Source organism: Mesoplodon densirostris, chromosome 6 (genome assembly GCF_025265405.1).
Source record: "Mesoplodon densirostris isolate mMesDen1 chromosome 6, mMesDen1 primary haplotype, whole genome shotgun sequence".
Taxonomy (NCBI): Eukaryota; Metazoa; Chordata; class Mammalia; order Artiodactyla; family Ziphiidae; genus Mesoplodon; species Mesoplodon densirostris.
Window position 1 is genome coordinate 125,938,587 of NC_082666.1, and position 560,461 is coordinate 126,499,047.

The 560,461-nt window shown below is 45.5% G+C and overlaps 4 protein-coding genes across 7 annotated transcripts; 3 read left to right on the top strand and 1 right to left on the bottom strand.

Moving 5' to 3' along the window:
• Positions 1-12,425: 12,425 nt before the first annotated feature.
• MSRA (methionine sulfoxide reductase A) lies at positions 12,426-405,421 on the top strand. Of its 4 annotated transcripts, none has more exons than XM_060102637.1 (6): positions 12,426-12,858; positions 168,516-168,584; positions 206,869-206,988; positions 272,689-272,793; positions 303,073-303,179; positions 404,673-405,421. In XM_060102637.1, exons 1-6 carry the CDS (start codon positions 12,723-12,725, stop codon positions 404,835-404,837), a joined length of 702 nt encoding a protein of 233 aa, XP_059958620.1. In that variant the 5' UTR covers positions 12,426-12,722; the 3' UTR covers positions 404,838-405,421. The 4 variants fall into 4 exon arrangements, with proteins under 4 accessions (XP_059958620.1, XP_059958621.1, XP_059958619.1 ...); XM_060102638.1 differs by lacking the exon at positions 404,673-405,421 and adding an exon at positions 395,587-395,794; XM_060102636.1 differs by lacking the exon at positions 404,673-405,421 and adding an exon at positions 304,177-304,365.
• On the top strand, positions 304,415-307,012 carry LOC132492780 (WW domain-binding protein 11-like). The gene has a single exon (XM_060102635.1). It carries the CDS (start codon positions 304,606-304,608, stop codon positions 306,526-306,528), a length of 1,923 nt encoding a protein of 640 aa, XP_059958618.1. The 5' UTR covers positions 304,415-304,605; the 3' UTR covers positions 306,529-307,012.
• Positions 405,422-430,780: 25,359 nt separating the features above from the next.
• On the top strand, positions 430,781-451,096 carry PRSS55 (serine protease 55). The gene is given in 8 exon segments (XM_060100539.1): positions 430,781-430,809; positions 432,381-432,457; positions 435,060-435,249; positions 436,947-437,197; positions 438,821-438,963; positions 445,111-445,260; positions 450,844-451,053; positions 451,055-451,096. Coding segments are annotated over 8 exon segments (1,092 nt in total).
• A 53,428-nt stretch (positions 451,097-504,524) lies between these two features.
• On the bottom strand, positions 504,525-513,967 carry RP1L1 (RP1 like 1). The gene is made up of 3 exons (XM_060100542.1): positions 513,362-513,967; positions 511,148-511,289; positions 504,525-509,587 (listed from the first exon to the last, which is right to left on the bottom strand). Exons 1-3 carry the CDS (start codon positions 513,965-513,967, stop codon positions 504,525-504,527), a joined length of 5,811 nt encoding a protein of 1,936 aa, XP_059956525.1.
• Positions 513,968-560,461: the final 46,494 nt, after the last annotated feature.

Consider the following 560,461-nt stretch of genomic DNA (forward strand, 5'->3'; position numbering starts at 1 on the left):
CAACCTCAGCATACGAGTTTTTTCCTTTTTTTGTTAAGTCGAGAACGTTCACCTTTTCACTTAAAGGAATTATTTTATGGCTTCTCTTTGGCATATGTGAATTGCCAACATCACTAGTCTTGCCCTTTGGGGCCATTATTAAGTAAAATAAGGGTTACTTGAACTCAAGCACTGAGATACCTTGATCGTTGATCTAATAACGGAGTTGGCTACTAAGTAACTAACGGATGGGATATGCCGGACAAAGTGATGATACACGTCCCTGGGGGATGGAGAGGGATGGCGAGAGTTCATCCTGCTACTCAGTACAGCACACAATTTAAAATCTATGAATTGTTTATTTCTGGAATTTTCCGTTTAACATTTTCAGAGCGCGATTGACTTCAGGAAATCGAAACCTTGGAAAGTGAAACTGTGAATAAGGGGGGGACAACCGTATTGTTATTGTTATTTCTATTTTTCCTCTTAAAACTCAGTAAAATAATCTCTGCAGTAAATTAGCATACTTAAGACAGCTCTAAATCTTCTATAGATAGACCATAAATAAGGCCATGTGGTTTTAACTCTGCCAGTGTAAAGTGGCGTATTAAGCTTTCTGTTATTCATTTATAAGGGTGTCTCTGCCTACTTAAGTGGATTTTTATAAAAAGACCAAAAAAGCCTTATCTCAGTTTGAATCCACCAGGGCGTCCCTGCAGTTATTCATGGTTTGATAAAGAATGGATACAGAGCTGATATGCCTCTTGGAGGGGACAAATCCTCACCCTCTGCATCATTTGTCCTTGAGTTCATTTTCCACACCTGTGACAGCTCTTTTTTCAGCCCTGGAGCATGGCCCCCCATATCCACGACCTGCAACCCTAGAGGTTGAGGATCTGTTGTCCTTCTTGAAAAGCCCCGCAGCCCTTTGTGTCCAGGGCTCTGCTGTGGAGTGGAGTGAGCACCCCTGGTTTGCCGTTTGGTGCCAGGGCTGGGATGTCTCCTTACTGCACTGAGGCCCTTGGAGTCCCGGGAAGGCTGGGCTCTTCCGTATGCACCACCCGGTTGGTGTCTTGCATATGGGGTGAGTTCAATGGTATTTACTAAACAAGGGAGGGTTTCAGCAGAATCTGCATGTAGGGGCATTGCAAAAAGCACATTTAAAGCAATACATCAAAAAAAATCATTTAACATATGTAACTGAGAAGCAGGTATGTTCTCAATAACTTAGTTAAATGTCCTACCCCTACCTTATATAACAAGTCATTTCCCAATTCCTACTAACTGAAAATGTCTTCATATATTATCTGAATTTTCAGAGAGTATGTTTTTCTTCCTTAGAAGAAAGATGAGATCAGTTATAGAAAACAGGGCAGTTAACATTTTCTGTACATCTGAGTCATTGTTTAAATTTTGGCCTCATTACATGGGGTTTATCAAAGCATGCAGAGCGGTAGCTGCCCTGCCTAGGAGTAGGAAGGAGTTACATAATTGGGGGAATTTTTTATTTCTCTTACATACATGTATGCATCCTACTTGTGGATGCACTCTGATATTCCTAATCTAGTCTAAGTCATTAAAAAACACATTGTCCCAATCTACTACAGTGATATCTTTTTTTTTTTTTTTTTTTTTTTTTGCAGTACGCGGGCCTCTCACTGTTGTGGCCTCTCCCATTGTGGAGCACAGGCTCCGGATGCACAGGCTCAGCGGCCATGGCTCACGGGCCCAGCCGCTCCATGGCATGTGGGATCCTCCTGGACTGGGGCACAAACCTGTGTCCCCTGCATCGGCAGGAGGACTCTCAAACACTGCAACACCAGGGAAGCCCCCCCCCTTTTTTAATGTTTGTTTATTTATTTGTTTGGCTGCACCAGGTCTTAATTGGGCACGTGGGGTCTTTAGTTGTGGCATGTGGGATATAGTTCCCCGACCAGGGATCAAACCTGGGCCCCCTGCATTGGGAGCGTGTAGTCCCAGCCACTGGACCACCAAGGAAGTCCCAAGACTGTTTTCTTCATGCCCTGATGGCTCACTGTCCTAGGATATGCCCCAGGAAGTGAAGCACTGGCTCCCAAATCTTCAGAGTCTTCCCCAGTCCATTTGGAGGTTTCTAAGAGTCCATCCCCAAATTCATCCCAGGGTGGGAGAATAAGATAAAGATGTTTGATCTTCTTTCTCATCTCTTAAGTCATGGCCTTTACACTTTCTAGTCTAGGTTTTATTTTAAGGCCAGTCCTCTAGCTTTGGTTCTTATTATGTAAAATCAGTTGTGGGAGTTCCAAGAAAATCCTTTCAATTCTGGTAAGCCCTGTTTTCAAGAATATTGTCTCCTTATCTCACCATGAATTTTAAAAACACTTTAGGGCCTCCCTGGTGGCGCAGTGGTTGAGAGTCCGCCTGCCGATGCAGAGGATACGGGTTCGTGCCCTGGTCTGGGAGGATCCCATATGCCGCGGAGCGGCTGGGCCCGTGAGCCATGGCCGCTAGGCCTGCGCATCCGGAGCCTGTGCTCCGCAACGGGGGAGGCCACAACAGTGAGAGGCCCGCATACCGCAAAAAGAAAAAAAAAAAAAAAACACTTTAAAAGAAACAAGTATTTTTTTGTCTAGTGGTTTCTGTGGGTCAGGAATTTGGAGGCAGATTAGCTGGGTGGCTCTGGCTCAGAGCCTCTTATAAGGTTGCAGACAAGATAACACCTGAAAGCTTTATTGGGTCTGGAGAATCTGCTTCTAAGATTGCTTACTCACCTGGCCATTGGCAGGAAGCCTCCATTCCTCACCATGTGGGCTTCTCCATTGGGCTGATTGAGAATCTCCATGATGTGATAGCTTGCTTCCCCCAGAGGGAGTGATCCAAAAGTGAGCAAAAAGGAAGCTGCCTTGTCTTCTATGACTTAGTCTCAGAGGTCACACACCATCACTTCTGTCTTATTCAACAGAAACAAACACTAAGTCCAATGAAAATGTCAGGGGAGGGAAACTGGACCTTTAAAAGAATTTGTGGGAGGGCGGAGTCAAGATGGCGGTGTGGGAAGACACCAGGTTAGCGTCTCCTGGCAACTAGGGCGGCTGCCAGCTGCTGATGGGGGACCCTGACGCCCAAGGAGATGAGAGGAACCCCCAAGTGAACTGGTAGGATATGGGGGGGCAGAGGGGAGAGGAGAAGTGGAGGCCAGACAGGATCAGCGCCCCTGAGGCTGGGGAGATCTGGAGAGGCAGGCGGGAGGGGCCCTCTGGGAGGAGCAGGAGAGGAGCGGAGGGCGAGTGCCCCGCTCACTGGAGCCTAGGAAGCCTGCTGGGCTCCCAGGTGAGGTCCCCTGCCCTCTGAGACCAGGAGTGGGGGGCACGCCTGCCTCTTCTGTCCCTTGAGCCTAAGCCCCACACCCCCACAGCCCCCAGGGCCTTTTCCAGCCCTGTGGGTCCTGAGCATTGGCCCTGCCCACTGCCCAAACCTCGGCCCGTGCTTAGGCTCCGCCCTCCAGCCGAGGCTTTTTCCCCATTTTTTTTTTTCTTATTTTTTCTCTTTCCCCTCCTCCTCTTTTTTTACTGTGGTGGTACTCTTGTACCTTCCGGTTGTTGATTCATCTCTATTTTAATTTTTATGTTCTTTCTAACATATCTGTTAGTTTCCTACTCTAATTTTATTTTTTATTTTGTTATTGTTCTCTCTTTTTTTTTCTGCAACCCCATGCAGCTTGTAGCACCTTGGTTCACAAACCAGGGGTTGGGCTGAAGCTCCCACGGTGGGAGCTCCGTGTTGGAACCACTGGACTAACAGAGAACCTCAGACCCCAGGGAATATTCATCAGAGTGAGGTCTCATGGAGATTCTTATCTCAGCACCAAGACCCAGATCTAGCCAACAGCCTACAAACTCCAGTGTTGGAAGCTTCAGGCCAAACAACCAGTAAGACAGGAACACAATCCCACTCATAAAAAAAAAAAAAAAAAAAAAGAGATGGCAAAAAAATATGTCACAGACAAAGGAGAAAGGTAAAAAGCTACAAGACCAAATAAATGAAGAGGAAATAGGCAATCTACATGAAAAAGAATTCAGAGTAATGATAGTAAAGATGATCTGGAATCTTGGAAACAGAATGGAGGCACTGATTGAGAAAATACAAGAAATGTTTAACAAAGATTTAGAACTAAAGAACAAACAAACAGAGATGAACAACACAATAACTGAAATGAAAAATACACTAGAAGGAATCAGTAACAGAATATCGGAGGCAGAAGAATAAATAAATGAGCTGGAAGACAAAATGGTGGAAATAACTGCCAACAAGCGGAATAAAGGAAAAAGAATGAAAAGAACTGAGGACAGTCTCAGAGACCTCTGGGACAACACTAAACGCACCAAACATTCAAATTATAGGGTTTCCAGAAGAAGAAGAGAAAAAGAAAGGGTCTGAGAAAATATTTGAAGAGATTACAGTTGAAAACTTCCCTAACATGGGAAAGGAAATAGTCACCCAAGTCCAGGAAGCACAGAGAGTCCCATACAGGATACACCCTAGGGAAAACCACACCAAGACACATATTAATCAAACTAACAAAAATTAAATTCAAAGAAAAAATATTAAAAGCAGCAAGGGAAAAACAAAAAATAACATATAAAGGAATCCCCATAAGGTTTTCAGCTGATTTTTCAGCAGAAACTCTGCAGGCCAGAAGGGAGTGGCAGGATATACTTAAAGTGATGAAAGAAAAAAACCTACAACCAAGATTACTCTACCCAGCAAGGATCTCATTCAGATTTGACAAAGAAATCAAAAGCTTTTCAGACAAGCAAAAGCTAAGAGAATTCAGCACCACCAAACCAGCTTTACAACAAATGCTAAAGAAACTTCTCTAGGCGGGAAACACAAGGGAAGAAGACCCACAAAAACAAACCCAAAACAATTAAGAAAATGGTAGTAGGAACATACTTATTGATAATAACCTTGAATGTAAATGGATTAAATGCCCCAACCAAAAGACACAGAATGGCTGAATGGATACAAAAACAAGACCCATATATATCTTGTCTACAACAGACCCACTTCAGACCTAGGGACACATACAGACTGAAGGGGAAGGGATGGAAAAAGATGTTCCGTCAAATGGTAATCAAAAGAAAGCTGGAGTAGCAATACTCCTATCTGATAAAAGAGACTTTAAAATAAAGGCTATTATAAGAGACAAAAAAGGACACTACATAATGATCAAAGGATCAATCCAAGAAGAAGATATAACAATTATAAATGTTTATGCACCCAATACATAAGGCAAATGCTAACAACCATGAAAGGAGAAATCAACAATAACACGATAATAGTAGGGGACTTTAACACGCCACTTACACCAATGGACAGATCATACAAACAGAAAATAAATAAGGAAACACAAGCTTTAAATGACACAATAGACCAGATAGATTTAATTGATATTTACAGAACATTCCACCCAAAAGTGGCAGAATACACTTTCTTCTCAAGTGCACAGGGAACATTCTCCAGGATAGATCACATCTTGGGTCCCATCTTGGATCACATCTTCAATACCCACTTATGATCAACCTTGGAAAATTTAAGAAAATTGAAATTGTATCAAGCATCTTTTCTGACCACAATGCTATGAGATTGGAAATCAATTACAAGAAAAAAACTGTAAAAAACACAAATACATGGAGGCTAAACAGTGCACTACTAAATAACCAAGAGATCACTGAAGAAATCAAAGAAGAAGTTAAAAAATACATAGAAACAAATGACAATGAAAACAGGACGACCCAAAACCTATGGGATGCAGCAAAAGCAGTTCTGAGAGGGAAGTTTATAGCAATTCAATCTCACCTCAAGAAACAAGAAAAGTCTAAAATAAGCAATCTAACCCTACACTTAAAAAAACTAGAGAAAGAAGAACAAAGAAAACCCAAAGTCAGTAGAAGGAAAGAAATCATAAAAATCAGAGCAGAAATAAATGAAATAGAAACAAAGAAAACAATAGCAAGGCACAATAAAGCTAAAAGCTGGTTCTTTGAGAAGATAAACAAAATTGATAAACCCTTAGCCAGACTCATGAAGAAAAAAAGGGACAGGATGCAAATCAATAAAATTAGAAATGAAAAATGAGAAATCACAACTGACACTGCAGAAATACAAAGGATTATAAGAGACTACTACAAACAACTATATGCCAATAAAATGGACAACCATGAAGACATGGACAAATTCTTGGAAAGGTATAATTTTCCAAGACTGAACCAGGAAGAATTAGAAAATATAAACAGACCTACTATCACAAGTAATGAAATTGAAACCATAATTAAAAATCTTCCAACAAACAAAAGTCCAGGATCAGATGGCTTCACAGGTGAATTCTATCAAATATTTAAAGAATAGCTAACACCGATCCTTCTCAAACTCTTCCAAAAAATTGCAGAGGGAGAAACACTCCCAAATTCATTCTACAAAGCCACAATCACTCAAATACCAAAACCAGAAAAAGATATCACAAAAAAATTATAGACCAATATCACTGATGAACATAGATGCAAAAATCCTGAACAAAATACTAGCAAACAGAATCCAACAACACATTAAAGGGATCATACACAATGATCAAGTGGGATTTATCCCAGGTACACAAGGATTCTTCAATATACGCAAATCAATCAATGTGATACACCATATTAACAAATTAAGGAATAAAAACCATATGATCATCTCAATAGATGCAGAAAAAGCTTTTAACAAAATTCCACACCCACTTATGATAAAAAATCTCCAGAAAATGGGCAGAGAGGGAAACTACCTCAACATAATAAAGGCCATATGTGACAAACCCACAGCAAGCATCATACTCAATGGTGAAAAACTGAAAGCATTTCCACTAAGATCAGGAACAAGACAAGGATGTCCACTCTCACCACTATTATTCAACATAGTTTTGGAAGTCCTAGCCATGGTAATCAGAGAAGAAAAAGAAATAAAAGGAATACAAATTGGAAAAGAAGAAGTAAAACTGTCACTGTCTGCAGATGACATGATACTATACATAGAAAATCCTAAATATGCCACCAGAAAACTACTAGAACTAATCAATGAATTTGGTAAGGTTGCAGGATACAAAATTAATGTACAGAAATCTCTGGCATTCCTATACACCAACAACAAAAAATCAGAAAGAGAAATTAAGAAAACAATCCCATTTACCATTGCAACAGAAAGAATAAAATACCTAGGAATAAACCTGCCTAAGGAGGCAAAAGACTTGTACTCAGAAAACTATAAAACACTGATGAAAGAAATCAAAGATGACATAAACAGATGGAGAAATATACCATGTTCTTGGATTGGAAGAATCAATATTGTGAAAGTGACTATAGTACCCAAAGCAATCTACAGATTCAATGCAATCCCTATCAAATTACCAATGGCATTTTTTACAGAACTAGAACAAAAAATCTTAAAATTTGTATGGAGACACAAAAGACCCTGAATAGCCAAAGCAGTCTTGAGGGAAAAAAGCAGAACTGGAGGAATCAGACTCCCTGACTTCAGACTATACTACAAAGCTACAGTCATCAAGACAATAAGGTAATTGCACAAAAACAGAAATATATATCAATGGTACAGGACAGAATGCCCAGAGATAAACCCACGCACATATGGTCACCTAATTTACGGCAAGGGAGGCAAGAACATACAATGGAGAAAGGACAGGCTCTTCAATAAGTGGTGCTAGGAAAACTGGACAGCTAGCTACATGTACAAGAATGAAATCAGAACACCACTTAACACCATACACAAAAATAAACTCCAAATGGATTAAAGAGCTAAATGTAAGACCAGACAGTATAAAACTCCTAGAGGAAAACATAGGAAAAACATTCTTTGACATAAACTACAGCAAGATCTTTTTTGACCCACCTCCTAGAGTAAGGGAAATAAAAACAAAAATAAACAAATGGGACTTAATTAAACTTAAAACCTTTTGCACAGCAAAGGAAACCATAAACAAGACAAAAAGACAACCCTCAGAATGTGAGAAAATATTTGCAAATGAAACAATAGACAAAGGATTAATCTCCAAAATATACAAACAGCTCATGGAGCTCAATATCAAAAAAACAAACAATCCAATTAAAAAATGGGTGGAAGACCTAAATAGACATTTGACCAAGGAAAACATACAGATGGCCAAGAGGCACATGAAAAGATGCTCAACATCACTAATTATTAGAGAAATGCAAATCAAAATTACAATGAGGTATCACCTCACGCTGGTCAGAATGGCCATCATCAAAAAATCTTGAAACAATAAATGCTGGAGAGGGTGTGGTGAAAAGGGAACCCTCCTGCACTGTTGGTGTGAATGTAAATTGATACAGTCACTATGGAAAACAGTATGGAGGTTCCTTAAAAAACTAAAAATAGAACTATCATATGACTCAGCAATCCTACTATTGGGCATATACCCTGAGAAAACCATAATTCAAAAAGACACATATACCACAATGTTCATTGCAGCACTATTTACAATAGCTAGGACAGGGAAGCAACCTAAGTGTCCATCGACAGATGAATGGATAAAGAAGATGTGGCACAGATATACAATGGAATATTACTCAGCCATAAAAAGAAACAAAATTGAACTATTTGTAGTGAGGTGGATGGATCTAGAGTCTGTCATACAGAGTGAAGTAAGTCAGAAAGTGAAAAACAAATACCGTATGCTAACACATATATATGGAATCTAAAAAAAAAAAGGTTATGATGAACCTAGTGGCTGGAATAAAGATGCAGATGTAGAGAATGGACTTGAAGACACGGGGAGGGGGAAGGGTAAGCTGGGACGACATGAGAGAGTGGCATGGACATATATACACTACCAAATGTAAAATAGATAGCTAGTGGGAAGCAGCTGCATAGCACAGGGAGATCAGCTCGGTGCTTTGCGACCACCTAGAGGGGTGGGATAGGGAGGGTGGGAGGGAGGCTCAAGAGGGACGGGATATGGGGACATATGTATGCATAGGGCTGATTCACTTTGGGGTATAGCAGAAACTAACACAGTATTGTGAAGCAATTATACTCCAATAAAGATCTATAAAAGAAAAAACAAATCTGTGGACGTATTTTAAACCTCCATAATAATTAGTATATCTTTTCAGATAACTAACAACACAAGGTAGTACAGGCTATGTGCTACCCGAGTGATGCAAGTGGTGAGTGCTATGGGGCAGCCTAGGCTCAATGAATAATCCTGTTTCCTTGTGCAATCAGGGAAGGTTGCACAGACAAGATGAGTCTTGAATTGAATGAAGAATAAGGTCAGAAAGCCAGAGAGAGTCAGGCAGGCATTCCAGTTGGTATAGACAGAGTGAATCAAGTGGGAGGGAGGTTCCCACCTTAGATGTCAAAGTCCTCAGACTATTTACTCCATGTTACCTCCTCTAGTTTCCCATCCACCACCACCCACACTCCCGACCTCCACCATCTAGGCAGTCTTGGAAGCTTCCCTTTTGCAACATTTGATTAGACTGTGCACCAGTGACTACTCTTCTCGCCCCCCCCATTCTTTTTCCAAATAGATTTTAGTATCCTGCTTCATCATTGTACACCAGGTGTGTGGGGGAGAGAGTGGGAGGAGGGAAGAGACACCTCATTTTTTTAGTTTATTGGTCACTGGATCATGAGGAGTTACCTGTAGACCTGTAAAGGATTGCACATCATCTGCAGACTATGGACTTTGAAAGGGATGCAGTACCTGCTTGGAACTTTAAAATAGGGTGTGTCCTGTATGTCAGACGAAGGGGATATATTCATATATATATATATATATATATATATATATATATATATATGCACACACATATATACACATATACATATACATATATACACACTTATCTCGATGGCCAGAGGAATGGACTGTAACAGAGTTGTCCACCAAAGTACATCCTTACCTTCTTCCTTTGTTACTAGAACTGCCAAGTGTTAGCTGGATCTGTGGTTGCCCAGCTACAGAACTTTACCTCCTACCTTCCCAACAGTTAGATGTGGCTGTGTGTCTAACCAGGAATGAGGAGAAACGACATGTGCCACATCTGGGACACACTCCTAGGAGTACTGAGATGTGCACCCCTTTCCTTTCTGCCTTTTTGCTGGGCTAAGATACAGATGCGCTGCCAGGTTCTGGGATGGTGGTTACGTATGTGGATAGCAGTGCTGCCCTCCTAGTTCTGGACCAGTACATGAGAGAAGAAACCAAAACAAAAACTATCTTGTTTCAAATATAATACCTTTGGGTTACAGCAACCTAATCTGTATTCCAACGAAAAGCTAGGCCTAGTTTTGGAAAAGAGTATTAAATATTTCTTTCTCCAAGGGGCAAACCAGAGCCATTCCTGAACACATGGAAAAGAAACTTTTGCTATTCTAAGTCAACGTTTTAACCCAACTTAACCAAATACGTAATCACTGTACACTTAATTTGAGCCAATACAGTGTGAGATATTACGGAAGAAAAGACATGGTCCTGCTCAGTGCTCTATTTCTGGATCGTTACATAATAGAAGAAATAAACTTCTATTTTGTTTAAACTGATGTATTTTGGGTCTTTGTTATACCAAAGAGGATGCTTAGACTGCATCCTAAAGAACATACATTGTTAGAATTTGTTGGAAAACCAGAGCATAATCACAAAAATAACACTTCAAAGCAGTGCGTGCCCAATGGGGAATATGGACAAAAAAAGACTCTCTCACTGTGGAGAAGCTCAGAAGGGTTTAGGAGATTCTGAAGAAAACGAAACCTTAGTGATGAAAATGGCATCATTGAAGGCAGGAATATTAATTCTCTCCTAAACCAACCAACCAACCAACCAACCAACCAGCCAACCAGCCAACCAGCCAACCAAGCAACCAACCTCAATGTAACTTTTCTCTCAACTATTCTGGTAAAAGAGATAAGAAACCCCTGTTTTATGAAAAAAGGTATTTTTTTCTTTTAAAAATTAAAAAAAAATTATAATAATAAAAGTAACACGGCCATGGGAATACTTGAGAACATTGTAACAATATGTACCATTTCAAACCAGAAGTTTAAAGAAAGTGAAAACCAGTCAACCATTACCATGAACAACAACAAAACTGCAAACATTTTTTCAATTTTTTTCTAGTCTTTCTTCAGTGGGTGTGCAAGGGGAGGTGTATGCATTATTATACGTGTACTACATACTACACATATACATACTGTAGCATTGTTGTGGTTTCTTAACATTATGTACTTCTTGACATGAAAAATTCTTCCGTTTTGTGTGTGTGTGTGTGTGTGTGTGTGTGTGTGTGTGTGTGTGTCACGTGGGACCTTAGTTCCTGGACCAGGGATGGAACCGGCGCCTACTGCAGTGGAAGCGTGGGATCTTAACCACTGGACTGCTGGGGAAGTCCCCAAATTCTTCAGTTCTTAATTTCATACAATCAACCACAAAACATAGAAAAAGAAAACACAGACTATTTCCTTTGACAGAAGAACGATCTTACGACCTAGAAGGGACACTTTGTAAAGCTTTCAGGAAAGGCCTGTAGAACCTACTTCGTATAATCTCCTGGCAAAACCAAATAAATCGGAAGTAAAAACCGAGGCACACTACACAGACAGAGCCCGTATTACAAAATAGGTTTTAATGTTATCTGTCTGGCCATATTCTACAATACAGTAGGTCTAATCCTCCTGTCCTCAGGTTACAGTCCAGACCACATGAACACAAAGAGGTAACTAAACAAGATAGAGAGGTAACTAAATCCACTGGGGAGGTTGGCTCAAAGCCTTCTCGTTTCTCTGGGTGCTAATCTGAAGTTCCTTCCTTCATGAGACTATCCGCCCACTTTGGCAGAACATTCGTGTAAAACCAAAATTTCACATATGCAACTCCCAAGTCACCCATCTGCCTCCACCCACCTTATTTTTGGGGTTGAAAATCTGTCACAGGAGCAAATGTTACGTCCCATGATTTGAGAGCCAAGAATGATCCAATAGAACCCTTAAGTTCACCTGCACTGCGTTAATGGGGTATCAGTGCCTTGCTCCTATTTTTCCCCCTTGTGTTTATCAGTATATTATTTCTATGTGTGTGTGCATATAAATATGTGTATATAAGACATTATATTGAATTATCTTTCCTATTCTTAACTGTTTGAAAATTGTGCTTAGTTTTCACTTTGGATAATCATCTTTTTGATAATTTATCATCATAATGGCTACAGTGGTAACAGACATAGTTACTAGTTTGTAAGGTAGGTAGTCGTACAGCTTACTGGGCACACCGAGCAATTGTTAAGGAGGTTGTGAAATGCGAACGAACTTCAAAGTCAAAAGCCGGGCATTGTTTTTTTGGCCCCTGCCGCTTCACGTACTTTGTACCGCCATTAGTACACTAGTCTTCCGCCCGGGAACTTTGCACCGAAGGGGAGCAAGGAAAACTCGCAGGTGCCTCCCCAGACCCGGCCCCACGCCAGGGCCAGAACACGCCCTCCGTCCCGGCCCGCCCGGCACAAGGCTGAGGTAATCACTCGATTCCAGGGCGGGGGCAGCACAGCCCGCCGCGTACGTGCCCCCGCTGACCCGCCCGACCGCCGGCCGGCCAGTGCACCCCGCTCCCGTCGCCCCGCGCCGGCCGCCCACTCCGCAGCGGCGCCTCGGCTCCCGACCCCGCCGGTCCGCCCGGCGGCCCCTACGCCAGCTACCCGCCCATGCTCGCCGCCACCAGGACGGCCCGCCAGCTCTTCCAGAGCCTCTTCTCCGCCCGGAGAATGGGTAACCCCGCCTCCAACATCGTCAGCCCGCAGGCGGCCCTCCCGGGCCGGAAGGAAGCGATCGCCGTAGCGGGTAAGGACGCGGGCACACACCGAGGGCGCGGTCGTCGCCGCTACGCACGCGCATCCTCTGGCCGCCGGAAGGGAGCCGGGGGCCAGCCTCGGGAGGGTCGGCAGCCGGGGTTCTGCGCAGGCGCGGAGGGCGCTGGCAGGGGAGGGGGCCGGGGTTAGCTACTCCTTCTTTGTTTGGGTTCTCACCAGCTAAAACAACGCGAAACGCGTTGACTGGACCTACTTCGGTGGTATAATTCACCTACAGTGCAAATACCCCGGCGCCTTCAAACTTCGGGCGGGAAAAGCAATGACCCAATTTTCGCCCTTTCCCACGGTGTGCATCCCCTTTCTTTTTGGCACCGGCCGCTGGGATGCAGGCCACTTGCAGCGGTGCTGCAGCGTTGTGTTGTCACTGGAAGCAATGGAATGGTACAGAACGATGAATACTGCAGTTTTGAAGTTGTTTCTCACTTCACTGTTCTGGTTGTAGGAATTATCCTCAGGATACCATTATCCTCCAGGCCTGCCCGGTTTCCCCCAGTTGGCAGGAGCTGCCCCTTGGCCCTGTGCTCCCGGGTTTGCCTGTGTGTGTCAGCCATGCAGAAGAGCTGTGCTTCCCAAACTTAAAAATAATTTTCCAATCTCATACCAATACTTCTGGATAATATAATATAATATATATAAAATATAATAAAAGTGAAATGCTAGAAAAATGAAATAAAATGAATAAAAATGAAAGAAAATATAATAAAAATGAAATGCTAGAAACTGCTCTAAAAGTTTCAAAAGCTTAACTCTAATTTCGGTCTCAGCCCCTTAGAAGGTTGCAGATAACACGTGTCCACCAACCTGAGGACCATACTTTTTGAGAAGTATTACCTTGGTGCATTGCTTCTCAGAGTGTAGTCCCAATGATATCTTTTAAATACTCCCTTCCGGTGATACTAATGCACTCGGTAGTTTGTAAACGGCTGCCTTAGAGGTGTTGGAGGATTAAGCAGTGATTAATCTTTTACATATGGCTCGATGCCAAGATAAATCCTGCATTTACAGTTTTCTAGGGATTCTTCCATCTTTCTTTTCCTTAAAGAATTGTTGAGTATATATAGGAGGAGGTCGTTCTGAGGGTCTGTGTATCGTACACAATATTCAGTATGAGAATGGAGAAGGTAGAGGTCTTTGGATTTGAGGCAGTTTGGGAACTGATGCTGTGTGACCTGTTTCTCATTCACCTACATTAGCAGTTCTATTTCCTATGTCCCACATCACTTCACTCCCAACTCATTGATAGCCTTAAAAAGCTTATTTTATTTTTGACTCAAATTCAGAGAATGAGTTTTGAAAAAAAAATCCAGATTATCTTTAACTCTGTCTCTAAATTACATAACCCCATTATCTAAACTTTATTTATCTTGAAAGAGAATTCTCTTTTAACAAACTAGGATTCATAAATGGATATTTAAAGGCAATACTTCTCAATGCTGAACTTTCCCAGCTTGTATGAAACTTCCTCTTGACACACTCCAGTGTCTGTGGTATGTCCTCCTAGACATCTAAAAACAAACAAACCAAAAACTCCTGATCAGTTTCCAAACTGGTTCAAGGTTAAAACTGACCACAGTTTAGTTCTCCTTTATCTTAACCAAAGTCTTCCCACTCAATTCTTTAGTATATAAATGACACTTTTGGTAAAAGATTAACATGACAGAAACAAGCCAACGATTTCTTTTTCTATCCATCTAATAACTCTGACTGCAAAACCTCAGGACTTGGTTCTTGTCCAGGCTCTTCTGCCTTTTTATATAGCCATGCATACATTGCTATATCTGGACCAGTGAACTGTGTTTTTTTTTGGTGTAGGGCCAAGCCTATAAGGCACATGTCCTTTTTGTTCAGCTATTGTAACTTCCACCCCCACAAATACTTAAATTTTAGATTGTGGCCTTTCCTATCTCTACCCCTGGTACTGCTGCCTTGACAGATTGCCGAAGGTTCTGATTGGCCCAAGAAATGGGCAGTGTTACCTCTTTGGTGGGTTTTCAGTGGCTGTAAGATAGAAGCTTAGGGACTTAATATTATTGTTTTGAAAGTTAAATTCATCTCTACTCCAACCTCCAATCTGTTTAACAGCTTTTCACCTTTCTATATTACCTCTGTCTATGTCTGTTGTTATTTGCACCCTACCCTTAGTTAATTTATAAAGGTACCATGGTGTCAAGAAAAATACTAATGATATTTTTATTTTGTTCTAGAACAGGATGCACTAATTTAAAAAATTCATATGGGAAAATAAGCGGGAATAGTTAATGTTAACTGTAAAAGAAGAACAAAGAGGGGCAACTAGCCCTCGCACATAGTAAAAGTGAAGCTTAATAATTTAAACAGTGTGGGACTGGTCCATGAATAGAGAGGTCGATAGGAAGATCAGAATTCTTAAATACGTATGAGAATGTAGCATATGATACAGGTGACATCTCAAATCAGTGGGGAAAAGATGGAATATTCAATAAATGGTTATGGGACAACTGAGTAGCCATATGTAAAACAAACAAACAAACAAAAAACCAAAAAAAATAAAACCCCACTGAAGTTGGATCTGTACTTCACATCTTAAAGCAGGATAAGTTCCAAAAGATATATGTTGATGATAGCTCATTCTTATTGAGTGTTTACTATATGCTGGGCACTGTAGTAATTGATTTACATTTACTAATACGTTTAATCTTCACAACAACCTGAGGAGGTGGTAACTGTTATTATCCCCACTTGTAGGTGTGGAGACTGAGGCCTATAGAGTTTAGGTGACTTATACAAGGTCATATAGCTAGTAAGTAGTGGATCTGGGATATGAATATAGGCAGTTTGCCTGTAGGGTTTGTGATCTTAACTACTATATGTACTGTTTTTTCATTTAGTTAAATGTAAAAAATGAAATAATTTAAGGATGAGCAAGGGAGAATTCCTTTAGAAAGGAAAGCCTTTCTAACCATGACTTGAAAATCAGAAGACTTAAAAAACTGATAAATTAGATCACAACAAAATAAAAATCTTCTTCAGGCAAAAATTACCGCAGGCAAATTCAAAAGACAAACTGGGGTAAATATTTGCAACTCATATCGTAGGTGAAGGACTAATCTCCCTAATATATAAGAAGCTTCTAGAAGATAATAAGAAAACACCAACATCCATTAGAAAAATAGACAAAGGTTATGAGCAGTTTACAGAAAAGGAAGTATAATTGGCTCTTAAACATATACAAAGATGCTCAGCTTCATTCATAATGAGGAGAATGCAAGTACCATTTTTCATTCTTCAGACTGGCAAAAATCCAGAAATTTGATGATACACTTGGTTGGTAAATCCTTAAGGAAGAAGACACTCTTGTACATAGCTGGCAAGAATGTAAATTGGCTCAACTCTTATGGAAGGCAGTTTGGCCATATCTGTCAAAAATTTAAATGTGTATACCTTTTGACCCAGGAATTCAATTTCTGGGAATTTATCCTACAGATATACTTGCATTTGTGCCAAATGATGACTGTACCAGGTTATTCACTGCAGCTTTTCTTGCAGTAGTCAAAGATTGGAAACAACCCAAACTCCCATCAATAGGGGCTAGTTAAATTAATTATGGTTCATCCTCACAATGAAATATGCAGCTGTAAAAAAGAACATGGAATATCTATATGAATGGGTATGGAGAGATTGCCAAGATATAGTGTTAGGTGAAAACTGCAAGGTCAGAACAGTGTTATTTGTTAAGTTTTGTGTGAACAGGGAGGAAAATAATAATATTTATGCACAAAGAAACTTTGGAAGGATAGATAAAGTAATGGCCACGGAGAGGGCGATGCAGTGAGCTGATGGTGGAGGGGAGACACAGCTGGGAGACTTGGCTCCGTGCTTTTTTTAAACTTTTGGTTCTTATAATGTGACTGCATTATTGAATTAAGTAACTCCACTTTGAAGATGATCTCTTTCAGCTGTTTTTAGTCTAATTGACCACCTTTCTATCATCTTTTTTTCATCCCTATTTCAAGTTCTTTTTTTTCCTTTTTAAATTTTGCTCTCTTTTTCATGTCAAGTTCTGTTTTTCTTCCCCAACTTGCTTTTGTAATCAAAATCCACATTTTGGCGTGATTTAAAAATCTAAATTTAGAGGGTGAAATTGGAATAAGTTAATCCAAATCATTTTACATTTCATAAATATTCATTTTTATTGAAGTGTCAATTGTGGTGGCATCATTTATACAAAGAAAGATCCTTGGGGACAAATTCCTTCCACTATTATGTAGAAGGCATTATGTGTATTTCTTTTATTTTGAGTGATGTACATAGACTTTTAAAAGAAAATCATGGAAAACAAATTTCCTTTTAGAAAAATTTTCACCAGTGTGTGATTAACTTCTAAATTGTAGGACACAGAGCTATTATCTCTCCTCTGCATCCTGTCTAAAGCTCTTTATTTTACCCTCTGTTTCAGAATCCTCAGTACTTCCCTGAAGTCCCTGGGGTAAGGGTATTCCATATCTCCCACCATCTGACCCTTACCTTCCCAGCCTTTTTTCCTACTGTGCCCCTATAGAACCCCATCTTCTGGCTAGCATGTGTTTCAGTGTTTTGCCTCTGGAAACGTTCATGTGATTTTACCCAAGTGGGTTCCACACTCTAATCTTTTCATTTAGTCATTCATTAAATGTTTATTAAATGCCTGCTTGGGTAAAATATTGTGTTTTCCATATATCCTTACCCTGCTCTTCCTCAAAACTTGCCCTGCTTGAATTCCATTTCTCCTATAAACCCATCCCTTTCCTCTCCAACCTAAGCAATCCCTTTCTTCTCTACTAGACAAATAGTTTTGAACTATTTTATGAATCCTTCTATCAGATCTTGCAGTGCTACTGAGGTGCTTTTCTGCTACTCAAGTTATTAAATCTCTGTCTTATTGTAGTAGGGGCGGGGTGGGTGTGCAGCCGTTATCACGAGACCTTTAGCGCATCAGTTAGAGGTCCCACTCTGCCAACAGTCAGCCTGACCGTGGTCCTCAAGGTGGACAGTGCAGTGAGAGGCCGATCGTGGCCATTTCCCCGGAGCCCTCCAGGCCCTCCGGCCTTGGGGCTGGCGGGTGAGCTGGGGGCTCGGGGACCGGCTGAGCGCTATGTCCCGCAGAGCCCCAGAGCCCAGGCCAGGGCTGCCTGCTGGCCGGGCCCAGGCCTTGAGGCCGCAGTGAGCCTCTCCCCCGTCCCCACCTCTGCCACCTAACGGGGGTGGCCGTCTGCATGGTTGGCAGTCCACGGAGGCCTCAGCAGCTGGAGTATATGGACACTGCTGTCAAGGTAACAGCTTCAGCCAGCTTCAGCCTCTCTGTGCAAGTTTCAAACATTGGTCCAGCTGAGATCAGTTGTCTACGCCTAGGAGGTGGCCAGAGGTCAGGGTTAAGTGGCAAGGGCATTGCACGGCATTACTTCAGGTCCACCTCTGTGCTTGGGCTGTTCTCAAAGAAGGGCCGTTGTCGTGAGCTGGGAATTCACCTGATGGGTATTTGCTGCAAGAGGTATTACACTGATCCTACACAAATGATTCTCTCCAGTTTAAATGCAAAGCCTGAGGGCCAGCTGGATCCTGGGCGCCTTGCCCCCTCAGTGATGACGGCTGGGCAGGGTCTGGGGACCTGGCCCTGAGGACGACGCCAGCTGAGATCTGCCTCTTTAGCCCAGCCTGGGCACTGGTGGGAGGACCCAGACTGGGTGCTGGACAGACATTCCCGGGCAGGGTAACCGGCCGGCGCAGGGACCCTCCTCCTCTCAGCCCTCAGGGCCTGGACCTCGGAGGGCGAAAGTTGAGCCTTGGGACCTTGCCCTCTCTTGTCAGGACAGAGAATAACATTTGTTTTGGTGAAGGTTTATAGGAACGTCGTGACCTGACGTGACCCAACCTCAGGAACAAAGGATCTGACACCAAGAAGTTTGCGACAGCTAACCACGCGCCTCCCTCACCGTTCCTATAAAAGGGCTTTGCTGAAAACGGTCCGGGAGTTCGGGGTTTCTAAAGCATGGGCCACCTGTCTCTTTGCTGGGCCCTGCAGTAAACCTTTCTCTGCTTCAAACTCTGACGTTTTGGTATTGTTTGGCCTCCCTGTGCGTCGGGCACACAGACTTGTGTTTGATAACATTATCTCCCCATATGAGTGTGAGCTCCCCAGAAGGATGTCTGTCCAGAGTGGGGAGCCATGTTTCACTCCTTAAAGGGAAGGGCTGGACCATATTTGATACTTATTTTATCCTGTAGTCTGTAGCACTTCACAAAGGGTGCTGCCTGCCTGCATCAGACACTCAGTAATGTTTTGTGGATATTGGGGGAGAATGTGGTTAATGCCTGAAAACAAAGACCAAAAAGGTGGTTTTTTTATGTGACCATCGTGTGACCAATGGTGACACAGAGAAGCTAGCAAAAACATAATATGTTTTATCCATGGGGTACATATTCTGAATTTTTTTCCCACTAGTGGTGGTGGATTTGTGCTGATTTCAGAATTCCCTCTCAAATCACTCTTGTGACCAGTGGTAAACTTTTCGACTGGCCAGGATGAATGATGGGAAGCCCCTTGTCTTCAAGTCTCTGAGCAGGGACGTGCTAGGGACCTGCAGCAGCGGTGGGGAAAAGGGTGTCATGCTCAGCACAGCCCTTGGTGGGGGCCTGTCCTGCTCCCCTCTGGTTCAGGGGACACAGGGAGCCCCTGTATCGGCTGGGGAGGGAGGAGAGTGACGACAGCTGGGTGAGGAGACTCAGCCTGTGACATGGGTCCCAAGAGAGCCAGCAGGCCTCCAGGCCCTCAGCAAGGACCAGAGTGAAGGCCTCTTTGCCGAGCTTGGTCCGGCCCCTTCACAGACCCCAGTGGCCTGGGAGCTATCACCCCTGCTGCCTTGGCATATGACCAGGCCCCTTCTCATACTACAGCAGCTGGTTCTAGCCCCTGCCATCCTGTGCCAGCCCAGATCTCGAACTCTGGCGCTGTACGAAAGACTGAATTCTGCAGAAGATGGTTTCAGGGTGTCAATGTGAGGAAGAAAAGTTGTGGATCTTCTACATCCTATTCTTTCATCTTTCTTCCCTCATAAATCTGTGGTTGGTCTGAGAGCATCGGAACATCTAATGTTTTATGAAATAGTAGCATTAGAGTACAAACTACTTCAGGGCAGGATTTTGTCTTATTCTTTGTGTCTGGAACACAGTAGGTTGACCATAAATATTTGCTGAATGACTGTAGCATGTTGTGATCTCTGATGGGCAAGCCCCTCAAAGACATACCTGTGTTATGATACAGAATAGATAGTCAATAGCTGTTTGAGTGGGTTCTAGGTACTTTCTCCATAAGCATCTTAGCTGTAGACATCTTTGCTGCAGAACTAACTGGCAGTTTTGCTGTGAAAGATTAAATAACTGGTTGACAATTTTTGGTTTGACAGTTTGGTTTTAACTGGTTGAAATGCGTTAGCATTTCTTCCACTCAGTGACATTATTGATGGCGTTACTGAGCTGACAGATGACAGTGATTTGCCCCAAGAGTAGGTTTTTTAGTTTGAAACACACTGCATTGGAGGAGGAAGAGGCTGAGGACCTCAAAGGTGCAGAGTTGAACCCACGTTTCCCATAGAACTTTGGAACGTCTATCAACAGACATGTGCCAACATGCTAAGAACACACAACAGAGTAGAGGCTTTCACAAGGCAACACAGCTCAGTTACAAATATGCATGCTAGTGTTTGGAAACTGATACCTCTCTTAATGAAGGAAGAAATTTTAGTGAAAATTTGTCTGATGCTGAACAAGGAAATGAATCAACAAGCAAGAATAAAGTATAGAACGCAATGAATGAAAGACTTGGAAGACGAGTTTTCGGGTACAACCCACAAAGTGAAATCAGTTATTTGGGCAGTATCGCCATGAATCTACCTACACTTCTCATGTTTTATTACGTCCTTTTTAATGTCCCTCTTTTAGTTTTCATTATTTTATCTTTCAGGGCAAAATTGCCTTATGTCCAATTAGTTAACCCAGTGGAAATGTTTGTGGCAAAAATGCATCAGGGGGCTTCCCTGGTGGCGCAGTGGTTGAGAGTCCACCTGCCAACGCAGGGGACATGGGTTCGTGCCCCGGTCCGGGAAGATCCCACATGCCGCGGAGCGGCTGGGCCCATGAGCCATGGCTGCTGAGCCTGCGCGTCCGGAGCCTGTGCTCTGCAATGGGAGAGGCCACAACAGTGAGAGGCCCGCGTACCGCAAAAAAAAAAAAAAAAAAAAAAAATTGCATCAGGCAACGTTGTCTCTGGCAAGAATGCTTATGATGAAAGCACTGGACATGGGTTGAGTAATGGAGAGGAGAATAGCACATTGAAGAAGACAGGAAGGGTGGGAGCCTGAGGACTTGGGATTGCCACTGTTTGCTGGTTTCCGTGTTAATAGTTTTTCCTGTTATACCAGAAAACTGTATTACCTAGATAGCATTTCGACAGCCAAATGGAAATGTATGTGATAAGGAGTGGGCCATATTTGAATAATGGAGCATCAGTCCACCCTTGGTACGTGATGGCAGCCTCCTTAGCTGTCACTTCTTCCTTCCTGCAGCTCAGAGCATCAGGCCAGGCTCGACTGTGCAGAGCTGAGTTTTCTCCATGGTGCCCAGACCTTTGGTTACGTCAGATTTCTAGTAGGCCGTGGGTTTGTCATCTTGGGGTAGTTCAGTCATTTTAACTTGTGTCTATCTCCTCACCAACTTTTAAGCTAAGAGATGGTGAGAGGTTGGGAGAGTCTGACATCTGCCTTGTCTTTGAATAAGTGGAATTGGCATTTGCTGGCATCACCCCTGTCGTTGCCTGCATTTTACTGCTTTACTCTTTGTACCGTCTTCTCCGGGCTGGCTGGCTAGCTTCTTCCCAACCACTCTCATCTGTGCATGGCTCCTGAAAGTTAGATCTCATCTTGCAAAAGTTCCGCTTCCCATTTCCAAATTCTTAGAGGATATGTATGTCCTGCCATAACCCCAAACTCAGTTCTAAGACCAAACTTACCATTTTCCCTTCAAAACACTGGATACGTATTTTAATTTCCCCATTTCTGTCATGGCACTACTCTCCCCCAAACCTTAGCCACATTCATCTTCGATCCTTGCCTCTGTATTTAAACTGGTCCTCTTCCAGTAAGTCTTGATTGTTCCTTGCCTTCTGTATTAGTCAGGGTTTTCCAGAGAAACAGAACAATATATATATAGCACGAGGGACTGGAGCACATGATCACGGAGGCTGAAAAGTCCAAGATCTGCTGTCTGCAAGCTGGAGGCCCAGGAGAGCTGGTGATGTGATTCAGTCCAACCCTGAAAGCTGAGAACCAGGGGAGCCAATGGTGTAAGTTCCAGTCTGAGTCCTAAAGCCTGAGAACAAGGAACATCTGATGGCAGGAGAAGATGGATATTCCAGCTCAGACAGAGAGAGTGAATTCCCCCTTCTTCCACCTTTTAGTTCTAATCTGATTGGATTGAATGAGCACCCACCCCCATATTGGTGGGATCATCTTCTTTACTCAGTGTACCAACTCAAATGCTAATCTCTTCTGGAAGCACCTTCACAATACACACAGAAATAATGTTTTACCAGCTATCTGGGCATCCTTTAGCCCAGTCAGCTTGGCACAGAAAACTAACCATCACGCTTTCCTTGTTCACTGCTTTTCCCAGTCTGTTATGAGCACCACTACCAGGCATCTGTTTAAACCTCAGATTTCTATCACTGCTAAGAAAACAGCGGTAACTGTGTGATCTGGGTGATGACTTTCTTCCTCCTGGGGTTAGAAACGTTCTTTTGACTTGCTGCTCATCTCAGCGTTCCTGATCTCTGCTTCCACCGCTGAGGCTGACTTCTACTCTCAGTACCTTCCTCTGGGAAGTTTGCTTTTTTCCTCACAGCCCATCTCAATCTTCCTGGGCCTTTCAAGGCTAATCTCAGTTCTCCCCCTTCCATGCTGCCTTTTTGGGGACTGTTTCAGCATAGATTGCTCTTAGAACTGGAGGTGGAGCTCAGGCTTTGAGGCCCTGTTTTACACTTTCATTCCAGTGTGTCTTCTTAGGGACATAAAGGTTGAGTTCCTTTAATGCATTTGGAGCTCAGAGATGGCCATTGTTCTCCCTTGCGTTTCCTGAACTTCTGACCTGGTTACGGTGCCCTGTGGGCACGGCCAGAGCTCTTGGATTACAGTGGTCAGGCTGCTTGGTCTTCTGGTAACTTCCTCTCTGGATGTCCTATCAAAACGTTCTTCCCATTTGGTGAGGTACTTGACTACTTTGATCATGATGCTGTTAAAATAAGCTGAGGCATATTAAAACTTTTAAGAGTCTATTTGAGCAAAAACTGATTGGAATTGGGCAGCATCCCATCCAGCTGATAGAAAGGGGCTCTGAAGAGCTGTACAAAATGAAAGATGTTTATAGCCAGAAGGAAGCGGGAACAAGGAAGTTGTACTAGGCAGGGTGGTCATGGCAAGGTTACTTTCCTCTAGGGATGGCAGGATGTCTGTCAGGCAGATTACCCAACTAGTGCTCATCAGGAGATTCCTGATTGGTCCTTAAACCATTTCTCTCTCATTTCTGGGAGACCCAAAACTGTAGCCAAGGTAAATCTTGGTTTGGTGCCGTGGGGCTTAGCATAAGTGACTTTATTTGGGACCTATTTTTTGTTTGTTTTTCTGTTTTTAGACAATGCCAAATGCTTGATTTTACCTTGACCAGAGACTGCCGTAGCCTCTGAACCAGCTGGGACCTCTTCCGTAAGCTGGATCGCTTCTAAAATGTTGAATAAGGTTATTACCCTTCACAGAGAAAGACATGGTTCCTTACTTTCTGTAGGACTTCTGTACCATTTCATGTGAGCATACCTACAGAGTTTCTCAGCAGGGTATATTTCTGATCCACTAGCTTGTTGAATAAGTGTGTTAAATTTGCATTATAATACAGCAAAGACTGGTAGTAGTGAAACTGGAAGAAATGTAGAGTTACAATATGTTTTGATGACTATATTATCATTACATTTTTTAAAAATGAGGAATAAAATTCAGAAACATTGACTGTCTTCCCAGAGCATGTATATAGAATGAATTCTTTTGAAAATATTACCATGGTAAGGTAATAACATTAGTGTTGAATTTTCCTCTGAAACTTTTTCATATTTTAGCTTTAATATTTTTTTTTAAATTTGTAGTTTACTCTTAGGTGATTTATAGTTTGCTTAGGTTAAACACAATGTGAAAAATTGAAAAGCCTTGTTCACACGAGGCCAAAAATTATTCTTTGGCCAACTGAAGAAAATTTGATATTTTAACAGACGTACTGTAGTTAGCAGATGAAAAGAAAACCACATTAAGGTTTGCCGAATGAATCAGCCAGCTTTCAAACAGAGTCCCGGAGAAAACACTGCATGGCTGCAAACCTCCATTTCCTCATCTCTTCTTAAGAACCAATTCATGGAGAGCTACGTCATCTAGCAGGAAGCCCAGTGTAACAACTCCTGCTTGGTCCCTGGGGTTCCTGGCCCACCACTTAGCATTCCTCGCACACCGAGCTGTGTGCACTGGCACGAAGCAGCCACACGGAGCTGCCCGCTCCCCCCACCAAGGCTGCAGCCGGCCTGATAACAGCCCTGCTCACCAGCTCACCAGGGTCTCTCCCTGACAACCGGAGGCATGTTGCCGGGAAACCACATCCCTCCAAGAGGAGACCCTGCACCCAACTGCCTCTGCGTGTAAAAGAGGTTGGAGGAGCCCCTTGCAGATAACTTTATTTTCAGAAATTAAAAAAAAATTTTTTTTTCTTTTTCAGGATTATGTTCATCCTAAGAAGTGCTGTGGATTTATTTTGATAAATGGAATAAAAGGGAATAATTATTTTCTCGTGAAAATTAGGTATTGGATGAGTAAGATTATATAGCTGTTTGCTGCAGTAGTTTGGGGGAAACATATAGGAATGAGCTATATAAATTTAAATATGAATTTCCAGGGGCAAGATATGAACCAGGGGATTTATACGAATATGATGGAACTTAAGCTTTAACTATTTTGGTTCATTGAAAGCCCGATGATTATTTTTTTCGGAATAAGGAGATTGATTAAAGAGCTGAAACCTAGGTTTCTTTTTCTATGTACGTTTGCTTTGGAACTTGTAGGATGGTTGATAAACTAAATTGATATAATTAATAAAATGAAGATTCTCTACTGTTTACTCTCTTAGAAAGGAATCAAGGGGTCTTTGCTCTCAGCCTCTGGTTTCTCTTCCCAGGAAGTCTGGTAATAGGCTATTCTCGCTGGTCCTACCCCCAGTCTTGAGATGGCTTCCCTTTGCTTCAGGGCCTTTATTACTTAAACCTTAAATTTTTATTCATATTTTTGCTCAAAGTTTGATCTGTAAGTTTTTAATCATTTTTATCCTCTTCTCCCAACTTCCCAAGTAACCACTGTCCAAAACCAAGAGAGCATTCTTCAGTGCCTTTCTCCATGTCCATAAAATGATATGTAAACACTCACATTATTTATTGTTGGTATTTTATAAAAATGAATCAACTTATATTCTCTGTATCTCACTTTTCTCACTGAATAGTACATTATGGAAATATCTACAGGTCAGCTGGTATATCTTAACATATTCTTTTTAACAATATTAATAGGCTTAATTCTTTGGAGCAGTTTAAGGTTTACAGAGAAATTGAGTGAAAAGTACAGAGTTCCCATATACACATGCCCCTCCTCCCCAAGTTTCCCCTGTTGCTAACATTTTGCTTTAGGTGGTACATGTTACAATTGATGAGCCAATATCAATACATAATTATTAACTAGTCCATATTTTACATTAGGGTTCATTCTATGTGTTTTGACAAAATGACAGGTATCATACAGAGTAGTTTCACTGACCTAAAAATCCACGTGTTCCACCTAGTCTTGCCTCCTTCCTGATGAACCCCTGGCAACCACTGATCTTTTTACTGTTTCCATAATTTTGCCTTTTCAAAAATATCATATAGTTGGAATCATATAGTATGCAGTCTTTTCAGGTTGGCTTCTTTCACTTAGCAGTCAGCATTTAGGGTTCCTCCATATCTTGATAGCTCATTTCTTTTTAGTGCTGAATAATACTCCATTGTGTGGATTTATCCCATTTTGTTTATCCATTCACCAGTTGAAGAGCATCTTGGTTGCTTCCAAGTTTTGGCAGTTATGAATAAAGTTACTGTAAACATTCTTATATAGGTTTTCGTGTGAACATAAGTTTTTAACTCCTTTGGGTGAATACCACGGAGCACAATTGCTGGATCATATGGTAAGAGTATGTTTAGTTTTGTAAGAAACTGCCAAACTGTGTTCCAAAGTGGACCATTTCACATTCTCATCAGCAGTGAATAAGATTCCTGTTGATTCACATCCTTGTCAGTATTTGGTTTAGTCAGTGTTTTAAATTTTAGCCATTCTAAAGGTATGAAGTGGTATTTCATTGTTGTTTTAATTTGTAATTCCTTAATGACATATGATGGACATCTTTGCACATGCTTATTTATCATCTGTATATCTTCTTTGGTGAAGTATCTGTTTATGTCTTTTGCCTACTTTTTAATTGGATTTTTAATTTTCTTATTGTTGAGTTTTAAGAGTTCTTTTTATATTTTGGATAGCAGTCCTTTATCAGATATGTATTTTGCAAATATTTTCTTCCAGACTGTGGCCTGTCTTCTTATACTCTTGACAGTGTCTTTTGCAGAACAGACATTTTAAATTTTAATGAAGCCCAGCTTACCCATTTTTTCTTTCATGGATCACATTTTTGGTGTAGTATCTAAAAATTCATTTCCAAATCTAAGGTCACTGGTATTTTCTCATGTTACTTTCTAGAAGCTTTATAGATTTGCATTTTAAATTTTGAGTGAATTTTTTGTGAAAGATGTAAGGTCTGGGTCTAGATTATTATTATTTTTTTGCATGTGAACGTCCAGTTGTTCAAGCACCATTTTCAAAAGACTATCTTTGTTCCACTGCATTGGCTTTCCTCCCTTGTCAAAGGTCAGTTGACTACATTTGTGATTGTTTCTGGGCTCTTTATTCTGTTCTGTTGATCCATTTGTCTGTTCTTCCACCATTACCACACTGTCTTGATTAGGGTAGTTTTATGGTAAGTCTTGAAGCTGGGTAGGATCAGTCCTCTGTCATTGTTCTTCTTCAATACTGTGTTGGCAGCTCTAGCTCTTTTGCCTCCATATGAACTTTAGAATCATTTTGTCCATATCCACGAAATAACGTGCTGGGATTTTGATCGGGATAGTGTTGAATCTATAGATCCAGTTGGGAAGACCTGACAGCTTGGCAATATTGAGTCTTCCTATCCAGGTGCATGGAATATCTCTACATTTATTCAGATATTCTTTGATTTCTTTCACCAGAATTTTGTGGTTTTCCCCATATAGATCTTATACATATTTTGTTAGATTTAAACCTCAGTATTTAATTTCCTTTAGTGCTAATGTAAATGGTGTTATGTTTTTAAATGTCAAATTCCAGTTGTTCACTGTTGGCCTATAAGACAACATTTAACTTTAGTATATTAACCTTATATCCTGTAACCTTACTGTAATTGCTTATTAATTCTAGGAGTTTTGTTTTTTTTCAGTTCATTGAGATTTTCTACATAGACAATCATGTCATCTGCAAACAAAGACACCTTTATTTCTTTTTTCCCAATCTGTATACCTTTTATTTCCTTTTCTTATTGGCATTTGCTAGTACTTCCAGTATGATGTTGAATAGGAGTGGTGAGAGGGGACATCCTTGCCTTATTCCTGATCTTAGTGGTAAAGCATCTAGTTTCTCACCATTAATTATCATGTTAATGTAGGGTTTTTGTACATGTTCTTTATCAGGTTGGGGAAGTTCCCCACTATGCTTAGTTTACTGAAATTTAATATGTTGTTTTTAATGGTTGCATAATAGCTCATGGTATGTATGTACCACAGCTTATTAAAATAAGCAAAGCTAATCTTTTTATCAGTTATTAAGGGTTTGGCTCCAGTAGCACCGTAGATATGTTTGTTAATCATGGTATGTGATATATGTACTGTAAGCACTTATGAATACCTTCCCTGTAAATCTAGCCAAAGGAGATAAAGTTGGTGCCAGGTTATGCAGAGCCTCAAAGCCAACATAAGTAAGGAGTTTGGATCAGAATGGAAAATGGGAAAAATGTCGGTTCTGTGGTGATGCATACTCTGGGGGGACATCAGAGGTTCAGACACACAGATGCTGACTGTCTGTTTATGAAGTATAAGCATCCTATGGATCTTGGATGCTTGCTAGTACAATTTGGATTGGTTTCTAGATACAGCTGGGCAGCCAGGTTGTGGAATTGTTTATTCTGAGAACTTAAAGGTCAGTTTGCTTCTAGAGTTATGAACTGGTTACATTTAATGAACTGGACTACAAAGTTTCATACCTTTACTATAAACCAGGGGTTGGCAGAATATGGTCTGTGGGTCAAATTTGGCCTATAGTCTGTTTTTTTAAAAATTAAATTTTTTATTTTGAGATAATTATAGATTCACGTACAGTTGTAAAAAATAATACAGAGGGATTCTGTGTACCTTTTACCCAGTTTCCCCAATGGTAACATCTTGGAAATCTGTTGTGCACAATTAAGATATTGACAGTGATAGAGTCAATATACAGAACAGTTTTGTCACCACAAGGATCCCCTGTGTTGCCCCTTTATAGCCACTCCTACGTCCTTCCTTCCCTCCCCACCCCCCCATCCCTATTACCCAGCAACCACTCATCTATTCTCCATGTCTATAATTTTATCATATCAAGAATGTTATATAAATGGAATCATACAGCATGTAACTTTTCGGGGTGGCTTTTTTCAGTCAACATAATTCCCTGGAGATTTGTTGAAGTTGTTGCATGTGTCAGTGTCAATGCTTTGTTCCCTTTTATTGCAGAGTAGTATCCCAGGGTATGAATGTACCACAGTTTGTGTAATGATTCACCCACTGCAAGACATCTGGATTGTTTCCAACTTTTGGCTATTATGAATAAATCTGTTATGAACATTTGTGTACAGTTTTTTTAGGAGAACATAGTTTCCACTTCTCTGAGATCAAGGCCCAAGAATGCAGTTGCTGGATCATACGGTAGTCACATGTTTAGTTTTATAAGGAAACGCCAGAATATTTTCCAGAGTGGTTGTACCATTTTACATTCCCATCAACAGTGTCTGAGTGATTCAGTCTCTTCATCCTTGCCAGCATTTGATGTTGTCACCAGTTTTTATTTTAGCCATTCTGATAGGTGTGTAGTGATATCTCATCATGGTTAAAATTTTTATTTCCCTCAAGGCTAATGATGTTGAACACCTTTTCATGTGCTTTCATGTCATTTGTGTATCCTCTTCAACGAAATGTCTTTGGTAAAATGTTAGACATTTCTATTCGGATTATTTGCCCTTTTACTCCTCATTTTTTAAAGTTCTTTATATATTCTAAGTATTAGTTCTCTGTCAGATACATGGCTTGCAAATATTTTCTCCTAGCCTGAACTTATTTTTTAATCTTCTTAGTAGAGCCTTTGCAGAGTAAAAGTTTTCAATTTTGATGAGTTCTAATTTATCCGTTCTTCCTTTTATGGATTGTGCTTTTGGTTTTAAGCCTAAGAACTCTTTGCCTACCCTGATCCCAAAGATTTTCTCCTATTTTTTTCTGAAAGTTTTATGGTTTTACATTTTACATGTGAGTCTGTGATCCATTTTGAGTTAATTTTTGTTCAAAGTTTGAGATTTAGTTCGAGGTTCCTTTTTGTTCTTTTGGCCTATGGATATCTAATTGCTGAAGCACCATTTGTTGAAATCCTGTGTTCCAAACCTTAGGGGAAAAGCCCTCAGTCCTTCCTTGTTAAGTGTGATGTTAGCTGTAGATTTTTTGCAGATGCTCACTATTGTAATTCCCCTCTATTCCTAACTTGCTGAGAGTTTTATTATAAATGAGTCTTCCACCACCGTTTTTGTAAATAAATTTTTATTGGGACACAGGCATGCTTATTGGTTCGTCTGCTGTCTACGTCTGCTTTCACAGTACAATACTGGAACTGAGTATTTGTGACAGGGATCATGTGACCCTCAAAGCCTAAAATATCTATTATCTGGCCTTTTATAGAAAAGGTTTTCTGACTGCTGCTATAGTTTCACGACATCTTTCTTTTGGTGCCTCCTACCTCTTGACATTGTAAGATGGTTACAAACTCTTAATTACTCTACACATGCATCGTCAATTGCCCAAAACTTAGACCCTGAGTTGTTGGCAGTGCCCACCTCAAAAGAAAGCAGAGTATGGACGTGTGTAGATCTGGCTGACTTCCAAAGGGCTTCCCTACTGTGACATGTCTGTATTTCGATCAGCAGTAGTATTTTGGGTAGTTCTTACCTGGTCACTCCTGTGAACTCCTCACCTTGACCATCCACCTGAACAAATAATGTGCGTCGCACTGACCCTTCTTTCCTGCCCACATTCCCTGACTCTTACTGTATGTTGTCTGCATTGCTGTGTTTGAGAATGTTGACACGATGGGATGATCCATGACTTTAGTGATCTCTAAAGGGTCCAGTGGAGTGTGGCATTCTAAACTCAGTAACTCTTTACATTGTAGATACATATTTATTATGTTTCCTTTTTCTAAGGGAGTTTTAAAGTTTTGACAAGTTATTGCTTTGGTTGAAAATGAGGACCTGGATAAACGATGACCTGAGTCCTTAAGTTAGGAAACAAGCGAATATGTTCCTTTGATCACTGAAAGGTAAACCACTGTGGTTTTGCACTTATTGATTATTAATCCTGCATCTCTGCATACATGTTTTGGTCTAGCTTCCTTCATCTACTCTCTCTAGAACATGCCTTGACCAATAATATCAATACCTCTGTTTTTTCTCTTCACCAAGCTTCCTCTTACCTATTACCACCTCTGCCCTCAGCAGTGTCTTCTCTTACGCCCCAACACATTTGACCCTCATCTCGTAGAACCGTGAGCATTTTTTTCTTTACTATTCATTGGGTTTGCAGTCTTATTCTTTGAAGACATCTTATATTGTTGTCTTATCGTTTAACTTTATAATACTGATTTAACTTTATATACTTCTCTATAATGGCATTTTAAGTTTAGTGAGGGCTTATTTACTTATTCATATAAGTAGTATACAAATTTGTGTAAGTAGTTTATTTGTAAAGCTCTATGCCTGTGCATGTTTATGTTACACATTAATTATTAGTTAAATGAATGAAAGAATGATTGAGCTAATATTCTGTGTAGTATTAAGTTTGGAAGTTGTCTGTTCAATAAAATCCTTTTAGTATGGTACAGGTCAATAGATAGTAATATTACTGAATCTCAATAAATGGATGTTCTGTTTTTAACTTACCTTCCAGCACAAACTATCCATCTTTAGAAATTTGATTATGACCACTTGTGAGAACCCAGTGGCTGACTTTCATTATAGTTGTTGGAGGAGATCCGAGCTCTTAGCTGCTACACTGTGATTTGTGTTTAGTGTTGATGGCAGAGAAGTCTCTCTGCAAATATGTAAAAATATTGGTGGGTGAAGGAAATGGTTCCCAGTGTGACAGAGGAAGTATCTTAAAAAGACCTGAAGTCGGGCTTCCCTGGTGGTGCAGTGGTTGAGAGTCCGCCTGCCGATGCAGGGGACACGGGTTTGTGCCCCGGTCCGGGAGGATCCCACATGCCGCGGAGCGGCTGGACCCGTGAGCCATGGCCACTGAGCCTGCGCGTCCGGAGCCTGTGCTCCGCAATGGGAGAGGCCACAGCAGTGAGAGGCCCGCGTACCGCAAAAAAAAAAAAAAAAAGACCTGAAGTCATCTGCACTTTTCTCAAGGTTGTGTTTACATAAAAAAGGCATTGTTTTATGTCCTAGAATCAAGAGGTGATTTTATGATTTAACAGGTTCCACTAAGAGCTTTTGTACGGTTATCAGTACCAGCATAACTACTACAGAGTTCACATAGCAATATTAGTCTCTGGATTTATTGAGTTTGCAGCATTCCTTTAGTATCATTCATATTTTTCTGCCAAGGGTACCACTTTCCTCTCTTGACTTAATACCAAAATATGGAAACTCATTTACGCTGCAGCGTGTGGTGCTGGGAAATGAACACCTGTTTACTATCTCTCTCTACAGGACCGTTCATGACCACAGGTAGATGTTTGCCACCTCACTATCAATAGGCCGTATTCAGAAATGTGTTCGTTAGTGAGGGGCGAGTTGGTTGGGTGGAAAGCACAGGCATTTAACTTTTGGACAGTGACTCTGAGCTTCACTTCATGTGCTCACCAGCTGTGTGACCTTGAACACATTTGCCTCAGTTTTCTCATTTGTAAAACGGAAACAGCGGCACCTGCCTCAAGTGGATGTTTCTGGGAAGAGATGAAATCATGGGGAAAGAGCCCGTGTGGTGTCCGGCTCTCGACAGATGCACAGAATGCTTTGTTCGCAGTATGATGTTCCAGTGGGGATGTTTAGGGAGCAGCTTCCTGCTGCGTCGTTGCCTCTGTTCTGTAACAGTGGCTGGTGGCTGTGTCTTATCAGCATGCTCGCCAAAAGAGCTGCGGTGTGGGTCAGGGAGGCTACCCGGCCACAGGCTCATCGTGACCCCAAACTCAACTTCACTTCCTTTCCTGGGCCAGCCTCCCTTTCAGAAGGATTGGCCCTGGATGCACCTGTGAGGCAGGGAGGTTGATCATTACTTAAGGCCGTACACCTCTCAGAGGACTTTGGGTGGCCAGCACGGGTGTGCGTGTACTCAGCCTCCACCCTCCACTCCCTGGAGATGCCTCCTTCCTGACTGCCTGCTCCAGTCTCTCACAGGTGAACTGCTTTCTGGTTGATGAGCTCCCTGTCAGTAGAAGAGTTTGAGCAGAGCCTGGGTGATCCATTTATTTATTTGGCTGCGCCGCACAACATGTGGGATCTTAATTCCCCGACCAGGGGTCAAACCCAGGCCCCCTGCCTTGGAAGTGCAGAGTCTTAACCACTGGACTGCCAGGGAAGTTGTTTTTTTTTTTTTTTTTTTGAAGTATAGTTGATTTACAATGTTGTATTAGTTTCTGGTGTACGGCACAGGTGATTCTTTATTGGGGTGTTTGTGGAACCCTTGGCAACAGTGGTGGCTGCAGCTGTTGCTGTTAGAGTGCTTCCCAGCTCTGTGTTCCCTTTTCCAGAGTCCAACGCCTTTCCCCAGGGTGTCTCCACACAGCTGCCACGAAGTATGCAGCATCAGCAGGAGAGACAAGAGGCTCTTGGGGTGGAGTGTGGTGGAATCCCAACACTTAAGAGCCGAGGAAGAAGAACCACTGAGGATTCATTGAAAAGGTTGTTAGAAAAGAGAAAGGAGTACTCAAGAAACCAAGAGGGCAGAGACTACGGAGAAGACAGGGATAGTCAGCCGTAACCACTGGCTTTGCTGAGAGTGGGGACAGGAGGACAGAAGCTGGGGACTGGGGTTCGCTGGTTAGGAAGTGGAGACCAGAACGGATTCCATCTTCTCCTTCAACAAGGTTGGCTGGAGTGGAAAGGAAATAGGGCAACAGTTACGTTCAAAAGGGAGGTAGTTTTAAAAGATAGGAGTGACTCAAGAATGCATATATTCTTAAGGGGGAAGATATGGGAGGATGTTAGAGAAACGGTGTCCACTTAAATTTGTGCTGCTTTTTGTCATTTACATGTGGCTTCTTCTTGACTACCAGTCCTCTTTTGTTTTCTTATTTCATGGTTATTTTCCTGCTTCCTCTTCCGTCCTTACTCCCTCCATCCCTCCCTCTTTCCCCCTTTTTTCCTCTCCTCCTCTCTCCCCTTTTGAGATTTGTCTATGAATGGATTTCTTACAATCCTGTCCTTTTAGATGTCATGAGTACCACAAGGGGTCTGGGTATGGTGCCTTCTTATTGTCCATTTAGGAAGAAACTCGTGTTGTCCATCGGGCCCAATCATCCCTCTTCAGCTTTGTGTTAATCCATCCTAATGCCGTTTACATTGTTACTGCATGATTTGCATGTATCAAGCCACATCTCAGGGCATTGTAGTCGCCCTGTGTTGTTACTAAGTTTTTCACTTTCATGCTTCGTTCTTTGACGGTTTGGGGATGCAAGCCCAACCAGTTTTTATCAAGAACAGTGGCACAGGAAATGAAACACACAGAATAGTTTTTTGATTTAGAACTGATACAAGGGCAATGTGGGAAAAGTTAGTTAACTGCTTTCCAGTAAGTATTTTGTAACTGTCCTCTTTGGACGGGGAGAGGTGAGCGCAATGAAGATGTCTCTGCAGTTTTGATACTTCCCTTCTGTGCCTCTCCTCCCCCTCATCCCTTTCCTCCTTCTCCCCTCCCTCCCTCCTCCTTCCTTCTCCTCCTCTTGTCAGCCAGCATGATAGTGAGTGTAATCAGCCATGTTGGGGACAGCAGTGGAAGCCGTAACATGAGAGATGCTGTGTATGGGCAGTCTTTGTAGGCATATGCTACGTACACCTGGTGCCCTGGCTCACCAGGGGTCATCTCCCCCACACCCTTGTCGAGGAGCTGCTTCAGCCCCCTTCACAGGGCCCCTGCCGGACCTAGACTGTCTACTGTGACTGCCCTGTCACCGCTGGCTCCCTGGGGTACGATCTGACCTTCCCAGGGCTTGGGTGCCTCTCCTCTAGGGACAGGAGCTGGAAACTGCACTTATGGAGCGGACTGGGAAGCCCACCCTGCCACAGGGCCCTGGGAGGCTGTAGATTTGCTTCTCCACGGCCTCACCCACAGACTTTGAGCATTTCCCTCCAGGCATGTGGCATGTATACATTTAGGTTTTGAGAACCAGATGAGTGGTAGGACCTGATTCAGCAATCTGGTCTGGTTCTTCTTCTTCTTTTTTTTTCTAGAAAAATAAAGCTCTCTATTAAAGTAGCATCACCAGTTAGAGCATTCCTGACTAGAAGAGATGATATTTGTAGAGATCCAAGCTCCTGGTATACACTGACAGCTTTGTTGTTAAGCCCAGCTATTATCGAGTATTGCATCATAAAAGCTTGACCCTTTCTTTTTTCCTACTTCAAGGAAAACTTTTACTAGTCTTCTATATTTTGCATTTCTGCAGTTAATAATCACAGGGTTTACGGCTTATACAGCGACTCCCACGAGCCAGTTAAAACGTTTCTTGTATGGCCACTTTCGTTCTGCTCACCAAATCCAAGGGGAGAAGCCACTGCAGCCCCTCGGAGTGACCACTGAAGGTAGGCTCATGCTTTTGGGGTTTTGGCTATGCCACTAATTCGCTGTGTAACTTTGGGCAATTTACTTACCTTCTCTGGCCGCACATTGGCTTATCTATAAAAAGGGCTTGGAAGCAAAGTACCTGGAGGTTCTTTTCCATTCATGCAAAGACTTAAAGTGCTTTCTTTGCATTATGCTTACGATTTCCTGTCTTACCTTCGGAATTAATCTCCTTCCTCAGAAGCTTATTAACTCCAGCTCTGGGCCCTGCATCTTTCTTGCATAGTTGTACTTGCGTTTTGCCCCTCTTCTCTTCTGTTCTTTTTTCCCCTTGAGGAAAAGGCAGAGAAAGGGAGAGAAAATGGAGGCATGCAACGTGGTTGAAAATACAGTTACAGGGCTTCCCTGGTGGCGCAGTGGTTGAGAGAATGCCTACCGATGCAGGGGACACTGGTTCGTGCCCCGGTCCGGGAGGATCCCGCATGCCGCGGAGGGGCTGGGCCTGTGAGCCATGGCCGCTGAGCCTGCGTGTCCAGAGCCTGTGCTCTGCAACGGGAGAGGCCACAACAGTGAGAGGCCCGCGTACCGCAAAAAAAAAAAAAAAAAAAAAAAAAATACAGTTACAATGTTTCCTGATAGCCTCATTCTCAATCTAGAGGAAGTTACTTTGGCAACTGTGAATCCAACTCTCTGCCTCCAAACTAACTTTACCCTTCCTTATTTTATTTTGGTGGGACAGCTTCTTACAGAGTAAACAAATCTATATATCTGGTTTTATTCTTAAAAATTCTTAGAGACCCACCTTTTTCCCTATATCTGAATATTTGAAAGTATAGTTGAAGCAAACCCGCAGGAGTTTAGAAGTGGAAGTACACCGTGGTTTTCTTAATGAGCAGAGTTCTTCCCACACAGACTACACGTGGACCTTGTTCTTTGCAGACTGTTGGTCCTGTAGTCGCCTGTAACCCTGTCTCCTAAATGTGAAATTTGTCTACAGTTTTTCTTTCCAAAGTCTAGTCTCCTCCTAATTACTGTGGCCAGGTCTTTTGCAGTGCCCATGTGGCCAGCCCTTGTCCTATGAACTGTCATTCTGGAAAGAGAAGTAGTTAATGGGCTGCAGGGGCAGGTTGAGGTTGGGTGCTGGGGAAATGCTTGGGCAAGATGTCACAACACAGATCGAAGCAGGAGTAGCGCTGGGGCAGGATAGGGCCAGGTCAGCAACGCAGGAGGTGGCAGACCTAGTTAGGGCTGTGCACAGATCCAGTCTGAGGGCAGTCCCAGATCACCATCAGGAAGGGGTTGATCAGGAGGCATCACCGGGGCTAGTGTGAAGGAGACCATGTGTAGGGGTCCTCCTCTGAAGCTGCTGGCCCCCCTTTGGTGGTCTGAACCTCGCCTAGCTGACTGTATAACTACTTGCATTTGGGGGCCTCCTCCTCTTGACTCAAACCCCAGTTCCAAACCACAGAAGTCCAAAGCCATCCTTAAGAGTCCTCTAAATCCTGGAGTGTGTGTGGGATGCTTGCGTTGTCTTGGTTACCTCTGCCTCCTGGTTCCTGCATCTCCAGGTACTCTCTCTTTTTCACACTGAGTTGACCCCTTTAGCATTATACCTACCGAACCCCACACAGCACAGGTGAGGATGTTGCAGACTTTACTGAAGGTTGGGGCAGAAGCGCTGGAGGCGGGGCTGACTGCATAGGTCAGAGCCACGGGGAGAAAACCCTGTGCCCGGTCCAGCTCCCCAGCGCCTTTGGCCAGCCCTCCAGGCTGCTTCCCAACGCAGGGCCGAGCCTACACCTTTCTGGTTCCTCTCGCTTCCCCCACTGTTCCTTCCTCACTTCTTGTTTTCTCTTCTTTTTAAGATTTTTTTTTTTGACGTGGGCCATTTTTGAAGTCTTTATTGAATGTGTTACAATACTGCTTCTGTTTTATGTTTTGGTTTTTTTGCCGCGAGGCATGTGGGATCTTCGCTCTGTGACTAGGGAGCGAACCCGCACCCCCTGCATTGGAAGGCGAAGTCTTAACCACTGGACCGCCAAGGAAGTCCCTCATTCCTCACTTCTTTCAGCCTCTTTCTAAGAAAACGTAAATCTTCTCACGCGGAACAGATCTAGCGCTTCTCTATGGCCTGGGTTCCAGCTAATATCCAGATCTAAGGGTCTCACCTTCTCTTTCAAAAACCATATCACGTTGTTTTCTCAGGGACCAAGGACTTTTCCCATGTTGATCTGGGATTAAATTTTGTAGTATTGGAGCTTCAACTGGATGCCAGATGAAGCAGATATGAGACTGTGGAGAGGGGATGGTAAAGAGTGACTGGGTCTAGAGGGCCCTCCTTCCCACTGAGGGGTATTTGTGAACCTCTTCGTCTCGTGTACATTTTATCAGTCTCCCCACCTCCCTCTGGAGGGTGACACCTTTGAAGGCAAGGACTGTTTCTGCTTCATTACCTTATTGCTGTGTCACCAACAAGGTGCCTTGAACATAGTAGGTATTCAGTAAATACTTACCGAGCAAATAGATGGGTCAGTGTGGTGCTAATGGATGATTTAAAAAGTTAATAATTTCTTCTCTTAAGGAGTTTGTAGTTCAGTCAGGAAGACAAGATAACATAGATGAGAATAGTTAAGGCATGAACCTTGTGGCACTGATGCAAGGGTGAATTTTTTAAGAATTTGGAAGTGCTTACTGTTATTTACATTCTTCGTTGTGTATGTTGTATTTAAATAAAATTCAGACTCCTATCCAACTTATCACTAATTCAGACACATTTTTTTTTCCAGATTAAAAACAGAAATGTAAATGCATATTTCCAGGGACTTTTAAAGTGCACCAAAGATTATGAATTTCATCTTAGCATCAGCAAATGACGATCGAGTTTTAATAAAGTATTTTGAACTTAGTACATCTAAAACTCAGGTTAGTTTTGTTTTCTGGCTAATTATTCTAATGGGGAGATATTTCCATGGAGGTATTCGGATAAAATATTGTTTTGGGGTGTGTGACACGTTTCCTTGTATTTTTAAAATCTCTTGGGTATTTTAAGGGAAATTTAATCCATCTAATTTTGATCTAAAGATAATTTACCCCAATAATGGAGAAATATTTGATATCCAGAGAAAGCTATTGATACTATTAAAGCTTTTCTCCTGGGAAATAAGAAATCATATTTTTTCAAGGGTAAATCACAAACCTACAATGTTGAATTTTTCTACTTTTTAAGTGAAGCCTGAGTTTAGCATCAAATCAGTCAGTACAGATCAGTTATTTTTGTTTTTAATTTTTTTAGTCTTTCTTTTTCCATGCATAGAACATTTTCTTCAAGGAGGTTTTCTTTTTTTTTATTCTGACAATTTTATCTACTACCTTATTTTTTTTTCAAGCAATGCTTTTGGAAGATTTAAGGTAATAAAACAATTTTGATGTCTGTGGATGACTGGTGTCTGTGTTCAGGATATTTCAGACCTGTCAGAAGCTTGGAAATGCCATTTGAATGTGTTTCTTAATTTTAATTTTAAAACACTTTGTCTGAGAACTAGATACCAGTCCTAAATGCATATTTTGAATTTAAAGGAGGAGGTTTAGGGCAAGGTACAGCCAAATTTCCTACTCTTCAAAGACCTGAAATCCACTTACAAATAAAAAAAAGAGGTCATGATGTCACTGTTACGTTTGGAAGTGAAATGTGGAAGAACTTGGACCGTGTCACAGTGTGAGAGGGTCTTCGGTGGCAGCCCAAGAACCTGGGGCAGGGTCTGGCCGCTCAGAGACGCTGCTTCTCCAACACCTCTGCCTTCTCTCTGGGCTTGTCCTCACATCCAGGGGTGACTTCTCCTGGTCCCCTATGGACGGTGGTGTCCCCAGCTCTTCTCTTTCCGGGGGTAGGCTTTGCATCTCTCACTTGGGCCTTAGCTCTGTTTCCCTTCTCCACTGGAAGCCCCTGGCCGGAAGTCTGGGGGTGGGGGGCCCAGCTTTTGCTCTACAGCCCTCTGCTGCCCTCTGCTGCCCACAGCAAATGGCAATTAAGCCCCCAGGCCCAGCTGGCCCATGGGCTCTGATGCCTGGGCCATTGCAGTAGTCTCCTAGCCTCTCTTTTCTTTAGTTCAGCAAACAAATCATAGCCAGATAAGTCTTCCTGAAATACCATTTCACATGAAATCAGCTCAATTGTAGTGGTTAAGTTCATAGACTGGAGACAGAATGCCTGGGTTCAGTTCCAGCTCTGCCCTTTATTTATTTATTTATTTATTAAAATTTTGTTTTATTTATTTATTTTTGGCTGTGTTGGGTCTTCGTTGCTGTGTGTGGGCTTTCTCTAGTTGTGGCAAGCGGGGGCTACTCTTTGTTGTGGTGTGCGGCCTTATTGCGGTGGCTTCTCTTGTTGCAGAGCACAGGCTCTAGGAGCACGGGCTTCAGTAGTTGTGGCACACGGGCTCCGTAGTTGTGGCTCGCAGGCTCTAGAGTGCAGGCGCGGTAGTTGTAGTGCACGGGCTTAGTTCTGCAGCATGTGGGATCTTCCCGGACCAGGGCTCGAACCCATGTCCCCTGCATTGGCAGGCGGATTCTTAGCCACTGCACCACTAAGGAAGTCCCTCTGCCATTTATTAACTGTGTGACTTTGGGCAAGTTGTATGACCTTGGGCAAGTTAGTTAAGCTCTGTATGGCTCAGTTTCTTAGCCTGAAAAATGGGTTGATAATACCCTTATGAGGTAGGATTATTATTATGCGGATTAAATGAAATAAAATGAGAAGTGTTTAGAACAGTGTCTGGCACACAGTAAATGCTAAATAGATATTAATTATTGTTATCATCCCCTCTACCCCCGCTTCTAAGATTTACTGTAGACCAGCATTTTCCACAATGTGGGACTCCTAACACAGGTGATATTAAATGGTTCAAGGGTATGGCAGTAAATGACACTGAACCACGGTGAGAAAACTGTCCCTTTTTTCAACTATCTTTCAGCTGTTCTGATGGTATCAAGGTGAAAGTGTCAGTTTGGTGTTTGAATGTTGACTGTTTCTGACCCTTCTCCAGCACTTGTTAATCTTTCTTCTTAATAGAGATAGGCCTCCAGCTTAGAGACAGCTTCAGGCTTCCGCAATTTAATAACACCCATTTTTACAGTATTTACTGTGTCTGGCAAATAATGCTGGTTTTTATTGTCTAGCTGTATTATAAAGTCTCCTTTAGAAATGAATCTAGGTAAAATAAGCGAGTTTAAAGAATGTTAAGCCAATAATGCACAAGTCATGCTATAATTTGAAATATGGCAGAAGTCATAAACGTGGTGCCCAGATGCCTGAGGTTTGAGGAAACACCATGAGAAGGCACAGGCTTCGGGCTTCATGGTTGTCGGGACCCTTTCTGTCCTCACGGGCCTCTGTTTCAGCCAGACCGCCTCACCGATTGCTGACGCATCTTGCTCATTCCTGCCTTTGGGTTGTTCCTCAACACTGCGCTCCAGGTTCCACTTTTCTGATTATCATTCATCCTTCAAAGGTTAGTTAAAACTCACCTCCTCTGTAAGGCCGCCCCAACACCTCACTCCCTGTCTCTCTCCTTCCTCCAGACTTTATCACATTCATTGCCTGTTCCATGTATTGGGCAGTCATTTTTTGGTGTGTGATATCTGTTATGTCCATGTGCATCTTCTGTTTCTGCAACTGGAAGAAAGGGGCTGGGAGCTCCTTCAGGGTGGGGACAGTGTCTTGGTCAGTCTCCCCTTTGGGGCCTAATACAGTGTCTTGGAGGCAGAAAATGTTGCTAAACATGTGAATTGTTCGGTGTCTGTATTGAGGTATCATTTATATACCATAAAATTCACCTGTGCTGAGTGTACAGTTTGATGATTTTTAATAAATTGATACAGTGGCGAAACAGTCAATGCAGTTCAGGTGGAAACACTTCCGTTAGTCCCCAAAGTTCTCTCCCGTCCGTTTGCCATCAATCCCCTCTCCTACCCCAGACCCACACCACAGACGATCTGCTTTCTGTTTCTATAGTTTGAAAAGTTCTGTCTTTTAAATGTGTTTCATAGATATGGAGTCATGCAATATGTGGTCTTGTCTGGCTTCTTTCCCTTAGTACAATGTTTCTGAGGTTCATCCGTGCTGTTGCGTGTATTAGTGATTTGTGCCTTTTTATTGTGTGGTAGTGAAAGGTAGACCACATTTTGTTTATCCGTTCCCCACATGGTGGACTTTTGGATTGTTTCCAGTTTTTGTTTGTTAAGAATAATTCTGCAGTGAATATTCATGTGCAGGTCTTTGTGTGGACGTTTTCTCACCCATAGACTTAGGGGTGGACATTGCTGTTTCCTGTGGTGAGTATAAGTTGAACTTCTAAAGAAACTGTGAGGCTGTTTACCATTTTACGTTCCCATCACAATGTATGAGGTTCCAGTTTCCAGCATCCTTACCAGCACCAGATGTAATCTTTTCCCCCTTAGCCTTTCTAGTGGGCTAGTGGGGAGGATGAATCAGGGATGACTCTTGGATTTTTAGGTTGAGCAGCTGAGTGTTTGGTGTTGTCATTTATTGGAGGCTGAGAGAGGAATGAACTTTTTTTGCGAAAAATCAAGATTTCTGTTTTGGCCAAGTGGACTTTGAGGTGCCTATTAACCATTCAGAGGGATTGTTAAGTAGGTAGTGGGATGTATGAGGCCACCTGTGTTCATGGGGTCTTCCTGAGTTCCTTAAGTAATGGAACCTGGAATAGTTTGCTTCAGTTTTCTGTACTCTAGTTATGTGTCTGATGGTCTGGACGAGTCACATAACCTCTTTTGATGTCAGTTTCCTCATCTGTAAAGTAAAATAACATCTGTCTTCCTGCAAAGGTTGGATGAGTGAATGAATTAAGGAATGTGAAAGTGCTTATCATCATGATGATTATTATTAATGCATAATTACCCTTTGTTTACTTCATTTTTGTGTTCATTGTGGCTTCTAACCCCATATTTTGTACATAAGCAAGTGCTCAGTAAGTACTGACTTAATTAATCAATGAATGCAGGTAAGAACTAAGTGTGTAATGTTAGAGAAGGGAGAGAGAGGAGAAATAAGAAAGAAGGAGAAAGAGAGAGGGGAGGAGAGAGGAAAGAGAGAGTAGAGTGGTTATAATTTGGATTGGCTTCAGGAAGGATGCCCATCACAATTTCACATTCGAACTTTGTAGAACGGCAGTTTACCTTTTATCTTATGACACCAGGAAGGAACATGGAAGAGTTAGGATCTGGGGAGATGTTTAAATAATACTTATCACGTAAAGTGTAATATTTTGTGAGTGTCTTATCTTCATACTAGACTTGAAGCTTCTTGAGGGCTGGGGTGATTTGTGATGTGCCTCTGGATTCCCCAGAGCATTAGCTTACTTCTTCAAGCATAACGTGAACACAACAAATGTGTATAATATGATTGAGTATACTTTTTAAACTTCTCTCTTCATTCTAACTAGAGTGAAATGTCTTTGACTTTTGGTTGGTGGGTAGGTGACTCTTCAGCATGTTCTTTCTTTCCCATGTCTGTAGGGTGTTGTGGACATGCTTCTCTCCTAGCTGATGGATGACCTGGAATTTTACATACCAGCTGTTTACATACCAGCCCCATGATGGCAGGGGCTCCATGTCCTCAGCACACGCCTGGCACATAGTCATTGTTCAGATAATGCTTGAGTTAGTCCTGAGTGGGTGACTGTATTCAAGACTTAATGAATAACTGGAAAAGAAGACCAGATTCATGCTCTTTGGGGTTTCAGATTATAGATGTAAAGATATAAATCTAGGGAGCAGAGGGAAGTAGGTAAATGGTCCAATAACTCAATTTTCTATCTTGTGGACAAGGTAGATATAATCTCGATATGGTTAGGCAGTAGCTCCCCATGACTGTCTTACATTTCAGATGACAACATTAGCTCATATTGTAAATATTCTGAGAGGGCTACAACCTTAGAAGTTATTGTTAGGTTAGCTCATTAGAGAGTGTTTTCCCAGATTGGCTTAAAGTAAAGGATTTTTAATTTTTTTTAAAGAAAAACTTGTCAAATGAAATCTTGTGTGAACCCCATATACACACATCACAAAAGCAGAAGAACTACTCTGGTCGATGCAGGGGTGATGCCCTGGGACCTTGCCTGTTTATCTTTTCTTTGTCCTCTGTGAAAGCCCTGCAGCATCTCCAAGGATCCCTGCAAGGAAGTTTGAAAAACCACAGGTTTAGAGGAAGTCTGTGCATTTTGGACCCCTGTTTCTTCTGCTACCCTCAGTACACTTCTGCTGAGTCTGTAGAAAGACTTAACCATGCTACTATCTGCAACCACTAACTTATAGGTTAGATAAAACTTCTGAGAATCAGTCCCTTCTGACTGTACATTCTATCTGAGAGCTTGAGTCAGTAGAAGATTTTGAGGCCACGAGTGAATCAGATAAACAGTACACACATGATCAATATTGTGTGTGGGTGCAGAGAGTAGTGTCCTATTTAAGTGGATAGCTGGGAGAGGGAACCGCAGGGAGGTGGAAGAGGGCAGGGATTAAAGTGTTGAGTCAGATCATGGGTTAGTACTGAGAAGACCTTGGTAAGCCCTCTGGGATCAGACCGCATGGGAAGAGCTAATGCATAGTGTTTCCTTTATGTAAGAGGCTGAAAGGGTTTTTGAGGGTTTACCATGGGGTATAATCATTTACAACACTCAGAAATACTGGAAAGATGGACTGCACCTTTTTTGCTTATCAAGATATAATTCACATACCATAAAATTCACCATTCTATAGTATATAATTCAGTGGTTTTTAGTATATTTACTAGGTTGTGCAACCATCACCTGTACTAATTCCACAACATGTTCATCGCTCCAAGAAGAAACCTTGTACCATGAGCAGCCACTCCCTGTTCTTCTCACTGCCCAGCCCCTGGCAACCACTGGTCTTGTGTCTATGGATTTGTCTATTCTGGACCTTTCATATAAATAGAAGCATACAATTGTGGACCTTTGTGTCTGGCTTCTTTCACTTAGCATAAGTTTTTCAAAGATCATCCATGTTATAGCATGTAATAGTGCTTCATCCCTTTTTATTGCTGAATAATATTCCATTGTATGGATAGAACACATTTTGTTTACCTGTTCAACAGTTGATGGACACTTGGATTGTTTTCACTTTTTGGCTGTTATGAATAATGCTGCTGTGAACATTTGTGTACAAGTTTTTGTGTAGAAATATGTTTTGATCCACTGTGACAATCTCTGTCTTTTATTGGTGCATGTAGATTATTGATGTGCAAAGTGATTATTGATATAGTTGGATAAATATCTACCATGTTTGTTGCTATTTTCTATTTGTTGCCTTGTTTTGTGTTCCTGTTTTTGTCTTCTATTTTTTTCCTTCCTTTTGTGGTTTTAATTGAGCATTTTGTATGATTCAGTTTTCTTGCCTTTATCAGTATATCCATTATACAGCTAGTCCAAATCCACTTTCAAATAACATCATACTCCTTCATGGGTAGTGCAAGTACCTATAATAACAAAATAATCCTAAATCCTCCTTCCTGTCTCTTGAATCATTGCTGTCATTCATTTCACTTATATTGTACATTAGCATACATCAGCATATATACATATATGTACATACATAAGCATATATAATTGAGTACATTATTGCTATTATTTTGAACTGTTACCTGTCAGATCAGTTAAAAATAAGAACAATAAAAGTTTTTATTTTACCTTCACTTATTCCTTCTTCAGTGCTCTTCCTTTATAGATCCAAATTTCTAATCATGAAAGGTGTTGGGTTTTGTCAGATGCGATACAAGTGGTTTCTGTCCTTTATTAATATAGTATATTAGCTTGATTGATTTTTCTCTGTTGAACCAACCTTGTATTCCTGGTATAATCCTTTTTTATGTGTTGCTACATTCAGTTTGTTAGTATTTTGTTCAGAATTTTTCATCTGTATTCATAAGGGATATTGGTCTGTAGTTCTCTTGCAGTATCTTTGTCTGATTTTCTGTATTGTTTATCTATTCTCTATTTCATTTATTTCCACTCTAATCTCCATTGTTTCTTCATTGGTTATTTAGGAGCATTATTTAATTTCCGTATATTTGTGATTTTCCTGATCTGTTTTTCCTGTTATTGGTTTCTACTTTTATTCCATTGTGGTTGGAGAATTACTTTGTATGATTTCAGTTACTTTAAATTTATCGAGGCTTGTTTTGTGGCCTAACATATTGTCTGTCCTGAAGAGTGTTCTGTGTGCACTTGAGAAGAATGTACATTCTGTTGCTGTTGAGGACAGTATTGTATAGATGTCTGTTAGTTCTAGTTACTTTACAGTGTTGTTCAAGTCTTTTATTTCCTTGCTGAATATCTATCTAGTTATTTTCTCCATTGTTCAGTTGTGTACTTAAGTCTCTGACTCTTTTTGGAGAATTGTCTATTTGTTGAATTGTCTATTTCTTTAATTATTACATTTTTTGCTTTATGCATTTTGGGGCTCTTATGGGTATATATGTTTATAATGGTTCTACCTTCTTGATTAACTGACCCTTTTTATCATTATAATTGTTCTTATTTTTCTCTAGTAATAATTTTTGTCTTAACATTTATTCTCTCTGATCTTAGTATAACCACTCCAGCTGTCTTTTGGTTGCTGTTTGTTTGGTGTATATTTTTCCATCCTTTTACTTTCAACCTATTTGTTTCTTTAAATCTAAAGTGTGTCTCTTATAGAGAGCATATAGTTGGATCATTTATTTTTATTCATTCTGCCAGTCTCTGTCTTTTAATTGGAGACTTTAGTTTATTTAAATTTAATTAAATACTGATAAGGTTGGGTTTACTTCTGCCATTTTTCAATTTTCTATATGTCTTTGTCTTTTTTGTTTCTTTGTTGTTCCATTACTGCTTTCTTTTGTGTTAAATATTTTTCCACGGTAACAATTTAATTCCCTTGTTGTTTTCTTAGTGATTGCTCTGGGCATTACAGTTATAACAATCTGATTCAGATTAATACCAACTTAATTTCAATAGTATATAAAAACTTTGCTCCTTTGTAGCTCTGTTCCATCCCTTCTTTATTCTGTTGTTACAAATTACATCTTCATACATTATGTGCCCATCAACATAGACTTATAATTATTGCTTTATGCTGTTGTCTTTCAGATCAGATAAAAGAAAAAAAAGTTACAAACAAAAAATATATTTCTACTGTCTTTAACATTTGCTTCTGTGGTTACCTTTACTTGCACTCTTTATTTCTTCATGTGGATTTGAGTTGCTGTCTAATCTCGTTTCTTTGAAGCCTGAAGGAAAAGTTCCTTTAGTATTTCTTGTAGGGCAAATCTGCTGGTGATAAACTCTGTTTTTGTTTACCTGGGAATGTCTTAATGTCTCCTTGATTTTTGAAGGAGAGTTTTGCTGACAGAATTCTTGGTGGATGGTTTTCGCCTTTCAGCACTTTGAATGTGTCATCCCACTGCCTTCTGGCCTCCATGGTTTTCAGTGAGCAGTCAGCTGTTAATCTTATGGAGGCTTCCTTGTACTTGAGGAGTCACTTCTAGCTGCTTTCAAGATTCTCTCTTTGTCTTTAGCTTTCAACAGTTTGATTAGAAATTACAAATCCACTGTTACCGTGCCCATCAGTCCCTATCTGAAAGGATAGTATAGAACACTTTATTGTTAAGTACTTTAATCTGACCCTTATGATATCTCTGTAGCATTTCTCTCATCTATCAACTTTATGATTTAGTCACATGTGGTTTTGTTTTCCATTATTATATTTCATAGTTTTATAGAACTTCAGAGTGATATTTACGTGATTGACCCCCATAATTCATTCACCTAACAGATTTGTTGAGCCTCTGAATATGAAAGGCTCCATGCAAGACTTTCAGTTTTCTTAGGTAAGTGACAAATGGTCCTGCCTGTGAGGGTGACATATTTGGTTGGTAGAGGACACATACTCAACAAATTATTACACAGTTAGCATGAAGGTGTACTGGGTATAAACAGAGTGTTTTGGGAGCGCAGAGGAGGAAATTACTGATTTTTATATTTGATAGAAGAGCAAACTAAGGATTATATAGATCAAGCAATTTAAGACCTTGAGGTAACATAAGTTAGAAGGACTGAGCCAAGGACTAGAACCTACTATTCTGGGTTCTTTCTATGAAGCCATGTATAGAGTTTGGCTATTCTGTATTTTCAAGCATCAGAGGTAAAAATGATTTCTTAAATGAAATATCAGGAAATGATTTGGTAGATGTCAATGCTGTTGGTGCCCAGATTTGGATACCATACCCAAGTTTCCTGTTTTCAAACATATTATTTGATCCACAAAGGACAGGTACATGTGTGAAGCACAGACCGGCTGTTTTGCTTCAAAAGATGTGCACGCTACAAATAAAAATAAACAGTATTTATTTATACTTACTAATTGTACAAGTATGGATTTAGTAAACAAGTGGCTGTGTTGAAACTTGAAGTTCAAAATATGAAAAGATGCTTAATTTTACTCAGTCCACTCTTTTTCCCCTTTTAATTGTGTTTTGAAAAGAATTCTTTCCCCCCTTCATCTCCAGTAAAATTTTGGATAAGTACAGTTTATATTAGAGTTTCCTTGAGCATAGGAATTGCTGATCAGTCAGAACTCTGCTCTTTTCCCTTAGGATAAAGCATGACTTATTTGGGCATACAGTTTTAATTTCAGTCTGCATGCCTCCTTTTCTGTTCTCCCATGATTCTTTGCCGCAGGGCAAGGGAAAGCAAGCCTTATAAAAAGAAATACAGTATGTGGTGCTTATTAAAGTTACATACATCTCTTCTCACAGGAGAATTTTGATTTACTGCAGGTTGTGCATATGTCGCATATGGACATTTCTAGGGAACAGATTCCTTATCGCTGAACAGCGAATGGCTTCTAGTACTCCATTATTGCTCCGGAAACATGTTAGTAATGATGATGAAAGGTAGGCTACCATGAAATCCGTAAGGTGATTTGGCAGAAGTCGATGCTGTTGGTGCCAGGATTTGGGTACCGTACCACAGTTTCCTGTTTTCAGATGTATTAATCGATCCGCAAAGGACATCTTTTGGAGACAAGAATTCCGACAGGCTGGCACAGGCTGGACCTCCGCCAAGACTGCTCGGAAGGTTGCCATACTGGGAGCAAAAGAGTGAGAGGGAGAAAGAGAGAGAGGGAAGGGGGAGAGAGGCAGAGGGAGAGCTGAGGAAAGAAAAAAGGCAAGACTTGGCACAGCACAGTCAAATCAGCTTCTTTTGTCTGCTTTCTCGGCTTGAGCTTCAGGAAAGAAAACCGTCCTGGGGTACAGAAAACTCAGAACTTTTGGGTGTTCAAACTTAGAAGGCTTTTTAAGTCTCTTGGGCTATTTGAAAGTGTTGGCACATACAATGACGTTTAGTCACCAGTATTAAGGGAAATAAAAGCCTTTTTCAAAATGAAGCTTCCACAGTGTCCATGCATTTGGGAAATACTGTATTTGATTTTTTGGCATGTATGATTATACTATGAGAGACAGGATTGACAATATAGAAGATGGCAAAGGCAGATTTCTAATTAGAGAGACTTAATTTTCTACAAAATAAACTTTGTTCATCAGTACAAACCTGCTTTCAAATCAAATCAGACCTCCTTCGGAATGTGTTCAGAACGTAAGTTTTTAGATTTTATTTTATTTCATCTTTTCCCATTTGTAGACATTCACTTTTTAAGGACCCTTTCTAAGATTTTATCAACACAGCCAGGAAGTCAGAGTCAAAGTTGTTTTATCCATGTGTTTAAGAAAACGTTTTCTTAAAGCAACAGCTTTTCTTTCTGCTGCTTCATGCTGTCCTAACTACATCCCCCAGCCATGAGTGACAACACCGAAGACCAGAAAGGCAAGCTGAAGACACCAGACTTCGCTTGAAGGGCAAACAAGAAATGTGAGCTTGGTCATTATTTTTGTGTGTGTCTTTGCTCTGAACCAGTTTCTGGAGGTGGGTGGGGAGGTGTATGTGTCTAAAGGATGTGTGCGATTAGGGAGTTCTCACTGTGAGAAGGAAATGATAAAAGGTAATTTTTAGGATGCTGGCAGAAATGGCTGGGAATGGCAGAGAATAGCAATTTAAATCTTTTGGATAAGAAGTAGTGAGCTGTGTTTGAAATACTTGGAGAAAAATTCTATTGTTTTTAGCCGATTAGATTGTATAATTAAACGATGACTATAGCCTGCCTCTCTCAAAATGTTTTAAGTAGAAGGAAAATCTAGAAAGTTCATCAATTTTCTTTCCAATACTACCTGGTGTTTTACTTAGGTATATGCCTTATGTCTAATTTCTCAACAATAAATACTTCCTATTAGGCCTGGTTATGGTTGGATTGTGATAGTTCTGCTCTTAAAAATCAGCATTATTATAGGAGAGGCTCAGTGTAAGGCACGTATTTTTGTCGACCACCCTCATTGTCAGTGAGCATTCTGTTTCTAAAGAAGAGAGTTCGAGTGGTAGGATGAGGTTCTGACTTCCTGTAATAATATATTTTCTTTTACATTTTATATACTAAAAGAATACAGGAAATTCATATATATTCACATAAGCACTAATCATTTTGGGCAGTATAAAAGACTGCTTCAGGACCCATGCTTTTGTTTTGAGTATGTAATCATGGATCTGTGAATCCTTTGAGAAAAGAATTTATTTTGTTGTTTATAGCTTGATATTACTGTGCGCCTTAGACAACGAATTGTTTTAAATGGTTTTTATGCTGTTTTCATGACAACAGCAGCAGCTCTGAGGATGGCATTTAGTATATAAATATGATTTAAAAATATGTGAGATTCATTACAGGTGTTTGCATAGTCCAGCTTAAGTAGTTCCTTCAACTTTTTTACTAATCAACATTTTGATCTTCATTTTATTGAAATCACTCGATGTTCATGTGGGTTGCCAAAATGACAACCTTTGTTTTCTAAGCTTCTTTATACACCACCTCGCTGATGCTCTAAAATGGACGCCAAGACATAAAAGACATGCTGATAGGCACTGGAAGGGATGTTTGCGTGGCTACGGTCTTCCCTTTTGAACTGATCACAGGATCATTCACGCCTCCACTAAAAACCAACGATATAGGAGACAAAAGGAAAGTTCAGTAAATAAGTTTAAATTAGAGCTACATTTTAATACAGACCGTCTTATTACCGATTTATATTTACTTTCATTTACTTCTTAAACGTTTGACATAACCTCTTGTCATTTAGGTTTGCTAAATGTGTAACTTCTTTTGTTTATTTAAGACTATTTTCCCTTTAAGGTAAAAGAATTATTTGTTAGAAGTTATTTCATAACTTCTTTGCAGCGAACTCAGTAAGAACAAACTTATATCCAGACTATTTTACTTCCAGCTATTTTCTAACAGTATAATTAAAAATTAGTGAATTGAAAAACAAAGATATCAGAATATACTTTTAAAATAATAAAGTTTTCGATACTGGTAAAGTTACATGTTATAGTGTTTATTAGACTTAAGATTTGATAATAAATGTTAGCTGTTATACCCAGTAAAGTTTCTTACTAATCTCTCTGGCCTACTTGTTACATATCTTAAAGTGAAAAAAGTCCTGTATTAAGATGCTCCTTGTTAATTGGATATAATGGAGACTCTTTGTGTAACCTTTTTTCAAAGGTGTGTTTAAGAAGTGGTGTTGATTACATTGTCAACACGTGCATTTAAAGTTTAGTGTAATGTGTTCTTCTTTACTTTTAGACCTTTCATTTTACAAACACGTTGACATTTAGGTTATAAATTATTTCCAGATTAGTATTAATATTTCAAATCTTATTTTAAAGTGCGTAAATACTAGTGATATGATTGTAAACGAACTCTATCTCAGCGTTTATTCGTTGTACTTTGTATTATATCATATTTTGAAGTAGAATTATTAAGACAGAAATAGATTAATATTTAACTGCTTCTTGATGCCTATTATTAAGTCCCATTTAGATATACCTGAACATACAAGTGCGTAATGCTGTAAACTAATGCAAACCTCTCAGGGGGCTTTAGTCCAACATTTTATAATTATTCACTCATTTATTCATTTATTGAACAAATGTTTATTGAGTACCCACTCAAGTATGCTAATATTTTATTGATTTTGGGTAAGGGAAGGAAGCCACATACATGGTTGGAAGAGGGAATAGATTTCAAATAGAACCACAAAAGCCTAGAGAGAAAAGAGCACTACCGTAATGAGATTTATTTCAATAGGTTAAAGTATGTTAACTTTTGTCGTACAATCTACGTATTGTAGTGTTTGTTTTAAAACAATCAGGAGATTAGTGGTAGGTAGTCCGTACAGCTGTGAGAATTTTGTTTTACCATTATTTAGGTTTCTGCACCTTATTGACCAGAAACCTTCAGTTGTTCAAGTCTTTGATGGACATGTAAAATAAGCAATTCAAATGTTGAGAGGAAGAAATTAAATAGGGAAGATTAAACCACCTGTCACATGCTAGAATTTTATATATGTCCAAGCAGGTGTCATTGAACCTTTGAAGATGTAGCTACAACGTAAATAAGTCGCTTCTTTATGAGGGATTTTTTCCCTTTCCTTTGTTTTCTTCTGTGAGAAAGAGATAGAAGAGGAGGCCAACCCCACATCTGTAAGCCAGCATGGTCCTTAGAAAGTAAGTTTGCTAGAGGGTGGTGTACTTTAAAGGGACCAATCAGTTCACGTTCTGTGTTCTCTAGTGTTACGTTTTGTTTCAGTTTTTTCCTAAGCTTTGTTCACTAACATAAAGACTCATAAGCATGAAACATCTCTTGACTCTAGACATAGGGGAATATTTAACTTAGTGGCCTAACTTTATGCCACACAGTTGGTCTCCAGTATAAAGAGAAGGTATAGGTTCATATTCTGAAGAGGAGATAAAAGTCCCACGAGCCAGGGAGCTGAGCTTGGAGGCGTTTGTGGTGGCCACGACCTGTGTCAGGGCTGGTGGCCGATGGAATGGAGATGAGAAATGTTTCAGCTGCAAGTGTGCGCTGCCGAAGTCATTCCGCGAGTGTTCCCAAAGGCGCTCTGAGCCGGGCACCATGTTGGATGTAGGGGATACACAGATAGAATCTCTGCCCGTAAGGGATTCATGGTCTAGTTGTGGGGAAGGGGAAGATCAGAATAACTGACAACTGTATAGCTCTTCATATTTTACCAAAGGCTCTCACCCGTTATCTCGTTTAATCCTGGCAACAATGCCTGGCACAGGAGCTGGTACGTAATGGCCGCCCCAGAAGGATTCATGGAAGGAATAAGCCAGGTTGTGAATCAGTTAATTATCTTCTTGAGTCTTATTTGATTAAGAGGATTTTTCCCCTTCATGCTTTTATCTTGAGTCTGTGTTGCTGGTTACCGGTTTAGGGGGTGTGGAAGTGTAGGACTGCATTCTTTGTGACCAAGTTAGAATCCCTAAGTTTGCCACTGCAGACCATAAAGGACAAGGACTTGACTGGTCACAGTGGCCCTGACCAGCCCTTCCGACCAGTCCTTCCCTGCAGCTGGCCCTTCATCGTCTCTCATTCTCCCGCTCCTAGTTTCCCCGAAGCTCCCAGAACCGTAACTTAGGCCTTGGTGGAGTGGCCTCAGCATGGAACAGACTAATGTGAACGTGGGAAGAAGGCTGAGGGGACTGCTTCGTGGCTGGCTTCAGTCCTGTCACTAACTTTACTAGGCAAGTGAGGGTGGATGTGGGGTCTTGGGGTTAGCCTGGGATATCAGAGACAGCCAGCTTCGAGGGTGTGTGAGACGTGATGAAGGGTTGCTGAGGCCAGCATGTTGAACAACATCTTTCCAGCTCTTTCTCCAGGGGTGTTTTGAAGCCCAGGAGAGGGAGGGGCAGGTCAGGACCATTGTGGACAATTGTGTACTGCAGGGGTGTGCCCTGTGCTTTGGTCGGCTAGAGGAAGGCACTGAGTCACCGCAGGTGTGCGCAGTAGCCCTGGAGAGAATGGGCATGGGTTGAGACCAAGCTTGGAGTTGGAATAGCAGGAATGGTAGAAGGTCTGAGGGTCTGGGGTGGGGAGGGCAGCATTCCAGCATTTGATGTTGGGGTCCAGCTGGGGTGGGAGATGCGACTGGAAGAGCTCCAGAGAACATGGTGAAATAGGGAGAGATGAGTGTATAGAAGTTCTGGTAAAGTGAAAGAAAAGGTTCGGAGAATACTGAAGTTAGTAGTTTATTCTGAAACCCAACAGGTTGTGACTAATAATAGTAATACCAACTGCAGATCCTCTCTTAGTTTGGTCATTGGTTGCGTTAAGGTTATTTTCTTTCTTTGAAAGCAAGGGTAGAAAAGGAAAAAGTTTACCTGTTTGTGTTCTGTATTCCACAATGTTATAAGAATTTAAATTCTCTCTTCTATTTTACAGTTACGAATCTCTTGGTCCTGTAAAATCAGAATACCCCTAATGTATGGATCTTGAGGTTTTATGGAAAATATGTTGGTATTATAGTTTGGGTTTTGAGGAATTAGCCCCTCTGGAGTGATGCCATCCTTTTCATCCCATATGTCAAAACCATTTATATCTCTTTTTTCATTAGACACTGTAAGTGATTTTCCCCGACTTGAGAAGATGACATTGTTCTCAGACTCAGGACTGCTTTATCCTGGTGCCTTTGAAGCAGTCCTTTACCATCATGCGTTAGAGGGAATGGGGTTCAGAGTCTCACCAGCCTCAGGTTGAATTTTGACTCCATTCTATATTTGTTGAACTTTGGTCAAGGTATATAAATTCAGTTTCTTTATGTATAAAATAGGGATCATGCTACCTTCCTCAAAGGTTGTTGGGAGGAGAGATAAGGGAATATATGCAAAGCTCTTAGTGTAATGTCTGGTACATAGTAAGTACTCAATAAATACTAGATATTGTTATTTTTTTAAATTGTAAAAATATGTAACGTAAAATTTACCATCTTAACTATCTTTAAGTGTTCAGTTTGGTGGCATTAAGTATATTCATTTGTGTTTTTTTGTACTGTCACCACCATAATCCATCCACAGAAATATTTTCCTCTTACAAAACTGATACTCTGTACTTGTTAAACAACAACTTCCTGTTCTCCCTCCTCCTAGGTCCCTGGCAACCCCCATTTTACTTTCTGTCTCTATGAATTTGACTTCTTTAGGTACTGCATGTAAGTGGTATCATACTGTATTTGTGACTGGATATTTCAGTTAGCATAATGTCCTCAAGGTTCATTCATGGTGTGGCACGTGTCAGAATGTCATTCCTTTTTAAGGCTGAATAATATTCCATTGTATGTATATACCACATTTTGTTTACCTGTTCATTTGTTGATGGACACTTGGGTTGTTTCCACCTTTGGCTATAATGAATAGTGCTGCTTTGAGTTTGGGTGTACAAATATCTGTATGAGTCTCTGCTTTTAATTCTTTTGGGTATATACCCAGAGTGGAATTGCTGGGTCAATAGGCAGTATTAGTACTCACAGCAGGTTATGCTTTTGAAAAGCTTATTGTAGACTGAAATGCTGTAAGTTGAATTAGACTTTCCAGCATAGATAATGGTAAAATATTAGACTTGACTTAAGAGCTCATGACGTCTAGCTTTTTGTGGAAATAACCCAAACGCCACATTCATCATCTGTAAATTATTTTATAGTATGGAGTTTTGCATGGTGCGTTAATCAGGGCAATACTCTAATCACTCACATAAAATAGTATTTGTACATTATCATGGAATAAAAAGTCATATTTCATTTTTAACACAAAGTATTAACATTACCATTAATACATTCTTACCATTTCTTTTTTTTTTTATCGAAGTGTAGTTGATTTACAATGTTGTGTTAGTTTTTGGTGTACAGCAAAGTGATTCAGTTATACCTATATATGGCTATTCTTTTTCAGGTTATTTTCCATTATAGGTTATTACAAGATATTGAATATCATTCCCTGTGCTATACAGTAGGACCTTGTTGTTGCATTCTTACCATTTCTGTTTAGAGATCTTTCTTTAGCCATTCTTTTAGGGCAGGTCTGCTGGAAACAAGTCTCTTGGTTTCCTTTCATCTGAGAATGTCTTATGTCCATTTTTTCCTGAAGGATATTTTTGCTGGATATAGAATTCTGGGCTAATAGCTTTTTTTTTTTTTTTTTTTTTTTTTCCCCAGCACTTGAAAAATGTTGTGCCACTTCCTTCTGCTTCTGTGGTTTCTGATGAGAAACTGCTATCATTCCAATTGTTTTCCCTTCTAGGTAAAATGTTTCCCTCTCCCTACTTTCACAATCTTTGGCTTTGTCTCTGATTTTCAAAGAGTTTGATTATGATGTGTCTTGGCATGGATTTCTTTGGATTTATCCCACAGTTCACTCAGCTTCTTGAATATGTAGGTTTATGTCTTTTGCCAAATTTTTAAGGTTTTCAGCCATAATTCCTTTGAGTACATTTTTCGGTCTGCCTTCTTTTTCCTTTTCTTCCTGGACTTAGATGATATGAATGATAGATTTTTTTGGTTATGGTCCTACAGGTGCTTGACACTGATCATTTTTTTTTTAAGTCTATTCTTTCTTTATTGTTCATATTGGGTAATTTCTATTGTTCCCATCTTCAGGTTCACTGATTCTTTCCTCTGTCACTCTCATTCTGTGATTGAACCTATCTAGTGAGCTTTAATTTGTAGTTTATCTGCCATTTCTTCGCTGAGACTTTCTATTTTTTCATTTGTTTAATGTGCTTGTTGAAACAGTTTTATGATAGCTGATTTAAAATCCTTGTTGGATAATTCCAGCATCTGTGTCATTTTGGTGCTGGCATCAGTAACTGTCTTTTTCCCATTTGGGTTGAGATTTTCCTTGTTCTTGGTATGACGAGTGATTGTGATTATATCCTGGATGTTTGGGGTGTTACGTTATAAGACTGTGGATCTTACTTAAGTCTTCTGTTTTAATAGAACTCCTCTGACCCTCTGGCAGCAGGGAAGAGGAGGCACTCCCTCATTACTATGAGGTTGGGGTGGAAGTCCAGGTTCCTCATTGACCTTTATTTACAGCCTGGGTGGGAGGGGTGCCTTGTTACTGCTAGTGGGCTTGAAGTTCAGGTTCCCCTAGGTGATACTGTTATTTATATTGTTTTGTACTTGGTAAAATAACCTGAACAGTCCTTGAGCTCTGTATTCCTTAAATTTAGCTTATATTGTTGGTGCTACTTATGTTTGATAATTTATTTAATGATATTTAAATTCTCAAATTAGGGACTAGATCCTCTCTAATCACTAGCTTCCCTAAGATTGGTGTGTGTTTACCATGAGCACACTGAATAAAAGATTTTATGTGAAGAAACAAGATTATAGTTTCCAGTTTATTAAATTTGAAAATTTATCTTTAAAAGGAGAGAAAAGTCTGCCTGTACAAGGTTTCCATTTTTCCTATTAATAACATGCTAGATTTTATCAGACTTTTGTAACTTATTTTTAGAAGAGGTCAGTATATTAGAAATAGAATAAATGGATCTGACTAGTGGCTTTAAAAATTTCAGTGGTAAAGTATTTCATTTCATTTACTAACTTAAAACCTGTGGTTTCGGGTAGATAACGCAGATCTTGAGGATGATGCATATGTTTTTAGAAAAGTAGATTTTCAGGGTTCTTAATAGTCACCTGAGGTAGAGTAATGACAGTACTGAAGCCCAGGACTAGATCACTTACTAAGTAGGTGATCTTGGGAAAATCTCCAGAACTATAAATGTTGACTTTTCTTCTCAGAAAAATGGATGTCATAATACCTAAATCAAAAGGTTGTTAAGAATATTAAATGAGGCAATATGCCTGAAAGCAATTTAACTGATAGATATTACACAAATATGAAAGTTCTCTAGTCAAGCTACTTCAAGCATGTGACTGATGGGTAAAGATAACGTACCTGATTCTGTATGATTTCTAGCTCTGTGTGCCAGTAGACCATGGGTTACACATATATTCTCCTTTTTTTTTTTTTTTTTTTTTGCGGTATGCGGGCCTCTCACTGCTGTGGCCTCTCCCGCTGCGGAGCACAGGCTCCGGACGCGCAGGCCCAGCGGCCATGGCTCACGGGCCCAGCCGCTCCGCGGCATATGGGATCCTCCCAGATCGGGGCACGAACCCGTATCCCCTGCATCGGCAGGCGGACTCTCAACCACTGCGCCACCAGGGAGGCCCCACATATATTCTTAAAATGCTTTAAAAAGTTTTAATTATGAAAACCTTTCAAACACATACTTAAGTATTTAACAAAAAGAATACCCATGCACTCATTATCCAGAACTAGCAAATGCCATATTTATTTGCTTCAGGTTTTTTTTTTTAAAGAGAATGAAACATTAGGGATATGAGTAAAACCTTATTCTCTCATCCCTGAAATGGGTGTAGAACATTTCCATGCACATTTTTGTAGTCTTATTGAATACATGTATACTAAATAATGTACGAGAAATATATTTATATATATATAGCCATAAACAATGTAACTTGTTTTACATAATTTAAAATGTATATAAATGATTTTATACTGTTGCTATCCTTCCGCAAATGAAATTGGATATTTTTGAGATTTATCCATGCTGCTACTGCAGAGTATTTCGTTTTATTTATCCATTCTTCTGTTGATGGACATTTAATTTTTTGCCTTGTGCTGACTGTGCTATAACTGCCAATGGGCCCATGCCTTTTACACATATTTGTGATCTCTAGGGGAATTACCTAGAAATGGTGCTGAGTTGCCAAATATGTCAACTTTACTCAGTATTGCCACGTTACTCTTCAAAGCATTCATACCAGGTAACATCCCTGCACTAGGGCATCAAAGTTCTCACATCTCTATATCTTCGACATCTTCACCAATACTTGGTGGTATCAGACTTTGAAAATTTTATCAGTCTAATGTACAAGAAATATTTTGCCTTTACTTTTGTTTGTGTTGCTCATTGCTTATGAGATCGAGCATCTTTTTATGCTGACAGTCTAGATTTCCTTTTCTGTACATTCTCTCTTCCTACCCTTTGTATATTTTTCTTTTGAGCTGTTTTATTCTTATTAATTTGTAGTCTATTTCATATACCTTTTGGGGGGTACATTTTATATACCAAAGTATATACCAATCCTTTATTATATGGGTTAAAAATATCTTCTCAATGTTTGGCTTGATTTTTAATTTTCCTTATGGTGACTTTAAAAAAATTAATTAATTAATTAATTAATTAACTTTTGGCTGCATTGGGTCTTTGTTGCTGTGTGTGGGCTTTCTCTAGTTGCTGTGAGCAGGGCTACTGTTTTGCGAGCGTCTCATTGTGGTGGCTTCTCTTGTTGTGGAGCACGGGCTGTAGGTGCATGCGCTTCAGTAGTTGTGGCGCACGGGCTTAGTTGCTCCGCAGCACATGGGCTCTTCCCGGACCAGGGCTCGAACCCATGCCCCCTGCATTGGCAGGCAGATTCTTAACCACTGCGCCACCGGGGAAGCCCCTGTGGTGACTTCTGAAGTAAACTATTGGTATATGTTTGAAAAATTGGAATGCTTTCAGTTTTCATTTTCAAAGATGATTTTAATGATAATATTTACACCCCTTGCTTTTGGACGTGGCAGAGAGGGCTAGTGGGACTAATGTCTCTTTGAATGTTCCAGAATTTTATCCCTTTAATTAATATTTAGAGGATAAAGTTTTTATTTGTGGTGTCGATTTTTGGTCAATGGAAATCTTTGGGCAGATTCCCAGTTCCTCAGCTCCAGTTCTTGACTTAGTGACTGTTGGGAAGTTTTATTTTGCTTTGTGCAGAGCCTCCTAAGCCCGCCAATAAGATGGGCACATTCCTGTTGCATCAGCAGCATCACCAAAGAGGAGCTCTCAGACCCTTAGAAAGAATGTTCTGTTGATCTGCTTACACTGATTTCTATACAGTGAATAATCGCGGTGCAATAAGCACTTTCTCCTTTCCCTCACCAGTCCTCTTGATAACAAAATAACTTAATTGAGAAATTCAAACTGTTGGGGCAAGGGGGATTGAGTTGTGGCTGAGGCTCCTTGTGTATCTTTTGTGGTGCAATCAAGTAGCACTTATTCCCCAACTTTCCATAGCCACCCCGCCTAAACAAAACCCACCTAATCTCCCAAATCGCTTTGCAAAACAAAAGAACACACAGAAGGTCCAGAAACCGGGAGGACTGGGGCGGATGGTGAGTGTTGTGTGTGTGACACGCCCTCTCCTTTCCCTGCTCCTTGCGATTTACATGGAGCTGTTTGGAGATTATGTGTCTGTTTTAAAATCTGCGTGTGAAAGTGTGCTCCCAGGGCAAGCTTGGTTGTTCAGGCCATGTGGCACCACTGTCTGTCGGATGGTGGTTCGTCCATAACTGAGGGTAAAGTTCTAGGTAGAAGTTAACAGCAATACTGGACTTGCAAATCCAGACCTTAAGGCAAGCATCCCAGCCTGGACTTTTCAGCCTTGCTTTTTTTTTTTTTTTTCCTTCCAGTTTTATTGAGATATAATTGACTCTGTATCAGTTTAAGGTGTACAGCATAATGATGTGACTTACATACACCATGAGATGATTGCCACAGTAGGTTTAATGAACGTCCGCAATCTCATACAGATACAACATCAAAGAGATAGAAAAAATATTTTTCCTTTGTGATAAGAAATCTTAGGATTTACTCTCTCAACACCTTTAATGTGTGACATACAGTGGTGTTAATTATATTTAGCATGTTGTACATCACATTCCCAGTACTTACTTATAACTGGAAGTTTGTGCCTTTTGACCGCCTTCATCCTGTCTCCCTCTCCCCATCATCCCCCCACACCCACAAATCTGATCTCTTTTTCTATGATTGATTGTTTTTGAAGTATAATTGACCTACAACACTATGTTAGTTTCTGGTGTTCAACCCAGTGATTCAGTATTTCTATACATTTTAAAGTGATCACCACCAGACTCACCTTTCTTAAGGGCAGTGGCCATGTGCTTTGCTCAATTTATGTTTGCCTTATTACACTTGTGGGCTATTTAGTGCAGTGAATGAGCCTCCCAACAGCACAGAGGGAAGCCAGCTATACATGTCCTCTTGTTGGCTAAGCTTTGACATTTCTTCCTTCTCCCACTTACTGAATTCTTCCCTGGAATCAGCATTTGACACCAGTCACCATCTCTGTGTCACTTCTCCACTGTTTAGAAGTTTGGGGAAAACTTTAATAAAGAATATGTGAAAATCATGACTATCTTTTGTTCAGTTAGAAACTTTGTTTTCTCTACGTCTACAGCCTAAGTTACCACAACGGTGTGAGGCGCACACACACACGGTACACACAGCACACCCATTTCAGGCGAGCACATTGAGGCTCAGAGCGGTGAGGTGCAGTGCCTGGCCTACGTAATGGCAACACGAGGGCTCAGTCGGGTCTTCTGCCTCCAAACCCCTTGTTCATTCCATTATTTGGCATTTGTTCGCTCTGTGATGGGGTCACTAGGCAGAGAATAAGCTGCTACTATTGTAATATGTCTTCCATATACCCCTTGGGGCTGTGTACTGAGGTCAGTCCTCTGCCCTTCATTCATTCGTTCATTCATTCATTCAGACACTCAATTCATCGTTCATTTAATATCTGAGTGTCTATGAGAGCTAAGCGATGAGGATACAGTAATGGATAAAATGGAAACACCCTCTGCCCTCATGGAGCCTGTAGTAAAGTGGTGAAGAAAGACCACAGACAAGTCAATTCAGTCAAGTGTAATGATGGGTATGACAGGAGAAGAGGGTCCTGTTTAAAAAGTCTTCTTTCCGGGCTTCCCTGGTGGCGCAGTGCTTGAGAGTCCGCCTGCTGATGCAGGGGACACGGGTTCGTGCCCCGGTCCGGGAAGATCCCACATGCTGCGGAGCGGCTGGGCCCATGAGCCATGGCCGCGGAGGCTGTGCGTCTGGAGCCTGTGCTCCGCAACGGGAGAGGCCACCACAGTGAGAGGCTCTCGTACCACACACACACAAAAAAAGTCTTCTTTCCCTCTTCAAATAAAGGGAGAATAATTAATATCCATGTACTTCAAAGAACATGGACCTCTTCAGATGTGAGACTCTTTTGCCTTTTTAAAATATGACATCGAGTATAGAGCCATAAGATAAACAAAGACGTCAGAATTTTAGAATCCTAGAGGTCATTTAGTTTGCCTCCTTGTAGCCAAACCAATGGGAATCTCCTTTCTTAGCCTCCTGAGAAGCAGACCCTAGACTCTCTAGGCTGTAGTTTCCCATGCTAGACAGCACCGAGCACAGCGGTGAATGATGAATTATTCTGTGTGTCTCTGGCACAGAACCTTCTCCACACTTAATCTCCATCTAGATTCCTTTTAATGCCCTGGAATCACAGGTCAGTGTGGATGAGCTTTGTTTGGCTATTTCTGGGATATGTGTTAGGAAAAGAAAAAAAAAACCCACAAAAACCCAACTTGCAGTTTAAATAAAGAAAAATGAGCTTTACTTCCAAGAGAGCTTTTGCCATTTTCTTAATGCTTATTCTTCTTTGGAGAGCTCATTATTGAACAGAGCATGACAGTACTTTACTGAGGTGGACGCGTCGTGTCCGGGCCAGGGGATGGGTTAGAGCACTGAAAAAGGCCAGAGCAGTGGGCAGAACTGTACCTAAACTACCCCCAGATAGTTGCCAAGCTATTCTGCTTTTTTAAAGGCCTCCAGAGAGCATCCCTAATCGCCTCTAGTTTCCCTTTTCTGTGTTTAATCACCTTCGCTGTCAGGAAATGTCTTCCTCATGTTTAACCCACTTTTCCCTTGCCACAGTTCAGTCCCATTTCTCTTGTCCTTGGTGGCGAAAGAATAGCAGGTCGTTATCTTCTCCATAGTATCCTTTAAGTTCTTGACGGGCCTGGGGAAGTTTTCCCTAAGCCTGCACTTCTCCCAATGAAATCAACCTACTCCTGTTTCCCCTCCCAGACCCCCTTTCTCCGGGGTCCTATTTGGAAGTATAATCTCTGACATGTTGCTGTTAAGTATCTGGTCCAAAGAGTCACATCAGGCCTGTCTTGAGACATCCGTCGATTCCATCTTTACTCAAAGAGCAAGATCCTTGTCACCTCCTGGGCTATCCGTTCATTCGACGTGGCTGCGGTTTGTTGTCCCCCCTCCAGATGTGAGGTGTGAAGGGTGCAGAGGCTGCAGGGGACGTGATGAGGAGTTCCCCTCTCTGACTTACACCTAGAGGGAGGGACCAGAATGCTTCTTGCCCCTCCTGGTCCTTCTGATAGTCTATCAGTTGTGCCTGCTGGTTTCTCTTTTCCACAGAAATGTTTTATTCTGATTTACATTTTGGATTTCCGTTGGCCTCATCCTGAGAACAATATGGCACATCAGTAAAGTTGGCATTATCCTGTTACCCATGCTGTCCTCACTCTTGATTCAGTTTTATAGATGCCGCAAGGGAAGTTGGAACATAAACTTTGCTATGTAAGTGATGAGTGAAGGTGTCATTCCCATCAGATTCTGTACAGTCCTCATGAGGGGGTGAGATTGATTTTGTATCTCCCCAGCACTCAGCAGAAATGCCCGATGTGTTTTAAACAGACTTCGTGACTCTTGGCTGGTTGTCAAATGAGTTATTGGGAAATTGCCTTCATTTTGTGTTTTTAGGTTTCTGTCTCCTCATCCCTTCTACCTAAACATAAAAGCAGCTCCAAGCCTTTGCCCGGCTGCTGGTGCAGGCAGCCTCCCACCTCGGCTGCCAGGCTTTTAGCAGATGAAATAAAAATCTATTTATAGCTGGTCTCTGATGGATTTCCTCCCTACCTGTGTTAGCGCTCCATCAGCAGGTGTACTGAACAGATGGAGAGAGGTTTTAATTTTTTTCAGTTCAATTAGATCAACTCTCTGGGTTCAGACCAGTACCCTCCCTTCCTCACTTAGTTTCTTCCTCTTGGCATTAAAATTGTTGAGCATGGCAAAACACGAATTAAGACCAGGAAGTAAAACGCATATAGCGCCTGCCTTTCAGATAAATACTTCGGCAGGGAGACCACGTTTGACATCAGATGAAAAATCAGTTTTAACCCCTTTCTTCCTAGTGCTCAATTTTATCGTTATTTAAATTAATATTTGGAGTGCTAAAATGCTGGAATATAAAAGCTTTCTTTTTTCTTACGATGTACTTTGAGCATTTGAACTTAACACATTTTGAAATATACTGTTTTTGAGGCAACACTTTGTCTCTGATAGTTCAGTGGCTATTACAGAGAATTTTAATGAGAAGCTGAAGTCGCTGATTTCATGAAGCTCATTTGATATTTTATGTCATTGACAGTTGACTTGTCCAGGATAGTTAGTGATCCCATGGTAACATGCAGTCCCAAACCAGCCTGAATATGACCTTACCTAGCTCTGGGTTTTACCGTCACCAGTCCATGAAAGATAGGTCACCACAGTTTCTGGCTTCAGCATATCCATAAGTCCCTTCTACTTAACCACGCTGGCCCCTGGTACGTTGCATCATCTCTTGTTCCCAGGATCCTAGATTTCAGTTCCTTCCTGGCTCTCAGATGTAAGGCCGGCCTGACAGCCTCGTTCACAGACTTTACTGAGCTCCTGCCCAGGGCTGTGACGTTGCCTGCAATGAGGACCACACGTCTGCCCCGCTTTGCTCCCTCAGCGCCAACAAAATGATGTAGTCCATTGGAAGCTGGGTTTGAGGCAAGCAAAATTTGGCCTATTTCAGTGTATCTTTTGTTCAGATTCTAATAGAAGCAGGTTCTCCCTCTCCCCCTCTCCGCCCCCCCCCGCCATTTTATTTTACTCAATTCTTAATTATTTCTGGATGAGTTTTTCAAGGATATGCATTATCCAGATGTGTGGCTTGTTCTCTAGGCTCTCTCCCATTTTACTGCTCACTGAGATTCATATTGGAGGGTGTCAGGAGCCAAAAAGAAATTCAAATAAGTCATTCTCACTGTTGGCTAGAAGTGAGGTGAGCAGTTTAGATAGAACTGATATGAACAAGGGCCACCACTTCTCACCCGCATCATTGTCTGCTGCGTCCACCTGAAGATTCCCTTTAGCTGTGTTAATATGCGCTCATATTCGGATGATAACTGACATGTTATCTAGCAAAATCACTTCTCTGATCCTTCCACATCCTTTGCAGAATCTGTGTCAAATGACTGTCTTGGTTTTCACAATAAAGATCTCACTTTTTCCCTGGCTGGCTGACCCATGCAATCTTTGGTTATTCTGTTGAGCTGTGCTGCTGTGATCTTTCTTCCTATACTTTCACCTGCTGATACTCCTTTTACCTCTTGGGGTCATACAGAACAGAATCTAATTCCGACACATGGCCTCCTTTCACATCTTTGAAAAATGTCCCTCTGTATGCAACCGTTTATATATGACAGGATTTAGTTACATGGCTTTCCTCTAACCTGCTCCAGCTCAGCTGCCTCTTTATTATGGAGTGTCCTCAGGAGAGCGACATCTTACCCAGGTGCAGTCTGACAAGTGCCGAGAAATCCGGACCATCGCTGTGCTCGTTAGAGGTTAAGCGAGTCTGATGGCTTCCTATTTGCTTGATTTGACTCAGTAGAGCCTCTTATTCCCCCAGCAGGACAACGGGGTTTCTGCCGTACCCAGGGACAGGCGGGATGTTTCTGCTCTGGGATAGATTCACTTTGATCATTTGGGCCTGGCTTCAGGCACTCCTCGGTACCCACTCCGTGGCCGTGTGATTATGGTGCATGAATGTATGGTGAATGGTGTCAGATGGGTGCTGAATGACAAATTTGGGGCCGTCGTGAATGCTGATGTGGCCTGTGAATGTGACTCACCCACCTCCCCGCTGGCTCCTTCCCTCATCGCAGTGCCGCACCACTGCCTGTTTCCTCTCCCACAGGACCTCTAATCTTGTCTCCTTTTAAAGACGTTGCAAAAGCCCAAACATTGGGATGCTAGGCTCTCAAGTATATAACATAGATCCCCAGATTGACTCCATTTATGATTTTTCCATCTTTTCTCCTGTAGCGAGTAGTGTCGTCATAGGGAGGGACCGTCAGACAGGTTTTGGGGGGGATTTGTCTTCAGAGCATTAATGTACCATGGCTTATTTCCAAGGGGAAGGGTATGTGGTTGGACTGGAAGTGTCTGAATGTGGGAATGCTTGGTCTTCCCAGAAGTACCTGGCACGTGGTAGTCACTCAGTATATATTTGTTGAATGAATGAATGCAGGAGCTTTGGTTCCACGCTGTTGCCGCCATTGTTTCAAAAGCTGTTGTGCCACAAGAGTGGCAGAGTTTCCTCATTAGGGGCCTCCTGATGGGTCCCCACCTAATGACCGCACTTGGGTGGCTGTAGCATAAGGGTCTCTCAAATCTCTATTAATATGTCAAACCCCTAAGCTGTCTTAGGTGAAGCCATCTCACTCTTAGACAAATAGTTGCCTCATGTAGATTCAGTCATACTTAATGTACATCAAATAATATTCCTTCAAATGATATTTTTTGAGTATTTACCGTGTGCCAGAGCTGGGGGGTACAGTGGGGAGCAAAACATTCAGATCTCTGTCCTCAATATAGTGGGAAAACAGACCAAATGTATATTATGTATGTGTCTCTGTGTGTGTGTAATGTATCACTACAAACTGTAAAGGCCAAGTGCAGGGTGCTGTGAGGACATTTTATTGATTAAGTTACTACTTTGTGCCAGGCATTTTGCTAAGTACTAAGATTAGATAGAGCAAGGATGTAAAAAAGAAAGAGAAATTTAATTAGATGTAGTTTGTTATCAGGAACTCAAAACCTAGCTGCAGAGAAATATAAACAATTATGATACCATGTGAGATGTCCTATGAGAAGTATTATGAGCAAAGAGTTACCCAAACACAGAGGTAGGAGTGACCACTTCTGTTCCGCAGTCAAATTGACATTTGAATTGGATCTTAGATGATGAGTAGAATTGCATCAAGTGTAGAAACCAGAAGGAAACATTCCAGTCAGGAAGCAGAAGCAAAGACACAGAGACAAAACTACTTGGGGTATCAGGCCTAACACAGTTCTGCGTGGCTAGAGTATACATTGATGGGTGGAGTTCTAGAAAGAGATGGTGTCGTTTGTTGAATGCCTTGCTGTACAAAGTTGGGATCCTTGCCATGGAGGCAACGTCAGATGCAGAGGACGTAAAAGAACCCTATGTGAAATGTTATAATTTGAAAATCCTAGGTTAAATGGATGATTTACTAAGAAAATAGAAATTACCAAAATTGCCTTTAGGATAGGTAGAAGAACGTAAGTAGATCCAGAACAAGGAAAGAAATTGAGAAAGCCATTGAGAAATTAGGATCTAATGTGCCATTGGGATCCCACGTGGTTTTAAAAGCAAAGTGTATGAACAGAGAAGGCCTGGGTTATTTAAAATCTTCGAGAACACAGAGAAAGAAGGGAAATGTCCTTGTTCATATTATTAGACTGGTATAATCTGTTAAGGGCAGTCAAAATAAAAGCCCAGATGAGATCTTAGCAGGTTTTAAAGAGAACTTCTTTTAGTTCCTCTATGGAGCCAGTGCTGTGCTCATGCACTGTGTGTTTCACACACATGATCTCATTTAAGCCTCACATTAGTGAGGTGCATAGTCTGTGATTAAAGAGGGGAGACTGAGATTTAGTGAGCGCTCCCTGCCTCTGAGTGTACAGCTTCTTATACCTAACGTTGTGTTGGTTGTTGTTTTTTTCTTGGTCAGATTTGCCAGAAATTTGTCTGCTTTATTTTTCTTCTTGAAGACTCAGTTCTCAGTTTCATTTATTCACCCTCATAGGTTTTTTCTTTCTCATTTGCATTTTGACTGTTCTAGAGAACAGTCAAAATTCATTAGTCAGTTCTGACACCTAAGTCCCAGCTTGTATCCACAATCCTAGACTGCCCCTTAATTTTTTTTTGTTGTTGTTGGTACGCGGGCCGCTCACTGTTGTGGCCTCTCCCGTTGCAGAGCACAGGCTCCGGACGTGCAGCCTCAGCGGCCGTGGCTCACAGGCCCAGCTGCTCCATGGCATGTGGGATCTTCCCGGACAGGGGCACGAACCCGTGTCTCCTGCATCGGCAGGTGGACTCTCAACCACTGCGCCACCAGGGAAGCCCACTGCCCCGTAATTTAAAACAATAATTCACCACAATTAGGTAAAGTTTACTCCAGAAACACAAAGAGAGTTCCATATTAGGATAGCTAGTATTTTAATGGATCACATTAATTTGATAGAGAAGAAACTCTGTATGATCCTCCTGGTAGTTTCTCAAAGCCACTCGATTTAATTTAGCATCTACTTTTTCCTTAAAAATAAAGAAACAACAGCTCTTTGTAAATGAGATACAGAACGTGACTTCTCTCACATGATAGAGAGTATCTACAAACAGCCATTAGCAGTGGCATTTACTTGTCGGTGAAAAAAAAAGCATTCTTACTAAAGTCACGACAAGATAAAATGCCTGCTATCACCATAGTTATTCAACCATGTTTTAGAAATTGTAGCCAATGCCATTAAACAGTATAAAGAAATAAATACAAATATTGGAAAGGAAACAAAAACATTATTATTAGATATAACCATCTGGAAAGCTCATGCAAAGATATTTATTGAGCATCTATTTTTTTAACTTTTTTATTTTTAAGACTATTTTTGGCCGCACCACACGGCATGTGGGTCCACCATGTGCTAAGCTCCCTGTCTTGCAAAACTTATGATGTATTGGGGAGGATATTTAATTAAACATACAATTCCAATATAGTGATTTAAATTCCACGATGGAGAAGACACAAAGTACTATGGGAACTATCCTGTAGCTGGGGTTATCCATGCCTTGGGGGATTGGGGAAGTTTTTCTGTTCTTCAAACTTGCCAAGTTTATTCCTGCCTTTCACTCCTGCCATTCCCTCTGTCTGAAAGCTCTTTGCCTTGAACTTTTATGGTGGTCCCTTTGAATCACCCAGGTCTCAGCTCAGGTGTCTTCTTCTCAGAGAGGTCACTCCTGACCACCCCATCTGAAAGCAGCCCCTCACCCCCACCAGTCACTCTTTCACATCAGTCTGTTTTATTTTATTTACAACAGGGTCATCCCCTGCAGTGGTCTCACTCTTTGGTACTTGTTTATTTCATTTTCCACTCCTAGCATCTAGGATGTAGGAACATCACAAGAGTGTAGGAACCTTGTTGGTCTTGTTCACTGTTGTATCTTCAGAATGGAGAAGTGTATCTTCAGCTAGTACTTAGCTTACTAAATATTTGCTGAGTGAATGTGCAGGAAGAGAGGAGGTGTAGACAGCAGATGGCAATTGGCCCAGAGGACAGGGCCTGGGCCAAGTGGGGCTCTGGATATGCTATGGACTGAATATTTGTGTCCTTCCAAAATTCATATGTTGAAGCCGAATTCCCAATGTGATGGGATTAGGAGGTGGTGCCTTCGGGAGGTGATTGGGTCGTGAGGTTGAGGCCTCTGCCCGTGCTGTGAGGTCGGGAGGGATGCCACGGGCTGAGTGCCATGGGTGGGTGGCCTGTTGGCTGGCCTTAACAGGGCCCTAGGTGGACTCCCTGACTGGCTGGGGCTGCTGACTGTGTTCTGCCGTCAGGTGGGGTCACTAGTTAGACTCTGTAGTCACCTCTGATTGCATGAGGTCGCGGGCTGTGTATCACAGGGTGGTATCACTGGTTGGGCTTCGTGATTGGGCAGGGCTACGGGTTGAGTTCTGCAGCGGTCCTGTTTGGGTAGGGTGTCGGGTTGTGCTCCTGGCTGGATGGTGCCGCTGGCTGGACTCTGTCTCTAGGTGGGGCTGCAGCAGGGCTCTGCAGTCGGAAGGGGCCTCAGGCTGTACTCTGCAATCAAGTGGGGATGCAGGCTGTGCCCCAGTGTCGGGTGGGTAGCAGGCTGGACTTGGAGATCAGGTAGATTGCTGGCCATGTTCTGCTGTTGGGCAAGGTCACTGGCTGGGCTTTGTGGTGAGGAGGGGCCTTAGCTGTATCCTTCAGCTGGGTGGGTCTTGGGACTGTGCTCCATGGTCCAGTGGGGCCACTGTCCAGACTCCTTAGTCCAGTAGGGCCACAGGCTATGCTTCCCGATGGTGCATTGGTTGGGCTCCCTGCCTGGTAAGGCTGTAAGCTGTGTTAGGCAGTTGAGTAGGTCCATAGGCTGGGTGAGCTCTGCTGCAGGGCGGGGCAGAGTCACTGTTCAGGCTCCCTGGTTATGCGAGGCCAGAGGCTATACTTAACAATTGGGTGGGGCTGCTGGATTCTTTCCCTGCCTCACTGGGTCTGTAGGATGGGCTCTGTGGCTGCCTAGGTTCTCTGCCCAGGCTTCCTGGTTGGGTGAGAATGGAGGCTGTGTCAGCAGTTGGGCAGGGCTGCAAATTGGCTTCCCTGCCTGGGTGGGGCCATAGAACAGGCTCCATAGCCAGTCCAACTTATTGTCTGGTGACCCAAATCAGGTACAACTGCCAAGCAAGCTCCCTGGCCAAATGGGACCATGGCTTGGCCCTGAAGATGGGCAGAGCCACTGGTTGAGATGTCTGGTTGGGTGCCTCTGTGAGTAGGAATGTGGTCTCCCATGATATGAGGGCTGATGGCACCATCTCTCTCTGGTCTCCAGTGGTCAAGCCCTGCAGATTACCCCAATGATCCCCCAAGAGGTGAGACCCAAGTGGGCCTCCCAGGAAGTGTCCTCCAGTGCTGGGGGAGCTGGATGCCCACCTTGGGCTCTCTTTTTACCCCTGGAGAAACTCTAGGCCCAGGGAGCCCTCTGGGTGTGGTGGTGGTGTGCCAGCCTGGGGGAGGGACAATGTGGTTAGAGTGTAGCTGCACCTCCTGCTCTTCTTTTTTTTAAAAAATTAATTAATTAACTTATTTTTGGCTGCATTGGGTCTTTGTTGCTGCACGTGGGCTTTCTCTAGTTGTGGCGAGTGGGGGCTACTCTTCGTTGTGGAGCACGGGCTTCTCATAGCGGTGGCTTCTCTTGTTGCGGAGCACAGGCTCTAGGTGTGTGGGCTTCGGTAGTTGTGGCACATGGGCTCAGTAGTTGTGGCTCGCGAACTCTAGAGCGCAGGCTCAGTAGTTGTGGCGCATGGACTTAGTTGCTCCGCGGCATGTGGGATCTTCCTGGACCAGGGCTCGAACCTGTGTCCCCTGCATTGGCAGGCAGATTCTTAATCACTGCGTCACCAGGGAAGCCCCCTCCTACTCTTCCAATGTAGTCCTTCTTGGACTCTGTGGTCCAGGGGGTGCTTCAGCCTCACCCCTGGGTGCTGGGATTTTCACAATGGTGTCTTGTCTATGGTTAGTTGTTAGCTGGTCTTCTTGTGAGGGACACTGAAGTCAGGAACAACCTATATCTCCTTCTTGATGATGTTACTCTGGTTTTGTTTGTTTATTTGTTTTTTGTGAGATAGACTTGAGCTGGTTTTAGTGCTGAGGGAGAGGTTGAGGTTGAAGATACAAAAGAGGGGATGGAGGGATAGTCTTTGGAGAACTGGGATACAGAGCACAGGGATTAGCCTGAAAGAAATGCAGAAACAGCTCTCCCCTGTAATGGGAGGGTAGGAAGAGGGAATTGGTGCAGAAAGTGAGGTTTACAGGCTTGGTGAAGGGAAGTGGGAAAGTCTTCTTCTTTGTGATGATGTTATCTTCTAAGAGTGAATGGGAGGTGGGAGGGTTGGGTTTGAGTAAAGTAGTGCACAGGCCATTAGAAAGAGAGATCTGACTAGGAAAACATGGAAGTTAGCTGGGTACTCAGTTAAAGGTGGAAGGCCACGAATTTATAGTGACAACAATCTGTGGGTTCAGGTGATTCTCCCTAGAAGTGCTTAGCTGCCCATGTATATGCATGTTTTTTTAAAATTATTTTTTGTTATTTTACTGAGATATAATTCACATATTATAAAGTTCTCCATTTTACAAAATTCTGTGATTTTTTAGTATATTCACAGAGTTGTGCAGCTATCACCAGTATCTAATTACAGAACATTTTTATATCCTGGAAAGCAACTGTGTACCCCTTAGCTGTCATTCCTCATTCTCTGCTCCCCTCAACCCTTGGCAACAACTAGTCTTCCTGTGTCTTTGGATTTGTTTTTTCTCGACTTTTCATTGAAATGGAATCATGAAGTAAGTGGCCTTTGGTATCTGGTTGCTTTTGCTTTGCATAATGTTTTCAAGGGTCATTCACATTGCAGCATTTATCAGTACTTCATTCCTTTTTTATGGCTGGATCATATTCCATTGAATGGAGTTACCACAGTTTATTTATCCATTCATCAACGGATGGACATTTGGATTGTGTCCACTTTTTGACTATCATGAATAGCGCTGCTGCGAAGATCCATGGACAAGTTGTTACGTGGACATATATATTTTCAATTATCTTGGGACTATAACTTGGAGTAGAATTGCTAAGCCACATGGCAACCTGTGTTTAACTTTTTGCACCATTTTACATTCCTGCCAGTAACGTATAAGGGTTCCAATTTCTCTACAGCCTTGCCAACACTTGTTACTGTCTATCTTTTTTATTATAGCCATCCTAGTGGGTGTGAAGTGATATTTCATTTCAAGTGCATGTTGAAGGTGAGCACTTGGATCAACCCGTGGTTGGGAGTTTTCTAGAAGACTCCATGGAACAAGAAAGGCTTCATAGGGCTTCCCTGGTGACATAGTGGTTGAGAATCTGCCTGCTAATGCAGGGGACATGGGTTCGAGCCCTGGTCTGGGAGGATCCCACATGCTGCAGAACAACTAGGCCCGTGAGCCACAACAACTGAGCCTGCGCATCTGGAGCCTGTGCTCTGCAGCAAGAGAGGCCGCGATAGTGAGAGGCCCGTACACCGCGATGAAGAGTGGCCCCCGCTTGCCACAACTAGAGAAAGCCCTCGCACAGAAACGAAGACCCAACACAGCAAAAGTAAATAAATAAATTAATAAACTCCTACCCCCAACATCTTCTTTAAAAAAAAAAGAAAGGCTTCATGCTTGAGAGTGATGGCAAGTGGATGGTTGAAGTGATGGGCCAGGGAGCGAATTATAGAAATGTGCAGGACTTATGGGAAGGAAACTATAAAACTTCACTAAAGAGTGTAAAGGATGCCTTAAATTAATAAAAGGCTCAATATTGTAAAGATGTCAATTCTCTCAAAATGAAATATAATTCCAGCAAAACTGCCAATGAAAATTTTTTGAAGGATTTACCAAAATAGTTATAAAGTTTAACTGGAACAATAAATGCATGAGAATACCCAAGATATATTTGTAGAAAAAATATGTATTTGGAGAAAAAAAAGGAACAATAATTATGACTTATATACCAGGTACTAAAACATATTATAAAGTTAGTGAGCAATGTGGTTTTAGCAATGGAATAAGCCAATGGTTAGATGGAAAAGAAGAGGAGATCCAAGTTCATATGGGGATTTATTATAAGACAAAGATGACATTGCATCATCAGAAGTGAAAGGATGGTTGATTTCATAAATGGTGTTGGGGCACTATATTAAAAAGGTAAAGTTAATGCCCCTATCTCATACATTATAGCCAAATAAATTAGAGATAGATTAAAATTTATGAGGAAAAATGTATCCATTACATAAGAAGATGTATCCAGAACATTAGAAGAGAAACTTCAGCAGTTGTGTGGGGGTTACAGTTTGTGGAATGGTCGGAAGACCAGAGACACAGAGAAGGTCATGTGAAGACACACAGGGAAGATGGACCATGCAGAGACACATTGGAAGGCCATGTGGAGACACACTGGAAGGAGACCATGTGAAGACACATAGGGAAGATGGACCATTCAGAGATGCACAGGAAGGGGCCATGTGAAGACACATAGGGAAGATGAACCATGCAGAGACACACCGGAAGGCCATTCAGGGACACACTGGAAGGAGGCCATGTGAAGACACATAGGGAAGATGGACCATGCAGAGATGCACTGGAAGGCCATGCAGAGACACACTGGAAGGAGGCCATGCAGAGATGTAGGCACAGATTGGCGTGATGCAGCTACAAACTGGGGAGCGCCAAGGATTGCCAGGAGCGACCAGAAGCTAGGAAATAGCAAAGGAAGGATCCTTGCCTACAGCCTTCAGGAGAAGCACGGCCCTGCTGATACCTTGATTGTGAACTTCGGGCCTCCGGAACTGCGAGAGAATAAATGTGTTTGTTTCAGCCACCCAATTTGTGGTAATTTGTTACTGCAGCCCTGGGAAATGAATGCAGTGACTGTCAGATTTGGTTTGATGGAGGGAGTAGTCAGAAACATTACTGAGTTTTCTAAAAGATTAATACCAGAAGCTGTGTTTGATTATTCAGTCCTCCTAAGGAGGCCTCACACATCCACATGATGAATTTGAAGAGTCTGGACTGGTCCCAGAGGGGCAGAAACCTTGTCTTAGTCACCACTGTTTCCTCAGCATTTAGAACAGTTAGAACAGAACATAGCTGACATTCAGTGACTCTTTAATGAATGAATTAATAAATGGAAGAAATGCAGAAATACAGTGTGTCAATTTTTAAAACAATGAAGACACTGATTTAAAGAAAAAAATGAGGGTGTGGTAGGACAGTAGGGCCAGAATAGCTGTAGTTCCCATAGATCCTTCACCTTTCTTTACTCTGTGAGCCACGGTGACAATAGAAGGAGGAGGTGTTAGTTCAGACGTGGAGCCGCTGCTGTGACCCAGTGCAGCTGAAGTAGCAACCTGGAACTCTGCTGCCATGGCACATGGCCTAAAGCCATGTGTCCAAGAAGGAAAGAACCATCCTGGCAACCAAGGACGTTAAAACCCAAGTTAGATTGTAGTATTAATGCACCAAACAATAGTTCATTAATTTCACATATTGAGTAAAAATGTATTCAGTTGACAAGCAGTTACTGAGCACTTACTGTCTGAGTACTGTGCTAGGCTCTAGGGCACAGAGATCAAAGCTATAGTCCCTGCCCTTAGGTATCTACTGTTTGTTGAGGGCTAGAGGCCAGACAACCAAGCACATAATTTTGATAGAGTGTGATAACATGTGATTGTTACAAGCCTGGGATGCCATAGGAGCCTAGAGCGAGGTGTGCCAAGGTGGAACTAGGCATCTTAGACTTCAAAAAAGATTAAGTTCTATTTGGGCTGTATATGAGGGAAAGGCTTGGACATTGGCAAAACAGTTGGTTCATTTGCCTCATGGAATAATACGAGAGGTGCTGAAAACACACACCTGCCCCAAAGAGCTCTGGCTGAATAATGCCTGAAATTGTACTGTGGGCAATTATTTTTTTGTCGTATGCTTTCCAGGACTCCTCTTTCAGAACACGGATTCCTCTGTAGGACTTTGTGAGGTGTTCTAACCAGGCATTCCTGCTTTGTTGGGAACTGATTTCCCAAGTTGGTTTTCAAGGGAAGAGCCAGTGACGAAGGATGGAACACAGTGAGTCTGAGAAAAGGGTGAGTCTAGAAAAAGGATGGAGAGGAGGGCTCCCTGGACCCAGAGAGAGCACCGGGCATTTAAGGATTTAAGAACTTCCAGGGAAGAGAGGAGAGAGCGCCTGGAAGGGGCACCAAAGAGAGTCTGGAAAACCCATAGCCTTCCCTTGGGCTGGGTCTGCCTGGCACTCTTTCTCAGCACTCTGGACAGCTGCAATGTGCATGGAATGGAGAGCGCGGGCTGTTCTGTCCTGTGTGTAAGTGTGAACTCATGGCTCTTCTCTTTGGGAATGGAGAAAGAGACCGGCTTTCTGTAAATGTGAGTTTCTATATTCTGGGTATTAGAATGAATCTTATTGTTATTGGGATCATGTCTTTTATTAATCCAAGAAAGTGTCTTGTATATATGGATTGCCAAGTAATTTGACAGTGCCGATGTGAATAGAATCAATACCTGTAGTCACCCAGTTATCTCTTAAGATCGAGCAAATACATTTCAGGATTTTTGGTGGTAGCTGTGACTGTTACTTGCTAGTATTAAAATATTTTCATTTTTGATACCTTGGACTCTCTTTGCTCTGATGAACCAGCTAGAAATGGTGTCAGAAGAAACCTAAATTTTTTCTCATTTTCAGTTGTGAATGAATCTCTGATTGCTGTGATAAAAGAAAAATCTTGGCTCCCAACTTGCTTGCTTGAATGAGCATGAATGTAACATTCCATCTTGATCAGGAGAACCAAAGGCTGAATGTAAACAAACACATGCGAGCCCTTCACTCAGAGGAGATGTTTAATTTTCAGTAGTCAGGAAAGATGCAGACACCAAATCATAGGTGTTTACAGAATTTTAGTGAAAGTTTTTGGTGATTTTATTTTTACTGGGTTTTAACTGTCCCCCGGGGCTAAGTTGGTTGGCAGATTTGAGCTTTAACTTTAGCTTTTCTTATTCCTCCCTCCTGCGTTGGAGTATTGTTTTTATTTCTTTGCCTAGATAGCCTTGGCAGGTATAGTCTGCCACTGCTGCACATCCTTGATTATAGGAAAGGCTTTAGAAATAGTGACTCTTTTGTTCATTTATTCAGCAAACACAGACTGAGTATAAGTTATGTGTAGTGAACTATGGGAAATGCTAAGGGGAAACAAAAGTATCTAAATCCTGGGTCCAACAATGTATAAAGGACCCTGGATGACATAAATAATCATAGAAGACGTATCTTCACCTCAAGTGATTTATAATCTCATGGAGGAAATACTATAGACTCTTCCACCCAGTACTCAAAGTTCTCTACAACCTCACCCCAAACCGTCTTGATATCCTCACCTCCTACCTCCCATACCCTGTGCTTGATCTTTCTGCCCTTTCCCCAGATTCTATGCTCTTCCCTGCTTTTGTGCCTTTGAACCTTCTATTTTCTTTGCTTAGACTGCCCTTTTTTATTTTCACTAGCTGGTAAACTTCTACACATTCTTTCAAACAAGCTCCTCTTGTGAAACTCGTATCTAATTCCCCTCTCTCCCTCCAATGGCAGGGTTGGTCTCTGGGCTTGTGCTAGGACATCTGGACTGTAGGGTCACTTTGGGTAGAAGTCTTTGGTGCCTAGAATATCAGAAGGCGATGATCCTCGGCTTTCCTGGCTCATCCCAGCCTAATTTGGCCCCTCCAGGAGAATATCAGTCTTTAGGAAGGCAGGTTCTAGAGACCCTTGAGGGGAATCCCCCAATTCCTAAGACCCCCTGAATCCCCTGTGGATGTGGAGGACCCGGAGTGTGCCTTGTAGCTCTTGTACATTTGTGTGGGCCCTCGTTCTGCTTCATTGTAGTTCATGGTTTGTGTCTACACAGGCATTCTATAAGAGCAGATAGTGAATTACAGCTCTTAACTCCATGGAGATCCATTATCCTGGATGTTATTTCAGGTGTGTTTTAGTATCACTGTATAATTTGTCCATAAAATGCATGTTCTCATAATAAAATATGAATGGGTGTCTGTTGAAGGAAAAGGATTTCTGATGAACAAGATGATGACAGGACACTGTTGGAGCCTGTTATTTAAGTCCTTGTTGGTCCCCTTCATTCACATCTAGAGGAGGCAGTGAAGGCCAATTGTGCTTTCTGTTGCAACCTCAGAGAATGGTGATTCATCCTATACTTGGGAGTGGTCTGCAGGGGACTGAATGATTGAAGTGTAGAGTGACTCTAGCATAGAAAAACAGGCATGGCAAGGTATTTTCATATGTGTTTGGTTCTCTGATAAGCACTCAGTTTACTGAGATGATTAATACAAAGCCTTGCCCTTTTGGAGAGAAAAACATTCAAATAAATGTGTGAAAAAGCTGTTGAGTGCTCTCATAGAGGCTTGTGCTCGATTGTTGGAGAGTATGGAGCTGTCAGTGAAGAACAGCCTTAGGGTAGAACAGGAGATGGCGTTGAGGGGAGGACTTCCCAGAATTTGGGCATTGAGTGGAATACCGAGAACAGTAGAGTCTTGCAATAATCTCTCTGCGTAGTGGACGAAGGGACTGTCTCGGTCAGAGTCCTGGTGGAAATACACAAGGTGGATAATTGGAGAAAGCTGAATGAAGGTACTATCTACAGATGTGTGGGCAGGATGATTAAAAGCAATGGTAGAGCCCCCAGGAGCTAGCAAGAAGTTTACTGCTCCTAGACCCAAAGGGGCAAGAGGAGGGAGCAATGAAGAGGATGGAACTGGGGTTGTTGGCGAGAATCACCCTACAGGAATGTGCCCTTCAGTGCCCTTCAGGAGAGGAACATGGCCACTGCCAAATTCTGGCCTGGCAGGGAGAGACAGCCAGGGGAATACACTCCCAGAGAATCTCTATGCTGTCCAATCTCCCAGCAATGTCTCCCATTGGCCAAACTCAACTAGAAGCCACCAATCAAGGGAGCCTATTGATGCATAGTTGGTACAGCACATGAACAAGGTAGAGAGGAGTGGAGAGTGGTTCTAGAAGAGCAAACAATATCCAGCAGAGGAACTTATTTGGCCCAAATGAAAATAACATTCAGCAACATTGACGGCTCTGCTCACAATTGACACCAGGAATTTGTTGTTGTACCAAATAGGAAGGAGATGGACTTTTCAGTGAGCAAGGTGAGTTTTCTCATCAATTGGAAGAGATTTACACTAAGACCTGTAATCTGCCTGTTGGTTTCTGACCCTAGCACTATGGAATGTGTACAGAGGGATAGTGACACAAAGGGTTAAGGACCCACCTCTCTCTTTATAGCTCAGTCACACCCGAAATGCATCTGCAACTTTTTGGATGCTTATATGCTTTAGTCAGTACTCCCTCAGTTCAGTTCAGTTCAGTTCAATTCAATTCAATCCAATTCAATCCAAAACATTTGCTCGACGTCTATAATTTCCTTGAAACCATGCTCGATCTGCTCAGGACACCAAAATGAGAAGGCATAGAACCTTTCTTCAGGGAGTTAAACTACAGTAGGAGAGATGATTATGTAAACAAATTATATAAATAAAGCTTGAGGAATATAACACAGGACAGTAGAACAACTCTCTCAACTGATTTCTACCTAAAAGACTCACTATATTAATTTATAAGACTTATTCTGTCTTAAACTACTGTGGCTGATATATTGCTAGACTGAATGCTTTCAGTTGGGTGTCTATGTCTTCATGTATCTGTACACTTCTGTAATTTGTGTGCTTTACCAAGAGTCTGCTGTGTTTGTTCCCAAACTTTTTTATGTCACTTGTGCTTGTTACTATGTTTATGCAATTTAATTATATATTAGGCAAACCAACAAAATAAAAGTGCCAAAAAAGAAGGTTTAGTTTGCGTTAAAATTAAGTCAAACGTTTGGGGAAACGTTAATAAAAACTAGTTGCTTTAAAAAAATGCCATTGAAATAGGTATGGGTAGGATAGCCCCTCGTCTCCTGAACCTGGCAGCGAGGCTGATCTTGACACAGGTAAGTTTGTTGATGACGAGCATGATTAAGATAGTATCTTCTTGGGTTTCTAGAGTTTGCTGTGAGGTAGGCGTGGGCATGAGGGGGTGGGGGCTTGGGGAGGGTGAAGGAGGTTTGAACTAGATAATGTAGACGGTGGGAGAGGGAGCTCATTGGAGACATATGGAAAGGTGGCACCGATGGTCCTCCTGAGGCTGGAGACCATCGCATTGTCCTGGCACCAACCTAAATGACCATGTGAACTCCTCCAGCAGTGGCCAGGAGCTGGTGTAGAAGTGGACAAATCGATGCTTGTAGCCATCCAGGCGTGGGGTCTTGTGGGGCAGTTGTGGCAGAAGTTTAAAGGGAACAGGTGGTTGGACGTCAGGGCGGAGAGCGATGTAAGCCTTCCGCTGGGAGGCGCCATCTTCTAGTACCTCTCAAAATGACGAACACAAAGGCGGAGAGGAGGGGCACCTGCTCTGTGTTCTCTAGGCTTTTTAGGAGACATGGACGTATCCCCTGGGCAGCACACAGGTGTGTCTACAGGAAAGGGAATGATCCTTGTTCAAAAACAGCTGGCCCACCGCTGTTACCATGGCCAAACCGGGAGCGTCTGCGGTGTACCCAGAACACTGTGGTTGTTGGTGTAAACAAACACGTTAAGGGCAAGGTTATTGCCAAGATGTTTATGTACATGTTGAGCTTATTAATAAGCACCTTCAGAGCCAAGACAGCATCGTGAAATGCTTGAAGGAAAATGACCAGAAAAAGAAGGAAACCCAAGAGAAAGACACCTGGGTTCAACTAAAGCACCAACCTCCTCCATCCAGAGAAGCACAGCTTGTGAGAACCGATGGAGAAGAGCCTGAACTGCTGGAACCTGTTCCTCGTGAATGCCTAGCATGATAGGTGTGCATTAAAAAAGACTTCTGGGTTTCCCTGGTGGTGCAGTACTTGAGAGTCCGCCTGCCGATGCAGGGGACACGGGTTCGTGCCCCGGTCTGGGAGGATCCCACATGCCGCGGAGCGGCTGGGCCCGTGAGCCATGGCCACTGAGCCTGCGCGTCTGGAGCCTGTGCTCCGCAGCGGGAGAGGCCACAGCAGTGAGAGGCCCGTGTACCGCAAAAAAAGAAAAAAAAAGACTTCTGATTGTTTAAAAAAGTGATTTGAAGGATGAATTGTGATGTATATAGTCTTCTTAGGGATGAAGTGGATCCAGAGGACACGGTGAGGCCAAGGGGATGGAAGTCTTGATGAGGTTAGAGAGCACATGTGATGAGAGGGGACGTTCTGTGGGGCCGAGGTCCGAGCATGGTTCACTGGCACTTGGGATTGCAGGGGTGGAGGACTTCCCTGCTTGGGTGTCACTGGGGCGCCACGGGTGATGTAAGTGAAGCAGTGGTGAACGTCAGTGGAACTGAAATCATCTAGGAACGTAGAGGCAAGCGACTTAACAATTTGTTCTTTGGAGACAATTGAGATCACCTCAAGTGATGCCAGGCTTTGGGGGGGAGGGGTGGATGGGGAAACAGTTGGCAAAGCCATTGACAGTAGTGGGAGCAGTTCTAAGGAGGCCAGTAGGGAAGAGGCATGAACCCCAAAGGGTTTTTCACTAAGGAGGGGAATGATGGCTTCACACTTCTGATCTCTACGTGAAAAATCAGGTCTCTTCTTCTATAAGTGAAAAACGTACGCCTGTAACTGGGCAAGGTATCTGCTCCCCTTTGAGCAGGCATCGGCCTGATATATGTGTGCATCTTAACAGAAAACCTGGAAGTGACTTTCGTGCCATATTTGGAACTAAAACTCACTTCTTGCTCCCGTGATTCTACTTTGATATTAAATAAGTTTTCCTTTATAAGACATCAGTCAGTAAATAGAACAGAATGTATGGTTAAATAATTAGAATTACTTTCATCATTACAATTGTAATATGCCTTGCCATTTCAAACCAAATATCCACTTATCACTCCTGAAATTTTTGCAAGAAATCTATTATTCAAGGGTGCAGAGATGGTTTTTTTGGTTGAGTTAAACATTTTTATGGATTAGATATGAATTCAGTAAAAATAATTGAATTAAATTGGATTGCATGAATAATTCATGACGTAATTTCACATCAGTTCTAGCGTAAAAATAAGGCTCTTGGCTTATGTGCCGGGAAAATGTATTTTATTATTTAGAAAGGTAGTGAACATTTATTATTTTGGAAGATAATTCACTTTATGATTAAATAGAGATATTAAATTGTAAGATTGAAAGAAAGCATACAATTCGAACTAAGGCTTTGACGCAAGTCACCACTTCCATCTACGTGACGAACCACTAGTTGCTATGTGTTGGTTGTGAGTGATTTCAGAAGATCTGCCTCCATAGCCTTCTAGATCTTAAGGGTAAGTGCAGTAATCATGGCAGAACATTCTAGGGAGTGTGAAGGCTGTCAGGTGTTTCCTTTGAAGGGCAGAGCACAGCTTTCTGGCCAGGTCTGTCTTCGGGGGCTGGGCCTTCAGACCCTTGACTACATGGGAGGAGTCCCTCTCCTTCGTCCTGCTTCCCCAGGTGCAGGCTGAGCACCTCTCCTTTTCTGGTTACACTTTAAATCCTTGCCAGGGGAGAGCATGCAGTTGGGCCACTGGGCTGGCTCCTGCTGTGGGTAGAGAGCTGGCCTTTTGCGATTTGAATCTGGTACCGCTTGGGGACAGCTTGTTAGAAAACCCGACTGTGGGAACCGTCATTCCCCTTAACGCGCAAAGTCATTAGTTAACTGAATCTCTCATTCATTCAAACACATTTGCTGTGTGTGTACTCTGTGTGCAGCCCAGGATACTGGGATATCTGGGTGAACAAAGCTTGGGGAGTTCCTCACAGGGTCGGACGGGGCCATATTGTGGGGCTGCGGGCCAGGAGTAGGGAGGCACAGATCGAAGTTTCAATAGAAAAGTGAACCTGGATAGTCCAGCACTTGGCCTGAGCCTTGAAGGGGAATAAGGAGTTAGTTAAGAAGAAAGAGAGGGGAGCGAAGTGGGGGCATATCCCAGGAGTGGGAATAACCTGCACAGTGGTACTGGGGAGAGAGGGGATCGGTCTGGACCTGCTGGTGGTTGCTGGAGGGAAGTAGCTGGGGTGTGGTGGGAGACGAGGCTGGAGAACTTCAGGGCGGGGTCCTGAAGGACCTCAGCGACCAGGCTAACGAGCTTGAACTTGGTTCTGAAGTCCAAGGGGGAGCCATTGAGTGACACTGAACGGTAGATATATTCTGTGGGCTTCAAAGTCATCTGAAAGACTCTAATGAAAGTTCTTCCTCCTAAACATTTTTGGCTGTTCAAAATATCAGTTGGTCCACAAGGTATTATATTTTATAGCAGACGATGCAGTATCTGCCATGATTTAATGATGACCAGATGTTCATTCCCAGAAACTGATACCAATAAGTGTCATTATTTATAGCAATGTCCCATCCTCTATTAGGTTACTAGAGCTTTTTGGCCATTTTTATAGTAAGACAGCCATTATCTCCTTCAAAGGGCCTTTGCCACAACTTGTATGATTTGAGATTAATCAAAGGGTCTGGTTTCCTACAGAACTTGGCCAAATTTGGAGGAAGCCTCTGTATTTATATATCTTTCAAAGGAAAAAAAGGAAAATCCTAGAAATCATGCTACTTCCATACTAAGAGGACTATTCCCTATGTAGGAATCCCAGGTTCCTGTAATTAATAAATTAACAAATACTGCCATGAGTGGAGCTGTGTCTTAGGTCGAAGTTGCTGAAGCCAGACAAAACAGAGGAAGATGACAGACAGAATGGGCTCCATTGCCCAGTGTTTTAGTCACTTTTTCTTTTTTAAATAACTGCATTGTCTTTGTTAAATGATGCATGCTTACTCTGAGTGAAGTCAAATAGCACCCCAAAATGCAAAGAAAGTAAAAATCACTGAAAAATCCAGTCCCTAGAGATAACCACAGATGATATGTTGGTGAATGTGACTTCCAGACATTGATCTAGGATTCATAGTGTTGTGTTCTTAGTCACTCACAGTTTGTAAATCCCAGAGTGCTTTGTCCCCTCTGTAGAATATCCATTGTGATTTTCTAGATTTTTTTTTAAACTCCTCAACTTCAAAATGGAAAACTATTTTCCATTTTGTTTCTTCTCTTTACAGTGCTTGGCTTGTTTTATAAACAAAGAAATAATACACACACACACACAGAGTATGATGACAGGGAAGGATAAATGGAATTGTTTGTAATTATCCTTGATTTGGATAACCCACTTTAAAAAATTTATTTATTTATTTAATTTATTTATTTTTGGCTGTGTTGGGTCTTTTTTTTTTTTTTATTTTTTTTTTTTATTTTTTTTTTCTTATCAAATTCTATTTTATTTATTTATTTATTTATTTTCATTTTACAAATTTAATCAGTTATACATATACATATGTTCCCATATCCCCTCCCTTTTGCGTCTCCCTCCCACCCTCCCTATCCCACCCCTCCAGGCGGTCACAAAGAACCGAGCTGATCTCCCTGTGCTATGCGGCTGCTTCCCACTAGCTATCTATTTTACGTTTGGTAGTGTATATATGTCCATGCCGCTCTTTCACTTTGTCACAGCTTACCCTTCCCCCTCCCCATATCCTCAAGTCCATGCTCTAGTAGGTCTGTGTCTTTATTCCTGTCTTACCCCTATGTTCTTGATGACATTTTTTTCTTAAATTCCATATATATGTGTCAGCATACAGTATTTGTCTTTCTCTTTCTGACTTACTTCACTCTGTATGACAGACTCTAGGTCCATCCACCTCATTACAAATAGCTCAATTTCATTTCTTTTTATGGCTGAGTAATATTCCATTGTATATATGTGCCACATCTTCTTTATCCATTCATCCGATGATGGACACTTAGGTTGTTTCCATCTCCGGGCTATTGTAAATAGGGCTGCTATGAACATTTTGGTACATGTCTCTTTTTGAATTATGTTTTTCTCAGGGTATATGCCCAGTAGTGGGATTGCTGGGTCATATGGTAGTTCTATTTGTAGTTTTTTAAGGAACCTCCATACTGTTCTCCATAGTGGCTGTACCAATTCACATTCCCACCAGCAGTGCAAGAGTGTTCCCTTTTTTCCACACCCTCTCCAGCATTTATTGTTTCTAGATTTTTTGATGATGGCCATTCTGACTGGTGTGAGATGATATCTCATTGTAGTTTTGATTTGCATTTCTCTAATGAGTAAAGATGTTGAGCATCCTTTCATGTGTTTGTTGGCTGTCTGTATATCTTCTGTGGAAAAATGTCTATTTAGGTCTTCTGCCCATTTTTGGATTGGGTTGTTTGTTTTTTTGCTATTGAGCTGCATGAGCTGCTTATAAATTTTGGAGATTAATCCTTTGTCAGTTGCTTCATTTGCAAATATTTTCTCCCATTCTGAGGGTTGTCTTTTGGTCTTGTTTATGGTTTCCTTTGCTGTGCAAAAGCTTTTAAGTTTCATTAGGTCCCATGTGTTTATTTTTGTCTTTATTTCCATTTCTCTAGGAGGTGGGTCAAAAAGGATCTTGCTGTGATTTATGTCATAGAGTGTTCTGCCTATGTTTTCCTCTAGGAGTTTGATAGTGTCTGGCCTTACATTTAGGTCTTTAATCCATTTTGAGCTTATTTTTGTGTATGGTGTTAGGGAGTGATCTAATCTCATACTTTTACATGTCCCTGTCCAGTTTTCCCAGCACCACTTATTGAAGAGACTGTCCTTTCTCCACTGTACATTCCTGCCTCCTTTATCAAAGATAAGGTGACCATATGTCCGTGGGTTTATCTCTGGGCTTTCTATCCTGTTCCATTGATCTATCTTTCTGTTTTTGTGCCAGTACCATACTGTCTTGATTACTGTAGCTTTGTAGTATAGTCTGAAGTCAGGGAGCCTGATTCCTCCAGCTCCATTTTTCGTTCTCAAGATTGCTTTGGCTATTCGGGGTCTTTTGTGTTTCCATACAAATTGTGAAATTTTTTGTTCTAGTTCTGTGAAAAATGCCAATGGTAGTTTGATAGGGATTGCATTGAATCTGTAGATTGCTTTGGGTAGTAGAGTCATTTTCACAATGTTGATTCTTCCAATCCAAGAACATGGTACATCTCTCCATCTATTTGTATCATCTTTAATTTCTTTCATCAGTGTCTTATAATTTTCTGCATACAGGTCTTTTGTCTCCTTAGGTAGGTTTATTCCTAGATATTTTATTCTTTTTGTTGCAATGGTAAATGGGAGTGTTTCCTTGATTTCACTTTCAGATTTTTCATCATTAGTATATAGGAATGCCAGGGATTTCTGTGCATTAATTTTGTATCCTGCAACTTTACCAAATTCATTGATTAGCTCTAGTAGTTTTCTGGTAGCATCTTTAGGATTCTCTATGTATAGTATCATGTCATCTGCAAACAGTGACAGCTTTACTTCTTCTTTTCCCATTTGGATTCCTTTTATTTCCTTTTCTTCTCTGATTGCTGTGGCTAAAACTTCCAAAACTATGTTGAATAAGAGTGGTGAGAGTGGGCAACCTTGTCTTGTTCCTGATCTTAGTGGAAATGGTTTCAGTTTTTCACCATTGAGGACGATGCTGGCTGTGGGTTTGTCATATATGGCCTTTATTATGTTGAGGAAAGTTCCCTCTATGCCTACTTTCTGCAGGGTTTTTATCATAAATGGGTGTTGAATTTTGTCAAAAGCTTTCTCTGCATCTATTGAGATGATCATATGGTTTTTCTCCTTCAACTTGTTAATATGGTGTATCACATTGATTGATTTGCGTATATTGAAGAATCCTTGCATTCCTGGAATAAACCCCACTTGATCATGGTGTATGATCCTTTTAATGTGCTGTTGGATTCTGTTTGCTAGTATTTTGTTGAGGATTTTTGCATCTATGTTCATCAGTGATATTGGCCTGTAGTTTTCTTTCTTTGTGACATCCTTGTCTGGTTTTGGTATCAAGGTGATGGTGGCCTCGTAGAATGAGTTTGGGAGTGTTCCTCCCTCTGCTATATTTTGGAAGAGTTTGAGAAGGATAGGTGTTAGCTCTTCTCTAAATGCTTGATAGAATTCGCCTGTGAAGCCATCTGGTCCTGGGCTTTTGTTTGTTGGAAGATTTTTAATCACAGTTTCAATTTCAGTGCTTGTGATTGGTCTGTTCATATTTTCTATTTCTTCCTGATTCAGTCTTGGCAGGTTGTGCATTTCTAAGAATTTGTCCATTTCTTCCAGGTTGTCCATTTTATTGGCATAGAGTTGCTTATAGTAATCTCTCATGATCTTTTGTATTTCTGCAGTGTCAGTTGTTACTTCTCCTTTTTCATTTCTAATTCTATTGATTTGAGTCTTCTCCGTTTTTTTCTTGATGAGTCTGGCTAATGGTTTATCAATTTTGTTTATCTTCTCAAAGAACCAGCTTTTAGTTTTATTGATCTTTGCTATCGTTTCCTTCATTTCTTTTTCGTTTATTTCTGATCTGATTTTTATGATTTCTTTCCTTCTGCTAACTTTGGGATGTTTTTGTTCTTCTTTCTCTAATTGCTTTAGGTGCAGGGTTAGGTTGTTTATTCGAGATATTTCCTGTTTCTTAAGGTGGGATTGTATTGCCATAAACTTCCCTCTTAAAACTGCTTTTGCTGCATCCCATAGGTTTTGGGTCGTCGTGTCTCGATTGTCATTTGTTTCTAGGTATTTTTTAATTTCCTCTTTGATTTCTTCAGTGATCACTTCGTTATTGAGTAGTGTATTGTTTAGCCTCCATGTGTTTGTATGTTTTACAGCTCTTTTCCTGTAATTGATATCTAGTCTCATAGAATTGTGGTCGGAAAAGATACTTGATACAATTTCAATTTTCTTAAATTTACCAAGGCTTGATTTGTGACCCAAGATATGATCTATCCTGGAGAATGTTCCATGAGCACTTGAGAAAAATGTGTATTCTGTTGTTTTTGGATGGAATGTCCTATAAATATCAATTAAGTCCATCTTGTTTAATGTATCATTTAAAGCTTGTGTTTCCTTATTTATTTTCATTTTGGATGATCTGTCCATTGGTGAAAGTGGGGTGTTAAAGTCCCCTACTATGATTGTGTTACTGTCGATTTCTCCTTTTATGGCTGTTAATATTTCCCTTATGTATTGAGGTGCTCCTATGTTTGGTGCATAAATATTTACAATTGTTATATCTTCTTCTTGGATCGATCCCTTGATCATTATGTAGTGTCCTTCTTTGTCTCTTCTAGTAGTCTTTATTTTAAAGTCTATTTTGTCTGATATGAGAATTGCTACTCCAGCTTTCTTTTGGTTTCCATTTGCATGGAATGTCTTTTTCCATCCCCTTACTTTCAGTCTGTATGTATCTCTAGGTCTGAAGTGGGTCTCTTGTAGACAGCATATATATGGGTCTTGTTTTTGTATCCATTCAGCCAGTCTGTGTCTTTTGGTGGGAGCATTTAGTCCATTTACATTTAAGGTAATTATTGATATGTATGTTCCTATTCCCATTTTCTTTTTTTTTTTTTTTTTTTGCGGTATGCGGGCCTCTCACTGTTGTGGCCTCCCCCGTTGCGGAGCACAGGCTCCGGACGCGCAGGCTCAGCGGCCATGACTCACGGGCCCAGCCGCTCCGCGGCATGTGGGATCCTCCCAGACCGGGGCACGAACCCGTATCCCCTGCATCGGCAGGCGGACTCTCAACCACTTGCGCCACCAGGGAGGCCCTCCCATTTTCTTAATTGTTTTGGGTTCGTTATTGTAGTTCTTTTCCTTCTGTTGTGTTTCTTGCCTAGAGAAGTTCCTTTAGCATTTGTTGTAAAGCTGGTTTGGTGGTGCTGAACTCTCTCAGCTTTTGCTTGTCTGTAAACGTTTTAATTTCTCCATCAAATCTGAATGAGATCCTTGCTGGGTAGAGTAATCTTGGTTGCAGGTTTTTCTCCTTCATCACTTTAAGTATGTCCTGCCACTCCCTTCTGGCTTGTAGAGTTTCTGCTGAGAGATCAGCTGTTATCCTGATGGGGATTCCCTTGTGTGTTATTTGTTGTTTTTGCCTTGCTGCTTTTAATATGATTTCTTTGTGTTTAATTTTTGACAGTTTGATTAATATGTGTCTTGGTGTATTTCTCCTTGGATTTATTCTGTATGGGACTCTCTGTGCCTCCTGGACTTGATTAACTATTTCCTTTCCCATATTAGGGAAGTTTTCAACTATAATCTCTTCAAATATTTTCTCAGTCCCTTTCTTTTTCTCTTCTTCTTCTGGAACCCCTATAATTCGAATGTTGGTGCGTTTAATGTTGTCCCAGAGGTCTCTGAGACTGTCCTCTGTTCTTTTCATTCTTTTTTCTTTATTTTGCTGTGCAGCAGTTATTTCCACTATTTTATCTTCCACCTCACTTATCCGTTCTTCTGCCTCAGTTATTCTGCTATTGATCCCATCTAGAGTATTTTTTATTTCATTTATTGTGTTTTTAATCGATGCTTGATTCGTCTTTAGTTCTTCTAGGTCCTTGTTAACTGTTTCTTGCATTTTGTCTATTCTATTTCCAAGATTTTGGATCATCTTTACCATCATTATTCTGAATTCTTTTTCAGATAGACTGCCTATTACCTCTTCATTTGTTAGGTCTGGTGGGTTTTTATCTTGCTCCTTCTCCTGCTGTGTGTTTTTCTGTCTTCTCATTTTGCTTATGTTACTGTGTTTGGGGTCTCCTCTTTGCAGGCTGCAGGTTCGTAGTTCCCGTTGTTTTTGGTGTCTGTCCCCAGTGGCTAAGGTTGGTTTAGTGGGTTGTGTAGGCTTCTTGGTGGAGGGGACTACTGCCTGTGTTCTGGTGGATGAGGCTGGATCTTGTCTTTCTGGTGGGCAGGTCCACGTCTGGTGGTGTGTTTTGGGGTGTTTGCGGACTTTTTATGATTTGAGGCAGCCTCTCTGCTAATGGGTGGTGTTGTGTTCCTGTCTTGCTAGTTGTTTGGCATAGGGTGTCCAGCACTGTAGCTTGCTGGTCGTTGAGTGAAGCTGGGTGCTGGTGTTGAGATGGAGATCTCTGGAAGATTTTCGCCGTTTGATATTATGTGGAGCTGGGAGGTCTCTTGTGGACCAGTGTTCTGAAGTTGGCTCTCCCACCTCAGAGGCACAGCACTGACTCCTGGCTCCTCAATTTGGGATGATTTGTTGTCTATTCATGTATTCCACAGATGCAGGGTACATGAAGTTGATTGTGGAGCTTTAATCCGCTGCTTCTGAGGCTGCTGGGAGAGGTTTCCCTTTCTCTTCTTTGTTCTCACAGCTCCTGGGTCTCAGCTTTGGATTTGGCCCCGCCTCTGCGTGTAGGTCGCCGGAGGGCGTCTGTTCTTCGCTCAGACAGGACAGGGTTAAAGGAGCAGCCTCTTCGGGGACTCTGGCTCACTCAGGCCGGGCGGGAGGGAGGGGCACGGAGTGCGGGGCGAGCCTGCAGCGGCAGAGGTCGGTGTGACGTTGCACCAGCCCGAGGCGCGCCGTGCGTTCTCCCAGGGAAGCCGCCCCTGGATCCCGGGACCCCGGCAGTGGCAGGCTGCACAGGCTCCCGGAAGGGCGGTGTGGACAGTGTCCTGCGCTCGCACACAGGCTTCTCGGCGGCGGCAGCAGCAGCCCCAGCGTCCCACGCCCGTCTCTGGGCTCCGCGCTTTCAGCCGCGACTCGCGCCCGTCTCTGGAGCTCCTTTACGCGGCGCTCTTAATCCCCTCTCCTCGCGCACCAGGAAACCAAGAGGGAAGAAAAAGTCTCCTGCCTCTTCGGCAGCTCCAGAGTTTTCCCGGACTCCCTCCCGGCTAGCTGTGGCACATTAGCCCCCTTCAGGCTGAGTTCTCGCCGCCAGTCCCAGTCCTCTCCCTGCGCTCTGACCGAAGCCCGAGCCTCAGCTCCAGCGCCGCTCGCCCTGGCGGGGGAGCAGACAAGCCTCTCGGGCTGGTGAGTGCCGCTCGGCACCGCTCCTCTGTGCGGGAATCTCTCTGCTTTGCCCTACCCAGGTATGTGGGGAGTTTCTTGCCTTTTGGGAGGTCTGGGGTCTTCTGCCAGCGTTCAGTAGGTGTTCTGTAGGAGTTGTTGCACGTGTAGCTGTATTTCTGGTGTATCTGTGGGGAGGAAGGTGATCTCCGCGTCTTACTCTTCCGCCATCTTACCCGGAAGTCTGTGTTGGGTCTTCATTGCTGTGCACAGGCTTTCTTTAGTTGCAGCAAGCGGGACTACTCTTCGTTGCGGTGCATGGGCTTCTCATTGCGGTGGCATCTCTTGTTGCAGAGCACGGGCTCTAGGCGCGCAGGCTTCAGTAGTTGTGGCTTGTGGGCTCTAGAGCACAGGCTCAGTAGTTGTGGCACACGGGCTTAGTTGCTCGGCGGCACGGGGGATCTTCCCGGACCAGGGCTCGAACCCGTGTCCCCTGAATTGTCAGGCGGATTCTTAACCACTGCTCCACCAGGGAAGCCCCAACCCACTTTTTTTTATTGTGGTTAAATATACATAATATAAAATTTACTGTTTAAAACATTTTAAGTGTACAGTTCAGTGGCACTAAGTATGTTTACAGTGTTGTACAGCCATCACCACTGTCCATTTCTAGAACCTTTTCATCATCCCAAGTAGAAACTATGGCCATTAAACAATAACTCCCCATTTCCCCCTCCCCTGAGCCCCTGGTAACCTCTGTGTTACTTTCTGTCTCTATGAATTTGCCTATTGTAAGTCACATAGGCAAATAAGAATCAGTGTTTGTAAGTGGAATCATGCAGTGTTTGTCCTTTTGTTTTATTTCATTTAGCATAATGTCTTCAAGGTTCATCCATGTTGTAGGATGTAACAGAATTTTATTCTGAGTAATATTCCTTTGTATGTATATACCACATTTCATTGGATAACCAACCCACTTTTTGAATTTGGTTTAGAGTTCATGCTTGTGCTTAGTGGACCTTTACCAGGGTAAATTTGTTTCACAAGAGTAGATGTCACTAGATGTCACCTGGAAGGCATGGCCAGAGGGTGATATATTAAATGCCATTCTTAGGGAGCCTTCCTGAAGCTTACTATTTAGCATTAAAACAATCAATGCAAATTTGATGCTGGGTTTGAGGACACTTGTTATATTTATTGGTAAAAGAGAATTGAGTAAATTAGCAAGTATTTTAGCTAACTTGATTAAAATTCAAAAGGTTGTTGTTAAGTAGAAGAAATACATAATATAAAAATGTCAGAGTTAGAAATTCAGATATGAAAACTGAATGTTATTATCTTTATGGTGTTGTAGAAATTCAAATCTTACTTAATGTCAGATTTCTTTAAATCCATTTAATCCATTCAGAAGGAATGGATTTTTATTGCCCACATGTGGAATGATTTCTCTTTGCATGTGGGCATGCTGCCAGCCTAGTCTTTTCATCGAGGGCAGTGTCCCTCAAACTGGAGTGAGTCATGGACCCTTCCGTGGACCGAGGTGCGGTGGGGAAGAGGAGGAAAGCAGATACATTCTTCCTCTTGATGCATTCTTCAGGAGATCTTTGAGGAATTTCTATTTTAATTCCAATGATAGTAAAACCTTAACATAAACGTCTTCAGGATCATGTGGCATTACTGGATTTGCCATTTCTGATTTTTACTATCTTTTAGTATATCCATCTGTGACTCGTATTAATTTATAATTCTTCTGAGGCATAGCTCTTGAGGCTGGTGTGGTTCCCTTAGCTAGTAGCTGAGCCTTGAAAACTCAGCATTCACCTCTCGGCTTGGCTTTGTTGTCTGTACAAGTACATTTTATGAGGGAAATTCCGCCTCTGGTGATATTCCAAATTTAGGTCAGTCTCCAGAATGGGGAGGGGTTACCGTATCTTATCTTTTTCCTTTAGACAGTGCTAAAGACCCGCTGAAAAGTTCTTTGCTCTGCAACTCTTCCTGTTTATCAGAGATACTGTTCACCACCTCATTTATTCATCCAGCAAATATTTATTAAATGTTTCCTATGCAATGGACATGTTGTAACAAATCAAATCAAAAGCTTGTTATGTTAATTATATTTACATTTATTTTTTTCCAGGACAGGAGTTGAGCAAGACATTCAGGGCTCCTTGGTAAACTTCCATATGCCTTTACTGTCAGCCCTCCTTAGGCAGCAACAATGTTATTACATGTGCTTTTTCTAAGTCTTAATTTTCTCATTAGTTTGCAGGTGCCTTCCACACCCCCAAGGGGAGAAAACTGCATTGTAACATCCCAATTCTATTCTGCGCAACCAGAGGGGCTTTGTGGCTAATTGGCAGGTTCCATCAACCAGAACGTCCTGTGCTTCTAGATTCTGGCTGCCTGAGACTGTACCTGTAAACAGACAGTCAGACACGAATTTGCTGCAGGTTCTTTCCTGCCATAGACATGCCTTGGCATTACCATTACTCTGTCGTTGTTTTAGCGTGATGCTGGCTTGACATGGCATGGTGGAGGCAGAGATGTAGAGGGCACAGCACGGCTTTGGCGTGAACAGGCTGCCTCTCTGGGGAACACTTACTTGGGCTTAAAAGAATTAAAATATACGTCTTTCACGGTTGTTGAGAAAATTAAAGGAAATAATGTATGTGTAAAATGATGAGGTGAAGAAATGGCTGTGGCAATAACTCAGAGCAATCATTTCCTTTTGTTTGCCTGCAAGCCGTTGCCTGTTCCCCCGCCTTGAGCACCAGGGAGCAGGACTTGGAGGAGGAGAGGGAGAAAGACCAGTTGAGATTTTTTTTTTAATTAATTTATTTATTTATGGCTGTGTTGGGTCTTTGTTGCCGTGCACGGCTTCTCATTGCGGTGACTTCTGTTGTTGTGGAGCACGGGCTCTAGGCACGCAGGCTTCAGTAGCTGTGGCTCGTAGGCTCTATAGCACAGGCTCAGTAGTTGTGGCTCACAGGCCTAGTTGCTCCGTGGCATGTGGGATCTTCCCGGACCAGGGATCGAACCCATGTCTCCTGCATTGGCAGGCGGATTCTTAACCACTGCGCCACCAGGGAAGCCCAGTTGAGATTTTTATAACAGAATCAGAACACAGAATTCACTGGGTAGGGCTGTGCACATCAGAAGGGGTAGAAATGCCGTTATTTGGAGATTTTAGTTTTTCTCCCACCGTGCCCCCATTTTTGAGTCCCAGGAAGCTCAAGAAAAACAAAGACACTGGCTATTAGGAAAAAATAAAGACCCTCTGTATTTGTAAATGGCAGAGTTGAATCTGTGTCCATACCTGCCCTTACCTGTGAAGGCAGCACACACCTGGCTAGCTCACAGTCACCGGTGACAAATGTCCATTCCACTCTCCATATCTCCCTTTTCTTTATTTCGTTATCTCGCTAGTGATCCATACATATGTGTGACCCATGACATAGAATATGTAGTTGCAATGTGGATTGTAAAGCATGTGTATCCCCAGTGGTCCATGCCCCAGCAGCACTCACCTCCCTCAGGAGAAGCCGGGTGACGGGAATGTTGGGGGGTGCCTTTCTGGTCATCACAATGCCCGGGGATGGCTACTGACATTATCGGGGATGCAGGACATTCAGCAGAGGGCAGGACAGCCCTCCACACGAGAGGACCATCCTGCCCCAAACGCCACAGCACACCCTCTGAAAAACACTGTGGGTTTACAGTGTGGGAAGACTCCTCAGCCACTCTGTGAACTAGAGACTGTTTATAATTCTCTCACAAAGGGTAACACATTTTCAGGGGAAGTGAGAGAGCCTGTACCTCGACTGATGTATTACTTGGGTGACAATAGTGACTACATGTTAATCTCTGCTGTGAATTTCTAGAGATGTTAATTCTGACCTATATGGTAATATTATTTCAGATTTTAGGGCATTACTCTCACTGTTCTGTTAGTATAGATATGGGTGAAATAAGGGTTGTTGCTGTTTGGATTTTTCCCCCCAGACGTTCTTTCATTGGGAAGCCATTAGATAAAAATTGGGTAGGCTTTGTGGACAAGGCATTTGACCAGAAAAATAATCTTAGCGTCACCGTGAACACATACAGAGATGGCACACACAAAGAAACTTTGGAAGGCTCTTTTGATATGACATAGGGAAACCGACAGTGCCAATCATAGCACAGGGCTATATCTCTCACAGTGCTTTTGAAGGCATAGAAAGCAAATGACAATTCCAGCAGTAGCTAAGATATATTTTGCAGTGGCTGGAAAGAAAGTGGCATTCTTATAGGAGTCCAGGAAATTGTCTTTGAGCTTTCGAAGGCACACAGAAAGCTAATGACACCTCAGAGGAATAGCGTTCTCAGGTTTTAGATGCCACAGATGCCAGCGATGCTAAAGCCAGAATATAAAACCTTTCTTACAGGGCCTTTAAGAATCCTCAGTGTGCTTTTATTAGCAGGCTGAGTGTGTATATAGAAATGTTAATGGTCTGTGGAGCAAACTCAGCTTGTTTTTGCAAACTGCAGAACTATAAGAGTTACCCGAAAGGACACCCATTCTCCTTCCTTCCTTTGTTCCTTATTTGTTTCTTTCTCTATATAGTAATAGAGCACCTATCATGTGCTGGGTGCCGTGGATACAAAGGTGAATCCAACGTGGATTTGTCTCTGCAGAAGCTTGCCGTCTAATATGGGAGAAATATGTGTGTTAATATCTACCACACAAGGTAGAAGGCGATCATGATGCAAATAAAGCACAAATTAAATGGAAGTTTAACCACAGAAGAAATTACTTCTGGCTGATAGGATCAAAGAAAGTGACAGAGAAGAAAGAGTGGAAATGGTATTCAACTGTTTTCAGGCATACATAGGATTTGGGCAGGTAGCAGTTAGCTCGCAGGGAGAAAGAAGAGGGTGTTGTAAGGGAGGGCACCCCAACCGGTGGAAGACCACTGCAGAGGTTTGGGCTGGTGTGGTGTGAAATGGGCGGCAGCTAAGGGTTAGGAGGGTCCTGGCATATACTTCTGACCATTCAGAGAAGGAGCCTGTATTTGCTGTTATTAATGAATGATTTGGAGTTCTGGTTCTCACATTTTGATGTGCCATAGAAATTCCTATGGAACTTGTTAAAAATTCCAGTGCCCGGGGGTCCCTCTGCACCTCGCCGCTTAGAAGAGCTCAGGGATCCTGCCATCCCTCCTGCCGTGGCCAGCGTGGGCCCTGCAGCCAGCCACTGGAGCCTCTTGCTGTGTGTGTCACCGAGCTGGGACACAGTGCTGGGATGCCAGAGCAGGAGGGAAGTGGAAATTACTTTTTTAAGAAGTGTAATCCCCCAATCTCCTCTTAAGCAATTACAATAACGTCTCATATTTTATTTAATTTTCTTTTAATGGAAAAACCAGTTATACTAAATGAAAACAAATGACTGGTGAAGAAGATCTGAATGATGCTTATAAGCCTTTTATATGACTTTTTTTATTGAGGTTTTTGGTCTCCTAATTGATGAATAAAGGGAAGATGGGGAACACTGGCATGTGTTATGTTCTATCAGGGTTCAGAGAGAGTGAAATTATTCCCACCTTGCCAATAAAATTCTCAAGGTTGATTGCTGTTTTTAATTTATCTGAGCAGTGCTTTTCAGTGAAGTGACATTGGTCCTGATCATTCTGTAAGTAGGGAATTTTACCTGAGGAAGTGAAGTCTCCTCTTCACAAATAAATCTGGGCTTTCAGATTGCTTATTTGCTGTCAGTGATGGCAGATCATGCTCCACTGCAGTCCTCCCAGGCCACTGTCTGATGTTTTTGTCAGTGGGTATGTACCCTGTAGCATCTTTGGCCCTAATTGGGCCTCTTGCCCCCGAGCCCAAGGTGTGGCTGTCACGGTGTATGTTGTGTGACCCACCCGAGTATGGAGAGCATTCTGCCAGCCAATGAGCCCTGCACTCATGTCTGAAACACCGAGGGCTGCTGTTCCAATAGCTTGAATTAGAAATTCTCCGCTGCTCAGCCCGTTCCAGCACACCTCGCCCTGCTGACACGTCCAGACAAGGCTGTGCATTTAAAAGCCCAACCACAATCCAGTGAGTATGTAATAGTAATAAGCATACTACTTACTGTTTACCGAGTGCCTACTGTTTGTCACAGACTGTGTTAGGGTCAGAAAGATTAAATGGTTTACCCAGAGTCAGAGAGCAGATAGGTGCCAGAGTCAGTCCACTAGGACATGGCTTTTGACTCTCAGTCTGGATGAATCCCACACTTAGGGGAACGAGGCCTTGGCCATTTACTATCTGCCACGTGGGCTAGGATGCCGGAAGTGTCCACAGCAGGCCTGGCCTCACATAAATTGTACTTTACTCATAACAGGAGAAATGTGGGATCCTGCCTTGGAGCTGAGTCCTACAGGAGTGCTATTTAAAAGTGTAGAACCATCCAGGTCTCAGGGAAGCAAAGCCATACTGGCTGTTTATATTCTGAGAAGATACCCATGATCCCTGGGTCTGTGTCAGCAAGACCTACGTTTTGAATCCTGTTTTTCACGGACTGTGTGGGGAGGGGGCGAGGGTGGTCGGAGGGGAGGGAATTACTGTTGATTGAGCACCAGCTGCCTGGGGCCAAGTGCTATACATTCCGACCCGGCTCAGCGCGGCCTCACGACCACTGTATAAGATTTGTAGTATTCACACGTTTTAGAAATGAGCCCTGGCTTCGGGGCTCCCCACTCAGGGAGGCGCTTCACTTGGTCCACAGCCAGGCCCCGCTTTGCTTGCTCTGGTACTTTAGTGCCAAGGTCCTGGCCATGGGCATGACTGGGTCCTAGGGTTCTCCCCTCTGACCCTCCAGGAAAGATGTGTTAGAGACACACTGTACCAGGGTCAGCCAGCCTAGGTTCAGACCTGGGCTTCGCTGTTTACTAACCATTCGGCCCTGAACCTATGCAAACCTTAGTTTTATTATCTCTAAAGGAGGAAAAAATACCTAAGTTATAGGATTATCATTAGACTTCAGTGAGAAAATTGATATGAAGCAGGACGCCCATGGTCTGGCACGTGGTGAGCGCTCAGGAAATGGTGATGGCTGTTATTACTGTGATTTTTTGAGGCTGAGAGTATATATCCTGACCCATAAATCCACCTCTTTGGATCCTGTCTGAAAAGAACGTATGGGATGATAAATTATAAAATGTCTTTTCCACGCCATCTTGTTTCCTGCGTTCACTCTTGTACTCTCTCTACCTTCCCGTTGTTTGGTTACAGGTGAGTTTCACAGACAGCCAGGTGCAAATCTGTAGTTGTTACCATACAAGAAAACTGGCAGAAGAATAGCTTGCCACTTCCTGGTGGTCACCAGTTGGAAGACCCAATGCAACACTTTAAATTTTTCAGTATCTCCTGTATAGTCAGCATTCAAACTGGAGATAAATTCTTTTCATGCCCAGCTAGTTGGTACAGAAAGGGAATTAATAAATTTTTAATATAATTTTGAAAGGTTGCTTTCCATTTACAGTTACTACAAACTATTGGCTGTAGTCCCATGTTGTATAAAACATCCTTGAGCCTGTCTTATACCCAGTGATTTGTACCTCCCACTCCTCCGCCCCTAGATTGCCCTCCCTCCCCACTGGTAACCACTAGTTTGTTCTATCTATTCTCAACAAGGGAATTTTAATCGATACCTGTGCTGGCCTTGCTCTCAAATACCGGTGACATTGTGACATATCCATGACTATGTCACACACTCCAAGTCACTGTCAGGGGTCCTCTGGCTTGAGGACCCTTTTCTAAGAGGCTCATTTTTTTGCACAATCTCTGGTCTAAACTTACACACGGCCCACGGTCATTTCCTGGACGGCGGGTTAGAGCTCTGAAGCTGGTGGTCCAGAAAGGGCCTGCTGCTTCAGAGAGGTCTGAGTGAAGTGCAGAGGAGGGAAGGCTTTTCCTGTGGCAGAACAGAGCAGCAAAACCAAGTGTCTGGTTGAAATATGTCTGTGATGAACCCACTCTAATTTTTGTTTAAGAATGTCATTACATTTTCTGTTCAAATGTTTTACAAGCTGTTTTCTGACTACAATGGAGGCTTTCTAAGAAATCAGTCCCAAAGAACTCTTGCTGGAATATTCTGTATCCAAGGCAGGCTATAAAAGTTAGAGCTGTTGCTAAGGGAACCAACGGAGGAATTTAAATGTGTAAATCTCGCTATTATATTTAAATTTCATGTAACATCTGGCCCGAGCTTTACTTGGAGGTGAAGAGGAAGACGAAGTAGGAATTAAAACAAAGACTAACAAGATGGGCACCATCATTGTTTTAGAACTCTCTACCTTAGTGTTTGTATTTTACTCTTTTAATAAACAATTCTGTTTTTCTTTTTAAAAAGGTCCTAGGGGCTTCCCTGGTGGCGCAGTGGTTGAGAGTCCACCTGCCGATGCAGGGGACACGGGTTTGTGCCCCGGTCTGGGAGGATCCCACATGCCGTGGAGCGGCTGGGCCCGTGAGCCATGGCCGCTGAGCCTGCGCGTCTGGAGCCTGTGCTCCGCTACGGGAGAGGCCACAGCAGTGAGAGGCCCGCATACCGCTAAAAAAAAAAAAAAAAAAAAAGGTCCTAGATATGCTCTACCTGGAGAGGTACCCTGCCTTTCAGGCCAAGCCCTCAACGAAGGCAGTTTCCATTGCTGGGAGTTACTTACCTTCAGAGAGAGGCAAAGTGATGAGGAAGAAATAGTTCTCCTGTGTTTTTACCATTGAAGCTGAAATTTCTAGAGTGACAGAAGAAATTCCCCAGTTTACTTGCTGTGATTTTTTTCTTTTTTTTTCTCCAGTTCCATTCTACCTAAAATGCTTTTTTGGACTCTTAAAATACTAGATAGAAAGAAGTAATTTTCTTGTGCTGAAAAATGGTCAGAGCAATTCCAACAGGTAATATTAATGATTAGTAATATTGAGTTATGACTAATATTCCGGGTATTATCCAGTTGACCCTTGGAAAACGTGGGGCTTAGGGGTGCTGACCCTCCGTATGGTTGAATATCCATGTATGACTTTATAGGCGGCCCTCCGTATCTGCAGTTCCACATCTGTGGATTCAACCAAGCAAACGCGGACCGTGTAGTACTATATTTCTATTTATTTTTTAATTTATTATTTTTAAAAATTTATTAATTTTATTTTTTTATTTATTTTTGGCTTCATTGGTCTTTGTTGCTGTGCGCGGGCTTTCTCTAGTTGCGGGAGCGGGGGCTACTCTTCGTTGCGGTGCGCGGGCTTCTTGTTGCAGTGGCTTCTCTTGTTGCGGAGCACGAGCTCTAGGCGTGTGGGCTCAGTAGTTGTGGCTCACAGGCTCTAGAGCACAGGCTCAGTAGTTGTGGCACGTGGGCTTAGTAGTTGTGGCTCGCAGACTCTAGAGCGCAGGCCCAGTAGTTGTGGCACATGGGCTTAGTTGCTCTGCGGCATGTGGGATCTTCCCGGACCAGGGCTCGAACCCGTGTCCCCTGCATTGGCAGGCAGATTCTTAACCACTGCGCCACTGAGAAGTCCCCTGTAGTTCTGTTTAGTGCAAAAAGTCCATGTATAAGGGGACCAGCACAGTTCAAATCCGTATTAGGAATTTAATATATATTATTGCACTTAAATTTATACTGTGATAAGACAGAGGTATGATTCGTGATCCCAAGCGTATAAAATGCACACCAGCTGAACAGAAGATGACAGCAATGTTCTCCACATCTGTGTGCCCCTATGCTAAAAAATGTTTAGATTGAACCGTATGAAATTGCTGTTTTGTGAGTTGAAAGTGTCAAATATTGGCAATTTCCTGTGGTTCAACACAGCACGAATTTCCTTGGGTTATATCTGACATTTCACAGGCGTAAAAAACGTGGGGTTTTCCACAAATGTATAACTAACCACACAGGAAAGAAAAAACTCTTAAAAGATTCTATCTGATAATCACAGATCTGAAGAGCTAGACAGTTCCCAGGGTTTGTGTGGTGGCCCTGCCTGGTTTTACAGAAGTGGGGTCCCGGGAGGTAAGGAGACGTGCCTGCTGTCAGGGGTGAGTTGGTGCCGAGTGTGAGTGAGGCTGGGCTGCAGGCCCATGCAGAGTCCGTAACACCTGCTCAGCCTTCCCCTATTGATTCTTAATTCCAGGCCATCAAAGCTAACACTGCCAGTCTCTAACTTAGAAGTAAACTCCCTGTGGTTGGTTGTACCAGGCACAGGGTTCTAGGCAGTAGGCTGTCCTGTGGTGCAGAAACGAGTGATGGGGAGGGAGTCCGACATCTCCTGTGGAGGTGACGGAGGATGTCACCTGACGGTCAGGTGAGGAGGAGGCAGCTAGCCCGGAGCAGGGCCTGTGGGTGCCCTTCTGGGAGCGCCAGCAGGACAGACGGCGTGCCACTGAGTGACCTGTGATGTGTGTTAGCCTGAGAGGAAATCCGCTCCCATCTCAGATCCTTGTTGTATACTGAAGAGGGTATACACTGAACAACCAAACACGTCCTCTTCGCTGGGATTCCAGGTATCTCAGTAAATCATCAGTGGTGTCTTCTTCATTTTGACGCCAGCTTTAGGAGATAGCATTTCTGCCTTTATTGCCCATTTTTACTCAAAAGTATATTTTTAAAAAATTTGTTTTCCATACATGTGTATAAAGAAATTGTTTTACGGTTTTGTTTAATTTAGGACATTCGAGGTGCCTGCCATTTTTTATGGCAGTCATCTGAAAGATCCTTTTGACATTCAGAAGTCAAATGCCTTCTCTGAGAGCCAAAAAAATACATACTTGGAATCAGCATTTAAAAAAAAAAATCCGTGCCTGTTTCATCATAAGAGGATGGTGGTATACTGGGAAATGAAAGAATTCAGTGAAAACTCATCTTATCGTAAATGAGTTAAGCCATTAGAAAGAATTGACCATCAGCTTAATAGGAATTAGTCATGTGACATTGGAGCGAACAGTTAATGCAGCGGTTTTCAATCTTTTATAAAGTGGGAAAACTCTTCTCAGTGGAAATCTTGGAACCTTATGCTTAACAGAGACAGAAGCAGAGGTGCGATTGCGGAGGAGGAGGGAGCCCCGAGTCTGGGCAGTGCAGCCCGCCCCTCTCTTCCTTAGGTGATCTCCTCAGAAACCTGCACACCATTGTGCTAATGCATTCATTACCTAGATACAGTAATCCCTTAAGTAAGCATAAGTGTTGTAATTTTCCAGGCATGTTTTTATACATCATTTTATTTGACTCTGGAGAACAGACAGCGAAGACCGTCTTATCCCCATTGTCCCCATTTTTCATAAAAGGAAATCGATGATCAGAGAGGTTAGTAACAGGTCCAGGGCCAGACAGCTAATATGTAAGGCAGCAGCGTTTGGAATGTAGTTCTTCTGACTCTTAGTTTAGGGCTCATTTCACTGAACCATATAGGGCTGTCCATGGGCAAAATAAAAATGCAGGCTTTTTTGAATTAGTTAAACTCTTTCTAGAATGTTTGGATGTGGTGGATGGTAAACTGAGGATGTTCAGACTGGGGCGACTGGGCTATAACCCTTCTCCTCGTAGATAGAAGGTAAAGATTTAAAAAACGGACTTCTCTTTGAGAGTTCATACATTGGTGTGAACTGGTTTCAGTAAATGCACAAGATGCTCAGTAAGGAGGGGTTTGAGGCCTGAAGGCTTGGGAGCCGTCAGACAGGGTATGAGAGTCACAGTGAAGGGAGAGAGAGAAGACAGCCGGGCTTACACTTCCCGTAGCTCCAGAGATGAGCATTCCTGGCTGAGGGAACACATGCAGCCCACCAATTTTCAAAATACAGCGTTTGTTCCTTTTTCAGAATAAAAATTAAAGGCTGCTTCAATGTTTCTACTTCTCAAATATGTCAGTTTTTTCAATGACAGTCTTTCATTCAATATAGTAGGTAATCTGAATTATAAGAATATTGTATATTTCCCCATGGGACCAAATTAAGCTATTTGCATTTTGAATGGAATAAAAGGCGCTAAAAACATTTTTTTCCCCCTCCTGAATCATTTTTGGAAAAAGAAGTTGCTCGCCACTGATCTATTTCATAATATTATCTGGGTAAAAGCCACTTTGCCGAAAATACACCTACCTGAATGGAATGGTACTAGCATAGAATTCAGCCCAAAGGGTGGAAAATTTAGTGAGAGAGATTTGGGTTCAACCTGAGAGCAGCAGCAGCAGCAAAGTCCCCACAACAACAGAGCTAGTCACCAGGAGCAGGTGGCCTCGTGGTCCCAAGCTTCCCATCCCCGGAAACGTGCAGAGGATGCACGCTGCCAGTCCTGGATCAGTGGCGCGTTAGACCGCTCCGTTCTGTTGCGATCCGAGGTTCTATTATTTTAAAGGTTTCCATTTTGCTATCACTTCAGAATGAGTGCTTTGACTTTCTTGCATTTGAGTAGATGAGGCCCAAGGTTACTTAGGTTTGAGTTTCTTATGTTTCATGAATTTCTCACTTCTGGAATTTTCTCAGAAAGAATCTGAGAACATTATGATGTTAATTGGACCAGGTTTGCTAATATATTTTAAGAGCGTGTAATCTGCTCATTAAAGAAAAAATTGATCTGAATATTGGATCATAAAACAATAGTCTATATACTTTTTATTTTAAAAATATCATTTTTAAGTCTTGGAATGACACTGGTGTTGATAAATTTGTCCTCCTTGTAAAAAGTAGAGAGGGGCTGCTGAAAGTTGTGTAAAGTGCCCGTATTTTCTACTTATTTCCATAGATTTTCAAAGACTTTCTATTTTTATTTTCAATTCATTTTCAGATTTCAAGTAGTTTTCCTAAATGTTTAGTTTTGCCTTTATCAGCTTTAGTCCTTAATGGTCTGTAATAAATTCACGTTTCAACGTACTAAGGGCACAGTATTACAAACAACAACAAAAGAACAAACAAAAAACCCCTAAGTGAACTCTTTTGTAATATATGTAATTTTTCAATTTATCTATTTTTTAGTTTGGATTTTCTTGCAGCAGAGGTAGAGAGCACTTTTTCTGCCATAAGTCACTGATCCACAGGAAGAATGAATCAAGGTCTACTAAGTAAAGAGCAATTTAATTTCTTTAAGAGAGAAAAGCATTCTACTTCTCTGCCTTAAAAGATAAGAACAGGGAACATAAAACTCTATTTAATAAATGCTAGAGATAAAAATTAAGAGAGATTGAGGATGAAAATAAAGAGGAAAGAGATCACAGAGAGAAACACGTACACACACACACACACACACACACACACAGAGAGAAACAAAGGTAAAATTGAAGACCTAGAGTGAGAGAGACAAAATGGAACAGACACTGAAAGATGAAGCAATGGTGTAACATAACGAGAGGTGTGGCAAATGCGGGGAATTGTGGAGAGCCTGTCCTGCCTAAAGACACTCAAATCCAACAAAACAAAACAATAGGAAATCCTTCTGTCCCCTGCTGGCCACCAGGTTAGACCCCTGGGTTATGAACATCCACAGAAATGAGAGCTAACATTTACTGAGGGCCTACTCTGTGCCAGGCCTTATTTCATGTGCCTTACTTTTAATGACTATCATCCTCCTAACATCCTTTGGAGGCACATGCTACTGCCGTTATTCCCATTTCAAAGGTGAGGAAAGTGAGGCATAAAGAGGTTGGGGACCTACACAGCTGGTACGCGGAGGAGCTAAAGTTTGAACTCAAGGAGTCGGGCTACAGAAAGGGTTGTGTACACAAAGGAAAATCCACACAGACAGAAACGTGCAGTGACACTCATATAGGCCCAGCCATCAGCCCTGTGCCTTCCTTCACCCAGCCTCATAGAAGTGCAGACTTGGAAATGGCAGAGACAAAGAAAGCATCTCGGAGAACACGAATAACATCCCAACATTCTGACTTTTGCCGTGCAAGTAATTTGTATCATGATTTTAAAGTGGTAGGCACTGCTGTATACCTCTTAAAGGTATACAGATAAGTGGGGCCAGGGTAAAGGAGTCACCCCCAGCAAATGCCTGCTTTTTAAACAATTTTTTAAAATTTAATTTTATTTTTTATCTGCGCAATGCGGCATGTGGAATCGTAGTTCCCCGGCCAGGGATCGAACCTGTGCCCCCTGTGGTGGAAGCGTGGCCTCTTAACCACTGGACCATCAGGAAAGTCACCCTGCTTTTTAAATTTAAAAAAAATATTTTTTTGATTTGTTTGCCTGTTTTGGCTGAATTTTTTAGAGACGATAAAAACTAGGCAGCGTGGTTTTTTTTGCCAGATGAAAATGACATTCTAGAGGATCATCATGGTTGTGTTGTACCCAGCGTGTGGTACACACTCAATAAGTGTTGAATAATCAAATCACAACGTTCAGCAGTTCTTTGACCACAGATGCCCTCACAATTTTCAGGATGTATTTGCATGCGGTATTTACTAATTATTGCAGAAATTTCTTGAGGTAAGCAAGGTAGATGTTGTTATTCCCATTTTACAGATGAGGAAACCAAGACCCTAAGGGCCAAGGGACTTGACCAAGGCTCACAGTTGGGGAGTGATGGAGCTGGTACCCAAGGTCTCTGTCTCTAAATCCAGGTTCTTTCCACGAGGCTGCACTGCTCTTCAATGATTTAAACTGAAAGCCATGGATAAATCTCGAGGAAAAAGTGTTTTCTTCTAGAGTTGTAGCATTTCTGAAAAACATGAAGCTCTGATTTTTTCCCCCTATCTTGGAAGGCAGAATAATAAATATCTGAAGTGTTTAAATTTCCTTAACCCCCTTCAGCCTTTAACTCCCTTTTATTTATTTTTATTTTTTTAAACAATCTGATTTTATTTTTACTATTTTTTATTTTATTTATTTATTTATTTATTTTTGGTTGTGGTGGGTCTTCATTGCTGCGCGCCAGCAGTGAGCGGGGGCTACACTTCATCGCGGTGCGCGGGCTGCTCATTGCGGTGGCTTCTCTTGTTGCAGAGCACGGGCTCTAGGCATGCGGGGTTCAGTAGTTGTGGCACGCAGGCTCAGTAGTTGTGGTTTGTGGGCTCTAGAGCGCAGGCTCAGTAGTTGTGGTTCACAAGCGTAGTTGCTCCACGGCGTGTGGGATCTTCCCGGAGCAGGGCTCGAACCCGTGTCCTCTGCATTGGCAGGCAGATTCTTAACCACTGCGCCACCAGGGAAGTCCCCTTTAACCCCTTTTAAGAGGATGTTTAGGATGATGATTTCTCTGTTTATTTTTAATGTCTCACTTTTTATTCCTCTGCAATTGAAAGAGAACATTGAATATGATGTTTTCATGCTGTAGATTTTTCCTAGGCTGTTTGTTCACCATCAAAGTCAATTGTAGTAATAGCCACAAGAGTTTTAAAGTGATATGGACCAATGCAAATTTTTCTATTGCACAGTTTTGAAATTATTTTGAGTAGGTGTTGGAAAGCAGCATTATTTTAAAACTATGTTCTTATTTTTCAAAATCTTAATTGAAAATTAAACGTTATTGGGAACAAAGGCGATATTTACCTTCTTTTTCCTGACCCCCACTCTGCTCTTTTATTTGTTCATCTCTCCTGCAAATTCAGAGGATATTGTTATTTGGAGAGGTGAATATGGTACTGGGACATGCTTCAACGCCCCCCCATCAACTCCCTAAATCACGGAATTAAGCATTATTTTATCAAAAGAATGATATGAAAGGAAGATTCCCTTTGCCGTAATTTTATTTTGTCCTCTCCTTTCAGGGGAGAGAGGGGCTGCAGCGTGCTTACTTTTTTTTGCTACGTCTCCTGTGCGTACATATTTATCCCCATATTATCTGAGACCAACTGAAGAAGGAACGTTTAGAAAAAAGAGAGGAAAGCTAATACAAGTTGAAAGTAAGGTGCTTGCATCTTAATTTTAAGAGAACACAGAAAGCCAAATGCTTTCAGAAAAGGGCCCCTTCATGGAGTAATTTGCCTGGTATGGCATCAGTTTGTTGTATAATTTCAGCCCCGTTACTATGGAAACCTGCTTTAGTGTAGCAGTGATTGTTAATCAGGATTTGTCGTTATTCCCCTTTCATCAAGAGGCTCTATATCCTTATGGATTAAATCACAGTTCTCATTGACAATGGCATAGATCAAACATTATTGCCACACATAAAACCCTGGGCCGCTCCCTGTCATTTCCCCCCATTACCGGGAGCCTGCGTGCCAGCTGAAGTCTAACTTTTGCAAGGGAATCAAGGCTCCTCTTGGCTCCTGTGCTATCTGCCCTCATGACAGAATGCCAAGTAGCTGAGGAAGAGGGCTACTTTCATTTAAACTCACGCTGTGTCGACGGGAAAGGCAAGCACCACGTCATGTCTTTGCAAACCCGAGCCTGCAGATAGGCAGACCCAGGCAGGAAGTTGTTTCAGGGTGACCGCCGACTTCTTCAGTCCTTTTCCTGTGTTTGCCCGTCGTCAGGCGCTTAACTGAACTCTTCTTGGAGCAGCCCACTTTCCTTTTCGTTGCCATTGATTTTCTGCCGTCCTAGCTGCGGCCTTGCTCTCGGAAGACTGTGTCAGGATGGGGAGGCCAAGCTGCTACCCCAGTTACTATGGCTGTTCGGTGGTAAACACCGGAGGACCCCGTGAGGCTGTGGAGTGACCTCTGCCCCTCCCACTGTGGAGAGTTGGGCGATGACATTATCTGGATGGGGAAGTTCACAGCCCTAAGGTAGAGTGCCCGACTTAGGAGTGCCAGGTGGCTGCCATCCCTGGGCAAGTCAGCTTGCAGGAATGTGGGTATGACAGAGCTCTAGCTACCCGTTGTTCTGGTTTCAGAGCCCTCACCAGCCACTGTGTGCCTTCTGATTGCCAATTGGTTTGTTTGGGAGCAAGAACCTTTCAACTGTGCTGGTTCACACGTAGCCCCCGGAGCCAGTCTGCCTGGGTTCCATTTCTGGCCCTCCCATTTACCAGCTGTGTGGCCTCTGTAAGCTTTTTAACCTCTCTGAGCTTCCGTGTGTAAAATGAGGATAATAACAGCACCTCCCCCATGATCATGAGGATTAAATAAGCTAATGTTTGCAAGGCGCTCAGACTAGCAACTGGCACGTCATGAGTGCTGAATAGATGTTTGTACATAAATGGAAAAGAAACAACATTGTGCTTATGTGTATTCAAAATATATTCCAGATCAGATTATCCAAATATTAGTAAGGTGTTGAAAACAGGGCTCCCCTCCCCCTCTCCACTCATCCCCCACTTCCCGCGCCCTGCTTTCTCTCTTTCATCTCTGCAATGTGCCCAACCCCCAAGTATAATTCTGATTGGCTAAATTAATTCTGCAGCATCCTGCTGTGAATAATTATGTTGATCCAGTATGTATTCTGATGCCTTTTTTTTCCCCTTAGCCTAAATTATAATGTGACAATTGCAGCTCACAGCTGGCTCATCAGAGGTGGGCAGTTTGGGAATTGGCGCATCTGAATATGCTTCTCTGTTAACCCTCTGCCTTGATTGCTTAAGACAAGACATATGTAAACCCCATGATTATTGCCATTTGTTTGGACTTTGCAAAGGCTCTGCCTTCAAACATAAAGCTGCTAGGTTTGTTTTGGGGGAGGGGGGCATATAGACGTCCCCTCCCTCTTTCCCCTCCCCCCCCTTTCCCTTTCAGACAATAAATAGCTGTCAGGCTTATGTCAAGGATGAAATTATAGGTGCACATGAGGCCTTGATTACATTGTTTTGGAGAGATTGCCATTAGCATACTGAAATGAAGTCTAATTTTTCACTGACGGAGCTGAGTCAAAACTCAAGAGACAGGCAGGGCAGACAGTGTGAGAGAAGAAAGATCCAGTCTGAGCTCCTGTTCCACATGGCGGGGGTGGGGGGGCTTCTCCTTATGGGACCAAACAATAAACACAAACTAGTTAATACGAAACACATCTCGTTGGAAAAGTAAGGCTGACTGATCAAGGACGAAATCAGACATTGGGTTAGATAAGGTTCTCTGTGAAATCACCGTGTGTGATTTTCAAGTGTGTTTAATCCATTTTAGGGCAGCGTTGAGATTCTCCAGTCAGCCTGTGTGTTAGCTGAAGAACGTACCGTCTTGATTTTTTATTTTGCTTGCTGCCCGCGTAATTCATTTCATCCCGCTACGGTCCCCATGCACGCATCCTCTGAACACGAACGCTTATGAGCACCCGATCTGCAGGGTGAGTGGCCTTGCTGTCCTTTTGCCGTTTTTATCCATTCTGATGATGTGAACACGAGGCTTGTTCGCTTTCAAAATCCTTTATTTAAAGAAAAGTTCTTTGCGTGTGGTTTCCCTGAGATGTTTGAGGGACTGGTGCCTCCTCTGAGGGTAGATTAATAATTATATGTGTTTTATTCTCAGTGTCCCTGCTCACTGTGGTGCAAATTTTTTTTCTGTTTTATTTATTTATTTTTGAATTTTATTTATTTAATTTTATACAGCAGGTTCTTATTAGTTATCTGTTTTATACACATCAGTGTATACCTGTCAATCCCAATCTCCCAATTCATCCCACCACGACCACCCCGCTCCACCACTTTCCCCCCTTGGTGTCCATACGTTTGTTCTCTACGTCTGTGTCTCTATTTCTGCCCTGCAAACCGGTTCCTCTGTACCATTTTTCTGAGTTCCCACTGTGGTGCAAATTTAAAAATCATACACACACATATAAACCATGTGCATGTATGTGTGTGCGTATAAAGATTGTGGCATTGTAACTGGAAAGGTTATTCCATACCATTGTTTCATTATGACTGTAACTAAAGGAAAAGAAATGGAGATTTAGTGTGGATGGGAGAAAGAAGAGGGTGTTCTTCAATTTGAAATCCTGTGTAACAGTGGAGAAAATGTGTAGACAGACCGTATTTTTATTTATTTGGAATATGTATTTTAAGTGCCCATCAACTGCAAGACACTGCACTGTAATTCTTACTGTGGGGTTCAGAGGTGGATCAGAAATGGTTCCTGCGGTTCCGGAACATGTGGTCTAGACGGGAGGAGAATGCTTTTGCCCACATAGCTCTAGTGGAGCCAGGAATAGTGGGGCTGGAGAGGAAGAACTGAGGTTTGCTTTGCGACCTGCTGTTCAGGCGATGCCAAAGTAAATTGAAGAAGAGGAGGAACCAATGAAGGTTTAATGGAGGAGATGGAATTAGAAGTACGGGGGGAATTTTAAATAGAGAAACGGAAGAAAAAACCCCCAAGCAGAGTGAAACATGTAAACTGGTGAGAGGTCTGGTTTGGCTGGAGGTTCCCACCCTGGCTATGCTTTTGCATCACTCGAGAACTAGTAATACTGCCAGAACATGGATGGACCTAGAGATGATCATACTAAGTGAAGTAAGTCAGACAGAGAAAGGCAAATATCATATGATATTGCTTATATGTGGAACCTGAAATATGACACAAATGAACTTATTTACAAAACAGAAATAGACTCACAGACGTAGAAAACAAACTTACGGTTACCAAAGGGGAAAGGGAGGGCAGGGATAAATTGGGAATTTTGGATTAACAGATATACGCTATTATATATAAAATAGATAGACAAGGGGACTTCCCTGGTGGTCCAGTGGTTAAGACTTCGCCTTCCAACACTGTGGGTGAGGGTTCCATCCCTGGTTGGGGAGCTAAGATCCTACGTGCCTCGCGGCCAAAAAACCCAAAACATGAAACAGAAGCAGTATTGTAACAAATTTAATAAAGGCTTTAAAAATGGTCCATACCAAAAAAAAAAATAGACAACTAGAACCTACTGTATAGCACAGGGAACTATATTCAATATCTTGTAATAACCTATAATGGAAAAGAATCTTAAAACGAATATATGTATGTAAAAAGAAAAGACTGCTGCCTGAAATCTGTAGAGACAGAGGTCTAGAAAGTAGATTAGAGGCTGCCTAGGGCAGGGGGAGCTGGGGAAAAGGGGGAGTGATTACTAATGGGTATGGGGGTTCTTTTAGGGGTGATGGAAATGTCCAAAAATGGTTGGATGGTTGCACAAATCACTAACAAAAATCGAATCGTGTACTTTAAATGGATCAATTGCATAGTATGTGAATTATAGCTCACTAAAGTTGTTATAAAAAATAACTGCAGCCTGGTTCCCATGTTGGACCAATGAGCTCAGAAACTCGGGCGTGGCAGGCCCTCAGATGACTGTGTCAGGTCCCCCTGGGTAGGGTAGACAGAGGAGCTAGCCACTGGGGGTGCAGGCTGGAAGACTGGGTGGGCTTATCTTAGAGAGCCTTGCAGGTCCTACTGAAAGCTTTGTGTTTCTACCAGCCAAAAGGAACCATTGACAGTTTTGAAGTAGGGCCTTGGTGCCTTTAGACTGTTCTTTCAAAAGCTGCTCACAGATGTGTGGAGGATGGTTTCTGGAAGTTGGGAAGCCAGCTGAGGCTATTTTAGCTTCCCAGCAGAGAAGCTCAGCAGCCCTCACCTGAGCGAGGTGGGAGAGAGGCTCTGAGGGATGCGCAGTTTTCCAGGCTGTGTTTCTGGAGGGACGGGGGAACCAGGCCAGACAAGGAGGTGGAGGTACAGGGAGGGGCAGGTTTGCAAGAGAGGACACGCAGAGTTTTGCATATGCTGGACTCGAGGGAACAGCAGTCCATCCACAGCAAATGCTCTGCGAAGAGTTGGAAATATGGCTGTGACCCCAGAGAAGAGGCTGGTCACAGAGAGTTGGGAGTCTGCAGACAGGGTCCTTGGACCATCTGCTTCCACGGTGAATCACTCAGCTGGCTGTGGGCAGGAGGACCTAGCCCCTCACCACGGAGGCCTCGCCCTTGGCTGCCTGCGTGTCCTCACAGCGTGGCACCTGGCTCCCCCCAGAGCGAGCGACCCACGATCCAACAAGCAACCGAGCGAGGTAGAAGTAAGTCACCATGTCTTTAGTGACCTGGTCTTGGACGTGACGCTCCAGCGTTTCTGCAGGATGCTGTTGTTCACACAGACCAACTGTGATGTGGGGTCGGAGGGGACAGCAGGGGCCGCTGGGGGCCCCCCTAGTCTGGCTACCGCACCCCGATTCCCTGACAGTTGTAAAAGGAACAGCGTGGTCACCGACACTGAAAGCTGTGTGACGAGAAGGTCCCTCACGTGTCAGGCAGGTACCAGCTCAGTGCAAGGAAGCCTGTGCTTCCAGGGGGCACCTCTATGTGCAGAGGCGGGAAAATAAAATGAACAGGGCCCCGTCTCTCTGGACTGTCGCTCTTGGGAGTTTATTATCCCCCAACTCTGAAGGGCCAGCCGGGCAGAGCAGAGATTCCGGACCCCAACAGTTGTCCCCAGTGACCGGCCACAATGCACAGCTCCAAACGGAAGAAAAATAACTTTGGAGAGACTGGAAAAGGAAGTAAGTTCTTCCATTGTCTGAAGTATTGCCACCAGTACCTGTCCGTTTCGCCACATTGCAAAGTGACTGCCACTAAAAACGCTGCCATAGCGGCTGCCAGGAAAGGCTGCGTGAGTGATCCCAGGCGGACATCAGATCTAAGCCTGGTGAACTAGGGTGGGAGTGGATAGAATGAATCTTCTCAGCTCTGTGGCATGTTCAGTTTTATCCCAAAAAGCTGGAAAGGAGAAGTCTTTTTAGAATAAGGGTTACCGATTTATTTACGGGGACATAGGGATGAGGTGAGCCTTCTTAAGTGGTGTGGCCTCTGATCCTTTAAAACATATGTGAACACTTACCCCTAGTGAAATTCACCCTATTTTTTTTTTTTTTTTACTTTCTATAGATGTTTATTCTACTTCAAGTAACAAAACTATGAAGTTCCATGTTGAAATTCACCCTCTTTTAATTTTGGGGTTAGGGCCAAAGAGTTTGTTTTTATTCAGAAATGAAAAATGTTGCTTTTAAAATTGACAATAGGAATTTATTTGTATTTAAAAAGTAGTGGGGACTTCCCTGGTGACGCAGTGGTTAAGAATCCGCCTGCCAATGCAGGGGACATGGGTTCGAGCCCTGGTCCGGGAAGATCCCACATGCTATGGAGCAACTAAGCCCGTGCGCCACAACTACTGAGCCCACGTGCCGCAACTACTGAAGCCCACACACCTAGAGCCCGTGCTCCGCAACAAGAGAAGCCACTACGATGAGAAGCCCGCGCACCGCAACGAAGAGCAGCCCCCACTTGCCGCAACTAGAGAAAGCCCGCGCGCAGCAACGAAGACACAACACAGCAATAAATTAAAAAAAAAAAAGTTGTAGATGGAAAAGGGAGAAAGATAAGAGTGGGTCTCAGAGAGAGGGGACTCGGCTCAGTGAGGAGCTGGGGGCAGGGGCGTCCAGGAGTGCATCCATCTTCGGTAAATTGTTTACACCACCTCTGTCCTGTCTGCCCTACTAGACCCCCAGGTCCCTTTTGGTCCCTGTCCTCACCGAAAGGGGGTCTTACCTTCACTGCCACATGAACACCTCTCTAGTACTCTCTAGCTCTCTAACTAATTTCCATTTTTTATAAAGAGAGAGGAAGGCTCAGAAACTATGAGTAGGCTAACATTTTAATACCATTGTTTGGTTTTCATTGTGATGTAGCTACGTTCTATTGTGGTCAGTGAGACCCGCTTTCTGTTTCTGGTCATGGCGAGGAATTCTCTTTGGAAGATAAATGTGTATACATCTCAAAAGTGGTTTACGTGATAGGTATCACATAAATAATATTACAGCTGGCAGAAATCATGAAGGTGGCAGTGAAATGACTGAAATTTAGGAAGCACCACCTTAGAGCCTGTTAGTTTGGCTTCATTCGTTGAGTCACAAACGGGTTGTCCCAGGTGGCTCCAGCTGCCACAACAAAATATCACAGAATGGGAGGCTTAAACACCAAACATTGATTCCTCACAGCTCTGGAGGCTGGGAATTCCAAGGTCAGGGTGCTGGCATGGTCTCGTCCTTGGTGATGGCCCTCTTCTGGTTTGCAGACGGCTGCCTTCTCACTGTGTCCTCACATGGTGCAGAGTGAGCGCTGGTCTCCTCCTCTTTAAAGGACACTCATCCCATCCTGGGGGGCCCCACCCTCAGGGCCTCATCTAAACCACATCACCTTCCAAAGGCCGTACCAACTAATACCATCACACTGGGGGCCGGGGCTTCAACATATGAATTTGGGGGGAACACAAACATTCAGTTTATAGGACGGGGGTTGTGGTGTCTTTATGTCATGGGAAATGGCACTCTGTAAGGAGCACTGGGGTTGGTGTCATCACATCTTAAGTGTGTGGCTACTGAGAGATCATTCAGCCTCACTTTCCATGTCTCTAAAATGGTATCACAACACCTGTTCAGGACCGTTTTGAGGCACAAATGAAATAACACTTGTGCAGCTTGCATCACTTAAGGCTGGTAAAATGCCCCTCTATTAAACTTGGTTTTTTTCATATATGCAAGATGACTGTTAGAATAAGCTATTTTATATTTTTAGAGAAGTTTGGAAAATACTTAAAAATACATTTTAGACCTAAAATCTAAATCTAAGATACATTATGTAGGGATATCAAATTGCCATATTATAGTTTCGTCTTCTTGATTTTCACAGGATACTACTGATACCCAGATCTAACTCCTTTTTATGTAACTTGAGTTATGGACTCCCTTCCTCCCCCTCCCCCTGGCTTTTTCTATGGTTCGCTTTTCATTCTGGCCAATCATGTTCCCTTCCCCCCCCAGTCTTTAACTTTATTAAACTAGGAATTTACTCACACTTGCTCACTTGTTTTATTTTTATGTTGGAGAAGCAGTGAGTCCGGGATTGGGGAGTTCCTAAAATGTGTTTGTGTGCAACCTGGGCTGCTGTGGCCCGGGAACGGGCAGGCCACCCTTCCTCTGCTCTGCGGAGGGTGACGGTTGGGCACTGGTCTGCACCAGTAAATGGTGTCACTCCTTTCTTCCAGCTCGGCTGCCTTTGAGTTCCCACCCTGTGCTGAGAGAGGGGAGGAATGAAGGCAGAGAGACGGCCCCGGGCGCAAGCTCAGGACAGTTTCTCTGCTAGTATCTGGCTGCCCCTCGGGAGATGCAGCAGCCACCTCTTCAGTGCTCACGAGTTGGGGGAGCCCCAGACCACCACGTACCTGGGACTACCAGGTATTTCTGGAACCCAGTGGGCGAAGGTGACAGGGCAGTGTCTCCCGGGGGACCTCAGTCTGTAACAGCAATTTTGTTGATGGACAGACAGGCAGGATGTTAAAACTGAGCCCATAGTATTCATGATTGTTTCTCATGAGTTGGGGATTTTTTTTTTTTTTGGGGGGTAAGGAGAGCAGTTTAAAAGAAAACACTGAGGTTTTTGCCACCTTCCTCTGTTATTTTACTCAGCCCACTGGCGAGTGCTGTGTTTTTCTACTGAATGTAGTTAAACCACCATGGGACGCTTTCCCGCTCTTGGATTATGGTTACTCTGCTGGGCTGGGGAAAGAGCACCCTAACGATAGAGGAATGCTTTAATACAGACGTTCAGTTTGATACTATGGGAATGTCGAGAGCCATCTGAAATGCAGAAAAGCTCTCCGAGTGAGTAATCGGCAAAGAGGGAAAAATGGAGCTCGATGTGGCTTTGAGGATGTCCGCGGCTTCTCAAAGCTCTATTCAAATCCAAGCGAGTGGATGACGCAGAGATGTTGTTAATTACATCTGTGAAGGCAGTGAACCAGTGCGACCAGCTCAGAGCAAGGACCAAAGCAACTTTAGAGAGAAAATCCGTCTTTCATATTTGTACAAATATGTGTACTTCAATGATAATTACCATAGTCATGGTTTACTATTGCTACACTATATTAATTATCTATTCAATGATAATTCAATACAGAATTCTAAACATCATCCCCAAACAAATTACCTTTTATCAATTGAAACAAACCAATTAAAAATTTCAAAATGCAACCATGTAATCAACAGCTTAATACATGTTAATTATGACCAAAATTTCAATTAATGTGTTACTATATGACCTCAAATCTCCGGAAACAAACAACAAAAAAAAAAGCAGCCTCACATAGCAATTATGGCCCAGTTTGACTGACAGATATCTGTGAGTTTGTTTTTGTGTCTGGCCTGGTAATTTGACTTATATCAAAAAAACCCGCCTGTTCTCTGCTCTATTCTGAAGCCACTGCATAAAAAGCTCGCAGGGTTGGAAAACACAGCTCTCTTCTCTTCAGCCCCTGCATCCTGTCTTCCCGGCACTTGCACTGTCTGTTGTGTCTTTAGAGCATAGTTTCAGCTGCCCCAGGAACCCACGTAGTGGGTAGCACAGGCTGTGATCTCTTCATTTTGCAGATGAGTAAGGTGTGGAATGCACAGGTTCATGGCACTACCTGAACACGCTGGTGTAGGTGATGTCAGCGAGCCCTTGCTAGTGTGTTCACGTGTGAGATTGCAGGGCAGAGGGGGGACAAGACATGGTTGGGAATGCATCGCATGCTGTTTGTTCCTGTTGGGAGCCGCCATGAGGAAGGTTAGAAGAGGTAGGAGTCACACATGGCAGCTTGTGAGGGTGTCAGGAAGGGCCTCGTGGAAGAGGCTGGTGGATGGAAAGGGTTTGGACAGGAACAGATGGGGAGTGGAGAACATCCTAGCAGAAGGAAGGATTGGGTCAGGATACAAGTTTGACTGGAACTTACAATTGTGGGAAGAAAAGCAGTGATGAGATAAGTTTGCCTGGGAAGATGAACATATCAATCTTATTTCTTTTTCTGCATGTGCCACTTGATGAGAAAGCCTACAGTCAAGGATGAGGTCACTTAAAAGTTCCCCTGGCCTTGGGACTTCCCTGGTGGCGCAGTGGTTGAGAATCCGCCTGCCAATGCAGGGCACATGGGTTCGAGCCCTGGTCCAGGAAGATCCCACATGCCGTGGAGCAGCTAAGCCCATGTGCCACAACTACTGAGCCTGCGCTCTAGGTCCCGCGAGCCACAGCTACTGAGCCCGCGTGCCACAACTACTGAAGCCCACGTGCCTAGAGCCCGTGCTCCGCAACAAGAGAAGCCACTGCAATGAGAAGCCCGCGCACCGCAACAAAGAGTAAGCCCTGCTCGCCGCAACTAGAGAAAGCTTGTGCGCAGCCATGAAGACCCAACATTGAAGACCCAATGCAGCCAAAAATAAATAAATTTATTAAAAAAAATTTTTTTACCTGGCCTTTTTATCTGACTTAAAATGTGTTAACACAACTACACAACATCAGTGTCCCATCATTTGCTCCCTATTTCCTTGGTTTCTTATGACCAATTTATTGTGAGACTATGTTTTATTCAAAAGAAATCTGGGGGTGCTTCTAAAATAGTTCTTTTAGTATGTACATACTTCCACTCTGAAACATGGCTCACTTAAGCGCACTGGCAATCTTATTATGTGAAGTTAAATTGTGAGCATATTTTTTTGTGTATTGAAGTGGAAAATCCCCCTGGAAATTCAGCAAATTGGACTTTAGCTTGAATAGGATAGATGAAGAATAGAACTCACTATGTGTAAATAAATGTATATATGTGTGTGTATAAAATGTTATATACATACACACACAAACACATATGCATACATATGTGTATGTAAATAAAAGAAATAAAATTGGATTGAGTCATAAAAGTATAAATATGTCAAATATAAAATCTATTAGAGAAGGAGTTTGTTTTTATGACTCAGAAGGGAGGTGTAATAAAGAAGTATTTTTAAGACCAAGAACTAGTGTGTGTCAATTTCTTTTTGCTCAGTTCCTCGTCTTCTTGACAGGAAGATGAGTCACTGGATTTGAATCACAAGGCTGTAAAGAATGCTGGGGCGAGCTTATTTCAGGCTGGATATTTGAGTGGATTGGGGAATCAACAAAACAAATATTTCTCTTCAGTTTTTCAGATTCTGTGCATCTCCTGCTGAGTACAGAAGTATCTTTAAAAACATTAATAAAGAGATCGTGCCATCTGTACATTCTAAAGGAGGCTGTTAACGATGAGTGGAGGAGCATGAACACCCACTTTCGTAGCAGCATATTATCCACTGTGGCCAAAAGGTGGCAGTGCCCAGGTGTCCACTGAACAGATCTGCACATACGATGGTGTATTATTCAGTCTGAAAAAGGAGGGTCATATTGATGTAGGCTACAACATGGATGAACCGTGAGGGCATTATGCTCAGTGAAATAAGCCAGTCACAAAAGGATAGATATTAGATTATTCTACTTTTTTTTTTTTTTTTTTTTTTTTTTTTTTTGCGGTACGCAGACCTCTCACTGCTGTGGCCTCTCCCGTTGTGGAGCACAGGCTCCAGACGTGCAGGCTCAGCGGCCATGGCTCACAGGCCCAGCCGCTCCATAGCATGTGGGATCTTCCCGGACCGGGGTACGAACCCGTGTCTCCTGCATCGGCAGGCGGGCTCTCAACCACTGCACCACCAGGGAAGCCCCAAAGATGATTCTACTTTTATATGAGGTCCCCAGAGGAGTCAAATCCATAGAGACAGAAAGTAGAATGAGGGTTGCCAGGGGCTGGGAGGAGGGAGGAATGGGGTGTTACTGTTTATTGGGTACAGAGTTTCAGTTGTAAAGATGAGAAAGTTCTGGTGATGGTTGCACAATAGTGTGAAAGTACTGAATGTCACTGCACTGCACACTTAAAAATGGTTAAGATGGTACATTTTATGTTATGTATAATTTACCACCATTGAAACATTGAGTGGAACATTTTATTCAGGACCAGAGAAAGTGGAAGCCTGAGAAGGTGGCGTGGCTAGATGGTTGTCTGGGATGGAAACACCCATGAGCCATGAGGTGAGGGAAGAAGACCCTGGGTCTTTCTTCCAGTGAAATCATTCTTTTCACCATGTCTTCCACTTTCATTTCCCTCCTAATAACTCATCCTAGCTTTCACCTCTTCATTTACCCAAACGATCTTACTCCCTCCCGTTTAGTCTTCTTCACCCTCAGGGAACACTCACACCAGTATCTTTCTTCTGTTCAGTCTCCTAGTCTCTTTTTCCCTTTAAAAAAAATTAATTAATTAATTAATTAATTAATTAATTAATTTATGGCTGTGTTGGGTCTTCATTTCTGTGCAAGGGCTTTCTCTAGTTTTGGCAAGCGGGGGCCACTCTTCATTGCTGTGCGCGGGCCTCTCACTATTGCGGCTTCTCTTGTTGCGGAGCACAGGCTCCAGACACGCAGGCTCAGTAGTTGTGGCTCACGGGCCCAGTTGCTCCGCGGCATTTGGGATCTTCCTGGACCAGGGCGTGAACCCGTGTTGCCTGCATTGGCAGGCAGATTCTCAACCACTGCACCACCAGGGAAGCCCTCTTTTTCCCTTTTTAAGGCATAAGACCAACAGTTGGGTAGACATCTAGTAATGATTTTTTTGGCTGAAAGTTATGGTTTTGATGTTGGTCACTTCCCAAAGCAACAGCAGCTGGTAGAACCAGTGAGGATATTGACCACGGTCAGAGAAGCACACGAGATGCATTGGCTGCTTTTCCATACTGAAGAGTGTGCTATTGTGGCGAAACATCCTTCTGGAGGAAGCAAGTGAAACAGACTTAGAAAAAATTCGAGAAAGGGCATGAAATTGGTTTTTGAATCTTGTATTCTCAACTGCAATCTAAAATTCATTTTTTTTAGGATCAAGGTTTGAGGATGTTTCTTGTTGATGTCACTAATTAAAAATTAGGTTTAACACCATACAGAAGGAACACAGCAGTAGTGTTTTGACCATTTTCATGTGGGTAGTCAATGCCTTTTAGTCAAAGTTTAAATCAAAATTACTGTGGTTTTGGCCTAAGAAATCTGTACTTTCAGAGATAGTCGTGGAGGAGACGAAATAATAGTCTGGGATCCTCAACGCATATTATAGGTTTTATTTGTTGAAAGTAGAATGCAAGGAAGGATAAGACCTGATCTTGAGGAAGGAGAAATGGTCAGAGCCCACTCATTAATTAAATCTGCATGGGTGGGGACACATGCTTTCCCACCTTGCAGAGGAGTAGTTGTGTTACCAAGGTCACAGTAGATGTGACCACCCAATTAAAAGCGCTAGTTACCAAGTTGCTACCAAAATGTGCTTCAGTAAGGTGTCAACCTCAAGGCTATGTTTGTGTTTTATAGGAACAATAAGTTCCCATTTTAAGTAGAACAGTTTCACTTATTTCTTGTGAAAGAATGTTAAGCATGGGTCAGACTTATTAACTGTTTGAAGGTCATCTTACGAAAATTACTTGTGTATTGAAAAGGGTTTTAGTTTTTTTCTTGGAAATAGTGATCTATTGTTTCGATGGAAATTGGAACCATGGTCTTTAAAAGCTCTGTAATGTTGACTCACAAAAGCTTAACATTACCTATTCAAATATCGCAGGTACTGTAAAACAATGTGAAAGCTAATTTTCATAGAGTTTGATTCTTTTTTTTTTTTTTTTTTTTTTTGCAGTAGACGGGCCTCTCACTGCTGTGGCCTCTCCTGTTGCGGAGCACAGGCTCCAGATGCACAGGTTCAGCGGCCATGGCTCACGGGCCCAGCCACTCTGCGGCATGTGGGATCCTCCCAGACCGGGGCATGAACCCGTGTCCCCTGCATCGGCAGGCGGACTCTCAACCACTGTGCCACTAGGGAAGCCCTGAGTTTGATTCTTATATGTATATATCTATTGGTACTATCTTAAATTCATATTTTGAGAGAACAAGTTAATTTTATGATCAATAGAATCATTGAAAAGATCCTTTTATCCCAAGCTTGCCAAAGAGCCCTATATTTAAAGAATTGTACCCACACTGGATGCAGTTTAATGACAAAAGGACTTCTGTTGGTAGGGATATTGGTGATGAAATTCTGAAACTATCATGTGTTTGTTTAGGAGAAAGCAAATGAGTAAATGTACTGATGTGCTGGAAACCAGAATTTCTGCTTCAGATGAGGGAGGGACACAAATATGGAGAAGGGGGAATGTAAGGAAGGGTCTCATGGTATTGGATTTGAGTTGAAAGTATCAGTATGAACTCATGTTAGACAGACAGGCAGACAGACAGACAGACACACACACACACACACACACACACACACAGCTGTAGCTACTGAAAGAGCCTAGAAACCATGTCATGCCAGTAGTAATGAGCATCTCTAATGCCTGGATCTTGGTTTCTAAATCCATATTCCACTGAAAGAAACCACGGGGGAGAATGCAAGCCTGAGACATTTGGTTGTTCCAGAAGCAAGAAAGTGCTGAAAGACTAGTGAGGTCATGTCAAGGGACCAGCTGAAAGGGACCCTCAGGACCCAAACTTGGGACCATTTCGGTATCCAAAAATGTTTTGATGGTCCTGGATTCTAACACATTACATTTGTAAAAAACAAACCCATGAGTTAGCAGTGATGAGAGTGGAGCAGGAAGGTGGGAGTAGGGAGAAGCTCTACTTAGGGAGGAAGGTTAGCTAACAAATACAGAAGGGATTATAGAATTGAAAAAATCATCATTTTGTAACACCAGTGTCATCACTGACGCAGGATGGATGCTAACACTGCTGGAAGGAAGGTCGTTGATGTTGAAGAACAGCGTGTTCTCGTGTCCTCCACGGAGTACTTAAGAGAACAATGTGCCTCTGAAGTGGAGAGGCTGGCTGTCAGCACCTTAACCAGCCGGTCAGGCTTGATATCACGCATAGCGAGAGCCCTGATGTGACGGAGTGGGGGGTACACGACTGCCGCAGGACTGGCCTGGACCCCTTTGATGATTTAATGTCCTGAAGGACAGAGGGAAGTGCGGGAGCTGTTTTAGATCAGGGAGACTGAAGAGAGAGAACAGCCAACAGCAGTGAATGAAACTTGGTTGGATTCTGGATCAAACAAACTAAATAGCTATAAAGGACATCTTTGAGACAATTGGGGAAATTTGAGTATGAACTTTATATTGGATGATGATAGTGAGTGAATGTTCACTCTTTAAAAGTTGTGGTTGGATGGGAGAAGGTCCTCGTTCTTGAATGATGACTGTTGAAGTCAATAGGGTGAAATTTCATAACGTCTTAAGCCCAGTTTTGGATAGTTTAGCAAAAGGAAAACGTGTATATATTCATATGAGAGAGAGAGAGACAGAGACAGAGACAGAGACAGAGAGAGACAGAGGGGGGCAGGGGGAGAGAGGAGATTTGCCAGGATGTGAATAGCTGATGAATCTGGGTGAGGAGTATGTGCTTAATGTACTATTGTTTCAGCATTTCTAGTTCCGAGACCCGGGGGCCTTAGTCTTCTTGAATATAATCATTGGTTGGCCTAGTTGATATCTCAGTTGGTTCAAGGACTTAAGATAGCATCCTGACACTTTCAAAGAAGTTTTACAAAGATCACTGTGGCAGAAATAAGGATTGGGGGCAGGGATGATAAGGAGAGCTTGGGAGGAGAGTCATGGGAGATGCCTGCAGAGAGAGGCGGGGCTAGGTTATTAGGGGGTCTGTGAGCCATCTCAGAAGTTCCAACTTAATTATAAGGGCAAGTAAAAGTTCTTGTAGGGTGTGGTTTTTTTTCACTTCAAAAATTTGAGAGCAATTCTCTAATATCACGAAATATTAAAGTCAGTGTCCAATTTCCCTCACACTTTCTTCAAATCAGGATCTAAAGAAGGTTCAGACATTACAACTGGTGAGCAAGTCTCTCTCTCTCCTGTTCCCTCCCTCCCTCCCTCCTTTTTAGTAACAGCTTTATTGAGATATAATTCATATACCATACAGTTCACCTATTTAAAGTGTACAATAGTGGTCTTTAGTGTAGTCACACAGTTGTGCAGCCATCACCATGGTCAGTTTTAGAACGTTTTCATCACCCCCAAAAGAAACCCTGTACCTGTCAACAGTCATTCCTATTCCCGCTCAGATCTCCCCCAGCCCTAGGCAAACGCCCGTCTACTTTCTGTCACTACGGATTTGTTTTCTGTGGACATTTCATATAAATGAAATCATATAATACGTGGTCTTTCGGCTTCTCTCACTTAGCATAAATTTTCACAGCTCGTCCACGCAGTAGCGTATATCAGTGCTTCACTCCTTATTGCTGAGTGACATTCCTCTGTACGGATATACTGCATTTTATTTATCCGCTCATCAGTTGATAGACATTTGGGTTGTTTCTACTTTTTGTGTATTATGAATAATACTGCTGCAATCATTCATGTACAGGTTTTTGTGTCTTAAAGTTGTTTTAATTTCTCTTGGGTAAATATCTCAGAATGGAATTGCTGGGTTATGTGGTAACTATGTTTATTACACTTTTTGAGGCATTGCCGGACTTTTTTTTTTTTTTTAAGTCTGCTTACCCCTGCACCATTTTACAGTCCCACCAGCAGTGTGTTGCATCAGCAGAGGGGTCCAATTTCTCCACACCCTCCCCCAACATTTATTATTATCTGTCTTTTTTTTTAAAGCCATCTGGTGGGTGTGAAGTGGTACCTCTCTGCAGTTTTGATTTGCATTTCCCCAATGGTCCCTCGGAGGGTTTTAAGTGGTGGAGTGGCATTATCTGATATGGAAATGAGAATGTTCACTCTCACTGCGTTGTAGAAGATGGGTTAGACGGGTAGAGGAGATAAGCAGGTGAAGCAAGCCAGGAGACAGACCAAGCTAGTGAAAGTGAGGACGGTGGGAAGTGCATGGATTACAGGGCTAAGAAGTACAGCAGTTTGGGATTGGTTGGATGTGGGGCTGGGGACTGCTTGCAACTGGATTCTCCTGCCTGGGCAATCGGGTGGAGTGTGATGGCGTCCGTTGATGGCAGGGACAGAGCACGGTGGAGAGGGAAAGCGGTGGATGGCTTGAGTTTGAGGGACAGCGGTTACTGCTGGGAGAGCAGACCAGGAGCGCTCTCTGGGCTGGACCTAGGCACTTGGGAATTGTTGTTTATCAGAAGTAACTCAAGACTTGGGAGTGGATGAGATTGTGAGAATGAGAAGAGGCCAGGGTTTGGACCGAGTGTGTTGTTCTAGAAACACAGAAGGGGAGGGAAGGAACATTTCAAGATGGAGTGAGTGGTCAGTACCCTTCAATGGTCGAATATAAGAAATGACGATTAGGGCCTTCCCCGGTGGTCCAGTGGTTAAGGCTCGCCTTCCAATGCACGGGGCGTGGGTTCTATCCCTGGTCGGGGAACTAAGGTCCCACAAGCTACAGTTAAGAATTCACTGGATTTAGCACCAAGAAAGTTGGTGGGTGTTATCTGAGTGATTAAGGAGAGGGAAGGTGAGGAGTGGCCTGGGCTGTTAGTGTCAGCACAGCAGGGAGTGTGGTGAGACAAGCCCTTTGGAGAACTTGGCTTTGAACGAAGGAAAAACAGAAGCTGCAGCTGGAAAGATGTGGGTTGGCTTCTTTTTTTTTTTTTTGGCGGTACGCGGGCCCCTCATTGTTGTGGCCTCTCCCGTTGCGGAGCACAGGCTCCGGACGCGCAGGCTCAGCGGCCATGGCTCACGGGCCCAGCCGCTCCGCGGCCTGTGGGATCTTCCTGGACCGGGGCACGAACCCGCGTCCCCTGCATCGGCAGGCGGACTCCCAACCACTGCACCACCAGGGAAGCCCTAGCTTCTTTTTAAGTTGGGGTTCGTTGGAGAATCAGTTGATAAGCTGATGGGAAGAATCTAGCAATGAGGGAGCCGCTGAAGATACAGGAGCGAGAAGGCACCATCCACGGAGACAGGCCCAAGGGAAGGGAGGGGGTGGGTGGCCTCCAGCACCCAGGTGTTCTGAGGCAGCGGGAAGGTGCCTTTCATTGTCACAGTTTAACCAGCAACCACGCATGTTTTGCTTTGGCACACGTGTAGGCTCTACTGAGTGTTTCAAATGGTGGGCTTCCGAGTCTGCTGGAAGCTACTGTCTTGACAGCTCAGATTAGCTGATTTCCTGTGGTGAAGCAGGTGACGCTCCTATACAAACCAGCTCCATAATCTCAGTGCAACACGATTTAACTAAATCCTTTTTATAAAAATGGAAGCTGGGGCCTCCCTGGTGGCGCAAGTGGTTAAGAGTCCGCCTGCCGATGCAGGGGATACGGGTTCGTGCCCCGGTCTGGGAGGATCCCATATGCCGCGGAGCGGCTGGGCCCGTGAGCCATGGCCGCTGGGCCTGCGCATCCGGAGCCTGTGCTCCGCAACGGGAGAGGCCACAACAATGAGAGGCCCACATACCGCAAAAAGAAAAAAAAAAAAAAAAAAATGGAAGCTGAAGAGATGCTCGTCATTAGAAATTGAAATCTAAAGTATGCACTCAAATAGGAGTCTTTCTTTTTTCTACTCCAAAATCTTTGTTCTGCCTGGAGCATTTCAAATGAATTTGACAACATTTGTGATGTACCTACGATGTGGTTAAGGAAGTGCAAGGGACACTGGAGGTGTGGGACCCTTTCCTTACCCTCAAGGAGGGGAGATGTGGACAGGAGAGCAAGGCGTTGTCCGTGCCAGGCCCCAGTCCTTGATGCTGGAGCACAGCAGTGACAAGGACAGGATGCCTACCCTTCAGAGGTCCACAGCGTTCTAATGGGAGGGAGGGAGGGGAAAGAGAGAAGGGGGGGGAGGGAGAGATACAATTATGGCTTGGCAACACAGCATCTATCAAAATTTATTATTCATTTAATTAATATTAATTGAGTGTCCACTCTGTTCCAGGTGCTGTTATATAAGTACTGGGAATCCAGCAGGGAATAAAAGATAAAAACTTCTGCCACCATGGATTTTATATTCATCTGGGATGGGGGCACCAGACTACAAACATTAGGCAAATTACCTATTATGTTAGAAGGTTATAAAACAAGGAAAACCTAAAATCATAAGAGTGGGATCGTGCTGCGGTATAGTTGGGGGGTGGTACAGTTTTAAATAGGATGGCCAGATGAGAAGACGAGGCATTTGAGCAAAGACTTGAAGGTAGTAGGAGAGAGTGTCATGCGGGTATGTAGGGGAAGGGCATTCTAGTCATAGAGAATGTCAGTGCAAAGGTCCTGAGGCAGGATTATGCCCAGTATGTTCAGGGAACAGTCAGAAGGCCAGTGTGGCTGGAGAGAGTGAGGGAAAGGTAGAGTAGTGGGAGATGAGTTCAAAGAGGAGATGCAAGGAGTTGGGTGGGGGAGGGATGGGGCCTGGTTATGTTGGCTACTGAAGGCCATTGTAAGGATTTTGGTGTCTACTCCGAGATAGGAACTTACTGGAGGGTTTGATCCACGGAGTGACAGGATATGACTCAATGGCTTAAAAGTATCCCCCTGGCTATTGTATTGAGAATTTACTGAACTAGAGATGGCAGAGGTGGTATCAGGGTGACCAGCTGGGAGACTAGAGCAGTCATCCTGGTGAGAGGTGATGGTGGCTTGGGCTGCTGTGGTGAGTACTGGTTGGATTCTGGATTTATTGTGAAGGTACAGCCAATGGGATTTTTTTTTTTTTTTTTTTTTTTTTTTTGTGGTAGGCGGGCTTCTCACTGCTGTGGCCTCTCCCGTTGCGGAGCACAGACTCCGGATGCGCAGGCTCAGCGGCCATGGCGCACGGACCCAGCCGCTCCGCGGCATGTGGGATCTTCCCAAACCGGGGCACGAACCCGTGTCCCCTGCATCGGCAGGCGGACTCTCAACCACTGCGCCACCAGGGAAGCCCCAATGGGATTTTTTGACAGATTGGTTGTGGGGTTGAGACCCAAGAGAGGAGTCAAGAATGATCCTCAGTTGGTCGCCTGATCCAGGGGAAGGAGAGTGGTGGTATTAATAAGTGAGGTTGGCTACCGACCTGGAGGCTTGGGTGGAGGGTCGGGCCTGTAAGTTTCCGATGACTGTTAGAGACCTAAGTGAGGATGCCGAGCCAGGGATGTGGACTGAGTAGTCAGCCCATGGGGACGAGGAGTTCAAGGCAAGGTGTGAGCCATAGATACAGACGTGGGGCACACTCCCACCCCTGCAGGCAGGGGGATGTGCCAGTCGCACATGGAACACACTCCCTACAGGAAAGGAGTATTAGAAGGATGACAGAGTCGGCTCTTCAGTCCTTTGCCTCCTACTACGTCACCAGGTCAGAGACAGTTACGGGCCGGCACAGGGTCGGATGACCTCTCCATCCTTTCAGGTCTCAGATGGAAGAATCAGGGAAGGGGCGCCAGACCTTCTGTCCTGGGCTATGTGTGTAGGGACCTTAACTCATTTCTAGAGCCTAGTGATGCTTTTCCCCTTCTAAAAACTGCATAGAAGTGCTATTCTCACTCAGTACAGAATACAGTGACAGAACTGCCTTTCCTTCCATTTGTTGAAATTTGTTCCAGGATAACATCTCTGTCAAAGCCTTCTAGTAAGTAGATTTGTGTGTGTGTATGCTGGTGGGGAGACGGGAGAGAGGTTGCCTCGTGTAAGGCAGAGTTTAATTGGCATTATCTCTTAACATCTTATTTCCAGAAAAAATCTTGTAAACATGCTGTTTGGATTTAAATGACGGGTGGACCATATTTCAAGAAGAGGTACACTGAGAGAAAACTGCCTCCAAATACTTAACCTTTTTTTTTTTTTTTTAAGGAGATACAGTCCTCATTTGGAGGATATTCTTAATGGACATTTCGTTGTTAAATTTGGTAGAAAATGCATATAAAGTTTCCCTTGATTTTCTCCGGGAAGACACCTTTATGACTTGAAATCTATTAAAACCCTTCGAAACACTAGTCACTGTAATGCTGAGCAGGGTGTTGAAATCAACCGCTTTTCTTTTCATTCTTTGCACTTTGTCAGTTGAAAATGTGCGAAGAAGTCCATCTGAAATTCTCTTTGGGCCACTTAATTCAGCTTCATTACAGTGGAAGTGGGATAAAAATAATATCAAACAAACCCAATAGGTGACTAGAAATACAGCTGGAGTGAATCAATGGCTTTATTTTTCCGTGTCATGAATTCTGCCAGAGAAAGTCCTTTTTAGCTAAAACTCTAGACCATCTTTTACCTGTGCAGGGTTAGTTAGAGGGGAGGAGCAAATAGATTTTAGTCGTTAAAAGTGTGAATCCAAGAAGTCACTTGAATTCCAAATAAATAAATTTATAAATTCACTTACGTTCTAGAATAAATGGAAGTAATTATGACTGCATTAGTGCAGCATTAATTAACATTGCTAATTCTTTGTATGCAATTATGTCAAATAATAACACTCATAAAATGTAAATATCAAATGAATAAGAGAGGCGCCTCCCTTCTCTTTTTAACGCCACCATATTACAGCGTCAGATTATGAACGCGAAATATCATCAAGCTTCCAGACACCTACTTTCTAAACACAGGCTGTGTGAATTCTAATGAAAACATGAATTCTGTGGTATAAATTTTCTCTGCTGCCTGGTTCAATGAGGGGCTGCCCAGCAAGCCAATAATTCCATTCCTCAGAGCATTGCTGAGAATATTTATATAATTAAATATCATCTGTTTCCCCATTTAATTCCTGGTGGCTTTCCCCCCCCCCGGCTGTTTTTTCGCTGTTTCCTTGGGCAGGAATGGCCACAGCTCTGATGGATTATCTTCATTAGCTACTTGGGGTGATGAGTCCCCGAGTAATGCTGAACTCGATTTACCATGTGCGAAAGCCGAACCTCTTGTGGAAGCTCTAAGTAGGGCAGGTTTTATGCAGCCTTAAACTGGTGTATTTGAAGAAGAGAAAAAAAAATAAAGTTCTTTTAGGAAACAATTTTGGGATGTACTTTGGTCTCCTGGGAGAGCCTCCTTTTACATGATATCAATAGACTGCTGATGTTGAAAATGCTTTTTGATAAAGAAAAGGTGAGGGGCTCCCCTGGTGGCGCAGTGGTTGAGAGTCCGCCTGGCGATGCAGGGGACGTGGGTTCGTGCCCCGGCCTGGGAAGATCCCACATGCCGTGGAGTGGCTGGGCCCGTGAGCCATGGCCGCTGAGCCTGCGCATCCGGAGCCTGTGCTCCGCAATGGGAGAGGCCACAGCAGTGAGAGGCCCGCATACCGCCAAAAAAAAAAAAAAGGCTAATGAAGAGCATGATGTTCTACCGAGAAGAACACACGGGGCCTGGGCTCTGAATCTGGGGGCGCTGTGGACACCAGACACAGATTCTTGGGTCTTGGGAAGCAGGGGAACTGGACTGGTGGCTCTCTAAGGCCCCTTCCAGTAAGAACCTGGCTCCTGGGCAGGTCACCCAATCTCTCTAAGCCTCAGGCTCTGCATCTTGAAAATGGGGACACACCACTCGTTACAAGTTACTTGTTAGAGGACTGTCGTGAGGATTAAATAGGAGAACGTGCTGAGAGCAACTGCACAGCGCCCGGCCTCCAGACAGAGGAGTGGTCTGCTGTGGAACAGGGCCCCAGTTACTCCTGTAGCTCCGAGCCAAAGCTCTCATTCATTTTACATTTTTGGAAAGGGTGCTGGCAGAATCAGGCTTTGGGGGTGTGGTGTGTGATCTTGAGTGCGTCCTGCTCTCATTATGGGTATTTAAACACCCATGGGTGCCAACATTGCTTCTCCTTTAATCCATAGGTATTTGCTTTCTGTGAGGGCCCGGGTTCTGCTGGGAGGCCCCTGCTGCTGGGCTGGGCATGTGCTGGGTGGAGGGACGGGCAGCTGCCAGCGGCCAGCTCCCTGGAAGGGGACGGAGGGGCTTCTGCTGTGGGCCTTGTCCACCTGTGGTGAAGGGGCATCTGGAAGGGAAGTCTGTAGTGAGGATGGTTGGCCTAAAGTACCAAGTACAGGGTAAGACAGACCAAGAGAACAAGTTCGTTTTATACCCCCAGGCCTGGACCCAGCAGCCTTAATCTCCCCTGTGGGTTGAGAATACAAGGTATATTCTAGCAGGTGAATAATCTGTCCCTAAGCCTGAGGCTTCCGCTGCTCTAGGAGGAGTTGCTCTCTTGGCACTGCTGCCTTCTCAGTGGCTGCAGGATGTTCCCGTTATTTCTGTGGTTGTGCCCTGCACTTCTTTCCCCAGAGACCTTGGAGAAGGGGAGGGAGACGGAAGGCGATGGCCTGGAGGTGGGATTTTGGGTGGGGGGGCGGGGGGGCGGGCACAGGGGCTTCTGAAGAACAGAAGAGACAGAATGCAGGATTCAGTAGCCTCCTTGGTCAAGGCCACTTGTAAATGGCAGTCGGGCAAGTAGCAAGAAAGGTCTCCAGAGAGCCTGGCTGGAACCTGTGTGCGAGCACATGTATACACAGAGGCACCCATAAAGTGAAGGTAACAACAGCAGCAAGGGTGGCTTATATTTATCGACCGAGTTCTATGTTTCAGACATTGTTCTAAGTACTTTATATACACCATCTCATTTACTTCCCTCAACTCTCTGTGGGTACGTACTAACATCATTCCCATTTGTAGATGGGGAAAGTGAGGCTCAGAGAGGTGTAGTGACTTGCCCAAGGTCACACAGGTTGGGAACCAGCATTCAAAGGCAGGCACTCTGACTGGAGCTCTCACTCTCTTAACCACGTCTGAGGTGTGAGTCATGAGAGTTCACAGTGTCACGGTGCCTTAGAACCAGGAGACTGGTGTGCTAAGAACCTAGGGTGAATCTTTAGGTGTTACTTAACTTCTCCAATGTAATCTCAGTTTTTTCTTGGATACGATAGTACCCACTTTACAGAGCTGCTGGGAGAAAGAAGCAAGGTCAGGTGTAGGAAACTGCTTAGTGTCCTTTTCAGCAACTGCAAATGCTTGTGCCATTTAAATTGTCATGAGGCTGATGATCCTTGAACCACACACAGCTGGTTATCCTGCCCTTTACCTTCGGGGGTGGGGCGTTAATGCCTTACGTAGCTGGCGAGACAAATCAAATAAAGCCAGTACGTACCTGGAAGTTGGAAGAAGTGTGAAATCAGTATGGCATTGGGTAGAAACAAAATTCTGTCACATCCTAGTGTACTCTGAGATCAAAGGACCATCTATTTATTGATAGGAGTGAGACACAGGATGCATAATGTGGGAGCCAGAGGTGTCCTCAAGGGGGAAGGTGGGCCGGGGCAAGAACCTTCAGCACATTTCCTGGGGTCTGTGTGCAGCCCTCCCGCCTGCTGTGTGGCCTGCCTGGATCTTGGACGTCTGCAGAGCCCCGAGACTTACTTCCAAGTGGAACCCTGGATGCATGTTAAGGTCACCTGGGGCTGGTATTCGTGTTGCTCCCAGTCTCCTTGCCCCCTAATTGAATCAGGCCCTCTGCCGGAGACACTGGGTCAACCTCGTGTGCTCCTAGGGTCGAGAAGCCCTGGCTGTACGCACCTAACCTATGTGAAGGGGACAGGCTTACGCAGAGAAGTCAGTCTCATAATAGCTGCAGAGTGAAATTCCTTAACTCCTGGGTATCAAACCTTTTCCATTCTCCCCTTTCTCCTCCTCTCCTCTCCATCCGCTTCCAGCATCGCCCTTGCCCCTAAGCCCCGCCTCTCCCACGCTAGGAATTAAAATGTTTTGTCTGGAAATAAGCAGACTTAACAAACACGGCCGGGGCTCCTGCTGCAGCTGCGTTCAGCGTGTTTGGATGCCAGCAATGCCAGCTTTCACATGGAGATTGGTGTCCAAAGGCACCTGATATCTCTGTGTCCGTTTCCATTGTCCTGAACATCATGTGGAAACCAATCAAATAAAGATCTTGGGAATGAAATATTCAACATACGATGTTATTAACATATAAAAGACTTATGGGCAAATCACTTTTAAGTATGACAAGGCTTCAAAATGTGTTTCATTTGAGTACAGGGAGAAAGATTTGGGGGGGGGTTGTTTATCAGCAGTGCCATGAGGAAGGCTTATTTCTTCCCTTTAAATCTGGGTGAATATGCATGTGTGCGCTGCATGATAATAACAATCACACAGCCAGGAGATTAGCTGAGCTTGTGCTCTAGTGATTCTCGCATGCAAATGCGGAGTACGAAGAGCGGGCAGGGGAGGTGCGTGTAGCACCCTCTGCTTGTCTACTCCCAACCTTCGTGTTGTGCCCTAGGTGTGTGTCAGCGACATCTGAACGTGGAGCCTTGACAAAGTTAAAAGCCTACATAGTTAGGACCTTGCATGAATGCTGATCCACTTTCTTTTATTGTGAGACGTACAAACAGAGTACATGAAATTTAATGAATAATTATGGATTCCCATGGAACTACCCCATCCCCCAAGGAAGAGAATATTGCCAGTGCCCTAGAAGAGCCCCCTATGTCCCTTGGTGTTGTTTAAGAAACTGGGCATGTAGAACAGGCACATACGTGGCCAAGAATGGAAAAACTCTGTTAGGACTTGGCAATGCCACTTCTTGACCAAAAGATAGTTCCTTTCTTTTCTTTAGAGGATCTTTAGGAGGCAGGAGGAAGTCTGGAACCCAACTGTGAGTTTGACTCTCATCTTTGTGACCTTGGGCAAGACACTTATCCTCCATGTGCCTTAGTTCTCCTGTCTGTAAAATGGGGATAATAAAAGTGCCTATTTCATAGAATTGATGTGAGGATCAAGTGTGTTAATACATGTAAAATTCTCAAAACAGTGTCAGGTACATATGTATTTATAGCTACTGCTATTACTCTTTTGTTAATAGTCTTGGTTCTGTATATTTGGGTAATTTTGTGGGAATTCTCAGTCTGGCAAATAATATCAGCATATGTACTTTGTTGTGTTATTCTGGTCTATCCACATCACTGGGGTGATATCATCCCAAGCCAGCTCAGATGTCACTGGGTCGGTCTCAGGCATGTGCATTGTTTCTCCCTCCACTCCCATGCAGAACATTGCAGCTTGGCACAAGAGAATTTTAGAGCATGAATGTGATCGTTGGGAAATAGGGAGGAAAAAACTAGGTATTGATTGAATAGCTAAACAGTGCCATTTAACCCTAGAGGAAAAAGTCCCTGTAAGATAAGGTACTTTTAATTCATTTTACAATTAGGAAAATGAAATTCAGAGAAGTGAAGCAACTTGCTGAACCACGTAGCTAGGAAGTGGTTCAGCTGGGATTCAGACACACGTCTATTTTCAAAGACTTAGGGGGCCTCAGGCTCACTCAGTCCAACCTCCCACCCATGCAGGAATACTTTCTTCCACATACCTGCAAAGTGATAACCCAGGCTTTACTTGAACAAATCATAAATTTAGAAGAGCATGACATCTTGACGATGCTAAGTATGTATCAGTACACCTGATTTATTGTTTCCAGTCACAGGAAAGGCTAATTGACTTCAAGGCATGTATATATATTCATGACCAAAAGATGTACAAATTATTTGCTATTAATTACTATGTGGTATGGGCAGGATGTGAGGTGGAACTGAATAAAGGGAATATTATAAGTATACTTTTGCATTTGTATGATTTTTCTCATAACCTTCTCTCATGGTGGCAGGAGATAGCTCTCTTATCCGGGTGCTCAAATTGAGACATCAGCCGTAACAACCTACTAGGGCTTCAAAGTGCTGTAGAGAAGACAGTGGTGGAATCCTGAGTCTTTGTGGCTATCACTGGGGACTGATGTATTCCCTCACTTCTTTATTAGTCTAACTGTCCAACGGAAGAATTTATACAATAGGAAAACTGGCAAGAACCTTATCATATTCATCAACTTGCATTACTATGTAAATCACAGCTCTTTGCCTCAACCATGGGATGTTAGCAGAAAGATTGATTTAGCTGTGTGTGTACCCTCTGATTTTCATTCATTTCTCAGTTTCCTGTGTTGGTGCCACTTTAGTTTATGAGAGTTTGCTTAATTCAGAAATACCCTATATGAAAGTAACTCAAAATGGATCATGAGCCTCAATGTAAAACATAAAACCATCAAATTTCTTGAAGGAAACATTGGAGAAGATCTGTGTGACCTTGAGTTAAGCAAATATTGGTAATTCTTAGGTAGGACACAAAAATCACAAACTATAAAAAAAAAACCCAAATGCTAAATTGGACTTCATAAAAAGAAATGTGTTCTTCAAAAGAAATTAAGAAAATGAAAAGATAAATCTTGCACATATTTATTCTTAATCACTTCATTTTGTTTGAGGCTGTTATAAGCGATACCTTAAAATTTTTTCACTTTCTAACTTCTCATTGTTAGTACATAAAAATTAACTTGATTTTTATGTATTGATCTTCTATCCTGAAGCCTGTTAAACTCACTTACTAACTCTAGTAACTTTTTTGCCTATTCCTTGGTATTTTCTATGTAGTCCATCCAGTCTTCTGTGAATAATGATTTCTTCCTTTCCAATCTAAATGCATTTTATTTCCTTTTCTTACCTTATTGCACTGTCTAGGACCTCCAGCAGATGTTGAATAGGAATGGTAAAGTGGATAGCCTCACCTGGTTCTAGATCTTAGGGGAAAATTATTCACCATTAAGAATGATGCTGGCTGTTTGCTTGCTAGCATCTAGCTAGGTTTTCTGCCATATACTTTTACTTTAGGCATCTCAATGGCGACATTGTAGCCTCCTAACTGACTTTTCCCTGATATCTTTAACATTCTGCTGAAGGGTAGTGAAAAGGAAAGGCTGGATCACAGGTAGTCAAGTTAGAAAAAGCTGCTACTTGGGAGTCAGTTTTAACTTGTTTTAGAAATATTTGATCTTTCTTTCCTGTGGACCAGTGCAGGCATGCTCCCCTCAGTGTGTCCTTGTTCTTTTCTCCTTCTTCTCCCTAGCCCTGAAAAAGCCTCGAGAGCTAACATTTTATGAGCGTTATTCCAATTTAAACCTTAGTTTTTGAAAATAGAACTTTAAGAAAATGAACAGTTGTCTACATTTTCTTATATTTGTAATAAGAATTCCTATCAACTTTTAACCCTCTAGTTTCTGTGAGAGAAAACAAGGGCCTTATATATCTTTGTTGATAATACCATCGAGTAACTGGTATTAATGAGCAAAACTGTAAGAAGAAATATACTTTTAAAAAAAATTAATTCATTCATTTTTGGCTGTGCTGGGCCCTCATTGCCGCACAGCGGCTTTCTCTAGTTGCGGCGAGCGGGGGCTACTCTTCGTTGCGGTGCATGGGCTTCTCATTACAGTGGCTTCTCTTGTTGTGGAGCACGGGCTGTAGGCGCACAGGCTCAGTCGTTGTGGCACATGGGCTTAGTTGCTCCGTGGCATGTGGGATCTTCCCAGACCAGGGCTCAAACCCGTGTCCCCTGCGTTGGCAGCTGGATTCTTAACCATTGCGCCACCAGGGAAGCCCCAAGAAATATACTTTTTAATTTGTCAGCCTTGTTCTTCCCCCAGTGACTAGATTGCGACCCATTTGAGAGCACTGGCAGCAATAGAAAACTACTGATAAGGAATCACCCAGTTAATTAAATAAAGGTTATATTACTGGAAGAAGCTAAATCATCAGCTCAACCACATGAAAACACTTTTAAAATAATCTTAAAAATGTCTTTGCAATTTGTTTAGCTTGTAGTAGAATGTGTGCAAAGTATCAATCATTCGAATAGCATTATAGTTCTGTTAGCAACTACTTGAAATCAGAAAGTATTTTATCTGTTGTTTAGATTTTGCCAAAGCCTTTCTTTTATAATGTTATTAGGTGTTGATGTGATTCTTATTGGAAGAGACAACACAGTATCTGACGTCTGAAGTAGGCAATGGAATCAGAGGAATTTAGGTTATAGGACTAGGGGTGTATAGGCAACGTCCCAAATATAATGATAGTAGTAGTAGTAGTGGTGGTGGTGGTGGTGCCGTAGTAGTAATAATAACAACAATAATAAAGTTGAGAAACTCCCTCCCAGATTTCCACCTGGACTAGGGAGTACCCTCCAAGGTGGGTGGGGTCAGAGGGATGGAAGTACAGCAGAGCTAGGGACATACATTCTTCCCATGCTAGTGTCTGAGAAGGTGGCAGGGACAAAGGCAGTGGGACCTGGGAGGAGGGGTGGCTGGAGTGATAGTCACCCTGCATGGGAGATGATGCTGGGCTACTGAAGGAGCTCATGGGTTTCAGAATAGCCAAGGAATGACGTTTTAGGAGCACTCAGAAGGTGTTGGTTGAGGTTGGAGGGACAGAATAGGCAAGAAGTGGGGCTAGTTGGAAGGCCACAGCTGCTGGACTCATTTCTGGGGTGGACTTTGAAGCTCGAGCAAAAGAGTTCGATTTTGGTCATTTGGTGGGGGTCGGGGGGATGAGGAAAGAGGCAAGAGACAAGGATAACACGAAGCGTGTAGCTTGGACCACTGGTTGGATGGCAAAGTATTAACTGAGAGGCAGGGGCTAGGGAATGTGCCAATTAAAGAACCACCTGATGGAGGGACTAGAGGATGGGCTAAAACTCGGGCTAAGGAGGCAAAAGAAATAGGCCAATTTGGTACTGGGAATGGACGTTAGAATGAACTTCTAGAAGAGAAGCTAGGGCCATGGTGTTACTTGACAGGAAGAACTGGTTCACCAGAGAGGGGAAACCAAGGAGCCTTGGAGGAATAGAGTTGTATTCTACTCAGAGGCAGAGGCATCAAGCAGCAAGAGACTCTGGATGTCTGCACTCACCTTCTCCTTAAGTGGAATCTTTTGCTCGTTAATCGGGCCATACACATCAAGCACCTATTTCCTGTGCCAGGCATAGTTGCTTTGTTACGAAGATGAATAAAAGAGTCTCCATGTTATGTGTGAGAAGGGGACAGACTGAACAGCTAATTACAAATAGAATATACCAAGTGGAAGTTACCCCAACAAAGGTAGGAGTAAAGGGAGCTGACATTTGAGTTGGGTCTCTAAAGAGCTTGGAAAGTGAAGGGGAGAGAGGAGGGGGAAAGAAGAACATTCTAGGCAGAAATGAAGAGTATAGAAAGGCCTTTTAAAAGAGCATACTACTTATGCAAATAGATGAGCGTGGAGGGAGAGTTACTTTTTTCTCTCAGCAAACTGTCCCTCATGAGCCCTATTTCTATGCACAGTCTTCCTTGATACAAACTGTTTTATTTAAAATATTAGTACCTTTGGTTTATGCATATGGTTTTCAGCTTTTCAGAGAGAAGGCAGTAAAATGCCAGGGCACCTCTTGAGCTGAAGGGTCTCTGTGCTTGACTCTATGTAGTCTTTGTTCTCTGCCCTGTGAGAGATTAAACATGGTACCAGCAACGTCACGTGTGGTACTTTGATCAAGAAGTCACTCTGGGGCTTCCCTGGTGGTGCAGTGGTTGAGAGTCCGCCTGCCGATGCAGGGGACACGGGTTCGTGCCCCGGTCCGGGAAGATCCCACTTGCCGCGGAGCGGCTGGGCCTGTGAGCCATGGCCGCTGAGCCTGCGCGTCCAGAGCCTGTGCTATGCAGCGGGAGAGGCCACAACAGTGAGAGGCCCGCGTACCGGAAAAAAAAAAAAAAAAAAAAGAAGTCACTCTGGTTAAGAATCTGAGGGTATAGTTTAGACAAGTTGAAATGGCCACTGTCATAGCTTAACTTGGTCCAGCAAAGAGAGGGGTCATTGTCAGTAGTTGGTGTCGCCTTGTTTCTACACTGGGCCAAGTAGTCTCTCTCTGTCCCTGAACTTGAAAGAGTCAACCTTCGGCTGGTTCCAGGCATTGCCCACAAATGGAGGCTACAACTGCTCTCCAGCATCTCCCTGACACCTCAAACTGAGCCCTCCTTGGGCCCCATGCCCAGGAATCTTTCCGCTTGTCTCTTTTCTGGGCTTGCAGCCAGGCTCAACTTTTCAAGATGCTGTCTTCCAAATCCTGCCTTGATTAACTCAGTCTGCAGCCCCTTCTTTGTCACTGTTTTCTTGTCACTCTTTTAGTTTTTCCTGCAGTCATCTGTGTTCATAGTCTGTCCCATTTTAGGCATTTGCATTTGCAAATGACTACATTTCCATCTAACTCACAGGAGGCAGCTTCTGTCTACTGTAGAAAGAGGCACACCTGGACCGCATAGAAAACTGAGGAACTGGGCTCACCGTCCCAGGTGCTGTGGGTTTGATTGCCTGGGCTCAACATCCGAACCGAAGAGGATTAGTCTGGGCAGATTTCCAAGACAGGCGCTGAGATGGAGGACTCCCAGCCCCATGGTCGTCGACAAAAGGTTTTGGGGAAAGTAGTTAGGAGCAGCTGGAGCCCTCTGCACGTTACTAAAAGGGATTTGGGTACTTGTTAACGGACATATTGGTGAGGGTGTGGAGAGGTGGAAGTAGAGAGCTTGTGCCCAGCCCTGTAAGAGGGGAGAGGGTGTGAGCGAATGCAGATGGCGGAGCTTATGGTGGCAGCTAGAAAAGGGAAAGCAGGCCAAGTAGTCCCAAGTAGTGCATGGGGGGTATGCGTGAGAAAAGAGATGACTAGGAGTGGACTCAGGACGGAGGAAACCCCGATTGACCAGTAGCAACCGATGTGTTTGGCGTTCGTGCAGCCTTTCTTTCCCATAGCTCTTCCTTCTTGGATCTTACGACCTTGTCCTGGTTCTCCTCTTGCCCCCCGCTGATTGCTTCTTCTCGGGTCACCTTACCAGCTCACCTCCCCCTCTTGCTCCCTTTCTTAAACTCAGACCCCAGCCCGAAGTCCTGCGTTCTTCTCTGTCTTTCAGGCCCCCCCATCACCTATGCTCCTATCTTCAGTTATTACCTTTGTGGCCACAGACGCCCAAATCTCTGTCTGCACTCTTGACCTCTCGTTTAATGCTGCCCCCAATCTGCATTGCTTATTGGACATTTCCACTGGCTGCCCCAGTGTCACCTCCGACTCAGTGTGCTGTAGTCAGACATCTAACGGGAGGAGTCCAATTCAGTGACCTCTCAGATCTCTTCCAGTTCTCCATTTCTGTGGCTTATGTCAAAACACAAATTCCTCACCTTCACCTCTTTAAATAGCACTTGCTGCTGTTTTCTGGTTTCTGTCAGTAGACTTGGCATCCCCGGACTGGTAGACTCCAGCTGTTTCTGATCTTTTCTCTCTCTTCACTGCCTTGTTGATCGTGCATCTAGCTCTTCTCCTTGGGTCCACGTGGTCGCCACCAATTCCGAGCTTCTTCCTAAACAGCTGATCTCTGACTTGCCTGGTCTTCTGTGATCCACCCTGTTAGCCCCAGCGCCTGTCAACGCTGCTTCCACCATCCCTGTGACTGGGTCTTGTCTCCTCTTTAGCCCTTGGTCCTGCAGCTTTTCCGTACTTATCTGGCTATACCCCAGCCACGCCAGAGCGCCTTCCACACTGCAGAGACGGGCCCTTCTCCTCCGTACGCATGAGGGGATGCCACGATGATCACACCTCACTTCCTCCTGGAGAGCTTCCCAGCCTGTACTGATCATCCCATTTGTTCCTTTGTTCTTCTAAAACTGCTGATTTCTGCTACACAATTTAACATGAACAATATATGTTCATTGTTTTCTATTTCAAGTATATTGGTCCTGTTTCTCTAACGTGAACATACACTGTTATCAAATCACAGTGATCATTTTTCTTGTCGTCGCCCAAATGCCAAGAATGGGAAATAGGCTCAACAAATGTTGGTTAGTTGACAAGCGATCACTGAGATTCTGGGTTGAAGAAAAATTTGAGTCTAATGAGCTTAAAAGTCTGGGTGGGAAGTCTGGTGGAATATACCCACCATTTGGGGATGGTTAAAATGACTGTCTTGAATCTCTCTTCCCCTTTCTCTCCTACATCTCTCCCATATTCCTGCCAATGGCGGTCGATCTGTTTGTCATCCATCTCATGTTCTTCCCGCTCAGATTAGTAGACATAATTAGTAGATACTAATTAGTAGATTAGTATCCTGTAAACCAAATGTTTATAGGATACAGTCTAACTCTTTGTTACGGTATTTAAAACCTTCCACAATCTGGCTTCTGCCTTCCCACTTTCTCCAGCCCAACCTCATCCTTCTTGCCCAGCCGCACTTAACGGTGACCCAGCTTCCAAGTGGTCTCATTGCTGTGCACACGTGGCCTCCTCTGCCTGGAACGTTTGTAGCCCCTTTCTTCACCTGGCTTAATGCCTCTCCCTTTCAGGACTCATCTCTGGCAGGCATTCCTTCCAGAATTTTTCCATGACTCCATCTCCTCTGGGTTAGGTGCTACAGTAGTACCCAGATGTGGTCCAATTTCACTCTGCATATATTTCTATCAAAAGTGTACCACATTGGGTTATACTAGTTGGTATACTGACTTATCTCCCTAATAGTCCTAAAGCTTCTGGCTGGTAGGGATAGTGTCTCATTAATATTTGTATCCCCAGCACCTAGCACGGAACCTGATTTCTTGAAAAAAACTGTTGAATGAATATCTATTTTACTTTTTTATGTTGAAGATGTTTGGTACCGTTTAGATCCAGTCCTTGTACTTAGATAAACATCGTAACTGACGATTGAAGGTCCTTCAAACCGGTGATGTATTCAGGGAGGCATTTTGCTTTCCCCTTTAATCTAGGTAGACACAACTCTGTTTTGTATTTTTAATATTTACTTCTGGACTTATCACTCTATCAAGCTTATTTATCTTTGATTCATTCCTTACAATTGATGTAGCAGAATGGGATAAGGCAGCAGCATTTCTTCCATTCCATTTTATCTCTTATCAGCATTTTGTTCTTCACGTATAGCTTTGCCTGAGTCATCAGTATTGGGCTAATGGACAGGAACGGCACAAGTTGAATGGTAATTACTTACTCTGTTGCTGATAGCCCAGATGAGAATAGGACTTATTAGATCTGTAATAATGGAAATCTGTGTTTAATGCAGATCTTTTAAGCAGTTTGAAACGATCTCAAATCCATCTCTCTTTGCCATATGTTAAAATGTCACATTATGGTTTTAAAATTCAGGAAGAGAACTGAAGTTTCAGAAGAAGCCTGCCTGTGGAAAAGTTCTCAAATCTGTCCTTTCTAAAATCAGAAGGATTTGTTCATCTCAGAGCAAGCCTCCACAGAGAAGTGGCCCTGTCTGAGCAGTCCCCCAGGGCAGGGTGGTTTCAGGAAGCAGAAGGCCTCAGTTCCCGAGGACCCAGGAACAGACAGGGTGGAGGGGAAGCAGATTTAGAGGCCCCTGGGTGGTGCCTGGGGGCCTTCCTAGAGGCATAAGGCTTGACTTCAGAGAATGTACCCAAGTCAAGAGTTCCTTGGCCTCAGTGCTCAAGGTGGGCCCCAGATCTGAATGCTCATACTTGTGTCCTTAGCCCCATCTCTTGTTTCAGCTGTGGAAAATTTTAGCATTTCTACCAGTACTGATTGCTTCTTTCTCGCTGTTATGTAAAGAATAAAGACAAGAAAACATCTGACTCAAGAAACTGCTGTGACAGGTGCTTAGTAATCATAGTCCATCCTCTTCATTTTGCAGACCTGAAGACCAGATCAGTGAAGGTAAATGGCTCACCTGCGGTCCTGGGCCATTAACGCTGCAACAGGGGTGGAGGCAGAGTCTAGCCCCTGCCCAGAGGTCCTGCCATCATTTTCATTTTATTGTTTTTTATACATTTATTTATTTTATTTATTATTTTTGGCTGCGTTGGGTCTTTGTTGCTGCATGCAGTCTTTCTCTAGTTGCAGCGAGCGGGGGCTACTCTTCGTTGCGGTGTGCAGGCTTCTCATTGCGGTGGCTTCTCTTGTTGCAGACCACAGCCTCTAGGCACGTGGGCTTGAGTAGTTGTGGCGTGTGGGCTCAGTAGTTGTGGCTCACGGGCTCTAGAGTGCAGGCTCAGTAGTTGTGGTGCATGGGCTTAGTTGCTCTGTAGCACGTGGGATCTTCCTGGACCAGGGCTCGATCCTGTGTCCCCTGCATTGGCAGGTGGATTCTTAACCCCTGCGCCACCAGGGAAGCCACTGCCATCACTTTTAGAAATATGTTCCAACAGGGCCTTTGGACCAGCCCAGCAGCTGTATTTTCAAGTTATTTCCACTAAACTGTATCCTTCTTCTCGACTGGGAAATGGCCCTGAGTAATTTAGCTTCCTCTCTTGGAACAGAGTCTTGTCTGGAGACTTATGAATGGGGGCTGTAACCTCACCGTATTTCATAAATGAAGCAGGGTCTCAAAGGCGCTCTTGTTTCTCAGCAGAGACCTTAGGAGTGAGAAATGGTTCTGCAGACCGGTCTGGTTTATCATGTGCTGCTTTTCTCTTTGGTTCAGTGAGTCTCATGCCTCTTTGCAAATGGTAGATGTCCTGAGTGGTATCATTAAGCTGTTGGAGAACTTGGTGCTGGTAAATTGCGACAAGCATCTATCTCTTCTGATTTTGAAAACTTCACAGCATTCCCAGACAAAGACAGGTTGATGCTGATTCGTTGCTGAGGGATTGCTTTGGATCCTGTGACTCTAAATTACTATATACTTCAACAGCTTGACAGACCTGATATAACTGGCAAGATACTCTGATGGATATAGATGGATATAGGGGATAAAAAATAGGATTTTCTGAACTGAAGGTGCTCGTACATACTATATTTACTTGTGTACTTTTCTTTTTATTCTTGAATTTTGATACTTTTTGTTGAAAAGTTTTTTTTTGTTGTTTGTTTGTTTGTTTGTTTGTTTTGGCTGTGTTGGGTCTTCGTTTCTGTGTGAGGGTTTTCTCTAGTTGCGTCAAGTGGGGGCCACTCTTCATCGCGGTGCACGGGCCTCTCACTATCGCGGCCTCTCTTGGTGCGGAGCACAGGCTCCAGATGCGCAGGCTCAGTAGTTGTGGCTCACGGGCCTAGTTGCTCTGCGGCCTGTGGGAACTTCCCAGACCAGGGCTTGAACCCGTGTGCCCTGCATTAGCAGGCAGATTCTCAACCACTGTGCCACCAGGGAAGTCCCCGAAAAGTTTTTTTGAGTTCAGTGAGCTTGCTAGGTGCACATTGCTTTACAATTTTTAGCAACTCCTGCTTTGGGAGAAAATGGTCACATTTTAGTACTTACTCTAATGGCTGTAGAAATAACGGTATGATGTGATATATCAGCACTGACTTAAAAGTTGCTCGAGTGTATTTGCCCCGTGTTTTGGTGACACGTGCACAGTTAGGAAAATTTGAGCTCTTTTTTGGTAAAAAATTTCTCAGTTTATATCTGGTATGTGTTGATGAACTTTTTCCAGCAGTAATCTATAAACAGCCCTGACATTTCCTAAAACCAGTCTTGGAAAGAAGAAAAGCTATGGATACCTTGGATGCATAGTTGAAAGTTCATGTTACCTACATAGTATCTTCCTCATTTGAAGATGTCTGTCTATGGCTGAGGTCGATGAGGGTTTTTAAGAACTAGAGGGAGTCTTCTGGGTCCCCAGCTGAGAAAACAGAAATAAAGAGGCAAAGAGACTCCTCCAGAATCACTTAGAACCAGGTCCAGAACCTGGGTCTCCTCACCTCTGGGCCTGTGTCCTTTCCACAACTTCACCCACTTCTTTTATTCCAGAAACATAAACAAATATTTTACATCTGATCACCTCCTAATGAGTACATCTATTCCCGAGGCTGGCAAACTTTGTGATTCTATCAGAGCAAGCAATCTTATTTGTAAAGAGGCTGGCTAATTATCCATGACATTTTAACTGTCTGCATTGTCCTTGAGCTAAGAGTGTGAAAATCATAAGACTCAGGGGTGTATATACGTCCTGATAGGTTTCACTTAGTTTAACACCCTCTGACACTAAGAAGGAAATGAATCTTAGCTGTTCAACAACAATAACATTCCAAGCAGGCAAGTAATTTACAAAACCTGTTAACTGCATTATTGCTAATTTGGTATCACAGGAACTACCAGAGTTGTAAATATAGCAATGAAGATATGATAGACATATTTCGTCTAAGAAAAATGAAAAAAAAACATATATTCACTTTGCATAGACATCGATGACAATAACAGTCATTTTAGTAACTCAGGTTTTGTTTCTTCAGTTGAAATTCAAAGTAACCCAGGTGGATAAGAGGCTATTATGTTGAAGGATTGGGAGCTCTTGATTTTATCAAGGATTGGAACTAGGTTGAGATACTGTGGGACGTTTGACTAGGTAAAGAGGTAGGGGAGATGGCTGCTGTCTGTGATTTGAGGAGAACAGGATGGCACCAGGATCTGTACCCAGTGCTCAGACGTGCTGCCCAGTGAAAAGATTCCTCCATGTCGGCTTCTGTTTCCTGGTAATTCTGCTTTCTGTTTTTAGTAGAAGGACATATCTCTTAGTACTCACCCCTGGTTGCAGGTTTCTGGATGTCCTGTTGATTCAGGGGCATTAGAAAGCATTAAAATCCCTTCTCCATTCCAAGCTCTGCCTTGGCCATATCCAGTTCACTTTTATGTCTGTGGTGAGTCTGTGCCCCACCCTTTGTCCATTTCTCATGGCTGCCTCCCAGGTCAGCGGTATCTTTGGTTAATTGAAAAAAATATATATTATTTTTAACTCTATAGTATTTTTATTTTATAAAATGATTATTATTTTTTGCCTGTATAGTAATGTGATGATAAGACAGGATCACCATTTATTTTATTATTATTAGTTTTTTTACAACTTTATTGGAGTATAATTGCTTCACAATGGTGTGTTAGTTTCTGCTTTATAACAAAGTGAATCAGCTATACATATACATATATCCCCATATCTCTTTCCTCTTGCGTCTCCCTCCCTCCCACCCTCCCTATCCCACCCCTCTAGGTGGTCACAAAGCACCTAGCAGATCTCCCTGTGCTATGCGGCTGCTTCCCACTAGCTATCTACCTTACGTTTGGTAGTGTATATATGTCCATGCCACTCTCTCACTTTGTCCCAGCTTACCCTTCCCCCTCCCCATATCCTCAAGTCCATTCTCTAGTAGGTCTGTATCTTTATTCCTGTTTTACCCCTAGGTTCTTCATGACATTTTTTTCCTTAAATTCCATATATATGTGTTAGCATATGGTATTTGTCTTTCTCTTTCTGACTTACTTCACTCTGTATGACAGACTCTAGGTCCATCCACCTCATTACAAATAGCTCAACCATTTATTTTTAAAAATATAGCAACATTTTCAAGTTTGAATCAGTCAAATGTTGTAGGAGCTGCAAATATTTAGATCTGCACGCTGAATAGACAGCAAGGACAGAAGCCCAGGTGTTCCACTTCTCTAACTGGGGGCCTCCTGGCTCTGGGAGATGGCCTCTTCACCCTTCTGGTAAAGGGATAGGACTGAGTGGTGTCTGTGGTTACCTTCAGCTCACACAGTCCCTCATGTATAATCATAACGCTCGCTGCATCTGTGCGCTTCAGTCCTTCTGAAAAGAAAGAAGTTTCTGTCTTGTAGTGGCATATCTGTTTTTGTTATGGCTGCTTTCTGCCTGGTTCTGGTGTGTTCTTGTCTTGCTTTCTTCTGTGTGGACATTCCTGGTTTCTAGTCCAGGCCCGAATATGCCACCCAGCTGATGGGACACATGAGTTAGTAACATGGCCTTGTTCAATCCTGGTTCTAAATCCCAGCTGGGCTAGTTTTCTCATACATGAAATGGAGCTGATGCCGGCTTTGTGGGTGGACGTGAAATATTGGCGGTAAAGCCCTGGGCACAAGGCCTGGTTCCTAGCCAATGCCTGCCTTGTTCCCTGTCCCCTCCCCCAAGGAGAGGTTTCTCTATGCAGAAATATGAACCCCTAAGTTGTGTACATTTAATATGATTGTGTGTTTAGTATCAGATACTGTTTGAAATTATTCTGTAGCTTTCTTCCCTTGAATGCATTGAACAAATGGACAGGAAACCAGATGTTTCCAGAAAACATGGGATCAAGAGTTGTGCTAACTTGATCTGCATGCTTCTTTAACACTTCCAAAAATTGCTGGGGTTTTGAGCCTGTCATCCCTTCTCTTTAGCTGACTTCCTGAACTCGGTCTCTTGTCTGTGACCTGTACCTTTCCATGCTAGTCTTCCTCTGTGGGCTTTGCTATCAAACTCACAGTTAATCCAGTAAATATTTATTGAACAGTAGGTGCTGTCCTAGGTACTGGGGATAAGTGAGAATAAGATGGGTAATATCTACACCCCCAATAAAATCCATGCAGATGGGAGGAAGGCAGAACATAAACAGTAAGCAAATATACAATTTCCTACAGCGCTAGTTGTTACAAAGTAAAATAATGCAGGAGCAGGTGTGAGCAGAGAGCAGAGGGGATGCTCTTGTAGGAAGGCTGGTCAGGGAAGGCCTCTCTGTAGAGGTTGGATTTGAGTAGAAACCTGAGTGAAATGAGTGAATCAAGCAAATATCTGCAGGAAGAATGTTCCTGGAAAGACCTTGTGAGGGTAACAATCTTGACATGTTCAAAAGACAGCCTGCAGTGTGGCTGGGTAGGAGTGAACCCTGGGGAGAGGAAATGATGCTGGAAACCAGTCCCGGACAGATTCCAGCGGGGTGCTTCAGGCCCAGGTAAAGACTGAAATGTATCCGAGACATGATGACTAGCCTCCAGAGACTTTGAAGCTGGGGATGATATGACTGTATTTACATTTTTTAAGCTGAGATATAACATTGTGTGAGTTTAAAGTGTACAGTGTGTTGATTTGATATTAAAGTGTGCAGTGTGTTGATTTGATATATTATTGTAATTAGCTAACAACTCTATCATGTCACATAATTATTATTTTGTGGTGAGAACAATTAAAATCTACTCTCTTGGCAACTCTGAAGTTTATAGCACAGTATTGTTGACTATAATCTCTATACTGAGCGTTAGATCTCCAGGACTTATTTATCTCCTAGTTGCAAGTCTGTACCCTTAAACAACATTTCTCCAATTCCTCCACCCCGAGCCCCTGATAACCACCAGTTCTACTCTCTGGTTTTTTTTTTTTATTAGTTTCTGCTTTATAACAAAGTGAATCAGTCATACATATACATCTGTTCCCACATACTCTCTGTTTTTATGGCTCAGCTGTTTTAGATTCCACTTATAAATGATATCAAACTTGTATTTACATTTAAGACAATTACTGCCTTAGTCAGTTTGGGCTGCTGTAATAAACTACCATAGACTGGGTGGCTTAAATAACAGACATTTATTCTCATAGTTCTGGAGGCTGGGAAGTCCAGGATCAGGTGCTGGCAGATTCAGTTCCTGGTGAAGATCTCTTCTTGGCTTACAGATAGCCACCTTCTCATTGTGTCCTCACATGGAAAAGAGAGAGTAAGCTCTGGACTCTTTTCCTCTTCTTATAAGGACACTAATCCCATCACAGGGCCCCCACCCTCATGATCTCATCTAAACCTACTTACCTCCCAAAGGGCCCACCTCCAAGTGCCATGTACTGGGGATTAAGGCTTCAATATATGAATTTGGCGGGGGTGGGGAACAAGCATTCAGTCTATAACAACTACAGAGTTTGCTCAGTAGAGTATAGACCGGGTGGGAGAGCCCACAGAGAGGGCAAGAGTGGAACTGGCAGGCGTTTTTCTAGCAGAGGAAATTAGATGAACTAGTTGGGTAGTGACGGAGCTGATGAGATGTGGTCATTAAGCCAGTGGGACTTCCTGATGTCAGATAGAGATGGTCTTTCTAGAGCATCAGTGCTCTGGAGGCCTTGCTTCTCTCCTGTGCATCATGCTTCTGCATGGGAATGGCCTTTTTTCCGTGCCCATCTGTCTTGGCCTGACAATGTGATTGGTGTGCATTTTGTGTGGGTGTGGGTAGGGGAGATTAACGTAAGAAAATACTTTCTCTGCTCCTCAAAATATGGATACGTAGGTGAAATGCAGTGTTGCGGTGGGGAGAGGAGATACAGTTCTCTTGGCCCATGATCCCATCTACAACTTCACAGCTCTTTTCTCAGCCCCTACTCCAATTCCAGGTGATCCTTCATATGATATAGAGAATTCCATAAGAACATCCAAAGTGAGAGGCAGAGATGCAGTCTGTCAAGGCCACGGATACAAACAAAGCTATGTGGATTAGTTACCTGGTGTTGTATAATCAATTATCCCCGAACTTAGTAGCTTAGAACAACACCCATCTATTATCACACCGTTTCTGTGGGTCGGGAATGTAGATGCAGCTTTGCTGCATCTTCTGCTTCAGGGTCTCTCACAAGGCTGCACTCAAGATATTGGCCAAGATTGAGATCTTGTCTGAAGGCTCAACCAGGGTTGGATCTGCCTTCAAGCTCACTTATGTGACGTCTGGCAGGATCCGATTCCTCAAGGGTTGTTGGGCTGAGGGCCTCAGTCCCTTGCTGGATGGAGGCTGCCCTCAGCACTTTGCTGGGTTGGTCTCTCCAGCCTGGCAGCTTGCTTCAACAAAGCATGCAATAGAGACAGAGTTTTCTAGCAAGATGGGAATCACAGTCTTTTGTAACTTAATCACAGAAATGATATCTCCTCAGTGTTGCCATATTCTATTACTTAGAAGCAAGTTACTCAGGGAGAAGGGATTACATAAAACCATGAAGACCAAGAGGTGAGGATATTTGGGGGCCATCCTAGAGGCTGCCTGCAACAGCTGTATATTGTGGCTTCACTCAGTATATTAGGGCAGAAAGGACCTTAGAGATCATCCTGGACCCTCCTCATTTTTTATAGGTGAGGAACCTGAAACTCAAAGAGGTGAAGTGACTTAGCCAAGGCCACAGTGACTCCAAGGTAGAGCTCGGACTTCTGACTTTCAACCCAATGAACTGTAAGTGGGCTGTATTTAACCTGCCATAAGCTGGCAGATTGTGGCCTTTAAGTTTGCAGTTTCATCCTCAAGAAGTTTTATTCTTCTGTGCATTTTAAATGCACTGCCACTACATGGTGACCCCAGGCCTGGATCTGAATGGGATGTAAATGGCCTACCTTGGGCTTTGTTTGAAACTCAAGGCATAGAGGCTCTGCCTAAGCTTATCCAGCCTAATTCCTGTGTTTTCTATGCTTTTTCTCCCCTTTACATCAACATGTCTAAACTATATAACATAGTTTAGAGGGAGTCTTTAAAACAACATGCTCCATGATCCAATTAGCCATCTCACCTGTTTTTAACATTTCTCTTATAGTCTCATTTAATGCTGTAGACCATCATGTTAAGAACCCTCAATTCTGTAGTTTATCTTGAATCTTAACTCTGTGTTTGCACTTAGCTCTTGAGGCTGCTTGGCTCTCTAAACTTGGCACTGTGTTGGCACCTTGAGTCTTGGCTGTGAGTGTGTCATTTTAGGCTGTTGTCACACTAGGATGTAGGAGGCGATGGAGACAGGTTAGTTATGCTCAGGACTAGGATTGCACGAGAACCAGCAGAAGACACCTGAGGCGTGTCACCTGGAATTTACAGGGTGAAATGTGAGTGATTGGTCAGGAAGTGGCAGGTTCAGAAAATGGCTGTGGTGCTCCCTGGGATCTGCTGTTGAGAGCCAGGATCCTACAATGAAGAAGTCAGAGCAGTGCTTGGGAGTCTACTGAAGCATTAGTCACAGCAGACCAAAAGCCTGGGAGCTCGACACGGCAGCAGTCAAGGCAGAAATGGTTTAAAGTACAGAAGTTCAGATTGAGTAAAATAACCATGCTGATGAGCAGAGAGCAAGAGCCAGGCCCGTTCATAGCAGGAGTGTTTGTCCCTAGGCTATTTTTCCTTTTCTTTACTTTTTTATTCTTCAGTGGAAGCTCAGACATAGATGTAGAGGCCTTGTGTCTTTTCTGCTAAGTGGAGAGGAGGAAGGTGGGGCATCAGAGGAGGCAAAACTGAGCCTGGTGCTGGTGGTGTTGGTGGTGGTGCTGGTGGTGTTGGTGATGGTGGTGGAGGTGGTGTTGGTGATGGTGCTGGTGGAGTTTCAGTTTCCTCATTACTCTCTGAAATGATTCCCAACCTCTGGGTCCCACCACTCCCTCCTTAGAGATTTATAGACTCCAAACCTCTTTCCATGAAGTAGAAGGAATCAGTTTCCTGTCCCTGGGAACAGTACACCTTGGTAACTACGTTCTCTCTAGATGTGGAAGGTTTGCTTGCTATGTTATATTTAGTGAAAATAGCAGAAAAGCCCTCATCTCTTGCCAGGCTGGGATTAAATGGCTTGGTTTACATTGGATTCTAGGGTTTTTTTTTTTTTTAATATTTCCCTCCCCTTGCCAGTTCTTTTAGAAACTGGCGAGAAAATCTTTAAAGATGAAGACATATTTAAAGAAGCATTGGGATCCTTAGATATGTCTGCTGCTTTAAGCTTACCATGTCCATCTTCCCATATGTTTTCACCTGACCCACTTAACAACCTTGGCCGGCAGGTAGAGCAGGCATGACCCAAATTTGATGGATGAAGAGATCTAGATTCAGATTCAGAAAAGTTCGGTGAGATGTCAAAGGACATACACAGGTGTAGGCCATACAACTCATAATTGTATGCAGCCAAGATTCCTGCCTAGGTCTTCCCACTCCAAATCCCATGCTCAAATCACACAGAAAATAGCCAGAGTTTATCACCCAGCCTATCAACAAAGAGAAAGCAAGGATGAACCAAGGGAAAGACAGTAAATGATGTTGAATAAAACATGAGAATAATAGTTTGCACACATAGCCTTATGATTTTTATTGCAGGGCTAAGACCTGATTTTTAACTGTTCTTTCCTTGTGCCTTCTGCTTTTTGTAAATATTCTCAACATTTACCGTGAAATCCTCTACCTGAAGGCTGCTGTTCTCTTCTGCATGGCCCCTGTTCCCCTCTCATCTCTGGAGATTGGCTGTGCCCTTAGTGAACGGGAATCCCCCTGTGGACAGTTGGTGATTGAGGGGGTACAGCTGGCTGCAAGGGCCGGTTCATCAGAATGCATCATGACCAGGGCCTGCCAGTTATTAGAATTCATTATAAACTATTCAGAGTCCCAGGAATCTCATTTAGTTCTCACTCAGCAGCTGGAACATGCTACCAGCTATGGATCTAGGGTATCCCCCAAGGACTTTACCTAAGCGTTGCGGGGCAAGTAGGTCAAATGATCTGACGATGACTGGGTGAGGGTAAAGCAGGAAAGCCTGTTTCTACCTCAGAGTAGAGGTTTTGCAGATGCCATTGAAGGAATTAATTAGAGCTGTGAGCACAGTTTAGCCCTTGGCCTCTGATGGACCAAGGAACACTCCAGAGTGTCCTTGGAGGTTATTGGAGAGAGAGGGAACAGAGAAACGGAGAGAAGCAAAGGGAGAGTGAAGAGTTGTACATGCTGCCTTTCCCATCAAGATCTGGCCCCTGATTGCCTTTTCTGTTTCAGCTGCTGTGACACTTGTCACTGAATCCTAGATGATGGCCTGAACTGACCATTCACGTACTCCTCTGGACCTTTGAGCCCTGTGTTCTCTCCATTTCAGACATTTCCTTTCTTCCCCCGTCTTGCACTTGTGGAAACCTACTCTTTCAAGGCTCAACCCCAGCAGGCCAGGTACTTTCATGTGGATTATCCCCTCACCATTCCAGACATGATTCCCACTGATTTTTTTCAGATAAGGAAATTGAAGCTCAGAGGGGTCATGTGACTTGCTCAAAGGCACGGTTCCGGTGGGGAGTGGGGTCCTCCGGCCGTGGCTTTGCCGCATCATACTGCACTTCTGTCTTCCTGGTGCCCCCCTTCCTCTGGATATAATCCTGTTGTGGCCCTGACTCAGTGGCGAGGTTAGCCACTTGTGACTTGTGTGCTCCTGGCCCTTCATTATGTAGCCCTTTTCCTGTATATGTGTCTCTTCACTAAAGAAGGGTAAGAACCACGACCTCACATCTGGTCCTCGGGTGCCCTACCTCTTAGAGCTTTGCTGTAGGGCAGGGGTTGGAAACCTTTCCTATGAAGGTGCGAATGGCAACTATTATAGGGTTTGCAGGCCTTACAGTCTGTCACAACTACTCCTCTCTGCTATTGCAGAGTGCAGGCAGCCATAGACAATAAAGAGATGAAAGAGTGTGGTTGTGTGCCAATAAAACTTTAATGACACTCAGTTTTGAATTTCATATAATTTGCATGTGTCACAAACATTGTTTCTTCTTGATTGTTTTTCCGTCATTAAAAAAGTATAAAAACTACTCTTGGTTCATGGGTCACCCCAAAACACGTGGCAGGCTTTGGCTGGCGGGCCTTAGTTTGCCACTTCTTGTTCTAGAACTAATTGGGTAGCAGTCGTTTACATTTTGGTAAAATTGTCACTGTGTTGGTTCTCCCGGAAGCACTGACAGTGTAAGCCTTTAACTTCAGGTGAAAGGTTTTGTCACCCCCTAAAGGGATTTTGGGCAGCTGTAGCTATGATGGTGGTGGGGTGGGAGAGGTGATGCCAGGGGGATACCTGCCTCCACATAAAAGAAGGTCAGTCCTGCTGTGCTCCTGTGTCTCCTCAGTGAAATTGGTAGATTTAAATCCTACATGTCGTTTATCTTTGAGCTCGGTATAGAGAAAAAGGTCTTGCTTTGGTTTTTGTGAAAATACCAGGCTTAGATCTTTTTGTGTGAGCTGTCATCGGTCACTGTGATTGTTGATCTTGTAAATTCATGCTTTTTCGTGCTGGCAGAAGGATTGCTTTTGTTTCTGAACAATTTCATGCAGTGTTTCTTTCAATAGGGACTTGCCCTGAATTTCAACTTCAGCTCTAGTTTTCATCTCAACTGGATTTTCAAGACATGGGCAACTGCCGTTATGCTACAGAGGAGTGCTTTGGAATCCTTTTGGTGTCAAAGTAAAAAAAAATCATCACCAAGACCAGTGTCAAGTGGCGTCCTCTAGGAGTTCTATGGTTTCAGGTCTTACATTCAAATCTTTAATGCATTTTGAGTTGATTTTTGTGTATAGTGTAAACTAAGGGTCCTGTATCATTCTTTTGCATGTGGCTGTCCAGTTTTTCCCATACCATTTACTGAAGATGCTATCCTTTACCTAGTTTATATGCTTGACTCCTTTGTTATAAATTATTTGACCACATATGTGTGGGTTTATTTCTGGGTTCTTTATTCTGTTTCATTGACCTATGTGTCTGTTTTTATGCCAATATCATACTGTGTTGATTATTAGAGCTTTTTAATGTAGTTCAAAATCAGGACATGTGATGCCTCCAGCTTTGTTCTTCTTATTCAAGATTGCTTTGGTTGTTTAGGGTCTTTTATGGTTTCCATACAAATTTTAGGATTGTTTATTCTATTTCTGTGAAAAATGCCTTTAGAATTTTGAGAGAATTGCATTGAATCTGTAGATTGCTTTGGGTAGTATGGACATTTTAGCAATATTAATTCTTCAATTTCATGATCATGAAATATCTTTCCATTGACTTGTGTCTTCTTCAGTTTCTTTCATCAGTATCTTAAAGTTTTCAGTGTATGGATTTTGTTTTGGCTATTTTAAGTCTTTTGATTTTCCATATCAGTTTTAGAATTAACTTGTCAATTTCTACAGAAGCTTCCTGAGGTTTTCATCAGCATCATGTTGAACTATAGATTAATTTTGGGAGAATCGACATCTTAAGGATACCAAGTCTTTCAATCCACAACCATGGTCTAGTTCTCCATTTATTTAGATATTATTTAATTCTCTCACTGTTTCATGGTACAGGTGTTATACATATTTTGTTAAAAATCTACCTAAGTATTTCATGTTATTAGATGCTATTGTAAATAATATTACTTTTTTCATTCTATTTATTTGTTGCAACTATATAGAAATAGTTTATTTTTGATGTTGTCCTAGTATTCTATGATCTTGATAAACTTAATTATTAATACAAAGAAGTTTCTTGATAGATACCTTGGGATTTTTTATTTACACAATCACGTTGGCATATACAGATAGTTTTTTCTCTTTTTTTCCTTTTGGTATGCTAGGTGTAGGTTGCTTGTAGATATTCTTTATCAAATTCTCTTCCTAGTTTACTGAGAATTAAAAAAAATCATGAATAGGTGCTGAATTGTGTCAAGTGCTTTTTTAGCTTCTGTTGAGATGATCTTTTTTTGGTGTGTTTGTTAATATGATAAATTACATTGATTGCATTTTTTTAATGTTAAAACAACTTTCAATTCCTTGGGTGAACCCCATTTGCCATGATTATTATACTTTTAAAATATAGTCCTGAACTAAATGTTTATTAAAAATATTTATTGGGCTTCCTTGGTGGTGCAGTGGTTGAGAGTCTGCCTGCCGATGCAGGGGACATGGGTTCGTGCCCCAGTCTGGGAAGATCCCACATGCCGCGGAGCGACTGGGCCCGTGAGCCATGGCCGCTGAGCCTGCGTGTCCGGAGCCCGTGCTCCGCAATGGGAGAGACCACAACAGTGAGAGGCCCGCATACTGGGAAAAAAAAAAAATATATATATATATATATATATATAAATATATATATAAATATTTATTTATTTATTATTTTTGAGCCTATGTTCATAAAGGGAAATTTGTCCATAGTTTTCTTTTTTTATTAAGTATTTTCATTAATCTATTTATTTATTTATTTCTGCGCCAGGTCTGCCTTGTGGCACGCGGGCTTCTCTAGTTTTGGTGTGCAGGCTCTAGAGCGCGTGGGCTCAGTGGTTGTGGCGTGTGGGCTTAGTTGCTGTACGTGGGATCTTAGTTCCCTGACCAGGGATCGAACATGGGCCCCCTGCATTGGGAGCACAGAGTCTTAACCACTGGACCACCTGGGACGTCCCTGTCTATAGTTTTCTGTGTCTTTTTCTGGTTTTGTTATCAGGATAATGCTGGACTCATAAAATCAGCTGTGAAAGTTCCCTTCTCCTCTATTTCTTTTTAAATTCTTTAACCATTAAAAAAAATTGAAGTATAGTTAATTTACAATGTTCTGTTAGTTTCAGGTGTACCTTCTCCTCTATTTTTAAAGGAATTTACATAGGATTGGTATTGTCTCTTCCTTAAATGTATCTAGAATTTCCCAGTGAAACTAGATGAGCCTGGAGTTTTCTATTTCAGATTTTTCCATTTCTTTTGTCAGTTTTGATAATTTGTAGCTTTTGAGGTATGTTACTAATCTATTGCCTCTCAGCTCTGAATACATCATTCTGAATATGCTCTGTGATAAACAAAGGAATTTCTGTAGTATTTTTCCTTTACTGTGAGCATGGTGTTACGCTGTTTCAGTAGAGGGCGCTGGGGAGACTTTGTGAAAGGAGGAGCCTCTCCTGCTGTTTCTGGTGTGGCCTGGGTTGGCGGTGTGTGTGTGTGTGGGCCTCTAGTGGAGCCTGCCTCAGCCACTGGCACAGGACTCAGTCCCTCTGTGACTTTATAGTCTTGGCCTGGTGATAACTTTTCTGCAGCCCTCTTGACAAGGAAACCAGAGCCTCTGGGCTGTCCACGTACTCTCAGAGTCCCTGCAGTTGCTCTCAGGCTCCTGGGTGCCTGGATCCCATTATACACTCCTGCCACTGGGTTCTGATCGCCTACATTCTGAAAGGTAGCCTGTTGTTTGCCCTGCATCTCCAGATAAGCTCTGGCCTACAAACCAGTGAACTTCTCTGCTATCCAGTGGCTTAACTGCACCTTCTCCAAGGAAGTTTGTATCCTTCCAAGTCTGTCCTTCCTTAGGTATGTTCAGTCCTCAGGTGGCATAGAGTTTCCTTAGATTATATAGTTACTTTTTAATTATGGTTAATATTCTCTATGTTAGACTTCAACTGTTTGACCTACCATGTGGTTTCCATCTCCTGATTGGACCCAGACCACTACACAGGAATTTCTTGTAAGCACTACTTGGGTTGAGACTTTCTGTGATCTGTGGATTTTGTCCTCATTTCAAGAAGGGTAGGAGATATTGCTATGTATTCAACTGGTATTTTTCCTCCTCCCCTCACTCACCCCACCCCTCATGTGCTTTAATCTGAGATTTAACTAAAATGACGGGGTGGGAGAGACCAAGAGCGTGGTGAGTAATATTTCTGTAAGAACTGAAATTCAACAATGAGCCAGGAACATGGTTTCCTATGTCACTGAAATGACTAGCTCAAGCTTGACCCTTCCCGTGTCTCATGGTGGTTAGCAGAGCTGTTTGGAATTTCTTTTTTTTTTTTTTAATTAAAAAAATTTTTTTTTTATTTTTTGGCTGCACCACACAGCACATGGGATCCTAGTCCCCAGGGATTGAACCTGCTCCCACTGCATTGGAAGCGTCGAGCCTTAACCACTGGACCGCCAGGGAAGTCCCTGGAATTTCTTAATGCACAGTAAGGATCCTTCTATTTTGCTGCTTGGAATAGAGGTACTATGACCTTAAACTGCTATGGATGAAGAGTCCAAGGCTAATTACAAACCAGGTTTAATATCAGCAACAATTTTCATTTTTAGCTTTTATTTTGATTCCCATAGAAAAGGGGAAAAACCGTGTTTCTTATAGGTACCACTATGGGTAAAAATAATCCAGCTGTCTTCTTACTTCCATCTAGTCAAAGAAAAAAGCCCCCCAACTCAAGCAAACAACCAAGCAAACAACCAAGCAAAACCCCATCAAAATACGGAAGATTTTCTCCATTGCAGTTAAGGCCTTTGGCATGAATTTAAATTTAGCTTCCCTGGGAATTTTGGAAAAACATGTTTCTTCATTGTTTTTTTAAGCACTATGAGGCAAAGGTATAACTTCCCCAAACAAAACAGCAGGAAAAGCAACTAACAATCCTCTGGATAATGCAAATGAATAAAAATTGCCTGAATTATTGCAGAAGTGCTGAAAGCCTTACTCTGGTATTTTAGACACTATTCCTAGACTTTAGTGGTTTAGGAACGCCTGTTTTAGCAACCCCAGCACACTAGAGAACAAGTAGGTAGAATAATAAAATTACATAGAGGTAGTCTCCAAGTTAGAAATGGATCATCTTCCAGGGGTTGATTTGTAAATCAGTTAGACTGGAAATGCCTTTTTCCTTTATAAAGGTGAAAGTTTTATATAGCTTTATAAAAGATGGTTTGAGTTCCTGCCGTACAGTCAGTAGTTGTCCTTTGCTAAAACTTACATTATTTCCCCTTTATTAGAGCATGTTATTAGTTATCTACTGCTATATAATCAATTATCCCCAAAGGTAGCAGCTTAAAAGAACAATCATTTATTATCTCACAGTGTTTTTGGGGGGACTGGTGGGTAGGGAATCTGGGTGTGGCTTAGCTGGGTGGCCCTGAAGCCGGGCCCCATGAAGCTGGAATCGAGATGTCAGCTGTGTTGCGTCTTCTGAAGGCTCGACTTCAGGAGGATCTGTGCTCTAGCTCTCTGAGGCCTGCCAACAAGTGAGCTTGAGAGCAGTCCTTTCCCAGTTGAGCCTTCAGATGAGACTACAGCCCCAGCCAGCACCTTGATTCCAACTTGTAGGAGACCCTGAGCCAGAACTACCCAGCTTTACATCCTCAACTGCAATGAGACCACTGAATTTAAATTGTACTTAGCATTTGAGCAGTGAGATTTCCTCCTCTTTTGGGGGAAAAAAATCTCCTTTCTACAGTGATGAATAAAGTGGAGATTTCTTTCTATGGTCAAGTTAGTAGCTGGACAGGTTGGGGAAGTAGGGAAATGTTTTCTTTTGTCCAGCTGTAGCTGACAGCCAACTTGGCTGGTGTGAAAGCATGTGTTCTTAGTGTTGTAAGGTAGAACTTAGAATATATTTTTGCGCCGAGACAGTATCTCATAAACGGTGGTTAGAATCCTAGAAAGAGTTACATTTGAGGCTCATTATAGGTTGAGTAGGCCCTTGTGGGCTAGCTCGCCACCTTTATAACCGCATGTTCATGAGAAAATGGATTCTATATCCCAGATGTCCATCTCTGAAACATGCTTTTGAAATGTGACTCATTTTAAAGTTGGGGACTTGCCTGTATTTCATTAGCTCCTCTCCAGCTACCTTCCACACAACAGTTTACATTTTGAGCTATCAGCCTTTTGGGAAGATAAAGTGGCAGAAAATAGACAAGACTATAATTTACTCTTAGCACTCAGAGCCTGGCAGGCCTATCAAGGCGTAATTTTACTCAAAATCAGATTTTCTGCAGGGCCTGCACTGAAGTCCCTTTAGAGTTGAGTTATACCAGGTCACAGTCATCTCCTTTTGTAGAATTCTAGGGTCTTAGTCAGGTCCTTCCACAATCACTCGGTAAGATTTAGTACATGAGAATGTACTAAAATGAGAAATATTCTTAGCCTGCTTTATATCCCCCCCACCCCCCACCCATATCTCTACGAAGCTGATGGCCTTCCAGCTGGGAGAGACCATCATCCAGGCCCTGGGTGGGCTCAGTGGAAGGCTGCTTGCCTTGGCCTCCCACGTGCTTGATATTTTCAGACACGACTCTCATTTTATTCAGCAGTGCTCCTGTCTGTCATTAGAGAATTCATCCCGGAATCAGCCCATAACTTGAATATCCAAAGATATGCTTGAGCCCATGTTCAAGGAAGATAACCCAATAGGCTTTGCTCTGCCTGCTCTGGTCCCTATCCCTTCATTAAATCAGGTGACCAAAAGCATGTTTCAAGAGCCACCCTGTCTCCCCTGAGCTTCCCTGAGTTAAGATGTTCAGTTCTATGTCCCTCTTTCATGGTAGACAAGTATAAAAAACATCATAAAATGACCTCCTGTGTCATTTGTAGAACTGTAGTTGAAGAGATTGTCCATGATATTTCCTAATATGAATATGCACTGGGTTGTCCGATGCCCCTTAATCAGCCATGTGACCAAACCTGCTCTCTCAGGACACCAGTCCTTGGGGGACATCTTCAAAGTGGACGAGCTACCTGTGCTGTTGCTCCAGTAAGAGCCGAATTCAAGAAAATTTCACCGGCTTTTTGGAAATCAGTGGAAGGTTTCACGGTAAAAACTTGATTTATCTTTTTTTTTGAGGGCACTATAGAATGTTTCAACTGCTTTTAAAATTATGAATGATGAGCATAATTCCTGTTCAGTAAATCTAAAATAGATTTTCAAATATCCTTTTCTTCTGTTGTGGAGAAAAATGACAAGGGAGAGAGAAACAGAAAGGATGAGAGACAGGAGGGACAGAGAAATAATTAAAATACATACCAAATTCCAGAAGGGCAAAGTACTGCTGATGTACCAGTCTGCTTTCCTCCCTCCCTCCCTCACTTTATCTTTCTCTCTCTGCCTCCTTCCCTCCCTCCTCCCCTCCCTCTCTCTTCTTTCCTGTAAAATAAAGTCAAACCTAGAAATACCTTTTATTTTTAGGTAAATAATATTTTAATACCATCTAAAATTTGTAATGGTTGATCCTCTTAAAATCCTTTTCCTTTTGAAAGGAGGACAATTAACATACTGCTTGTAGAAGGCAGATCAATTTCAGAGTGGAAGTGGAGTGATAACTCTATCTTGAGGCCTTTTAAGATACTATGAACTATCCAGAATTTTAAAGCCTAGTAGCAGTTCTGCTGCTTTGAGATACAAGTGGAATCATCTTGGGTGTTTGTCCTGAGACTGGATAAAATGTAAGCATCAGGCTGATCTGAGCCCAGGGGCTGCTTGCCCGCCACTGGCCACTCCTGCGTCTCAGCAATGCCCTCAGCCCAGGGAAGAGGCTCTCAGGCTGCAGGGGTAATCACGGGATAGCAAAGACTGGGGACATTTAAAATATTTTTTATTTCTATTTTCAAGAAAGTAATGTATCACATGGAACAAAATTCAAAAGGTAAAAAATAGAATATTAAAAAAAGAAATTGTAGCATATTATACATATTATCTTGCCTGTTGATATTTTCCCCCAATTAACAATGCATCTTGTAGATGGTTCCATGTCTTTACCTATAGAGTTACCTCATTGTTTATAATGGTGCATATTGTTCCACATTATAGACTATTTTATGTAAAAGTTTGATGCCAGTCTCTTTACAAACAATCCTGAAATGACTGTCTTTGCACATGAACAAAATGTAGGAGCTAATCGGTGATGAATCATGTTAATGGTCAGTGTTAATGTTCCATCTCCTTATCAATATTTTATTCCCCTCAGACTCTTCTGTCTCTTTCTCCTTACCACCACCAACAGTAATAACTTAATAAATTGAAAATGTATTGATTTAAATGGAAGCCAAATTGACATCCATGTTTATATCCATGACTGTTCCTCTTTCTTTCTAATTAAAGTCCCGTATTTAGCTGTATCTCCTTCATTTCTAATGTCAAAAGATAATTGAGACAAGTTCCTTGTAAGGCTTGTAACAACATATTTCATTTTTGATTAGGAGCTTCCACTTAGAAATAAAATCATAATTTGTTTTCATGAAAAGAACAGTCATGGAAAGCAGATAGGTCTGGCCTTACCCTGGTGCCGGCCTGTGTGGTGTGCTGAGGAGGATCTTGTGGGGGGAAGGACTGGTGTTGGTCTGGGACAGATTGCAAGGGGAGGTCTGGCCCATCAGGCTCAGCTGAGCAGAGGGCCCAGTCACTTATCACTGTCATGGGGGTGGAGACGGGGGTAGGGGAGTCACTGGACCATTCCTGCACATCGGCGGCCTGACAGCAGACGCGCTTCACTCAACCTCCAGGCAGATGCTGTGCCATCAAGGGGCTCCTTCCTGCTGGAGGCCGCTGACCCGGTCACAAAGAATGAGGAAGCAGACCACTGCTTGCTACTGCGCTTTGCTCAAGCCCTGCGCCGCTTCCTCTCAGGGTGTGTATACAGTGTGTGTAGGAACGTAATCAGTGGTCTTAGAGGCATACACGGAGGCTCCAAAGTGTTACTAGACGCTGATGATGGGATGAGAGCATACCTCTGTGGGGCTCATGCTTTAATTACATTTCCAGGACTTGGATGCTCTGCACAGCGCTGATTATTTTCATACAGGCAAACGCTGTAGTAGACGTGGAGGGGACTAAAGCTACGCAAGCCGGGGACACCAAGTCTTTGAAGGGCAACGATTTCTACAACAATACTAAAAAGTATGATCTCTGTGTGATCCTTTATAGATACATTTAACATTCATCTTCAAAATCTAAAATATGTTTTAGGATCAATAGGGAACGTACCTTAGAAATCATTTTGGTGTACAGCCACCTTTATTTACTTATTTATTTATTTTTGGCTGTGCTGGGTCTTCGTTGCTGTGCGTGGGCTTTCTCTAGTTGTGGCGAGCGGGGGCTACTCTTCGTTTGCGGTGTGCGGGCTTCTCATTGCGGTGGCTTCTCTTGTTGGGAGCACGGGCTCTAGGCGCATGGGCTTCAGTAGTTGTGGCGCATGGGCTTCAGTAGTTGTGGCACGTGGGCTCAGTAGTTGGGGCTCGCGGGCTCTAGAGCGCAGGCTTAGTAGTTGTGGCTCACGGGCTTAGCTGCTCCTCAGCATGTGGGATCTTCCTGGACCAGGGCTCGAACCCGTGTCCCCTGCACTGGCAGGCGGATTCTTAACCACTGTGCCACCAGGGAAGTCCCTACAGCCGCAGTTTTTAACACAACTGTTTTCAACACTGTTATTCACGGAGATGTCACATTCATCAAGCTGACGTGTAGATTTTGATCCTTCAAGTAACCTTAGTTTAAATGGAATTTCTCGTCTCAAGATTGTCTAATTTTGGTAGTCATTAGGAATTACATGTATTAAAAGGAGGCAGGGAGATTTCATAAAAGTCAGGTGGAAATTTTTCCATCAATTAATATTACATGCTTATCACAGATGCCCAAATTAGACATGGTTCTTAAATGTGGTCATTAATAACAGTGTTACACGAGTGAACATGGAATTCTCCTAAAAACGAAATGAATGATGACAGAATGCTTTTCTTGGGATAGTGCAGCGTGAATCGGGAACCCATGCTCGTCTGATAATCGTGGGGTAACAGGAGGTGTTAAAAGAGCTGTAGGCAGCGCCGCTAACACAGGAGCCTCCGTAGGCGTACCTGGTCAGTAGCTCTAACACGTGGGGCAGGCGCAGTGCTGGTCAGTGAAGGATGAAGGGAAGGCGGGCATTGTCTTACTGTCTTACTGTATGACCGACAGTGAGCCCAGTGCCTGGCACATAAGTGATGTTCAGTCGTCGTTTCCTGAACTGTGGTGTTATTTGGGTGGAAAATGGATCCCTGTGCCTGGACTTGCTGGAGCAGATACGTCCCCCAAGTCCCTCTGTCAGCTTTCTTTCCTCCTTCCCCCACACGCCTGCTTATGAGTTCATAAGCTCTGGAGCCCTGCGCATCTCGACAACAGTGGCCTCATCAGGGGATTCAATAAGGCAGTCATGCAGCTGGGTCGAGTTGGTCCTGAAGTCCCTGAGCGTCTCCAGAGCTCTTCACCCAGGGGGCCTTGTGTTAAGGAACAAGCGAGAGTTCAAGGTACTTAAAACCCTGGAAAGAAAAGGGTCCTTATGCGATCGAGCAGGAAGTAATCTGCTCATCGGTTTTTCTCACTTAAGAGAGTTTCAGTGGTTTCTCTTGCTCTGTGTCCTTCTCAAAGAAAACAGAGGAATGGGACTCAAGGGAAAACGTTTAGGTCTGTACAACTTGAAAATATACCTCATAGGAGTTAGATTTCCTTTTTTCTTGCTATTCTCCACTTAACTCTCTATTATTACTATGTCCTGACACCGTGGAAGAAACCTTTTTATGATCATACTTTTAAAAATTATGAGGTAATATTGCATCTGAGGACTGTGCCACGATTTACTTCATTATCCCCCTTTTGTTGGGCCATATAGGTTTTTTTGCGGATTTTCACTGTTATAAACAATTCTGCTCTAAACATCTTTGGAAACCTTTGCTTCACTCCTGATTATTTCTTAAGGTAGAAATAATTTAAAAGCTTTTGACATTCTTGATGCATATTGCCAGACTACTTTCCAAATAGATTGTAGCATTCCCACTTCCATGAACAGTATATGAGAAAGCCCGTGTCTCCAGACCCTCATTGGTACTTGGCGTTGGTTTTGTAATTTTGCCATTTTCACGAATTAAAAATAGTATCTCATTGTGTGGTTGAGCACCTACTCATGTATGTGTTTGTTATTGATATATTTAATTTTTTATGTGTAGTCTGTCTTCCTATCATTCTCCACTTGCTCTCTGGCAGTGGAATCACTGTCTTTTACAGAATCATGGAAGCCTGCTTAGGAACGTACAGAAATAATTCTGACACTGTTTTCTAGGGCATCTGGTCCACCTCCTGCCCTCTCACTGTGGGCATCCCTGTTGTCAGTCTCCTTTACTCTCCTGTGTCGTCTTGTGGGGACACAGCAGGATCATTCTGGGCCAGTTTTTCTTAGGAACAGGAAAGGGCTGGTGTCTGAGGCCTTGTGCACTTGGCGTTGCTGTTCTGGGTTTAGAGTCACACTCGTGGTCTTGTGCCCCGAGCAGACCTCAGAAAACACAGCAGGCACATCACGAAGAGTAAAAATGTCCTCTGCTTGCATAATGCTTTATTTTTAAAACACGCTCTCATCCTCAGCTCACTCTTCTGGCCAGAAATCTCCTCTTAGGATTTCTCTCAATAAGTTTGTTGATTAAATGGATCTCCTTGAGTGCAGGGTCTATGAAGTTTACCTTTCTTGCCACGGCAGCTGGTACCTGGCACGTACTAAGCACATAACTGCTGGTGGGTCTGAGCCGTAAGCCCCACCGTTTGGAGCTGATGCCTCACCAGACGTGTCCTCACTGGGGCTGAGCCCAGCCTTGCTCTGCTCTGTCCTGCCCTGTCACTGTGCCGTCCGGGCTCTGCTGCAGGGGGACCCCGGAGGCGCAGGGCCGCCTGAGCCCGAGGAATCACCGCCTTCCCTGGCCAAGAGCTGGTCTTCAGTTTGTTGTCCCTGGAGCAAAGGGAAAGGCATTAACTGGAGGAAGGACAGCGGCCGGGGCATAAGGATAAACTCCTCAGTGACAGGTGAAGTTGTGGTTTAGTGCTACAATCTAAAATGTTCTCATCTGATTTTCCTGCCTTTTCCATCACGTATTTTTTTGCTTTTAGGGCGGCTCCCGCTTAGATACACAGTCACGGGTCACCATGGGAGGAAGGCAGTGCAGGCTGGCCCTCCTCCCCCGCTGGAGCTCTGAGGGGAGAGCTCGCCTCTGGGTGTTCACAGCAGTGGGGGACCTTCGTCTCATTCCCGCCGTCGCCTTTGCCGGGGACTCCTCTCCAGCCTCTCCTAGCCACAGACTCCACCTGCCTCTAGTCTCGTACCTCACCAGTCAGTAGGAAGGACTCCAGCTTCCTTGGACACAGGATGGGTGGAGAGCAGAGGTCGGCCCTCCCCGTAACTTGCCCACCGCCATATAACTCCCCCCCTCCCCCTCCTCACATACAGAGTACACCCTGGATTAACATTCACCTTAAAACACCATAGCCAAAGTAACAGGCTCTGTACGGAACAAAAATATGATAGAAGCACAGTGCCTCTGGGCCAAGCGCGCCAGACGCAGCATCACCTGACCTCTCCCAGTGCACCTGTCCTAGATTTGGGTGACTGGGCTGCAGGTGCATCCTCAGAACTCCTGCTGCCCTTTCTTTACAAATCAACAGTCATCAGTTCATCCTTACAGCGCTGTGAAGGGCACCTTGGCAGGACCAGGGCCCAGGATGCTTAGTCAGTGTGATCAGAGGACCCTCTGCTGGAGACAGAGCCTCATCCAAGGCTCAGGCTTGTGGGCCAGACATGAACCCGCCTTAGTTCCAGTCTGACTTGTCCTTGAGACACCAGGGATTTGGGATCTGGAGAAAGAGCCACAAGGAAACAGACAAGGGGAGGGACTGTGAGACCATGTTGGGTTTTGGGGCCTGACAGATTTGTGGGACCTTATTCGTGAAACAAATGCACTCTTACTCCAGCCCCAAACTGAACCTAATTGCCACCGGTGTGCTTCACAGCGGCGTGAATGACTGATAGATAGTAACACAGGATGGGTAAGCGTTGGGTGTTGTGGGTGAATAACATGACGGGGAGGGGCAGGCACCACTAGATGGTCTGCAGCTCTGAGGCTTCCGTCCAATATACAGCTGTTCCAGTCCTGGGATGATTCTGCGCCCAGCAGTGGACCTGGGCTCCCAGGACAGCAGCAGCAGTTCCTGGGATCTCCAATTAGGTGGTGTTGCCATGGGCACCCAGACTGGAGGGGCTTGGCCCTACAGGAGAATCCTGAGGATCTGGGGGCCCACCCTCCAGTCCCCCACTTCCCTGCCATTTACCTGTAAGTGCCCCTGACAACCTTACCCAGAAGATAGGAATTTTAGCTCTCAGCTTGAGCACAGGACGTGGTGCTAATCACCGGTTGGTTTATGTCTGCATTTGCATTATCGCAGGTGCATTATTGAACTGTTTTATTGTATTTTTCTGAAGGAAGAAAACAGTCATAAAGCCTGAAGTGCATTAGACATTCATAAAACAAAACAAAAGAAGAAACAGCATCGGTATCATCTTCTAAAGCTTTTGAAGTGCCCCCCAAATCCCCTTCAAAATCTCTCGGATAGTTGACTTTGACCCAATCGTGCTCTAATTAACCTCGCTGCTCCTCGAGCACTGGACTTTCAAGATAAATGGAAATCTGTTCCTCGTCCTCACATGCCCTTGACTGAGGACACGTCATGGCCATCAGTAGAGGTTGTCCTCCTGGAGCGTGGGGCTTTAGAACACGCTCCCACGAGCCCAACCAGCCAGATGGGAGGCATCCACCCTGCTGTGGCCAGGCAACAGATGTCCCTGTCACAGACCCCCTCCTGTTTCCCTGTCATGCTCTGCTGGTAATCAATAGTTAGTGCCCAGTCAATGAGTGACTTTTCTGTTTAGTCAGTTTGATTGTTTCTGTGGTGAAATGTGCCACCAATTTGGAAAAAAAAAATTACAAATGCTGATTAGGTTCCCAGGTGAGTCTCCCCAGTCTTATTTGACCTTTAGAATATGTTTAAAGGGTCTCTGGTTCTTTGGCCCCCAAGTCCTGTACTTGCCTCAGCAGAGTTTCAATGGGAAAATGCCCTCGGTTTGCAGGACTAGCACTGCCGTTGCTTGGTTTTTAACAACTCCCCGTTCTCTCCTCATGGAATGGAAGTAGCACTCAGGTTTTCCTCCATTCTTTTATCTGTAAAGCTGTATAGAGTTTTGGAGATTTTCAAAGAGTCTTTTTAAAAATCACAATGTATTATGTAGAAATGAGAAAGAAAATGGCTTTTCTTTGTACCATCTTTCTGTTTTATTCACTTAGACCAGGAATAACAAAGTGATTTCATCACACATGCCCACCCCTCCAAAGGAATAAGAGACTCTGTGGGGTGCTAAGTTGAGAAAAGATTTTGTGGTCATATTTGGGGATCATGAATGTCTGTTGTGATTGATTAATGATGTCTGCCACGGGCATGAAAGTGGAGGAGAAGTAAATATGTGCCATGTATTTGTCATTCCTGACTCAGATCTTGTGAAAAACAAAGTTCACATGTAAATGGTAATACTAGCCTAACAGTTAAGTAATGTGTACTGCATGCCACGCACTGTTCTAAGTGCTTTACATATATTAACTCATTGGATTCTCAAAGCAACCCACAGAGTAGGTACAAATGAGTAAACCCTTACAAATGAGGAAACGGAGGCACAACAAGGCTAAGTCGCTAAGCCAAGGTCATACAGCTAGGAAGAGGAAGAGCTGAGATTCACGGTCAGGCAGTTTTGTTCCTTAGCCCTGGGTACTGTGCCGTCTCTCCTTGGCTAATGCTGTGTCTTTGCTGTCCAGGGACTTATGTAAGGCTCAGCTGAGGTCCAGGAGAAAATGCAAAATCAAGTTAACAGGGCTTGTTATCTTTGGGCCTCAGGCTCTAGAATGAAAGATAAGACAGAGTCCCGGGGAACTTTGGCACTGAGGAGAGGGTTGCATGTGAATCCTCCTTCCTCTCCGGGTAGCATTTCCAGTCTTTCCACATCCATTTCTCAGATGGGAGTAGGTGGATGGGAAGGGAAGAGGAGTGGCGTTTAAGGACTCGAACAGAGGAGTTCCTTGATCTCCAGGCCACCTGGCTGGGGAGACTCTGAGCGGCCATTTTCAATGATCATTTTTGTGGAAGGGACACATGTACATATGAAGAGAGATATATGTTTAGTGTATCAAATAATATATCTTTCATAGTGGCCGAAGAGAGACTTTTTAGTAGTTTGTTTTCCTTCGTTAATTTAGCTACTATTTATTGAACACCTATGCTGGGTCCCACAGTGTGCTGTAATTGTGGAAACAGTGAACCAATATGAGCCCTGCCTTCTCTGAGCTTGTCGTCTACTTGCTGGAATAATGACTAAGTGTAAGGTGCAGCTCTGACTGTAGTAGAGGGAATGAGGGACTGAGGTGGCCAGACCATGTGGGTTTTTGAAGCTGCATTAAAGAGTTCTGACTTTAGCCTAAGAGCAGTGGGAAGCCATGGAAAGTGGGGGAGAGGGTCGGGGACTTTGTGTTATATAATCAGAGTTGAAAGATAATTGTGGCGACACTGGGAAGAATGGATTAGAAAGGGGATGTGGAAGACCTAGAGGTGCTTGTAGGAGTGCAGGCAAGGAGGCCATAGGAGGTGGGACTAGGGTGGCTTGGATGGTGAAGGGAAGAAGGGGGAGGACTCTAAAGATACCTGGAGGCAACATTAGCCAGATTTGGTGATAGATTAGATATGGGTAGCGAGGGGGAGAGAATGGGCAAGGATGCCTAGAAGGTAGGAGGATGGTGGTCCTATTCCCAGAGCTAGGGATGCTGGAAGAGGGTCAGGTTTGGAGTGGAAGGATATCCTGCTGCATTGGAGGTGCTTTTGAGCTGTCCCAGAGGAGATGTCAAATAGGCCACACTCTTTATGGTAAGTGTGTTGTCTTTCGACTGGACTATACATAAGTCCTGATGGACTGTCCTGGGAAACTAAGTCCTGCAGAAAAAATTTTAGTAATCTGTAATTTTGTTGACTTTAAAAATCCAAACAAACTGGGCTTCCCTGGTGGTGCAGTGGTTGGGAGTCCGCCTGCCGATGCAGGTGACACGGGCTTGTGCCCCAGTCCGGGAGGATCCCGCGTACCGCGGAGCAGCTGGGCCCATGAGCCATGGCCGCGAGCCATGGCCACTGAGCCTGCGCGTCTGGAGCCTGTGCTCTGCAACGGGAGAGGCCACAACAGTGAGAGGCCCGCGTACCGCAAAGAAAAAAAAAAAATCCAAACAAACATATTTTCATCTAGGAAATAAGAATCTGACAATGACAAAGACAATTGATAGAGATAAATATCTTACATAATCTTCCTAGTTATTTTTGTTTTTGCATATTTCTCTGCCAGTCTATTCCCATAAGCATTCATAGTTTTGTTAGTTGTTATTATAGTCTACATTCAGCGTGTAAGAGGATTGTTTTCACTTACTGTTATCCCAAATATTTTTTCACATTTCAATATATCTCTCAAATTCTATATTTAAAATGTTGCATGATAGTCCATGCTTATGATAAATCATGAATTATAATTTTCTAAGCTATTTCTCTGTTTCTGGATATTTAGTTGCTTTAAAGATTTCTTTATTACCAGTAATACCTTAATAAATATTTTTATGTCTACCACCTTTTTTTTTTTCTCTCACATTTTTCCTTAGATTAAATTTTTATGAGTGGGATTAGTGGGTTAGAGTTTGAGTGGGTCTACACCTCTTGATATGTGTAAAGGCCAGCGTTTTAAAACCTCTGACAGGGGCTTTGGGGTCCTAACTGTAGAACAGAGCTGTGGCCTCCACGTGGAGCCCCATCACGTTCCTTTGGATTCCGTAACCAATGGTCCGTCCTAACCGTATTTGGGCACTGTCCCAGGTCCCAGGGCCACCTGTGACCTTCCCTCTTGCATCTGCTGATGGTGCCAGTTAGTGCCTCGAGGCTGTGAGGCTTGTTCTCTGGTTCAGCCTGGCTCAGCCTGGCTTCTCACCTTCCGTGGAAGCCACTGAACTGACAGTGTCCTGAAGGGATCGTCTAGCTAGGCTGAGCCCTGTAAGCCTTCAGGTTCTAAAATACTTGCAGTAGTGCTGCGGAGGCTGCCTAGGGTTCCCGTGGATTTGGATGGGGTTCTCAAGACCTTCCGTGACCTGGCGCCTGCCTACCAATCCCTCCTGAAGTGCCATTGCTTCTCGACATGTCTCCTCTGCTGCACCCAGACTAGACTCTAGTCTGGCCCAGGATGATGCCCTGGTTGCATCTACTCCTGGCTCTCACCTGAGTTGCTCCCTCACCCTCTGCCTTTCCAAGCCCTGCTCCTCCCTTTAGACTCGACACTAGTTGCAGTTCCTCCGGGCCCTGTCTCTGCCTTGCAGCTTGCTGTCCCTCTGCTGCAAACTCTTACAGTACCTTTAGTCCCCACTCCAGGACTTCGCACACAATTGTAAGCTTTCTGGTAAAGTTCGCTCTTGACATTTTCAACTCTGGAAGATAATTGTCCACTCCATGAGGGCAAGAGCCAGGTCAGTCTCCCCTTCTAAATGCCTCAGAGCCTCGCTTCGGTGCTGAGCCCTGTGCCAGAGCGCAATAAATCTAATGTGACCCATGAAATCAAAATATAAGTGCACCGTGATGCCGTGTCAAAGTGTCTTAGCCGTTCTTTTCTTATGTATTTTTAACATAAATGCCCATATTCAGACATTCCTGAGGATCTTCTTAGACTACTCGTAGATGGACCATGCTCAGATCTTCTCTATCTGGTTGCAGTTTGGGGGTTATAAAAATAAGTTAATGTTGGAAAACCATAAGCTGGTCACTTTATTTCTAAGTCCTTGATATGCACTCAGGTGGGAAGGGTGATTGGTGGACATGATGACAAGCAGTAAGAAGTACTGGAATGAAAGTCTGTCTGGTCTTTAAAAGGCAAGTGTCTCTGGCCCCTGGAACAGTGCTTGACTTGTGAAATGATGTCTTCTGCTATTCTGGTTCTTGAAAAATTGGTCCCAGGCTTACCCTGCTGTCTTTACAGCTCACTTTGCTTCTGATCATCGGGAGTCCTCAGGGGAAGCCACCTCAATGCACCCTGGAATCCCGAGCTCTCCTTGTTCTCCAGGGCATGGCCTGGCACACAGGGGACCCTCTGGCCGGGAGTCAGGAGCTTCCAGGCTGGGCTGGCTCTGCTGCCCGCCGCTGCACGGCTCTGCCCGTGCTTGGGTCTGGGCGCGCTCACTTGTAAAATGACATGCCTGAATCAGGCCATCTCTAGGCTCTTTTGTAACTGAGATTAAAAACAAAATATTTGAAACTGTCTTAAGAGGGTGAGCTTTGGTACCGTTGCTCGCTAAAAATGAGAACTAGGCTCTCTGACACATTTAATGACATGTGTTAGTATGTGTTAGAACTTTACACTTAACTTGCATTTCTTTCTTTCTTTCTCCTTTTTTTTTTCCTAGCCAAACATCATGTCAATGGCAACAGAACAGTTGAACCTTTCCCAGAGGGAACACAGATGGCTCTATTTGGTAAGATAACAACTCTGAAAGAAAACCCAAATTGTGTGCAAAGACCAGTGCCAAGTTTCTGAGTTTTAGCAAGTGTCCTCAGGGCTTCAAAATCTGGGCTCTTCTAGATATTTACAAGTCGTTGCAGCCAAAAAACTATCAAGTTCTTAGTATATCTGGGATCAGAAAAGCTCATTCTATAGAATTTAGTATGCTTTCCTTTCTCACTTTGCAAATCAAATATCAAACTGTGTATTTACTATTTCTTATGTCCACACTGTGAATTAGCCTGATAATTTAGGAGTTGAGTTTTTCTTTCCCAGGAAGGATTTTTTTCCCATATATATATATATCTTTATTAAAGCTGGGATTCAAGGAGTTTTGAGATGTTATTCCACAAAAAGCAATGATCTAATTGAATGCTCTCTTTCTCTTCCATTATGAATGGAGCATATTCCTTTGTTTGTTTCTTCTGGTTCCTTCCCGTTAGCCTTTAGATAGATTCTATGATCTCTTTCATCCTAAAAACCTGAATTCCCCTTTCTTCATGCCCCCCTCCAGCTTCCGTCTTCCCCTGGTCCTGATGGAAGTCTCCTACAAGGGCTTTTGATGTAAAACTGCTTTAGGCATTGAAGTGTCTTTGAGCCAGAAATTAGCCTCCTGACAACACTGTCTCTAAATTAGCATATTCAGGATAAAATGTTTCCCTAATCCCAGAGTTAGTCATCACTGATGATTAACAGTTGGAGAGTTATGAAACAGGGACCCACTTCTGCCTAGGTGTTTGTAAATCTTGCTCTGTATGGGCTATCACCTTTTAAAATGTACTGGTCAGTGATTAGGAGTTATTATGTTCAGAAATTTAAATGGAGAATTTGGTTTTTGAAGAAAAAAGCATCAATGGTCAGTATAAGATGTCGGCTAACTATTTGATTTGTTAACTTTCCTCTGAGAAATTATGTTCCGATGATGCCATTTTACTTAAGTTGTAGGCCTAGCACAGTATCTGTCACCAGGGGACAACAAATGTCACATCAATGTTCAAAGGGTTCTTTTGATGATTTTTTTTTGTCTTTCAGATTTGTGAACCCCTAGAAACTAGGTTAGAAACTAGGTTCCATGTCATACTGGGAAATGTAAAATGAGACTGACCTGTCATAGATTTCCTCCTGTTGTGGTATTGGAGGAAAGCCTCCTTCCCAAAGGACTGATGACATTGTTTGCCACAGAATTGGAAATATCAGTGAATAAAGCTCCGTGGCGAGGTTATTATTACTATTACTTTGTCAAAGGTTTGGTTTAGAGTGGCTTTCCTAAAAATCCTAACCCAAGGCCTTCATTGTTTGACTCTGGGCAAGCAAATCCCCCCTCCAAGCCTCAGTTTTCTCACCTGTGGAATGGGAAGGCTGACGGGGTGCTCTGAGACCCTTCCCTTGGCTTCTGCATCTTCCATACTTGGGGCTGAAGACTCATCTGGCCTCAGGCAGTCCTGGGAAGCCCACTGTGAATGGCCAAGGGGTGTGGTTTTAAAAGAAATGAATCCTGTGCATAATTTCTACCAGTGCAGAACTATACAGGTGATAAAATAGAATATCTCTTGACATCTAAGGATTTTTGCCTTATTAGCACTGCTGTTTGGCTCTTCCAGATACTTAAATGAAGGCCTCTGTTTTGGTTAAGTGCGTGCAAGCATTTTCTATTTGTGTTTTCAAAACTGTCCTCACTTGATATGGCTTGTCCACCTGGCCTGCAGTGGAGTGAGGGAGTGGATGGGTTTTGGGGTGGGCTTCTGTCATTTGGGTTGTTTATAGCTGTACTGAATAAGTCAAACTAAGTGCACCTCTTTGACATATCTTGGGCATTTAATCCTCTCAGCACCTTGTAAGGCTGGTAGGATTACATAATCCCCTTCTCAGAGCGCTCACATGATTTATCACAGGTCTCTCAGCCAGAGATGGTAGAGCTTGAATTTGAGCCCAGGTCTAACGGGCCGGAAGTCCACGCTCTTTTTACCATGTTCCCTGACTCTTGGCCTGGTTACAGGAGTCCTGGGAGAGTCTGGTAGAGTCAGAAATGCCTTTCAGCTGGATCCATGCACAAAAGCATGATTTCCAGCCAAGCCAATTTAGCAAATTGATTTGTGAATTTCTGTGCATTCCCAGAGTGCTCTGAAGGACTCTCGAGACACAGCTTTTGCCAGGAAATACTGCTTGGAGTGACGTCTCCTACTATTTATCGTTTTCCCCCATTTGATTTTAGTAGCAGGTATTAATGTGCAGGAGAATGTCTTACACTGACTTGACTGTGAGATCACCAAAGCAGCAGTGGCAGTTTCTACTTGTCCAAACCCATTCTTCAGCCTGGGAAGTCAGTGTTTTATGCCAAAAGAGTATCACCAGTTTCAATTTCATTATCTATTGGTTAATCATTTGAATGTACCTTACAGAATGCTGTCTAAATAGAAACTTTTAAATTTAATCCACTCTGAAAGTGGCCACTGAACGAACGGCCATTAGCATTTAGCTTAGGGTAGATGATGTAAGGAAGGGTAGAGTGAGAGTCAAGGGCAGGCTCCGTTCTGAAAAATGTATGAGTGTGTTATTATATCAAGTGACCAGACAATACATAGAGGGCTCCTTACACGCTACTTCTGGCATGTAATCTTCACAGATTATTTTTAAAACAAAAAGATGTTCATTTTTTCAGGTTTTCTTTCATGGCCCAGTCAGTTTTATCCTTGTCTTGTTTTTCTGTGATCACAGTTCTTTAGCCTTTCTGTTGCCCTTTTCTCTCCTCTGCACTTTAGGACAATGATAATGAGGGTAATAGGCCTGCTGTCCCGGTGGGCTTCTACTCGTCTGTGTGTGATGCTCCCTTTCAAGTCAGCAGGAGCCCCTTTTTTACAGGCCGGAGAAGCGGAACTGAACATTTTGCAATTACTGAATGTCTTTGTTCCAGGTGGCTGAGTGCCCTATGTCCGCCATCCCTTTAATCCCACCGCAGCCCTGTGAAGTGGGCATCACTGTGCTCTTTTAGAGACGGAGAAACTGAGGCACCCAAAGATGAAAGAAATATGGTCAAGTAGAGGGAATGCTTTCTCTGGCACGAGGACATCCACGTGACACTTGCCAGCATGCTGTGCCTGACTTAGATAACTGTGCCGGCTTGTGATAACTTCAGGAAAGTGACATCCTGTTGGCGGAGGGTCCCTCCGTCCTGGCAGAGAGCAAGCCTCCGGCCTCTCTGTGGTGGTCGTTCTTAAGCACGGAGCAGCTATTCACTTTATTAAAGGTACTCTAGTCAGGAAGATTTATCATTTCCAAATAAAATAGACATTTATTAATTGAGGAGAGTGCAGAGAAGTCAGGGGTTGGGGGCTCCAGTCTTAATCGGTGAAGAGTTTTAGTACAGTTTGAAAAAATGAAATACAGTTTTTTAAAACTTTCGAGTTCAGCACTTGACCATAACACTTATCGTCCAAACTAGGATACTTTTGAGAGTGAAAAGGGTGCTGGTAAAAATTATGTTAAAATAATGAGGTACGTACTGGAGGACTTCAGGCACATGGGATATAATGTCGCCCTCTAATGAGAGTGTATATTATAAGACATGGTGTCAAGAATCATAAATACACATTGAGTAAAGTTGAAATTGAAAAATAATGAACTTAGAGCTATAAAATGAAATAAACAAATGAAAAAATTCCAATGCAGTAGACTTACATTATGTACCGTATAGCATCAACACCAGTAGTTACACTAACTTCCAGGATTTTACTCAGTAAATATTGTTATATTCTTTCTGAATCACTTGAAATGAACAGTTAATTCATATTTATAAAACCTGGCTGGTAGCATTTCAATAAGAGATGGGGAATTATCTGATTATACCCTTGCAATTCTAATATTGTACTAATACTGTCCAGTGATGTAGGGTAATGAACTCTCCATCAGTAGAGGTATTCAGATGAGAGATCGTTCCTACCCAGTTGGGAAGTGGAAGTAAATAGCCTTTAAGATCCTTTCTTCTCAGTTAATGAGAATTTTCTCTGTTTCAGAGTGTTAAACCTCTTTGGAAAAATTACTCCTAACTCTAAATTCTTTGATCGTATCATTTAGAAACCCATATCCTGGCTGTCTGGTGAGAGGTAAAATTCTGCAGTGAGAAACTGTAGTGGTCAGGAATTGATGGATACCAAGCAACCACAGCAGAAGTACCTCTGCGAATTCTTAGGGTCACTGTAGGGTTTTAGGCTCCTACTAGCCTGATAGCGATGGCTCTGGGAACTCAAACCACTGCAAAACCTGTTCCCTGTATCAGGTTCTCTTGGGCTCTTCAAACAAGAGGGAGCAAGAGACAATCCAAGACATCATGAAAATGTGCTATGATCTTGTTACACTTCTGTTTTTAGCCAGGGGGCCAAGATTTGCTAGACTCTTTCCTGACTAGCTGTGTGGAAGGACTGATCCCAGAGCAGAGGCCAGTGGCTGTCAGAGGCCCATAGGCAGGCCTCACTCTGGGGGACTCACCTTCTGTACCCCAAGGGAGAGGAGATCAGTGTCTGCAAGGTGAACCAATGATAAGATATTTTTCCCCCCAGACTTGAACTAGAGGTGAATTAGAAACAGCCACAGTTACTTTGTCTGCCAGCCAAGAAAACAGCATTGAAAGCAGCAGGTAATACGTCCGACTTCAATGGAAAATATACTGGTGTCTCATTGGCTAGGATCCAACATTATGTTGGTAAATAATCAAATCCCGGTGTGGCATATTTCTCCCTGCACCTTGACTGAAAACTATTGAAGACCATTCTGTGAGCTGTGGAGCTGCAGTCACTCATTCTAGGAAAAAGGCCAGAAAGAATGACTTTGAAATGTGTTTATAATTAACTAAACAGTCTAAATTCACAAGATCATTAGAACAGCAGGTTGCTAACTGGCGCAAAGTTCTTAAGTGAGGAGGCATTTGGGGAAACGAAAATAGGCCTTCCTTCCATGGTGACCTGAAGCACCTTTAAGGGACAGTAACTGGTCATCTGGAGACACGTAGGACACATTGTATTTTATGTACCTTTTTTGCGTGTGTGATGATCACATTTCCTTTTTGATTATGAAAAGCTCTGATGATAATATAGGCAAAGGGGAAGAGACCTTTCAGAGCCTGTGTTGAAAATTCCTTTTGGTTTGTGTGGCACTGCACAGGATGGCCCTGGTCCTGCTCGAGAAGGCACAGGCGTGGTGTTGGAGAGGGTGTCCTGGAGTTGGGAGGGTGACAGCCTGGCAGCAGGAGTGTAGGTGGGGATATCTGTGCCAAGAGAAGGGAACTGCACCCCGAGTAGAAAGGAGTGGGTCAAATAGTGTCTGACAAAGTAAGACTTGTCTGGAGAGCACGTATCCATCAACCTCAACTACTTGGAATGCTTGTAAGAACTAGAAAGTAAGCAGGCCCTGCCCACCAAAAGTTGCAGAGAAGTCCCCAGAGAATTCAGAATTCACTGAGGTCTTTGGAGTCAGATAGATCCTGGTGTGTGACTTAGACAAGTTTCTTGGGCCTTGCTATAAAATGAAATAAGGGAAAATTAAAATATATATAAAAAATGGCAAAATAACATACATTCGAATTAGGTGAATATTAGACCAAAGAAAAATATGAGAAGTAAGCTATGCAAAGAGGACATGCTATAATACTATATAATTTATAAACCTTGGCCACAAATGTGGCTCTGTATTTCCTAGCGGCAACATGAAGATCAATTGGTTGTGTGATTGGTTTCAGTTTTTTAGAATTGTGGTAAAATATACATAACATAAAGTTTACCATTTTAACCATTTTTAAGTGCACAGTTCAGTGCACTTAAAAAGTGCATTCAGGGCCTCCCTGGTGGCGCAAGTGGTTGAGAGTCCGCCTGCCGATGCAGGGGATACGGGTTCGTGTCCTGGTCTGGGAGGATCCCATATGCCGCGGAGCGGCTGGGCCCGTGAGCCATGGCCGCTGGGCCTGCGCATCCGGAGCCTGTGCTCCGCGACGGGAGAGGCCACAACAGTGAGAGGCCCGCATACCGCAAAAAAGAAAAGAAAAAAAAAAAAAAAAAAAAAGTGCATTCACATTGTTATGCCACCATCACTGCCATCCGTCTCCTGAACTTTTTGTCTTTCCAAACTGCAATTCTATACCTATTAAATAATAACATCAATTTCCCCTCCCCACAGACCCTGCAGCCACCGTCTTTCCTTCTCTACGAGTTTGACTACTCTAGGACCTCATATAAGTGAATCCTACACTATTTGTCCTTTTGTGACTGGCTTACTTCACTTAGCATAACGGCCTCAAGGTTCATCCAAGCTGTGGCATGTGTCAGAATTTCCTTCCTTCTTAAGGCTGAGTAATATTCCATTGAGTGCACACACCATATTTAGTTTATCTGTTCGCCTGTCAACAGACACTTGAGTTGCTTCCACATTTTGGCTATTGTGAATAATACCATTATGAACATGAGTGTACAGATATCTCTTTGAGACCCTGCTTTCAGTTCTTTTGGCAAATACATCCCGAAGTGGAATGGCTGGATCATATGATAATTCCCTGTTTCTTTTTTTGAAGAGCCCCTGCATACCATTTTCCACAAAGACTGAACCATTTTACATTCCCATCAGCAAAGCACAGGGTTCCAATTTCTCCACATTCTTGGCAACACTTGTTATTTTTATTTGTTAATAGCCAGCCTCATGGGTGTGAAGTGGTGATTTTCAGTTTTACCTAATGATCCTGAAAATCTACGTGATAGGGGGAACCATAAAATTTCTTGATTCTAGAACCAGAAAGAAATTTCTTTCAAGGTACTTATAAGGAGGACACTGTGATGTAAGACAGTCAGCAGTACTGCTGACAGCGCCCTTGGAGTGAGCATTGAGAGGAGACTCATGAGCCCTTGGTCACACCGCTCTTCTCTTTGGGCTCCTGACATCCACCAGGAACAATTCGGTCCACCTTCCCCCCACGGGTGCCACCGTGTGCTTCCCTGGCTTAACCCAGAAAGAAGTTACTTGTATTGTATCTAAAACAATCGATGGACTAGATAACTTTTAGGGAATTTTCTATCAATATTATTTCTTTCAGTGGAGTTTTAAAAAATATTTATTTTTTCATTCCTTATTGTGAAAAATTTCAACCATACATAAACGTAGACTAATATCGTGAAGCCTCACTAACTCAGCTTCAGCAGTTATCACTCAGGGCTAATGTGTTTCATCTGTAGTCCCATTCACTCTCTCTTCTTCATCCCAGGTTATTTCAAAGTAAATCTCAGATATCAGATCATTTCATCCAGGAATATTTTGGCACATACCTCTTTTTAAGAGCAGTTTTTAAGAAAACATACCACAACACCATTATCACACCTAAAAAAATAGTTCCTTAGTATCATCAAATATCCCATGAGTCCATATTTCCACTATCGTCTCAAATGTTTTTTCAAACCACCTGTTTGAATCAAGGTCCAAATAGAGTCCATACACTGCAATTGGTTGATATAAATAGTCTCTTTTAATCTCTAGGTTCACCTCTCTCTCTCTCTCTCTCTCTTTTTTAAAAATAAATTTATTTATTTATTTATTTTTGTCTGTGTTGGGTCTTCGTTGCTTTCTCTAGTCTTGGCAAGTGGGGGCTACTCTTTGTTGCGGTGTGTGGGTTTCTCATTGTGGTGGCTTCTCTTGTTGAGGAGCACGGGCTCTAGGCGCACGGGCTTCAGTAGTCATGGCATGCAGGCTCAGTAATGGTAGCTTGCGGGCTCTAGAGTGCAGGCTCAGTAGTTGTGGCACACGGGCTTAGTTGCTCTGCAGCGTGTGGGATCTTCCCAGACCAGGACTCAAACCCGTGTCCCCTGCATTGGCAGGCGGATTCTTAACCACTGCGCCACCAGGTCAGTCCCTCTCTCTCTTTATTTTTCCTTATAATTTATTTGTTTAAGAAACTAGATCATTTATTCTCTACTGTCTCCTTCAGTCTGGATTGAATGAACATGCTCATGCTTGAAAAGCCTCTGTATTTTCTGCAAATTGGGAGTTAGAGGCCTGATCAGAATCCATAGGTGGGGTGTGTAAGCCATCCAGGAGGCATTTAATAACTGGTTCTCTTTCTTCTGGTGAAGTTAGAAGCCCCTAATGATCATTGCCTTGACCTATTATTTTATTAGAAGCTGCAAGATGGTGACATTTAAATTCTTGCATTTCCCTTTATTTATGAACTGGAATATTTCTAAAAAGAAAAGCTCTCTTTATCAACTATTGGGTGACCTTGACCTCCAGTTGATTAGGAAGGCAGCTTTGTTTTTTCCTGGGTTTACCGTTTTGCTCCGTGTATCTGAGATGGGTTAAATGTATATTCATGAGTCAGAAGCATATATAAGTATAGTTGCTTAAGTGATGGAAGCCTCTTTAATTTGACTGAATGACCATTTTCACTTGGGCATTTAATCAGATTATTGAAATTTGTAACCATTTGGTCAAACGTTTGAAAATAGAATCACAGTAGACAGATTGCCTCTACAGATTTGGGTGAAACAAAGAAATAGGCACATAGTCAGGTGACAGAAGGTTATGTCTCCAGCAAAGCTGGATCTAAGGGGCAGCCATCTTCTCTCCTGTTCTCGCCCCAGATCCTGTGACCAGGGGACACGCTCCTGTGTGCATCCCGGTCTTGATCCTCAGCAGCCCAGGGTGAAAAAGCAACTCCAGAGAGGGCCTGAGGGCTGGGGGCCGGCTTGCTTCTGGATGTGGCATGCCTTCAGAGTATCAAAATGATGAAAATGGCTAAGCAGCCAAGAAATGACAAAGCCTCAGGAATGCTGCCCACTGCAAAGACTAACAGCTGGGCTCTTTCACCTGGAGCTCTTTCTCATGCTTTTGGCTTAATATTGTGAATGCGTTGGAGGGTAGCAGGAGACATGTTTGTCAGAGTGCATTTTCTCTGCTTTCCAGTTTTCACAGACAGAATAGGTGAAACTATCTGTGGTTCTCACTGCCAAACATTGTGGGATTCAAGAAGGGAAACTATTTACTGGCTCACTTATTTTTTTCTCTCATTTTATTTTCATTATTTATTACTTGATGCATTTTTGTTTGTTTGTTTGTTTTTGGTAAGTTGTCTCAAATTCTTCTTTTGGAATGATGCAGTGTATAAATAAAGTAAATAAAAGTAAAGTAGTTCCTATGAATGAAATTTCTTAGTCCAATACAACGTATAGTTTTTTTTTTTTTTTTTTTTTGCTGTACGCGGGCCTCTCACTGTTGTGGCCTCCCCCATTGCGGAGCACAGGCTCCGGACGCACAGGCCCAGCGGCCATGGCTCACGGGCCCAGCCTCTCCGTGGCATGTGGGATCTTCCCAGACCGGGGCACGAACCCGTATCCCCCGCATCGGCAGGCGGACTCTCAACCACTGCGCCACCAGGGAAGCCCAACGTATAGTTTTTTTTAAGGAAATCACAATCAAGCAGTGCCAGTTCTGTTTTTGCCAGGGATAACTGGAAATGTTAGCACTGAAACCCTAGGAAATGAGATTCAGTTGAAGTGACATGTTTGATCCATGCTGAGAAACGATCGTTTAGCTTGGCATGCCTTTGGCCAAAATAGTGTGCACAATGATGAAAGACCCTGTGAACTTTTTCTAAATTCTTGTGTCTGGAGGGACAGCAAAACCCCCGGTATCCATATTCACCAGGAGCTATTCCACAAAACACCTTCCATTGTCCCCTTGTGTCATCGGTGCTCCAAGACTTAGATAAAGATCGTAGTTGACCAAGACCAAGTTTCCTTGTTGAGCCCAGTGACACTGGGACCTGCAGTGGTGCTTGCCAGATGGATATCCTTCTGGTGTACGTCCCACCATGTATCCTTCCAAGTCTCAGCTGTGATCCCAAGACTCATGATAATATGGAAAGAATTAAATGATAGCTCATGGTAGACCTTACTGTGAACAAATGTGGCTTTCCACAGTCGTGCCTACTCAGGAATCAGTGCTGTTTTGTTTGTGGGAAAAAGACATTTTATTTTTTATTTTATTATTATTATTATTATTATTTGTGGTATATGGGCCTCTCACTGTTGTGGCCTCTCCCATTGCGGAGCACAGGCTCCAGATGCGCAGGCTCAAGCGGCCATGGCTCAGGGGCCCAGCTGCTCCGTGGCATGTGGGATCTTCCCGGACCGGGGCACGAACCCGCACCCCCTGCATTGGCAGGCAGACTCTCAACCACTGCGCCACCAGGGAAGCCCCAGACATTTTATTTTTTTAGCCAAATCTCTGGTCTCCCCTAAAACCCCCTGTGCAGTCCATTGAGTCTCGAATGCCTTTCTATGTGATGACCCTTTTCCATTTTCTTAATTTCCATAAGATGGTCGCTTGTCAGGTCAAGATGAAAATGTCTCCATGTGGAAGGCTGTGTTCATCTTGCTTCTAACCACGCATGTGTCCATTTAGTACTTGGGAGAATTTCTTGTCACCCTCTCTTCCACCAGGCTTCCTTTCGTTGGTGTATGACCTTTGTCTAGGTGGCAGTGACATTTGCATTGGGAAGAGCGGAAGAGTTTGTATTCACCTCATAGGGAACATTCAGGGAGGGTGGATTTGGGGTGGGCCATCTGGGGAAATTTCAGGAATATGATGACACTAGGAGCTTGGAGTGAGAACTACAAGTGGGCTGTCAGGAATGCATGGGAACTGCTTCCTAGCCTTCCTTTCTTTTGGCTGAATAACTCGTGATTGGCAAGCGTGTCCTTTGGCTAGGCCTTACCTTAATAGCTTTGCAGTAGAAATGTGCAGAGGTGACCTCAGGATGGAGAAGGGCCTGTAGGCACAGGATCAACATCCGGCCTTGCTTTCCCACATGGAAAAAATGAGCTGGATTCCCAAGCAAATAGTATGTGCTTTATTCCTGGTGCCAATACAGAGGGCTTCAGTGACCCACACAAACATCTGGAAACAGCTGCACCTGCTGAATGGCAAATAGCTCTCCAATTGCTATTAATGCATTGGTAACTGGACTGAAATTTCATCCCTGTTCTTTTTCTTCCATGTAGGCCTTTTTTTTTTTTTTTTTTTGTGGTACCCGGGCCTCTCACTGCTGTGGCCTCTCCCGTTGCAGAGCATAGGCTCTGGATGCGCAGGCCCAGCGGCCATGGCTCACGGGTCTAGCCGCTCCATGGCATGTGGGATCCTTCCAGACTGGGGCACAAACCCGTGTCCCCTGCATCAGCAGGCGGACTCTCCACCACTGCGCCACCAGGGAAGCCCCATGTAGGACATTTTAAATTTACCTAGTAATGAAGTGGCTGCAAACACAATGCCACCACCAACAACCAACTTTTACATTTGGGTAGTAAATTTCATATTATAAAATGTTTTCATATATATAATCTAATTTTTTTCTTCATATTTAATTCTGAGAAGACTGAGGCTCAGAGAGATTAAGTGCCTGACCCAGGGTCAGGCTACTTAGTTAATGGTAGAACTAGGTCTAGCACTCAACTAGTTTATTCACTTACTCGTCATATTATTTATTGTAGCAGGAGACAAACAGAAAAAATACCTCCCTTCAGGGAACTTACACTCTAGTAGGGTAGGACAGAAAATAAGATAAATAGGTAAAATATTTGTTGTGGGATGTCAGATTGTGATAAGTGCTGTTGATTAAAATAAAGCAGGGGAGGAGAAGAGGAATTGCCTGGTTGGGGTTGGAGTGAGGGTTTGCAATTTAAAATAAGTCAGGGAGGCATCCATGAAATGGTAATCTTTAATCAAAGACCTAAAAGAGGCACGGGAGGTTACTATAGAGAGATCTGTAGGAAAAAACAGAAGGACTACAAGTGCAAAGGCCCTGAGGCAGGGGTGTGCCTGGCATGAGGCCTGTATGTCAGAGTGTAACAAGCAAGGAGGGAGCAGTAGTAGCTGAGGCCAGAGATGAAGAGGGAGTTAAATCATGAAGGGCCTTTGGTAACTGTGGGGACTTTGACTCTGACTTTGCATGCCAAGGGGAGCCTTGACAGGATTTGGGGCAGAGTAACGTTATATGACCTATTTTTGAAAAGAATCACTTTTGCTGCTATGTTGAAGATAGAATGTTTGGGATGGTGAGAAAAAAAGCAGGGACGCCATTTAGGAGCGTATTGCCTCCTAGCCTAGTACTTCTGGCTTGAACACACACCGTCTTTAATTAATAATAATAATAATAATAGTAATAATGATAAAGCTTAACTTACACTTGTGTATCTTTCTTAAATGCTATATCTTTATACTTTTAGAATATTTTCTGTCCCCATATATTAAGCATTTAAATGGTCCTTTAACATGATACATTAGCTAAAAACAGATACAAATCCCTTGTAGAGAGTATTTAGATATTATTATTGCTCTACTTATAGATCAGTATTACTTGCATTTTTAGATGGAATGGATTGAATTAAACCATTCAGAATCATGTTGAATGTGTGCGTTGGATTCCATTCAAAATGGGTTGTTCCACAGTACACTGAACAGTTTAGAAGCACTTCAAATTGTACTTCTGGTATATGCAAAGTGTGCAAGGGAGCACAGGTCAACGGATTGTGGTGATGTGATTTAAAATGTGAAATCAATGCTTAAGATAAGACTGAAAACTTATCAACGAAATAAATCATCATTTACATAGATCTCTTAACTCTTCCAGCTCCCAGAACTCTTGGGATGGAATGTCAGATATTTGTCATCAGCTGAATTTGGCTTTAAATTGTAAGTCAGCAGATTTCTGAAATTGAATAAGTTTCTGAACCTCCAGCTGACGATAATTTTATCTCTAGACAAAACATTTTTAAAAAATTCAGTTGTCTGAAGGGACTGGAGAGCACCCAAATGCTGGGTCTCTGGGCAGCACCTGGAGGGAACACAGTTCTTGCAATAAGGGAAACAAACTTGGTAAGCACCACATTTAACCAGCCTTTTCCCTGAGGGCACTTCCTAGTTCACAGTTGCTTATTTAAAAGAGAGAGAGAGGGCTTCCCTGCTGGCGCAGTGGTTGAGAGTCCACCTGCCGATGCAGGGGACACGGGTTTGTGCCCCGGTCCAGGAGGATCCCACATGCCGCGGAGTGGCTGGGCTCGTGAGCCATGGCCGCTGAGCCTGCACGTCTGGAGCCTGTGCTCTGCAACGGGAGAGGCCACAACAGTGAGAGGCCCGTGTACCGCAACAACAACAACAACAACAACAACAACAACAAAAAGCGCAAATAGAAAGTGGCTAGCTTACTAGGCTGAAGAAGCAGAGGTTGAGTCTAAGGGCTGCTAGAGTAGCTGTAAATCAATGGGAAACATTCTGTAAGGAAGGAGTAATAGAGCAGGGGAGCCCCACACTCTCTGTACCAAGTCCCCTCAAATCTGTGGCTGCCTCTGTGCATGTACAGGGTGAGATTCCAAGGAAACCTTGGAGAAAGCAACTGCTAAAAGGTTGAGATTTCAGCAGTTGCTTGGTTCTATGAGAAAGCTGGTGTTCAGGTCCTACTAAGTTAGAGAGAATTGTAAAAACTTTAGGCTTTTCCTTGGAACTCTAGGAAGGCCATGTCTTAGGAGTAAACCCAGGATAAAGGGTTACATCTTAGGGCTAAGGGGAAAAAGCAAAATAAACCCATTCTTGTAAAATCTAACACTAAGCTTCCACAGGATCAAGATGACCCAGATTTAATTGCTTGCCAGGAAAAAAGTCAACATTTTTTGGAGAAAAGTTACACAATTTAGCACATATCATCCACAGTGTTTAATATGCAATAAAATTATCAGACATGAAGAAACAAACAAAAAAGATTAATAGTTAAAGAAAAAAAGTCAATAGACGCAGGCCCAGAGAAGAGTCAGATGTTGAAATTAGCAGACAAGGACTTAAAACAGATATTATAAATACGTTAAACAATTTACAGGAAAAGATGGACAGAATGGGGTAGTAGAGTAATATCAGCAGAGAAGTGTAAACTATAAAAAAAGAAATAGAATTTCTAGGACTGAAAACTATAGCATCTGAATTTTTTTTTTAAAAAAAAGCTGTTATTGGATGATCTTAACAGAAAGGACCTTACATTAGAAAAGGGATCAGTGAACTTGAAGACAAGTCAATAGAAATTATTCAAACAGAAGGACAGGGAGAAAAAATATTTTTTTAAAAAATGAAGAGAGCCTTGGTGATTATGAGACAATGTCAGTTGGTCTGATATATGTGTAGTTGGAGTATCAGAAGGAGCCCAGAGAGAGATACTGGGGCAGAAATATGTATTTGAGGAAATAATAATTTTAAATTTGATGAAATGTCATTGGGAGGTAATCAAGATGAATACCAAATATGGAGGGTCAAAGGCAGGGCTCAAATCAGGACCAAGGAATAAAGAGTTTTGAGTGGGCATAAAGATTAAATAAACATAGATGACTGTACAACAGGGAAGGTCCATTTTGACCAAAGACCACCCGTTTCCACTTCCCACTCCCAACTCCTTTTAGAAGGCATTGTTCCTTCTCCTCGGGTTCCATGATGACAATGTGTTGAGACGGACTTAGACTTAAGTTCAAACCCTAGTTCTGCGTCTCACTAGCAATTCATTACAATCTGCATCCTGGGATCATCATTTATTAAATGAGAATAGCGATAACTTTCTCACAAGGCAGGTCTCAGTGGGATAGACCATGTACATTTTATGGGGTCATGCTGGCCATATAGTCGGCAGTCAACAGATAGTCATTTCTTTCTTCTGCTAAACCTATTCTCATTGTGGTTAGCTGGCATCACTACCCACCCGGTTAGCCGGGTTGAGGAAATTATAGTTTATCGTAAGAGCAACAAGAACCATAGAGATGACAGGGCCATGGTTGGCTTTTAGAGAGATCACTCAGGCTTCAGTGAGAAGAATGGATTAGAATGATGTGCAATAAGGTTTGAAAAGACCAAATTGGAGGCTATTGCGCACACCCCCTCTTTATATCCTTCCCAAACAGCTGTATTATCTCCTTTTCTGTCACAAGAGACGCTGCTTTGCCCATTAAAACCATAGCCTCAGTCATTACCAGCAAAAATAAAAGCTGGTTCCCCTTTCCTCAAGGGCAGGGATGCTCTTCAAAGGGTGAGGGATGATGGTGGCCTGGACCAGAGTGAAAGCAATGAGCATGAAGCCCAGTGGACAGATCCAAGAGTCCCCCTGCTGACCTGTCGTCGTCTTTCTATCATCTTTCTAGGGGATTGGATTACATCCCTGACAGAGATGCTTCTCAAAGTATAGATATGACCACATCATTCCTTTGCCGGGAAATCTTTGTTGTAGAAGGGTAATCTCCACTCCTTAGTATAGCATTTAAGGCCTTGTAGAACCAATTTCTGATCTATTCAACCAGCCTTTTTTTTTTTTTTTTTTTTTTAAATATAACTTCTCACCCAGCCTGTGGGGGGCCTCATCCTAGTTTTCTTCCCACACTTGCACACCTTCAGCTGAAACCCTGCTCATCTTGGAAGCCTCAGCGACTTTTCCTCAGTCTTTCCCCACAACTCCTCTCTGTCCCTAGGTTCATCAGATAAGATTGTCACCTTGCATTATGAGTAGATATTGAATTGGTTATCTCTCACTGTCTGCCTGCTTTTCGATGATGGGGACTGTGTCTTATTATCTTTGGGTTACCAGGGCCGAGTCTCAAATATAGGCCCTTAGTATAAATATTTGTTAGATGAATCAATGGCTACTACTCTGCACATCTGTAGTGGAAGTGGGAGAAACTTTTTTATATTCTGATACTTAATTTACACAGAGTTGAGTAAGAGATGTAGAGAGAGACTTTCAGAGGAAGTCTCAGGGGACTTGTGGAAGCTTTTGAGGGATTTAGCAGTCAATGGCCCAGTACATTTCATAGAGGGTGGTTTTTCTCCTCAGTGGTGTACATGTGTCACCAGCCCAGTTTTCTGGATACCTGCTGGATGAATGACATTCAGGAGGCTCCGAGAGGAGGTGGACGGGACGGAGGTGCTAGGCAAAAGGAACTAATGTTTATTGACTGTCTGTTGGATGCCAGGAAGTGCTGAAAGGAAGATATTTTCAAGGCAGAAAAAATGGTTGAGACATAGGAAAGTGAAAGAGGAAGCAGTATATCCATGCCAGAAAGAAAAAAATGTAAATGACAGTGGGGTATGCCAGAGGAAAGATGGAAGTTTCCAAATTCCTCAGATTCACTGGACCAGTAGCCTAGGGTATAGTCTATGATGCCATTAGGATTGCCTTGTTGTGTCTGGACCCTGTGGACCTTGCCATGAGATTTGGTGTAAGCTAGTGGCCGAGGTTCACAGCTTCTGCTACAACAAGTCTTCTGGTAACACAAAAGCCTTGTTTTTCACTAACTGCCCTCCCAGCTGTACCATACCATTCCTTCTTGATGAAATGGAATGATCCAGGCTGACCTTAGCTTCCCTGTGTTTTTCTGCTTCTCTGGAAAGGTAAGAAGAAGGTCATATTGTACATTGTGGTTGCAGATTATTTGGGGGACCTTTCAGGAAGACTTCTTCATCTGGGATTTCTTTTCTGCCTCCACATGTCCTACATTTTCTCTTAGGAGTCAGCTGGAACTGAAGGCATTCTGCTGTGTTAATCAACACCCACTGGCAAATGTCATGGTCATTTGTTCACTGAAATTCCATCAACCTCTTACCCAATGTAGAAGGGAAAACAAAATTGCAAGTACCTAGAGAAGGCAGGGCCCATGAACAGATACATGTAGGAGACAGAGAAATACTAAAGGATGCTTCCTAGGAAAACTGAATGCTATTTTTTTTTTCTTAAGGCTTTCTTTTCTTTGCCCCAGGTGAGCTGTTGAACGTATTTGTCAGGCCCTGATAAAATGCACAGCTCACTCTAAGCCGGTTTTGTCTTCAGCCTCATGTTCATGTCCTCAGGAGGAGTTTGCTCCTCCTGCATTGAGGTGCTGCTGTCTATCAGTCATCGATTATCCTCTAGTCCAGCTAGCAACCACTTGCTTTCCAGCAGCTACGAGAACCGTGCTGCTTCCAGTGAGCTGGTTTGGTGAAACCTGGGCTTTCACAGTGCTGGCAGGGCCATGGTCATCCTGTCCAGGGAACCCACAGCTTCATCAGCCCATACTTGGGGAGCGGTGTGGCTCCACTGTCCTTGAAGGGTCCAGACACACTGGAGTCCAGACACACATAGTGAGTGGATTCAGAAATATGTGTAGTGAGCAAATGAAGAGGCTTGTAATCAGCTTACAAGAGCTGTCTTCAGATGATCAAAGGGTTGACAGGTTGTCATGAGGAAGAGGGGCTATGCATGTCCTGTGTGACCTTGAGGGAGAGGATCAGAGCGGAGGAGGGAAAACTCTAGGGTTTTGGCTCAATGTAGGAAAGAGCTTCCCAACCATCACTAGATCTGCAGAGGTGTGGACTGGACCGCTTCAAGGTTGAGGGCAGTTCAGCCATTTGCCATGATGCTTTAATACTAGCAGGGCATTTAAGCTAGATGAGAGGTCAGGTCCCTTACAATCTTGGAATTCTGGTTCTTGAATCCTCTTGGTGAATAAAGACCCACTACTCTTCAGAGGCTATTCCTAGGGTAGAGGGTGAAACACAACAATATGTATAAAGAACTTGGAGCTGCATTAGTCACAGTACAGAGGCCCAGTGGAGCATATGTGTCTCTATGGGCATGTTTTAAATTTGGGAAGAGACTGCGAACAGTACTTAATAAAATTAAGGCAGCATTAGGAATTGATGTGGACTGAAAATATCAATCGGATTCTGATTGCTGTATGGTTTCTTTTCTAGCAGAAGGTATTTAAAAATTTTGTAGTTTTCAAGTAAGTTGTGATAAGGAAAGCATCTTGTTGAATTATTTAATATGATGTAGGTTTGCTAAAAAGCCAAGCTAACATAGGAAGTGTATTGTGACTTCATTTACATTTCTACCTCCTGTATTCATCTTCTTTGGGAGAGTCATGGTGTCTTAGAGCTGAAAATTATCTTCAAATCGCCCTTCTCCTGCCCTCTTCTCTGCTGGACAGCTGACCAGCAGTGATTCACCCCAAGCCACACACAGCCAGCGTCTGTGAATGTGTGTCTGTGACCAGGGACAGGCCGCCTCTTGGCTGTCTCAGGCCTTCTGAGTTGCCTTTCTAGAACTTAGCCGAGCACAGTCCCCATGTCTGCCCAGGTTCCACCTTCTGATAAAGGGCTCACACCTGTCCGATTGTGGCTGGAATTTGCGTTTCAGTTTCTTGCCCTGGTGGGAGCTCTCATCTGGACCAGATGTGACATCATCAGAGTCATAACATCTGGATGTCATCCCTGTGCCTTTAAAGAGGACAAGGAGCCACAGAAAGGAGTGCCTTGGGAATGTGTTGGGAGTCGTGCACTGTGCCTTTGCTGTTGACTCTCTGCATACTTCATTTATATACAGTAAAATCCCATTGCAGAAAAGGTAATTCCAGCAGAGTGCTCCATAAAATCATGCTGTTTTCACGAGATCCACACGAACTGCCTCTTATTTACCAGGTGCCACTGAATTCTCTAGAATGGATAAAGTGATGCAACAGAATCCCCCTTCAATCCTACATCTGTAATCAGGAGGCTCTTAACTCAGGCTGCTCCACAGTGTCCCATGCAGACCAGCTTCTGAAATTGTTGCTAGGGGTGCAGCATGGCACAGTGGAAAGAACATGGGCTTTGAGTCCCAGGCATGCCTGAGTCAGAATCCTAGGTCTGCCTTGGTTCCGTGTCTTTGGGCAAGTGACCTAATCTCTCTGAATCTCCATGTTCTGATCCTTCAAGTGGGGCTAATGCCATCTTCCTGGTAGGGTTATTGAGAGATTCCATGTGCACACAGATACTCGTACAATGTGTGGCTCCCAGCCACACTTGAAAAATGTAAACTCCTTTGTACCTTTCCCTTCCCTTTCTTCCTTTTTCTTCTTATAATGTAAAGGATACCAGGTTATGTACTGTTTGTAGGAAAAATTTTATTTGCTCACCGATGACAGTCACAAAGTCACATTTAAAGTTGAAGAGAAGAAGAAAAGAGGAAAACAGATTTCAATTCTTCTTATTATTCTCTCCAGAGAGTCCTCAGACCATTCAATGACCAAGCTGGATGTTAGAAGTAACTTAGTTCTACTCATTTTTTCAGATGATTAAGACATCCCTCTGAGCGGTCAAGAGGCACATAACTCGCAGTACATTCTTTGTGGGTCTGGAATGACAGACTTGGCTGGTGACATTAGGCAGGAAGGAGGCAGTGAGAAGGCAGGAATGTGAAGGGCCGTTAAGCTCTGAAAAAAGTGATGGGCTGAGAAGTAGCTGTTAGAGAAGGGATGTCTGAGTTGAGTGGTGGTAACCAGAGAGTTATATGCTCAGGAAATGGGGAGACTGGCTCAGAGAGATTCTGAGAGTTCTGGCAGAATCCAGAGAGGCTGTATATGAGACCACGAGGCTCTCTGTTTCATTTGAGGATGGAGGGGAGGGCTCTCGGGTTCTCCCACAGGACAGTGTGACGTCTCAGAGACCAAGGGTGACAGGAGAAGCAGCTCTGACCTTGGGTGGACTGAGAGAGGGAGTGCTGAGTGTGTGCACGTGTATGTTGGGAGGGGGAAGGTGGGGCCAGCAGGGAAAGTGAGAGAAGAGAATGGAAATGAACACTTATTGAGTACCTACTGTATGCTTGACGCTTTTTCTGTGTTATTCATGAAATCCTTTCAGTGACTCTGTGATTAGTAATATTTCTATTCCTAGTTTATAGATGAGGAAACTAAGACTTAAAGAGTATAGGGCTACAGCATGAGAATCTAGCCAATATTTTATAATAACTGTAAATGGATTATAATCTTTAAAAATTATGAATCACTGTATTGTACACCTAGAACCTATATAATATTGTACATCAACTATACGTCAATTAAAAAGAAAAAGAAAAGACAAAAGAGTATCAGGCGCTTCCCTGAGGCTGAATAGGTAGTAAGTGTTTGAGCGTATAGGCCTGGCTCAAACTGATGGCTTTTGGTGCTTCTGAACCCGTGTCTCCAACAGCTCAGGAATTTGGCAGAGCAAAGAGACAAGTGAAATGAGAACTTTTTTTTTTCTTTGCTCAGCACTACATTTTCTCTCCATAGAATCATTGGGTTTCCACTTCCGAAGCCTCAAGGAAGATCTGAACTCTCCATAAACTGGCACTGTGGTTTCTAGGAGTGCCTCCATTATAAAGTCCACCATAATTATAAAAGATGGTCCATTAAATTTTCGAAGAATCCCAGTTCAATTCATTCGACACCAGCCCCGCCCCCTGCCCCATGCCGCCTAATACGGCAAGGTGCCATGATAGGTGATAGAAGGAAAACCGGGTCCAGAGAGGCAGGCCCTGTGTTCTTAGTTCATGGTGCAGGGAGCCAGCAGTCATCCCATCAGGCAGACCATGTAAATGGCTGAGTGCAGAGGCTTGGACACGCCTTGGGGTTCCAAGAAGAGGCACCTTATGTCTGAATGGCATTCTGGAAAGACTTAGGGAGAAGGTGGTATCTGAAGTTACTCAGGGCGGGTCGGCAGGGTTTCCAAGGGTGGAGGTGGGTGGAAGATGCACAGTGTGAGCGGGTAACGTGACGACCAGTGAGGGTAGAATGGCACAGAGTGTTCTGGTTGGGCTGAGGAGAGGGTATAGATGTTAGAACTTTAGTAACCACCTTAATCGTGTTGGTTATAACACACGCGCATTAGAGAAAATTTGGAAAATATATAAGAACACAAAAGGGAGCAACCAGAGGCAACTATTATTCTAATATTTTATTGCATTTCCTTCCAGACCAGGTATCTATCAATCTGTGTAAACATTTTTTAAAAACTTCTTTTTGATTATGACAATTGGAATACATACTTCTTGCAGAAATTTGGAAAATACTGAAGACTATAAAGAAGAAAATAAAAGTCACCTGTAATCTTACTCAGAGTTAATAGCCACTATTAACATTTTGATGTATTCCCCTTGAGTCTGTTTGTCAAAGTGTAAACAGACTAAACAAAACATGAACATATTCTCCGTATAGTCTAATATTTTGCTTTTTCCCCCTTAACGTTATTTTGGATATTTTTACATGTAATCAAATAATCTTAGAAAAGTGGATACATAGCACTCTTCTCCAAATTATGGGTGGACCATCATTTATTAAATACTTTCTCTACTTTTGAATATTTAGGTTGTTTTAAATTTTTTATTATTATAAATAATGCTGTTAAAATATTTCCAGAAAATCAATATTTGCCAATTGAAAAATTTTTCCTACAGCTGCTTCATAGGAGTGGAATCATAGGATTAAAAGGTGTTATTAATGCTTAAGACTCTTGCATGTTACCTACTCACGGTTTTAAAAAAGACAAGGGACACGTTGGAAAGTGTCTGTGACGGAAATTGACCTGAAAGCAATGGGTGTGGGAGTGAGGGAGCAAAGCTGAGGTGGGCGGACAGTTGAAGAGGCAGCAAGTGGCCGGAACTAGGGTCGTGATGGGAAAGGGAGGAGAATATGAGGGACAAATAACAGGACATCAGGAGACTGTTGAGGCTGAGACAAATGAAAGGGAAGAAAAATGGTGATTCTCCCCTTTCCTATTAAGGGTCTGGGAAAATTCCAGTGTAATTAAAACAGAGACATCAGAAGAAGATGCTGGCTTGGTTGGTTAATTAGGTATTAGATGTTTTGAATTCAAGGTGTCAGGGAGCCTTCCAGGTGGAGATACCCAGCAGGGAGTTGGAAATGCGTCTTTCTGAAGCTTTCTTAGGTGGATGGATGGTCAGGGGTTAGACCTATGGGTTAAGAGCCATTTCCAAATAGAGGATATGTGGTTTGAACTATATAGAAAAAGGCTGTTTTAAATGCAGAAAAAGGAAAGTGTGCCTTACAGCAAGTTAAAACGGGCAAAGTGACTTTGTGAGCTTGAGCTGTCAAACTGCAAAGGAGTTGGGGAGGAGGGGGGAGTGGGGAGTATGCGATCTCAGAAGTGGGGTGGCTGTGTCACACTGCTGTCCTGTCTACCTTTCTGGGATCCTAGTCGTGGAGGTAACCCTGGAAATGACTGCGAACGTGGCTGTGTTCTGAGTAAAGTCTAAAAGTAGGGAAAAGAGCTGGAAGAGAGGGAATATTTGGATAAAATGTGAAAGGAACATGGGTGACTGCACATGTACTGTTGAAAGCCCAGCCTCCTTTTCGGTTTGCAGTCTGACAGGATGGAGCACTCTTCCTAATCTACCTGATGTCTGAAGGCTGTTATTCAGTAACACCTGTCCGCAGGCAGAGCAGGAGAAGGGTGCGTGCTAGTGAGCAGAGCATGGAATATACTAGGGAGCAGAACTTGTTCTAGCCAGTTTATGCAGAGTCCTGAGGCAGGTAAGTAAGACTGCCTTCAAATGTGCCAGAGTTGTAGTGGTCAGCTTCTCATTTATTTTTAGAAAAACAGCATTTCAAAAATCACAGATCTTTACTGACAGGTCAAAAATTGCAGTGTGAATGCAAAGGGCTTTCTGAAAATTTGAAGTTTCTTTAAAGTTCTTTCTGAAGATTTCAGCTGAGTATCATAAATGCTAAGGGAAAATAAAGTAATTCCCAAAAGTGTTAAAAAATCCCATAGCCACAGATAATATTCATGAGAAATGACAGGTAAAAAGTTTGAGTATAAATGCAGGAATCTAAAGGTAACTCTAAATTTTAAAAAATCCAGCAGGAGTTTTGGAAAATTTTTATGAAGTAACAAGTTTTAATGATTGTAGTCTACAGACCGTTAGCATCAGTATAACCTTGGGATAAAATATTCTTTAAAGAACCATTTGGTTATATTCTGTAAAAGACACCTCTTATGCTCCAGGACTCCAAGGTTCACCTGTCTCTTGCAGTAGGCCATAAAATAAGTCTCAACAGATTTCAAAAGAACACAATAAAGACCATGTTCTCTAAGTACAATGCATCAAAATGAAAAGCTAGTATAAGAAACAGGCCATATATTTGGAAACTAAATTGTACACCCTTAACTAATCCTTGAGTTAAAAGGAAGTAACTTGGAAATTATAAAATATTTAGAAAAGAATCATGAGGAAAGTACTGCATATTTAAATATGTGGGATATATTTAAAGCAAAACTTAGAGGAAAATATATAGCCTTAAATACATTTATCAAAGAACAAGAACACTTGAAAATTAAATAAGCTTAGTATTCATGTCAAGAAAGTAGGAAAGGAACAGAATAAAAGTAAACTGTACAACAGGATAACCATAAAGAAAAAGCAGACATAGAAAATGAACCAAAAAAAAAAAAGAGGATCAGTGAAAGCCAAGATTTGTTCTGTAATGAAAACGTCTAAAAACAGAAATAGAAATAGGAAAACTTGAATAAACCCATAACAATGAGACAGTTTTTCCTCATCCCTGCCTTCTCCTCTCCAAAGACACGAGGTCTAGGTGGTTCAGAAAGTTTTATTGTAACTCCAAGGAACAAATAAATTTTTCTAATGCAACATTACATAGAAGAAAAAGAAAAAAGAAAAAAAGAGATGTTAACCAGTCCATTTTATGAGGCCAATATAACCTTGATTCTAATTCTGGACAAGATAGTATAAGGAAATAAAATTACGACGTATTTTCCTTATGAACATAAATGAAAAAAATTGAAATAACATATTAGGAAAAGTAATTCTTCAATATTAAAATGCATTATGAGTAGGTAAAGTTTACTGAAGGATGGTTCAGAAAAATTTATAAAAGTAATATATTACTTTAAGAGATTACAGGATTTGGAAACCCTATGATCATCTCAAAAGAATGCAAGCATTGTTAAAACTCAAATCTCATTCATGGCAAAAACTCTTTCTTTACAACTAGGAATGGAAGGAAACTTTCCTAACTTGAATAAGAGTATCTGCTGAAAACTTACAGCAAACCTCATCCTTATTGGAGCATTCTCTCTAACATTAGGAAGAGACAGGGCTTCCCACCATCACCCCTGTTATTCAGCATTGTGTGGAAGGTCCTAGCCAATGCAATAAAGTGAGATAAAAGAAGGAGAATAATAATGGGACAGGGAGATATAAAACTGTTAAAATCAGTTAGAATCATCCTTGTCTCTCTGTTTCTCTCAAACCCTGCTTCCGATCTGTCAGGAAATCCTTTTGGTTCTACAAAAAGTATCCCAAATCTGATCATGACTTGTGACTTCCCCTGCTATTTCCAGGTCTGACCCACCAGCATCTCTCACTTGGGCTATAGCAGTAGTTTCCTAAGCATTCCCTGCTTCTGCGGTTAGTCCACTCCAGTCTGTTCTCAACAGAGAACAGCCAGAGTGAACCTTGTAAAACATGAGTTATGTCATTCCCCTCTCCTGCCCAGAACTCAACCATGGCTATTCATTTCACTCAGAGTAAAATCCAAAGTCCTCACAGTAGCCCCCAAGGCCCTACACGATCCGGCTTACCTGATCTGTGTCCCACTGCTTCCCCCTGCTCACTCCACCCAAGCCATCCTGGCTTCTTTCCTGCCACTTAAACATAGCAGGCATGTTCTTGGTGCCTTTGTAGTGATGCTTTTCTCTGCCTGGAACACTGCGTACCCCAGATAACTGAATGGGCGACCTCCTTACTGCCTTCAAGTCTTTATTGAAGTCACCATCTCTTTGAGGTCCACCCCAAGACCTTATTTAATATTGCACCTTCCCCAGCACTCCTGATCCCTCTGACTCTGTTCCACTTTTCTTTTCTTTTTTTTAATAGCTCTTTACCTCTCTTACTTGCTATATCGTGTGCTTATTTCTTATTTTTAGTGTATATTATTTGTCTTTTGCCACTAGATTGTAAGCTCTGTAAGAGGTTAGGATCTTCGTTTTGTTCACTCGTGTATTCCATGTGCCGAGAGCACTTCTTGGCACGTGGTAGGCAATGAATAAATATTTGTTGAATACATGAATGAAGAGCAGTGTGTTATTAGTGCAGGAACAGACAAATGAATGGAATATAACAGATAGCCCAGAAACAGGATCATTCATAATGATATAGGATAGAGATGACATTAGAGATAAGTAAGGAAGTAATAGATTATTTAATAAATAATAATTTATTTTGGATACTTGGTTATCCATATAGAAAAAAGTAAATTGAATTCCTACTATATACCCTACACAAAAAATTATTTCCAGATGGATTAGCAACCTAAAATGAAGATCAAAACTTTAAAAGTTCTGAAAATATAGGATACTATCTTTATGACTTTAATGTGTAGAAAGAGTTCTTATGCATTATATACAAAAAGCACAAATTATAAAGGAAAATATAGAGAAATTTAGCCACAATTAAAATTTAAAATACTTGCATGACAATAGGCATCATAAATGAAGGTGAAAGGCACATCAGATACAAGATGATATCTGCAAACATAAAATTGACAAAAGAATTAGTGTTCTGAATATATAAAAACTCCAACAAATCAACAAGAAAAATATAAGCTAATAGAAAAATGGACAAAAGCAATTTACAAAAGAGAAAGCATGAATGGCCAGTATACAATATGAAAAGATGCTTAACCTTACTGGTAATTAGCCAAGTATATGTTAAAATCACAATGAGGTAAAATTCTGAAACATCTCATTGGCTAAAATTTATATAACTTGTGACACCAAATGTTTTCAAGGCCCAAGAGAGATCTCCTACACTGCTTGTGGGTCAGTTCCACCTGGCAAGCTCTTTTTGCTTGCTTATCCCTGGACGCAAGGAGCCAGAGTGCCTAGGCAACAGCAGCAGCATATAATTCAGTGGACTCTTGGCCGTGTTCCCTGGTGAACCTGTACCCTTTTGAAGACCAGGACCTCTAACTCTATCTACAGAGCCAAGAGTTCTAGGACAGGAAGTACAAAGTCTCCCAATGGGTCATTAGGAATCATGGTAAGTGGAGCCAATCCTGTTTTCACCCCTTTTTTCTAATACGTGTATTTTTCTTTTTTGGGACACAGTGCCCCAGTATCTTTGGGGTCATTGATTCACTGCATATTTAGTGTTCCAAAAGATAGCACTGTACCCTCACAGAGAATTGTCCCTGAACTGGTGCTGCAACTGTGCCTCGGGGATGTTCCGGTGCTTAATCAGAACGGCAGCTTCTGGATGGTGTGGTATATAATAAGACAGGTGGAAACTGTAGTCATGGGTTCATTGCTGCATCTTTTGTGCTGGAAACCTGGTCTCCTGGTCTGAAACAGTGTTATATGTAACAGTAGTTGGCTGAGATTCTGAAAGCAGGAAAGTGAAACCCACGCTTGGAATATGTCTGTTACTGTGAGAACAAACCACTGGCCCTTTCAGCATGGAAGGAACCCAGCGTTTCCCCTTTGCCATCTAGTGGTTGGTTGTTCCCCTTGAGAAATGGTGCTGTACCAGATGCTTGGAGTTGATATTTGGTGATGGCAACAGTGGATAAAACTTGGTAAGTGGGAGTCCACTGTTGTGCCAATGTTGACTCCATCTCTGCCACCATGGCCACTTTGTTCCTGCGCCCATCATGCCAGTACTGGGGTGGCCAGTGGAACAGGCTGACCAGGCTGACCAACAAACCCAGGTCACTTTGTCAGCTTTGTTGTTTAGTGCCTCTTTCTTGGTGGATGCCCGCCGACTGGCTTTAACAAGTGATGCAGATATCTTCATAGCACATACTCACTCCTATGTCCATCCACATGTTTCTACCTCAGATTTCCTTGTTCCTGCCCTTTCAGTATTTTTGCTTCTGGATTCTCACTAGCCAGCCAAGCCATTTTCTAAAGGCTTGATTTCTAAAGTTGGGCTATTTTCCTTCCACATGAAGTGGGCAACTGGTGCACTGTTTGAAGGTCACCAGTTGGGAGGATTTTCCTTTATCACTATTTATTATGGCCACTCCTGAGTGAGACTACAGTGTGGCTGCTATGAATTTTTGGCTTGCATCTGTACATAGTAAGCCAACCATTTATAAACCAAAATCCAGCCTTTTTCTTGTCCTTCAGCTGGTTGTATAGTATCCCCTTACATCCATAGGTGTGAACTGAGGGAGTGGTTTTGGTGCAACCCTGGTGGACGCTGTGGGAGTCTGGCTACTTATTCCTACAAGACCACCTGGTCCTGCTTCTGTATGATTCCAGATGCACAGCTTCTATCTTGTGATGGATTGCTGTTGCACTCTTTTGACATTATGATTTGGTGGGTCTGACAAGACTTAGATTTTGATGGGCAGTTTTAGCCACATGGTCTCATAGCTGGGCACTCTGCAGTAAGTATCACTAGTACCCAAGTGATGGTCTTGAGGTACCTATTCTCATTTAAAGAAACGAGCCTTCTTGGAGAAATGGCTGATTCCAGACATGGGGTAGGAAATATACAAGCCTGGAATATCCTGTCATACCAGATAGCAAGGAAGCAATAAGACACTATTGAGAGTATTTCAAAAGGGACTCAGGAGACAATTTGAAGAGGCTCTCCCTAGCCAAAGATATGACAGGTAGAGCTTACAAGAGAGGGGTAATTGAAAGGGTGAAACATATCAAATATGTTTAAATAAATGCATTTATAATGATATTTTAAAAACTAATTGGTCAGACTTCGCTGGTGGCACAGTGGTTAAGAATCTGCCTGCCAGTGTAGGGCACACGGGTTCAAGCCCTGGTCTGGGAAGATCCCACATGCCGTGGAGCAACTAAGCCTATGTGCTACAACTACTGAACCTGCACTCTAGAGCCCATGAGCCACAACTACTGAGCCTGCGTGCCACAACTACTGAAGCCTGTGCACCTAGAGCCCTTGCTTCACAACAAGAGAAGCCACGCAATGAGAAGCCTGTGCACTGCAACAAAGAGTAGCTCCTGCTCGCCGCAACTAGAAATAGCCTGTGCACAGCAACAAAGACCCTATACAGTCATAAATTTAAAAAAAATCTTAAAAAAAAAATTGGTCAACCTTGGATTGGGCAAGTTCATCATCTTGAAGACTGCTAAGTCAATGGACATAATCCAACATTTATCTTCCCTTTATTTTATGAACTGTACCACTGAGTAACAAAATAATAGTTGAGGGGAAGCTTTTCATTATAAAGGTATTTCAACTAATGAATGAAAAAGAAGTGAGAGAATTGAAAATCACCATTTTGCAGCTCTCAAGGAATTAACACACCTAAGCATTGAGCATCAGTAGATGCTAACATCACAAAAAGAGAGATGGCCAGACATTATGTGCTTCCTGATCAAAGAACATAGAAACCAGTCTGTAAAGACTGGAAGAAGTGTTTGCTCCTTCAAATGCACAGACCCTAGAATGTATATATATGTATAACTGAATCACTTTGCTGTACAGCAGAAATTAACACATTGTAAATCAACTATACTTCAGTAAAATAAAATTTTGAAAAATGCACAGACACTAATGCAAGGCTACATGGATCATGAAGAATCAGGCAAATATGACACTGCCAAAAGAAACGAATACAGCTCCAAAGGCAAAGAAACGGAGATCTGTGCTTTGCCTGACAAGGAATTCAAAATAATCGTCTTAAAGAAATTGAATGAAATGCAAGAGAACACAAGTAGACAACTAAACAAAATCAAGAAAATGATGCATGAATAAAGTGAAAAGTTTAATAAAGAAATAAAACCATAAAAAGAGCTAAACAGAATTACTGGAGCTGAAGAATACAATGGAATGTTGAAGCTCAGTAGAGAACTTCAACAACAGATTTGTTCATGTAGAAGAATGAATCAGTGAACGTAAAGACAAATCATTTGAAATTAGCTAGTTAGAGGAACAAAAAGGACAAAGAATGAAAAAGAGTGAAGAAAACTTATGCAAATTATGTGATACCCTGAAGTGTTTGAAAATTTCTATCATGGGAGTCCTAGAAGGAGAAGAGAGAGAGAAAGGAGGGAAAAGATTATTTAAAGAAATAATAGCTGAAAACTTTGCAAGTCTTGGGAATGATAATGACACGCAAGTATAGGAAGCTCAAAGGACCCCAAGCAGGATCAACCGAAAGAACATTACTCTGAGATACATTGTAATTAAAATGTTAAAAGCCAAAGACAAGGGTAGAATTTTGAAAGCAGCAAGAGAAAAATGACTTGTCCTTTGCAAGGGGATCTCCATGAGGCTATCAGTGGATTTCTCTGCAGAAACCTTGCAGACCAGTAGGTGGTGGGATGGTATATTCAAAGTGCTGAAAGAAAAAACTGCCAGGTGAGAATACTATACCAAACAAAACTGTCCTTCAGAAATGAAGAAGAGTTAAAGACATTCCCAGATAAACAAAAGCTATGGGAGTTCATCACCACTAGACCCGCCTTAGAAGAAATGTTAAGTGAGTTCTTCAAGTCGAAATGAAAGGATGCTAAGTAAACAATGTGAAAATATATAAAAGTATAAAACTGACTGGTAAAGGTTAAAATGCAATCAAATGCAGAACACCCTAATTCTGTAATGGAGGTGTGTAAATCACTTTAACTCTAGTAGAAAAGTTAAAAACCAATAATATTAAAAATAACTATAGCTGTAGTAACATATTAACAGATGAGCAATATAAAAAATGTAAAGTGTGACATCAATAGCATGAAATGTGAGGGAAAGAGAAGTAAAAGTATAGAGTTTTTGTATGTAATCGAAGCTAAGTTATCAGCTTAAAATAGACTATTATATCTATAAGATGTTTAATATAAGCCTTATGGTAACCACAAAGGAAAAAACCTATAGTAGTTACACAAAAGACAAAGGTATTAAAGAATACCATTACAAAAGACAAATTATAAAGGAAGACAGTAAGAGAGGAAAAAGAAAGAAGGAAGTAAAAAAATAGGCGGTCAGAAAATAATGAGTAAAATGGCAAGAGAAAGTTCTTACCTATGAATAATTACTTTAAACATAAATGAACTAAATTCTTCATTCAAAAGACACATAGTGGCTGAATGGATTTAAAAAAAAACAGTATTCAACAATATGCTGCCTGTAAGAGACTCACAGTAGCTTTAAGTACACATAGGTAGAAAGCAAAGGGATGGAAAAAGATACTCCATGCAAATGGTAACCAACAGATAACAGGAGTGACTATACTTATATCAGATAAAATAAACTTTCGTTCAAAATTGGTCACAAGAGACAAAGAAGGTGAGTACACAGTGACAAAGGGATTAATTCATCAAGAGGATATAACAATTGTAAATATATGTATCCAGCATTGGAACATCTAAATATTTAAGGCAAATATTAACAGAACTGAAGGGAGAAATAGGCAGCAATAAAATAATAGTAGTAGTTGTCAATACCCCTCTTTTAACATCCGGTAGATCACCCAGACAGAAAATCAATAAGGAAACAGTAGGTCTGACTAACACTAGAAACTAAATATACCTGACAGACATATACAGAATATTCCATCCAACAGCACCAGAATACACATTCTTTGCAAGCACACATGGAATATTCTCCAGGATCGATTATATATTAGGCCACAAAGCAAGCCTTAACAAATTTAAGAAAACTGAAATCACATCTAGTATGTTTTCCAAACACAATGGTATGAACGTGGAAATAAATAACAGGAGGAAAACTGAAATATTCAAAAGTAGTGGAAATCAAACTATACACTCCTGAGTTAAAGAAGAAATCAAAAGGGAATTCAAGAAAGTATTTTGAGACAAATGAAAATGAAAACACAAATACCAAAACTTATAGGATGCAGTAAAAACATTCCCAAGAGGGAAGCTTATAGTGATAAATGCGTACATTGAAGAAAAAGAAATATCTCTAATAAACAACCTTACTTTACACCTTAAGGATTTAGAAAAAGAATAATCTAAGCCCAAAGTTACCAGAAGGAAGGAAATAATAAAGATCACAGAAGAAGTAAATGAAATCAAGACTAGAAAGAAAACAGAAAAAAATCATTGAAACTAAGAGTTGGTTTTTTGAAAAAGATAAACAGAATTGATAAACCTTTAGCTAGACTAACCAAGAATAAAGGAGAGAGGACTCAAATAAACAAAACTATAAATGAGACATTACAACTGATACCACAGAAATACAAAGGATCATAAAAGACTGCTGTGAGCCGCAGAGCACAGGGAGATCAGCTCGGTGCTTTGTGACCGCCTGGAGGGGTGGGATGGGGAGGGTGGGAGGGAGGGAGACACAGGAGGGAAGGGATGTGGGAACAGATGTATATGTATGACTGATTCACTTTGTTATAAAGCAGAAACTAATAAAAAAATATTTTTGTTTACAAAAAAAAAGACTGCTGTGAAAAAGTATACACCAACAAATTGGATAACCTAGAAGAAATGGATAAGTGCCTAGAAACATACAACCCACCAAGACTGAATCATGAAGACAGGAAACCTGAGCAAACCAATTAAGGAGACTGAGATAGTAATAAAAAAATCCTACCCCCTCAAAAAGACCCAGGACCAGATATCTTCACTGGCAAATTCTGCCAAACATTTAAAGAAGAATTAACGCTAGTCCTCAGACTCTTCCAAAAAAACTGAAGAGGGGGGGACAGTCTCAAACTAATTTTATGAGGCCAGCATTACCCCGATATAAAAGGCAGATAAAGATGCTACAAGAGAAGAAAACTACAAGCCAGGATCACTGAATAATGTAGATGCAAAAATTCTCAACAAAATATTAGCAAATCAAATTCAACAGCACATTGGAAGGATCACACACCATGATCAAGCAGGATTTATCCCTGGGATGCAAGGATGGGTCAACAGCTGCAGATCAGTAAATGAGATATACCAGATTAATAGAATGAAGGATAAAAATCATGACTCTCAATAGATGCAGAGAAACTGCTTGCCAAAATTCAACACCCTTTCATGACAAAAGCTCTCAAACAAATTTGAGAGGTATAGGAGAAACATACTTCAATGTAATAAAGGCCAAATATGACAGACCCACAGATAACGTCATAATCAGTGGTGAAAAGCTGAAAGCTTTTCTGTTTGGATCAGAAAGAAGATACTCTCTGTACTCCTATTCAACGTAATACTGGAAATCTTATCCAGAGCAATTAGGCAAGAAATGGAAATTAAAGGTACCCTATCAGAAAGGAAGAAGTAAAATTGTCTGTCGATGACATGATCTTATATATAGAATACCCTAAAGACTTCACCAAAAAACTGTTAAAAGTAATCAATGAATCCAGTAAAGTTACAGTAATGCAACATATGAAAATCAATTGCATTTCCATACAGTAAAAATGAAATATCTGAAAGAGAAATAGAGAAAACAATCTCACTCACAATAGCATCAAAAACAATAAAATAATTAGGAATAAATTTACCCAAGGAAGTGACAAATATTTACACTGTAAACTATAAGACATTGATGAAAGAAATTGAAGAAGACACAAATAAGAGGAAAGATATCTCATGTTCATGGATTGGAAAGATTAATATTGTTAAAATGTCCATACTACCCAAGGCCATTCTATAGATTAAATGTAATTCCACATTAAACCCAATATCAAAATTCCAATGGCATTTTTTACAGAAATAGAAAAAATAATCCTAAAATGTGTATGGAACCAAAAAAGATCCCAAAGAGCCAAATCAATTTTGAGAAAGAAGAGCAAAGCTGAAGGCATCACACTTCCTGATTTCAAATTATACTACAAAACTATAGTAATCAAAACAATATGTTACTGCAATAAAAACAGACACATAGACGAATGAAATAGAATAGAATAGAATAGAATAGAATAGAATAGAATAGAATAGAATAGAATAGAGAGCCTGAAAATAAACTCAAGCATATATGGTCAACTAACACTTGACAATGGAGCCAAGAATACTCAGTGGGGAAAAATCTATTAAATAAATGATGTTGAGAGAAATGGATATTCACATACAAAAAAATGGACCCCTATCTCACACCACTCAGAAAAATTAACTTGAAATGAATTGAAGACTTGAATGTAAAGATCTGAAACCATAGAACTCCTAGAAGGAAACAGAGAGAAAAAAAGCTCCTTGACATTGGCCTTGGCAATGATATTTTGGATATGACACCAAGAGCACAAGCAACAAAGCAAAAATAAACAAGTGACATTACATCAAACTAAAAAGCTTATGCACAGCCACAGAAACAGCAGAATGAAGAAGCAATGGAATGGAGAAAATATTTGCAAACCATGTATCAGATAAGGGGTTAATATCCAAAATATATTGGGAACTCATACAATTCAATAACCCTCCCTCGAAAAAAACCCCTCCAAATCATCTGATTGAAAATGGCAGAGGACCTGAATAGACATTTTTCTAAGAAGACTTACAAATGGTCAAGTACATGAAAAGATGCTCAACATCACTGATCATCAGGGAAATGCAAATCAAACCCACAGTGAGATATCACTTCACATCTGTTAGAATGGCTACTGCTGAAAAGGCAAAAGATAACAAGGATGGCAAGGATGTGGAGAAAAGGGAACCCTAGTGCACTGTTGGTGGGAATGTAAGTAGGTAAAGCCATTATGGAAAACAGAATGGAGGTTCCTCAGAAATTAGAAATAGAACTACTGAATAATCAAGCAATCCCACTTCTGGGTATATATCCAAAGGAAATGAAATCAGTATCTCGAAGAAATATCTGCACTCCCATGTTCATTCCAGCATTATCAGCCATAGCCAAGAGATGGAAACAACCTAAATGGCTATTAACAGACTAATGGATAAGGATGGTGTGCTATTGATGTGTATATAAATATGTATATGTATGTGTGTGCGTGTATATATACACAACACATAATGTAATATTAGCCATAAAAAACAAAGGAATTCTGTCATTTGTGACAATGTGGGTAGACCTTTAGGGCATTATCCTAAATGAAATAAGTCATACAGAGAAGACAAATACTGTATAATTTCACTTACATTAGAAGCTAAGAAAACAGACAAATTCGTAGAACAGAGAGTAGAATGGTGGTTTCCAGAGGTTGTTGGGGGAATTGTTTACAAACTTCCAGTTATAAGATGAATAAGTTCTGGGGATCTAATGTTCATCATGGTGACTATAGTTAATGATACTGTACTTTATAGTTGACAGTTGCTAAGAGAGTAGATTTTAAATATTCTCACTACAAAACATTGTAATTGTGTGAGGTGATAAATGTGTTAACTAACCTTATTGTTTTAATTATTTCACAGTATATATGTGTGTCAAATATGTGATGGTGTTATAAATGTCATATGTGAATTATATACCAATAAAGCTGGAAAAAAACTTTTCAAAAGTTTAAAAAATTACACAGTACCACCTATAGTTTTGCCAAAGGATGAAATCTGAGGTTGATCACGCCTCTGGATCCAGCAGCAAATTTGCAGGAAATATTGAGGATAGAGGAATAAGTTGAATTGCACCACAAGAATGCAATTGGCAAAATCCACACTGTGGGAAATTCTGCAGGTCAAGTGGCTCATGTTTTCTTCAATAGATAAATTATAAGGAAAAGAATGAAGAGGAAACCTGTCAATTGAAAGAACTTTAAAGACATAATCAGATTTCTTAAAATGAGCAAGACCAAAGTATAGTATCAGGATGGATAACTTGAATGATAAAAATATAAAGAAACATAAGGAAGTGAATACGATAAAATTCAGACAGTGGTTAGTTTTGGGGGGAGGAAGGGAGTTGTGACTGTGGTGTCATACAAGGAGGGATTTCTGGGGTGGGTGGCAAAGTTCTAAATCTTGACCTGGGTGGTGGTTAGTAGGCCATTTGAGTAATAATAGACATTGAATTTTGCGTCTGTTTTGTGTGGTTTTTCTGTATCTGTTTTACTTTATAATAAAAGGTTAAAATACAAAATATTTTAAATAAAATAGTGCCCACTACATCTTCTTTGATGATATTCATGTTGTTTACTAGACTACGGTAAATTCTGAGAAATTCTGCCATTAATAAACCTTGCTTTGTTTAAACACACACACACTCGAAGCCAAATAAAAGAATGCTTAGGTTATACTGGAAGCCACTAGATAAAACATCTGATTGCTTCAGGGAGGAGTTTTATTCTTAGAGCTACTGCTTATCCTAAGTTAAGTACCTTTCTAAAAATTTTGACATTCGTTGTATAACAGTTCCCTGGAGGATTATTTCAGCCACACATGGCCCCCCTTGAAGACCTTTGTCCAGCTGGAGCTAGTTCATTCTCCCTGCTGTCAGAGGTCTTATCTTGATTCTTATTAAACATAAAAGGGGGTTAAATATCTCTCTACCTGCAATAAATTTTTGTTTGGTCATTTTAAGTTTTATATCACGAGGATGTAGTGAAGACATAAAAGATATGGACTCTGGGGCCGTCTGTGTGGTACTATAGACAATGGTCAGGATAGGCTGGTTGCTAAAATAGCCTATTATATACCGTGTGTGGAGAATACTGAAGGCGTGCAGTTCTCTTCGGTACCATCACTGTTAGTCCCTGTGAGATACAGAAATATTTTATTCGGTGAACTCCTCAGTTTCTGAACTTCAGGGGCTATGGTGCCTCAGCTTGGCACACCGCACAGCTCCTGGATGCCTTTGTGGCCTTTTATGTTCAGTAATGCTGCGCAGCTCCTTTTCTACCTGTCCTTCTCCAGAGATTCCCTGTCATCATTCCTGTGATGGTTAATTTTATGTGTCAACTTGACTTGGCTAAGGGATGCCCAGAAAGCTGGTAAAACATCATTTCTGGGTGTGTCTGTGAGCGTTTCTGGAAGAGATTAGCATTTGAATCAGTACACTGAGTAAATCAACCTCACCAGTGCGGGTGGGCATCATCCAAACCATTGAGGGTCTGCACAGAACCAAATGGCAGAGGGAGGGTGAATTCACTCTCTTTGCTTGAGCTGGGACACCCATCTCCTCCTGTCCTTGAGCGTCAGTGCTCCTGGTTATCAGGCCTTCAGACTTAGACTGGGATTCACATCATTGGTTCTCAGGCTTTCAGGTTTGGACTAGAATTATAGTACCACCTTTCCTGGGCCTCCAGCTTGCAGACTGTAGCTCATGGGACTCCTCAGCCTCCATGACTGTGGGAGCCAATTCATCATAATGAATCTCTCTGTATATATATATTTGTATAAATCCTGTTGGTTCTGTTCCTTTGGAGAACCCTGACTAATATAATTCCCTCATCCCAGGAATGCAGGGAAGTAAAATTAGCAGTGAATCCTTGTTTCAGAGACTTGAGGATAGTCAATTTTAGTAAATACTCAGTAAATATTTAGCTATATTCACTAGCAGCAAACAATTCACTTGTAAACAGGAAAAATGTTATCTAGTGGTGTGTAACTTGAACAACGCATATGCTTATGTTTTTCCTTGAATTTTTTTCTTTCCCTTAAAAATTGTATGTATTTTTTGTTCTTAAAGTAATGTAGGGACTTCCCTGGTGGCGCAGTGGTTAAGAATCCACCTGCCAATGCAGGGGACACGGGTTCGAGCCCTGTTCCAGGAAGATCCCACATGCCGCGGTGCAACTGAGCCCGTGCACCACAACTACAGAGCCTGTGCTCTAGAGCCCGTGAGCCACAACTACTGAGCTCATGTGCCACAACTACTGAAGCCTGTGCGCCTAGAGCCCATGCTCTGCAACAAGAGAAGCCACCGCAATAAGAAGCCTGTGCACCACAATGAAGAGTAGCCCCCGCTCGCCGCAATTAGAGAAAGCCTGCGCGCAGCAATGAAGACCCAACACAGCCAAAAAAAAAAAAAAATCTATTCCTGGCTTCTGAAAAAAATAATAAAATAAAGTAATGTAAATCTATTACATACAAACTTGAAAAATGAAAAAAATATTTGTATATTCTCACCGCTATAATATAATCATGATTATGATTTTATATATTTCTTTCTAGTCTATTTTGGTATGAATTTTTTTCATAGTTTTGTGATAAAAACATGCATATAACTGTGATTTTCCCTTTTAAATTTAGCCTTAGGTAATTATGATATAATTATATACATATTTCCATATTGCATTGTTATCACAATAGTAATTTTTTTACTGCATTAAACTTCATCATTTGGCTCTATCATATTTTTTAACTGTTAACCTACTATAGGTTAGTATGTTTCCTATCACAGTTGAGCAAATATATTTTTTATAATATATAACATCATTCACATTTCTTTTTGGTTGTTGCTCTGAATTCTTAAAGTAGTATATTAACAAGTGTCAAGAATTTCAGTAAATTTCTAATTTTTCTTTTAGCTCTGTCATCAAATCTAGCAAATCTAGTGATTGTTAAAGTAGGAGGAATATATTAATTTGCCAACTGTTCTACCTATGATCTTAATTATATATGACTTAATAAAGCCATGTAAAACTTGAGTGAGGCAGGAATCTTGTTTACATCTAGGAATTGACCACAGAATAGCAGTTGTGGACAGTGTAGAAACTCGGTAGAAAAATGAAGATTCTTTATTTGGAGCCCAGGAAAAGTAATGCAGCATTTTAGATGTGTGTAAGTATGTGCATCCTTGGGAGATGGTTCTTAGTTTTCATCATATGTTCAAAGGAATCCAATAACTAACCAATGGTGTGAGCACAATGTTTGCTAGTTGAATGGAATGCCATTTTTGTGAGTTTCTTTATTTGTTGTTCCCTCTTTCCCTGCCTTCCCCTGTCTCTCTTTCCTTATTCATTATGTTCAGTACTCGAACTCAGAAAACGGTTCTTTTTGGTGAGCAGCGATTTATCACATGAAAGTTTCTAATGACTTTAAACATTTTAAAAAACTGAACACATATGAAATCGTTAATCAAATACTGTGTCAATCTGTTTTGATTTGGGGAAGTTTTCCCATTTAAATCAGTAATTTAGTGTTACCTTCCTTTGGTAGAATTTTTAAAGAAAGCACGACCAGGATGCTGATCATTAAATTAATTTCTACTATTCCTACAACCTACTATGTTTTGACAAGTCCATAATGAACTGAGTGTGGAAATCATTCATCAAATGCAGTTATCCTTTTGCTGTGTTATTTCAAAAGGTATAGCTTTACTAACTCCATTAAAATTTGAGGCTTTCTAAGTTTTTGCACAACTAAAGCAAAGAGACATTCTGTGAAAATAACCTTAAATAAAATTCTTTTTAGGTGTTAAAAACTCTACTTCTTCAAAAGATAAAATCTTAGTCATTTTTGATTACCAGATGACAGGAACAACCTCTCTTTTCTAGTGTAACAGGGCTTCTGATATGCAATGACCACCTTGTTTTTGATAAAGGACTAATCAGTATCATATTTTTTCTTAGGAATGGGCTGTTTCTGGGGAGCTGAAAGGAAATTCTGGACCCTGAAAGGAGTATATTCAACTCAAGTTGGTTATGCAGGAGGCTACACTCCCAATCCTACTTATGAAGAAGTCTGCTCAGGTAGGAAGAATTTGCTCTATCACATAAGGAACAAGGACGGACTCGTCCCTGCTGGCGGATGACGGGATCTTTAAAATGGAAATAATTTTTTTGTGTGTTTTCTCAGTCTTCTCTTGCCTGTTTCTATAAATATACTTGCTGGCCTTTCACTTCATATTTTTAGAAGATAATAGACTTCCTACGGAATGTGTCATTTAGCTTTTGTTGCAGAAAAATCACCCTGAAACTTAATCGCTAAAACAATCATTTGTTACCTTATGATTCTGTGGGTCAGCAATTTAGACTAAGCTCAGCCTGGTGGTTCTTCTGCTGGTTTCATCTGGGTTCATTTATGTGATTTCAGTCAACTGGTGGGTTGCCTGGGGGCTAGTTGGTCTTTGATGGCTTCGCTCATACATCTGGCAGTTGCTGCTGGCTGTCACTTCCTCTTGCCTGGGGTAATGGGGTTGATGGAACGTATGTCTTCACACACTGGCCTGGGTGAATTCACGTGATGGCGGATGCAGAGATACGGAGCAGTAAGAGAGGACAGGCACCATTCTGCTAGTACTTTTCAAATCTCTGAGTCACATTTACTATTGGTCCCATTGACCAAAGCAGGTCACATGGCCTAGCCCAGAATCTGTGTGGGAGGGACTTCCCAAAGGCAGGTGTACAGAGAGATGTGAAGACATTGGGACCATCACCACATCACTCTATCACCTGGGACAAATATGTCATATACCAGACTTGTTTTCTTGAGGGAAAGACACTAAAAATCAGGCTATAATGAAGGGATTGTCAAACTGTGGCTTGCAGGCTAAATCCTGCATGCTGCCTGTTTATATAAAGTTTTTTTTTCTTTAAACACAGACATGACTATTTATTTATGTTATCTGTGAATGTTTTCATGTCACAGTTGCACTTGAGTGGATGCATCTGAGACAGTATGGCCTGTGAAACCTAAAATGTTTATGATCCGGCCCTTTACAGAAAAATATTTGCTGACTGGGATAGGCAGTTGCCTCCGTGGCAAATTCTAGCTCAATGACCAGATAACCTTTCTGGAATTTGTTTTGTTTTGTTATTTCTGGCCTTCAAGGATTTCCTTTTACCTTTCTGCCAGCTCTGGTTGCATTTAAAGCACATTATTTTTCTCTTAAAAATTTTTTTTCATTTTAAATATGAAAATGGTATATATTTAAGGTGTACAGCATGATACTTTGATATACATAGTGAAACAATTACTAATAGTCAAGCTAATTAACATACCCATCTCCTCATGTACTTTTTTTGGGTGGTGAGAGCACCTTTGATCTACTCTCTTAGCAAATTCCAAGTATACAATACAGTATTACTAAGTACAGTCACCATGCTGTACCTTGTATCTCTACAGCTAATTCATCTTACATAAATAAACGTTTGTACCATTTGACCAACATCTCCCCATTTCCCTGGTAACCACCATTCTACTCTCTGCTTCTGTGAGTTCGATTTTTTTAGACTCCACTTGTAAGTGAGACGGTGCAGTATTTTTTTTCTGTGTCTAGCTTATTTCACTTAGCATACTGTCCTACAGGCTCACTCATGTTGTTGCAAATGACAGGATTTCCTTCATTTTTTTAGACTGAATAGTATTCCGTGTGTATGTGCCACATCTTCTTTATCCCTTCATTGATGGACATTTAGGTTGTTTCATACCTTGGCTATTGTGAATAATGCTGCAGTGCACATGGGAGCAGAGATGTCTCTTTAAGATACGGATTTCATTTCCTTTGTGTGTATACCCAGAAGAGAGGTTGCTGGATCGTATGATAGTTCTGTTTTGAATTTCCTGAGGCACATCCATACTGTAAAATACATTTTTTAAAAGAATATTTTATTTACTATCTTAAGAGTTCTTAATAGGGAGAGTTTATCTAGTATACAGCCCACCACATTGACAGAAATGGGATTTTAAAAAATATGTAAATAGTTTTATCATTTAAAAATAAAGGTTGGCATTGGTGTTATCTGTGGGCCCTCTCAGCTCTTTGAGGGTGCTGCGAATGTAGACGGGGGGAATTGGAGTTTGGGAGTTTGTTCGATAATGAGCGGGTCGATTTGTTTGCTGCAATATGAATTCTGATTTTGAAATGAAATTTGAACTGTGCACCAATGAAAATGTCATGAAAATATACATATTCTTCTTTTTCTTGCTTCTGGAGAAGAATTGAAATATTCTGATCGGTGTTGAAAATGTGGAATATCGAACAAATACGTTCATGGTTAATCCATTTTTTTCCTCTGCTTCTGTTTCAAAATTAAACAAATGCTTATGCAGAACTATAAATAGAGAGATTCAGATGAACCCTGGAGATTGCCCAGGTGTATCCTCTTAAAGCTTAGGAATGGAAATGAATAGATTCCTTCCTGTAATTGCAGACCTGACTTAATAGCCTAAGAGGAAAAGTTGCTAAGAAAACCTCCAGATATCTACTGCTTATATTGTTACTGTCTACCAGCAAAATGTTAATCATCAATTAGAATATCATGGTTGCTGGTTTGCTCAGACTCTCTCCAATTCACTTCTTCACCGTAACAAGAACAACATGATAATTGCCCTTTGTTGAACTCCTACTCTGTGCCAGACACTGTAACAAGCACTTTTTGCATCTTTGCTTTTTTCCATCTGATCTTTCAAACAGCCCCATGAAGGGCCTCAGTTTCTGCTTTTTTACAGAGGGAGTGTTGAGGCTCAGAGAGAATAAGTAACTTACCTGAGGTCATATCTCCCGACCTCCTTAGCTCTCAGCTCAAAACTTATGCCATTGACTGTGGTGTAAGTCACCCAGCTGTCATCACAGCCCAGCCATTCTCCATCCACCTATTTATGCTTCCCTCCTCCACACATTCTCTTCCATGTATACTTTTGAATCTATCGGTATGCTTTTTAATGATTACTGTAAGGAAAATACCAAGCAGTTTTTTTGGGGTCTTTCTGATGTTTACAAGGAAAAAGGAAAAAACCCTTTTAAGATACAGTTCATGCAGACATGTGGTGCGTTAGAGGCCTGTAGCAACAGTGAAGTACAGAAACCACGGAGGTCGGTAAAGAACTCTCTATTTGACGTAAACACTACCTGCTAAGTTAGTGGTGGCATCCGGAAGCATGGTTGTCATGGAAACTTGATCCTGATTGGAAAGAGATAGTTATAGGGTCTTATCCAGACTCAGAAGGAGAGATTATTTCTTTCCCCAGGATTTTTTTGTTGTTGTTGTTCTGATCATGAAAGGGAAAAACAAAAAGGCAGAGAGAAGCTGTGATAGAAAGGTCTCTCTAGCACAGAAGTGGTGGAGCCTTCAGATCCCTGGGAATAGCGGGGAAGGAGAACAAACAAGGTCCCCAGCTAATTAAAGATTTTTGACCAAGGAGAGGGATGGGGGAGACAGAAAGCAGGTTATACTGGCTAGACCTCCCTACTGGGGCCTCAGGTGCTCAAAGCCTTGTTGAACAAGTCAGCCCTGGAGGGGTCTGCCTTGCAAGAAAGAAAAACCCAGGCTCTGCTAAGATGTATGATCGTTGCTGAGGTTTCATGTGAGAGAAATACTAGTCTGTGCTCCAGTATTTGCATTACGTTCCAAATTGCTTACTCTTGTGTTTGCAATTAAGCTTGTAAAACTTTGGTCACAACCAGGAGTCTTTTGGAAAGGTATTCCTTTCTTCCTTCCTTCTTGCCTTCCTTCAAGAAAAGAGGCCCAAGGACCTGGATTGTGTGGCAACTGCCTTCTGTCACAGAGCAGGACGCCTGAGCCTGAGGTGCCACTGGGTCTTTGGGGGGCAGGTGCCAGGATTATAGGGCTAGCACTCAGGAAGGGGTTCTCAAAACCCACTGGGCTAGCTTTACCACTCCCTTCTACCCTGACCGATCGTCTGGGAGATGCTTCCAGAGTCAGAGCTTGTGTCAGACCTTCCACAAGTATTGTCTTGGCGAACAGATGGGTGATCACAAGCCACGGAACCAGAACCATTGGCTGAGGTTGGTCATGCCTGCTTGCTTGTGGGTCTGCATGTGAATGTGAAAGCAGGTGTGTGTCCAGACAGGCTGCATATCCATGTCTGAATGGTGTTTCTGTGTGGCTACAGATGGGCCAGTGATTGGCGTTGTGCTTAGGCACGTGGCAAAGACATATGACTTCTAGTAACAGCCAGGAGAGGAGGTGGCCCCCACAGTGACATTCATTAACGGCTCACCAAGGGGTCTGTTACGTGCTGGGTGATGTGTGTGAGTCTACAGCCCAACACATGTAGAAGACCCATGGGGAAAACAGTTCCTCAAGCATTTGCAAAGTTGCCTTTTGGGAATGAAGTATAAAATAAGCCTGTAATGCATCAGAGCCAAGATAGGCAATCACTTAGAAGAGAGCTTGGCTTCTGGGTCTTTGGGACTTCAGAGTAACCTGACGGAATGCCCTGACGTATGTAAAAGGAAAAGAAGAGAACCTTAGCAGGGAGGCTGGTCAGCCAGGTCTGCCAGGCCGGCCTGGGAAAGGGGAGGTCCTGCTGGCCCCCCAACAGGTTGCTCTATAAGGTTTGGCTGCTGGACAGACTCCCAGAGCCTGACACCATGACACTTGTAAGTTCTATCACTAACTCATCTTGTTCTGATACACACTCTGTAGAAACGTCTCATCTTTTGTCCTCCTGTGGAGATTATTTACAGGAAGAGAATGCAAGGAGACCAGGTCAGCCAGACAGTTCTACTTCTCATTTCAAATTCAATGAAATGCTTTTCTGAGAAGTATATCTCAGTCTATTGTGAGTTTAGTCTACACAGGTCATTCTCTCCATATTCAATTAACCTTGGGTTACATTCAGTGTATAAATGGAATTTGGCCTTCAGAGCTGAGAGTCAGAAGCCTGACTGCCATGATTTTCGAAAGGCTGTGATTGCCTCCTTGCGTTTCCCTAGAGATTCCGCGTCCCTCACATGTCCATCATTTCTTTTAAACCTGTTTTAAAAGTGACCACCCTCCTATAATAGGCACTTAAACTTCCTTTCCTCAGATTCATCAATTAGCACTGGAGCTCACAGACTGAGAAACTTGCATCTCTCAGGTATTTTAGGCCTGAATTCTGAGTCCTCTGAGAGCTGCCCACCACCAGCTGCTGCACCAAGAACCCAGTCTCAGCTTGGATGCAGGGTAGCATTGCTCACAGCCACTGTTTGGCTACTGTTTCTTGTTGTGTCTCAGATCTGTCTCTAAGACATGTGCTGAGAAGTAGTTTAAATCTTAGTGGCCATCATTCTGTTCCTGAAATGATTTCCAAGGATTCATTTATTCACAAGGTATTCCTTAACAGCTCAGTGTATGCCTGGCACTGGAGAATCCATAAAAACCTGGAAGGGAACAGCCAGGAAGAGCCTAAATTTCGTGTAGGCTTTCTTGATGAATTAAATTCACCATTGATTGGGAATGTACTGCATGCAAGACATTGTACTAGGTACTTCATATCATTGTATGTGATACCAAGTTGAAAAATGCTAGTACCTGTCTTCCAGAATTCTTTCTCTATTGTTAAATGAAAGCTTGATCTTTCACATTTAAAGAGTTGTGCTGACCCTGGCTTTAGACACACACACACACACACACACTCACACACTCACACAAACCACACATTTGTTATGCAAACCAACTGATTAACTGGCATGCTGTTGCTTTCCTACGTTGATTTTAGAAGTAATTGAGCTATTCAGTTTCTTGAATACCCTGATAGAGAATTATTCTTACATTTTATAATAACGACTACACAGATGAAAGTATGAAAAGACATTCTGCAATGGATAAGCGTTCTGGGTTAATTTCAGTGCATTAGCCTAATACACAAATAACCCCATTTCTGGCAAGAAAACCCAGGATGTTCATTCACTGGGTAATATCTTTTCGTATTTTGCTTACAGATGTTCAGAACAATTCCATGTTTATCAGTCTATTCAAAAGCTTTTAGAAATCTGCACAGCCAAGTGGCACCAAAACCAGAAGCATGAAAGGGACTGTACAACTTTCTCTCATAAGAGAGATTTATACAGTCACCATGGAAAATCTGAGGCCCAGACGCTTTTCTTTATCAACAGAATACTCTGGTGGATTTTCATGCAATGTGTTTGGTAGAAGTCCCGAGCAGGAGCCAGGGCTTGGGAGGAGCAGAGAGTGGGAGGCTCCTGTCACCTTCCTGTGATGTCCATGCCGAGGCTGTACCACTCTTTGGACTCAGCTGCCTCTCTTGTAAAATGGGGGCAGTGCTGCTTTATGAAGCCCATAGGGTTGTGGTGAGGTTCTTATTTGAAAATAAAATTATTTCATATTGGGAGTAGGAAATCCAGGACATAAGCTTTCTATCACTCTAGCTCTTGGGTATATTAAAGATAAAAGTGATGGGTCAGGAAGCATCGCTTGGCAGGGGCCTGGGCTCAGCCCACGGAATGTGCGTGCGGCGCAACAAGCAGAAGCCGTTTTCTCCTTTTTTCTCTTCTGTGTTCTCAATAGGTCATATCCACCCCCCTCTCCAAATGCAAATCCTTATTTCCTCGATGCTTCAGAGCTCTAACAAAGCATTGAATAATTTCCCCACTAATATAAAAAAACTCAATATACTTTTTTAGTTTGACAATTTCTGAAGTGTTTGGGTGGATGTGCATGTCTATGTATCTTGCATGAGATTAATGACCCCATTCTTTTTCAAAGTAGTGATGAGTTCTGTTATTAGCAGATTTTACCAAGCAGTGTAAAACTCTTTCTAAATTCCTTGCAGACTACATTAAATCTCTCTTTAGTGCATAGTAAGCCTTATTGTACTCTTTTCAATGTCAGTCAAGGTAAATTACTAAGTTATTGACATATCCCTGAAAATGCCAGAATTCTGGTGTTCAGTTCTTGCTATAAGCAATTTGATCACTTTTTGCTCCTCTTATATTAGACATAAAATTAACCTTGAACTTGTAGCAAGCAGGGTGAAAATGCTTACCTCTCTCAAACCACCAGGCAGAAAGCAAGCCCCAAGGTCAGGGGTCCTGTGACTCCTAGTTATAACCTGGGTTCTAGAACCAAATACAACCTCTCCACGCATCATGCCCTTTTAAGTAAGGATGGCTATCAAGAATTCAGAGTGGGGCTTCCCTGGTGGTGCAGTGGTTGAGAGTCCGCCTGCCGATGCAGGGGACACGGGTTTGTGCCCCAGTCCGGGAAGATCCCACATGCTGCGGAGCGTCTGGGCCTGTGAGCCATGGCCGCTGAGCCTGCGCTTCTGGAGCCTGTGCTCTGCAACAGGAGAGGCTGCAACAGTGAGAGGCCCGTGTACCACACACACACACACACACAAAAAAAAGAATTCAGAGTGGAGGTGGCTGTTGAGTTTGAATTAAGATTTTGAGAGATCAATTATCATTTCAGTTACGCTATTTTTTTTTAATTGAGTACTGGGTTTTTAAAATTTATTTAATTTATTTACTTATTTTTGCGGTATGCAGGCCTCTCACTGTTGTGGCCTCTCCCGTTGTGGAGCACAGGCTCTGGATGCGCAGGCTCAGCAGCCATGGCTCACGGCCCTAGCCGCTCCACGGCATGTGGAATCCTCCCGGACCAGGACACGAACCTGTGTCCCCTGCATCGGCAGGCGGACTGTCAACCACTGCGCCACCAGGGGAGCCTGGGGTTTTTTAATAGTTCTTATGTCTGCTGGATGCTCAGTGCTGTGTGCTATCGCTGGGAGCCGAGCTGAGGGTGCGACAGCAGAGCGTGCTGGAGCCTCTCATGTTAACCAATGTGCTGGCATCTCTCGTTTCTCCTGACCTCGGAGCCAGAAAGGAAGTCATTCTACCAGCAGGTGTTGTTGCCTTGCCCTCTTTCAGAGCTTCTGCAGGTCTGGTTTCCAGCCTGGGCTGTGGGCCGTGGGGCCTGCAGAGTTGGGAACAGTCTGCAAATCGATTTGTCCACCAGGCAGGTCCTGAAGGTCTGAGTAACCATCTCGCTCACAGCTACTTCGGATTTTCAGTCTTCAAGGGAGATGACATTGTGAAAATGAAAGACGCATTCATGCAACCTTACCGAACTCAGAGCAGCTTTTGGTCTTCCCCAGTATGCCCTTCATCCCTGGATTCTAGAACCCCAGAGCACCTGTACTTGTGCAGAGGCTTGACAAAATCACGTGATCTCTCGTGCTCACACCGCCGTGGAACCACCATGCTAATGGGCTGTCCAAAGTTCCCAAAGCTGAAACAAAATAGACATGCGCGCCCTTTGCTAGAGGTATTTTGAGTGTGCTACAATAAGTCAATACAGCATTAGACATCACAGAGGAGGAAGAAGGTATTTCTGTAGCTTCAAAGGGCTGACAGCTGGCAAACACCAACACATGCGGCAGTACAAGACCTCCCTCCTCACGTGGTGAAGGAAGCATTCATGCGTTTCCTTCCCTGTCGGGTGTAGCGGCCAAAGACTCCAGTATGTCAGTGTCTGGTGTTTGTCATTTAAGAGGAGAGGTGGCAAATGAATTTTGATTCTTTGTGGAGTCTCTGAAGATATTGCATGTTCAGTATATTCTTCATATGTCCTTGATGTTTTCATTTTCTCTGGGCTGTTTAGCTGTTCCGTCACCTCTCTGCTTGAGCAGCTTAATTCACTGCTGGGAACAGGTGTAGTGGTCAAAGATCAACAGACTGACAGACTCTAAGTAGTTAAATGTGTCAATATTTCAGCATATCTGATGGTAAAATTTGAATAGTCCAATTAAATGAAAAGGAACAATAATAAAAACATTCTTTATACTCATCCAGTGCTAGAAATAAGTTGTTCTTTCATTGTTTTGGGATTCTATTCTCAAGGATTTAGGAGGGTTGTGAAGAGGACTTCGCTATAGCAAGCAGTTTCTTAAAACGTAATTGCAAAAGCAACTGATGAATGTGCCTACACTGATATTTTCAAATCACATATAACGGAGCCATAATGTAATATGAGAAAAAAAAATGTATAGGGGGTTGAGCTTCTCTAGGAATTTTATGTGTGACTTTGGGTCTTAATTACTTCATAATGACTAGCAATTTTTAAAGCCTGAGAATTAGTTTTATTTATTTCTTTTTCCTTTCCTTCCTTCCTTCTTTCTTTCTTTCTTTCTTTCTTTCTTTCTTTCTTTCTTTCTTTCTTTCTTTCTTTTTCTTTCTTTCTTGTCTAAGTTACATTAAAAATAAATATCTGGGTCAGTTGCTGTCCCATCTGCCAAGTTGAAACTGCAAGGGACTCGGATGAAAACACAGTCGCCCATCATGTGAGCGAATCACCCAGTAGGAAGGGAGCAGCTTCCGAAGAGGTCACTGCTGTGTGCCAGGCCTGCTTCAGATTTGCTGGGGCCTCATCAGCATGCGAATCAGTCACAGGCCACTGAGTCCTCTCAGCTGTGGGCCAGGCTTTGCTTTAATAAATCCTGGGCTCTGATGCGTGGAATTGCAGGGTCTGTCGGGGGCACCGAGGGACAGAGCCGACCTCAGCCTCTTCAGGCTTGGCACATGGGAGCCAGTGCCCCGTCTCTGGGGCAGAAGCTTCCTGAGGAGGATGCTTACCCACAACAGGGTCGGGCCCTCTGACTTGTAGCTGTCTCCTTCCTCTTCTTAGCATATTCTCTCCCCACTTCTCCTTCCCTTCCCTGTGTTTCTTCTTCTTTCCTGTGGTTAAGGATACATTACTTGTCTACTCCAGTACCATTATAATTACAATAGCCCTAGAAAATCACAAGAACTGGTGACTTACATGTTGCCTATCTTAGGTTTAGAACAGTTTATAACACAAAACTCTCAACAAATATTATTATAATAGTAGCTTATATTAATTTCTGGTTTATAAAATCTACAAAACATTTCCAGAGGCTGAGCTTTGTCACAGGCCTGTAAAATAGGGCAGCGTTATCACCTCCACTTACAAGGGTGCAAAGCCCTCTGGAGCAGAAAGTTACTCGGAGTGTCACCCACTAGTTAGAGGTCCCAGCCGTCTCTTCTGATGGCATTTCTTTTGAAGAAAACAGAGTTTGTATTTCAGACTGTGTCCTTCTAAGCTTTTTCTTTATGCATTTCCAATAAATGCATTTTCACATGCCTTTCTTGAGCATTTTAGGATACTTCAAAAGATATTAAATTAAGCAATGAAGTTCTTATAGGAATAAACTAGATTTTAGAAAATGGTTTATTAAAAAATGTCTAGTGGCCTGAAACTATTTAGATGAACTTGATCTATAGAAACATGGATTTCTTTTTCTTTTCATTGGATGTATCTTAGAGGTCATCTGTTTCAGTCAGTCTTGAAACTTTTGGTAAGCATTAGAATGTCTTCATCAGATAAAGATTTTGCACAGAAGTCTATTATTAAAACACAGTGTCCAAGGTACTCTGATTATTGGAGGAGGCTCCCCCTACACTGTCCTTGTTCTTCGGGCCAAGGAGGTGCTTCCTTGGGGCTAAGTCTAGAAAGCAGTTGAGGACCAGGGATGACTTCACCCTGGGCTGAAACATACATTGAAAAGGAGAAGACCTCCCGACCACACTACACACTAAAGGAGAAGACCTCCCAACCACACTACACACTTAAGGAGAAGACCTCCCGACCACCCTACACACTAAAGGAGAAGACCTCCCGACCACATCACACACTAGGGAGAAGACCTCCCGACCACATCACGCACTAAAGGAGAAGACCTCCCGACCACACCACGCACTAAAGGAGAAGACCTCCCGACCACACCACGCACTAAAGGAGAAGACCTCCCGACCACACCACTCACTAAAGGAGAAGACCTCCCGACCACACCACGCACTAAAGGAGAAGACCTCCCGACCACACCACGCACTAAAGGAGAAGACCTCCCGACCACACCACGCACTAAAGGAGAAGACCTCCCGACCACACCACGCACTAAAGGAGAAGACCTCCCGACCACACCACGCACTAAAGGAGAAGACCTCCCGACCACACCACGCACTAAAGGAGAAGACCTCCCGACCACACCACGCACTAAAGGAGAAGACCTCCCGACCACACCACGCACTAAAGGAGAAGACCTCCCGACCACACCACGCACTAAAGGAGAAGACCTCCCGACCACACCACGCACTAAAGGAGAAGACCTCCCGACCACACCACGCACTAAAGGAGAAGACCTCCCGACCACACCACGCACTAAAGGAGAAGACCTCCCGACCACACCACGCACTAAAGGAGAAGACCTCCCGACCACACCACGCACTAAAGGAGAAGACCTCCCGACCACACCACGCACTAAAGGAGAAGACTCCCGACCACATCACGCACTAAAGGAGAAGACCTCCCGACCACACCACGCACTAAAGGAGAAGACCTCCCGACCACATCACGCACTAAAGGAGAAGACCTCCCGACCACATCACGCACTAAAGGAGGAGACCTCCCCTCTCTGACCACATTCCACACTTGTGCCTGCTTTAAGGCTGCATACTGGAAGTTACAAAGTCCCCAGGATTGTCAGGGAGACCATCCAGAGATAAAGTGCTGGAAGGCATGAGAATGGGGCCTTTTATTCTCTACCTTCTCAGAGATATACCCAGGCGCCAAGATGTACCCAGGAGCCCTAAGCATAAGCATTTTTGTGTGAGTTTTGGGTCTCCCATCAGAGGCCCAGAGCCTCCCGTTTCTCCCAGTCACTTGTCTCTGTCCATTTTGTTTCAGCTCTGGTGCCTTGAGCATATTTATCTTAAAGCCCTCCCTCCCCTCCTCCTTTCTGGAGGTAAGGAACTGTTGGCTACTGTCATACCCCGGCCCTGTCCCTGAAACTGCCTTGCTGCTGAAGGGGGGGTTGACAAAAAGTCATAGGTGCCTGAACTTGCATATCTTTGTGCAGAAGAAAAAAAATCTGTCACCTTGTTTAAGGCTTGTTGAGTTGTGTTTGGTCATTTGAAAATGCTCCAGGGAAAACCATCTGTCCACCTTGGAGAGTCGGGTCATATGATGGCTAAGCCACGTACTGGGGGTGCAGGTGGGGTCGGCATGGGAAGAAGCTCTCTGTTTGGGGCTCTTCAATCACGTTTTTTAATTAATAAACTTTATTTTTTAGAGGAGTTTTAGGTTCGCAGCAAAATTAAGAGGAAGGTACAGAGATTGCCCATATACCCTCTACCCCCGTCCCGTGGTCTCCCCTACTGTTACCACCCCACCAGATGGTACATTTGTTACAGTGGATGACCCTACCTTGACACATCACTATCACCCAGACTCCATAGTTTGCATTACAGTTCACTCTTGGTGTTGTTCATTCTATGAGTTTGGACAAATGTACGGTGACACGTATCACACAGAGTCCATCTTACTTTCCATTCTCTGACTTTGCCCTTGCACATTGTGACTGCTGCTGTCCTGGGCTTTTCTCTTTGGGTTTGCAGCTTTGCTTTGCTCCCTGGTGTCCCTGACACTGGTGCTTTAGGCTCTGCCTGCCTCACTCTTACCTCACGGATGGGCGGCTCTGCTGCTCATGGCTCCACGTTGTTATACTCAGGTAACCTCAACACAGAAATTCCAGAAAGGGGGCCTGGACCTGTTTCCCTGAGATGCTGTAAGATACGGAAGTTCCAGAAAAGAAAACTATAACCTCGTTATTTCGGTTTGTTGCCAAATTTGGATCGGAGACAAACACTGCCCAGACAAAGTGGACACAATAACTGTAAGATCTGTCAGAATAAATAGCAAAGAAATGGGAGAAATCAGCGACTGTGTGTAGGCGAGTCATTGATGAATGAGGCTCACTCTGTAATTTGGACCAGTTGCAGCAGAATAAAAGCTCCGCTTCTAAGTGAAGAATCACACATGACAAACAAGCAAAAACTGCTGAGTGCCACCGTGCCTGGGCCAGTTGTACAGGGCACAGAATTCTGGTTAGTGATGAAAGTGGAGTGGAAAAGCTGCATGTAGCCCAAGATCCATGGAATAGAGAACCAGCAATGTTTCCTTTGCTCCTTAGGGCAGAGGAGGGGAGAGGGAGAACACCTCACAGTGCTAGCTTCACAAGCACGTAAGCGAGACAGCTCCTATGTCGACAGGCGCAGATGTGCTGGTCACGTAGCCTGAATTTAGGGCAACAGATGGACGATTCATTGCATGAATTGGATAACCAGGGATCTCAATGCCTGCTGGGAAATCCAAGGACGCATCAGGTTGACCTAATGACACCACACTTGGGCAGAGGTAGACCCGGGGTGCCCACCATCTAAAAGGGAAGTGAATAGCCATTTGCACTGGTGGGGAGAAAGACAAATGAAATTCAGTAAGAATAAAGGAAATCCCATGCCATCGGTGTGTATGTTTATAAAGCGTTTTTTGTCCGAGGACTTATCGTCTTTCATTTGTCTTTGCAAGACCTGACCTTTTCATGTCACTTCCGAATGTTGTAATCATATGACATTCAGAGCACTGGAAAGGGAAATAATATTTGGGTATTTGATATATATGCAAACTATATTTGAAATAAATTTTCTTAACACTGAATTTTTACTCTAAGCACAAAATGAAAAATAACTTTCTTAAAAAGAACTACAGAATGTGGTTCAGTTTTCAAAATACAGTATAAGATGTAGAAAAGATGAAGCCTTCATTTAAAAACCAAATGGTATTGAACTAAAAGAAAAAATAATTCTGTGTGACTCCTTTTATGTCACTTTAATCGTGTACACAATAGCTATAGTCAGCTCTGATGGTACTAACCTTTTCATTTTATGATGAAATGAATGAATTGGCACATTTTTAAGCTGCTACACACTCAGCACTTTTATATACATTTAGTAGGTGTGCACACTCATGTTAGGGTCTCCACTGAAGGCATTTAAAAACTCATCACCTGCTCTGTGAAAGTCCCTGTGCCAGATACAGTGGGAGGCAGGAGAGATTAGTTGTTGTTTTCATGAAGGTGCACATACATTGTAATAGGGAAGACCCTTTGTATTCTGTTACAAGGTAATCACTAAAGAGATGTTGCCTATACGCTTAAAATTATACACAATGGCCCATCCCTGGGAACCCTGCCTCCCAGGTAATGAGCATTCAGCTAAAATACCTTTGTTTAGCTCACAGGAAACATCCTGACCAGGCCCACCTGTGAATGACTGCAGGGAGGAAGAAATGAACACATCCCCTTTGGGGGCTGATGGGAACCAGGAAATGTTTGACTTTATTCCCTCTGATTTTAGTATAAAAGAAACCTGAATTCAGGCAAGATGTTTCTTTGGGACCTGAGGCCACCATCTTCTTGGTCTGCTGGCTTCCCGAATAAAGCCCTATTCCTCTCTATTGACCTGTCGTTCAGCGAGCGGTATGAGCTTGGACTCGGTCACACCATTACTTTTTTAGAAAATAGACCTCAAACTTAGAGATAACTTCAAAGTTTTGACTCAAGATCTACTCTTCTAGAAGCCAATCCTCTATTAAAATTCACCCTCAAACTATATCTATACCTAGAGTATACTGTTTGCCCTCAGACTATACCTGTGTCATTAAGTCTCTGCTAAACTGGGCTTCCCTCATGTCCAGTAGCTTATGAGAACTCCAGCTGTTAGCCTGTAGCAGTTCACCTTGTGTAATAGTATGCCACTTCCTTAATTGTCCAAAAAAAATCTTATTGTGGAATGAAACTATTATCAATTATATGCACCTAGTTTAAAATAACTGTAAGATATATTTGATTCTAAGGGTTTTTTTTTCCCCCAGAAACTCAGCATTGAATCTTTTTCAGAGTTTTCTATTCTGCAACGTTTCCAGATACATTTTAACTTGTTTGTTGGAACTCTGGCTGTCTGGGCTAAAGCCGGAGTTGCCAGGCAAAGCTGCTAAAGGTTGGGCCCAGGTGGGTGCAGCAGGGAGCTGGCTGTCAGGCGGGGCCTGAGCTGTTTGGACAAGCAGGAGTGAACAGGTGGGTATGGCTGGAGTGCTCAGGGTGAAGAGGGATAAGGGCAGGTGGGGTGAAGGATACCTTCTCGAATACATGGTTACTGAGTTTAGATGACTAATCAGTGAGAAACCTTTAGCCTCAATGGATGGGCCAGGGGTACAGTCTTGTATATCAAGTCCAAGGAAATAAAATAACCTGGAATACAGTGAGAGGCCAAAGGAGAGGGTCCTAGGAAGTCAGTTAAATGGATCGTTAGGCCGGTGTGTTGAAGAGATTGAAGCGAGAGCCAAATGGGGGAAGTAGGGGTCAAGTCGGCCCTCAGAGGGAGAGGAAGCTTTAAACCCATCTCTGAGTGTGTGCTGCCACCAAACTGGTGTGAGGCGGGTGTGGGTGAGTCAGGGCGGCTGCTAGGATTAGGTCATGACAAACTGAGGGTTTTGCCTTTGATTCAGGAAAACAAGAGATGGAGTGCCATGGCTCACTTTTCACCTGTGGCTGATTTGATGCCGAGTCTAAATAGCCTGCTGGTGTTTACCCAGTTCAGTCCTGCACGTAGGAGAGGCCAGTCTATATTCCAGAATCAGACCTGAGCTTGGGTGCCAAGTGGCTGGCTGGCGGAGACTTGGCCAAACACAAGGTGGTGGGGAGAGAAGAGAGAGGCAAAGGGTACAGGCTGGTCTGGAGCAGCCACGTGGAGTCAAGGCCGATTCTTGACTCTGGGAAGATCATGGTGCACACTGGATGGTGATTTGGGCAGGACAGCGACATCACTGGGTTCTTCTAGGCAGGCATCAGCTCAGGGCCCTTCCTCTCAGCCAGGTCTGTAGGCTGAGTGAAAGGTCCCGAGGTCGCCACGAACTGTGATGACCGCTGGAATGAGTGACCCGTGGCTCAACCAAATTGGCAGAGCTGGAAGGGCCTTTGGAATCATCTCTTTTTACACAGTGGGAAGTAGAAACTCCAGAAGGTTAATCACTTACCACTGTCAGACAGCTGGCCTATAGCAGGGACTTGGTCAGGACCCTGGTCGTTTTTTTTTTTTTTTTTTTAATATACTACATTTTTAGAAACAGTTCTATTGTGATATAATCGACATATGGTAGACTATACATATTTAAAGTATACACTTTGATAAGTTTTAACATTTGTAGGCACTGTAAAACCAACTCCACAATCAATATTGAACATATCCATCACCCTCAAAGTTTTCTCATGCACCTTTGTAATTCCTCTTTCCTGCCTTCCTTATCCCCCCTTGCCCCCTGCCACCCTGCCACCAGCACCCTAACCCCCATGCCCAGGCAACCTCTGATCTGCTTCCTCAAATTTCTAGATAAATATGCATTTTGTAGAATTTTATATGGAACCAGACACATACGATTATCATACTTGTCTGGCTTCCTTCATTCAACACAATGGTTTTGAGATTCGGTGGTTTTTGTATTTATCAAGGGTTTGTTCCTTTGCATTGCTGAACAGTATTCCATTGTGTAGATATACCATCCATTCACCTGTTGGTTAATAATTGGATTGTTTTCAGTTTGGCTATTACAGATAACACTGCCATAAACATTCACGTCTAAGTCTTTGTGTGGACATATACCTTTATTTCTTTTGGATAAATACCTAGAAATGGAATAACTCAGTCACATGGTAGGTATACGTTTAACTTTTTAAAACATTGCCAAGCTGTTTTCCAAAGTGGTTGTACCATTTTACATTCCTTCTGGTTATGTGTGAGAGTTCCAGTTCCTCCACATTTTCACCAACACTTCATATGGTCAGTCTTTTCAATTTGAGTCATTCTAATAGAGGTGCATTGATACAGCTTTGTGCTTTTCACGTGCATTTCTCCAATGACTAAATGATATTGAGTATTTTTTAAGGTTCTTACTTGCCATCTGTATATCTTTTATACATTTTTATTGGATTATTTTCTAATTTTAGAGTTTTGAGAGTTCTTTATATATTATGTTTACAGGCCCTTTATCAGATGTATGATTTGCAGACGTTTTCTCTGAGTCTGTGGCTTGTCTTTGCATTCTTTTAACAGTATCCTTTGAAGAGTAGAAGTTTTAAATTTTGATGAGGGCCAATTTATCAATTTATTATTTTGTGGATCGTCCTCTTAGATATGACATCATATCTAAGAAATATTTGCCTAATCCACATTCACAAAGATTTTCCTATATTTTTTTTCTAGAAGTTGTATAGTTTGACATGTACATTTAGGTCTGTTATCCATTTAGAATTAATTTTTGTTTATGGTGCAAGAACCCCAGTCTTTTTTTTTTTTTTTTTTTGCGGTACGCGGGCCTCTCACTGTTGTGGCCTCTCCTGTTGCAGAGCACAGGCTCCAGACACGCAGGCTCAGCGGCCATGGCTCACGGACCCAGCCGCTCCACGGCATGTGGGTTCTTCCCGGACTGGGGCACGAACCTGTGTCCCCTGCCTCGGCAGGCGGACTCTCAACCACTGTGCCACCAGGGAAGCCCCCCCCCACAGTCTTTTGACATATGTGCAATATAGTAAAAGGCATGTGGTCTCTTTATCCACACGTGGTTATAGGAATCTTCTACCAACACCAAAATGTTTAAATGCAAAGGTTAACCATACATTAAACATGTACGACACTCAAAAAACACCCCCCTAAAATACATTGCCCAGTTTTCATAATACATTTAATGAAAGAATAATAAGGTCATTAAGGGCAATCAGTATTTTGTTATATTCTTGATTATATTCTTGATTATATATAGTTCTTGATATGAACATAGTCGGGGTAAGAAGGAAGCTTCTTCCCTTTTAATGGGGACCAACATAGTCCTGGACTCAAGTTTAGAACCTTGACAACAGCAATGATTACCCATTGTTTACCCACCACCCCCTCCTGTTGGGTGATTATGGCACTTTAGAATTCCTGGAGAGGATGCAGTGCTTAATCACGTAATTATGTCCCAAACAACGTGGGCACCCTCTCTGCCATTCATAGGAACAGTGCAAAGAGAAGTTTGTTTGGGTTCTTATTGTGAAGACCCAGCGGGAGGAGAGGCTGCAGTGGCTGAAGAGAGCAGCTCATAGACAGGGAAGGAGTTGATTTGGAGACTAAATAGGGCCGTGTAGGGATATCGGGGGTTTTGTCTGTGCTTGTCAGGTACTTATGAGAGGAGGAGGAGGAGTTTTTAGCACCATTGCATCGACCTTAGTATATAAGTGTATGACTCAGGTTCCACGACACAGGATTGGAGCTGGTCATTTCACCTCTGGGGATTCTTTATGGGCCCTCGTGTTCTGCCTTCCACTGTGCTCCTGACCCCAGGGATGTACTTTCTTTCTGAAAAGCAGTAGAGATATACAGAAAGGGGCATTGGAATAGAAGTCAGCAGATGGAGGCATTTGTGTTCTGACAGTCCCTTACATCTACTGGGGGACCAGGAGTAAGGCGTTTAGCGTCTCCTAACACCGATTTCCTTATCCGCCAAACAAGGAGGAGAGTACCTTTTAGTGGCCTCATGGGCATGCTGGGAGAACGTGCTCTCTACGTGTACAGCATTACTCTTAGTGGGTGGGCCATGCATTCTTTCATCCTTTCATACAGAAAAAAATTACTTGCACATTTTTTTTTTTGGAGGCACCATGAGAACTGGCCTTCCCTCGTCCAGGAACCTTCCCTCACCCCAGGCCCAGGCCCTGAGGCTAGACCAGCTCTCCCTGCATCTCCCCGTCCCCCGTAGCATATTTCCCTCGTTGCACTCACCCTAGCACAAGGACCATTTTTCTCCATGCCTGGAGCAGGAGTTTCTTTAAGGGCCAAGACCTCTAATTTATCTTTATAACCCTAGTGCCATTTAGTAAATGTTTGTTGAATAAGCAACTAAATGGGTAAATCTGAAGATGAGCAGGACATTCCTGTGTTAAAGGAATTCATCTTGGATGAATGGAGGAGATGGACGTGTATATGAGTTGTTGCCTTCCACTGTTCCAACTACAACAAGCAATTCATTTATTCATTTTTAAACCAAATGGGACCACTTCATTCTCATCTAACGAATAGCTTTTATTGGCACTCAGGACATTTGGGGGAAGAGTATGTGACTGACAAATGTTTTCTAGAAAGAGTAGAAGAGACAAGGGGAGACAGTATTCTTTCATTCCAGTCGTCACTCGTCTGTAATATTTCATGTCTGTGGCATCTCCCCCTCCACTCCCTAGATTAGGTTGCCCCACCCCCACCCCCACCACCCCCGCACTGTACATTCTCGCAACACCGTCCTTCTCTTTTCTGACAAATTATTTGTTTACCATGTACCTCGGCAGCTGTCTTATTCACTACCCTAGACTCATCATCTAGAGCAGGGCCTGGCAAACAGTAAGATCTCTGCAAATTGCTATTGCATAATTAAATACATGTGCAAACAAGTTCTGCACCATAAAGAATTTAAAAAAACAACGCTGACTTCAAACATTTTAAGGCCATGAGTTGTTCTTTCACCATCATGAGCTTTCAGTATGGCTCTGTGACCCAGTATTCCTTCTGAGCAAGACTACGGGCTGGTCTTCTCAACAGGTTACACTAAGCCATTCCGTGGATCTCCAGATACCTCGCTGAGCTGACCTATTGCATAGAATTATTTCATGTTGTCCTCCTGGAATCCAGGTACAACTTAGCTTCTTTTCGTTATCACACAACTTTATAGCAGAAACCTTTTCCCACCTCTTGGGACCCTTATCTTTAGCTTTCTGGAAAAGATGCAGCTTGGAATGCAATGGCACAAGCAGAGAAGGCAAACCCCACATGCATTCGCAGGTGCTCTGTGTTTCCTCGCATGGTCATTTGTCTTCAGGTTTGAATGTTTCTCCATCGCCTTTATTGGCAGCTGAAAATAGAGTTCTTGCCAGTGTAGATGCATTGTTACCACAAAATGCAATTTGCTGCCACACGTTGTGTTCAGATAATGGGAAAGAGTAGAATTCATCCAAACAATTGTGCTCAAAGCAGTGATACCACAGAGTGAGCCATGCTTGGTTTTTCTGAATCATTTAAATGGTTTCATTGTAAGATATCCCTTTGTCAACTATTTTTCAGTGGGAAAATAAAGGCTCAAAGGAATTTCTTTTCTTAAAGAAACAGAACTTAGAGCAGAATCAGAAATATGTCATGTTATATAACCATTTATGAAAAAAGAAACATGTTACCAATGATGACAAGATCACTTTTGTCAAGTTGGAACAGCATTGTTAATTCTTTGAGTTTTCTGGATGCATCAGGCATAGACTTGTGTGGACCACGGGGAAGTGTTACCTGTGGGGAAGCAGGGATACAGTGACAGAAGCATGGACTTTGGAGGCAGAAGACTAGGCTATCAGCTTTGTTGCTCCCACTTGCTCTCTATGTGATCTGGAAAAATTATCCTCTCACCTACCTTGTGGGTTTGTTATGAGTGTCAAAGAAGATAATGCAGATGTGTAGAGTATTGTTTGAACAGTGAAGGAGAGGAATTTTTTCATTCCTATAGAAGTAATATATTCTTGTGTGAACTGGAAAACTTGACATTCACATTTCACATTGGAGGTTTGGTCTTTCTTTAATTAGATATTATCAGATGGGAATATATGTATATATGTAGCTGATTCACTTTGTTGTAAAGCAGAAACTAACACACCATTGTAAAGCAATTATACTCCAACAAAGTTGTTAAAAAATTAGATATTATCAGAAAAAATTGTTTTGTTATGTATCTATGTTTGGAAGTTTTACTTGTATAGCAGATTCTAAGTAATAAAACATCTGCCTATCAATAGCTATTTTTGCTTCAAGATAATTCACTGAGCTGCAAAATTCTATATAAAAGGCAACATGATATCCTTTTGTAGAGGGCTATGTTTCTATTTGTTTTCCATAGAAAAGACAGCAAGTATGTCTCTCTTTTTTTTTTTTGAAGAAAACACATAAAAATAATGTATAACTTACCCTTTGCCTTATTCATGTAATGGAAACTTTAACCCAAGTTTAATTATAAAAAAATGGTAAAGCGAATTTTGCTAATTAAAGACTGGCAGTTTGAGTGTATCCTAAGCAGTATCCTCCTATGGATGGCTAGAGTAGGGAGGGAGGGGATGGCCCAGGGGCTAGCATAGGGTCACTCAAACCACGTCAGACCAACTTTACTTCCAAACACTTGTGAGGGATGCTGTACAGGGAATCAAGTGTCATAAGGGTGTGTGTATTGCAAATTCTCTGATTTTATGAGCATTTTTATGGAATATTGACACAATGTATGTCATTAGCTCATTCAGGTGTGACTCCATGAAGAAGTTAGGAAAGGTTGATTCCATGATCTTTGGGTTTTTTCTTTGGAAGGAAGGAACTGTTCAGTTAGGCTGAAGGTATTGCAGTATGAGAATCTGTGCAGCAGGAGATGGGCATCCAAACATCATAGAAAAGCCAGGTGTCTTTCCCCACCCCTTGGCTTCACCATCACTGAAACCTTGAGTTGGCAGAGATCTCATTTCATCTTTGGAAGAGGGCTTTATTTTATTTTGAACCCCCAGCTGCCTGGAGCAGTAAATAGCTTAAAGCTCATTATGAGCTCTCTCTCTCTTTTTCTATTCCATAGAAGAATAAAAGGTTTTATATAAAGAACTCAAAACTCAATAATAAGGAAACAAACAACTTTAAAAAAGGTGGGCAAAAGATTTGAATAGACCTGTCACCAAAGAAGACATACAGGTGGCATATAAAAACATCTAAAGATTCTCAAAATCATTAGTTGTCAGGGAAATGCAAATTGAAACCACACTGAGCTACCATTATAACCTATTAGAATGATTAAGTTAAAATGCTGACAGTACCAAGTACTAGAAAGGATGCAGAGTGACTGGACCTCTCATACATTGCTGGTGGGAATGCAAATGGCACAGCCACTTTGGAAAGCCATTTAGAAGTTTTCTCGTAAATATACTGCTGGTTCATAGTGTAAATGTAAATGTAAGTGTGCATTATGAACCAGCAGTCTCACTCCTGGGTATTCACCCAAAAGAAATGAAAACTTATATTTATACAATAACCTATACAGGAATGTTTATAGCAGCTTTATTCATAATAGTCCCAAATGAGAAACAACTCAAATGCCCATAACAGGTGAATAAATGGTGGTACATCCATTCAATGGAATACTACTCAGCAGTAAAAAGGAACAAATCACTGATACACACAACAACATGATTGCTGAGTGAAAGAAACTCAGTTATGTTCACTCAGTTACGCTGAGTGAAAGAAACCAGACAAAACAGAGTGCACACTGTATGATTTAATTTATATAAAACCCTAGAACATACAAACTAATCTATTGTAACAGAAATGGTTGCATGGGGATGGGGCCAGTGAGGGGTAAGAGGGAAGAATTAGAAAGGTGAATAGGGAAACATCTGGGAGTGATGCTGAACTAAGTTCATTGTCTAGATTGTGGTGATGGTTTTAAGAGTGGATACATATGTTAATACTTCTCATGTACATTTTAAAAATGTGCAATGAATTATATGTCAATTGTTGTGACCTGTTTCATATATTTTAATTCCCCCAAATTAAAATTAGTTTATCACCAAGTCTTCTCTACAGAAGAATTCTAGCTATTAATGCAGAAGTAATTGTAGAATTAGAAAGATCACCATTTTGCAATCTCTAATGAAATACAGGCCTACCTCTTTTATTGCTCTTTACTTTATTGTGTTTTGAAGATACTGCATTTTTTTAAACAATTTGAAGATTTGCAGCAACCCTGCATCGAGCAAGTCTGTGGGTGACATTTTTCCAACAGCATTTACTTACTTCATGTCTCTGTCACATTTTGGTAATTCTCACAATATTTCAAACTTTTTCATTATTATTATATTGTTATGGTGATCTATCTTTGATATTACTATTGCAGAAAGATTACAACTCACTGAAGGCTCAGATTATGATTAGCATTTTTTAGCAATAAAGTGTTTTTAAAATAAGGTGTGTACATTATTTTTTAGACATAATGCTATTGCACACTTTAATAGACTATCGTAAGTGTAAATGTAACTTGCATATGTATTGGGAAACAAAAAAAATGTTTATGACTCACTTTATTGTGATATTCGCTTTATTGCGTTGGTCTGCAACTGAACCCACAGTACCTCAGAGGTATACCTGTAGTTTCTTTTTTTTTTTTTTGCGGTACTTGGGCCTCTCACTGCTGTGGCCTCTCCTGTTGCGGAGCACAGGCTCCGAACGCGCAGGCTCAGCGGCCATGGCTCAGGGGCCCAGCCGCTCCACGGCACATGGGATCTTCCTGGACCAGGGCACGAACCCGTGTCCCCTGCATCGGCAGGCAGACTCTCAACCACTGCACCACCAGGGAAGCCCCCTGTAGTTTCTTTAGGCAGCGCTCGCCCTGCTGAAACCATTAGGATAAATGTTGCTGGGAACAGGTTAGATGGCTGTCGCCACCTGAATCCACTGATCAATCTTAGCATCACTAAAAATAGAACAGCCACACATCATTATACATCTCCTGTAAGATGAAATACATAGCACCATCTGGAAGAATTCTTGCTAAAATAGTTGAATTTAAATAAAGTCAAAACCTTAGATCCAGCATCCAGTTAATGGGAACTAAAGGGGATAGAGAAGCACCTTGCATGACACATACCTTGAGGAAGCAGTAGGGCACATCTGGAATGTAGGATATGCTGAGGACAGCGACCTGGTTTCTTAAATATGCCCATAAGTTACAAAAGCATTGCCGATTACGTAACATTTAAGAGACATATCAAGTAGGATGTGTGGATCATGGGTGGAAATTGCTTTGAAAACAAAACAGCCACTTGAAAAAGACTTTTTTGGGCAGTAGTGAGGGAAATTTGAATATGGACTGGGAATTAGATGATGCTTAGGGGTGACTGTTAATTTTGCTAGATGAGAGTATTGCAGTTTTTGCAGTTATGAATAGAAATATCCTTGTTTTAGCAATTATGTATGAAAGTGTTTAGGTGTAAAATGATGCAGGAAATTTGCTTTAACATACAGAGTAAAGGAAAAAGGAAGGAAGAAAAAAGAAATTAATGAAATAAGTATGTTAAAATGTTGGTAATTTTTTTTTTTTTTTTTTTTTTTTGCCGTACGTGGGCCTCTCACTGCTGTGGCCTCTCCCATTGCGGAGCACAGGCTCCAGACGCTCAGGCTCAGCGGCCATGGCTCACGGGCCCAGCCGCTCCGCGGCATGTGGGATCTTCCCGGACCGGGGAACAAACCCGTGTCCCCTGCATCGGTAGGCGGACTCCCAACCACTGTGCCACCAGGGAAGCCCAAAATGTTGGTAATTTTTGCATCCAGAGGGTAGGTGGGCAGGTGGGGTTTATTTTACTGTCATTTTTCGTTTGTGTATGTTTGAAAACTTTCATAATAAAAATTCTTTATAACTATCTTTCTAGGAATTATGAAGACTATAAAATATAAGTAAATAGACACATAATTTTAGGAATAGATTACTGTGTGTTTTACATGCAAGAAACACCTGCCCATAAATTCAATTAAAAATGGTTTTATCTCCATTAAAAATTTCAGATCTATCAACTGTCTGTTTGCATTACAAAAGGGATTGTTCTTTGATAAAATAGTTTACCTTGGAATTCCATTACATGATTTAATTTCGTGAGTCATCTTTTCTAAATCCTCACAACTTAACTATTCTCTTTCTTCAGTCTCTTCTATTTTCCAGCCAAGCAAGCTGAATCCTTTCATGGCTCCAAAACTTTAGGAAAGCTTGCTTCCCCTATCTGAAATGATCTTCTTCACTTAAAGCTTATTGTATTTATCAGGGTTCCCCAGAGAAACAGAACCAATAGGGTGGTGGTCTGTCTATCTATCTATCTATCTAATCTATCTATCTATCTATCTATCTATCATCGATCTAAGGAATTTGTTATAAGGAATTGGCTCATAGGATTATAATCACTAAGAAGTTCTAAGATTTTCAGTCGGCACACTGGGTACCCAGGAGAGCTAATGGTGTGAGTTCTAGTCCAAGAGCTGGTAGACTTAAGACCCAGGAGGAATGTGTAGACATTCTTTAAGTCCTAGCTTGAAGGCAGTCAGGCAGGAGGAGTTCCCTCTTACTTAATCTTTTTGTTCTACTCAGGTCTTCAATTGATTGGTTGGAGCTGACCCACCTTAGAGAGGGCAATCTACTTTACTCAGTCTACTGATTCACATGTTAACATCATCCCGAAACACCCTTATGGATACACCCATGTTTGAACAAATATCTGGGCACCCTGTGACCCATTCAAGTTGACACAAAATTAACTGTCACACTTATTCATGCTTTAAGACCTAGCTCAAATACAAATTCTGTGGTAAAGCCTCCACATGTCTGTTTTATATAGACTTACAAGCCTGTATTTTACTCTAAGCTGTAAGTTCCTTAATGCAGAGGTTGTCTTATTTGTCTTCCAATCGCTAGAGACTAGTCTAGGACCTGGCATAGAACAGGTATCAAATAAATGTCTGCTGAGTAAATTAATATATGAGTGATTGCATCTGCAGTAGATTTGGGAGAAAATCTACAAGTTAGAAAGTCCCAAATTTTAATGTTCTAAAGTTAAATATGACTCTAGTAAGATTCATATGGGTTTTAGGATTGATATAAGTAACCATGAAGGATGACGGTCTATTCAAAAATAGACTAAATAGAAGCAAAATAATCAGTTCATTCTTAAAAGCAATTCATGTATAGGTTTGAGATTATAGATATGAACACATTATTTATTACTCAACAGAATCTATTTGAATTTTGTTTTAGTCTAAGTTATAGTGAATTATTTTATCAAATTTTATATGAACTCCCAACAAACAAAAGTCCAGGACCTGATGGCTTCACAGGCAAATTCTATCAAACATTTAGAGAAGAGCTAACACCTATCTTTCTGAAACTGTTCTAAAAAATTACAGAGGCAGGAATACTCCCAAACTCATTCTATGAGGCCACGATCACCCTGATACCAAAACCAGACAAAGATACCACAAAAAAAGAAAATTACAGGCCAATATCACTGATGAACAAAATCAGTACAAAAATCCTCAACAAAATACTAGCAATCCGAATCCAACAATACACTAAAAGGATAGTACACCAGGATCAAGTGGGATTTATCCCAGGGATGCAAAGATTTTTCGGTATCCGCAAATCAGTGTGATACACCACATCAACATATTGAAGAAAAAAAAAACATATGATCATCCCAATAGATGCAGAAAAAGCTTTTGACAAAATTCAGCACCGATTTATGACAAAAACTCTCCAGAAGGTGGGCACAGAGGGAACATACCTCAACATAATAAAGGCCATATATGACAAACCTGCAGCTAACATCATACTCAATGGTGAAAAGCTGAAAGCATTTCCCCTAAGATCAGGAACAAGACAAGGATGTCCACTCTTGCCACTTTTATTCAATATAGTTTTGGAAGTCCTAGCTACAGGAATGAGAGAAGAAAAAATAAATAAAAGGAATCCAAATTGGAAAAGAAGAAGCTAAACTGTCACTGTTTGCAGATGACATGATACTATACATAGAAGATCCTAAAGATGCTACCAGAAAACTGCTAGAGCTCATCAATGAATTTGGTAAAGTCTCAGGTTACAAAATTAATACACAGAAATCTGTTGCATCTCTATACACCACCAACAAAAGATCAGAAAGAGAAATTCAAGGAACAGTCCCATTTACCATCACATCAAAAAGAATAAAATACCTAGGAATAAGGAGACAAGAGATCTGTACTCCAAAAACTGTAAGATGCTGATGAAAGAAATTGAAGACAACATTAACAGATGGAAAGATATACCATGTTTGTGGACTGGAAGAATCAATATTGTCAAAATGACTATATTACCCAAGGGAATCTACAGATTCAGTGCAATCCCTATCAAATTACCAATGGCATTTTTCACAGAACTAGAACAAAAAATCTGTGTGGAGACACAAATGACCCCAAATAGCCAAAGCAATCTTGAGAAAGAAAAACGGAGCTGGAGGAATCAGGCTCCCTGACTTCAGACTATACTACAAAGCTGTAGTCATTGGGACTTCCCTGGTGGTGCAGTGGTTAAGAATCTGCCTGCCAATGCAGGGGACATGGGTTCGAGCTCTGGTCTTGGAAGATCCTACATGCCGCGGAGCAACTAAGCCCATGTGCCACAACTACTGAACCTGTGTGCCGCAACTACTGAAGCCCGCGCACCTAGAGCCTGTGTTCTGCAACAAGAGAAGCCACCGCAATAAGAAGCCCTCGCACTGCAACAAAGGGTAGCCCCCGCTCACAGCAACTAGAGACAGCCCACGTGCAGCAATGAAGACCTGACGCAGCCAAAAGTAAATTTTAAAATAAATAAATAATTAATTAATTAAAAAAAACTATAGTTATCAAATCAATATGGTACTGGCCTCAAAAATAGAAATGTAGATCAGTGGAACAGGATACCAAGCCCAGAAATAAACCCACGCACCTATGGCCAATTAATTTACGACAAAGGGGGCAAGACTGTACAATGGTGGAAAGACAGTTTCTTCAACAAGTGGTGCTGGGAAAACTGAGCAGCTACATGTAAAAAAATGAAATTAGATCATTATTTAACACCATACACAATAATAAGCTCAAAATGGATTAAAGACCTAAATGTGAGACTGGATAATATAAAACTCCTAGGGGAAAACATAGGCAGAAGACTCTGACATAAATCGCAGCAATACCTTTTTTGATCCATCTCCCAGAATAATGGAAATAAAAACAAAAATAAACAAATGGGACCTAATTAAACTCAAAAGTTTTTGCACAGCAAAGGAGACCAGAAACAAAACAAAAAGACATCCCACAGATTGGGAGAAAATATTTGCAAATGATGTGACCGATGAGGGATTAGTCTCTAAAATTTACAAACAGCTCATGAGGCTTAATATCATCAAAACAAACAACCCAATCAAAAAATGGGCAGAAGACCTAAATAGACACTTCTCCAAAGAAGACATACAGATGGCCAAGAAGCACATGAAAAGATGTTCAACATCACTAATTATTAGAGAAATGCAAATCAAAACTATAATGAGATATCACCTCACACCAGTCAAAATGGCTATCAAAAAATCCACGAACAGTAAATGCTGGAGAGGGTGTGGAGAAAAGGGAACACTCTTGCACTGTTGGTGGGAATGTAAATTGATACAGCCACTATGGAGAACAGTATGGAGGTTTCTTAAAAAATTAAAAATAGAGCTACCATATGACCCTGCAATCCCACTCCTGGGCCTATATCCAGAGAAAAACATGGCCCCAAAGGATACATGCACCCCAATGTTCATTACAGCATTGTTTACAATAGCCGAGACATGGAAGCAACCTAAATATCCATCAACAGAGGAATGGATAAAGGAGGTGTGGTATATATATATATATATATATATATATATATATATATATATATACATAGGAATACTACCCAGCCATTATAAAGAATGAAAGAATGCTATTTGCAGCAACATGGATGGACCTAGAGTTTGTCATACTGAGTGAAGTAAGTAAGACAGGAGAATGAGAAATACCATGTGATATCCCTTATATGCGGAATCTAAAAAGAAATGATACAAATGAACCTATTTACAAAACAGAAACAGACTCACAGACTTAGAGAATGAACTTGCGGTTACCAGGGGGGAAGGGATAGTCAGAGAGTTTGGGATCGACATGTACACACTGCTATATTTAAAATGGAGAACCAACAAGGACCTACTCTGTAGCACAGGGAACTGTGCTCAATGTTATGTGGCAGCCTGGATGGGAGGGGAGTTTGGGGGAGAACGGATACATGTATATGTGTTGCTGAGTCCCTTTGCTGTGCACCTGAAACTATCGCAACATTGTTGATTGGCTATACTCCAATATAAAATAAAAAGTTAAAAAAATTTTTATATGAACATGGTTAAAAATCAAAATAAAATGAAAATAAAATATAAAATAAATTAAAATAAAAATCAAAGCAATATTCCTTTTCCTTATTCTACTCTACCTTAAATCCTGCTCCCCAGAAGTCTGTACTTTATTTTGGCTGTTTCTTGTATTCCATGGGTTAAAATAGTATATTTATACAGGCACGCCTTGCTTTATTGCACTTTGCTTTATTGTGCTTCATGGATACTGCATTTTTTACAAATAGAATGTTTGTGGCAACCCTGCGTCAAGCAAATCTATTGGTGCCATTTTTCCAACAGCTTTTTTTTGGTTTTGTTTTTGTGGTACACGGGCCTCTCACTGTTGTGGCCTCTCCCGTTGCGGAGCACAGGCTCCGGACGCGCAGGCTCAGCGGCCATGGCTCACGGGCCCAGCCGCCCCGCGGCATGTGGGATCTTCCCAGACCGGGGCACGAACCTGTGTCCCCTGCATCGGCAGGAGGACTCTCAACCACTGCACCACCAGGGAAACCTTTTCCAACAGCTTTTGCTCACATTGTGTCTCTGTGTCACAATTTGGTAATTCTTGCAATATTTCAAACTTTTTCATTATTATTATATTTGCTGTGATTTGTGATCAGTGATCTTTGATGTTACCATTGTAATTGTTCTGGGGCACCATGAACCATGCCCATACAAGATGGCAAACTTGATAAATGTTGTGTGTGTTCTGACTGCTTCACCAACCAAACAATCCCTGTATCTCTCCCTCTCTTCAGGCCTTCCTATTCTCTGATACACAACAATATTGAAGTTAGGCCAATTAATAATGGTACAGTGGCCTCTGAGTGTTCAAGTGAAAGGAAGAGGCAATGGATGAGGCACACTTCACTGTGGTCTTATTTTAAGCAATTGTCATGGCTAGCCCAGCCTTGAGCAGCCTTCACCCTGATCAGTCAGCAGCCTTCAACATCGAGGCGAGACCCTCCACCAGCAAAAAATTAAGATGCACTGAAGGCTCAGATCATGGTTAGTGTTTTTTAGGAACAAAGTATTTTTAAATTAAGGTGTATACATTGTTTCTTCAGACAATGCTATTGCCCACTTAATACTTAATATCTAATTATTGCACACTTAATACTGCTCTTTCTTAATTTACCCATTTTAGATATTAATTCTACCCCCCAGTAGTTGTATAGCATTGGGTAAGTTATCTAACTTTGCAGTGCCTCATTTTCAAGTTTTGTAAAAGGAAGAAAATAATATTATTTCATGTCACGACGTTTCTGTAAGGACTAAATGTTACTAAATGTAAAGTACTTGCTATGTAATAAGAATCATGTAACTTTTAACTGTAATGATAACAATGATAATTAGTATTATAAGCAACAATAATAGATGGAAACAGCCTTCTTATACCACCTTCCCCCTTCCCACCATCTCACCTTCCCTCATTCTTCCTATATAACTATATCATAATTTTTCAGCAAATCAACAGACTCTATTATATTATTATGACTATGTCAGTTTATTCTCAACGGAAGTAGATAATAAAACTGTGTACGTTAGGGTCCGTTTGCAGATAACACAAACTATTGGAATTACTTTAAGCACACCCTGATAAAGAGGACTGGGGGCTGACAGTATGATCCCAGAGCCAACAGCTGGACTTAGCAGCTTCCTGTCTGCGGATGAACCTGCTTGAGCCTTGTTGGAGGAATCTACTGGGCAGGAGGTGAAGGCTGGAGAGGGCAGTGCCCTGCAGGAGCCTGGTGAGGGGGGCTCAGGGGGACCTGGCAGAGGAGGCCGTTCCTCCTCTAGTGTCCCTCCCGCGCTCCCTAGTGACGAGGCTTAACGTCATGGCATCTGGCAAAGGGGGATATTTACAGAGCACGCCTCCTTTATCACAGAGCGGGAAGGAGGGACAGATTGGGAGCTGAGGGGTAATGACTTAATAACTGCTGCATCTATTAAACCCAGAAGCCTTCTAACATACTATTAGGGTTCCATTCCAAATGCTCAGTCAAAGGCTTAGGTGCCTGTGTTGGGAGATGGGGAGCATGTTAGTTGTTTTCAAATAAAGACCTGTCACATGAAGTAGAATGTCATTATTACATGTTGCTTAGAGGGAACAAGACTAGTGAAAGGTACAGGGAGGCATATTTTGGCAGATTCCCTGAGGAACTCAGACACTTATCTCCAAATGTTACAGTTATCCTGACACTAAGATAGAGGAAACACAGGCTACGGTGATTCTCTGTGAAGTTGTGAGGGTTCAACCAGGGTAGGAGGTGGAGCCAGACTATCTCCAAGGTCTGTTCCAATCTGGAGAAGCCATGAACTTTTCAGGAGTACCTCTGTTACTAAAGTGAGGTGTGCCTGTATGTCTATGCATAAATACCCCCACTTATTTATCTGTGCATTATCCATCCATCTGTCCATCCATCCCTCCTCTTTTGCGTTGTTTAAAACTCAATGAAGTGATTTCACTCAGTCAAAACTCATTTGGGCCAACATTTATTGGTTTGCTTCTTAGGGCTATTACATTAATATTGGAATTAATCGACATTACATATAAATGCACTATTTTCTTTTGGTTTAACTAGTAGAATAATTTTTAATTGCTGTCTTTCTATTCCAGGTGTCCTTTTTCTAAAAGTGTCCTGTAATATGCCAAAAAGACAGGAGTAATATCAGCAGAATAGTACTGTTACCAGAATAAAACCACCAACACCCAAAGCACTAAAATGAGAAAACACAACGTATTATACACTAAACCGGGTGACTCCGAGGTAATTCCACACTGAAGTTTCAGAAATGTAGCCTACAGTTGTCTAAGCAGGGGAGCTGCAGCCAAGATCGAGGTCGTTGTTGTCCCCCAGGCCTTATTTCCTTAGTTCAAGCCTGGTCTGAGAGAGATAACAGCATGATTTTACTGTTGGAAATCGGATGTGTTTTCTTTTCTGACATGTGGGGCTTTTGGAGAGCTACGACAGATGAAATCATGAAAAGCTTTACCTTGGTAGGGCCTCTTTGTTGTTGAATGGTGAAATAAGTAGTAATAATGATAATCGTAAGAGCAGTGAGGGACAGAATTAGTGTTCAAACCCCCAGACATTTTGATTCCAGAGTCCCTGCTACTACCGTCCTATGGCGTCTCCTGATACCATGGAAAATGTGTACGCGTGGGTGATGTGGGAAGCTTGGAGTTGGTCAGCTCTGTTGTTTGCAAGCTGTGTAACACCGAGCTGGAATCTTGGTTTGATTCATGAAGAAAGTAGGGCCCAGAGAATAAAGTGAGTTGCCCGGCATCACACAGCCAGAGCTGCACACCTCGGATTAGAAATTAGATCTCTTAATTCACAACCTAGAACTTGGGTGTTGTTTTTGACCTACTTTTTCATTTTGTTGCATAGAAAATCATTCAGATCATTGCCCGGGAAAATCAAATCCCTCTGCTGCAGACCTGTTCTCAGAGTTCAGCCCCTTCTGGCTGTCAGATACCGGCAGTGTTTCTTTGTTGGTGCCTGTCCAGCCTCTCTGTCTGTGTCTTGGTCAGTGCAGCTACCATGTCTGTGGAGGAGATAAGCACATGGGGAGGGTGCCCTCCGCCTTGGTGCTTATGGATGGGCCTTTTTCTACTCGCTCACCCAAAGTAGTGGTTCCTGACTCTGCTTCATGCAGCAGCTGCTGGGGGCTCCATGGCTGGGGGCGGAGTCACAGTGAGTGCATGCCACCCCATCCTGACAGTGAGGGTTGGTTAATCATACACAATCCACCAACAGTGGGCTGCCTTGTAACTGTAACAGGGCCCTTTCACTTTCTTGCAGTTTCCTTTGTCTCAGCAGTTTTGGTTGCATCCTCCAAACTGTCAGGCGTCCTTGTTTCTGTAAGGACCTGACAATTCCGGCCTCACAATGCAGCTTAAATTGGACCAGCTGTTGCCTCAATGGAGCAGTCTGCCCATCTCTAAGGCATTAAGCCCAAAATTATTTCGAAAATTGAAGCCTTTGACTTGCTCTGGATTAATGTGATTAAGCAGGGCTTGCTTTAATTTGTAGCCATCTCTTCCTTTATTAATAACATCTCATCAATTGGAGCAGCACGTATGTATGCGAGACAACAGAAAGTTAGGTTGATTGCAATTTGTAAGAAAAGTCTTTCATGTTTCAGTAGCAACTGATACGAGGCTTCGGTTGTGGGCAGATTTAGATCTGCTTGTTATTCTTAATTTTTTATGGAAACCTAATAAGCAAATGAGCCCTCCCTCCTTCTCTCCCTTTGTCCCGATGCCCCTGAGGTCTACATTTGATTTACAGCTCCCTTTAAGTAATAAAGGAAGGATCTTTTTTTCATCTGAATTGTATCAGCTGGTGAAATCTGGAAGAAATATCCTTCAGGGTTAAGAAAGGTAGAATTAAAAGGGATTTGATTTTTTTCTCTGTGTAATTGAAAATGTATAACCAGTATGATGATTAAAAATAATCTGTTAGCTTTGCTAAATAACAAAGTATATACCTCGTTACTTGAGACCTAGATTTTTATAATAACAGTGGTGGGTGATAGTAGAAGAAATTAAGGGCATTGTTTTAAAAATGTCTTTAATAATTTTTTTAAGCTCAATGAAATTATTCTTGTAAAATGTATCCTGGCCAACTTAAGATGGTCTGAATTCTAGGTCGCATTTCTTGTCCCTATAGTATAATTTAGCTATTCGAAAGTGTAGTTAAAGTAGTTTTCTGAGGTTAAGTTTGATCTTCCTTCTATGTTATCAGAGCCAGGGAACCCAGGTGTCTGGGAGTCAGTAAACCTGGAGTTACTCCATTTTTTTCTTGCCAGAAAGCTGTGTTATGTTGGGAAAGTGACTCAACCTCCCTGTGCCTAAGTTTTCTCATGTATGAAATTAGGAAATTGAGGAGGAGGCTTTCTAAAATCCTGTCTAGTCCTATTACTCTATAGATCCAATTTCTAAGGTTTCTTCCCCTATTTAAAAAATAGAATTTACTGAGTCTGATTCCAGTGTAGTCTTCTTGCTTTTCCTCCTTTAAAAAGTGTAAAGTATAAATGACCAAATTTACTGATATTTGTGTCAACTATGGTAATTTCTGGAAGTCAGAGAGCCTCGGATAACTCAGTATCATTGCATGTACTTTTTTTTAATATAAATTTATTTATTTTATTTTATTTATTTTGGGCTGTGTTGGGCCTTTGTTGCTGTGCACGGGCTTTCTCTAGTTGTGGCGAGGGGGGCCTACTCTTTGTTGCAGTGCATGGGCTTCTCATTGTGGTGGCTTCTCTTGTTGTGGAGCACGGGCTCTAGGCGAGCGGGCTTCAGTAGTTGTGGCTCATGGGCTCTAGAGCGCAGGCTCAGTAGCTGTGGCACACGGGCTTAGTTGCTCCGCAGCATGTGGGATCTTCCTGGACCAGGGCTCGAACCTGTGTCCCCTGCATTGGCAGGTGGATTCTTAACCATTGTGCCACCAGGGAAGCCCCTGAATGTACTTTTAATTGTATCTAACCCCCCAGATGTGTTCCTTCCCTGTGGTTTTCATTTCTTACACACATACGTCCAGGTTCTTGTGCCTTAGTCTGGTTTCATTTGAAGGTATATGTCTAAAACAATCTTTATTTTAAAAACCTTTAAAAATGTAAGAGGATTTAATACCTAGAGTCATCTTTCTTATAAATAAATTGTCATCTTATTTATACGTCTTTGGCTACTTACTGAGATAAATTTTGTTTGCATCAAGAACTCTTTAGATGGGCAATGAAAATGGTATCAAGGAGTAATACATATTGTGCTAGGGCCAAGTTCTAAACCCTTTTGCCATTTTTCCCTCTTATTTTGCCCGGTATTTTGCTATCCCTTGTAGCTCAGATGTTCACTGTCTCCTTTAATACTTAGCTATCAATTGAGTCACTCATTTGCTTATTCTTTAGATCTCACTTCCAGAAATGCTTTGTGGTAGTGCGCTGGACTGAAGGAGGCTGGGCCTGTGAGCCAGGTATAGCAGCGGATAGCCTTGGTCTTAGAAGATGTGCTCAGAGCCCCAAAGGAATTCCACAACACCCCTGCTTTTTGGCCTGGTTATGCTGCTATCTATGGGATTAGTCTACCGGCTATAACAAATAACCCACAAAATATACAGTGGCTCAAACACAGTGCAGATTTACTTCTTGTCCATGTAACAACTGACAGTGGGCCTTCCTGGTCAGTGGGCAGCTTTCCTCATGTGGTGATTCAGGGAGCCAGACAGCTTCCTGTCATTTTGTGGTTCTGTTGTCCCCTCTGACCCTGTTGCCATCCACACCTATCAGATGGGCAGAGAGAGCGTGGAGATGGCACCCCTGCAGCTGAGAGGCCGTGGCTCAGAAATGGCACACATCACTTCTGCTCACGTTCTTCGTGGAACTCGATCACGTGGCCGCACTGACTGCCAGGAAATGCAGTGAAGGTGGTGGGCTTGTGAAGACTAGGAAGTCCGTTTCTGGTGAAGCGCCTGCAGAATCTGCTGCAGTCCTGAGTTACTTTCAGCTCTGCCTTCCTGCAGTTTTAGGGGAACTCCTGGAAGACAGTGCAGAAAGGGTTATCACTTGTGAGTACAGCTCTTTGTGGAGACTTAGACATCTCAGGTGGTCTTTGAAAGCTGATTTCAAAGGACCTAAGCATCTCCAAACCCTCTTCTGACTAGTTTGACTTCTGGCTTGGTCTTTGAACTTTATTTGAGCTCTCAGTCTTACTGGTGCCATTTGGGTAACAAACAGGGTAATTATGGTGGCCTTGTTGAGCATGTTTAGTATCCAGAACAGATTTTTGCCTTAAAGTAGAATTAAACATTTTTTTCCTTTGGTGGTTGAGGTTTTTTGTTTTTTTGTTTTTTAAACATAGGGTATTTAGGCCATTGATTATATGGGGATCCTGCTGTTGTTTTTCTTCTTATTTCCTACCATAATTTTTTCTAGGCTCTGCTACTAAATGGCTACATGATCTTGGGTATCTTTTTGAGCCACTGTGTCTTCATTAGTAAAAGTGGGGATACTAATTCTCACCTTGATGGATGGGGTGATGATTAAAGAGTGCATTACATGTCTTCCACATAAACCACTCAATGTAACCCTGTTAAAAGAATTAATTAATATAAAACAGCTGTCTTTCCAGACGTGTGATGGGTAAAAATAGGAAAGAGTATGAGCATTCATTTAGAAATACACACCTTTAGAGGTTGAAGAAATCAGTCACATCAAAGCTACTTCCCACTGAGAACTCAGTTTAAGCATCTCCTCTTTTGGGCAACCTCCCCTGACTTCACAAGTTTGGGCTCAGTGCCTCCCCCTGTGCTCTTACCCCAGCCTGTACATGCCCTCCTATTGAGCACTTGTCCACTCTGTCATTACTGAGGTTTACCTCTCTGACTCTCCCACTACATCAAATGCTTTCTATTTTCTGCTGTATCTCTGGGTCTAGAAAGGTTGAAACACACAAAGTTGCCACTTTTTTAGTAAAAAAAAAAAAAAAGGTTGGATATTAGCAATTTCATATGGTTGAACCTAATACATAGGAGGCATGAGATACTTTGTTGGCTATTGAGTGATGTGTGACACCGGAATGTGGGATCTGTACTACTTTTGAGTCTCATGCTATATTTAGCATCTATTGTGCTATTGTTGACATATAGGCTAATGTATGATATAGTCCTTACTGTGTTTCTTTAGCTTTTTCAAGTACTGTCTGTGACTTAGCTTCTCAGGTGAACAAGTTCCTTTCTTTAAGGACAAGCTAGCATTTGGTTTATGGTGTATCTCCCAAAATGCCAAATCGTTGTGGACAAATGGTTGGCACTTAATATTTTTGGATTTGTCTTGAAGTTGCTTGATTTAAATTAGAGTTAAAGAATATAAGACTCCTAATTGAGAAATGTTAAGTGGTTTAACCATAATCCCAGAGTCTTTGACAGAACTAGCATTTGCACTCAGTGGCTAGTCTATTTCCATGATGGCACAGTTTGCCTTAGACTTGTTAAGAATGTCAGGATGATTTGACAGTATGTTTTCTTGCTCTAGGCTTTTTGTGTGTGTGTCATCAGGTTTCATGGGAAGAAACACCAAATTTGGAATCAGACCTGGTTTCAGATCCAGTTATGCCATTTATAGATGTGTGACCTTGGCACAGAAGATTAACTTTTTGCTATTTCATTTGCTTCATTTGTAAAATGTCTGTTTCACACCATTGTTGTGAGGATTTAATGAGATCCAATATGTGGATTATTTAGGATACTTTTGGTGGCAAATAACAGAAATCTCAACTAAAATTGGCTTAAAAATAGGAACATGTACTCTTTCTCATAACTAGAAGTCAAGAAGTTCCAGGGTAATTGATTCAGTGGCTCAAAAAAAAATCATCAAGAATTCAGGTTCTTCCTGTCTTTCTACTCTGCCATTCTGAGCTTTGGCAGCATCCTTCATTGGTCCTGGATGGCTGCCACAATTTCATGCATCAAGTCCTCAATTTCAGGATCCACTGTCAAGAAAAGGGGGTTAATGCTCCATTTTTGTGTCCTTTTTGTAAGAAGGAGAAGAGTTTCCTAGGAGTGCTTCAGAAGACATCCCCTTAAATCTCTTTAGCTAGAATTGTTTCACGTGCCTGTGCCTAGACCAGTCATTGAAAAGAGGAATGCAATGGCCATAAGGAGTTAGAACAGTCAAAACTTACACCTGGTAAGTCAGAGGGGCCCAGCCTGCCCACAATTGCCTGACTGCCTGGCTGCTGAACTGACTTGGTATTCGATAAGCAAGATGTAGATAGTTGTTGGATAGACAGCAAACAGTGTGTGCAATACCATGGGCCAGTGCTTGGCTAACCATAAAATATGATGTAAGTTTAGGATTATAATATTTAACTGGGTGGTTACTGGTATGTATTTAAAACCCAGATGTGTTCCTTCCCTGTGGTTTTCATTTCATACACACATAAGTCAAGGTTCTTGTTCCTTAATCCTGTTTCATTTGAAGGTATATGTCTAAAAACAATCTCTATAAAAAAATAGAACTTTAAGAATGTAACAGGATTTTAATACTTAGGGACATCCATTTGGACAAAACGTGTGCTTTCTGGGATTTTGCAATAAGAATAAACAAGCAGCTGTATAGGTGTTTAGACATTCCATTCAATTACATACAAAAGTAAACACAAAATAAAAATAAGATAAAACCTTTGTTATCATAAAGGCTGGGCTCATAAGAGAAGTGTTGCCATAAGATGATCAAATTTCTCTTACTCATTGTTGTAAACTTGATATAAGATATCGTTGGCTAATGGGAGAATGGCAGATTTTTATAACACGTTTCTAAGTATTTCTATGTACATTTTTACTTTCTGAAAAAAGAAAACCGTAAAAAAATCATGACTTTATTTTACTGCAAAACAACTGTAAAACCAAACCTATAAATCAGGCCTATAACTCATGCAAGTTAACCCTCTTTGTCAGTCCTTCCCATCACTGAAGAATAAATTACGTGCATTGTTAAAACACACGCATGTTATACAAAAATTCTTTCAACACTTGTTGAGTGCCATTCCATGGTACTTGTCAGTGTGGGTGCTCTGAGGGGTACAGAGGTCCTTATGACATAACCGTATTGTAATTCAAGAAGCTCATCATCTAGTAGAGCAGAGAAGATAATTCTAATTTAAGGTAGGACGTGCTCAGGGGGCCCCAGAACAGATCCAGGTGGACAGCTCTGAGAGCTTGGAGGAGCAAGAGGTACTTTCTGGCTGGGACTCAGAAAGGTGTCATGCAGGAGCTGACAGTGGGCAGATTAAGGGGCCGGGAAAGAAGGTGAGTCCAGATTGAAGTCCCCGAGTGTGTGTGAGGAAAGTGTTAGGAAAGGGTGGCCCTTGAGTAGAAGTGGAGGGAAAGGCTGGCAGGAAAGGAAGACTGAGGAAAGATCATATGGCTCACATGCAGCATAAACATAATAGTCTGGCATTGACTAATTCCCCACAGATACTAAAATGTGTTTTAAAATCGTCAAAGGACAATAAAACTCCATCAGGTGCCTTCAGTTTTCCCAAGTTTTTCCATGAACCCCAGCATAGTCAGGCTCCCAAAGGCCTGTGTATTTAGAACTCAGTTTAAGGAGCATTCATTGATCATCTGCTGCATAGAAGGCACAGAACTTAGATGCTTGGGGTTCAGAGGCAAAATGTGATTCAGCTCCTGCCCTTATGAATATTGGGTCTCAGGGTTTTCCCATCAGCTAATCCCAGGCTCCACCACCCCTGACCTCTAGGGTTCATCTGAAACTTCTCCCTTCAAGAAACAGGCTAATTCTTCTCCCTTGTTACATGGGGAATAGGAAACAGCTACGCTCTCTGGGGATAAGTCAACCAGCCAAGCAGTTTAGGGGGACTAGAGCTGCAGAGAACAAGAAGATGTGGAAAGCCACCCTGGCGTGTGGCCTTTGTCAGCCTGTAGCTGGCTTCTTCTCAGTCACTTCTACTGATAGAGTCCTCCATATTGTTCCCAAGTCCAGGCTTGTACTGCTTGCTGCACGACAGGCCAGTAAATCAAGAGACGAGGTGTTGGAGCAAGGAATACAACTTTATTTGGAAAGCCAGCAGACCGAGAAGAAGGTGGACTAGTGTCCCAAAGAACCATCTTAGCCAAGTTAGAATTCAGGCTTCTTTTACTAAAAGGAGAGTGGGTGTGGTTGGTTGTTGCAGACGTCTTGGTGTCAGAATCTTTTGTTTTTGCATCTCTCAATGTAGGTCAGGTCACGATGTTCCTGTAAACCTTCAACAAGATAAATATTGTTCTCTGTTTGGCAACTTTTAATCACTATATGAATGGAAAACTGTTATACCTTTAAAGATCAGAGCCTTGAGAATGGGCTATCCTGTATATTTCAGGTTATAGGCAACATTCTTAACTTGTAGCAAAAGCAACAGAATACAAAGGTTAAAGTAAAAGAAACAGTTCCAACATGGAGTCAGATTTGTTCTTCCCTATTACAATGTCTTCTAGGGAAGTAAGCAACAGGAAAGTCAAGTGGAACTGGGTGTTAAATTCTACTCACCAGGGGAGTTCCCTGGTGGCCTAGTGGTTAGGATTTTGGGCTTTCATTGCTGTCGCCTGGGTTCAGTCCCTGGTCAGGGAACTGAGATCCCACAAGCCACACAGCGCAGCCAAAAAAAAAAAAAAAAAAAAAAATTCTACTCACCAATATTAGCAGAGCCCCAGAATCTAGAACAATGCAGGCAGTGCCAAGCCCCGCATTCTGTGGGGAGGTTTTAGACGATCTATATAGGGCATTCTAGGAAATTGTAAAATGCTTTATACCAGCGTTAGACAGAGGGGGTTAGAGTTGAGAGAGAGGATTTCTTGGGAGGAGTTGCTGGAGAATGAGACATCCTCCCCTACCCAATACCTAAGGAAAGCCCATAAAGTGGATACTTTATTGTTACCTCAAGCCAAGTGAAGGAGGCCTCCAGGAGAGTACCTGGAGAATTTCACATCTGCTCCCGGAATCTGGGAAATGTAAGGATTGGTGTGTAATTCCTGCCCGTGGAGGATAAAGGCTAGTAAGACTGTGGCAGGAGCTGCCTGGCCGAAACCCACAAAATTACCAGTGAGGAAAAGAAGCCTTAATTATCCACCTACCACATATAGAGATACCCCAATAGCAGGTGTATTAATTTCCTAGGGCCGCCATAACAAAATGCATCCGCTGGCTGGCTTAAACAGCAAAAGGCAAAAGGGAATCCTGTTTCACTTCCTAGCAGAGACCCTCCAAGAGTCATTGAACAACCTCCAAGCCACCTCTTGGGTTTTATTATTTGCAAGGCTTCTGAAGAGTAGCTTTTAATAGAATAGGGAAAAAGAGGTTTGAATCATGGACTCTGTAATGAAAATGATTACTTTCAGTTCTAGATTGACACAGTATAACTTAAAAAAATTTAGTAGACTAGTAATTAACTTGTGTACTTGTATGCATAATTAAAGTTAAATGCCTAGGAGAGGTGTTTGGAATAACTTGCTCTTAAGTGAAAAATAAAAGTTAATATCCATAGTTTCTTTTAATAAAAACAGATATAAGGCTGATGTTCTAGGGATATTATAGGTGTTCCTTTTTAAATAAAATTAAATATATGACCCCTGAAAGGGATTATATAGTGAATTTAAATTTCAAAGCCTAATAATAAAAGGAACCCCTCACTCAAGTTAAGAACTAGAACTTTACCAATAATGTGGATGACTTTAGCATGCCCCTGCCCTTGCCCCCCAGTGCATCCCCAGGCCCTCTTTTTAGCATTGCCCACTATCTGAACAATGGTGTTTATTGTTCCTTTGCTTTTCTTGGTAGTTTTGCCACAAGCTTGTGTATCCAAAAGCAATATATTATTTAGTTTTGCCTGTTCGGACCATTTTATAAGTGGTATCGTACTGTATGGATTCTTGCATGAATTATTTTTCTCAGTCGACAGTTTGTTCCTGAAATCCATCCATATTGAGCCACACAGCTGTAGTTTTCATCACTGTTTTTCTGCTGATGGTGTGTCATTGTATGGCCATACTGTAACTTATTTTTTAATTTTCCTATAGATTTCCTATAGGGCGTTAGGTTGTTTATATTATTTTCCTATTGTAAACAGTGCTGCTTTGTACATCCTTGCATGTCTCCAGGTACCTGTGTGTAAGAGTATCTCTAGGTTCCTTCTGGAATTTTGAATTGTAGAGAATCATAGTTTTTGATTTCCAAAGTAGGCTGGGCCTATTTCAAGGTATAAAATTTTTGCCGATTCTGTGAGTATGAAATGGCGTCTTGTGATTTTAATTTGCATTTTGATTACTAATGCGATAGAAGTGATTTTCATATGTTTGTTGACTAATTGTATTTCTCTTCTGTGAAATGCCTATTTAGATCTTTAGCTAACTATCCTATTGAGATTTTTGGCTTTTTCCTTCTTGATTTTAAGGAATTCTTTATATATTTTGGATGCTAATCCTTTGACAGTTATATGTATAACAAATGTTTTTCTTGCCTTTGATGGCTTTTCTTTTTAAAATTATTTATTGTGTCTTTTGATGAGAAGTTCTTAATTTTAATGTGGTGAAATTTATTTATCTTTTTCTTCATGGTTTGTGCATTTTGTATCTTGCGTAGATTAACTCACGATTAACCCAGGATCCCCTCTGTTGGCTTCTAAAAGATAATAAAGGAGTTTTGCCTTTTACATTAAAAGTTTTAAAGTAAATAGAATTGTTTTTTGTTTATTTTGCAAGGATCTGAATTTAATTTTGTTTTTATGAATAATCAAGTGTTCGAGGGATCTATAATGTAACCTCTGTCATGTAGTAAGTTTTCATACTTGCATGGGTCTCTTTCTGGGCTCATTGTTTTATTCCTTAACTCTATTTTTCTGTCACTGCACCAATGCACTGTCTTAATTATTAATTACATAATTGGTAAGACAAGTCATTTCAACTAGTTTTTGAGGAGAGTCTTGGCTATCCTTAGCCATTTGTTGAACTTCCATGAGAAATTCCTGGTCATGATTTTGATTACATTTTGAGATAAACCTAAGTTAGCCATGAAGTTTTAGTTTTTTAATATATTGCTGGGTTCACTTTGCTGTTCATTTTGGTTTGGAGTTTGCATCTTGGTTCATGAATGAGCTTGGCCTATAATTTTTAGTTTTTTTTATACTGTCCTTGTCTACTTTTAGTATCAAGTTATACCAACCTCACAGAATGTGTTAGGCAGTGTTCACCCTTTTTCTATTATTTTAAGAGTTTGTATAACGTTTGGATAATCTGTTTCTTGACTATTCTATAGAATTTACCTGTAAAGCCCTCCAGACCTCATGTTTCCCTTTGGGTAGGATTTTTTTTTTTTAAACTAACAATCCAGATTTTTAAATGCTTATTGAAGAGAATTCAGTCTTTTTCTTTGTGGGTCAGTTTTGGAAAGTTATGTTTTCTAAGCAGTTTATTAGTATGGGGTTATTGTAATGTTTTTCTCATCTTTTGAATGTTTGCTACATCAGTAATTAGGGTCCCATTTTATTTATAATAGAATTTATTTGTGCTTTCTCTTTTTTCTTGATCAGTTTTTGGCTTTGTGATCCTTTCTATTAAATGTTTATTTCATGTTTCATTAGTTTATGCTTCCCACTTTTACTTCCTTTCTTCAAATATCTTTGTATTATTCTGTAGTTCTCTTTTTGGCTTGTTACTTTGTTCATTGATATTTTTACTTTTTGCTCCTTCCTTATAATATAATTGAATTAAAATTATAAATATCCATCAAAGAACCACTTTTGCTGCCTCTCAATAGTTTTGATAGTAGTCTTTTCTTTATAATTTTTTTTTTTTTTTTTTTGCGGTACGCGGGCCTCTCACTGCTGTGGCCTCTCCCGTTGTGGAGCACAGGCTCCAGACACACAGGCTCAGTGGCCATGGCTCACGGGCCCAGCCGCTCTGCGGCATGTGGGATCTTCCCGGACCGGGGCACGAACCCATGTCCCCTGCATCGGCAGGCAGACTCTCAACCACTGCGCCACCAGGGAAGCCCTATAATTTGGTTTTAAATGTTTAAAAATTTTTATGGTGATTCTTCTTTTTGAATTATTTATTTTCAAAATTACTTTTTGATACTGATATCTATTAGGTCAAAAAAGTATTTGTAACCCTCATACATTGCTGGAGGGAACGGAAAATGGTGCAGGGAAAATGGTCCCTTTGGAATATAGTCTGGCAGTTCATCAAAAGGTTAAACATAGAGTTACTATATAATCCAGCAGTCCTACTCCTAGATATTATACTCAAGAGAAATGACAATGTATGTCCACACAAAAGCTTATGCATGAATGTTTATAGCAGCAGTATTTGGCTATTTATAATAGCAAAAAGTGGAAGCAACTCAAATGCCCATCAGTTGGTGAATGCATAAAGAAAATGTGGTATATACATATAATGGAATATTAATTGGCAATAAAAAATAATGAAATACTGATACATGCAACAACATGTCTGACCTTGAAAACATTATCCCAAGTGAAAGAAGCTAGTCACAGAAGACTACATAGTATATATATGACTCCATGTATTTGAAATGTCCAGAATATAGGAATCAGAGAGAGAAGAATAAACAGATAAGTGGATTCCTAGGATTGGAGGGGATGGAGGGTTGGGAGGATAAGAGTTAAAGGGTATGGAGTTTCTTTTTAGCATCATGAAAATGCTTTAAAATTGATTGTGGTGATGGGTGCCCAACTCTGTGAATATACTAAAACACATTGAATTGTACACTTTAAATGGTTGAATTGTACATTATGTGGATTTTTATCTCAGTAAAACTGTTACCAAAGAAAGAAGCATTTTCTACTGAAATCACCAATAAATTATAATAGCTCTTAACTAGCGTTTAAATTTGTATGTGCCAATTCTCATTATCTCTGCCCCCTCTCCGTCTCTCCCCTTCCTCCTCCTCCTCCTCTCATTGGAAATGTTAAATAACAAAGTGTAACTTATTTATCAAAAAGGATGAACTTAATGAAACTTAATGAGGAACATTGACATGAACACAGTTTTCCAATTTCCACCCCATGGACGATCGTATACTAAGAGACTGCGATGGTGCAACCTTGAGAATCTGGTGGTGCTGACTGACTAGCACAAAGGCTTAGACTATATGATTTTGAGAAAACAGAATCTTGAAACAATACAATTGCAGAGAACATAGGAGCAAGTAGGCTATATGTAACACACCTTAGAAAATGCTGTAGATGAGAAAGTCTTTAAGAGACGATTTCTGGCATGTGCCACAGGGGAAAATGGTATCAAATCTACACAATGACTGGATTGTATGGAGTGGCTCCTCTGTGGAGGATTTTACTTTATTCTCTGTGCCAGAAACCCTGACCCCCCCCCAGCCCGTCTGTGAAGTAGGAGCCTGCTTTATAAAGGGGCACTGATCAAGAAGATGGCCATTATCGAGCTGGGAGCCAAACATCTGAAGCTTATAACCAAGCACAATGGCCAAGGCTTCTTATCCATGTTTCTAATTATATTTTTTCCTGCTTTTAGATAAAGGGACAAAGAAATCTGGGACTGACTTTCAGGTTTTTCAGGCTGCTCTGAAGCGTTCCTTTTTAAGGTAGAGGGATGTAGTTTTGTTTAATAGCAGTGCTGTGAATGGGGTGTGTTCTCCAAGACTGTCCTCTTGTGTACAATAGCATGTGGATGTCAGAGATGCATTAGGAAATAAAATAATTCATTTGTTCTTTCTAATGAATAGTAATAATTTATAATTTGTACTAATCAAAAACCTTTCATCCACAACAACCAATAGGCTTTACAAACATTATCCTCTCACCAACCTCTGAAGTAAGTGTCTAGCAAGTCCAATTATCCCTAATTTGCAGAAGGGCCAGGGTACAGAACGTAGTGCAGAAATAGGTATTGATGTATCTTCAGCTTGAAATGTATATTTTGAAAGTCACTTTGGATTTATTTTCATTAGTTATTTTGGTGGTCAAGGAATATAATTTATACTAACCTACATAATGGATATCTACCAGGGTGAAAACTATAAAATCCATGTATCCAGATGTTTTTTGATATTAACAAACTTAGAGAAGCTCATACTTTGCAGCCGCTTGGGGGATAGGTGTTCATTCTGTATCCCATTGGTGTCTAGCCCAGTCGTCTCCGCAGCCCAGTTGTGTCTTCGTGATGTGGGGCAGCCATGGGGGCAGCACCTGAGGCAAAGCCTTCAGCTCATTCTAGTGTGTTCTCTGGTCAGTGAGTGATGGGGAAGGTGGGTGAGGGTAAACCCAGAAGAGTCCCCTCAGTCACTACCTCTGCCTCCAGACCATGTCACCACCAAAACAGCCCACACAGGGCTGCTAAGTGAATCTTGAAATAATGCAGCTTCAGCAACTCACTTTGTCTTGTCACAAAATTTGTACTCTTGATCCTGGAATTCAGGGTTCTCCATCAAAAATATAGAAAAGCAGATGGCCACCATATCTCTCATCACCTCCTCTCTGTAGTTTGTTGAGGAAAAGACTTGGATTTAGTTTGACTAACTTCCCACCATCCCCGCCCCCCAACACACACAGACACAAAATTGAGGTCAGAGCTGACACTTAGAAAATGCATAGAACTTGCACACTGCTTTTGTATACAAAATGAGCGAAAATCCTATTCTTAGTTCCAGGAACTTCCTTAAACCTAGCCCAGAAGACTTCCTTGAAAGGCCAGCCAGTTCAAATGATAGATGCAGACACATTGTATGTAATATATTCATATTATATATTGCACAAGTGCTTGTGCTCATGTGTGCGCACACACAAACACCCACATACACACACACACACTCATACACACACTGCTTTCTCTTTGCTTGGTAAAGGTTTTTTACAGGAGTTTCTATTCCAATAAACTATGTGAGATGCATCCAGACATTCTCTTAGGTTCCAGTGACACACAACGAATCTTACATTTTGTCATATAAAGACACACATCAGTATCTGCTGACTTCAGAGCCGTCTCCGTGTTTGTCAGGAGGATATGTGGGCTCCTGTGGCGCTGGGACAGCTGAAGCCGCCCCTTCATGTGGATTACCAGTGTGGGCTGACTGCGGGTGTCCCAGGTTGTAATAGGACCCTAGGCTCCAGTTAGAGTGCATATCGGAGAAATGTCTTATCCACTGCTTTTCTTGGATGATAATTAGTTAATTAGGAAAATTGGTTAAAGGGAGGGTGAATCATTTTTTTAAAAAAGGTTTACAGAAACCTAAAATTCTTTCTTAGCTAAACGTACCTTGTGCCAACCTTTAGATTCAGGGTGTCTGTCTTCCTTTAGTGGTGGGTCCTCTCCCAGGAGAGCCTGCTTGTCTCTTTTCCCTAGTACAGTAGGTGTGGGGAAGAGTTCACACACTAGGGCTAGACTCTTCAGTCTGTATTGCGAGTGTGCCCACTACTGGTGTTGTGATCTTGGTTGTGCCATTTAACCACTGTACCTAATTGTCCTCATCTTTAAAGTGGGTATATTAATAGTACCTCCTTATTGGCTTCTCAGGAGGATTAAATAACTTAATATATGTAAACTGCTTAGAACGATGCCTCATACAGAGCAAGCTATAAGTGTCCGCCGTTGTTATTATTATCAATGATTTCTGATTTTGCCTTCTTTAAAATCAAGTGAGAACTTAAAGACAAGTGTGAAGCTATCTGAGCACAGCATTTATCCGGATTTTAATGCTTTCCTTCCCAATCTTCTTTTTCTTTTTCTCTTTAATTATGGTAAAATAAATATAACGTAAGATTCACCAACTTAATTATTTTTAAGTGCACAGTTCAGCAGTATTCATTCACATTGTTGTGCAGCCATCACCACCATCCATCTTCAGGACTCTTTTCATCTTGCCAACCTGAAACTCTGTACCCATTGAACAACAACTCTCCATTCCTCACTTCCCCCTGCCCCCCAAAACCACCCTTCACAATCTTCTGTAGTAGTTGTGCCCACACCCAATTTGTCGTATTTTTTTTTTTGGCCGTGCCACACAGCTTGTGGGATCTTAGTTCCCCGACCAGGGATTGAACTTGGCCCCTCGTCAGTGAGAGCTCGGAGCCCTAACCACTGGACTGCCAGGGAATTCCCATAATGTGTTGTATTTTTGAACAACTTCCTTTTATTGAGTTTCCTAAAGCATTCAACTTAATTCTTAACAGAAGTGACTCTATTTTCTTCTATATGTGATATTTAATGAAATTTTGTAATTACAGTGTAAGGTACAATTGGTCTAAACAGGGTTGGGAACAAAGGCAACTAACTTGGTAAGTGTATCCCTAAACTGGTGGGAGCAGAAGGGTGCATGTGTGCCAGAGAGAGCGGTGGGTGTTCTGGTGCCCTGGGCATCGGCACCATGTTTGCCAGAAGAAATGGTGTGGATGAGTCAACCTGGGCCATTTGATTGGTTTTCCTTCTCTGCACTGTGGTGCTTGTCCATTTTCATCATCTGAAAACCACTCCTACTCAGCTCTGTATATCGAAATTGCACCCAGTTTCCAATGTTCAGTTCAGCTGCACCTCCTCTGAGACCTCCCCTGTTCTCTTCCCTTCCAGACTCGGGAAGCTTACCTGTACTTCTCCAGTGGCACCTCGTACCTTCTATCTTGTGTTAGCGTTTGCGGGAGTCCCCCAGGAGCCGGCCCTGTATCACATGTCTGTGGATTTCTCACATCATCATCTTGTGCTGTGCATGTAGCCATGACTCAGGCTTATGGTTATTGAGTTACTGCCTTACTGGGATGGGATGCAGAGAATGAGAAGAGGGAACTAAGTCCTGGAGCATTTTATGGTTAACAAAGCCCAAGCACTGTGTGTGTGTGTGTGTGTGTGTAAAACCCTTCCAGTGTGCCTTTTTGGCTTGACTGTAACTACTTTGCAGGCGAGGAAGCTGAGACTCAGAGAAGTTATGTAATTCATTCAATTCAGATAGTCTGACTGCATTGGCGTTGTCGTTGGCACAGTGTCTCGGTGCTTCATTGTTGAAACCATTTGGTTTGTTCCATGAGGCACATTTCTGGGCACCTAAAGTAATTACTGGCTGTTGCCAAAGACCTGCTAATCAAGGCTAAAAGATGTCCAATATCAATCAAGTTCCAGCCAAATTTGGATGTATAGGCAGCCATAGGCAGCCATCATTTAGTTGTTACCCTTAGCCCCGTGTTTATGTGAAAGAACTTGAGGTTATGGAGCCTTGGCTTAAACCTACTGCACTTTGCCACCTCCTGAGTGACCTTAATTCAGCAAATAATTTGACCTCATTGAGTCTCGGTTTTCTCATTTCTAAAATGGACATATGATACATTGGAGTTACTCTGAAGACTTAATAGATACCTAATGCATATGAAAGTGTTTCCTGATCTATAAAAGTATTGCCATCATCATCCACACTTACTGAGTAGCCATTCATCTGAAGGTATAAAAAGCCCAGTGCAGAGTTTGGGTTAATGTGGAATAAGCTCCCTTAAGTCCCAAAATAGGACTCTAGTATTAGTTATTATAGGATCCCCTTTGGGACATATGCCCTTTTAATGTGATGTGCTTGGTATTAGTGTCCTGGACTGATCAATTTTTTTGCTCAAGGCCTTGTTTCCCTTCATAGGTTAAAATAACTACAGACAAAGGCATGTCGTCTAGGTAAATGCTCCCCATTTTTGTTTTGGATTGCCTGGATGTCTGACAAGTGTGAAGTTGCCTCTCAGTGAGAGAGGCCTAGGGGTCAAGGGATGCTATTGTAGAGCTTAGTATTAAGAGAACTGGAGTCACGCTCTCCTCTGAGAAGTCTTCCCTTAATCTTCAAGGCTGGCCTTGGTGCTCCGCCCAGGTGCCCCTGTGTACCTGAGCACACCCCACTCGTAGCAGTGACTGCTTTATCCTGTACCTTCCAGCTTACATGTTCCTCTGTTCTCCTGGCCTACGTGCTCCTCTGGCCAGGAACGGTCTTATGCATTATTGTATTATCTGCACCCAAGAGAGCACCCAGAGCCCATGCTAGCTTCTCCACAAATACTTGTTGAGGGAATCCCATCTCTGGTGGTTCTATTTCAAGCCCCATCCAGAAGTGGAAATGAGGCAGGAGATACGGTAAGGTGTGTTGCCATTTTGGTTATACTGATGTATTAACTGAATTGATTAGACCAGTGTTTCGCAACCTTTCAAAACTTATAGCCACTGTTTACAAAAAAAAGCTAGGGAGGTTTTTTAGCCATTTCTTTCTTTCTTTCTTTCTTTTTTTTTTTTTTGGAACATCTTTATTGGAGTATAATGGCTTTACAATGCTGTGTTAGTTTCAGCTTTATAACAAAGTGAATCAGCTATACATATACATATATCCCCATATCTCCTCCCTCTTGCATCTGCCTCCCACCCTCCCTATCCCACCCCTCTAGGTGGTCACAAAGCACCGAGCTGATCTCCCTGTGCTATGTGGCTGCTTCCCGCTAGCCATCTATTTTACATTTGGTAGTGTATATATGTCCATGCCACTCTCTCACTTCAGCCCAGCTTAACCTTCCCCCTCCCCATGTCCTCAGGTCCATTCTCTACATCTGCGTCTTTATTCCTCTCCTGCCCCTAGGTTCTTCAGAACCATTTTCTTTTTCTATTGAGATTCCATATGTATGTGTTAGCATACGGGATTTGTTTTTCTCTTTCTGACTTACTTCACTCTGTATGACAGACTCTAGGTCCATCCACCTCACTACAAATAGTTCAATTTCATTTCTTCTTATGACTGAATAATATTCCATTGTATATATGTGCCACATCTTCTTTATCCATTCATCTGTCAATGGACACTTAGGTTGCTTCCATGTCCTGGCTGTTGTAAATAGTGCTGCAATGAACATTGCGGTGCATGTGTCTTTTTGAATTATGGTTTTCTCTGGGTGTATGCCCAGTAGTGGGATTGCTGGGTCATATGATACTTCTATTTTTAGTTTTTTAAGGAACCTCCATACTGTTCTCCATAGTGGCTGCATCAATTCACATTCCCACCAACAGTGCAAGAGGGTTTCCTTTCCTCCACTCCCTCTCCAGCATCTACTGTTTGTAGATTTTTTGATGATGGCCATTCTGACTGGTGTGAGGTGACACCTCATTGTAGTTTTGATTTGCATTTCTCTAATGATTAGTGATGTTGAGCATCCTTTCATGTGTTTGTTGGCAACCTATATATCTTCTTTGGAGAAATGTCTATTTAGGTCTTCTGCCCATTTTTGGATTGGGTTGTTTGTTTTTTTAATATTGAGCTGCATGAGCTGCTTGTCTATTTTGGAGATTAATCATTTGTCAGTTGCTTCGTTTGCAAATATTTTCTCCCATTATGAGGGTTGTCTTTTCTTCTTGTTTATGGTTTTCTTTGCTGTGCAAAATCTTTTAAGTTTCATTAGGTCCCATTTGTTTATTTTTGTTTTTATTTCCATTTCTCTAGGAAGTGGGCAGAAAGGATCTTGCTGTGATTTATGTCATAGAATGTTCTGCCTATGTGTTCCTTTAAGAGTTTTATAGTGTGTGGCCTTACATTTAGGTCTTTAATCCATTTTGAGTTTATTTTTGTATATGGTGTTAGGAGGTGTTCTAATTTCATTCTTTTTTTAGGGGGGAGGGGTATGCTGGCCTCTCACCGTTGTGGCCTCTCCCGTTGCGGAGCACAGGCTCTGGACATGCAGGCTCAGCAGCCACGGTCACGGGCCCAGCCGCTCCGTGGCATGTGGGATCTTCCCGGACTGGGGCACAAACCCATGTCCCGTGCATCGGCAGGCGGACCCTCAACCACTGTGCCACCAGGGAAGCCCTAATTTCATTCTTTTGCATGTAGCTGTCCAGTTTTCCCAGCACCACTTATTGAAGAGGCTGCCTTTTCTCCATTGTATAGTCTTGCCTCCTTTATCAAAGATAAAGTGACCATATGTGCATGGGATTATCTCTGGGTTTTCTATCCTGTTACCTTGATCTATATTTCTATTTTTGTGCCAGTAACATACTGTCTTGATTACTGTAGCTTTGTAGTATAGTTTGAAGTTAGGGACCCTGATTTGGGGTCTCTTGTGTTTCCATACAAATTGTGAAATTTTTTGTTCTAGTTCTGTGAAAAATACCATTGGTGCTTTCATAGGGATTGCACTGGATCTGTAGATTGCTTTGGGTAGTATAGTCATTTTCACAATGTTGATTCTTCCAATCCAGGAACATGGTATATCTCTCCATCTGTTTGTATCATCTTTAATTTCTTTCATCAGTGTCTTATAGTTTTCTGCATACAGGTCTTTTGTCTCCTTAGGTAGGTATATTCCTAGGTATTTTATTCTTTTTGTTGAAGTGGTAAATGGGAGTGTTTCCTTAATTTCTCTTTCAGAGTTTTCATCATTAGTGTATAGGAATGCAAGAGATTTCTGTGCATTAATTTTGTATCCTGCTACTTTACCAAATTCATTGTTTAGCTCTAGTAGTTTTCTGGTAGCATCTTTAGGATTCTTTATGTATAGTATCATGTCATCTGCAAACAGTGACAGGTTTACTTCTTCTTTTCTGATTTGGATTCCTTTTATTTCTTTCTCTTCTCTGATTGCTGCAGCTAAAACTTCCAAAACTATGTTGAATAACAGTGGTGAGAGTGGGCAACCTTGTCTTGTTCCTGATCTTGGTGGAAATGGTTTCAGTTTTTCACCATTGAGAACGATGTCGGCTGTGGGTTTGTCATATATGGTCTTTATTATGTTGAGGTAAGTTCCCTCTATAACTACTTTCTGGAGAGTTTTTATCATAAATGGGTGTTGAATTTTGTCGAAAGCTTTTTCTGCATCTATTGAGATTATCATATGGTTTTTCTCCTTCAATTTGCTAATATGCTAATATGCTAATACTGATTGATTTGCATATATTGAAGAATCCTTGCATTCCTGGGATCAACCCCACTTGATCATGGTGTATAATCCTTTTAATGTGCTGTTGGATTATTGTTTGCTAGTATTTTGTTGAGGATTTTTGCATCTATGTTCATCAGTGATATTGGCCTATGTTTTCTTTTTTTGTGACATCTCTGTCTGGTTTTGGTATCAGGGTGATGATGGCCTTGTAGAATGAGTTTGGGAGTGTTCCTCCCTCTGCTATATTTTGGAAGAGTTTGAGAAGGATACGTGTTAGCTCTTCTCTAAATGTTTGATAGAATTCGCCTGTGAAGCCATCTGGTCCTGGGCTTCGGTTTGTTGGAAGATTTTTAATCACAGTTTCAATTTCAGTGCTTGTGATTGGTCTGTTTGTATTTTCTATTTCTTCCTAGTTCAGTCTTGGGAGGTTGTGCTTTTCTAGGAATTTGTCCATTTCTTCCATGTTGTCCATTTTATTGGCATACAGCTGCTTGTAGTAATCTCTCATGATCTTTTGTATTTCTGCAGTGTCAGTTGTTACTTCTCGTTTTTCATTTCTAATTCTATTGATTTGAGTCTTCTCCCTTTTTCTCTTGATGAGTCTGGCTAGTGGTTTATCAATTTTGTTTATCTTCTCAAAGAACCAGCTTTTAGTTTTATTTATCTTAGCTACTGTTTCCTTCATTTCTTTTTCATTTATTTCTGATCTGATTTTTATGCTTTATTTCCTTCTGCTAGCTTTGGGGTTTTTTTGTTCTTCTTTCTCTAATTGCTTTAGGTGTAAGGTTAGGTTCTTTAGTTGAGATTTTCTTGTTTCTTGAGGTAATATTGTATTGCTATAAACTTCCCTCTTAGAACTGCTTTTGCTTCATCCCATCGGTTTTGGGTCATCATGTTTTCATTGTCCTTTGTTTCTGGTATTTTTTGATTTCCTCTTTGATTTCTTCTGTGATCTCTTGGTTATTTAGTAGTGTATTGTTTAGCCTTCATGTGTTTGTATTTTTTACATATTTTTTCCTGTAATTGATATCTAGTCTCATAGCATTGTGGTCAGAAAAGATACTTGATACAATTTCAATTTTCTTAAATTTACTGAGGATGGATTTGTGACCCAAGATATGATCTATCCTGGAGCATGTTCCATGAGCACTTGAAAGGAAAGTGTATTCTGTTGTTTTTGGATGGAATGTCCTATAAATATCAATTAAGTCCATCTTGTTTAATGTATCATTTAAATCTTGTGTTTCTGTATTTATTTTCATTTTGGATGATCTGTCCATTGGTGAAAGTGGAGTGTTAAAGTCTCCTACTATGATTGTGTTACTGTCGATTTCCTCTCTTATGGCTGTCAGCATTTGCCTTATGTATTGATGTGCTCCTATGTTGGGTGCATAAAAATTTACAATTGTTATATCTTCTTCTTTGATTGATCCATTGATCATTATTTAGTGTCATTCTTTATCTCTTGTAATAGTCTTTATTTTAAAGTCTATTTTGTCTGATATGAGAATTGCTACTCCAGCTTTCTTTTGATTTCCATTTTCATAGAGTATCTTTTTCCATCCCCTCACTCTCAGTCTGTATGTGTCCCTAGGTCTGAAGTGGGTGTCTCGTAGACAGCATATATATGGGTCTTGTTTTTGTACCCATTCAGCCAGTCTATATCTTTTGGTTAGAGCATTTAATCCATTTACATTTAAGGTAGTTACTGATATGTGTGTTCCTATTACCATTTTCTTAGTTGTTTTCGGTTTGTTACTGTAGGTCTTTTCCTTCTGTTGTGTTTCTTGCCTAGAGAAGTTCCTTTAGCATTTATTGTAAAGCTGGTTTGGTGGTGCTGAATTCTCTTAGCTTTTGCTTGTCTGTAAAGGTTTTAATTTCTCCATCAAATCTGAATGACATCCTTGCTGGGTAGAGTAATCTTGGTTGTAGGTGTTTTTCTTTCATCACTTTAAGTATGTCCTGCCACTCCCTTCTGACTTGCAGAGTTTCTGCTGAAAGATCAGCTGTTAACCTTATGGGGATTCCCTTGTATGTTATTTGTTGTTTTTCCCTTGTTGCTTTTAATATTTTTTCTGTGTATTTAATTTTTGATAGTTTGATTAATATGTGTCTTGGCATGTTTCTCCTTGGCTTTATCCTGTATGGGATTCTCTGTGCTTCCTGAACTTTGATTCACCATTTCCTTTCCCATATTAGGGAAGTTTTCAACTGTATCTCTTCAAATATTTTCTCAGTCCCTTTCTTTTTCTCTTCTTCTTCTGGGACCCCTGTAATTCGAATTTTGGTGCATTTAATGTTGTTGCAGAGGTCTCTGAGACTGTTCTCAATTCTTTTCATTCTTTTTTCTTTATTCTGCTCTGCAGCAGTTATTTCCTCTATTTTATCTTCCAAGCCACTTATCCGTTTTCTGCCTCAGTTATTCTGCTATTGATTCCTTCTAGAGAATTTTTAATTTCATTTATTATCTTGTCCATCATTGTTTGTTTGCTCTTTAGTTCTTCTAGGTCCTTCTAGGTTTACAAAGTAAAAGAAGCAGTTCTAACATGGAGTCAGATTTGTTCTTCCCTACTACAATAGTATATGGATATGGAAAGACTAGTTGTGATATCATAGGTTTGATTACTACCACTCAGTTCCTTTATGTCTGTTATTTAGGGCTTTCAACCATACTCCAAGATTGATGGGACAGGTGTTAGTTCCCTCATTTTATAGGTGAGGAACTTGTGACTAGGAAAGGTTAACTGTCTGTCTGGCAGATTATGCCCTCAAGTTCAGGTCTTCTGACTTCGGAGTCAGTGCCCAGTTAACTACCCCACAATATCCTACACCTTCAGCCTTCTCAAGAGTCATTGTGGAGAAGTGAGTAGACCCCAAAAGGTACAGCCTGGACCTGTGAGTAGGAAGAGGTAGATTTGACTCAAGAAAGATAGGACATTCCAACAACAGCATGGACTACTTCATGAAATCCTGTACAACCTATCACTTGAAATGGTCATTTGGATGTTGCAATGGGGTAAAAAACAATATAGCATTTGGCTAGGTGACCTTTTGTGTCCCTTAAAATTCTGAGGCTTTGTTAAAACAACATCTACTGTCTGGTTTCCTCTCCCTTGTTATAGCCACATATATCAAATTCCCAATTTCACGATTCCCTTTCCTAGCTTTCCATTAGAAGTACCTGTCAAGCTTTGTGAGGATACATATGCCCAGGCCCAACCCCAGACCTCCTGTATCAGAATTCCAGCATGGGGTGGAGTGGTAGGTGTGAGAGTATTTTTCCAAAAGTTGCACAAGTGATTCTAAGGTGTAGGGTTGTGAACCACTCTTCTTGTGTAGCCCACTAATGACAAGGTACAAGCAGGCCTCATTCTGGATTTTTTGGTCTAATTTGTCAGCATCAAGGAGTCATAGCTTCTCAGTGTGCAATACCGTTTTTAATAGTAATCAGGCCATTTAATAACACTGTGTTTGTTCTCTCGGCTGCAAGGATACCATGATCTCCACTTGGCAGGTTAGTTTTGCTGACATCTCATTATGCCTGCCTATCTCATGGTGGGGTGGGAGTTGGTGCTGGTCTAGGAAATAGACATTGATCAACCCAACCACATAGGTCCTTTCATGTTCTGGAAAAAAGAGTTCAAAGGGTGTGAGGGCCAGCCTCAATGATCAGCAGGTTGGATAGAGAAACTAGTGAGCCACTCTCTCCTAGACTAGTTACCTACTAGTTAGCTTTGTAGCAGTAAGAACCGTCCAGTAGCATGAAGAATTAATGGTTGTAGGATATTGTTTTCCTGAGGAATTTTCTTGAAAAAATACTCCACCGTGTTTATAGCACTCCTCTGAGAGAATAATCACTGAAGGATAAGACACCCCCCACCGTGTCTCCCCATGGTGGACCAGAAAAAAATTACAGTTGCTCTAACAGTATTTTTTTCTACTTTTCAATCAATAGGATGCTTTTTAAAGCTTACGTTTCTCTTTGGACACTTTAAGTGACGATGAGACAAAAGAAAAAAAAAAAGCCAAGATAAAATGACAGTATAGACACTCCTCAAATCCTATAATGAACTCCACAGGGCATCCAATTTTGATGTATTAGGATTTTTTTTATAATGAGTACATTGTTGGAAATCACATTTTCTATCTGCAGGAGCTGGAGATGAAACTGAGCTGACATCTTATCTCTTTGTAGTTAATTAGCAAGAGGAAAGTAGTGGCTTGAATGTTGTATGGGAAAGGGTGGTATTAGTCATCCACCTTTCCCCTTCAAACACCTGGATCTTTTTCTGTGCTGTTTGATTTGGTTTAACGGTTTGGTCTTGTTGGCTGGAAAAGGTGAGGGAAATTGAAGAACAGTTATTATTTAATGAAAAAATAACTACAGCTCACTTCTCCCCTCCATCTTGCCTGTAGGATAAAGAAAATAGAGCAGGTCTTTTTCCTCCAAAGAACAGTTCTTTACCTGGACTCACACTGTAAGCAGTGCTGGTGCTGAAAGAGTCTTTTGTTGTCACTGTATTAACATTTGCCACCTTTGAATCCCTAGCACTTAGCACAAGTACTGGAACTTAGTAAGCATTCAGGAAATATTTATTAATTAATGAGTAAATAAAACATCGTGTTGACCCATATAGTAAGGTGTTCAAGTTGCATTCATTGTGTCTAATCCCTTTCTCCAGGTAGTAGCTACGTCCATTCGAAGATGTATGCTGAGGTTTACATAGAACTCAACGGTTAGGGACAGAGGCCGAGCAGGGCATGGAGGTATGTCTCCATTTAGGGGACTGGTCCTCTGTCGGGTGAGCACATCTGGGGCTGGCACGGATGCTCATCCAGATGAAGGCTAAGTAAGTGGCAGAAACATTTAGCACAAGACTCCTCTGATCTGAATGTGTTTATTAATGTCACCTCATGCGCCTGGTCCTGGGGGATGACAGAGAAGAGCCACTTTCCTGGTTCCTCCTCTCAAGGAGCCCCCTTTGTATGTGGGAAGACTAAGCAAGCACTTGAAAACAGCCAGCACCCAAGTGTTGCACTGTGTGTGACTGATCCCAAGTGCGGTAAGCGTCCAGGGGGGCTGGATCCGTGGTGCCTGGTGGAGAAAGATCAGGTTTTTGAGTCCTCTCTGTGTGCTAATTGCTGGACCCTATCGGCTACATCCATCATCTCTCTTCATCACAAGGACCCGGTGAGGGGACCTCAGGGGACCTGACTCAGTCGAAGAGCCTGAATCTGAGCTCAGTAGACCTGACGGCATCCCGCCTGGGGTGCTTTCTCCCGTGCACCCTGCCTCTTCTCAAGGTCCCATGCTCAGGCAGGGCTTCCTGGAGGAAGCAGCACCTCCAGGGACCTTGAGAGTAGGAGAGGGCTTGGGTTGCAGGTGGCTGGAGCGAGGGCACTGCAGGCTGTGTGTGGGCGGGGCACGAGGAGCTGGGGGTTGATGTGGGGCTGTGGAGTGTCTCGGTCAGGGAGACGGCATGGGGAGACGAGGTTGGCACACCCCAGCTGTGGAGAGAGAGGCCCAGTGGCCAGGAACTCTGGACGGCAGAGGACAGCTGTGAGCAGCAGGGACGGGGGTGCGTTGTGCTCTGGCCAAGCCCGGTGCGGAAGCCCAGGCCCCGAGCACGCAGCCCCGTGCCCCTCAGCCTGGGTGGAGCCCGGCCGTGTGGCTCTCGACGGGCAACCTGTTGACTGTGGGGTGTGGCCCAGGGCTGGGCCTTGACCTAGAGAGGGAGGAGCAGGCCTCGAGGTCTCTCACTGCCCTGCGGAGACAGCAGAAGCCCGGCCCATGGCGGAGGGGCGCCCATTTGGTGCAGCTTCTGCCCGGGGACCAGGCGCTGTCTCCACGGCCTCCCGCCCTCCGCCCCCCCCCCCCCCGCCATTGCAGCAGCAGGGGCCCCGGCCCCGGCAGGTGTGCATGGTCTCCATCTCTCTCTGCTTTTGTCCTCTGCGTCCCCACCAAGCCCCCTCCCAGAAGGCAGGCTTCTGCTGCCCTGGCTTCCGCTCTTCCTCACACGCTGGGACCACGCAGGTCTCGTCTGCTCGGCTGGGTGGCCCTTGGGTCCGCCCCCAAGATGAGCCCACCCCCAGGAGCCCCTCGTGGGCTCAAGCTGCCCTTGGTGCAGGTGGCCCTGCTCCTTCTCCTTCTGGAAGTCTCCTGGCATCGGATCTGCCCGCCCCGTCGGGGAGGAGCCACCACTTCTAGAGGGAGTTTGGAGTGTAGCTGTCACCCCCAGTCTCGCTCTCTCCGCCCAGCGCGCTAGCTGTGGGATGCTGGCCACCCGTCACTGCTGCCCACCAACCTGCAGTCACTTGGCTCTGACCAGAGGGAGGTGGCCTCCCAGGGTCCCAGCCCAGGGGGCAGTGGACGCGTCTGCTCATCTCAGTTTGGCAGCTCTGTGCTGTCTCCTGGCTACACCGACTCTGAGGGACAGAGGCTCTCGTTGGAAGGAAATTGTCGACAGCCACAGCATGGTAGGACACAGCTTCTCCAGGGAGGCAGGATCCCAGCCTCAGCTTCTGCTCCTGGAGCCCTGTTTCTGGAGGTTTCTTTTTACCCAACTTAAGCACCCTCTCATTAAACCCCTGTCCTTTTATTTCTGATTCTAAAGTGGGGACTCACACTTGAAAAACACAGTGTTTCTCCACCACCCTACACTTCATCAAAAGAGTGAGAATCTGGGTCCTTTATGGTGTGGACGAAGGCCAGACCACAGTCCCCGTTGGGGCCAGAAGGCGCCCGCTGGGACTGCACCTCAGCACCCAGGTCAGTGGTTGTAGACACTCGACTGATATTTCTATCAGTCGAATGGATAAATAAAATCAGAATTATCCACTTACAGAGATATGTGTTTTCTCCTGCAGTTTAGTCCTTATGGGGAGGGGTCCATGCTAAGGAAACATAAAAGGGTAACAACAATAGAAGCATCACATTTGTGTATAGAGAGCTGGCATTTTCCCCAGAACTTTCCCACAAATGACCTCATTTAATCTTTATGACTCTTCTGTCACAGAGGTTATTTTTAATTCCTATCTGAAATAGTAGGGGATGCTGGATCACAGTCGAAAAAAGTGTTAAACCACTTGTTAGAACTATGGCTTAAGTTACTTCTAGTGACATTAATTCTCATCTTTTCCCACTCCATCACAGCTGAGTAGAGTATAATTCTAATAATTCAGCTTATAATAAGACATAGAGACTTAGACTCCTGTGTGCCAGGCACGGTTCTGGCTCCCCATTTTGCAGATGAGGAAACCGAGGCATCAAGTGGTAAAGTAGATAAAGGGCCTTTGATAGTGGGTGTGGGCCCCCTAGGTAAGGCATGGCTCATAGCCAAGGAGCTGTGATTTGAACCAGCGTCTTCCTCCCTCCCTGGCCCTGCCCAGGTCACGCAGCTGCCGAGTAGCAGAGCCAGAGCACAGCCCAAGCAGCCTGGCTCGAGTGTGTGCTTCTCACCAGAGCACAGCACTGCCCCCTGCTATCGTCCCCCTGCCTTCCTGTCTCACCAGCTCCTGGCCTCTTTTCCGGTCTCATCTGCTGGGTAGGCCACCTCCCTGGTTTCTCCCCAGCCCACCGGTAGTAAAAACTAATCATGCTGACCTGGAAGAGTTGAAGATCGCATTTTCCGCATGGGATGGAACGCTGTCACACAGGTCTTTAAGAAATGGCTGATTTGTCTTGGGGTTCTCTTTAAAAACACCTGGTTCTGTGGATGACTTGGCTTCCACAGAGCTCTAGCTGACTCTAGATGTGTGATTTTTCTGCCCCCGGAACACTGCCATGTGTGTGTCTTCTGGGATGTTTTGTCTTGTAAGGAATGACTGACCATAGCCTACCCCTCTGTGTTCCTTCACCTCCCTTTGGGGTCATGAGATAAAGTGACACGGGGGAGATGCTCAGAGAAGACATTCATCCTTTGCGTTTTTCCTTTCAAGGTTTTTTTTTTTTGGTTTTTTTTGTTTTTTTTTTTGCGGTACGCGGGCCTCTCACTGTTGTGGCCTCTCCCCGTTGCGGAGCACAGGCTCCGGACGCGCAGGCTCAACAGCCATGGCTCACGGGCCCAGCCGCTCCGCGGCATGTGAGATCTTCCCAGACCGGGGCACGAACCCGTGTCCCCTGCATCGGCAGGCGGACTCTCAACCACTGCGCCACCAGGGAAGCCCTCAAGGTATTTTTGAATGACAGCGTTAAAGCACCTATAACACTGCTGTGAACTGTTAACAAGCACATTTGCACATCACATCTATCATGCTATTTGCACGCTGTTATGTGAAGAAACAGCTCAAAGTATTTTTAAGATATAGCCTTTTATCTTTGGAAGCACCAGAAACTATTTGCAGATTGGTCTTGGGAATCAAATTAGCCTAACACATCGGTGAGCTCCTGGAGGTGTGGGCATTTCTGTAAGTGGTTCCTGGCCCCTTAATCCTTCTGATCATTTGCACTGTGTATTTTTATACAGGCTCTTGTACTTTGGAGAAATAAAATAAAGAAACTTAAAGGTGAGTTTGACAAGGGCTTCTCCGCACTGTTTGTCAATGCAGATGGATCCTGAATTTTAATGGTAGTAGTTTCTTTTAAACAACCAAACCTCTTTAAACCTCTCCACAAATAATGTCAGTGCGCAGATTATGTCTAAAAGTGTTTGCTGGTGAGTGGAAATCTTTCCTGACCCCATATTGCAACCATGAAGGAAGAGCCTAATCCTGGAAAATAGTCTTGACAGCCTGGATGTCAGTTACCTCCGCAGCTGTGATTTCTCATCTGGGCCACTGCCTGTGTGACATTTTGCTGTCACTTGATGACTTCGGGTGTCTACATTCAGGAGCCCGGCTTGGGGTCATAGAATGTGCCAGACCTTGCGCCTCCAGCTGAATCCTGGTCGGCTGCCACTTACTGGCTGTGGGATGTTATGTGAAAAAACGTGCGGAGAGGCCTTGGTTTCCTCACCTGTAAAATGGGGATGGCATCCCTGTTGTAAAATTGTTGTGAGCAGCATCTGCGTGCCCATGTTCATAGCAGGTTTGTTCACCAAAAGGTGGAAGCAGCCCAAGTGTCCATTGACAGATAAATGGATAAACCAAATGGGGTGCATACAAACAATGGAATGTTATTCAGCCTTAAAAAAGAAGGAAATTCTGACACGTGCTTCAACGTGAGTGAATCTTGAGGACATTCTGCTGATGAAATAAGCCAGTCACAACAGGACAAATACAATATGATTCCACTGACATGAGTTACCTAGAGAAGTCAAATTCACAGAGACAGGGGCTTCCCTGGTGGCGCAGTGGTTGAGAGTCCGCCTGCCGATGCAGGGGACATGGGTTCGTGCCCCGGTCCGGGAGGATCCCACATGCCACGGAGCGGCTGGGCCCGTGAGCCATGGCTGCTGAGCCTGCTTGTCCGGAGCCTGTGCTCCTCAATGGGAGAGGCCACAACAGTGAGAGGACCGTGTACTGCAAAAAAAAAAAAATTAAAAAACAAACAAACAAAAACAATTCACAGAGACAGAAGTAGAATGGCAGTCACCTGGGGCTGCGGGAAGGTAAAATTGGGGAGTTAGTGTTTAGCGGATATGAAGTTTCAATTTTGCAAGATTAAAAAAAGTTCTGGAGGTGGATGATGGTGATGGTAGCACAATGATGTGACTGTACGTAATGCCACTGAACTGTACACTTAAAAATAGTTAAGCTGGTAAGTTTTATGTTGTGTGTATTTTACCTCCGTAGAGAAAAATTGGAAAAAAATTATGAGCATTGAAGAACACCCAGTAGGTAAAGTGCCTGCTGTATTATCAGTGTTCAGTAACTAGTAGCAGCTTTTACTAGGGTTTGGGATTATAACTAATGGTTGCGTGATATCTCATCACGCGGCTATACCATAATTTGTTTCTTTTTTGTTTGACTTTTGGATTTCTTATAGTACTCCACCGTTGTAGCAGTGATGGAATGAATTTTCATATTTGTGTATGTCTTTTCTATTATTTGGGATTTATATCTTTGAGGTTGATTTCCTGGGTCACTTAATCAAGGTGAATTAATCTTAGTCTTTGGGGCTCTTGCTTCTTATGCCCATGGGGTTTCAGAAGGGTGCTGTCATTTTCAGTGTCACCACCCAAGTAAGGGCGCCAGCCTCACAGTGTCCTCATCAACACTAGGCACAATTTTAAGCAGTTTTACAAAATGAAATGAGTAAGAGATGGTGTTTTAATATACAGTTGTTTGCTTTTATTTGATCACTGAAAATGTTCAGAACTTTTTTTTTTTTTTTTTTTTTTTTTTTTGCGGTACGCGGGCCTCTCACTACTGTGGCCTCTCCCGTTGCGGAGCACAGGCTCCGGACGCGCAGGCTCAGCGGCCATGGCTCATGGGCCCAGCTGCTCTGCAGCACGTGGGATCCTCCCGGACCGGGGCATGAACCCGCATCCCCTGCATCGGCAGGCGGACTCCCAACCACTGTGCCACCAGGGAAACCCTGTTGAGAACTTTTCATGCCTAGATCTACATTTATTTTTTCCAATGTATATTGCCTGTTTACATCTTTTGCCTATATTTCTAGTGTGGTTTCAATACTTTTCTTATCAAATTTTTTGTCATGTTTGTAACACATTGTTGCCATTTTTAATATTCAGACAGTCTTACTAGTTATGTAGTTAAATCATTCATTTAAACATTTCAAAACACAAAATTATAAGATTTTAAAGTAGATCAAAAATGGTTTTGCAATAACATGGTTATTATACTTAATGAATCTTCTTCCCATAATTCCCTTATCATTCTTTTAATACCTGTTAGCATAAAATCTGTTTAGATGTTAACTTACATGACTATAGTATTTGAATTAAAATTATGTAGGCTGACCAATTAAGAATAAAATATTAATAACCCAATATAAAGAAGATATAACAAAAATTAGAGAAAATAAAAAATTAAAATTATTAATAAGCATGACATTTTTTACCTCACTAATAATTAAATCCATTAAAAATAAAATGATAGGATACTATCTTTCATCTATAAATTTGGTAGGGATTAACAACATTGCAATGGTGACTGAGGCTGACCCTCAGATATGCTGCCAATGGGGAGAGAAAATTGGGTCAACTTTAATGAATAGCAGTTTAGCACAAGGTATCAAGTATCTTTAAAATGTTCATAAACATTGATTTAGAAAACTCCCTTATATAACTAAGGCTAGAGGCAGCCTCAAAAATGTAGAAAAAATATTTACATTCATAGATAAAAATAGGATTCAATACAAATGCCCAATGACAGGGAATGATTGAATAAGTACTAGTACGGCCATCTTTGGAGTGTTATATAGTCATTATAAATGGTATTTCCTAAAAATTTCAGTGATATGGGAAGACACTCACGATATGCTGGTAAGTGGAAAAAGCAGGATGCAGTGATTACAATAAAACAAACTGTGTGTCACAGTGCGAGTTTGTGTGTGTTTTGTGTATGTATGTGTCTCGTACATATCTAGAAAGAAGTGCATAAAAAGTATTGATAGTACTTATGTGGTAAGAGTATGGATGATTTTTATTTTCTTTTCTATATTTCTGCACACTTTTTAAGCTTCATATTGTTTGCAAATCATTGTTTCTACAATCAGAAATTTTAACTGCTAAGGAAGACTTAAAGATAATAAGTAGATCTCTCTCCTTTTCTGGATTCATGTTCCCTCTGCTCTCTTCACTTTGATATATTGGACAGAACCCTGGACAAGAATTCAGAAGGTGTTTTTTCAGGTTATGGTCCAGAAATTTGCTAGCTATATGACCTTGGGAAAATCTAACTCATATGTACCTGTTTGCCAGTTTGTAAAATGGGGATTTCTACCTTCCCTGCGTGTACAATTGGAGGGTTGTAAGAATTAAGGTGAGATTACCAACATAGGGGAAAACACTTCTGCAAACTAAGATGCAAGTTCAAAGGATTCCCTAAACCACTGGGAGGTTTGATAATTTGTTAGAAGGACTCACACAAGTCCAGAGCTGTTATCCTCACAGTTATAGCTGATTACAGGAAAAGGATACAGATCAAAATCAGCTAAAGGAAGAGTCACATAGGCGGAGTCTGGAAGGGTTCCAGTGCAAAGCCTCTGTGTCATCTCCCATGCAGTCAGGATATGTTACCCTCCTGGCCTCCATGTGTGACAATATGCAGAGTATTGCCAACCAGGAAGCTCTCCCAAGCTTTGGTGTCCAGAATTTTTAATTGGGGCTTCATTACATAGGTATGACTGATTGATTGCCCACATGGTTGAACTCAGGCTCTCGGTCAACCGATACTCTGTTACCCAAAGCCGCCACCCTCAGTCACATGGTTGGTCTTTCCGACATGGCAACCTCTACCCTAGGACTGTTGGCAGCTCTACCCTGTGATTCAGTGTGGCTAGCCCCACCCTAAGAGTATAGGTGTGGCCTCTCTAAATGAGGACACTCCTATCAGGTATGACCTAGATTACCTACCAGAGCCAAGGCAGAGGCCAGCTACCTGTTTGGGCAAGGCTAAATTCTTTACTACACACAAGGTGACTGAAAGAGATGGGAAACAAATTTAAACATAGAGATGATGTTAATATGGAGGGGTCCATTATTTACCATGTTCTAACACTGTAAAATAAGAGAGGGCATGAATTCCACAGGTACAAGTGGTACTGCAAGTACCCGCTTCCCTGATCCTTAGAACCTTGGGGACCACCTTTGAGAAGGGAGTGTGCTAACAGCGGGGGCTGCAGAGAGGCTTTTGCTACAGTAGTTGTTTACCACAGAGACGAATTAGGCTGAGAAAACACTTACCGTCCTGCTGGGTATGTGAACCTGACCCTCGCGTCTGTTAACAGCACAGCAAATATGTCTCTCTGTTAAAGAATATATCTAATGTGAATGAGTTATAAGCCTGTTTTTTTCTTGGGTTTCTCTACCTGGCACCATCTCCCTCTGTAGTGCAGCTGAGCTTACTATGTACAGAGAAGCGGGGGGTGATAAAAATAAATTGGCTTGTTCCCCTTGCAGAGTTTCAAATCTCTAGCACCGTGTCAGGTTGGATCCATAAGGTTTCATAAGAGTGAGATTAGAAAAATGAAAACCCGAGTTTATTTTCTCATGGAATTAGAACAAAATTAGAACACAATGAAGAGAAATCATCATCCTCAGGAAACTTGCTCGAGGACAACCGTGTGCTTTTATGGAAAAAGAACCAGCGACAGAGACTTAGGATGAAAGCATTAAAGTATGATTGTGCTCCCACCCTGCCTTCAGAGGGAAGAATTTCAGCCTTTGTCTAGTGGTTTTTTGGAAACAAATAACTTGTCATAAGTTGATGTTGTCAGTAAATTTGGGTTGTACGTTCTGTTTCTTTCAAGGAAGAACTGGCCACGCAGAAGTAGTCCGAGTGGTATACCAGCCAGAACGCATCAGCTTTGAGGAGCTGCTCAAGGTCTTCTGGGAGAATCACGACCCGACCCAAGGTAGATGAGTGAGCCAGTATTTAATTATCTTACTAATTACAGCTGGGATAATTAGTGTTTGAACTGCATGGAAGAGATGAACCTTGAAATCACACAGGAGCTCAAGAATATGATTGCAGACATTTATTGACGGAGACGGGGAGGGGCTGGGGAGAAAGAGGGCGAGAGAATAAAGGCACAGCCACCGTCTGCGCCCCTCCCCCCTTTACAGCTGTCAGGGGTGGGAAAATTCCCACAGAGAAAGACACCAGACAATAGAGATTCGTTCACCTTTGATTATTGCATTATTCCTCCTTAATGCGGTCTTTTGTCTACAAAATTAAAGTGTCTTTCTAGCAGCTCCAAAGTTTTCCTGATTTATGGTTCCTTTATTTCCCTGAATTTATTTAGCCTTTCTCATCTTTTGACATTATCAGCCTTTTTTTTTTTCTTTTAAATGTCTGTGGGTGATTTTTTAAAAAAAGAACATAAAGGTAAAATGCAGTATTCAGTGGTTCTACAATGCTTGGGTTATTTAAATATTTCATTTGTCTTCTTTGGAATTTATTATATGGAGATATTAATATATTTGGGCTGTAAACAATGGTGGTCAGGAATTTTATTTGAATGCACACACAAGCAAAAATCTCATGTTGGCAAATATCATTGTAATATTCAATAATGGAGTAATTTCCAGATTTCATCTTAACAGCCTTACAAGCACTGCTTTGCCAGTGTGATGATCTGATATCATGAGGCTTATGAACTGAAAAGTCCTGTATATCCGATGTGATTTTCATTTAGCAATCGGTCTATTTAACGGAAATACTTTCCCTTTGGTGTCAGATTTTGGGAGCGTGGGTACGCCATGTTGGCTATTTCCTGATGAATGGATGTGGTTTTCCAAATGTGCATTGTGCTTTGGGGTGGGACCTTACCAAGACCCCAGCAGCATAGGTTGGTGAGTCCTGAGTTCTGGTTCCACTTAATGCCAGGGTGGTTTGCCAGAGGGCAAAGGTCAGAGCTAAGGCAAGAACAGCAAAATGATCAACGAGCCAGGATCAGGCAGGTCCAGGGTCCACGTACATCCAGCAGGGTGGGTAAAGGCCGGGAAGGAGGCCAGGAGCAGGCTCTCCATGACAGTGAAGTCTGATTGACATGGGGGGATGAGTCCCTGGTGGGAGAGCAGTGAGGTGTGGGGCAGGGGAGGTACAGGACTGGTAGGGCAAGAGTACTATCATCGGAAGGTTCTGATGCCACCCCCGTTGGGGCTACTGGACTGTCACATCATATGAGAATGGCAAGCCTAATGGCTTAGACATGCATGGCTCAAAGGGAAACTGACTGGTGAGCATCATAAAGAAGTGACAGCCAGGAACGCATGCTGGGAAGCCTTTGGTCCAGATGGAGCAGCCATTCAGCCTCTTGGCTCTCAAAGCTGAGGGTCAGGCAGGATGCTGAGGGCTCCAAAGTTCTAAGTGGAGACACCTATCAGGAGCTCAGGCAAGCCTGAAGTCATGGAGGAGACAGGCTCCCTGCAGGCCCACAAGACTGGGTATGTGGCCTTGGCCTGGCCACCCGTAATGCCATGTCCCGATACAACCACCTTATGCTTGGCCCCCTCAAAATTTCAAAGAGGGTGAAGTCTGTCATCCACTTCTCTCTCCTTACTTCTCTAATGTCTTACCCATTTTATCACATCTTTACTAGCACACCTCAGTTATTAGGTCACTAGTTCTGGCCCCTGAATCTCAGGGGAATTCCACCTTCAAAAGAACTTTAGGAGAACCTCTTGTTCTCCCCATCCCATGGATCAGATTTGTCTCAACTTTGCCTCAGTCCTCTTTGAAATTCTTGGTTTACTATCTGTATTAATTTGCTAAGGCTGCCATCATAAAGTATCACAGACTGGGTGGCTTAAACAACAGAAATTAATTTTCTCACTGTCCTGGAGGCTAGGAGTCTGAGTTGAAGGCATTGGCTGGGTTGGTTTCATCTTGGCTTGTCGATGGCTGTCTTTTCCTCATACAGTCTTCCCTCTGTGTGTGTCTGTGTCCTGATTTCCTCTTTGTATAAAAACACCAGTCAAATTGGATTAGGGCCCACCCAAATTACTTCATTTAATCTTTTTTTTTTTTTTTTTTTTTTTTTGCGGTACGCGGGCCTCTCACTACTGTGGCCTCTCCCGTTGCGGAGCACAGGCTCCGGACGCGCAGGCTCAGCAGCCATGGCTCACAGGCCTAGCCGCTCTGCGGCATGTGGGATCTTCCCAGACCGGGTCACGAACCCGTGTCCCCTGCATCGGCAGGCGGACTCTCAACCACTGCGCCACCAGGGAAGCCCACTTCATTTCATCTTAATCTTTAAAGTCTCTATCTCCAAATGAAGTTATACTGTGAAGTATTGGAGGTTAGGGCTTCAACATGTGAAGTGTGGGGAGAGGTGGGACACACTTTAGCCCATAACACTGTCCAAGAATGTAACCGGTTGATGTACTGTTCTTCCAGAGGTATTTTTTTTTCCTAAGAAGGTGTTCATAGGCTCATAGACTGGAAGAGACTTTAGAGGTCATCTGGTTCAATTCTGTGAGCCAGAAGATGAAGTTGGTAATGATGGGATGATGGGGGTCACAGACAATGGGACTGGAATGTCGAGTGACCTATTCTTTACACTGATATTTTGGACAAATTATACACGTAGGAGGAGAGGTTTTCTACCCTTGTGTATATTTGTTTCTGCTTAGAGTAGTGCTTCATGTAATATATACAATCACACATATTAAATCACAAGATATCTGATCTTCCCGCATTATTATTAGAATTACTTTTTTAGATAGTTCAGTGTAATGGGCCATGGAAACAATCTTTTTCTGCCTTGTAGGGTTTCCTAGGACCCTTCTGGAAATAGGGCCAATGGAGTGATCATATGATCCAGTCCTGATCGATCAGTATCTTTTCCTGTTGTCAACAATGTTTGATCCAAAGAACAGGCATGTGACCCAAGCAGAACCAGCTAGAGTCCTTCCCTGGGACTGTCGTATGTTCTCAGTTTGTTGCAGCTGCCGGGGTGGGTGCTCTGTATGGGGAACGACGTGCCCACCAGAGAAGCGAGGGAGGAAGATGAGCAGAGACGCTGAGAGATGAGAGATGGGAGGAGAAAACTCTCAGGAGGCTCTGAGGCCCTGAGACTCCTCATTCCTGCAGCTCTTCCTTCAATTCTGAGAGCTCTCTTGTGAGCTCTTCAAGCTAGGAGAGCTACTAGGTATTCCCTTCCTTTTTTTAACTTGAGCTAGTTTGTTGGCTTTCTATTACTTCCAACAACAACAAAAACCCTAACTAATCCGCTTAACTCAATTTAAGCAATGAGCATTATGCTCGATCATTATATTCAGTAACTGTTAGTTAACCGTGTTCATCTGGCTCCATAAATCAGAAGTCTAAAGCCATTTGAATGGTTTTATCATTGACTCAGACACCGAGGGGCGGACACTAGAAATTGTTTCTTCAAGACCTGTTGGTGGTTTGATTGGAGGTTCCTTGGTAATTCAGAATTAGGATTTAGGATTTGGGACATGTGGCCTGAGAACATATCAGATGCCTTTTCAATATTTCGGAAGTATTGTGAAAGACAAGCATTCATTAGTGACATTTGTCTTCTGTCTGCTCTTTTTGCCAGGTATTCTGCTAAGCGGTGCTAGGTCACTAAGTGGTCTGCAATAAGCAGCAGTATCCAACATTTTGGTTAACACACAGGGAAGATACATTTCTATAGGAAGAAAATAGTTAAATCCCAATAAACTGAGATCAAATGAGCATTCACATGAATGTGTATAAGATCACAGACCAAAATGTTAACCTGAAATAATTAAAACAAGTATGGGTTAACCCTGGGAGATTAAAAGCAAAAATATAAGTTCAGAAGAAGTCTGATATCAATGGATTTAATATTTCCAGGGAACTCTGAAGGTCTACAACGTGTAATCATGTAATTTTTCTGAGGTAAGAATTTGAAGTCCACTTGCTAAAGGATGGGCATGCGGCAGGAGATAGCTGAGCTGCAGGTGAACTTAGCCATCTGAACACAACTTCTTAATTCTCCACCTGAAGTCACACGGTGACTCTTATCACATTTCACAGTGAAAAGTGGCCCAGAAAAGAAAAGCACCCAGTAGGGCAGGTGGGGGAAGTAGAGGCGTGTACGACTGATTACTCTTACTCAGAAAATGGACGTTTGTAAGGACAGAAGCATGTTGGCTTTGGAGGAGACTCGGGTCTGTGAAGCAATAGTCCGTTGTAGGTTCTTTTCAGAAACAAGAGTGAGTGATTCCTCCACTTGCTTGAAGAATGCTCTTACCTGTACCAGAATTACTTATCAACAAAAAGACGAAACTTAAGTAAAAGTTGAGATGACATTGATCTTTGATGTGATGATAGGCCCGCCCCGGACACACACGATTCTCAACAGCAATAGGCCTCAAGGGAAATGTATTTTAATTAGCATGTTGAAAGGCTTTACTGCCTTGTTTATAAAGTTACGAAGGATTTGCAGGGGCCACTAAACATCTTTAGTTATAATTTACTTCACTTTGTGGGAGAAGCAACATCCTTGAGTGGTATTAGCAAATGCGGGGTTCTTGCTAATGACAAGGGTCTACTATAGTAGAAAGAGCAAGAATTTAAGCTTAAGTTCTCTTTCAGTTAAATCAGATCTTCACGGTATAGACCAGACAGAGAACATCCTGCACGTGCTTCCCTGCTTCAGGGTACTAAAGCAGCTCCCACAGTATCTGTCCCAGTGGAAAGGAGGAGATCCCCGTGGTCCCCCATTTTGAAGGGAGCAGATCTGGTAAGAGCTATCGGAAGTGTGGGCGTTTAAAGATACAGGGAGCCCAAGACCCGTTATTCCACAGCCAACAGGCAGTGAGTCCTGAGAGTGCTGCTCAGTGGATTAGCTTCAGGTGAAGTTTACAGATGACTGGCCAGTCAATGGAATAGTCTTCTCTCTGAATGTACCACGAAACCTCTGCTTTTGCCGAAGCATTCAGATACCACTGTTTAAGCGAATGCATCCTGTTCTGGCTTTGTCTTACTCATGGGATGAATACAGGTCCTCCAGCCTCCTAAGGAAAGTGTGCACCCCTTCCTGACCGGGTGGTCCCCAAACTCCCCCGGTCTCCAGACAGCATGGCAGAGCCCCACATTTAGATTTGGGTTCTGGCACCAGAAGGACCTCTTCCCAAACTCAGAAGCTTGACCAAGATACTTACTCAGTCTGAAACTCTGTTTTCTCATCTACAAAAAAGGGATAGTAATATCTATCCTGCGCACTTCTTGGGCTCTCATAAGAATGAAATGAAATGATGTGAAAATCACTTGAAAATGTCAAGAACCATGCAAGTGGCCGCTTTGTCGTTGTGTTCTTCTCAACACAACAATACAGCTTCACCAGTCTTATTTAGTTATTTTTATATCCTTGACTTCTGTGGGAAAATATTTACCCTCTGCTTACTAAAGGGTGGGTTTTCTACCCACAAAGTTTCTTTTGTACTTCCTGCTAGTTGGAAAGATTTCAACACTGTTCATGTTCTCGTTCTATGATGAAACTGCTGGCGGTGATGGTGATGAGGTTGATGGGCAGAAACCTCCTCGCGTTTGCTGCTGACACAGTGCTCAGAAGAACCAGATAAGATCCCAGCGTCTCATGCTTGCTCTGTAGCCCTGTACCTAGCATGCTCTGTGCATGCATTCCATCGTTTCGGTCCTCCTGTTCCTGCCGGAGGAGGCAGGGCCCAGACCCTGTACCTTGAGCCAAGCCACAAGCGCACAAGTGCACAACGTGGAGACTCAGCTTTGCCTGACTGATCCCATAAACCTGACTCCTCGATTCCAACCTGTTTCACTCTCCTCGGTCCTGGGGAAAGGACAGCAGCACCGTTTATGAAGCACCCCTTACGGGCGAGTCTTAGTGGTAGATGCTCTATACCTATCATTTCATTTAACCCTTACCATAATCTTATGAATTGGGGTTCACTGTCTTCTGTCACTGTCACTTCTCTTCTATCTTAACAGAAGAGAAGCAATGAGCTCCAGAAGACTGACAGTCTTGCTTGATGTAGTTCACAATATTTGGACACAGCTCTGACTAAAGCCCAAATCTATTTTCTTTCCCCTACACCAGAGGGGTCCATGCTTCTTGACTAGGAGGACCTCTTCTAAAGATAAACATTTTTCAGGATGGCCCATGTGATATAGTTGTGCCCTTAGTAACCTTTTTAAAGCAAATATATGAAAATGCTACTGCAAATTTAATCACTTTAAACTGAATGCCTGTTTTATTAACTAGCACAATGTCACGTACCTCTGGAAAATGGAAATGCCCACATGCATAATGCATTCCACAGCCTCTAGGCCATGCCTGCTGCACAGTTGGAGTTGTGGACCTCTGGTAGTAACTCCCGCCTTCCCGGGGGCTGGGGCCACAGGTGGGGAACTGCTCCGGTTAGTGGTGGCCTTTCTGCGGAGGCCTTCTGGCTGAGACTGCAAGCTGACCCCAATATCAGTTTCCCTACTTCTGAAGGATTGGAATTTTAGCTGGATGTGCAACCACCAATAAAGACTAAATTTCCCAGACTCCTTATGACTAAGTATAGCCCCATGTCTGAATTCTGACTACCAGAGCATGAGTACCAGCGATGGTGTCAAATTCTGGGTTCGGCACACTTAGAGGAAAGGCCATTCTCCTCTTCTTTCTTCCTTCCCGCAAGTTACTTGTGGATGCAGTGATGAACCGTCTTAGACCACAGGGGTGGAGGCCTCACCCTTGTAACAGAGGAGCTACAAGATCGAAGGCTCCAGAGTCAGTATCCCAGGCTGGACTCTTTATGCAAGAACTTCTTTAAGTTATTGTTATTTTGGTTCATTTTAGGCCTTCTTTTCTTTTTCTTTCTTTTTTTTTCTTACAACAGCTGAACTAATCCTTACTAAAATTGCCTTCAACTGGAAGCTGGTGATGAACTCCCAGTCACTCCTCTGAAGATCTTAATTAAAATGCTTCCTTAATTAAAACAGCTTTAATCAAATCTGTTAAGAGTATGGACTCTGGGGTTAGAGGATATGGCTTTAACCAGGCCTGCCACGTACTAGCCATGTGGCCTGGGGAGGTTACGTCACTCACCGCCTCCTTTCTGTCTGTCTCTGCCTGACCGCTGGGTCGTGGCTCTCATTACTTTCATCTGGCTGCCACAATCGCCTCCTAACTGGCCTTGCCCCTTTCCCAATCCAGTACCCATAATGATCTGTCAAAAACACGAAACAAAAGTATGTCCCTCTGCTGCCTTTTCTTTGGGCTGATACACACTCAGCTTTGCCATGGCAGCCCGGCCTGGGATCAGCTGACTGGCGCCTCCTGTTCCGGCCTCAGGTCCTGCCCTCAGGCACTGCATGTCTGCGTCGTGGCCTGCATTCACCCCATTTCTGGAAGACACAGGCACTCCCTTGCTGGGCCCATACCTACGGCTCCATCTGCCCACAGCTGTTGGCGTGATCAGCTCCTTCCTTTCCTTCAGCTGAAAGAGTCACGTCCTCGGAGAGGTCTTTGCCGACCCGCCCCAACTAAAGGGGGCTCTCCAGCCCTCCTCCCGGCTTTTGCCATCACTGCTCTCTCTTTTCTTCCTAACGCTTATCACAGGGTGGACTGATTTGTCTGTTTATTGTTTATTAACTGTCTCCTCTTCTAGAAAGTAAACTTCATATGAAATATTTTTTCATTGAACAAATGAATGAATGAACCTCGGTTTTCCCATCTGTAAAACGGTTCCTCTCCCATCAGTGTCCGTCAAGATGTATGAAGGAATGTAGTCTGTTGTGCAGAGCCCAGTGCCGGGCACAGAATAAGCATGTCATCTGTAATAGCCACCATCCTCATCCTGCCCGTGTAAGAGCCATTTCACCAGCTCCCATTTGTTGGCCTTGCTCTCTCTTGAACCCCAGTATTTCTCCATTTCTTTCCCTCTCATTTTCCCCATCTTATGTTTTGAACACGCTTGATCATTTCCTATGCTTGGTTCATACCCTTCATCCTCAGTCAAGAGCTCAGCATCCCTTTCCCTCCCACATCCCCCCTCCCCCCTCCCACAGGGAGCTCCCGGTTGTCCTCAGAAGCTTCATCTGGCTGTCCCCATGGGCCACACTGTCTCTGGTGTTGGTTTCGTGGAGCCCTAGGACCACACACCCTGGCTTGCTGCCTCACCCTCAGAGCCAAAAGTAGGGGATTAATGTGGTTCCTCAGCCCGTGGTTGAGACTAGAGACCCCAAGGACTCTTCTCCATTCAGTGTCCGTGGACCGCACATCCCCCTCCCAGCACAGCCCCACACGCACTGTGCAGCATCGCTCGAGGTGCGTGGTTCCCCGAGAATCTGCGGTGGGGCTGGTCTGCTCCAACTTTAGCAGGTTTGCTTCATAGCTTCTTTCCAGGTGCACCATGGAGAAGCCAGTGCCTGGTGCTGTCTATCGGGGAGTATTAATTGAAGAGAGAAAAATCCTCTTTTCCTTCTGTTTCTCATCAAGTTGGCAATTAAGTGCTGGTGTTCGTATATTTGAACTGCCAAATTAATATCTGAACTTCGTTGTGCTGACCCTTTTAAGTTGGTCTTTTAAAATAAGTCACCAGTTTTGAAGGACTATCCTTTTTTTAGCCCACGTACAAGGAATCTATCATCTGCAAATAATTAGACAGTGGGAATTATATTGTATTGCTAATGAGCAGATGTGCATACTTATAGTGGAGGAACAGCTGCACACATACAAAATGCAAAAAAGACCCAAACCCAGCATTATGAATTCTGAAAGAGATTTCATTCTTTTAAGAATTTCAGAAACAGGAAAAAAAGAAACAAAGAATTTAACTGATATTTTTCTTTATTAATTGTTCTTTCAGTCATACTTTTCCTTGCGTAACATTATCATATATGTACACAGTATCTTTGCTATTTGCAAATGTGCTATTTGCACTTTCAAATCCCTCTCTCATATAATACTATAGAGCTTATATTTAACATTTTTCCTCTGCCTTTCTAGTGCTTTAAGGGCTTGGTGCCTCCAGACTCAATGACAGACTCCTACTGGGTATTTACTCTGGGCTGGGCATGATGCTAGGTTCTTCTGTGCATGTGATCCCATTTGATCCTTAAAGTAACCTGTGAGTAGGTGGTCTTAAACCCATTTTACAGATGAACAGACAGGCCCAGAGAGGTGAAGTGATTTTCCATGAGCCAGTTAGTACTTTATTGTCAGAGCTGGGATTTGGACCTAAAAGTTCAATTTCAAACCTTGTGTTATTTCCATTGTACGGTACATGGTCCTACACTGTTACAAGATGCTATCAGCCAACAGAAAACACAACCACACCGTAACTGGAAACAGCAGCACATTATCCAATGAAGAGTATCTGTCCTAACAAGCTCCTTGTAATACATATTACAATTTTATAAACTGCTAAGGATTTTCAAGATTAAGAAGTTCAAATAGGCTTTTTTTAGGCTATAAATCAAAATTTATTTGTAATGGATAGTGTGGTAGCAGAGGTTAGGAATGCTAATATCTTTTGGCATCCTAAACCAAGGGCAGGTATCCAAGAATTTCTTTTGAAAGATGTGATTAGGGCCAGTAAGTTCAAACAGGCTTTTGAAAACTTTCAGCCAGGAAGAATTCCACATATTTGAGATAGGAGAGTTTAGGTCATTTAAACTTTGCTGATCAATTCCTGAAATAATATAAAATCAATAAGAAGAAATGAAGTCAGAAGAATTACATTACTTCACATAAAAGAGTATTAAATTAGATAAGAGAAAAAAAATCAGAGCTGATAACATTGGCAGGAACTAGAATTTCCAGGTTCTTAAATGGCAGGCTAGGCTATTCAGATCAACTTCTCATCAAAAGCAACTCAAAATGTTGGATAAGACATAAAAACATATTAAAAGCATCACATCAAAATGCCAACAAAATGATTAGGAATTACCATGTAAAATTGAAGGGAACACAGGAATCCAGACTGGTAAGCAGGGGACTAAAACACCTTTGCTCTAGGGAATTTGCCAATTCCAGAAGAGTTTAGTCTTAAGGACCTTATTAAGGATATAGAGACTGTGACCAATGCAATTAAAGCACTCAATCTAATGAACATATATAAAACACTGTACCCTACACCTTCTTAATCACACATGGAAATGTACTAAGCCATAGAGTCTCAATATGTTGTAGAGGGACTAAAATCATAGAGATTATGTTTCTCTTATCATAATGTGATTATGCTGGAAATCAATAGCAAAAAGATATGTAGAAAATCCTTTTATGTTAGAATAGAAGAAATTTTCTGATTATCTTATGGATCAAAGATAAGCCATAATGGAAATCAGAAAATATTATGAACTGACTGGTAATTAAAATACTACACTTCAAAACTTATAGGGCATGGCTAAAGCCGTTCTTAGAAGGAAATACAGAGCCTTAAATTCTTACATTAGAGGTGGTGAAAGACATAGTTCAGCATTCATCTCAAGAACTTAGAAAGTCAACAACAACATAAACCAAACAATGAAGAAGAAAGAAATAATGAAGAACAGAAGTAAATGGAATAGGAAATAAAAAAGTAGTAGAGAGGATTAAGGAAGCCAGAAATTGATATTTCAAAATGGCTAATAAAATTGATAAAACATTGGTTAGTTGATCAAGGCAAAAATGAGGTCACAATACCCATTATTGGGAAGAAAAAATGGGATATCACTGCAGATAGGCAACTTTATGTCAATACATTTGAAAAGTTAGATAATTAGTCAAGACAGAGTCCTTTAAAATATAACGAAACTGGGAATTCCCTGGCAGTCCAAAGCACCGGGTGGGACTCAGTGCTTTCACTGCCGTGGCCTGTGTTCAATTCCTGGTTGGGGAACTAAGATCCTGCAAGCTGTGTGGCATGGCCAAAAACAAAACAAAACTGAATAGACCTATAATCATTAAGAAATTGAATCAGTATTTTAAAAGCTTCTCATAAAAATAACTCAGCTGCAGTTTTTTTGTTGTGTTATTTTTGTGGATCTTTAAAGCTGATTCTGATGTTTTTTTGGAAAGGCAAAAGTTTAAGAAAAGCAGAGACACTCTTGCATAAGAACAAGAGGATGGGAGGACTTGTTCTTCCAGATATCAAGATTTATTATAAAGCACAGGGCCTCCCTGGTGGCGCAAGTGGTTGAGAGTCCGCCTGCCGATGCAGGGGATACGGGTTCATGCCCCGGTCTGGGAGGATCCCATATGCCGCGGAGCGGCTGGGCCCGTGAGCCATGGCCGCTGAGCCTGCGCGTCCGGAGCCTGTGCTCTGCAACGGGGGAGGCCACAACAGTAAGAGGCCCGCATACCGCAAAAAAAAAAAATAATAAAAAAAAAATAAAGCACATACTACCCAAAGCAATCTACAGATTAAATGCAATCCCTATCAAAATACCTATGATATTTTTCACAGATCTAGAACAAATAATCTTAAAATTTATATGGAAGCACAAAAGACCCCAAATTGCCAGAGCAAGCAATCTGGAGAAAAAAGAACAAACCTGGAGGTATTGTGGTCCCTGACTTCAGACTATAATACAAAACTACAGGAATCAAAGCAGCATGGTGCTGGCACAAAAATAGACACATGGATAAATGGAACAGGATAGAGAGCCCAGAATAAACCCACGCACCTATGGTCAATTAAGCTGTGACAAAGGAGGCAAGAATGTAGAATGGAGAAAAGACAGTCTTCAGTAAGTGATGCTGGGAACACTGGACAGCTACATGTGGAACAATGAGATTAGAACACTCCCTAACACCACATACAAAAAAAAAAAACTCAAAATGGATTAAAGACCTAAATGTAAGACCTGAAACCATATAATTCCTAGAAGAGAGCATAGGCAGAACACTCTTTGACATAAATTGTAGCAATTTTTTTGATCTGTCTCCTAAGGCAAAAGAAATAAAAGCAAAAATAAACAAATGGAACCTAATTAAACTTAAAAGCTTTTACACAGTAGAAGAAACCATTGACAGAATGAAAAGACAACCTACTGAATGGGAGAAAATATTTGCAAATGATGTGACTGATAAGGGCTTAATATCTAAAATATATAAACAGCTCATACAACTCAATATTGATAAACAAACAATCCAATTAAAAAATAAGCAGAAGACCTGAATAGACATTTTTCGAAAGAAGGTATACAGGTAGCTAACAGGCACATGAAAGATACACAACATTGCTAATTGTTAGAGAAATGCAAATCAAAACTGCCGTGAGGTGCCACCTCACACCTGTCAGAATGACTAACATCAAAAAGTCTACACATAAATGTTGGCTAGGATGTGGAGAAAAGGGAACCCTTGTACACTGTTGGTGGGAATGTAAATTGGTGCAGCCACTATGGAAAACAGTATGGAAGTTCCTCAAAAAACTAAAAATAGAACTACCATATGATCCAGCAATTCCACTCTTGTATGTATATCTGACAAAAATGAAAACACTAACTCAAAAATACATGCACCCCAGTGTTCATAGCAGCATTATTTACAATAGCTAAGATACAGAAGCAACCCATGTCCATCAACAGATGAATGGATAGAGAAGTTGTGGTATATATATATGTATATATATATATACAATGGAATATTACTCAGCCATAAAAATGATATTCTTCCATTTGCAACAATATGGATGGACCTAGAGGACAAATACTCCATGTTTTCACCTGTGTGTGGAACCTAAAAAATAACACAAACAAATGTATATAACAAAACAAAAACAGACTCACAGATACAGAGAACAAACTAGTGCTTACCAGTGGGGAGAGGGGAGGAGGGGAGCAAGATAGGGATATGGGATTGAGAGTATAAACTATTATGTATAAAATTAATAAGCAACAAGGATATATTGTACAGCACAGGGCAATATAGTAATTATTTGGTAATTTTATTTTTTTTAACTTTGGAAAGTTGATATTTAATTTTAAAAAATTTTTTATTAAAGTATAGTTGATTTACAAAGTTGTGTTAGTTTCAGGTGTACAGCAAAGTGATTCAGTTATACATATACATATATCCACTCTTTTAAAGATTCTTTTCCCTATAGGTCACTACAGAGAATTGAGTAGAGTTCCCTGAGCTATACAATAGGTCTTTATTAGTTATATATTTTATATATAGTAGTTTAAGTGAAGTATAGTCTATAAAAATATTGAATCACTATGCTGTACACCTGAAATTAATATAATATTATAAATCAACTGTTATTCAATAAAAATAAGTTTAAAAAGAGAATCTAAAATATTGTAAGAAGAGTGAAAAAAAAAAGTAAATTCCAAGTAGATTACAGACCTAAATGTGAAAACAAATCTACAAGACTTCAAGTAGATAATATCATTATGATCTTGGGTTTGAGAAGCATTTCTTAATCAAGATACATAAAACACTAACCATAAGGGAAACTATTTGATAAATTTAATGATATTAAAATCACAACTTTGGTTCATCAAAAAAATCATAAAGAAAATGTAAGGATAGGAAGATTATATTTGCCAAAGTATTAATATCCAAGATATATAAAAAGTAGATTTTAAAATTATCTCCAGTAGATTTTAAAAAATGCAGACCACTGAATAGAAAAATGGACAAAGGACTTATAATGGTGAGGAAACATGAAATGATAATCTATGCCATTATTAATCAAGGAAATGCAAATTAAGATCAAGTGAGATTTCATTACACACCAAGCATACCGACAAAAAGTGAAAAGTCTGACATTAACAGACTTTAATGAATTGGCAAACATTTAGAGCTCTGACAACTCTCATGAATTGATATGGGTTTATAAATTAATACACCTACTCTGGGAAATGGTTCAACATCTAGTTAAGTTGAGGACATGCAAAGCCAACAAGCCAACAATTTTATTTCTAGGTATGTACTCAAGAGAAATTTATACATTTCTCTTGAATGTACTTAGCAGTCCCAAGCTGGTAATGTTCATCAGCAGTAGAGTGGATAAATCAGTTATGATCTATTCATAGAAAGGGATATTACAAAGCAATGGAAAGGAAGAAAATAGAAGAATCTCATGAACATAACAGTAAGTGAAAGATTAAAACCACAGAATAACTTCATTGATGTAAATTTCAAAAATAGGTGATTACTGTTACAAAAATCAGGTGTGGGTACTCCTGGAGAGAGGGAAGGTATTGTCGTCATTAGGGACACATGGAGGGCCTCCAAGGGGACTGACAGTTGTCTGTTTCTTGACGTGAGTGGTGGTTATATGAGCATTCACTTTATAATAAGTATAATAATATTACATATTGCAACATATTATATATAGTATGATAGCATTAATGTAAATACTTTAATAAACTGCATTTATGTTTTATGGACTTTTGTACATTTATGTATCTTTCTGTAATCAGATCTAGAACTTACAAGGGTTAATATATTGATTGCTGTTCCTATATGAACAATGCCCATGATGAAAGAATAACTTTTGTGAATGTGTGTGCATATGCATGCTTGGTACTGATTCAAATGTAAACATCTTATAAATCTCATTTACATGCCTAATGTTCTGTAGGGGAGTACTTTGGCTGACTCATTGCTACAAAACTTTAAGATTTGGACAGGAAATAGTGACATAGAAATTTTAATATTTTGTAAGTTTTCATACATTTTGATGATAATTTGAACATTTCAAGACTCATTATTTGGTCAAACTTGGGAGTCTGTAGCATAAGTGGATATGGAGTCCCAGACATTCTAAGAAAGATATAATAATTTAAAATATTTCCTTTGGCTGGCCAGAAATAGAATTTCTCTTTCTTAAAAGCAAAAACTATACTAAGATAAATTTTTTTTTGCCTTTTAGGAAGATATCACCACATCTTTTCAAAATAATTTATCTATGATTATAGAAGTAATGTTTTTTCATTACTGAAGCTCAAACCCTTCCTTTTAGGTACAGCGTGAATATTTGACACCTCTGTTATATAACAATTTTCTTTTATCTCTTTTGAGATGCATTGCATTAAAAAATAGAAACAATATTGTGGAAATGATAGGGAACACAGAATACTTTCTTTCAGAAGAGAGCCATGTAATATCTTTCATAGTTCACTATTTTCTACTTCAGTTTTTTTGTTTAAGTGATATATAATTTACAAATTGAGATAGTGGTGGATAAGAGCACGGCTTTGCAGTTAGCACTGCAGTTAGCACTTTGCAGATCCAGCACTGGCCCTTGGCAGGTGCTCAACCTTTCTCTGAGTGTTATTCAGTGTTTTAACTTTAAAATGAGATGTCATTTAACATGGACAGAATTAATTTTCAGTCAGGTAATGTGAGATTATTCCATATTAATAAGACTTGTCTCAAACACCTGAGCTAAAGTCCGGGTGTGCCAGGAGGAAGGGTCACATGGGTGATAATAAGAGGTGCCAAGTGTTGCTGTGAGGGATGCAGGTTCATCTACCTGTTGGAGGACTTCAGAACCCTGTGATGTTTTGCCCCCATGGAGGCCCTGTTCTCCAGCAGGAGGCAGGAGGTCATCCTTGAACCAACACTCCACCAGTGCCACTCCTCTGTGGTGGTTTTCCTGTGCCACCTCTGGGGAGGTGGGGTCAGTTTAAGAAGCAAGGAGTAGAGGTGGTGACTCTGTTCATGTATTTGGAATGTTGGAAGTTCTTTTTTTTTCTTGCTTTAAAAAAATTTTTACTTTATTGATGTATAGTTGATTTACAATGCTAAGTTCATTCCTGGTGTACAGCAAAGTGATTGTTATACATATATATAATTGTTTGCATCTGCTAATCCCAAACTCCCAATCCATCCCTCCCCCACTCCCTCTTGGCAACCACCCGTCTGTTCTCTACGTCTGTGAGTCTGTTTCTGTTTCGTAAATAAGTTCAATTGTGTCATATTTTAGATGCCACATATAAGTGATATCATATGGTATTTGTCTTTCTCTTTCTGACTTACTTCACTTAGTATGATCATCTCTAGGTGCATCCGTGTTGCTGCAAATGGCATTATTTCATTCTTTCTCTATGGCTGAGTAGTATTTTGTTGTACATAGGTACTATATCTTCTTTATCCATGGAGTGTTTGAAGTTCTGAGTCATTCATTGGTTGTTTCATTATTCATTGAGAGAAATTTTGAAGAAGCAATTAGGAGTGTTCAAAATCTAGTAAACAGAGTTATAGCAGCTAAGCCTCTGCTTATGCTAATCTCACAAAGTGAATTAAATACAGTGGAGACGTACCATCCTGAGTGCGGCATTTTAGCATGTAGGCCAGTGGTCTTTCTCTGAGAATGGTGGCCCTTGGGCACATGTAAGCCAGCTGCTGACCACAAGAACTTTGATCTCATTGAGATCATTATAGCAATTTAATAAACTCATCTAATAATACTTTAATAAACATATCTAATAAGAGTTCATCTAGAAACCTAAACAACTAAAGTGATGGAATGTAAGAAACAACATAGCCCTGGAGGTGGGCAGTAAGGTGGCTTGAATGAGAGCAAAACTAGATGAATAGCTTGAAGTCTTAGGTTAGTTTCCCTGGACGCAGAGCCTGAGACAGGGATTTAGTACATGTGATTTATTGAGGAAAAAGAAAAGAACCTGTAAGGGAGTGAGGAAAGTAGCGTAGGGAAGGGGAAGAAGCTGAGTAGGGGTGTGGCCTCAGGAAGCCTGACCTTGGCCTGCTCCACAGAGGAGCTGGGAGAGGGGAATTATGGAGGTGTGGTCATATGACTTGTTTCACTCAATGAGATATGAGTGAAAGTATGGCTTGGAACTTCTGGGAAGCCTCTTTAAAGATAGAAGAAGTGGGAAGAAGTGTCCTTCTAGTTTTCCTTTTTCTCATCTACAGCTTGGACGCGACAGTTGTAGCACCAGAAGGCATCTTATGTCCTTGAGAACGAGAGCCACCTGCTAAGGATAGGTGTGTAGAAAGAAGAAATCTGAGTCCCTGGTGACCATGTGCCACCCGACCACCACTAGATCGCCTAACTCAGTACCTTTCACTTGAAGTGAAAAAGAAATATAATTCTGTCTTGTTTAAGCCACTGTTACCTTTGTTCTCTGTTAAACTAATTGCAGTGCCTAAGTGGTATGGTGAGATGGGGCTGTACCAAATTTTGAGAGACACGAGACTTTCTGAGAGATACGGTAAGATAATCTAGTCACCAGGAAACATGTTGTGATAACAACTTTAATGCTTCTTTTTTTTCCTGCCCAAGCTATTAAATAAGAAGGAAAAAATGTGCTTTTCTTGCCTTCTCCATAAAATTGAGAACTTTCTCTCTTGCAAACAATATGCATGTTGATTTTAATTTGTGCTTATGTTCTTCTCTTCTTTGTGGACTTGCAATGTGTAGCTTAAAATGCTATTTTACCAAAAAAGGGAAAAAAAGGTATTGTGTTCTCTAATGCAAATCTCTTAAATTTGGGAGTAAAAAGTGAAACCAAACTGGTAACCACTGAAATAAGCAGATGCAAATGAAAATATGAATACCAAAGACCTCTGATACTCTTTTATGACTGTTGGTTTCCACATATCCTAGAGCTTTCACTTTCACATGTTGCTTCATTTGGCTGCTTTGAATATGTAGGCTTTTATAAGCAATGATATCAAAAGATGTAGTTCATTAATATATAGCAGTGGGTCTCAATTTTGCCCCCTAGGGGACATTGGGCAGTGTATGGAGATATTTTTGGTTGTCACAACAGGGTGGACTCTGCTGGCATCAGTGGATAAAGTCAAGGGATACTGCTACACATCCAACAATGCGTAGGGCTGCCCCTCACAACAAAGAATTACCCAGGGGCTTCCCTGGTGGCACAGCGATCGAGAGTCCACCTGCTGATGCAGGGGACACGGGTTCGTGCCCTGGTCCGGGAGGATCCCACATGCCGCGGAGCAGCTGGGCCCATGAGCCATGGCCGCTGAGCCTGCGCGTCCAGAGCCTGTGCTCTGCAACGGGAGAAGCCACAGCAGTGAGAGGCCCACGTACCGCAAAAAAAAAAAAAAAAAAAAAAAAAAAAAGTATTACCCAGGCCAAAATGTCAATAGTGCCAAAGTTAAGAAACCCTGATAGGGAATCCTTGGTAGTCATCCTTTTATTTTAACAGTTCAGATGCCCAACGATGTCTTTAAAATCACTTAAATTTCATTTCTAGTATATTAATTTCTTAGCTTCTTCTTTGCCCTTTAAAATAGCCCAAGTACTCTTGCCTCCCTCAGATGACCTAGTTAACACTTTCCCTTGCTGATGCTTTATCACCTCCTGGTATGCAAAAGAGTGACTGAGGCTTATGCTTAACCAAAATCACATGGAAGCCCAAATTTCAGTGTAATTTCCTGGGGTGCTGGAGCTCATGTCCTTCTACTCCACCATCTTGTCTCCATCCTCTTCCTGGGGTGCCTGGATTAAAAAATCAGGAATTGAACATATTTTTATTCTAAATCCAATGGATACTTTGAAGGAAATTTTACTTTACTTGCCTTCACTTTACTTTTCAAAGGCACCTTACTTTAGTGAATATTAATATGCAGAATAACTGATTAATGTTCTGGCTTTTATAACATTTCAAGGAATAATAAACAAGTCAAAACTCTAAATCTAGTGTGAAAAATATGAAAATGAGTATGTTTCATAGCAGGGAGTTGCAGCATTATGTCACCTTTCTGCATCTGTCACCTTTCTGCATGATGTTCACTCTGGTCTGAGAATGGAAAATCTGAACAATGATGTCCTTAGGCTTTGTTCACGGGACGAAGGGTGAAATATTAGGCTTGCAGTTCTGGGAACAATGATAGGATCATGTAGTGAAATGACCCACTATTGCAAGGAACTACCAGTTCATTTATTCAACCTACACAACCAGAGACAGCCAGGAAACATTTGTTAAGCATCCCTGAATTAGGGCTCTGCAGAAGATCCAGGTGTTCATACTAGCTTTATCATCACACACCATGGAGTATCAACTGCAGATCAGGGAGGAGGCTGTGGAAAGGGAAAGAAAAACGTTACTGAAGGATTTTACCGAAAACAAAGGTAAAGCTAGGTGACTGCCTGGCTTAAGGCATAAAGGAGACTCAAATGAAACATGGATTACTACAAAATTGAAAGCTTGGGTTGCTAGAAGAATGGTCCAGTCAATGGATAGAGATGAGAATGGTGGGGGACAATGAAAGATAATGAGGTCAAGTTGAGAATCCAGGGATGATGGAGCCTAGATATGTAAACGTCTAGCGGGAATGTGGCTCTACATGGCTGATGCCTGGAAGAGAACTTGAATCACAAATTCAGACTTGTAAGTTCACAGCATAGAAAAGGAAGTTTCCGTTGGAGGACACATGGAAGGGAGGGTGACGGACAAAGACCGAGCCCAGGAACATCTGTAGTAAGGAGGATGGTGGGGGGAAAATGGAAAAGCAAACAGACATAAAGTGGTCAAGAAATAGTGAAATCCTGAGGTGAGTACAGTGTTACAAGGCCAAGGGGAAAAGCATTTAAGGAAGGAAGGCGCTGTGAACACTGTTGGATCAGAATGATCGAGAAGAATGAAGATAAAAGGGTAAAAAAATAGATAAAATTATTTTGTTTTGATTAATCATGGTGATTTAAAAATTTTTGTCACCATCCAGATGCTGTTCATATAAATTTTTAATCTGAATTATTTTACGGAAATAAATTTACAGAGTCCATTTGTTAACAGAATAGAAAAAACAAAAAATACACCCAAAACCTCCACAAAAACCTTAAGGGAATTTTTTCAGTCTGCCTTTCTGTGTCCCCATACCCATTATTTTAACTATAAATGGTTTTTTTAAATTAGGGTGAGAAGATATTTGGAAAATATTTAGCTCAAAGACTTCTATTTATGATCAAGAAGGAGTAATAGGAACTGGATTCACTCTCCCACTTGAAATAACTAAAAAAATCAGACAAAACAATGAAACAATGGTTCTCACACATTAGACATAAGAAAAACAAATAAACAAGTCCTACAAATGCCCTACCTTATTTCCTGGAGAAAGTTTCTAGGCTGCAAAGCAAGGAGGAGGAACCCAGGCCAAGTCTCACAGTCTCCATGGGTTCAGAAGATGGCACTGGGAGTCCAGGGATGCTGAGGAAGGTGGAATTCACAGAACAGAAGAAGGGAGGAGAGAGACACTCAGAGAGTGGACTCTCCGGGGATCTGCAAAGGGCCCTCTTAAGTAATTGTCTGAGTACTGACCAGCATATGTGTGATTAAACAACCTGAGGCCAGAAAAAGAATCACCTTGAAGAATTAGAGGGAACAATTCCCAGAGCTCACACAGGGTTGGGAATACTGCCCATTCTCATTACCTAGAATGGAAAATATGAAAACTCATTGAACATCAGGTAGAGTACTTCTGAAGGCTTTACCTCATTAGTGGGGCAGTTAATGTAGATTAAAAGTTTTTCTGGTCCAAAGTAACAATGCTTGAAAGCAAGAATCAAAAGGATATGTTATTTTTGCAAAGTAGCTTAATCTCTCAGAACAAAGTATATGAATACATATGGAGGAATAACAAAATATCCAGCACCCAACAAGATAAAATTCACCATTTCTGGCATCCAACAACATGCAAATAAGCAAGAAAATGCTATCTTTAATGAGAAAAATCAATTCATTGAAAATGATATAAACTTGATGCAGATAATGACACTAGCACAGGTTTTAAAGCCATTAAAACTGTATTCAGTATGTTTAAGAAGCGAGAGGGAAGGTTGAACATGTGAAGTAGAAAGACGAAAAATATAAAAAAGACCCAATCCATCTTCAAGAGATGAATACTACAATGCCTGAGATTAAAAAATTGAATAATGTCAGAAAAAATCCAAATTTGATAAAGACTATAAAACCACCGATCCACGAAGCTAAATGAACACCAAACACAAGAAACATGAAGAAAAACATCACAACACATCATAATCAAATCAGTAAGATAAGTGATAAACAGAAAATTTTAAAAGCAGCCACAGGAAAAAAAAGATAATTTCATACAGAAGAACAAAGATACAAAGATGGCAGATTTCTCATCAGCAGCGATGCCAGATAGGAGACAGTGGAGCAATATCTTTAAGTACTGAGAGAAAAAGAATTGTCATACTAGAATTCTTTGCTGGTGAATACATCTTTCAAAAACAAAGCAAAAATATTTTTTCAGATGTACAAAAGCTGGATGAATTCATCACCAGCAGACCCAAGCTAGAAGGAAATGTTAAAGTAAGTCCTTCAAACAGAAAGAAAGAAAATGATGCCATCAGGAAATCTGGACCTCCACAAGGAATAAAGAGTACTAGAAATGTTAACTATATGTTAACTAAATATAAAGATTTTTAAAGATTTAATTATCTTTAAAAGATAAACCACTGCTTAAAGCAAAAATAATAAGTGTATTTTGAGGGTTATAAGATATGTAGAAGTAAAATGTTAGGCAAAAATAGCACAAAGTCAAAATACAGATCAATGGAACAGGATAGAAAGCCCAGAGATAAACCCATGCAGCTATGGTCACCTAATCTATGACAAAGGAGGCCAGAATATACCTGGCCAGAATGGAGCAGAGACAGCCTCTTCAATAAGTGGTGCTGGGAAAACTGGACAGCTACATGTAAAAGAAGGAAATTAGAACACTCCCTAACACCATATACAAAAATAAACTCAAAATGGATTAAAGACCTAAATGTAAGGCCAAACACTATCAAACTCTTAGAGGAAAACATAGGCAGAACACTCTACGACATAAATCACAGCAAGATCCTTTCTGACCCACCTCCTAGAGTAATGAGAATAAAAACAAAAGTAAACATATGGGACCTAATTAAACTTAAAAGCTTTTGCACAGCAAAGGAAACCATAAACAAGATGAAAAGACGACCCTCAGAATGGGAGAAAATATTTGCAAATGAAGCAACTGACAAAGGATTAATCTCCAAAATATACAAACAGCTCGTGCAGCTCAATATCAAAAAAACAGACAACCCAATCCAAAAATGGGCGGAAGACCTAAATAGACATTTCTCCAAAGAAAACATACATGATGATGGCCAACAAACACATGAAAAGATGCTCAACATCACTAATTATTAGAGAAATGCCAATCAAAACTACACTGAGATATCACCTCACACCAGTCAGAATGGCCATCATCACAAAATCTACAAAAAATAAATGCTGGAGAGGGAGTGGAGGAAAGGGAACCCTCTCGCACTGTTGGTGGGAATGTAAATTGATACAGCCACTATGGAGAACAGTATGGAGGTTCCTTAAAAAACTAAAAATAGAACTACCGTGTGACCTAGCAATCCCACTACTGGGCATACACCCAGAGAAAACCATAATTCAAAAAGACACATGCACCCCAGTGTTCACTGCAGCACTATTTACCATAGCCAGGACATGGAAACAACCTAAATGTCCATCAGCATGGGAATGGATGAAGAAGATGTAGTACATAATATACAATGGAATATTACTCAGCCATAAAAAGGAACGAAATTGGGTCATTTGTAGAGATGTGGATGAACCTAGAGACTGTCATACAGAGTGAAGTAAGTCAGAAAGAGAAAAACAAATATCATATATTAATGCATATATGTGGAATCTGAAAAAACTGGTATAGACAATTTCTTGTTTACAAAGCAGAAATAGAGACACTGAGGTAGAGAACTAATGTATGGATACCGAGGGGGAAGGGATGGGATGAATTGGGAGATTGGGATTTACATATATACACTATTGATACTATGTGTAAAATAGATAACTAATGAGAACCTACTATATAGCACAGGGAACTCTACTCAGTGCTCTGTGGTGACCTAAATGGGAAGGAAATCCAAAACAGAGGGGATCTATGTATACGTATAGCTGATTCAATTTGCTGTACAGTAGAAACTAACACAACATTGTAAAGCAACTATACTCCAAAAAAAAATGTAAAAAAAAAAAAAGAAAGTAACAGAGGCAGTACAACGATGTGGTTAAGAGCAGAGTCCTGGAACCAGACTATGGAGAAATAAAAACTAAAAGCACACAATATATACTGTTAAAAAAAATAGCACAGAGTCTGGGAGGAGAGACTACAAAGTGGAAGAAGGATAGTGTTTTCCAAACATGGCGCTGGAACAGTTGTATTTGCAGCAAACAACTACAAACTACCACCACCACAACAAAACCAAAACAACTTTGATCCATATCTCACACCATATACAAGACATAAGATGAATCATAACCCTAAATTTAAAACCTAAAACTATAAAACATCTAGAGGGAAATATAGGAGAAAATCTTTGTGACTTGGGTTAGGTAAAGTTTTTTTTGATACAACACCAAAAACATGATCCATAAAAGAAAACACTGATGATTTGGACTTCATCAAAATTAATTTGTGCTCTTTGAAAGTCATTGTTAAGAGAATGAAAGACAAGCCACAGATTGGGAGAAAATATTTTCAAGTATATATCTGATAAGATATTTGTATCCAGAATATATAAAGATCTCAAAATTCAATAATAAGAGACAATACAATTTTAAAATGGGAAAAAATTGAACACTTTACCAGAGAAGGTGTACAAATGGCAAATTATCACATGAAAAGATGCTCAACATTTTTAGACATTAAGAAATTCAAATTAAAACCACGGTAAGATACTATTACACATATTTTGACAATGGCTAAAATTAAAAGTACTGACCATGACAAGTGTTTGTGTAGATATGACAACTGAGCTTTCATACATTGCTGGTAGGTAATGTAAAATGTTACAACCACTTTGGAAAAAGTTTGACAGTTTTTTAAAAAGGTAAGCATAAATGTATCAGCCATTCCACTCCCAGGTATTTATCCAGGAGAAATGAAAGCATATGTACATACAAAGACCTGTACATGAATAATCACAGTAGCTTTATTTTAATAGCAAGAGGCTGCAAGGAACCCAAATATCCATCAACAGGTCAGTGAATAAACAAATTTGGCATATCCAATCAGTGGAACACTGCTCAGCAATAAAAGGAAGCAACTGTGATACATACAACAACATGGTTGAGTTACCAAAAAAGAGTACACACGACATGATTCCAATTGTATAAAATTCTAGAAACATACAGATGACAGAATGTAGATCAGTGTTTGCCTGGGGCTTTAGGATGGGGGCTGGGAGTGGTGAGAAGGGGAGATTTAAAAGGCGTATGAGGAAACTTTTGTAAGTGTTCATTATCTTGATTGTGGTGATGATTTCATGGCACATACACGTGTCAAAACTGATCAAATTGTACAGTTTAAATATATACCATTTATGGTATGTCAATTATACCTTAATAAAACTGGTTTTAAAAGGATCTAACCCAAATCCTTACTGATGCTGAATTGAGGTCAGAGAGGTTAAGAGGCATGGATTCTAGATGGATCCATGTTCATCCTAGTGATCACAGCTTGCTTCTCTGCATTCATATGTTTGTTGATACATTCTAGACATTTCCTGAGACTGAGATCAGGCTCAGTGGTCTGTGTTTTAGCTGAATCTCTAGCAAGTTTCCTGAACTCAGCTAGATGCTTAGTAGCTCATTTCTTGACAGGAATTTTTAAATTCTTAAGTAGTATGTTGAAAACTTCTCCTCCTTGAATTTCTGCATTAGAAGTCACAAGGGGATGGGGGAGATATGTTTATTGAGCTCCTATGTAAGATACCTAGCAAACCTGTGAGGTATGTATCACCATCCCCACTTTTCCAAATGAGGACACTGAAGCTTAGATGGGTCTAGTACCTCGGCTGAGGTTACACAGTAAACACAGAGATGGAATTAGAATCCAGAACCATCTCGTGGCAAAACTCATGCCAGTTTCTCTGCTTCATGCAGCAGACCATAGTCAGGATCCATTTTTTTCCTAGCAACTGGCTGTAAAAGAAAGGAATATAGATTCATCCTGGTGGGAGTCACCCGGTCTCTGTAGCCAACATGGATAGTCCTCTAATGAGATTGCTCCTTTGAAGTTCCCTAACACAGAGTCAGTAATTTCAGACCATTAGGAATATGTCCTTCCTTGCCCTGATGTTTATTATCAGCTGGTGACTCCTGAAATTTCTTAATTACCTCACAACAGCTCACAGTGTGAACTTCCCTTTAAAATTTCCATGTTCAGGCATATTTCTCATCTCTCTAGTCTGAATGTATAAAACAGGGCTAGTACCCAAAGATGAGCCAAAGTTTAGAGGGCCACTGAGCAGATGAGAACTCATGCATCTTTTTGCTTCATTATAGGTTAAGCATTTCTCTGTTTTCCAGCATTTTCTCTGGCTCCACTGAGAGAGAGGGAAGTCTTAGAGCAGTCTCATGATGGTTTGTCCCTTTCAAATCTTATTTGGAGAAGGTGGATGGAGAAATCTCAAACAGTTGATGGATGCCAAGAGGGCAGTTCTTTGCAAGAATGCCCCAAAGCCCAGTCCTCATTAATCAGTTTAGAGAGTGTTATGGAAGAATTTTAAGCACAAGATGTTGCTTCTGAGCCGGTTATTCTCTTTTCACCCCCTACAGCAAGTCTATTGCTTACTTTCCTGGGATGTGAAGACAGCCAAATAATGTCAATAATTTATCCTCCTAGTTTTTCCAAAGCCAAGTGGAAGGCACAGTGAACTTTGCAACACATATTGAATCAATGTGAAAGAGAGCTCTGGATTTTTGATGATTATGCTCACCCAGGGTTCCACGGAATTCTGTGGCTCCCTTGAAACTGATCGTTCCATACGTCTCTGGTCCCCTGTGTGTCCTGTCAAGACACCCATGTGGCCTCGTGCTCAACCGACCGGCTTCATTTCCTTCCAGGACAATTGGCAGGACCCAGGCTCATCTCCTCACAGCCCTCAGCATAGACCAAGCTTCTTCTTATTTCTGGGTCTTGGGCTGGGATGCTCCACTCCCCACCAGATGCACCACACACACACACACACTTTGTTCCATAGTCTTTGATTGTTTTGCTGTAACTTCTTGTGCATCAATCTTGAAAAGAGAAAGAGCTTCTGTGTCAGGTAGATCTAGGTTTAACTCATAAGATGGCATTCACTGTACTAGGATGGGGACCTAGTTGAAAAATGAGCCCGTCTTATTTCTGGATACCAGTATCTAGTACCTTGCCTGATTCAGGGAAAGACAGATGAATGAGTGGAAGGAAGAAAAGGCAGGAAGTCAGAAAGAAGGGCTTTAAAAACTTCGTTTTTCAATAATTTTTAATTGTTTTTGTTTCTTTCTACCACCCGCTCTGCACATCTTTCCTTCCCCCTTTTTAGTAACCCAGTGGGTGTGAGCTTGAGAGATACAAGATAATGTTAACAGGCTTGATTTTTCTCAAACTTCAGATCAGAGACCAAGCATGAAGACATTGCATTTGAAAGCACTTCATGGGTAGGAGCAGGGGAAGGAGAATTCACTCAAAGAATTCTTCCCCTTTCTTGGGTTTGTTTTCCATTGAAATGAAGAACTGGGATGGACATGAGCAGAGTTAAAATTTAACTAGGAAGGTAATTCTGTTAAAACAATGTAATAAACTGTTTAGTTAAAAACTGAATAGTACATTTCTACACCCGTAAAATGAATCTGACCCTCTCTTTGGATTATTTATCTGTGAGAGCCCTGCTGTGTGAGTATCTGAGATATTAATATAAACAATGCTTTTCTGGGGGAAAAGGGTCACTCCTAAAGTATCTTGTGTGATGTCATTCGTTATTTTTATTTCAAACTAGTTGTTCTTGACTATTCTAAGATTATGAAAAGTTGTAAAAATAAAAGTATTTAACCCCTACATAATTTTTTATAGTCAACAAAGCACTTTACAGGTTCCATCTCATTTGCTCCTCAAACAAACCTATCGGTTAGGCCCTTATAATCCTTGTTCTACAGAAGAGGTTTGAAGCTCAGAAAGATTAGAAAATTTGCATAAGACATGTCAGTGGCAGAGTCAGACTTAAAAACAAGCTCTTGCGGCTCTGAGTCCTAGGCTTCTGACAAGAGATTTAGTAAACAGGTTTTCCTCACATGTGAATTACTGTTTTGTGTTCATTATATAAACCAATAGAGGTTGAAAGAAATGGTGAAAAGTTTATTGAGGCTAAACATCTATAAATGCAATGTATTAAAAATAATGAGAACAGAAAAGCCCTAGTTCTATAGGTTTCTCAATCTGTTGAGCATCAAATCGTATTTCCCAGTGAACCATCTGCTTTCAAACTTGAAGCTTCTGTCCACTTCATAAGCCCCTTCGTTAGTGAACCGAAGGTACATGCATTGGAATTAACCAGATACACACACGTGTATGTGGATATAGATGTATGGTTTTGGTTTAAGGTATTATACCTTCTCCTCAGGATGAACTGTGATGGAAAAATGCAATCAAAATAACGTTATCCTTGAGTAGACCGGAGAGTTAATGCCTAGTCCAGTATCACTCAAGATTCAAAGAAATCCGAACACAGGCTTTCATGTTTTCTCTCCATCCCCTAGTGTATCTCTTTAACACTTTGTCTTCCTTCCTGGCCAGTCAGGAGTTTAGCCAGAGTGACCAGGAAGAGAGGGTATTGTTTCTGACATGAAGAACTTTTAGTTTTATTAGAACATCCAAGAAGGGATGTGATTAGAAGGTTGAAGCTGTAAATTCAAAATTGAGAGGCTTCTGCCCACAGACGTGACTATAACTGTGTGAAAAGCTCCCATCTTTCCAATGGACAGTTAGTTTGGGTTTGTACAATGGGAGAGGTGCAGTGCGTCTGGGGTAGGGCTGTGGGTAATGCCCACGAAGTTACTCCTCTTTAAAGCTGTCCACAGTGTGTTGGCGACAGCCCAGACCTGCACAGGAAGACAGGGACAACAGTGGGAGGAGCCATGTCAGTATTACAGTGTTGCAGTGAACAGGCGATCAAGTGAGAATGTAGAATCGAGGGATCATGGCTTCAGGGAAGGGCCCATAAATCCCCATCCCCAATTACAGTAGTAGTATGAACTCTAATTGTATAAATAATGCATGGATTATTTTTTATAGAAATTCATTGCCTTAGATACTTGCCCAGAATGACAGCCATGTGCATCTTTTCTGCCCAACCACACAATTTTGTGAAGTCTTCCAGATGTTTCTACCCCTTAGGTTGTCATGTCACTACAAGAGCAGCTCTAAAAAATCGATGTAAACTTAAGGGTTTCATTGTATAATCCTTATACCAGATTATTTGTGAAAATATGATCCGTGAAAGAGCCCACTGTTAAACCATATCCTTGGAGTGATTCTTAATTATTCCCACTCTGTTTTCTAAAAAGCCAATTTTTATCTGTAAGCAACAATTTTCCATGATCCTATGATAATTCAGAGACCTCCAAGTAAACACACAGATATTATTGTCTTCAGTGTACAAGGCGTATGTAATCTTAGTAAAACTTATTGAAAAATATAAATAAATCATAGCTGCACCTGCAGGTTCTCTTTTACTCACATACTAATTTCTCTTTAAAAAAAAAAGAAAACTTAAATAGATTTAAACAACTACACATGGAGACAGTGTTTTTCGGCATCTTGTTCTGAATGGAGAGGTGTCTGACTTTACCGAAAATCAGCCATCCTGCAATATTTTTTCTTCGTGGAGAATGTTTCAGAAGGAACAATGATGCAACCATCTTGCCATTATACAAATGGATGTTAGGACAAAAGGATGGGAAGTAGTCACACGGGAAAAGCCTACTTGTAAGGGAAGGAGGGAAAATTGAAAACAAAGAACATTCTGGAATGTATATTTATCCAGTCTCTTACCCTCCACTAGAATGTGAACTCTGTGAAGGCAGGGTTTTCTTTCATTCATTGCTATATCCTCAGCATCTGAAAAAGTACTCAGCATGTATTAGGTGCTTAATAAATAATATTTATAATACATACTATGTACTGTAAATAATACTTATATATTGTACACCATAAGACTACTACTATAATACTTAAATGAATATATAACTTAGAGAGAAATGAAATAGATATACTAATTTGGTATTAATCAATGCTTATTGGAGGCATGGGCTGGTTTACTTTTATTATATAATATTAAATTAATATTTTGATGTCATTATTGGTATTGGCTCTTTAAGCCACTTAGTTCCTGGTCCCCATGTGACCTTTGTGCATTGAGGAGAGGAGGGAACTCTGAAGGTGGGAGAATGGCGTTTCTAGGAAGTCATCTACACCGGGGGCTCGAAAATATGGAACTGTTTGTTTTGGAAAGTTGCATCTTTTACTGGAGGAGTTTGGGGGCACTTGTTAAAACTGAAACTGATGCTTGAATGATGCAGTAAACGTGTGAAGTTCATTTTATGACAACATGGGGATCTATAGGGGATCTATGGCAGGCCTGTGGCTGTTTAACTTGGGGACTCTATCATTCAGTTAGAAATTGACCAGCATCTACACTTTAGCTGCTGTGACAGGGTGGAAAGTACGCTGGGCTGATTTTTTTTTTTTTTTTGCGGTACGCGGGCCTCTCACTGTTGTGGCCTCTCCCATTGCAGAGCACAGGCTCCGGACGCGCAGGCTCAGCGGCCATGGCTCACGGGCCCAGCCGCTCCGCCTGGACCGGGGCATGAACCCGTGTCCCCTGCATCAGCAGGCGGACTCTCAACCACTGTGCCACCAGGGAAGCCCCTGGGCTGATTTTAAGTGCTAGATTTTTCTTTGATTAGGTGCGTGACCTTAGGCAAACTCTTTAAACTTGCTGAGCATCAGTCACTTTGTCATTTATTAGGCATCTCCTGTGTGCAAAGCACTAGGCCAGGCACTTCCACGTATATTATTCCATTTCCTTATCTGCCAGTGGAGGGACGGTAACACCTGCCACACAGAATGTCTCATTAGGATCCAAGGAAACAGCGTGTATCACAGTGCTTTGCAAGCAATACACGGTTATGACTTAAATATCTGCATAGAAAAATGCATATTTGTAGAGCATCTACTGTGATGCAAGGCCTGTGATAAATTTACCTTAAGTTCAAAGATACTTGTTACGATTAAAATAGGCACAGCAAAACAGGTACGTTGCATGCTTGTCTAAGGAGAGTGGTGTCAGGATGCAGTTAAAACAAGTACTTAGCAGGACACGAGTCATGGAGCCTGTGTGGCACTGGCCTTGTTGCCCAGGCCACCCCGGTAATCCTCTGCTTTCTGCTTTCCCAGGCTTGCGCCAAGGCAACGACCACGGCTCTCAGTACCGCTCTGCCATCTACCCGACCTCTGCTGAGCACATGGAGGCATCCCTGAGGTCCAAAGACGACTACCAGAAGGTAGGGTCCCCTCTCCCTCCCGGACCCCACCTGTGGAGGCAGAGTCTGGTTCTTGGCCCCTGGCACTGTGTTCTGTTTTCACATGTTCTGGAAATTTCTGTCAGCCTGTTGGAACTGAGCCTTTCTGCTCCATAGAAGAATAGGCCCTTACGCCGTTTCTCTTTAAAGTCAACTCCTCCAGGTGAATTTACAGCTTAGCATATAATCTGTCTCTCTCTCTGAGTCTCCCTCTTTTTTTTTCTCTGCCTGTCTTAATCCGCTCCGGCTGCCATAACAAAGTACTACAGACGGAGCGGCGGGGCAGGGAGGCTTAAACAACAGAAATCTATTGTCTCACAGTTCAGGAGGGAGTCTAAAATCACGGTGTTGGCAGGGCTGGATCCTTTGGAGGCTGGGAGGGCGGGATCTGCTCCAGGCCTCTCTCCTGGGCTTGTAGACGGCCGTCTTCTCCCTGTGCCTTCATGTCATCTCCCCTCTATGTGTGCATGTTTCTGTGTCCAGATGAACACCTTTATGACAACTCCGGTCATATTAGATTAGAGCCTTACCTAATGACCATGTTTAACTTGATTATCTCTGTTAAAGACCCTATCTCTGGGAGGGAGGGAGACGCAAGAGGGAGGAGACGTGGGGATATATGTATATGTATAGCTGATTCACTTTGTTATACAGCGGAAACTAACACACCATTGTAAAGCAATTATACTCCAATAAAGATGTTAAAAAAAAAAAAAAAGACCCTATCTCCAGATAAGTTCACATTCTGAGTTCCTGGTAGTTGGAATTCCAGCATCTTCTTGGGGACACAGAATTCAACCCATAGTGCTCTCTCTCTCTTGCTTGTAACAGTAGATTGAATTATAATAAAAATACTTCTCAGAAATATAGACATTACCTCATGAAATAATTATTTTTCACCATTAACTTGTATTATATTTTAAAAATCTCCTCTGATAGAGATTTAGTTCTTTTTTTTTTTTTTTTTTGTGGTACGCAGGCCTCTCACTGTGTGGCCTCTTCCGTTGCGGAGCACAGGCTCTGGACGCGCAGGCTCAGCGGCCATGGCTCACGGGCCCAGCCACTCTGCGGCATGTGGGATCCTCCCAGACCGTGGCACGAACCCGCGTCCCCTGCATCGGCAGGCGGACTCCCAACCACTGCACCATCAGGGAAGCCCGAGATTTAGTTCTTTTAAAAATAACTTGAGAGGAAGTGACGTAAGGATGGCGGAGGGGCGCGAGGTTTCAAGATGGCGGCTGGTGGGGGGCTGACTGAGAGGCAGAGGTGAAGGGCCCTACGAAGTCAAAGAGGCCGAAAATCGTCCCCTCCCCGCTTCTCACAGCCCCAGGAGCCCAGCAGAAGTGTTTTTAGGTTTAGTTTTTGTTTTGTTTTTTAAACAAGCAAGTAAACCACACAAATTGTCAACATGGGACGGAGATCTACATCATCCACCAAGAGTGGAAAATTTATGAACCCCACAGACCAAGCCAGAAAAGAAGCTCGGAAGAGAGAATTAAAGAAGAACAAAAAACAGCGCATGATGGTACGAGCTGCAGTTTTAAAGATGAAGGATCCCAAACAAATTATCCGGGACATGGAAAAATTGGATGAAATGGAGTTTAACCCAGTGCAACAGCCACAGTTAAATGAGAAAGTGCTGAAAGACAAGCGTAAAAAGCTACGTGAAACCTTTGAACGTATTTTACGACTCTATGAGAAAGAGAATCCAGATATTTACAAAGAATTGAGAAAGCTAGAAGTAGAATATGAACAGAAGAGGGCTCAACTTAGCCAATATTTTGATGCTGTCAAGAATGCACAGCATGTGGAGGTGGAGAGCATTCCTTTGCCAGATATGCCGCACGCTCCTTCCAACATCCTGATCCAGGACATTCCACTTCCTGGCGCCCAGCCGCCCTCCATCCTTAAGAAGACCTCAGCCTATGGACCTCCAACTCGGGCAGTTTCTATACTTCCTCTTCTTGGACATGGCGTTCCACGTTTGCCCCCTGGCAGGAAACCTCCTGGTCCTCCCCCTGGTCCACCTCCTCCTCAAGTCTTGCAAATATATGGCCGTAAAGTGGGATTTGCCCTAGATCTTCCGCCTCGTAGGCGAGATGAAGACATGCTGTATAGTCCCGAACTTGCTCAACGGGGTCATGATGATGATGTTTCCAGCACCAGTGAAGATGACGGCTATCCTGAAGACATGGATCAAGATAAGCATGACGACAGTACTGATGACAGCGACACTGACAGATCAGATGGAGAAAGTGAAGGGGATGAATTTTTGCACCGTGATGATAATGAGAGAGAAAACAATGAAGAAAAGAAGTCAGGTCTGAGTGTGCGATTTGCAGATATGCCTGGGAAATCAAGGAAGAAGAAGAAGAAGAGCATGAAGGAGCTGACTCCTCTTCAAGCCATGATGCTTCGAATGGCAGGTCAGGAAATCCCTGAGGAGGGACGAGAAGTAGAGGAATTTTCAGAAGATGATGATGAAGATTCTGATGATTCTGAAGCAGAAAAGCAGTCACAAAAACAGCATAAGGAGGAATCTCTTTCTGATGGCACATCTGCTTCTTCACAGCAGCAGGCTCCTCCACAGTCTGTTCCTCCTTCTCAGATACAAGCACCTCCCATGCCAGGACCACCTCCTCTTGGACCACCACCTGCTCCACCTTTACGGCCACCTGGACCACCTACAGGCCTTCCTCCTGGACCACCTCCAGGAGCTCCTCCATTCCTGAGACCACCCGGAATGCCAGGGCTCCGAGGGCCTTTACCCCGACTTTTACCTCCAGGACCACCACCAGGTCGACCCCCTGGCCCTCCGCCCGGTCCACCTCCAGGTCTGCCTCCTGGCCCTCCTCCTCGGGGACCCCCACCCAGGCTACCTCCCCCTGCACCTCCAGGTATCCCTCCACCTCGTCCTGGCATGATGCGCCCACCTTTGGTGCCTCCACTTGGACCTGCCCCACCTGGGCTTTTCCCACCAGCTCCTTTGCTGAACCCGGGGGTTTTAAGTGCTCCACCCAACTTGATTCAGCGACCCAAGGCAGATGATACAAGCGCAGCCACCATTGAGAAGAAAGCCACAGCAACCATCAGTGCCAAGCCACAGATCACTAATCCCAAGGCAGAGATTACTCGATTTGTGCCCACCGCACTGAGGGTACGTCGGGAGAATAAAGGGGCTACTGCCACTCCCCAGAGAAAGTCAGAGGATGATTCTGCTGTGCCTCTTGCCAAAGCAGCCCCCAAATCCGGTCCATCTGTTCCCGTCTCAGTACAAACTAAGGATGATGTTTATGAAGCGTTCATGAAAGAGATGGAAGGGCTGCTGTGACAGCTTTTGATGCTAGAACAGGCTTCTTTTCACATCAGTGGTTCATGGAGAGAGAGGCCCTTATTCAGCTTAGGTGAAAGAGCCACTTTCACTGTCAGGGTATTTTTAATTTCAGTTCAAGGAATATCCTAAAGTTTAGCTTTGTTCAGAATTTACTGCATATAAAAGAGGGTATTTCATTCAAAATAGATTGGTTATTGAAGCAGTGCTGCTAACATCCATCCCCTTTCATACCACCATTTTCATCCCACTTCTTGCCCTACTCCAGTTCCTTGGAAACTTGTCATCAAGGGGATCTTTGTTACTTATTTGTTTTGATTCTCTTCTTGTGTGCTCTGGGCACTGGAGCAGAGATTTCTAAAAAACCAGTTTCACCCCATCTTGCCTTTCATGTTTGAGTTATTTTAAATATTTTCTTGTAAATATTTTGTAATATTGTAGTGAAATGGATCACAATGTCATTTCCTAATACAAACCAAGATATGTGGGAAGAAAATGTACAATTCTTTGATTAAAATTATTTCCCACTGACCTAAACTTTAAGTGTTTCATGGAATAAATAAATAAATGTCCTACACCAAAAAAAAAAAATAATAACTTGAGTTGCTTTAAATTTTAGAACTTTGTGATAATGTTTAAGTTTTAATTATCTTTATATTATATAGAATTGGATCCACATTTAACAGTAGAGCCAGGAACTATGGTAATGCTGATCTATTTTAGCATTATGTAAAAAGTCTGCTACACAGCCATTCTCAGGAATGTGTGGGTTCTCCACCTATCCCTGTGGTGGCAGAGGTGGCAGTGAGGAGGGGGCAGGAACAAGAGTACATCTATTGAGAAAAAGGAGCAGGACATGCAACTCACAGTCAGTTCCACTCCGAAAAGCAGACAGGGCTAACGGAGATGCTGATAGGACCCCATTTATTCCTTAGCACGTCCCCTCCCTCCCTCCAAGACTGTGAAGGCTGCTTGGATGATAATAGTAGGCAGCCTCGAGGATGGCCCTCAGTGGTTGTTGCCCACATGGAATCCCCTATCCCTGAGTGTGGGCTGGATTCAGTGACTCCCTCCGAATGAATGACAGAAGCAATGGGATGTTACCTTTGAGATGAGTTCATTACGAGATTGTGGCTTCCATCCTGGGGGCCCTTTCTGTCTCACTGCCTCTTGGATCACTTGCCCTGGGGGAAGCCAGCTGCCGTGTTGTGGGGCATCCCTGTATAAAGGCACACGTGGCAAAGGGACCAAGGCCTCCAAGAGCCACATGCCTGAGCTTGGAAGCCCCTCAACCCCAGTCCAGCCTTCAGTTGAGACTGCAGCCCCAGTTTGATAATTTGGCTGCAGCCTTACATTGGACCTCAAGCCAGAGGCACCCAGCTGCACCGTGCTGCAGAAGCTGCAAGAAAATAAACGTTTTGAACTCATTTGAGCCTGTTTACATTTCCATTCTAAAAAGCTTTGAAGTATAAATTATCCTTTCTCAGATCTCTTTTTATGATGACTTTTCTTTAATTTAAGTTTTTTTAATCAAAAAAATGTTTCCATTATAGTTTATCACAAGATATTGAATACAGTTCCCTGTGCTGTATAATAGGACCTTGTTGTTTATCCATCCTATATATAATAGTTTGCATCTGCTAGTCCCCAACTCCCAATCCATCCTTCCCCCACCCCCCATCTCCCTTGGCAACCACAAGCCTGTTCTCTATGTCTGTGAGTCTGTATCTATTTCATAGGTAAATTCATTTGTGTTATATTTGAGATTCCACATATAACTGATATCATAAGGTATTTGTCTTTCTCTTTCTGCCTTACTTTGCTTAGTATGATAATCTCTAGGTCCATCCATGTAGCTGCAAATGACATTATTTCATTCTTTTCTTATGGCTGAGGAGTATTCCATTGTATATGTGTACCACATCTTCTTTATCCATTCCTCTGTCAATGGACGTTTAGGTTGTTTCCAGGTCTTGGCTATTGTAAATAGTGCTGCTGTGAACATGGGGGTGCATCTATGTGATGACTTTTCTTCCTCTTTTTCTTTTAATTTTATTTATTTTTCTTATGCAGCAGGATATTAGTTATCACTTTTATACATATTAGTGTATATATGTCAATCCCAATCTCCCAATTCATCCCACCACCACCCCTCCCCCATGATGACTTTTCTGATAATGGTAGGCTTACCTGGGCATGGCACTTCAGCTTGTGACCTCCAGCCTTGAATTGCCTCCACTGGTATGTCAGCTGCATACGTTTTTATCAGATGCCTGACACTTAGAAAGCCACGTATCATATTTACCTCAGGCAGACACATAAGGATGAGAGACCTCTGTCCCAGGACTCTAGTCCAGAAGTGATGGGAGCTTTGTCTAGGATGGTGGAAGTATGAATGGAATGAAGGGATGTTTAGGAAGGGGAACTAATAGAACTTGGGCCTGGATTGGAAGTGGAGACTAGATGAGGGGGAGGAGTCCAGGGTGACTTAGGTTTCTGGCTAGTGACGTTTTGCATGAAGGTCTGGCGGAGCAGAGGCAGATTTGTGGGGAGGGTGAGTTCAGTGTGGAAGGGTGGCGTTTAAGGTACCCCTGATACATGTATCCGCGTGGCTATTAGGAGGAGACGTGGGCTGTTCCCACCTGGCAGCGAGGGTTGTTGTGACTATTAACTGGGTTAATGCTTGTAAAGCACAGGGCGTAGCACGTAGTAAGTGCTCAACAAACGGTAGCCCTTCTTACTGTTGGGATTATCAACTTATATTTGGTAAATGAAGCCTTAGTTGCTGATACGATCACTTAGAAAAGTGATAAGTGATGAGAAGAGGAAGCTTAGGACCTGAGGAACACCAGCATTGGAGAGATGGGTAGGGAAGTGCCGTCACCAGACAAGATGCTGTGGCAGGCAGGCTCCATAGAGAATTGGCCCCATGCAAAACCTGAAAAGTTAGTTCTATTTGATTTGATCTCTTGATATTTCATTATAAAGGCTGTGTTAGTAAGTAATACTAAAAGTTCCATATGATTAATGCTATATATTGATTTCCTAATGTAATGATTTATAATCTCTTAAGGTACAAACAGTAATACTTAGAGACTCTGGAAGGATATTAATCTCCCTGCAGAATATCTCAAAATGAGTTGATATTCTGGTGTTCACAATGAAAATTTTAAGTTCACAAGGTCAGTGCCTTCCACGCGATGATGAAGAGGCTAACTTACACCTAATTTTCTGGTTTCTACCCCAATATAGTTTCTTATCCTGAGCTTTGAGTGGAACCCACATTGGTCTTAGATAACAGATACAGATATGAAGTAAAATTTAGATATTAAATATTATTTGTTTTAATAATTTCTCCATTATTTTTGTAGATTTGGGGAATGTTAATCTTATATTCTAGACAGTTGTTCTAACCTAGTGCTTTTGGGGTGTTCTGTACTTAAGCATATGGGAATTAAATACATTCCTACGTGTACATAGTTTTTGCTTGACTTTTAAAAGTAGGGTCTATTTTTAAAATAAAGATTGGGGCCTTCTTGTGCCCCCAGCATCCAGATATCCATTGCTGTTAACATAATCACATAGAACTGCTTTATCACCAACTCAGAACAAATACTGTCACGACTCTTTTATACATAAATAAAAACTGGCCCTGGATTCCACTGATAGGTGAGTAGAAAGTCCAGTATTTCCCTCCTGGCAAATTGACTAAAACCCATAGTCTTGACTCTAGACCAGAGCCTCCGTACAGCTCTCTACCCAATGGCGGTGGTCTCTCCTGCAGCGTCGGCAGGAGCCACTAGCCACATAGGGGTCTTGAGCACTTGAAATGTGGCTCATGCAACTGAAGAACTGAACGTTTTATTTTCTTTTAACTAATTTAATTGTGTATTTACATAGCCACATGAGGCCAGCGGCAGCCTGATTCGACAGCACCGCAGTATAAGGGGTGGGGCGGTGTGTGTGTTGCAGGGGGCGGGGCGTCAGTCTGGCTCCCGGGCTGGCAGACCCAGGGTTACAAGCCCTCTGCTCCTGCGCTGGCGCATCGTGAGACCTCGGGAACTGCTCTCCTCTCCTCTCCTCTCGCGAGAGCTCAGGAACTGCTCTCCTCTCCTCTCCTCTTGCGAGAGCTCAGGAACTGCTCTCTCCTCTCTTCTCCTCTCTGGAGAGGCACAGCATGAGGGTCAAGTGCTCTTCCTCCAGCCACCGCTGGACAGAGCTGAGGACTGAGAGCCATGGCCCTGGGGACCCGTGGCTGAGCTCTGTCTAGTGCAGAGATCTCTTCCTTTCCTGACGCAGCCAGTGCCCAGGGGCCCCACCCGGAAGCTCTGGGTCAGGATTTATCCTTCTGTCCCACGTTGAGCAGTGAGAACTACTGTCCTTTTCCCCCTTTTCCTATTTGTGCCATGAGGGGTCAAGCCATTTTCCTTCTCAGGAACCAAAGAACAAGGTGTCTCATGGTGTCACCTACCTTGTTGAGCACTGGCACACAGGTGGCCACTGTGATTTTTGTCTTAGTCTGGGTCCTGTAGAAAGGAGAGCCCGTGAAAAAGGTTTATATGTGAGGACTTTACTGGGTGTCACGGAGCAGGACTGAGGGGCAGGGGAGTGGAAGAGAAGCGGAAGGAGAACCAATGTAAGTTGGCCCCTGCTGTCGGTGATGGGGTGTCTGGTCCTTATGAAATGACGGGTCCTTCCGGGGGAAGAAGGGAAGGATCTGTCTGCTGGATGCCACCCGCCATGGGTTCACTCCGCACTTCTGGGCTGCACACCTGTGGGCTCAGGATACTGTGTCCCCGGGGCAGGAGGCAAGAGGCACATGGCATGGGTGTGAGGTGAGACACTGCATGAGGCTACGCAGAGTCCATGCAGAGCTGGCCACTGCAGCAGGGACTGCAGGAGAGAAAGGTGAGGCTGAGGGGATCTGAGCTGATGCACGAGAGGTGGCTGATGCAACGATGTACAAAGGGTCCTTCACCCACCCCTGCCCGGTCCACGCCAGCCAAGTGACTACATTGTCTCAAGGATAATTTACTATGATTTAGTGACTTTCCGGCTCCTCTGTTAGAGCAGAGAATGAAAAACACGAGTCTAATTTTAGCAGGCAGGCATCCTGCTACAATCGTAGAATTACATAATATGCAGTTACATATGTATATAGTTGATATATCTATATGTACATATAATAATGACATTGATGATAATAGAACAGCAATAGTACTGAGTACTTGCTACATGCTAATTACTGTTTTAAGTACTTTATACAAATGGAGCCATTTCTATATCTCTGACTATATGTATCAGTATACATACATAGATATAATGGATATGTTTAGATATAGGTATGAATATATCTCTCTGTAGCTTTATGTAAAATTATATGCATTCATGTATATCTTGTTTCTAGTTTTGAAGCTTGTATCAGTTTCTAATTGTCCATGCAATTGGTATAATTGATAAATACACACCAAAAGAAGAAAAATAAATCAGCAATTCTCAGTGCTGGTGAGAGGCAGTGTGATTAGCTTTTACACCATAAAGAAGTTGATCTGTGTTTTTACATTTGCCTTAAAGCGTAACGTGGTTTTTACTAGGTCGCTCACTAAGTAGGGAAAGAGTCTCAGATATCACAAGTTGCCTTCACAGGTGAGTGAAGGAGAGGAAGAGGTTGGGAGGTGACACCTGGAATTGGCTTCCTGGGTTTTCTCTCCAGGATAACCTTGAACAGATTCCTGAAGCAACAGGGGTCTTTAATCTGGGAGAGTCATTCTTAACAGTACTGGATGAGGGTCTAGGACTCCGTAATCCACCTCATTACAAACATTCGGGTTAAACCTCGGGGAGGTTCTGCAGATGGCTTTCCATCATTTTATATGTACTGTTTTCTCTGGTAAGAGTTGGCATTTCCGGCCCTGTCACCCCATCCTGGGGATTCATCTTATTTGAGCCCTGGCGGGACCCCTCTGTACTAACTATAACAATGACTGAAGTTACTGATTTAATAGTCTTCACTGGTTTGCCCCCAGTGACCCCCTAGTAACCAGCTTCTTCAGCAACTTCTTTATGCCACGTGAAGTTGAGAGTGACAGTGTTACTTACCACAGAACAGCCATTTGAACATAAAATTAGCTGATTTTATCACAGGGACCAATTGTTGAGCTAATTAGATGTGCAGTACTGCTGATGAGCCAGAAACCCAAAGTGATTTTCCATCTAAGCTGTGGTTTTCTGCAGAGTTGGCTGGGCTGTAGATACCAGGCTCACCAACAACCCTAGGAAAGGAAGAAAGGCTGAAGAAATATGCTAATTTCCATTCAGATTAGAGGAGGCTAGAGAATCTTACAGAGGAGGATCAGAGTGAAACTTCAACTTCACGCTGGGTTCCTTGACCTTGAAAGGGTGGGATTCTGTTCACAGAATCTGACCGCTGCTTCACATCTTTGGTGAGCTGCAGCCTTTGCACAAAATGTGCAAAGTCTTCTTGCCTTTGGACAGAGACTTCGTAATCTTTTGTTAACAGCATTTTCATATTTTTTCCTCAGAGTTTCACGGTGGAATTCTTTGCTTATGGTATTAATTGGAGGAGACAATTGGATGTATTATTAATTGTTTTTGGATCATGAGATGTAGACAGTTTACCTCTCAAGTGAACCTATGATGACATTTTCTAATATTCTAAATTGAATAGTGGCCTGTGGCAGGGAGGGGGGTTGTTCACTTGTGATCTTTATGTCCTGAAAATTTGACTCTTCCTCATTTAGGAATTAAATCTTTTGATCACCAATAGATTATGTTACCTGAAATTTGATAGAGAATTAATAAATCTAAAGGTTGTTCTGGCCACATGGCCTACTTCCTTCCCAACTCCTCAAAGCTTCATGAACAGTAAGCACAAGCTTTCCTCTGGATAACCTCTTTGGGTGAATGTTAAATTACCCACCATGTGTCAAATATAAAACAGTGCCCTAACATCTGTCTCTGTCTCTCAGCATCCCACCTATCCATCCATCCATCCATCCATCCATCCATCCATCCATCCATCCATATCTTCAGCATAGCTGTAGTCTCCATTTGCCATATTTTATCTTAAATTTCAATTATCTTGCAATCTGTCACTGTACTCTATACAGTGTCATTTAAAAAAAAAAAAGTACCCATGGGCTTCCCTGGTGACGCAGTGGTTGAGAGTCCGCCTGCCGATTCAGGGGACACGGGTTCATGCCCCGGTCCAGGAAGATCCCACATGCCACGGAGCGGCTGGGCCCATGAGCCATGGCCGCTGAGCCTGTGCATCCGGAGCCTGTGCTCCGCAACGGGAGAGGCCACAACAGTGAGAGGCCTGCATACTGCAAAAAAAAAAAAAAAAGCACCCAAGTGCAAGATAAAAGACAATATGCAATGATTGGATTACAGCAAGTATTTTTTAGAATTGCTTCAGCTTTGATTATTTACTTTGATTAGTGGCTGCCGACATTCCATGGCATTCGCCATATCCTTTCAGTCTCTGTCTAGGTGGCCACGTTGCCTCCTTCCCTTCTATGTGTCTAATCTCCCTCTGCCTCTCTCTTACAAGGACCCATGTGATTACATTTAGGGCCCACTGGATAATCCAAGATAATCTCCCCATCTCAAGACCCTTAATTTAATCACAGCCACATAAAGTAACGTTCACATGTTCCAGGGATTAGGGCACCAGGGGGCACCATTATTCAGCCTACTACAGTCTGCGGATCTGGTTTCCATCCTACCACTCTCACATGTCCAGCCTCAAATGGGGGCTGAAATGGGGAGCTCGTCTTTGGCTGCTCACCCAGTGGGTGCCCATCTGGCTTCCTCTGGACTCCAGGGACATCCACAGAACACGCTCAGTATCCCAGAGAGGACAGGGCTTGCTCTCCTCTCTCTTGGGGTCTGTATCTAGTTTTGAAGGGAGGTACAAATTTTCATAAGCTTATCCCCCTTTCGAACATCTCTACCTTCAAAAAAGGTCCACCTTCATCCCCATCCTGCTTACCAAAATAAAGTAGCATACTAAAAATAACAATAGGAAAAAACCCCTAAGAGCTAGATTTGGGGGAGAAAAGTATGCATGTGAGTGAGTAATCAAAATAATGTTTGAATGGCTGGGGAGGGTGTTCTGGTACTCTCCTAGTGACTTACTACCGGTGGATCCCTGACTTCCACTTCCGGTCTTCATTTTTAAATTACCTGAGTGTGGATAGCAAAATTTCCTCATAGGCTTGTTATAAGAATTAAATAATATTTTCTATATGTAAAATACCTCTTGTTATGGACTGAAAATATATATATATACACCTACTATAGCTAGCCTGTAGTAGCCACCCAATCAATATGCATTCATCGAAGCTGAGCCCCTTCAGTCTTCCAATCAAGAAAGTAGTTCTAGGGGGCTTCCCTGGTGGCGCAGTGGTTGAGAGTCTGCCTGCCGATGCAGGGGACACGGGTTCGTGCCCTGGTCCGGGAAGATCCCACATGCCGTGGAGCGGCTGGGCCCGTGAGCCATGGCCGCTGAGCCTGCGCGTCTGGAGCTTGTGATCCGCAACGGGAGAGGCCACAACAGTGAGAGGCCCGCATACCGCAAAAAAAAAAAAAAAAAAAAGAAAGTAGTTCTAATTATGCCAACTCAATTGAGAGGAATTAAATATAATTAATAAATATCCAGTTATGCTATAATCATCATAATATACCTGGACCTGATAATTCCCTGCCAGGAGGTTTGTGTTTCCTTGTAAGCATCTGTAGGCTGAAAATTTGAAAATTGGTCCTTCCTTCCTTACCTTCCCCCCATCTTCCTCAGTAAATTAATACATTAATTACCTTATCAAATATTAATTGTGTACTGATGAGTTGCCAGACTCTCATTATTGTTGTTTCAGACACAGCTATCTGAAGAAGGATCTCATGAAGTTTCTTGCAATACACTGTGCTACACATGGTCACAAAAGCCCATGTGTCACAAATGCTCTTTCCTGTAGACCATTTGCTGGGAACTCTCCTGACATTAAGTGGGCTGTTTGGGGGCTCCTGGTCATCCTTGTTTCCCCCAAGACCTGGTTCTGTGCTTGGCACCTGGCAGATTGTCAGCAAATATTTGTTGACCCGAACGAAAAAGATGTAGCAGAATTAAGAAACCCACTGTTACCCCTTGTTACAGACTGAATATTTGTGTCCTCCCAAAATTCATATGTTGAAGCCCTAACTCTCAGTGTGGTGGCATTAGGAGCTGGGGCCTTTGGGAGGTGTTTAGGGTTAGATGAGGTCATGAGGGTGGAGCCCCCATGGTGGGATTAGTGTCCTTGAAAGAAGAGACACCAGAACCCACTCCCTCCCTCCCTTTGTCTCTCTGTCTCTCTGTCTCTCTATCTCTGTCTCTCTCTCTGACTCTCTCTCCCCCCCACCACGAGCACACAGAGAAGAGATCACGTGAGCACACAGTGAGATGGTGGCCGTCTTTAAGTCATGGAAAGAGTCCTCACAATGAAACCTACCCTGCTGGCACCTCCCTGCCTCCAGAACTGTGAGAAATAATTGTCTTTTGTTTAAAGCCACCCAGCCTGTGGTACTTTGCTATGGCAGCCCGGGCTGACTAAGATACCAGGGAGTGGGGGGGAGAACCATAGCCGTGGGTGAGAGCACCTGGGGCCCTGCTCTGCCCTTACTGACCCTGACCTTGCACAAGTCTTTACAGCTCTACTTTCCTGTGTATAAAGTGGGGAACATAAGAACAACAAACATTTTTATAAATGTTAACAGTTTCCAGTGCTTTGTCCTGTATCATATGAGTGGGAAGCCTCACCCCACACAGGGAAGTAGTTCAGGGTCTGTCCTCCGACCTGCCTTAGGAAGAAACCGGAGCTCAGATGGAATTCATTCATGTTTCCAAGATGACCCAGGTAATACATTTAGACAGAGTTATCTGACTCTGAATTCCATATGCTTTCCTCCCACACTGGCCTGGGTAATCTGTCAAGCATTTTATGAATATCACGGTTTAATGGGGTGACTCCAGAGACAAGGCTGTTGGCAAGGACTTCATCCTGCTTTTCCAGGGGCCCTCAAATCTCAAACCATTGTGGAAATATAGGATCTGAGAACCTTCCTTTCGGTCATGAATAGAGAAAATGGCAGGATTGTTCCCGTTTCTTTGTTTACAGGGAAATGGGTAGGTTGCATTCTAAAAATATCCCTTCGCAATCTATTGTCTTCTCTGTGCTCCGATGTGAAAACCAACGACAGCACTAAAGGACTCTCACCAACACCAGAAATCATTTATTTGCATCAAAGCACCCTGAGTAGACATGGCTAAATGTCAGTTGATATTTTACGGTTTGGGGATTAACCAGCTCTTCTTCTTCTTCTTCTTTTTTTAAAAATTTGTGCTGTTGTTTAAAGCATGGAATTATGATTTTTAAATGTCCGTGGAAAAGCCCTGAATAATTCATTCACCTACTTTAGTCAAAGAGAAAAATCCCCCTTTGTCTGCCCAGCAGTAAGGCTGAAATTCCTCTTACACCCCTCTTGTAGCTTTGTGGTTGTCATTACAGGTATTATTATGAACTCTAAATAAGAACTTGTGAAATAAATGTTTTTATAATGCCCCTTTCTGGGAGGCAGGCATCTATATTTCTATGTATGCAGCCATACAGACAGATAAATCTTTTAGTTGCATCTGGGTGATTATTTTCATTTCCACTTATTACTGTGTGCTAGACTCCCCTTGTATGAGTACAGATTGCCCTTTCTTGCACTGTATTTAGAAATATCTGCATTACCCCTGGGTATTTGTTCATTAATAGGGGGTGGGGAGAGAAAAAGCTTGTAATAATGGGCTTTACATATTATTAAACTGTGTGCATTAACATTTGGGTCCGAATGAAAAAAATCTGGTTTGTGTTACTGCCCTCTGGTGGCTGTAGTGTGTTGCTGCAGTGGCAGGGAAGTGCGTCCCTGGGGTGGAGTTCTGCCTTCGGTGGCAGCGTCTAGGAGCGATGCAGACTAGGGCATTGCTGAGCCATCCGTCTTTGATTCACAGTCACTGCTTTTCATCCAAGTGCACTGCAAGCACGCTAGGATTCCACTTACTGGCCAGAATAATGATACAGGAAGGCATTCTTGTGAGGGCCAAGGAGACATTTTCATTTTAGGGGAGGTATACACACAAAATAACCCTGACCCACGTAGGGTGACATTGGAGTGAGTTCAGATTCTCCATGGGCCGCACTCCTCATCTTTGAAGGCCAGCATGGGAAAATGCAGTGGTTCCCTATGTGTGACATATGTACCACTTGCGGTACCCGAGGTGACTTCAGGGTGTATCCAGATGAGCATTTTCAATGTTAATAGTTATGTGTGAATACCTTAATATGTTTTAGGAACAGTGCAGTGAGTGTTTGAAGCCCACGATTTCCTGGGCGTTTTTGCTTAGGTGATGCCCAGGAGACGGGGCCCACACACAGCTGCTTTCTTTGCAGTGATAACAGCACTGGGTTGATGAGCCGTTGGCTGGTGGGGCAGAACCCCCGTGGAGGTGGGGGGACGACTGGGGGCAGCAGCAGCTCAGCCACCTCTCTAAGCCTGGGGTTCCTGATTTGTTAAATAGGATCATAATGGCTCCTTCTTAGGGTGCTGTAGCATTATAAGGTATGGTGTACGTGTCAGGCATCTGTCACAGAGCAGGCGCCCTCACCTCCTCACACTAGGGACACCTCTCTGAGCCTTCCTCCCTGTTCGCATCCTGCTTTGCTTGCCACATTCATCCCACCCTTCATCGGCCCCTTGTAAGAGATTCCGTGTGCTTCTCCATCTAGATTGTAGGTGGGGCCTGCCCTGTGGAGTGAGCCCATGTGGCTCTGTGCACAAAGCAGGCTCTCTCCACGTGCTTGTGGCAGGAATTAAGTGCAAAATCATTCTAAGCAACGTTTCCCGTCCTCTGATACATTCAGTACATTTCATCTATTGGATGAGGACAGGGCCTATACGTGGTCCCTCCTGTCTCCCTGATTCATGTGGTCTGATAACCGGGACCGGATTAGGTCCCTGCCCATTGGCTGCAAACGGGGAGAAAAGGTCTGCAGTGTCTAGTGCCTGCCAGCGCTAATATCGCTCTTATCTTACCAACTGATATATATAGGTTTATGGTCTGCGCCTGCGTGCACATGCTCTACTTGTTAATTTCAGCGGCAGGTAAACGGAAGGCAGTGGGAACATTTTAAATACAGTATTTCAGCTAGGATAGGATCTATCCTGGGGACAACACAAGAGCCTTTGTTGCTCAAGCAGGTAGACTTATAAGGCTTGCCCTGGTTTAGTCTATATAAAATGGCCTTAGGAGTGGTCCAATCAGAGAAATAACCAGGGCGGGAGGGGCGGGGAAGGGGAGTAGGAGCCCTTACAGTTCAGGGGCAACCGGAGTGAAACAGGGTTTGTTGTCTGCCTGTGAAATTCCCGTGGATTTTGTCTCAGCTCCGTGTGGTTCTAAGTTTCTCCAGTTGCCCTCCACAGAGCTTCCCAGCCTGTTCCTAAATGACTGCAGAACGCCCGCCTGCATGTCTGCAATGGAGGCGATGTTCATTTAAGGCTTCGAGAAATCAGAGCTTTCACGATTGCCGTGAAAGCCAGAGAGCCGCAAGCACCTCAGTAGCGGAGATGAAAGGACATGTGTGTGCATGTGTGTTTGCAACTTAAAGGACAGGGAGAAAAAGAGATGTTACCGCTTTGCACTTCCTTCAAAATATGCCTGACTCCCTCTGGTGGGACCATTTAACTCCAAATGCGTCCCTCCCATCCCCCTCGGCCCCTGCCACACGCTCCCCGCTCCCACGACATTCATCTTGGCTTCTGTGACATCTGTTCTGGGCACTGCGGAGCCGTCTTCTCGTTGCCATGGCAGCCGGTGGAGAGAGCCCGCCCATTGGCTGCTAGCGGAGAGGAGGAAAAAAGGCCCGCAGTGTCAGGGGTCGTGTGCCTAGTGCCAGCCTGCCACTGTTTTCAGTCAGCTGCTGGCTTGGCCACATTAACAGAGCACGGGGCGGCGGGCAGAGGCCCGCAGGGACCGCCCGCCACAGCTGTGGACATTGCCGGGGGAATGGGCCCCCCCCCACCGAGGTCAATGTCATTAGTTTCTCCCTCAAGTGTGAAGTGTGTGCAGGACAAAAGCAGCGCCCGTCAGAAAGAGTGGGCTGCCTTTTCCTTCCCCTTGAACGGCTCTGAGCTCTCTTTTCTTTTGTAGTGTTTGGATTGAAATCCGTAGGATGACCCTTTCTACTCCCAGCCGTCCCCATAGTGAGAGGACCTGGGCCCAAGTTAAGCCGTCAAAATAAAAGCCTCTATCAGATTCCATTTACCTTGACCATTACCCTGTCACTCTAAAACGAAAAGAGGACAGCATTCCATTTCAAAATCGGCACCCGAGCCTGATTGTTTTTAACATCATTTTCCTCTTGGAGCCACCTCTGAATTTCACGATGTGATTGGAATCAGAGCTGCGGGTTATCATAGTTCTGGCCTCAGAGCTGTAGGTCACTCGCCTCCTTACCTCATGGCCGAGTGAATCTATGCCTCCGGTGCCTGATCGCACACCTGGCCAGTCGGACAGGTAGAGAGAGGTACAGCCATGAAAGCCTCGCTGGCGGAACCCCAGCTGCCTATCTTGGGCTCCCTCCTCCGGGTGGGTTTTAGGTCCCCACCGATGAGTGGTGGGGTGTCCTGTGCATCAGCTACACCCGGGGCCTTCAGTGTCCAGGGTCCGGCACCAGTTGGGATTTGGCTGTGGATGGTGACCTTGCCCCCTGGGCCACCACTGACAGCTCCAGTCAGCATAGTTGAGGCTGGAGAAGGAACTTCCACGAATATTCTCTCATCTGCTCTGCCCATGTGTGGTCCCTGCTTCACAGGAGACTGGAGCTGGTGGTTTCCAAGGTCACACCACTTGTGACTGGGTGAGCCCGGAATGCACACTTCAGTTCTTTACTTCCAAGCTCTGTGCTTGCTTTCTGCATCTGTCACACGGCCACAGTGGGTCCCTGGATGTTTAATGCCCCTACAGATTTATATATGGGGAAGGTAGCCTATGATGAAGGCCATTCCTCCCATCTCTACTCATGCTTTGTCATGCCTGTTTTATACTTGATAAGAATGTGTCATTGGTATTTAATTTGTCGAGATCAGGGGCCAATGGCTTGAGGAATTTTTTTTGTTCCTTGTGGCAGCTGCTTGTGGTTATAACCTGACTGAAAGCACTGTATACGTGTACTTTAACTGAGCACAGTGCTCCCGGCTGATGACAAGGAGGGGATTTGTGCCAGAACCAGTGGGACAAAGTTAAAAACTATCGTCCCCTCTGCTTCCCTCTCTCACACTTATTTTGGTCCCTTATTTATTTTGGGATGGTTTGGGCTTTATCAGAATAGGAATTGTAGGGCACTTCCCTGACAGTCCAGTGGTTAGGACTCCAAGCTTCCACTGCAGGGGCCATGGGTTCGATCCCTGGTTGGGGAACTAAGATCCCGCAAGCTGCACAGCATGGCCAAAAAAACCACAGAAATGTACCACAAAATCATGATGGAGAAGGTCTGTGTTATTAACGTCTGCCTCTCTGCCATCTTTGCTCATCCCTTTTGGCCTGAATCTAGAAGTTTGAGGATTTACTCATAAATCTTTGAAAGAACTATGGAACAGAAAAAAAAAAAAAGGCATGTCACTTCCCTTTTTTTAAATATGATTATAAGAGAGCTATTGCTTCTGCAACTTGGTGTAACCGGGACTGACACAGTCGCCAGTGGTTCACATACTAGTCTTTCTATCCATGTGCTGATCAGAGCCAGGAAAGTGAACCAACGCTGGATCAGGTTGGAAATGAGGCTGAGAGTCCCCCCGAGCTTACTCTCAAATCCAGTGTCCTAGGTCACCTAGAGGCTATTAAACCTACCAGCAAACTGAGTTCTTTCCTTTCCTCTCTCTTAGACTGGATACAGCACCCACTTAGGGAAAATTAAGCAAAATTGAGAGCCTTTGCATTTCTAGAAATAGGACCTTAACAAGCATTCAAAAGAATGTGCTTTCGTGGCAAGAATGCTAGAATATTGCACATTGCAACTCAAATGATGCTTTTAGCAAAACTTGAGTGAAGTTACTTTGAGTAATATTTTGCCCCCAAAGATAGGATCAAGTGTATGGAGTAACAATAGAAGGGGGTAGATTTTGACTTACAAAACCTACAAGCAACTGTTCCTCCAATTACACTTTCCACTTACCCCCAGCTTTCACTGCTAATCCTCCAAGGACCATCCTTGATTAGTATTTATGAGGTCATAAGAAAAAATGTAGTGAGAAACAGGTTTAACAGTGAGTTTTCCAGAGAGAAAGTTAAGTAAAAGCCAGAGAGGTTCCTGGTGTCCCATTGAAATACCTGGAAAAGAAATCAGTCTAAACTCCCTGAATTGGGAAGAAATCTCCATGGCCTGTGATCACAATTTACTAGAGACACACAGGAATAAGACCGCTAGACATCATTACCCCTGCTGCCCACTCTACATCAGAAAAATGGCCAGGCTTCCTTTTTTCCCCATTTTCTTTTCTGTAAATTTAGACTCATCTATCTGGAGAAATCTCTCTAAGATATTTAGTTCAACATTATTTAGCCACAGGATGTGGCTTAATGGTTGTATAAAATGATCCTTAATTTGCTCACTGATTCTCAGAATGTATAACATAACGATGGTGAGAAACTATAGACTGGGGTTAGAGCTTGATGTTTTCTCAAGAGATTTATCAGGCATCCACTCTATACCAGGAGACTAAAATGACAGCATTTGTTTTTAATCTAAACACTAAACTCTTGACATCTTACGTTCTTTGCATGTTGTATAGAACGAACATCAGTTTCTTACTGGGCAATAAACTCAATGTACAAAATCCTCCAAATGTGGATCTAATGTTTGTTTTATTTAAGCATTCTCATTTCCTTAAGGAAAGCACCAGACCCCTTGTGCCACAAGGCTTCACTAACAAGTTTAGAAACATATTTACCAATACAAACACTTTATTACGAGTTAGCAAAGATTCAGTAGGAAAGAAAAATAATTGTGGGAGGAAAAAGAACCTGGTTTCAGGGATATCACTGTGCCAAAGACAGTTGAATGAAACTCTAATTTATTATTTTTTGTACATAATTCGCCCAAAGGGTGTTGTTTGATGTCAGGAATCCACAGAGATTAACACTCAAGCACTTGTGATAGGAAAATGGTATTCAGCAAAGTGCCCTTCTTTCTGCTAAATCAGTTTGTAAAGTGGTCCTAAAAAATGCACACATTCTTTGTTATGACAGCATGGCTTTGTGTTTCTTTCGGGTTTTTTTTTCATTTTGGGGGCACTCTTTATATTAACCCATTTATTTAATCTTCTTAATAATTCTATAAGGAGAGAACTGTTAGTATCTCCATTTTGAAGATATGGAAAATGAGGCACAGAGAGGTTAAGCAACCTTCCCAAGGTCAGACAGCTAACAGGTAACAGTGCCACCCAACCTGGCTTAAAAGTCTATATGGCTTTGTGTTTCTGATGCAAGACTAATAGGACGTAAAAGTAGAGGTAAATTAGGAGCCTAGGAAATCAGGGGCTGGGCTCTGATGAAAGGTAAATGAACGGTAGGGATATTCAAAGAGCAGCGGAAGAAAAAGTGTCCTTAGGTAGGAGGTAAAGGCCAGTAGGATGTGTTGAGGGATCAGGTGGGACCAAGAAAGAAAATCCAGGCCATTGTGTGCACACTGTGGAAAAGGAACCTAGGAACATAGACCTGGATAGAGAAATAGAGCAGAAAGTGAAAGGTGGGCCAGAATCAGTGTTTTCCAGTAGAAAGAAAAATGACGTATTTTAGGATTGAGAGAACACTGGAAAGATCACACAGACCAAAAAATGTCTATCTGAGCAGACTCCTCAGTGCCCAGCCCTGTCCGTGTCAGTGCCATGAGGTTGTTGAACTAGATTTTGGTGACTGAAAAGAATTTGTGTCCCAATCCTATTTACTGTGGAAAAACTGTGAGCCATCACATTGGGAATTATTAAACCTACTTTACAGAGTTGTGAGGATTATATACAATCACATTTCAATTCAATTCCCAAGTATTTACCAAGTACCTGCATGTTGCAGGGGAAGGACGTGATGGAAATCCATAAAAATCAAACTCTAAAAGCATGTATGTGAGAAGAATACATGTGTGTGTATAACTGAATCACTTTGCTGTACAGCTGAAACACTGTGAATCAACTGTACTTCAATTAAAAAATAAATAAATAAAATCTAAAAGCACATCTGCCTGACAGCTCAGAGCTTGGAAGAGCATTCTGCATCAGCCTGGCTGCATTTATTGGCTGAGTCTCCAGTTAGCTTCAGGTAGAGAGCAAGGCTCATGATGTAATAAAAATACTAATTTTTCCAGGAAAAAAAAGACAGAGAAGAAAGCCAGCTAGTAGTGCTGGTGTGGAAAAGGCTTTCAAATGTGAAATTACTTATCCAACTAATGATATAGCTGTTTAAAAGCCAAACTAGAAGTTGACTGTTTGTAGAGCTCTATGAATTCTGCAGTCCCACCCAGACCTACTGAATTAGAATCTTCAGGGGTGGAGCCAAGATTTGTGAAGTTTTTAAAACCCCCCAAGTGATTTTGATGTGCAGCTAGGTTTGGGAAGCTCAGTGTAGTGGATGAGTCCTTAGTCTTGGGCGTCCTTAGTCCTTAGTTCTCTGACTTTGGACTTAGTCTTGGGTGTTTGAGCCTGGAGGACTCACTGAACCAGTCAGCTTCAATTTCCTAATCTACAAAATGGATCTAACCATGTGTACCTGGGAAGTTTTATCGTATAGAATAAATGAGCCGTCATGTACCAAGCCCCTGGTCTGCAGGAGGGCTTGATCAGTTGTAATCGTCTTCTCTCCTCTGGGGGCATCCCGGCATCTTGTCCTCAGTGTACACTGAAATCTTGAGTTACGTCAGCAATTGGCATTAGAGGCAAACAATGTGCTCAAGAGATTCGACCCTGAACACTCACGTGTTGATGAGGAAGGGCTGGGCCAAGACAGTCGCTGACTGGGGTATGTTGATAACTCATTTTCCACCATTGCATTTCCCCCCTGATGTAAGCTACTCACTCCCCACCGCCCCGGGTGCCCTCCATCCCACGAGGTGCCCCTCACACAGCTTTCTGTCCCACTCTCCTCCTGTGCCGTGTGAGCTGGCTGGATCTGCTCAGCTCAAGGAATTAAAAATGGCTTGTTAGTAACCAGCTGCACCAGAGCAAACAGCTCTTTTTGTTCTTGAGTTCTGTCCTCTAGTGTTTGAGATTTTAGGCGATTTCGTTTCCACTGTTCTTACAGGCATGACCTTGAGCCGCGATTCTCAGACTTTTTGGCCTCAGGACCTCTTTAAACTCTTAAAAATTATTGAAGGCCCCCACGAACTTCTGTTTTGAGGGTTGTGTCTATTGATATCTACCATATGAGAAATGAACACTAAGGTTTTGAAAACACGAGCATACATTCCATTAGCCATCAGCATAATGATGTCATCACGCTTCATGTAGCTTCTGGAAAATTCCGCCTCCACTTGTGAGAAAATGGGAGTGAAAGAAGGAAATATATCTTAGTGTTATCATGAAATAGTATTTGGCCTTGTGGACCCTGGAAAAAATCTTGGGGTCAGGAGGTGCTCAGGGGTCCCTTGGCCACCCTGAACTGTTGATGGTGAGTCCTCAGGGTACATCGTGTATCAGAGAAGCACAGAAATGAAAGCAGAGGACACTGAACCACTCACCGATACAGCTGGGAAGGTGGCTTCAGGAAGGCCTCAGAGCCCCGTTGCCAAACTGAGCTTATGACGTAGAGCTTCAACCATTGGGCTTGCCCTGTGTCTCAGGTGAGTGGCTTAGGGCACAGGCTCCAGTGAAAGATGGCTGGGTTCCAGTCCCAGCTCTGTTCCTTGTGACCTTGGGCAAATTTCTTAGCTTCTGTGGCCTCAACGTCCTCACGTGTAAAATGTGGATCATAAAAATACTTACCTCATAGGCTTGCTGGGAAAATTAAACAAGATAATGTATGGAAAGGGACAGGCATCTTGTACAAGCATCCAGTGAATATTAGCCATAACTACACTCCCATAGAACCCCCCAACTTGTTATATTACTCTTTTTTTTTTTTTTTTTTTGCAGTACGCGGGCCTCTCGCTGTTGTGGCCTCTCCCGTTGTGGAGCGCAGGCTCAGCGGCCATGGCTCACGGGCCCAGCCGCTCCGCGGCATGTGGGATCCTCCCGGACCGGGGCACGAACCCATGTCCCCTGCATCGGCAGGCGGACTCTCTCAACCACTGCGCCACCAGGGAAGCCCTGTATTGCTCTTTTAGCTTCAAAACAATGACTTCTTGGAGGTGTACGTTTGTAATAGGTAGCGGCCACCACTCCTAGGAATTCCTGCAGCTTTTCCCCAGCTCTTGTCTCAGCTGCTTTTCTTTCTGACAACACCCAGGCTGGCTCAGCAACTGAGCAATGCAAGGGGATTCCAGGCTGCACGGTGAATGCCGTCTCTCTCTGCCTTCCCATCAGGCTGAAGGCAGAGCTAAAATCGGATATGATGAGTTTACATGTCAGACCCAACAATGCATGCTGTACATCATGCTGGCGTGATCAGTGTTTTCAAGGTGGTATGAAACTCGTAATGAGCCAATGAATAGTAGTATTACAGCTGAATAAACTGAAGCATGGGGTTTCCCTGGTGGCGCAGTGGTTGAGAGTCCGTCTGCCGATGCAGGGGACACAGGTTCGTGCCCCGGTCCGGGAGGATCCCACATGCCGCGGAGCGGCTGGGCCCGTGAGCCATGGCCGCTGAGCCTGCGCGTCCGGAGCCTGTGCTCCGCAAGGGGAGGGGCCACGACAGTGAGAGGCCCGTGTACCGCAAAAAAAAAAAAAAAAAAAAACTGAAGCATGATTTATGATGATTAAAATTTGTTTGTAGCATATGTTGTCGTTTCTTTTTTACCCCTAAGTGGAATGTGTGTTTCTGTAGCGCCATGCACATTGCCAATTGCATTCCCAAACCACTTTTTAATTGTCTACTAATCAGTTCATGGGAGAGCTCAGCGATGGTAGGTGACCCAGTTTTCCTTATTTGACAAATGTAAATGTAATGCTTCATTCCTTGTGGGGGGAGGTCCCTGGTGGCCCTCACATACAAGTCAACAGATTTCTGCTGCAAAAAATGTTAATATTGTTTTTAAACACTATAGGTGACTTTGAAGACTTTACTGACAAACAAAAGATTTTAAAGTGATATCTATAAATAACTAGTGTGATGTATCCAACCAAATGAGATAATCTCCAAGCAGCTCAGACCCTGTTCAGCACATATGTGGCTATCAATAATGAATCAAGAAATGAATTGATCCTCAGTCTCTCTGAGTGTCTCTCTGGGAGACACCTCTTATGGCTCTGTTGGTTGGACCCAAAGGTCTTTGAAGATAGAACACTCTGTAGTCCCAAACGGCAGCATCAGGCCTAGAACTGACATGTGATCGTTATCTCTAAGCCGTGGGATTGGAGCTTCTTCTTGCTCTTGCTAGGGAGGTAGCATGTATCACCTAAAATGTATTGGCTTTGGATGGGAAGACCTGGGTTCTCATCCTGTCCCTTGTACCCACAGTGTGATTGAGGCCAGTGCCTTCGTCTCGCTGGTCGTCCTTCTTCCCATGTGTACAAAGATGTTTTAACAGCCGTCCCCTCTCATGCTGGTCTAGAGAGTGGTGGCTGGTTCCCTCTACCCTCAGGCATGCAAAGCCAGCCGTGTCCAATGGGCTTGAGGGGAGGAGAGAGTTGCAAAAAGTGAGAATCAAAAATCATTAAGCAGCTAGATGAGCTGACCACAGTGATTTTGAGTGAATCTGGAACTTGGAATCTCAGGTTTCCAAGACAGGGAAGCTCAGTTCAGCAACATATTCTCCATTCCTGTGTGAAGTGGTGTACTTCAAAGACCTCAGGTCCACCCTTGGGCCTGTGAATGACTGGCATGGACAGGCTTCTTCTTCCTTAGCACATCAGTTATCTATCACGGCGTGACAAACCACCCCAAAGCTTGGTAGTTTAAAGCAAAAATGATTTTCTATTTCTCATGACTCTGTGGTTTGGCTTTTGTTGAGTTTTGGCCTGGGCTCATTCATGTGACTATGTTTGGTTGGCGGCTGGGCTCAGTTGGGGCAACTGGAATGTCTGGACCTCTTTATACTTACAGGGACTTTCCTTCTCCAGGAGGTTAGCCCAGGTTGGGCTGCCTCACAGGGTGATGGCAGCATGCTAAGCCCTGGTGTGCAGGTGCTAACCAAGCCTCTGCTGACTTTGCTGATGTTCCATTGGCTAAAGCACATCATGTGTTCAAGCCCAAAGTTGGTGGAGGGGGGGGACTGCCCAAGAGTGTGAGTATCAGTAGGTGTGAGTCATTGAGGCTATTAGTATACATTCCACCCCCTCCCCCTTAACCTCAGTCTTTTGATCAGTAGGATGGGAATGGGTTACTAAGAATGGGTTGTATAGAGGGCCAGCCTGAGAGTCAAGAGATGTGTTTTTTTATGTCCAGTCTGTTTCTAAGTATGTGTGTGATCATAGGCTCCATTTTCTTCAGGAGTAAAGAGAAAGATTTGGACTAAATGAGCCAAGGGCCCACCTCTTAAAACACACACACACACACACACACACACACTCCCTTTTCCATCTCCCATGCAATGTGGAAATCAAATGTTCTTGGAAGTATCTTGAAAGTGGTACAGAGCTATACAAATGTAATTTATTATTACAAATAATATTTATGGAGAATTCTGGTAAACGTATTTTCAAAAAACTTGTGATGAGATTGTAAGCCTATCTATGCAAGTATAGCAGAATTAACAGAAGCACCTTATTCAGAGTCCCGTTTCTCTTCTGGTGTTTTAAGTTCACTCTATAGAAGTTTGGCAAGTCAAGGTGTGTTTGTATAAAGTTAAACAGAATAGAAGGGGACTAAAAGGTCAAATCCACCACTGGGTTGGAGCCTTTGTTCAGAACGGAGGTGTCTAGCTAATTCAGGTTTTCCTTTGCTCTAACCATTTGCCAGCCTACTCTGACACGGGGTCATAATTCAGCCCTTCTCTCCTGTCTTCCTCGAGTTTTGTTTACTTGCTTGGTTCATTGTGTTGTGTTTGGTTCTACATGTGTGTGCATTAGGGCAGTTCCAGCACACCGCTTACTCAGTGTTCCCAGTTTGCAGAGCCCCCTAAGGGGACCAGGGCATCCGTGGACCCTTTACTTCTCATACGGTGGGCAAAGTCTGAGTGACTCAGTAAATGTAGTCTCTTCCCCACCCATTGCTTTGTTCATTCTCTGAAGACTCGTCCTGACAAGATGGGACTAAAGATTCAGAATCAGTTCTCACCTCTGCATGGATGACTTTACACGCAGCATAAACTTTATATTCCTTCTTGTGGCTTTAAAGGTCTTTCCTCTTATGGCTGCTGATTCTCCACTTTCCTTAGCCCAAACTCCCTCCATCCCAGCAGGCGTCCACTGCATTCCAGCCCTAGGCAACCATGCACTGTTGTGAAAATAAAGGAAGACCACCGACTGTGAACGAGCAACGGATATTCCTTCTGAATTTACTGTAGCGATGGAGGGGGTCGGCCACCATCATTTGTGTTTGGCAGAGACTCGAAGGCAAGCAGGAGTGGGAAGGCTTTAGGTGGAAGAAAGGGAAGGCTTCAGATGTGCCCTGCTTGGAGGCTGTGGGCCTGGGGACGCTGCTGGTGGGCTAACTAGTAGTGGGATATCCTACGTGGTTACCTAGGGGGGCATATTTAGCTTTCTCTGGTTAGTCCTAAGTTGGAAGTGGAGGCAAAAATTCATGAAGCTATCAGTTGTTAACCAAGTCCTGGCTCTTTGGGGCCAATTGCTACAGGGGTTATTGTTTGGCTTCCTGGGCTGGTTGCAGCAGGTTGTGGACCAGAGTTCTCTTTTTATAGATGGTCTGGACACTGTCTAGCTGTATATTCTGTCTCTCAGCATTCCCCCAACTGAAGGTGCTGGGCTGCTGTTCCTTGTTCTCTTTCCTCACAACCTCTTTCCTGACTCTGTATCTCTGGCTTAAGTCCCCCACCTATGTGTTTTCATAGCACTGCATTTTTATCATAACACGTATTCCCTTTTATTATGATCATTACTGGTTTGTTTCCTCTTCCAGTCCAAAAACTCCTTTAGGGCAGGGATTCTGTCTCGTTCACCTTTGTATCTCCAGTCCCTAGCACAGTCAGCTATAGTCGATATAAATGTTCATTAAACAAATGATCGACACATATTGAACACAGCCCAATTTATCTCCCACTTTCCAACTTCTGGTCCACTTTTCCCACTGTTTCATGGATACTTTCAACTGGATCCCCCACTTGCATCTCAAAATTAACATGTCTACAACCACACGTTTGATCTTTCTCCCAAGCCATTTCCTCCTCAGGATACCCCCATTCATTAATTCCTACCATTCTCCTAAACACACTCCCTTGTCCCTTACAGCTATCAGTCACCAGTGGGTCTCCTTCATCTTTATCTTTTCATTTCTGTCCATTCCTTTTCATTCCCATCTCAGCCCTGGTTCTGGCTTGGACTGTTACCTCAGCCTCCTACTGGCCCCTGGGTTCCAGTCTCTGTATTGTTCCAAAGTCCCACTTTGGTTATGCTTCTCTCTTGTGGAAAACCCTTCTGCTGCCTCATACTTCAGAGCCTGGCATTCAGAGCTGCGTACAATATGACCTTAAATGATTCCGTCCACCATAGTGCTCCCTACTCCTGACTTTCTGATCAGCTTGTCCTAATTATCATTTCTAGGACCTCCCTTCCCTTCCCTCCTCTATGCTACCTTTACCATCACAGCCTAAATGAATGGCTAAACATTCCCTGCATCTTTCTGATGGCAGTTCTATGTCCTGCCCTATATCGCAGTTGTCAAAGCAGATGTTTTCTCTCTCTTACTGGGTTAAGCTCATTGAAACACCCACCCTGACCAGTCTTTGCCTTGTATACAGAGTAAGCACAGAATAAATAGTTGTTGAATGAATGAATGATGCAGCTGGTCTGTGCATCTAGAAAAACCCTCACATAAAATTAGTTCATCCATAGATTGATTTGGGATTGATTAATTTAAACCTACAGTTGAGAGTTCCTTGTAAGTCATGGGATCATATAGACAAAGTATCAGAGTAATTGCGTATCTGAACTATCAGCATTTACTCAGTCCTTCCTTTCATAGTGCTTGTAAATTGCTTTGTATCTGTGTAAGTGCTATGGCCCTCTCCCCAGGAGATTTCTCTTTTTGAGGTCTATACCAGCACCATAACCAAATGTCTAACTTCCCAAGTTGTATCCAGAGATCATTGGTTTCTCTTTAGTAGAAGTTCAGTTCATACCACCAAGGCATGTAAAATACTGATTTCCTTACTCATTAACACTTTGCAGTTATATGCTGTCCTGGAAAGAGGGATTGGTTCGCAGAATTTGGGACCAACAGGTAGCTGGGATCTGAGAGATAGTAGGGGAGAGAATGCCTCCTGAAGCAGAGGCATGCATAACTAGAGGGCAGCATGGTGAAAAAGAAGGAGATGGCTGCACCGTGGCTTGCACTATCTGAACAAACCACGTAGAATGCCAGCCTAAGAAAGTGGAATGAAAAGGATGCCTACGGGGCATAGAGGGAACTTTCCTCAACATAATAAAGGCCATATATGACAAACCCACAGCCAACATCATCCTCAATGGTGAAAAACTGAAACCATTTCCACTAAGATCAGGAACAAGACAAAGTTGCCCACTCTCACCACTATTATTCAACATAGTTTTGGAAGTTTTAGCCACAGCAATCAGAGAAGAAAAAGAAATAAAAGGAATCCAAATCAGAAAAGAGAAGTAAAACTGTCACTGTTTGCAGATGACATGATACTATACATAGAGAAACCTAAAGATGCTACCAGAAAACTACTAGAGCTAATCAATGAATTTGGTAAAGTAGCAGGATAAAAAATTAATGCACAGAAATCTCTTACATTCCTATACACTACTGATGAAAAAATCTGAAAGTGAAATTAACAAAAAAACTCCCATTTACCATTGCAACAAAAAGAATATCTAGGAATAAACCTACCTAAGGAGACAAAAAACCTGTATGCAGAAAATTATAAGACACTGATGAAAGAAATTAAAGATGATACAAATAGATGGAGAGATATATCATGTTCCTGGATTAGAAGAATCAACATTGTGAAAAGGACTATACTACCCAAAGCAATCTACGGATTCAATGCAATCCCTATCAAACTACCACTGGCATTTTTCACAGAACTAGAACAAAAAATTTCACAATTTGTATGGAAACACAAAAGACCCTGAATAGCCAAAGCAATCTTGAGAAAGAAAAACGGATCTGGAGGAATCAGGCTCCCTGACATCAGACTATACTACAAAGCTACAGTAATCAAGACAGTATGGTACTAGCACAAAAACAGAAATACAGATCAATGGAACAGGATAGAAGGCCCAGAGATAAACCCACGCACATATGGTCACCTTATTTGATAAAGGAGGCAAGAATATACAGTGGAGGAAAGACAGCCTCTTCAATAAGTGGTGCTGGTAAAACTGGACAGCTACATGTAAAAGAATGAAATTAGAACACTCCCTAACACCATACACAAAAATAAACTCAAAATGGATTAAAGACCTAAATGTAAGGCCAAACACTATCAAACTCTTAGAGGAAAACATAGGCAGAACACTCTATGACATAAATCACAGCAGGATCCTTTTGGACCCACCTCCTAGAGAAATGGAAATAAAAACAAAAATAAACAAATGGGACCTAATGAAACTTAAAAGCTTTTGCACAGCAAAGGAAACCATAAACAAGACGAAAAGACAACCCTCCAAATGGGAGAAAATATTTGCAAATGAAGCAACTGACAAAGGATTAAATCTCCAAAATTTACAAGCAGCTCATGTAGCTCAATATCAAAAAAACAAACAACCCAATCCAAAAATGGGCAGAAGACCTAAATAGACATTTCGCCGAAGAAGATATACAGATTGCCAACAAACACATGAAAGAATGCTCAACATCATTAATCATTAGAGAAATGCCAATCAAAACTACAATGAGGTATCACCTCACACCGGTCAGAATGGCCATCATCACAAAATCTACAAACAATAAATGCTGGAGAAGGTGTGGAGAAAAGGGAACTCTCTTGCACTGTTGGTTGGAATGTAAATTGATGCAGCCACTATGGAGAACAGTATGGAGGTTCCTTAAAAAACTAAAGATAGAACTACCATATGACCCAGCAATCCCACTACTGGGCATATACCATGAGAAAACCATAATTCAAAAAGAGTCATGTACCACAATGTTCATTGCAGCTCTATTTACAATAGCCAGGACATGGAAGCAACCTAATTATCCATTGACAGATGAATGGATAAAGAAGATGTGGCACATATATACAATGGAATATTACTCAGCCATAAAAAGAAACGAAACTGAGTTATTTGTAGTGAGGTGGATGGACCTAGAGTCTGTCAAACAGAGTGAAGTAAGTCAGAAAGAGAAAAACAAATACCATATGCTAACACATATATATGGAATATATATAAAGAAAAAGTTCTGAAGAACCTAGGGGCAAGACGGGAATAAAGACACAGACCTACTAGAGAACGGACTTGTGGATATGGGGAGGGAGAAGGGTAAGCTGGGAAAAAGTGAGAGAGTGGCATGGACATATATACACTACCAAACGTAAAATAGATAGCTAGTAGGAAGCAGCCGCATAGCACAGGGAGATCAGCTAGGTGTTTTGTGACCACCTAGAGGGGTGGGATAGGGAGGGTGGGAGGGAGGGAGATGCGAGAGAGAAGAGATATGGGGATATATGTATATGTATAACTGATTCACTTTGTTATAAAGCAGAAACTAACACACCATTGTAAAGCAATTATACTCCCACAAAGATGTTAAGAAAAAAAAAAGAAAAGAATGCCTATGACATCTGAATAATCATACACAATATGTCTGTTAGTTTTAAAACATGATTAGATAATGAAAATTTTACATGGTAATCATAAATTAAAACAATTACAAATAAAACAATACAGTTACTGCTTAAATTGCTGAAGTTTATATTTAGAAATTGCTTTTGGTGGCATCAATATTTGCACTGCCGGCAGATTCACCTTTGCTGCCACAGGTTGCAAGGCACCATTTCCAATGGTTTTAATAACATGCACAGTTATTGCATCCTCTGGTGCAATGAAATGTTCCTCTGATCCGCTGTGCTCTCCCCCATTCTCCTTGGTTGCATCATCGTATGCTTCTATGCGTACTGTTCCCTCTGCCTAGAATAACTTATCCCTTCTCCATGTTTCTTTTCATTCTTCAAAATTTAATTAAAACCCAACTCTTCAGCGATGCCACCTCTAACTCCCTTTGACGTTGCCTTCTCCTCTGCAACCACATGGCCTCCTGCACATTTGCACCCATGACCATGGTGATGTCCCTTGAGCGTGTGTCTCTCTCTCCCTCTGACTCCTCGACGATAAGGAGGCCTTGCCTTAGTTGCTTTTGTAAACTCCCACCACGCTATGCCTGGCACAGGGCCTGACACTTACTGGAATCAGCAAGTATTTATTGAATGAAATTGGACTAACACAGGATTGGGACTCGTTTAGTGAGAGGACTGCTGTCCTCCATTGCTGCTCACTTGACCCTCTAACCCCACTTCCCTTAATGTCTGTGGCGGCTCACTCCTGAGTTTTCCATATGAGGCCCTTGAACACTAGAATGTTAGAGCCCAGGGGGATCAAGGGGCTCTTCTCATATAGCCCCCTTGTCTTAGTCCGTTCAGGCAGCTTTAACAAAATACCACAGGCTAGGTGGCTCACCAACCACAGACGTTTATTGCTCACAGCTCTGGAAGTCCAAGATCAAGTAGCAACATGGTCAGACTCACCTCGGGTCCCCTTGCAGGTGGCAGACTACGCACTGGGTCCTCACGTGGTGGAAGTGGTGAGGGAGCTGTGTCAGCCCTCTTCTGTACGGGTGCTGCTAGCCACATTCCTCATCACCTCCTGAGGCTCCACCTGCTAGCACCATCACCTTCGGTGTTAGGGTTCCAATATATGAACTTGGGGGTGGAGACAAATATTCAGACCATAGCAGCCCTCATTTTATAGGTACAAACCCCATTAGGTGAAGGGACTAAAGGAAGGTCACAGGTTCCCTTCAAGCTGCCGTTTAAGCTTTTGACTTTGTTAAACAAGCTTCCGTAGGAAAATTGGAGACCTAGCTTTTCATTTTAGACTTTATGTTAACTAGCTGTACGATTGGGGCACTTCCTGTCTTTTCAAAAAAAATCCTTAGTCACAAACCAGTGACTTGTGAGTGGAATTTGGTCTGTGGTTTTCTTTTTTTCTTTTTTTTTTTAATCTTGAATTTTAATACTTTTCAAAAGGCATCTGCTTTGCAGTTGGCTGTAGTCTCCATACTCTCCTGTTGCTCCAGACCAGCACTGTCCCACAGAAGTATAATGTAAATCACAAACTGAGTTACACAAGTAATTTAAAGTTTTCCAGCATCCCCATTAAAAACATTAAGACGAAACCAGAGAAATTAACTTTAGTAGTTTATTTAACCCAATATATCCAAAGTATTTTCATGTCAACGTATAATTAATATAAAGCTTATTAGTGAGCTATTTACATTTTTTTCTTCTTCTATGCCTTTGAAAAACTTTGTATTTTCTACTTTCAGCGCCTCTCTGTTTGAACTAGCGACATGCTGAGTGTTCAGTTGCCGCCTGTGTCCAGTGGTTGCAGAACTGGACAGTCCAGTTCTAGATCCTTCTCACTTTAACTCATTTACTGTCCTTACTGCCTCTGAAGGCATTTGAACCTGAAAGCCCTGGATGAGAGGTTCTTGTAAGGTTCTTTCTGCTCTGACATCCTGTCATTCTCTTGTCAGGGTGAATTTCTCAGTGAAATTAGTCCAGAACCTCCATAGTTGTGTCACCAAGTTAGAACTCAGCAGCAGCTCCATTGTTTGAGCTGGAACCAGAAAGAGCCTGTCGGCTTTGCAGGGTCAGAGTTTTGGCCCCAAGCTGAGTGGGCTTGTAGCTGGTTCCTCCTTTGTTCTGGCCCAAGCACGGCAGCCTGTTGCCATCATGGGCAGCCCTGCTGGGCTGAGCAGCCCCGAGAGCAAGCCCCAGCATCTCACCCCCTGTAGCAGCGCCCACAGAGGCCTCTGCCTCCACCCACAGCAAGAAGCTTCCCTCACATGTGCCTTCTGTGGATCTCTGCTGGCTCCAAAGCTCATGTCAGACCCTCTTAGCCATTTGCTGTAGTCAGCCTGGCAGGGAAGGGCTAAGTGGGAGCTTCTGGAGCCCGCAGAGGCCTTCTCACTGCTCCTCCTGCCGGTGGCTCCAACAAGGTGACAAAGAATGTGTTTTTTAAACCATCGCACAAAACTATTATTTCCCGTGAATTCTGTGAATTTCCAGCTCCCGAATTGGCTAGAAAGAGAACCTCATTTAAGCTGCCCAAGCAGGAGAAGGCTGTGAATGAGAAGACATCTTGCCAAAGGCAACTGGAGATGCTTCACTGGAAGTGTATCTCTTAGTAGTGGCACTGTATTTCCAAGCTCATCCATTCAAGTGAAAAACAGTATGCTTTTCCTCCCTGTGCTAATCTGTACCCAGAACACTTCGTAATGAATGATTTTTTTTCCTTCTAAACAACAGAGAGACTTCTATTTGTAAAGATGATCACTATGAAAAAGTCAAAGGTGTCTGTTCAAACCTGGTACTTATAAAATATCTTCGTAAGGAAGAGTTCTAGATGATTAAACTACTTCCGCATTAAGACAGTACAACCTATAAGAACACTTGTGATATGGATTCAAACATTGTTTGACATGATTAGATGTCGGTAAGGCCGTGCTTCTTAAGCTTGTGTCTATGTAGGAATCACCTGGGGATCTTGTTAAAATGAATGCAGATGTGGATTCAGTAGGTCTGGGATGGGGCCTGAGGTTGGGCATTTTTAACCAGCTCCCAGGTGAGACCCAGGGTTCAAGGCTATAAGGACTTTGTCTGGACCTTGGATGAATGGTCACAGTTCAAGAGAAAAGGATCCGATTATGTGGCTGTTGGTTTTGCTGGGAGAGAGACAAGAACTGAGCTGACTTGGGAAGCTATGACTTGAATGTTTGTGAGCTAAATCGCTAAGATTCAGTAAAATAGCAGGAAATGAGGGAGTTTAGAGAAGGGAGAAAGGGAGCCACACCGAATAGCTTCCTGTTTCCTAATTCATTATTAGGAGTCCACTGTTTTGTTTGCTGGTAGTGATGACCAGGAAAATACTCAGCTGAACCAAGTTCTATCCCAGTTGGACAAGATGGAGATCTTGCAGAGTTAATTTAATGAATTTTTTCTGGATCCTAAAATTGTTGTTATATATAAGAACATGTAGATTAAAAGAACATGTAAAATTGTGTGTGTGTGTTTATATGTACCCCATGACAAATGTTTTTGCTATTATGTAAGTGAGAAAAATCTTGTGTTTGGAATGAGCTCCACGTTGTGCTTTGGGACCACAAGTGCAGCTTGGGGCAGGGCAGGTGGGTTGGAGAAGGGGAAGGGGCGAGAGGACAGGATGGAGCCATCATTCCCAGACAGCTCGTAGCATATTATTTTAATTTTGGTTAAAGCCCCATCTGAGAGCTGGCTTATCAACGTGCAGGAGATTGCAGTTGCAATTTGCTGGTTAGTCTCTGTTCTTTTAATGCTTTCCTGAAGTGCCATTTTGTCTCAGTAAAATGCTCCCTAAAAATACTCAAATATTTTTAGTTGGAGAGTACAAATCAGATTGAGCTGCACATTTCCCTGGTGAGCAAAAGGGATGAGTTTGTGTTCATTAACTCAAGGCCATCTGGTGCAGACACGCAGCAGTCTGTGAATCAAACGTGCATCAAACTCCAGGGATCAGAACCCGCGCCAGACCCAGTGTTTTGGAGAGTCAACAACCAGGGGAAGTAAAAGGGCTCAACTCTTTTTTCCTTATTTTAAAAATCAGCTCTGCCTTACAAAATATCGGAGCCACATCGTCTCCTCTTCATTGCCCATCGAGGGTGCTTCTGCAGTCGAAGTCGTTGCCTTCCCCATCTCCCTTTGGGTGGGGGGAGGAGAACAAGAGCCTTAGCATCCCTCCCTCCACTTTGGGCCAGAACCTCGGCCTGCGCATGCGCTCACACTCACCCTCCTTCTCACTGCGAGACAAAGAATGCGGAAGCACAGCGATGCTCAAGGTAGTTGGGAGAACTCCCCCTTGCCAATAGCCCATTCCTGGAGGAGAGAGCACATGCTTCTTGCAGCTTTACTAATAAAAAGCCACTCAGCAGCAGCCAGCTTTCGGTTTAAGCGTGCTCACCGAAATATCAGTAAAGGAAATAAATTGCCCCACTGATTTGTTACTGATGCCACCAGACCCCTGAATAGAGTGTTTGGAGAACACTTTCCTCCCATCTGTGCTTCCCATATTGGAAACTGGGTCCATGTGTTAAAACGAGTGGTCAGTGTCTCCAGCAGAGCAGCATAGATGACTTTCCTGTGATCAGATGCAATCTTCCGGGTAGGGTCTGTTCTTTAATACTTTCCTAAGTACCATCTTTCCAGCTCTGCAGCCCTTTTTCAGGCACCCGCGTGTGTTTGACTGAAGGAGATTAAGTAGAGGGGCTGCCCATCCGGAAGGTATGACTAGCGACTGTTCCTCTCTCAGCCTCTGCATCCGCCAGTGCCCACCCTTCTACGTTCTCAGATGCCAAGCAGATGACAGAGTTCCATTTGGAAAATTCTTTTGAATCCCACACAGGACAATAATAAAAAGAAATAAGTAAGCAGCTATTTTCCCATGTCTTGTGACATGCCTTAGGAAACTGCATTTCAAAAATCATAAAGAAAAATAATGAGACAGAAGACTTAATTTAATTTTATTTTTTTCATGGGAATGCTTATATCAGCTTTATTAATTTGAACCATATTCCAGTCTCTCAATTTTGCTCCTATGGTGATTGGTTTCTGGAGAATTTCCAAAATAATTAGTGAATATGCATATCTATTGTGTATTTTCAGTTACATAAACCCATTTTCTGAGGCACCTTCAACCTAAACATCTTTGTCACCTCCTCAGCCCCAGCACAGCCAACCTCTTCCTTGGGATTTCTTTTTTTTTTTTTCTTTTTGCGGTATGCGGGCCTCTCACTGCTGTGGCCTCCCCCGTTGCGGAGCACAGGCTCCGGACGCGCAGGCTCCGGACGCACAGGCTCAGCGGCCATGGCTCACGGGCCCAGCCGCTCCGCGGCATATGGGATCCTCCCAGACCGGGGCATGAACCCGTATCCCCTGCATCGGCAGGCGGACTCTCAACCACTTGCGCCACCAGGGAGGCCCTCCTTGGGATTTCTGACATACTCAGGAGGAGGTTTATCACACTGTATGTCTTTTTTTTTTAGGGTTTAAAAATTATTATTTTATTTTATTTTTAACACTTTTATTGGAGTATAATTGCTTTACAATGTTGTGTTAGTTTCCACTGTATAACAAAGTGAATCAGCTATATGTATACATATATCCCCATATCCCCTCCCTCTTGTGTCTCCCTCCCACCCTCCCTATCGCACCCCTCTAGGTGGTCACAAAGCACCGAGCTGATCTTCCTGTGCTATGCGGCTGCTTCTCACTAGCTATCTATTTTACATTTGGTAGTGTATATATGTCCATGCCACTCTCTCACTTTGTCCCAGCTTACCCTTTCCCCCCTCACACCGTGCCCTCAAGTCCATTCTGTATGTCTGCATCTTTATTCCTGTCCTGCTCCTAGGTTCGTGAGAATGATTTTTTTTTAGATTCCATATATATGTGTTAGCATATGGTATTTGTTTTTCTCTTTCTGACTTACTTCATTCTGTATGACAGACTCTAGGTCCATCCACCTCACTACAAATAATTTAATTTTGTTTCCTTTTATGGCTGAGTAATATTCCATTGTATATATGTGCCACATCTTCTTTATCCATTCATCTGTTGATGGACACTTAAGTTGATTCCATGTCCTGGCTATTGTAAATAGTGCTGCAATGCACATTGTGGTACATGTCTCTTTTTGAATTATGGTTTTCTCAGCGTATATGCCCAGCAGTGGGATTGCTGGGTCATATGGTAGTTCTATTTTTAGTTTTTTAAGGAACCTCCATACCGTTCTCCATAGTGGCTGTATCAATTTACATTCCCACCAACAGTGCAAGAGGGTTCCCTTTTATCTCCACACCCTCTCCAGCATTTATTGTTTGTAGATTTTGTGATGATGGCCATTCTGACTGGTGTGAGGTGATACCTCATTGTAGTTTTCATTTGCACTTCTCTAATGATTAGTGATGTTGAGCATCCTTTCATGTGTTTGTTGGCCATCTGTATATCTTCTTTGGAGAAATGTCTATTTAGGTCTTCTGCCCATTTTTGGATTGCATTGTTTGTTTTTTTGATATTGAGCTGCATGAGCTGCTTGTATATTTTGGAGATTAATCCTTTGTCATGGATCCAAACAACTTTATATTAATGGAAAGCAGGAAACCCATGTGTAAGAAAATTTGCCCAAGTTCTGTGAGGAAAGCTAAAGCTAGTTCTTTTTCTCTTTTCAATGGGTTAACTTTTAGAAGTACGTATTGTTCAGTGCGGTGCATTGCAATGCTTCTTATTACAGCCTTACCTGCCCCAGGTGTTGTCATTGTTTTTGATGTTTGCTGATATGATAAGCATAAAACCACCCCTTGTTTTGTTTTGCAAATCTTTGGTTAGCACCAGAGTTTAAATTTATTGTCTTTTTTAAAGCCCCGAATAAAGGTTTTCTTGTACTTAGGAAAGCTCATCTTCTAAAATGCAGAGAAGCTAGCTCAAGGTCCCATTAAGACATTAATTGAATTATAGTGTGTTTCCTTTAGACTTGATGTCTAAGTCGGTGGAATCCACATTGTCTGCAAGATCCAAGTGTAGAGCACATCTTTGAGAACACACAAGTGAGAATGAGTGAGAGAATCAGATGAGTTTTTAAGATTTCCAGAGGAAGAAAATTTAGTTTTAATTGTTTATTGCACAACTAAGGTATGTTTATTTTGGAAAACACAGATAAGCAAAAATAAGAGAATAAAAATTACCTTTAATAATCATATTTTTAAACATTTTGGTATATATGTTCTGTTCCTTTCTCTATGGGAATAAATGCCTTAAATGATAGAATCTTAGTATACGTTCTGTTTTGTTAATACGTGTTTTCACTGATCAGTATTTCATGAATATTTTTATACCATTACATGTTATTTTCCTATATATATTTTTTGGCTACATAGTTTCCACTGAATGGATATACCACAATTTATTTAACCAATCTAGTATTGTTGGACATTTCACAATTGTAAACACTGCTGTGGTGAGCATACTTGTAGTGAAATCTTTTTGTGCATCCATGATTATTTCCCTGGATAAGTACCGGAAGGGGAATCACTGCATATATGAGCATGCAGACTTTTGTAGCTTTTGACACATGTGTGTCAACAGCACCATGTCCTTTCTGTACTATCGCAGTGTTACAGAAAAAAAGTGTTCATGACGTTTGTTGAAGGGGGCCATGGTGGAGGTAGGGACCACTGCAATGAGGTCTTGCAGTGGGGGAGAGATTGGACTCATCTCTGAATACAGCATGAGCAAATGGGAATTTATAGTCAGGGAACAGAGTGGGGGTCAGTGGATGGAAAATTACTAAGAGGAAACATCAGGGGTGAGGGAGGTTCTGGATAAACCAACCTAACAAGATTCTTGCTGAAGGCAAGTCAGGCGATCAGACATCACCTGGGGGATGAGGAACCTGATCAGGTGTCATGGGTGATCACGTATTGAGATTGGGAGGTTCTGTTGAACTGACTTAGCAGGATTTTTGCTAAAGGTGGGTGATGCAGAGATGAACATAGATGTCCGAAAGCCAGGCCTGGTTGGAAGAGTTCAGGGGAGTCTGAGTAGAGTTTGGTCAATGAGAGAGTCTGTGTCAGCATTTAGCATGCTCTCTGGTAACGTCTTGTTTATTGCCCTCCTTGTAAATCTTTATTAGTTTTAGGGCAGGACTGTGGGTACCTTGTTTGTCAAGCTACAGCACTGAGATACCCTCCTGGCCCCCAGCACCACCTCTGCCTACTCAGCATCATTCCTGGCACAGAGCTAATGGCAACTTGCATGGAAGTGCTGAGTGTTAATGCACGTTTGAAAAGAGGCAATGGCCAAGGAAGGATGGAGAGGGAGGGGTGAGAAAGTCATTGTTGGAGACTCCTGGGTTTGGTACAAGCTTTATCAGGTAGATGTGGGATCTGCCAAATCCGCTGTCAGTTCTTTGATGCTCCGTTTCCTAACAAACGTAAATGAGGTAATTTTAAAAAGATGATCTGTCTGAGGGCATTTCCAGATCTGCAAATTTATGACTCTTTGATTGTGAGTCATGTGTTAGGGATAGAAAAAGCTGGCTTGAGTCAGGTGAGAAAGATACTGCATTGAAGCTGGAGAAGTTTACCTGATGGATGAAGTCCTTTAGAGCAAAAGTGACAGCAGAAGGGCCTGGGCTGCAGCAGGACAGTCATACTTTGGGCTATCAGGGTGACTTGGAAAGAGGTAGCATCTGAAAATTGACTGGCTAGAGGCCAGCTTCACGCTCCCGATGGCCTCCTTCAGAAGGTAGATGATTGATGGTCCCAGGTGAGCACTTCCAGAAGCAGGTAACGGTCAGAGGTCTAGCCAGGCAGGTGGCCTACATCAGGGAGACCCAACAGTCACAGAAACCCAATTTCTTAGAGATCTGGAGATGACAAGGCCTGGCCTTTTCCCCTAGGAACTGGGATCTTGGCAACAGGAAAACAGGTAAGCCAGGCTAGAAATGAGTTTTGAAGAAAGGCACGTTCAAAATGGTCAGGGTGGGACCAGCAGCCTAGACTGCTGAGCTGTTGACCTGAAGCTCCTTAACTTATCTGGGCAGCTGAGATTAAGTGGTCCCAACTGTGAGGCTTGAGTGATTAGAGCCAGGAAATCCAGACATTCCCTACTCTTAACACTTTAGTTGGCAACCTGAGCTCTTGGCTTTTTTCTAGATGCTGCAGAGTTTAAAGCATTCTGAACATTCTTTAAAATAGATCACTGTTGGAATTTTTTTTAACTTTTTTTCATCTTTCTATTGTGAAATAAAACAGGTACAGAAAGCAATACTAAACAAATCCATAGCTTAGTGAATTCTTATAAGGCAAACACTCTTGTTCCCATGAAACTCTGCCAGCCACCCTAGAAGCCCCTCCATTGTCCCTCACTATCAGATCCCCTACCCTTCTCAATTTTTATGGTGATCACTCTCTTGCATTTCTCTGTAGATTTGTCACATTAGTGTGCATTCCTCACTATTATTTTTTACTGTATATATATATATAATTGAAGTATAATTGATGTACGATATTATATAAGTTTCAGGTGTTCAGTATTGTGATTCACAATATTTAAAGGTTATACTCCATTTATAGTTATTATAAAATATTGGCTATAATCCCTCTGTGGTACAGTATTTCCTTGTAGCTTATTTTATACATAACGGTTTGTACATTTTAATCCCCTACCCATATATTGCCCCTTCCCTTTTCCCTCTCCCCACTGGTAACCACTAGTTTGTTCTCTATATCTGTGAGTCTCTTTCTTTTTTGTTATATTCACTAGTTTGTTGTACTTTTTAGATTCCACATATAAGTGACATCATACAGTATGTGTCTTCCTCTATCTGACTTACTTCACTCAGTGTAATACCCTCCAGGTTCATCCATGTTGTTGCAAATGGCAAAATTTCATTCTTTTTTATGGCTGCATAGTATTCCATTGTGTGTGTGTGTGCGCGCGCGCACGCGCGTATCTCACATCTTCTTCATCCATTCAAGTGTTGATGGACAGTTAGGTTGCTTCCATATCTTAGCTATTGTAAATAATGCTGCTAACAACATTGGGGTGCATGTATCTTTCTGAATTAGTGTTTTTATTTTTTTCAGATATATACCCTGCAGTGGGATTGCTGGGTCATATGGTAGTTCTATTTTTATTTTTTATGAGAAACCTCCACACTGTTTTCCACATTCAACACTACTATTTTTTAGTCTTGCCCGTTTAAAAAAAAAAAGATATATATTTGAAGTCTCTTTTAAAAGCTGCAGCATCCCCTCCATCCCTTTCTTTTCCTTATACTTTTTCTGTGGAAGGACCCAGGAATTCTTAATCTGCAGAGTCCCACAAGCTTCTATACTTGTGGTGCAGTTCAACATTTCCCTCTGTCTTTTTTATTTCCTGCACCCTGGCAGCTGCTTCCAGAGGCTTGACCAGACTCTGGTTCAGTCTCTTTGGCAGGGTGATGATGATTTTCATCAGGAAGCCCATAACGTGGTTTTCACTTTTTCATGTTAACACTCAGTGATGCTCAATGTCTCAATCCACCTCTTCACCGAGGGCTTCAAAATGGTGTCGTTCTCACTCTATAATTTTGTTTTCATATTAGCTGGGATAATTTTTTAAGGGGAAGCTTCCATTTTTCTACTACTTGGTCACCCAGTGGTACAGTTCTTACAGGAAATGCCGAATAAATATTCAATGCATTTATGTATCCAGTTTTCAAGATAATAAATTGGCTTCCTGTCATCTTTAAAATGTAGCCAATTAGTTCTTTTAAAATAGTATTATGAACTCATGGATTTACACATATTTGATGGGTTTCAATCCACTGCCAGTTGGAGCTTCTTCATTTGGCTCCTGGGTCCCTTTGACATGACCTTAGGAAGTTTCTGATCTTCCTTACTATCTGGTACATGAAGATACTCCAGGCTCATGTTGTGTATTTCCTGCCCCAGACTTGGAATCAGCCATTTCTCCAAGAAGCCTGGTTTCTGTTAATGGGAAAAGGTATTTCAAGACCACGATCTGGATATTTTGGAATCTTATTGCTACTGGGCTGGTCCTTGTTTCTAGGTTTTCCAGCAGACATAGCAAACACATGTGTATGTAATATGTGTGTGATCAAATATTCTGAGTTCAAAGTATTTCAGACTCAGATTCAAAACTATAGAGTTTTTACCTAACGACTTTTATATTGCATTTGTATCTCCTTTATTGCAAACCAAGAATCCTGTTTCTTAAAAACACAGAATTAGAACATCTCATAATTATTACAGAAGTCTCTGAATAACAGTAATAACAGTACTACCACCATCAATTATGATTACTGAAAATAGCTAAATTTTTCAGTCTCCAAATTCTCTTCTCTATCCCCAACTTTTCTGGTCGTATTTGTGTGATCAGATAGCCAATATATACTGTAGTCTATCCCTTTTAACCCTCATTTAGTTTTAGTTCTGTAGGTAAATATATATTTAACACTCACTATCCTTATGTTGATGCCAATTTAGTTATTTTGCTCATCTGAAGCTAATTCTTTAGTAGGTTCCTTAGTAAGTTTTCATTTCATGGAAACAGTATTCTGAATTTGTTTATGTTGTTAACAATTTGTGCTCTTCGTACATGAAGTAAGTTTTGCTGGGTGTAAAATCCTTAACTCACTTTTTTTCTTTAAATATCATAAATATGGGTATCAAAAGTAAAATAGTACAGTTTCTTCTAGCATATAGTATTATTATCACAAAGCATGTGATAATCTAGTTTTCTTTCCCTTATAAGTTATGTATTATAAAGATATTTTTCTTTATCTTTAAAGTCCAGTAATTTTACTAAGTCATGTCTTGATGTTGATAGTTCTGGGTTGAGAGTTTCAAGTATGTGGTGTGATCTTTCAATGTGTAGTTTCAAATCTTTTTAAGAAAATATTTCAGGAAAATTGTCTTGAATCATACATTTTAATATTTTTCTATTCCCATGCCTTGGTTTTCTTTTTTAGAGACTGACTCCTATTCTCCACTGGTTGGATCTTCATTTCCTATCTTCAATATTTGTCCCTTTCTTCAGATCTTTTTTTATCTTTTTCTTCATTTCTTTTTTTTTTTTTTTTTTCTTTTTGCGGTATGTGGGCCTCTCACTGTTGTGGCCTCTCCCGTTGCGGAGCACAGGCTCCGGATGCGCAGGCCCAGCGGCCATGGCTCACGGGCCCAGCCGCTCCGCGGCATATGGGATCCTCCCAGACCGGGGCACGAACCCGTATCCCCTGCATCGGCAGGCGGACTCTTAACCACTTGCGCCACCAGGGAGGCCCCTTCATTTCTTTTTGATTTTGAAAAACTTTTATCCTTTTTACCTCTCTTTTCCCTTATGTATTAGTTGTTTTATGTATTAGTTTTGTGTTCCTTCTAGATTACTTTTCATTTCTAAAATAATCTTTTATTGTTATTGCAGGTCTTACATCATGTTCTGAAGGCCTTTAGATGATTTTGAAATAAGGTGCTACAATTTTGATAGTTTTCTGAGCCTGTCTCTCTGGTATGTCTTCATTATCTGTAGAGATGCTTTTCTGCTCCTAATTCTTTCCTTCTTTCTTTTTTTCTTTTTTTTTTCTTTTTTTTTTTTTTTGGATAATAGCTTTGTATGAAGTTTTACCTGCATACATACCACTACAGAGAGGCTCTTCTCCAAATTCCCCCACCAAACCTCTCTAAGAGGAGGGTAATCTCAGATGGGGGGCTCTTTTGCGAAATGTAAGTTTTTATGTAAATTTGCTTTTCCTGAATTTTTAGGAGGAAGATTGGTTTATTTAGCTTTTCTAACTTAACGCTATTTCCTCTTCTGTTGTTTCACATAGTGTTAAAAAAAATATGGCAGCTTTCTTTCTGAGATTTCCTGTTTACGTTTTGATTTCACTCCCAGTAATGGACTCACTGGAGGAGTTCACTGAGAGTTCGTAGGGACCAGGCAGCTCCAGCCTCTTCACTTCAGACCTTCAAACATTAAGTCCTTCCATGTTCCTACTATTAGAGGGAGCAAAACTGCCCCCAGTTTTAGCTGCTGTTCTCAGTTATGTGTGCTTTCCAGTGGATTCCTGTTGGGTAGTTTAGTGTTTTGTTCTCAAGTCCATCAGATGCCCTGTTGCTTCCCTCTCCTTTCTCTAGCACAGATGCCAATGACACACACGTCTTGTGGCTATTGGTAGTTTTGTCCTTTGGAGGTTCATGGGGATACCTTGTCACTTAGTTTTATTGTAAGCATTGTCTGTGCATTTTTGATTTTGCATTTAGTTTCTCTATGCTTTTTCTGTGAGGCATTGGGAGGACATCACTGCCGCTGCCCTCTTCCTAGAATCCCCCAGCAGGGTTTTAAGCTGATGAAGACAGAGCTCACGGTTGAGTCTCCAGCGGCACTTCACACATTGTCCTGTGTAAAACACGAACCTGATATGTGTTCGTGGAATGAAATGAAACTGTCTACCTCTGGATTAGGATCCCAGCCCACCCACAGTGCTTTTGGTAACGCATCCTATTTCCAAAGAGACTTGCTGTTCACTGGGACGCCAGGGACACAGGGTCCGTGTCTGGTGCTGGGGGAGTTCACCCTCTAGTGGGAGGACAGTGTCTCCCTGCTGCCTGTTACACGGAGATAATGAGCTACAAATGTCAAATTGGCTTTTGGAGTTCACAGCCTGCCACTTTGAACCATGACCAGGGTGGAAAGCAGCTGGGCAAGCCTGTGACTCCCAGTGCCTTTGTCTATTAAAGCACTTTATATAGCAATAACTTATCTGCTTCTTTGCTTGGGTCCCTAATTAAAGCTGTTTTCAACCCAATAAATAGCCAGACCCCGGCTAATAGAGTTGGACAACTCCTCGGTGGCCTCTGCCTGCGTCCTCTTAGGCTCCGCAATCCAGGGTTAAGTTCCTGCACCTTCAGCAGGGCCACCCCCTGAAACATTTAATGAGAAGAGTATTGTCTCTCGGAGACACAATTACGAGAGACGATGCAGCCTTCTCTGAGATAACAGGTCTTTTGCAGTGCACTGTGCTGGGGGACGATTAGTGTCACGTTTCTGTTTGGCCGAAAGGCCCTGGGATCTGCACCGAAGTTCGTCAACCTTTTGTCTGAGAGACTTGTGCTTGGGACTTGTGGCTCTATGTCTTTTTTTTTTTTTACCACTTTTCAGGCTGTAACTACAGTTTGGTGGTTGTGGCTGGGGACACAACTGGGGAATAGGTAGCTTCCCCTTTGAATCTCCCGTTACTGTATGACCCTTATGTTCTAGATGTTGGGGGCACATGAGCCTAGTTTTGCATTCTATTAGGATTCCTGAAGACTGGAAACTCTGGATGCAAATAAAACTACTGCTGGGAGACACATTTGAGGACTCCTATTTTTTTTTTTTCTGTCTTCTCAGGAGCCCACCTGTCTTCCTCAGACGTTACATGCGAAAGATTTTCATTTGGCAATTAGTTTAAATGTACATGGGAAACCATCTACCTAAAGTAACTCTTAAGAGAATCACTTTGTGAAGTAAACATGACTTTGAGAATGTGAAAAATGTCTCCCTAATTTATCTGTCTTAAAATTTCAACTTTTTAATATCATATTGTCATCTATCAAGGCAAAGCTGTGTTTTATTCTTTTTTTTCTTCCCACTGCCTCTCCTTTATTTCCTGGGAAGGGAATTAGTTTTCTTCACATGAGATAGACGACTTCATCTCCTATGTCATTGTTTCACTGTGCTCGAATCTTTTGTTTGTGAGGAAACAGAGGAAAAATCTTGGACTCAGAGTGAGAGAGCCTAGTGTTCCCATCCAGCTTTGTTCTAACTTGCTCTGAGACATCGACAAGCTAGTTAACCTCTCTGAGCCTTAGTTTATTCACCTATAAAATGGGTATAAAAAATCCTCACATGACTTTGTTGCTGCTGGACTAATTGTAATAATATATGTAAAGCACTTGGTACCTGGCACAATGTTGACGCCTCCCAAATAATCGTCCTTATTTGGGAACTCTGCTGCCAATGAAAAGGTGACCTCCTGCCCATGAGAAATAGTTTGTGATAACTTGTTCTCACTCCCATAACTTGTTCTCACTCCCCCTCCCTGCCACGGGTGGAGCTTCATCCCTGTACTGTTGAGGATGTGTTTCTCCATACAAATGGCTACATCTGTAGCCACTAAAACAAATCAGAAATACCCATTCACAGTGATACATAAGCGAAGAAACCCAAGCCAAGCACGTGGGTGTGGATCCTTAGCAATGTGGGAGGTGGCATGGGGGCGGAGTCACGGTGACATCTCTTGTTTCTGCTCCCACTTCTGAGTTTTTCATGCCTCAGCTGTTTTCTCTTCATACACGTGATGGGCTCTTCTTTACAGACACGACTCTTAGCCAAGCAGTGCCCCATAGACTCAGAGAAGCCCCTTCTCTCTCCTCCCGCCACCATTGTGTTCCAAGGGGAGGGTGGTCTCAGATGAGGGCCCTTTTGCAAAATATTGCTTGAGAGACTGGAAAATCACGCTCTTGCATGCTGGTCCCGATTTCTCTCCTGGCCTCCCATCCCTTCGTTTTCCCCTCCTGTTCAGTTTTTAACACAGTTCCCTCCACCAACCTAAGCTGTCCCTGATACACCCCACCCCTCCTGGTCCCCAGCTCTTGTGTTCTTTGGTCCCTGCCGCTGCCCCCTGCCTCCACCCCAGTACACTCAGCTTCATTGCTGCCTAAATGTCATTTTCGAAACAACAGAAGGACATGCTGTTTTTGCAGCATCTCGGGGAAAAAAATTTTTCTTGATCCATTTGGTGTTAAGAGCATTCACAAGAAATGTATTCAGGGACCCTCGCCAGCCTCTCTCACTGGTGTGGTTCACATTTGGTGGTTGGTGATATAACAAGCACAACATTTTTCCTCCAGAAATGTCCATTCTCCTATCATCTGTATCTCTCTTCCTTAGATTTCTTTGTCTTTCAGCTAAATCGGTATTTGAAGCACTACAGTTCCTGATTAATTTTCAAGCTGGGGATCCATCCTGATCCCATCTCAGGGTTTTGAACCAGGTTCTTGGGAAAAGTGGGAACATGGCCAAGTCCGGCTTGCTTCTCTGGGCCGTAACGGAGGGGAAGGCTTGAGACACTTTGCCCCGCCTTGACCCACAGGACCCATGCAGAGCGTAAGAGGAATCTGTCAGGCTCCTGTGTCAGGACCTCTCTTCCAGAAGGAAACAGTGCGTCTCCTCAGAATAGTAGGAACTCGAGTTCCTTTTGTTCTTTATCTGTCCGTCCTCCAGGCCCCATCCGTGATGATGTCGAGTCACACCTTATTATTCCCCTCAGGTGGAAAGTTCTTGAGGGCAGGATCCACGTCTGACTCATCTTCTTGTCCTTCGGTGCCTGGAACTGGGCCTTGTAGGTGGCCCGTGGCTGCTGACAGCAAGAACACACGCCCCCCAGCCACTCAACCTCGTGTGTGACGACGAAGCGGGGAACAGAGCTCACCCTCCCCAGCCTTCTTCCCGGCAACGCTCTGCTGGAGGAAGGGCGCACACGGGCTCGGAGCAGTATTTTGAAACCCCGGGACCCTTTGCTCATTGCTGAAGGTCCAGATGAGCCATTAAGTTATGAACTGGAATTTTAATGAGCTGTTGTTCTGGCCAGAACACCTGATTGCAACACAGTGACCACATTACCCCTACCCGTTTGAGTTATTCACAGTCACTGAGACTGTGGTGCTCTGGATTTAGTGGTTGTCATCCACGGACACCCAGAGTGGGAGGTTTGCTGCCTTTCGGGGTCATGAAGGCTGACTCCTCAAGACTTGAGCACATCAGAGGACGCTTAGTGCAAGAGTGGTTTGAGAGCTATTGTTAAGTCTCCAAGTCTTACCTGGCAGATCTCCAACCCAGCTCCTTTCGCGGGGCTCCTGTCCACTTGGGGCAGCCCAGGGGAGAACTGCAGGGCACCTACCAGGTACTTCCCTACTTGCTTTCTAGTCATCGTACGAATTTGGGGGAAATGAGAAATAGTTCAATTTTCACACACACACACACACACGCACACCCACCCACCAAGAGTTCTTGTCTTAATGACTTGTTTTGACATTCCACTTGATAGGAGTCTGACAGTTTGAGGTTTGCAGCCTGAGTGACCTTCTTTAAAAGGACCCCGTGTCTTCCCTGACTTTGAATAGGCCTTCGTTGATGGGTAAATCTGGGCAGAGTTCAGACCCTCTGCAGATGGGCACACCAGACAGCATCCACGCCGCCTAGGATCTAATCAAAGTGCGTAGTGGACACTGCCTCCCTCCAACTCTGGGGAAGCTCCCTGGATGTAGAAACGCTTGTGTTGTCCATTTCCCATGGGTAGGTCTCTCCTAACTGCGAATACTAGTCCTTCCTTCCCGGAATGTCATTAATTGATCCCATCTTAAAAATCAGCTTGGGGGGCTTCCCTGGTGGCACAGTGGTTGAGAGTCCGCCTGCCGATGCAGGGGACACGGGTTCGTGCCCCGGTCCAGGAAGATCCCACGTGCCGCGGAGCGGCTGGGCCCATGAGCCATGGCCGCTGAGCCTGCGCGTCCGGAGCCTGTGCTCCACGACGGAAGAGGCCGCAACAGCAAGAGGCCCGCGTACTGCCAAAAAAAAAAAAATCAGCTTGGAGGTGGGCTCCTTATGTAACGTTGCTCTTGGCATCTCTCTGTTGAAGAACATGTTTGAGCTTCTCTTCATCCGCCTTTTCCTCACCTTTAAATTCCTCATGGAGGCTGAGCTTTGCCAAACAGACAGATCTGGAGCAAAATTAGAAGCTTTTCCCTGGGCCAGCTTCTAAGGGCCTTCCTGGTTTTCTAAGAAGCAACCAAAAAAAGAAGAAAGAAAGAAAAAAAGAAAAAGTAGAGACTGGAAGAAGCAAACTTTCAGCTAATTATCATCTTTTTTCCCCCTCTGAGCTCAGAGTACGGTTCGTAATTTCCTGACCAGCTTGTGCCCCTCCCCCGCTCCCTCCGAGCATCTGTGTTGGTTTCAAATTGAACTGCATACCTGCTGCTCTGAATTTCCAACATACCATACCAGTTGGTTTGCCAAACAGTGAACTGCCAGCCATCTGCCATCCAAAGTCAGAATTTACATTGTTTCATCTTAAAATAACGCCTCCGGAATAGCAAGCCACTCTGTGCATCAGGTTTTAAAGTTGACAATCAGCCAGAATTAAAAACAAATACCAAATGGGCATAAAAAAAGAACATGGTGGGGAGTTGGGGAGGGGGGGGCTGGCATTTGACAGAGAGTTTATTTTTCAGCATTTTTACCTGACTTTTCACCAAAATAGCCATGCCATTTAATTTTATCTGCAACAGCAGGAGCTACTTATAGACGGAGAGCGTTAACTTTTTACTCGTCTGGCTGTACACGAGCAGGATCAGGACTGCAGGGCTGGGGTTGTCATCCGCATCTCAGGGAGGGTGGATGTCTTCATATCCCCCAGGTGGAGGGGAGGAAGACCTGTCTTAACCTCTTCTCGTGGGGCTTCCCAGTTGCTCAGACGAGAAAGCTAAGATTCATGAAGGAGGACCGCCCGGTCCGGGGCCACACACGCTAGTTAGTGGTGAGCCCAGGACTCCTGGCTCCCAGGCCTGTCCTCCCACCCCTCACCCCCCAACTGCCTTGACCTGTCAGTGCGGATGTGGGGCTCCCTCCACACCCCTTGGTTCCCGCTAGCTGCCTGTAGCAGCCCTTTTGTGCCCTATTCCCCGCCCCTTCAGGACAGACAGGAGAGAACGGGTTTCTGCAGGACTAGGAACCCCTGGCGACCTGTGATGGTGGCCTCGTGGCAGAGCGACCACTGAACCTGGGTAGCTTTCCAGAGCAGATGGGATCGAAGAGATTTTTTATTTTAAAGAGAGAAAGAAAAGAGGTTTCATGTTTCTTTTAGGGAAGCTGTTCCGGGCGAAGGCAGCTTGGGGAAAAGTGTGAAGTTATGAGTGGGCAGGGGAAGCAAAGGGCTCTAAATTTATACCAAAGCCACCTGCCTACAGTTTGGAGCCCTGTGCCACCGGCCTGCCGGCGAGGAGGGCTGGTACCTGAGCCTGGGCTGGGCGGGGCACTGGGCGAGCCCTGCGCCAGCCTCGTGCAGCCCCTGTGGAATTCTCCTGGGGCTGACCTTGGACATTCTGGGGTCCCGGCGAGCCTCCTGCTCAGTCCAGTCTTGTTGTGAGCGTCAGAGGTGGGGACTGTGGTCGTAGCTGTGCGTAGGTTTGCTTTGGGGACAGATGGGGGCATCTCCTCCTGGAAGCCATCTCTCAACCCTGGCCAGACCCTGGGCCCATCTTCCGTGTTCCCGCGGCCCTGCCTGTAGCTCTGACCGACCTGCCCCATGCACCTGTCTCTATTGCTGGGACTGGCTGTCCTTCCCGTTAGGCTCCCTGTGACCCATGCCGTCTCCCCCATCTTTTGGGTCCTGAACACCCCTGGTATGTGCTCCGCTCGCGCTCACTTAGCAAGTGAATCAGTGCTTTGCTGGGATAATGCAGAACTTCACGGGCTGTGCTGACCGCTAGACTCAGCCCCATAGTATTTCTGCTGTGAAAGCTGCTTTTGACTTAACCCGAATTCTTCCAATTTTGTTGTGTGCCAGTTAGCACTGTTGTTACCAGCTACACGTTACTGAGAGTACTCAGGGGCCAGTCACCGCATGAGGTACCCTATATATGTTCTTATCTACTGTGACAATTCAATTTATTAATAACACCCGGATAACTAAGATGAGAGGGGCCTTGTGAGGAAGGTCCGAGAAAGTGGTTCCGTTTAGCCTGGGATGAAAACACTGAAGTGAGAGGTGTGAAGGCTGCATTAAAAAAAAAAAAAAAAAAAAAAAGATTCCGACGACAGGCTGTCCTTGGAGGGGGTATAGGGTGTGCTGTCTTACTCCCGGGCTCAGGAGCAATGAGGCAGATGCTAGGCCATCAGGAAGGATTTCCAAGCGAGTGGAGCCGCCCATCAGCAGAATTTCCTGCCTACAAAGGAGTGAACACCCTGCCCAGGAAGATCAGGCAGCCACAGAATGACCGTTTGCCACGAAGCCGTAGAAAGAATGTCTCACTGATATGGAGCCTGGTACACGTGTGCCCTAAGACATCCATTCCGACTCCCAGATTCCTTAGTTCTGTCTTCTTAGCTTAGTACATAAAACAATGGTGATTATGATGATACATTTTTAAAGCTTAAAATAGTCTTAGCTCCTTTTTACAGAATGAGTCATTTTAAGGCCTCCTCCCTACTCCCTGCCTTGAAAGTCTAATCAGAAGAAACCCAATTTTTAAAAAAAACTTAAAATTTAAAAACAAGATCTAAATGCAGCCCTATCGTTTGATTTCCTAAAAGGTGTTTTCCTTTGCAAAATCAGAAGGTGAGGGAGTGACCCCTCCAGGGACTGGAGACGCTGGTGTGCAGGCGGCGTGGCGGGAAGGTGCAGGTCCCGCTCAGGCCAAAGCCACTGTAACAGGGCCTCCCCTGCGATGGCTTCTGGGGATGGAACCCTCTAGATGCGAGTTTAAAACTAGCTATCTGCACAAATGCTATTTGCCAAATGCACTGTTTCATGATAAAAGATAAAAGCTCTTTTCTAAAGCAGTTGTGAGACAGTTTGTATCTGACCCTGGGTTAGAGTCGTTACTAAGGGAACCACACAGAGAGAGCTGATATTTAAATGAGCTGACATCTCAAGATTCCCTTGGGCAGGAGGCATGTTTCTCCTCTAAGAAAGAACCGAACATGACTTTCTTCCATGTAGTGGAAGGATTCGTGGTGTTTGCTGCCCACAGGTGCTTGTACCTGTCTGTTGATGCTTTTCCCCTCTGCCTGGGAGATGGAACCATCAGGTCTGAAGGGCCTTCCAGCTGATCTGATAGCCAGGAAAGCAAAGCAAGCCTTCCCCTCCAGTTGTCTCTGAGCAGCTTAGTAAGATGGTAGAATTCTTGTGGTTATAGGACACAGCTATGCCAACAAGGGACTGCATCCCACAGGTGTGTGGAAGCAACGGGCATGAAGTTCAAAGCCAAAAGGACAAGTGTCAGAATCCAAGCTCAGGATTCTTAGTGAGTTTGAGATGAACTCTGCATTCAGTTCTGGGGGGAGAAACAGTTACATTAAGTAGTGACTGAGTAATTAAGGATGAATAGTTCAGGTAAATATGATAATAGTTTAATACTACTTTATCTTAAATATTAAAAACTAAAGTGGTGTTTTAAATATTGTTGAAATGTGGGTCTGTAATTTTTTTTTTGAGAAAGAAAATTAGGTTCTTCCCCTCAGCTAAGAAATAGTCTATTGTAGACAGACTCTTACATGGATACAGCACGATTATAACACCCCTGCCACCTAATGATGGAGTGCCTTAATTGCAGACCAAGTACCTAAAGAAATGAGCAAACACTAATTTCAAAACTAAAGTACCAAAAAAAAAAAAACAACCTAAAGTACAGCAAACGCAATGCCACCTATGGAGACCGCTTTTACATGCAGTGTATAATTTATTGTCAGATGCAGTTAAGAGGGGGTCATCTTTTAACATTTGCTTGCCTTTGATTTGTGGTGCTTCATGTTCTCAAAGTCCGTCAGAAACAAAGGCCATGTAAAAGAATTACGGGAATTCACAGTATATCAAAATTTGGTTTTGGAATGAAAGCTGTCATTAAGAATGGGGTCTAGATTAAAATAATTGTTAATATGTGCTAGGTTATGGTCATCAATCGTCATCCTGTTTGTGCATTATTGATAGGTCAATCATTTCTTCAAGTTAATTAAGGCCCATTATAAATAAATAAATGTTTTTAAAAACAGTCATAGGAAGAAAAACACATGCATGAGAATTATTCATCAGGTTTCCAGGTTTAAAATCATCATTATATAACTTGTAGCAGATACAGGAGGAGCTGCCATTCGTACATTCTCCTGTGTGGTTATGAAACCGTGAGTTCATCCTGAAGTATCCACACAGGCAGAGTTTTGTCATCTCATCCTTGATGGATATTTGGCACAGATGTTCTGTTCTTGCTGAAGAAGAAACTTGGTGTTGAGCCCTCAGTAAGTGGTGGACAGGGACACCTTTATAAACTTGTGTTTTGTCATTATTTTTGCTTTCTGGTTTAATAACAAGCAACATTGGTATCATGTTCTGCAGCTTCAGAAGGCTTCCACATGTCATTTTCATTCTCTACCACTAGATAATTAGTGCCTTTCTTTTACAACTGAGGGGACCATTATGTTCATAGAAATCAAATGACTCGCCCAAGATCACATAGCCAGTCAGTGGCCAAGGCAGGATGTAAATCTGGATTTTCTGGCTCTAACTTTCCTGTCCCTTCTACTCTCTGGCACAGCTTCCCAAGAGAAGATAAGAGTTGTTCTCAAGATGGAATTCTTTGGTTCTGTTACATACGGGGGCAGAGTGGCCACGTGGCCAGTCAAGACATAGCAAGTTAGGCAGAGGATCAGCCAATGCCTGAGGCTTCTAAGGAAGGACATTGCACACTGAAACTGTTAGATATCCTCTTCTCTTCATGAAATGTCAGTTCTCATTCATTCATTTATTTACCCAACAGTATTACTGTAAGAGGAGCAACCATAATCCCTGGACTGTCAGCTCAGAGAATGACGGCCTGGCCCCATGGCCTGGAGGGACCCACATTGTGATGACGTGTGAATGCCTCTCCCTTGTCCTGAACCCTTCTTCTCTTCACCTGCCATCTCCAGTCCATGTACCTGGAATACCAGGGGAATGTCCTTGTTTGTCACGGTCAACAGCAAGGAGGGAAACATATTAAAAATGCCTTAAGACTGGGCTTCCCTGGTGGCACAGTGGTTGAGAGCCCGCCTGCCGATGCAGGGGACACGGGTTCGTGCCCCGGTCTGGGAAGATCCCGCATGCCGCGGAGCGGCTGGGCCCGTGAGCCATGGCCGCTGAGCCTGCACGTCCGGAGCCTGTGCTTCGCAACGGGAGGGGCCACAACGGTGAGAGGCCCGCGTACCACACACACACACAAAAAATGCCTTAAGACTTGCAAGGTCTTGTAGGCCAGCCTGTGGATTGGTGCACGGATCTCTTCTCCTGCCAAATGCGCCAGGGTTGCCGTGGAGACAAAAAAGCAGCTGTATTTTGTTCTGAGACGTGCTATCCCATGCTCATGGGCACACACGCCGGCTAGTCATTAGAACATGTGTCTTAAGTATGATCCAAGTCTCCTCTCCATGATTCTACTCCTTTCCTGACTTTGATCCTTCCTACAAATGAAGATTTCTTTTTCACCATCCTGTGTTGTATCAACCTGGGCGTATCATAGTCCCCTGGGGATTCTGCCCAGCCACGCTTACCCACTGTACCCCCTCTGCAACCCTGGTTATGAAACAGAGCTCTCTGTGTCATGAGAGGTGATTGATTAAACTGAATTCATGGGTTATTTTAGGGTGTATTATTTTGGGACAAGATCAGGAAGGAGATAAATACCAGAAGGTACTTGAACGTCAGGAAGGAGGTCATTTGCCATCTCAACCTTTAGAGGTGGTGCAGATTTAAGACTGGGGAAGCCCATCTATTACGGGAGAAGTCCTCTTCTGTGGCTCTTTTTCATGTTGGACATGGAAAGAGTGTCACCAGCTCCCACACTTCATCTGGCCCCACCTTGTTCCCCAATTTCCCTGACCCCTCCCATGATGAATTCGAGATTGACACAGGCCTTCCCCACATGGTCCCTACACTTTGGGAATGGCACAGCTGTTTGTCAGGTTCTCGGCTTTTGCCTGGGTGAAAGTACACAGCAGCAGAGAGCCATATTCTTACCAGCTGGGGAGGGAGAAGAGGCCGGTCCCCCAGCCAACATAGAGCCTGGACTCCTTCGCGTGGCAGGCGAGGCCGTACACAGTTCGCCAGACTCCCTGTCCCCTGCCAGCCCCCTTTCACTGTACCGTGAGCTTCTTTGCTTTGATACCTCTGGCCTCTGCCCACAGGGTCTCCTCTGCTTTGGAGGGCGCTGTGAGCTACTCTCACACAGGCTGTGGACCCCACCACCTCTCACCTCCAGCGCTGCTCCAGGCCTGCTCGCCGGGTGTCTCTGGCCCTGCTAGGCAGTGGCTGCCATCTGAGCCAGAGGGGTCCAATTAAGAATTAAGAAATAGACTATTACAGTCACAGGCCTCATTGAGCCGGAAGTGTTTAGAGTAATTTTCCAAATGAACTCCATGGAGATTATTTTCACCATGCTTGCAAATCAGATAAACAGATTCCTCGTGCATCTGTAGTGCTTTGTAGTTACAAGATGGCTGTACCTGTACCACTTTAGTTTATTTTCCTCCGTACAAGAATGTTATGAGGTAAGTAGGGCAAATGCTCTTTTCCCTATTTCTACATAACTAAACTGAATCTCAGAGAATCTGACTTAAATACAGTGACTCAGTTCCAGGTGACGTGGATCACTCCCACCTGGATCTCTCTCTGAATGGGAACAAAGGGAGGAAGGCTACAGTTAGACAAAGCGAAGATAGGAACAACCATGGTGAATACAACTTGAGTGGTGGGAATCAGACTACAGGCTCTACAGGGATTGGCAGGAAAAGGTTGGTATATTCAGGGAATAATAATTAAAATTTTTGTGGGCTTAGAAGTTGAGGTAGAAATCTAAAACTGGCTTAGAAACTCCAAGAAAGTTAAAAATAGGATTTCCTATAAAGGTTTAACTCTGTTGCAAGCCCTGTGCTGAGTGAGTGTTTACAAATACGATCTTATTTCATCCCCCATCCAGCCCAGTAGACTGTTCCATGGTTGAGGTGCAGGGGCAGGACAGACGCGGTTTATGGAACTCTGGAGACACCAGGAGAACAGGCAGGTGGCGGGGGACTGTGGGGGTCAAGTGGGAAGCGGTGAGGATGGGCCAGATTAAGATGGGACCTCAGAGCCAGCCGAGGCACTTGGACGTGATGGGGTGGGCCGTGCAGCCTCTGGAGGGTTTTGAGCAGGTGCGGGACCTGAGAAGGGGGTGGATGTAAAGACCACTGAAGCGAAGCCTTGGCTGTGGGGTCCGTGTTGTGGCCACTGGCTTCCAGAATCCAAGAGAAGTCCGTGGACCCGGCCTGAAGGCAGGTGCAAGGGTCACCGCCACATTAGCATCCTGAGAGGGGGCGGGGCTTGCCCTCTCCCGGCCACTGCACCGCCCGTTCCTGGCTTATACGCAAACTCAGGGACACCCATGGAGACGTTTCCCCCTGCCATCAGGCTGATTGATGGAGGAATCAAGTTCCTTCTGTTCGGTGCGGTGAGCTGATGGTCTTTTGTTCTCCAGGCCAAATTCCTAGGATCCTTTTGGTCCCAGAATGCTTCGCCTATGGAGTTTATAATAAGAAAGTACAGAAGTGAACTCACAGAATATAATTTGGGGATTATGGATAGAGATAATATCGGGGAAAATGGTGATTTTCCTAAATCCAGGGCCTTGTGGGATCCGTTGGCTGCCTCGATGGGAGCGGGCAGACCCTGCATGGCCCTGTGCTGTGTTAGAGTTGAGGGTAACCATTAATTATGCAAATCCTGCATGCCAGGCCCCAGGCTGGGTGCCTTACAGGTGTGTCTCAGAGAAGTCTGTGAGGAGGGTGTTCTGAGTCCGATTTACAGATCAGTAAATCAAGTCTCAGAAATCTTGTGTAACCTGCCAAGGTCTTACAGCTAGTAAATGACAAGTAAAATTACAGCATAGGTCTCTCTGTGTCCTTCCCACTGTATGCTGGAGGAAAACACTCATGCAGATGCAGCTGGCTGGACCAAGGGTCTTTGCTTTGAAACGTTCTGAGAGCTTAACCATTTAGTTTCCATTTTCCCCTCAATTTTGCCTTTGCAATCTCTTGTACTTTTTTTTTTTTTTTTTTTTTGCGGTACGTGGGCGTCTCACTGCTGTGGCCTCTCCCACTGCGGAGCACAGGCTCTGGACGCGCAGGCTCAGCAGCCATGGCTCACGGGCCCAGCCGCTCCACTGCACGTGGGATCTTCCCGGACCGGGGCACGAACCCGTGTCCCCTGCATCGGCAGGCGGACTCTAAACCACTGCGCCACCAGGGAAGCCCTGTCTTGTACATTTGAAGAGATAAGAGACGTTTGCATGTGGCTTGTATGGACATATATTTGCTCCTCCTCTTCCTGCTTTTTCCTCTCTTTCTGGCATCTTCCCTCCCTCCCCCCTCATCCCCAATACATGTAGAAAAAGTAAGGCTAGCATCAGCTCTGTCGCAACATGACTTATCGTTAGACTTAACCTGACCAGGAGTTATTGGCACCAGGCACCACAGATGGACGCCCAGGGTGGATCTTTAGCCCTTGAGGTAGATGAACGAGTCATAGGCGGAGCACTAGCACAGATGCGTTTGCAGAGCTGAATTCACATGCTTATGTTTCTGTCTTAATGCAGCAGTGGGATGATATTCTGTGGAGCCAGTGGTTCTATGGGTGCGTCAGTCAGGCTGTGCTTGAAGGCGCAGGGACCGAGAGGGCAGGCGCAGGACCTCGACAGCCGAGCACCAGTGGGGAGTCGAGGATTAACGGGAGATGCGTTAAACCCGGGCTTTGGGTTTTCCAGAACGACAACCTAATGGTAAAGAAGGCGCCAAGCCCGCGTCTGTCCCTTTGCCTGCAGAAGGCCACATCACTAATGGGAACGGGGCACCCACACGGGTCTATCCTGTGGGGACCTGCCACCCTGCGGAGACCAATATCGATCTGGGGGGGCGGGGCAAAGCCAAGTTGAAGGACTTGGTACCGACACCGGGTCATAATCCTCCCTGTTCTTGTAACTGTGCTTGGCCAGATTCGGCCGCTCTGCAGGAGGGAATCTCCCCTCCGTTCTTCGCCCTGGAATGGAATTATCAGGTCAGCAGAATCAGCATTATGGTGGAGGTTGCTGTGTGGCTTTTCAGGTGGGGTGGCTTCCCACCCAATAATGGTGCCCCCTCCCCCCACCAGATGAAGGACTTTCTTCTGAAGGGCCCCGGAAAGAGTGTGTCCTCCTGGGACCTGACTTGACTTTGTTCAGCTTTCCACGAATGACTTTTCTTTCTGATGGTCTAAGCAGCTCATTGTTACTCATTGTTACTTTGTGGACAGATCATCTATTCCTTTAACTGACTCATTTAGCAGACATTAGCGCAACTCATACACAGAAGATGATGTATTCCTTAGGACGCTGGTGTTTCCGGCGTGTTTTTTGAGGATCCTCATAGCCTTTGCTTCTACAGTCCAACCAGAAACAGCTAAAACCACTTGGACTGCTGAACTGCAAGGTGCCTTTAGAACTGCCCTCCATTTCCAGTCAAGTGTAGATTAAGAAAGTGCCTACTTAGAGGCAGCATAGCACAAGGTTAATGTGTCATGGGTTCTGCTGGCATATTGTCAGGGCTTGAACCTCTGCTCTTCCACTTACTATGTGCTCTTCAGCACGACATGCGCCCTCTCAGTCTACCAATCTGTAGAATGAGGATAACGAGAGTACCTACCTCCTAGGGTTTGGTAAATAATAAATAAGTTATCCCAGGTAAATCATAGAATAGCACCTGATACATAGTAAGTACTCAGTAAATATTAGCTATTATTAAGCACCTCAAACCCCAAGGAAACCCTATTTTTAAAGAAGCAGAGGGCGTATGGGGCTCAAGAGGACTGAGTCTAAGCCCAGATTCACACATTGTAAGGCCTCAGGTGAGCCACTCATGCTTCCTGGACGTGACTCAGGCTCCTCATCTGTAAAATGGAGCTGCAAAGTTATGTCCTAACCGATCACAGTAGTTCACGTTATGAGGCTGTGTGTGGAAGGACCATGGCGATCCGTTGCACCGAAAGTGATGATCACAAGGGTTTTTTTGGAACTAAGTCACAGGTGGACCCAGCCAGAGGGTAAAAACCAAGCCAGTTTGCCTGTGTGATTTTACATTAATTACATGTGACATTCTTGGCTGGCAAAATCCCAAACCTTAAGGTGGCCTGAATCCCCTTTAAGGAGATTTCTGCCAACATCTCTGTAGGGCCTCTGATTTGAAGCACAGTTTGACCTTTTAGGAGCCAGATCCTTTCATATTGCTAGTAGCCATCTTTTTCCATTAGCAGGTATTGATTCTTTGTTTCTTATGGTAGCAGTAACTGGCTTTGTTAGAAGGATAGCTTCTCTGTAGCCATGTCCTTCGGGTGGGTGAGAACAGCCGTCTGGGTGAATGAGGTAAGCAGTGCGGGTATTTTTACCCAGAAAATGCACTGTGCACTTCCGACCTTCGGATTTGGTATCTGCCCAGCAAGATGTCGCACCAAAAGGTCTCACAGAGACTGCTGGGAGCCTGTGAACTGGAGCTAGGGACAGCAGGCTGCATGTTTCTTTCAGAATTCTGGGCTGACTGATTTTAGGCTCTGAAATCAGATTTGACCCTCTGCTGGGTCTCTCTGGGCAGCTTTAATTATGGCAAGTTCACAGGGCCAACTCCTGCTGGCAAAACACTTTTTCAAAGGAGGGTCCTGAATGTGGAGGTGCTGGGTGTGAGGGGGCCCTGAGTCTCCCAGGGCCAGCCACGTGGGACCTGCTTTGCACAGACCCCCGGCCCATCAGGATGAAGCTTCCTGGCGGTGCTGGTGCTTGTGGTCCAGGAGGGTCTCGGTGTGAACCTGGGCGGTGGCGGCCGGCTGGGAGTGCTGGCCCCGGCGCGAAGCTTTCATCAGCAGCACCTGCTCGGGGTGAAAGGCTCCAGGTGGCCGGGCCAGCAGATGTCTTTATCAGTGACTGAATGTTGGCAGAGGGGCTCTGCTCACTCTTGTGGAGCACAGGGCATCACAGGAGAGGAAGAGCTGGGGCCTGGGAGCCGGGAGCCCTGGGTTCTAGTCTCCGCTCTGCCAGAAGCCGGCTGCGTGGCTTCTTCCCTCCGGCCCTTGGTTTCTTCACATATGGAAGCCGGCAGGGGGTCTCTGTGGTTCTTGCCCTCATGTTCTGGACTCTGGGGGACCATAGGGATGAGCAGGTATGGAAGAGCGACCACCCAGTGAGAGATTCCAGAAACTAGGGGGGCTGGTAGCTAACCCCCCTGTAATAGCCTCTCAGTCTCTGTGAGCCGGGAGGAGCTTTCCAATCAGGACGTACACCCCAGGGGCCTTGCTGAGTCGGTGACCCTGACCTCGAACAGGATGGGGGTGACCGGGCTTATAGCATCTATCAGAACGTAGACCGGCATCACCTCCTGGGCCAGCTGGAGCCTTGGCACACGGGCTCCTGACATCCTCCTCACCGTCTCCAAGTTCATACTTCCATAGAGAACCAGGCAGTAGCTCAGTGGTTCTCAAAGTGTGGGCCCAGAGGCACCCGCGTCATCTGGGAACTTGTTGAAAATGCGAATTCTCGGGCCCCACCCCAGACCTGCTGACTGACTCAGAAACCCTGGGGGGTGGGCCCAGCAACCTGTTTAACAAGCCCTGCTAGTGGTCCGAGGCAGGCTGAGGTCTGAGAACCCCTGCGCCAGCACAACCCTGTAGTTTGAGAACCATAGTCTATCTCTCCCTCTTTTATGTAAAACTATTTTTAATTATTAAGACGAGGCTCCAGCCATACTTGGAAAAATTACTGCACCCCCACTGCCCTGTCATAGTCACTGTTTTCATCTTTCTGGGCTCCCTTCTGGTCTTTGTTCATCTGGACACATAGTTTTTACATAGACCGCATTGGATAGAGACTTCTTTTTGTAGTACTTCTTTCACTTAAACATTATTAGTGCGTTTTTCCCCATCGCTTCATCACCTTCATACTTGTCGTTTCAGTGACTACAGAACACTTCCCTCCCATGACCGGCTTCACACGCTTGACCGCCCTGTCCCCAGACATTTGGCGACTTGCCGCTTTTCACCATTGGAGAAGCCTCCTGCCTGTCCAGGGCGAGGTCAGCTTCTGGGATGTTCCATGTGACCCCCGTCAGCCCAGTGTTGACCTCAGCCTGAGGCTATCTGAAAAAGATTGCTTAGTGGAAAAAATAAACCAAAGAGACCCCCTAAATCTGCAGTGATGCATCATGACTGAAACAGGCCCGTCCGCTGAGTTTTGTTAACTGAGCATCTTCTCATTGCGCTCACAGGTGGTGTCTGCAAAGGGGGGCACGGTGTGGGCATGGGGGCGGGAGCCTCTCCTGCCCCAGTGGGCTGGATGCCCATGGCCTCACCCTGTGCCAGGCCTGCTGGCGGTCATTTCCTGAGCATCCTGGTCCCCAGCAGGAAGGCCCCTCCTTCTTTCTCGTGCTGCCTCCACCTCCCCCCACCCTACACCTGTGTATCTCTCTCTCCTTCCTTCTCCCAGCCTGGCTCAGCCCGGGGAGAGCCTGAGACACACAGCTTGACCAGCATGGCCCCTAGTTTTGACAAGACCACTGACCATTCTTGGGTCCTATACATAACGCTGTATCTTTTGAAATGATTTTGTTGGGGTAAATCCTAGATATGGGCTAAGGGTAATAGAGCATTTTGTGTGTCATTGTCCCTTCCGTTAGTGGCGATATGCACTTATGCCCTGTCCGTGGCTCTACATTGCTCTTCATGACCTGGCAAACTAGGGTCTTCCTTATTTGGCGCTTGGATCACAAACTCAACTCAGGTGGCTCAAAGGGGCACGCTGGTGACATGAATGTTGATTGGGCCAGACCATGGGAGAGAGGGGCTATAATGAATGAAAAGACACCCAACCGAAACGCACTCATGTGCAGTGGGGAGAAAAGGTGGGGAGAAAAAGGGAAAGATATATGACAGAGGATGCACATGGTTCTTCTCTTCAGCATCACTACCTCACGTACTCCACACATTCCAGCCACACCCAAATGGGCCGCGCTCACTCTGCCTGCTTGGGGTTTGGTTTGGCCTTGTGACCTTTTCACAAGCTGTTTCCCTGCCTAGACCGTCTCTTCCCCTTTATTCGTGGATGACTTCTACTCTTGATTTAAGACTCAGCTGGCATGGTCTCCTCCTACAGGAAGCTTTCCCAGGTCAATTGCCACAGGTTAGGAGGAGGCTTGACCTCTGGGTGGGCAGCTGGAGAGGGAGCTCCCTGCACTCTGCATGGGGGGGACTGCTACAGGGTGCTAGGCTTTAATTCCCTTTGGGAGCATTGCTACAATTCAGTTTTGAAATTTCTTTCTTTAATAATATCCCAAGGGAGCTATGAAGGATGTGATGCTGTGGCCGCCTTTCCTGTGCAGTTTTCCTGGTTAGCCCATAACCGGTGAAATGCCCTGGTTTCTTATTCCAGAATAAGAAAATGCACTCGCCATTAGCTTACATTCCTTTCCTTTTCTAGACTAAGGATTTTTTTTTTATCTCTGTGTCTCCAGAAGCCAGTAAGCTGGCACACAATAGGTACTTAGTAATTTTTTTTGGATGGATGAATGGATGGATGGATGGGTAGATGAATGGATGGGTGGATGGATGGATGGATGGATGGATGGATGGATGGATGGATGGATAGATGAATGGATGGATGGGTGGATGGATGGATGGTTGGATGGATGGATGGATGGATGGAAGAATGGATGGGTAGATGGGTGGATGGGTGGATGGATGGATGGACTGATGGATGGGTAGATAGATGAATGGATGGATGAATGGATGGGTGGATGGATGGATGGGTGGATGGAAGGATGGATGGGTAGATGCGTGTATGGATGGATGGATGGATGGGTGGGTGGATGGATGGGTGGATGGATGGATGGATGGATGGATAGATGGATGGGTAGATGTATGTATGTATGGATGGATGGATAGATGGATGGGTGGATGGGTAGATGGATGGGTGGATGGGTAGACGTATGGATGGGTGGATGGGTGAATGTTCTGTATCTGGACGCCCCATGGCCCCTGGAGGCACGCTTGGGCAGTGTCTCCCCAGCGGGTCTCCCCCAAGCCTCTCCCTCACTCATCTTCCCCACCTCTGTCCTCCTTCCCTCCCACCTTGTGCTCGCCTCTGCTCATCATTTTAGCTTTACCTTGATTTCATTGTTTTCTCCCTCCTTCCTTTTCTCTCTTATCCACCCCCTTCCTAACATAAATCAGTCCCTTCCCTACCTTCTCTAGCTGTTTCATCCTGACTAAATAGCCAGGAGGTTTTTTGTTTAGGGCTCATCCCCAGGGCCTCAGGAAGGAAGTGGTCTGAGGATCAGAGTCCCTGGAACATTTCAGAAGAAGAGCTGGGAGGAAGGGGGCAGTGAAGCTTAGATCCTGGAGCTGGGTCTGTCATACCGGCCCCTCCCCACGGAGTTTCCACCACCTTTCACGTTAGCGTCAGGCCTCTCCAGAGGCCTGGCTGGTGGGGTGGCAACACACATGTGCCCAGCCCCTGTGGTGGAGGCTCGGGGTTTCGGCCCTCTCTCTGCAGTTGCTGGATTAAACCACCAAGGGGCGCACTTGCCCCACCCGTCCCGTGATGGTAGGGGTGCTAGATTCTCTCCCATCCACAGTGTCGAAGCAGAGGCAAGGCAGACCCTAAGGGAGCTGATGAGACTCTTGCTTTTCCTTAGAGATCTAGGAACTGTGGCAGGGACCCCTGATGTCAGGGCCATCCCTGGGGGCTGGAAAAATCACCCTGGGTCGGTCTGCTCCCTGCCCCGCCTCAGGGAGGGACCAGATGTACACCAAGGGCCAACTTGCGGGGAACAAATCACGAATGGGCACCTGGAGAGGTCGAATGTGACTGGAGAATGGTAATGTGAAGCCGTTTCGTGCTGTGTGGTGTGGGATCCTCCTGCCCACTCTACAGGTGAGGAAGCTGAGGCCCAGTGGGGTTAGGTGGCCTGTAGTGCCCGCTGGACTGGGGCAAGGACTGTTGTGTGTGACATGGTTGTGGGTCTTTAGTTTTGCCTCAGCAGGTGAGGCCACCTCCTTGCCCTCCTCCAGCTGCTTCTCCAGGTCGTCGAGCACTGATAGCAGCTCAGGAGCCTTTGGCCTTGGAGACAGCCCTGCCCACAGGTATCCCCTCCCCCTCCCACTGTGGTTCTCGCGCTGCAGTCTTTAGGAGGCGAGTCCAGGCCAGAACCTCGTTAATCGTTCTCCCCTGACCCGCACTGGTTTTGAGGAGATGCCTGTCACCAGAGTCTCCCTTGAACTGCTTTTCATGCCGAGACATGGGTAGCAGCTGGCGGACAGGATCAGCTTGCCCCGGGAGGGAGGCGCACCTTGAGTGTCCTATTTGCAAAATGACCAGCGGCTGTCATTCTACACCTGCCTCTCATTTGGAGACCTGATCTAAAGCTATAAAGGTGGTGCCAGGAAAGGGCCTTGCCAAAGCATCTCATGAAACTCCGGCCAACAGGCCTTTGGGGTCCACTAGCTACAGCTTCATGTGGCAGACACCTCAGCTCTGTTTTCAGATTTGGCAAGTGGCAGAGGTCTTGACTAGGCTGAAGGTCATTCAAGGGCCAGAATGGCATTCCTGGACCCTTCCTTTAAGTGGCTGTACCTGCCCAGTCATGGAGGGAGAAGGCCGTGCTTGGAAGAGGCCCAGCTCTGCCTCCAAGTAGCTGGTAGTGGGACTGGAATCACCCCGGCAGCCCCGGCCCGATGCTGGCCCGTCCTGACCCACCGTAGACCCCACTCTCCGCGCTGCCAGCACGCTCCCTTGTGGATATCAGCTTCCCACCAGTGTTTTCCTCCTTAGAGCTTCTGTCTTCTCCTGGGGTGCTGGATGGGAGAAGAGAATTCCCGGACCTTCACTTCTTCTCCCTAGAGCTGGGGCAGCGTCCATGAAAGAAAACTAGTTCAGCCACCTGACCTTCGAGGCGGAATATTCGAGGCCTGGTGATTTGCTCGGGTCTGTGGGGCCGGTTGCTGGGAGTCAGGACTGTCCAGGGAAGGGCGCTGCCATCTGGAAAGCAAGAAGGCTGCAGGGGAAGGGATGGGGGTTCAGGCTTCAGTAGGATTGCTGGTGTGAGCCTTTGGTCACGGGGAGCTCAGAATGAATGGCATGTGGGGTGATGGAGGTCCTGTGGCAGAGAGAGGCCCCAGTTCATCTCCACAGGTTCCACTTAAAAACAAAATTGAGGTATATTGGGCTTCCCTGGTGGCGCAGTGGTTGAGAGTCCGCCTGCTGATGCAGGGGACATGGGTTCGTGCCCCAGTCCGGGAAGATCCCACATGCCGTGGAGCGGCTGGGCCCGTGAGCCATGGCCGCTGAGCCTGCGCATCCGGAGCCTGTGCTCCGCAGCAGGAGAGGCCACAAGAGTGAGAGGCTCGTGTACTGCCCCCCCCAAAAAATTTGAGGTATATTAAGACAATTAAGAATTGTACATGTTTAAGCTGTATAATTTGATGATTTGATATACATATCCACTGTGAAACGATCACCATGTTTAATGTAATTAATCTCTCTCTTCAGATAGTTGCAACTTTTTTTTTAATGGGGACAAACCTTAAGATCTACCCTCTCAGCAACTTGGCTCAATTTTAAAGTGTAGGGGGGTTGGGGAATGTTTTGTGGTCTCTTCTTACTCAGGCAGCTTCTGGGCTCGACTGAAGCAATTTCAGTTTGGTTCTTGTGGCTTAAAAGGTCCCTGAAACACTTCAGTGAAATTATAGCTCCTTAATTTAGCTGCCTGTCAGTTATTTTTTTTCCAGGTGGTTTAGGGTTGACAGTGAGTTTGACATTTGTAAAAATGTTTTGGAAAGCATATCAGAGACCTTGAACTCAAAAAGAATATAAAGTACATTATTTGGAGAAGTGCGATTGGAATTATTCTTCTGGCCACTCCAAGTCCCGTCTCTCTTCTTTCAACAGTCTTTGCAGACAAAGCCCAGTGATGGGTTGTGAAATTGTAGGCTACTTCTGAGCCTGGCTGCCTTTGTGAATTTCCTTCCGGTTCCCTGTCACCCTCATTTTAGTGACTTCTGCTTCATTTGCACACAGCTAAGGAGAAAGGACTTCTTTTTTGTTGGTCAGAGCGCTATAGGATGTTAGAGCTGGAAAGAACTTTAGGGACCTTCGTCACCTGCTCACCCCCACTTTTTTCCCAAGGGCTCGGAGGGCATGGGATGTGACCAAGTTCACGTGACGGATGCCTGCTGAGCTGAGATTCACCCCCAGATCAGTGACTCTGGATCACCCTTGCTCCACGAAGCTACACACATTAAAATGCTAACCGTGACATTTACCTGCCATTTTTAGGACAGTTTATGTGCCCAGAGCTTGTATCTTAAATTAGAAGATGACTGGCATATTGGGCTGTGTCACCCTGGAGAACTGTGTGACTACACCTGCCATGCCCTTACGGGTGGAGAGAAGTAGTAGAGCCTGCCTGGAACTTGGAGACCCTCCCTCTACCCCAACCTGCTTGCTCTGACCCCTTCCAGTCAGTTCAGAAACATTGCCGGGCACCCACCCTGCCAGTGCTTGGAATCCAAAGAATGAAAATTCAGAATTCCTCCCCTCCTGATAATGACAGTATAATGTGGGGATCATCCCAGTGCCGGTCAGTGTGGAGCCTCTCCAGACAGCCCCGGCAGAATCACCTTCTTCGTCTAGGTGGGAAGGCAAAGCGTTTTCAGGCCAGAGGTTCTCAACTCTGGCCACTCGTTGGGGTCACCTGTGGAGTTTAAAAAAGTCCTCCTGCCCACCCCTCAACCCCATTCTGATGATTAACCCCAATCTGAGGTAGAGCCCAGGCATGAGAAGTTTTTTTTTTTTTTTTTTAGAAGCTTCCAGATGTTTCCAGGATGCAGCCAGGATTGAGAACTGCTAGGTAGAGGGACTCACGTTTGAGTCTTATTTGGGAACTGTTAAAAATTCAAGTGAAGAGCTTCCCTGGTGGCTCAGTGGTTAAGAATCTGCCTGCCAATGCAGGGGACACAGGTTCGAGCCCTGGTCTGGGAAGATCCCACATGCCGTGGAGCAGCTAAGCCCGTGCACCACAACTACTGAGCCCGAGCTCTAGAGCCTGCGAGTCACAACTACAGAGCCCACACACCACAACTACTGAAGCCTGCATGCTTAGAGCCCGTGCACCACAACAAAGAGTAGCCCCCGCTCACCACGAGAGAAAGCCCGCGCACAGCAATGAAGACCCAATGCAGCCAAAAATAAATAATGGACTGATCAGACATCACCTGGGAGACTCCATCAGTTAGGGTTATCCGACGTGGAGGGCGAGGGTTCTGGTTAAACTGATGGAGCAGGACTCTTGCTACGACTGGACAATATGGAGACCAACCCAGAGGCCCTGAGGTCAGGCCCTGGTTGAGAGAGTTCAGAGGAGCCTGAATAGAGTTTGGTCAAGGAGAGAACCTGTCGCCATGGTGGGCGGCACGTTGCTGTGGAGGGTGTGCCTGGGGGGTGGCCAGAGCGAGGGGTGGGAGACGTGACAGGACAGGCTGGACCTTTATAAATGGGGGGGGGCGGGGCAGGGGGGTGAGGCGATCAAGTCTGTGATTCTAAAGGATTATTCTCTTGTCAGGAGGTTAAGGGTTGCATTCAGTGTGTGGCGGCTGAGATCCTCACTGGACAATCCAGGAGGGCATCTCCAGGAGGCACTGAAATAAAGGTCTGAAGCGGGGCGTGCTGGCGGAGGAGATACAAAGGTAGGAGTTGTTAGCGTGTCAAGACTGGTTAAATGGTTTCTGCAGCCAAGGGAGCGAATTGTGAATTTTCTCACCCACCCAGGGGGAGGTGTCCTGTAAAATCAGGTCAAGGGCTGAACATCAGCAGTTGTGGAGATAGCAAAAAAAAGAGGCGCTTGCAAAGGTGACTGAGAGTAAATAGTGACAGAGGAGAGCAGTGGAGTGTCTTGGAAGCCAGGAGAGGAGGAGGGGCTTTCTGGAGACGGTGCCCCTCCCTTTGTTGTAACCCATTCCTTAATGGCCCCGTCCGCGGGAATTTCAGGGAGGGTGGGAGGGACACACTGTCACGTGTCAACTCCTCTTAACATTTCAGAGCAAAGGCATCATGCAAGTGTACATGTCTGTATCGTTTCCTACTTATTAAAAGTAATGATAAACTAGTGGATACTGAGTTTCCTTTAATTTTCTTATGTTCCGTGAGATACGGATTATCGTCTCCAGTTTACAAATGGAGAAGTCAGAGCTCAGAGAGATGAAATAACTCCCCAAAGTGGAAGAGACCGTCTCGGTCTGTCTGACTGCAGACTCTCCCGCTGTCTCATGTGATTTTTGCACCAGTTTCTTTTCTCTGATTAGACTTTAGGAAGATGTTGAAGGCAGCTAAGGAACTGGGGCAGGGAGGGTCGTGGTGATGAAACACGTATACCGGAAGCAGGACAGGAAAAGCCTTCTGTAGGCTAATGTTCATTCTGTTTCCCTTGCCCACAGCCAGACACTTTTGCCTTAAGTTCAAGGCCATTGCCTAGTAACCCCCATGCGCACACTAACAGCCTGGGCATCCCACTCTCCCACACCTGCTCCCGTGGCTCCCGTGCTCCGCTCACCTCGTTCCTCCCGCCGCAGGCCCAGCTCACCTGCCACCTCGGCTGCGTCCCCTGCTTAGACACAGTCCCTCTCGCTTCTGTATTCCCAAGATTCCCATCTGGGCCACTTTCAGAATTTCCCAGCGTCTGTGTGACTTGGGGATACTCTATGCCCAGATGTTGGATGTCATGCCCAGTTGGGGTCTTGCTGTGAGGAAACGAAGGGGAGGGGGCGTGTCCAGGTTGAGTGGAGGGGGTCCTTCCGTGGTCTCGTGTTGGCAGCCTGTCGTTTCCTCGTGCAAAAGCGGGGGCCTGGCAGTTATCTGGTTAACGGGTCCATCAAGGATAGATGAGCAGCGGATAGTCCCATGAGCCATCAGCTCTGATCAGGCTCACCTGTTAGGGCTCCTTGCCCTTTGGGTCTCTCAGCCCAGCTCCTCCACTTTGTCCCACCCACCCCCGGAGGCCATCGGCATCCTGGTGGGCACTGGTGACGTGACAAAGGACAAAATGAAAACTTCCAGTTAAACCGCATCCTTATACGTCTGATCCTTGTCACACGATGCTTTGGGAAACTTTTAGATATTTATCAAGGCAAAGTAATAATTACAACAATAAAATGCCACCTTCCATTTGTGTAGAGAATTATGGCTGTCGTATTGTTTTTGTACCTTTTATCTTACATGAGTCTCCCAAGAGGTGTGGACACACATGAACTCCATTTTTAAAGTTGAAAAAATGAAGGATATAAAATCACGTTTTAAAAACAACACGAGATGCTGTTTTTAAAGGTGAATTCTACCCATTCTTAAATGGAGCTCATGTTCTGGGGCTTCAGAAAACAAAAACAGAGGGAAGTAGTTCTGGAACTTACTTATCAATATTCTGACTTCATAGGAGTCAACTTTTATAAAAACATTAACCCAGGGCCTCCCTGGTGGCGCAAGTGGTTGAGAGTCCGCCTGCCGATGCAGGGGATACGGGTTCGTGCCCCGGTCTGGGAGGATCCCATATGCCGCGGAGCGGCTGGGCCCGTGAGCCATGGCCGCTGAGCCTGCGCGTCCGGAGCCTGTGCGTCCGGAGCCTGTGCTCCGCAACGGGGGAGGCCACAACAGTGAGAGGCCCGCATACCGCAAAAAAAAAAAAAAAAAAAAAAAAAAACATTAACCTAATTATGCACTGACTTTTATTTCCCCCTTCAACCTTTAATCAACCCAGCCTGACCCAGTTAGATAAGAACTTTATTCATCATTGTTGTGACGGCAGGAAACCCAGGTTCCAGTCCCGCTCCGACACGGAGGAGGCTTTATGCTTTGAGCAACTTCAGTTCCAATTTCTTCATCTGAAAATGGGCATCATTCTTTAGATTGGCCCTGTCTGGGGCAAGGCACTAGACTGTCTATGAGGTGTCTTGTACACTGCCTGGAACCCCGCAGACAGTTGTAGGTACCTGTGGTATTCTGGGTGATTAAACCAAGATCACATCTTTAACGAAAACTCTATTAAAATATTTTTCATCATTCACTGATAATTCTGTGCACATTTTACTAGTAGCAAATCCAATGAATGTGTCAAAGAGGATTTGCTAGAGATCACGTAAGGCCAGCAGTGACGTGACAGAGATGAGGATGCTGAGGCCAGAAGAGGCAGGTGATTCCCAGAGTCACACCTCCTGCCGTCTGACCCCTGATGAGCCAGGCTCAGAAGCCCGTTCTCCTTCCACCCACCACACCTAACACGTCTGTCACCCACTGTCCCAGCTTGCCCTGCCCTTGAGTCCAAGAAGAGTAATTCGTGGCCTCATTTGTCCGTGGCTTCACGTGTCCCACGTGAAAGGAAGTGATGGAGCAGTGAGTGGGCGGATGGTGACAGCTTTAAAATACTGCGTGCCACTCCCTAGGGACTTGGGTCACTCGCCTGGTTTTGCCACAGGGCTGGTCATGCAGTGAGCATTTCCTGATCTATAGAAACCTCTGAAACATTTCTCTGCACTTCTAAACGTTGGTGTTTTGGACTCAGTTTTCAGACTCTCGTATTTAAAAGAACTCACTGCATGAACGTAGAGTGCTTAGTAAACAAGGTGAATCACAACCTCCCCTCCTGGCTGTGCAGTGGCAGGTTCACATCTGTGAAGGTAAGGAGACCGAGGATGGTCCTTCTGTGTCATGATAACAGTTGCCCGAGGCCGTCACAGTGAGGGAGGGGTCATGAGGCTGGCCAGAGCCGGGTGGAAGGATGTCTGTCTCCTTCCCTTGTAAATTTCATCAGGCTGACGCCAGGGCTTCCTTCCACGATAAATGATGCTTATACCTCCTGAATCTGTCTGAACTGTGAGTGTGAAGGGATCATAGAGGCTGACTCCTTCCGTTTACAGCCCGGGAAGTGGCTGGCCAGAGAGGGAAGGAGGCTGCCCTGAGGCCACATGGCTGGTCAGAGTCAGAGCCGGGCACTGAGTCCAGTGTCCCTCCCTTCTGGACCCTCCCACCTCCAACCTGTTCTCGGTCCTGAGCCCCACATCCCACTCTCATCTCCCGCTTCCTCCCTCTCTCTGGGTCTGGCCATGGTGCTCTTTTTGTTATCAGTAAATGTGCTCAGTAGCCAAGTGTACACTGTAATTAAAAATTAATCTGGTGGCTAAGCGTGTCACTGTGAATACACATCAGCCTTTAATCAGCAGTGTGGCCAGCAGCCATCACTGTACCCCTCGGCCTCAGCTTTTCATCTGTGATGTAAGGAGGGTCAAATCAGCTGACCTCAGGGGAACATTCCCAAGCTGAAGAAATGTTCTGCAGTTTCTGAGCAGAGTTATACAACGAGAACGGAACCGGCCTCAGCTGCCCGTAGCTACTCCTGAGTCCCAGGAAAAGGGATGGGGGGACAATGCAGAGCCCCATCATTGTTTCTGTCCAGGGTATGATGAGGCATCAGAGTCCCTTCTGCTTTTAGAGTGGATGCGACACCAGCTTGATGTGTGTGTCCTTGCCGCTGGGCGCATTTTTACACCATTTTTCCAACTAACTTGCCATGATGGAGTTTTCAGACTTGAATCCAAAGTTATTACAGCAAATCCTGCTCTGTACCTAAGAGATGTTTCTTGGCTTTTGGTGACAATGGGCCTTGTGGTCTAGGCAGAAGGTCTAGGCACAATCATTCCGTGCCTGGCACGCATCACCATGATACATGATGCACTCCTGGGTGCTGTGTGAACAGTGCTATGACAAGACATAGAATCATAGTTATATATGCACAGAGAGTATATGGAAATACTCTGTGCATTTGATTACAGCACGGGAATGATAAAAACTCGGGACCAGCTAGCATGCAGCTGTCCTGTATGGTTGATGACCTGCATCAGGCTGCGTGAATCCCTAGCTGTCTGGTTAGCCCGTGGTTAGCAAGCATGTGCAGCGACACACTGACAGGTGAGCATGCTGGTATGGAATCGAGACAGTTTGGAGACTGGCCCCTGGGCATCACGTGTGCCTTTCTACTTGGCCACTGTGCGGGCTTCAGGCATTTACATGTATCAGGCTGGCACGAAGATGCCCCAGGGGCAGTCATGTGGTCTGCAGGCAGCGTGATGGATGCATAGCCACACAGCTGGCCCCTGGGTCTGGTGTGGCGTAAGCTTTCTGCCATCAGTGGTAAAGTCAACGGCAGATGGGAGAGACCCTAAGACCACATGCCCAGTGTTAGTGGTTGAGTTTCTAGGGAGCTGATATGAGCTATTAGCTAGATGGCATCTGTGTCTTGTGTATTTATAATAACATTTAAATAGTTTACCAGTCTCTTCATCTTCCTTGTTATGATGAGTTTTTCCTCATTGACCTTTCCAAAACCAAAAGAGACCATTCAATGTTTTTATTGTAGAGAAACCAAAGTTAACACCATGTATCTGTATTTTGGGTGCCCAGAACCCTGTGGTCCCCAAAGATAATAGTTTGCATTTTCAGAGAAGCTATCCCAAAGTATCAGACCCATTACCAACACAGGGGTGTTCAGCAGTAAATACAGCTCCCATCCCTTCTTTACCCAGGCCAAAAAGGGGGATTAACTAAAAAACTTTGCTTATCACAGTAGGATTCACAAAATGGTTATGTAAGTTTTCTCATTTGAATAGCACATTTTTAGTTCTTAAATCCCTTTTATAAATATCATCTCCTCTCTTTTCTGAGCAGCCTCGTTAACGGGACAGAACTCTCACATCCGTGTTGTGGATGGGGAAACCAAGGCTCAGAAGGGCTGTGGGACTTCCCCGAGGTCACAGCTCTGGGAGGCTGAGCTGATTCCACGGTCACCTCATCTTCCACCCCTCCCACTGCTCTCTGTAATCAACTAGGGCCTCGTCCTTTCAAACGGCATCAGTTACTTTCTAAATAATGTGGACTGAAGTACAAATGTGAGTTGGCTCATCCAATATCTATCTAATATTGGAGTGGTTATTTGTCAGAATTGGATCCAGGGTCCCTTTCGGTATTGTCCATGCTTATTGACTGTAAATCAATGATCTGCAATTACAGACTCAATTCAATTCATACACGGACTGAGTGGCTACCATGTTTGAGACACTGCCTTTAGGCCTGGGATGGGTGGGAGGGCGGTGGGACTAAGAAAAATGATTTCAGCTCAGTCTCTGCCATCCAGCTGCCTTACATTCAAGTGGCAGAAACTAGCACATACACACAGCCACCTAGAACAGTGTGATCAGTGTGACATCAAGAGTAAGCTCAGGATGCTCTAGGAACACACCTAAGGGAGCATTGAATTCTAACCCAGGGAACTAGGAAGGCCCTCCAGAGGAAGCATGCTCCAGAGGAATGTGCCTGGAAAGATGAGTAGGATTTTAACCAGGTGTGGAAGCGCGCGTGTGTGTGTATGCATGCACGCATGCATGCATGCACCTACACACGTATTTGCAAAGGGCTGATGGGTAAGGGAGGAGGAGTAACCTAAACAGGTGTGATTCTGGGAAATCAGCGTGTCCACGGGGGCAGAACCACAGGATGTAGGTAGAAGGGGGGTGGGGAGTGGACGGGTTGAAATTGTAAAGTCTGGTTGAGGCCGAAAAGCAGAGGAAACATTTAGCCATATTTTTGAGCAGAGGGATGACCTGGCCAAGGATGTGTTTTAGGAAGAGCACCCTGACAGTGGTGCGGTGAAGAGGACAGGGGAGGCAGATGCTGGGGCTGAGGCCAGCGTGAAGGCTCTCGCGGGTCTTGGCACAGCACAGACGAGCATCTCAGCTGGGGGCGAGAGCGGTCATTGCCACCACTCCTCTATTCGTAATGAAATGTTGAGAATGTCTGCATGTCCGCTGACCCTGGGTCCACCCTGCCTACTGAAGTAACCTTTCAGCAGAGGACAATTTGAATCCCTCCCTGATCCAGTGAAAAAGCATTTGCCTACTTTTGAGAGTGTTTCTCAGCCTCTTTTTGCCTTGTATCCCCCAAAATGCCAAAGACTTGAGGTTGTAGATGCCCGATCTTCTGTGGGTCTCAGAGGCATATAATCTGTAGTTAAGCTGTAAAGTGGTGCTCCCAAGCACACTGGCCCCATCCCCACAAAAGCTGGAATCAGAAGTTGCATTTCACTAAGATTCCTGTTTCTGTCCATCTTCACGGGCCCTCCAGGTGGGGTCCAGCTCACGTGGGCCACACCTTGTCCACTATGGATTGTGGGTTCTGTTGGAATAGCCCACTGTACTGCCGCTCACTCCCCACCCCCTTCCCACAGTCCCTTGGCTGCACCTTTCATCTCCCAGGCTGGGTGTCCCCCCTCCGAGGCCAGATCCTCCACCTTCTTTTCCTGCAGGGTGTTGGTTTTTCCGCTCGCTAACTGGGACCTTGGTCCCAACCACGGGTTGAATTACAGGGACAAGCAGGAGATGGTGTTGTTATTGAGGGTCCCGTCCTTGGTACAAGTACTGGGCCTCCCCGGGGAGGTGACGCACGTGCTCAGCCGGGGCCGCTGTCTTTCAGACCCATCTCTCCTTCACCTGGGAAGTCCTCTCCCCACCCCACCACCTTTCTCTCCACACATAGAGTGGCAAGGGCTCTGAAAGAAGATGCAGTGCTTCGGTGGGAGAAGATGCCACTTTTCAATAACTTCTCACGTTCCTTTATTTGGAGCTTCAGTGCGATAAGAGGCTTTATCACTAAGCGTTCTAGCAAAACCGGGATTCGTTTTTGAAGTTTTTGCGTTGAGTACTCACGTTGTGATCCCCTGAAAGAGCAACCTGGCTGTTAAACCTTCGGGTAATGACTGTTGGTCATTTCACATTCCCTAGAGTGAAGGACTTCAGGTGTGGGGTGAAGCTAATTTGGGGATTATAACTTTCTAGATGGTGGTGTGTTTCTGACTGTTGAATGACCTTGTCTCTTTACCAAAGAAACTGCCATCAGAAGGGTTCCATGACCAGTACCCCCAGGTAGAACCTCGAGGTTGTTCAGTGAATGACATTGCCCAAGCCTAGGGAATTGCAGGTCCAGAGTGTGGCCCTGAAACTGAGGTTCCAACCCCTGTGCTGCCAGCACGCCCTGTTTAGTGGGGTTGCCATTGTTTGAGGAGTTGTGTGGTATTTTTCTTCATAGCACCACTTCCATCCTAGCATCATGGCAGCAGTGATGACTGGCTTGGTACCTTTGGGCAGTCTCCCCATCGAAGTAGCCCACCGGAGATGAGACCTCTTGAGCAAAGCCTCCTCTGACCCTCCCAGCCCAAGTTATTCAGCTGGATGTCGTGCTTTGAGGAGTGACCTTGTGTTCTGATGCCCCAGTCGGCATCTAAACGGTGAATGCCTAGAGCGTCCACCGTGTGCCAGCTTCTATGCTTTTATACCAAGAAATCGGTATAAGGGCTGCTGTCCATCCCCAGACGGCTTGGAGACTATGTCCTGTTCATCCATGGAGTCAAATTTGTGGTTTTACTTTACCAGCCATGTAGGACTCTGTGCTGTACGTGTGTGGTGTGTGTGCGTGTTCGTCCTTTGTCTCCTGGCTTGACCTTCCCTTAGAATGTCTATTTTCCCTGGTCCTGTTTTATTTTTGTAAGCCACCTCTAATGCTTGGGGAATAAAGTGGAGGTACAAACAAACAAATGGACACATATTTAGAAGCTACTCACCTTTGAATCCTGCGCCTCCAAGGTGCTAACATTGACCCTGGTACTTTGTGAGAGTCTAACAAATGTTGCTTGGATTGAGCTCGTTTGAAATAAAAGCAACCAGAGGACAAACCTGTTGACCTGCAGAGAGTCCATGGGACTGGGCGGGGGGTGCGAGGAGAGGTGAGAACAGCCCAGGTGGGCAGCGCACTGGGTTGAGTGACGTGGAGCGCGTGCGCCATGTCCCCAGAGGACAGGGTCCCATCTTTGGCGTGTCTTCATCAAGGTGGTAGCTAAGGTAGGGCCTGGCACATAATCGGTAACCTCTGAGTTTGAAATGGAGACTCTCTGCCAGTGAAAATTATTTTTTCTTCTGCCGAATTCAGTTCTCTTGCTTTGGATTTCTGTTATTCCACATTGAATATGAAGATGTTTCTGGAGTACTGGATATCTGGATGGAATATAAATGCAAAAGCTTTCTTTGAAGAACATTAATTCTCATAGTCTTTAGGACTTTTTAATCCTGTTGTCTAAATTATCACAAGTGAAAAAAGCAGAAACAAAGAAGCGAGCCCATTATAACAACTTGGTGAAAAGCAGAAGTGGGCAGAGACCCTCTGTTCTCTCTCATGTTGATGTGGAAAGCCTTGAACTTGGGCTGTAGCATCAACATTACAAAAGATAGCATGGATTCAGCACAAAGTAAAGAAGATTGGCTCTTACTCTGTGGCTTTAATCAGAGAAAATCAACAAATGTGTAATTTTGTGTAAAAATCCACTTTGGAGTCTATTAAAATTTAGGTGTCCCCTGTCCAGTTGCCTGTCCACAGTGATCATGTTCATCAACTCCTAACTGGTCTCCACTGACCTTCCCAGCTTTAAGAAACTAAGTTCCTTTCACTCCATCCAGGGATCCCTCTTATAACATTTCTGGCAGTGGTAAGCCAGTCAGCCTCTATTTACACAGTTCTAGGGCAACTCATTCCACCGTCAGAGACCTCTGGATGAGGGGTGTTTTCTTTGTAACGAAGTGGCTACATTCTGCCTTTATGGGATCCCACCTGCCAGTCCTGGTCTTGGGTTTAGAGCAGGACAGAGCTGGTCTTCTCCCCTTTTCCAAAGGAGAACTTCCTTTGAGGCCAACCATGAAGTTCTCCTGGAGCCTCCTTGTTGGGAGCTGAACACCCTTTTCTCCTTTAAAGGGCCCTCAGGAGGTCCTTGGCCACCAGGGTTGCTTTGGCCCTGAGAAGCTCTGACTTGTCACTGCGAAGCTAAGAGCCAGGTACCCAGGCCCAGACGGGGTGTTCTGCTGGGATGGCGCTGTTGCCTCTGCATCCTTGCAGGGAGACGCTGCCTGCTGCCAGCAAGTCCTCCGCCAGCTGTTTAGCCAAAAATAAGTTCTCAGCTGCTGAGGGCTGATCTTTCCGCTCGCCTTCTTCTCGGAAGCTGAGAGTCCAGCGGTCTGCCAGCTGGAACTGGGAGATTGGGGATTTTTTTTTCAATTCAGCTGAAAGGAAAAGCAGGATGAGGTTTTTCCTTTCTTTTTTAACCTTATTATGTCAAAGGAGTTGTTTTTAAGGGGAAAAAAATACCACCATTGCTTCTGAATTTGCTTTTAAAATAGCGTTCAAAATGGTAGGGCTGCATGGAGCCTCTCCCCGTTCCCTGGGAGAAGCGCCTGTCGAGAGAGTCAGATGTGGCTTCTGCTGGAGTGGAGGGCCGGCTCTGAGAGAAAGCCTGAGGACTGAGTGCAGCTCAGCAGATCTGCTGCCAACCTTGAGAGTGATGAACTGCCTGTTTGCACAGAGGCCGTGAGCAGCTGCCCAAACGGTGGAATTTTCCAAGGGCTGCAAAACTTTAAAGTGGGCACTTGAAGTCATTCCTTTATTTAGCAAATAAGTATTAGCATCTGCTGGGTGCCAGATCCTGTGCTGGGGCTGCAGATGGAAATAGAAGACAGTCCCTGTCCTCACGTCTCTCACTGTCTAGGGAAGAAATCTGCAAGAGAACAACCGAGTGTGGCATTACTGTGACAGGTGGTCTCCAGGTGTCCCCATAGTGTTGCAATGGACTCCACTTTGGAGTCTATTAAAATTTAGGTAAATCTTTGTGGAGGTGGGGCTGGTGGTGTGGAGGTTATGTAGATTATTACCGTCATTGTGGTAGCTAATAAACCACAGAGGGTGTGCAACACGTATGAATGAACAGTGTGAAGTTCTGCTTCCGATGGTCTTGGGGGATGATCCAGAACTTGTCACAAAGGAGGTGATATTTGAGCTGCTTTAGAACAATAAGGTGGACAGTGGGAGCAAAGACTCTCCTGACAGGAGGAGAGTAATGTTCAAAGGCCTGAGGATTAAAACTGGATATTTAGGGACCAAGAGCAATTCCGGTGTATCTGAGGCAGTGCGTGTGTGTGCGTGTGTGTGTGTGTGTGTGTGTGTGTGTGTGTGTGTGTATGGTGGAGGGGTGGTAGACTGCCCTCCTTCCTAGAGGGGGCATCTTTGAGGAACTCTATCTAAGCAACAGAGACCATGTCAGACTGGCACATTCCATGTTCACTCTGGAGGAAGTGTTGGGGGCTGGGCTGGCTGGGTGGGCTTCGGGGCGGAAGATGGGTGATGGGTGAAAACCGACGAGAGAGAGCCTGGATTGAGGCAGTGGTGGAGAGAACGGAAGAGAGGAGATAAATTTAAGAAACAAGGCGGAGATGAGATTAGGCGGACTTCATGACCCATTCAGTCGGTGTGGGGAGTCATGGATATAAACGACACGTGAATGAGGGCTGGAGCGTAAAACAGGAGTGGGAACAGATGTGGGAGAACAGAGAGAATTATGTTATCCATGCTGACTTAGTGCACCTGCTTTTGGGGGCTGTGGCCCGGAGGCAGTAATGAGTAATGACCTGGTTGGAAGATGTAGGGGATGAGCGGTCGTCAGCCTTTCAGGGCAGCCACGATACTGACGTGGCGGCAAAAACGAAAGGGTAAGGGACAGTATTGAAAAGGAAGGCTGGACCCTCTCATATACGGTCAATTGATTTTTGGCAAGAGTGTCAAGACCATTCAATGGGGAAAGAACAGTCTTTTAAACAAACGGTGCTGGGAAAACTGGATATCCAGTTCTGTGACTGAATGTAAGGGTAAAAGAATGAAGTTCCCTTACACTGCATATAAAAATTAACTCCAAGTGAATTAAAGACCTAACATTCAGAGCTAAAACTATAAAACTCTTAGAAGAAAACAGAGAGGAAAGTCTTCATTGGATTTTCAGTGGATTTAGTGCAGATCTACATTGGATTTGGCAATGATTTCTTGGATGTCACAACAAAAGCACAGGCAACAAAAGAAAAATAAATGGGACTTCATCAAGATTTAAAACTTTTGTGCATCAAAAGACACAATCAAGAAAGTGAAAAGACAACCTACAGAATGGGAAAGAATATCTGCAAATTATATACCTGATAAGGGATTAATATCCAGAATATATTTTTAAAAAAACTTCTACAGCTCAACAGCAACAAGACAACTCAATTAAAAATGGGCAAAGGACTTGAATAGACATTTCTCCAGAGAAGATATCCAAATGGCCAATAAGCATATGAAAAGATGCTCAAATCATTAGGGAAATGCACATACCACAATGAGATGCCACTTCACACCCATTAGGATGGCTATTGTCAAAAAATCAGAAAACAGCAGGTATTGGCAGGGATGTGGAGAAACTGGAGCCCTCTCGCATTGCTGGTAGAAATGTAAAATGGTGCAGCCACTGGGGAAGACTGTTTGGTGGTTCCTCAAAAAGTTAAATGTAGAATAACCATGTGATCTAACAATTCCACTCCTAGATATATGCCCAAAAGAATGAAAGTAGGGACTTAAACAGATATTTGTACACACATTTTCATAGCAGCGTCATTCACATAACCAAAAAGTGGAAACAACCCAAGTGTCCATCAACAGATAAATAGATAAACAAAATGTGGTATATACATACAGTGGAATATTATTGAGCCTTAAAAAGTAATGAAATGCTTTTTAAGTAACACATGCTACCACATAGATGAACCTTGAAAATATGCTGAGTGAAATAAGCTAGACATTATGTTAAGTGAAGTAATCCAGTGTGTGATTCCACTTATATGAGCCAGAATAGGCAAATTCATGGGGACAGAAAGTGGGTAGAGGTTACCAGGGGCTGGGAAAGGGGGAAATGGGGAGTTATTGTTTAAAGGGTACAGAGTTCCTCTTTGGGAAGATGGAAAGGTTATGGAAATGGCTAGTGGTGATTGTTATACAATAATGTGAATGTTCTTAATGTATTGAACACTTACAAATGCTTAATACGGTGAATATTATGTATATTTTACCATTTAAAAAAAGAAAGTAAAGCAGGACAGGCCCTGAACTTGGGAAGCTCTTTGCTTCGGTTCCCGGAATCTCCCATCTGAGTGCATCTGGCTGAGGGTTGCTGCACACTCCCTGCACCATTCTCACCTCCCGGCGCTGTGCTGTGGGTTCACGCCCCGCCATGCCTGGGCATTGGGCTGAGAGGGAGCTGCTTCCAAACTGGGGGAAGCTCCAGTGAGGTGACCTCTCCTGGAGGGTCCTGGCTCCCACTGCTGCTCCTGCCTGGTAGGGGAGACAGCCCTGCCAGGCACCTCGCACTGAGCAGTGCCAGCGGGGTTCACTCTCTACAGTTACTGGCTGCTTTCTTCCTCTGCTCACAGCTTCCGAGCACCCCCAGTTTTCCCTGGAGAGGAGAGCCCTGAGTCGGTCATCATTCCAAAGCAGCGAACCCTCAGGGCCCCGCGTGCACTGTCCCACACCCGTGATGCTCCCGGGCGGCAGCTGGAAGCGCAGGCACCCAGATCATCCTTCCCGAAGCTGGCTTCTTGCTCATGGGGAGGGTGGGAGGGGGACAGAGGGGTGGTGAAGCAGACCAGCCGCAGAAACACGGTCCCCACAGAGGCGGGAAGAGCCCCTTTCACAGAGGCTTTAGTTGTGGGTCACCAAGCTCTTTTAAAAAGGATAGCAGAGTGTTACTTTGCGGTGGTATTTGTCGTTACTTTGCTTTGCGACACAGAGTCAGTAGGGAATTTTCCAGACTTGAGGTTTAAACCCAGAGTTGTATTTTCCCTGCACTGCATGGCCCTGACGCTGGGGGAGAGCTTGTGCCCTCCTCCCATTTGGGAGACGTTGTTTCTGGGAATCAGAGACCACCATGCCTACCATGTCCTTGGCCCCTGAACCCATGGCCCAAGCGTGGACCTCCAAGTTACAGAGTAGTTTCAAGTAACGTTTCCAAAAACCACAAGAGAAAACAGCTTCTGAGCGACCCAAAGAAAAGTCACCAAGTCCCTGCAGTCAAGCCAGGGCCCTCTACCCCGCAGGGCTCTGGTGTTAGGCCTCCACACATATAAAGCCAGAGATTCTCGTTTACCAGCCCTTGCAAGTTCGAAGCCACCCATTCAGATGTCTCGGGACTGGTTTGAGGAAGGCCCTCCGAAGGCACCAGTGAAGCTTCTGGAAGTTTGGCAGCCTGAGCAGAAAGAAACAGCAGCCAGCAGACCAGGGGAAGCCAATGTGAAAATTCCAGAAGGAAGGTGCCTCGCTGTGTGACATCCTGGGAAAAAAATGACGTTGACCAGCCAATAAGAAGTCCCCCTGTGCTGTGTGAGGAGGTGGGATGATGCCTTACACGATTCAGCAGGCTAACCGTGCAGCAACTGCCGATAACCAGCATCTAATAAATGACAGACACTTAAAGACACGGTGGGCAGGGGAGTACATAACTCACTTTGGAGCACTTGTTTACGAAAACTGATAATATTAAAGGTTTTAATTTCACCTTACTGAAGTCAACTTTGTTTACCTGGAAGAAGATGCTTCAGAGGACCCAACCCCAGACCACGCCATCCTCTCGTGCTCGTTCCAACCTTCGGCTCACCTCCGACCCCTTGATGCAGAGGGGACATCTCGCTGCCCGCGGGGCCAGGAAAGCGGAGTGTCACTGCTCTTTCTCCACAGACAGCAGGCAGGGACCCTAGCGTGGGAGTCTCGGGCTCACAGCTCCAGGGCAGAACTGCCCTGGAAGTTTTCCTGAATGCCTTTCTCCTGGGCCCCTGTGACCAGCGATGATCACGCCCGGGGCCGGGAGGGAAGGCCACCGCTGTTCCTCCCGCCCTGCCCGCGAGGAAGCCATGAGCAGCGCGGGATCTCATGGTACCCCCTCCTAACTGGCATGGGCTTCAGAGCGAACAGTTGGCATTTCTGCAGGGACAGGCGACGTGCTCCCTGGAACAGGCCATCGGGGTGGGGCCGCCCCTCCCTCACCTACGGGCTGCCCCCAGCAGCTGTCCCCGACAGGTGCTCGGGCTCTCCGCGGCAGATGGTGACCCAAACGGACCTGTTGGCAGGGCTTACTGCACGCCGCCCTCTCGCCACACGCTGATGTGTGTACAAACACACGCCTGAGGGCGCGGCTTTGTTCTCGAGGGCCCAGCTTGGGGTTCGGGTGATGCCAGAGGGCTCATTCCCGAGGACACTCTTGGTCCCCGGGCCCCCCTCAGTCGGAGACCCCTCAGTGTACGGCCAGCACGCGGGTGTGGCCTGTGCCCGCCCCCGGGCTGTGCCTCCTCCCTCCCGCGTGCGGCAGCCGCGTGTCTCCTCACTGGGGTGTTTGCCCAGGCTTCTGCCTGCTTCCCCAGGGCCCCCGGCGAGGCTTTGGGCTCAGCCTGGATGAGGCCCACGAAGGCCAAGCTGCGGTGGCCACGGCCCAGGACTCCAGAGCAGGGGCTGTGCCCCGCTTTTCTCCCGCCATCTGTCTCCCAGAGTGTGGTCCTACGGACATAGGATGGGGATGCCTTTGGGGTCCCAAATGCACCAGGAGCCTCGTCTTCGTAAAATAGCAGGACGCGTCTGTGCCCCAGTGCTGGGGACGGGACCAGGCAGCTCAACCTCGGGAGGGAGCCGGAGGGGTGAGCGGTGGGCGCTTCCAAGGGCCCCTTGGCATCTGAGTGAGAGCCCCCTCTGACAGACCCGCCCCTGGCCCACGCCCCCCGAGGAGCAGGGCCTCACCAGGGCCGTCACCAGCATCGCCGCCCGTGGCCCCCAGGACCTCCCCCCCGCCCCGTGTTTGGGCCACGCTTTCCAAACAGCTAACCAGCCAAGGCAACCAGATGAGAGTGACATCTGGCTTGAGACCGTTGCCAAGTCACTACTGTTCCATCCCTGACAGGAAGGAGGTGAGCTTTTTGTGCCAGATTCTTAAAGACAGGGAGAGAGAGAGAGAATAAAACGTGTGTTCCGTGCCCCGCATTTCTTTCTTCTCTTTACCCTGATACCTCAGCTGCCACTTTTCTTTTGCTGGAACTTGGACGCCAAGGACCCAATATCCATAACTATTTAGAGCAGACTTTTCCCACCTATGGGGATCAGGGCACTGGAGTAAATTATGTGAACGGGGCGGGAGTGGCGCGATGTAAAGGTGAACTCTCAGGGAAACACACACACACACACACACACACACACACACACGCTCATACACGTGTACGTGATGGATCGTGAGGGGCTGAGGGTGACAGAGAAGAGCTTTTCACAGTGTTTTCCATGGTTAAGGCTCTGAGCAGCGAGTGCATTGCTAGTGAACTGAAAAAAATCAAAATAATATAATAGAAATGAAGGCCCATGTTCCCTGTCTTTTCACGGTATGGAGAAGAAACGTTAATGATTTTCACTGTATCCAATTCTTTGTGGAGTGACAGGAACAGCCCGGTGCCTAGGCCAGGCTAGAACTGGAAGCAAGACCCATCCATTTGTGTGGGGCAGGGATAGCACAGAGGGACTGTATGAGCTCAGCCAGGGCAGCTAGAGAAAGTCCAGCTGGCAGGCTGAGTGTGGTACCCGACAGTCATGGCAGCTTGTTAGCTGTGTGACCTTGGGCAAGTTCCTTAACCTCTCTGAGCCTCTGTTATCCATCTGGAAAGTGAGACGTTTTGTGAATTTCCAACAAACACCTCTACAAGGTGATATTGTCATTTTTATTTTAGGGATGCGAAACCTGAAGTACAGACAGGATAGGTGACCTGGCCAGGTCATGCAGGTGAGGGGGGTAGCCTGACAGGACGTGAAAGCACAGAAAGGGGAGAGGCAGCGCAGGGGAGCCCAAGAGCAGGCAGGCTAGGACTCACCTCAGGAACATCGGGCAGCAGGTCTGCGGCAGCACAGCCCGGGGGTGTTGGCTCCGTCCTGTCTGCACTGGCAACTGAGCCTTGCTTACTTACCTTCAAGGCACCCACTTCTCCCTCTTGGCATAAATCAAGCCGATATCTTACTCCCAAACAAACAAAAAAAATGTGTTATTTTTCACATGTGAGCTGTGTCTCCCCTGTTCCGTGCTTGTTCCTTTGATTTCTATGAAGCTAAGGGGGGATTTTCTTTATTCCTCTGAAACATGTTGTTTGGACCCACTTTTATGGCGAAGTGAGAACACCTAGAAATACATCCAGTTCAAGGAACCAAGGTGAGATTTGTGCTGAGGACGGCCTTGAGTCTTGCCTTGTCCGATGTGACATTTTCTTTGTGTCGTTTGTGAATGTGACAGAGTTACGTATTTCACAATGTGGAGGTTGACGAAGCACCCCCAGCCTTTCTTCAGCTCCCCTTGGCTCCTGGTCAGGGTTGGGGATAGATGTGAGGGTCATGACATGGGTCAGCAGGTCCAGATGTGGAACACAGAGCCACGGTCGAGGCAAAGGTTGGGGATGGCCCAGCCTGAGAAGTGTCACTGAGGTTGGGGTGGACTCGTGCACCATGCGGATTGAAGTGTCAAGGTTTGCTTTGTGAATATGATTTGCTGGGCGATATCAGCAAGGAAAGAAGTTGACGACAGCAGTGAGATGTATGGCTTGGGGAATAGGTGGCTGGTTGTGTTGTGTACAAAGAGAGAGAACAGGGAAAGACGAACAGCTCTGGGAGAGGAAGCAGAATGGCTCCAGTTTGGGCTGTGCCGTGTCTGAAGCTCTGTGAGGGTGCGTGGTAGGATTCAGTAAGGAAGTAAAGAGAAGGGTCTGGATCCCAGGAAATATGGAGAGTGAGTCATTCTGGGTCTAAACAGCACAATACCCGGAGTGTAGGATGGTTTGTATTTTTATCAGAATTCTTGCTTGTTCATTGTATTTCTATTTTATGCCTATTCTGCCTCCTATGATGATTGCATTCCTTTATTTGTTTATTTATTTATTTATTTATTTTGAGGTACGCGGGCCTCTCACTGTTGTGGCCTCTCCTGCTGCGGAGCACAGGCTCCGGACGCGCAGGCTCAGCGGCCATGGCTCACGGGCCCAGCCGCTCCGTGGCATGTGGGATCCTCCCGGACCGGGGCACGAACCCGTGTCCCCTGCATCGGCAGGCGGACTCTCAACCACTGCGCCACCAGGGAAGCCCGATGATTGCATTCTGAATCCGGATCAGATATCAATACTGGGAGTTTGGTCACAGATCCCTTAAATCTTTAAGCTGCTCTGGTGATGCAGAGATTCTTTGAGTGGATTAACAGGATTGTAAAGAAGAGCCAGTAGACATAAAATTCTTTCTCAGAAGCAGTGGACACACTGACAAGCTTTGTTTCAGGGGTGATCCTGAGATCAGCAGCACAGCAGAAAATCTGTGTCATCACAAGCAGGGAACTAGTTTAATGACAGGAATCAAAAGCCAGCGATAAATGGCCACAGCTCTGGGAGGAGAAGTATCCAAACGGAGGTTCTCAGGATCATTAACCCGGACCAGTCTTAACTGACATCCTTGTAGTGATATTCAAAGGGGGATATGCGATAAAAAACAGTCAGGTTTCTAGATGAAGTTAATTTCTTCCATCATGTTGAAAACAGATAATATGAATATTCCACTGTGGGCCAGGTATATTGTCAGTGGACCTGAAATACGTTTTAGGTAAAAGGCAGCCACAGTGAGCGGTTAAGAACAGGGGCTCAGGGGTCAGTCTGCCTGGGTTCGAATCCTGGCCCCCCACCTCCCTGTGCTGAGTCCGAGGGGCTGTCATGAGGATGGTCACGTGGTCCACGCAGGGCGGTGCCTGGCGCAGAGTACGGGCTCAAGGGACGTCAGCTCTCAGCTACTCTTCACCTCTGCTACTCTCCCGACACACACATTCTCTTCCTTGCCTGCCAGAAACACGGGATTCTCACTGGGGTCTTAATCGACTTCAGTCAAGGTATTTCTTCACAGAGAACATCAAAGGGAAAGAGATTATTCCCCCGAGGCCTGTGTCCAGGTTCTCCCCCAGGGGCACTGCCAGCGTCCTGCACGGCTGTGCAGCTGCGACGTCCAGTGCTCGTGTGTGGACCAAGCCCCCAGTACCCTGGTGCGGGAAGTCTGGTCCCCAGGCTGCCTCCAAAGTACCGAGAATCTGCATGGCATGTAAAACATGAAGTCACTCGTTGGGTGTGTCTGGGGAAATAGGAAAGGATGAAATGAGGCTTCAGTGAGTAGGCTCTGGTTTTCCGACCTTCTCTGGGCGTAATCCCTGCCACTTCCCGCAGTGGGACATTCCAAGGGCTCAAAAAGATCATAACATCTTAAAAAATAACTAACACCGTATGAGCAGGGCTGCTGGAATGGAATATGTCATCTCATCTCTTCCTCCAAAAAGCACTGGGAGAGAGGTCACTTATCGCCATTTTGCAGAAGAGATGGCCAGGCCTCAAGGTCACGTGGTTTGGTAGAGCCAGGAATAGAATTCAGACCCGTCTTGTCACTGACATCTATACAAACATGATCTACTTGAGAACCCCTGAGATACTGTAAGGAAGTTTTGATGCTTGGGGATGCAAAGTACTGCTTTAACTATAGAGCGCCGTTGTCTTTATTGTCTTTACCTCCAGGGTACATGGGCTCAGATCGCCCTCACCGGAAGACGTGCCGGTTATATGGTGGCGTTACCACATTGGAGTTGTATAATTAGCTTATGTTCCTACCACCTTCTCTTGAGGCAGTTCCAGTTCTCCCACTGGTTCTGAGCCTTGAAGAAAGTGTAAATGATACTTTGGCAAAGAACACCCATAGCCTATTTCAGGTTCCTTCTTTTTTATGTTCCCATTTCTTTTCTCCCTTCTTCTTTCCCTTCCTTTCTTCTTTCAAAAAAATAAAACCCTGACTGTACTTCACTGCTAAGAAGCTTAAACAACCTGAACAGAGAGTCTTCATTAATCCAGACCCCTCCGTCTTATCTCCACTCGGGTGTCATTTGTTCCTTTGTGATTGTATTAGCAATTAGAAGAAATGAAGAGGCAAGAGTCCTCCAGTGATGCCTGCTTAGAAGTTGAGATGCAGTTGACACTAGGAAGCAGCGCAGGCTCATCACCTACAGCTCCTAGACCGCACACTGAGAGTATCACAGGGAACAGCCTTTTGTGGGCCATCCTCCCATTGACTGGCACTGTGTCAGCTTTAAGCCTTAGAGGAAACCAACAAAAGCTTCTTTTCTTTCTTTATTTAGCATCATCATATATTCTCTACCATGTGAGGCTGGAACTGAAAGCATTAAAGCAAAATAGATCTTAAATGCATTTTCTCTTAGAGATTTTATTTTACTTCATAGTCCTATTTTTAGTTTCCTTTGATAATAAAAAAATTCCAATCATTTCATTCTTAGCCCTAGACAATACAGTGCAAGGTTATACATATTGCAGCCCCAGGAAGAATTTCTGCTTGCAAGCTGGCCAGCCTGTTTGCAGTTGACAGATGTAACCTACTCCAGGGCAGAGGAAGTCTCAAGGGAGGTTTTAATTTCTTAATATTGAAATGAACACAACTTTTATTGTCTTAATCAGTGAATAAAAAAACAATAAAGTTGCTAAGTCTCATTTTTTAAACTCAGTGTAAGAGGATTTTAAGAAATCACAATTGCCTTTTAAGTTAGTGTTGAAAGTTAATTTTCTCTGTGTTCGAGAAGATTCTTCCAGTGGTTCTGCAGATAGACAGTTGTACTGCAATTATGTGAAACATTTTTCTGAACTGCTCTGTGGACACCACTCCTCGGCAGGGAAAGGGTGTGTGCTAAGATGTGCAGAGTTGCTGTACTTTTGTCTTTGAAGAGAACATGACTTGGCTTACATCACATCTCGTGAGCTCAGAATACAGAAGTGTTCATTTAAAATTGCAGCAGAGGGCTTCCCTGGTGGCGCAGTGGTTGAGAGTCCGCCTGCCGATGCAGGGGACACGGGTTCATGCCCCAGTCCGGGAAGATCCCACATGCCGTGGAGCGGCTGGGCCCGTGAGCCATGGCCGCTGAGCCTGCGCGTCCAGAGCCTGTGCTCCGCAACGAGAGAGGCCACAACGGTGAGAAGCCCGCGTACCGCAAAAAAATAATAATAAATAATTAAAAAAAAATAAAATTGCAGCAGAGATCTTTTAATGCAAAGTGCATTCTTTCACAATATATGCTACTTTAGGCAAGGGACTATATGAGGAATACTTCTGACTATAAATAAAGAAAGGATTTTCTAATGAGAATTAGTGACCTCTATAACGTCATAATAAATATGTTTCAACTGTTTGTCTGAACAAATAATTTTTTTTTTTTTTTTTGTGGTACGCGGGCCTCTCACTGTTGTGGCCTCTCCCGTAGTGGAGCACAGGCCCCGGACGCGCAGGCTCAGCAGCCATGGCTCACGGGCCTGGCCGCTCCACGGCATGTGGGATCTTACCAGACCGGGGCACGAACCCGTATCCCCTGCATCGGCAGGCGGACTCTCAACCACTGCGCCACCAGGGAAGCCCACAAATAATTAATTTTATACACAAAAAGCTGATATATTACATGCAGTCATTCTTATGTATTTCTCAATTTAATCCAACTTAAAACCACATTTCTTAAAAACTAAAGTTCACCAATTTCTGGGGCCATAGGCTAGTCAATTCTGGTTCCCTGGTACCTTGTATGGTGCCTTCATAGGGACACAATGAATGTTTCTTGAACTAAATTGAAAAAGAAAATTGCTTAAGGTGCTATGTGTGTGTGTGTGTGTGTGTGTGTGTGTGTGGAGAGAGAGAGATACAGACATTATATACAATATAAAATATGAAACAATATGCTACAGATGTGGAGCCAAGGTGCTCATGGGGAATGTAGAGTTTCAGGGTAGGGGTTGTGCATTTGAAATCAAAATGCAACTTTGAATTATATATTCTCAAAACTCAAGAATAACAACAAGTAAATCAATTTAAAAATGGGTAAAGGATCTGAACAGACAGTTCACCACAGAAGATGTACAGAAGGCAAATAAGAACATTAAAAGATGCTTGGCATTATTAGTCATTAGGGAAATGCCAATTACAACCACACTGAAAGACTGCTACACACCAGTTAGAAGGGCTAAATTAAAAAATAATGGCAATACCAGGTGCCGACAAGATGTCAAGCAGTAGGAACTCTCAAACATTGCTGGTAGGAATGCAGAACGCTCCGGAACTTTCTTATCAAGTTCAATGTACATTTGTCACATGCCCCAGCAGTCCCACTCCTAGGATTTTGCCTAAGAGAATTAAGACTTAGTTCAGACAAACCTGATACCTGAATGTTCAGGGCAGCTTTATTCATAACAGCCCCAAACTGGAAACAACCCAGATGTCCTTCAGTTGATGAAAGGTTGGCCAGACCGCAGTATGTATATACCTGAGAAAGCCCTGCTCTCTCACTTCTGGCTGACCTCAAAGCCCTGCACAGGTAGGGGAATTCCCTGGCAGTCCAGTGGTTAGGACTTGGTGCTTTCACTTCCGGGGGCCCGGGTCAGGGTTAGGGTTAGGGTTATGGCTAGGCCCAGGTTCAATCCCTGGTCAGTGAACTAAGATCCCACAAGCCCTGCCATGCAGCCAAAAAAAAAAAAAAAAAAAAAAAAAAAAGCCCCGCACAAGTAAAGAGAGAGAGAAAAGGCGGAGTTAAAAACCACTGTAGCCTTGAAGCTGTGTTTGCTCCAACACACAGAGGGCCAAAGGGTAGAAGTCTCGTTGCTTCCCGACAGGTAAGGAACCCTGTGCCCAATCATTAGCTGACCCAGCAGAGATACCAGTGACACACATGAAAGGGAGCACACACTTTACAGAACTAGTCCAAGACGTCAGTGAACAAATGAACAGCAGCAGCAGCAACCAAGTGAGGGGGAGGGTAGTCTGATTTTCAGTTACCACTATATTATTTAAGATGCCCAGTTTTCAAGAAGAAATTATGGGACAAACAAAGAAACACGGAAGTAAGACTTACTAGACAAAGACTTTAAATCAGCTATTGTAAATACACTCAAAGAACTAAAGGGAGCCATGACTAAAGAATGAAAGGAAAGAAAATATGAGAACACTGCTCACCAAATAAAGAATATCAATAAGGAGATAGAAATTATATTAAAAAGAGAACTAAATAGAAATTGCAGAATTAAATATAACTAAATAGAAATTCAAAGGTACAATAACTTAAGCAGAAACAAAATCACTAGAGGTGCTGAGTTGGTGGAAGAAAGAACAAAGTTAGGTTCACTGGAACCGGAATTGTCCAGCCTGAGCTGTGGAAATGAAAAACCATAGTCACAACTCGGAGACTGTTCTAAAAACCACTGAAGTGTCAACTTCAAAAGGCCGACTTTTATGGTATGTGGACTATATCTCAATAAAATAGTTATCTGAAAAAAAGAAGCACAGTTTAGAAAAGGCTCTGGAACACATGGCTCAGAAAGACAACATGGGTAACAGAAGGGTGACCTCCTAGTTTAATCCTCTCGTTTTACAGTTGGGGAAATGGAGGCCCAGACCCAGACAGCTGAAACAAGGTGCCCAGTGCTTGAGGTGTAATCGACAGGAACTCTTTACCCAGTTGACAGTTATGGTGACCAGCCAGCCCAACCGACCCCAGACTTTCCTAGTTTTAACACTGACAGCCCCGCATCCTGAGAAGCCCCTGGTCCTGAGCAAATCAGCATGGTTGGCTGAACTGTCTGCAGTTCACACTGGGACAAATGTTCTTTCCTGTGGCTCTGAATCCCTGAAACTCATACGTAAATGAGAGATGGTGGTACAAAGTTCCTTTGCCTTGCCGAACTCAATGTTCTAAACTTAAGCAGCTGGCCTTTTGCTTTAAGTTCTTTTCTATTCAACCTTTCAGAATGAAGGATCTTTCCTTTTAAAGAAATCTGCATTTCATCCACAAGGTGAAAGCCAGTGTCCTTGGCTTCCTTGAAAAGTGACAAGTGGATTCTTTTGTATACTAAACGCTAAGGATATAACAGAAACAGAGGTTGCCGTTAATTGATTTCAGATATGAAAAAGCAGATTATAACCCCTTAGAGATATTTTCAGAGGAGAGAGGGAGAGGGAGAGAGATCCATTTCCTGTCAAACTAAAAGCCATGAAAGGAAAACTTGTATAGGAAAAGTCACTTGAATTCCGTTTCAAAACCAGCAGACCTCAAAGGCAAGGCAAACCAGCGGTCCTTGAACATGTGATTGATGTTGGTCACCTCGTGGCTGGAGGAGACGCTGCAGAAGCCAGAGCAAATGGGCAGTGGCACGTTTCAGCCGCACAGCTCTGCACCCCTGCCCCTGGCCTGCAGCTGGGGTGCCCAGCTCAGCCTCCCTGCTTTCCAGGCCAGGGCTGCCGCCCAGCCCAGCCTGGCACGGGGCTCCTCCTTTCAAGGCACTCAGTAGAAAGTGAGGAAGGACCCAGTTCCTCTTGCCCCCAGGAAATGGTGCTTGGCATTTGTAAGGTGTGGGGAGGTGAAGCATGACAACTAAGTCATATCGTCCCCACCTTGGCTCAGTTGGCCTTCAAGCCGTGGCCGTGGCCAAGCAGATGAAACTGAGAGGCATCTGCCAGCTTTGCCTGGGTTCAAGCGCTTCCTCTAATCCTGTAGAGTGTTTCCACGTGTCCCTGTGATCACAGGGCAGTGGATGGACAGAAAGTGTGTAGCTCGGTTCCCTTAAATGGGAGCAAACAGAAAAACAGGCCATAAACTGGATGCCTCCAGAGGCCTCTCCCCGCATCTGCTTTCATCTCTTCCTGCTGTTCAGCTGAGCCCCTTTCAGCTCTCCCCCGCTCCCCATCCAGGCCCTTCAGCGCCCCTCAACTATGCCTCCTGACCCCCTCCCGCCGTGTATTCGGAGCAGACCCATCACTGCCCTCACAACCACCGTCATAAGATTCCCACATCAGCATCCACCTCCTTCAGGACCCCTCTTCCCGGCTGGACTGGTCTTCCGTTCCTCCACAGCCTCAGTGGAGTCTGCACCTCCAGCGTTCCAGCACATTCCCTGTCCTTCACGTGCAGGTGTGACCTGTCTCCTCCAGCAGAATTCCGACCTCCTGACGTTGGACGGTGGTCCTCTGCGCTCCCCAGCCTGTGGGCGTGGCTCCCGTTTTGCTACGTCAGCCACCACTCCGCACCCTCAGGCCACCCCATCCTCATCCTGTGACCCGACTCCCTGCCTAAACCATAAACTCCTTGAACGCAGGGAACTTTTCTTCCTCAGTCTGGCCTCACAAGCACCTGCTACGTACCTAGTAGTCACTTAGGGTGTGATTGCTCGCATGCCCGTCATTATTCCTGCTTTAGAGATTGTCTTATTCACCTCTCTGTCCCTAATGTCTAGCACGGTACATGGCGCCTAGCAAATGCCCTACCATGATTGCTGAAATGAGTTAATTAAGTCAAATTGGAGAGTTAAAAAAAAACTTCTTTGCGGGGAAGTTGCACGACTGGCTCACGTGAGCAGTGCCTGCCTTCCCGGGTCTTTCAGCATCACACCCCGAACCAGGGAAAACCAGGGTCTGTAACAGAGGAAATAAAGGATTCCGTTCGGGGACTCGCTGCAGGTTGTCACCGCCTTGCAGCAGGGCCAGCTGGGAGCGATGCTGCTGCTGTGGCAGGGGGGAAAGTACAAAGCTCATGCTGGCGCCAGACAGTTTCTTCCCAGGAAGGACGTCCGTCCCTTCCTCCCACATCCTGGTGATCAGAGCAAGTCACACGGGCAACCTGACATCAAGAGGGAGGGCAAGGGGTGTTGGTGACCATGAATGCAGTCTGCCATGCTTGTCTGCTAGGGCACAGTTTCTCAAATCCATGCACATGGATCGCCTGGAGACGGTTTTAAAACTCAGATCCTGATTCAGTAGGTCCGGGAAGGGGGCCAGATTTTGCATTTCTAACAAGCTGCTGGCCTGTCGTCCACACGCTGAGGACCAGGGGGAAAGCTTTGAATCCTTCCTGGCCAAACCGAGCTCCTTCCCTGTCCCCTTCTCTGCAGAGACAGAACTCGGCTCGTAGCTCTATCATTTTGTGCTGCAAACCAAGAAAAAAAAAAACTTCTTTGCCAGTCAGCAGACACTTGTGGTTTACCTCACAGGCAAGGGGGCACAGAGGAATAAATAATGAAAGTCATGAACAGCTCAACACGACTGCAGAGTCTGGGGAAGGACAGAGCACGAGGATGCTGCAGCTGTTCTCAGAAGCCAGAATCCAGCCAGCCAGAGGCCACCATTTGCATAAGCAGGTTTGGTAAATGGACCAAATTAGACCTAATTGTGTCACCTCTCTGTCTACTGTGCCTCCCATGGTTTCACGGAGCTGGGAAGGGTCCGTGCAGCTCTGACTGGGCCTCATAAAAGCTTCAGCCCCATCGAGCACCCTCCTTGTCTGTGTCACGTCTCTGTCCCAGGATCTCCTTCTTGCCCTTGCAAGTGCTGACAGCCACTGAGGGGTTGCAGGGGGCGGTGTCCGTGGGTCCAGAGCCTGGAGCTCCTGTTGTCCCAGGACCCTGTCCCAGGGTCCTCCCTGGTACAGGAGGCGGGCAGCCTGTCCACCTCCTCCTTGTGGCTGAAGCTGAATCCCTGTGGGCAGTGGCAAACCTGCTCCCCACGCCACTGCAGTTGCATGGGGCTGAGCTGCCAACACACGTGCCTCTGCTCAGCTCAGAAGAGAGGCTGTTTTTCTTTCGACTGGTTTTATTTAAAAGCCATGCCAGTCACTTTATATCCTTTCTCCGAAGTTTTGATTGATGGCAATCTGGTCAGCCAGAAGCTGCCAATGGAATAAAACTGCTGACTTGGGCATTGGCATTGGCTGAGCTTATTAAACCTGCACGGGTGTGTGTGGGGTGTGTGTATGTGTGTGTGTGTGTGCACGCGCGCACGCGCAGGATGGAAACATAACACGGGATTCGATGGAGTTAGATCTGGAACGAACTGAAGGGCCCTCAGTTCAGAAGGGCAAAGTAGGAGCCAAGGAGGGGCTGTGCCTGTATATGCTCCCTGCTGCCACTAGAGGGCAGAGTGCAGGCCAGCATCAGGGTCTCTTGGGTCCTGCCGGAGCCTTTTCCTCTACAGGAGAGCTGGTGGGCCTGCAGGGCAGCAGTCTCCGGTTGATCTGTTAAAAGCCAAACCAGGGCCTCCCTGGTGGCGCAAATGGTTAAGAGTCCGCCTGCCGATGCAGGGGATACGGGTTCGTGCCCCGGTCTGGGAGGATCCCATATGCCGCGGAGCGGCTGGGCCCGTGAGCCATGGCCGCTGGGCCTGCGCATCCGGAGCCTGTGCTCCGCAACGGGAGAGGCCACAACAGTGAGAGGCCCACATACTGCAAAAAGAAAAAAAAAAAAAAGAAAAAAAAAAAAAAGCCAAACCAAACCCTAATTTCCTGTGGGCTCAGTATCATAAACTGGATTTCAGTTCTAGGACACTAAGTTCTTACCATTAAAATATCTTTAAAAAATGATCATAAAATAAAATGAAACACACTTACGCTTTACAAAGAATTACATAAAAACCGAACACTTAAGGTAAGGCTAATTTCTTTTGGTGGGTGGAGGAGACGGGGTTTGCTTGGAGCAGACTTAATGAGGCTTTAAAAAAGATGCATCTGATGAGGTTTGAACTCATCAGGTACCTTCTCCCTTCCTGGTGACTTTCTCATTGTCAACAGAGCCATTTCTCATTGGGCCTTCAAACTGTCTTGAAAATGCTCATTGCCCATTGGACATGCCGCCGGCATGGTCCAGCGCCCTAAGAACGGGGGGGTGGGCAGTTGCCATGATGACTTTTTGTGTCCAGAGGTTCTGAATACAGGGCCCATGGGTGGACTCCAAAGGGTCATAGGATACTTTGAAATTATAAGCAAATATTTGATCGTGAGTTTATGTGGGAAGAATGTCCACAGTGTTTATCAGATCCTCGAGGGAATCCATGACCCGCCCCCCCAAGATGTTAACATCCGCTATCATAAATTGGGGTTTCTTTTTTATGATGATATATTTTCTAAAAAGAGAAGGTGTCCATAGGTCACTCCATCTAACATAGGGGTTGAATGTATACCACTTGGCATTCTCATGTGCACTTGTATTCACATACGTGTGAGGACACACTCACATGCAAATGTGTACATACATCCTCGCCCACACACGTGTGTACACACACGTGTGCCCGTGTCTCTAGAGCCACCCCCTCACCCATCCCTGTCCTGCTCTGTAGAATTCCAGCTCAAGGTTCCTGGTGGGTTCATACTGACCTTCTGTACCTCAGACACGTGTGCGGCAGGACAGGGCAGACCCAGCTCCCTGGGGTCCCACCCATCCTGTATTTCCAAATTCCAGGGACAGCATGTATGTGGGAAGGAGCATGAAATCCAGAGCCAGACAGATCTGGATTCTTACCCCCGACCCACCACTAACTCTCCAGGCACATGAATTTGAGCGTGATTCTTAACCTCTTTGAGCTTCCTTGTGGGTGGAGTCAGCATAACTATTCCCCCACCCCTACAGGATTCCTAGCGTGATGAAATGAGAAAATGAAAGACAGGGCGTCCTAAGCTTGTGTCTGCCCCTTTGGAGGGCCCTGCAAGCCCCTCCTCTGACATCCATCAGAAAATCGATGTGGAGCCTAGCATTTAACATGCAAACTCTGCTTCTGACGCTTGAAGTAGGTCTTCTGCCATCACTTGGAATCAGATGATACTTGGAAAGTTTGTGGAATTCAGTATTTGGTGGGGGGGGGGGTTGGCATTTATCCCTCTGAGTGGATGGGAGGCAGGCAAGGCCAGCTCTCTATCAAGGGGCCTTAGAGGAGCTCTCTGATTGGCCCTCCATCTTTACAATGCAGTCATTGATAGGTGGCATCAGTTGAGGTGGCACAAGATAAAGAATAACCGAACCACATGTTTACAGCAAGTCTTTTTACTGTTGAACTCCTTTTGCACTTCCTTGGAGGAGATGAACGTCAAAACAGGAGGCAACTGATAAAAACAAGCCAGGAAGGATCTGTGTAACTGTCATGGGTGGGCTTGTCATGCCGCAAGCTGTGTTATTTGACAGCTAAAAAAAAAGCAATGAGAAGCAACCCAGTGTCCATTGATGGACGAAGGGGTAAACAAAATGTGATGCATGCATACAACGGAATGTTATTCAGCCTTGAAAAGGAAGGAAATTCTGACACAGGCTACAACATGGATGAACCTCAAGGACATTATGCTGAGTGAAAGAAGCCAGTCACAAAAGGACAAACACTGGAGGATTCCATTTATGAGTACCTAAAATAGTCAGATTTACAGAGACAGAAAGTAAAACGGTGGGTATGAGGGATGGTGGGGAGGGAGGAATGGGGAGTTGTTATTTGATGGGGACAGGGTTGTAGTTGTGCAAGATAAAAAGTTCTGGAGACTAGTCACGCAGCAACATGACTGTACAAAACACTACTGAACTGTACACCTGAAAATGGTTAAGATGGAGAATTTGAAGTTATGTGTATTTTCCCACATGTTTTGAGTTCCAGGGATGTGAGCAGGGTGGGGAGAGTATGATCCAAATATAAGTGTCTAGGTCTCTTTTGGATATCTTGAAATAGGGACTTGTCCCTCTCTAAGGGGAGGGTAGCTCCTTCATCTGGCCACGGTGGTCTTGTAGCAGTGCTGGAAAGAGTCAGGAGACAGGGTCTCGTCCTATCATTGATGAGTGGCTGTGGACAAGCCTCCTCTCTGCCTGCGCTTTGGTCTCCTCCGCTGAGAAATAAGAGGATAATTCTCCCCTCTTCAGTCAGTGAAAGGCTCGCATGGACTACAGTGCCTGCGGAAGCCCTTTGGAGACACTGTGGTTCAGGACGAACACAAGGACTTGGGATTGAGGATGCTTCTCTGCCTTGATACACTTCTCGCCCTACCTGTTGATGCTCCAGCACGGCCTGCACCGCTGTGGCCTCCAGGCAACATTCAGTGTGGCCTCAGAGTCTGTCGTTTCCACGCCATACGCTGTGTATCCCTGGGCACCTGGAGAATCTCAGCGACGCTAACAGTGAGCTTGTTAGCGGGTTGCAATAAGCGGAAAGGTCACGTGTTCATTAATTTTATTAAAAGAAGGGCTTCCTGCTGGCAGCCCTGGAAGGGTGGGTTGGGCCCAGGACGCTCCAGCTGGCAGAACATCTGTAAGGGAACAGCCTGGTCACCTCCTCCACAGGCTGGGGCTGGAGACACCCCTTGGGAGCTGGGAGCCCTTCCCCAGCTTATTGACCCCCCACCTCTTTTTCCTGTTCCACAGAGATGGGCTGTGCAGCTGTCAAAGCAGGGCGTGCCTGCGGGTGGAGATGGAGGCCTGCCTAAGGAGGGCAGGATGCTGGGCTCCTTTCCCCCAGGGTGGGCACTGGTGGGAAAGTAGGTCAGGACCTCCACGTAGTCAGAATGGGCCAGGATGCTCTGCGCCGTCTTGGACTCTCATCATAGCACACTGAGGGAAGTATTGTGCCCATTTTACAGATAGAAAAGCTGCTTCCGGGAAGAAAATGATAAGAGAATAAAGGCATAGGAGGCTTCCTGGGGCCATCTAAGAAAAGGGTGAGGTAAGAGTCTGTGAGAAAAGCATCTGATCAGTTCCACCAGGTGCCCCGCCCACAAGAGATCCTGAACCAGGTGTCACACTGATGTGCGTTATGTCACGTTAGACCCCACTTACTTCCTTCTTAAAAACCAGCAAAAAAAATAAAAATGCAACAAACAAGGAGCTCTAGATAACTGTTTTGGCGTCAACAAGAGTGGAAGGTAGAAAACTGAGGGCTGGGAGTGGGGGGCAGTTAGGCCCAGCAGCTCTTCCTCGGGCGCTGGTCCTGGTGAGGAACCGAGCAGGGCAAGCGGGTGTGCAGGGCTGCCTTTCTGAGTGGCAGTGGGTGAACAGCCCTGGATCCTGGAGTGACGACGGATGAGCTGGCCCTGGGGTTGGACCAGCGAGAGAGGGTGTTTCCTGGGGGCATCTGACGGGGCTTTGAGCCATCTGGGGGGGGGGTCACTTTGACGTCACGCTCTGCACTCCATTTCAAAGGTGGCTCTGTAGAGTCTGAAGGAAGAGAACAGAGTCTCCTGGGGTGACGTCAGCCCGGTCTGGAGGCAGGGCCCACTAGCCTGGGGTCCCCCAGGGATTCATACTGAGAGGTTGGCTGTGCTTGAGGCCAGAGCATTTGCTGCAGCTGCTTTCAACTCTTTATCTGCCATGATTTTCCTATGGGCAGCCCACTCTCATGGGTACAGCTTCCTTTTTATAAGATACCAGGAACCTCTGTGGGTGATGTGACTCATCATTTCTATAAGCAGGAATAGCCTGTCATTGGTGTGGTCCCTGTTGTGGACGATGGGGGAGGCCACACATGTTCTAGCTCTCCCGACACTCCCTTCCCTCCCACGCGAGTGGGCAGGTGAGCGCAAACGATGCGAGGATGGATCGGAGTAGCCTTCCATCTGCCCTAATTCATGAAGGAAAAGTAAGTTACAAACAACGACATAGCTGCTATCAGTCACAGATTACTTATGACAGCCCCAGTAACTGATTGGGGACCTGGCGTATGGAGATGCTATAGGAGAAGGGTCTGGAGACTGAGGTGCCCCCGTCAGCACCAGCACAGCTTGGGCATGAGGCCAGACTGACCACTGGACTTTGGGGGCCAGGGGGACCATCTATAACCCGGTCTTCATCGCCCACCACCCCCATCACCTCAGTCACCCCCGCCCCCAAAGAGTGAAAGGGCTTTTTCAGGAGCTGCAGGTGGTGCTGAGGCCATCCTTCTGTGGAAGATGATTGGCCCTCTCTCCACGGACACGGCTGCTGCAACGCATGGTCTAAAGAGTAAACCCGCCCTGGGGAACTGGCCGAGAGTCTGTGACAAGGAAAGTGACGGACAGACTCAGCTTCCTGGTCCCCGAGCTCCTCCTCGCTGCTCCTTCCCAGGTCCCCAAGGAGGTGCTTTGGCTTGAGGCACAGCAGGGACCCAGGAGGAAACCCCAAGGTTAAGAGGAGCGCCAAGAGATCCCCAAGACTCGTTCACTCGTTCCTTATATTGATACATTAAGCGCCGAGATGAGGTAGAGAAACAAGACAGTCCACACCGTCAAGGAGCACGCGGTCCAGCACGTGTAATGCCAGAGGGGAGTGGAAGTGGATAATTGCGACGCGATGCCTCAAGCGCCATAAGGGGTGGCAGTGTCGTGGGAGCCTAGAAGATGGAGTAACTTCGGCCCTAATGAATCAGGAAAGGTTTTATACAGGTGGGGACATTGGACCTGGGTCCTGAGAGGGGGGTAGGAGTTCGTGCCATAGAGAAGAGGGAACATTCTAAGGAGGTCGTGTGCAAGGGAAAGGAATGTTCAGGAAATATGTAGGGGTCAACACGACCCAAGAAAATAGTACACAGAGAGGGAAAGGAAAGAGCTAGGGAACAGGGAGGGCGGGAGGCTGAGGTGGGGTGGGACCCAGCAGGAAGAGGGAAGGGCCGGCAGGTTCTGCCAGGGATCGGGGTTTAAGGAGGAGCTATTACCAGCAGCTGTGTGTGTGTGTGTGTGTGTGTGTGTGTGTGTGTCCCTCCGGATACAAGTGAGGAAGCAGAGGGTCGGGGCTCTGGGAAGGAGGGAAATAGAGACAAGTTAGGGTTTTCGTTTTCCCACTTCCTCTGTTTTACATCCAGTTTCTTTGGGGCGCTTTTGTCCCCTTTCCCCAGTTTCAGACCGAGGTTGAGGACAGCCCCGTGCTCAGTGAGGCCTCAGCCTGGAGGCTGCTGGCCCAGTGCACGGGGGCGACGTCCACCGCAGAGCAGACGTGGCCAGAGTATCCCAGCCTAATGGGAGGTGCAAGAGGGCAGCGTGCGGGTCTGTCTCCTGCGGGTTTTCATCGCTTTTTATTCTCGGTTTTTCCTGCCACCTTGTGGTGGAGCCTGGTACTGCAGCCCCCTCCCCACACCTCCCTTCCCGCTGCTCCCGGAAGGATGCTGCCCTGGGGTGGTCGTGGGCAGGGGTCGCTCGGAGCTGGCGTGAGAGGGGAAGGGTAGCCGGGCATAGCGCCCACTGGCACCGGCCTCCCTGCCTCGGGGAAAAGAAGCTTCTGGAGACGGCGGCTGCGGCCTCCAGGGCCTCGGGAAGGCCGTCCTTGTTTGTACCAGGAGGATGACCATTTGTGAGGGAGACAGGTGCGGGCAGGCAGGAGGGCGGCGAGTGGGGAGGACTAGCCGGGCGGAGGTCACTGCCGACTCCAAGTCTGACCAGACAGTTAACCAGTCCCGGGTCCTCGTGCTCACGCAGGTTCTGGCTCCTGAAAACATTCCTGGCACTAAATGCCACGTTCATCGCGGTTCATCACAGAAACAGAAAGTGTTGGAGATATTTTAAGCGGGGCGGGTTTCACAAAGGGAATTTGGTGATTCCAGAATCATTTGAAAGGCTGGTGGAGCCAGCCTCCTGAAGGCTGGTGGACCTCCACCTGAAGGTCAGGGAGCAGCAGCTCTGGGTTTCAGGATGCCGAGAAGTTACAGAAGTGGCTGGAACTCATTGCGGTGGCTTTGATTGCCCGCAGCACAGGGGTCAGAGCCCCAGGTCTGCTCTCTGCCAGTGCTCGTGCCCATCCCCACAGCTGCACCTGGCCGATAACAGCTTCTCCTTCGATGTACCCGCCAGCTGTCACGTGCCCTCCTCCCATCGGTGGGATCTAAACCGGGGCGCGGCTGGCGGTGGGATGTCGGAAATGCGGTTTCCCGGCTTGCAGCCAATGCAATAGCAGGGCGAGCCGAGGATGTCAGGGGCCAAGACGCAGTATCGGACACAGACCTTTAAATATGGACGATAACAATAGCATCAATACTTCCTTGAGACGGCTGCCGTGAGGCTGAAGTTAACCCAGAGCGTGGCATGTGGTAAACCCTCGATAATTGCTCGTTTACACAAAACTGACAAAACTTAAGTCAGAATGGCTCGCCATTCTCCTTTCTAACCCTTGTAAGGAAACTGGCCGCCTCTGAGCTGCGGGGTCCAACCCGCCCGCCTTAAGTCAGGATCCTTCCTTTACCCTTCCTGGGTCGGCCTGGCGTCAGGTCCTCAGTCAGCCTCATTCTGGCTCAGAGGGCTGGGCGGACATTTAGGAAGAAGGTGACAGGGACAATCAGTGACTCGTGCTGAGTGTTAAATTGGATTCCCTGTGCTGTGCCGATTTGAGGACATCATCTTAAATGGGCCAACGACGGTCAGAGCCTGGTCAGTTCCGTCATGAAAACACAAGTTGGGGCTCTGCCGCGCAGCCGTGTCCAAAATGGAATCAGTGAACCTGGGTCGAGTCTCTGCTGCCTTGTGCTCAGATACCCCGAGCAGCCTGTACCAGGAAAGAAATAGGGCACAGCTGAAATCCAAAAGGGAAAGGAAACGGGCTAAGATCCATGGGGAACAATGACTGGTTCTTCATCCGTCTCCTGCCCCAAATAGCTCCGCGCTCCTCCCCCACTGGCGTTTACATGTGTTCCTTGCCTGGCAGCAGATGCCACCAGGCCTTCAACTGGGTCACAGAGGGCGGTGAGGAGCCGACCAGGCCCTCAGGCCACGTCCTCCCCTGCCCTCACTCGCCAGAGGCTCCAGCCTGGAGCGGCAGAGCCCGGACCCCAGGTGGCCCCTGCCCTCCAGGGCATCCTGGCAGGGTCCCTGCTGCCCAGAGCCACAGCCGGCGAGGGGGGTCCTCTGTCCGGCCTGTGAGGGGGCAGAGAGGTCGGCACTGGGTGCTGCTGCACCCTCCCCGCCCCCTCCTGCCCTGCCATCCCCTCTCACCGCAGCCGGGCGCGCATCCCCTCAGGGGCCCCAGCCTCCCCAGGGCAGCCGGGGAGCCACACGTCCCTGCTGCTTCCCCTGGAAACAGGGTGGCTTCACACAGACCCACAGGGCCCAAACCAGGGCCCTCATGGGGGCAGAGGTGGTGTAGAGGGTAGAGCATAACTTACAGTCAGAACCAAACCCAACCCGGATTTCAGACCCCAGCGCCCTGGGGCACACGAAGGGAGATGGTTGCCCAGAATAACCCAGCAGGGAAGTGGCCAAGCCCGGGCCCCAAGGACCACTGCGCAGCCCCAGCCACGTGTCTGCGCCTCCCATCCTGACCTCCTGGCCCTCCTCCTTCCCAGGATCCCTGCGCTTCGGGTCCTGATGGCGCTTTTCCCTCCACAGGTTCTTTCAGAGCACGGCTTTGGCCTGATTACCACCGACATCCGGGAGGGACAGACTTTCTACTACGCAGAGGATTACCACCAGCAGTACCTGAGCAAGATCCCCAACGGGTACTGTGGCCTCGGGGGCACCGGAGTGTCCTGCCCGCTGGGTATTAAAAAGTAATTTCTCCCCACATGTTCAGCCCTTGAGGCCACAGCAAAAATGCTTCCAGCAAATCGGGCAATTCTTTTGTGGTTCATTCACATCAGGTGCTTTTTGAAGTGCACAAAGGCATTCATAAAAGTCTGGTTTATTGAGGTGTAATTTACATGAAGTGCAGTGGCAAGCTGATAACATGTAATTTATCTTCTAATAAGTTATGGTGGGAGGAGAGCTGGGAAATTTTTTGGATCATTTGGTGTCTGAATGAGAATAATGAATAATCCGTGTTCACCCTTCTTGTGCCTGGGTGCCTGCCACGGATGCTAGGGAACCAAGCTGGGAGATGGTCGGAGGGGTAGGGCATCCTTTACCTGTGCCCTGTCCCACCTCACAAGCCCTCCTGCCCTCCACTGCCTTAAAATTTGCAAACATTTATAGCCACAATGAATCGTTCACTGAAATACTTTGCTCAGCTGATCCTATACGTGTGTAAAGGGCTTTCTCTTTTCGGCCCTCCTCGTGGCAGAGAAAAGATGTGAGTTAGCTTGATGAATTTTAACACTTTGCTCACAGCTATGAGAAATGCTTGTTCTAATAAAAGTCTACAGTCTAATAATACAAACTGTCTGATATCTCACCTCTCTTTTACTTGTTTAGGTAGGATATTTCTAAGTATTGTAAGATACATTTTAGAGCTCTCAAAGAACTTGCGAGGGAAAAAGTCTTACGAATCATTTTCCCCCAAACGGGAAATCCGATTGAAATCTTTAGAAAACAGGTACACCTCTAGCTTCTTGCAACTTCAGTAATAATAGCTGTTTTCAACATGCCTATTACAGCCGTCACATCAGGGGCCGTTCTAGACAGCAGACACATGGGATCCCTGTCCTTAAGAGTCTTTATATTCAAGACCAAGGGTGGGGAAAGTACACAGGTATAAACAGGTAAACACATGAATAAACATGTGTTTTTTCATTCATTCAAACACATAAATAAACAGGTAAACACATGAATAAGTAAGATAATTGCTGGTCCTGAGAAATGATAGGAAGATGGTGATTAGGGAAAGATGTTAAGTTGTGTCTGGGTGCTGTGGAGTCGTGCTCAGAGCTGTGTTAGCCACGCTGGTCAGGGGAGGTGGTGAAGCGGTGAGGTCCGTAAGGTGGTGACATGTACGTTGAGAACTGAATGATCTGAATGATGCAAAGGAGAAAGGGACACAGGAGTTGGGAGAGGAGAGCAGAGCTCTGGGGGCAGGAGATGGACTAAGAAGTAAGACATGGTTCCCCCTGGATATAGCCCATTTCTTTCTTTTCCCTCTTGGAATTCTGCTGTGCCCTAAACACCTCAAGAATACTTAAGTGGAGTAGCTATCCCTAATCACTGTCAGCATCCCCACTGTGGTTGCTTGAAGGAAAAGCTTTCCAAATACAAGGACCAGGAAGTATAAATGGCCCAAGATGGGGGGGGAGATTTTGTGGTGTTTGAGAAACAGAAAGGCCAGTGGGGCTGGAATAGTGTGAATGAGGAAGGTATTGGGGAGAAGTACCTCAGAGGGGTAGGAAGAGCCAGACCATGCAGAGTCTTCTGAGGACATGTTAATAGGATTGAACATTTTTATTCTAATTTATCCCTCCCCCACCCCCTTTCCCTTTGGTAACCATTAAGTTTGTTCTCTAGGTCTGTGAGTCTGTTTCTGTTTTGTAAATAAGTTCATTTGTGTCATATTTTAGATTCCACATATAAGTCATATCATATGGTATTTGTCTTTCTCTTTCTGATTTACTTCACTTGGTATGATAATCTCTAGGTCCATCTATGCTGTTGCAAATGGTATTATTTCATTTTTTTATGGCTGAGTAATATTTATACATATATATACATATATATATATATATACACACATACACACACACACACCCCACATCTTCTTTATCCATTCATCAGTTGATGGACATTTAGGTTGCTTCCATGTCTTGGCTATTGTGAATAGTGCTGCTATGAACATAGGGGTGCATGCATCTTTTCGAATTAGAGATTTCTCCAGACATATGCCCAGTAGTGGGATTGCAGGGTCATATGGTAGCTCTATTTTTAGTTTTTTAAGGAACCTCCATACTGTTTTCCATAGTGGCTGTATCAATTTACATTCCCACTAGCAGTGTGGGAGGCTTCGCTTTTCTCCACACCCTCTCCAGCATTTGTTATTTGTAAACTTTTTAATGATGGCCATTCTGACTGGTGTGAGGTCATACCTCATGGTAGTTTTGATTTGCATGTCTCTAAGAATTAGTGATGTTGAGCATCATTTCACGTGCCTGTTGGCCATCTGTATGTCTTCTTTGGAGACACATCTATTGAGGTCTTCTGCCCAATTTGATTGGACCGACAAGGGCGTAATTTCCAAAATATACAAATAGCTCATACAACTCAATAACAACAACAACAACGAAACCAGCAAGCTGTGTGTTTCTCTCCCACCTCATCTCTAGGACATTTCTACATCAGTGATTTCCGATCCTGAATCTCAGCATTGTTACTCATGGTCTCTGAGAGCCCAAAGCAGCATGTACTGGGGCTCTGAACCAGGTAGAAGCAAAGGAAGGTAAAGGACAAGGACCTTTCTAGAGACCAAGTCTGCAGGTCTCAGGGATGAGCTTACAAATGAAGGGGAAGCAAGGAGCCGGAATGTTTCTCATTGCAGGAGCCAAAGAAATGGAGAATGAAAGAAGCTGTGGAAGATGCCTGCTTGTGAGAGAGGGAAAGAATAGGCCTTCTGTTTCAGAGATCCTTGGCATACCCCTCCCTGTGGAAAGATGCTCCATCCAAACCTTTGGAGAGGCCTCAAGCTGAAGTTGGTGAGCTGCCTCTGAGTCCCAGGGGAACCATAGGCCTTCGAGTGGGTCCCAGGTATATATTAAGTGCTCCTATAGGTATATGATTCTTTCAGGCACAGCTATTTGTGTGAGAATCCCTCCTTGCAACCTGCACCCCACCCTTGACCTTACCCCACAGACTGAGAAGGGCACTTGGTTGCGAGGCAATGCAGTGTTTAATCACGGGGATAATAGAAACATCACAAAATACAGTAACAAGATGGCCCAGGGTGATAGAAGCAAACTGTCCCCGGAGTCCGGTTCATGCTTGTAGGGCCTTTTTGACAGCTTGGTCTCCTTCTCAATCCATGACAGATAACTAGACACCTTCGTGTATACTCCAGGCAGTTTCTTCCGGCCACAGCCCACTCCCCAGCTGACAATGCCCAGCTGGTACCATTTGCTTGTGTTGGTTTTTTTCTGGCAAACCAGAGGTCCCCCACTGTCACCCTAGGAGAGAAGAGTTGTTTGGGAGTGGAAGGGAAGGTGGCAAGTTGCTCTTACAGCCCATTGAGGGGTGGGCGGCTGGCACGAGGCACAAAGCACTTATGGTGTCACTGGAGGGTGGGTGGATGTTTCTACTTTTGATTCGGCTCCCCAACAACATGCCTATACTCCCAGCTCTGTGACTGTCAGAAAAGGGAGCAAACAGTTTGGTCAAAAGCAATGGTGATGAATGACAATTTGGTCAAAAAACAAATATCCATCGTCACTATCATCATCATCATCATCCAGTGACATGCATTCATTCTGATATACCAAGGAGTGGTTTTCTAATCCGTTCTGCCTCTAAGCACTTTTTTGTTTTTCAGAATTCTTTCAGTTTCTCCAGAAAGACCTCACTTTGCTCTTTTTGTGCTGTTCACGATAGCAAAAAGTAAAAACTGAAACCCCAAATCCATTATGCTTCATACTAGGTCATTGGTTGAAGACAGCAGACATACAGACTGTATATACAGAACGCAAAAAGTACAAAAATTGTGTCAAAATGTTAGATTGTGGTTCAAAACATCAAATTTTAAACAATTTACAAACTTTAAAGCATCATGGAAGAGATTGCCAAATAAGCACAGGTGGCGCAGATGTCATTGACATGAAAATGAAGGAATACACTACCTTTCATACACCCAAACCTTTTGGACCATTTAAAATTTTCTATTAAAGAATAATGTATCTTCAAAAAAAAAAGAAGAAGAATGTATCTTCATCAAAAAATCAGAAAACTGGGGTATGGGAAAAGAACATGAAGAATACCCATAATTATATAAGTAAATTTATATATAAGCACACAGACACGATTGTGTATAAGAAGAATTTTCAGGTAAGATACAGTTAACATTGTTTCTCTGGGGAGTGAACAGGAGAACAATTATAAGAGGTAAACTTCCTCTTCACTGTACACCCCTCTATACCCCTGGAATTTTCTTTACTGTGTACTGAAATAAAGAAGTGAAATAAACCACATTTCTAATCTCAACCATGCAGAGGCAACTCTTTAGCCAAATGTAACTTTCCACATCCTCATGTATGCAAATACGTACACGTCATTATTATTGTACAGAAATAGGATCAGGCGGTACATAGTGTCTCACAGCTTACAAAGATCTATTTTTGAAAATATTAGGTAACACATAGAAGAGTCAGAAAGAATGATATGATATGATAATGATATGCCACAAATCCAAAGCAAACAACAATGCCCCCCAAATAGGATATGGGTTTATTTGGTTTTTCTAAACCAGATTGTTATCATGAGCAAATTGCTGTGCCCATCAGCTTCCTTTGAACCAAACTGTCCTTCATCCAGTTCTTTGAAGTCATTGGAAATTCCCATGACCTTTCTTTAAAATGAAGAATTACACTCGCTTCTCTAGGGATGAGGGGATCTATGTGAAAGATGTACAGTTAAGAATTTAAATTTCTGGAGCCAAACCGACCTTGGTTCAGATCCCAGGGTGAATACTTAGTTGAGAGAATGTGAAATTTTTCTTCAGCGTTTTGAGGCTCGTTTCTGTGCTGGTGATGATTGTACCTCTCCTGCAGGACCACAGTGTGAAGGTAAGCAAATGACACCTCGAAAGCACTATGCCTGGCCCTAATATATAGCAAGCCTGTACTCACTGTCAGCTCCCCCCATTTTTGAGGTTGATGAGCCAGGCACATCTGGGCGGGGCCGTGCTGGGCTGCTGGATTTGGAGCCTGGTTTCTATTGGAACCCAAAAGATGGCTCTCACCCCTGAAGTCAGCGTGCCTTGGTTGGAACTCGGTGTCTGTATTTACCTTGCTGGTGTGTCTTCTGCAAGGCTGTCGACTTTCCTGGTCCTCCTTTTCCCATCTAAAATAGGCCTACTTCCTAGAGCTAGTTTGATGTATTTGTGGAAGCAGTTTGTATGCTCTTGAGCATGGAACAGATGTAAGAGATGATGATGGAGAAAACAGTATCCGTAGTGTTTACCATGACCCTCCTCTGCACTATGCTCCTCTAAATGCTTTTGTGCATTGACTCATTTTATCTTCACAGCAGTCCTAAGAGGACTCTTAGTAGTCCCATTTTACAGACGGGGAAATCTGAAAAGGCACAGGCACAGAGGGGACTCCAGGCAGTGAGGAGAGGAGCTGGGAGGGAAGCTAAGGGAGACTGCAGCCCTAACCGCTGGCCTGCACAGCCTGCCTTTGGTTACAGAGCATCCCTCCCCAATTCATGTCCACCTGGAACCTCAGAATTTGACCTTACTTGGAAATACGATCTGTGCAGATGTAATTAGTTCCATTAAGATGAAGTCCTACGGGACTAGCATGGGCCCTACTCCAATAACTGGTATTCCTATAAGAAGAGAAAACAGAGGAGACACACACATACAGGGGGAGAGGCCTGTGAAGATGGAGGCACAGATCGGAGGGCTGCACCTACAGGCTCAGGAATGCCCAGGGTTGCCCGCAACCACCAGAAGCCGGAAAAGGCAAGGAAGGATCCTCCCCTAGACCCTCCAGAGGGAGCATAGCCCTGCCGATGCCTTGATTTTGGACTTCTGGCCTCTGGGAAAGAACACGTTTCTGTTGTTTTAATCCACTTCCTATCCAGAGGAGAAAGAGGGCAGCCAGGTAGCCCGGCACTGTTGGCCAGCTTTCTGGGGCAGCCCCTCTCCAGGCCATGGAGAAGCTATGTTACCTGGCAGGTGTCCTTCCCACCTTGAAGATCCCTGGTGCACAGCATGCCCTTGGTGAGCAGAGGCATCGTGTGGAAGCATGTTTCCCACTCGATCAGCTGGATGTTGACTTTCCAGAGCACTGTTTCCGCACTTCGCTTAGGAACTGACCCAGAGAAGAAGCAGATGGGGAGAGGACCCTGAGCTCAGCGTGGTCCCTTTGGAGGACCCACCCACATCATGTCTTTTGACCTCAACAACAAGGGAACTGCTCTGTGGCCCCGGCAATGACCCAGATTTGGACTGGGTGAGGATGGGGTAGGAGGGGTGTCCGGGAGACTCTTGAGCCCACCCTCTCTGCATCACGAGCTCCTAGGACTGGGTCTCTACTGGATTTCAGCCTCAGTGCACCATTTTCTCACCCTGCCGAGGGTGCCAGGTTCCAGCTAGGGTCCTAAAAAGGAGTTTCATTCAAATCCATGAAGATGTAAAGAGAACCCACGGTGACAAGTCCTGTCCTGGGACCCATGGCACAAAAGGATGGGCTTGAAGCTCATATCAGGGTCCTTGAGGAGTTCACTGCCTGTGGGCTCTAGCTGAGCCCAACTCCTAGAATGTCCACTTCCGAAGATGGGGATGTGTTCCTCTTTGTATGTTGCTGAATCCCCGGAGCCTACAACACTGCCTGAATCATAGACGAGTTTCAAAGAAAATGAGGTAGATGAAGCACGAGGAACTCTAAGTTAAGAAGGTGGCCTTGTTTTCGAAGCTATTGAAAAGCTTCTAAGGGCAATTCCCAAGGAGGAATCTAACACAGCTCTGAGTTTTGGGACCACGTGGGAATCCATGTAGAGCCATTTGGGTGCCTCCTTGGAAGAGCAGTACTGAGTGGAATATGATTTTTCCTGCTCTGTTGATTATGGGGAAAGTCACATTCACCAAGAAGGAAGACAGAAGGACCCCATTTTGTGGGTTGGCTGGGCAAACAGGCAGGAGTAGGTTACAAGTTAACTCTAGAAGGACAAATTTACATTCGGTTTATCCCCTTCTCCTTGGCCTGGATCTGGGGTTTTCAGAGGTTTTAGCCACAGAGTCCTTTATCACAGGGGGCAGAACTGGCCCCATCAGTTGGAACGGAGCTGCTCTGGCTGACATTGGCGTGGACTTCCCAGAGCCCAGCCCCTTTCCCCATTGGTATGTCCCTCCACATTCCTCCAAGCCACCCTGAAGACTCTGAACACTTCTGCCTGGGTTTTCCCTGAGGCCCTGTTTAGGGTCCCTGTTTCACAATATGGACCTAAAACTTACTACATGTGCCCAGGGAGGATGGCTCCCATGTGGACTGAGCAGAAGGGTCATCGTGGGACTTTAACGGAGAACCGGAAGTGCCCAGGTCCCCGAGGCAGACCTCCTAAGGCCAGCAGAGCCTCCAGACTTTGCTTCTCATTGCAAACCTCAGCCAAGGTGCCACCCCCTCCCCTTTGGGCTATAGTAACTTACTAGTAGTGCCCCATCCAGTCACCCAGCAGTTTCTCCATCTCTCTATGTCAGTGACCTCTGAAAGGCAGATGGGTACCTTCTTGACACCCAAGTTCAGTGGGGATTTGAGCAACAGCAAAGCGGTGTCATTAATGTAGAACCAGCTGTCAAAATAATAGTGAGTAATTAGCTTGTCCACTTTTATCTTTGTCAGGTTCTCGGTGTCAAGATTTCCTTTACCATGTATGACCTTCAAGGTAGATCTTATTCCAAAACAAAAGAAAGAGAAAATAGGTAAGTGGTGGGAGGGTGAAAGGTGAGCCTTAGGAGAAAATAACTGCACTCGTGTGAGACTGTGATCCTGAGAGCATCTGCGGCTCTGCACTTGACACGGAGCCAGGGAGGAGGAGCCTGACCTGAGTGCCCAGCCTGCCCTCTGGCCAACCAGCTCTTGCCCTGATGGCTCTTTGCTTGGGCAAATTCACTTGTCAATTTCATCAACAAATGTCTGGGAAGCCATACTATGGCATAATAATTGAGGGACTTGATTTGCAAGAAAAGCTGACTGGCTGTATCACAGACACCTTGGAAGTTTAGCAAAAATATTTTGTAGACTGGGACTCAGACAGCACCTTCTGCCATGCAGCCAGGCCTGGCACCCTGCCCTCAGGGCCTAATCCTTCTATGATTTCCCCAACTCCATGATCTCTGTCAGCCCACTTTCTCCCTCAGTGAGAGCAAATGCTTAGGAAAGGACTCTCCAGGAGTTTGGACCCGGACTACCTGCACTTAGCAAAATGCTGAGAAGCCCAAGGAACATTTGCTCTGCAGTGTAGGTCCCACACAGCAAGCTGTGCAACACCCTAGGAGGAGAACGGTTTCTTTCCACCTGCAAAGTGTGATATTTAACACAGGTGTCTTCCTCCTGGTATTTTGTTTTATGTCTGATGAATGTGAATAATAGGCAAGTCGGGGCAAATATTCTACCACACTGGTTTGAAAAAATAAAATTCTATCTGCAACACTTACTTATTTTTGTTTTTGAAGCAATGGGCTGCAGTTAGAATCCACCACTCACTGAGGATCGATCCTCCACAGAGATGATTCCCACTGTCAAGGATACGCATCAGCCATGGGAAATCTACAATGTCTGAAGGTACCCCGCCTATGATATCCAAAGCTTCTGACTTGTCAGAACTGTTTATTCTTTGGCCACATTTCACTAAGAGCAGAAAGAAGGAAGAGGGAGGAGAGACCCAGAGCCCAACAGTCAAGGTTGGTTGGCTTGGAAGACACTTAAGTATGATGCCCCTTTCTCACCCCCCAGCACACAGACAGCAGTGGCTCAGCCCGTTTACTACCAGGTTGGAGATCCATCAAACAAAAACAATACCCTACACACCTACCAAGGGCACCGCAATTATGAGATTGTGCTTTTGGGTGCCTTCACCATAGTTGTGCTTCTTGGAAGGGTCTCCATCTGAGGGCCTGTGAGGAGGGGAACACAGCCACAAGCCCTGGGGCCAGATCTTACTCTTGCACCCTAGCAGGGAAGCCCAAGGGAAATTGACCAGCCCCTCCTTTCCCAACTGTTTCCTTTCCTGCATTTTCTGTTGTGACTTATGGCACCACCGCGTTTCACCCAATTTTAATTCTAAAGATCATCCCAATTGCACCTTGAGAGAAATTAAAATTTTGACATTTCCTATGTGATAGGATTGTTTTGACAGCTTCTGATGGATTTCCAACATCATTTGAGTAACGGGAAACAATAAACATCATAAAATCTAAAATGTTGAATGCTTACTATTTGCCAGGCACCATTCTGTTTTGTCTCAATTAATTGATTTAATTCTCGTACCAACCTCACACGATAGTTGAAATTATCATCATCTCATTTTAAAGGGTAGACAACAAAGGCACGTGTAACGTTAGGACAACTGGCCCAGACCAACTGCTAATAAATGACCAAGCTAAGATTTGAACCTAGGCAGTCTGTCTCTGGAGTCTGTTCTCATAACCACTGGGCAAACTGCCTAAGTGTTAACCCTACTTATACCTGGGAGAAAAGTCAATGGCATTCATACTATTTCACAGAAGAGTCTAATTTGAGAGGTCTGTCTATTCAAACCGTCTCTACGGCACGCATGGTACCATCACCACACACCACATAGCCAACAACCTCATCACCACACAGCCTCGCCACCACGTATGTCCCCACCACACGTCACCATCGAACGCACCACTCATCACTCCACGTTTTACGGCCACCACTGCGCATCGGCACCCCCACCAGTCACCACCACTGCTGCCTCTCGTCTCTGCCCTTGGGTCTCTCTCCTCCGACTTCCCTGGCCCTTCAGCTCCCCGGAAGTACTCTACTATGTCCCATCTCAGGGCTCTTCCCCAGGCTCCCCCCTCATCTGTCTCACTCCTCTTTGCCTGTTTAATTCCTGTGCATCCCTCATACCTTAGCTCCTTCCTTGCCTTTTAAGATTACACCAGCTACCCTCAGTATAACTTTCTGACTCAACACCCCACCTTCCCCTCAGGACACTAACACCGGTGATGAAGCATTTGTGAAGCTGTTAAAGTCTACTTCCCCCATTAAATTGTAATCTCTATGAGGGATTCCCATTGCTCCTGTCAAGGAAGACCACACGTTGTAAGGAACCTGCAGCCCAATCTCAGATGAAAAGGTTGAATTTTCAGAGCCAACAAGGGAATCTTGGACTTAATATACAAGAAAACAATGTTGGATCTCTGGAAAATTTTTTAAATACTTAATTAAAATAATAATTTGTGAAAATTTAAACCGAATTACCAATGATTAGTAGTCAAATTGGATTAATAATTAAAAAGCCCCATATATTAATCTTTTGCTACATAATGATAGCCACTTACTGAGCACCTACCATGAGTCAGCCTCTGTATTGTGTGTGTGAGAGACACTTAATAATGCCAGCAAACCTCTGAGCTATGGTTGGTTATCCCCATTTCTCAGATGAAGAAACCATCTTGGAGAGATCACATGATTGTTCAAGGCCATTCAGCTTACAAGAGACAGATGGGGATTTTTCGGCCAGGTGTGTCTGGTTCTAAAGCCCAGTTGTTTATTCATCTTGCTCGTAGCTTGCATGGTATGTCTATATTTCGGCAAATCATCCACTCAATTCTTTGAGACTCTTATTTGGCTAAAATGATGGTATGCGGTTTGGATGATTTCTCTCTAAGGCGAACATCAAACTGGCTGAGATATTACATCTAAAGCATTGATCATTGACTGTATCCTGGAAGGGAGGCTTTCTGAGTGAGGTGGGAAGAAGGTTTCACCTGGAGAGCTATCTGATTGGTGGGCAGTGGCAGGCTGCCATCCTGTGTGTAGAACAAGATGTTCAACACAAAAGAGAAAGCAAGATCTGTTGGCATTTTCTGCTGATGGTTCGGAGGTGTTGGAGCGGCAGTTAGGTTACCAAACCAAGCTGGTACCAACAGATGCCTTTAAAACTTAAATGGGTAAAAAGTCGTCTTACACTTGGGGAAAAAAGTGCATAATAATACATGACACAAAACTGAGCAAGAACTAATATTTAATAGATTACAGAATAGAGATTGAAAACTATCGGATCACATCTGAATCCTGGGCATGAACCGTCAGTACTGAACTCAACAAGGACTAGAAATAAAGTCTTGCAACTCCAGTCAAAAAAAATAATAGATCCCAAACTCGAGGTTGTGAGAGGAGCTTTGACTTGGAAGGTTTTCATATGAAAATATCAACCACAAGATGCTGATGAGATGACCTGACTGATAAGCACTCCACTTCCTAGACTGTAGCATTTGACAGTCGTTGGTCTGGGGCCTTGAGGTGTAAGAATAGCATTAACAAATGGAGCGTGTTCAGAGGTGAGTGACTAGCATACTGGGAAGCCTTACTATAGGGAACATAAAAGGACGGGCCTTCAGACTTCTGCAGGGTTTTCATAAAGACGTGGTACCAGACCTGCTCAGATCCAATGTCAGTGGGTGAAAACCATATGTTGGCATGAAAAGATCTTACAGTATAAAAATTCTGCCATATTGTTACATTCCACTTTGTTGGACATCACACAGAACTGAGGGTGACCTGGACAATCTGGGGCCTGTGTTTAATTTAGGGGAGTCCCTGGGAGCCCAGGGAATTTGTATATTTTTCAATATAAAAATGCACTTCATAGAATTCGTTATAGTGGAATAGGCTACCTCTAGGTTCTTCAATTTTCTCACCTTAAAACGAGGGGACTCAATAAAATCATCTCTAAGGTTTTTCCCAGTTCTAAAATACTCTACTTTTACAGTTTAAAATGACAAGGGGGAAACATTTTTACTTAAATTACATTAATATAAAACATAACTATTTTTATTAAAATTCTTATATATAAACATTGAAGCAAAACTTTAGCTTCCTTATTCTGAATTTTTCCTTAAGAGGTATGTGATTTTCAGTACAACAGTTTAAATGCTGTATTGATATTGATGCCAGGCTGCCAGTGGTCATGCAGACTGAAACGTGAATGTATTTACATGAAAAGTCTTATACAAGTCCAAAAGTTCTTCTATATTTTTACATGCTCAATGGCTCAACTTTGTTGAAAATTAGAATTGGGGCTGGCCTGGAAAAATAAGAGACCCATGGTTGTGAATCTTAGGAGAGCTCCTGGGAGCCTAAGGGGTTTATATATATAGTCTGTAGATAAAAAACCAAATGAAGTCTTAGGTCCGCCAGCACTACAGAGCAAACTCCTGGTGAGGGAGTTCAGAAATCTTCCCTTGCAAATCCCACTGGAATGAAATCACTGCAGACTGTAGATTTTTGCCAAGTGACTGGTTGATCCAGACCCAGAGATATGACCAAACAAATTAAGATAGGGAGGTCTCATCTCAGCTTTTTACTTGAGTGTTTTCTCTTTGCCTACACCATCAGGGTGTCTCAGAAATTCTTTTTGCCCCGAAAGACCCTTTCAATATATTGGTCACCATGAGAGAAAGAGAAGCATGACTGGAGAAACCACTCAAGTCTGCAGAAGGCACTGCTTTTAGCCTGGAAATTTCCTAGCTGGCAGGGCACCTGGTGAAGAGGGAAGGAGTGAGATTTGGAGTCAGAAGTTCTGAGTTGGCTCCACTGGCTAGCTGTGTGACCTGGAGCCACTGATTTAACCTCTCTGAGCCTCAATATCCTCATCTTTAATACAAAGATAAGTATTAACACAGTCTAATGCCTATTTTTTCATGTCACGTTGATTTAGAGGGATGACATTTGGTTTCATTCTAGTTTGGGCCAAGGAGAAAGAAGTCTGAGTTTTGCCCAAGACTTTTGGTTCAATCTGGGGTCATCTCTGGGCAACATTTCAGTGGGAGGATGTACCTGCTGGTCGTCTTCCTGCATCAGTGGTGGCCATTCTTTCTCATACTTTTCTGCCAAATCCACCTCCTCTTCCAAAACTCACGGCTTAATCCTCAGACCACTTCCTTCTCTATGCACTTTGGCTAGAGTATCTCATCCTAGCCAGACTTCAAATATCGTCTTTATACAGATGCTCTCACATTTACCCTCTCAGGCCTCTCCACTGAGCTCCCAACCCGTTGACCAACGGCCCTCCTCAGTATCTCACAAGAACGTCTAAGAGGTGCCTCAAACCTGACGTGGCCCAAACTGAACTATGGAACCTGACCCCACCCCACATCTTTCTTGTAAGCCTTCCACAGTTCTATGGATGGCACCACACCTGTCTGTTTGCTTAGGCAAGAGCTATCCTTGACATCTCCTCTTTCCCTCACTCCCCACGAGCAGCGCATCGGTCAGTTCCATCAACTTTACCAAACAATGTCCTTCACCAGCCATCCTCTCCATCCCCCCTGCTCTAAACCCATCCAGGCCGTCATCCTGCCCTGCCCACTAACTCGTCCCCCTCCTTCCACTCTTGTATCCCCACTCCTACACAGTCTGTCCTCTGAAGCAGCCAGAATGTTTTCTCAAGCACCTCTCACTTCTCACTCTCTGATGGCCTTCCACTGTAACCAGAATAAAATCCAAAGTCCTCACTGTGCCTTTACAAGCCCGTCTTTCTCCAGTGGCCCCTTCCCATTCACTCTGCCCCAACTTTACTGGCCTCTCTGCCTCTAAAACATACCCCGCTCACTCAGTCTCAGGGCCTTTGCACTTGCTGTCACTTCTGCTTGGAAATACGTCTCCTTCTCATCAGAGGGGTCTCAACCCAAGTCTTGTCATCTCAGGAAGTCTTTCCATGACCACCTCTTAGAATAGTCTCAACTCCCACCTGCAGACCTCCCATCACATTAGCCTGTTTCATCTGCTTCATACCATTTAACAGGAGCTGGAATTAACTTATTTATTTATTCATTTCTATGTTTAATACTTCCCTCCCCTCACTAGATAGCAAAACTGCTTAAGGGTAGGGATTGAATATGTCACTCTCTGACATAAAATATCTCTCTCCTAAAACAGCTTCCAGCACGTGATAGAGGTTTGATATCTGTCAACCAGCAAATTGACAGCATAGCACGAGGCTCCATAAATTCTCCGGACTCAGGGAGATGAATCCATAGTAGGTATTAAGACGCTGCCTTCCTTACAGTTATATTATTTATGTTTTGCTTTAGACCAGTTAGGCTCCACATGATCCTTCAGGATATTTTCAAAGAGAAAGCAGCCGAGAAATTCCTTTTTCTGATCACACAGGGCCTTAAAGCTGCAGGACGTGGCGAGTTAGCATCTCCAGATGGACAGCTAGTTACCCCTCTCAAACGGTTTACTTACAATGGCCCTTCACTCTGGAAAACTCTGGTACCTAACATAGATGTTAACTACACAAACACACACACATACACACGCACACACGGCTTCTCCACATGTAACTTTAAAGTTGGGAGTATGTGGGGAGCAGTGATCTGAAAGTCTGGTGCAGGGGCCCCAGCCTCAGATTCACTGGAGGGGCCTTATTATCCTCACATCCCACCCACTACTGCAGAATCGGCATCCTAGAACTTGACCTTTTGAACAAGTTCCCCAAGTGATTCTCCTGGCCGCCAAGGAGAGAGAGCCCCGGAGAGGCACAGACCCAAGAACACCATGAGAGACCTACGTGCCAGGCCGCCGTGTGACCAGGGCAGCGGCAGGGCGACTGGCAGCAGAAACACCGCTCTTCCGTCCCTCCCCGGCTGCCCTGGGGAGCCTGGGGTCCCTGAGGGGATGCGCGCCCGGCTGCGGTGAGAGGGGATGGCAGGGCAGGAGGGGGCGGGGAGGGTGCAGCAGCACCCAGTGCCGACCTCTCTGCCCCCTCACAGGCCAGACAGAGGACCCCCCTCGCCGGCTGTGGCTCTGGGCAGCAGGGACCCTGCCAGGATGCCCTGGAGGGCAGGGGCCACCTGGGGTCCGGGCTCTGCCGCTCCAGGCTGGAGCCTCTGGCGAGTGAGGGCAGGGGAGGACGTGGCCTGAGGGCCTGGTCGGCTCCTCACCGCCCTCTGTGACCCAGTTGAAGGCCTGGTGGCATCTGCTGCCAGGCAAGGAACACATGTAAACGCCAGTGGGGGAGGAGCGCGGAGCTATTTGGGGCAGGAGACGGATGAAGAACCAGTCATTGTTCCCCATGGATCTTAGCCCGTTTCCTTTCCCTTTTGGATTTCAGCTGTGCCCTATTTCTTTCCTGGTACAGGCTGCTCGGGGTATCTGAGCACAAGGCAGCAGAGACTCGACCCAGGTTCACTGATTCCATTCTGGACAGGGGTGCGCGGTGGGACCTCGGACTCGTGTCCCCAGTAAGGGAACTGCTCTGTCTGCTGACGGCCCTCTGGCTCATGGGGATGGAGTCCTCACATCTGCCAGAAAGGGCGGGTGGGTCTAGTCTTTGAGTCCAGCGTGAATCCGTGGCCTGACCTTGTGCTGAGCCCTGTCATGACTTTCTGAATTTCCATCCAGCCCACTGAGGCGGAAACAAGGAGGCTGATGGCTCCAAACCCTCAGGCCCGGGGTGTTTAGGAAGATGGCCTTGAGCAGAGGGAATCGAGAGGGTCCCAGAAGGAAGTGGAATTCCACTCAGAAAGTTGAAATGAAGCCACTTTCATGAAGGGACGGAGAGCTGTGGGCATCGATCGTAAAGTGTCCCCGTGCAGGAGGGCATTTCAGAGACTGGCCACAGGCTTCAGACACAGGGACAAGGACAGAAAGTCTAGTTGCTGGAATCCAGCGAGAACGGCAGGTACGGAGGCGAGATCCTGGCAGGAACTGGGTCAAGGAGGGACCCTGCCGCTGGCAGCACAGTGGCCCCAACCAGAAGGGACAGGGGAGAAAGACCCCGACCCCTTCCTTTCCTGCCAGTGCCTCCCATGGCCCAGGGCAAGCCACGTGACATTTAGGATCCCCCAGGGGACCAGTCCTTAGGAGCCAGCCTCCGGGGACTCAGGGAAGGACAGGCAGTGCATGTGTAGTGGTAAAATGGGGACAAATGGAAAATTACTGCGCAGCATCATCTAGCGCTCCCTCCCAGAGAATAGAAGTGAAAGCTGTGAGCCATTCTTATTTCAGGATGGGTAAAGATAGCCAGCTGCCCAGTAAGGCTTTTCATGGTGATGTGTTGGTCTCAGCCTATTGATAGCCAGGCTGACAGCTAGGAACGCTGGTGGCACTCGTCCAGACCATATTACTTGCAGCAAGCCCCCGCGGATATCTCCCCCGATGTGTGGCTCGACCAGCCTTTGTGGTTCGTATTAGGAATTGCAGGATGTGCTTCAGCAAAAACCATCAGGGAACTTTGAAGAACAAGATTTATTACTCACAGGTCCTGAAGGGTACACAGCACACCTGAGGGGCCACACAGCCAGGTTGCAGCGAGAGAGAGAAGGAGAGAGATAACAGACCCGGGGATCTGCTTTTATTAGGGTTGAAGGTAGGGTCTCTAGGGTCTCACAAGTGCGTTCTTTATTGACTAATTTAAAGCACGCGACCAGGAATTAGGGTGCAGGAAGGAAGAAAAAGGTCACTCAAGCAGTTACGTAGGTTACCGGGGGCTTTCTGGAAAAGGGACCTTCATGGGTGAGGACCTACACAAACCTGATTCCTTATCTGGCTGTTTTGCTAGTGGCTGTGTCATACAGCTGGCAAGATGTTTATTCAGGCTGGATGTCTTTCAAAATGGATGACTCAGCAACCAAAAACTTAAAATGTCAAGCACTTAAGTTACACATATATAATATACTGGGCTTAGGACTTTGCAGGTGTTAATCTCTCTTAATTCTCCTAGTGACTATTTGAGGTATTGCTCGTCTATTTTCCACGTTTAGTTTATCAGTGTGCCAGATATTGTATCTTGATGTTTAGCCCCATCTCTGCCTTTCTAAACTGTCCTAAGAATTGTAGATGCCAAAAGCTGGTCACGTTTCTCAGAGTCCCAACAGGCTTCAAATTTAGATTCTCAGGCGAGTTTTAGGAGGCAGAAGGCAGAAGCATTGTCTTCCCTTAGCACTGTACACAGGCATGCAGATTCCAGCAGAAGACGGTTGTGAAGTTTTGCCATTAACTTTGGATGTCCTCTGGCAAATTGTTACTCTAATGCTGAAGAGGATAATCAGATCATAAGCAGTGAGTTCCTGTGATTCCTGAGACTTACAGAGCTTCTCGAAGCAAGCAACTGTTTTTCCTGGTCTTTGCACTCAGACCCTTTTCATGGTTCTGTAAGCATCCATCTCTATGTACTATATCCCTTTCAGTTTGAGATACATAGAGTATTTTCTATTTTCCTGATAGAATCCTGACTGATACAGTTATTTGGTATTGAAAGTGGTTTCAGGAAATACACCTGCAAAGATGGGGATCGAAGACGTCTTGTCGGGCTTGATTTGATTTGAAGGCAGTAATGACCTCGTCACTGGTGGAAAATGCGATTCCGGGAGTGCAGGGTATGCAGTGTCAAAACAGTCTCTCAAATTATTACCTGTCATTCTTGGAATCCTAGTCAAGGAGAACAAGTAGTTTTTGCAATAGAAGTTTCTGGTGGAAGAGATAGGTACAAGGGCTACTGTCACCGAATGCAGTGGAAAGTTGACCAGAAAAACAACAACAATAATACTGGAGTTTTACATTTTCAACCCAAAGGCATCGTCTAAGGCCCAGAGAAGTTTCTACAACGGCCCTAAAAGACTCTCTCATCTACTGTATCAAAAATCAGGCCCAGAGTTCTTCCTGCAGGTAGCAGAATGACAACATAACTTGAATTCATGACTTCTTTAGGTGCTTACATGAAAGGTGATTAATTGGAAAAGAAGGTGACCAAGAAAATCGCAATGGAATATTTGGATGGATTAAGATGAATTAGTGTACTTTAAAACCTCAAATCCCAGGACTTCCCTGGCGGTCCAGTGGTTGGGACTTCGCCTTCCAAGGCAGGGGGTGCGGGTTCGATCCCTGGTCGGGGAACTAAGATCCCCACATGCTGCATGGTGTGGCCAAAACTAAATAAAATAAAATAAAACCTCAAATCCCACTGAGCTTCCGTTCCTATCAGAAGCAGCCCTTCTATGCCTTTCTGGGGAGGCTAGTCTTCTTTTCCATGGAGACTTTGTAATGACTTAACTGAAATACAGGGGATGCTGATTCTCCCCATAACCGATCCCTACCACCTCTCAGGGCAGTCAGAACCATAAGTAGAGCCATCACAATAGACTTGATAGGGGATCGGTTCATCTGACCCGGCAGAAGATATTATACACATTAGAAGAACTGCGACATCCTGCTAATGCATGTTTGTAGACACTGGAGGATTATGTGGGAGAAGAGATTCTAAAGGAGTTAAGCAAAGGATAAAGTAAAATGTGATTTGGCCAAATTTATCAATTTGGGTGCACTTAAGAGAAAATCTGTGTTCAAATGAATTATCTGGAGCAGCTAGAAATGGCTCTGTTTGTTTAGTTGACAGACTAAAACCCTGGACAAAAATAAGTGGCCCACATTAAATGGAATTCTTTTGTAGAACATAAAAGAAGGAATATAAAATCTTGGATAGGAATGTCAGAATGGATGTATTAAGGGTGACCTGTTCACCCATCCCCTAACTCCATCCCTTAAATGAGTCCTGAGGACACCATGTTAAATTAGGCATTGAAAAGTACATTTCCATAAGGAGCATCAGCGTCCTTGAAAGACCCTGTTGTGGCCATCGTCTGTAGGCTGAGGATGATGTAACATGTAACCTATCTTGTGGAAGGTTGATTACACTTGACTTCTTCCCTTGTGGAGTAAGCAGTCATTTTTCATCATAGAAATAGGCATTTATTCTGTATATGGATGTGTCTTCCTTGCTCACAAAGCTTCTGCCACCCCACTAAATGCCTAGTTACTCATCATATGGTTTTCCACTGGGCACAACTTCTGATCAACTGGCTATAATGCAACAGAAGCGAGGCAACATGTTTGTGCCCGTGGGATTCACTGCTCTTACCATGTATCCCAGCACCCGGAAGGAGCGCACCTGCCAGAAAAGAGGAATGGCCTACTGAAGTTTCTGTAACTGAGCCTATTGAGATCTAACAACTTCCGAGGTTGAAGTGCTCTTTTACAAAGTATGGTGCATCTCAAGGGCCAGTGTTCAATATATGGTGCTGCTTCTCCCATGACCAGAAAACATGGGTTTGTAAATCAAGGGTTAGAAACGCAACTGGAATACTAATTGGTTCCAATTACTATTCACCTAATGATCCGCCCTAAAAATATTTTGCTTCTTATCACAACTTTGAGCTGTGAAGGTTTACAAGTCTTAGTTCCCAAGGGAGGAATGCATTTATCAAGAAACACAATGGATCTATCGACCTGAGAGTTGAGACTGCATCCTAGCTGCTTGGAGCTCATCAAGCCGTTGAACTAAAAGGCAAAGAAGGAGTTAATGTGTTGACTGAGATGATTGATGCTTTTTTTTTTTTTTAAGACATTATTTATTTAATTTTTGGCTGCATTGGGTCTTAGTTGCGGCATGCAGGATCTTTCGTTGTGGCGCACGGGCTCTTCATTGTGGTGTGAGGGCTTCACTCTAGTTGTGGTGCACAGTCTCCAGGGCACATGGGCTCTGTAGTTTGTGGCACGCGGGCTCTAGTTAAGGCATGTGAGCTCATTAGTTGTGGCGCGCAGGCTTAGTTATCCTGCATCATGTGGGATCTTTAGTTCCCTGACAAGGGATCGAACCCGTGTCCCCTGCGTTGTAAGGCAGATTCTTTACCACTGGAGCACCAGGGAAGTCCCTGATTGACACTTATTATCGAGAGACTACAGCTATGCTGCAAATAGAGTTTGGACAAGGAGGAATATGTCTGGGGGGGTGGTCCATGCAATCCTCTGGGGATGCTGTTAGTATTTCATTGTCCATAGGGAGAAATTAATGGAAAAGTATAATAACCCAATCTAGGCAAACCACCAAGAGCTCAAAACTGAAAGTTTGGGTCACCCCATCAAGTAAAGAACCACGACTAGCTGAGCTTCATTCAAGTTGGAAGAAGGAATGTACAAATACCAACCTCAGAATCAGCTGTAGACTTGAGAATTATAGTAGCTATCCAGATCTTCATGTTTGCTTTGTTGTGTATTTGGTTTAACACTTTTTCATGTGTTGCTGGTGGTTAAATTTATTATTTGGTCTTCAGGATATAAGACTGTGGTTACCATGGAGGTGCACGATTCAGATCTGCTTTAGAGAACCTGTTGCAAGGAGCGTAGCTGACGGCAGCAGTCATGCCAAGACCACCCTTCTCCTGGGCTGCATTCAGCCAATGTCTGAGAGTGGCTGAAGGTACAGGAGTGGGTCCATTACTACCCACTGTGGCAATCTGCCAGGAGATCCCATCGACCTGATGGAGACTTTCTCAGACCTGCACTGGGGTCTGGAGACGCCCTGCCTAATGCCGCTCCCCTGCCCTCTCCGTCCCAGGCATTTCCCTCAGTAAGTTCCTTTCACATATAATTATGCCTTGGCGTCTGCCTCTTGGAGGACCCAAAGTGACACAAAGATATAAAGGTGGAATGTGATAGAACTGAAAGAGAAATGATTATCACCCGGAGATGGGTATTGTCGTTTATGAGACTTTGGTTCCCACTTTGGGGAAGAGAATCAGAGTGTTTTTGTTTGTATGAAGGATATTTGTACTTGTTTGGCAGGAGCATGCTGTTGTTACTATTCTTTCTTTCTAGAATGTTCAATATGATAGAAGTTTGTGTGTGTGCATGCTGAGAAGCCAACATGGTGTGGGTTTGCTAGATAGTGTCTAGTGTCACTCAAAACCCATTTCCCTGAATGCTGAATCCCCATTTTTCTGTGTCATAAGATCTGGAAGTCTCTGAATTGCACTGGCCTTATGCAGGTGACTTTCGGTCCAGTGAGATGCACTTGCTAATATTTGAGATGCAGAAAGGCAGGAAGCAGTAGCAATGGCAGCTGAAGCCAGTCTCCAGTAGAAGTGAGTGTTTACAGTGGCCTCTCAGTTCCCTGCTGGTCACCAGTTTGAGGGCTGCAGGACAGCTGGGCAGGGAGAGAGGGAGCCAGGTTTCCTTCTCCTTCCCAACCACTGGCTGCAGCCCTGGCCTCCTGGCCTTGGGTCAGAGCCGCAGTGATGGGGCCTGAAAACTAGTAGAGGTCCCTGACTTCTGTTTATAAAATCACTGGAAAACTGGAGGAGCAGCCCTTTAACTAAGCCGGCTCTTATGGTAAGAGTTTCTGTCTGCTAACTTTACCCAGAACCTCTTTAACTCTCTTATCTGAACTTTCCCTTCAACCATCTATTGGGCTTGCCAAAATGCTCCTTCGGGTTTTTCTGTAAGATAATCTCACCATTCACTGTGCATTTTGCTTTGCAAGATGAAAAGAGCTCATAAATACTTCAAATGTTCTTCCTCTTTTCTCCTCTTCATTTCTTTCTGTAAGTTATGGTAAGGTATTTAAGATTAAAAATGGTATAAATAGGGGCTTCCCTGGTGGCGCAGTGGTTGAGAGTCTGCCTGCCGATGCAGGGGATGCGGGTTCGTGCCCCGGTCCGGGAGGATCCCACATGCCGCGGAGCGGCTGGGCCCGTGAGCCATGGCCGCTGAGCCTGCACGTCCAGAGCCTGTGCTCCGCAACGGGAGAGGCCACAACAGTGAGAGGCCCGCATACCGCAAAAAATAAAACAACTCTATCAGTTGACTTCCCTGGTGGCACAGTGGTTAAGAATCCGCCTGCCAATGCAGGGGACATGGGTTCGAGCCCTGGTCTGGGAAGATCCCACATGCCTCAGAGCAACTAAGCCCATGTGCCACAACTACTGAGCCTGTGCTCTAGAGCCCGCGAACCACAACTACTGAAGCCCACATGCCTAGACCCTGTGCTCTGCAGCAAGAGAAGCCACTGAAATGAGAAGCCTGTGCACGGCAACGAAGAGTAGACCCTGCTTGCTGCAACTAGAGAAAGCCCGCGCCCAGCAACGAAGATCCAACGCAGCCAAAAATTAAAATTTTTTTTTAATTTAAAAAACCTATCAGTGAGTGGCCAGTGAAAACAAGCTCAGGGCTCCCACTGATTCTGCATTATGGTGAGATGTACAATTATTTCATTATATAGTACAATGTGATAATAGAAATAAAGTGCACAATAAATGTAATGCAGTTGAATGATCCCAAAACCATACCCCCTCCAGTCCGTGGAAAAATTGTCTTCCGCAAAACCGGTCCCTGGTGCCAAAAAGGTTGGGGACCACTGCCCTATATGTCCATTAAAACCCAAGAGTCTGGATTTATACCTCTTGTTGGCTTTTTAGTCTGCATAACAACTCTGGACTCTTACTTCTGTTTTGATTTTGATTCCCTAAACATTTCCTTTCCTGTAGGCTCAGCTATGCATTTTAAAGGATACTTGTTGACTTTTAGCCTTCATAGACGTTTACTAAAAAACAGAAAATAAATTGATCTGAGAGTCAGAAATATGAATTTTAGTCCTGGATCTGTTAATACCTTTAGCAAAACCTTGCCTTCTGTAGAGCTCAGTATCCTTAAAGTAAAGTGAAGGGTAGGATTGATTTCCGTCAGTATTTTTCAAATGACGACTCACATTTCACATCCTATTATTGACTCACAATATCAATTTAGTGGGTTGTAATTAGCACGTAGGAAGGAAGGACATGTATTGTTTCATGAAACTTTAGCTCCGTGTGTATGTGTGTGTGTGTGTGTGTGCACGTGTGTACCAGCCCATGAGGTAGGATCAATGTCTTGCTGTGGCTTACACAGGCCACCATTGTGAGTATTCATCTTCCTCATTGCTTCGAACCTCCCCCGCAGTGAGTGCTTTCTAATGGGCATTGATGCAAAGCACAGAGGTCTCTTCTCAGCTCCATCCACATGCCTCTTCCCTATAGACCTTTTTATTTTCAATCTTCCAGTCTTTCTCCTTCCAAGCCCTTGACCAACCAGCCAACCTATTCATCGCTGCCCAAGAGGCCTTACCTCCCACCACCTATGTCTTCCTAGAAATGAGATGATCAAGTGCACCATTCGAAGCTCTGCCCACAGAGGTATTTCCCTGCACCACATCATGCAGTGCGAACCTTGAGCAGCACCAGGACTGAGGATTTTTCCTCTATCATCAGCTGGCACAGAGCCTCTTCTTAAGTCAAGTTATAAGCTAAGAGAGAAGCTTTGTGGCAACAGATGTAGGTGATGTGGGGGCAATGTGTTCATACAACTCACTTAGACTTGCTTGAGCCCAATCCTAAATTTCCATCAGAAGCTAGAGTGTTGGTGGCCTGTCACACCATGTGACTTGGTGGGTGATGAAGGGTAGCTCCAGGTCACATAGTTACTTGGTGTCCCATGACCAGGTGCTCACTCTTTACTAGGACTCTGTGGCACAGCAGGAATTGTTTTACAAATCGGAATTCTCTGCTGCAGAAGGCAGATTGCTTCAGATTCATAACAGTCTAGAACTCTCCTATTCTGGCTTGCCAGTCACTCCACACAATGTCAATATCTAACATGGGGACATAATCTTTTTTTAAATTAAAGTATAGTTGACTTACAATGGTGTATACATTTCTGCTGTACAGCAAAGTGATTTAGTTATACAGATATATGCATTCTTTTTCATATTCTTTTCCATTATGGTTTATCACAGGATGATGAGGAGAGTTCCCTTGGCTATACATTAGGACCCTGTTGTTTATCCATTCTATATTTAATAGTTGCCTCACAGTTTTCTGGAAACAAATTCATATCCTTTGTATTTCAGTCTGGCCACATAAACTCTTCTGGTTCCTCTCAGTGAAAGGACCTGCTTACTTTCTTGTCCTTGGATTTTTATCCTTTCTTACTTGATGAGTCATGGCTTTGGCCACTCAACAGTGACCCTCATTCAGTTATCCACAGGTACGAAAGGGCAGATGTTGCGGCCAAGCCACCATTTTGCCCTAACTTTGTTTGGATCTATTAAGGGGAGGGAAAGAAAAGGGTGGTCTCTAAGTCCCAAGTCATAATCTCCCTACTTTCAACTCCACACAGGACAAGAAACCCCTGATCCTAAGTCTACCATAGACTTTCTTTCCTGAATAGCCCAGGAGATTAAGGCATTTGTAATGGGAAATGGAGCTCCCTGTGTTTGGGTCCTCGTTAAACACTGAGCTGATGGAATTAAAGCCCATTGTTAGCTAGGTAATATTGTGTACCATGAGAGAAAGTAATAGAAGTTATGCAGAATGTCAGAGTGATGAAGGAGCTTAGGACTCATCTGACCATATCTCCTTCTTCATAGATAGAGAAACCAAGGCCCAGAAACAGGAAGTGATTTCTTGAGGTTGGTTTTCCAACACTGTCCTAAAGCCTTCTTGACCTCCTTGTCAAAGACCATTGTCTCTTTTTAGTTCTCATGGAGAACTGAGTCCATGTCTATCTTCCAAGGTCTAGCATAGGGGCTAACCTATAGTCGATGCTCCATTAAATGCTTGTGTAAGGATGGGCAGGGAGAAGGAGGAGGAGAAGAAAGTGTGGGTCCAAAGCTTAGTGACCTGCTTTATCACCAGTAAACATGGTGGTAAGCAGCATTTGAGACCCCAAGCCTAACCATAAGGGGTACTGCAGAACACGAGGCACGGACCTTCTCTGGGCTCCTGAGATGATGTAGGCTTTCCCCTCCTTTTCTGTCTCTTCCTGGATCCACGGAAGAAATTGAGCCACAGACACAAACATACCAGGCCTCCCCCTGAAGCCAGATCTTATGCCCCAACTGAAGATACCCACTTGGAAGATCCTCTGGTTTCCATATAGATAGTACAGACCATAGGTGCCCCACTATCTCCCTGGAGACAAGAACAGTCTGGAGCCATCAACAGTACTTCTAACAAGAGGGCAGAGTAAGAGGGTCCTGGTGCCATGGGCTAGGGCCTTCCCTCCTCTGGGAACCCAGAACATGGTGGGGCATGTGGAGGATGGGGCTGAAGCAGCGGCTGAGTACCTGGCAACTGCCTTTGGTGCCCAGTACTTTCCAGGCACAAAGCATGTTCCTGGAGAACTGGTTTACCCTCTGGCTGCATTCTCTCCAGTTAATCTGCACCACTCTCAGCTTCTGCAGGTACATGTTTATCTTTTTTTTTTTTTTTTTTTTGCAGTACACGGGCCTCTCACCGCTGCGGCCTCTCCTGTTGCAGAGCACAGGCTCCGGACGCGCAGGCTCAGCGGCCACGTCTCACGGGCCCAGCCGCTCTGCGGCACGTGGGATCTTCCCGGACCGGGGCACGAACCCGTGTCCCCTGCATCGGCAGGCGGACTCTCAACCACTGCGCCACCAGGGAAGCCCTAAGTTATCATTTTGATTGGCAAAGTGAGGAAGCTAGAGTGAGAATGAGCACTGCAGCAACCACTGAGAATGACGGGCCCACAAATGATGATGAGGAGGGCCTGGAAGGATGCAAACGCTCAGCAAGTCACAGACTCACAGAGTAGGAAGGCCTTAGAGGTGATGTAATGCAACACCCACTCAATCTCCTCTCTAGCATCTCCAATAAGTGGTTCCTTCATTTCTGCTTATATTTCTACTTCCTTTTGGGAAGCTCACTCCCTCTGGAAGCACCCTACCAAACCCTCACCCCAGCCCCTGCCAGGTGAACCTGGAATGACCTTTCTCCTTGACTCTACCACCTCTTCATAGCCATGCTTTGCTCCTGTGCAGAGGTTCAGAACAGCCCCACTTCTGAATCAGTCTCTTCCAGGCCAATGGAGAAACCAGGAAGACGGCACACCTATAAGTGCCATCTTGTAGGAAGGAAACAACCTTGACCCTAGAGGAGCTTCTGGCCTTCTCCTCATCCCACTCCCACATCCTTGTCTGGCCAGCCTGGTGCCTTGGGAAAGGATCAGGGTAATTGATGACTATGCTTGGTTGGGGAATCACTGTCTCAGAGTTATCTCAGGATGGTGATCTACATGAGCTTCATCCGATGGTAAACAGTTGGGGAGATGCAATTATAAAACAGCCCAGGGGGGCTTCCATGGTGGTGCAGTGGTTGAGAGTCTGCCTGCCGATGCAGGGGACATGGGTTCATGCCCCGGTCCGGGAAGATCCCACATGCCACGGAGCGGCTGGGCCCGTGAGCCATGGCCGCTGAGCCTGCGCGTCCGGAGCCTGTGCTCCACAATGGGAGAGGCCGCAGCGGTGAGAGGCCCACGTACCGCAAAAAAAAAAGAAAGAAAAAGAAAGCCGCCAGCATTCAGGGTGTGGGTAACATGTCCAAGGGCGGGAGAGCGCTGAGTCCGAAGGAAGAGCAGAGGGAAAACTCAGAGCTTCCCGGGGCAAGACCGGGGCCAGGTGATGTAGCGTGCTCTGGGACATTTCCCTATGCCAGTAACGAAAGGCTTAGCCCTTGATCAAGGCCAAGGCCCACGAGGTATTATTCAGAACAGGTAAGGAAAGCTGCACATCAGGCCTCGGCCTACCACTCAGGGTGAACACCTGGATGTTGCTTTCTCCCGATCTTGGAGAAAAAGTAAGTCACACATCCTGGAATTTCTCCTCCCAGAAGGTAGCTGGAGCCACAGCCTTGGTGTAGTAAAGAGGGCCCACCACCCAAATCATATGATCTTGTCTTGAGCTTCACAACAACTTTACTGTGAGCATTATTTTTCCTTTTCTGCAGAGGAGAAAACCGAGGTCGTGAGGCTGGGCAGAGCAGACAAAGCAAGTCTAGAAAATGCCCAGTGGTCACTTTAGGAGCTGAATTAGCACATGATTCACTTCTAACCATTGGGCCTGGCCAGTGGCCAGGAAGGCATTACTAAGGATGCTTGGGTAGAGTCCACCCAAGTCTGTGCACTAAAAGCATCCAAAAAAAAAAACCCAAATAGTAAGGTCCAGATGCCATGGCTAAGCCGCTGACATAAGGGGAAGACTTGGGCCGGGCACTTCCATCTCTGAGTCTGATCTTTCCATACTTAGAAATGGACAGGGGCCTATCTGGAGATTTGGGGGCCACGTGGAATAAACCCAGAAAGGGGGAGCAGGGATTGTTGCCTGCTGGGCTGAGTATGGAGGGGAGGCCAGGGCCTCTGAACCCAGCCTTTGGGTCCATGCTTGCGGCCCAGATCAGAAGACTGAGCAGAGAACCTGGCACCTGGCCCGATGGCCGTTCAGGCTGCGCAGGCCTCCGGGCCTCCTGGACCACCTCCCTGTTCCCAAGGATCCCAGCCGGTAGCGCCTCGCGCAGGCCTTCTGCGCACATTCACAGGGGACCCCTGACAGAACAGGCCCTGTGGAAGAGGAGGCATCTGAGCCTTAAGGAGCACGGGGTGTGAGGGGGCCACAGCAGGTTGCCCACTGAGGACTCGTGAAGCACAGGCCGTGCCCAGGTCGGGAAGGGAAGCTCAGCCAAGGAGGCGTCAAGGATGAGGCCCATCTCAGGAGCAGAACAGCCAGAAGAGAAGCCTGCATGACTCAGACCCGCAGCCCACTGTGACATCACCGGCAGGGCTGGCTGTAAGGGGGAGGCCCCGTCAGAGTCATTCCCCTCTGCCCCAGGCCAACAGTCATGCCCAGGGCCATGCTCCTGTGGTCCCTTTTGCTGCTCATGCCCCAGGCCAGGGATGCACATCTGGGTAAGTGGACGCCTGCCCGGGCCTGAGCGGCTCCCCAGGCAGGGCTGGGCGCGACCCTGGCCCAGCTCTCTCCCTTCCATCCCACCAGGGCTGAGCCTGAGGGGCCGAGGGACAGAGCCTGGATGATCCCACAAATCAGCTAATGGGCCACTAAGAGTCTGGTTCACGGGAGCAGTGGCTTCCTGTTCCCCCTACACCCCTCCTGGAAACCACTTCCCTTGCCCCTTCTCCGGCCCCAGCTCCAAGTTCAACCTGTCTGACCTTAAGTTTTGGGTTTGAAACCCGAGACTTTATCCTTGAATGAATAGTGGAGCGCTGAGAAGCTCGGGCCCAGAATGAGCTGAGCATCGGTCCCGGGACTCAGATGCTGAGCAGATGCCCAGGACACCCATGTGCATGAGAGGTGGGGTGGAGGTGGGCCGGGGGTGCCTGCTATGCTCCACGGACAGCTCCTCGCAGCTCCTGACAGGTTGTTTCTCTCTCTTGGGTGGGGGGGGGTGGCAGGTGGCTGAAGTGGAAAGGAAGCTGTTATGGGTCAGGTACTTTCCCCCGTTAGATGCCCACATTACCCCAGTGGGCTCTCCACTCTTAGCCCCACACGTGGGTAAGGAACTCCGAGCCTCAGGGAGGTTGAGGATTGGTCCAGAGCCTCGCAGCAGGGAAACGGGAGAGCCGGGAGTGGCCCCAGTGTGACTCCAGGGTCCGCATTTCCCTCCCTGCGCTTGGCCTCACGGAAAGAACACAGCCCATGTCCCCGGCTTCCCTCATTCCGGCCCGGGCTTGGCTGCATGGAGTGAATGGGGGCTGGTGCGTGGTGTGGGCAGAGAATCGGCAAAGCTGGCCTCTCTGCAAGCAGGTCCAAGTGCCCCTGATGGCTCGCATCTCTGCTTACCGTTCTGGCACTGCCTCCGCCACTGCTTAGGGCTTTGTGTTCCAGCGGTAGTCTATATGTCTGCACGGTTCCACGCTGGTGATGTGGGTTGTTCTCAAGACCAAGGAAAGGGGGCCCTTGGTGCAAGGTGACATGAGAAATTCTGACAGCTAACGTGGCTTGAAGGTTTACTCTGTGTTGGGCACTTCAACACCCGTTATCTGTTCTGTACATCTGTGCATCTGTTCTGTAGCCTAAGTATTATCTTCTGCCTATTTGGGGAATAAAGAAAGGGATGATAAACAAGAATAAGTCATTTACCTGAAATCATTCAGCAGATAAGCAACAGAGCCAGAATTCAGACTCAGGCTTTGGGACTCCAGAGCATATAATGGTGTCCAGACACATAGTAAGACTATATGTGTTTGCTAAATAAAGGAGGAAGTGCAGACCCAGAAGTCCTGGAAAGAGCCTCTATATGTTACTGACAGCTGAAGGCTATTGACACATATTGATACATTTTCACTCCATTTTCTTTTTTTTAACTAAAAATAACCACCACTGGGTCCCTCCAACACATACTACAAAGTCGTCAAAACCTCTGTTGAATGGGTATTTGGAAAAGTATCCTCTAGAAAGAGAGAGGAGGGGGTCTTGGGCTCTATAGAATCAAGCTCATTGTTTGTTCCAGAACAAGACCACATTCAAGTCAGAAAATACTAAGAGTGTCTCCTCCTCCTTGGGGTGAGGGGTTGGATCTGGAGGCAGGTTTCTCTTCCAAACAGGCAGCTGCAGTCTTTGTTCTCAGCCTTCCAGGAAACAGAGCTGCTCTGCCTGGAACAGAATGTTCTAACCTAGAATAGCTCAGGGCTTCCTGTAGGTTCAGGCCCTCTCTGGGCCACCCTTCTGGTTTCCTGTGTGTATTAGTTTCCTCTTGCTGCTGTAACAAACTACCACAAACTTAGTGGCTTAAACAGCACAAACTTCTTATCCTACAGTTCTGTAGGACAGAACTCCCACATGGGTCTCCCTGGGCTAAGATCAGGGTGTCAGCAGGACTGCGTTCCTATTGGAAGCTTTAGGGAAGAGTCTGTTAACTTGCCTTTTCCAACTTCTAGAGATCATCCGTATACCTTGGCTTGTGGCCCCTTCCTCCATCTTCAAAGCTAGCAATATTGCATCTCTCAGTGCCTTTCTTCTGCAGTCACACCTCTCTTCTTCTGCTACCCTCTACCACTTTTAAGGATCCATGTGATTACATTGGGTCAACTCAGATTATCCAGGACAATCTCCCCATTTTAAGGTCAGCTGATTAGCAGCCTTACTTCCATCTGCAAAGTCCCCTTTGCCTTGTAAGGTAACATATTCACGAATTCCAGGGCATGGTCCATTAGGACGTGGACATTTTTTGGCAACAGAGGCATTATTCTGCCAGTCACTCCAGGTTGGCCCTGGCCAAGTATTTTCCTCTGATTTCTCTCAGATGAGAGCAGAAAAAGGCTTGGCAAAGTGACTTGCCTGTCTGGAAAGAAGACAGAGCCAACACTTCCAGACATGTTCCAACAGATGTGAAGCATCTGTTGGCTTACTCATGTTTCTAAGGGTGCTTTACTGAGCCAGCCTCAGTTTCCCCATCTCTAGAATGGGTATAATGATAGCTACTTATGGGTCTTCTATGGATATTGACTAAGTGTTGCATCGTTTCCCTTCCTTTCTTTTCCATCCTATCAGAATGCGGTGAAAGACCCGTTTTTGAGAGAGGAGCTCAGTATTCCAGAATCATAGGAGGGACGGAGGCTGAGGTGGGTGAGTTTCCATGGCAGGTGAGTATTCAAGCAAGAAATGAACATCTCTGTGGTGGCGCCATCATCAACGAGTGGTGGATTGTCTCAGCGGCTCACTGCTTCCACTCTGAGATCTCGTAAGTACCGAGTCCATCCCCTTGCTTCTGACAGTGTGCTCACCTCCCTGGGGAAGCCCCACACGCCCTAGGGAGGAGGAGGCTGTGAACCCAAGGCCGGATCCACTGTGCCCTCTTTGTTGTCACCCAGAACCAGTAACTGCGGCTTCCCTGAGATCACAAACTGTCCTCTCCAGGGACATCTGTGGCTTGGTGGAGCCAAAGGGCTTGGTCTGTCTACCTCTCCTAGGACATTCAAGTCCTTCTAGGAGGAAATCCTCCTAATTCTGGAGGTCTGGGTTCCTGGGCGATCCGGCAACCTACCTCCCTCCTCCTTATAGAGTTTTCTCTGTACTCCAGGCGACTGGTGGAAAATAGAGCATTTACTGATTCCTAATCATGTGCCAGCGACCTGCTAAGAAACTACGTGCATTAATTTATTTAATCATACAAACAACCCTGAGGCAGGTAGAATGAATAATCCCCTTTTAACTCATTCCAACTTACAGAAACCCTGAGGCAGGTAAAATGAACATCCTTATTTTATAGAGAAGGAAACTGAGGTCCAATAAGATGAGCTGACTCACCCAAGGTACACACCTAGTAGACAGAAACAGGATTTAAATCCGGTTCCAGCACTTGTGCTTTTCCGCTCCACCACCTCGAGAAAGTTTGAAGATACACAGAAAGATGAACTTTAAAGGGTTAATCAAAAACCTGGGGAAAGTTTCACCCTGGAGTAACCAAGGAAACTTGTTGCATCTGCTCCCATGGGATACTTAAGGACTGGCTGTTGGAAAGCTCCTGACCATTTGGCCTGGAGGGAAATTCCTGAATTATTACTGAAGATTCTTTCCGCTTCATCAACGGCAGGTCTGGATTAAATTCTGTTCCTGACTCTTGCATAGGTCTTCAGGTGCATGTGTGCAAGAGTTTATTCCTAGGAGAGAAGATATAGAATCATAGGTCTTGTGCATCTTCAAGTTTATTAGAAAATCCAAATGATTTTCCAAAGTGGTTGCACCCGTTTAAATTTCCGCCAGCGGTGTATAAGTGTTAAAATCATCACCAATACTTGCTACTTTTCCAGAATTTTTAGTTTTTGCTTTTCTGGTGAAAAGCATGAAATACTATTATAATTGTAGTCTTAATTTGCATTTTTCTTACTACTGCTAAGTTGATATTTGCAAGTTTATTGGTATATTTTCTCTTTTGTAAAGTCTGTTTGAGCTTTGACAATTTTTTTTTTTTAATTTGTAGACTCTTCATACATTCTGAATGTTAAACTTTGGTCAGTTGCGTATGTTGCAAACAAAAAAAATCTGTTCCTGAGTCTCTAAATTGCTGGTAGACAAATTGATGTGATAATCCCTTCCTATCTGAGGGCTAGTTTGATCTGTGCCAAGTGGTCTTTTATGGGCTCTTTGGGGGCCCAAAGCTAAGTCTTGTCTTTGCCCTGTGAGGCGGGAGTATCTCATTCACATATCTGGGATGATTCTGGAGCAGCCATGGTGCTATGGTCGGCCACGGTGGCTGTTTCACCCTCCTTCTCTACCTTTTTCAAATGCTCACATCTTCTGAGCAACAGCCCCAGTAGGACAAATTCAAAAGGCCCTTACAGCTACGTGGGATTTAGGGTTTTCAGGCAGAGCAGATTCTGTACACCTTGTGACTTTCCTTCCCCTCCTATTTCTCTGCCTCTGGTTCTCCGCCACCAGGCCAACAGAACTGAGAGTCGTGCTGGGAACGAATAGCTTAAGCAGCCCATCCCTGGAAATAAAGGGGGTCACAAGCATAATTCTGCACAAGGACTTTCAAAAGCTCAACATGGACAATGATATCTCCTTGCTGCTGTTGGACACGCCCATCACATTCAGCGAACTGAAAGAACCCATCTGCATGCCCACAGAGCCTGGCCTCTCCAGGTGGCACAAATGCTGGGTGGCAGGATGGGGGCAGACCCAAACTGGTAAGTAACGGCTCAGCATCTCTTGGGAGCACCTGGGGGAAGAGCCACATCACGGGCGTCTGAGGATGGGCCCGTAGACCTAAAGGAGAGGGGAGAGGGCTGAGGAAGGAGGGAGGAGAGAGGGGCTCGCATTGGAGCAAATCCCTGCACACCAGGAACGCACAGAGGCCCGAGCTCAGCCTCTTCCAAGTGCGAAGGAAACATCCCCCAAGGCCCCGGGCTGAGATGCCAGGTGTGGGCCGTCCCTGGGTGTGGTCCTATCCGGCCATCACTTGGCAGTCTCGCTTGTTTCATTGAACATAAACCCTCCAGGTGGCCGGGGGCCGCCTCCTCTGTTCTCTCACATCTCCCTGATTCACACATTGATGTTTCCCACCTGGTTCCTACAGGCATTCAAGATGCCTGCCCTGGCCTAGACTTTAGAAGGTCCTGGAGTGTTGCCCAGCCATTCTTAGAAATGAGTCTGTTGTTGTTACTTGTTGTGACATTGTTACTTGGCCAAAATCAGAGGAACCTGACCAGGGTGATAAAGGGATTATGAAAGCCCTGCTGGACTGTTCCCAAAATTGGTAGGGGAGGGGCGGGAAGAGCACAGCGCTAGCTCAGGCCTGAACGAGACTCCAGGTCCTCAGGGATGCTTTGCAACGACCTGGGGTCTAAGAGATGGTAGGTATTTCAGGAGTTTCGTAACTAGAGGGTAACTGGTGTAACACTGATTCAGGGCTCTGGGCACGACTCAAAATTTAGAAGTGAGGAGAGGCAGATGGGTGCCTGCACGATTAAGAACACTCAGGGTGGGGCTTCCCTGGTGGCGCAGTGGTTGAGAGTCCGCCTGCCGATGCAGGGGACGCAGATTCGTGCCCCGGTCCGGGAAGATCCCACATGCTACAGAGCGGCTGGGCTCGTGAGCCATGGCCGCTGAGCCTGCGCGTCCGGAGTCTGTGCTCCGCAACAGGAGAGGCCACAGCAGTGAGAGGCCCGCGTACTGCGAAAAAAAAAAAAAAAAGAACACTCAGTGTGGAGAAGTCTTTTGAAATCTCCATGTGGTAGGAGTTAATGAGATGGAGAGAAGTCCAAACAAATTCCTGGAAGTTGGCAGTCCAGGAAGGGCCTTGGCAAACCCCCTGTAAAGTCTCTCAACCAACCTAGCTTTGTCTGGGGGACCTGAAAGCTTTTTTCACTGGGAGTGCAAACCCAGTTTCAGCGGCCCTGTGTTAAAGGTGTCACACTCACATAACAGAAAGTAGCGAGAGGCAAATATGCTAAAGAGGCAGGCTTATGCTAAGAATCGATCGAAAGCCAGTTCTAAGAAGTCAAGTCTGCAGCGCTGTTGGAGCCAAGATGGAAGTCTTCTTGGAGACAGGAATATGATTTTGAATGGGAGGGATAATTCAAGTAGGTGGGGACTTGTTTGGAAGAGCCTGGGGTGGTGGAGTGATTTGGAGTAAATTGCGTGGGATTACTGGAAGGACATGGAGAGTGAGGGTCTGTGAAAATGTGAAGAAAAGGTGGATGTGTGGCTGGCGGGACACTGGGCTGGCTGGTCTAGGGCACGTCAGCTGCATTATCGGCACTGAGGCTCCTGTCCAGTGACTTTTCTAAAGGGCCTTCTCTATGGGTCAGGTCTCACACAGCCTATGGAGATAGAGCTGATGAAAGTGCCCATGACCATCACGGAGTGGGAGAAGTGTTTAAAGGAATTTCCAAGACTTACCAAAAACATGCTGTGTGCTGGATACGAGAATGAGACCTACGATGCTTGCCAGGTAACTTGGATGTATCCCCTCCATCCCCTCCGGCTGCCAGTGTAAAGGCATCCTCTCTCCATGGGGAAGAGACAATAAGAGTTTGGAAAATGTGTGGGAATCAGGCTTAGATATGGGAATGGAGACATGGATTCAGGAATACTTACTGTCAGGTCCGTGGAGTATCAGTGCTTGCCTGGAAGTCAGTATGCAGCAACCCTGCATAAATATTTCTGGTCTTCTCCAGGTAGGCCCCCAAGACTTTTTCCATTTCTGAGACTTCTTTAGAAAACAAAAAGCCAAGGAAGATTTGAGATCCATACAAGGAATTATTTTACTTTATTAATTTTAGCTACCTTTGTTGAGTGCACTAAACCCTGGGATTCAACATGGTTTCTTGCCTAAAGGAGCACAGTCTCCTGGGCAGGCAGTTGGGTAAACAGTCATAGTGTATTGGATAATGCCTGTGAGTTTCACCGAAGAAAAGTCTGGTAGCTTAGTTTCTCTTTAATAAAATTAACACAAAAATTTAAAAAGAAAAACATTTTTTGATTGATAGTAGAAGAAACAGGGGAAAACCCCGCATAATTTAGCTTCCTCTGGCTCTAAGGATGGGAAGGATACATCTTGGGAAGGATCACGCTGGGGAGCCCACCTAGTCCTACTCATTGGATCTGGTTACTGGTATAAAACTGTAAGTGCAGATGTTAAATGTTCTCCACAGTGATGAAAAGGCTGTCTCACAGAAGGGCTGTGAGGTAAGAAAGAGTGAACACTAACAGCAATGGCACCAGGTTTAGAAGGAGTCCCCCACGAGGTGGTGAATACCATGAGGACCACAGAGAGAGACAGAATCAATGTCACACGAGCCCTGTGTTTTCCCCATATTCTGGATAGTTTAAAGCATTACAAAACAAGACAGACGATTGGGACTTCTGGTTCGGGACAAGATGGAGTAGACACATTTCTCTTGATCCCTTCCACTGAGTACAGCTAAAAGCACTGGACATTATATTGTGAAACAAAAATAAAGGCTCCAAAATGTGCAGAGAAGATGAAATGGGAAACAAATATCCTAATACTTAAGGAATGACACAGCAGTGAATTCCTTGGGTTTTCTTTTTGCCTCTTATATCCCAGCCTGGATGGTAGTACATAACAGCTCAGCATCTCCTGGGAGCAGCTGGGGGAAAAAACGCCATGGACACAGACAAACTAGCAAAACAAAACAAAACAAGATAGCCTTCCTCTCTTTGGACCAGGAAAAGGGCAGCCTAACAAGGTGGAAACTTTTAAACAATAATCATTCTGTTCCAGCAAAACACCAGGAAAAGCCCCACAGTGCTCCTACCCCAGCAACCAAGGTCGAGTGGACAATCTCACCTTCCCCCCCTCCCCCTGCCCACTATGGTGGTGTCAGAGGAGGCTGAGTGGAAAGCCGGGATTTTAAGTACAATCTAGTCATAATGAGCCGTCCCCTGTCCCCCTCAATGTCAGTGGAGGCCACCTGAGGAGATTGAGCTCCCACCCAGGGGTAGCTTCACCCTGCTCCTCCTCTTGGTGTCATAGCTGGCCTGAGTGGTGGGTCAAGACTTCCACCCCAATTCAGTGGAAAGGAGTTGGCATCCCTCTTCCCTGACTCCAGTTTCATAAGAGGCCTGTTAAAACAGAAGATTCATATGAGAACCCAAGTCTCATAACCTATTACTCAAGACAGGATCTGTAATAGGTAGAATAGAGGGTTTCACTAATATACATGGATTCCATTTATTAATACACATAGGATAAGGAAAAATAAAGCTAAAAATCTGAGTAAAGAATTTTTTTTTAAAAATTGAGAACCATTAATTCCTAGAATAAATTCAATTAAAACAAAATGGATCATGCACTTAAATGTAAAACTACAAAAGTTTTTTAGAAAAAAAACCTAGAAAGTCTTTGGGACATAGAGTAACACCAAAACCACAACTCATAAAAGGAAAAATTGATCAAATGGACCTCATCAAAATTAAAAACTTTTCCTTCATGAAAGACCATATTAAGAGGATGAAAAGACAAGCTACTGATTGGGAGATAATATCCAACAAAGAAACTATACCTAGACTATATAAAGAACTCTTGCAGTCAACTGTAGAAAAACGTACTATCCAACTCAAAAATGGGCAAAAGACAAGAACAGACATTTGGCTGAAGAGGATATACAGATGGCAAATAAGAAAATGAAACGATGTTCAACATCATTAGCCGTCAAGCAAATGCAAATTAAAACCACAATCAGGTATCACTACACACCTCAGAATGGCTAAAATTAAAAAATAAAAAATAGTAACAACACCAAATGCTGATAAGAATGTAGAGAAACTGGATCACTCGTATATTGCTTGGGGGAGTTTAAAATAGTCTAATCACTCTGGAAAACAATTTGTAGTTTCTTTAAAAACTGAACATGCTCTTGCCATATAACCCAGCAAATGCCATTCTTGGGCGTTTATTCCAGAGAAATGAAGGCTTGTGTTCACACAAAAACCTGTACAGGAGTGTTTATAGCATATTTACTCATAATAGACCAAAACTGGAAACAAATGTCCTGTAAGACTTGGATAATTAAATACACTGATAATTAAATACACTGCATCTATTCCATGCAATACCACTCAGCTGTTACAAGAAGCAAACTATTGGTACATGCAACCACGTAATGTGTCCAGAGACTCATGCTATGTGCAACAAGCTGACCCCCAAATGTCCCACACTGTGTGATTCCATTTACATAACATTCTTTATTAAAAAAATTTTATTGGAGTATAGTTGATTTATAATGTTGTTAGATTCTGCTGTACAGCAAAGTGAATCAGTTATATACATATATATATATATGTATATATATATATACATATATATATATATACATATATATATATATATCTCCACTCTTTTTTAGATTCTTTTCCCATATAGGTCATTACAGAGTATTGAGTAGAGTTCCCTGTGCTATACAGTAGGTTCTTATTAGTTATCTATTTTATATGCATCAATGTGTATGTGTCAATCCCAATCTCCCAATGTATCCCTCCCTACCGCCCTGCTTCCCCCTGCGTAGCCATAAGTTTGTTTTCTACATCTGTGACTCTACTTCTGTTTTGTACCATTTGTACCATTTTTTTAGGTTCCACATATAATCGATATATGATATTTGTCTTTCTCTGTCTGACTTACTTCACTCAGTATGACAATCTCTAGGTCCATCCATGTTGCTGCAAATGGCATTATTTTGTTATTTTTTATGGCTGAGTAATATTCCACTGTATATATGTACCACATCTTTATCCACTCCTCTGTCAATGGACATTTACATAACACCCTTGAAATGACAAAATTATAGAAAGGGAGAACAGCTTAGTTGTTGCCAGGGCTTAAGGAGGGTTTAGGGGTAGAAGGAAGTGGATAGAGCATTAAAAGGGCAACATGAGGGACCCTCGTGATGATGGACATGTTCTGTGTATTGACTGCATCAATGTTAATACACCAATTGTGCTATTGTACTATATGTAGTTCTACAAGATGGTATCATTGGGGGAAACATGTAAAGGGTACATGGGATCTCTCTGTATTATTTCTTTCAACTGCACATGAATCTACAGTTATATCAAACTTAAAAAACAAAGAGAAGACAAAGCTTCCCAATAGCAATGGTTAAATGAAGAGCTCAGATCCTAGCCATGCCACAGACTTAGGGAGTAGCCAATTCATACTGGAGCAGGAGACACAGGCTCCAATATCGATTGAAAAGGGGAAAACAACATTTAATAGTATGATTGGAAAGAGAGAGCATTCCAGGGAGAATTGGGGGAAAATCACAGAGGCTGGAAAAAGTATCTTGTGTTCAGGGAACTTTCAATATTTCAGAAGCCAGTGATAACAAGGGTTGAGTGTGGAGAGGTAAGCAGAGCAGGTCACTAGGGCAGGGTTGCCCCTCGTGGGAGACTAGAGGTTGTCCCAGGCTGCTCACCCTCATCAGTATTCACACCTATCCTTTCAGTCTTTTTCATTCATCACCATCCCATATTCAAATGGTCAAAACCAACTGCAGCAACACTTGAAACAATCAAGTGTCATCTTTGATGACATTTTCTGTCCCCTTTGCTTCAATGGCTGGATCTACCATCTGGAGTCTAGGATTTTTGCTCCAATCCCTCCCCTATCAAAATGTAGTTTAATGAAAGCTTCTAAAATTAATCATCTATTACTTGAGTGCTATAAATAAATGTGCTGTTATCGTTTTAAGCCTTTTTTAAGAAAAAAATTGTGAAGTGAAAAGCTTTGCTCTCTGTTTAGAAAGCTTTCTATTGCTGAGAATAAGCTGACAGTGATCCAGGCAAGGAAAGTTTTCTGAAATTATATAATATTATCATCACTTAAATCCAGGTAAGCCAGGCAGAAAGTCCCCTAGGGTTTAAAACTCATTGCCTTTAAAAATAAAATCACACTTTTATACTTAGCAAACTTGAATAAAACACATAATCACATAATGAAGGGAAATTATAATTTTATGATGGAAACATTTAAATATGTTCAAAGTAATAGCAATAAGATTATGCTGTACTTAAAATACAAATTCAAATCAATTGAATTTTGTGGTTTACTTTTTCCAGCGCTTTTCCTCTTTGTCATCCTCTAAGGTTACACTATGAAAAAACAAAAATCAGTTCCCCCCACTCACTCTTCCTGTCCAATTCTTATTCATCCTGCAAACAAAACGCTTTGAAGGCTATCCTGGCGGACCTTTCCCTCGACAGAGTCAATTCCTCCCCACCCTGTACTGCTTCCATATCTTCGTCCCACTTCTCCTGTTTCACCAAATGCAGTTGATCCTGTTTGTTTGCATTGTTGCCTCCCTCCCTAGACCATAAGGTCTTGAATCCCAAGTGCCTAACAGTTAGTTTTTCCTCCTTGAAGATGTGTTCAGGGGAAGTGAGCAGATCTCTTCTGACTTTCCATTTTCTAATTATAAAATGAGACTCAAAATACCTACCTCACAGAGATGTGGGACGAAGGCGTGGTTGAGAAAGAAAAGTCAGGGGACCAACGCTGGGCCTCGTACATCATGTCCAGGCAGTGTTGATCCTCCTCCTTCCCCTTAGATCCCATTCCCGGTCCTGTTGATGACCATGGGAAAGGAGGCCATCTCTCCGCTGAGAAAGAAAGGCCGCTTGAACAATTATAGCTCCCCAGAGGGAAAGGACATGTGCTTTGGCATCAGGAAGACCTGGTTCCAGCTTTGGCCCCAAAACACCACGTAACCCTGAGGAAGCCCTTCATCCTCCTTCAGCTTCATCTTCCCTGTATTAAAATGGACAAAAGGAAGCCATATATGTGTGTGGGACACAGTGGGGACTTGGTACATACTTTCTATATAAATAGATAATCATCTGAGTCATAGACCCAAGTGATTCCACCCTGGAGGGGTCACATAGTCAGAAAAGCTTAGCTCACTTGCCCCCTGCAAACACCCACAGCAAAGAATTAAAAAGAGACATCCTTCTCCCACACGCCTCCGGAAGAACATCAAAGGAGACCCAGTTTAGGGCTTCCCTGGTGGCACAGTGGTTGAGAGTCCACCTGCCGATGCAGGGGACATGGGTTCGTGCCCCGGTCCGGGAGGATCCCACATGCTGCGGAGCAGCTGGGCCCATGAGCCATGGCCGCTGAGCCTGTGCGTCCGGAGCCTGCGCTCCGCAACGGGAGAGTCAAAGGAGACCCAGTTCACATGCACAGGCCTAACAGCACCCCTCGCATCCTCTTTTCATTCCTTCCCTTTACAGCTCTGTCCAGAGCTTCTGATTTAAGACCCGCAAATCTGGTCCCCACTCTTCCTCAGCCTGGGCAACAGGTCCTCCATGTTCCGGCTCCCTCTCTGTGTGCCGTGCATGGAGCGTGTGCATGCCCACGCCCTACATACCACGATTCCTGGAGCCAGGCTGAGTGCTGCACATGCCCCGCACACAGCCACGATAGGGTGGGTGTTGATCTGCAATGATGTCATTCCCCTGGGCGGCCTGGAGTTGGGTTGGAAGGTCCGTGAACCCTCTTCCGTGAGTGAGCTGTACTCCGCCTCAGATGGACAGGTTCAGATGGGACTCGCTGCTGATCTGTGTTCTCTGTCCACAGGGTGACAGCGGGGGGCCTCTCGTCTGTACCACAGAAGCTGGCAAGAAGTGGTACCAGGTGGGCATCATCAGCTGGGGAAAGGGTTGTGGACGGAAGAACATTCCAGGAATATACACCTTGTTAGAAAACTACCACTCCTGGATCAAGAAGGTGACTGAGTTAGAGGGAAGGCCCTTTAGTGCTGAGAAAATGACAGCCTCTCCCAGACAAAAATCAAAGAGCTCTCAGGCTTCGGAATTCCCGGAGCCAGGCAGCCCCAGATTCTGGCTGCTGCTCTGCCTTCTGCCCTGCATGGTGTTTTAAGCTAGGTTTCTACAAATAATAAAATAGATGCTATTCTTTTTTTTTTTTTTAATTTATTTATTTTGGCTGTGTTGGGTCTTCGTTTCTGTGCGAGGGCTTTCTCTAGTTGTGGCAAGTGGGGGCCACTCTTCATCACGGTGCGCGGGCCTCTCACTATCGCGGCCTCTCTTGTTGCGGAGCACAGGCTCCAGACGCACAGGCTCAGTCGTTGTGGCTCACGGGCCCAGTTGCTCCGTGGCACGTGGGATCCTCCCAGACCAGGGCTCGAACCCGTGTCCCCTATATTAGCAGGCAGACTCTCAACCACTGCGCCACCAGGGAAGCCCAGATGCTGTTCTTTAACCAAGGAGAGTGTGTGAGAATGAACCACCTGCACAGGGACTGACTACAGATCAGAGGTCAGGGCTAGGAACTGAGGCTGCTAACAGAGAGCAGGATCAGAAGCCAGGCAGGCTGGAGCCATGGTTCGGGGACTGGGCTTTGGGTCCCTGCAATAGTCATGACTCTCTCCATTGCAGGTGAGTTAACAAGCTCAAACCGTCTAAAGCCAAAAAGCATCATTTATAGAGGTACCTAACAGAAAAACAAAGCAAAACAAGAAACAGGAGTGGTGTGTTGATTGCCTTCAGGCATGGCTGAATCCAGGAGCTCAGTAGATGTTAACACGGATCATTTCTCAAAATGAGCTTCCAAGCAGTAGCTATAATGACCACTGGTGCCTTTAGTTTGTATCCCACCAGCTTAGCAGCTCCAACAGAGAGAGCCTTGTTCTTGATAATTCCAGCAAAAGCCTGTGGTCTTGCTCTCTTGACACACAGGCCCGCAGCCCATTGCTGCTCCAGTCACTGTGGCCAACAGTGGCACATTTCTAGGCTAGGCCCGAGTCACATGCCCATGCCAGGAACCAGCAAAGGACCAGCCGTCCAGAACCATGTGCCCTGATTGTGGGTGCAGGTGATGCACCCACACAAAAATCAGGATGCTGGGAACAGATAAAAGGGTCTGGAGATGCCATTTGATGTTGGGCATTCTGATTGACTGACCTCCTGGACAGCCGAATCCCGGGCTCTCAGGAGCTCCCGAAGAAACGAAGAAATGACGTCAGGGACTGTTGCTTTAAGACCATTGGAAGAGCAGGGTTAGAGTGGGAAAAGGGAGAACTAGGAAGTGTTTTCTCTCACAGTCTCTTTCTGAAGAAGGATCATCACTGCTGTAGGTCATGGAAGAGCCCAAGCTTTGCGTTTCCTCAGTTGCCACTGCATCTTGAGTGGGAGCCCAGGGAATCCAATAAGGACCAAAACCAGAGGGATGAGGCACATGGCAGCCCCGAGTCGTTCAGTGCTTGAGTCGTCTTGAGAGCTCACAGTGTTGACTGCCAGGGGGGATGCAGCTCCCCTCCTCAAGGAGCTTCCTGGCAAATGGTGATGCAGCTACACCCAACGCTTCCACTTGAGTGCTAGAGGGTGTGGGGAATCCTGCAGAGTGCAGGGGGCCATCACCAGGAGCTGGCAGGACCCGGAAGCCTCCTCAGACGGGCTGAACCACGGAGGAGGATCGGCTGAAGGGAAAAGCGAGGTCTTTCCAAGCATGGAAAGAGGGCAAATGAAGGGCAAGCGGGAGATGAGCGACGTCAGCTTGGCTCGAGAATAACCTACAGTGAGAACTGGTAACGAGCTGAGGGCAGGGAGAAAAGGGAGCAGACCCTTCTCCAAAGAGGGGGCTCCCAAGACAGAGAATGAAAGTCAGATGATTAGAAAAGGGGGTGGGGGGCTTCCCTGGTGGCGCAGTGGTTGAGAGTCCGCCTGCCGATGCAGGGGACACGGGTTCGTGCCCCGGTCCGGGAAGATCCCACATGCCACGGAGCGGCTGGGCCCGTGAGCCATGGCTGCTGAGCCTGCGCGTCCAGAGCCTGTGCTCCACAATGGGAGAAGCCACAACAGTGAGAGGCCCGCGCGCTGCAAAAAAAAAAGGATGGGGGGTGGGGCTGAGGAAAAATTAAGGTTGCTCAAGAGAGAGGTGAAAATAAGTTGTCTCAGAATAAATGTAAGCCTGGGCACTTTGTTAGTGCTAACGTGGGGGGCTAACATAAAATACCATTTGAAGGATACCTGGGGGAGTGCAATGGTTACTTTTATGTGTTAACTTGGAGGGTGGTTTTGGATGAGATTCACATTTAAATGGGTGAACTTTGAACAAGCAGATTGTCCTCCATAATGTGGGTGGGCCTCATCCAATTAGCTGAAGTCCTGAATAGAACAAAAAGACCAGCCTCCTCAAGCAAGAGGGCGTGTCTCCAGCAGACTGCCTGTGGATTTCGTCCACACTTCTGTCTCTCCTGGCTCTCCACCTGCACCTCAGCTCTCCTGGGTGTGGAGCCTGCCAGCCCACACTGCAGATCTGACCTTGCAGATCTCCCTAATCACATGATCCAATTCCTCATAACAAATACACCCACACAGACACATACCCACACACAGTGCCTTACACCTTTCTCTGGAGAACTCTGACTAATACAGATTTTAGGACCAAAAGTGGTTCTAGAGAAACAAAATCTTAAAGATGGATTTTCTGAATTGGTGCTGTGATTTCTAGAATTAGCTCTCTAGTCAGATTAGATTGAAAGACACTAATGACTCTATTTCCAGTAGTAAAAAGAGCACTGACAGTCCATGAAGTGACGGGGCAAGAGAGATTAGCAAAGTATCACCACTGGAAATTCCTAATCCAACACTCGTAAGAAGCTAGGATCTGGGTGACCATGTGTATGATACTTTCAAACATTTTTTTCAAACTGACGAGTATGATGTAATTGGCCGGTTGTTTCTAATGTTACTGGACAAAGGGGGAAAGAAAAGGATGAGCTCAGGGATTCGAATTCCTAGCTCAAGGGCCCCGTAAATGACCTGGAGGCTTCTATGTCTGCCCTGAAGGAGACCCTTACCCGCTGTAGCCACAGGGCTGGGACTGCAGAAAATCAGACCCGCAATCTCCCCCTGTGACTGGCTGAATTACAATGCGAGTTGAACTCCCAGCCTCCCAGGGTGTCTCCTGCTAAACCCAGGCCACGGACTGGGAAGGAATGGGATCCTGCAAGTTGGAATGGGGGTGTGTGGGAAGACCCTGATGGAGCTGGGGAACTTGAACCCTAAATTCTGATGCATCTCCTCTGCCAGTGGCAGCTGTCTCTCTGTCCCCAGGAGAAGTGGCCTCTCCACCCCGGCCCGTCCCAGGGCATTAACCCTGCGTTGCCTGCGGAAAGGGTAATGACCGCCCCTGAGGCAGCTGACCAGCAAGACACTGCTGGTTCTCCCCAGTGTCGACCCCACCACGGCTCTGGGCTTCCAGACCTCTGAGCGGACTCGAGTCCCAGCAGCCGCTGAAGTGAGGTACAAGGCGTGACCCGTGAGGAGGTGCACTACCCTCTGCGTTTTCTAACTCCTGCAGATAGAAACCCGGCCACACGTGTGGGGATGGGTATTAAGGCTGTGGGATAAATCGTGGAAGGAACGTAAAGTTGGATCAGGCGGCATTTATTGCCACGGGCTCACTAAGCAGGGATTCTGCATCTAACTTTGCATCTTGGGGAGGAAGAAAGGGCTCTAACAGTTTGCTTCGCTGCTTGGCTTAAATATGGCCAAAAGGAGACCCACACTGAGTGAATTAGAATTGCGAGACCTGCTTTGGTTTAATGTAAAAAAAAAGGGATTCCATGACTTAGGGAGACGGGAATGTTCGAGTGAGTTTGTCATATGAAACCTACTCACTTCCCCACCCTGGGAAGGTCCAGAAGACATGCCTTTCACCACGACTGTGAGAGAGAAACTTGAGAGGCAAGCCCTGGCATCCCTGGCTCTTCTCTGTGGGCCAGACTTCACAGAGGGAACTGCAGTCATGGAATTGGGAAACGTAACCACAATGAGAGTGATTGGATCCATGGTGGCAGGGACCAGAGGCGTCACTCAAGCCCCGAAGGAAGGGAGGGAAGGGTCCCTGTGACGGACAGCAGGGTCAATGCCGCAATCAGAAGGGCCTGAGTCCTGCAGACCGATGGCTGGCTAGTTCATCATGGGGTTCCTAGAAGTGAAATAGACAGGAAGCCTACTAATTCTTACTTGTTCTGTGTAAGCAGAAAATAGGTCAAGTGAAAAGAGTCTAACTTGAATGATAAAAACAAGAGTCACGGCTTGTTAATTCTCAGACTTGATCCAATTTATAGACTCAGAACCCCTTGAATGAAGGACCCTGGTACACTATGGAATATTTATACTGTTAATCATTCTCCCAGCCTTCCCCAAAAGGACCCACAGGCTTTTGCCAACTGTGCACTGGGGAAGAGGAAATAATAAGACCTTTTAGGGACTACTGGATGCTGACTCTGAACTCACTGGTTCCCTTCTCTGTGGAGTAAGAGATATTATGAAGGGAAAGACCAAGTGGAAGCAACTAGAACTGCCCCTACCTAGGAAAATAGTCAACCACAGAAGCAGCCCTGCATTCCTGGAGGGATTGCAGAGATTAGTGCAATCATCAAGTACTTAAAAAACCCAAGGGTGGTGATTCCCACCACATCCCCAATTCAGCTCTCCCATCTGGCCTCCGCAGAAGACAGACGGGTCTTTGAGAATGACAGAGGATTACTGTAAGCGTGCCAAGGTGGCGACTCCAATTCCAGCTGCTGTATCAGATGTGATTTCATTGCTTGAGTCAAGTGACACATCTCTTCCAGTATCTGCTATGCAGCTCTTGATCTGAAAGAATGCCTTTTTCTGCATTCCTGTCCGTGAGACCCACCAGAAGCAGTTTGTCCTCTGCTGACCAGGCCAGCATTACACCTTTACTGTCCCACCTCAGGTGGATATCAACTCTCCAGGCCTAGGTCACAGGTTAGCTCACAGGGATCTTGATCACAAGACCCCATTCACTTGCACACGATAGCGCACTGGTGCATGACACTTATGATGTAATACTGACTGGACCTAGTGAGCAAGAAGTAGCCACCTGCTCTAGACTTATTGGTAAGACGTGTACATGCCCGGGGGTGGGAAATAAACCCAACAAATGTCAGGGGTCTTCTACCTCGGTGAAATTTCTAGGGGTCCAGTGGGGTGGGGCATGGGGAGTGTTTCCTTCTAACCCTGGCCGCGAGGGGGGAAAGGGAGAGAGTGACAGCGGATGAGAAGCCAGGGAAGGAGGCGAGGGGAGCGGCAGCCAGGCGGCGGCGGAGATGGAGTCGATGGCGAGGGGTAGGTGGGGACGTGTCCGTGTTTCCTGCCTCTCTGCCATCCGTCATCCTCTCCCGGAGCGGAAATCAATATTCCTCTCTCTTGTTCTCTCCCCAAATGTTCTGAATTTAGAAAAGAAAGAGCAAACCCTGACAAATGCATATTGTTTTCCAAATATAAATGCCGCACCGCTTCCGCCCCCGCGCAGATGTCACCCCCCCCTCTTCCCGGCTGCCCGGGTGCCGGTGTCGCCGGCCTGGGCGCTCTGCCACGACCGCTGTGGGCACAGATGGAGCCCATGAAGTGGACTGCTGACCGCCACTCGAGGTCACCTGGTTTCCTATGAAGCAGATTCTGGGCAATTTCTCCCAGGAGAAGCATTTGCAGCTCAAAGCTCTGCGGGCATCCTTCCCCCATCCGCCGCCCCCTCCCGCAACACAGCTCGCTTGTTTGGAAAGTAACGGTGAAACCGTTTACCCCTCCTGTTGCAAAGCACCTTCTCGCCCATCCCTTTTGCCTGTAAAGGTAGCAGGACAGAGAGGACCACTCCCACTGCTCAGATGAGGAAGCCGAGGCTCGGAGAAGGGAAGGCGTTCACTCCGCCGGAACAGTGCCAAGAACGGGGGTGCGGCAGGGGGTGATGCCGGAAGTTCAGCTTCTCTGTGCGCTGGTGCTGAATCAAGTCTCGGAGACAGAGTTTGGGGTGAAATAGAAAATAGCTTTATTACTTTGCCAGGCAAAAGGGGACACAGTGGGCTCCTGCATCGAAAAACTATGTGTCCCCACCCAGGAGGATGTGATGAGTTTTATAACAGTACTTCAAGGGCGGGGTTGCTGACAAGATGAGGGTGTGTGCAGGGTCTCAGCTGGTCCGGCTCCTAATCTTGATGGGCTTCTCTGGTCCCTTTAATCTCGCCTCAGGTGGTTCCTTGACTGTCCCTCCCTTGATGAGCAACTGTTCGAATCTGCCCTTTGGAACTCAGGGAAGGTCATGGAGGCTGGAGTCTTGCTTACAAGAAACAGGGGACAAAAAGAGGCCTCCGTGCCCAGGCCCCACTCGGTTTCAGGGATAGACATGTTGGAGCCCCCAGGGCACCCCAGGAGCCCAAGTGGCCTGGGTTCTAATTCCACTGCTCCCTTGCTGCTGAAGTCCAGAATGTCTCAGATTCCCTGGCCTCCAGGCTCCCAGAGGAGCAGGCAGAATACACACCATGCAACCCTCCTTGTTAATAAAGGCTGCCATGTGCATAATGCTTCCTAAACGTCAACCGCCCTTGTAAATACTCTTATACATATTAAGATCTTGTTGCTGAAATCTCGGCTTCTGTACACCAATGCCAAATAGAAACATGGAGACAGAATTTAGGAGGAAAGCGGAAGAATAGCTTTATTTCTTTGCCAGGCAAAGAGGGAACACAGCAGGCTAGCACCTCCAAAAACTGTGCCCCCCTTGGAGAGGGTGGTGAGAAGCTTTATAGTAATGGTTCAAAGAAGGTGTGATCAGCTTGTGGATATTTTTCTGATTGGTTGGTGGTGAGATAAGTGGGAGTTGGCATCATCAACCTTCTGCTTCCAACTGGTCTGGGGTCTACATGCTTGTGGGAAGCATACCATCGTTAATTGTTAACTTTTCCTACCTGGAGGGGGTATCTGCAAAACAGCTCAAAGATATTGTTGTGTCCCTTGATGGGGAACCAGGACCCTGCCCCAAGGCGGCACTATTGTTTCTCTTGAGTGTCCCTCCCTCTCTCCCATCCCTTCCCTCCCTAATTAACAACTGCTTGAATCTGCCCATTGGAACTCAGGGAAGGTCATGGAGGCTGAATGAAGCCTATGTCCTGTAATCAAAGAAACGGGGGACACAGAAAGGCTTTGTGCCCAGGAGCCCCACGGGGCCCTGCTCAGTGTCAATCCCCCTCAATCCACAGAGTAACCCTATGAAATAGGTACTACCACTGGGCCTTGTTTACAGACTGAGGAAACCAAGGCCCAAGGTCACAGGGCTCTGAGGAGGTGGGGCTGTATTCACACCCAACCAGTCTGGTCTAGATGGAGGTGGACTGAGCCCTTGGGCCACCCTGCCTCTGGACACTGTCCAAGGCAAGGACACTGACCCGCAGGTCTGATACCTGGGTTCAGGTATCACTCACTCTTTGAGGAATTTGGTCACACTGGTTCAAACTTTGTGTCCTCCTTGGTCAAAGGAATCTCTAGAGAAAGTTACAGAGTAAAACCCCCTGATTTCTCGTGTGTACGCATGTAGCCAGAGCACCTCAGCTCTTTATCCTGGATCCTGGAAGAGCAGTGGAACAGGGGAAGAGGCTTCTCCTTCCCCTCTCGACTGAGGTTCTTCCACGGGGAGCATGGGAGCCATCGGTCAATAAGCCGCTCAGTCAACACACATTTATTAAGCACCTACAGTGCCCCTAGGTCCGGGCCTATCACTATGATCAGGTAGGCATGGTGAATGTCTCTCTGCAGCTTGCATTGTGGTAGGGAAGCCAGCATCGGACGGGAAATGACAGAGTGACAAATCTCACTGAAGGGAAGCCCAGTGTTCGATGTTGCTAACATTCTACAATTCCTGTAGCGCTCCAGAAGTCTCTGTGCTTTAAGCTATTTGCAGTCTGCAGTCATCTCTTAGAGCAAGGTTAACAATGGAAATGGTTAGCTTGGCTTGCTGGGCGGAGCAGGGTAATGGGGACATAGCAAACCTGTGGACAGTGAGAGGACTGAGTAATCTACATAAGAAAGGGCATGTGGTCACGTGGAGAAGAAAAGGTGAAGATGAGGCACAGGTGTCTAAACTGGAGACCAGGGCTTCCTGCCGCCTTTAGAGATACCTGGTCCCCTACACTTATCCCACGGACAATACAGAATGACAGGCTTTCTACAATAACATTCAACCAACATTTGATGAGAACAGAGGAAGTGCCGGCACTTGCTAAACAAGGAACAAGATAGACGAGTTCTCTGAGCTACTCACCATCAAAGCTTTGTGTAACGCCAAAAAAAAAAAAAAAAAAAAAAAAACAGGGCTGCCTTGAGGCCAGCCTCAGCTGCTGTTGCATTCGGAATAAATACAGGTCCCAGTCCAGAAACTCTGAGGTGCATCCGAGGTCTTTACTAGAAGTTTTCTTGAAGAGATAACACTGGATTCACATCAAAACTTGCCACCAGGCGTCTAGTAGCAGCTCTCTTTCCCAGAATGCACATTTCACAGCAGCGGCTCATATTCCTCCCTCCGCCCTTTCGAATTCCCAGCCTGCCTGGTCTCCGTCCCCACTCCTGCCTGTCCCGTGGGCAAAAGACCTTCCCCACCCTCTCCTCCTCCTCCCGCGTATCTCATCCCCTCTCTTACGCATTTCACTGGAGATTCTTTCATTTCCTTCAAGTCCACTTTTGCACACGTGTCCCTGGCCAAGGTCACAAAAGCCAAATACAGCAATCCAGGCTCCCGGTCCGTCTTCCAGGTCTCCTCCTCGTCCTCTCTCTGGTTGGGGTGTTCACTCCCTCGTTCTTCAGTGTCGTCTCTACTTTCTCCATCGTCTCTTGATCCATAGATGGGGGACTCACTCAGTGCCCTGCCTTCAACCAGGAATAGGAGAGAACTGGAAGCACCCTTAAAATGATGAAAAACCTGACACCCAAAGAGGGAAGTGACTTGCCCAAGGTCACCCTACAACTTCGTGGCAAAGTCAGGCTTTGAGCTCAGGCACCCTGATTCAGTCACTGGTCTACAAGCCCTGGGAGGACACCATGGGGCCAGGAGGTCAGCTGTGGTCACCAGCTAAGGGGTCACACAGCCAGAGCCCAGCATGTGACAGGCACAGAGAGCCCCGCAGCGAATGAAACGCCCTGTATGGGTGTGAACTCTGTGCCCTGCAGCCTGGCGGTGGTGAGAAGGAAGGGCTGTGGCCTTGGACCCGAGCATTCAGACCGTCTGTGGGGAAGGACAGAGCTTGTGGGTTCTTGTTTTAAATTTCTAACTTCCTGCAAACCAGTACTTTCATAAAACATAATACAATTAAATTACTAGAAAAATGAACCAAAAAATGAACATATAAAATACAAGCTCAAACTTTTATTATTAGATTCAACCCACATAAAATCACTCATTAAATTGCTCTGAAGGTTTCTAAGCATTTACTCTCCATTTCTGTACTTATCTCTTCATGGACCAGGAACCAGCATTGGTCCGTGTTCCACCCTTCGAGAAGTATTTCCCTAAAAGATCCAAACTTTAATTACCAAGACGTCAGGGGCCCCTGGCTTTCTAAAGCCTAGGAGGATCACATTAAAACACGGGTTAGATTGAGGTGTGACACATGAGTCACCATTTGAATTGAGACTGCACAGACTTATATATTATTCATTGTCTTGAGCAATAAAAACTCACAAAATGCCTAAGTGCCCTCAGGCCCCAGAATAGCTTCACTGGGCAGTATTGCTCTGTGATGTCAAGAACCTGTTTAATTCTGAGTTCTGCAGTTTTACATCAGAACAGGCCCAGGAAGAGGCATTTTCCATCTTCGGTCCCTGGCTCCTGTCTCTACCTGAGTCCGTGAAGGGGCCACCCCTCCCCATGGAGTATCCTTCCAAGGTGCTGAGCCCAGATCACCCAGGGGCTCAGATGCTGTGTGAGTGGCTGCCGGCACAGAGGAGGAGAGGAAAGGAAGCCTCGTCTGGGGCTGGGAGAGCAGAGCCGGATCCCTGTCACCCACACCAAGGGGGCAGGCCAGGCCTGGGCGCCCCTGTCCTGAGTTGGCCTCGACAGCCGTGGAGGGTCAGATCCAGAATCACCCTGGCCGAGGCTCAGGGGTTAGGCCCCAGGAACAGGGGCACCTACGCCCCGGGTTCCTGGCCTGTGAAATGGGGGTTTGTCACATGGACTGCCTAGGCCAACGCCAGGTCATGATGGTGCAGATGAAGTGATGCAAAGCCAGGCGCTGGTAACAGGAGAACCCAATGCCCGTACCGGGTGAAGCTGAGCGACAAGACCTCAGGTTGGGGTGGGCCTTAGTGAGTTCTCACTCCTCTCCCCACCCCTCTGTGGCCTGGACTGGAGTCCCCTTGAAGTTCTCTGTATCAACCCCCAAGCTGTTCAGCTTGAATGCCACAATTGACAGGGAACTCACCACCCAAGGGCAGCCCTTCTCAGCTCCCCACAGCTTTGACCCGGAGAGCACAGTCCCAGGCTGAGCTGCATTGGCCTCCTCGTGGCTCTCACCCCAGCACTGGCTGCAGCTCCGGGGGGCCAGCCTGACTGCCGTGTGCACCCTTGAAGACCAGGCTCCTGGCCTCAGTGAGCCTTGGCTTCTGCAAGCTGCACATCCCAGCTCCCTGTCACACCTCCTGTTTATACTTTTACAATTGGCACCATCCTGTCACTCAGAACACACCCCCAGGTGAGGTACATCCCCAGGTGAGACCCTCCCCCCTGCTGTTACGGGGTCTCTTTGTAGAGCCTAAGGTGAGCCTTACTCCTGACCTTTTAGAACTGCAGAATGTGTACAGCCTATCTCAGTGCCCCCAGCTGCCTTGCTTTTCTCTTCTCGACACCACGAAGACCCCTCCCTGAGTCCCGGGGCCCCTTGGTCCTTCTCTTCCTCCTACGGACCCCCATTCAGCAGGAGCCCTCCTCATGCGGGGGCCACACTCAAGACTAGAGCCTTAAGCTCCCTCCTTCCCAGCTCTTCCCTTTCATCCTGAGCGATTCAGCCCCAAAGCCCTGATGTGACATGGAGTGCTGCTGTGCCCTCAGTTCAGGGACAGGAGGGCCGCAGGGTCTCAGGGCTGCTTGGGGACAGCGGGGAGGGCGTCCATGGGAAAGGCGGCCAGGCGAGGGGCGTGGGAGCCCACACGGGGGGTAAGGAGGGTGGTCAGAGCCTGGGTGGGGCAACAGCGTGTCCGTGTGGCAGGGCGGGCAACTCGGGAAGTCCGGGTCCAAGCCAGCTGGCCCTGGCAAGGGGGCCTGGCATCGAGGAACAGTCTGCAAAATGGCTGGACCAAAATCTTCAAAAGTATCAAGGCCGTCACTTGTCTTTTTCCCTTTTTTCTGGTTAAAATTCTGAATTCTAATGAAACGCACTTGTTATTTTTTAATTATGAGTTTACTTATGAGTTCTCTGTGATCACTATTGCTTTCTGCCATCTTATTCACACCTAATTATAAGTCCAATACCTGGGGGAAAAAAAGTACCAAGGCCGTGATAATCAAAGAGAAACAAAGGAATTGCCCCAGACTGAAGAAGACCAAAGAGAAGTGACAACTCGGGGCAGCGTGTCATTCTGAATGGATCATTTGGTTATGAAAGAAGTCATTGGGCCAACTGGTAAAACCTCAGCGGGGTCTGAGGACTATGATGATGGTGATGTATCAGTGTTAGCCCCCTAGTTACAGAGGAGAGTGTCCTTGTTTGTAGAAACACACACTGATAGAAAATCAGGTCAGCAACTTACTCTCAAATGACCAGGAAGGAAAAGGTTTTATTATATAACTGTAATTCCTAATTTTCTGTAAGCTTATAATTGCTTGAAATTTGTTTTTTTAAGAAAAGAGGATTTCAGAGCTGGCACTGAATTTGAGATTACCTGGTCCTCAGCTCTGTTAATGAGACAAGAACGAAGTTGCAGAAAGGTTAAAGTGACTTGACCAAAGTCACACAGCTAGTAGATATCGGTTCTGGGACCCAAACCCTCCTATCAAGTCTTATGGTTGGATCTAGCCTAAGTCCCTCATTTTACAGGTTAACAAATTGTGGTCCAGGGTCACAAAGAGATTTACCCCAAAATGAGCCGAACAAATTTCAGGTGTCAAGTTAATTGGGACGAATTTGGAGAGTTTGTTAAGTGTCTGACATTGAAGTCTGCGTGCTTTCCTCCTCCATCCACTTGCACAGAAAGTTCTCCTAGGTGTTGGCCTGCAGCCATTCCTCTCAGAAAGGAAGTCCTCTGCCATTTACTCAGGGCTTTAAATTTGTTGCCCAGCAAAGCGGTCCTAGTGTACATGAACAACCTTCCCTGCAGGGGCCTCTATGGTTTCTGGGGTTTTCCTCTTATTCACTGACAGCCTGGGACCTTGCCTTTCCCTGTGCCAGCCATTAGCCAACCAGCTGGCAATTCTAAAGAAGCAGAAAAGCATCCAGAGGCCCTCTAAGAAGGGCACAAGCCCGTGGAGAAAGAAGGTGACATGTGTCTGCTAGGGACAAGGGCAGGAGGCAGAGTGTTATGAGCTGAATTGTGTCGTCTCCCAAAATTCATATGTTGAAGTTCTAACCCCCAGTACATCGGAATGTGACTGTATTTAGAATTAGGGCCTTTAAAGAGGTGATTAAGGTAAAAGGTGGTCACTAGGGTGGGCCCTGATCCAATATAACTGGTGTCCTTATAAGAAGAGGGGATGAGGACACAGACACACAGAGGGGTGACCATGTGAGGACCCAGGGAGAAGACGGCCATCGACAAGTCAGGGAGAGAGGCCTCAGGAGCAACCAACCCTGCTGACACCTTGATCTCAGATGTCCAGCCTCCAGAACTGTGAGAAGATCGATTTCTGTTGCTGAAGCCACGCAGTCTGTGGGACTTTGTTACAGCAGCCTAACAGATTAATACAGCAGGGGTGAGGAACGCCGGAAAATAGACTTTCCTACAGACCACAGGCTCTTTGCACAGATCCCTTCTGCCCACACTGTAATGTCAACTTCCCTCAACAACCCCATCAGGTGACAGTCTCCCCATTTGGACCCTAATTGACAAAAGCAGGGAACAGAATGCTCAGTCTGGAGCCAGAAGTCCCAGCACATCCATTCAAGGGCTGTGTGATCTTGGGCAAGTCATTTAACCCTACTGAGCCCCAGTTTCCTTATATAAAAATAGGATTCAGGGGCTTCCCTGGTGGCGCAGTGGTTGAAAGTCCGCCTGCCGATGCAGGGGACGCGGGTTCGTGCCCTGGTCCGGGAAGATCCCACATGCCGCGGAGCGGCTGGGCCCGTGAGCCATGGCCACTGAGCCTGCACGTCCGGAGCCTGTGCTCCGCAACAGGAGAGGCCACAACAGTGAGAGGCCCCGCGTCCCGCAAAAAAAAAAAAAATAGGATTCATAATTTCTGTTTTTAGTCTTTCATAGAATTGCCAAGATCAAGTGTAGAAACTGATAGAAACTATAAACAGATTATAAATGTGAGGATTGCTATTAATGACAGTAACACTATAGTGCTCATAATTTTAAAAATGTATCTACTGAGCTTCTGTTTCAGTTAGAAAATGCAAACATAATCTCCAGAATTTGCAATCCAGGAGGGAATATGAGAGTTACACACATAAAGCTGTGTAAAAGTTGGCCCAGAATGAAATACAGTCCACAGAACAGAAATCCATGTTCAGAGAAAGGAAATCATCATGGTCTGGTGTGAATCACTGCTGTTTATTCCTTCATCAAACATTTCTTGGGAGCTTTTGTGTGCCAGCCTGTTCTACCAGGGGGTTAGAACTGTGAACAAGACAGCATGCCCTCAGAAAGCGTAGGTTCTAGTGCGGGGACAGACACAATAAACAGATGTTTCTGAGTATGACAGGTGGAGACAGTGCAGTGAAAGGAAGGAGGGACGGGGGTGAGGGTGGAAAGGCTGCGTCGGTAGGACGGCCGCTTTATGGGGGTGTTTGGGAGGACCTTGCTCACAGCTCACACCTGGAGGGACTGAGGGCCAGAACCATGCCGCTACACGGGAAAAGAGCATAGTAGATGCTACCAGGTGCCTTTACAAGTAGAGCTTCAGAGTTTGCAGAATGAATAGGACTCAGGTTTCTGGGGGAAGGCTTTGGAGGTGCAAGAATCCAGCCAACAGGCTTAGTGCGATTGGCCCGGATGGGACTGCGATTCCCAGATACAGCCACCAGGTGGCAGAGTGACTTCAGACAAAACGTCTACCGAAGAGTCTGGGGGAGAAACTTCTTTCTTCCCCCGAATGAGGAGTGCTGGCTTAGGTTCGGGATCCCCGGAAGACCAGGCGAACAGCAGACACAGCTGACAGATATTCTTGAGGGAGCCTGGCCCCATGGGGCTCCGCTCAGGACTGGGGGCTGACGAGTGGCTCCCCTCGCTCTGTGGCTGCTTCACCTTGGGGCCTTCTTTTCCCTCTGCCCTAGCGAGCCGGGGATCTCACCCGACAGCTTACCCAGCGCTAGTCTGCAGAGCCTGGGGCTGCTCCTGAGATGAACGCAGGGTGCTGCGGGAAGCAGAAGCCCTGGTCTGGCGCGGAGCGGAACGCCGCTGCCTGAGGCTGCTCACCGTGCCAGTGTGAGGCTTGGATCCGCAGAAAAAACACGTTTTTCCCCGCCGTGCCCTCCACCCAGCCCTCGTGGTCATACCTCCATTCAAAACTTTTATGAATGATCTACACATGCCAGGCAGGGTGCTGGGGACCCAGGGGTCTGTGAGACAGACCATTTACAGAGCGGGCTGCAAACTATACTGCGAGGGCTGAATCCAGGCTGCTGCCTGCTTTTGTAAAGTTTTACTGGCGCACAGCCTCGCCCATAGTGTACGTAGTGTCCGTGGCTGCTTTGTGCTATAAAGCAGGGTTGAGTGGCTGCTACAGAGACCGTGTGGTCCACGACCCTGAGGCATGTGCTAGCTGGCCCTTTATAGAAAACATGTGCTGACCACCCATCTGGAGGGAGAGACAGGGAAGTGAACAGAGGATCGCATCACTATCAAGGGAGCTGTGATGGAGGCGGGGCCACGATGGAGGCTGGGGCAGGTGAGAGAGGAAGTTGAATGGATGAATGGACTGAGGAATGGATAAAGAAGTTGTGGTACATATATTCAATGGAATATTACTCAGCCATTAAAAAGAATGAAATAATGCCATTTGCAGCAACATGGATGGACCTGGAGATCATCATACTAAGTGAAATAAGTCAGACAAAGAAAGACAGGTATCATGATATCACTTACATGTGGAATCTAAAAAAAAATGATACAAATGAACTTATTTACAAAACATAAACAGACTCACAGACTTAGAGAAAGAACTTATGATTACCAGGGGGAAGTGGGGGGGGAGGGATAGTTTGGGATTGACATGTACACACTGCTATATTTAAAACAGATGAACAACAAGGACCTACTGTATAGCATAGGGAACTCTGCTCAATATTCTGTAATAACCTAAATGGGAAAAGAATTTGAAAAAAATAGATACATGTATATGTATACCTGAATCCCTCTGCTGTCCCACCTGAAGAAACTAATACAACATTGTTAATCAACTATGCTCCAATATAAAGTAAAAATTTTAAAAACATAGGGAAAAAAAAAAAAAAAGAGAGTGTTGTGATGGAGGCGGGGCCGTTATGGAGGTGGGGCAAGTGAGAGATGAATTTGAGTGGGAAGCTGGGTCGGGGAGCGTCCAGGTGGGCCTACCTTTTAGGATAGCAGCCACAGGGAGCCACTGAAGGGTCTTGAGCAGGAGTGACAAGATCCCATCCCAGGAACTACGGTGTGGAAAGTGGAGGAGGGGACAAGAGCAGAGGCAAGGGGCCCAGGAAGAGACTGTGGTGGCTGCTTAGGAGGGAGAAGAGAGAAGAGAGAGGGAGCTGTGGGGCTGGAGAAAGAGTCGATGCTGGCGGGATTTCGAGTGCGAGGGAGGGAGAGGCAGGGCCAGGGCTGAGTCTGTGTCCAGCCTGCATCCCCGAACTCTGGGACTGCACAGAGGTTCACCAAGCCTTGCCCGATGCTGCGGTGGATGAGCCACTTGGATCACCGAGAGAAGCCCCTCCTTCGAAGGTGGGGAAGCGAGGTTGGAGGTTTCGTGGCAACGTTCGGAATGCCGGGCAGGAGCCTACTGATGTTAGTTTCTGCTCTGCGCCCCTTTCTGGTTGAGTGCGTGGTGCGTGGTATCTTCCAGGAGTCTCCTAACGAGTGACATCAGCATGGACCTCTTAGGATGCCCCGTGGGTGGGACCAGGGCTGTGTGAACTCAGGGAGCCTTGAAAACCCAGCACAACCCGTCCCGAGTCCTCTTGCCAAAAAGGAGAGAAAGGCAGAGGCTGAAGCACGTCTCACACTTTCCCCCCAAGGTGCCCAGGGTGGTGCAGGGGAGCTAACAGACCAGCCCTGGGGGCTGGAGACAAAGGCTTCACAAGTATGCGGGGTTGCTGAAGCCTCAGGTTTGGTTTTTTTTTAATTCAGGCGCTTTTTGCATTCTGTTGCATCATATATCTTTTGTGTCTTGAAGCAGAAGAAATTTTTAAATAACTTACTGACAGTGATGCTCTAAGAAGAGGCTTCAGGAGCATGTTCAGGTTTGTTCTGTAGCTGCTGGTATTTCCGTCTCAGCCAGGTGAGGGTCTGGGGCAGGACAATGAGGATGTGACTGCAGCCTGGAGAGAGAGGCAGCTTTTTGTGCTGATGTCACAGCAAAGGTATAAGGAGGGGCAGCAAGGTGACCAGCCCCAAAGCTCCCTGACTGCAGGGACACACTTCTTTATCCCTGAGTCCCTTGAAACCCCTGACACATAGCCTTTACACGTTGTGACTATGCCTCAGATCAATAAACAGGATTAAAATAGAATGCCCTGGGCCATGAAGCAGCTGAAGCACCGCCAGCTGCTCCCTTCTCTCTGTAATTTCTCTAAACCGCAATTTTCCTACCTGCAAGGTGGAAGTAATGACTCCTTCCTGCCTAGCTGTCAGTCCTGCTGCAATGCAGTAATGCAAAGGCAAGCACTTTAAAAAGTATAAGGCATTTTAGATATCCAAAGAGCACCATGATCCCATAGAGAAACACTATAGTAAAACCTGCCATGAGGCCATAAGTGGGGCAAGGAGCGGGGAGCTGAGAAATCCAAGCCCCTAAAATGCAAAGCTGGGGTGTGGCAAAATCGATGAATGGATTGGTGAGCCTTGGGTCTGTGGCAATGTATGGCCTGTCCCAGCACAAGCTCTTGTTTGGCGCCACCTGGTGGCAGCTGTCTGCCCTGCCTTAAATATCAAAGATTCTAGGTCCTGGGACTTTTGCGGGGACTTCCAAGACAGATACAGACTCCAGGACTCCCTTAACTGAAGCCACTTTGTTGGCCTTTATGGAGAAAGTTGGGGTGCAGGGACCTATCCTCTACCTCCCCGCTTCTGAATCAGGATCACCTGCAGCTTCAGCCCTATCCTCCCAGCCTGCCTATCCATGAGGATGTTTGATGACAACTGTGCTATATCTAAATTCCTGTTACCCTGAGCTTTGGCACCTTGGTTTTTTTCTGTATTAACCTCTTCAGAAGAAACGACTTTCCATTTGATACCTGTGTCTTCCACATGATCTATTTCCCAAAGGATGTAATATGTGTGCCTTTGTGTTTGTGTGTGTGCATGCACACATTTGCATGGGGTGGAGGGATGGCTTGGGGGAAGGATGTTTGCTCAGTTATCCTGTCTTCTATCACGTTCAGATGGCTCTCAGTCAATCAGCTACTTCCACTGAGACTCCCCCCCACCAAATCCCACTGCCATCAGCCAAAATGGACCAGCCTCCCTCCAGGACTGCTTTGAAATTCCCCTCCACTGCCACCTTCCCTTACTGTCTTCTTATTTCAGAGCACACGCAGAAGGTCCTGAAACTGGGGGCTTCCCTGGTGGTGCAGTGGTTAAGAATCCGCCTGCCAATGCAGGGGACACGGGCTTGATCCTTGGTCCAGGAAGATCCCACATGCTGCGGAGCAACTAAGCCCACGCACCACAACGACTGAGCCCGCGTGCCACAACTACTGAAGCCCGCGCGCCTACAGCCCGTGCTCTGCAACAAGAGAAGCCACTGCAATGAGAGGCCTGCGCACCACAACGAAGAGTAGCCCCTGCTCACCGCAACTAGAGAAAGCCTGCGTACAGCAGTGAAGACCCAACGCAGCCAAAACTAATTAATTAATTAAAAACTTAAAACAAAAATGAAGGTCCTGAAACTGGTGGGCTTTGAGCACCATCCAATCTCCCCTTCCTTCTGGGAGGGCAGTGGAAGGATATCCTTTAAAAGCAGTCGGTGCTCAACAAGCGGTAAAGGTCACGCTTCATCGCTGAAGGTCAAAAGGCACAGGAAGCAATCCTGCACATGGGGCTCCTTACCGAGCTCCTTCGCGTTTGTCGGCTTTCCTCACGAGACAATGACCTTGTGAGACAGAACCATGCATGGCTTTAAAACGCACGCCTTCACTCACTCGCTCCTCTTGTTATTGAATCAGAGGGAGTGCAAAGTGTCTTGCTCTGTGCTGGCCAACACTACAGACAGTGCCCCGCTACTGTCTTGAGGCAGCTCTGTGTCTGCTGGGGAGTCAGCGTCCTCGGCAGCATCACAGGTCAACGGATGCGGCAGCAGGAGCGCCCGCCACATCAGAGGTGTTACTGGGGCCACGTGTCCCAGAGGACTGAGGACTAGCTTTCCTGTGATGTGTTTGCCTCGGTAAACAAGAGGGGCTGAAGGGGACAGCCGAGATGATGGAACAGTGTCTCCTCATCCTGCAGTGGCCCAGAGGCTCCCACCTCATCCTTTTAGGGGGCAAAGCATTGCAGATTGCTTTGTCCTGGGTCAAGTCCCAAACTGTCCTCGCTCTAAAGCCTTCCCCTTTTCTCTCCTTGTGTTTGATGGGAGCCAACAAACCACTTCCCAAAGCAGAATGTTTGCAAAATCTCCACCTTCCAGTGTTCCTGCCCAAAGGGACAGTTAATGAGCAGAGCCATCACACATTTGGATGACAGCCGTGTGGAGCCACTGGGGGGTGAGACACACTGCAGAAAAAGGCTGGAGATTGCTGGGGAAAGGGGCTTTCTCCTGTCTTGCAGCAGTCAAGCTTAATGTGAATCCTGCAAAGGGAGTTGCTTCACATCTTAGGAGAAAATGTATTGGGAGCTACTGGCCGTGACGAAGCTCATCCTCCTTTTAGTCTAAAGGCTAGGGGCCGTCTGATTTAAACCAGAGATCCCATTTCTAGCTTAGTGATGCCCTAAAGTTGGAACTTTTGAGAAATCCCTTTTTTGGGGAGAGTGAAATCTTGAGAATGTTGATAAGGGCCAAGACCCACAGTGGCTGGAGCGACTCCAGGGAATGTCTTCCTGCTTTTATCCATGGAGCATTGGCTTGCAAAAGCAAAGCTGCCTTGCCACTTTGCAAGAACTGAGCCCAGGAAGCTAGCGACCGAGGCCCACGTGGATCCGTGCCTTCCATCTGCAAAATCTGTGCTTTTCTTTTTCTTCTACATCTGTTATTTTTCAGGCAGAAAACACATTCCTTGGGTGTCGTCTCAAGTTGAAAGTCTTCGAGGGCTTGTTCTGTCTGAATGAATGGAAAAACCAAGTAAAGCCTATCCACTTTGATAATCCTTGCACTCTGTGGCAAAAGTAGCCTCAATTCGTTGTTAAAGGGCTCATTTTTCCTGCCTAATCATGAAATTCAGGCAATTACCAGGACAAGGACCAAGTTACACTACTGAGGAGAATTAGGCGTCTTCTCGATAGTGACACTGTAGGGTAAATTCTGTGAGAAGAGTGGGGCTGAGAGTCTGCCTTGATGAACCCAAGAATTAATCATGCTGCTTATTAGACTTGTAAGATGTGTGCTGTGAAATCTCACTTAAAATTCCATACGACCCAATAAAGTAGGACCTACTATTTATCTCTACTTGACATATGAAGGAAGTGAGACATGCAGGGGTTTGGATAATTTGTCCCAGGGCACACAGGACAAGCAGTGGACTTCCCATCCCATTCACACCACGAGGTTGCTGAGGACCCCCAGGAAAATTCAAGCCCTGTGTAGCCAGCCAGGTTTGTTCTAAACTGCACGTGGCCTCCAACCCTAGGGGCCAAGGCCTCCGGTCCTTGCTTCGTGACCTTGGTCGCATGGCCACCCTCTGGCCTGCATGGGGTCTCCTGAAGGCTTCCTGAGAAAGTGAGATAGGAGGGAGTTCCTTGGTGGTCTAGTAGTTGGGATTCTGAGCTTTCACTGCCGTGGCCCGGGTTCAATCCCCGGTCAGGGAATCCCACTGAGATCCCACAAGCCACGCGTCTTGGCCAAAAGAAAAGAAAATTTTAAAAAAGGTGAGATGGGAGATGGACCTAGAGATTGTCCCCCTGTCTCCCTGGCCTTTCTCTGATCAGCTGGAGCTGCCTAACTCTGTGCCCCTCCCGCTTACCCTCAGGAAGGAGATCTGGGTTCAGGAACCTTCCCAGACTGGCTTGGCCCTTGGCCGTGAACTCCCCTACTTCCCTCACTATGCCAGGGCCAGAGGGTTGGGGCCAGCAGGGAGGCGGGCGTGAAATGAACACTGGGCCTCACAGGGCACCTCTGTGGCACAGAGCAGTCCCAACTGACCCTCCCTCCCAGGGGTCTGGCTCCTGGTCCCGTGGGTGCCGACCCCCAGCCCCTCCAAGGCCTGGGCTCTCTGCTCTCCCAGCTAGGGGAGAGTGAGACCCGCAGCCCCTTGCTCGGAGCGCAATGCGTGTGTGCCGGAGAGACCCTGAGCCTGCAGCCCTGGCCGGTGGTCAGCACCCTGCTCACTACAGAAAGTCTTGGCAAGGGGGTGGGTGTCTGAAACACTGCACAGGAGGCAGGCCCAGTGTGACACCGGCTCCCTGGGCCAGGCCTTCTGCAGCCCTTGGGGAGAGAAAGATTTTCAGAGGGAAGAGCATGTTGATAAGAGGTAGATTCATAATCACGGAAGGTTCCAGGCTGGAGGTACCCTTAAGATTATTTAGTCCAATCTTCCTATTTCATAGATGAGGAAACCAAGACCAACAGAGAGAAAAAAATTCATTGAATCTGGGGGGAGGAAGCTGATGTTGGATGGTCACGTTCTCCAAACCCAATGTTCTGAAGCCACACCTCCGACCCTTGCACGCGTGTGCCTCTGCAGGGACTGTCCAGAAGGCCACGTGTTTGGTCTTTCCATCTAGACTGGACCCGAGAGAAGCCATCAATCCCCACCCTCCCAAACCTCCCATCCATTCAGTCTTTCTGGAGAAGTCCCGAGGGTCCTACCAAGTCCCGTCTTACCCCCAGACCAGAAGATTCTTACGAGATACGCTCAAGTTCAAGACCGTCCTACAGACTTTGGACTATCTGGGTGGGGTCTCCAAACTTCGCTCAGACTAACCTCAACACGTACCTGCAGTTTCACGAAGAACGTAAGGACAGCTGCTCAGGGCCAGCCTCTGGCCCCTCCGACCCCCAGGGTTCAGGTCCCCGGGCGGCCCTGCTCGTTCTCAGCTCTGCAGACCAACCCTGCTGGCTCTGCCTGACTGGCCACTCTCTTCCCTCCTTCCCCAGCTTTTGGCTGCTATTCATTTTTTTTAGTGTCACCTGAGATGTCACTCCCTTCTTCTGGAGTCATCCCCCAGAACTAGTCGGGTGCATGTCCTCCAAGCTGCCATAACTATAGGCACCTCAAAGGTGGCTCCCAGAGCCTCGGTTACTGCCTGTGAACTTGCTTGTGTCGCCCCCAGACCGTCCCCTTCAGAGCCATTTATCCTTTTCCTCCAGCAGCTCCTGGTGGACACCAGCAGACACGCAGGCGAAGGAACGTTCAAGTGAGTGCATGCATGCATGAAGTAGCGTAGGCTAAGGCACAGGGTGGGGGACTTGGAATAAGAGGCGCTTCTCTGGGGTCCAGCCAGGCAGGGGAAGAGGCGGGTCCCCCTCACTGGCTGGAATTTCACGCTGCGGCCTTTCCCTGGTGGCCAAACCAAGGAGAAGAGCCTCGTCCCCTAGTGATTAATCACAAGCAACAGCTCCCCAAACGCTGGCAAAGAACCAAAACTAACACCCGGAGAACTAGAAACCTGCCAAGTCCCCTAGCATACCACAGTGGAAATAGATGTTGATCCTTCCTCTATAGCTGGGCAATTTTCAAGGGGAAAAGAGAGCCCAGACATCGGTCTTAGGAGCATGTATTCAGCCCCAGGAGGGCTTTGGGGGACAACAAAGACACAAGGTCCTCCATGAGTGGACCCCAGAATGGGTGAGAGGGCTCAGGTCTGGGGACTCCTGGCCCTCCTGCCTCCGGAGGGTTTGGGGATTCCTGGGATTCCAACCGTCTGAACACGGATGGTCAGTCCCGGAACGGGGACCGTGGGGCTCTGGGCGTGAGCCTTGCTGCGCCCAAATGTGTTGATGTTATGGGCTGGAATAGATCAGAAACTCACGACTGTGCAGCGGGTGCTGTGCATTAAATAAGGTTCAAGTGAACCGCGTGAAATCTCTGAAGACGCTCACAGCGGGTACACAAACCCATCGCCATGCAGCATTGTCCTCTGCCGCCAGGTGGCAGGTGTCCTCGGTTTGCTGCGACTGCCTGGGAGACTGCCGGTTACCAGGGAGGGAGGATGCTGGTTCAGAGGGTAGCTCGGGCCTCAGGCTGCCTGGGCTATGAGTCTAGAAGCTCCCTCAGCTGGGGAAGCCTCTGTGGCTACCCCTGAGCCGCCCCTGCTGCACCAGAATCTTTGTCTCCAGCAGATGCGATATTTACGGTCCTTTCCTGGTTCTCCTGCCTTGACCTTCACTCGAAGCTGGGCTTTCAGTCTGACACGTGTCCCCAAGTGCCCCAGACCCCAGGGGACAGAAGTAGTCTCTTCCTCTGAAGCAGACAGTGTTCCGTTGTCTCTTTTAGGTCACTTGTCCCAAATCCTACAGAAATCTCCCATCTGACCCTCTTTCCTCCATTCCCTGTCCCTTGCCCCTTACGTGGCTGCCTGACCCTGTCTATTCTTGGCATGAGCTGTCCTCTCCCGGGGTCCAGAGTCAGCCCTTCCTTTCTCAACAGATCCTGTTGTCAGCATCAGACGTTTCCCAGAGGGTCCTGAAGAATGCTCTGTGTTCAGGCGGGTTTGGGAAACTCCCCTGGCTGCATCACCACCTTGGGGATATACAACGCGAGTCAGCACAGGAGAGGTCTGGAGAGTCCTGCAGAAAAGGCTATTGCTGGGCTGGGAGGACTCAGCCTTCCCTAGACTTTTGTGACCCTGGAAGGCCTTTCTCCATGTAACACTCGTGAATATCCCACAGTCGGCGGAGGCCGCCCTCCAACACCCATGCACAGAGATGGTGGCTGGCGGGCACAGGTGCTGCTCTTTCTTTCCAGCTCTCCCGGCCCAGTCCCCAGCTCTCCTTCACAAGCCCCTGGCCTTGATGTTGCCCTTGGTTATTTCTTCATAGTTCTGGCCCTGATAACTAATACCATGTAAGTATCTGGGGCTTTCTGGAGGACACAGGGTTCAAGCCTGAGCGTGCAGTTCCGAATGAGAAGTTGAAAGTTGATTTAAGCAGTGCCCAATAATTATGAGACCCACTTGAAATGTGTGTGGATTGAGTGAATGAATGAATGAATGATGGAAGAACAAATGAATTCCCTGAATGAATGATGAGCTGGAATCTGGGACGTCCTTCTGATTTATTTCTGTGTATAAGTGGAGACCATGATGTTCTTCCTTCAGATCCGTGTGTGTGTGTGTGTGTGTGTGTGTCTGTGTGTGTGCAAAAGTCTCTCCTGGTCCAAGGGAGGAACTGCTCCAGGCATCTCTGTGCTGGATGCGCACACCATGGTGACATATTTTAGCAGGTGCCCTGTTCCCTCCAAAGCCCTTGGTCTCTTTGTGCTTTTTCATTTGCCTGCTCACATCCAGGAGAAGGCCTCCCTGGGGCCCTCAGCCACTGAATGTGCCGTTTGCATGTCCTAAGTCTTCTCCGCAATAGGGAGGCTGTGCTCAGGACAGCAGGTGATGGAGTGTCGTGGACAGCAAGTCTCGTATCCTACACGCAGGACACAGGGCCTCTGAATGGCCTGGGGGTGAGCCGCTGGCGGAATCAGGATGCAAACCTCTGGCTCCTCTATGGTAGAGCTTCATCTGGTTCCAAGACCAGCTTCCTGGCAGAACTACAGGGACGCTGTTAAAACCACGGAGGCCCAGGCCCGGGCGAGAGAGGAGCCGAGAAAGGGGCCCCCAGACACCCTTGCCTGGATCCTCACGGCCCACACGGGCAAAGGCGAGAGGTGAAGTGCATCTCAGTCCTGGCAAGATGGCTCGGGAGCATCCAGAACACAAGGGGTGGAAGCCTGGGAGCAGCTGCTGTCCCCTGTCACAGTCATGCGGCCCTTTTGTCCCCTCTTCGTCCTTTCTGATATGGGGCGTGCAGCTCACAGGGAGCTGGTACCGTGGCTCGCTCTTCTTTTCGCTGTCGCCGTAGGAGATACACCGTCTGACCAGCAGAGGCTCGTCCTATGAGCCAGGTCTTGACCTTGTCTCACGTGTGTGCTGGACGGGAGTCTGACTCTACGGTAGAGGTGAAGCCCAGATGTTTCATTTGCAATTGCAGTTTTTCTTTGTATTATTTTGAAAGTTATGGATTTACAGAAAGTTGCAGAACGGTGTCCTGCACCCAGTCCTGTGTCCCCTGCACCCAGTTTCCCCAGTGAGAAGACCACGTACAACTGCAGGACAACATCAAAGCCAAGACATTGGTACAACCCACCAAACTTCAGGTTTCACCAGTTTGACACGCGCTTGTGTGTGCATGTGTGTAGTTCTGTGCAATTTTATCTCATGTGTAGATTTGCGTGATCACCACCACGATCAAGATACAGAACCATCCCGTGACCACGCAGCCCCTACATGCTGCCCCTTGACAGCCTCACCACCCCCATTCCCACCCCTGGCACCCCCAGCACCCCCAATCTACTCTCCACCTCTACAATTGGGATAGCTCAAGGATGGCGTATAAATGGAATCAGACCGTCGGTAACCCTCGGGGATTGGCTTCTCTATTCAGCATCATTCCTTGGAGATCCTACCAAGTCGTTGCCTGTGTGGATGATAATTCATTGTTTTAGGCACTGACTAGTGTCCCATGGTGTGGACCTGCCATGGTTTGCTTAATCATCCACCCATTAAGGGACATCTAAGTTGTTTCCAGTTTGGGGCTATTATACGTAAAGCTTCTATGAATAGTCACGTACAGGTTTTCATGCGAACGTGTTTTCATTTCTCTGGGATTAATGTCCAAGTGTGCGATTGCTCAGTCGTTGGTAGTTGCGCGTTCAGTTCTATAAGAAACAACTGCCAAGTTCCTTCCCAGAGTGGCTGCCTGACGTCGTGTTTTACCTTCATCTGACTCTGCTGTGTGTCCGGGGCTGAGAATCGCTACTCTGGAAGCCAGACTGAGGCTCCCCGCAAGCGGCAGAAGCGGCAGCCAGTGGCTTGAGGTCTTTCCCTCCATCTCCTCAAGCATAATTCCTGGGGTACCTTCCTGAGTCGTGCCCCAAGGACCAAAGCGAGCTGCTTCCTCCGCCTTCCTAGTGACTTACGTGGGGTCCCCTCAGATGTGAGCTCAAGAAGACGTGTCCACACTGGCATCACAGGGGCTTCAGTTAGTGCTGGGAAACGGGTCTAAGTGCAGCTGGCTGGGGAGTTTGGCTGAGCTGGCGGCCGGGACAGCTGTCTCTTTGAGCCCTGCCACTCCTCTCTTGGGGGTTTGGGGTTTTTCTAGAGAATGGCGCCCTGAGTCCCACCCTGAGCTCCAGCAGAGAACCAAAGTCAAGGCAGTTTCTCCCCCGAGGGGGTGTGACTTCTGTGGGCTCCCTTGCGTGCTCTGGGTACATCCACCACGTCTGTCCCGGCCGGGGTGGGGGGGGCAGACAGGGCAGTGATTGCACCGGGAGGTCGGCAGGGCTTCCTCCGACCCACTTCCGGAAGGCAGGTAAAAAGCATCTGGGTCATGGACTCCAAGGTGCTTCTCAAGCACCCCCCCCCCCAAGATAGAGCTCTTGGCCCTGCTTAGGGCTGGGGTCAGGGTTAGGGCTAGGGTCAGCGTCAGGGTCAGGGTTAGGGTAGGACTGCCCTCCTCCCACCCTCCAAGAGCTGTCGGGCAACAGTTGCGTGCGTGGCCCTTGCCTGGGGCTCAGGTGCACTGCCCAAAGGACAGCACCCACAGCTCAGAGGCTGTGTCTGCCCAAGAAAACCAAGATGGCAGCGTCTCACTCTCCTCTCCTCCCAAAGCCCCCAGACTTCCCCACACAAACCCTCCCCACAAACCCCATGGCCGCCCCGGTCCCACGCTCACTCCCTCTCCTGCAGAGAGCCCCCCAATCCTTCTCGGGGCATCACTGCCCCTCCACGCACACCCCCCCCCCAGCCAGGGGCTATCCAAAGGGCAAACCGAAAAAAAAAAAAAGAAACAAAAGCAAACAAAAGAATTCCCCTGACCCCCCAATACACACACACACAAAAGAGCAGGCTTGTGGGAAGAGGAAGCTGCACCGGCACCTACCCCTGGGGGTGGCGGGGGCCAGGCTCCCCCCATTGTTCTCTCCCCAGGCCTGTGATGACAATCCCAGCCCGGACAGGTTGCAGCCCCCCTGCCGTGCAGCCAGCACGCCCCTCCTTCCCACCTCGGCCCCTGAGAAAGACGCCTCGAAGCAGCTGTCCTAGGCCCAGAAGTGGTTCCCACAGAAGGAGGAAGTTAAGGGCTCACACGGGGCCGGGCTTTCCCCTGAGGAAGCAGCGGTGGCTTTTCAGTGACAGACTCCTGCAAGGATGAGGGACAGGGCAGGCCAGGGCCCCAGGGGACCAGGCCAGGCGAGGAGCCGACACTCTCGGAGGAAAGCAGGGCATTGTGAGCCCTTGTTTACGGGGCGCCGCGGCCCTGACCTTGCCGCTTGTCAACAGGCCCTCGGGCCCCTCCCCTCCCACCAGCCTCAAGCATTTTTGTGGAATCAGCCCATTCATAATTTGATTCGGGGGCGGTTGTTTTTGTGCGGCCTCCAGCCCCTCCCCCAACTGGCTCACTTTCAGCATTGTAACCCGGATAGAAAGGCAAGATATCCTTCCCCTTTCCTGGAGCCAGCTTCCTACCCTGGCCTTGCAGGTTCCCGATTCTGTTAACCCTTAGAACAGCCGGAGAACGAGCCTCTCCAACAATGACCCCCCCACCACCACCAAAACACACACACACACACACACACACACACACACGGGATGGTATTTGCTGGGGACAGAAACCCAGGGTTCCCAGGAAGGGCTTGGGAGAAAAGCAGTTTGGGATCACAGATTTAGCTGCTGGGACGTGGGGTAGGGCTGCAGAGCAAGAGGATGGAGCGATGGGGACTGGGGCTGTCCTGAAAGGGGCTGACATCTCACCAGCCACAGGACACATTTTCAGAGGAACAGTGACAAAGCAGGGGGCGTGCAGGAGGGGCTGCAAGCTGACGAAGGCCAGGACGTAGTGCCTGGAGCGGGGCAATTAAGATCCGGCCTGGAGAGGGCCAGGGAGCCATGCTGCGGGTTCCCTGGCTTATCGGGACATCACGGGGCAGAGGGGGAGGTCTACGCAGAGTAAAACATAAAGGGCGAAACTGGGACCCAGATGGAAGCTACTGGAGGCCTAGTTCATGGCAATCAAGGAGGCTCCCCATGTTGGAGGCGGGGTGTGCAGTCCTGGGAAAGCCACGCACCTCTCTCTAGAAGCAGAGCCTGGGCATGGGGGTGCCAGAAGGTGCCCCGGTACCACGGAGACCAGGTGTCATGGGACCGGAAGCCGAGGCTCAGGGCTGCACAGAGATCCCAGGGCTCTGGACTCCGGGAGTTTGAGCCGAGGCTGGCTGCTTCTGCCGGGGTGAAGCCTTCAGCCGAAAGGTGGTCCCGCGGTAGCTTCAAGCTCCTTCTACACCAAGATCAAACCTTGGAGGACGTTTGGCTTCGCCCTCTCTGCTTGGTCTTCCTTCCTAGCACCCTGCATAGTTAGACCCATTTCTTCCCTGATCTGGTCCCGAGCACCTCACACCATCTCTCCTTGAGCCCCGGCTCCAGCTCAGGAAATCAGGGGCGGCCCAGGCTCCCAGCCAGCTTGTTGCCTGCTCTGGAAACACCTCCCTCCTAATTTGCCACCTCCCACCTGCCGCCCCCATACCCTGTGCCTCCGTGAGGCCCCCATCTAACTTTGTAACAGCTCACTTGCCCCCAGGGAACCTGCCCTGATGGGTCCTAAGGGCTCCGAGGGGCTCCTGCCTCTGCGGCAGTGTATTATTTGCCCCCCACAGAGTTATCATACCCCAGAGCTTCTGACTTTTAGGTCTCTACTCTGTAGTTGAGGATCTCACTTCTACTCATGTGTTTGGGGGCCAGGACAGGTGTATAACTTGTTGACCTCGTGGGGTGGGTGGCCTGAAGCCCACCATGGTTACGCATGGCCTTTTGGTTAGGGTCTCAGTCAGGCCTGCGTGTAAGGGTAATGATATTTGTGACAGTAACAGAAGTGGGCTGAATGGAGGTCAGGTCCGCTCTGGGGAGATGCACAGTGCTTTGAGAGAAGTGGCCTAGCTGGGAGTGGGAGGGCTGTACAGGGTTGGGACATTTAGTGATTACTGATGCCCAGAAAGTCCACTAAGCCTGACCTACCAAAGCCACACAAAGGGTAAGGGAAGCAACAGCCTTCCTAAGAAGGCCAAGATCCCTGACGGGGAACCAGCCTCTACCCCCAAACTCCCTTGTACACGTGATGCATGTTTATGCCTGTGTGTATGTGTAGGCTTGCATGCATGTTTGTCTGTGTGTATGTGTATGAACGCACGTGTGTGCGCTTGCATGCATGCGTGTGTGTGCTTGTACGCGTCCTCATGCACTGCAAGTGGCCGAGTGCCCCGGATGAGGTGAGGAAAGGACTTGGGTCCAGCGGGAGTGTGGAAGCTGCAATTCAGGGCACAAGGTTCTTTGCCACCAAGTGGCCCCAGCACAGCAGGCACCCAGTTTTACCCAGGAGCAGGTGGGGACCCCCACTTCTCCCCACTGCCCACCCCTTCATCAAAGGCTTCCTTTTGGCTACTTGTGGGTCTGTCTGTTTACTCTTCTCCAAGAGGCCCCTGCTTTAGAGTGACAGGGGATTTGAGAGAGGGGGTGTCTTCTGCCCGGGATTGACACAAGGGTTCCTGAGAAGCCCTTATACATGGCACACTGATCTGGAGCCAAAAGACACACTCCCGTGGGTTCCTTTGTGTGTTTCTCACAGTGGCACCAAATGTGAAGTGCAAGCCAGCCCCATCCTGCAGCCTGGTTGCAAGCACTGGCCATGGGCAAGGCAGCCAGAGGGACCAGGGATGGGATCCTGGCTCAGCCAGTTAACAACTTGGAACTTAAGGCAAAGTCTCTGACCCCCAATTTCCTGAGATGTAGCATGGGGCTCTCAGCACCTGCTGGGAAACCTTTGCGGTGATGGAGGAGGTAAAGGACATCAAACATGAAGCATAGTCACAGTCGGTGTGGCAGCCCTTCCCTTCCCTCCCCTACCGCCTGGGGTCACAGAGAGCACAGCTGGGGCTTAGACTAGGGAGCATGTGTCTCCACCCACCCTCTGTCTGTCTCTAGAAATCTCTTTGCTCAGCTGTCCGGCCTCAAGGCTGCCTCTTAGCCAACACTACACAGTCTGGGAATAAGACGAAGTTGAGGAACCAACACCTTGTTCCCACTTTCCACTTCCAGTTGCCCCCAGACTAGCAAAATCCCGGATCAGAACTAAAAAGGCCGAGGCAGGGTCACCTGGACCCTTCTCAGAGCCCTTGGAGGCCAAGGTCCCCCAACCTCACAGAGCTTCACCTCCCCGGGGGCTACAAACAGCAACTCAGAGGCCACGAATGGTCCCCCGACCCTGCTTCTCACCCTCTCTGTCCCCTGACATCTGCCACAGATGCATTCATTCCCGTGACACTTACACGTCCATTCCCTACTTCCTGAGCCCTGGCCCACCGTGGAGAGCAAGCCCCGCACCCACCTGGTCCTCCCAGAGTTGACGGCTCACGCCCACTCCTCTCCCCCAGCTACAAGCATCTGAGAAAAACATGAAGAACAAGAAAGGCCAAGTGGGCTTCCCTGGTGGCACAGTGGTTGGGAGTCCGCCTGCCAATGCAGGGGACGCGGGTTCGTGCCCCGGTCCGGGAAGATCCCACATGCCGCGGAGCGGCTGGGCCCGTGAGTCATGGCCACTGAGCCTGCATGTCCAGAGCCTGTGCTCTGCAACGGGAGAGGACACAACCGTGAGAGGCCTGAGTACCGCAAACAAACAAACAAACAAACAAACTAGGGATGGGCCAAGTGCCCACAATCTGCCCCGTGTCGAGCCCAGAGCCTCCCTGTCATGCCCTAAACACGTCTCCAATCCTGGACTCAGAATCAGAAGGCAGCTGAGTCAGGATCTAAACCCCCTCCCAGCCGAGGCAAGGCCCCCCTTAACAGGAGAAGGGAGAGAACTGGACAGCACGCCGGGAGGCAGGTCACCAAGACCCAGAAAAGAAAGTCGTGATGTCCCTCGGCAGACCTATTTCCCATGCTTGAGGCAGGCGTGTGACACAGACTCTCCTGACCAGACTTTGCACAAGTTCCTCTGAGCCCTCTTTTCGACTTGGCCTCAACCTTGGGCTTCTGTCTGTTCTTTCAGAGTCTAGTTTTAGCAAGAGCCCGGCTAAGTCAGTTTAGAGGGAATCCTCCACCCTAGGCGCCCAATCACCCTCAACATCCTATCCAATTCCTCAGCCCCCATGACCCCCCAGGTGATATGCCAGCACCCAGGCCTGCCTTCAGGGAGAATCACCCTCTGAGATCATTTTAGCAAGAACCCTGCTGCCCTTGATGTCTCCTCTTCGTAATTTCCATCCACTGACCCAACCCTCCTAACTGCTCCTCGGCTAGAAATCCCCACTTGTCCTTGTCTTCGGGGTTAAGCCCCATCTCTCTCCCCTATTGCAACAGCCTTGACGCCTATGACGATAGTCCTGAAGTCTTAATATTCTTTCCTTTAACAGATAATATTAAAAGCAAGCAAGCAAACACAGATCTGTTCTGTTAGGGTGGCTCTGTTGAGTTCAAGTGTTTGCTTCTGAGCTTTACCAGCTGCCCGGCCGACCAACTTCTCAGGAGCGATCGTGAGGGTTATTAGCAATACACAGAGTCGGGGCCAGGCGGAAGATTCCAGGCTGCTGGATTTCTCTTTCAGGGACTAGAATTTAGAGACAAGGACAGACGTCTTAGCAGCTCCAGGCATCAGCCCTGGCGCTCACCCCCTGGCAGAGTGGGACCCTCACGCCGTTGGAGGCTAGCAAAGCTGACGCCTCTTTATCGAGGACCTGACTCAGCAATGGAGCCCGCGCTCACAGCCACCCTCATCCTCTGACTGTCTCCGATCTTTGGCAGGGGCGCTGTCCGAGGGCCTTTGCGGTACCTTTGGAGCTCTTGTTGCCTCTCGCCTGGGGATGAGCAGGGCTGGTCTTGCCCCCTCTAAACAGAGACTCCCCTCCACAGCCGCATCCAAGAGGAAGATTTGACTCAGCATTGTGTGCTGTTTGTACTCAGCACTTGGGAACTAAAAGAGACCCTAAATACAGGCAGACCTCGGAGACGCTGCGGGTTTGGTTCCAGACCATGGCAGTAAAGCGAATATCGCAATAAAGCCAGTCACAAAATTTTTTAGTTTCCCAGTGCATATACAAATTATGTTTAGACTGCATTGTGCTCTATTAGGTGTGCAATAGCATTATCTAGAAAAACAATGTCATACCTTAATTTTAAAATACTTTATTGCTAAAAATAAAATGCTAACCATCCTCTGAGTCTTCAGAGAGTCATAATTTTTTTGCAGTCTTAACACCTAAGATCATTGGTCACCGATCACCATCACAGATACAAGAATAATGAAAAAGTTTGAAGTATTGTGAGAATTACTAAAATGTGACAGAGACACCACGTGAGCAAACGCTCTTGGAAAAAATGGTGTTGATAGGCTTGCTCGACGCAAGGTTGCCACAAACCTTCAGTTTGTAAAAAGAAAAAAAAGAAACAAGCAGCATCTGTGAATAAAGTGAGGTCCGCCTGTACGCGGCCCACTCCCTCCTTTGACAGCTGGGAGCTGAAGCTTTGGGTAAAGCCCCCCACCTAAGGCCAACCAGCCAAGACGCGGGCAGAGCCAAGTTAGAATCCAGCACTGGAGTCTTTCCAATGAGCGGGACCCCACACGATCGTCTCTGAAAACTCAGAAATGGATTTCACAGTCATCTTTCACCTTGGCAGTTGGGAGAAAACTACCCTCTCAAGTTTTCTTTGTGGGAGGAGGAAAAAATAAGAACCTGCAATTCCGAGGGGAGTACAATTTTAAAAATAAGCCTCCCGGGCAGTGCATTTAATGCCCGCCCCATGGGGATGCTGGGCCCATAACTCAGGAGCACAATGGCTTTTCTTGTTGTGAATGAGTGTAAAGAACCAGCAGAGGAAACAGGAAGCCCCCAATGCAGTCTGAATGGACCTGTGAACAGGCATAATAAAAGTTGTCCTGGATTTCCGTTACTACCAGGTGTTTCCGCCGGGACTTCTATTCATTCAGGCTGGGGATGGCCAAGGTGCCAAATCTTCCCGGTGACCCCGGCCCCCTGCTCCACTGCCCTGACCTCACGCGTCCATGGGGGCCACCCGGGCCGGGGCTCCTGGGACTGGGTGATGGGCGAGTTTTCACCCCCAGGACCCAGACTCTGTGGCACTGGTTTTAGAGTAAAGGAGAGGGGTGGGAGAGAGGAGGGGGTCCTCAGATTACACCCCCCCATGTTTGAAAAGAGAAGCTCATGAGAGGGAACCCAAGGGCACATGGAGACAGGTGGTCACGAGCTACAGGGAGCAGACACAGCAAGGGACTTGGGCCAGGAGCCAGGAGGTCCCACAGCAGGGAGGACTGGGGTTAGAGGCTGAGAAGGACACCCATCAGCAAGGGCGGTGGAGACACCTCCACACAAGGCGCAGGCACGTGGGAACAGCCGGAGGCAGGCGCCTGCAGGCCACTCACTGGCCCTGTCTCTCCCTTGAGGGCACTCTCTCCGCAGGGCACTCTCTTGCCCTTGAGCCTGTCTCTCCCTCCCAAGCCTGTCCCTTGGCTCCCAAATGAGAAGGTTGGATGGAACACGCTGCCCATCTACTGCTGCCGTCTGTGATGTGAAGTCAGACTGTAAGACAGGAGCACCTCTAACCAAAGGGAAAAGGAGACTGCGGTCCCAGATGCCCGCATGACCAGGCGGGGCACAGACGTGTGACGTCGGCACGGTGTAAGAGTGGACAGTGGGGGCAGGAGTGTTCCAACAGGATGCAGGCTACAGAACACACGCCTGCCCCCTGCCCAGGGAGGACCCCACCCAGGGCAGCCCTCCTGGCGCCAGATGCTGAGGAAGCTGCTGAGATGGCAAGTCTGCCCTTTAACCATCTTAATCGGCCACATTCATCGAGATGCTGCTACAGCAAGGAGGGGCTTTGTCGTTCTGAAATGGGGACGGGGGGATTTATTCTCCTGAGGTAGAAATACATCATAAATGACACCATTGATGGTTTACAACACACACCATAACAAGAATTGATGGACCAGCCACGGCCCTGATCCTGCACAGGGAATCAGTCGCTCCTCCCGGATCACAAGTAGAAAGGTCCACCTCCTCCAGGAAGCCTGCCACGACTGCCCAACCCCGGGGGAAGTTGGCTGGAACCCACACATAGCTGACCCCATGGGCTCCAGAACATACAAGCTGGGCTCATTTCTCTTTGACAACATCACTGTGGCAAGAGACAGACCCTCCAGCTGGACACCCTGAGTCCTACCAGTTCTAGCCTCTTGGTTCCATCTGCAGGACAGGTTGGTGAGCCACGCAGCAGACATGGACTAGTAACCAACTGGGAACAATGCAGCCCTCTGGCTGCCAGTGTTAGGAGAGCAAGTTGTGACTATGGACAGTCCAGGTGTCTGATATCTTTTTTTTTTGTGGCGCGCGGGCCTCTCACTGTTGTGGGCTCTCCCGTTGCGGAGCACAGGCTCCGGATGCGCAGGCCCAGCGGCCATGGCTCACGGGCCCAGCCGCTCCGCGGCATGTGGGATCCTCCCGGACCGGGGCACGAACCCGTGTCCCCTGCATCGGCAGGTGGGCTCTCAACCACTGTGCCACCAGGGAAGCCCATGACTGATATCTTTATTAGTCACCTAAGGCCTTCAGTAATCAGTCATTAGAGTTATGCATCCATCACGGCATCCAAGATAATGTACCACTTTGGTCCCCCCAGGTGATGATGATATGGCAATGGTGATGTTGGTGATACATAAATAAGCAGCTTCAGAGTAAATACAGAGCTCTATGCTTCTTGTACCTTATGTCTTATTTGGGCTCTAGTAACTATATGATGTAAGAAGGGTGTGTATTATTCTGCAGGGAAGAGCACTGAGGCTCACAGAAGCATGTGGGTCATGTGTGCGTCAAAGTTCTCACAACTAGTAGGTGGCAGAGATGATCTTTTCTTTCCCCAGCCAAGAAATGCAGGTCTGCAAAGCGCCGTCTACCATGGCAGCAGCAACCCAGGAGATGCTAAGTGGGCTGAATATCGTTGTCCACACTGGGGAAACCTGCTGGGCTCTGAAACACCCCTGGGACTGGATGACTTTAGCTTTTCTTAAAGCAAACATGGCAACCCTGGTCCTCCTCCACCTCCTTGGGAAGCTGAGTGCGCCCAGGGCCTCGGCCAGACCTCGAAGGAGGGTCATGCTGCCCTCCCTCTCCATCCTTCAGCCTGCACACACGTGCTGGGCACGGGACCACCGGGCACAGAGCAGACAAGAAGTGTGGTAGGAAAAGAGCGCCAAGCTGGAGGCCAAAGTCAGCATCAGATCGCAAGGCAGCCACGTACCAGCCGTGTGGTCCTGGGTCAGCACCTTCCACTCTGGCACTCGTTCCCTCATCCATAAATGAGGGAATTACACTGGATATTCTCTTGCATTCTTCCAGTTTTATCATTGAGTGAGTCTACAGTGGCTCCAGTGCTCTTTGGGCTCCACTTGCACCTTCCAGAAGCCCACTCAGTGGAGGCTGCTAAGATGACATTCTCTTACTCGGAAGAAGAAAAATATGAGCAGGAAGCCGGTGCTGCTCCAGTGGAGAAGCTTTCTCCCATCTGCTCTTGCTGTCCAAATCTCAGCCACCCCCAGGTCAAGCCTCTGGTGTGAAACAGCCTCTGCCTGGCCTCCCCCTCCCCTACCATCCCCACATCCCTGCTGGCCCCAGCTTCCCATCCTACTCCCAGGGCACTGTCTGCCTCACCCTTTCTACTGCCAAGCCACATCACCTGCGGTTTTGCAATTTCTAATCTGAGCTCTGACTCTCACTTTCCAGAAAGCTCCAAAGGCACAAACTGCGATAGCCCCACCTTCCATCCCTCCCAGGCTCCCCTAGGCTTGGAACTTACCTTGGGCTGGCTGTGGATTTCTTTCCAATGCTCATGCTTTTTGGAAAGGTGTGCTGTGAAAGGTGGGGAGAGCTGGCAGGTCGGGGTCACCAGGGGTTCATGCAGATGTTGTAATTTTGCACCTGGGTTTCTGACTTGGCTTGTAGTTGCTGCCAGGGCTGAGGTTGCTGAACCAGCCACAACACAACCAACCCCGGGGCTGAAAATTCAGTTATGGAATCCAACTGGAAGGAGGATGGGAATATGGTAACCAGGAAAATCACTGCTTTCCTGCCATGGGGGCAGGGGGCAGGAGTAGACAGACAGAAGACGCACAGCATCTCAGTCAGTTTGGGCTGCTCTAACAGATTACCATGGACTTGGTGGCTTAAAAAACAAATTTGTTTTTCACTGTTCTAGAGGCTGGGAAGTCCAAGGTCAAGGCGCCAGCAGATCTCACATCTGGTGGGAACCTGCTTCCTGGTTTTCAGATGGCCGTCCTCTTGTTGTGTCCTCACATGACAGAGAACAGAGAGAGAGGAAGCAAGCTCTCTCCTGTCTCTTCTTATAAGGGCACTAATCCCATCATGAAGGCTCCACCCTCATGACCTAATTACCTCCCAAAGCCCCCACCTCCTGATACCATTCCACTGGGGCTAGGATTTCAATATATGAATTAGGGGTGGATATGAAGAAGCAAATAACTCACTACAATGGTAGAGCTGAGAAAGAGTTCTGGCCTGGCTCCTGCCAGAGCAGACAACAGAGTCAGTAGAAAAAGACCCACAGCATCTCTCTCTTTTTCTCTCTCTCCCTCCCTCCACCCTGTTCATATTCTCCATAACAGCTATCAAGTTATCAGCACCTGAAAAGATCTTGTGTATTATTCTTTCACTCTTTCACTTTCTGCTTCTTCTCCTCCAGAGCTTGCCCTTGTTTATTATGTCTGCCACTGTGTTCCTAGAGCCTAGACGGGTACCAGTTGGCACTCAAATGATTTGAGTGGTTTCTTCATTAAGAATAAACCCTTGTTATTGTGGACAAAGAATGTCGCCTGCCATATCAATAAATAAAGGATGTTGTGGCTGTCAAGCCATCAGCCGCTGTGCGCCCCGAGGGGATTCAGGATGGAGAGAAAACAGGATACTGGCCCTAAATAGTTAGGGTGCATATCAGAGGAATGATTTCAGTGAGCCCAGACTCTTGTATTTTCCCGTACCTAGAAAAGCACTAAATTCATTAACTTGAGATGTCTGGTTTTTCTTTAATTAGCAGTCATCTTTTGATGTTCAACTACCAGGATTTTTTGGCAGAAACTCCTATATATGCTGGCTCTCACCTTACCTTTTTGGAACAGTCCCTCAGAGCTATCTGAGAGGCTGTCTCCTGGGCTTAAGTCCTCAGGATGTCCACCGGATAAAACATAATTCTCAACTTTTAGGTTGTGCGTTTCTTTTCAGTTGATGTTTTCATTATCCCCAAGTTACAGTTAACAGAAATAGAGGCTCAGAGAAGTTGGTATGTGTCCATGACACACAGCCAGTAACAGGCAAAACCCCATCCCAGGTCTTGGGATCCCTAGTTGAAGAACCATCTCCTGCATCTTGTGACTTGCTTCGTTGTGCCTGAAGGCAGTGACCAGCCCAACTCAGAGGTCTTCTCCTCCTGGAAGCTTTCTCAGCTCTCCTGAGCCCCAAAGAGCCAAGGAGATTGCAGCACCCTTGTGGCTTAGTCTGTACCACGATGCCCTGCCTTTTAGTTAGGGGTTCACCATCTCATTTTCTTCTCTACTTCGGCATCCAGTTCAATCAATATTTGTTGAGGTCAGTGCACACAGATAGGGGGCTGGAGAGATTCCACCCAGCTGAGCCCGGCTGTGGTTGGTCCCTGACCCTCCCTGGAAGTCAGCACCTGGTCCCCAGCACCATGATCCCACAGAGGCTCAGGGCCTGTGGACAACTGAACCCCATCTCCTGTCCCTTCTATCGGGGCCCCTGCTGCCCAGCAGATTCCTCACACGGGGGTCCTGGGCTGGTCCACCTTGTGCCTGTTTCCCTGGACAACAAAGCTCCCACATTTCTGCAGGCCTGAGGCCGAGCCAGCGCCTGCCCTAAGGGAGGCGCACAGACTCCCTTTCTCCGGGTTGCTCTCTTTCCAGGGAGTAGAGGCTGGCGATTGGTGGCTGAGGTCCAGTCACGGCCCTGACTTTCGCATGCCAGGCCTGGGAGCAGAACTGGGTGAAAGTTCCCAGCTGAGGGGACGCCCCCTTTCTCCCCCGGCCTCTCCCTCCAGCCTGTTCCGTATCCCTGGGCACCAGCGCCTGATCCCTGGACGCACCTGCTGCACCTCATGGGTTTTCCTCCAGAACTCTGTGCTCCTGTGACTGGGCCTGCGGCCTTCCTCACCTCACACCACCTCTCCTCCACTCAGCCGGACAGCGTGAGCCCACTGAGGTCCCACAAAAGCCACAGTTGCTGATACACGTCGGGTCAGGGCTGGGCTCCCGTCTGAGGGTCTGTCTCATCCTCCATCAACCGAGACAGAGTGGCTCCAGGGGAACAGCTACCAGGCCTGGGCTCTCACCAGCTCCGCACGGACAATGGCCAGTGGCTGAAATCCTGTGAGCCCCAATTTGGCCAACTGTCACGTAGAAATAGCCATCCATATCTCAGCCGGTTGTTTTGAGAACTAGTGGGGAAATGCCTGGCTCAAGTGGGCTTTCTAAGTGCAGAGTCTTCTGGGACTTCCCTGGCGGTCCAGTGGTTAAGACTCTGTACTTCCACTGCAGGGGGCGTGGGTTCGATCCCTGGTTGGGGAAGTAAGATCCCACATGCCACACGGCGAGACCAAAAAAAAAAAAAAAAGTGCAGTCTTCTTCTGGAAATGGAAATAGGAATTCCTACCTTGTGAGGCGGGGTGAAGATTACATGGGAAGATGCGTACAGAGGAGGGTCTCAATAAATGACAGCGACCGTCATCAGTAAAGACAGCAAATGGAAGCTGTTGTCATCAATCGATTCAGTGGTCTTTCTCGAGGGGACCCCGCTCACAAACACCCAAGGGCCTGACACTATTCTCTGGGCTTCCTGTCCTCAAGCAGGTGGGGGAGGGGAACTCACAGAGCTTCGGCACCTTGAACTTGTCAACCCAGTGCCCCTCACGGGGAGGTGGGGTTTAGGAGAAAGAGCCTTGACTTTGGAGTCTGATGGTTCCGGTTTGAAATCCGTCTTTCACCACTCGAGCGGGGTAACCGTGGGCACGTTACTTAATCGTGCTGACCCCCCCCCACTTCATGTCCCCATTTTCAAAGCAGGGTCATAAGGAAAGTTTTCACAAAAGAGCCATCATGTGCATTAGGCCTGGGAAGGCGAGTAAGATTGCGAGAAATGGAGAGGAGGAGAGAGGCTGGGGTGGAGGAGGGCTGGGGGGATGTGAGACGGGGGAGATGGGGTGGGGGGGGACAGCAGCCTCGCTGGTCAGAGGGCAGGGGTCCCAGATCACAGAGGTCTTGACCGGCAGCGGGGCAGGACTCTTCCTCTGCAGCGGAAGGGGACCCAGGAAGGCTCGAGGGACAAGGATCGTCTGCCCTTTAGCCTCCTGGCCTGTGTTGGAAGTGACTTCACGGCACTGCCAGCACCTGCCCTGGCGGGCGGGGGTGGGGGGGTCCCGTTCTCGGCAGCCAGAGCAGGGAGCCCGGGGCTGTTTCACGCTCCTTCATGCCTCTCTACAGGTGTGCTGGGGTAGCTCGGACGTGAACTTGGCTGCTCGGATTTTTCCCTCATTACTCCTCTCACTGGTCAATGCCAAGGAAAGCAGCGGAAGGCAGGCGCAGTCCCTGAAGGCGTGAGAATGTGCAGGCGTGGTTATGAGGACGGAGCAAGTAGACCCCTTAGTCAGGGGAGAAACACATGATCTGGTCCTTCTGAGACTTGGGTGCTGAGGGCCACAGGGCAGCAGAAGGCCGGACCAGAGGTCTGGCTGAGCCAGAAGGCTGGGGGGCTTCCCTGGGTCAAGACCAGGCTGGGCCTAAGACCGTGCAATCGGCCACCCTGTGTGCTAGAAAGAGCCCCAGACATGGTCTCCAGCGATCCAGACCTCAGCTTCTCTTCCGCTCCCTCGACTGATTAGCTGTGGGATCAGGAGGCAAAATGACGCCTGCATGAGCTTTAACCTGCTGGCCCGCATAGTAATAGCGCAGCCTCTCAGGAAAAGCACATGAACACAGCCAGGTGCCTCCATCGGGGGCACTGGGTTTACCCACCTGACATGAACACCATGGAAGAAACCACAGGCCAGCAGGGAAACTAGGATCCAAGGTGTGTGGTCGGCAGACGAAGCAGGACGGCACAGGCGCGGGGTCCAGACGCCCCAAGCCCCAAGCCCCGTAAGGAAAGAAACCTCCACGTCACAGAGCTGGCTGTGGTCGACGAGGACCCCGAAGCTGTGATCCAGAAAATAACCTGGTGTTTTGGCGGGGTGGGGATGGACAGAGAGGCCATACCCTTATTATTCCATATAATGGAAGGCAGCTGATTTCTCCACTGTGGAGACATGTGGACCACCGTGGGCCACGCCAACCTCCCCTCCTTTGAGAATGGAGGCAGTACAGATTTTCTTTTACTCCCAAGGACTTAGAGTAACGGGAACACAGAGTTCAGCGTGAGCTCACCGCCGCTGAACCGTGGTATCTAATACGAGTTCGAAATGACCGGTTGTAATGAATACAGGCAAACGAAATAAACACTCATCCCTGGCATCACTGGATACAGTGTGGTGTGTAAGTGGATTCAGCTTTGAGGAGATCTGATGGGGCCGGCCCTAGGCTTGGAGTCAAAGGATCTGATCGAACCCTGACTACAGGACTCACTGGGTCCATGGTTCTGGGTAAGGTACTTAGTCCCGTGGGCATTCTTTTTCTCACTTGTAAAGTGGGACAGTGGGATGCTATGAAGGTAGGGAAGTTGTCTACGGTTGAATGGGATGTGGTGCTTCATGCAAGGCAAAGTGCTGTAGAAATAGGGAGTGTTGTGCTCTTTGAGTTTCTCAGGTTGATTTCCTTGGCCTGAAGACTGTCTTGCTCAGAGCTGTTATCGTTGGTCTTGTCCCCCCACTGCCCTCCCACTTGGGGGCAGAAAGCAGTCTCTCTGGGATGGAGTCAGGGAGATGCAGTGGGCAGCAGAACACACTTGGAAAGCCAGGGTTCCCACTCCAGCCCTGTCGTTCACTGTTCTGCGGCCTTGGGCAAGTCACACCCACTCTCTGAGCCTCTGTTTTTGGCCTGGAATTATCTCTAAGATCCTTGCCAGCTCTGATCGTTGACCTTCAAAAACTCCAAATGTAACCCCTTTGCTCTCAGAGCTCAGAAATCAACGCTACAGCAAGAAAAATAATTGATTCATTTTTGCCTGTCCCTCTGTTCCACTAAATAGTTCCAAGAGTCCCCATCACCCCAGGCTACCTTCTCTGTCCCTCCTGACACTGGAATGTCCACCCCAGGCCCTGGCACTGCTCCACATCCCCCTCTGACCTCCAGACCTGTCTGACCAGCTCTCTCTTCCCAATGAATGAGATTTAGGCATGGGAGAAAGCCCTGGGGTACTCCGATGGCCCCAGATCTCCCTCCCAGGCTATGTCCACACCGACAGGGGCTCCCGATGCAGTGTCCCCACTCACAATGCACCCCAAATTTTTGTTTAACCCAAAGAATTGAGTCATGTGGTGGATACTTCCTTTCAGAAAGAAGTTGGTGGAGGGCTTCCCTGGTGGAGCAGTGGTTGAGGGTCCGCCTGCCGATGCAGGGGACACGGGTTCGTGCCCCGGTCCGGGAGGATCCCACATGCCGCGGAGCGGCTGGGCCCATGAGCCATGGCCGCTGAGCCTGCCCATCCAGAGCCTGTGCTCCGCAATGGGAGAGGCCACAGCAGTGAGAGGCCCGCGTACCGCAAAAAAAAAAAAAGAAAGAAAGAAAGAAGTTGGTGGATAAATGAAAGATTCAGGGTCAGCAAGGCCTTCCAGGGCCCTCTGGGTCAGACACCTGGGCGATCACCAGTCCACCTGGTCAGAGACACTGAATCATTCTCCGTGTTAGTTTGATGACACAGGTTAACTCGGTGGACATGTGTTGACTAAGGGCTGATGGGGAGGGTCCCTCGGCAATAGAGCAGTTTTTGGGGGGGAGGCGGGCAGAGGATGGTTCTCACTGCACTCAGGTAATCGCCAAGGGGCTGAGCCCAACGCTCAGATACTTTATAAAACAGCAGTTTTGCTGTGTCTTCTGTAATCCGAAGGCAATGTCATCTGTGCAGCCCTCAGAAGAAACAGGGCAAAGTAGTCTGAACACATCGTTAGGATGGCCCTTTACAGATGGACAAGCTAAGACCTGGCTTCAAGTCCTGGCTTGGATGAGCTCACTCCCAAGAGTGACAGGACAGGAGTAGGACACCAGTCATGCCGGCAAAGACAGGGGGCCACCTGTCCTGGTGCAGTGCCCAGGGAGGCCTTCGGGGGGCACCCAGGGAGCCAGACACATGGCTCCTGGCCAGCCGCCTATAAATAGCGTTGGGTCTGTATGTGCACACGCCCGGCCACCGTGTACGGGGCGGCGTGCACAAGCCCAGGGCGCAGTGAATGGGGATTGTTGAGCAGGAGATGGCTTGTATTCATGGGCATTGCTTGGGCCGGCGCCAGCCTCTTTTCTCCAAGCAATCCCATTTTGGCTATTGTGCCGATTATGGCTGATCGTTATCTTGGTTGTTTATCCAGTTGCTGTATAGATTGACTTTCTGAATCTCAGGGTTGGGCTGTTTCCATAACAGGAAGCTGCTTGCTGTCTTACTGTTTAAGAAACTCCAGTCTACACAATAGAATCCCAACAAAACCCTAAACACTCCATTTGCCGGGGGGACCTCATTGAATCCAGCTCTTATTGTTTCTGTTATAGGCTGAATCCTGTATTTACAGTCAGAGGGCTGTGTGTGTGTGGGTGGGTGGGTGGGTGTGCGTGCACACGCATGCATGGGATATTAAGCCTGGCTTTTCACTTTCCAAGTTCTCCACCTGAGCCTCAGCATAGAGGAAGGTGCCAAGATTCCCCAGATGTAAACCTACTGGAGTTGGAGGAGGTGGGGGATGAGCAGGGCCCTGTCCCTGGAGAGTTTCCTCCTGGTTCTCCTGGGGTCTTGCGTTCAGAAGGAAGTTGGCGTTTGTGTTTTCATACCAAGGCACAAACAGTAGAACAAACACTCAAGTCAACATTGACCCCGGCGCCAAGACCCCTATGGAGGAAGCAGAAGATCAAAGGGAGGCACTCAGCTCTGTTTCTGTCTGTCACTATTATTTATTATCTTCTGAGGTGGTTCCCAGGCCCAGAGGAGTTTTCAAGAACCCCTCGAGGCACCTGATTAAATATCACAGATTCATCTTTGATTTTATCAAGTCTCCCCTCCCGTCCTCAGCAGCCAAGGAGCTTAGAGATGGAGTCTGAGATCTCCAGGGAGAGCTGCCTCCTTCTTGACCAGGGAATCCCGTGTTTAGAGCTTGGCTGGGAGCTCCTGGAGGGCACAGTCCTCCTCAGCCAAGTTCCTGGTGGGGGAAGTGCCACCTTGAACTTGTAAGGACCCTATGAGCTTGCCGACCCTTGGGATGCAATTCTAGATGGAGAACAACCCTGCATCCCTTGGGGTAGGGTCTCCTGGTTATCTTTAAACCTTGAAAATGTAAACACAGATGAGTTTAGGCATTGTGCCTGGCGTAACCAATGAAGCCGGTGAAACGACTTGTCAAGTCATCGCCAGTGGTTAAGGGAGCGTATGCACGATGGTCCTTTCTTCCGCAGAGCATAAGCGCTTTCCTTAATATCGTCCATCCTCATCCTGGAAAGGGGCAGATGGACCCTGGATTCAGACGTTAAAGCACAGGCTGCAGAGAGTCCAGTAGGTCCCTCAGGGCGTGGAGGTCATCCGCATTAGGCAGACACGGCTGGGGACCCCTTCTCGGCTTCATGGTGCTACTGGTCTCCCCAGAAGGAGTCCAGCAGAAGCTTGAGAGAGAGAGAAGTGGGGTTGGTGGGTCCCAGAGGGGGCTGGCAGGTACTGTAGACGTCATCGAGTTAATCCATTTCTTCACTTCACAGGAGATGGGAGAATGAAGATGAGAAAGTCAAGCAATGTGCCTGGGGGTCAAGCTACTGGTTAATGGCAGAGCATCAGGGGAGGCCGCCTGTTCCCGCAGCCCCCAGGGAGGGGTGAGCATTCTCCTCAAAGCCCAGGTGAGAAGGAAGTGGCAGCCATGTCACCCAGAAAGCCCGGGCACCAGCAACTGTGGACACGGGGAGTCGTCTCAAATGGCTGTGCCCACGTTATCCTAGATCACTACCCACATTATCACCTCCAAACGTCTTTAGAAGTTCAGGTTTCTTGTGGGGCGGGGGGAGTGAGCCTGTAGACAGAGCCTCCAAGGGAACCATTGCCCTCTGAGCTGTCGTAAAAACTATTTAGCAGTAGAGGGCGCTGTTTACCTAAAATCCAAGCATGAGCCTTGGACAAGGGAAAGAATTCTGATGACAAGAGAAAGATTCTGATGACCATTCGAGAGTGGTCATCTAGCTGCCTCTCCTATCTCCTCCAAACCATGTCCAAACAAGCCCAATAGAGGCTCAGGTCATAAGTTCACAGAGAGCTCCCTGTCTTACTCAGAGACTCAGTAGCCGTCCTCCTTGTCCAGAAGCCCTTAAACCAACCTGCACCCATTGTGTTACATTTCCTCTTGTTCTGTTCCACTGACTTTGAACCTCATGTCCATATTGCTTCAGAATGAATTGCTTCCCCGAGATGCCTTCCCTCTATTATTCTTGCTTGCCCAGCATTTGCTACCATGGTAACGTCCCTGCGGTGGGACACAGGGTAGGGTTGGGACAGCACAAATTGGGCCTAATATGAATACTGCAGATTAAATTTAACGTTGAGAATCGGAATACAGCTAGATCTTATAAACGGTAAATAAAGAGCGTTTGATTATCTGTTGGGCTTACAGGTTAGGAGTCTGGATGATTATCTATTGGGCTTACAGGTTAGGAGTCTGGCTCCTATAGATCACAGGCGGAAATCAGTTATCACTGTTAGAAAAATGCCTTCAAGACACTTGAAACACTGGAAATAACCAGATGTCCCTAGTGGTATTCTCAAAATTTTAGTCTCATTTGTGGATAATGTTGACTTTATTTGTTTTGAGATTTGGCCTTGGTCTGTATGTGGTGGGAGGCTTACCCTGAAACCAACAAAGTTTAAGTCTTGAGGCCCCTCATGGCTAGCCAAGCGCCCTAGCAACCTCTATTCAAACAGTACATGTGTTTGTGAAATTTGCAAATGTAAGCTACTTTAATCACAAATTGGTTAAGACTGTTGTTTGTTTCCACTCTGACTTTCCCTCCATCATATACACACACACACACACATACATGCGTGTGCGCGTGCACTTTAGTCACTTCTGTGTAATTAAACATTGTCAACCGTCTTGGTGTTGAAATGGCTTCCAGGAACACCCCCAAAGACCCACCAGTGCCACAAGATGAAGATGCAAGGCCACAAATCGTGCATCAGTGGGAACACGTCTTAGGGCTCCCAGCATTGGAAGTATGTCCCAAGCAGAGGATAAACAAATATACAGAGTCAGAAGCTCGTCTGGATTATTTTCCTGGTTTCCTGATATTCCTGTTTTTCATCTTTTAAAAATCTGCTACTTGGGCAAAACTATGGAGAAAGTAAAAAGATCAGTGGTCACCAGAGGTTGGGGGAGGGAGGATTGCGTAGGTGGGGCACAGAGGATTTCTAGGGCAGCGAAACCATTTTATGATACTCTGATGGTGGAGACATATCCTTGGACATTTATCCAAACCCATAGAGTTTACGACACAGAGGCTGAACCCTACGGTAAACTAAGGTGATTATGAAGTGTTAATGCAGGGTCATCAACTGTAACCAATGCACCACTGGGGTGGAGGATGTTAATGATGGGGCCACGCATGTGGGGGGCAGGGAATCTCTGCACCACCTTCTCTAGTTTGCTGTGACTCTAGAACGACACTAAAAAATAGTCTTATAAAAATATGCAAATCGTTGTAATTCATTTACTCATTCCAAATAAGTATTCACTTAGGAGGCTCGTTATTCATGTGCAGTCTTAGAGTCTGTTTTTTAAGAAGTCCGCGGAAAACCTGGGTCTGCCCTGTTTGCACATCATAAATCCTTGCAGCTGTATTAGCTCATACTTATAACCGTGTCACTTTTCCATGTGGATTATAAATATCTTGATGAAGAAAATGTATCTACTATTTCCTGTATTCAGTACATAAAGTTAAACTCTTCATTGGCTGGAGTTGATAGACGCCTCTCATGATTCCCTTTGGCTGTTATCTGTAGGAATTGTGTTCCTGGCTCATGGAGTATCTTGTAGAGAATTCTGTCCTGAGATCTCTGGTCACTTGGAGGTGTCTTGAGCGAAAACGGGATCACAGGAAGCAAATAATTATCCATGTTAACAGAAGGGAACAGCAAAGTGTGAACTACCCAAGCCAGAGACTTTAGAGCTGCGTTCCTACTAGAGTGAGCAAGATGATGGTCATCCCGTTCCGATGCTCCCACCGATATTAATGACTCTGAGAGTCATTACCTCACAGACTGAGAGACATTACCTCTTTTTGTTTCTAGAAGTTTCCAAGTCCACTCCTTCTGGAAGGCAAAATTAGTGAACGTTATATCTCGTTTTCTCCAAGATCCTGCTTGCCTAGCATAAAAGAAATGGGGTTGTATCAACAACATAGATTCATAACGGTGAATCTTTCTTCCCAGAAAAGCCACAATTCCGATTCTCCCAGAGCAGGTACAGAAGAGTGGAAGATAAACTGAGGATGCGGCTTCTCTGGTAATTCTTGCGAGGAGCGTCCCTGAAAGAGATGCCTGTCATATCAGCATCTGCCAGCAGAGGGCGAGGCGTCCCAGCTGGTGGGAACGGAGTTGGCTGCCCTGCCCAGGTTCTTTCCTTGATCCGCCGGGATTACCAGGTCGGCTCTGCCGACCTCCCCATCTGCACCCACAGCCCTGAGGAGGGGGCTCCACCACAGGAGGCTGCAAAGAGCTCTGGGCCCGAATGTCTGACTCAGGCTGTTCTGGGGGCCTCAGACTTGGGGCATCCCTGTGCCCTGGGGAGCCACCTCCAGCCTGCCCGTCTCCTAGAAGATTCTGGAAAAGATGCTCCAGAGAAATTCTAGGGAGTGAGAAAGATCCAAAGCACCCCCCCCATTCCCAATCCTGTCTGAGCATCCCAACGACCTCCCTACAGCATTCTGCACCCCACAATGGGTCTTATGTAGAGGTGCCAGATAAAATACAGGACGGACAGTCAATTCAATTTGAATTTCAGACAAATAAAGAATAATCTTTTAGTATAAGTCTGTCCCAAATATTGCAGTGGACATACTGATATTTTACGAATAATTCTTTATCTGAATTTCAAATTGAGTTGGGTGTCCGTTCTTTTTATTTGCTAAATCTGTACCACGCCAGCTCTCCTGAGACGCCTAGAATATTCTAGCCTAGGGCGGACCAAAAGCAAGTTTCCCTCTCCCTTCCCCCAGCCCCTTCGTCCCGAAAAACTCTGGATAGGATCTGCTTTATTAGGCCTGCTCTAATCTAAACCACTCACTTCACACACTTTCATTTCCTCAGCCTTATTTGGTCCTGTCAAGAAAACAGGCAGGGGACTTCCCTGGCGGTCCAGTGGTTGAGACTGCGCTTTCCAAGGCAGGGGGTGCCGGTTCGATTCCCTGGTCAGGGAACTAAGATCCCACAAGCTTCGGGACCAAAAAACCAAAATGTAACACAGAAGCAATATTGTAACGAAGTCAATACTTTAAAAAATGGTCCACATCAAAAAAAAAAAAAAGAAGAAGAAGAAGAAGGAAAACAGGCAGGCCTGCACCTACAGAGAAGGAAACAGAGATGCGGAGATTCTGACTGTGCAGGACATTGGCCTTGAAGGAGAGACTTGGAGAGGCTGCCTGTACCTGCAGATACCACAGCTGGTAAAGGGGGCGCTCAGAGTCTCCGGCCCCTTCCTCCCAAGCACCGAGAACCAAGATCCCCCCAGAAGCGCATGGCCGTGTGCCATGTAACCCGCCACGGGCTCTGGGACGAGCCTGAAGGACCCGACTGTGCAGGCAGCCCCGCCAGCAGGACACCTGGGCCAGCCTCGGCCTCAGTGGCAGCCACGCCTTCCTGTGCAGCCGCTGCAGCGTGGAGGATGCTGATAACGGGAACAATGGAACAGAGGAAGAGTGGCAGGACCGGGACAATGAGCCGCCGAGGGACTCTCCCCAGCCAGGCGGGATGGAGGAAGGATCTGCAGGTCCCAGGGGCCGGGCTGGAGACGCCCGCACGGTGGGGCTGTGAGGGGGGAGCCCAGGGCCCTGGGAAGGAGCTGTGAGGGCAGCCTCGGCATTGCTCCAACCCCCGCACCCCCCGAGAGACCCCTCTTTCTCTGTGGGTAGGGCAGGGGCAGACAGGGAATCATGACCCCAGGAAGGGACCTTCCAGCCTTCCCCGGGCAACAGAACAAGCATCACACAGCTGGAGCAAGGAGTGAGAGGCTCCTGGGATGACCGCAGCTCTGACCCCCGGAGGCCCGTGACCTCTGCCTCACTCGTCTGCTCTCTGGCCTGTCCCGTGCCCAGCAGGAGGGCTCTTCAACACCCCCAGGCATGCAGAGCATCTGGGCGCACATGCAGGACACCCCAGCGGGCCTGCCAATCCCGCAGGTAGACAAGCCGTCGGGGCAGCGGATAGACAGAGACCTTGCGGCTTGGCCAAACGTGAGGCCAAGTAGTCTGGGTGGCTGAGTGCCTGCAGATGCTGACCAAGTCACCCCGAGGGGAACTGCCTCTGCTCTTAGCCAGGAGTGGCTGCTGAGACAGCCCAGGTGGCATCGTCGCTTCGTTCATGGCTCATGGCACGTGGTAGGTATGGAGCAAAGTGCGTAGACTGTATGATCCAATCTCCCCAGGCCAGAACTGGAGACCCCAGGAGGAACGGCTCAGGGGATAAATGATGTGCCTTGAGGATATTTGTCTCCTTCCTAAATCCAGATCGAGTCTGCGTCTTTTTTTTTTTTTTTTTTTTTTTGCGGTAGGCGGGCCTCTCACTGTTGTGGCCTCTCCCGTTGCGGAGCACAGGCTCCGGACGCGCAGGCTCAGCGGCCATGGCTCACGGGCCCAGCTGCTCCGCGGCATGTGGGATCTTCCTGGACCGAGGCACGAACCCGTGTTCCCTGCATCGGCAGGCGGACTCTCAACCACTGCGCCACCAGGGAAGCCCAGAGTCTGCATCTTTTTATTCATTGCTTAGTCCAGCCTTACACTGAAAAGGACTTACAGCAACCTACAAGATGCAGACAATGTAACAGGATAAAACAAAATAAAGAAGAAAGTTGAGGGGAAAAGAAAACAAGGGAAGACAGATTAAGTAGCACCAGGAGAGAGGGTGACGTCCCTCGCGGGTGAGGGGTGCAGCCACCACCAGGAGGGAGAAACACCGTCGGTCACAGGTTGTTTGGGAGGGGCAAAAACACAACAAACAAAAACACCAACATGTTATTTCTGATACTAAAACCAAAGACCAAGCCTCGTCCGAAATCCTCCTGGAAAGAACTCAGAGCAGGACGCTGGAACTTTCCGGGGCTCCAGGACCCTGCTTCTCAGAGCTTCTCCCAGGGTCAGGCAGGGGCCAGTCATGAAAGGCCCTACAAGGAGGCCACTGAGACAGGGTCCGTGCACCCTGCTATCAGCTGTTTCAGCTGAATTTTAAGGCAAAATTCTAAGGGGCAGAGGCTAGAAGATGGAGAGAAGTGACATAGGGCACGGCCCCCAGGTAGCCTTCCGCTAGCCGGTTTGTCTCTGTTGAACTCTGGCTACGGATGGGGTAGCTCGGAGAAGGTGTTTCTCCTGGGGCCACACCCGGGAGGGCCCCTGTGTGAGTTCCTGCTTCACCGCAGGCCTCTCTGCTAAGCCATGGGCCTGGGCGAGGCTGCCGTCCTCTTGCGAATGATGAGATGTTCGGGAGACCCCTCCCCCCTCTCCACCCTGGAGGCTAGAAAGGCCAAGGCCCCAGGTCAGATTGGGCCTGGCTTGATGCAAGGTCTGCCTGGTCAAGAGCAGGTGACGGGGCTCTTACCCACCCTAGCCCACCTCCCCAACACTTCCCCTCGCCAACATCTACACTTGTCGGTGAAACTCATGTCACCTTAGACACATCATCTGCTCTGAGGAAAGGAAGCATCCTTGCTGGCAGGAGACGGGGCCCCTCCTCGAGGGTTACCCCTGCCAACCACCCAGCCTAGGAACAGCATGGATGGCAGTGATCAGAGAGGTGTGGGTCAGCCCCAGCACAGCCTTGGGGACGAGTCATGGATCCCAAACACAGCGCTGCCCCCAGTTTAGCAGGAGTCTGGCACGTTCTCCAGGTTGAGGCCGGGATACCTTTGCACTGGCCCCCGCTGGTCCAGCGGGGCCGGCTGCCTCTCCATGGGTCAGCTCGGTCAGTCCCTGGCGGTTCCTTCATCCACAGCATCGAGCACAGGACCCCGGAGCTCCCTGTTAGGGACTGTTTTGTCAGCACTTGGCATGCAGTCAACAAAGGTGACACCAATTACTTGTGTCACAACTCCTGGAGAAGATAGAGATGTATGAAATCGACGTGGGAGCCATCCATCAAGGCCTGACGGGGGCCAGGGGTCTGTCACGGTGACGGGGGGTTGAGGGGAGCCAGGGTCTCTCAGGACAGCTGGTTGGCAAAGTGCATTCCATCATCAGAGCTGACGCCTCGGCACTGGGGTTTAGCCAGGGTGACGGACAGACCAGGTCAAAATGCCCACCCTCCCCACGTGCCTGGGTCTGGTCAAGCTGGACCCTCCCTGCTTCCTAAACCTCTGGGCTTTCCACCTTCTCTCCCCTCCCCTAGAATCTCCCCAGCCAGCCTCCCAACTGCTCCCGTCAAAGCCCCACTCTTTTGTCAAAGTACTGACCGAATGGGTTCTCTTTTTTGTAACCTTCCCCAGTTTACTCCCTTCCCGTGGAAACGTGCTTTCTCTCCTCTGTCTGAACTCAGGAGCCTCTGTACCCCCTCAGACAAATCATTCCCCACCTGTCCCAAGAATAACCCATTCATTAAATACTCACGATGGCACGTCCACAGTTATCGCACCGTTTAATACTCATAGCCACTTAGACAGGTGGGCATTAGGTCCATTTTGGTACATGGTAAACTGAGGCTCAGAGACATTAATAACCTACCCAGACCACACAGTTGGTAAGTAGGGTGTGGCAGGTGGGCAAACTGGGGGTACAAAGGAAGGCGTGACAGAGGGGTCTGCCGACGTGCCCCTGGGGACCCTGCGCTAGATGGAGCCCTCCCTCAGCACACAGGGAGGCTGAGATGGTCCATACTGGGAAGTCCCAACAGCCGCAAGGAGGATGCTGGTCTTGCAGAAGAATCTGCCAGGGCTGGGGGAGGCCAGCACATGTCTGCTGGCTGTGGAGCCCCACCCCCTTTTTGGCTGCTGGGGCCCGGCTTCCAGTCCCTCCTGCAGAGTCAACTTGGGACGTCTCTCTAAGCCTAGGGAATTTGAGTCTTTCTTGTAAAACGTGATGCCCAGGTGAGAGCTGCTCACACTGTTCATGGTTTGCACCAAACCCCAAGATATGCTAGGGAAAGAGGCTTTATCCACGGCCCGGGGCTGTCCTGGCTTAATAGCCATCCGTCCCCTCGGGCTCTCAGAGCCCTGCTCCCGGCCATCGCACCCTGAGCTTCTCTCCACGAGAGGCCTTTTACCAGAGGATTGCTCAATCCTGTTCGTCTGTCCGTATCAGTTTCCTCATCCATCAAATGGGTACAGCAGACCTTACGTTGCTTCTTCACTGGGTCGTTCTGCAGGCCTAAGGAAACCAGGCTGTGCTTTGTGAAATGTGCGGGGTGGTCTGGTGGATTCCTACTGTCTACTTTGAGGGATTGGGGGGACGGGAACAGAACTCCAAGCTGTGGAGAGGTGTATGTCTTAGCCAAGGTCAAAAACGGCTGAGGCCGGCTGCTCGCAGGCCCTAGTCCAGGACCGCTCAAGAGGTTTTGCAGAATGACCGGTACGTGGCCCTGGCTCTCAGATGGGTAGTTTGGGGAAGTGGCTCAGTCCAGCCTCAGAGCTGGAAGGAACTCTCAGAATGCTGCAGGTGAGGACATAGGCCCGGAGGAGGGAAGGGGCTGTTCTAAAGTCACCCAGCTCAGCTCACGACGAAAGAGCCAAGACAGGAGCCCCTTCCCCACGCTGCCCGAGCGTCCCGGTCCCCATCAGGGGGGCCTTCCAGGAGGCAACAAGTAACCAGCACAGAGTTCCTCCTCTGTTTTCAGTGTACGCGTCCTGCATCCAAGAGACACTTTCACTGTGGCAGTTCGGGATCCACTCATCTCACACGCCCTTCGAAGAACTCACGGAGGGCAGCACGCGGCAGGAAGCTGAGGCCAAATAGGGGCGACACGGCCCGTGATAGAGGCATTCCTGGACCCTCCACCGTGTGGTCACACAGCCCCGCATTGCCCCGCATCGCCCCGCATCACAGGCTGTCAGGCTGCTGACCCGGCTACTCTCTGCCTTATTTTCCTCATTCCAGCTCTTGATACCACGGGTGACTCCCAAATTATAAAACACATCCAACGCACCCAAATCTTCGAGCTCACCCCCGCTCCCTGCAGGGGACACCAGGGGTTGGAGAGTGCAGCCATCAGCACTTTTCTTATTTAAAGTGACCCTGTTGTATTAATTAATTAAGCCTCCGTGGCTTTTCAGAGAGAGAGGGCAGAGAGTTCTTCCTACTTAGAGCTGGGGGTGGGGGAAGGTAGGCCAGCTTCACCCCATCCATTAAAAGGAAACGTGGATGCAGAAACATGGGGTCCCGAGGAAGGGATGCACATCCCTCCACACTCCTGAAAAGCACCCGGATGATGGTCAATCCGAAAAGGTTCCACATTCCTATCCTTCCCGGCCCACAGACTGCAAGGGAGGGGCTTCAGAGGTGCAACAGGACATATCGGAAAGGGAACGAAAACAAACAAGCAAAACCAGCCTAGAAGCTGCGAATCGGCTCAGGGAGCAGCGTAATGGGAAGATTTCAGCGTGATATATGGTGCCGGGGATGTTATTAATGGTTTGCTGATTTTTACCTTTAAAACCTTTGGGCAGATTATTTATTATGTCCTTGGCATGCCTATGATCTATGGAGGGGCGCTGATCTGCGAGCACGGCCCCCCATGTCCCCGCTCCCCTACAGCTTCTAATTAGGCTGTGAAGCAGCTCTCCCCGAGGGGCGGCCCCGGCTCTGAGGCTCTCCAGCTGCGGAGCCAACTCAGGCCTACACATCAGGAAACCCAGTTTCCAGGCCTGACTCTGCATTGACTTGCTGTGTGACCTTGGGCCAGGGCGGGATGTCTCTGGACCTCTGCGCTCTTATGTCTCAAGTGACGCGGAGCTATAAAAGGCAGAGCCAAGATGGAGCAGGTGTATAGTCATCCTGGTCCGAAAGTCTCTTGCTTCTAGGACACAGAGAATGGGAAAACAGCAGTGCTCTTTCGATGGTTCATTGTCACCAGTCCCAGAAGGCAAGTGTCTCTGGGTAAGATGGGAAGTCAGCCTTTCTCATTCCGGCTCATCTACGGTGACTCCACGGGGAGGGGATGTCTGGACCCTGCAAGGACCTCCAAGAATGACCCTCCAGTGCCCCAGGTCACCCTGCTGCCGCTGGTTAGGGACACAGCCAGGACTAGAAGCAGATTGCAGCAAGGAAAGCCACCTTGACTGTTGGAGTACAGGGCCCCAGGCAGAAACACCAGACTAGAGAAGACCACACCCCTCGTGCTGGCCTGGACCCCCTCCCCCGGGGACCCAGGGGTCCTGGTAGTCCCGGCTTCTCTCTGCCTCATCCAGCGGCTCCCCAGCCCGACAGCAGCTCTCCCCTCTCTTAGATTCTCCGTTGCCCCTCCCTGTGTTTTGGGGACCTGGTGGGGCTTTGAGCCATGGCCAAACTGAGGCCTGGCCCTCCTTGAGCACAGGAAGACACCTGCCCTCACACTGGCCAAAGCTCCAGCCTATGTCTTTGGAAGTTCCTCAGGTGGTCCTAAGATTCCCACTCCCACCCTCCTCCATTCTGAAAAAACTCTTCTACCTTCCAGAAGAGGTGTCTCTCGGGTCATCAGGGCCCCCTTCTCAACTAGGCAGCATTGCTGCGACTCTCAGTTTCCTTCCTGCCCTGCACCTACTGCCCACAGACACGCCCCAACAGACCACAGGACTCCTTGTGTTTTCTTCTAATTGCTGTCACCCCCATCCTACAGCCCCTGACCCCCAGCCTCAGCTCGTGACAAACTTACCCCACCTTGGCTCCCGTCCCTTCTGCCTGGAGAATGCCCAGACCACCACTGCCCCCAGTCAAAATAGCTCATGAAAACTGGCCTTTCTGCTGCTATGGTTGCTGTTGGGACCACTTCCGCGGCATCTCCCAGTTTTCTCAGCCACCGTCTGGGTTTCCTGCTGTCGCTCCACCCCTGGGCACACAGAGCAGGAACACTGCTCTGTTATTTCACTCGTGCATCAGGAGGGCAGCACTGCTGACTGGTGAGCCCTGGGGTGGGGGGGCATAGCAGGTCTAGGGAGTGGGACACGTGGGGACAGCACTTTCATCTCTGCATCCTCAGCAGCTGGCACAGAGCCTGGCACGGAACAACCGCTCGTCATAGGTTGGATAAAAGAACTAACAAATGTCAATGGTCCTGGTGTGCAGGGTGCCCTGCAATGCAGGTCCAGGTAATGCAGGGAAACTGTATCACAGTGAGCCTTTGCTGTTGTGACGCGTGATTGCAGTGAATCCATCCGTACAAGTCATAATCTCCGTCTGTAAGAACAGCTTCATAGCAGTGGTGAAGAACCCTGGACCTAGGAGGGAATAGACTCAGTTTATGCTGTAGATGTTTTCTCTCCTCACCCTCGTCCCTTAAATTCAGAAGTTTTTGTGGGTCTGATTCTGCTATGTATTTGGGAGGGTCAGGTGTGCTTGGAAGGCTGAGATCAAAGAGGGGAAGAGAGATCATTGCTCCTTGATGTCAGAACAAAAGACCTGCAAAGCATTCCACTTATCCCTGGGTCCCCAACATTTTCTGGAGCTGCCTGCCCTGTCGGGGCCTGTCTCTCAGGGCAAGGAAGAGCTCGCCAAGCTGAAGCAGAACAAAATAAGATGCAGGTCTCAGCCTTTTCCAAGAAAAATGAGTCACTTCCAACTCTCACCCATCCCACCTTTTATCCATTGCACCCAGCGGGCATCTGACCCTAAGGTCTGTCTTTTCCCGGAACTGCTGTGATGATGAAGCTTCAGGAGGTCGCCCAGTTCATCCCTTTGCCTTGAGGCAGGTGATCCCAAGCCAGCCTGGAATGTGAGAAGGCCGTATCATTCCTTCTCGGATACGACGGGAGAGTCATAACTCAGAAGTGGGATGCTCGTCTACGCCTGGCCCTGTGCCTCTGGGGAAGCCGCTATGCTCCTGACTTCAGTCTGGTCGGCTGTAAAGGGAAGCAGTAGTAATACCCGTGGCCTCTAGGGTAGAACCACCCATCCTTGTGAGGGACTGGCCCCAGTGTGGCTGGGCATTTGGCATGCTGGGCCCTGCACGCCACACCACAGGTGCAGCCAATTATGATGGTCAAAAACATTCAATGCTTTTCCCAGGCTGCCCACAGTTGGAAAAACACAAATTCCTTGTTCTTTATCAGCAACAGGCCAGTGGAGCTGTCAGGGATGCTGCCGAGGAGGACGGGCCCTGGGGTGGGGAGGCGCTGGCCAGGACAAGGTGTGAACCTGGAAGGTTCAGCCCCACAGGCCAAGGGCAGGATGGTGAGATGGCCAGAGATGCAGCCCAGTGGAGCCCAGCCTCCCCAGCCAGCCTCGGGAAATGGGGGTCCAAGGGCAAGAAGCAGGGCTTGAAGCCCAGCCCAAGGGGTACAAGGTAAGAGGTCTCTCCGGGCCTGGGGCTCAGGCCCTGGCTGCGTGGAAGAGGGAACCCAGGCCCGGGAGAGTCAGGTCTGGGTTCAAATCATGGCTTTGGCATCTACCAGCCATGCGTCCTTGGGAGACTTAGCTCTGAACCCGTTTCTTCAGCCAGGAAGCTGCGATAGGTGACCATGTACATAAAAGCAACTTCCTGGGGGGCTTCCCTGGTGGCGCAGTGGTTGAGAGTCCACCTGCCAATGCAGGGGACACGGGTTCGTGCCCTGGTCCGGGAAGATCCCACATGCCGCGGAGCGGCTGGGCCCGTGAGCCATGGCCGCTGAGCCTGCGCGTGCGGAGCCTGTGCTCCGCAACGGGAGAGGCCACAGCAGTGAGAGGCCCGCGTACCACAAAAAAAAACAAAAAACCCCCCCAAAAACCAGGTTATCTCAAGCTCCCAATGTCTGTACGTAATTAGAACATTACTAAGGATGTAATGCAATTGGTTGAACAAAAAATCCATCTAATCTGCTTTCCTAAGTCTTAACTCTTTTGCAGTAAATTCATTCAGCAAAGCTTTGATCACCTTTAGTTAAATTATTTATTTAGGGAGCCCAAATCAAAATGAAAAAAATATGATACAGTGGAAAAGGACGTGGACTTCAGAGTCTGAGATATCTGAGATTAAATCCTGGCTTTGCCCCTAACTAACTGCATGAACTTGGACAAGTTTACATAAGACTCCTCCGCCTTGGTTACTTTGAAATGAGGATAACTGTCGACTTGCTTACTTCACAGACACGTTGAGAAGGCTAAATGAGATCATTTATGTTCATGTGGTACCTGATACATCATAGGCATTGAAAACTTAGCAGTCCTAATTAAAATATTGATATTTTCCCAATACACATGTAATGAAGGTTCATGTTTTCCCATCTACTTCTCAACAACGCAGTGAGCAAAATATTACTTGGTCCATTTCACAGAGGGTGCAACTGAGGTGCCATCATTGGAGCTTGAGCCTGGTCACCCACCTCCAAGTCCCACACCCCTTCCATTGCCTTCTCTTGACCAGAGGTGGACATGCCATTTTAGTGAAGTGCCGGGTCAGTAGGTGCCAGTGGTGGCTGTCTCTGTCATTTGGGGAGCTAGCGGATTATGAAACAAAGAGGTTGGAACATCTCTCCGGAAATGACTGAGGACCTCAAGTCACAGAAGAGGTGCACAGTGGATGCTCCATGTCAACTAATAATAAGTTCTAGACAATCCTGCATATCACCATATCTAATCCAAGCTCACAATGCAATCTGTTTCACTGGGGGCTTCTGGCTAAGATACCCGTTCATACATACATATGTGTGTGTGTATATATACATTGTGTTAGTTTCTGGTGTACAGCAAAGGGTTCCAGTTATACAGATACATATATATATTCTTTTTCATATATACTTTCAATGTAAAAACTTTAAAGACTCGCCTCCACAGAAATTTTAAAAACATGTCAAATTTTATTAAGAACATCTCCAGCATTCAGAAACAGAGCAGAACAGGGACTTCCCTGGTGGCGCAGTGTTTAAGAATCTGCCTGCCAATGCAGGGGACATCGACCAGGGTTCGAGCCCTGGCCCGGGAAGATCCCACATGCCGCAGAGCAACTAAGCCTGTGCGTCACAACTACTGAGCCTGCGCTCTAGAGCCCGCAAGCCACAACTACTGAAGCCCGTGCGTCTAGAGCTCATGCTCCGCAACAAGAGAAGCCATCGCAATAAGAAGCCTGTGCACTGCAGTGAAGAGTAGCACGCCCCCCCGCTCAACGCAATTAGAGAAAGCCCACACGCAGCAACAAAGCCCCAACGCAGACATAAATAAATAAACAAATTTTTAAAAAAAGAAAAGAAAAGAAACAGAACAGATGACTTTGGGCATGAGGACACAGCCTACACCCAACATTTGCTTTATTTTCTATTATTAATGTATTTATTTTCTTTATTTTTTACATGAACATTTACATTTAAACAACCAGTGAACAATACCTGTTCTTGTAGCACAGACCTCCGTTTTAAAAATTCTGAATACACAAAGTGGTCCTGTATGCTGGTGAGAACCCTTGCAGGAAATTCTGCCGCATCAATGACCCCCCGATCCAGACAGCCCTAGTCCAAGGCTTGCTGGAGAAGCCTGCCGAGAAAGGGCATTTTTTCAATCTCAAAAATGATAAACAGAATGTTTAAAAATTGTTTAAAGGACAATGTAAATCAATTCGTTTAAAAAAAGCTAGAATTCCAGCTGAAAATGGGTAAAAGGCATACACTTATAATTTATATGCAAATGTCTTTTTAAAAAACTAGAAAACTCTTTAATCTCATTAGCAATCAAATATAGCTAAAATAGTTCCACATTAAAATGAGGTACTATTTTTCCCTATAAAATTAGCAAAAGATTTCTCATTTTTAATGACTCTACCAAACTCGGTTGAGAATGTGGCAGACCAGGTGATGTAACTTAGTACAACTTAGTAGACCTTTAGAAAAACAATTTGACAGAAGATATCAAGAGCCTTAATAAAGTCGATATCTTTAGACCCAGTAATTCCATGCCTGGGAATCTATCCTAAGGAAATCATCTGCTGTTCAGGGGAAAAAAAAAAAAAAAAAATATATATATATATATATATATATATATATATATACACACACACACACACACATACACACATATATATGGAAAAAATAATGGAAACCATCCAAATGACCAACAAAAGGGAGATGGTGAAAAAGTATTTTATAGTCTCATATTATTTGGGCATTAAAACATTATTCAGGTATTAAAAATAGGTTTATGAAGATTTTGAGATTAATGGGGGGAATTCTCATATTATGTTAAAAAAAAGAAGTTTAAAAGGATGAGCACAACTATCAAATAATTAGAAAAATGATGGGAAAGAAATACATCCAATGCTACCACGAGTCATCCCTGAGGGGTGGGATTATGAGTGATTACTTTTCCTTCTTTCTGCTCTTTTGCATTTTCCAATTTTTCATTCCAAAAAAAGAAAAGAATTAAGGAAAGACCCCTGGACTTTGGGGCTGAGAACAAACTTCATCCAGCGATCCTGAACTTATCCTCTTCTCCCAAATGTTCACATCTGCAGAGTCTCCAAAGATAGTCAAGACTAGAAAAAAGCACTTCAAAGTCGAGAGACATCAGTGCCCAGGAGAGGCCAAGGAGAGAAATAACTGGAGATCAATAGGCAAAGAACAAGGGAAACACTCACTAGCAGAAAACAAACACACAAACAAAACCTCTCCTGGACCCTTGCCAGGCAGTTCCATCCTCCTGGGCCCAGCAGGCAAATGCTGGGGCAGCTGACCTCGTATAATGGGGAAGATCGGGGATGGCCCTCTTTCACGCGGTGGGTGGACAGGCCGATGGGGCCTTGGAAACCCCCGAGTTTAGAACTGGGGCACTGTGGGGTGGCCATGTCCTTGGCAAGTCCTTGATCTTTGCCCATGTCTCTTATGCATCTCCAGTAGGCTGAGCTCCAGACTCAGGACTGTCTTGCAGCTGGATCCTTAGAAATCTAAGTCGTCTTGGCCAAAGCCGTCTGTCTTGTCGATGGGGAGGTTTTTAAGCATCACTTCTGTGGAAGCGAGACTTCTCACTACCTTCTCAGCTTCTAAGTCAGAGCCTCCCTCCTCCCCCTGCTCTGGAGTCAGACCTTCATCTGTTCCTCGTGCTGGCGTCCTCACGCCTGAGGGGGGCCCCTCTTGCTCAGAAGGGGAGCTTTCTGGACACGTGCCTGTGACTTTTGTCTCTGGATCAGGGACGCCCTTGGCCTCGTCTTCAATGCTCCTCGTGCGTCTGTCTGAAGGCTCATCTTCGGAGCTTTGCTGAGAGAGCTGAGAGCAGTTTCCCAGAGACGATGTGCTGGAGGACGAGGGGCCTGACTTCAGGCCTGACCTTTGGCAGGGGGAGTCTGCACCTGGGGCCAGGGACGGCGTGGGCCTGCCCTCCTGGTCTGGGCTGCTGCTCCTAGAAGGCTCAAGTGACTGGCGGTGTCCGAGGCCAAGCTGAGGGCGCGCTTCCCTCGTACCTTGACTTCCTCCTCCTGACTCTGGCTGTTGCTGCTCTTCAGCTCCCTGGGCCTCTGCACTTTCGGCACCAGCGTTCTGTCCTCCTGGACTTGGGTCGCCTCCTCCCGGGGCTCCACCTGCCCCAGTGTCCTCAGCCCCAGAGCCCACATCCGGGTCTCCTTCCTCCCTGCCCACACCCTGCTCCCCCTGCCCCACCCCATCCGGGTAGCTGCCTACAAAGGGGTCTGTGTTCCTTTCTCTCTTCTCAGCAGTTGCCCCCTTCTCTGCCCCCGGGGGGGCTTCATCTCTGCTGAGGGTCTCATCCCCCTCCTCCACCCTGGGGCCCTGGCCTGATCCCAGCTCAGGGCCTCCGTCAGCTGCCCGGACAGGGTCCGCCCCTGAGGGGTCCCTCTCGAGGGGCTCCATCCCCCTCTGCGCAGGGGCCGCCTCTGCCGTCACCCCGTCCGCACATCTTCCTTTCTTCTGAAGAAGAATTTGCTGCAGGTCAAAGGCCTCTCTGACGGGCGTGCTGGCTGCCCGCACTGCGACCCTGGGGGATGCAGGGACCACTTTCTTCCTCACGCAGGCCTCGCAGGGACAGAACCCCTCCTCCTCAGCCTGCTCCCCGGGCCGAGTCCCCAGGGCTCCTCTGAAGGTTGGCACATCCTCCAGGGAGAAGGAGGGGGGCCCCCGGCCCCGCGTGTGCTCGGAGAAAGCTGAGAGGTCACTCAGGCCCTGGAGGTGCTGCGTGTACTGCTTGGTCTGCAGGGGCGTCTCCCGGCAGAGGGCTTCCCTGGGTGGCCCCGGCTCCGTGCCCCCCGCCCAGCTCTGCATCTCGCGGAGCTCCGTCTCGATGTGGTCCTGGAGCCGCCGGCCCACGTCCTGCTGCAGCTCGGCCACCATCTGGTCCAGCAGGTCGCTGCTCTCCAGGCCCCAGCGTGCTTGGAGCTCGGCCGTGGCAGTGGCGAGGTGGGCCATGAAGGCCTTCTCCATCTTCTTCAGCAACTTGGACGCCCAGAGGGGGTCAGGGTCCAGAGGCCCTCTGTGGGCTGTGGGAGTGCCCCTCTCCCCCGCCCCCTGGGTGAGCTTGGCCTGGGTTTGCCCACAGCCTGTCTCAGCTGCTGTGGACAACTCCTCCAAAGAAGGCTCCGCGTTGGGGCCACCTTGACTCCCGCTGGCGTCTGGGTCGCTCTCTCTGAGGCTCCTAGGGCGCTCTGTCGGGCTCTCTCTCTTCCCTGGAGGGCTCAGCGTGGCCGAGGTGGGGTCTCCCTGCTCTTCCTGCAGGCTCTTGTCTTCCCTGGCACCCGCCCCATCCTGAGATCCCGCCCCTGACGATTCTCGTCCTGTGATTCCTTCCTCTTCGGGAAACCCTCTAACACCCTCTTCTTGCAGTTCTGCTCTTTCTTTTTCCTCTTTTATTTCCTCTAACTGTGCCCCCTCTTCTTGCATCGTGTTTTTAACACCTTGGTCCAGGTCACTGCCCGACATCTGCTCCCCGCTGTTTCTTTCGGCCCTGTCCTCGTTGGAGGCACCACAGGCCTCGGAACCACACGGCTGTTGGTCTCCCGGATCCTCTGGGTTCCCTGAGATTCTGGAATCAGGCCTCTGGCAGGGGATGCTTGAGGGCTGCCCCATCCTCTCAGGGACCAGGGCGCAGTCCACGGTGCAGGGCCCGTGGCCCTCCCCTGAGCCTCCAGAACCACTGCCAACATCCACGCCAGAGGAGGATGTTGGCGTGAAGTCCTCAGCTGCAGCGTGGGACCCGAGGGCCGGCAGGGCCTGGCCCCAGCCTAGCTCCTGGAGGCCCGAGTCCAGATCTCTGTGCCCAAGGCCACTCCCCGGCCACAGGGCCTGGAAGGTGCTCAGGAGCTCCTGGTACCGAGGAGAGTCTGTGAACCTCACTTTGCCAGCGGGAGACCCAAGGTCATCATCAAAGAAGCCGAGCCTGGCGAGACAGGTGACGAGGGCCTGGGCCGAGCGGCCGAGCCTCCTGCCCGCTGAGCTGGACACCTCGGGTACACTGCTGGGCCGGCCTGGCCTGGATCCCATCAGCGCCTTCATGATGTGTATGGAGGAGGAGACCCTGCTGGGAAGCACGCGCTGGCCCATCGCACGGTCCACAGCTGCTCCTTTGCCTTCGCCGGCCTCCGTAGGGGCTTCTGAAACCCCACTGCAAGGCAGGCCCTCTCCTGACTCGGGACCAGCACTGCCAGTTACTGGGAGGGCTGCATCTGGTTCTGCTTTCTCACTGGCCGCCCCTTCCAGGGGCAGTTGTCTGGCCTGCACTGACCCTTCCAGACCATCTGGGGGATATTGGTCAACAGGGTCCTCCTTGGGACCTTCTGGGCTGTGCCCAGCCATGTCTTCGCCCTCGTCCACCATCTCGTATTTCACGGGCTCCTCCGGGATGTGGCTCAGCCACGCACGGACCACGGCTTCTGGGGAGGCTCGGGGCAGGGTGCCCAGCATCATGCAGCCACCTTCCTTTTGCTCCTCCAGGTCTCCTCCACCCGAGACCTTCTCCTGGAACGTTCTCCCGAGCTTGGGACTGTGGTGGGAACCTCCCCTTCTCACGGCTCTGACTGCTTTCCCCACGGCCCCTCCCGGAGAGCCAGGGGGCCGAGGGCGCCGCACGTCCAGCTTTTCCTCCCCCGCCTTGGCCCCACCCGGTTCCCCATCAGCACTGTGGCTGCCGGTACACAAAGGATGCTCCTTGCCCGAGGGCCGTGGCTTGCGAGGCATGGGACAGAAGCTGCTGCACACCAAGCAGGCCTCAGAGAAGGGCCCCTGGCCGCCCCAAGACTGGGAGGCTGGCAGCGACTGCATCTTCCCACCAGGGGACCCTAGGGCGGGGGATGTGCCCAGCTGTGAGCAGCAGCTGGCCCCGTGCACTCCCGGCCTCTCTCCCTCGGGCCACCCGACTGGTAGGACCAAGGGCCAGGAAGGCTTGGGACTGTCACCCCCTGCCTTTTCAACCAGGCCATCAGCTTGCGAGTTGAAAGAGCCAGATGTGTTTGAAGGTGTGGGAGCTGGTGAACACGCCCTGAACTCAGGGTCCCCTTCGGTCTCAGCAGAGGGGGAATTTGGGGGGTGGAAATTGGAAACACAGTCAGAATTGCTCATAGGGGTGATGGGAATGCTGCTGAGCCCTCGCGTGTCCCAGGAATGAAGAGAGGCAGAGAAGGAGGGCCCCGGGTCCCGGGAGGCCCGGCTCCTGCGGCTGTGTGGGCTTTCAGAAGGGCCAGGCGCTGGGCTGTCTGGGTGGGCCCTGCCTCTGCTGGGAGGCCCCGGCACTAGCCTGGACACAGGCAAGCCGAGTGGGCAGTGGGTGTCCTTTGGGTTGTGGTGCTGCCTGGGGTGGCCCCTCTGGGACCCTCGGCTGAGGACAGAAATGCTGGGTGAGGACAGGGCGCCGGCTCTGTTCTCCTGCTTTCTGCTCCTGCCTGGGGCTGAGGCACAGGCAGAAGGTGGAGAGTGGCCTCCCGCATCCTCCCCAGAGGCTGCCCGGGGGTGTCCGTCGCCCTGTCCACTCTCCTCTGCCCGTGGGCCCTCTTTCCTTACAGACGAGGGGCTCACAGCGGGGGAGCCGGGGCCTCCCCCCTGGGTGGCCCCCCAGGAAGTCACGGCCCTGCTCTTCTTGCTGGGGCGGCCCTGGAGCAGCTCACGCCTTTCACTGGACTCCTCGTGAGACCCGCCACTTGCCGAGGAGTCAGGAAAAGCATCTGCCGGGCCTTGGGTCCTGGGTTTCAGGCAGCCAAGGTGCTCCCTGCGGCCCGGCATTGCTCCCTCGCCTGTGCCCTCACAAGCCCCCGAGGCCAGACGTGGGCCACATCTGCCCACAGCATCCTCCAGGGATCTGGAGCAGCAAGAAGAGTTGGTCTCAGAACCTTCAGGGGCTCTGTCACTGGAGGAAGGGCTGGCACTGTCCTTGCTCCTCCTTTTCCTGCTGGCGACCCCTTGACTCCTGGGGGTCCTGGAGGGGGACTTCTGGGTCAGCCCAGACCTCCTCTGAGAGGCTGTCTGCTCTCCCTGGGGCGCATAAAGGGGGTTCATCCAGATCTCGTATCTAGATCCCGGCTGCCACCGGCCTCGGTCAAAGGCTCCCACAACTCCTGCCTCGTAGGGCCCCAGTCCCTGTGCCCCAGTCTCCGAGGGGTCCCTAGGGGGGCCCCTCCACACACAGCCGAGGGGATCTGCCTCCCCCAGGATGGGGCCCTCCCCACTGGCCGCTGTGAGACTGCTGGCCCTCCCGACCCTCCTGGACCACAGGAGCAGGTCCTCCCCCAGTAGGTGGAAGCGGACTTTCATCTCCACGGACAAGCTGCCGTCCTCGTTCACGTGCACATTCTTCTCAATGTCTTCACCGGCTACCGACGGGCTGAGCTGGGCAGGTGTGTCCTGAGGGTTCCCGTCAGGAGCAGGGCACATGCAGGCACGATGCAGAGGCGCCGAGGGGTCACCGAGCCCAGACCTCTCTGACAGCAAGGAGAACTGCCGTGGCCTGCTGCCTGGCCTGGACCGCGCATGGATCACACTCTGCTTGGCTTTGGGCCCCCAGCTCCCTGGTGCACGATGACAAGCAAGAGAAAAGAAGGAAAGATAGTGAGCTGCCGGCGAGAGCTTCGGGTTAGAAGAGTCAAGGCCAGTCATGAGCCTTCCACGGTCTGTATACCCCTGCCAGCTCCAAAACCAACAGTAAGGACAGAAACCATTCTAGAATGAATATTCACGGAGCTGCCAGGGTGTGAACCAGCAGAGCCCAGCGAGAAGAACCTGAATTCCAAATTCAGTCTCGACCCTGCCACTTCCTAGCTGTGTGGTCTTTGGCAGAGCCTCTTTCCTGAGCTGTAAAATAAGAGTAATGGTATCTAACGGGTAGGTTTGTTTTGAGGATGCAAGACAGTGCATGTAAAGCTTCCTGCAAAGTTGCTGGCACAAAGTAGGTTCTCGATAGACAGTAGAGTTGACTACAGAGCATCAGTGCCCAGAGCTACATCCTAGCTCTGCTCACACCCACCCACGGCACAGGAAGCAAAAATCAATAAGCTGCTGCAGACACACCTGATTGTAACTGTAAAATGCTTTGCAATTATTAGTGATGATTTATCATCTTAACACTCATCAACTTTGGGGTTGATAAATGGTTGCAAGGAAGGGCCTGGACACATGATAGCAAGTCCTGGTAGCGAAGCCTGCCCCTCAGCCATGAAAAAGAGAAGAAGAGGGGGTCACTGGGGATAGAAAGACGTGATCCCGAGAGATAATGCAGCCCTTGGTACTTTCTCATTTCATCTCCTGAGCTAATGCTTGGCAAGAGGGAGGGGCTGGCAGAGGCTGAGCCTATGGCCGGCACAAGAGCAGACCTCCTGAGTCCATCTGGGCAGGAGAAGGTTTTGCCCAGTCCTGTTCCTCCATAAGCACCAAATGAGACTGGGGGCTCCTCCAGAGGAGGGGCTGTGGCTGATGGGCCTTTGTACATCCAACACCCAGCATGATGCAACCACTGAAACCATTGCTGTCTTTCTCTTCATAGCTTTTCACAGAGGATATTATTTTGTTTACTCGCCAGAATTTGCCCATTGTCATTCCAATAATTTTGCTTTTTGGGTTTTTGTTGTGGTTGTTGTTGTTTTTTAATAATGAAGGCTACCTCTGTCACCTGGATGGATGGATGGTTGGCTGTGTAGATTGATGGATGGATAGATGATCAGTGGTTATCATTTGTTTTGGTCTGTTGGGTCCTCACTGTTGCCTAAGAGAGTCACGACTCTTGAAAAATGCAAAGGCCACATGTCCATGGTCCACTGCCTCCATAGTGTCATGCCCACTATGGTTCTTAACAAAGTTTATTTTAGACTCTAGAAGCTTAAAGTTCAAGATCTCTTAATCCCTGTTTAAATACCAGACTCCCATCTCTCTTATCCGAGCCAAATGTTCAACCTAGTTAAGGCTGATGGTGATGAAAAGGAAAAAGAGGCAAGAGAGACCCCCAAACAAATGGGCTGCCCAAGGCCCGGCGCCAAAGGCAGGTTTTTTTAATCATCTAGAAAGGCTATCTGCCAAGCCCTACCAAACCACCATCCAGTGCAAATAAGGCTGGGGATCCTGTGGAACAAACTCACCACTTTTCCTCCTTGAAGTCTGCCCAGATAAAGGTTCACTTCCATTTCTTCTGACATCTTCCACTGCCAGAGGTCTGAAGGGCTCATGACCGGCACATACCAGCACCGAGGGGCTGTGTAGCAGACCCTTCAGAGAGTCCACCTGGGGAAGCAGAGTGTTGAGTCAGGAGGCGTGGTCTGCAGGACCCGCTTCTATCCAGCGAGACATGGGTAGAGGGAGAATCCACCGTCGCTGGTCCCTTTCCTGATATTTGCACATCTCACCCCAGACTTCTGATCCAAGGGAAGGATCCCATTCACTCTTCATTACACCTCCATGACTGGCGGGGGGCTGAGGTCCTCCCACCATGATCTTCTCTACCTACAGCCCTCCCTCCACCTGGTACGAGGCCTGTGGTTTAGAGGTTATTCTGGATACTCCGGTGGAAAAGACTTCAAGAAGACTTTGACTTGCTTCCCCGCCCACACTTCCTCCCTCCGGAATGTGTATTTTTTAGAGCAACCATAACAGAAGGTCCAGGGCTCCCATATGGAGACCTGATTCACTCTCTCGCGCTTTTCCCAGGCAGAGTCCTCTCTTGTGTCTCAGTCTAGTCTGAGCCCAGGCCCTCTGCTTCTGCCCCTAGTGGAACAGAGAAAGACAAGGCACAGATGGCCTTTCTCTCCCTCCTCCAATGGTTCTCTAGGCTCCTGCCCAGACGCGTGGGTCATCCTCCCCCCACCTACCCCTATCCCCCACCATCGTGACATCCCGGGCTGGGTCGTGCAGGCAACATCAGTGCTGGATTGCATTCCAGGAAGCAGGTCCCTGCCTTTTTTTTTTTTTTTTTTTTTGTGGTACGCAGGCCTCTCACTGCTGTGGCCTCTCCCGTTGCGGAGCACAGGCTCCAGACGCGCAGGCTCAGCGGCCATGGCTCACGGGCCCAGCCGCTCCGCAGCATGTGGGATCCTCCCGGACCGGGGCACGAACACGTGTCCCATGCATCGGCAGGTGGACTCTCACCCACTGCGCCACCAGGGAAGCCTGCAGGTCCCTGCTTTTGGAAAAATCTCACCTGGCCCCAAGGATCCTGCCTATCTGATGATTTGCACAATTTATAGCATTACATTATAATTAGCAATGTTGGGGGATTTCGTTCCATCTTTAAAGTACAGAATCTGTTCTTTTTCGTTTTCTCCAATTAGAAGGGTATGCTTATTAACAAGGAAATGAAAGAAAGGGCTCTTAAGATAGAGGGTATAAAGGTGGGATCGTGACTGAGCTGGAAGAGAATGGTACAGCACGGATGCAACTTTGGGGAGCAGGAGCATATGTCTCGATGGTAGGAGGGAGGGTTCCATTGTTAGGTGGGGACACGCTGCTATAGCTGCTGTTATACATTTAAGTATTGGTAGCATGGTGTGTACAGGGGTCAGTAGCTGTAGGACTAGACTGTGAGAGTTTCTGTGGATTAGATCAATCAACCTCCATCCTCCAGCCTGCCCATCTTGGGTTACGTTCGTGTTCAGCAAAACCCAGAAGGGCAATTAGGCCGGATGCCAGTCGGGTTCCATCAGGTCGGTCAAGCCTGGGAAGGCAAGCGGGGTAGACCCTGTCTCTTCTTGCTTCTGGCTATTGTGTGGCTACAGAGCAAGTCTGTGGGCATCGAGAGGCGATGGCGTTCAGGCAGCAGTGGCTGGTGTCCCTGGGCATTAAGATGCACCTGGGGCAGGTTGCTGACCCAGCTTCATAAGCTTTGGTTCCCCTGCAAAGGAGTCCTCCTGAGCCCAATCACAGTGGCCTGGAGCGGAGTTAGCAGCTTTCTGCAGGATGCGGGGAGCCAATCCTGCACGGCCAACTTGGAGTTCACTCCCGCAGCTTTCCAAAGATTTGAAAGTCCCCCCAATGCCCTGTGTGAAATTGTTTTCTGCTTAAAGCACTTTGAGTCTTTTCTGTTTCCTACACTGAACTCTCACCAAAATAGGTTAAGAGGGTTGGATAAGAAAACAAAGTGTGCAAGGAACAGGCACTAAGCGCTTGCTAAGTGATGGCTAAAAATATGAAGATCAATTGCTCATTTGATTAACTGACTGGATGTCTCCACTCTCTTCACCTTGAATTAGTAGCAGGGCAATCAGTACCTCTTTTAAAGGAATAACTTCCCAGTTCCCCCTGAGTGTTTTGAGCTGAGGTCCAGAGAACCTTTTAAGGAAACGTCATAGCCGACAACCTACCTTTTTCCCGCCGGTTGTGTACACCTGCTTCACGGGAAAGTGCAGCAGATCTGAGGCTTTGCTGAGAAAGGCCGTCAGGTTCCTGGTGTTTCTGTGACTGAGCACCACTGTCTGCTGGTATCGAGGGTCTCCGTTCTTAACCAGCGTTATCCTCCTGGGGGCTCTGAGACTTCTGCAGGAAGAAGCTGTTCCAGGTGCCTCACAGCAGCCTTCAAAATCCCGTGACTGCTGAGAAGGGCTTCTCCCCTGTGGCTGGCCCCGCCCGCTGGGGGTCTTGGGGGGCTTCTTATCGGAGCAGAGGTAGCAGCCACCGTCTTGCAGCTGCTCCAGGGTGCTGAGGCCGTGCAGGCCCCGGGGCGTGGTGACGGAGCGCACCCCAAAGGAGAGCGGCACGCGCTGAGAAAGCTCATCCATCAGGGCCCCGAAGCTCCTGAAGGCGCGTCGGTGAACGGCCAGGCGCACCCCAGCAAACTGGGGATCCCCTCGCTTGAGGAAAGTTATCTTCTTGGCTGGCATGACCTGGGTGACAGAGGGGGTCCGGGCCACAGAAGGCAGGAGGCACTCGCGGTGTCCGGGGGCCTGGGCATCCCTCGGGGTGCTGTTCATGGTGTGGAGGACCAGGCAGCTGAAATGGATCAAAGGAAGAGGAATGTCAGAGAGCGGGTCTGTGCATTTCCTCCCCCTCGTTACAGAGGCGCTCCCCGCCCCAGATCTGCTCCACTCAGACTTGTGGAGGCAGGTTAATCCATTTTGATGAGTAGAAGGAAGGCCAGAGGTTCGACATGGGGAGATCTGAATTCAGATCCCATCCCTCACCCCCCACTTATGGGCTGTGGGATCCAGGAGGTTGATGACATGGTCTGTGCTTTGGTAACATGCAGCCATATTGATCTGCGTAGTGGTTATGAGGATCCAGTGAATTTACGTGTACAGAGCAAGCATCAATACACCTTTATTCCTCTCCTTTCTCTTGCTGTTTCTCTTGCCCTCTTCTACCACCTTGAACTCCTTTGAATAGTGTAGAGTTTACCTCCTAAGGAGGTGGGTGAATAAGGGACATAAGAATACCAAACAAGTGGTCAGGAGACCCAGGCGCCCTGCCCTCTCTCTCAGAGCAAAGTGTCATGTGTGAACATGGGGGAGTCCAGGCTCTCTGCACACACATCCTCCAGCAGCCAGGTGGGAGGGCCGGAGCACAGTCCCTCGTCCCAAACCCTGAGGGTGGAGTGCAGACAAGGAGACTCGTAACTCAAAGAGGATGCCACCACTTGATGCCGAGCTTTTTTCTCCACCATACAGGGAGGTTTGCTTTAATAGAACAAGGATGCTCCCCCTGCATCCCTCCAAAGTCTTTGGAAGATGAGCCCTGCGGGGGAGGACCACAGCCTGATGCCACCAACGTGGGAGATAGGGCTGCAGGCCAGCTGTGCGGGGTCAAGGCCATTCGTCCAACTGTTGGCTTCTATTCCCACCATGGTGGAGGTCAAGGCCATTCGTCCAACTGTTCACTTCTATTCCCGCCATGGTGGAGCCCCATTGCCTCCTCTGGGACTCTTGCAAAAGCCAGCTGCCGGCTCTTCCTGCCCAGGTCACCACATGGCGTTCTGCTCTGTGCACCGGCCAGCCAAGTTGTCCTGAGACCCTCTTCTCTCGGGACATTTCCAGTGCGCCAAGCCCCTCGGGTGGTCTGCAGTGTCCTCAGAAAAAGCCCAGGCCTTTACTGCATGATTCAAGGCCCTCTCCGCCCCGAGTCCCAGCTCCTGCCTTTTCCTGCAGGAATCCTCCACTCTGACAAGGCTGCCTGACTAGGAGCCTCTGCCTGCAGGGCAGCCCGTGTTCTCTGCACCCTGCCTCGGCTGTCCTCCTTCGTGGAGGCTTCTCCAGCCCCCCAGTCCGGGGCAAACCCCATTTTCAGCACGGCTCCCCAATGTTTCCCACACCCTATACCCTTCCTGGCCAACTACCCCAAGGCATGGGGCACAGAACCTGTACCCCCCGGGGCACCCAGCCCCCTGCTTGACACAGAGCAGGGGCCCACGAAGTGCCGCTGACTGAGGACACCCTTGCTTCACAGAGCCGCCCAGCAGAGCCCAGGACTGCCAAGCAGCCACCACGCACGCAGTCAGGATCAGATGAGGGGTCTCCCCTGATTACACGGGGTTCAGACTTAGCAGGACCCTCGTTGCTGCGCACACTGCAGGTGACCGCGGTCTCCCCGGCTGCAGCCCAGCCAGCACCCACGTCTCCTTTTTTACCTTTACTCACCACTTATCCCCATTCGTCTTCGGGGAAAGAACTCTGCTCTCATTTTTTAAATCTTGGTGCACAAGAGGGCTTATAATCTTCTCTCATCTCTGCACAAACTTTATAATTAGCTTCCTCAGCCTCCTGCCTCCCAGCTAATCCCTCTAAAGCCGCCCCAGCACTGGTGCACATCCCCGCAGCTGCCCACGCTTCCTCCGGCGTGCCTTCCCCGAGGGCTCCCTTCCTTCCCACTTGATTTGCAGTTTCTCTTTTGACCATGGGCATCCTTCTTGGCCCTAACTGAGGGACTGAGAGGGGAAGGAAGGTCGCAGTGTCCCCTGGAGTCACCACCATATCCCCCAGCATCACGATGTCCCCAATGTCACCGTGTCCCCCCGTGTCACCATGTTCCCAGCATCACTGTGTCCTCCAATGTCTCTGTGACTCCCGGTGTCACCATGTCCCCCAATGTCACCATGTTCTTTGTTGTCACTATGTCCTTATAGTTCCACAAGCGTAATGGTGCCCCCAACATCACCATGTCCCCAATGTGACCATGTCCCCCAGTGTCACCATGTTCCTAGCATCACACTGCTTCCCAGTGTCGTGGTGTCTCTCAATATCACCATGTCCTTTATTGTCACCATGTCCCCCATCATCACCATATCCCCCAATGTCACCATGTCTTCCAGTGTCACCGTATTTCCCATAATCACCATGTCCCCAACATTACCACACCCCCCAGCATCACTGCATCCCTCAGTGTTACTGTGTCCTTCAGTGTCGCCGTGTCCCCCAGCGTCACTATGTCTCCCAGCATCGCCGTGTCCCCCAGCGTCACTATGTCTCCCAGCATCGCCATGTCCCCCAGCGTCTCTGCTGTCTCTGAGGACTGCTCTTCCTCACAGCCCACTTCTGAGCACACAGGGCCTCCCCAGGGCCCTCCCGGCAGCAGCTCTGCAGGGAGGGGTAAAAACAGTGAAGGCAAAGCCCGTCTGGGCTCCCCCAGGACCCTGGCCAAAGCGTCTCGTGGCAACGATGCGTTCAGTACCCTCAAGTGCTGACGGCCCCTTTCCTCTGACGTTCCTCTAGCAAATAACTTCTTCATGAACTGGAATTCTCAATCTCCAAGTGGATTTTTGAAATAAAAAGACAAATGTGACCCAAGGGATCTTAAGTACAAAAGATCAGGCTGATAGCAGCCGGGCTGCAGCCCGAAGGCTCCTTCCCAGTGTGAGACCAGGCACATGGCCCCAGAGACGTGAGGGAAGCCACGGACCACTCCCTGCTGCTAACATACCTGCACTCAGGTGACAGACAAGATTCCGCACATCGCTTCAGGTGGCTCGCTGACGCGCACACATACACACACTTATGCAGAGACAGACACACACATACACATGTACACACAGACACATACATATACACACAGACACACATGCACACACTCGCTTACTTGCATATACACAGATATACACACACATGCACACACACAGACAAATTAGAAAACACTTAGGACCCAGGAGAAGAGCTGAGGGGCAGGGTAGCCTGCTGTGTGGACTGTGCAAGGGGAGGGCGCACAGGACTCCACGCGTCGCACGGCTTCTCGCAGGAAGATGAGGCGCCACCTGACCTCCAGCCTCATCAGCAGAAACAAACAGGCTCTGCTTCATGTACCACCTCCTCCTGCAGCCACAGGGAAGGGAGAAAGAAATCGATTTTCTTTTTTCAAAGAGGCTTAATGATCTTTTTTTTTTTTTCCTGCGGTACGCGGGCCTCTCACCGCTGTGGCCTCTCCCATTGCGGAGCACAGGCTCCGGACGCGCAGGCTCAGCGGCCATGGCTCACGGGCCCAGCCACCCCATGGCATGTGGGATCTTCCCGGACCGGGGCACGAACCCGTGTCCCCTGCATCGGCAGGCGGACTCTCAACCACTGCGCCACCAGGGAAGCCCTTAATGAACTTTTGATTCTTTCACCTTCAAAATGACCTGGCTCCCAGACCAGGGTAGTCATTCATTTAGTCACTCCTTCATTCATGCATTCACGTACCCAACAAAGATTTCTGAGCTTCTATTGTGTTCAGAAATGCTGGGTCCTGCAAATACAAAGATGACTGAGCCATAGCACCCATCTTCAAAAACGTCATATTCTGGTGTGGCAAGTAGGTACATTATTAAAATGCAGCATCAAACATGTTCTGAGATAGAGATAGAGATACATTATATATACACAGGGTGTGGCTGAAAGCAGGTTCAGGGGAATGCAAGTCAGGGAAGACTTCCTGAAGGAGGTGACGTGCAGCCTCCTGAGCAGAGACCTAAAGGACAACTTGGGGATTAGCCAGAGAAGGAGGGAGTTAGGACTGGCGTGGCAGATGGATACTGCCGTGGTGCTAACTCTGACCTTCAGGGTGGGCTGGAAGGATGGGCGGAGGAGGTGCTGAGGCTTCCTTTGTGCCGCGTCATATGGTAGAGCTGCCATAGCGTCAGGGCAGAGAAGGGCCACACGGTGCCTGACCTTCCCATCCTTGTTCTGCTCCTGGCATTCGAGGGGAGGGCATGTGTGCAAAAGTGTGGTGGAAAAAGGAAGCTTGGGTATTCTGGAAGGGCTTTCGATTGATGCACACAGTGCATCTGACAGGCTCTGTTAAGGGGGCTGATGAATGCCCCTCGAGGATGGAGCAGCACAGACAGTAAGATCAGCTTTGACCCCAGGCACTGCAATGGCAGAGCCCAGAACCCTTCCCCACTGAAGTCTGAGGTGCTGGCAAAAGCAAACTCAGGGGGTTCCTACCTTAGATCCAAGAACAGGTAAGTAAGGAAGAGGGGGATGGTACCTGAGTCTGGCAAAAACAGAGGAGAAGTAAGAAGCAGGCGTCACCGCAGGCTAAGTTTACCTGGACTGTCCCAGTTGTAGCACTCAAGGGCCCAGTGCTGGGACCCCACCCTCCCCTCCACCTCCCATCCCCTGGTAAGTTCCCAGGACCAGGTGGGCCTCTTCCTGGCACTAGCCCTCCTGGCAGCGAGGCCGGGATAAGCTGGTTGCCTCGTGGAGCTGGATAAAGACGTCACCACCAAGGATGGGAAACCGAGTCCGAGGACCTGGCCGCACCCCTGGACGTACTAAGGCCTGAAACCAGCACCCAGACTGGAAAACTGGACTCTTCAGATACACGAGCCGACAATTCTCAACTGAGCTTAATGGATTTGAGCTGGAGTTTCTGTCACCTGAAACAGAAAGGGACACGGATCCCCCAAGGCACAGCGCCAGTGAGTGCCCTGTCTTTCCCAGATTCAGTTAGGGAGGCCCCTGGGGGCGGGAGGGTGGAGCTCTGAGGCCCCTCCCAGATCCTCTCACCTTGTCCCTGGGGATGAGGTCAACTATCCCTTTCCTGCAAGCCCTGATGGGGGAGGGGGGAGTATAACATAGACCCTCAGAGGTGGGAGAGAGGGTTACTGCTCAGCTGATATGCAAAGTCACATATATTGGGTTTTTCCCTCGTTGCATCCCTCCTTTCAAAATTATGAGGTTTCTCTCCCTAAGCAGGAGTGGGAGGACTTGACCTCTTTTTCTTTTTTTTTTTTTGCGGTACGCGGGCCTCTCATTGCCGTGGCCTCTCCCGTTGTGGAGCACAGGCTCCGGACACGCAGGCTCAGTGGCCATGGCTCACGGGCCCAGCCACTCCACGGCACGTGGGATCCTCCCGGACCGGGGCACGAACCCGTGTCCCCTGCATCGGCAAGCAGACTCTCAACCACTGCGCCACCAGGGAAGCCCGACTTGGCCTCTTTAACAAGACAAGATAGGTAGGACACCAGGCCTGGCCCACGGGGAGGGTGCATGCAGCTCTTCTTTACCACCTGTGAACGAGGTGAGCCACGTGATCGGGAACCCACTTCATAGGAGACAGAAGACAACCCTTCCCCCATTAACACTCTCTATGGGGGAGGGGGTGGACAGCAAGAGAAGGTTCTGGAGGAAGTGGGGAGCCTGGCCCTTCCAGGTGCAAGGAAGTGTTGGGGAGAAGGGCATAGAGAAGCAGGGGCAGAGCTGGGGGACAGCACATAGGGTCTGCCTCCCAGCTTGGGGTCACGGTGGGGAGACTGGAGGTGGGACATATCTAGAGAAGGCGAGAGACACTCCAGCAGCAGACAGTGTCGGCCCAGCTGCGCCGTGACCAAGCTCTAAAGGAGACCTCCTTTCGGGACCCACACCCCACTCCCACTCGGGACAGGGCCTCAGGGTATGTTGGGCAGAGCAGATTGGAGGAGGCTCTGATGTCCAGATTTCCTAAGCCACCTGGGTTCTAATGGGGGATGGACAGGACCAGGCAGGAGATCAGGGTCTGGCTGTCAAGTGGTGGTGGGTGATCTCAGTCAGCATACAGACTGGGGGGCGAATCACTAGTGCGAAATGGGTCCCAGCCAAAGCCAGGCCCACAGCACCAAATCCTAGCAATGGTGGGACCGGTCTAGGGCAGCAAAGGATGGGGGAGGGTGCCAGGGGATTTCAGGAGGAAGAAAGCATAGGAGTCATCCCAGCTGTGTGTGGGTAGGGGAGGGAAGCGGAGAAAAACAGATTAAGGGGCAAAAGGAGAAAAAAATAGAATTCTCAGGAAATGCTCGAAAAGGTGACAGCCCTGCCGGAGGAATTGGGCAGGATGGGCCTGCAGGCGAGGAAACAGTTTTGTTGGCAGGCCTGCAAGTGGGCTAGGCCAGGGGCTGTGGGCGGAGCAGGCAGCAAAAGTGATGGATTCAGGAAGAGAATAAATAGGGTGAGAGACATCTGCGGGCTGGATAGAGGCTGGGCTTTGCAGGAGGAGAACTTCCAGTGGCAAAGACACCAAAGCCGACCTAAGGAGTCAGCAGGAAGGGGTGGGAAGGAGGATGCTGTGTCCGAAAACTTGAAGGTTGACTGATTGATGTTACAAGCGAACAGCTGGCTGGAGCAAGGATGGTGTGAACAGCCAATGTCCCTGGAGAAAAACGCTGGCGGTACATAGCCTCCAGGGAGAACTGCCACGGAGCAGGGGCAACTCAGCCCTGCACAGGGTCATCCAGTGCCCCAGGCTGGGTGGGATCTAGAGCCACTTCCAACACCACCTTTCAGTGACTCGAATTTGCCCTTATTTTATGAGCCAAGAAGAAAGAAAGAAAAAAATGGTGACAGACTAAGACATGCTATTAATTGCAAGATTGCATCCTGATTTCAGAGATATTAAAACATGGCACGGGGAGGGGTGCAGGAAACCTGGGTGTACTAAAGTCAGTGAAATACAACAGGAGTCAAGCACAGGCTGTACGCAGATCCATGATGAAGACCCAGTACTTATTCAAGGTTGGGTTTGATGGATTTCTAGTGATGTCAGCATCGGGGCGCCACTGTGCTGTAACCTGATGGTCAGGTCACGATGACCAGGCGGGTAAGTGTAAGAAAGGAGGAAGTGGGGCGAACTGCCCTTTAAGAAAGGCGACTTGATGGATGGAGACTTCCCAAAGCTGGGGCTGAGGTGGTGAGGGGCAAGGCAAACGGCTCCACACAGCAGAACCCCCTGTGCTTCTGAGCGGTGGATTCAGGAGGAAAATAAACGGAATGTGAGGGAAATTGGGTCTAACAAGAGTAGTACTTTTTTTTTTTTGCTGTACACGGGCCTCTCACTGTTGTGGCCTCTCCCGTTGCGGAGCACAGGCTACGGACACGCAGGCTCAGCGGCCATGGCTCACGGGCCCAGCCGCTCCGCGGCATGTGGGATCTTCCCGGACCGGGGCATGAACCCGTGTCCCCTGCATCGGCAGGTGGACTCTCAACCACTGCGCCACGAGGGAAGCCCAGTGTACTTTTGTTTTTTTGGCTGCATCAGATCTTTTTTTTTTTTAATTTGGTTGGACCGGGTCTTGGTTGTGGCACATGTGCTCCTTAGTTGCGGCCAGCGGGCTCCTTAGTTGTGGCATGTGAACTCTTAGTTGTGACATGCATGTGGAATCTAGTTCCCTGACCAGGGATGGAACCCGGGCGCCCTGCTTTGGGAGCTCGGAGTCTTGACCACTGTGCCACCAGGGAAGTCCCAAGAGTAGTATGTTTAATTAACAGATGTAAAGCAATCTAGCAGCCAATATTGAGATCTACGATGTGCTAGAAATATGGTTAGACACAGAGAATGAGGCTTAGCGTGGTGAGATGGGCTCCTGCCTCACAGAATTTAAAATCCAGGGAAGAAGACAGAAGCTCTGCACCTGAGTCCTCACCCTTTGGCCCGTGAGTTTTCCTGCTGCTTCCAGGGCACCCCAGGATCATGAGCCCACCTTGGCTCTGCCAGTAACTAGCTGATGGCTGTGGGCAAGCCACTTGACTTCTTGGAGTTTCAGTTACTTTAATCCTAAAACGAAGGTGCTAAACAAGAGGGCTGCTGAGGTTACACTAGGAGTTTTGCACGAAAAGATAGTGCATGACGCTGTGTTATGAATGATTACACTTTAATCTGGATGACCTCTTGAGAAAATATCAAAGGCATTAGTTTTTTAAAATTTCTAGGTAATACCTTACCCTTTCAACATTATGGTAAAACTATGAACAGTGACCCTCTTCTAAAAAATGAGCACATTCCCATTGCACAAAATACCCCCCTGAGATCACAAAGCCCAAGTTATAAACCTTTGATAGAAGTCTGAGGATTTAATGCATAACATGGCGACTGCAGTTGATGACACTGTATTGCATAATTGAAATTTGCTAAGAGAATAGAACTTAAATGCTTGCAGCAACAAAACGAAAAGGAACCTTAGATGTAGTCCTTGAAGATGAGGAAACCAAGGAGAGGAAGAATAGTAGTGAGAAAAAACACTGAGCTCTGGGCTGACCAGTATATGCAGATGGTGTGACTTAAAAAGAAAGAGATCATGTTTGTGAATATAAACCCTCTTGTTCAACCTATAGGTCCTGAGGAAAGTTTTGCCAAAGAAGGTTCTCTTTCTTTCTGGTGATAATGGAAAGACACGCACGACAACATATTCATGGCAACTCAGGAAAGGAGACTTAGCACTGGAAGAACCCTGATATCTGATATGGACACAGGAAGGAAAATCCTTGGAAACTGTCTTTAAAAAAAACCCACCGGCATTAGAGTATCTTCCTGTCCTGCCTCTCCCCCACCCCACACTTGCTAATATTCTCTAGACAGCTTATCAACAAGGGAAGTAGGCTAATGAGATAGCTCAGATTTACAGCGCTTAAAATGCAAAGTGGAACGGGCAAAGTGGGATGGCTGAGCTCCCTGAAGGCAGGAAGTGTTCTGGTTGTGGCCCTGCTGTCCTAGGCCGTGCTTGGCACATTGTAAGTGCTTGACAAATGTTTGCAGAATAAATGATGCTTGGGAGGCCATGCGGTAAGTGGTAAGCGTGGGGTGAGGAGTACAGTCAACAAAGACTATGATAATAATAAAATGGGGGCAGGGTAGCCCAAGGGAAGAAAGCTTTCTTGACCAGCCATGGGTCAGGGCATGGAGGAAACAAACAACCAAGGAAAGTGCATATCCAACAGCTGCTTTGGGCTGGGAGGGTCTGAGAAGTGACACACAAGACATGCACCCTCAGGCTGCCCAGGGCCCTGAGCAGCTGAGAAAGCAACTAAGGGAGCCTGAGGTCCGACAAACAAACAATCGCAGGTGTAAGAGATGGAGTGAGAACCAATAACATGAAAAAGCCAGTGGGAAGGAACTGGGAAGATGCTGGAGACAAGAAAGAAACTAGATTTCTCTGGGGTGACCCTAGAAGGCAGAAGCGGGAGTTAGGAATGGCCAGGACTTTCCTAGGACACAGAGGCTGATCTCAGTTCAACTTGGGAAACAACTTTTCAACAAGTGGAGTGATCCTAAGATGACTGCTCTGTCAGAAAGTGCCTTTGGCTGCAAGTAACAGAAGCCCTCCCACCAAATGACTTAAGTCAGGTAGAAGTTAATTTTTCGATCACATAAAAGAAGTCTAGAGATAGACCCTCTTGAGCCAGTACAGATTCTCCAAGATGTCAGCAATGTTCCTGGCACCTTCTATATTTCTGCCCTGATTGCCCTACTGCTGACTTCCCTCTTCAAATTTCCTCACAGTCACAAGATGGCTGCTGTGGGCCCTGCAGCTTGACTGGGATCCCTTCCTCCTGACACTAGTGGTCTACCGCCTCAGTCTCTGTGTTGAGCAAGACCACCTATCGCTTCACAGTCAGGCTCTGAGCTCCAGCCTGGTTCTGTTCATACCCCATAGAACGCAGGTGGCTCAGGAAGGCTGAACATCAGAGCCTCGTCCAATCCATCCTCCAAATATACCTGGATGAGGCCCTGTCCTGAGTGGGAGGGCGATGAGGAGTCCAAAAGGAGGTCTCCATTAGAGCTTATTTATGGGTCTTGGCTGGACTCAAGCCCTCTGCTGTTGGGGTGTCTCTCTCACCTTATCTAGATATCTCCCCCCCCCACCCCCTACCCAGTACTCCTCCACTTGACCCCAAGCTGGGAGTGGAGAGTGAAGAGCTGGGAACCAGAGCCCTGTCTTGCTTTTGTCCAGCTCTGTGCCCTTCTTCTCTTTGCTACCTACCCACATCCCAGGCAGGAGGGAGGAGGAAAGGCCGGGCACATACTGAGTTAGTCACTTACAAAGTTGACCCGAAACTTTCCTCCAACAACTTCTGCCCACATCCCATGGCAGAACCTGTGTACAAGGCCATCGCTACCTGTACAGGGAGCTGGAAGTGGCCGCCGCAGCAGCAGACAGCAAAATGAGGCCCGGAGTGATGACCCCTCTGGGCCGTGGTTGGCATTCAAGTGGAGAAAAGGGAAAGTGGTATAAAATTTGAGGGCCATAAGGGTAGAGAGGTAACTTCAAGACGAATCCTGGAGAATGGAGAGCTCTGCTTTTGCTCTCTGCCGACATGACTTCCCAGGGGAAGAAATTGCCCTTGACAGGGTAGCAGAGTGACTCAGAGAGCAGAGCTCTGCGCTACCAGGCAGGCAGCCTCCAGCACGGGTGTGGCCACTACCTCACTCTATGACGGTGGGTAAATCGCCTTCCACCTCTGGGCTTCAGTTTCCCGTCAGTAAAATGACCTCTAAGTTTACTTCCAAACCCCAAACCCATTGTTCCTTAAACAGTCCATTTTCTTGAAAGAGGAGCTGTCCTGGGCGTGATGGTCTGAAGCCATACAAGGCATGTGGAGGCGGGTGGGCCTTCAGCAAGGTTCTCTCCTGCACGTACAATGGGAAAAGTGACAGGACAATGGCCCCAGAGAGTCGGGAGCTGGCAAGGCCAGTGGCATCTCTGAAAAAGATTAAAATCCTGGGACTTCCCTGGCGGTCCAGCGGTTAAGACTCCATCCGTGCTCCCACTGCAGCGGGCATGGATTTGATCTCTGGTTGGAGAACTAAGATCCCACATGCCGCACGATGCGGCCCCAAAGAAAGAAGGAAAAAAAAAAAGATTAATATTCTCCCAGAAATGGCATGTTTTCGATGGAAGTGGCCGTTATCTAATGCCAGTGGGCCAAGCAGGCCACATAGAGGGTCAGAAGAGTCAGATGTTTACCCAACATATGAGAAAATATTAAACATGCCAACAGAAGTCAGGATCCTTGGGATAGAAAAAAAGCCTTTAACAGAAAGTGATAGAAGTTGTTTATGGTGTAAAACTGGCCAAGATGATAAGCAGAAAAACACTGTAAAAAAAAATGTCCAAAGCATCTCCAAGTATGATGGAGGCATAAGAAGTAAAGGACCATGAACACAAGTGCATGGGGGCAATGTCCTGTGGCACGAGCCGTTACTTACCGATGGGTCAGTAGCCAGCTTTATACCAAGGGAATCAAAGGTACAGCCCCATCCCTGGCCTCAGGGGGGTTACCATCTAGGTGGGAGGTGAGGATGGCGGGATCCACGTGGCTGGCTTCTGCCTCAGAGCTGCACCCTGGACGTGCAGAGGAATCACCGGGTGTATTAGTCAGCTTGGGCTGCCATGCAAATCCCACAGGCTGAGTGGCTTCAGTAACAGAAACTTATATTCTCACAGTTCTTGAGGCTGGAAATCCAAGATCAAAGAGTTAGGAGGTTGGTTTCTTCTGAGGCCTCTCTCCTTGGCTTGTAGATGGCTGTCTTCTCCCTGTGTCTTTACATGGTCTTCCCTCTGTGGTTCTGTGTCTTCATCTCCTCTTCTTAACCAGACACAGTCATATTGGATTAGTGCCCACCTTAATTAATTACCTCATTAAAAGCCCTGTGTTCAAATACAGTCACATTCCTCAGAATGCACTGGGGGTTAGGGCTTCAGCATATGATAGAGTGGAGAGTATACAGTTCACCCCATACCTCCTGGAAAGCATTTGAAAGTACTGACATCCAGACTCCACCTTCAGAGATTCAGAGACTTGGGTTTGGCCTGAAGCCCAAACTATTTTTTAGTATTTAAAAATGTTTTCAGTTTCTTTCTTTTGTAAAGCTCCCCAGTTGATTCTCAGCCAGCGTGGAGTACCACTGAGCTAAAGTAACAGCCGGACGCGACTGGATGCCAGCTGCGTGCCAACCCACACGATGATGTGAAGTCTAAGTCCAACAGAGGTTCGTAAAAGGAGTGTCTGGCCATCACGGCCAGAGGATTTGACAGAGACTTCCCCGTGGGTGGAAGGGATAGGAAGATGTACGTTGACAGAGCAGGGCGAGGCCTCCAGCAACTTTGCAAGTGGGGCCTTGCTTGTTATAGCAAACGCCTGCCTCTCAGGAGGGGTGACATTGCCTGGTTTGAGGGAGAAGGGGCTGTCAATAAAGCAGCCCCCACAGTCGGGATCCATGGTGGGCTTCTGAGCAAGAGCACGATGTAAACACGGTGATCGCCCAAGATCAGCCAGCGGGCCGGATCAGAGGGCCTGTGGGGCGTAACGCCCAGGCGGGGATGTTGTCATGGCAACAGTACCTACACACACACACACACACACACCCCATGAGGGGAGGGGCGCTTCCTCCGAACACATAGTGAATATGCAACCACAGCTCAGCAAGCGTTCACAAAGCCTAAAGAATTCTTAACTGGACATAAGAAGTCATAGAGTATGTAACCCTTTACGCAGTTCAAAACAGGAATGATGCATCTATGCTGTTACAGGAGAGGACACAGGTTCTATGGGAGGCAGAGGGCGGGATTACAGGTCGGGGGCACACCCAGGACGGCTCTGGAACACTGACGATGTTCTGCTTCTCTCTTTTTTTTTTTTTTTAATTTTTGTTTTCATTTTAGTTTTGTCTTGACGTATAGTTGAATCACGGTGCTGTGTTGGTGACGTTCGGACTCTTGATCTGCGTGGCGTTTGTATTGCCTCATTTACTGGTAACCCATCCAGCTTCCTACTCCTGATTTACACGCCTTTTTGTACGTACGTTATATTTCAATAAAAATGAAGTTAAATTTTTAAAAAAGCTTCATGATAGCCCATTGAAGAGATTTACCACACATATGTAACCAATACCCTATGGGTGGGCATTTTCCCACTGAGGTTATTATATACGACACTGAAATAAATGCCCTTGTAAACACAAAATGGGCCTCTCACTGCTGTGGCCTCTCCCGCTGCGGAGCACAGGCTCCGGACGTGCAGGCCCAGCGGCCATGGCTCACGGGCCCAGCCGCTCCGCGGCACGTGGGATCCTCCCGGACCAGGGCACAAACCCATGTCCCCTGCATCAGCAGGCAGACTCTCAACCACTGCACCACCAGGGAAACCCCTAAAGTTTTTTTTAAAGAACTCTTAAAGCCCACATGTGTAAAGCTCTTTTCAGCTTACAAAGTGATTTTATGTATATTATATAAATATATACATGTAAATTAATATTTATTTATACAACTATTTTAAAATAATATATAAATATAGTAGCCTTTAAATAATATAAATATATATACATAAGTGTTATCTCACTGCTCCTGCAGTGACCTACAAGGAGAGGAGAGGCCAGGAAACCCCACTGGACAACAGAGAAGTCGTGCGTGGGCAGAGTTCCAGGGTGTGTGGGTCCCTCGGCCCCGGGTCGTGGATGTGGATGCCCCAGGAATCCTTCCCCGGCCCTCGGGCTGCAGACTCTGCCTTCTCGTCCCCAGTGCGGCCTCCATACGTTGATGAGGGCTGGGTGAAAGCAAAAGAGGAGCAGCCCATTCTTGACGACATGGAAACCAAGGACGGCCGGCCCTTAAAGGTTCTGTACCCACCGAAGGGAAGACACAGTGACCGCAAGTGTCTGGTTTCAAAAACAGGAAGGGGGAAGCCAGCACAGGGCAGATCTGGAATCGCTCCATGGAAGTGGGATGAATAACTCCAAATCCTGCTTTCTCTGGTGCTCACGGTGGCCTCCGTGAGCCAGGCAGCTTGCTTCCTCGAGAATGTTTTTGTCATTTTGTCATCGTGCCTCTCACAGTGGGGGGCGATGGGGGAGGGGCGTGGGAGGGGCCACCAGAGGCCGGGTCCTGCTGAGGAAGGAAAGGGAGAGAAGATGGGGGCAGACCCAGCCCTGGGAGGAGGCCCAGGGGTGCAGGCTGGAGGGCTCTGATTTCACAGTCCTGTCACTGTGTTAGTCAGGGTTCTCTAGAGAAACAGAACCAATGGGATACATACAGATTCACAGAAAGAGATTCATCAGGGAGGACTGGAGCACATGATCACGGAGGCTGAGACGTCCCACGGTCTGCCGTCTGCAAGCTGGAGGCCCAGGAGAAACAGGGATGTCATCAAACTGAGTCCAAAGGCCTGAGAACAAGTTACAAGTCCTAGCAGAGGCTGAAGGCCCAAGAACCAGGAGCCCACGTGTCCAAGGGCAGGCGAAGACGGCTGTCCCAGCGCAAGCAGAGAGAGAATTCTCCTTCCTCTTTTTTATTCTATCCAGGCTCTCGATGGATTGGAAGATTCCTACCCCCATCAGTGAAGACTTGTCTTCTTTACTCAGTTGATGATTCAAATGCTAATCTCTGGGGCTTCCCTGGTGGCGCAGTGGTTGAGAGTCCGCCTGCGGATGCAGGGGACGCGGGTTCATGCCCTGGTCCGGGAGGATCCCACGTGCCGCGGAGCAGCTGGGCCCGTGAGCCATGGCCGCTGGGCCTGCACGTCCGGAGCCTGTGCTCCGCAACGGGGGAGAGGCCACAGCAGTGAGAGGCCCACATACAGCAAACAAAAACAAAACAAAACAAATGCTAATCTCTTCCAGAAACACCCTCACAGACACAGACTCAGAAATAAAATTTTACCCACTACCTGAGCACCCCTTAGCCTTATCAAGATGACACACAAAATTAACCTTCCCACACCGGTTCTAACAAGTGACACAAAATAACCTGGGGAAGCCATAGGGTGCAAGAACCAAGTCCCCTGATTAAGCTTAGGTGCAACCGGCCAGCACTCCACTCATGACCCTTCACTGGAATGGAGACTGAACCTTCTACTTCAGCCTTTTCTCTTCTGGAAAATGGATGGAAGCAAAGTTTGTGTGTGATGTCTGGAAGCAGAAGAGACTGCAAAGTGACAGACCTTGAGTCTGGAGCTTGCTGGGCAACCGTCCAACCTTCAAAGCTGTGCTGTTTCCTCCCTGTGCAGGGGGGATAACAGTGTTTACCAGGAAGTCTGAGGTGACGTTATGAAGCACCTGGCACATAGTAGGACATCAATAAAGATTAGGTCTCCCTTTCGGTTTAGCTTATTGGTAAACAGCTCTTGGCTACACGATCCAGCCTATTGATTTATGTGATTATCTCCCCCCAAGATTCAGGGGAGGGAATGTCCTATCTCATCCCCATTTCCTTTTTCTGCCCTTAATTCCTTCAGCACTTTATCTCTTCCTGTCTCATTCTCATGCTGACTGTATAATTGTCATGTGTGTGCACAGCTTATTTCTCCTGCTATACTAGGAGATGGTTGGGAGTGAGAACTAAGCCATTTATTTTGGGGTCCCCAGTGCATGGCACATTGCAGCACCTTGAGGTGCTCAGGAAATGTGTGTTGAGTGCCTGAATGAATAAACACGTGAACGTTCATTGGGCAGAATGGCCTATGATTCTCCACCTAAGGTTGATATTGGGTCCGTGAGGTCAATGTTAGGATTTAAAAGCATTTGAGGGACTTTGATGGTTCTGACACTATTTGGAGCCGAGAATGACCTTTGAGACTGCTCGGTCCATCCATCAGAGTCATCAGTTTCTACTCACTCCTCCTTGGGCTGAGACTGGGATACATAAGCAGTACCCCAGCCACTGCCCTTGCTTATCTGTTATGTTGGACTGGGCCCCCCTGAGAAGCTCAGGGCCTGGAGCCACTGAACCCCGGGGGCCAATCTGAGAGGGAGGGTCAGCATCTGATGTACCTATCTGTGTCAGTCGGGGTCCCCGTGGGAAACACAGGATGCAGTCAAAGGGTTAATTGAAGGGAGTTTAGGGAAAACACATGGGTAGCGTGTCCAACACTCTGTGTCCACCAAGGGACAGAAATGTGCCTAGGAGATAGTATCAGTGGGAAGCCGGTGTTGCCCCTGTGTCTGAAGGGGCACGGGGAAGAGATAGAACTGCTGGTCCAGTGAGAGCTGAAGCTACACAGCAGCCACCCAGTGGCCTTGAGTAGGAGAACGCAGGCATTGTCAAAGCTATGACCTGACAGGGAAGGGGAAACCAAATAGTCCAACCTCTCTCTCCCCTTTCCCTCTGATCTCCTGCTCCTGCCTCCCATTGGCCAAATCCAACCAGAAGCCAGAGGGCCAGGGAGCCTGAGAGGTAATCCACAGAGGTCAAACTCCTAGGTCAAAGGACTAAGAATAGATCAGGAAGGACAGATGAGATTTAACAAGCCAAACACCTCAAAGGAGATCAGCTTCCAGCCAAAGGAAACCCTGGGCAGGGTCACCAGTAACATCCTGGAGACTTTGAGTACATTCTGGCTCCATAAATTCTCTCCACAGCCCTTCTACATGCCAGGCACTGCTGGGAGTCATAAGCCTGCCCAGAGGAATTCACAGTCCTGGGAAAGAAGCAAAATGACCTCTTTTTTTATCCTTCTTGAGTCTGTTATCAACCTAGAGCAACAGGTGGGGCTCCAAAGCTCCAGACGGTTGTGACCTGAGTTACCCTGGAAAGTTCTCCAGACCTACATCACGATCTACAGCTACATCAAGATCATATGAACTTCAGTGACCATGAATTCGTGGTGGGTCACTATCTACCAGGCTTTTTCATATTATTGTATATAATCCCCACATAGTCCCATGAGGGATGCAAGAACTAATATCTCTTTCCACCCTCCCTACATTTTTTCAGATGGGAAAATTGATTGACAGATGAGAGGGGAACCCAGGCTTTATGACCCTAGAAACCCTGCCCTCTCCCTTCACAAATGAACAAGGGTGTCTGCGGGCCTGACCAGGCTCCCAAATTCACCCTGCTCCCCAACTAGTCCTGAGGTGGCCTCAGCCTCCTGAGGCGGAGTAAACAGGGCTCAGAGGGTCAGGCTGGACCACACCACAGCTGTCTGACAGAAAGAGAGGTGATGGGTGCATGGAACAGGGTAGAGTCCTCATGTCATGCAGCCGCCGCTGGGAGAGAAGGTTCTTTGGGCTCTTCTCTGACACCAACCCAATCGCTCACCTCCTATGTGAGCTCAACCACGTGTCTACTCCTCTCTTCAGGAAACAGTTCAGAAAACATGCTCTCCCAGGATCCATGCAGGAGCAGCAACCAGGGCTGGGGACAAGAGCAGGAAGATGCTCAGCACATGGACCCCAGGACAAGATGCACCCTACAGGCTAACCTCATCTTCAACTGGCATCTGTGAGGCTTCTGCAAACACGTGAGCTGACCCTCTGTGACTGTGACAAACTTAGGAAGATCAAATCAAAGAGTGTGAAACAGCCAGAGCGTAGAAGGTGGGTGTTGGGTCCGGTGTTGCTGCATGGGGAGAACTTGGTTTCCATGACTATCCAGGGCCACCCCCAAAGTCACTGGCACTTCTTGGGTACCACTTACTGGAGCTGAAGGAGGCTCCGGGTTTGTCAGGGCAGCTGGCAGAAGAGTACCAAGTCCCTGGGCTCTTGCTGGATTTGGACACCATCCACGAGGCTGTGGGACATCCCAACAGGAATCAAGTGTACAGGCATGGTGGCAGTTGCTGTAGTTGAACCCACCAGGTCTGGGGACCCCACCCCACCTGTGGGCAGAGCAAATCCACCTCCAGGCATTATGGCTCTTCTACCTGGTATCAGCCCACTCAACGTCAATGGGGATTGCCCCTCCTCAAGGGAGACTATTAGACATTACCTCTCCAGTCTCCTTGGGACCCTCTTCACCAGGAATTAGGGACCCACCTCCCTCAGAAATGCAGTACCTGGGGTACTGTTGAGCCTTCTCAGTCACTTTTTCCTGAAATGCACCTTGTGAAAGTGTGTAGGGTGATTGTGAGCTTTTTGTCTCCTCTTTGCAACATTAACATGGGCCAATAACCCATGCACAGAGCAATTGAATTGAGTGGGGAAAACAAGCAAAGGCTTGAGAGTCAGAAGGCTGGGTCTTCATCCTAATTCTTCCACGGACCAATCCTTGTCCTTGAGGGAGTCACTTTACCTCTCTGGGAAAGTCAGGGAGAAATGGAGGCCCCTACTTGGAGTACCCGCTTGGTGCTTTCCAAGTAACCCTTGAGCCTCAGTAGCCATGACTGCGTTACCTCTCCTGTGAGGAGACCCTTCTGGCACCCTGCACCCCACCAAAGCTGATCTCTGGGCCCTCCTCACCTTACACACCTTTCCATCCCCACCCACCCCAGAGACCCAATGTTCTTGTATGAGACCAATTCATTCCTTCAATGGGCAATGACTTATTGAAGACCTACTAAGTTCTGGGCCTTGTCAACAAGGAAGACTAGGTAACTTCTCAGGACAGAGGAGTTCTTTAAGGGTCTCTACTCTCCCAGCAATTGTGAAACTGAGACAGGGAAAACCCTTTGATTTAAGCAGCACAAATAACATCCCATCTCCTTTGCTCTTCTCTTCCCTTCCTCTCCTGGCACAGAGCTGTTGGTCAAGGAAATGGTTGGTGAGGGTGATGGGGTATTTGTGGAGAAGGTGGAGGATGTGGGAGTTCTTTGTACTGTTCTTGAAACTTTTCAATAGCTTTGGAACTATTTCAAAATAAGTTTTACTTACTTAAAGAGCACAAATTGTGGAGGCTTGGGATTGGCTGGAGACCAGTGGGTGAAATGCTTAGGGGCAGTAGGCACGAGAAGACCCTATCCCCCCCCCAGGTCAAGCCACTGCACTGACCTGTGGAAAACACCATTCCCATTGCAGCGGCCGGCACAGGCTGAGAGAACCAGGCTGGGGGAGGGGCTTGGGCTCCTGTCCGGCTTCGCCGCTAATTCTGTCATTTATTCAACAGCTCTCTGTGGCTGACCTGCCTTCTACCAGGTACGGTGTGGAATGCTGTGTGGGTGTGGATGAATTGCTTCCCCTCTCTGGGACTTGGTTTCCTAAACTCTAAAACGAGTTATTTGGACTCAGTGATGCTCATGGGTCCTTCTAAAGCTCACCCTTTCTGAGTCCATAACAAAGGCTCTGGGCCATCTCATGTCTGGACCTTGGAAAGGGGTGCTGGGGGCTTTCGGGGTAGGTTAAGACTTGCTTTATCCAGAAGGCAAAGGGAAGAGAAGCAGGTTTGGAGTCAGCCAGACCCCCTCGATGTTCCAGGGCTACCCTTTAGCGTCGGTAAACCTTGAACTTGGACTAATGAATGGACCTGTCTGCACCTGGTCACCTCTCCTGTATGAAGTGGTGACATCAACACCCGCCCTCTGGGCTGTGTTGGGGATTCCCTGAGCCCTCCCTGCGCTGCTCAGTGCCTTCCCGCTTCCCATTCCCCCCTCAAATCACATCTCAGGGCCCTGCCAGCCCCGAGGAGACTGCTTCGTAATGACCTCTTTGGATGAAAGGCGCTGGGGCAACAGGAAGGACTGTTGTTTTAACTGCTCTGCGTTTCCTCCCTTTGTCTCCAGCATTATAAACAAGCCTATTCCCCAAAGCCACATCTGATAATCCAGCTGCAGGAGGTCAGCGGTCAAGCAATCAGAAATGCTCTTAGCCGGGATTAGGTAATTCAGAGCTGGGCTTGATGACTGCAGCAGGTTGGAACAAACCCATCCCTGATGACACCAAGGCTGTCTGGGCACAGATGCCCCTTGGGAAGATGCCAGATGCCCAAACAGAGCAGGAGTGCCTGGGGCAAGGGTCCGCCTGTCCACACGGCTCCCTGAGACAGCTCCCAAGACACCCCAGCCTCAGGACCTGAGGCCATGACCAGAGGCCCTGCTTGGGGAGGTCCTCTGCAATATACAAAGCACTTTCACCCATCTCAGCTAATCCTTGCAGCCACCTTATGAGGGAGGTAGACAGGCAGAGCGTTTAGAAGGAAAGAACCTGGGCCCAGAGAAGAGCCGGGCCTGCTGAGGGCCCACAGAGCAGGGAGAGAGAGAGCAGAACCCTCTGCATCAGGTTTCTGGACCCAGACAGTCAGAGACATCAGCCTCCCAGGCTTGTCACAGAATCTGCTGAGTGACAGGGCCCTCTTGCCCCTGAGTGGCGCGAGCCCACAATCTCCTTCAGTATTTCTCTAATGCACTGAAAGCAAGCCAATTAGGTGATACATTTAAAGAACACTTTCTGTGTGTGGTGTTATGTGGGGACCAGAAGACTCCTCTGGCATTAAATGGAGGCATTAAATGGAGGCATAAACATATCAATAACAAATATACTCAAAAGAACTCCCCCTTTAGTCAGCCAACCCACTTGATGTGCACTAGCGGCTCTAGTTAAGTACAGCTCAGCTGAGCTTTCCGGCAGGGAAAGAGTTAATGGAGCTGTTATTTGTGGTCACTTATCTCCCACATAAGCTCTTATTTCCCTAAGTTGGTTGAGACAGGAGAGGAAAGAGAAGGGGGGAAATAGGAAGAGAGAGAGGAAAAATGGATTAGTTTCAAGATCAAAAGATGCTCAGAGATCCAAAAGGAAATACAAGCTCCGGGGGTGGGGGGATTTTCAGGACTCTGTATCCTCTTGATAAGGAACTAGTTCTTGGGATGGCCCCACCCTCCTGTCTACAGCCCCAGGCCCGGGTCCCCTCTGAAGCGAGAGCAGGCGATGCACTCACTCCAGGAGCTGGTGAGCAGCTTAGACCTCACAGACCCAGACCCGGGGGAAAAGCCCTAAATCCATGACAAGAAAGAACAACTGGGAAACACCTGCTTTGTTTCAGGTATGGCTTGTGTCGATGACAAGTGTGAACGCAAAAATATTGGCTCAGCTCGCCTGTGCAAAGTAAACACACATTCAAACACATTTCCATTTATCCACAGGCACTTGTGATCCTCACTGACGCCTAACCTAAGAGTAAAGCAGTGTGGTTAGCCTTGATGATAAAAGTAGAAGTGGAGGCATGAAGTAGGAGCTTTCCATGGATGCTGGGGACTTAAACAGGAATTTGAGACTGTTTCATGTGGAAAAAAAAGTGAAGGAAGAACTCCAATAATTCATTGCCTTGATTATTTTCTCACAAAATTAGATAAAAACTTCTCAAACTGTTCGAGGTTTGGAATTTTGGGGACCAGAGCTGAGGACAAATAAGGGAGTTCACCAGATAGAGGGATGCAGATAAAACCCATTAGCTGCTCAACAGATTGATGGAGGAACTACACGTGGGGAGCTGGGGCCAGGCATGCTCACCTCCACTCTCTGATGGAGCAGACACGTGTGATTCCTGCTGAGGCTCTTTGATCACCCTTCGTTCTAGTGCTTGTAGCCCCATTACCAGCAGGAAAGGTGATCGCAGCAGAGAGAGAGAGAGGGAGAGAGAGAGAGACACCGACAGGACCTACAGCTATTTTGTAATCCAGGATTCATGTAATGTAGCCCTATCCTAGGTGTGTCAACCTGTCCCATCTCTTTCCTTTTGCTTCTTGCCAATGTTTTTAATCTATTTAGTAAACCATGCTGTTTGAGCATCTCATTGTGAGCCTATTTCATGACCCCTGGGAAAACTTGGCTGAGCACTATTTACACTTCCAAAGCATCAAGATATCCCCAGACAACAAATCCAAAAGATGAAGGGCATTTAACTTGGCAAAGACAAAACGAAAAGCATTTCAAGTAGAAGGAATGGCATGGGCAAAGGCCCTGGGGCATTTCCCTCCTTTTAGGGGATGGTATTGGCAGAATATTGCATGGGATGTATTTATCATAGGCTTCGAAATGGTTAGGGTTTTTTTGTTTGTCTTTTGGTTCTACTCTATTCTAGTTAAAAACAAAACAAAAAATAAAGCTACTTTGGAATGATCTGGTCATAGGAAAGAAAGTACTAAAAGTGGAAGGTTCTAGAGTGAAGTTGACGGGGGCCTTGGACAGGTCCAGGATGTAAACCTGCATGACCCAAATGCTTCACTCTATCCCTTTCGTCTTAACAATGATACTGTTCTGACAGTGAGGCCTCATCTATCTCACATTGTTGGAGAAGGAGCCATTTTACAGAAGTCAACTTTGCAGATAACAAAAGTTTACTTTGTAAAGCACTAAGAGTTTTTTTTTTCTATGCTGTAAGTCATTCTAAAAATTTTTGGAAGAATTTGTAAGTAGGAAAGAGGTTGTGTCATAATATTAACCTATAAAATAAAATACAACATTTTTCATACAGTATGTAGCAGATGCAATGCTATGGCTCACCAAATCCTGTATCATATTCCTTCTTCCTATGTATGACCACACTTTCTGTCCCCTTGCAGGTAGGTGGGCCACGTGACCAGCTCTCACCAATGAAATGTGGACAAACATGACGCATGTCATCACTATGCTGAGGCAGTGAGTGTGGAGGCCTCAGGTTGGGACAGAAGAGCCTATTAGAGCAGCTTTGATCCCTGAGTCACCACTTATAAGACAATAACCCCAGAAGATTGTCTGGATTGACAACAATCCTGTGTACATAAGAAAGAGGGCTTCCCTGGTAGCGCAGTGGTTGGGAGCCCGCCTGCTGGTGCAGGGGACACGGGTTCGTGCCCCGGTCCGGGAAGATCCCACATGCCGTGGAGCGGCTGGGCCCGTGAGCCATGGCCGCTGAGCCTGCGCGTCCGGAGCCTGTGCTCCGCGACGGGAGAGGCCACAACAGTGAGAGGCCCGCGTACTGCAAAATAAATAAATAAATAAATAAATAAATAAATAAGAAAGAAATGTCATTGGATTAAACCACTGAGATTTGTTACTGCAGCATAACCTAGCCTATCCATACTAATACATAATATAAACATGAGAACAACGAAAGTAAAAATACACATTTTTTAAAAATGCATGGAGAAAACACTCCAAAATGTTTATAAATCTGTTTTTAGATTATGGTACTTACAGGTAATTAAAAAAATTTTTTTTGGATATTTTCAATATTCTATAATGTATATATTATTTTAAGTGGAAAATATAATTTTCTTTTAAAAGCCCCAAAAGTTATTATTGGAAGCATAGATGGATCGATGAATGGAACAGAATAGGGATCTCAAAATTAGACCCACAGAAATATGTCCAACTGATTTTTGACAAAGATGCAAAATGAGAAAGAATAGCTTTTCAACAAATGTGCTGGAGTAATCGGACATCCGTGGTAAAAAAAAATTAATTAACTTCCACTTAAACATCATATATTATTCAAAAATTAACTCAAACTGAATCACAGACTTCAATGTAAAACATAAAACAATAAAACTTTTAGAAAAATATAGGAGAAAATTGTCAGAATCTAAGGCTAGAATAAAGTTCTTAGACACATGATCCAGAAAAAGAAAACTGATTAAATTGGACCTTATCAAGATCTAAAACTTTTGTTCTGCAAAAGACCCCATTTAGCAGATGAAAAGACAAGCCACAGAGTGGGAGAAATACTTACAAACCACATATCCAGCAAAGAAGTAGCATCTAGAATATACAAAAAAATCTCAAGACAAACAGGGCACAAAGGATCCAATTAGAAAGTAGGCAAAAGACATGGGCAGACGCTCCATCAAAGAGGAGATATGAATAGCAAATAAGCACATGAAAAGGTATTCAACATCATTAGCCATTGGGAAATGCAAATTAAAGTCACAATGATGGGCTTCCCTGGTGGCGCAGTGGTTGGGAGCCCGCCTGCTGGTGCAGGGGACACAGGTTCGTGCCCCGGTCCGGGAAGATCCCACATGCTGCGGAGCGGCTGGGCCCGTGAGCCATGGCCGCTGAGCCTGCGCGTCTGGAGCCTGTGCTCCGCAACGGGAGAGGCCACAGCAGTGAGAGGCCCCGTGTACCGCAACAAAACAAAACAAAACACGGGCCTCAGGATTTGGTTTTGTCCAGGTGTATAATGTGGTCAGAAGTTTTATATTTAAGGTCTTTGATGAATTCTCTTGGTTAAATACTTTCAGTTCATTGCAGGTGGGAGGGGCCACTAGCCAATCTCCCCTGAGCAGACCTGACCTTCAGTCAAGGTACAATGAAGCTTAGAGCTACACAGGTACAATCAAATTTTGTTTTTTCTCCCCACTTACTAGTTATGTAATTTTGGGTAAATTAGCCAGTACCCCAAGCCTCAGTTTGCTCATCTGAAAAAGAAAACAAAAATGACCCCTACATGAGAGCATGCATTTGAAAATGCCAGCACACAGTAGGTACTCATGCCAATTCTGTCCCTCATCTAACTGTTCCTAATCCAACTTCTTCCATAGCATGACCAATCTGCTGCGAGCTACCCGAAAGACTTGAGGATCAGTGATGAGAGACACATTCTTAGCTTCTCAGAAAGGAGGAGAAAGCATTTATACTAATGTCTTGGGGGTGGGGTGGGGGGCAGAAACACTGTCTTCCCATCTGTTTCTCTTGCCAGGTAACAAAGAGTCTGGAAAAGGCTGGAATGTAGTCTCTCCTGCCTGGGAGAGGAAAGCCAATCCTTGCATCAGGAAAGAGAAGATCCTGGTTCAGCCAACAACCTAATGTGGGTGCTGCAAAAACACTCCTTTCTCACCCGGGACTTGCTGACTACCCCTCACCTGGGCAGGTGGTGGTACGAGGCAAAGCCTCCAGTTCCAGGAGTGTGTTGACAGATCCATGGAAATTCAGAGAATGGAAGCAACTGGAATGTTACAAAAAACTGATTTACAAGACCAGAGGAATAAAACTGGATACACTGTGTGTCATTCTGGCAAACACGGCCAGGGGTGGGTGGAAGGAGGTGGGGAGGTAGTCAGGGAAAGTAGCAGAATGTTCCAGCAGCTGTCAACAAGGGCGTGTGTCGCCAGGGACTGGTTTGGGATGTGAGGAGGCCCTACTGGGTGCAGAGAGCATCCAGCCCAGTTCTGCCCTCTGGGGAAGCTTGCCTGCTCCTGGCTCTCTTCTCCAGGAGGACCAAAGCTCCATTCAAGGACTGGGCAACTGGTGCCATAGAGAGAGTGCTCAGGACCGGGGCTGGGTGACCCGGATGCTGTCTCCCTGGGGTGGTGAGGACTCAGGGACTCTACATCTCTGGACTTCTTATTTCTTCTCCAAAAAGTGACAAGGCTGGACAAGATGGTCCCAAAAGAGTCTGCCCATCTTCAAAGTCTGTGATTCTGCAGGAAGCCAGCCGCTCTCCTGAACTGTAGGGAAGCCTATGGCAGTCCATTCCTGCCTCCCCCCTGCCCTTAGAAGGTGCACACGAGGCCACATGGGTCTGATTCACCCCTGCTCTCAGCTATGCAGAGAGCTGTGATGACTAAGAGTTGACCAGGTCAAGGTGAGGTTACCACATCCACGAAGAGAGACATGGAACCAGCCCTTTCCCTGTCTAGCTTTTGGCTGGTCCATTCACCTCTCTGGACCTTAGCTTTTTCATCAATACAACAAGAAACAAGTGCCTGCCCATTTCACAGGCTTTCCATGAGGATGCCATGAAGCTGGCGATGCTGGGAGCTCTGTGGATGCCAGGGTGGTAGTTCTCACACTTGGCTGTTTGTTAGAATCCACCCAGAGCCCCCTTCAGAGACCCCTACGGAGCTGTCACTTTTCTAAAGTTCCCTACGGGATTCCAGTGTACAGCCAGGGAGAGAAACACTTCTCTCCAACTCTGCATAAATATAGGGGCCACTATTGCCAATAGAGATAAAATTTTCAGTCAAGGAATTATTGAGTTTATATAAAACTAACAACCGGTTTGGCCCATTTCTGTACTAATGGCTGTTTATGCTAACATTGTCCTATATAACACTGGGGGACCGGATACAGGGCTTGCCTGGATTTCTATAACACGTCAGATTCTTGTGGAAATGAGGAAATAAACAAACAGAAAAAATAAAATCTTAAAGTAATCTCTGTAAAGATCTCCAAACCAGTAGTTTCCAATCATCAGTCTTCAAGACCAAATATGTCCAAACCACCAGAGGTTTGGGTCGAAGTTACAGATTTTCCAAACTCCACTCCATAGAGTGCGTGCAAACTTCTAAGTGGGGAAAGGGTATGAACCACCATTCCAGGTGGTTCTGAAGCACGGCCAGCTTGGAGAATCTCGGCTAATGTCTTCCAGGATGGGCACATCCTACCAGGAAAGAGGGCCTCCTGGAAGGAAGAGGCGGTGCGACCTTGAGCCTTTGGGTTCTGCTTACTGGGCCTTTGTGTTTCCAACTGTGAAATGGGACCCCGTAAATGATGGGCTCTGGGGATGCTTGGGGACTTAGCCCACAGGCAGTTTGCTGTCATGGGAGGGAGTATGGCCCCTGTCACAACAGAGCCGGGTGGAGGCCACCAGCGAACTCAGATTCACGCTGTTGCTGGCACGGCTGGCTCCCGCCTCCCTCCCGCCCCTCATCTCACTCAGAAAGCCTGATTATTCCCTCAGCACCCGGCAGGCCGTCCTGCCCTGTCTTCAGCCCTTCCCTCAGCAGACACAGACGGAGCCCCAGGCTCGGCACTGGGCCACCACGGAGAACGCGACAGAAGCCTCCCCTGCACCTTGGAGCTCAGGGTCTCGTCTGGGAAACAGGCAAGGGCCGGGCTGTGTCAGGAAAAGCAGAAAGTACCACGGGAGCAGCACCGACGGGCATCAGGCCCAGCAACGTTGCTGAGAGTCTGCCGTGATGGGGATCTCACAGCCTCAGCATCCGACCGTGGACGGCTCACCCTGCCAACGGGTCCTCAGGACCCGCTGTTGTCATCTTCACTTGATGGTGGAGGAAACGGAGGCTCAGAGGTTTAAATGACCTAGAGGCAGGCGGCAGCTGAGGGAAGCTGGGGTTGGAACCCAGAAGCAAGGACACCAGTGCTGGTTTTCTGAATGGCAAGGTGTTCTCTGTGTTCTCTTAAGAACTTGTCTTTTTTTTTTTTTTTTTTTTTTTTTTTTTTGCGGTACGCGGGCCTCTCACTGTTGTGGCCTCTCCCGTTGCGGAGCACAGGCTCCAGACGTGCAGGCTCAGCGACCGTGGCTCACAGGCCCAGCCGCTCCGCGGCATGTGGGATCTGCCTAGACTGGGGCACGAACCCACATCTCCTGCATCGGCAGGCGGACTCTCAACCACTGCACCACCAGGGAAGCCCAAGACCTTGTCTTTTAGTCACGAGCTATCGAAGGATTTTGCACACCTTACCAGGGCCCTTGGGAGGATGGACCCAGAGAAGAGGTGATGCAAGCCTTAGAAACTTCCCAGGAATTCCAGGTCCTCAGTGTGTGGTAGACAGGGAGGGTAGGGTATGAGCTCTGGGTGGGGCGCATCTCCGTGTCCCTCTGGACTCCTCATCCCCTAGGGCGGGGTATAGATGGAAGAAGGCCAGAGCCAGCCCCTCAAACGTCCAGGGCCCACGACAGAACCTCCGTTGTCAGCACCTAAGGGCGGGAGGTGTGGACACAGCCCTGGACTCAGACACAAAGGCTGGAGTTCTGGACCCACTCCGCTACTCCCTGGCTCCTAGCTAATGACTTAAGTGTGTGGTGCCTTACGTACAAAGCAAGGAGATACTGCTTGTCTCAGAGTGCTACGGTGAACACAAAAGGATGGGTATTGACACTTTGCATGCATTTTTTTCAATTGACAGCTGTCAGCTGTCACCCCCGCCTTAGAGCTTGTTTCAGTGGAAGACAGTCTTGCCCAAGGCCATAGCCCTCGCAAGACAGCGCACATCCAATGACACATCCATTCCCAGATCTGAAGGCCTGTCCTCTTGCCCCAAGTAGGGGCTGCAGTTCCACCTTCAGACTCCCTGTGAAAATGAGCTGAGTCTCCATCAAGACTCCATGGCAACCTAGACCGTATGGTAATCCTATGTTTAATTTTCTTAGGAACTGCTTTACTGTTTTCCATAGCAGTCGTACCATTTTGCGTTTCCACCAACAGCGCACAAGGGTTCCAACGGCTCCACATCCTCACAAACATGCGTCGTTTTCTGAGGTTTTTTGCTAGTAGCCATCATAATGGCTGTTGGTTCAATATAGGTTCCCAGGGCCCTGCTAGACGTGCTGTGTTTCTTAGGTGTCCCAGGCAGGTCTGACGCACAGATAGGTTTGAGAACCACAGCTCTGAAATCCAGTAATCACAGCATCCCGCTCCTGCACGGATCGGATACGCATTTCCAAGCTTTCAAAACAAACATCACAAGAAATGGTGGAACAGGCCTGGGACCCTAGTGTCCAGAGCCCTGTGTCCTCCGTCTCCTTTGAAGTGGCCTTCAAAGTGTTCTTTGCCAATAAAACGGGAGCTTCGAACCAGCAGAGCAATAAGATCTGTTTGACTTTGCCGTTGGCTCCAACTCTTTTTTTTTTTTAACATCTTTATTGGAGTATAATTGCTTTACAATGGTGTGTTAGTTTCTGCTGTATAACAAAGTGAATCAGTTATACATACACATATGTTCCCATATCTCTTCCCTCTTGCGTCTCCCTCCCTCCCACCCTCCCTATCCCACCCCTCTAGGTGGTCACAAAGCACCGAGCTGATCTCCCTGTGCTATGCGGCTGCCACTCTTGTACTGGGTATGAGACAGAGCTAGGACCTCGCTGGGAGAGGTCGTTTCTACTGAGCACAGACAGACCCCGTACCCACACAGAGGGATCGGACACAGTCTTCCTCCTTCTTGGCGTCTATCCTCAATCCTGCATGTACCTCCCTAAGGACCGCCCCCCCCCGAGGGTCTCCACCACACAGCTTTCCCACCACACTCCATAGAAGCTAGGAGGGGGCTCCCGGCCCAAGGACACCCATCCCGCAGGCCTGAGGGCTCAGGGCAGTGAGGCTGTGCCATGCCCTCCCCTCCCTGTCCTGCTTCCTTTCAGGGCACAGCCATTCCCAAGCCCAGACGGGAGCCTGCTCCTTAGAATAAAAACCCGGTGGGGTCTCCCCTTCCTATAGAGAACTCCTGGATCCGCCACTCTGATGGGTCCACAAAGCTGTTACGGAGAAGGAAGACTGAGATTGGAACCACCCAGAGACACGCCTGTCTCAGAGCCAGCAACCCCTATGCCACGTACCAGCCTTCTTCACTCTCCCCACCCCCTCTTGCTGACCAGACCGCTTCCATTGTGGCAGTTTGAGCATCTTTTTCTTTTTTTTTAAAGATTTTTTTTCAATGTGGACCATTTTTAAAGTCTTTACTGAATTTGTTACAATATTGCTTCTGTTCTATGTTTTGGTGGGGTTTTTTTGGCCGCAAGGCATGTGGGATCCTAGCTCCCCGACCAGGGATCGAACCTACAACTCCCTGCATTGGAAGGCAAAGTCTTAACCACTGGACCACCAGGGAAGTCCCTTGAGCATCTTTTTTTTTTTTTTTGCGGTACGCGGGCCTCTCACTGCTGTGGCCTCTCCCGTTGCGGAGCATAGGCTCCGGACGCGCAGGCCCAGAGGCCATGGCTCACGGGCCCAGCCGCTCCACGGCATGTGGGATCCTCCCGGACCGGGGCACGAACCCGTGTCCCCTGCATCGGCAGGCGGACTCTCAACCACTGCACCATCAGGGAAGCCCCTTGAGCATCTTTCTTAAGCACTTAGGTGTCTGTCAGGCTCCTGCTCTGGTACTAGGCCTACGCTGGATTCAGGAGGAAGCACCGCATGCATTAGTAATGCTGTGATATTGATTTGTAAATCCCCAGGTCAAGCATGTTGCCTGGGAAAGACCCTGTGGCCGCTGGGTCCACAGGCTGTGGTCTTGCCCTGGCCCTCTAGACTGGGAGGACAGAGGGCTGCATCGTTGCCTCTGCCTCCAGAGACCTCAGTCCCTTTTGTAAAGGCTCATGCATACCTATTTAAACAGCTTTTTGAGATTCCGCTGGAGGCCCTTCCTAGCTGTGCCCCCAGCTACAGGAAGATCTCCCCATGTTGTGTGGTAGACGTGCAAGTCAAGCCCTTATGAACATGGTTTTTGTTGGAAAAAGGCACGGAGTGCAGGAGACACTGATTGGGTGACCACATGTTTCATAGGCCTCTTCCCAGACCCAGGGGTTGAATATTGACTTGTCTAAGCCAATCATGCAATTCCATTTCCTTGTCATAGGGTATGTGATACAACGTTGGCCAACAAGAGTCTTCTGAGAAAGTTTTTATCCATTAAAAGGAATACAAGTCAGGGATTCATCTCTTCCTGCTTTTGATTGTTGCCAAATGTGGATGTGATGCTTGGCACCACTGCAGCCGCCATGTGACCATGAGGAAAAAGCCCAAAGAATTCCAGAGTCTTAACTTGGTCAGGTCATTGAATTAATCAACTTTGAAACCACCCTCCTTCTGGACTTCTTGTCAGATGAGACAACAAACCCCATGTCTGAAAGCTACTTATAGCAGGAAATTCTGTTTCTTGTGGGCAGAAGCATCCTACCTTGCAACAGTGGCCCAACATGCAGCTTTGAGTGAAAGGACCCAGGGACACAGGGTAGCATCAGCCAGGATATCCATCACAAACTGGCATTATCCACATCTAGAACAGTGAACTGCCATATGGTCAGCGCTGGCACACAAGATGAACCCAGGGGCCATCCTGTCCTACGACGGATGAGGAAATTGAGGGTTAGGGAAGTTATAAGAATAAGACTCCACAGTTCTCTATATTTCACAAATTGCTTTTATATAGATCCTCCCACTTAATCTTTACAAAAATTCTATTATTATCCCCATTTTACAGGTGAGTAAGCTAAAGCTGATGGGGAATATTAAACTATTAATAATTATGTTGTGTTCTACAGTTTAGAAAGTGCTTTGCACATCATACTTTGTCTAATTATTACCTTTAAATCCAATCTGTAAGGTGGAAGTTGATAGATGAAGCAGCAGGCTCAGAGGGTCAGCTCACTTGGACAAGCTCCACTAAGCTCCAGGGATGTGCTTCCTACACCAGTGGTTCTCACGGAGCAGGCCCCAGACCAGCAGCCTCAGCATCACCAGACAACTTGTTAGAAATGCAAATTATGGGCCTCCACCCGGACTCACTGAATCAGAATCTCCAGGGTGGAGCCCAGCCATCTCTTTTACTAAGACCTCCAGGGTGATTCCGATGCACAGTCACGTTTGAGGAACGTTTGCTTTGCACCACAACTGTATCTATGGTGAATGGTCCAAAGCCACCCTGCCCAGCGAGCCAGGGGTCTCCGTCAAGAGCCAAGGGCTCTTTCTAATACAGAAAACTGAGACTAAACCCAAAAAAAGAGAATATGGACCCCGAACCATAAAGATAAAGGCGAAGATCACAACGGTTATCCTAAGACTATATAATCATGTCCTAAGACTATATAATCACGCATAAACTGTACTATTGAGAGAAGATTGTCCTTCAACCCTGAAGAAAATATCTTAGTATCAATAAGCGGAGGCAATACTATTGTGCACTTCACATAGGAGAATAACAGAACTTAAGAATCTCAACTAGTGGAACGTCCAGCAATATATACCCACCCAAAAGAGCTGAACATTCTTCAGAAACGGATCCATAATTTGGTGCAGAGAAGAGATAATAAATACGGATAACTTACTCTGCACCAGCTATTTACAAATGTGATGTCATCTAAGCTCAAACAATCCTTCCTGGTAGGTATAATCCTGCCACGTTATCTTTAAAGAACCTGGGGCTCAGAAAGCTTAAATAACTCTCCCGAGATTCACTCGGTTAATGAGTGGTGAAATCACTATTCAAATAAAGGTCTGGTTTTCTCCAAATTCGGAATTCTTTTGGCTGCTTCACTTTATTATTATTATTATTATTTTTGCGGTACGCGGGCCTCTCACTGTTGTGGCCTCTCCCGTTGCGGAGCACAGGCTCCAGACGCGCAGGCTCAGCGGCCATGGCTCACGGGCCCAGCCGCTCCACGGCACGTGGGATCCTCCCGGACCGGGGCACGAACCCGTGTCCCCTGCATTGGCAGGCGGACCCTCAACCACTGCGCCACCAGGGAAGCCCTCACTTTGTTATTGATTGTGCTACATCTGGGAGAAAACCTTTCAAAGCAGCTCACACCCAGCACCAATGTCTCGTCTGCAAACTTTAGGTTGGCTAGGTCCCCACTGAGGATCCTCTTAGCCCTCTTGGCTTCCACGTCCACTCCCACAACTCTCCACCTTGTGCCCCTGCCTCCCGTCCCAGGGGTCAGGGACTGCATCATGACCGTTTTTGTAACCCTCACAGTGATTCCTTCAACGATTCCTTAAAGTACCTTTAGACATTGATGTTGGGGGAAGGCCCTGCTCCTTGGGGGATGCTGGCATTAAAAGGAACAATGTCCTCCCAGCATGACCCCCGTGCCTCTGGCCACTGCCGGACAAATGAACCCATGATCTGAGCCAGAGTGAACATTCTTTGAGTTCCTGTGCAGTTGGCTTGTATCAGCCAAGCACCTCCTGTAAGCCGCAGGGTGGTTGCTCAAGAGATATTGTTGACAGATGGATTTACTGACTAATTTATACGACATACTTATCCAGTGACATAGGGATCTTGGCGGGAGTTCAGAGGAAAATAACCAATATGATTAAAGGATTGGAAAATGTGCTTTACAGGGAAAGGTTACAGGGACCGGGGTTATTTAACTTGGAGCTCAGGAGCTGCTGAGCGCTGCGTGCACACGCCATCTTGCTGGAAAGAAGCGATGGCTGCTCACGTCTAACCAAGTCCTTTCCCACCTGGGAACCAGGGCCAAGAGATCAGGGGTACCGCGCAGCCAGCCAGAGCAGGGCTGGGCATTGTGGTTGCTGGTAACAACGACCTCTCCCCGACGCCAGGTCTCCCCAGCAGCACACGCACACATGCACAAACGCAAGGACACCCGTGCACATACACGCACGTGCAGGCTCACATACCCCCCCCACCCACACACACAGACATGCATTTAAGCACCGAGGTGCTGAAAAGAACAACAAGCTCTTCTTTCCCCCCAAGGTTGGCCGAGGCAAGCAGGCCCGTCTCAGGTCTCCGTAACTGATAAGAGGAATTCGGGATGATGTCGACACGTCTAAGAGGGCACACAGAGGACAACATGGGTTGCGCTTCTCTGGAGGCTGCCCCGAGCGGGGGTGTTTGCAATGTCTGAGGGGCCCTTCTGGATGAAGGAAGGACCTGATGCCCTCCCAGGGCCCCCTCCACAGTCCGTCGCCATGGGGCAGATTCCTCCTCTCTGGAGGGCGCCGTCAGCAGGGCCTTGGGGAAAGTGCAGCCCCGAGGCACAGGGACAGGTGGCGGCAGTCACACCGGGCTTGGCCCTCACTGGTGAGAGCCCTCTGCCCATCACCCTACTCCCCTGGCCTTGGTCTCTTTGTCGGCAAACCCAGGACAGGAGGATGGCACTTGCCTCGCCCAGGAGTGAACGTGAACAGAGCAACGAGGAGGAAGGAGGGTAGAGGCAGACCCGGGTTTGGCTTTGGGGCCTTTACGTAACTTAATCTCTCTGCGCCTCCCTACCCTCTTCTGTAGAAGTGGGCGCAGTGATGCTAGCCTTGAGGTCAGAAATTTCAAAGAAGCAATGCCTGGGGACCCTGACCCGCTCCTTCCACTCTCTCTATTGCCCTGGCTCCTGATCCTCTGAGAAGCAAACGTGCCCTGACTGCCACATGGGGGTTCTCCCCCTGCGGGGCTTGAGGGGCAGCCCTGCTTCTCCAGGAGCCCCAGGAGGGTCCTCGGGAGGGATTTCTCCCTCTCTGGCTCCAGCAACTGCATTGTTTCCCTTCCAGGTCCAGGTGGGAGAACCAGACAGGCTATGATACTAACATCCTGTAAATCAACGTGCGGGAACGTGCATCTCAGCGGCGCCGTGTTTCAACATGACCTGCCAACACACAGCCCAGCGGGTGGGGGAAGAGACCCAGCCTTGCATCACACGAGCATCCCACTCAGGACGCCTGTCCCGGAGACTCAGGCGGAAACGCCTCCCTATTGGCTGTGACTTCCCAGACCCAGACACTCTGCCCCTCGGGTGACCGACCCTATGGGACACCAACGGCTACCTACTCACCATCCTCCGGGGGGCACAAGGGCACGGCCAGCTCCCCTGAGTCCTCTGAGCCCCGGGGAAATGTCCAGCGGAGGGAAGTCAGGCCAGTGTGGGTACCTCCCCTCTCCTGGCCGTGGTTCAGCCTCCTGGGGCCACAGGGCTGGTGGCCCTCCTCTGGACCATCCTCACGGCCGCTCTCCTTGGCCTGAGAGCCCAGAGCCTCAGCCCCACAGAGCAGGCGTCCTGCCTACTTTGAGGCCAGACACCCGGCAGCTCTCCCCAGAAGAGAGCTGGATTATGACAAACCCAGAGAGGATTAGGGGGAAGCCATCTGCAGAGAGAATAATTAGCTTAGTGGGCTACACAGATTTTTCTTGGCCCTCTGCCCAAGGGTACACTCTTCAAGACAGTTAAACACAGCCTTTGGGTTTGCAGAGGAGCCCTCCACGCACCAGGGTGTACCAGGGTCTCCCCGCTGCCTGATGCCAGCTGCCCGCGTGGGCCACAAGCAGCCTGTGCTGGCAGGGGACTCTGGGGTACCCCACGGAAACACCAGTCCTGAGTAGAGGACAGTAGGGGAAAAAGGTAACTGGCTGGTTTCCATATCCCTGAATAAAGCAGAAAAGGAAATACAATGCTGTCGCCTGAGACAGGAATTAGGTGCATGGAGGCCTGAGAGAACCAGCCGACAATTAAACCCATCCTTCAGCTGTCTTCTCTACCCATGCCGAGTGACCAGTTTCCCCTGGGAGGACCGTCCTTTCTAATTTAGACTAAATTGATCATTTTGGCTTTACGTTGGCAACGCTTTGGGGGAAGCCTGGAATTTTCAAATCCACCCTCTCTGAGGCCAGAAAATGATTCTTTCCTAGGATATCGTGTTTGGGTGGTGCGGGGTTGCCTGTAGGCAGGGATGAACTATGTGATCTGAAGCCTGGAAGTTTCCTCACTGGAAATTTATCAGGTTAATGAGCCACCTGTGGAAACTATTGGGCCTGAGAGTCTTGGGCCATCAAGAGGCAAAGACTTAGCCACCATACAATCAACATCAATACGCCTGACAAATTCTGCAAACAGAATCATTCAAGGCTTGCTTCTGGCTGACGGATACGGCAATTCAGTCCAAACAACCACATATGAGTGGATGTGGGTTACAGGATGATGGAGATCCCTGCCTGAGAAACAGAACCAACAAGATACATGTAGACATGCAGAAAGACTCACAGAAAGAGAGTTATAAAGGAAGGGTTGGCTCATGCACCTGTGGAGGCTGAGAAGTCTCATGATCTGCTGTCTGCCAGCAGGAGAACTGATGGTATAGTTTCAGTCTAAGCCTGAAGACCTGAGAACAAGGAGAATTGACGGAGTAAGTCTTGGTCTGAGACTGAAGACCCAAGAACCGGAAGCACCAATGTGCAAGATGGATGTCTCAGCTCAGAGAGAACACATTCACCTTTCCTCCGCCAGTCTGTTGGGGCCCTCAGCAGACTGGACAGTGCCCACTGCATTGGTGAGGTCAATCTGCTGGCCTCAGTGTACCAATTCAAACGTTAATCTCTTCCAGAAACACACCCAGAAATGATGTTTTACCAGCTATCTGGGCATCTCTTACCCAGTCAAGGTGACACATAAAATTAGCCAACACACTGCACTTTCCCAAGTAATTTTAATAAGTTAAAACAAACACAAGAGTCATTGGCTGAGCTCCAGATTCTTCATGCAAAGTGCAGAATATGGGCGGCACAAAGAAAGTTCAGGTGGTGTGTGTTGCCTCACGTTTATTGAGCTCCTGAGAAGTGTACAGCATGCACTGGTATTCAATAACTGCCAATTCATCTGAACATATGAATAAGCACAGAAGGATGATCAAACCATTCACTGGCTTTTTTCCCCCAGAGGAATGTGGGAAATCATTGCAAGTGAAAGGAAAATATAATCTGTTCAATGTCCACATTTGGTTCACATACTTGAACCAAGTGACCTCTACGTGGAGTGACCATATAGTTTATCAGTCAAACCAAGACACTTTGGGGATGGAAAGAGGAAATTATCAATTACTTTGGGACAACAGGAGTGAACAAGGACTGTCCCAGGCCATTTAGACCTAGGGCTACCCTACCTAAAAGAACAACCATGTGTAAATATCTATGATTCCATGAGTTGTGTGGTCAAATAGATTTTGTCCTACAGAGAACCGATTTAAGTTACTCAAAGCTGCAAAAAGGTAACTAGAATTTTGTGCCTGATGTTCAGAAGACTTTGAATCAATCAAAGGCTTGATATAGTCGTAAGGGATTCACGACTATATAGGTTTCTAAGATACTATATTCCTACTGCATCTTTAGCCACTATTTAAGGGGCAAAGAAATCTTAGATAAGCTCACATCGAATTGTAAAGACAAGACATAAGCAAGCAAAAGCTAACTATCAATCCCAGCGTTCGACAACCATTTGACTGGCCCAAAGCAGAGCGTGCCCAGTGAGTATTAGACACAGAAAGTGCTAGAAAGACTACCGTGATTGGAAAGGTTTCACAAAGGAGGATGCCATTCTTGAAACATACAAAAGAGAGGAAATTCTGATCCAGATAAAGCAGTATAAGCATGCATGAATTCACATGCTCCCCTCCAAGTTCATAGCCATGAGAGATAAAAAGAAAAAAAAAAACCAAAAAGGTATAGCTGGGCTATGGAAAAAAAAAAAAAAAAAAAAAGGACAAACATTCCTTTTGCCCCAAATTAGAAGAAAAACATGAAGCAGTGATTACACGTGAAACCATAGGCTGGCTGGGCTCACCCACTCTTCCTAGGAAAACAAAGCTCTAAAAAGTAATGCTGAGCCTCAGGGTCAGGGTATGACTTTATGACAGTGGATCTCCACTCATAAAGCAGGGGTTGCCCCCAGGGGACATGTGGCAATGGTTAGAGACATTCTTGTTGTCACAACTGGAGGGGAGGTAGCTACTGGCATCTAGTGGGTTAGGCCAGGATGCTACCAAACATCCTACAATGTACAGAATAGTCCCCCATGACAAAGAATTATCCAGCCCAAAATGTCAGTAGTGCTGGAGTTGAGAAGTGGCAGGCCTAATAAGTGGAGAGGGGAGGGGCCTCCTTACTGGTGACTGGGTCTGGGGTATCTCCAATATCACTGTAGAACAAGAACTCTAAAAATGTCATGACTGGTTCTGACTGGAGACCAAGGAGCACATGAAGACAGCCATAAAACTACTACACGGGGAGGGGCATCAGCGAGAGAGGGAGAGAAAACAAAGCAAAAACAAACCTCCCAGGGCTTCCCTGGTGGCACAGTGGTTGGGAGTCCGCCTGCCGATGCAGGGGGCGCGGGTTCGTGCCCCGGTCTGGGGGGACCCCATGTGCCGTGGAGCGGCTGGGCCTGTGAGCCATGGCCGCTGGGCCTGCACGTCCGGAGCCTGTGCTCCGCGGCGGGAGAGGCCACGACGGTGAGAGGCCTACGTACCACACACAAAAAAAACAAAAACCAAACCTCCCACCCAAGGGAAACCTGCAAACCAAAATTTGAAAGCATAAGACAAACACAGTGTAAGGAAAGACACAGATGACAAAATCAGCAATTAGAACATGAATTCACTCCAGATGAAACTAATTCCATGAGACAGTCTGACAAAGACTTTAAAATAGATGTTATCTGGGCTCCCCGGGTGGGGCAGTGCTTAAGAATCCGCCTGCCAATGCAGGGGACACAGGTTCGAGCCTTGGTCCGGGACAATCCCACATGCCGCGGAGCAACTAAGCCCGTGCACCACAACTGCTGAGCCTGTGCTCTAGAGCCGGCATGCCGCAACTACTGAAGCCCACGTGCCACAACTACTGAAGTCCGTGCGCCTACAGCCCGTGCTCTGCAACAAGAGAAACCGCAGCAATGAGAAGCCCGTGCATCGCAACAAAGAGTAGCCCCCGCTCGCCGCAACTAGAGAAAGCCCGCGCGCAGCAACAAAGACCTAACGCAGCCAAAAATAAATAAAATAAAATAAACAAATTAAAAAGAAAAAAGCTTAAAAAAATAGGCATTATCTGGAGCTAAAGCAGTTGATGAGATAGCTCCAAAGAAGACAGGCTTTGTAATTACTATATAGCAGCCACTGATCCTGAAACGTTAACTAACTTTGCCAAGGTCATTTGGCTGGTATGCGGCAGAGCCAGAATTTGGATCCAGGCAGTTTGGCATCAGCCTCCCTGGGTCTCACCTCTGTGCTCTGCCTTCCGTAGAGAGAGCAGCATATGCCCAAGGAAGGAATGATCTTCTTACGGGAGCAGGAAAGAGAGGGAAGTGTCAAAAGGGAACGAGGAGGGAGGAGTGAAGAAGCAGCAGAGTCCAGCATCATGAGAACCAAGAAAAGCCCGTTTCAGATGTGAAGGAACAGTAATCCAGTGAAGGCAGCCGAGACGTCAAGGAGAAGAAAGGTGGGGGGACGAGCAGCCCTGGTTGCGGGCAGGCAGTGCAGAAAGGCTCGGCGAACCTCACGAGAGGCACCGCGGGTGAGAGCGAGGTGGGAAAATAGAGGCGGGGGCTACAGAGAGTTTCTATTAGGGAGTTTGCCAGTGAAAGGCAGGAAAGGAGATGGTGGCCAGAGGGGACAGCCTGAAGGGAGAAGGCACCAGCCAATGAAGGGGAAAGCCCGAGGAGGCAGGAGGGAGGGGACAGGGAGAGGAGGGGTCACCGCTCGCCAGTGGGACCTGGGACCGGCATGTGAATTCCGCTACAGACCATTCAGACACGTGGGAGAGACCTCCGCGGGTTTCCGTGTCCCCAGAACTGGGACTGCTGTGGCCTCCTGACGGCCATTCCTCCTGTGTGCCCGTCCCCGTCATGCCAGCACTAGACCAAGCTCGGACCTCTCTGGGCCACCCTCCTTCCCCCATGGGCATTGCACACGCTGCCCCACGCATGGTGTTCTCTGAGATCAACAGCTCTGCATCGCCCACCTTTTCGTGGAGTGAACCCTCCACTTCCTCGCTGTCACTGCACCCCTGCTCTCCTAATGTCCTCAAGGGACGCCGCGTCACCCCCTCGCCCGCCCAGGGACGGGGCTGGCCTTCCACAAAACTGTGGCCTCCAGACCGCATTGCTCACCATGGTGCAAAGTCCCTTGTCCCTTGGCGGGGCTCACCACCTGTCCTGTCTGGCCTCGTGCACTGTCTTCCTCAGTCCCCTTAGGCACCTTTGATGGAGACTCTCCCTTCCATTCCAGTCTAGTCACTGTGCCCAGAGACTGGGTTGTCTGTGTGGCACCCAGCCCACAACCTGGCCTCAAATCCCCTTGACTCGATCCCCTGTGTCTACACCCCACCTCACCGGCTCACTGCCCAGACCTGGTGCCCCATTCCAGGCTCAGCTCCGGAAAACTCAGTGCTGTGGGGTGAGTCTTGGCCCCGGCCATCTGGCTCTGGCTCTTCCTCTCCCCCTCCCACCGCCTCTGCTCTCCTTCACCCTCAGCAGACCTTTGCCGCCCTCCCCTATCCGGTCACCCCTTCCCAGCGCCACATCGCTTTGCACGCGCCCAGCGTCCACGGGGCGTGGCTTCAGCCACTCTCTTGCTGATCAGTCCAGCCACCTCCTTCCTCTTTTGTTCCACCTCCAGGGGTTGGAAGCTTCTGGAGGAATTCACTCTTTCCTATGGTTGACTCCAAACCCAAGTCACTGTCTCCATTGACCTCTGACCAGGGCGACAGGATCTGGGCTCTTCGTCCACAGGCTTAGTGTTACTTCTCTTGCTGTGTGCCCCTCCCACCAGCATCTCAGCCTCCGCCCTCCCCGTCACAGTCTCCTCTCCAAAAGAGGCCCTCAGGGAAGCAGCCACATAGCACAGGGAGATCAGCTCGGTGCTTTGTGACCACCTAGGGGGGTGGGATAAGGAGGGTGGGAGGGAGGGAGACGCAAGAGGGAAGAGATATGGGAACATATGTATATGTATAACTGATTCACTTTGTTATACAGCAGAAACTAACACACCATTGTAAAGCAATTATACTCCAATAAAGATGTAAAAAAAAATACAAAAAATAATAAAGCAAAAGAGGCCCTCAGGGAAGCTTCAGACCCTGACTAAGCGCATTCACCCGGAGTGGTAAAGGCTCTGACTGAATCACATTCTCCACAGTGCGGGTTCCAGGGATGCAGGGTTATCCTCGTATCCGTCACTGTCCTGCTCTCCACAGCTGTTCTTCCAGACTTCTGCTGATCCCACCAGCCGGACCCCCTCCCTGCCCCCTCCCCTCAATGATGACATCATCTGCGCCCCGTTACTGTAACGAGAAAACCAGACTGGGGTCACTGTCCTCTCAGAGAAGAAGTTAAACAAGCTCCAAGCCCATCTCGTGTAGACGGGAAACTCAGCGTCTCTCCCCACATCTCTGGAGGGATTTGGGGGCTAGATCTTTCATCTCGTTGCGCCTGAGTCTGATTTACTGTGGCTAAATTCCCCATATTGCTGAGTGGCTTTTGAGTTGCTACCTGTCTCTATCCCAGGTTGATCTTGATTTTTCCACAACCGGCTCATCATGCATAATAGATGTCTGTGGCCTTGGAAAAGGTAAGGAAAGGCAGTCGGGCTCCTCGCAGCCCAGCGAGGGAGGCCCTTCTGAAGTGGCTCTGACACACCCCTGGGTCCTCCCTGCCCCCCACCCCTGAGGACCTTCCTTGATGACCTCTCCCCAGACCCCAGCTTCCTCCATCATGTCCTCTGCCCAGACTCCTGGACCGCCCCCCAGATCCCTCACCTCTCTTGCCTCTGAGGTCCTGCCACTCCTTTTTTTTCCAGCCAATGTGCCCTCATCCCAGGCAGGAAGGTTTTGTTGCTATGGCAGGAGGGGTTGATTGCCCACTCTCTTCCTTGCCAACAGAACCCCACCCTTTGGGATTGAATATTGAGAGTCCAGCCACTTTCCATGCAGAGCCATCGAGCGATCACGTAGCCTCTGTCCTCAGCTCTGGTATTCCCCAGGGCCGTCTTTCCACAACCAAAGAGGCTCATGAAAAGCTATTAAAAAAATCCCTCCCCAAGAGGTTACCCCTGGCTCTAAGGCTAACTTCCACATTTCTCTTTCCCACATTGAAATTAGGGCTGTGTGGTGTGATATGGTGTGAAATTAGGGTCTCAGCCTTCCATCGGGACCCCACACCCGCACCTCACCATTTTCTATCTCATCATCCACCCACCCACTTCCCGGGCTTAGGAGAAGCAGGGTTCTCCCAAACTGCCCTCCCCAGCTAACCTACCAGACCCCTCCTCTCTCTGCACCGAGCTGCAGTCCCCTGTTATTCCCACTCTGTCTCTGGCAGAGCCATTTCCTCCAGGAAGCTGTTCCCATCTGGACTGGGGTCCCCTCCTGTCTTCCCTCACGGCCCCCCGAGTGCCCTGTCATCCCATTTAGATGGCACTGCTTGTGACTTGGTCCGCTCCTGCCTGAGACTGGGAGCATCTGAGGGCAGGGCGTGTGTCCACCCGTTCAACAAATACACATGGAGTGTCTGCCGCATGCCAGACACTGCTCTAGGCACAGGGTCCCCATGGTGAGCAGAGCGAAGACCCTGCTGTCGTGGAGGTTACGTTCTTGTGGGAGAAGACAAACACATAGTAACTGATACGTGTCAGGAGGTCATTAAGTGCTGGGAAGGAAAACGCAGAACCAGAGGCTAGAGAGAGAAGGAGGGGCGGCCCGTGGAGAGGCAGGGTGGGGGAAGCATCTCTGAGGATGTGACCTGTGGTCAAGGCTGGAGTGAAGTGAGCTGGCCAAGCAGGCACCTGGAGGCGATCCTCCGGGACAGAAGCGAGAAAAAGTCTAAAAGCCCTGAGGGGGAGCGTGGCCCGAGGCTTAGAGGGCCCAGGAGTGCGGATAAAGCAAAGGAGAGTGAGTGCCTCGGGCCGGGTGAGGGAGTCAGGGGCCGTGTCGGAGCAGACACTGGAGGCTGTCTCTGCATCCTTTCACACTTTTAGCAGGACGGCTACTCTCCTGTGCTCCATTGCATTCTTTGAGTGAATGAATGAACCAACGCCTAGAATCATGCTGAGGTTTACTAACATGCTGAGGTGTCCTAAAAATGACCTTTGTCCACTGTGTATCTGCCCACCCCTCTAGAGGTCCTTCCCCAGGGAAACAAAAGGTTCCCACCTGTCAGAGGGCTGCACACTCACAAAGGCTAAATCTGCCTTCCGAGAAGTGTCCCCAGTAGGGTAGACTCTTGTTTCATCAGTGGGGCTCCTTTTATGTTAATGAGCAGACTTCCCGTCCTCCCCAGCCCTGGAAAAATCTCCCAAGATGACTGCCTGACTGTCCCTTTCTCAGGGTCCTGCCAGGAAGGTGGACGTGCAGCTCGCACTGGTGACCAGGGGACATATCCTGCAACCTAAACGCCTCCACTTCCTGGTTCTGGCAAATCGCTTTACTTGCGTGAACAAGAACGCTTCACTGCCTGGTGCATCTCATGACCTGATCTGACCCAACTAGAGGTTCAGAAATTAGTTTCCATACACTGAGAGATTGAGTGTAGCTACACGTAACTCTAAGCCCAAATAACAGTGGCTTAAACAAGATGGGGGTGGTTTTTCCTTTCACATCACAAGAAGTCCTGAAGTCAGTACTCAGCGGCTGGTGCAGCCGACCCTGGCTATCATCAGGGCCCCGGGATGGGATTCCCATTCATATGCTTGCAACACGACTGCTGGTGCTCCGGCAATCATCTCTGCATTCCCAACTGGAAGAAAGAAAGGGGCAAACGGCAAAAGGGCTTTTCAAAGCCTGGAAAACATATGCAGGAGCTGTGTCACATGGCCACTCCAATTTGCAAGGTAGGCAGGGAAATGTTTTTCAGCTGTGTACATTGCTGTCCCTGGGAAAATTGGGCCCCTATTGGTAAGGCTAGGGGAGAATAAATATCAGACAGACCACAAAGATTATCTGCCAGGATCCATCTCTTGAGCTACCCATCAACCATAAATACCTTTCTTCACATTCATATTCATGTCCACTAGGGCAATGCCCTCCTTCCCGTCACGTATAGATGTGGTCCCTGTGGCCCAGAGTTCTAAGAACTAAAAGTCAGAGTCTGCCCTAGCACAGAAGGTAACTGCCGTAAAACTCCCATCAAGTACAGAGAATAATGGGAAGCCCACGGCAGTCATTGGTCCATGGCAATTATGGGAAACTCTGGAACAGAGCCAGTGAGGTCTCTTGGCCTTGGCCATGGTCTTTTGTCCTTGGTGAACCAGCCTGGCCAGTTGCTTCACCCTCTCCCTCTGGGAGAATCTCCCTTAAACACTTTCCCCATTGTTCTCCCCTCTGGAAGGCTCTTCCTCATCCATTTCTCCCCTCAGCTGCATCTCAGAACAGTGTTTGGGAGGATAACTTTCTATAGAAATTCACAGCCCTTAAACCCCGCCTCCTGATTGGGTTTGGATGCTCAGGAATAGTTTTAGGGATTTAAGAATCATAGGATGTTGCAGGTCAGGTTGGGCTTCCGATGGCAAATGCCTCTCTCAAAACTTAGTTGACTTTGGTTTCGGGCTTCCCTGGTGGCGCAGTGGTTGGTTTTAATGGCTTCCAGTCCATTCCATGTGCAAGTAACCACACGGAACCAAAAATCCTATCAAAACGTAATTTTTAGGGCTAAAGCTGCTTGCCTTTATTTATTTATTTATTTTGCGGTACGCGGGCCTCTCACTGTTGCGGCCTCTCCCGTTGCGGAGCACAGGCTCCAGACGCGCAGGCTCAGCGGCCATGGCTCACGGGCCCAGCCGCTCCGCGGCATGTGGGATCTTCCCGGACCGGGGCACGAACCCGATGTCCCCTGCATTGGCAGGCGGACTCCCAACCACTGCACCACCAGGGAAGCCCTGCTTGCCTTTTTTTTAATTGGCCGCTGTGTAATGCCTTAGCCCTTAAAATATGGCTACTGACGAGGTAATTTCTAACAATAAACTCCAGTTGGAAGGTTTAATCCTCTCTTTACTACCTTTGCCTGACAGGATAGTAGTCTTATCCCACTGTGGCTGCCATTCTGAATTTGCCACTTGTAAATTGTTCGGTTTGAAGTATAGAAGCAATTGGGTATTTCTTTTTTTGATCCTGCAAGAGTCTAAATTGCAGTGCTCTCATTTGTACACTCACGTTCATAGCAGCATTAGTCTCAAAAGCTAAAAGGTGGAAGCAAGCTGTGTCCATTAATAGATGAATGCCAAATATGGTCTATCCATACAATGGAATATTATTCTGCCTTAAAAAGGAATGAAATTCTGACACAGGCCACAACATGGCTGAACTGTGAGGACATTCTGCTAAATGAAATAAGCCAGTCACAAAAGGACAGATACTATAGGATTCCAATGATTTTTGAGGTACCTAGAGTAGTCAAAATCATAGAGACAGAAAGTCAAATGGGGGTTTCCAGGGGCTGGGGAGAGGAGGGGTGAGAATGGGGAGTTATTGTTTAATAGGTACATAGTTTCATCTGGGGAAAATGAAAAGTTCCGGAGGTGGATGGTGGTGATGGTTGTAGAGAAATGTGAATGTACTCATGCCACTGAACTGTACACTTAAACATGGTTAAAATGGTCAAATTTATGCTGTATGTATTTTGCCACAATTTAAACAAAATTATCTTAAATAAATACATGAACATAAATGTTCAGTGCGGGCTTCCCTGGTGGCGCAGTGGTTGAGAGTCCGCCTGCCGATGCAGGGGACGTGGGTTTGTGCCCCGGTCCAGGATGATCCCACATGCAGCGGAGCGGCTGGGCCCGTGAGCCATGGCCGCTGAGCCTGCGCGTCCGGAGCCTGTGTTCCGCGACGGGAGAGTCCACAACAGTGAGAGGCCCGCGTACAGCAAAAAAAAAAAAAAAAAAAAAGTGCAGTGCTCACAGCTAACACAGATTATAGATCACAGGCAGAAGGTATATGTCTAGGAAAGCAGGATTTCCATCCATGTCTGCTTGCAGACTGTCTCACTCTGATCTGAATTCACCTCTCTCCCTGAACTTTGCTGCCAGCATCTGAATTCTGCTTCCCAAATTCCCAGATGCTACAGCTTGGTTGGCAGGTGGTCCACATTCCAAGGTAACAGGAGACAGTGTTAACAAATGTTTTCAAATGCATCACAAGATCCCCAGCTTTTAGTCTGTAAGGTCTGATATGTTAATATCTCCCCACCTACTTTATTCATTCAGTCTTGTTCAAATATTAGGTTCTGTTACTTATAGTACTCCACTCCTGGTACCATAGTCTGCAGTTAGGAATTGTGAGAGCTGTGAGTACCAGAGACCCAGTTATGGTGGCTTAAACATAAAGGGCTTAATTTTGTTATCTAATGAATAGTCCAGAAGTAGGTAACCGATGATGTCGGTTCGGTGTGTCAAGGTCAAGACCTCTCTGATTCAATTGGCCTTTTATTCATGGTCCAAGATGCTTCTGAGGTCTCAGCCATGACTTCCAAGTAGAAAGGAAGAAGGAGAAAAAAAGGCAGAAAATGTGTGTTCCAGCTGGGTATGCTCCTCCTAAAACCCTTCCCTGATGTTCCATCTAGAAACTTCTGCTTATATCTTTTTGGGAAAAACTTCATCGTATGTCCAGTCCTAGCTGAATCAGAAGCTGAGAAATGTAGCTTTCAGCTGAATGCATTGTTGTCCCTTCCCCTGAAACACAAGGGTTCTGATAACAAGGCAAAGGGGAAGAATAAATATTGGACAATGATCGGCATCTCGGAAACTCTACTGAAGAAACTCAAGTTCTCTCAATACCACAAAGGCAGCATCTCCCAGCCAATCTGTCAACTCTTCTATTAGACTGCTTTCACCTTTTCCTTGGGCATTCTTAGTAGGTATAAAGTGGGTTTTTTAGATAGTTTTGTAATTTTGTATATTTACTCTAAATTTATGTATACTGTATATATGTGAACAAAAAGCTATGTGTGCCATGTAGGTCCCTGTAGGGCAGTGTTATCAGTCAGGGGTCTCCAGAGAAACAGAACCAAGAAGATAGATAGATAGATAGATAGATATAGATAGATAGATAATAGATAGATAGATAGATGATAGATAGATAGATAGATGATAGGTAGGTGGATAGATAATAGATTGATAGATGATTGATAGATAAATTGATAGATGTTTGACAGATAATAGCTAAATAGATAAGTAAGTAGATAGATAGATAGATAGAGAAATAGATATGAAGAGATTTGTTTTTAGGAATCGGCTTATGTGATTACCAGGGCTAGTAAGTCCAAAATCTGTAGGACAGTCTGGCAGCCTAGAAACTCAGGCAGGAGTGGATGATGCAGTCTTGAGGCACAATTTCTTCATTTTCAGCAAACTTTGGTTTTTCTCTCAAGACCTTCAACAACACTTAGATTAATGTTTGAT

What these genes read in the sequence shown, in the direction of transcription:
- RP1L1 (XM_060100542.1), bottom strand. Translation starts at nt 513,967, where the DNA reads ATGAACAGCACCCCGAGGGATGCCCAGGCCCCCGGACACCGCGAGTGC. An exon ending in ACACAACCGGCGGGAAAAAG is followed by an intron (nt 511,290 to 513,361) that starts GTAGGTTGTCGG and finishes CTGCTTCCCCAG; the next exon opens with GTGGACTCTCTGAAGGGTCT. An exon ending in GACTTCAAGGAGGAAAAGTG is followed by an intron (nt 509,588 to 511,147) that starts GTGAGTTTGTTC and finishes ATCGTGCACCAG; the next exon opens with GGAGCTGGGGGCCCAAAGCC.
- LOC132492780 (XM_060102635.1), top strand. Translation starts at nt 304,606, where the DNA reads ATGGGACGGAGATCTACATCATCCACCAAGAGTGGAAAATTTATGAAC.
- MSRA (XM_060102636.1), top strand. Translation starts at nt 12,723, where the DNA reads ATGCTCGCCGCCACCAGGACGGCCCGCCAGCTCTTCCAGAGCCTCTTC. An exon ending in AACACAGATGGCTCTATTTG is followed by an intron (nt 168,585 to 206,868) that starts GTAAGATAACAA and finishes ATTTTTTCTTAG; the next exon opens with GAATGGGCTGTTTCTGGGGA. An exon ending in TTATGAAGAAGTCTGCTCAG is followed by an intron (nt 206,989 to 272,688) that starts GTAGGAAGAATT and finishes GTTTCTTTCAAG; the next exon opens with GAAGAACTGGCCACGCAGAA.